The sequence below is a fragment of the Cinclus cinclus genome, chromosome 4 (genome assembly GCF_963662255.1).
Source record: "Cinclus cinclus chromosome 4, bCinCin1.1, whole genome shotgun sequence".
In the NCBI taxonomy this organism is placed as follows: domain Eukaryota; kingdom Metazoa; phylum Chordata; class Aves; order Passeriformes; family Cinclidae; genus Cinclus; species Cinclus cinclus.
In genome coordinates this window covers 43,998,259-44,574,974 of record NC_085049.1, presented here as the reverse complement: position 1 = coordinate 44,574,974, position 576,716 = coordinate 43,998,259, and the positions used below count along the sequence as shown (strand labels likewise).

Below are 576,716 nucleotides of genomic sequence, written 5' to 3'. Positions count from 1 at the left end.
GCTACATTAAGACTAAATTATTTCTTGACACTTTGGTTTGTGTGGTGAGATGCTAGAACAGGTTGCGCAGAGAAACTGTGGATGCCCATTTGTTGGAAGTGGTGCCCATTACAGGACAGGTAGGAGTACAGACAATTTTATTCAAGTGGAAGACTTTTTCCAGTTTTACATTACAAAAGAAATTCCTGTTCTTACTCAAAGTTCATTAAATAAATGGCTCTGGGCACGTGTGCAATCTGTATCAACTAATTTTTACACATGGGTAGCTAATGGAGACTATCACACATTTTGGTTTTCAAAGGCAGGGAATCATGATGAAGTAGCCATTGTGAGTATTTGGGATCTTCAGACTCTTTTATCACTCTCTGATGAGCATTCCCTGAGTGCAGCCCCATACCCTGAGAGTCTGTCCTGTTCCTGATTACATATGAAAATGTCAAGAGTTCTTCTGAATACCTTTACCAGGAAAATTGGGCAAAAAGTCACTTTATCTTTTAAGCTGTGTATACACATGCACACAAGTGCACACACTCACAAACACACTTCTGTGCCTCCTTCTTACTAAATCCATTTTACTAAGCATGATCTACCTTTTTAAATCCATGCAGAGCCTCTTGAGTCACTTTGTACTTGTCAACATTTTTTAGATTGTTGCTGACCAGTAATACCAAATCTTTCTCAGTATCAATGTCAGATATAAAAAAAAATCATTTTTTAATATCTGCATATTTGAGGGGGATTTTATTAGCCTATTTTGGGCTCTCATTTTTACTCCTCTTTAGACCATTATTTTGAACAATACTGACTTTTTAATGCTTATTCCAGAGGAAAGATATAAATATTTTATCTTAAATGTATTCCAGCAAAAGCAAAATGAACATTAGTCTATAAGGGTTAACCCATTACTGAAAAGTATGCCTGATAAATTGAAAGTGTGGCTCTCAGCCAAGAGAGATTGGTATATTCTGAGCATTCATTTTCTGCTTAATGAGTGGCAAATCCTGTTGCTGGTGAGATGTGATACAGCTTCTGAAAGAAGTAACCTCAGAGGCAAATTCGTACTTCACTATTCAGAGAACTGTCCACTAACTGTGTACATTAATTAAGGGCATGCCTTACTTACAAAATTATCATTGTATCTGGAATTGCAAATTGTAACTGAGGAACAAAAAATAAAAGCCATAAGCAACTTTAAAATAAATCAAATTCTATTTTTAAAATATCATGTAGTGTGTCTAGTAATGTAAAAAATTTATGAAGTATTTATTAAATGCTCCTTGACATATTTTTACCCCAAATTTCAGCAATATTTTATTCCATTCTGAGTACTAAAATCAGTAATTTGGTATTCAGATTCCATGATGGAGTTGTTAATCCAAAAGCATTCCCACAGTCTCAGTGTGGATCAGTAAAGAACTCCACTCAAGCTGTCTGGAAGTGAAGCCATCACGGAACAATGTATGATTTAAGAATAACTAAACAGCAGTTAACCTTCCTGTTTTAAAATAAAATAAATTCCTTACTTTTTTTTCCTTACAGACTCATTTTGCTTTAAAATCCCTATTGCATAATTCCCTATCTGCAAACTTTCATTCAGCAGCTTTGTATTTAATTTATATTGTGTTTGATTTACACTGTGCTTAATTTACATCTACACAAGAGCAAGGAACAGAAGTCAGGCTTTAACAAATCCAGGCCATATTGAAACTAGTCAAATTCTCTCCAAAGGAAAAAACGCAGAGCCCCAGTGCTAATATTTATTTGGTGTACTAGAATTTATGGAAGATTATGTTGCTCATCTACTACAGTCACGGAGGTCTACAAGGAGGCTTTTTGGGGGGGGCTTCAATTTCTTCTGGCAGACTGTGAAGAGAATGAAACACACCTCCTGGGCATGGTGAATTTGCTGCCTGCTTCACCCAGTCACACTGAATAAAGCCTTCACCAGTGCCTCCAGTGCACCAACGTTGTCCTGAGCATCCAAGCCTATGGAGAAGAGGTTTTGTGTAATCGGAGAGGGCAGATTAAAGTAGCCTGTCCCACCTTTGTCTGCCTCCTTCTGCTCCTCCTTCTCCCTTCCCTGCTCGCCAGGTGCCTTTGCCAGCCCTGAGGCAGCTGAGGATTGTTAGCAACAAGAACACTGCTCCCTGCAGCAGGCAAGGCAGAAAGGAACAGAGGTGGATGGGTGGGGAAGCACATCCTTGGAGAGAAGGATGGGAGAAGGGAGGATGAAAAAAAGTGGAAGGGCAGAATTACACTCCTAAAGACACTTGAACTCTTTAGCACTCTACAACAGCCCCTTTTCTCTTACTTTTCAAAGTTAGTTACCATGCTTATTGAAAGGTTACTCTTATTAATCCACATGCTTTTGCCTTTCCTGTTAAAAGACATAAAATTTGTTTTCCATATGAAATCACCTCAATTTTCTCTATAAAAGTACTTTATATGTTCAACTATTGCAGGACAAGCTCACACATGAATATAGCAGGCTCTGAAACATCTAAACTCTATACTCCTGACATGCAGTCAATTGTTCATTAGGAAGAATGTAAATATATTTTAAAGAACTTATATGTAAAAGGAAGTGTTTTCTTTTTTTTTTTTTAGGAAAAATCATGTGTGCATACAGTTTCAGGGAATGTATTCATTTATCTATCTTACATATAACTAAATAATATTTGTAGAAGAGGCCAAATATGTACAATATGCTTGTTTTGACATTTATGAAATGTCTAATGACTGACAAATCTGACTAATAATTTAATCTGAAACTGACTAATAATTTTCAAGATTTTCTAGTGGATGTTTCTTACAGTTCAAGAAATGCAGAAGGACTATCTTTCCTGCCATTTTGCAAAATACAAAACAATTTCCTTGTGAATGTTCTATATTTGCTCTCTCTCCCTAACATTCTCTGTCAGGAAGGAAAACATGTCAACAGTTCATGTAGAGCATGCAAGAAAAATTTATTTTTCCCAGTGTGATTATGTACTCTTGGTATTTCAGCAGTTTGTGGAGAAGAATCCTGTATATTCATGCACTGACATAGACAAATTATCATTCATATTGCCTTCAAGCTGTTCAATGACATTATATACCTATTCACAAACAATTGTAATCACTTTGCGCTTATAATTCATTGTTCATTAGAACTTTAATACAACCTGTTTTTCTTTCTCAGAAACCAGACAGCAAGTTTGACTTGGGGATGAAATACTCTGAAAGAAACTTTACTACAGTATTGAAATCAAACCTTCGGAACTCAATTCCAGCAACAGTTTTCCAAGATGTTTTACATCTTATTTTCTAATTTATTGTATTTCATTATGTATTTCAATAGTTATACCACTTTTTGCAGAATTTCTGGGTACCTAAGTTGCCTTTGCAATTTAATAGGACTCCAAAGTAGTCAGAAGTCCAAGGTATGTCTGTCTCCATTTTCTCTTGAAAGCCGACATCCAAATGCACAAAAAAGGGCTTTGGCTTTTAAATGTAGAGTTTTGTTTGAGCAGAAGCCATAATCATTTTTTCAAATATCAAGCTATTGGCTGGCAAATGTTGATGCAGGGGTTTGTGAATAGTTTCCCTGCAAAATACCTTTTTGCAATGTGAGATCTTTTTCTTCAGGCTTGCTTTTGGTCCAGCAAAGACATCCTGGCTGTAAGGAAACCTTTAAAATCTCCTCTGCACCCAAGAAGTCTTGGCTTTAGTAACCTCCAAGGCCTGAATCCCTTAGGGACCTGCTTCCCAAGCCCACAAAGTTTTGGTCTGCAGGCTTAGTCCTTGCTGGCTCCCCTTCATCCTCTCTCTTGATGTGCCCCCTTGAAGCCTCCCCTCCAGTGAGTATTTCATTGCCTTTAGGAAGAGGGAAACTCATCTCCTAGCAAAGAGAGCAGAACACGCTGAAACCAGTGCACTGCTGGCAGGATACGGTGAGCAGAAACCCTCCTTGCCACCCTTGTGCACTACATTAAAGGAGAGGCCACTGGTGTGAGTGTAAAGTAAAGTAAGTGCCATCCATCACATCTTGAAACAAGTCCTGTAGTATGGTCATTGTTTGAGAACAACTGGAATTACACATTTACAAAGTAGGCATTTGCTTTTTGCCAGCTGTCTTTTATTTGAAACCAAAATCCACAACTGGTATAGACAACCACAAAGAAAAATAATGCATGTAGAAAAGAAGATGGAATAAAAGGGGTACTCCAAACCCTTACCATACTGAACTTCCTTTATGATGCTTGCCTTGCTTAGTTTCTTCCTTTACTCTTTTTCTTCCATGCAATTACATTTCCTGTGTGAACAAGCAGTTGTCACTTTTACAGCAGCACCTTAAAGATTCACTGTTTCTGTTGGGGTAAAGCAAATCCAAGAACTTCAGCTTGGCAAAAGCTTCTGAAAATGTACAGTGAGCTTGTGTGTTCTGTTTTTAAACATGGGCAGCAATATCCTTTGGAACATTCTATATTTAAATTTCAGCAGTGATTATTTACTCACGGACCACAAATGCTCCATAAATGTCTTTGTACAGTACCAGCTGTGCAAGAGTTGGACTGAGATGTCCAACTTGAAAATTGATGTCCAAATATCACTGGCAGAGGTGTGATGGGGAGAGGCAGTGGGAACACAGTAATTCCCTTATGTTTAGTGCGTACTTTTCTGTAGGTTTTGATCCTGCATGAAAAAATTCTGTGCCACTAGTTACTGTCATCTGGTCCTGGTGTCAGCTGCTACTCCAAGGTGGTTCACTTACCTTGCAGCCCTGGGCTAGGTTTGGTATCCTCAGCATGTGCCCAGTTCAGTGGGGGCTGACACAGCCAGCAGTCACATGGCAGTGCTTGACCTTTCACAGTAAGAGCATTACTGTTGTTTCACTCTGTTAATAATAATTTCTGTTGAATCAGGCTTTTTTTTTGGTTTAACTTCAGAGGTGTGAGGGAAGCTTCAAGTCTTCCCTGTTCAGACCCTGAAGAAGCATCTGAGAGTCTTGCGGGATTGGGAGGAACAAGAAGGTGACATGTAAGCAGACCAGGATCATCTACATGGTGGCTGTTTCTTGCTGCCCCCGTGAATTTTATGTCTTAGACCAAAAGCATGGCAGCATTATGGCTTATGTGAGTGTTTACACAAACACAAGCACAGGTCTGCAGTCAATGTAGTTTGAATTAAAAGACTGCTGTCCAAGTAAATGGCATGTGCTACCTGTGAGCACTGGGAGGTGTCTTGGAAAATACTCCAGATGTTGTCAGGCCAGTTTTAGATAACGATTGGGTTTGAAAGCAGTGACTCCATCAGCTACAGGCTGTGGCAGCCCCAGGAGGTGAGTCAGGAGTGGCAGCACTGTGCCCCAGTCTGGACCTCTGCCTGCTGGGACCTGCAGGACAGGGCTTAAGGGGGAAGACAACGGTGGGTGAAAGGCTGCAAGAAATGTTCCCTTAGATCACTCCTTCCCTAGGAACCCTTGTATAGGGAAGTGTAATACTGGCTTTCTTTCAGAGGCCTCAGAGGCTATATCGTTTTGGTAAAGATCAACTGGGATATTATCCCCCAGAAAACATAGGTGTAAATATCCATTTTAAGCCACTAGAGTAAATTGAAACATTGTGTTTGAATTACTGGTAATAGCTAATTTGTTGATCTACTCAAAAGGTTAGCTGCAATTTCAAAGCTGGTTCTATTAGATTTTATATAATGAGACACTTTATTACATTATAGGACAGCAGATCCCATTGTTTGTGTGTTGTTTCAAGTGCTTTACTTTGCTGTTGAAACCTTGCCATCACACTGTCTTGGTGTCTGTAACCTGTTCTGTGGGTCAAAAATGGGCATCAAAGGACCCCCCTTTTTTTTAAAGTAAATCTTTGTTGTTATGAAGGCCTTGAGAAAATTTCTAGTATTTTTGTGCAGGAAACTTGTAGGAGACAAATCAATAATAGGCTAAAAAATAAAAAACTCTTTCCCAAGTAGCATAATATCACTCTAACCTCAGGCTGTATCACAGTGACAATTACTAGCTAGGGTGTTTTATTAAAATATTTTCTATCAATCTGCCTATACTATATGAGAGAAGGTTAAAAGTGACGTGTTTGCATTGTCTGCCGTAGAGGTGCCATTTTCTCTGACAGACATCTGTTACTCAATTATCATTATCTCACATTTCTTAATTTTCTAATCCAACTCTTAATAAGGTCTCCAGCACAGAAGGCTCTGTTCAGCAGCAGGCTGGGAAACATTCTCCTGCTCTTGTGCAGAGTGAACTTCCAGGACTTGGTCTCCATTAAAAGAAATCATCATGTTTGTACCCCAACAGTTTACAATTCTCAAAAACATGCTGCTATTTTAATGTTCATGGTATTTTCCCCCTAAATATTTTGACTGTGTCATGGCAACAGCTGCTTTTAGTTCTAAATTTGTTTTCCCATACTTCATTTATGAAAAGAATGGCAGTTTCAATTTATTCCCCTTGAATGTAAAATTCAGTATTTTATACTTTTATTAACTATAAACAGCTATACCAATGATTTGTGATCTGCTTTGGATTCTCTACACAGATGGAAATTACTATATTGATTGCTATTAATTATGAAGAAGCACCTATAACTATAAGATAAAATCAAATATAAAGTATGTACAATATGTGTTGTAGGTTTTTTGGAAGGGGAATGACAAGTAGAGGGTAAATACTAAAATTAGTATTCCCAGTACATACTTAAAAATCAAGAAGTAAGCTAAAAATAATCGTATCATAACAGGGGCAATCAGTGGTCCAATTTTTTCCAGTCCAGTTAACTTTATTATGTTTGCATGAGTGTAAAGTGGATTGAATAATTGAATGTACAAATTCTTGATATTAACAGCTGAACATTTTATTGCCCAAGACAGGCCTAAGGAAAAGGACATTTAAGATCCTTAAATGTAACTCTTAACAAATGTACCACAATTAATTGTTATGACTGTCATTATTTCTAGGATATTTGAAGAATGCTAGAAGTAAAATGTAGTGGATTCAACAATAGGTACTTCCCACTTGTATTTGGATGATTGCTTACCTTGGTAAAAGTAAGAAGAGACTTCATTCTGAGGCAGAAATCCTACATTCCTTTGTAGAGTGGTCTGATTGGCAAGTACATCAGTCAAAAAAAATTAATGAAAAAGGTGCATGCAAGTCTTTTGCCTGTATAAGCAATACACAGGACCTTAATGGGGATTTTATTAAAAAAGAAACTGTAGTACTCAAATTCTGATTACCAACTGATTATTATAAATATTTGTTCAACTTTCATATATTTATAAGTGAAGAGGACAATGTACAGACATAAAAAGGTGCAATGACTTAATACAAAAAAAAAAAAGAATTTTTTTGACCTTTTTTTAAACTTTCTAAGTATGAGAAAACCCTACTACTCTACTACCTAGTAGTGTTGAGACTTTACAGTTAATTTGAAACATGCTGCTAGTTTCAGCTCTGAAGTGCCACTGCTTTATGCATGATGGTTAAGGAAAGATATGTACTAATAGCTGATGGAGAACAAAAGTATTTATAATTGGATTGTGCTTATTATCAAGAAACTACACCTTGCCACATGAGGAACATACATAATAGACATACAGATATTTCATACCAGTTTATTCTATACCATACCTCCCCTTATTTGTTGTAAAGCAAGACTATGAATCTATACATGCCACTGTGAGTATTGATTTGCACAGAACCTGCTGGATTGCTTGATCCAGGAAAGCTCCTTTCACTCCCATTAGTGGAAGTAACCATATCATTAAAGTTACTGTTTGTCCTATGGGCATCCTCCTCTGAATCAGGGCTCTTAGGATTGAATAGGGCTAGGAATTGATGCTAAACACTATGTCTTTTTTGTAGAAAATTCATGATAAAATACTTATTATGCCTCTCTAATTTTAATGTTTTTTTCAATGTTTTAAACAATTTCTGCAACAGTTTTTTTCCCGCTGGAAAGTATAATTGCAGGTTTTCTTCCTTTTCTGGTGCAAGGCTTACAAAGACATTCTTTAAGATCATTACATTATCTCAAGTACCTTTAAAAAAGCTTCCCTCTGATCAGCTCAATGTTCTGTGTATTGTAGGAGATACAGATAATAGAGTTATTCACATAAATTTGCATTAATGATACTGAATTTCCTTAAAAGACTAAATTTAATCTACATTTCAAAAAATGAAAAAGCATGACCAATATTTTTCTGATAGGCACACTAGCTGTGCATCAGCTTTATGGCTGTTTGTCAAAGCAGATAGAAAATACAAGCCTTTTCTTTAAGATTTAGGGTGAAACTTGGAAATTGTAAATGCATCGAGGCAGCTAAGGTGCCAGTCTTGAAAGGCATTTGGAGCACATCTACATTGCTATGTGCTTTCACGTTCCAATTCATCTGCTTCTGGCACAACATCAAGTCTTTCACACCTGCAGTGAAGATTCTGCTCATTGCTTTTGGGGGCTACTTCTCTCTCACCCTATAAAGATTTGGTGCTAGGGATGATGGGGCCCACAGCATCTCAAAACTTGCAGGTATTTCTTAGGTTATCGAGTAACACGAATTCCATCATTTTTGTCCCTGTAAAATGTCAATGGTTTTAACTTAGCTCTTACTTGGGGCACTCTTGAGATTGCACACTCGTTGTTTCCCTTCCTTCCACCTTGCTGTTGTTCATTCCAGCTTCCCTTTATGCTTGCCAAGCGTCTGTACAGCAGGCAGATGTTCTGTGAAATGCTGGATCCTGAACAGATGAACTCTTCAGTTGTAAGGTGGATTCAGGAGGGGCAGGATCGTATCAGTGCAGAGCACAAGGCTGACAAGCAGTGTTTCCAGATCTTCCATCCCTGGAGGCTGACAGATTTCACAAGCTTGCCCTTGGCCACCAGAAATGGGACACTTCTGTCCTGAAGAGGAAAACAGCTGCTTAATAGAGGTGGTTACCCCTCATAGCTATAAGTTCATGACGGGGTCAGCACTGGCCTGTCATTACTCCTGGGCTAGTGAGGATTCATGAGGCAATCAATCATATGGCCTGTGTGTGGATAATGGATATAACTAATGTGCCTGAAAGAGCAGCTGGCTTTCTGATAATGGACTTCCCAAAGTGCGCTGAGTGTCATTAATAGTATTCATGGCTGCAGGTTGCTTGCCAGAAAAAGTAAATAAATACATTCATCAGAATTCAACACAGACTAGCATCAAAATGAAACATGCAGGAAAGGCACATGAAGCAAGCATAAGTACCTTGGGAATTTGAGGAGCCAAGTGGAGATTGTTTTGCATGGGCTGTTCTCTATCACTGTATCTTCTGGAGACACCAAGGTGAACCCTGACAGGCTGATGTACAAGGAGCATAGGAGAGCTGAAAGTAAAACTGGCATCCTCTAAACCCCTGTGCCCTCACCCAGGCGGCATGCTGAGAACAGGCAGAACCAGAACCCCAGGAAAAATAGCTTTCTAAGTTTACCACATAGGTTCCCTGTCATCCTTAACTTTTTAGGGAAATATTGTCAATTACTTGTCTGCTCTCTCCCTCTGTCTCATTTTTCCTGTCCATGATATTTGCCTTGGATCATGAAACACTAAGGGAGAAAAAGGTAACATGTGAACTGTTCTCAAATCTGAAACAAAATCCTATTTCACTACAGGCAGTTTCCTTGACAATAAAAATCTCTTTAGTCACAATGAAATCAGAAATCATTGTCCATAATACTTGCAGTAGAAACACCATGAATGGCACTTAACAGGGCCTGGATTTGTTTCCTCCGGGTCTTCTTCAAGTCTTTTCCCTAAGCATTCCTCATCCCAGGATGCTTCACAGCCCATTCTTTTCTGCAGGCTGATCCTAAGCTTTTGACACCCTGAGTTGTTCCCAAAACTACATTCCTTTTCTGCTTCAAGCTTTATCTCTTTCCTGTAAAAGTCAACTTGACCATGTTGAGAACCAAGCATTACAATGAAAGTCTTTCCCCTATGCTGACTACAGAAATTAAGCAGAATTGTGGAGCCTTCCTCCAGGGAGGTGGCAGAGCCCTGAGTGATGGGTATCATGGAGCTTGGTGCTGCTGAGTAGGACTGTACAGAGAGCTGTGATCAGTTAATGCTGTATTTTATTTATAATTCAATATCAGTACAAAAATGCAGTGATAAGTCAGGGTATTAAATATTTGCATAATTTTCTTTTTTCATTACATTGGTAATTGTGTAGCCCTTTGCAGCTGATTTACACAACTCATTTTTGTGCAAACAAAACAGTTATAAGCACTAATTAGAGTATTTTATTTTAGCAGCACACAGTCCCCAAAATTTTGATCTTGGCTACCTATATCTCTTCAGAGCTTAAAGCCTGAGCACACAGGGAAGTGGTGTCTCTTTGTCTTGGAGCAGGTTACAGAAAGAGGAAAAGACAAGTAGGTAGTCCCAAGAAGTCCGCTGTCTAGTGGGATTTGTGTGTGTTTGGCACAAGGATGCTGTCATGAGCAAGAATCTACATCTTCTTCTGCTAATTCTGAGCTTGTTTGCTGAAGTTCAAGGATCTGAGAAAAAAACTTTAAAATGTTTTCTTTTAAGGGAAATAGAGAAAATTTTCCTGCCTCCTTAAAAGATCAGATGGCTAAATCCAAAGTCAAACAGGTACATAACGTGGGCAGGAGGTGGATTTCTGGTTCCTGAACACAGAAACACAGCCCATAAAACTCCCACCTTCCCCTTCTACTTATTTGAAGGCTGTAGCCAACTTACCTAAACCAATTGTGCTCATGTTTTGTCTGATTCCTAAATCTTTTTGGAACTGACAGACCAGGTAACTTCAGTTTTAACTTCCTGATGAGCCCGTTTCCACAGTCAGGCTCAGACATCCTCCTCTTCTGGAGGATGAATCCCCCAGCTTGCCAAAGTGAGAGATTTATGGGACCATAAACAGAGCGAGCCAAAGGGATCATGTCTGCATTGGCCTAAGGTGGATACTCTCCACTGAGGCTGACAGTGACTGGCTACCACTCTGTGGCAGGATGTCCAACTATTTTTTCTTAACATTTATTAAGAAAAGTCCAGAACTATGTCTGAAAAAAAGAAATCAATTGTAGTATACTCGTTATGTCTCACCTGTGAACCTTTTGACCTGATGTTCACAAATGTGACAATAGCTTTCAAGACAAGACACTTTTTTAATAAAAGGAAAATACAGAGTAAGAAAATAGAAGAGCAGTGGCAGAGAAGATGCTCTATAGACTTCACGTCTGGTCTGCTTACTGCTCAGTTCTGGCAGGATTGGTATCAGTTTTTTAATGAAATCACATCATATTTTAATGTGACTTACACACATTTATGTAACACTTAGTAAGGACACAATAACACAGCCTCAGGCTTGCACTGGTGACCAGTCCACCTAAAAGAATCACAATCTACTTTTCTTCCCAGATGTCACAGCCAAATACTACAGAGCCATCATCAACAGTGTGATATGCTCAGGTATTTTTACCAGAATGTTATGGAAGTTCTGATCCAGAAACCCATAGAAGTTGCAGTATCTTAATATTACAGAGGTTATTTTAGGTAATTTTTTGCTTTTATTTGCCAAAGATATTTTCCTTCACACCTTCTAAAGCTCTTTGTAGTCAAAAAATGTGGTGTATGCAAACATGTCAGTTACTTAGTAAAGGAAAAAGAAAAGCTAAAAGTTTAGAAGACCTAAAAGCTGAGGATATCTCTCCTAGCTTAGAGGAAATTTATGGTGCAAGTCTCCAGTTACTGAGAAACACTGTAGTCCTCCTGCAACTGAACCTTCTGTCTGACCATCTTCATATTTCTCCTACCTTTTAGGAAATGTGTACAAATGTGAAATTAAAAAAAATTAATCTCTTCTTTAGAATGCTCACAGAATAAAACCTTTCCTTGGGAATATGATACTTCTTTTGCTTTTGATTAATTCTAGGGTTGTACATGCTTTAGATGACCTGCATGTTGCAGTATCAAGTAAGAAGAAAGGGTGCTTCCCTGAAAATCAAGATTTGATTAATTTAAAATTCTCTGGGGAAAAAAAAAGAACTGTCAGGAAATTTATAGCTACCCGTGTGATATATTCACCATAAAATGCACATCTAAATCAGGTGGCTGCTTTCTTCTATTAGTAGCATTGAGATATGCAGAAGCAGTTGTTCAGTGTAAAACAGCTCATGTAAGTTAGAGAAAGCAATTAAATTAACTTGAGCCAGGCACCCATGCAAGCTTCTCCTGCGGCAAAGAAATGTGGAATTCTAGAGTGTCATTACCTTAAAGGATTTATTTGTAAAGTACTGCTTAAGACAAAGAGAAGGGAAGCATATTCCATTTAATGATGTTAATATTGTCAACTATTTAATATGTAGTATATTTGTTCCTGAGAAGCCAGTGATATTTAGAAAAAGTAGGACTTATCCCTCATTTTGAAACACATTTCTGGAGCAAATCCAAACCAGCAGCTGGGATTTTATGACTCCTGCAGGATTCTGAAAAATCCCACATTCAGTCCTAAGGCATTCTTACATTCAAAGTGATGACACTATAAAAAATAGCTAGAAAAGGGCTTATTGTGGACTGAAGATTGGGACAATCTACTTCTTTATTCTTTCAGACTGCAATTTTGCAGAAGTCCAGTGCTGGCAAAAAAAAAAAAAAAAAAAAATCAACTGGAGGATCAGAACTACAATGTTAAGGCTCAATGTTTGTATTTTTATCATTCATAATGGAAACAATAGGAGTAAAATGTGGACATCCGAGGTAGTGTGTAAGATTTAGGACATGGATGACACAATCATCTGAAGTTTTATTTCATTCTACGGCACTTGAAATTCCAGGTGCCTTTTAAGAAACAGCAGATGTAAATGCCAAAGTAATTTTATTTTTAAAGTAGTTATATCTCTATACACTTTATTGTCTTTAAACCTGTTCCTGGCTGTGTATTCTCCCGGAACTCTTGGGACAGTTATCTGCACCTGCTCCTTGTGTTGGTGCCTGATGGGCTGAATAGCTGCAGAGTCTTTTCTCTCTGCCTGAACACGCCAAAGGCATTGTGTGGAAGTTTTGCCCTGTGAGCAAAGAATCTAGCTGGAAATCTTTATATTATAATGCTTAGAAATTCACATGCACACTCAACGTTTTCTTTAGAAATACCAAGACCACCCCTCCCCCAATACTATTTAAGTAAAAGGACTGTGAAAGGAAGGAGAATATTAGCATAAATATGTCTCTTCTGAAAGAAAAGACACAAGATTGTTGTTCAAATATGCAGGAAATCCAAATTCAGTGTCCCCGATAATGAAACAAAAATATCAATAGTCACATGATTCAAAGCTCACATAAATCCAGTCTGACAGTCTTGGAACTTGGCAAAATGTTTTTGGTTTGTTAACAGCACGTTGCTGGGTTTTGTTCTAGATCAGGTATCACCTGTCCTCCCACAGGCTGCTAGGGTGTTGCCAACAAAAGAAACTCTTCATCACATACTCTTAATTCAACCGAAATCCAGGGTATGGCTACACTGTTTGGATCACTGGTACTGCTCAGTGATCCTGCAGCACTGCTGATGACAGGACTGCAGCCCAAGTGCAATCAAGGAAAAGCTGGGAGCTGCAGCTTTCATCAATCGGATTTTAAACAAGGGGTTTCCATGAGTACCAAGATACATTCTGCTTGACATGCTGGCACAAAGTCAACACAGAAGAATGCTGTGTCAGGAAACTGTCATGATATTTACAGCAGAAATTAAACCCTTCAAATTTTCCTCTTAGTAAAGGGTTCACGTGTAGTTGTTTCATTACATAAAATTACATTAACGTAGGGGTGTTATAGACAATATAAAAATAATCACAACGTAATTGTTAGGCAGGATGAAGCTCTTATAGGAGTGCACCCCCAGAAGTGCCTCCGAAAATTAAAAAGCTTCATCTGTATTGCTATCATTATTTTCGAATTACGTTCAAACCTTCCACTTTGAATTTCTTTTCTGTAAAAAATATATGGAATATTTAATCATCACAGCATTAGTCTCCTGTTAAGACACGGCTGTGTCATAAATAATTTTAGTGGTGAGATTCAAGGCCTTTTTAGAAAAGGTCGTAAGGAACTGCCTGTAATACTGACAGAAATTTGACCTGTCACAACCGGGTCCTGGACTCTCCATGGTGCAAATTCCGGTTTATTCGATCGGGGGCTGTCCCTGCCCTTCATGGGAGCTTGCCTCTGTTTTAACTCCTTACAGCCCAGCTTTCGCCCACCTGGGTGCAGGGAAACTGGCCCGCCAGGAATTGCGGAGGGAAAGGGACGAGCCCTTGTGAGCGCTGCGAGGCGAGGGACCGGCGGGATGGCCGCGCCGGTGGCCACGCGGGGGCCCACGCTCGGACCCTTGCACCGGTGCGGAGTTTCACACCCCGCGGCCGCGAACACGAGCGCCACGGCCGCAAGCAGGGCGGCAGCCGCAGTCCGCGCCCCGGCCCGCACCTGGCGGGCGAGAGGCGGCGCGCCCCGCCCGCCCCACCTGGCCCCGCCGTGCCCGAGCGGGGCCGCCCCGCCGCTCTCCATTGTGCGGCCGCCGGCTCGGGCCACCTGCCGGCGGCGCCGGGGCCGGGCGCCGCTCCGCGCCTCCTCTGCCTCCCACAATCCCCCCCGCCCACCCCCTCCGGTCCCCGGCTGAACCGGGGCGAGCCCGCGCCTTCCTTCCCCGGCTGGCGGAGCTCCGCCGCCTCCCCTCCCCCGCCCTCCCTCTCCCTCCCACCGCGCGGCCGCCGCCCCTCCGCCGCTGTCCGCCGGAGCCGCCGACTTCCCCGAGAGCGCGGGTCGCCGCCGCCTCGCCCTGCCATGAGCCGCCCCCCGTCGCCGCCGCAGCAACGCTGAGCGGGGAGCGCGGAGCCATGCCGGGGTGGAAGAAGAACATCCCCATCTGCCTGCAAGCCGAGCCGGAGCGAGGTGAGCGTGGAGCCCCGGTGGCGCCAGCCGCCCGCCGCGAGGGAAGGCGGGCGGGCCGGGGTCTGGGGCGCTGCCGGCTGCCCCCTCCGCAGCCCCCGGCCGGGCACGGCTGCAGCCGCCCCGCGGTGGGACGGGCGGCCGGCCCCGCGCCTTCCATCTTGCTCCGCCGCCGCGGCAGGAGCGGGGGCTGCGGGGGGGGCGGCACCCGCGCCGGGCCGGGGGACACACCGGGCCGGCCTCCGCAGCAACTTTACTTTTCTCCGCGGTGCTGCCGTCCGCGCCGCCCCGGGCTGGGTTTTTACAGCCGGGGGGGCGTGGGGCGTGAGCCGGGGGGGCTGGGAAGGTAGCTCCGAAGTGACTTCGCGAAACTTCCCCGCGTGTGGCTCTGCCCCCGGCCGCAGCTGGACCTGTCCCGTCCCTCCCGGTGGGCGCCGCTGAAGCGGCAGCGATCGCGCCTCGGCGGCGAGCAGTGCCCGCAGGAGCTGCCCTGAGTCCCGGCAGCGGTCCCGGGGTGGCCCCGGGTCCCCGAACCCCGCCGTACGGGTCGATGACGTCGGAAGCGAGATGGTTTCTGGTCACTTTTAAGAATGAACGATCTGTTTGTTATAATGAAAAGGTGTCCTGGCCCCTTCCTCAGAGAGGGCTTCCGTCATAGGTGGGTGTTGTGTGCCTTGCTCCGTCTTCAGCCTGTGAGTCAAAGACAAAAAGGCTGGGACACCCTTTACTCTCAGGTATGCCCGTCGAATTATGTCTTTGATTTACAGGTAAGTTCCGTAGCAGCATGTGGAGTCCTGAGGCAGGACATTTGGGTTTGGCTGCTGCCGTGTTCGATAGTTGGCTCTCCTGCTAGCAGCAACAATTCACCTAGTATTAAAAAGGAGAAGGTTCTGTTTACTCGGTGGAAGAAGTCTTGTTGCCTTGCGTTGGAGGTGGAGGTCTTTTGCAGAACTGTTGCCCATCTTCTGGCTAGTAAATCCTATCCCTAATGGCAAGTTAATCACAAACGTGACATCATGAAAATAGTTGCTGAAATAAGCGCAAGGTATTTCAGCTGTGAAAAGCGAGCTTTTGAGTCTTTGCTCTTAGTAAATACATCATTACTAAAATCTGTGGTCATATTTCTTTATGTCACGAATCTGTGTAGCAGAGGAATCACAGAAATAGGATGGATGACAGTTGTCAAAATATATCAGATGTGTTTACAGATGAGGGGACTTTAGAAAGGGTCTAATCTGGCTGTGTCAGAAACTGAAAAGATTTTCTCATTTCATTCTGCATAAAGGTTGTGTCATGAGCTATAACATGCGGACTTGTCTTTATTCAAAGCAAACAATGGTGGTGGTTTTGCTCTGATGGGTTTAATGTCAGTTAAAATACTGATCTGTTAACAGTTCTTGTTTATTCCTATTTCTGTTTAACCTCTTTCATCTTTATAATAAAGCTGAATAGATTTATATGTTAATAGTCTTACCCCTGATGCTTTCCTTTATTGTGTTTCAATTGTGTAAATAAAAAAATCTCTACTGTGCCTAAAATAAATTACTGCCTTCTGAAGTGTGTTGCATTGTATAGTGCTTAAGTTTAGCTAGTGATTTAGCAGGATTCTAGTTCACTGGAACTTTCCTGATTTAAACTTGGAAAAATATTAAATGGTCAAAATATTTAATCAGTATTGAATTTAATAGTTCTTGAGTATGAAGAATAGATGAAATAAAGCTTTCAAGCTAGACAAAAAACAGCCAGCCTGTGCAGTAATGAAATGAAGGTGCATCTTTGGCTAATGTAAGAGTTTAGTGTGGCATTGAGTAAAAGGCAATTACAAATACAGTTAAATTCTGGTTCAGAGCCAGTTATGCTAACATCCCCCTCTTCTGTTTCTAGAAAATATTTCCATTCAGTTAGCCTGCAGAACATTTTATATACATTGTGCTATCAGAAGACTTTTGTGAATGTAAATACTGTTACTTTAACAGTGTAGCTTATAGCTTTCTATGATTTAGATATGGAATAGTACTGGATGTGAAATATGTAGTAATGTAAATTGTATTTACTTCACATATACAAGTATGCCTTTATATATAAAATTTCTGTTTATCCATCCCAAATGCTTGTGTAGGATATTCTTATAGGATGAGAATACTCGTACAGAATGTAAGAGTAAGAAATATTCAAATGCTTGTGTATTTTCTTTGATTTTATGTTCCTGTAATCTGATTGTTTTAATCAGTGTTTTGCTTCTATGAGAGGAGCTAGTCTTTATTCAACCTTATGAACACCAGTAGGACTGATTAGTAGTAATTTTCCTGTATAACATCACAGACCTGCTAAGTTAATGTGGTGCTGAAGTTTTTTGGTGGTCATGACTTGTAGAATAAACTACAAAATTAAAAGGAGTAAAACAACCCATCCAAACTAGAAAAGCACCCTACAACCACAAACCAAACAAGATCTCAGGAAAGAAATGAGCAGGTAAGTAATGCCAGTTTATCCTTGTGCCTCCTGCTGGCTATCCCCTTCAGGGAAGCCTCCCCTGCTGGCTTTATTATATCCACAGTCCATACACCTGTCATAATAAACAGGTACTGTGCAGCTTTGATTTCAAGTCTAGTTGTAGCAGCAGATTTCAACTGGAAACAGTCAGCTCTGAATGTGCTGGGGAAACTGGGAAGGCAAAGATTTCCCTCTGGTGAGCTATGAGTGGTTTGTACCAGACTCTTTTTCACCAGGCTTCTTCCCCTCAAATGTTACAGGCTTTCTTGAGAGCTTTGCATCTTCTGTATGTACCTGTAGGGAGCTCTCGGGCTCTTAGGTCCTCAGCAGCAGAAGGAAGTAAGCTGTGGGCACTAGGATGTGGGGCTTGAGAGGTGGGTGGATTTGTTAGAGAGGGTATGGGGGCTGTATCCTCAAGGCACTGCAGCATAGAAGGTTGACTGGGTACGGATCCTCTGTTCTCACTCAAAACCAATGCAGCATTGCTTTGGGGAGCGCTTCAAATGTTGTATGTCCCTTGATGCTCAGTTCATCTAGGGTGTCAGTGCTGCCATACTGCAGTGCATGCCACATCATGTTCTGGTGCAAGGAATCAACTTAAAAACTATCCAAGGAGCTGCGTTGTTTTGATGTGAGGAGCTCTTGGGATATTGCAAACGGTGATAACCTTGCGCAGGCCTACTGAGTTTGCTCCAAGTGGGGTTTAGTGTATTGCTATCCTTGTTTGCCCCTTCCTTGTTTCAGAGCCCCTCTTGTATATTAAATATCTAGTGCAGAAAGTCCTGAGCGCAGCCTGTGATCGTTGTTCCTACAAGTCATGCGCTGAAATGGAGTTTATCCATAAACTCGATAAAATCAGAATTTTGCTAATGGAAATTGGCTGGTCTTGCTGAACTGAAGTAGCAGAGACATGGTCAATGCTGTTCACTCACCTTGGCAGCAATTGATACTCTGAGTAAGGGAGATTAACCTGATAAAGTTGAAAGCATCAGAGCGTGTGTTTGCATGTAGGGTTTAACATTTGTGAGAGTGCTTGTGGTGAAGATTCTCTTCTGACGGGTATCAATCAGTAGTATTTCAACAAGTATTTTTAGATGTCTCAGCTGTGGAAATCGTGTGGGATACTTATGTCAACTTAAAAAAAAACAAACATATTGTGCTGTTTTGCAGTGACTAAAACCATATTTAAAATGTGGAGAGCTGCTTTTCTGTGTGTACTGCAGCACAGCTCCTGGTATTCTGCTGCCTGCTCCATAATCAAACATTACTCTGCAGTTGGCAGTGCTACTTCTGGCTTCCACTGCCACAATTATCACAAGAAGACCTGTCCTTAACAGGAAAGAAATCGTGCTCTGTGTTAAGTAAAAGATTTGTAACATATACCTGATGCAGTATACCCTGTCATTTCAAAAATGACATGTGAAGGTGTGCTAGTGTAAGACAGTGTCTTTAAAATTCAGGGCGCACTTCCCTCCTCTCCAGTTTTCTGCCTAAGACACAAATCAGATCTTGTTGTAAACCACCTAAAATGCTTTCTGGGGTGACGTCTTCGTAGATACTTCAGGAAGAAAAATGTTACTGGAATTAATTTTGTTCAATATTCCTTCCAATCAAGTTAAATGAAGGTGTTTTATGGAACCCCTGCTTCAACTTTATAGCTGATCAAGTTTCCCAGGAGTACAGAAAATACTGTTTGTACATCTTGTATGCTCACTGTGGGACTGCTTGAGATACCTTAATGTACGTGCATGTTAATTTTAGAAATTAAAGCATCTAACTATGCTTTGGTCTTGATTTTATTTTTTAAATAGTATTCCTTTCACAGTTGTTTTTCCTCTGTTAAATAGACCAGTTAGGTCAAGAAAGAAGGAAATACTATATTTTTATTTTCTGCTTTTCTGTTCATGTTCACACTTGACAGGGAAATTAGGTGTACTCTAAGGAAACATTTTAAAGGAAACATTGGGAAACTATTTAAACCCCAGGACTCAAGGATGAAAAAATGTGCAGGTATTTTGTGAATCCTGCCTCAAGTATAAAGCTAGAATGTTCTCATGGAAGATGCGCTGACAACAAGCATCTCTCCCTGAGGTTACTGCTGCGTGAGCTTGTCTGCTCATTTTAAGATGGAAGAGAATCAGTTTCTCAGATAAGGGGAAGTTATGTTACTGAATTTAATCGTGTGATTGTGGGTTAGCAATTTACATCTGATCAAATGAGGCCACTTCACAGTGGATATGCTTCATGCTCTTGCCAGGTGCATGTTAAAAATCAGCTTATTTTCAGCTGAAGGCTGAGGGTGACTGTTCTTTGTATTTCAGTCTTCCACCTTAGTGAGACAAGAGGAATCTTTTTCTTCTTGAGCTTACCTGGGATCTTGGAAACTGAAGAGAGCTGCAGACCTAGGATTAGAAACATTGTACAGGGGCTTTCTGTCTGTCTTTATCTGTTTTCTCATGTGTGTCACATGCCTCCTGAAAAGTTAAAGTATAACCTGGATGGCAGAAGACTTTGTGAGGAGAGGATGTGCTCACGGTGGCAGCCCTAAGAATCAGGACTGGGTGTTGGGAATGAATGTTTGGAGAGAGATGCGTGGAAGATCATCTTTCACCCCAGGGAAGGCATGCCTAGACTTAGCGTGGAGTGCAGATATCTAACACATGAACATTTGGGACATTTGGGCAGTTGTGGCATGTAAAGTGCGCTGTAGGTGTTTACATTTAAGGTGGAGAGGTGATAAGGGCAGAAATGGAAGGATATGTCAGTTTCTCAGCTGCTAACATGAAAGCTGGCTGAACTAGCTTCATTCCCCTCCAACAGCATCTGAAACAACCACTAAATCTCAGATTGGAAAACACTGGGAGACAGATTAATAAAAAATACTAATTACAAACTGTGTATATTTTGTTCTTGTTGGGACTTCTGCCTCTTTTCACCTCAGTGTTGACTGAACTGTGTCTTGGGCATTGGTCTTTTTTCATTTGCTAAACTGAGCATTGGTGAAGACCTTTTGCCAGGTGGGATAAGATGACGCTCTAGAGCTGCTTTTCAGCAGCATGCAGGGGGCACAGGCATGCTATGTCAGTTTTTTCATTCTTTCTCTTAAAACCAGCTGGAATGGGGAAGATTTTAACACAAGGATGGGATTGCTCCCTTGTGCCCTTTTTACCATGAAGGGAACTGAGATTGGGCAAAAATTACCTACAACTCTTGTGATCTGCATAGCCAAGTTAACAGCATTTTATGATCTGTGGTATTAAAAGAATTTGTTAAATCTTGTGAGATCTTCATGGAAGTGTGGTCTTCCCTGATGGCTGAGAGATGATTGTCTCCTGTGTCTGCGTCATAACCAAAGTTTTTTCCCTTGTAGAAAGAAAGCATGAGATAAGTGCAAATAAATGATTTCTGTTTTTTTTGCAGAGGCAAAAGCAGGTTTTGTTCATGTTTGTCAGAAATGCAGTTAGATTTGTCAGCAGTGAGTGATGGCAACAAACGCTCCAGCTTGCCTCAAAGAACAGCTACATGTAGAATTTGAAGCAGTAACAATATTTGCCACTGACAGGCACGGTTGCTTTTTTGTGGGTACCTGGGAGCTATAAAGGGTATAAATTGTGAACGACAAATTTTTGATCAGTTCTTGCACACTGGAACATTAGAGACACACAACTGGAAATACAGAAACCTCAGTGTTACGTCATCCAGCAATTTACATGTAGACAACTTCTCTTGAATCTCGGTGCATAATTTTATCCCTACTATGGGTTATTTTTCTATTATTCAAGATTATTTGAGCTGCCACAGCTCGAGGGTCTCCCTGAAGACCTGTGAAGACCATGTTGCTCTCCAGTGGTTGCAGGAGGTGAGGCTTGATACTGCACCTTCTCCCCACTGCTTCTGTCTGAGTCCTCTTAACTCATGCTGATGCTTTTGAAAAAAGATGCACCGAGTCAGCAGGTAAGGGTCTGATGACTGTGGCTGTGAAATTCAGTTGTGTTTGAATTTTTCACCTAAGTGTTTTGAATTTATGCACACTGAAATGTCAAAGAGTTCCATCCATCCTGACATGGAAAAACAGACTAATGAGATGTGTCAGTATCCTGTGTGGATGGGGACAGGGTGATCACCTGCTCAGCATTTCATTTGGGTAAGATGAGTGTGAGACCCTGAAAAATTCAGGGTAGAATAACATGTCAGATACAAGTAATTGTGTTCTGGGGAACACAAACTCACAAACTCACAAACTCTTCTGGCATGTCCTCTGGTATGAGGTGGCCAGCTTTTTTATGTTTTGAATGATATTGATGGTCTAATGTCTGTTTTTTTTTTTTCAAAGTCGTCATCAGTGCAAGTTCTGTGTGTCAGATTCCACATCACAGGTTAGAAGCAGTCTTTTGTGCTTACTGTTGAAATAGTTTAACAAGAATATACAAATAAAAAAGACAGGTAAGCAGGGGGTGGCAGTTTTGGTACCAATACATTTTCCACAAGGAATTTTGTATTATTTTCTCTTTGGAGATGACCCCGGGAATTGAGAATGAGTCAGTCATGCCAAGCAATCTCTGTCTGTTTTGTGCCTTAATTTTTTGTTATTAGTAAAAATCGCCATTGAGAAGATTCTGCTACTGTGAAGGAAAACTGCAGAGAGTATTTTAATAGTTCTACCATCTTCTTTATACACTGGAGTCTCACAGACATTTGGGAGTTCTGCAGTTTCCTCATGCAAGTTTAAATCTTCTCTCAAGATGAGAGAAATTATTCCCTGAAATATAAAACTAGAGGTGTAATGACGACAGTTAAAAGTAACTGTCGGTGAAATACACCAGATTTTGTTTTTGTTTAATAGCAGGGTGAGACTGAAGTTTTAACACCACTGTTTTGTGGGCTAGTAATTTCATGTGGTGTAACTGAATACAAACATTTTCTTATTAAGAGATAGTGTTTTGAATGCTGTAAAGTGTTGCCAGAATGTTTCTTTTCAGTAACTGTCTTTCCTAGGAAAGTAGGAGAATTTAAAATTGTGGAGTGGACTTGTGGAGTATTTGAATGATATTATTCTTTTAAAATTTGGATTGTCTCTGTGGACCAGATACTAAATCCTTTGTATTTCTGTTGCAAAGAACTGCTTCCCCTGCTTCTTTCACCTTGATTACCAGCTCTCCTTTCCTAAAGGTGAGAACAACCTGTTGGCTGACAGGTACTGCCTCTCACCTGAGAAGTTTTTTTGGGATCTGAGCACAGCCAGGATGGTTCCAAGAAGTGAGCTGAATCAAGCTCCCTGTTGTGCTTTCTTGAAATCTCTTTAAAGCATTGGTAACTGGCAGGATTTTGTTGTCACTTGTACCCATGCTCCTCACAACAGGGTTGAGACCCGAGTTTGAGAGGAGGCAGTTGTGAAATAAACACATTTACTACTCTGACAGAATTTTAATCTCAGTGGCATTTTCAGTGAAGTATTTAGTTGTTTTTGTGTTAAGAATGGATTATTTACAAAACAGCTGGGCAGGAAGTAGAGTGGTAGTCACAGAGCAAATACTCTGGGGAGTGAAATTCACTGCCTGGTAAATGGAAGCAGTTCTGCTGGATTCTGAAGGTTAATTCACTTGTGACAGAAAACGAGCCCATGAACCTGTTAGTGGAAGCTGTTTCTTAGTACAGGCTCTCTTCTGAAGAGTCAGAGAAGGCTGTTGCCAAAAATACATTGTCTCCTTCATGTATATCTGCCAGGTTTATTCTTCTGTATTGTTACATTTTTCTGGATCGTTTTTATAAATTCCACAATGTTATTGACTGCAGTGAGAAATTTTTGATCCTGAGCCTTTTCAAAACACTTTATATATTTAATAAAGCTTCCACATTTGTGAGGAATATACCTGTAATTTACTTAAACTTTTTATGTCTAATATTAAACTTTCCCAAACCAAATGACATACCCAAGATGTGGGCTTTAAATTAACTGTGTTGTTAAAGATTCCATGTGCATCATGATTTGAAGAACTGAAGAAATGTCTCCTCTTTTACAGAAATGTGTTTTGAAAGTACTATTTGTAGTGCTTTTAACTTTACCTCTCACTAGGACTGTTAGCAAAATGTGCAGGAGCCAGATAAACCTGCAGGATTTGCATGTCAAAAGTGAAGCAGTTGATCAAATGCTTTCAGCTGGGGTGTAGGCAGCTCATGGAGAGGAGGGAGAAAGAATGAAATGGACAGTAGGTGAGGATAATTCAATATCTTTGTACTTGTAGCTTTTGTGAGTCAGTAACTCAATTCAGGAATGTTAGTAGTAGCAAAAACTTTGGACCTCAAGCACAGTGTTAAAACATGGCTGATGTTTTTTATGTATTCATCTTTACTTATTGAGAGAACATATCTTTTGACTTAAGTTTCATATTATCTTGATTTGACTATTTCAGGGCTTTAGTATTCTTAAGCTTTCCTGTCATTACAAACGCTGACAAAAATGATGCACTAACTCAGGCTTTTCTTATGGTCTCTCTTAACTCCTGTGTCTTTTTGAGTGTGCTAATCCCAAAGTCTTTGAAGTTTCCTGTTTACCTAAGGTGTTTCTTTCACATGTCCACAGATTCGGGCATGCACTGGTGGCTAAATTTATGTATTTGTTTAAAAAACAAATCAAAAAATAAAGAATACTGTATTGTATTAGTTCCTTTTTCTGTTTAGATACATCTCCAATACATTCACTGCTATTTGTTTAAATACTTAGTGTGAACTGATTCTTGCTTTTCAGAATACTTTAATATGAAAAGGGCTTTAATTTTCAGGTAGCTTTCCCTCTGCCATTAAAGATATATTTTTCGAACCAAAGAAGGAATATTTAGCTGCTGGCTCTGTGTTCTATTTTCTGCTTTCATCAAAGATCAGTGTAGTAGGTAAGTAGTGCCTTAAGCCATGTTCCTATACATATGTTTCTTTTTCTTAAAGTGATTGAAGTAATTTTAAAAAACACAACGTCTAAGAATTTTTGTGATGTCTTCTGCAGGTTTAAATATAGGAAGCATCCGTGTAGGATGGAGTTATGGAGTCCCCTGTCATTTGAAAAACTACTCTTGAATTTTTTTTTTTGCCACCTTATTATAACCATCTGGCTAGTTTTGACATTTGTCCTTTTCCATCACTCCTTTTTTTTTCTGATCTTATCAGGTTTGGTGATTTTTTTCTGACCTCTTTTTGTAACTAGGCATATTTAGTTCTTCTCTAACTGCAATGAAAGAAGTCAGCACAAAAATGAAAAATAACTTGATTGACGTGTTCACTGAAACTGAACAACTGTCTGGTGTTTAGGCTGCTACTTTGAAGAAAAGTAGCCATTAACTGACTTTTTTCAAGTGTTGCTTGTTATTTCCTTAGTGGTAGTTGCCTGAAATAATTTACATAAAATATCGTTTTTAATTTTATGGTTTTGCTTTCAGTTATTAAAATGAGTTTGTTTATATTAAACTTAAAAATGTTCTGATTGACAAAACGGGGATTTTATGCAGTTATGTGAATGCATTGTAATTTTTTGTGAAGCTGATGCTCAATTATAGAGTGTTTCCTCCATAACTGAGATACTCAGGGTTTTAGTTACACACATTTTAGGGTTTGCAAGGTTAAAGGTAAGCATTTTCATGTTATATAAGAATATGCCTTTTGTCATATGCCATGCTAGTAAAGTACAATACACAGGGAGCAGAAATGAACGTCTTTTCCTGGGATTGTTCTGAAGTCATCGTTTGTGACAGTATTCTTTAAATTGAACATTTTTTAGCCTAATGTAACGAATCTGTGTGTTTATGTTCAAACACATAAACTACCATATTGGCATGTGGATTCCAGTTAATAATTGATAGCACACTAAGGATTAAAAGAAAAACAAAACCTTGTCATGAATTGACAATATGTCCAAAAGGTCTGTCTGTCAGGAGAGGGTGCACATGAAAGACTTGAGTCAGCAAATGGTCCTGCTTTGAGTCCCTAATCCCACAAAATATTTGAAAATATATGTGTTTTTCAGTACACGACAGTAGTGTCAACTAGACTCCAGCAGAATGAATGGATGATATATCTGTTCATTTGGTGCTTATCTGAAAAAGTTCTCTGAGCCAAGGGTCAAGGTCGTTGAAACCTTTGCTGCTTAAGTGTGTGGATAGAATCATAGAATGATTTGTGCTAGAAGGGACCTTAAAGGTCAGCTTGGTTGAACCCTTGTGCCATGGGCAGGGACACCTCCTACTAGACCAGGTTTCTCAGAGCCCTGTGCACCCTGGTCTTGAACAGTGCCGGGGTAGGACAGCCACAGCTTCTCTGGGCAACCTGCTCCAGTGCCTCACCACCCTTTCAACAAAGAACTTCTTCATAATATCTAATTGAAACCTGCTCTCGTACAGTTTGAAGCCATTCCCGCTTGTCCTGTCACCGCAGTTCCTGATGGAGAGAGTGCCTCTCTGGTGGCTTCCTTGTAGACCCCATCTAGATACTGGAAGGCTGCTCTGTGCTCTCCACACAACCTTCTCCAGGCTGAACAGTCCCAACTCTCCCAGCCTGGCTTCAAAGGAGAGGTGCTCTAGTCCTCTTATGGCCCTCTGGACTTGCTCTAGCAGTTCCCCATCATTATGTCAAGGGCACCAGAAGTGTACACAACATTCCAGGTGGGATCTCAGGAGAGCAGAGGGGGGGAATCATCTCCCTTGACCTGCTGGCCTGCTCCTTTTCATGCAGATACTGAGAATGAATAGTCCTTCTGAAGTCAGTGTGCTTAAATTTATGCCTATAACCTGTGTGTTTAAGTGGATCAAAGGGTAATTCTAAAAATAAACTATTTATTTTCTTTAATTAAAGATCATTGTCATGATATGTGCTAATACATGTTTTGCAGGGGAAGAAAAGGCCAATATAAAGGATTTTAAATACTGTAAAATTTCTCCCTGTGTTTTTATTAAAATGTTGTTTTTTTTTTTTCCCAGAGAACATGTAAAATATGTTTTTATTTGGTGGTATTTCTCGTACTTATTCCTCATAATTCTTGTTGGAAGACAAGTTAAATGTGTTTAACTGCAGGGTGTCTGACGTTCTTTTTTTCTGGTGGAAAAACTTCTTTCATGGTCATTAAAAGATGTTGCATCATGAATGTAAGTAATGTGCAAAAGATGTATACTCAGAGCTGGCAGTTCTACCACCAGAAGTGGCACATACCATTTACCCAAACAGGTCTAAGATCGCATTGTGTTTTCGGAGTTACCTGATTTATTATCACAAAAGAGGCTAATAAGTGTCTATCACAGTAGAAGGAGTAGTCTTTGTCAGAGTAGAACTATTAAAGGGGGTTGGGTTTTCAAAATCTTCTCAAATTTTTCTTTTGTGTGGATTCTAAAACCCACAAACTTTTCCCTGCTGCATATTTGACTGTAATAGCACTGAAAGCAGAAGTTTTCACTGTACAAAATAGGGTAGCATCTTGGTTTAAATCACTAAGAATTTTCTGTTGAGTTTGTTGAAAGTAGGATACCTGAGCTGTTGCCAGTTGGGAAAGCTGCAAATTTGGCTTAGTTTTTTTTTTTGAAAACTGGAGTATGCCATTGAGTGAAATGACAGGATCACCTGTTGAGAAAGAGAGATTAAACAGTCTGGGGCTGTTGCTGAGAATTGGCATTGAAAGGAGAAAAACTAGCGATGTTATTTTTGTGCCTTGTTCCTTAATTCCCAGGTATTTTAAAATGAACATACTTCTGGGTATTTCTTCCTACTTTGATTTTGTATTCCAGCCTTTCCGTTTTTGTGAACTGCTGATGTTAGTACTTTGAAAATGCTTTGACACCCAGGAGGTGTTAATGAAGTTAAGTAATAATAGAAACATTAGAATTTCCAAAGAAACTTAAAATACTCCCAGACAAGTCTAAATATCTTCTGCTTTGTCAGTCTGAAAAGGGTTGAATTTGAGTTCATTAGTTTGTTTAATCTTCAGCAATGGTTTAAAACCTTAAGCCTTCCTTCTTTAAAGCAAGGGAGGTATAATTTTGTGAGGAAAAAAACATGGGGCAGATGTGTGTTTGTTGCAAGGTCATAGTAAAGATCTGCTTTGCAGCTGGAACTGTCATTCTTGTTCTTCAGTCACTGAAACTCTGTTCCTTCTTGTATGAAGGAATTGTAAAGATTTCTCTTTAATAGTTGGTTAGAAAATACAAATAGAAAAAAAGAGACTCCTTTTTTTTTCCCGACAAAAAACTACACTTATCTCTGTGAATACAATATGTAGGAGAGACTGTAAATCCATGTGCTCACCCTTGAAAGCATGATCTAATGTGGAGTAAGCTAAATAATAATAAAAAAACTGAATAAACCTGATATTATTCTGCAATATGACATTGCCATAAAATTCTTCTAGTGCTCTATAGCTTTCCAGTCAGTTAAAAAACTAAATAAATTCTCTTTTAACATACAATACTCATATGTCTTTAAATAGACTTGAGTATTGCTATGGTAAAGAGCTTTGGTGTAGAAGTCATTAAACCTAATGGATTTTTATTTGTGTATGCTAGTTTCCTGTTCTACTGGTGCATCTCAGTGTGTTCATTGGAGATTTCATTGTGGAAAAGTCTTAAGGGAACATAATTTGAACATAAATATTTAATCACGGGAGAGAGGGGCTTTGTTTTCGTAATGAAAATGTCATCTTTCCCCTTGAACTCAGGTGCTGCATGAAACGTAGACAAGAATAAAAGCACTTTTGCTTGTTTGATCTTCCAGGGGCAAGTTTTTGATCTGCCATTGCACAGTTTGGGAGCTGATAATCTATGAGCCCAGTTGCACAGAAGATGGGAAGCAATTTTTTCCTTCACGTGTAAATCCAAGGATTTACATTTAATCTTGCAAAAAATCTACTCTGCTAATACCAAGATGTGAACACCAAGGTGCCTGAGTATGTACAGAAGAATTGTACCAAGTTAGAGTTGGCAGTGCTAGGTTTATGGTTGGACTTAATTCTCTTTAGGGTCTTTCCCAACCTGAATGATTGTATGATTCTAAGTTCATCTCTAAGAGATGATTTAGCTATCAATCTTCATTCTTCCTCCTGATGTCTCATTAATTTGGGCTGGAGACAGCTTTGGTCTCAGACACCTTTAAGTTTTGCTTCCACTTTACTGAGCTTCTAGAGTTGTCTTTTCGATGGTGATGGACTTAAATGCCTCAGCTGTTTCCCCCATACTGTGTAACACAGCATTTGCCATTTGTTTTCTGTCTGACTGAGCAGGTACTGTTCTCTTTCCCCACAACCACCCTTTGGCTTCCCCTAAGTTGTGATCATCATCTGATGTAGTAGAGAGCTGTAAATAGTTCTTGCATTAGGTTCTGTATTCAGCTATCAGCATCATGTTCTGCTTCTTTCTGAAACTCAGTTTGGAATGCAATTTTATGTAATTCATCCTTTTTGTGACTTTTCAAGATTACAATGAATTAGGTGAGTTCTGGGAAGGATTTGAATCTTCAAGGCAATGTACAGGTGCAGTGAAAAATACCTATTAACACCTACAGGCAAACAGGTAGAATATATTGCTATAGAAACCTTAGTAGATTGATTACTGCTTCTTCATGGGATGTTTTATTAAAAAAGAAAAAAGTAAAAATCACGAAGTCTTACTCAGTAAGTAGATGCTTTGCTATGGTGTTCAAAGATGTGAAGTAATATTTACCCATTCAAGGAAATACTAACAAATTGTCACTTTTATTAGAGAACAACTTAAAAGTCTAGTGGTTCCTTCTTCTTTGCATACAGTATAGACTGTGTAAGCATAATTTGAGATTCAGAATATGATTTGTTTGAAAAAGCATTTTTTTCATTAAAAGTCAAATTAGGATATATAAACTAAGGTATGAGCAAAAAAATAATGGGGTGAAATTATTTGAAACTGTTTTAATTATGTCTCCTGTCATTCCACAAATGCTTTAACTTCTTTTATGGTGAAGTGTTTAATGAACATAAACAAAATATTGTTTAATATTTTATTTAGTTATATTAAAATGAGCTATTTCTTAAAAGGACAATCAAGAAATTGTTTTCCAGTAATCCACATAACCTTGCCTAAGCCCCTAGTTTATCTAATGTTTTTGGTTTTAATTTCCTCTCTTAGCCTTGCTGTCTTGATGTTACTGTATTTTGGTGTTTTTGTATGGTATTGTTTGTTTCCTTTGTCAATCCTCAGCTATTGCAATGCATTTTTTTTCAATTTTGACTGATTTTGGTTTTAACAGAGAGAAGAGGAAATAATGTTCAAACAGGAGCACTGTTTTTCATGATAATTTTGTCCCTGTCCTTGTCCCTGCTGTCCCTGTTCCTTGTGGTTGAGGTCTGCTGCAGCTGGCCTGCACATTGCTTGTCTCTCCTTCACACCTGTGCCATGGGTCACTGTCTTTTCTGCATCTGAAAGATTGGAGCCCAACACCAAGGTCCAGATCCAGATGTTCGTGTACTACAGCCCTGAAAAAACCACAAATCCGTCCTTCTCCCTGCTTTTAGAGACACTGTTGTGCTTTGACGGGAGCTCATCACTGAATTATCTGCTGGTCTGGTATTGGGTTATCCTTTTACTCATTTTCCTCAGATACCCTGACATTGCTCATGGACTGCTCATCTCCTCGTTATCATTAAAAGTCTGTACTAATTGTGCAAGAATTATTACTCCCATCAGTTATCCCTCTTTTGTGTTGGTTGTTGATGTTTTTCTGTTTTGTTTCCTTTTTCAGAGATCTTATCTCCCTAGTTTAAACACATTGCTAGTCCTTTCTGGTCCACATGAATTAATGGAAAAAAAAGTCTAGCAGGAATCATGGAGTTAAGAAAAGTCAGAAGTCATCCATGAACATTTCTTTGAACTCAGTTAAACCACTGATAAGGTTGATCATATATTTTTTTTTTTTGTAACTGAGTTGAATATACCTGCTTGTGTGTACTTTGCTGATGTAAGATTTTTCTGATTGTTTGGGCTAAATGTTTGAATTTGCCTTCTGCAAGATGAACATAGGTAATTTTAATTTATGTATCAGTCAGTTGACTATTTAGGAGATGAGCGGGAGAAGAAGCTCTCCTCTGCCTATGCATTGGAGAGTTTGGAAAACCTGGGCCCTCGGATTGGGAGCTCTCAGTTCCAGATTCCTTGTTGCTTAGCTGAAATAGATTCTAGCTCCTCTTACAGCTTGAGCTGTGGGTTTCTGAGCTCTGCATCTGGAAATAGGGAAGCCCTGAAAGCCCAGATCATTCCAAAATGTAAAGCAGGAGTGCTGGACCCCCATCGCTAGGCATTCTGTGTGTTGACTATCCTAAAGCAGCTCAACATGGGAATTACCAGAATTCATGTATGTTTGGATTTTTAATGAAGTGTTCTGTATGTTGAGGTTATGTTGGTTTTTTTTTTTCCATGAAGCATTTACATTTTGACAAATCGGTAATTGGAAAAAATTTACCATTGTAAGGGTTGATAAAAAATGAAGTTATTATGACTGGCAAGATGTGAACTTTACTGTTTGAACTCAGAAGCATTAAGTTCAGTGGCACTTCAGAGAGAAAGTAATTAAGAAAATTATCATCAGATTGTATCTGAAAAGTGTACATAGTGATGATGAAAGAGAGTAACTTCTAGGAAGATGATAGAGTATCAAAGACCATGTAAGTTGGAATAGTTGGGATTTCCTGCTTGGTATTGCCCGTGGTTCTCTTTCTGGAAGTAGGATAGATGCTTTGATGTGCCTTGGACTGACTTCCTCATGCTGTCAGCCCATCTGCACGTGTTGTGAGTGGTGGAGCACAAGTGAGGATGGCTCTTGCAAAGCCACTTTTGTCTCTCGTCTTTAATTGGAGGTTAACTGCTCCTGAGAATGTGTGTGTTCAACAGCGGGCAGAACTGAGCTGCTCTGGCAGCGTTCCTGCTTCCATGATTGCTTTGGAGCAGCGGGGTGTGAGTACTGTGGCAGCCGTGCTATTAAAAGTTTTAAGATTTTTTGTGAGTAATTATTCATGAAAATAAATAATGAATCAATGTACTAGCTTGTCTATTTTTTGATTTTACTCTGCATTTGGCTTTGTGTTTGGCCTGGTTTGTAGCATGAACAAGCACACCCGGCAACACTGGGCAGCGCTCTCTGTTTTAGCGACTTGATGGGCACTGATTGCTGTAGTTTACACCTAGCAAGAGGAGCAATTTCAAGGAATACCTACAGAGCTTAACAGTTTCAACTGTTGATTTACTTGAGGTATTAGAAAGATTTTTCCACTGGAGATTCTGTGCATGTGATTTGTCATTCTGGGTCTTTTCCCTTCCTTTCTTCTTCCAGCTCCCTGATAGCAAAGGGTCTCTAAAGTGCTTCCCCTCCTGCATCTCACCTATTCTTTTTTCTTTCACTGACACTCTTCTTTTTCCCCCATTTCCTGCCATCTTGTATCCTTTTTTCTGCAGCTCTTTCTTGAGTTACCTCTTTCGACATGCATTATAAATAAGTTGGACTGTACTAAGGGTGAAGACAAGCTGAATAAGATCAATGCTTGTTACCCGGGCATAACTTAAAACACTTTTGCCCACCAGTGCAACAATAATATATGGGCAAATGCTGCATAAAATCAAGAAGCAAAGTGATAAAAAGAGACTAAATGTAGTTTTGTCTAGTGTTATTCATCCTGTGGTCCATGAATCGCTATATAATGGTCCTTGAAACAACTGCAGCATGCCTCAGGCACACATGCTCCCACACACTCAGCAGGATTGTGTACAAGTACATGGGCAGGCACAGTCAGCAACTGCCTCCCAGCCTGGCTGTCCAGGTCTCATTAAAATGTTTACTGCTGTCCTGTTCTGAACTTAATCAAGTTCCGTTGTTTTACCCAAACATTAGCTATCCCTGTTCTCAACTTCCTGTGATGCCAATACTTAGTTAAACCTCATACTTCCCTTGCTTAAGCCGCTGTCTCTGGCTTGAAGTCTGGATCTGTTTCTGCAGTGAGTTATAGGTCTAATATCCTGTCTGTTAGTAGAATAGCTCTAGACCTCCTGGTTCCACAGTGTCAAGTTTTACAAGTTTTGTGATCTTCCATTCATATGTGGCTAATATATTTTCCCCTATCTTCCAACTTCCCGAAGTTGTCCTGTGTTCTTCGTGTTTGCTGTCAAGCTGCTGGTAGTATGGTGGTCATAAGGATTACTGTATTTTATATGTTCTAGCATCTACATTCTGTATCTGTTTGTAAAACTCCTGTAAAACTTATAAAACTTTCCTCCAAGTAATCCTTGTAGGAAAAGCTCAGTTTTGTCCTTGTAGGCTTGGAAGATAGTATGCTTAATGAGATCGTGACTAATTCTTTCTTATGGGCATGCATCAGAAATCTGAGAAATTAACATGATAAATTCTTTCTGGTGAACAAGTCTAAGTACCTTGTTTTGTGATTAGTTTTGCACTGTAGCTAATTTCAGGTAATTTTCCATGCTACATCTGTGATGCAAGTTTAAAATTCTTAGTCTAAAGTGTGTAAATGGGAGGATATTCTGAAGAAAAGGCACTGGCTATTTTGAAAAATAAGACTTCAAGTATATTTACCTATTTCAAGTGTGATAAAATCCATCCAACTCTCTGACCCAGTTGGTTGAAGCAAGAATAGTAGGAGCAACAATCACCCAGAGGCAGTTAATTAGCACAGATTCCAGTGCAGTTAAGATTTGGCAAAGAAACAGATACCTACAGCAGTCCTATGTTGTGAATAAGTAGCAACAGTAATAACAGGCAATACTAATAGTGAAAGCATTGTAAGAGAAAGTAGCTCCTGCAGAGTTACCAGAAGCTGATTTTCACTGTATTGAAGGGAAATCGTAAAGAATGAGGTCATTTGGTACAAGTTCTACTGTCTGGTTTTTCTTCTACATGGGAAGGAATAGAAGTCAACCTCCCTCTTCTAAGAAGAGGAATTCAACAGTGCTAAAAAACCATAATGAACAAATCTAGGTGTTCTGGCTTTTAACCTTACAAGGTGAAAGAGTTATCTAATGCAAAAAAGTACTTTCTGATAAAGGCCAAAACACTAATTAAAATTCCTGGCGTCCAGAATGAGCAGGTGCTGATGAAGAACACTTTCTAGTAAATATTTCCCCATCGGACCTGCAAAGGAACCTGCCACTAATCTTCACTCTGCTTTGGGAGGATATAATTAAAATAGGAGCTTCTGAATAAAACAGTCAGTGTGTGAAACCTTAAAGGTCTGAGTCAGAAAAACCCGTTTCACATTCATTTCCCCAAAGGAAAGGAGGAGAGGCTTTGCTCACAAAAGATACTCTTACAACAACAACATGAAATGGGGAGATTTGTCCTAGGAAATAAATAGATAAAAAAATTGAAGTTCAGAGGAGTAATGATGGGATATCAGCTCTGCTCCAAGCAACAGTAGATTCTGTGTGGAATTTTCAGGGCTAGCCTGAAGATGACAGCCACAGCATACCCATGTGGATAGATTTTGGCAGTACTGGTGGTGTTCAAACGGGCTTCACGAATTGCTGCTTTGTGAATGTGTGTGTTCTTGGTGGTGCATTTCTGTTCTTGGATGTGCCTAGATGGTGTGAACAGAGTAGGACAGGTTTCATGGCTCGGTCTCAACATTTAGCAGTGTCCACTGGCAGCGAGCATGTATCAACAAAGAGGCTGAATCTTGATACTGGCTCAACAGAGACTAAAATTTTTAAAACCTTCAGTTTAATATATAACCATATTTTGGGAGAGTGGTGGAAATATTAGAGAAGCATCATCAAATTTCATACACAGTGGAGGCTGAGTAGTGCAGAGATATACAAATTAATAGGTATTTAAGATAGTCATTAAAATTATATGTTTCATTTGATGGGCTGATACCTGGCACGTGTGGCCTGGCAGTCAGCATTGTATGTAGCTCTGAGCTCGTCACAACATGCACTAGCCTGCCCTGGTAGGGATGGTACAAGGGACATGGAGAGGAGCTTTGAGTGTGGAAGTGTTCATAATGGTGAATGGGGCAGAGGGGAATGTGTGAAGTTCAAGGAGGGGACTTCATCAGTAGTGAAGCAAATTCATGGTTGTGCTGCTGCTGGTACAACTGATTGTGTTATGTCCTACAGCTATCATCCCGATGTCAGTTTTACTTTCTGCATTTACAAAGGTAGAATCTGCCTTTATCACAGGTCTCTAGGAGGAAGATGACCTTCCTGTTTCAGTTTAGGTCTTTTTTTTTTCTTCTCCAAAATGTTTTTAAATTTAGGTGCTCTTTAAAAACAAGTGAATTCAGACTATTGTGTTGCATTTATTATACAAAATTTTACAAAGGGAATGAAGTCAAGATTGCCTTAGAAAAAGCTGTATTCAGACTGCACTGAGTGCATGTGTTACAAACATTCCTTAATTACTGTGGATATGTGGAGTATATATTCCTGTATATCAAAATGATCTGCTAATGTTTTGGCCGATGCTGAAGTGCTCCTCCAGTCTCCTTATCTGATAGCAGCATTAGGTAAAGGTTTTCTTCACTGCTCCACTTGCCTCAGTTGCAGGTTCATTCAGCCTTTGGCAGAGTACAGGGAATCCCTGCAGGCATATGTTTTCAGGCTTTGGGAGAAGGAGGAAAAAGACTGTATAGGACAGGGTCAGTCTGTCTTGAAACTGAGGTGCAGGGATTTCTTGGGGAGGAAATGAAGGTTACCTTGAAGACAGTGTTGTGGGAGGGGTGGTGCATGGGTAGTTGCTCTGAAGTCCTGATTCCTTTAGTCTTCAGCCCTCTCCTTTTAGATGTTCATGATTTATACTGGCTCCTGTTTCAGTGGTTTCCCTTCTGTTTTCTGAGCCTCTGCTCCTGCAATGCTCTGGAGCACTGTGCCACAATATGTATGTTTGGGCTTTGTTTTGGTACCAGTTGTGTCATGGACAGAATGGGTTTCCCTGGGTCCCTTTTAGCTCCTGATCCATTATCTGATGCTGCTGCATTTTCTGTACTTGTCCCTGTAGTCCCATGCTCATGGAAATGGGTGGCCTAGTCCAGGCTTCAGTTCCCTCAACAGATTAGCCTGTGAGTGGTGGGTCCGTGGACAGATTTCCCCAAATGAATGGACTCTGCAGAAATGCTGATTTTGAACTCCATAAGAGCTTTAATGGATGTGTATAATTTAAGATCTAAGTGAGATCTGTCTGTCAGCCATTGCTGTGCAAGCCTGTGCAATCCGGGCTCTAGGATGACCCTGCTTGAGTAGGGAAGTTGGACCAGATGACCCATGGTGGTCCCTTCCAGTCTCACCCATTCTGTGCTTTTGTAGGGTTTATCTGGAAAGTCTGTGCAATCTCTAGTACAGAGCCTTCTCTGCCAGGCTCCAAGTGCCCCAAGCTGAAAAGGAAATATCTAAAGCTTTCAAACGAAAATGTTGCCCAAAAAGAAAGTTGGTGTTATATAAAGGATTCAGCTTTTCTCAGAATGGCTAATAAACATAGAAATAGAAGGAGTTTGTCATTTAAATCTGAACATACCATGAAAAATTTCAGCTCACCAGTTAAAATCCAGCCAAGCAAGAGGCATATTAAGAGCTGTGTCAGCTTTAATCATTGGCACTAATATCAGATAGAATAAATATATATGTGTCTTAAAATTGGAAAGGTTTTAGTCTGACTAAGAGTGGATTGACTTTTCCTGTTGTCTGAGGAGCTGATACTTATGACATCAGACCTGGTTCTCAGAGGGAGAGCTGAGCTAAAGTTGGTGTGTCATTTCTCAGGAAATAAATGAGCAAATAGGATATTTCTTCTTGGCATCATCATTAGTAGAACTTGCAGAATGCTTATTGCCTAGGTTCTAGTAGTGTTCTTGACAATATAGTATGAATTGCATTTGAAGCTAGTATGTGTTGACCTGATGCAATAGTTTCAGAGTGTTTTTTGGGAAATGATCCTTCAGGTTCTCTAGAAACTCAAGTGTCTGCTGAGAAATGGAAACAAAGAAGGACTTGATAATGAATGAAATTTGGGGTAATGAAAACATCCGTTTTGTTTTTCTGCAGTCTTTTTGTCCTGCCTATTGTTTGAAAGTGTTCTATAATACTTCAAGGCGTAACACCCCAGGGTGCCCTTTACGTGTGCTGTAGTGATGTAGGATGATTAGGCAATCTGACCTCATGGAGGACAAATTGCACAGTGCCTATGACTCTTCAGAAAAACTTCTTTTTAATGCCATGTTTTGGATTTTAAAGGCTGTATGTGGTGGCTCATTTGTTTTGCTTGCTTATTGCTTTATTTTGCGCAGTGCGTTATTTGATGAATAGAATTCTTTCAAAACCAAACCATTCAGAAATTGGGAAAGGTGCGAAAAAGAGCTTGTTGTACAACTCCTACCTGATTTTGGAAAAAGATATTATTTTAAATCATTAGATTAAAAAAAAAATACAAAGACTGTGCTGCTGTATAAAACCAAAACTGATTTAGCATTTTTGAAATGTATAGTTATAAATATTTAGAAAATCAAACACTTAGAAAAGGATGAGCTGGGTGACATTAGACATATTCTGTATTTTATAACATTTTAATTAACAGGTATTGTGAGTTAAGGAGTCAGGACAGATTGTCATAATTTCATGATGTTTTTAAGCAATTTAACATGTAGTATTTGCTTACATAGCAAAGGTAGCAAATGGTTACATTGTAGATGTTGTCTGTCTTAAATTTTCTCAAGAGTATTGTAAATGCTTCTACCTGTTATTATTGAGCACTGTTAAAATCCTGGGGGGAGGTGCTGCTCCGGAATGCAGCTAATTTAGACTATACACACTATTTTTATATGAGATCTGGCTGCTGGCTTTAGCTTTGGCTGTCATCCTTGCTTACTGCTGGTTGTTGGAGACTAGACAAGCTGCAAACTCAGCTAGACTTGGGCTTGCATTTATAGACTGCAACTGGACTGTTGTGCTCTTGGGCTGGCATTGTGCAGCTTGTGCAGCTTTACAGAGCCTGCTTGGCTACAGTGGGTTGTTTCTTGTAGTGGCTAAATGACAAATTCTAGCATTTAGATCTCTCCTTTGGGTAGCCTTTCTTCTATTCTTCTCTTCTAAATACATACTTCTATCTGTTCTTCAGCTGGGCTTGCATTCACCACCATGCATTGACAGTGTAGCTAGTCTCAGCTTCTACTAAGATATGCTTCAGAAGTTCAAATTTTTGATTCTTCTCCCTTCAGGAAAAATAGCTTTAATGAAATTCATATTTTTAACCGGCTTAAGGTTCTGTAATTTCCATTGTGCTAGTATGGTTAACACTCTACAGAAATATCTCACTAATTCTTTCTTGAATTAAGTGGCTATTCTGGTAGCTTCCATTTTAAGGAAGTAAAGATAATCTGTATGCCACTTAAAAAGGAAAGTACAGACTTTGAGTTTTTAGACACGATTGTGCTAGAGTGGGTTTATTTTGAGTCATGCTTCTGTTTGCCTGGCTTCACTTCTAGCATTGTGGCAAAAGTTCATATAGAATATTTTGTGGAAATGAGAGGCAGAAATGTCTAATTAATAGACAATTACTTTGTGTTTTAATCTGTATACTGGTTGGGTAAATTGAATTTGTTTTAGTTGTGGTCATGTAAATCAGGTTGCTGCTGCATGCTTTCTGTTTGGCTTGAGAGTGCAATATGTATCTTGTTTGGAAAGAGGAGGTGCGAGTGATGCCTCTGGGAAGGGATGCCATTCTGCTTTACATATAGGATTTATTTGGGGTCCCATCTTACTCTTGAGAGTAAGGGCCTATTAAAACAGTAGCTAGTGCTACACACTAGTAAGATTTATTCTTATTCTGAAATCAGCTACTAGCCATTTATGGGGACTAACCTAATTTCAGTGTTAGAATGGTTCATTAATTCCTAGCTTCCTCCATCATCACACAGTGCTAGAGACTGCAAATGGAATATTTTGATGTTTTAACACCATGGGTATATTTCCCACTTCTTGTCAGTACTTGGTCACTTTGTGTATTTTGAATTCTTTATGTATTTACTTCTAATTAAACTCAGCCATCCACTCAGAAATATGTGTAAGTGCATATAGAAGTTATTGGCAACCCTCCTTCCCTGCCACATGCCAGTTGCTTTTTTTTCAAGCTGAAAACAAAATTCAATTGGAAATTCAGTTTCAGCAAGATGTGTTTGTTTTTGGATGATGTGAACATCATGCATGTGTGTCTTAAAGGAATGGCACTGTGCCAAGTGCTTTCAATGACGTTTATTAGCTGAGTCTCACTACTAACTAGTTGTATTTCCAGTGTTTCCTATGCTCTGTTTTGAGGTACTACATGGTCTTTTTTTCCCCCACTCCTTCCCCTGTATATGTTGTAAAGCAATGAGTGTCTTCACTGCTAGTTTGGATGAAACAGTTTGTTGTCTGCAACCACCTGCATAAAAATTCTGCTGCTCTTGTATCTTTTGTTTAAGCTTTTACAGATGACCTGGTATTACTAATCATCTGAGAATAACATGCAAGTTGGGATAAGGATAATGTTGCAAGTGTACAAACCAGGAGCAGTGTTGAAGTCCTTATATGCTACTGCATCATGCTGAAATCCTGTCTGTCATTGCAGGACTACAGGTTACTGTTTTTCCCATTTTGAGTTTCTGTGTCTGCTAATGGTGCATAGTAATTCTGTTTTTCTGTTTTTTTTTTTTTTTTTTGCATGGAAGAACTTTGGAAAATGATTTGTCTGAGAGGTAGATTCAAGGTTTGTATGTGTAAAGAATTCTAGTTATTTGAAGCTGTGGAGGATCTGGATGGGCCTCTTAGGGAAATTATTTTTTCCCAGTTGTCACCTAAGCAGGGTGAGCTTAAGTTTATATCAGAGGGTTTTTCTTCAGATGGGATTTAGAACACAGCATTTTGTACTTTCTTTAAAAATAAATAAGTCATAGTCAGTAAAAGTTTTATAAATAATATCCTTGGTTTAACTATATTTTAATTCTGTTTTGCCTTTGATTTTTGGTAGTGGTAATGGATTAATAGTCTCTTATGTATGTTTGTTGTCTTCTCATTCACTAGAGATCCTGCTTGACCAGACAGGATGTCTGTTCATTGAAAGCTGTTGTCAATCAGTGGCCATTGTCTTGTAGATTTTCACTTTGAAATACTACCATTATTGGCAGTGAGTTTTGTGAGTGCATGTTTGCTGCTTCACTTTTTTGTCCCCATTCCTTTATTGCTTATTTACTTGCAGGCATTTGAATTGCCTGACTTCATTGAACTTCAGTTTGAAGTTGCTGATTCTGTGTCTTGGGTCTAGACTGTCCTTTTAAATGACAATAACGAAGTGCTGTCAGGATGACTGTCTTGCTGTCTCCAGTGTGGGAAAATCGTCTCAGCTGCTTCTGAAAGTTTTGCCTGAGGTGGCTCCCTGTAATTGTAACATTTTAGATAATTATTTGTAGTTTGTGCTGTGCTTTTTTTGCCTAAACTGAGAACTGCTTGAAAATGAATATATTGAAACACCATCTCTTCCTTCTCTGCTTTGCTAATGACATAATGGTGCATGATTGGAGTTTTAAATATTTTTTGGAGCATATGCAGTTTGTGTCATTGAATTTCTCTAAGGCGGATATATTGCTTGGAGAAAATTTGTATCTCTGGAGGCGTGGTGTGAGGAGGTATGAATTAGACCTCTTCTGTCACACAGGGGTTACATCAGACAAGGCAGGTGTTCTGGTGGAATTAATGAATCATGATTTTTGGTTTCACTGCCAGAGTCAGGTGGTATTCATTCAGAGGTTTATAGTGCTAACTTTTGTTGTCCAGTAGACTGTACTGCAACAGCTGTAGGCAGCCTGGGTTTGCAAGTCCCTTACTGAAAAAATCTAGGGTACTGCATATGGGATTGCTGCTAAAGGGTTATAGGAACTGGTCCCTGTGCTATGTAAGTGGGGGTGTGGGAAGATTGCCATGCATTCGTGCCTTAACCTTGCTTTGTTCTTATCAGTTGTATCTGTTTAGCAGGGCAAGGAGTGCTTTGGCTGTACTGCTGCTCTTCTGTCAGTAGCAGATCTCTCTAAACTGGCATTGTTATCCCATTTCTGATTTGTCCAGCTGCCTCTTTACATTTCCCCAGAAGAGGATATTGGTTTTCCTTGTTGTTGCAGTTGTTCTGTAGGTTCTTCCTCTAACTTTGATCTATAAAACGATCCAGGTTAAGAAAGGAATTTCATACTGAAAAAAGGTAAGAAGCTTCAGACTGATCTGTCTATGTTATCAGAAAAGTATCAGCACTTTGTGGCGATGTCCTCTGTGTCATTACTATTTTTAATTTTTTAGAAAATCAAAATAAGAACAGAAAGCAGGAATTACTCATATTGAGTCAGACCCAAACTCTGTCTAACCCCATATCCCTTCTGACAGTGGCCAAAAAATAAAAGCTTGAGAAGATTACAGCAACAGGGTAATGACTCCACCATCTGTCTTCTCCCACTCTTCAGTGGTAGGTGATTCAGGATATTTTCCTGACAGAGGGGTCATTTCCATGTGGATATTGACTGTTACCGCATTTCTCTTTTGTAAGTGTGTTGGGCCTCTCCTTAAAGCTGTAGGGTTTTAGTAGCCACAGTACCTTGTGGCAGAGTCCCATGACTTAGATCGAAGTTGTGTGAATACTACTTCCATGTAGTTGTGAGCATGCTACTGTTGGTCCTTAGCTCTTGGGCCATGAGAGGAACAACTCTTCATCCAGGCTGTGCCATCTGTGAATTTTATTAGCCACTGTTATATCCTGGCTCTTTTGTCCCCTTTCTGGGCAGTGGGGGATTAGCTGCTTGGCCATTGATTGTCTGAGGAGACCACCAGAACTGGAGGCAGCATTCAAGGTGCAGGCCCAGGCTGGGCTTAATGGCAGTGTTAAGCTCATCTCTGTTTTGTTCTCTACCTTGAATAGCTTTTAATAACCTGCTGTTTTGTTGCAACTGCTGAGCATTTAGCTGATGGTTGCCTGAAAGCGTGTATTTTGTCTTGGAGGAAAATACACTGTGCTGGTCTGACAGCCCTAGAGAAGCAGGGCAGCTGCTGCTTCCTGCCTCAGGGCTGACCAGTGTTGGGGCCGAAATGTGTCCCTAGCAGGCATGTGCTCTGTGTGTGTATGCCAGGGATAAGGCAGGCAGAGAAAGCCCTGTTTGAGAGACAGTTCTGTTTGAGCAGGAGGGAGCTCTGGGGGTATGTGCATGCTCACGTTGGAGCAGCCTTCCAGCGGCTGAGCTCAGATGCTGGGTCTGCTCAGAGGCTTTCCTGGTGTCCCCAGTTGCTGGCACCTGGACATATGAGCTCCCTGGTCCCACAGCCACCACCCCAGGTGCTCTCATCTGTAGAGACACGCAGGTGTTCTCAAATGGCCCTCGGTGATCCACTATACCCCTTGCTCCAGCCGCTTCTGCTCTCCAGCTTGGTCTTTGCTAGCGCTCCATGCTCCTAAAGCTTATGCAATCCCGGAATGCCCTTCCCTTTCATCCCACCTTGTGCCCTACATCCCAAGGCCAAAGCACTCCTTAGTTGGAAAGGTGATGAGGGGTAGCTGCTTCCTGCAACTCGTCTTGCTGGGTTCCGTGCCTGTACAGTATAGCTGAGATTCTCCAGGGACAGACAAGGTGTTACCCAGCTCGAGTCTTGCTCTGGGGTCCTGCCTGGTTCTCTTCCACTGCTCATCTGCATTTGTTGAGATGGGATTTGGATGGGCCTGGGAGTAGTCTGGAGATACATAATTTGTGTAGATGACAGAAGATTATAGTCCCAGATTTATACTTCCATGTTGTGTAGGATCAGAGGCCATTACTTGATCTGTGGCATGAAGATTGACTTTTTTCCAAGTGCATGTCTTTTTTAAAATGTAACTTTTAAAAGTTACTTTTTTCTTCCTATCAACCCATATTTTTACTTTCCTAGCTAATTTAAATATTGTCAATAAATCTTGCACCTTAGTATTCACTTTTTTTCCCTAGTCATATTAAGAATATACTGAGTAGCATAGGTCTTAATGCAGTTTTGCCATACTACTGATGGCTTCCCTCCAACAGCAGATCATCATGTTCTCTGATTTTGAAAAATTTTCTATGCAAGAATCAATGAGGTACTGCTTCTATTTAGCAGACAAAGAAGTTATCTTTATTTTCAAGTTTTGTCTGGTGTAGTATTAGGCTTGTCATTGGCAATGATGCCTCTGTAGTTTTCTTTTGTAAATTATTTCATAATCAAATAGCTTTTTTTTGGTCAGAATTTATGTACTCAATAATTTCATTCTGTCATTCATAATAATTTCCCCAGCCCTTGTAATTTTCTGAATTAATCCTGTCATCCTTCAGTGTGATGAGGTTCCTATGCACCTTTGTTAAGCAGATGAAATATATTCAGCTGTTTTAACTTTTCCATATAGATTCAGTGCTTCTCTCACTTTTCATGTCTTAAGGACTTCCCCATGAAGTTTCAGCAGAGCTGAGTATCTTGTTCCATCTGTATTCTTTCCCATTTTCAGGAAATGCATCTCAGAGCAATATTACACAATGACAAGTCTGAAGTGCCCTATTATAAAACTTTATTTTGAGTTTGAGTTGGTCAAATATTTATGTATGTATGAATTTTTTTTAAAAAAGTAGTATTTGTCCGTGTTTTGCTTAAGGAAAAAAATTGCTGTCATAGTACACTAATTATGAAAAGGCATTTATTTATTTTTTTAGAAAATTATTATAGTAAGTGCTGTAGCATACAAATAAAGAATTAATGTGTTCTTCCCTAGTTACTTTTACCACAGTAAATTTTAATTTTTTTTGATCTTGACAGTTTCTACAGTGCAAATAAAAAAATTAGGCTTTGTGTTATCATTTTCTCTTATATGAGCATACCCAGTTCTGATCTTTTCCTGAATTCTTTGCAGAACTGTAGTTTTCAATTGAATCTATAATTAAATATGCCTCTCTTGATCATTCATATCTCTAGTCGCTTGACTTTATTTTCTTCAGCTTTAAGAATATTATTTGTCAAAAGTTTTGTTTTTCTATAGTGTATCTGCAGCTTGTAATCAGACTTTTTTGAAGTCCTTCAAACTCTGCTGTAGGAACTGCAGCAGAGCAGTGAATCACCTCATGGTTTAATGTGCTTATGCAGTGGTTTTCAGCAAAGGCTTGGCTGGGTTAAAGTCCTTTGCACAAATACCATTCATTTGGGAGATTTTTCTTTTTTCCTAGCCCCAGGCTATAGTGATCTGTTCCTGTCTGGATTTTTTTTCATTGGAGATGGGGTGGGAAATGCAAGCTTTCTACCAGAATTGAGCTGGGACATTCACATTTTCAGGTATAGGAATTCTATGACATTCTGCCTGGGGCTTTGGAAATAATTGCTGATTAAACTTAGTGTACTGGTTCTAGTAGGGTGACCGAGTATCTGTCATTTTAGCAGACATAAACTTTGTAGCCCCTCTAGTTTGGTTACTGAAGTTCCAGTGTGCATTAGGCTGAAAAGGAAGAGCCTGCCCTAGTGCTGTATGTGCTGTGGTGCGTACGGCAAGTGGAAATCTTCAGATACAAAGACTTCTCCATCTCTGTTCACCAGTCCCTCAGAATTGCTATTTTAAAAAAATTTTTATAAGCACCAGCATTTCTTTCTGCCATTATGGAGTATTCAGAACCAAACTTGTTTACCTCATCTTAGCTTCTTTGAAATATCATGTACTTGTCTGCAGTTCTTTGGAGCTCTGTTTTTAAAATATTATAAGGTTGGAAGTTTGTTGTTGTCAATAGAGATAAAGAAGAGTTTTTGAATCAAGCGGGATTTTGTAAGTGGAAATGTTTTGCAGACCTGGAAGTAGATTTCCTACAGGCTCTCCTCATAAGTGACTTCATGGGCCTGGGCAGCTTCTGTCACCTTTGATGGTGTTGTGGTAGGCAGTGCAGAACCTGTGCATGTGGGGGTGAATGGTTCCACTGGTCAGTGGTCAGTGTCCTTGTGTTTCTGGTGAGAAACGTGCTAGCATGGCAATTACTGCTTGGAAGCTCTGAGCAAGACCAATATCTTTCTGTGCTAAGAAGTGCCTCATACACAAGAGCCTGTGCTTAGCCAGTGGTTGTATGGAACAGGTCAGAGTAGAGAATAAGCAGATCTATTCTACCCTTTTTAAAAATAATTGAAGATAAGGGTGACTTCACACTATGTAACTTCAGATTGGGAGCTCATATGAGGGCAGAGGATTAAGCCTAAGTATTTGGTGTGGTAGAACATGACTGAATTGTAAACTCAGACTTTTCATCCGACTCTGTTATTGGAAAAAATGAAACCAGGCTACCCTTTAACTAAAAGTTGAAGCTGTTACTGGAATGTCAGACAGCTATATGCTAAATTTCATGCATCCCATCTAAGAAATATTTTGCATAGAATTAGCTACAGCAGTCCTAACCACTTTCACTGAACACAAACACTTGTTACAGGCCAGTTTAGAGCTTGAGGTGTTGTTTCATATCTTCAGGCTTAGTGGAGGAGCTGTGCTTTATTCTCAGGGCAGTAAGCCTGCAGCCACACAGAATGCAGTATGATCTGTCTCTGGGGAAATTAGTCCACTCATCTCATCAGGAACTGATTCTGGCAAACGACTGGTAAATGTTACAACACATTATTGTCTTTCTACTATATTCTCTCTCTCTGTCTCTTAATATGCATGCATATGAAATGGATATGATGATTTGAGGTTATAAGCATACTGGTATAATTCACAAGTAACAAATGAGCATCAGTTAAAAATTTAACTGATCCTTCCAGCAGTAAACATTTAAGAAAGCAAGCAGCAGTATGAATCACTTAGCCGGAAAATAAGAAATACCTGGAAATACGCATTTGGAAAATGAGTGATGGTATAACAATCTCAATACTGTACAGACTGTGACCCAGCTATTGGCATTAGTTTTAGCATCCTGAGTTGCTCAACTGCCACACTCTTCTGAGGCTTCAGAGCATCACAAATACTTAAGTTTGTATTCGCTGGTTTAATATGTTGCCAAAAGCATTAAAATAATTACTGTCCTAAATTAATTAACTTTTGTTTGTTGAATCTGTAGTGTGGAACAGAAATGTCAGTTTTATTCAGACAAAAGGGAAGTTTCATCTCCAGGCCATAACTGATTTTGCCCTGGCTTAACGAGTCATATATTTCCACTCAACCTGAAAGAGAATTTTTTTTTTAAATGATCGCTTCAGGCCACGTATAACCTCATCATTTGCAGTAGTGCAATTTAAGAGATTTAATGTAAACTACTTGAAGCTTTTTGATGATGTGTTTGACCTATCCGTAAGAAAAAAAATTGCCTAACCCTCAGTAATAGTAGCATAAGAAATAGAAGTCAGCAGATATGAAATAGTTTAAAATGGCACAGTCTGCCCACTGTGCTACATGGCTGCCCCTTCTCTTCTGTGCTTCTTGAGCACACCATTGCCCACCCTCCTGCATGGTGACTCCTCTCCTGAGGCAGAGGCAGTGGATGTGTGGGGCTGGGTCCTCTGCCTGAGTTCTGCCCACCTGGCAGCCCTGTGGGGCTCAGCACTGTGTGTGCTGTCCTCCCAGGGACTTGCCATCAGGAGCGAGCATGGTGATGCAGAGTAGCTTGCTTTGATTTGCTTTGCTCTTTCAAAGCGTGGTGTGATCTTTAGCCGTAGGGACAAAGCATGTCAAAGTGAGAAGGCTGGAGTTTGCCGTCGTGCTTATTCTTTTTCTGTTTTCCCTAACAGTCTCTGTCAAATCTGTTGTTCTTTTTCAATTCCCTTACACCAGGTAGGGACTGCTTGGTGGTGGCTGGTGAAAACACTGCTCTTACCTGCCATCACACCTGTTTTCCAGCATAGTTCCACTTGAATTAATTCAGCATATGTATGTGATAATTGGTTCATATAACAGGTTTGTAGATCCTAAGAAGAGGTTTTGTAGTCACAAGGTTTCTGGTAGACTGCAAATACCTGATTTTTTAACCTGCTATTATTCAAAACCATACCGTTGACCTCAGCATTGTTAAAACTGGCTAATTCTACAAATAAATGGATTAAAAAGTGAAATGTTTTGTTGGTATGAGGAAGTATCGCATCTTTTCCAGTCTTGTAAATGGAGGGAGTGAATGATGAAGGGGTATACTGGAAATTCCTTGCCTTTTGAGTCAGTAGCTGTAGTACTGTGTATGTGTCCAAAAGTCACTGCAGTCCCTTCAACATCTTTGTGTACATGCTTTCTCAGGTACAGGAGAGGTGCCATGATGCAGTTTAATGACCGTGAGATGCAGATGGAAAGGAAGGAAAGTGAGGCAGAAAAATATTTGTATATTGACTTGAAGAATTACGTGCTGTATGTTTATTTGTCATGCAGCTTTGAATGCTGCTTTTCTGTCTGTATATGCCTTCATTCTTTTGTATTATCTTTGTAATGTGAGTCTGAAAGGGAAATATTCTTCACCACAGGTTGTGAAATCATTTTCCAAAATCAATTCCTCCACTAAGATTTGTTTTCTTGGGTAGGCCTTGTACGTTTGGGACTTTTTGGGGTTTTTTTTTGGTGGGGGTCTTGTATCTTGTGGTCTTAAATGGCAGAAGATTATAATTTTATATCTCAGGAAGGGCAGATAATTATTTTTCTGCTGGGATGCAGTATTCGACTGTACTTGAAAGAGTCTAAATCTTGGATATGAAATACTGCAGCTTTTGTATTCAGGAAAGCTGTTTTAGTATATTCTGACAGGTTTTAAAAAGGTGTTAGCTGTAATTTTTCTTTTGTCATGAATCCTGGTAAGTGTTGAACATATAGCAGAATGAAGTGTTGTTCTTTCCAGGTGGAAGGAGAAATAAATAGTCCCAATAAAATGCTGAAAGCTCTGTAAACAATTGTTTAAGTAATTTTTCAGTGAAAATACGTGGTGTTTGTAGAATATGTGGTTTGCTGGACACTAAAGATTTTTTTTCCTCCTTGTAATCAGGACACAAGTGAGTTGAACTCCATACCTCATGAGACACTGAGGTAATACCATTGTAGAAAGTCTGCACTTGGTACTTCACCATTCATTCTCTGCTTTTTTTCTGAATCTGTAATTTTATAAACTATTTTCATTTTGACCTGTAAGGATGCTTCATTCTGCTGCAGTGAGTTGTACGTATATATTTTTATTACTTTAAAATGTTTGTTTAAATATTTCATGTACTTAATAGTGCTGAGCTTTGAATTCTACACTTATGTTCTATTGTTCATGGCCTGAGCACAAGTAGTTGAAGTAGTGGTACCTATTGTTGCAGGTTATTTTAGATGAAATTTGAGGAGTTCTGTGGGTTGTTGCGGTGTGGCAAAGTTTCTAATGTTTTAAGCACTTTTAGGCAAAGCGATTTAAGGGTGATTTATATCTTGGAGTACATGGATTTTTAACAGTGCTATTGGAGCAATGAAATCTTAAAAGTCGATTTGATATACTCGGTAAAGAAGTATTGGTTGTGTAATGTTGAAATCATAGAATCATAGAATGGCTTGGATTGGAAGGGATCTTGAAAATCCAGCTCCAGCCCACCTGCCTTGGGCAGGGACACCTTCTGCTAGACCAGGTTGCTCCAAGCCCTCTCTGGCCTGGACTTGGACACTTCTAGGAGCTGAGTATCTACAGCTTCTCTGGACTACCTGTTCCCATGCCTCACCACCCTCATTCTCCTGCTACTTAATCTAATCCTTTTCAGGTTCAAATCATTGTTACTTGTCCTGTCACTACATGCTCTTGTAAATTTTCTTTCTGTCTTTCTTGTGGGCTCCCTCCAGGTACTGGAAGGCCACAGTTAGGTGACCCGCACCCTTTTCAGGCTGAACAAACCCAACTCTCTCAGCCTTCCCTCATAGGAGAGGTGCTCCATCCCTCTGATCATCTTGGTGGCCTCCTCTGGACTTGATCCAGCAGGTCAATGTCCTTCCTGTGCTGGGACCCCAGAGCTGGATGCAGCACTGCAGGTGGGGTCTCACCTGAGCAGTGCAGAGGGGCAGAACCCCCTCCCTCCCCCACTGCCAACCCAGGTGCAGCACCTTGCCCTTGGCCTTGTTAAACCTCATGAGATTCCCACAGAGCCAGTTCTCAAACTTGTCCAGGACCCTCTGGATGGCATCCCATCCTTCAGGTGTGTCAACTGCACCACTCAGCTCAGTGTCTTCTGCAAATATGCTGAGGGTGCACTTAGATCCTTTTGTCTGTGTTATTAATAATAAATGATGTTATTAGATAGGACTGGTCCCAAAATGGACCCCTGGGGAGCACCACTTGCCCATTGAGACTCTGAGCCATTGACCATTACCTATGGATGTGACTCTCCAGCCAATTTCTAATCCATCTAATAGTCCACTCATGAAATCTCTCATTCCCCAAAACCATCCATGTCTTCATATTTTACAAAGTGAAGGAATGGTATATACAAACATAGTAACATATGTCAATTAGTTCAGCTTTATTTAGTACGGAATGTAAAAAAGATTTTAAAGTAATTTCATGTCTGTAGAAGTACTATTTTTAAAATGGCAGCAGTGATATGGCAAAATATCCAAAGAAGATATGTTTTGTGGTGTGCTCTTCCTTCTTGCTTTTCTGAGTTGACTATCTCATTAATGAATTCACAGTAACTTGTTTATTTGAATGAACTTTGTTACCTGGTATGACTCAAGATTCCTCTTTTGCTTGTATGTAATTAACATAAAATCTCAAACTGGAAGTCTGCAATATAGTGTCTCATCACAAAAGCCAGCTAACTGTAAAAGCTGATAATGTTTGTTAAGCACGTTAAGCTCCCTGGGTGAAAGGTACCATAGAAATACGAAGTATTAAGCCAGTAGTTTAATTATAAGATAAGAAGTAATTGAAATTTTCCAACATGGTTGCGTGTAGAAGACATTCTGGTGATTTGCTTTGTAATATTTAGGTCAGTGAATTGAGATGTCTTTCCAAATCCTTTATGAATATTCTCTCATTTAAGTGCATTGCTCGAAGGTGTTTGATACATTTATTTGGCTGGCTGGTACTGCAGTTTAAAAATACTACATTTCAAGTAGGCAGGGAAGTGCTGTATAGAAACCTTTGAAATAACCAACCTTCATCCTTCAAAATGACAGTTATTGTGCTATAATAATTGTAGAAGTACTGAATTTGCTTCAATTGATTTTTTTTTTTTGAATAGTAGACTGCTCGTTTAATACACAATGCCTCCAGAATTTTAATCTCCATGTCTTTCTTGTGGTTTACAATTTGGTGCAGATTTCCCTTGAGATATTTTCCTTGCCTTATGTATATATCTATATAAAACCCAAACATTTTATGACGAGTACTAAATCCTGCTTTGTGGCACTTACTGTGCTGTCAGATACAACAATTCATAAGGTGAAATCAGGACTTTTATGTGGCATTAAGTCCTGAAAACTTTTGTACTACTTCCATTTACAATAAAAGGTAGCCTGAACAACTGTATGATATTTCTGACTCTGAAATGTCCAAGATGGTTATTAACGTTGTAGTACTTTCCTCCCTGTTGCATCTGTTTCTACTGTAGGAACATGTCAGTTTGGGTGCAGCTTGGATTCTGCCAGCATCCTTGCATTTTTCCCCAAGCTGCTTCCATGGTCAGAAATGTCTGATACAGTGGACACTGTGTGGGACAGAAGGAGGGATTTGAGTCTCCAACATGCTCTTAGACCCTCAGGGGGAATTTCCTCCTTGGTCCCCTGCAGCTTTTCTCCTTGTGCAGTCATGGCAACACTGCAGGACCAGGAGCAGCCTTGTTTCCAGCCCAAAACTGTCTTTCATGGCTCTGCTGGTGGGAGTTAAACTAAATGGACACCATACTGCATTCTGCATGCAGTAAGGCAGTGTTTTAATTAATTGTTAGTTTATTTTTATTAGAAAAATAAAAAGCATTGAAATAGTACAATCTTTTTTTTTTTCTCTGCACAATAATCCTTTATTGTGGGAAGAGGGAAATCGCTACGTCTTTTCCCTTCCCCTCTGATTTTCTGCCATGGAGGAAGAGCCCTGTCCTGTGGGACATGGCTGCGACACAGCCCGTGTTGGCCGAGGTGTGCTGCAGAAACGTTTCCTCAGACGGTGCCTTTGCCAGGAAAATGCTGAGCCAAGGAGAGAGAGACTTCTCAGGCAGTGGTCAGGGGGTGTTTCTAACTATGGTAGAAGCTGATCTCTAAGGTGTTACAACCTTGAGCTCACAGGATGCAGAAATTTTTAGGGGGACCTGAATTTGGCAGAAACGGTAAAAGGTTCTTGTAATTAATGGCGTAAAGAATTTTCAGGTTTAAAATTATAATCTGGACTGGACATTCTAAAGCTTGAATGTGAAAAGCAGGTTAAGTTTAGCTGCTCAAAAGTTAGTCTGTGTGGCTGGAGGGATTTAAAGACAAATTTAATTTTGAAAATACGTATCCTTAACGTTTTGAAGAATTGAACAGATTTTATGTATATTTCAGAATGTGGAAAACTAGGACTGAGCATGGGGGGCTTGTTTGGTCTCTTCATAGCAAAAGGCTGTGGCCTTCATTTTCCCCAGCCATGCTCTGGGGCTGTGCTGGGAGGGCAGTATGCTGCAGCCTTGCAGGTCTGTTGCAGCTTGGTGCCTCTCTTGTCAAGTAGAGAAACTAAAAGGGCCTTTAATTCTCTGAATTATGGTTTGTAGTTCAGGGTGTCCTCTGAGGGATGCAGAACAGTTTGCCTGTGGCATCACACAGCTTTAACCGAGCTCTGCCTCTAAGCACCAATTGCAGATGTGCAATCCTGTCTTTTTAAAAGGAAAACAAAATTTTTGCTATGAAGTTAAGGGGAAATTTGAGTGTCCCAAAAGGAGGCTTTCCTGAGGAGAGCCAGCTCAGTTCCTTCTGGCATCCTGGGAAGCCCCCTTAGCAACATTTTTTTCCATACTCTCCATATACTATCAATCCCCCTTGGTCTTCCTGCTCATTATCCCTCCCCCATGCCCTTACCCTTGTTTCATCCTGAATCCCAGAGGAAAAAAAAAATCCACTGCAGCCACCCTGCTGCCATTCCCTTAAGGCTGTTGCTTTTATAAACCCTGTCCTATGGCCTTACATCCCAGTCCTGGCTGTGCTGCAGATCCCCTCTCTGGAGGGACAGAGGGGGTGAAGATTGTCCTGCAGGGGTGCAGCAATGCCACTGGAATTAAAACCTTGGCTCCTTAGCATGATTGGTATGGAGCCCAAGGAGGGCAGGAACGTGTAATCTCTGAGTACAGTGTCTGTCAGTGATTTGGTTTTGCCTTATGTAATGGATTGGAAATATATTTAGTCGCAGTCTAACCCTGCAAGTTATTGCACTTTTAAGATAGAGGCAAGTGTAAGAAGTAGGAATTCCAAGTTTTACTTGGAATGACAGATCTTTGATTATTGTGTATGCAGTTGAATTATCTGTTTACATACTTTATGTTTTTTTAATATTGAGGTGGCCCTGTGTCAGTTGGAATTCAAGCAGGACCTGAAATTTTATTGCCTACATATTCAATTGAATGCTCTCATGCTTCATGGACCATGAAGTTTAGACTGTATCTAGTTAATGAGCAAATACTTTTTATAAATAATTAGTCTTCTGCTTAATTACAGGACTAGGTTTGCCAGCACATTTGTCATGTGATCTATGTATATGGTGTTGCTATTTCTAATTGAATGTGAGGAATAATCGTCTTTCTTAAAAACTTTTGAGTCAATACTTGCCTCATCAAACTGTAGCTGGTGGATTTAATTTGCTATTTACGGAGTTATTGATTAAATAACTTAGAATTCCTTGAGAGAGAGGTAGTTACCTGGAAACTTAGACGGCTTCTCCTCTTGAATGCACTGGTAAAAACAGCTTTCTAAATGTTACTGTTGATTAATAGTTCGCTTAGCAATAATAAACCCAGTCTAAATTAAATATAGCATGGTGTTTCACTGTAGTAGATACTTTCTCTTTGGAGTTAATGTTTGATTTACTTCCAAAGTAGCTTCTACTTTTTGCATAGCAGTGGGAACTAAAATGTAGTGTGTTTGCTTTATAGGTGTTTGATCTCCAGTTTTTCATGAATAAAACCAAACCTTTTCTCCCCAAGATTATTAGGGTTTTTGCTGAAAAAAGATTATAGACTGGAAAATCACTCAGTCTCTTAAAAGTATTATAATTTACATTATGGAAAGTTTTGAAAGATGATCAGTGACGTGTATGATGCTAAAAAGGCAGAATTCAAGAGCTTTCTTCCTCAAGGAGAAGTTGCCAGTGGTGTCTCTTTGTTCCCTCTGTTTATAAAAACCTGTTTAAAGTTCCTTTCATGCTGGGCATCTGCAAGAGCTGCTTCTTCACACTCATCCCAGCCTCCTCTTCCTAGCACTACCACACACTTTCCCCTCTCTCTTTTATAGGTGATCCAGGATAATTACTAACCAGTATAATTACCTTGTGTGTTTCACTCCTTCTTGTTATATAGTTTCCATCTTTTGGATGATGGAATATTTGTCTTCAGATGTCTGTTTAGATAAACTAGCAATATCAAGTCTCATTTAGTGTTAGAATTAGTAACTGTTATCCCCCATTTTGTAGTAAACACTAAAATAGAAGCCTATTTTCCTTCAAAGGCTATTTGAAGGTTTGTTTTTAAAATAAAATATTTGTATGTCAAATGAAAAATTTAAAAATATAAGTTTATTTTGCACATAAATTAATGCTTCAGCTTTGGTTTTTGCTTTCTTTTCCAAGTGCCACCTACTGGTATTCTTTAAGCTTTCTTTGGTAAAATTTGCCACTTCAGAAAATATGCCTGTATGTGCTTCTTTTTATGGAAAACTCCTGTAAAGAAAAACAAAAAGAATGCAAATGAATTGAGTATTTTGCAAGTTTATTATTTGGTTAAACTTGTGTCCTGTTACAGATCTAGATATCCTGTGGTTTTTTTTTTGGTTTTTTTTTTTTTAATGAAAAATACTTATTGGAAGAACCCTGCCATATTTTGTCCCAGTTGCAGTAGTACTGTGTACAATTTTACTTCTTTCTTTGGCACGTGCTACTGATCTAATGTGCATTTGCTCACAGACCTTGGCTTAAAAAAGAAAGAAAAGCAGTTTTTTATGGAGGTGCTTTATCTAGCAGTTCAGTTTCAAGAGCTCACGGAGCTCTTTTGTCCTGATTTTGCAGTTAAGTTGAAGTGATGATTTTGTGGGGACTGCTACCAAAATATCATATATCACCACTAGAGAAGAGCACATTCCAAATCCTGCTTCTCTGGGCTCAGTGGGAAGGAAAGGCTGCTGCTCCTCTCTACTGCTCCTGTACCAGTCCCTCCAGTGGAAAGCCTGATGGCTTTCACCACATTCTGATAGATCCCTGTGGTTCCAGCAGATCAGAAAAGCCTTGTGCTTGGTCTCTTAGTACTGTTATTCTGGCTAACTCAGCAGGGTTTGGTACTTAGTTTCTTCTTTTTTTGAGTTAGGCAAACTCATACCATTTCTCTTAAATAAATAAACATATCTGCTTTCAGAACTCACAGCATGCATAGCAAAGAAATAATAGATTGAGAAGACTGACTTGTATAGTTGAATCTATATTGCCATGATTTCCTCAAAACGTTTGACTTCCTGTGAACCTTAGCAGTACCATCAGTCTGGGCTCTCAGAAGGTGCTTGTTTATTTTATTTTTTTTTTTTTGTTTTTGTTTTTAATTTTTAATTCTTTTTTTTTTCTTCAGTTCTCAGCTTCTGATAAATCCCTCTTTCTAAGTCTGGCAGATTTTTTGTCTGATTCCTTTCATCCTCAGCTTGTATCTTTGAAGAGTGGATTTTGCTGGTCCATGCAGAGCTGGGTACTATTCTCCAGGTGCTGGACTATTACAGTTTCAGAGTTAGGAAATCTTCTAAAATGATGGGAAAGTCTCGTGACATATCTGGATGATGATAAATAGTCTGCATTACAACAATGCTGGTTGGAAATGTTTTTGTGATTCAAATTAAATGTGATAACTATTTCCTTGGTGCTCTCCTGAGCACAAGGCTTGTCCCTTTTACTGTCTCAGTACTGTAGGACAAATAGTCGTGGTATCACAGACCCCTCATCAGCAGCAGTGATACTCTTGGATGCTTTTGTATAATTTTAGAAAGTTTCAAATATTTGTTTTTACTTGATAGACTGTGTTTACTGATTGACATACAGAAGCTGTTTCTGAACTACAGAATTAAACACTTTGTGCAGAAAAAAAAATACTTAGTTAATGTGTCTCTTTACAGCTTTTATTCAGTTTTTGATACACATTGTTTCTGAGCATTCTTGATCAAATTTCTTTTTGCACTCATGAATTTTAACCTGCAAATTTAACGTGGCTGTTCTGTATTAGGCATGGTTCCCCTCCTTTCTTCACTGCCCAAATTTAATCTCTCTCTTCTTCGCATCTTTCATATATGTACATCTTAACACCATCAAATAAATCCTGGCTTTGCTTCTGGTGGATTTCCAGTGTGCTCAGTTCTGCCAGCTGCTGGAAACACTGGAGGGAAAAAAAACCAACTTGTGTGATTCTCATCACTCTATTATTCAGCACGGGATGAGATTTTAAGCATGGCAGAATCTATGTGGTAGGACTTACTATAACCTCCTGTTTCAGTGTTGCTGTTTTGTCATGGCTAATGGGCTCCTGAATGAAAAAGCCAGCAAATGAGAGCATCTCTCTTACAAGAGAGGGCTGAGGGAGCTGGGCCTGTTCTTGTTCTGACATGACTGAGAAGGGACCTAATCAATGTTTGCAAGTACCTGAAGGCAGGGTGTCAAGAGGATGGATCCAGGCTCTTCTCAGTGGTACCCAGCAATAAGACAAGAGGCAGTGAGCAGAAACTGATGCAAAGGAAGTTCTACCTGAATGGGAAGAAGAACTTATTTACTGTGCTAGTGTCTGTGCACTGGAACAGATTGCTCAGAGAGATTGTGGAGTTTCTCTCGCTGGAAATATTCAAGAACAGGCTGGACACAGTCCTGTGCAATGTGTTTTGGGATGACCCTGTTTTTGTGCAGGGAGGTTGGACCAGGTGATCCAGTGTGGTCCCTTCCAGTCTGACCCATTCTGTGATTCTGAAAAGCAAATAACAATCATAAGGTATAGCGGTTGGGTTGCTGAGCATAAAAATTAATGAAGCCTGCTTCATCAATTGTCAGCACATAACTGTTCTGGCCTCTTTCTTCCCTTGCCAAACTCCTGTCCAGTATAGGGTGAAAACTCTTCTCCCAGCTGCATCCTAAAACCTGTCCCTTTTGTGAGAGCTGGCAGGTGCAGCAGCCAGTGACAGTCTGGCAGTCAGGTCTGCCAGCACTTAGCAGGTTGTGCTGCAGCTCCTCCATTGCTCAGTGGAGGCTGCAGGTACTGACACTTCCAGCAGCTGATTACTGTTAAATTTATAGGAGCATAATTATTTTGAAGGGTTTTTGTCCCTCGTAGAATTTAACTAGAATCAGCCAACAGGCTTAGAGAGTGCGTGGGCAGATAATGTGATAAAATAAGCTGAATTCCTTTGGAAACCATATGGATAATTTAAAAATAGGTGTTTTATGTAAAGTTCTTAAATTGAGTAATTCCATTTATGCCAAAGTGACAGAAAAACTTAATATTACTTTGAGATCCTAACTCATGGGTGTAGTGAAAAATTGTCCCTAACATGAGAGCTTTGCTTCCTAAGTAGGTGTAATTTCATCCTTTTTAATAGTTTCATTGCTAATCTAGAATAGACAGTTACCTGACACTACCAGTGGGAATGACCTTGTATATGAGGGTACAAAAATAGGTAACCTTTAAGTATATTTCTATAGCTAGTGTGTATTTGGGAGTTTTGTCTATACTTTATAATCAGATGTAAATCCTAATGCTGGATGCAGACATATCTGATAGCAGAATTTTGAAAGCTTCAGAAACAGACTGGGGTGGAAACCTTGAAGATCTGTGTAACTGAAGCTTCAGAATGAGAGAAAGTCTTCCTATAACATTTCTGTTCTCTGTCTGATAGTCTGATAGAAAATGACATAACCTTCCTTTTATCAGCTAAAAGTAGTCGGCCACAATGAATATGCTTCCCTAGTGAAAGTTGTTTTGCAAAAACAGACAGACAAAAAAAATTATTTCATGTATATTTATCCTCTATAATATCCTCAGCATCCAGATTTGCACAGTTCAGTAATCACAAGAATTATGCTTTCGTCTCTGGTACTACGGGTCAAATATAAATTGCTTATTTTCCATACATATATTCTGTACCTATACTATAGGTATATTTTTTTAACCCACGTTCTGTGACATAGAGTCACACCTCCCAACCTTCCCCAAAACAAACAAGAAACGCAGTTTTTGTGGTTAGTACCTGCATGTCATAGAATGTTGAGGATTGCGAATGACCTTAAAGATCATCTAGTTCCAATCCCACTGCCATGCAGAGTAGGAGCAGCAGCATGCAGATTGGTGTGTCATGATTTAATTTCCAAGCTCATGCTGCTGATTCACTCTTTTGTTAGGGTATGGCTTCCCATGGTGGGTGCTTCCTGTAGCCTTGTGGTATGTTGGCTATGGTATAATAGATGCCCATGTGAATGGACTTGCTGCAGGGTAACAGTGTACTTGCGGTGATATATATCATAGGTTGCAGATAACACTCTGTTCATACTAGGTTGTTCTTTGCAGCTGTAGTATTAATCTATTCTGGACTGTCTGTGCCCCGAGATACTTAGGGTCTGTGCTTGCTCTGATAGTGTGGACAAGCTGCCATATGAAGCCTTGCTTTTTGGATAGAGACTGCTGTTAGTATATGACACTTTATGTTGACCTTATATGCCTGTTGGGCAAGTCTGCCTCACTTGTTATTGCTTTCTTCCTTGAGGGTAAAGCAGTTTTCATCTCCTGGGACATGAAGTCAGCTTCTGGAAACTTACGTTAACAGCCAAATAGAAACTGTAGTTGAAGTGGAAGTAAATGTATTTATGGACTACAGAGGACAAATACAGGGAAAACATATTTTACACCAGATATGCCCCTGTCTTCTAGTTGAGTAAAGTAACCCTAGCAGTATTGGGGTATCAAGCTGAGCATTTTTTGGCCTATAATAATGCTGGTGCATGCACATAGGGTATGGTGTGAAATTGAAGTGTAATAGTGATGCTGGCTAGTTGCACTAGATTTTCTAGGTATGCATCATTGTAATGTGGGCAAAGGCTATCAATACTTACTCAGGGCAGCAGCACTTGAGGGGCAGAGCTGGAACAGTTGATGCTGTAGCAGCTGCATGCAGATATTTAGGCCATGACTTTTTAAACATAGGAAAAAAACAGGCTGCTTATTGAAAGGACAGTGCTTGAATGAGAACATGGGAAAATTGCTCCTAGTTTGCCTGAGGACAACGTCCTGTGTCATTTGGGAACTGTTCCTGTCTTTTGAAGTGATTGGCTCTGCAGTAGTGAAGCTGTTCCTGTCCATGCCATAACAACACAAGAGGAAGCTACTTTTCCACTGAGCAGGTCTGCAGCACTGATGTGGAACAGCGGCCCCCTGACAATTGTAGGCTGTGTACTCTGTGTACTGTGTCCCTGGGGCTGCAGGGGTGCACAGGGCTGACCATCCATGGCCAGGATGGGGCTTGGAGCCTGGTGAGCAGCACTGTGTGGTCCTTGCATCCGCCCTGCTTGTTTGAGTGGACAAGCCCTCCACTGCAAAACTTCAAATCAGCTCGAGGAAAGATATAAAGTTGCTGTGCATCTCACTTACTATCTGTCCTTATCTGCCCCTTGAGCATTTCTTTTCTCTTTCATGAGGAATAACTCTTCCCATAATCTTGTCAGAGGCAATATATTGAAGTGTGGTGTGGGTTTGATGAGTCTGTGATTTCATTTGTTCAGTATTACTTAGCAGTCACTTTGGATGACACACTTATATGTGCATGTTTCAGTTGTTATCTAATTAACATATTTGTGGTTAAGACGTTTTAGAGATGTTTGACCTGCTTCAAACTTCATTTTCCTTTTGGGTTGCAGAGAACTCTGGTTTATCATTTGACTAGGCTTTGGGAATGTGTAGGACTGTGTGTTTGGCTGCCCCTCACACAAGGATGGAATTTTGTAACGTCTTGCTGGGGCCAAGTGCACTTTGGTTTCCTATAAAATACACACATTGGTCCCTGCAAAGCATGTAGGGGCTCCTGCACCTCTCCTAGAGAGTGTTTGCTGTGCAGAGGTAACATCTGCAGAATTGCTAGAGCTGTCTGAGGAAATTAAGCCAGGTGTTTTAAGTAGTTCACCTGCAGAATTCCCCTTCTCATTGTTTCCACCAGCTGTGGGCTCAGACTAAGCCATGCATGATTTCAAAATTGTTGATCATTTGAGTTTAAATACATAGAAGCATCAGAAATTTTCTTTAAAACTTTTTTGTATACTCCAGTACCTCAAAAATAGAATTCTGGTTGTTTTTGTAAAACTGTAATTTAATTTGGTAAAGGAATTTGGGAAATTTAAAGCAGTTTAAGGACAGTTATTGTCAAGCAAAAAGCTGTGTTGTCTTTCAGGTCACTTGGGTTGGAGATACATCCATGGATCTCAGTGTTTGGTTTGATGGCCTGGTAGCAGAACCACTTTTAGTTTTTGTGAACTGACATAATTTCAAGAAATAGAGCTTTCAGTATTGCATTCAAATGAGCTAATGATGGTTCACAATGCACTGGGAATAATGAGCAATACTTGTTTTCTCATCAGGTACCATGTACCCAGAGAAGAGGGCTGGGAGAGTGTGAGAGCATTCTGCAGTATGGCATAAATTGCCATTAAATTCTGCTTTGATGCTTTTTTATTAGTATTATTTCTGCATGTCATATATTAAATTACATATTCGGGATGAAATGTGTTTTAATATCCTGTCTGATGTTCTCTTTGGAAAAAATGAAGGTGCTATTGTTAGCAGTTTTCTGATTTGCTGTCAGATCTAGGAGTCAGGGATATTGTTGTAGAATCAAAGGTAACAAAAAGTATAGACAACAATAAAATATTCAGGATTTTCATAGAATGGCTTTCCTCTGCATGTTCCCTTTGAGCAATTAAGCTGAACAGAAATGAAAAGGCAGCTGAAACTTAATTAGCTACTGCAACATGGTGGAGGCTGAGTTTATTCAGTTCTTTAAAGATGTCTCTGGTCAAGCGTGAGAGCGCAATGACACCATTTGGTGTTTCTAGTAGAGACATAATATTTTGTTTGGTATTTTTGTTTCATTTTAAGCAAAACTTAGTTTTCTCTTAGACAATCTAATTTTCCATTAAGCAGAACTTGAGCTGCGTTCAAGATTAGTTTGAATTAAAAGAAAATGCTTTCCTGTAAATTTAAGATGGTTGAAAATAAGCATCTATTTCACAAAGTCATTGCTTGTTTCTGTGACGTCCTGGGACAATAGATATTCCCTGCTCTTCTGTTGTGCTTTACTGCTGCTCACACAGACTCACATGGAGTCAGGCATTTCTCTTGCTGTGGTTGGCAAAGCTGCTGATGCTTCACCACACACTGATCCCTGCGGCTGTGCATCGGCTGCCCTTGGGGAAAGCCAGCTTCTTCCCTATTAGTTGCACTGCTGCACTGCAGCTCAGCAGCTTTCTTTAAATAAATAAGAACACCTGAAATTTTCCTTCGGTTCTGCCAAGATAGAAGTTTGATCTGTAACTGAAACTGTAAATGTTTGGAAAAACTAGAGCTATGGGAAAAGGAGCTACAGCTTCTGAACCTGCATGGCAAGCCGTTATCTATGCTTTAGTGGGTACCTAGGAATTTGTTACACCTAACAGACTAGATCTAGTCATCTTCCAGACATTTGCCTCTAAGTTCATAATTTCTTCCGCTGTGTGTATTTTGTTGGTTTGGGGGTATTGGTTGGTTGGTTTTTGTTGTGTTTTTTATGTTTGCTTTGGTTTTTCATTTGGGTTTTTTTCCTTTCTTGAAATAAAATTCTCAAATGTGAGTTATTTCCACAGGCTATAGTTCTCCATGAACTGCTCTGAAGTTGGTCCCCCACAGAGTCCAGTTCTTCAAAAAAGTCTCCCCCAGCATTGGTCCCTCACAAAGTCAAAGGACCAGGACACTTCTCCACTGTGGGCTCCTCTTTCCATCAGTCTGCAAGTCCCTGCCAGGAGCCTGCTCCAGTGTGGGCCTCCCACGGGTTCACAGTCTCCTCTCAGGCATCTGCCTGCTCTGGTGTGGGTCTCCTCCACATGCTGCAGGTGGATCTCTGCATCTTCATGCTCCTCCTTGGGCTGCGGGGGCACAGCAGCATCACCATGGGCTGCACCACAGGCTGCAGAAGAATCCCAAATTTGGTACCTGGAGTACCTCTTGCCCCTCCTTCTCTACTGACCTTGGTGTTTGCAGAGCTGTTCTTCTCACATACGTTCACTTCTCTCTTCTCTGAGTGCAATTACATCTGTGCAATAACCTTCTTTTCCTTCTTAAATACGTTGTTCCAGATCATTACTACCATCTCTGTTTGGCGTGCTTGGCCTTGGCCAGCAGTGGGTCTGTCCTGCAGCTGTCTGGCATTGGGTCTGTCAGACATGAGGGAAGCTTCTGGCAGCTTCTCCAAGAAGTCACCCTCCCTGTTGTCCCCTGCCACTAGCAAAACCTGGCAATGCAAACCCAGTACACTGGTGTAGACATAAAATCCTGAGTTACGCATTTTGGCAGACCTGTGTGTGTTGTGATGTGCAAGAACAAAAAAGGTGGAAAAAGCCGGAACTGATGCTTCTGCAGAACTACATCTCCAGATCTGGCCTGTGGCTGTTCTCCTTTTCACCATCCTGCACCTCATCTCTGGCTGGTGCCCTGTGTCTCTGGGTCAAATGCGGGTCAGATTTCCCTCCTGCTGCTTTCTGTGCTTTGCTGAAAGGGTCTTACAATAGGGAAGGTCTGGGGCTTCCTTTCTTTGAGCAAACCTTCTGACCCCAGAAAGCCCCACTGCTTCCTGGCCCTGCTGGTGCTGCCTGAGGAGGGGGACTCCTGCATATGCCACTGGGTCCTGTGGTGGGTCCTGCTGCTCTGCTGCCCAGAGAAACCCTCTGTTTTTGGAACCACACCTATGCTCATGTTGCCTTGCCACCCCTTCTACTTAGTCTTCCATGGTGATGAGGGGGAAAAGGGACTCCCAGGTGGACTGGTTGGAAGAAGGGACTTTTCTGCCCTTCCTTTGGGGGCATTTGAACATCTCAGCCCAGGAGCTGCCCCTTCATCTTGATGCTCCCCTAAGTAGTGAGGTGGCACCCAAGGGCTGCTGACACAAAGGCCTGCACAGGTCTTTCAGGGAGGAGCAGAAGGGCTTTGTCCATCTGTGGTGCAAGTGAACAGCAGCGGTCTAAAAAGAAAGCTAGAACACAGAGGTTTTGTTATCTGTGTTGTTCTCCCATACTTATTTTCCTAAAATAATTGAGAAAGTGTCTGGGGAGGTGAGGCGCTTGATCTCAGATCTCTATGGAGAGGAAGATGGGCATCCTTCAGACAGAGGATGTAAGAAAGTCTTGTGAACCTCATCTAGTGATGGGCTACACCATTTTTGTTTTGCTGTGTTGTTTTCTTTTTAACAATTTTTTATGAAGCATATTCTGTGTTTTGTAATACTCATTCGTGGCAGTGCGAGTAAAACAGTTGATGGGAGATGAGATCTCTGACCTAAGGAAATCTGTATAATGCACTTACAAATACAGAAGGAAATTAATGTACTTGACTTCATAATGTATAAAATGTATGTATAGTATGTGGAAATGTATTTTTTAAGTGGAGAAAGGCATTCCAAATGAATAAAGTATGTATACATATTTGGCTCTGATAGTAGATTCTATTGGATGACTTTTTCTCTAAACTGAATCACAGTAGTTTACAACATTTGTTACCAGATAATATGTTTTCCCTTGGTAGAAATCATAAAGTCTCAAATTGGGATAATTTGATACAGCTAAACTAGAAATAAATTAAATCTGACAAATCTGTCAGAAACTGTAAGTTTTAATAGAAGTTTAATACAAGCTTTCAGGACTTTGTCAAAACCAATAATGTGTCTGCAGCTTGCTCTAAAACTGGTTATGTTGTACTACAGGATCGCAAAGGTTAACAGGTTTATAAGACCCAGCTGTGACATTACATACATTTTAAAATGCCTTTAGCAGAAGGCATATTTTGATTGGTTAATGGAAAGATAATGTGTGTTGATATTTGTTTGAAAATAATGTTCTTTCACAGCTTATTTAATAATTCCTTTATTGAAATGCATTACTGAATATGATAGTGGTGACTGGATAGAATTTGGGCATGAAGAAATAACAACTATATTTTGTTTCTGTCTGTTTCTAATGAAATAAATTCAGTGTCAGGGCATCCTCATAATAGATAAGGCAGAAAAACCATAGAACATGATGAGACTTTCAACATTGCACCACAATTCTTGTTTCATTGGTGACACACATACAGAATCAAAGGTTTTGTCACTGACAACCTGTAGAGATGTTGGGAAAACATGGCTTTGTAGCAATCAGATTAAGATAAATACTTCTGTTAAAATAATATTATAGCATTATGAAGGTGCTTCATAGGAATCTTTCTTCATTTAAATTCAATACAATCTGTGTGACTTCAGGGAGAATTATATTGAGTCAAATTAATAAACTGACCCAGTAAATACATTTCTGGATTTTTAAAATTAATAAATCTAATTTTTTGACACTTGGAATCACTGCAGAAGAGAAAAGGGATGTCCAGAGAGACCAAACAAGGAAAACTCAGTTCTTGAGATGACTCAAGAGCAATTATATGTGCACTAAGTGAAGTTTTGTACCAAGCTAAATAAATTTGACACGATCCCCTGATTACTGTGAAAGTGTTGTTGATACTTGGCTGGATTTTTGGAATGGGAGGAGGTTTTCAGGGAATTAAGACTTAAAAAATAAAAAAGCAATGATGTCCTCTGTAGGCTAATGTAGTTTTAGTATTTGTGAAGATTATTAATAGTTGCTAATGCTTTGTTGGTGGTTGGTTGGCTTTTATTTATCATAAAACACACAGCTAATGAAATATGCCCTCTCTGGGTGTTGATGGGAGGTGGTATGAAGGGGTGAAGTGCTATCTACCTGTTGTGGTTACTCTTCTGCAGTCATGTAAAGAATCCAACGCTGAGAGTTCTTAAGGTAAGATGGGTCTTTTTAGGTGTAGAAGAGCAGTGATACCTACTTACTTTAAAAATGCAACTAGCAGTTCCAGTGTCAGAATAATAATAGAAGTCAGGACAGATGTTTCTTTTGTAATAAATTCATAAGCTTTTTTTCTTAAGCACATAAATTCAGGCAAATGATTTGTGAAACAAACTGTAAAATCGATGTATGTCAGACATCTGGCTCATGCTTAACTTTTAGCTTGCAGTTGGTATTTTATGCATGACAGCAAACAGGTGATCATGATTGAGAGTCTTTCAAAAACATCAGCAAAAATTACAGGTTTCTGAAACTAATGGTAAGGAATGACTTACTATAATTGATGTTTTCTCCAACTCTTTAATGATCCTAATTTCTAAGACGTATTTTACGTTTTATTTCAAGCTTGAAAATGTGTTAATTCTGTGATAGGAAGTTAAATGCTGAAGTGGAAAGGGATGCAAGTATCAATGGGCTGCTTGATATTTATCTTGTTTCTCTATATGAAATTCAGTGAAAATGTTGCAGAAATTAATCTGATTTGTCACCTGCTTTGCTTACAGAGGGTTTAGTCAAAATCTTTCCAGTACCTGTGTGACCAAGTTGGGTTGTGTGATGGCTGCCCCTGTGCTGGTCTTTTGAGGGGTTTGAGATTGGTAGGTTCGTTTTCTCAGTGTCCGACAGTCTCAGCATGAAACATGACAGCTGTACTTCTTTTCATTGAAAATTTAGGGTCTTATTTTTGTATAGATGAGATTATGTAAGGTATTTATACAGTGTAGCAATTGGAATGCTTGTTTTGAAAGAATGGATTTTGATTCAGCCTTTGTCAATATGAGGGACTCACAAAAGAGATTTTGCGGTAAGGCTCAGTTTTAGCAGGGTCATTCTTGTGTCCTGTTAGTGAAGTTGTGCAGGAAAGAACTTAGAGAGCAGGAGAAAACATACCTGTGGAACAGTGTAGCTCCTCTAATCCAGTGTTTTAGAGAATTCCTCTGGAGGAGAAAAGTCTCTACTTGTGGAAGCCTGGGCTTCATTTATTTAATTTTAAGTGGCAGTTAGGTGAGATGTGTAAATGGTATCAGGAACTGTCTCAGGTTATCCCCTCTTTCACCAGAGTGCTCCTGTCGCTAAGATACTAATTGCTTTGTGTTTTCTTTTTGTGGCTCCATAAATTCAGTGTTTTTCAAAGTGGATCTGAAAGACTAATGTCTTGCCTCTTCTGCTTCCCTTCCCTTCCCTTCCCTTCCCTTCCCTTCCCTTCCCTTCCCTTCCCTTCCCTTCCCTTCCCTTCCCTTCCCTTCCCTTCCCTTCCCTTCCCTTCCCTTCCCTTCCCTTCCCTTCCCTTCCCTTCCCTTCCCTTCCCTTCCCTTCCCTTCCCTTCCCTTCCCTTCCCTTCCCTTCCCTTCCCTTCCCTTCCCTTCCCTTCCCTTCCCTTCCCTTCCCCTCCCCCGTGGTCACAGCCTTCTTCTGGAGTGCCAGATTGCTGAAACAGGCTGATCTGTGTCTTACAAAGTATAATAAAAGTATTTAAATATAATAAAGTGTAATAAAATGTATTTAAATTTGTAAGATTTATTTTTAAGAAATCCAAACAGACTAAAAAAAATAAAAAAATTAGTCCAAGCCTGCAAACAAGACTAGAGCACCTGAAATCAGGAAGGATGTGAAGTCCTGTAGCCCAGGTGCATGTGGATGTTAGATAGACTGAAGGCTGCAGAGGGACCCTAACCCCGAGGGATGGGAACAGTTTCATATTACTTGCTGTCCTGAATGTGGGCAGAGTACCTGGCTCACCTGGCACTTGTTGGATCCTGTGACTGATATGCTGGGTCTCCAGGCTCATCTTGTGTGCTGTTTTGGAAGCTTAGACAGTGCTGCAGATTTACTCCTATTGGAGTGAGGCTCTTAAAAGTGTTATACCTCCACAGTGTGTGGGTCTAGTTTAGTGCTCTATTAAACTCCTCTACCATTAAATGGCAGGGGTCCTATTCCTTTTATTGGGCTATTAAGGCTTTAGAGAGTCCATACTAATGAATTTCTTGCTGAAGAAGTAGCCTTACCCCACAGCATCACTGCTTGTGTGTCATTCTGGAATCCTTGCTCTGGAGGGTGAAGCAATGTTTTTTGAAAATAATTATGATCTGTCTTTATTCTGGTAAACCAGGATGTAAAGGTGCTTGGCAGTTGGTTTTAACATTTTTGCTGAATCAACCCATCAGTATTCAGAGTTAACTGCTGAACGGACTAATGCATTTGCTGTGCATTCATATTGATGCTTATGTTAAAATTGCCACAATTTGTCATTTTAGGAAAAAAAAAATCCCCAGGAAACTCTGGCATGCTGTTTACTTTGGAAGGTATTCTCCCATTTTAGTGTTTGCTCTACTTGCATTGCTGACAAGTATCCCCAGGAAAAGCAGAGTATTAGCAAACATCTAATTGTGATGCTTTCACAATGTGACAAGGAATCAGAATGTGTATGGACAATGGGCCTTGATTCAGAATGGAATTCAGGCAGGCACTCGTCTTGTCTTTAGCACTGATGGAAAAGCAGAGAGTAAACTGTACACACCCACGAAAAATAATGGGCCAACCCTTTCTCTATAACCTGTGGGGAATAGGAACAGTAGGTATCCAAATGTAATCTAGTTGGACTTTCAGTCTGTTGGCTGTTTGGCTCTGTGTGGCTCTCAGCCAGTCTGAGAAAATTAGCGTGAAATGGATGTCTGTAATCAGGGTGACTTTGGTGGTTTGATAATCTCTCTTCCATCCTTTTCCCATTATATATAAAGGAAATTTTTATTTAATTATAAGAAAAATACTTTTCCCTGTCTCCTAGGTTAAATCAAATAATACAATAAGCTCCTGGGTGGTTAGAGACTTCACATCTTTGGGTACCTTGTCACCTTATGCAGATTGACTTCCATGGCCATGGTTTGGGAAATTACAGTAACTTCCTGTTACAATGGTTTGGGAAGCTCTTTATCAGAGTAAAAACATTGTAGTTGTGGAGAATAGGAGATAAGAGCTGACTGCAGAGGACAAAAATGATGAAGCAGGGATTTTAATTTTTCTTAAGGAACAACCAGGTCTTGGTTCCCCATGCTGGGATGAGTGAAGGACAAGGCTGTCCTCTACATGGACTTGCAGGTTGCCCTGTGCAGCACTGCTGCTCTCCCTCTCCCTCTCCTTACAGTTCCTCTTACAGTGCTCCTTAAGGATGAAAACATGCTCATACAACACAGCTTGCACCATTATTTGTCAAATGTACATAGTTTATGCTGTGCATTCCAGTTTCTGTTGCACTTAGTAGCCGAGGGTAGGCTGCCATCACATTTCAAAGCAATGATGTTTTCTAGTAACTGTACTGGGAAAAACAGGAATGGTCTTTGGGGATCTAGGATTTAGCTTGTCAGAAGACAATACTGGGTTATCAGTAACTGAAATGCCTTTTTTCTTGCTGGAGTCTGACAGGACTGAAAATAGAAACTGTCAGCCTCCTGATTGTCTGATTATGTAAAACCATCAGTAAAACCAAAACAAACCAGGTATGATAGGATTATGTATGTGCATATTTTTTTCTTGGACATATTTTTATAAGGTTTATAAAGGAAAGAAAACGACTTCCAACTGTAGATCTTAGTGTTTGGAGAATGAGCAAAAAATAAAAAAATGCTGTAAGTCTTCCAAATGTAAACTCATATTTTTGATGTTGTTACAGGTTACGGTGGTAGTCTTTGAGGCTGATCAAAATAATAATGAAATGCTTCATCATTAAAAAACCAGATATCTTTGGCAAAATGATGTAATGTACAAGACAGGAAGATTTTCAGCTGTTGCCCAAATGAAAAGTAAAAGAAATATCTTGGAGGATCCTCTACTAAAAGATTGTTTGTTTTTGGATCAGCTCTGGTCTGTCTGTACAAAATATGTATCAGAAGTGCAGAGATAGGCAGGTCCATGACATTGTTGTTTACCCCAGAGGGCTGTGAACTCCTCATTCCAGTGAATGAAGAAATACTTACAAAAGCCTTCGTATCATTGCTATATAAATAGACAGCTAGGCAATTTTTTTATACTTAAGCTATCAGTCAGGAATACTTCTATACTTAATGTGTAATATTGCGGTTTTGCTTTTGCTCTTGGGTACCTTGTTTAGAGTGACTGTTTCCTCTAGTGGTGAAGTGAACCTGATAGTTCATTAGACTTAAAATTCTTCAATTTCTGTGTGAAAGAAGTTTTCCTAAGAAAAAAAGATTGTTACTTCTCAGTGGACTATGTGGACAGTGGACACACCTTCACATTTAAAACAATAGCCTTTTGGAAGTGAACTAGGGTAAACAAAGTAAGTTTAAATATCATTTGTGATAGTAAAAACAGTTTGTGGTGTCCATTTCAAATGGTAAAGTTGCACTTTACTTACTTACGAGTACAAATTACTGTTTTTTCTTTCACTCATCAATAAAATTTAATCCTGGGCAACCCCATTAAATAAAAATACATGTTAATGAAGCTAGGTTACTGTTTAGCATGCAGGGTGTTATTGCCACTGAATTACTGATGGACCTGATTTAGAGAATTCTATTTTTTCATACGCTCTGCTTTAGTAAGTTTTATATTAAAAAAAAAGTTACTTTTTTGAGACAAAACATTTTTTGACAATTCTGAACAGGTTTTCTGAAGAGTAAATTTTTATCTTAGTGAAAGTCAGAATGAATCAGTTTTATGTGAAGACCTTACAGGTAGCTTGTAGTTCAATCCCAGACCTCTGTCAGGCCCTGGGTCTGCATCACAACTGTCCTTAGCAGGTTTATATTCTTGCCTTGAAGGGTAGATGAGCAGCCTTGGTCCCCAGGGCCATCTACAGTGTAAGGAGATAACAGCACCAATGTCCCAAGAGGATTTGTTTCTGAAGGCTAAGCCTAAAAGACAGGCCGTGACTGTCAAATTCATGCCAGCTTTGTTTCACTCTGCTACTCTGAAAAGTTACTCTTGTTACAAGAGTACTCTTGTTTGCTTTTTGTGACCATGACTAAATAATTCCCCCAAAGTTCATGCTGATTTTGACCCTAGAAAAAGGGTCTGTCCAATCCGTTGTCATTTAAGTACATTGCTAAAAGAGGAATCAGCTTGGTGGACTGAAATTAAACTAGGGAGTTGACAAATTTTCTCTTTAGAAAAAACCCAAACAAACTGTAGAGAAAACAACTAAATAAAAATCCCAACAAAAACCCCCAGCCTAAATGAAAAATGCTGAACTCAAAACCAGCTAGCCCTCTGTTTCATCTGTTTTCTTTAGGTTTGATCAAGGGAATTTGTCCATTTTTAATTTTTTCCTTAGCAATCCTCTTTCAAGCCAACTGATTTCAGCAAATAATACTGTGTGCAGTGAAGAATCATGTATCTTCTGCTTTGACCATTTTTGAAGATCCTCAAGCTCAGTGCTATTAAGAGTAGATAATCAAAGCAACATCTCAGCTAATGTTGAGAGAGTTGGACTGAAAGTGCTCTATTGTCCCCCAAAGTTTTTTTCTGCACAATACAGAAACTCGTTTTGTTTTGGTTTTTTTTTTTAAGATAAACTTTATTGTGTTTCCTGATGCAGTAGCTAATGATCTGAAGAGAATTAGTTGCCTGTACTGTGTTGACTCCCTTAATTTCACTAGGGATAGACAGATCATATTGGAAAGAATGGGAAAAGTAAAAGTACAGAATAAAAAGCAGATCCTGTGAATATGCTTTTTTTTTTTTCTTCCCAAAGGGATCAATGAAGCTTCACATAAGAACGTAAAAAAATCATAATTCAGCTGCTGTTACACTGTGAAAGCTGAAGAGCTTTCATGGGTGTTCCGCAGTCATGCCTGAGTGAAACTGTTATCAAGTAATTTGCCATCGGAAACTGCTTGAGAGTTTTACATTTGTTATCAGTCTGTTCACTGGATGAATGATTAAGGTGTGGGATTATCCTGCTGTACAAAGTCTGAGAAACAAACTTCCTAGACAGTCTGTCAACAGCATTCATCGGCAGATTCCTCTATTGCTAGAGTCCAAGAAGTAAAATTATTTGTGGACACCAATGGTTAATTTTTATGTACAAGCTATGAGTTCAGATTGCTGAAGAAATGTGTTGCTTTGAGGTGAATCTGTTTTACAGAGAATCTGTTTTACAACTGCCTTGCTATATAATTTTCACAGTTTCAGAGAGATTTTGACATGTCAGTTTATGATTGAAGTAATCTGCCTTTTTCAAGAGCTTGGGAGTCAGGATGAGTTGCTTGTGCTCAAGCCTTACTAGGCTTCAAATAGTCTTGCCAGACCAACTATGCTTAGCTTTGTTTTCCTGCAAATATCAGTGGGAACACAGAAAAGCAAATGGAGACCTTACATGAGCTGTGCTGTTAAGGAATCAGTCTTTATTACTTTCACCTTTGGGACTCTCAGAAGCTACTTTGGCTGAAAGTAGGGGTGGCTGGAGCTGAGCAAAGCATTACGTACAACAGTTTTTTGGGAAAATTTGTCTTGTGCTTATAGGCTCTGCTCCAGCCAGTGGCTTTAAAGAAATGCAGGGGGAAATCAGAGCTCAGATAGTCATCTGTGAGTTACTTATCTCTAGCTGTATTACACAAATAAGAACAATAGAAACAGGACATCATGATTATTATTATTTTAATTAAAACAGGGCTTTACTTAGCAGAAGGTTGTCTTCTGGATAAAAACAGCAATACTTCTCAACAGATTACTTGAAAAGTTGTCTTCTCAAATGGACTGCAATATATTGATTTAGACATTTATTTTACAAAAATCAGTTTAATTTCTAGTTTACGCTTCTGAAGCCCAAAGGAGATACCAGGGCATAACTCCATAGAAGTATCTTTTCTCTATATTTTTCATTTACCTTTTATTTTAGAGCAAAGGAAGTATGCTGTGTTCTGTGGAGTGTTAGTTGCTTCTGGTGGGTGTCTACAGAACTGGGAGTTTTCTGTTGTGCCTTGCATTTGTCCGTGTAAATTCTGTGGATGTTGGCTGGAAAGGGGCACGGAAACCTTTGCTTCTTGTTAATGTACAGCTAGACTTTCAAGACTTAACTGATATTTTTTCATCAGAATAACTTAGGTTTATCTATTTTCCTTGTTTAACATGCAAATTAGCTGTTCAGAATGTTTTGATGCTCTAAAATTCTCTCAGTAGAGAACATTAATTTGCAAGTAGCATCAGTAATTTAGCAGCATACATTTCACGGTTGGCAGGGCTGGTGTGACTCCAGAGAAATATTTGTACCTTCTATAGTTAGTTCTCTGCATGTTCATTTTGTAATTGATGAAATATCACAGTGGGTAAATCGGATACATTTAATACGACAGCAGCATCTTTCATCGCCTCAAAATCTGGGGGCTTTTTCCTTCTGCTATTGCTGTAGAGTCTGGAGAACTCCAGCTTCCTCCTCCTTCTAAAACTGAGACTAGATGCATTTGCCATTATTGAGGTAGTCAGGGAATTCAGCTGCAGTGTTACTAACCACATGCAGTGTTACCAAACCTAAGTATTTGAAAAATCCCGGTGTTAGATTAATTTCTTTGTTATTTGAAGTTTATTTTCCTGCTTCTTAGTACAATGTTCTCCAGCGTTTTTATGACTGTGAAAATGAAAACTTGACCCGAAACCTGGGTTTACATGTCGAGTTTAAAATATGAATACACTGTTGTGGTACTCAGTTGCATAAATAAGAATATATTGGAGGAGGAGAAGTATGGACCAGGGTTTCCAAACTGTCTCAGTGGTGCAGTAGCAGCACCTCATGCCTGCAGGGTGCTGAGCACCTCTGGGTTCTGTGTGTGCATCCCTCCTTGTGAATGCAGGGAACTCCCTGGGCTGTGGTGAGGCTCTGCCAGAGACTCCTGTAGTAAGTAAGTCATGAAGAGAGAGGTTGAAGTGCTTTGAGACCTCAGCTATGTGCTTGGAGGAGTAAGTGCTACTTCCAGGTTGTTTTTTTTCCTGTATTGGCAGCTCATGTTACCATTTAGTGGCAAAGGTAGAGCAAATATATGTGTTCTCTAGGTCAAAGTGAACTTTTAACCACTTGAAAAACAGGTCTGTTTAGGATCTCTGAGGAAAGAAAATTCTTAATGGATAAGGAAGGGAGACCTTGAGAGTGATTCAATTGATGAAGTTGGTGTAAGAATATCTACAGATAAGTGCATCTCAGTTTATTTGTTTCAGTGCGGACTTTGATGAAGTAATTATGCTGATACATTAACCCAGAGATTTGCTGTGAACATTTCATTGGCTGTCTCTAGGGACATGTTTTTTTTTTATTTCCTGCATTACCCTAAAATATATTTAAAAAAAAATCAGGTGTTTATGACAGACACTGTAAGCTGGAGGAAAGTGAACTCTGAAAATTGGCAGCTTTCTTTGCAGTCTGTGGCATCATTGGTTGTTAACGAGGGAATGCAGTTAAAATGCATATTAATATTTAATTGAAGAAGATTCATGTATACCCCAGCTGTGACCATAAAAATTGGTGCTTTTTTTCTGAGAGAAATAAAAGCAGTGGTTCCCTATGGTCTCATTTGATTTCTTTATTCAGCAAGCCATCCTTATGTTAACATACATCTGTGTAGCCTTTTGTATACTTGCAGAATGGAATATGCAGTCCTCAGTCTTATTTTGGTTTAAAATGCTGGTGACTAAATTGCATGCTGTAGGACTGCTGATGCTCAAAGGTTTTAAATAACCATCATGAGGTTTTCTTTGTCATACTGGTGGTTGGAAGAATTGTATATAAACAAATGTACAGCAGATGGCACTGCACTGTAACTGTAGAATGAGAGGTTTGGGTAGAATGAACACGTTCATTTAGGGTTCTGTCCCTATGTATGGAATTCGAATTTTCTTGTAAACAGTAATAGAAATCAGAAGGCCTATGTGTTTTAAAGCAGAATTATGCTAATTTGTGTAAGATACATGTCAAGAAAAGCTTTCATGATTCTTTACTGATGGTGGTCAGTGCTGTTTCCAATGATTTTTCATCTTTTATTGAAGCTGCATTGCTAAATAACTAAGAGCTTAGTGTTGCTGAGAAACACTGAAACTAAAAGTCAGGCAACTTTAGTTTCTAGAGCTTTCTTCTGCTGCAAGACAGCAGATCAAGAAGTTAGTAGAAGTTTGTTAGAAGATAATTTATCCAGGAGATTCTTCAATTGGTTAGGAATTTTCAACATGAGTTTTGTCAGCAATTGAGAAACAAATGCAGCTATGAGGAAGGAGAGTATTCTGTGTAGGTGCTGCCATCTTCCCTTTGCTCCTCTTCTTCCCATACCTCTGGCACCTGTAAGAACACTGACTTCATTGCTCTGTTCAGATGTGAGTGACACATGAAAGGAATGGCAACCCTCAAACAGGCTGTTCTGCATTTCCACAACTTACATGTGTGTACTGAAAAGGCTTTATAAACCTGATAGCTTTTCAGTGGGGATAGTAAAACATTACTCAGTGTCACTGTGTTTCTGTCACCTCATTGGAATTTGCCCCTTAACTAAGTGTAGTCCTGACTACCTCTTGTAGTGGGTTGAGTTGAGTAGACAGCATTTTGTGCTTCATAGCACTAGATTCCTCGTGAAGGTTCTAAAAGGCTTAGTGGATGCAAGTTTTTGTCATCCATGCCTCAATCTGGAAAGTTGGGTCAATATTATGTGCATCCCATACGAAAAAAAAAAGGGAAATGAAAGGGTTAGAGACCTTAGGATTATTTTAACTTGATGCCTTGTTGGTCCTTTCTGAAAGTGGACACCATCTCTCCTAACACTGAGCAACAGCCTGCAACCCCCTTCTTGTGATGCTTTTGGTGGTGTTATTTAGCTACACCCTGCAGCTGCAGGGTCTTCTGCTTCCTAGGTGGACTTAGGGTCAAGTCATGAACAGAGCTGGGTCTTAGGGAGTAAAACTGAAATAAAAGAGCCTTTTCAGAACTGATTGACCCAAATAAGAAGTAGTCATCCAGTCTGCGTGCAGGTAAATTTATCAGTCCACATCTTTTTGGTTGGTCAGGAGCATGCCTCATGATTATAGCTAATTTAGTAATAATTTTTTGTGGAGGGCTTTAATAGTATACTACTTAGCATGCTTCATCATGTCCTAGGTGGCTGTAGTTCTTAAATCATCTTTAAAGTAGTGATTAGTATTTAATATTTCTTAGCATACCAACTTAGCATTTTAAGCAGAACTTTTAGTCAGTGGAAGGTGTTTGCTTCTCATACATTTATTTATATAGGAGTTAAAAATATACTTAAAGATCAATTTGCTTTGGTGCCTCGATGTTATCCAAAGCAGAAATTTGAAATGGGAATATGACCAAGAATGTGGTGACTGCAAGGAATGATGTTTTGTTGTCAGCGATCATGGTCTGGTGCACATAAGGTCCTCTAAGCTGGACAAGTACTGCTTAAGAAAGTTTTCTTATATGCATGCTTATGTGCTTCAAAGAGATTAAATCAAGATGTATTTACTGTATGTTTAATGGCTTTTCTTGTTCAGCTGGAGTGCAGTGTTAATCATGAAGCACTTCTGAGAACCCTCCATTAAAAACTGACAGTGATATTCATGGGTAACTACTTATGTGTAAATCTATTAGTAAATTAATCAACTGCATGATCCTGAGAAGGAACACTAAAATGCTTTATTGGTTTGCTGCTCATTGCATCGATTATTGAGGGCTCTTCTGAATATTCTTCTTTGATTTCTGCTGCTTGCCAGTTTGTCATGGCAGTAGTTAAATAACATTTTCCTAGCTCAGCATTCTTGTCCACACTGGATTTGTAGCAATAACTGAAGGTGATTCTGTTTTGCAAGGGTGGCATAATTCTCTAGAGAAGGGAATGTAAATGTACTGCTAGCACTGCCAGTGTGCATTATTTTAATAGTGAACTTGTCTTCATTTACAATACCTTCACATTTAAAATTTTGAATTGGTTCACTTTTTAAAGTAACGAAATTAACATATTCAGCTAAAGGTCACATTTTATTGATTATTAAATAAACCATCATGAAATGAAATTGGATGGGATTTGTACTCATTTGTGCATTGTAGCATATATTTCAAATGTAGCACTCAGGATTTTACAATAAGTAAGTAATTTGGCAGACGCATTTGTTTTAATTCTTTTTCATGTCTTACAAATATGGACAGGGAGCAAACTTACAGAAAAGTCATTAAGTAATGCAGGTATGAGGTATTAATTTGACTTTTTTTCCTTATTTGAATTCAGGGGAGTTCTGATAAAGGAAAAACAAATCTTTATTCTGTGATCAGTTCCTAGTTATGTTGTATTTATTATTAATGTTCAGACTTTATATGGTAAAGTACAGGATGATAGTTTTGTCCTGTAATAGTATTGAAATTGACTTGAGGGATGTAAAGTAGTATTGATTTTGTCTTTGAATGTACTAGATTTTTAAAGTAGATGATATTCAGTGTATGTTTTTGTAAATGAAAAATATAAAAGATTTTCGTCACATTTTTCAAGATGAGCATTTCTACTGATGGTGGAAATAGGGTCCATAAACCCCACTCTCAGTAAGGTCTGCATGTCCTGAGCTCGTGGGAGCTGATAACTTACTGACATGGAGAGCTTAGCACTGTGTGAGATCTTTGGTCTATGGAAATTACTTGGGGAGAAGAAAAAGAGAATAAAAATGTATGCTAAAGAAAAAAAACAAAAAAAAGAAGTACCTGTCAACTGTCACTCCTTGGTCTATTTTCTTCTAAACCTCCCAACCTGATTTCCTATGAAATGAAGTAGTGTGATTTTTGATTTCCTTAGAAGTCTAATGTAGCTATGCTGAAAAAAGAGCCCGACCCATCTGTGGGGTGTTACCCTGTTTTGAGCACTGGCTATGACCTCTTGAGGGTCTGAAGGGCTCCCTGGGTTTGTGGGAATCTCTCAAAAGCAAAGCTGAGTCTTTAGAAGAAGGCTTTCTTACAAGCCCTCTGCTCCTGTGTGCCACATGTGAGCAGACAACCTCAGCTGTTATTTATATTAATCACCTGAATTTGATTAAAATTCTTTTCTTTCAGACAAAGCAGTAAATATTGAATAGAAAGTTAAAAATTAGTAAATGTAATTATTTCTGCTAGCCATTTAATAGAGGCAAGTAATTAATACTGATGTATCTTTTGCTTCTTTGTTCAGGCTGCTCCTCTTTTGAAGTAGCAGTGATACATAATAAATCAGGTCAGTCACATAACTAATTGAGTGTGAACCAAGGCATAATTTTCTCAAGTAGGAAAATCTCACTGAAGAACTGACATCTCCTGCTTGGTTTGAGTCAAACAAAAATGTTTTATTGAAGTTTTATTTGAAAACTCCACAGCCTTCTTGCTTCCCCTTCAGTGCTGTTTTTTACCCCCAAAGATTTTAATACAATTTTAGTAGGCACTTTAAAATAAAATGACTGCTCAGGTTGAAGCCTTAGAAATGCAGTATGTATTACAGCACATAGTATGTAACGTATTATTTGAAATTATGGAGTGATTCAGAGAAGTCTGGCTTATATCATCAGCACAGTTATCTCTCCCACCTTAATTTTCTTTGTGACTTGAGTTCAGGTTTGTGAGATTTGCATGACATTGATCCTTTCCTTGGGCGATGCACAATTTCATAATTCAAGTGTGACAGCTGCTGTAACCATCATGCCAGCTGTCCCTGCAGATGCTCAAAAATCTCCAGCTTCTCAAAGATGTGTATATGTCCCTGGGGTAAACCATTTTTCTAAGAGGTAATGTATGAAGTATCTTTTAAAGGGGTCACTGTGCTGGCAGTTATGAGTGTGTGGTGCATGTAGTGCTACTTTCCATGACGAAAAGCTCTTTTCTATGTCACCCTACATGGCCCATGGGGGGGGGGGAAGAAAAATTGGCTTCCAACCCCTCAACAAAGCAAAAAACTCCTCCTGTCCATCTGTTATTGTTAATAACTAAAGAAATGAGGCTGTTAAATAAATAAGATGGTAAAATTTGCCAAGTAGGGTCCTAAATTCTGTCCAAGAGAATTGTTTGCAGATTTGTTTTCCCCTGTTTACCAGTCTGCAGAGGATTTATCTCATGCAGGAGAGATCCTGGATGAGCTCTTCGGTCTGCCTGACAAAGGATCATTCCTGCAAGGATGTTTAATGGGGCAGCTGCTAAGCTCCACTGCAGTTTGGTTGGTTAAGTTTCCAGTTAAGCCTCGTGGATTCAAGATCATTCCTCTGGGCTGGTGTGGTGCTCATCTGTGGTGCCAGTGTGTGTTTAGCTTGTATTCTGCAAATCATCGCCTTACCTTAAATTAACAATATCTGAAAAATGAGGAAGATTTAAAACATTCGTTTTCTGATTAAATAATTATAATTACTTAATAAGAAATAAGCCCCTTAAACTAGGAAAGCAGGAATGTTCTCTATCTGAATCCATAACCTACATGTTTTACTGCTTCTCTTCAATGACAAAAAAAAAATGTCGGTCGTAGGAGTCCATTAATAAGAAATACCTCTAGACACCGATGTTCCTCAGAACAAAGGCTTGGAACAATTCATAGCTAGAATTATCCTGCTTTTCTCCCCATTCCCTGCTTAATGTTAGGCTAAGAAGAGGTAAATACAGATTTTATCGAAATTGGTCCTTCCTGAAGTGAAGATAATCACTGTGGTTGTGAGACCAAGCCTAAGTTGTAATGTCATCCCTTTCTGTAACTTTCTTGAATCCTAATGCCCCCTAGTAAGAATTAATAATCTGGTCTTGCTACTGCCTCTTCTTGTTATATCTACTTACCTTCTGAGATTCTGGGAACAGCCAGAAGTCCTTTTGCTCTGCTCTGATAGAGTGTGGCAAGTGTGAATTTTATAGTCAAGCTAACATTCTGCCCAGAAAATGCAACTGTCAGAAAAGAGATTTTACTTCTAATCAGCCCCAAAATTATATGAAGAACTCTTTTTGAAATGTGAGGACTGTTTTTGAAATGTGAAATTTCAAATCTATTTTTTAAAGAAAAATAATTGCATTTATGTTTTTTGAAGTGCCATGCCTAGTCCCAACCTCTGTGCTTCACAAATGTAGAGTTTTCATGAGGCCATTCTTGTGGTTGAAGAAACTGTTCACTTAGGGTTCAGTTAAAGGCAATCTAAATCTACTTCTTTTTCAGAAGGGTTTCTGTAAGATAATTTCTTCAGAAAAATATGGTTTCACCATTTTGTTCTCCTTGAGAGAAATCCTTCAGAATTCCAAAAAAGTAGTAAATTTGCAGGAAAGGGAAAACAACAGTGACAATACTCAGAATTTAATAATACTTTATTTTGTAATGGTTGTTTAGAATGGAGGCAAAACTTGCCAGCCCCAGAGCATGGTCTTTAATAAGTAAGTTTTTGATGTTCTTTTATACTTTATTGGTAATTATAGCTGTCAGGTGAATTTTTGCTCATTATTTCACAAATAGACATTGATTCTAAACTTAGAAACAATTTTTTAAGATTGGAAGAAAAAAAAATTAGCTGATGAATGAAGGCTAAATTAAGAACAATAAGTCACATCCTCTGAATGCTTTTCATCTCAAGACCAAGATAGTTTTTGAAAGATTGTTGTAGCATAAGATAATAATTTTATTGATCAGACTTCGTAATTGTGTCAGTTCAGCAGTTGGTCTTGAAAGCAAAATAAAATGAGAGTATGAAAAGTATTTCCAAAAGAGAATACAGTATCAAGAAAATGTGTCTTGAAGTTATAAATACCTCGGAGTGAGAATAATAAGATCCCAGTCAAAGTCCCTGAAAGCTGTGCTGCTTAGCATTTTATTTTGATGTATTGTATAACTAAGGGCCATGCCATAAAGTTTGCTTAGTCTTATGCACCCAGCTGTTTTCTCTAAAGATTTGTGGGTGCTCTTATCAAAAGTGTACTTTTCAAAAAATACTTTTCCAGTTATGTAGTTTTTGCTGGAATGGAAATCATCAGTCTTTCATTGTAAATGGATGGGAAATAAGCTGCTTTTGAGAATAAACACCTTAATTTTGCTACAGTTGATGCTAGTTTGCAGCAGCTGTTTATGTCTCTAGGCAGAATTATTCAGATAATTCACTTAGATTTCATGTATAGCATGCATTTTTTGAAGTTACACCATTTATTCCATCACTACTTTAGGACTCAATGTGTCTGCAATGATCTGCATCTACCATATGCTTTGAGCTGTCAGCCCTTGACCTTCTTAGCTCCATGTGTGCCACAGAGCTGATGTACAGGATTGTTGTCTGTCCCAGGTGCTGCACTGGGAGAAAAGAGAATTTGGAGTCAGGGTTTGAGCAACAGATGTTGATCAGCTGTGCACTGGGATCCTGGCACATGTGTGTCTGTCATTTGTTGCTTTTGCAAACTCACACCGGCAAGCAGACTCTTTTGTCTCTGGATCTCAGCAGACATCTTTTTTGAGGTGACTAGAAGCTATTGAACTAGATATTATATATATATATATATAGCTATTAAATATAAATATTAGGCATGTAAGGTAGTGGGCAAGTTATAAGCTGTGATATTATTGCCACAGGGATAGAGAAAAATCCCTTTGATTCCTCACTTAAATTCTGTGTGAGGGAAGAGAAGTGAATAAACAGTAGGGCCTGTGAAGAGAAATATATGTGTGTGTATGTTTGACCTTTACACCATGCAGTGAGCAACGAAAGTGATGTAACTGGGTTCCCTTAAAACTTCATAATGTCACCACCTGCAGCAGTAATTTGTCAACTTCTAATACCAATATACCTTTATTTGCAAGTAGTCACTGCGTCCCCTCATGAAACAAAAGAGATGCTTCAGGGAGCAGGGGCACATGATCCATTTCTGAGGGCTTCCTGTTTAAAAAGTCCTGCAGAGACTGGCCATAAACCAGTCTGGACTAGAAAAAGATCAAGTTTTTGACAAACTGATAACCAGTGTCATGCTGCCTCTGCGTCATATCCTTCACCTCGAGTCCCCGTCCCACAGCAGATATCCTGTAATGCTTTGCTGGATAGCACAGGGAAAAGCGTCAGGGGACATGCTTCTGCAGGCTTCTCACTGTCTGCAGGGAAAAGGCTGCCACCAGTCCACTGAGAATCCTGCCAAGCTCTACAATGTTTTCAGGTTTAATTTTCAGAAGGTGTAGGTTCCAGAGGCTCAGCTCTGCTGCTGATCCCCTTGGCTTTCACAAGGAGATACATTTGTGTTGGCTGTTAATGCCTTAGCATTACTTACTTGCAAAGTTTCATTAAAGCATAGAACACTGGTTGGTATTCCTAACACCAAGTATCCTTCTCAAATGATTTTCACTTCTGATCACGTAGTAGTTTGTCTTTTATATGTCTCTCCCAAATGTATTAACTGGAAGATTTCTGAGTAGGTGTAGATATGAATAAACTGCTTTGGTATCAATATTTTCCCCCTACTTACCAGAAGATGATGGCACAGACCTCTTTTCCCAATTGGATGCTCACAGAGTTCTCATAAAACAGGGTGTTTAGTGCATCTTAGCCATCGTTCCTCTGCGTCAAGGAGGTTAAGAGCAACTTTTTGTGTGACTTACAGCTGTAGTTGCAGTACTAGTGTCATAGGAAGTGGGCAGTGTCTATATACTTTGTCAACTTTGGGTCAGCAGAAACAACTGTTTGCTTTCTGGGCTTGGTAGCTTGGAAGTCTGCAATAATAAGCAATTAATTTAGACCTGAGTAGGTGAGTCTTTTCTAGGGATCACAATTTTGTTTGTATCATGTTTTCTTTTTCTTCATTCTTTACAAAAAATGTTCCACTTTAACCCTTCAACAAAATAGTAATACTTCCTTTCCCCCTGCCTTTTTTATTTTCCCTGGGAAGCTCAAAAAACAGAATGAGGGATTACTGATTTCTCATCTATGAAATTTAGTGGAGATGACATAAATAGGCTTGGAGAGTGAAAAATAAGGCATTATTGGTATTGTTCAACTCAGCAAACTCAATTGCTTCTTACAGATTTGCAGTGGTGCACAAGAGGCGTTATCTGTTAGATTGGTGAGTTGTGGTGAAGTTCACTTAGGGAAACCTTCAGCCTGTCATTCCCAGCATTTGCTTTATTCCCGCAGCTCATATTCTGCCCTCATATCAGTTGCATCCTTTAACATATTTTGGCCAGTTCCTGTGCTCTCCCAAATGCACCTGCTCTCCTCCATGCATGGTTCACTCCCCTCAGTCCCTGAGCAAATGTGCCTTCTTACTCTTGAGTAGCAGCTGACCTCTGGATGTGGATTTAATAATTCCTTTTCTGTCTTTACTCTCTCTATTCTATTTTTTTCCCCTACTCTGCTGATATAAGTGAAGAAAGTGCCTGAGTCCAGAAGGGCACTGGCAACCAACCAGGCACAAGCTCCTGTCTGCTTGCAAAGGCCTTTTACAGTGACAGGGTTTCTATTTATTATATTTGAGCCAGATATTTTGACTTTCCTTGATGCTGCACTTAAAGTCCTTTGTGCGGTCCTGGCCGAGGGCTTTTGGCAAGTGCAAACCAGAGGCAAAGAGAGTATGAACTGCTGAATGCTATTATGCAAGGCAGTGGCAGCCCACCAGAAATGCTCTGAATAACAATTCCTGTCACAGAGAAGCTAATGAAAACATTAACTTGCACAACTCTGTCTCGTCCACCTGCTCACTGTCCTGGTGGGGCCATGGTGATGCAGGGTGGCTCCTTTGGCTGCTGGACAAGCGATTTCTCAGCACTGGGAATTGGCAATCAGCTACTGATGCTTGTGTCAGGTTTGCCCCAAGCAGCACATTTTACCATTCAGGAGGCACACCAGACAGCACAGCTAGGTCTCAGGGGTGAACGGAGTGAAAGGAATAGGGAGAAAATACCATGTTATGGTTTTGCACAGAATGCAATTAATGTGATGCAGGCTAGGTTGTAATTTTATTCATAGTCCTTGCTGCTTATATGTGTGCCATCCCAGCCCCGTTTATCACCTTGTTTGCATTTCTGAAGACATCAGCTTGGCTCTGACCCGGCTTTTGACTTATTCTCTGACTTTCTCCTTACATTTCTGTTGGCATTTTGTCTTGAAAATTCATGCGATCCCCAGGAGTGTCTCCAAGTCATTGGCAAACAAAACATTTGAGGCATAGCTGGTAAGAACACCACTGAGTGAACTAGGAGACCACCTTTGCCAAACCGGGGAAGGCTCAGAGAGCAAGTGTCCATGTGGCAGGAAGAAGGGAGGTGTTAATTCAGCAGTGGAAAAGCCTTTTCTTCAGCTGTGTTGGTGCTATTTTATGGCATTATTGGAATTTTTCTGCATTTTTACAGGAGAGCGTGTGTTTGCATGTGTACATTTGGAGTCTAAAGCTGTTGTGTTTATACCAAAAAGAAATAACATCAGATTTTCAGTTCATTTATGTTTAATGAATCATAATGAAACATTTGGAAGTTAGTTGTGAGCAGTAAAGCTGTAATTTCCCACTGAATCTGTAGCATGGTCCCTCTTGCTCAGTTTTCTAAAAAATTAGATTTCTACCTGTAAGTCACCTCTTTTTGGCTTAAAGCACAAGTTTCTTGGATCCGATTTGGCTGCAGTTGTTTTATACTTGGTTCTGGAGGTCATCATTGCTACTTACATCCTTGATATCTATGAAAGAATGAGGATGATGTTATTGAAAACATGTTATGGGACTATGCAGTAATTAAGTGGTTTAGGTATCATCTCTGAAGACAGGTGTATTAAGTGAAAATAATACCAAGTGACAACATTAATATTAATATTGCACTAGTAATATGAATATATAAGACAATAATGTTGTCTTCTGTTACCTTGCTAGAGCAGATTATTTCATGCTGTTAGATGTATCTTATTCTTTTGTCCCAGTTTCTTGAACTGTTCTAGTTTTTCTTTGAATTATAGCTAAACTCAAAGGATTTATCAGAACTTTGTCATTTTGTGTTTTCAAATCATAAACATCAGAAAGTGACAAAGATGTGGTCCCCTTTTGGCTGGCAGATGGTGGTGTTGGAGCAGGACTGGGCTCCTTCACTACCTCAAGTGGACTTGCTGTCTGTGAGACCTGTGAGAAGACCTGTCCTCTGTGAGCAGCAGCTCTGCAGGAGCCCCACATGAGTAAATGCTCTCACGTTGCCTTGGCTTTATTCCCCTGGTAATTCTGATGAGATTTATAAGGCTGCTTTCCTTCTTCACTTCATAATTAAGTCTGAAAAGAAAAAAATTCAAAAGCAGTCAAAGTTTGATTGCTCAGTGTTTTCTGCTTGATCCATTATACTGATATTTGTGGAGTTACCTGTGTGTAGGCTGTCAGGGCCTGTTCACTGTGCTTGCCAGGGGAGATGGGCAGAGGGCTGCATGTGGTTCAGACTTGGCTGTGGGTGGCAGATGCTGTGTTTAATGGTGGCTATTAGTTCTGTGTTAGGTTGCACAAAATATTCCTGGACAGGATTGTCAACCAGCAAAAGTAAAATTGTGGTTTACAAATTCCTTCTGTGCAGCGGAAAATGGTTCAAACAGTGGATAACTAATGTGGGTTTGCATGTTCCCCCTCTCAGAAGACTCTTTTTGTTGGTACACGTGCTGCACTTCACAGTATGGGGCTTTAGCTTGGGCCAGCTTGATGAGCCTTTCCCACTGAAAGCTGCACACAAACCTATTTCAATTAAGTTCTGATTGATTTGCATCTTAATTGGTAAGATGACTATTTGACTTCTGAGAATGAACCCTCTGTCTCCTTTGCATTACAGTTTTATATACTTGTTCAAGCTAGTTTAATATACTTTTTCAAGTCAGTTTAATAGCTGAAGGCATTTCTACAGTAGGCCATATGGTCCTGTTTTCTTTATCAGTACCATTTTTTGAGGTCAGAAGAGTCAAAATTGGCTCTTCTCTGTGGTTACTTGTATCTGCAAGTGTATGGCATCAATCTCTTCTATCCAGTCCTGGTGCACAGGGAGCTACTCACCTGCTGATTGAAAAGCCATCCAAATAGCTTTATCAGCCAATTCCTTCAGTGCAGACCATATTCAAGCATTTAACCTAGAGCATTTTGCCTCTGTACATTATTTTTCCTAAATCAATCCTGAATAGCTCATAGTCAGATATTTTGTCTTGACACCTGGGGCTGTATATGGCCTTGCTAGCTGGGGAGCAATCATCATGGCCCCTGGTTCTGAAACGTGGACAGTAATTCTCTTGTTGAGGTCTTTGCTTCTCTAGCTTTTGCTTCAGACAGATTTCTTTATTCTTAACAGATCCTTAATCTGAAACTTCTATCCCAAAATTCATGATGCTTTTAATAGAATCCTTTTCCTGTTCTTAGCCATCAAGAAAGTTGCAAAGTATTCCTTTTTTTAATCTCTTCTCTTTTGGAGGTGTTGTTACATAAGCATCAAGGACAGGATGGATGTGCCCATGTGATAACATTACCGTTAACAAGATGAAAAACAGCAAATCATGCCTGAAAGCTTGAAATAGTCTGTGGAAGGAGGAAAAATTGCAGTATAACTTTCAAACAAATATTTTTTCATATAGTATACCCTTTTTTTTCGCTGACAAGTTAATTCTTTCTGACAGACTTGGCAAGTGAGCAAGGCAGACACTGCCGCTGTTTCATGCATTCATGTTACAGTTTCTCTGATATTGTTGCTCTGCTCAAATGATATTTTTAGCTTTATTCACACCTTGCTTTAACATTTCTGTGAGTGAGGAAGATTTTGTTATCCAGTCATAACCAAGCCATGGGTTAGTGTTTTTCATTGTTATTGTTGTTTCTTGAAGAAATGGTTGCAGGACCTGGACTCCCTGAAAGGAAGCTCTCTGTGTTTGGGAGTACTTAGCCAAGAACCTTGCTCCAAAACTTGGACTTCTCACATTGAAATTTGATGATTTTTTTTTTAATTGGAATATTTTCTTTAGAGATGCGTAAAATATTCAAATTCCTAATAGAAGAAAAAGTCTTATGTATTGACTTGGTTGATATTTATTTAGACTGTTTTGTCACACAGTTTTTTTCACAGGATATGGTTTTTAACTAAAAGTTTTGAGGTGAAAGAGGTAAGGTCCTTCATTGACCTCTCCTTGTGCTCACTTCGGCTTCATGGGTGGTACTCTTAGAGAGGTCCTGTCAAAGAAGGGTGTTCAGTGGAAACCTGAAAGCACAGGAAGAATCTCTGCAAGATTGAAGTACAGATTTTTTTTCCCAGTGCCAGCAGCACAGCACTGTATTTCACATAGGCAGTGTCATCACAGGTCTGCTAGTCCCCAGCTTCAAAGTGTCTCCATCCTCTGCCATGCTCTAGAAAGTCCTGTAGCTGATTATCAGGTGCAGTAACAGCTCAACAGAGCATCATTGTCCTTCTCCTGAGATAGCAGGGACTAGAAGTCTTCTCCTGGCATGTATTAGATGTGAAAAATAGGACCAAAATATAAACAGGAAGGAGAGAGGCTCATTGATAGAGACTCCAGGTTCAGATTGGTTTTAGGTCTTCATCATTCAGGTCCTGGTCAAAGCCAAATAATTAAAAAACCTTCCCAGTACCTGTCTCAGCATTACCTTGAGTTGGAAAGTTAAGCACTCCTATGTTTCTTTGAGATGTGTCCAAAAATGACAGATGCCTGAAGATTATTATTGAATAGTCTGTCCTTCTCTGAGGAAGCTCAGACAGACCTAGTCTGACAAAGGTTACTGTGATTAAAATTCAGTCCTTAGCTGGGGCTCAGTCTGACACAGACCAGAGCTGCCCTGCTGCCCATGGTGTAGTTCAGCACAGGTGATGGAGCCTGCCCTATTTGCTCATTGTGATGAGCATTGCTTGTGATGGTGCTTTCTCCATTTGTGTGAATGCCCTCCTGGTTTTACCTGAAGCTGTTCTTACAGAGGAGGTATTGGGGAAGGAAAGAAAATTAATCTGCTTCAGACAACAGTGAAAATTACTTGAGACATCTGCATTGGGCAGCCTCAATGGACCTTTAGGAGGAAAAAAGTCTGCTCAAGAGGATGTGGAAATGGACCCTTCTTGCAAAGAGTAGGTTGAATTACATGTCAGCTGCAGCAGCAGTGGAGAAAAATAAGAGAAAATCAATTTAATATTGTAGGTTTCAATGTTCCTTCCAAAATAAGTACAGTCTAATGATAGAGAATGTCTTTTCAAGTGGCAGATGGCTGCATTAAAGCTACAGCTGTGGCATCATTTTGGAATTTCTATAAGGCACACATGAAGAGCGGGCAGCTGCCTATAGCGTGGGTGCTAGACTCTCCTAGGAAAGCTTATTTTTAACTTAGATCTGCTCCCTGACTTGGTTCACGGCTTGGTGTCCTGGGCAGCTCTCCCGGGTCAGCAAAAGGAGCAGCGTAGGGGTGGTGGGACAGGAGCTGTAGAGGGTGTGTGGTGAGAGGGAGGGGAGAGCTGGGGCTGCTTGCCCTGACCTTGACACTGGCAGGAGCACCTCTGGAGTCAGGAGGTTTGGTTCAGCAGGAATCGGGAGCTGCCGTCTTGTGTCAAAGAGAGCTGGGGTGCTCAGCAGCATCTCCCAGTCCCTGCTGAGTTTTTATTAGCATGCCTAACCTTTAACCTGAAAATAAAAGCACAGCTGTCTGTCACTCTGCGTCATGAAAGGGATCAGAAGACCTTGAGCTGGAGACACAGTTTTCTTGGGCTCCAAGCAGCTGCTGTTTTAGAAAGAATAGAAAATAGAAAATTGCTATTTCAGAAGCAGTGTTCTCTTGCTGGTCACAGTTGTTGCAATATGTGGACCATTTGCAGAGGTATTAGGATTGGGCTGCGTAAATTTAACTCGCTCATGAGAGAAGGAAGCTTAGTTTGCGCTTCTTGTTTATGATCTACCATGAGTCTTCTTGAGGAAAAAAATACGTACAAAAATAAACTTAAGGTAATAAGGAAAGGAAGAGGCTTTTTCTTGTTAGAAAGTTATATGACAGTACACAGACATGTGTGTGTGTATTTTAAAATTTGAGTATTGGGAAAAATACACACATGAGACATGGTAGAAATCAGAGCCAGTGGAGAGTGTAGTTATAGTATAATGACACAGTAGAAGGAAAGACAGGAGCTGTGGGTGAAAGGGGAGCAGGCAGGAAGAACAGGTGCCAAAGAAGACCTTTGGCTTCTTTCCTCTACAGAAGCAAAGTAAGATGTTCACCAGCTCTTCTCAATTCCTGCTGGTTTCTGCAGGGATACTTAACCTCTCCATGGGAAAGAAAAGCAGCTATTGAAAACAGGATGGGCTACTACAGGATTTAAACTGATTTTAGAAGGGAAGAAAGATTTTTGGAGGGTAAGGAAAAGATGAAGAGGAGAAAGGAGCAAGAAAAAAAGAGTGCGGGACACTAGCAGTCTGCAAGTCAAGCGGAAGACAAGTGGGATAAACAGCACTAAGCAGTACAGAGAGATTTCATATAAGAAAAGTTATACAAAATTATTGAAAAAACAACTGGATTAGATTAGAAAGACAATTGGAGACTATGATAATTCAAATAAATTTTCTAAACTTAACAAAAACACATTTTCCAACACATGAAGTTGCTGTTTATGTTTGAGTATGTTTGTAACTAATAGGGTTACTTTTAGTACTTCTTTTTCCTAGCCTCTTAGGTAGCTTTTAATTTTTTTTCTTGCCTTTTGAATACACCAAATGGCTAGGCATTTATTTTGATGTTATTCAGGGCTTTCTGTTATTTTCTATGCAAAAGAATTCGACATGTTCTGGGTTGTTTAAAGTATACCTTTCAGTAATTTTGAGCTTGCAAGTGTTTGAAGTTGTTAGAATAGCGCTACAGAATATAAAAACTGATGGATCAAGATTCTTATGTTTGAGAAATGAGAAAACAGACCCTCTGATGTGTTTCCTACCTCTGCAATGCAGTGCTCACCACAAACACTTCTGCCTGGTGACACTTCTGGTTTTACCCTTAGAATGTCTAGTTAGTAGTCCGTGCCTCTTCTTGAAATTTTCTAGGTCTAAATAATCCACCTAGGTTTTACAGCGCTTAATCTAATCCAGCTACTGTTTTTGTATCTGTCCTGGTCTAGTAACAAGTTTAGCCCAGACATGAGAACTCATACATTAACACAGATGTATAATTGAAGTATGTTAAATGCAGTATTCAGAAGGGAAATGGTATTAACCTAATCCCTTTCCTAAGCCAGTGTATCAGAATCCTCTCTAGCATGTCTCAGTATTTTATGGGATCAGATTACACCAATTTTTTTGGCAGCAATTATCTTGAGTTTCTTGTTTGCTAAGGAATATACTTTAAAAATTAGGCAAGTCATTGGTATTACACATTTGCAAAAAGCTGGTAAGCAAACTAATTTGATTAGGATGCAAAAAATTAATTAATTTTTATTTTGTCAAATGCACAAATTTATAAGTGCAGAAAATCTTCAGAAGCTCCCCACCCAATCAAACAGCATTTACGTGAGAAGCATCATTATTGACAAAGACTGCTGTCTGACCGTGTGCCTTGTTCTGTCAGTACCTAAATGTCATGTTCAGATAGCGCATAAAATGTTGTGACAATTTCTGCTTACCAGAAAATGCACAGTACCATAAAAATCCTACCCCTGGAACTTTGCACCTGCAAACAGTAGGTTGCCCTTGTAAGTTGAAGCAGAAATTTCTTTTCTTGTAGGTAACCACTGATACTGGAGAGAGCCTCTGTCAACTGTCCTGGCACTTTTCTGAGTTTGGCATGTTGGGAATAATGTAATTTTCTGTGATCTCCTGAGAGCTGTGTTGTTCTCTTGTATCATTACTTTAAAATTATTCTAACAGGATGCCAGTTAGTTTTGAACGATGGTTGCTGAAAAAGTAAGGAGTATAAAATTATAAAATTTGTTTTTCCAATTTTCCTATTATTTAGGAAGGTTAACCCTTCTTCATTTTTATTCCAATAAATTACTATTAATGTCATGGATAAACTGATTATAATAATGATGAAATCTCTAGCTTGGATATAGGGAAGTGAGAGAAAAATGACTCATTTCTAGTATATATAGTTTCATCCAAGGTTTTTGAATTTTTATTCCTATTGCACATGCATTTGTTCTTGTTTCCTGGGTAACAGCGTGTTTTACAAACTCAGATTTTTACTGTGGTAGAAGTAAGAAAAGCTAATCTCAGATAAGTATGTAGCTATCAAAATCTTACTAAATCTTAAACTTCTAGAATCTAAATTTCTTATTTCAGTAAAACATCTGTATGTGCATGTCTTTACATATATGTATACAGGTTCTGGAAGTTAAACGCTTTCAGGTTTAAAGATCTGCCTTTATTCTCTGTGGGTGATATGTATATGTGCATACTTTATGTAGCTGAATCACCAAAAATACTAAGAATTACTCTAAAAGGGAATATCTATATATAGTTATAAAAATAAATGTTTATATACTGCATGAGATTTTAGGCTTCTCAGAAAGTGAGCATTCTATTGTTTTCAGCCTATATGCAAATAAGATTTTTTTTTTTTTTTTGCCAGCCTGTGAGATACATCTGAAGAACTTTTCTTCACAGAGTTTGAGAACTGTCTGGACTATTCTTTGAACTATAATGTTGAAAGACTTTTACAGCTTTATTTGGAGGAAGGGCAATCTTGCCTTTTACAAGAGTTATGAAAAAATAGTCTACTGGCCAATATTTCATGTGGTAATCATGTTTTTTTTTTTTCTTACACAAAATATGTGAAAACCTCTAGATCTTGATAATGCAAGCAATATTTATTCTTTTAAGCTAACACAATCAGTCACATTAAGTAATTGTTATTACTGTGGTCTCTCCTGCCACTAGGGGATTAATGTAAGCAGTTCCAACCAAGCTCTTTCATTTATCAACAGCTTTTTTATAGTGAGGAGAAAACATTATGTCTGCATCTTAAAGGAAATTGTGTTGGTGTAAAGTTTTAATAAAGCATTTTTATTTTGCAATTGCACATTCAAAATGATCTCCAGGTTTGCGAGAGGAAGTTACAGAATTTGGATTTTATAATATCTTCAGTTCTTTTGTCAGAAGGTATCAGCTTAAGGTTTAGTTCTCCTCAATGGACTGCATACATCATTACTGCTCTCTAAACTCTGTGAGATACAGAATATAGGGCTGTATGTTCATCCTTCCAGTGTAAAATTAGTTTTAGAAAGCTTATAGGTGATCAGCTGAAGGATCTTTGTTCCTGCCTTGAATATTTTTGGATTATCCAGGTAAATTCCCTATGTGATATAACCAATCTCCTTTTGTCTTTTTTTGCCTTAAAGGCCTTGAAAGTTAAAAAGGGCTTTTTAAAGTGATTGTGCACCATGTATTCCTCTCTCACTGCGGACTGTCAGCCCAGCACTCATAGAAGGTTCCAGTTTTGGCTGTCAGCAAAGTGCCTGAGAGGCTCTTTGGGAATTGCAGATGGAATAAGGAAGTATTTGAAAATATTATTTTATATGCTGTCTATTGTAACATTCTCCCCTATAATTTTTCCCCTTATTCTCCATGCAGTTTGGTATCTAAGATTAATTTCTGAATGTTATTACTATCAAATTTCTAAGTATGTAATATACAATATTTGTTTATATTTGTAATCCATTAGCTAAAAGGAATGAAGTGCTGTTCACACAAAAGGGAGAAAACTCATGTTCTGTCTGAATATTTATTAGTGCCTTTCAGTCTTCAGGACTGCCGGAAAAAATGGCTGGAATGAACCTCTGGAGATTGTATAGTTGGTCTCCTAGCCCAAGGCACTATCTTTGTCATTCCTCACAGACACTGTAGAAGAATTATAAAATTTAGGTAGGAAGGAACTTCTGGAGGCTGCCTGGTCCAGCCTGCTGTTCAAGGCAGGGCCACCTTTGTAGCTGGGTCAAGTTGCTTAGGGCCCCTATTCAGATGAGTTTTGAATACCTAAGGGTAGTAAGTCTTCTCTGAGAAACATGTTCTAAAGTTTTACCATGCTTCCATGATTTTTTTCCTCCCTTCTTTCCTCCCTTCTAATTAGAATAATTTGAGTTTCACTTTCTGTAACTTATGTCTGTTGTCTTTTCTTTTTCCACTGTGAATATCAGAAGAGCCTGCCTGACTCTTCTCCAGATTCTTGAAAACAGCACTTTGATTTCCCTTAATCTTTCTTCTAAAGGTTAGAAACTAAAACAGACTCAAGCCCCTCAGCCTCTCTTCATGCACTGTATGTTCCAGCCCTTGTTTCTGCCATGACCCTCCACTGGGCTGGCTTTAGAATGTCTCTATCCTGACGTGCTCCAGATGAGACAAAATGCTGCACATGCTGTCTCACAAGTGCTTCAATTGTGGTGAAGGACAGCACCTCTTTACCTGCTGTTACTGATTCAGCCCAGCATGGAGTTGGTCTTCATTTCTACAAGGATGCACTTGCAGGCTGATGTACAACATATTTTCAGCCAGGACCCCCAAGTCCTTTTCAGTAGAGCTGCTTTTCTTTCCAGTTGGTGTCTGTGCTGCACGTCTTGGCATTTGCTTTAGTTGAATTTCTTGGGGTTTCTGTCAGATCATCCCACTTCCCTTATCTGCTGAATGTTTTGTTTTATATTCCACCTGAATCTTCCAGACATCTCTGTAGAAAATGGAAAATAAATTTTCTTTCTTTTTCATGGTCTTTGATGTTCCTGTGTATTCTGTTTCCACTTCAGTCCTCTCTGCATCCCTTTTATTTCTTATTCTGATTAAATTTTACTGATCTTTAATCTATGCACACTATTTAAAAAAAAGACAATATGGCACCTTAAATGTGGACACAAGCATCCAGTTCAGACCTTATCAGTGCAGGAGAGCAAAGAAATAACTCTGTGTGCTATAATGTTCTTAAGCATATGTGTATGATTGGGTAGTTTATTTACCATAGTGGGTGTTCTGGAGCTGGATTTAACTACTGAATGATTGTGGTAACCAGATGCTTTTCAGGGTAATAACTACCTAATCACTATTTCTTCATCTCCAGTTTACACAGTTGCATATTCCTGCTTACTGAAATATCTTGCATTTTTCCTTATTGAAAGACATCTTGTATTTTTCAGATGATTACTTCAATCTGTTTATTTTCTATTCTAATCTGCTCATCCAGTGTGCTTGCATTTGGTCTAAGAGTGGTGGTGTCTTGGGATTTATTCGTGACCTAGATAGATAAAAATGGAAATTGCACATAAAGGATTGCATATGCATAATGTATAGAAAGTGAAATATTGAGTAGCAGTGGATCCACATCTTCCAAATTATTTCTCTTCTGTTTGGATTCAGTACAGCTTTCCAGTCAGTTTTGTATTCACCCTGACATAGGCAAGCTTTCTTTAAGAGAGTGACATATATTGCGTACTTGTGACAATATTTAGTTAGCACATATGACATCTGTTGTGCTCTGTCTACACAGTTTGCTGTCTTGCTGTTAATCTGACACTATTAAATCATGAGAGGTCCAGGTTGGTTGTTTTCCAGGGGTTGCTTGTTGATTTATTGTTTAAATGTTCTGTTTAATTTTTTAATCTCCGTATTTTCTTAAGTGAAAGTTTAATACAAAGATCTCCCTCTCTACATCTGCTTTAAGACTGAAGTTGACCTTTTCCAGTCTTGTATTTCCATGAGTTCTGAAAGATGACAACTAGTGGCTTAGAGACTCTAGAATTAGAACAAGCCCAACTACCACATCTCCAGTTGCAATACTGAGGAAAATCTGCCTCACGCAAATGTGGTGGAATTACCAGCAGTTTGCTGAGATTTTGTCTAGTAGTCACATGTCTTACATGAAAGTGCCACGGGCTCTTTAAATAATCACAGATGACTGATCCTTTATTTTAGATCCACTTTGAAAGTACTGGAAGAGTCTGACTCCTATTGATCATAATTGTGACTGGGAAGAAGAAATTAATTCTCTGTATGCTTAATGGATGCTGATATGCCCGTTAAAAATAAATACACATGAGTTTGAAAGAAGGTCTTCACATGTATTTCTTCACTTGTGGTCAGGCTATTTGTATAATTTAAACATTGTTTGGCATAAATTTTTAAGCAAATGTACACAGACATTAGCATATCCCTGTTTCTAAACAACCCCCTGCAAATGCTGCCAGTTTAAGTACTGTTTCAAGTACTGTGCCTTTATCTGCTGGCACATTCACTACCTACTAACTTGCTGACGGTGTAAAAACATCCTCAAAAATGTTTTCATTTGGTGAATAATTGTCAGTCCATGTGTAACTCCTGTAGTCTGTGGTGTTCTGGTATTTGGCCCTTTGAGCTCAGACTACCATTGCAGGGGTAAAAGAGTATGAATGAGTGAGAAATGGAAGGTTGCTGGTAGGATGAGCCAGATTAACCCATATGCATTATTTCATTGTTTCAAGGTGCTGGCGCCTTTTGCAGTTCTGTGAATCACTGTGATCACAGAATAATTTGGGTTGAAAGGAACTTAAAAGCTATCTAATCCACCCTGCCCCCATCTCTGCCATGGAAAGGAACATTTTCAACTAGATAACATTGCTCAGAGCCCTGTCCAGTGGACCTTTAACATTTCCAGGGATGAAACAGCCACCACCTCTTTGGGCAACCCATGCTGATGCTTCAGCACAATCATTGTAAAAAACTTCTTCCATATATCTAATCTAAATTAACCCTCTTTTAGTTTAAAACCATTGTCTGTTGTCCTACTGCAACAGACTCTGCTGAAAAGTCTGCGTGCATCTTTGTTATGGGCCCCATTTAGTCCTGAAAGGCAGCAGTGAGGTCTTCTTGGAAGTGGTTGGCTCAAAGTCAGCTTGGCTCAAAGTCGAGCTCTGCCCAGAGTGAAAGGACAGTCCTTGTACCTCAGTCATGAGCGGATGTCTCAGAGAAATATGTGAGTTGTTTTTTCATCTTGTGTTTTGTAAATGGGCTTCTGTTTTGGTTTTCCTATGTTCTTCTCCTCTCTCTGTTTAGAAATATGGATTTTTTAGGAATGCTAGCCCACTCTATAGGTTAGCTTCTCATTGCACAAATATCAAAAGATTCTGAACTTGAATTCTGAACTTGAACTATTGTTCAGCGGAACAATACTGTCAATATAGGCAATGTTCAAAATATTGTAAATGGGGGGAAGGATAAATTCAAAGAGTTGGTAGGGAAGGGTCTGATTTCATTTGCATTTTTGTCTTTTGACTTGAACAATGTCTTTAAATTACATTTTCAAGATTGTCTCTTAAATATTGTCGGCTTTAAACTTGTACTTGAACTACACGTTGAAATTCTTATTTACTTAAAGTCTAGCAGCTACTTTTAAAGCAACTTATGATATGTTAATAGGCACACAATGTGCCTTCAACAGTGCAGTTTTCAGAAACAGTGCTGCCATAATACTCGGTGTCACATTTTCCCTTTCACCTCTTGGAAGTGGCATCAGAGGAAATTCTGGGAAGATTGACTGCACTGGCAGATAGAACCCATCTCATTAAATTGAATTTAAACCCTTGCTTGATGAGCTTAAATGTGATTCATATTTTTTTATCTTTTCCCTCAAGAGGTTATTGAATACACTAGGTAAAATAAAGGACATAAATATTCATAAATCAATCATGTGTTCCCATTAATAAGTATTTGATTTTAACCTAACTGGTGTACACGCTATTAAGGAGTGTAGAATAGTCCACCTAGACCAGACAATTAGACTTTTTCCAATATTAGTGGCAGAAATTCTTCCATTCCTATGTTCATTGTGCAAAAAGAGAAATGGCACTGGACCAGGCATCAGTTCTGTGTGCAAATACACTTTGTAAAAGGACTGGTATATCTTAAAACCAGGTGTGCAAGTTAGATTTTTTTCCTCCAACTCTTGCAGGGTTTGGTTTTGCAGATACCTGCCAGGTCTTAGCTTTGGGACTCATGAGTAACAGTTGATGACATCAAGGATGTGTGCTGCAAAAGACAGGGTCATTCCCCACCTGTCCTTTCATGCTACTATTTCCTTTTGGTTGTTGTAAAGTAACCACTAAAGCTTGAAATTAGAATCTGACAAAATCCCCTCCTTCTAAGTAATAAAATCATTAAATGGTTTGGGTTGGAATAGACATTAAAGATTATCTAGTTTCAACCTCCCATCATGGGCAGAAAAAAAACAAACAAACAAAAATAACATAGAGACCAAGAGAGAATCTGCTCAAGATATTTTGCATTTTAAATCCCAAAAAAAACCATGTACAATTTAGGTGGAATCTGTGTCTGTTTCCTGACACGGTGGTGTGGAGCTTGATTTTATTCTTCTCAGTCTTTCTGATTTCAAAATAGCTCTATCCCTGTGTGGAATCAGTTATTGGGATATGTGTTGGTGGGGTGGAGATGGTGGATCTTTCAGAAGGGGATCACTTGAGACAAAAGAAAGAGAACATACTTAGAAGCAACCAAGCAGTACTTCAAATTAACTTCTGTTTGCTTTTTATTTTCTTCTTTCTTTAAAGATGCAAAATGCTTATTTTTCAACTTCTTTGTTTGTTTGCAACTCATTAGAGATCCTAAGTCCTTTTCAGGGTTTTGCAATTCTTATTCAGTTAGTCTTCTTATTTGGTAATCAGACTGAAAAAAATGTGATTTGATGTATTCAATAAGATTTGAAGTGGTAATGAATCATTATGTCTTGTAATTAAACAGGGTTTTTTTAGGCAACTAAATAATTTTTAAAAGTATATATTTGGTTGTTTGGTATAGAGACTCTGGTGTAGTACAAATGAAGTAGGAGTATCAGAAAACAATAGCTATTCCTTAATAAAACAGCATTGGAATTTTTCCTTTAGTTTTCCTTTTAAAATAAACATCAGAGCAGATTCAGCCCATGTGAAAAATCCTGATGAATTTATGCCTGTGTTCTGTAACATTTCATCATCCTTCCACACAAGGCCATATATTTTCACTGGCTTCTTAAACAGAAAACTTCTATTTTTGACAGTCTGTTAGAAAAATAGCATACAGGTTTACTTTTTATGTTTTGGCAGTAAAAATAATTACAGGAGTATATGTATATGTAAAAAAAAAATAGCTTCTGCATTGTCTCAGCATTTTTAATTTCAAAACTGAATTCTTCATAACAGTTCAGGCCCATGGTTCATTAATGCACTTTTAGTGACTCTTAATGCATTTTGTAAAGTTCTTGTAAAGTGAAATTTGAGTAAATGTGACCTAACTTTGCAGTTCTGCAAAATGTGTAACAAAGGGACTAGCAAATTAAGTGACTTCATCTGAGGCTTATTTCAAGGTCACACCTTTATTGGCTACAAGATTTCTAACTATAAAGACAGAGGATGACAGTACTTAAAGTTTGATAATGTTTGCTTACTAAGCGTGAAATGAAATTTAACAGTGCAGCATGTCTACATTGGTAAATTTATTGTGCTTGTTTAGACTTCCGGGAAAATGAAATTTCAGGCTATCACTCTTGGCTTCCAGGATGTGATCTTTAGGCCTAGCAGAAAAGTTCATTTGGGAAACTTTTTGTATTTAAGTGTGATGTTAATTTTTTAAAACGTTTTTCTTAAGCAAAACAAAACTCATGGCATGACTGCATCTGAAGTTAGGATGTGGCAGTACCAGCGCAACTGGGAGTATCTGATGCAGCAGCTGCTCATTATCATAGTCCTTGCTACCACCAGGCATCATGTTCAGCTCCGTGGGACAGTGAGTGAGGTTAAGCTCTTTAAGGATTTCTAGATTGACATCCTGTATCATAGCAGTACAAAAACTGTGTTATCTACACCTGAATAAGTAGTGCATGAAGTAATTAGCAGGAAGTACAACTCCAAGAGTAGACATTAGGATGGTCAGTTGTAAATACTTGAGATGCCTTTTTTTAAGGAATTGAACTCAGACTTAAGGGAATTTTTTTTTTTTTTAAAGGAGAAAGAAGAATTGCAGAATAGTTTATTGAAGAATCTTTATGGTCAGTCAGTACCACATGATACTCTGCACAAAATGGTATAAAACCAGGGAGAATGCATGAGCATGTCTACAGAATTGCTTTAGTGCTTCTGAGCAAAAAATTAATGGTTGGGTAATCCAAATACCAATAATTACAAGTCAGTTTGTAAAATATACATCCTGTCTGAATTTGCATCTTTTAGAACTACAAGTGTATCCTGAGCATCTAAAAGAATGAAAAGGTTTCTTGGGATATCTGCAATAGTTATGAAATTCTTTTGGATAGTGAAGTTTTAGCTGAGTCAGATTTGCACACTAACTGATAATGATTTAACTGGTCTGGTGTAAAATTTCCGTGATATTTTCTTTTATAATTTTGTTAGTGGTGGTGGAAACTGAGGTCTATGAGTATCTTGGTCTCTTGAATCTTGAGGTGATTAGTTAAAAGCTCTGCCACTTGATGTATGTTTTCATAAAAAGGAATTTGCTCTTTGAGCAGTATATAAATTTTCTGTGACTTTAACAAAGAGGAGTGTCATGTGTTTCTTGATATGCACATTTTTACTTATGTGACCAAATACATAAAACAGTGCAAAACCTCGAGGAGCTGTGAATTCCCACATTATAGACTGTATATATGGACAGAAGCAATGCCTGAAGCTGTGGATCTTTCTGAGGACAGGGCAGAGTAGGAGGACGAAAATGATTGCTAATAAGTGTTGCAAAGTGGATGTGTTGGGATGACATCTTGAGAGCAGCTTGAAAAACATTTGCATTTACCATTGATGAGGAGTCCCACAGGAGAGGAATTAAGTAAATCCTGGTGTACAGAGCATAAGTAAAGGGAAGTTTGAAAAATCAAGACTATGTTGTCTCTGCTGAGTGTCACAGAATGTAAATTCCAAGTAACCTTTCAGTTTGGAACTATCAACTTTCAAAGAGAAGAAACCTCAGTTATTCTGTTGCTTCTGAAATGTATGTTGAGGTCAAGGATCTCATAGTCTTTACAAGTAACATCAGAATTATTTGTTACAGCCTTTATTATTTCCCTGTAAAGAGTGTAACACTGAACAAGTGATTATGTTTAGTCCCACAGTTTTATATGGCGAAGTTGTTGTTGTAAGAGTGAATTTACAGCAGAAAATGTCAAACCGTATAGCAGAAGTAAATGAGATTCAGAGAGCTGGGATGTGATGCCTTTTTTTTCCTTTGGTTTGCCTCTTAACATTCAAATAACAGGAATGCTGTTCTCATGGAGGACAGAGCAGACAAGTTTGAAGTCTGTGCATTTTCTTGTCTGTATTTCCTTTGTTAACATCTTAGAAGCAGCATTAAGCAGATTTTCTCTCTCTCTCTTTTTTTTTTTTTTAATTTTTCCTTTTTCTGTTCCCCTGGATAAAAAAAAGGTGGACTTGAACTAGGAAACAAATTACACACTGAACAGCAGAACCTGTTCTGTGCCCTTGGAATGGGAACAGAAGGGAAGTGAAACCTCATACATGAAGAGGTGTCAGCACCTCTCATTTCCCAAACTGCTTTTGGTGTGAGAGAGATGAAGTACCACACTAATGTTCAATGGGCCTTGCTACTGAGAGCTGGTGGATGGAAGCCTGTGGACATGTACTTGGGCCTCATTGCTGAGAGGTTACATGTGAAGCTGTCCTTTTTGCCTTTCAGGTCTTTTTACTGTTCTTTTTACTTTGTTCACTTTGCAGTTTCAGACTGTGTAAAGACAACAGGAATTACATAAAACTGGATGTGGAGGGTATTGAGAGAGGAGAAGGGTTAATCCATCTGAAAAACTGTGTTCTTCATGCCTTCACGTTGGCCTGTGCCTATAGGGCAATGGACTCCAGATGGATGGTTTAATTTGCATATATATTTGCATAGTCTTTTATTGTAAATTCATGTGATCATAATGAGGAATTTCTCTGTAGTAGTCTTTTCTTGACACTTAAGCAGAATTTTCTTCCTGTCAGAGCTCACCGGCAATAAAATCTTTTTGTTTATCTACTGCATCTTGACCCTGATAAAACACAGAGCTCAGGATGCAGCTCAACTCTCTGTATGTCTGTGGCTTTTTTTTCCCAGAGGTGCTTTTCCATTACTTCAATTTCATATTTGCCACCAGATTTTTCATATTTTTCCCTTCAGATTTCTTTCCTGTTGCCCATCTTTTATTATTTCTAACTGCTTTTTCAGTTTATTAAACAAATTTCAGAAGTTTCTTGTTGCAATAATTGGTCCATCAGAGAAATGCAAAATATATGACTGGTGGATGATGAAACATAACAAGGTTTTTACTGCACTTCACAACTAAATATTGGGAAGAGGGGGAACATAGCAAAAAGTCCCTTGCATGAACTCTTACATGTAAAGAGATGTTGAATGATTGATTCTCCCATGACTTACCTTAAATCTCACGCAACATATTCAAAGAGGTCTTCCACTGTCAATTAACTGTGAAATCCTGCCTTCTGCCACCTTGTGTGATGGCACGCTATATCTCCTGTCGTCTGCAGCCTAAGAAAATATTTTGATGTTTTTATTTTAAGAACTTCATTTAATGCTAGGTATTTTTGTTCTGGGCAGCTGTAATTTCATATATTAATTATTAATTCTTTCCAGTGCATTATGTGCATTTTAATTATTGTTAGAGTTGACATGTGCAGTTGATGAAGAATCAGAAAGTAGGGAAACATAATGGCCTTTCACTCAGGGAGGAGTAAAAACCATATTCATATTCTAAACCACTTCTTCATATGTATTTCATAGTTGATTTGACATATCCTTTCGCATAAAACAGACACACGATGCAAAATCTTGGTTGTGATCCCTCTAGCCATTTGCTACATTTCTTCAGAAAGATGAAAACACCTTTAATTCAGACTTTCCAAAGAATTGTGTTCTAGTTTTAGTATTTTAAAATTTCAGTCTACTGCTTTAACCCTGAAGGGTTTTTGCATATGGCTGGAATAGTTCTCTGCTTAGCTTTTCTTTTAGAATGATTATTGGTGTCACAAAACATTAAGGAAATTCAAAGTCTTTTTGTACCTAATTTTACCTGAGTAGTATTTCTTTGGTGGTGGTAAAGTTAGCATTTGTTAATGCATGTTTGTATATTCTAATTAGTCACTTACTTAAAGCCAAATAGGCTAGAAAGACGAGAAAAAAATAGAATGTATGCAAACGGCTTTAGCTGAATTGAAGGGGAAAAAAAAAGTGTCTTTTCCCCTGAAGCATACATTTTGCATGAAATTCAACTTGACAAGTGACCCTTTCAAAACAGCGCCACAAAGATTTTTCAGCATTCTCCATATATGAGAGGCAGTATTCTTGTATTGTGCACACAAGCAGTCCCCTAGTTCCCTCTAAATGAAACTAGCCTCTTCCTCTATCCTTTGTGTTCTATTTTACCCCCAAAAATATTTGGCAGTTAATTTCATTTACAGCTCAGTGATACAAAAGCTGAACTCCAGCTCTCAAGTCTTGCATTAATTTAGGAGCAGAAGACAAAAATGGTGTATGATTCTGTGTGAGCAATGAATAACAAGAATGTATGACTTGTGAAACTGAATGTAATGTATTAAAATCAGAAAAAACTGATGATTTAACAGCGTATAACAAATACCAGATTTTAAAAATAGCAGTAGCAGATCAGCAGTGTTTTACCACCATCCAGTTCTCCTGCAGCAGCATTCTAGAGATAGTGCACTGGTTATCTGTGTATGTATAAACTGTCAAATGGGAGAGATATGTAGTGTAATATTTAGTATGTCCCATGGTTTCAATTCTCTTTTCAGATGTCTAGGAAGAGAACAAACCTTGTGTTAAGAATCTGGGTTGACAAAGGGGTTTCTGGTGGGGCAGTGGTACCTCAGGGGTTGGTGGGCTGCCAGTAGGTACTCCTCACACACAATATTGGCTTTCTACACAGCACTGCTTCTACATATATTTGCCATATGTTCTTTCATAGTGTAATAGATTGTTGATTACAGGCATTTTGTATTTTTCAAATTCATAAGCTCACATTTTGCAGCACGATATTTAGGGCAAAGTGTGGAAAATTGCAGCCTTGACATAAGCAATTATTGCATGTGAACAAACATCACTTGAAAAACTAGAAAGTCGGGCCAGATGATACTGTAAGATAAATAAGGGGAGTAGTACTCCTTTGTTAATTATTGCTGGTCTTCAGAAACAATGACAGCAGATTATCAAAGACATCCCTCAGTTGAAGGAGAACCAGAGAAGAAATGATTGATTCTTCCCTTTGAGGTTTGCTGTACCTTTATGCTTAGGGGTTTCAGGGAGGTGGGAAAAAACCTGTTTCTTCTATTCAGCCAGCCTCCAAGACCTGTTTCTATTAATCTTAGTTTTTGTATTGTCCATGTGTAATTCTGTGGTTTTTTTTTTTTTTTCTTTTTCACAAGAGTAACTGAAGCAGGTAGATCCCTGCACCTGCCATTGTGTGCTCTCTTTACATGGTTGCATCCCAGCGAGGGGCATTCCTTCCCCCAGCAGACGACTTAGTGGGGCTGCCCAGAGAAGCACAGGGAGATGCAGGAGGGTATGTAGGAGGGTTCCTCTGTCTAAACTATTTGTCTTTTAAACACTGGAACCTACTGATTAACAGGATGCAAAATACCTGCCAAAAACTGTTAATATTTGGTGCCCATTCCATTCTGTATTTATGATGCAATGCATTAAAGAGTCTTGCTTCACATACAGGCTCTGGTTTCAAAGCATCATGTTTGCGAGTCCACTCAAATGGAAATACTTGTTAAATATTTACTACCTTAGTGTCTTATCCTTGCATACCACGACGTTTCTCCTGCTGCTTTTCCCAAATACTGGAAAAAGTGCTGTAGAAAATAAGTATGTCACTTGTGAAAGTTTACCTTGATAACTGTAGAGCTAATTTAGTGCAAATAAAATGTTTAATGCAGATATTTTGCATGATGAGAAGACTTATCTTTGCTCTGGGTAGGGTATAAAGACAAGTTAAAGCTTAAATGCTGACACCTGTCTTTTAGAAAAATCATTCGTGGCTGCAAAAGCTTTTATGCTTCAGCTCAACTTTCCGAAAAGGACTGTCTTATTTATGTGTGTTTTATTATTTTTATGAAGTCTTTTCCAGTAAGTCACTGGCTTGAGACTGATCCAGTTTGATGGAGCTTCTCCTTAACTTAAATTAATTATCAGAATGGAGTATGCAAATAGTATCTAATCAGTGCCACTTGGCAAAATTTTTGTTACGCCAATCATGCTGGAGACAGCAACACAATCCTTGCTTCTTCTAAGGAGTCCCCTTGGAAATAGTAATAGAATGCTTGCTTTTATTGGAGTAGGCAGAAAGGATGAGCCAAAGAGCTTCAGACATATTTACGTTACAACTTTCTGTTGTGGCATTAAAACACCAGAAAATTGATTCTTCAAATTCTACTTGAGGGACAGCTTCAGAATATAAACCAGCATCTAATTTTATGCCCTCTGGGCATAATTGTCCTATTCTCCTTGTCATTAAAGATGAAACTTATTGTCATCTCTGACGTTTTGCATTTTAAAAATTTGAAAGCCAGTGTTTGTTTCTTTCTCTGGTTGTCCTGTACAGTCAGGATACCTTTCTGAAACTGCCGTATGCCTCTATCAGTTTCTGCTTTTTTATTTCTTTTCAAGCAGAAGGTTGCAAGAACCATGTTCATGCTCTTTAAGAAATGAATTCTTCTCCATAAGAAGATGCAGAAGGGTGAATACTGAGCAATGGGGAAAGCAGTAGTTGTTTATACGTTTGGTTTTTTTTTCTAACTCCTGTGTTTGTGAATCTGAGTTCTCTGTGTATACCTTTGAAAGTAGGACTATGATTAAATATTTACAGGTATGGCATGAGGAGTAGCTAATGAATGTCTCCAGTATTTTCAGCAAATAGGAGCAATGGTATGTAACGCATATGAAACAAAAGGTTTGTTCAGAAGTCTTGCTAGTGTAGGAAAGCACTTATGTTCTGACTCGTATCAATATATAACAACAATGTCCTCAGTTAATGTATTTACTTTTCTTTAAATTTCCCCAAACACCGCAGTATTTTAGGTCAGAGAAAATCCAGTCAAAAGCTTAGCTTGCTCATTTTTTAAAAAAATACATACAAATTCTGAAATTGTGTCTGCTGTTTGCATTCATGTAAAAGGAGATGAGTGTATGATTTACATGCTGGCAGGATTGTCAGTTCGTGTGGTAGAAACTGCAGGCCTGCTTCTGCATCTTTAGAGTGGAAGATGGAGCCTGGTCTTTGTAGAGAGTAGTGGGAGGTGGGACAGAGTGAAGTGCAGCAGAGCTTGAACCCCCTCTGCTTCTCTGAGGAGAGCCCGTGCTCCCCCACAACCTCTTCCTACTTTACACACACCATAGGTGAGAGCTATTGCCATGAGCAGTGGCCAGTAATACCATTTAATGCATTTTTTTTTTTTGCTTTACTGTAGCAGCTGTGTAGCAGTGTGATGTACCTCATGAGCATGTGAGAAAAGGGGAAGTCCATTGCACAAGGTAATAATGATGAACTTTCCAAAGATCAAAATTTGCCCAATCTTATGTCGGTTCTCTCTAGAAAGTGATTGGGTAGTTGATGTCCTCTACCTGCTGTTTGTGCTGCTACTTCAGATCATTTGGTTATTCCCTTATCTACTTATTTGCTGTATTTGTCTTGGACAGAAGTCTTCTTGGGGTGTGCTGATGGCTAGAGAAGCTGCTTCTGCTGCAGCATGTTGAGCAACAGAGGCACTGGAAAAAGTTGTATTTACAACAAAGCCAAGTGTGTCTGCTTGATTCCAGTTTTCAGCTTTCATTTAGAATGCAGTTTAACAGCCAGAAAGTTTTCTATTTTCTCCTTTTCAAAAAGCATTGTAATTTCTAATTTAACTTAATTTAACTTCATGGAGCAGTGCTGACTGGAAGACTTCTGACACCTACAAATGCATTTTCCACATCTATCGGGGAGAATCCTTAACAGGGGCAACAAACCAACATTTCCCTCTCTGAAAAGAGAGACTGCTGCTTCTGCTGTAGGCTACATGTTTGGTTTTCATGTTTCATGACATTAATGTTTTTGCTGCTTGGTGGCCGAGCACAGAAGAGATGTAAGTTGAAACCTTCAAAACTTACAGTGATCCCTTTCTAAAGTCCATAGGTGAAGTGTTAATGGATTTTTTATTTTTGATAATATGCCTGTGATATTCCTCTAAGGTCTTTACCATTTGAAAAGTTGTGTGATAAAAACAGACTTGTAACGAAACACAGCGTCCTTATAGGAGTTTCGCTAAAAATAGTTCTGGTGGTACCCTAGGGGTGTTCATCAGCTAGTGACAGTGGCTGCATTTTCACAGCAGGAAAGCAGGGTTGGTGAGGTCAAGGAGGATGAGTCTGTATTCCTGTGGGGAGCTTGGCAGGAGCATCCAGGGGTTTTTGAGCTTTTTTATCATTTAGATAAAACGAAGTATGGGTTTGTTACAATATTGTGTTGAAATACCTGGAAAGCTGGAACAAGCCCAGAAGAATTCCTGTTCCATCTTTCATGTGTGTGTGTGTGTGTGTGTGTGTGTGTGTGTGTTTTAGGATCCTCAGGTATCAGGTCTAGTTGACTTTGCTTAAAACTTTCACATGCTTCAAAACTAGAAAATCCCAACTTAATATTGATAAATCTCTGCATACATCTTTTGAAACAGAATTGGTAAGTTGCAATCCTGTTTTTTGCTTTACTTCTTTTATGCTTTTTTAAACAGTACTCTGGTTTACTTTTTGCAAAATGACTCACTGAAATGTTTATATCAGCAGAAACGTAATCCCTGCTCTGGGCACTCTTCCTGATGATGAACCTGTAAAATATGTTTTAGGCTTTCTGACTTCTGTATGCTCTTAGGTGCAAAATGGTATCACTCGGGAGCCTGGCTGCAAGTGACTATGTTCAGCACAGTTTCCTTGAGGTGACTTGTGCCAAGAGACAGGAGAGGTCCTGCTGGACTAGAGACTTCACTGGGCTTGCAGGAACAAGCTGACAATAAAAAAATCCCTGACAGATGTCAATGTGATAGGATTCAAGCAGTCACTGCTTTTGTTTTTGTGCGGGAGGGAAACTTCATCAGAAACACAGATGAAATTCCAGCCTTATCTTGGGGAATGCATGTGGGTTTCAGGCACGCAGCAAGAGAGGAGAGCCAGCACCTTTTCAGGCTTTTTGTTCTCTCACCCTGTGCAAAGGATAGTCTGCTGCACCTTAAAGTTTTTTGAACTCTGCTGGGATTTGAAGTGAGTATTGTCACAGTGTGCTTGTGATATCGCTTCCTTTGTTTGCCTATTGCCATATACCCTGGCGAGCTCTGTAGGACACCTGTCTGGAGTGCCTTTAATATTAAGATCTAGCAGTGATTAGAATACACTAAAGCCCAGTGGGTATATGTGTCATTTTTTAACAGCTGCCGAGCTTTCTCCCTGCTGCTCCAATTAACACATTCGGCGTACACTTGCCGGTGAGTGGGCTGTGTGTATGGATTAAACCACTTTGCTATTTATTCATCCAGTGTATGAGATGCCAGAAATGGATTGTTGTGTTTCCTGTTCTTAAAGCAAATGAAATCAAACGTGCTGCTGAGCCTGTGCCCGGTAGATATGAGGGCAGTATTTAACTGGCGAATGGAAACCTGTTTTGCCTTGAGATATGGTTCAGTCCATTGACTAACATCTATCCCCGCCTCCCAGCCCCTCTTCAAATGATGGAGACACTGGATAGGGAGCTCTCAGTGCTGGGCTTCCCCTTGCTGGCGAGGTCTCTTCAACTTTGTCCTCTGCTGCTTAATAACAGCTTGAAATCCTGAAATTCTCCTTTTGCTTCAATGCTTTCCTCCTTTATTTATTTTCAGGTTGAAATATTCCACTCAGTGGATTCGATAAAGCATATCTGTGTGTGTGTATGTCCCTTTTTTTATTTTAAAGGGAAAACAATATGCTTCCCAGTCACAGCTGAGATAAGGGAGGGGTTGTTTAATGGTAGCGGAGCGGCTGGTGGGAGCTGCAGCTCTGCTTGGGCGCTTGATTCATGCTGGGACAGCTCTTTGTGAAGCAGAGGGCGAAGGGGGCTGCCAGCTGGGGCTGTGAGTGAGGAAGGAGATGGAGCGCTTCTTGGGCTTTGTCAAGCAGATAAGAAGATCAAGAAGAAGAAAAGGCAAAAAGTACCGGCCAGAGGAGGATTACCACGAGGGCTATGAGGATGTCTACTATTATGCCTCGGAACATTTTCGAAGTAAGTATTTCGCACAACCTCATTTTCCTTTGGCTGTGATAAATGTTACATTGTTAAGATGTTTAAATGCAAGCAGTCTTCTTCCCTTGCTAGAACCTGAGCCTCACGTATGTATTAAAAGTCAGTTCCTGTGAGAGCTCTTTCTGTCTGTGCTGCCGATGAGCAATACAAAGCATCTGAAGTGACACAGAAGCTCTCAAAATAAAGAGGGTCTGTCTGCAGACCCTGGTGAGATTTCAGATGCAGTTAATTCAGTCTGACTGCTGGAAACCTTTTGTTAAAACACTGTTGTGAGAGGTGATTAGCGTGGCGGTAGCCCTTGTAGAGTGCCTTTGGAAGGTTGTGTGGATATTTTTATAGCACTACAGAGGCAGCAAGCACTCGTTCGTAAGTTGAAGTTGATGATTAATGTTTAGTATTGAGGTAGAGTCAGTTTACTAAGCCTCTGCTGTGACCTGCTCTTTTCAGTAGTGAGTAAATTGAGTGGGCTGGTTCCTCGCTGCAGGTCCAGGACCACTCCTGGAGAATTAAGTGGGGATTTTTTTTGCTGGCACTCAGCAGCTCTGCCAAAACCAAAATAAACCACCTTCTCAGAAATCCCTGTGTAAACTGTATGCTGGACCCTGCAGCTCCTTAGAGTTTGTCTGCTCGCCTGTCAGTTTTCAGAGCTGCCTGTCTGTCGTGGTGTTCTGGAGGAGAGGATGTGCCCAGAGGTGCCCACAGGGAGGGTGGGAAGGAGGGAAGCCATACTCAGCTCCTGCCTGGGGTTCTGTGCAGCACCACTGGGGCAAGGTGGTGGCAGGAGAACCAGCCGAGAGCAGAAATCACCTGTTTCTGCTGGTTTGGGACCTTTGCAGTGAAGCTGTGCCTTGTTGAGCTGCTGAAGTTTGGTGCACTTTTTTGTTGTTCTGTACCATGTGAATGACTGTCAGTGTCTTTTTTGCTTAATTTCCGCTTTGCTGAAATAAATCATGACTTTACGTTTGTTTTAAGATAGAATGATAAATGTAATTGTTCCTTACAGCACCAGAGAACTGCTATCTTGTGGAAAATTAGGAAACAAGAGTTATTCTTACTTTCTCCCAGTGTGCCATGCTTGCCTATCTCCTAAAGACAATTAATGTAGGGTGCTTGGTTGTTTACTGGGCTTCTTGATGCAATTTTGTTCACTTTTCATTTTTTAGAAAACTTACTATGCTGATAATATTAAAATATATAACTTACCTATGTTGTCAAGAGGGAGTTCTTGCAAGAAAGAGAGAGAGACATTTGGGAGACAATGCAGTCATAATGAGTAACATTGTGACATGAAGTCTGCTACACAATTTACTACACAAGAGCTAAACATTTTAAACCTGTTTAGCGCTGAAGAATTTGAAAGTTATATGTTAGTGAAAGCACGTAACTTTTTCTTGCTTTAATAGGAAAATCAAAATAGCATGTCAAAGCTGTATGTCAAAATACTTCCCTCGCTGATTGTTGTTGTTGAAGTCCTTTAAAGAGAGCAAAGCCTCTCCAAAAACTATCAAATGTAATAAGGATTTCTTGAATGACGATCAATAAATTTTTAACTCTTAACTTAATGTATGACACTAAAATTGAGCCAAATATCTAATAGGTTTTCCTTTTACTCTACTTAGAAAATAAAAGAATAGAGCACGCTTCAGCTTGTGGAGGTCTTAAGTATTTCAGACTGGATGAAATGTGTGTCAGATTTGAAGTGGTGTTTACAACAGTGTTCAAGTACTCAGACTGAACTGAACTCCAAATAGCTCACAGCCCTTCGGATCTGGATGCACAAGGAGTGAGCTACTTCTCACAGTTACTTAAATCAGACAGTCACAGGACATTTGAGCCATGCAGTCTTTATAGTGACCCCCTCCCAAGCACAGTTCCTCCTCAGGTGCTTTTGTCTGGTCTTTCCATGTGCTTTATATGTCAGTGTTTTGGTTGGATAGGTGTGGTAGTTACTTAAAGCAGTGTGTAAAATCTGAAAAGCTGCTGCTGTTGCTACTACAAATGCTCTCGTTAAATTGAATTTCATATGTTTGGGACAATGAAGTGTTTCATATTTAATTTAATTATGGTCTGGTTTTACACTGTTTACAGTACAAATTTAGAGCAATTGCAGACTTTTTAATAGCCATTCCTTCTGCAGTCGTTTGCTTAGAAGAATGTGTGCTTTCAGGAAAGATTGTATTTATTGTTGCAGTTTTTAGAATATCAGAGCTAATGAAATCAAATGCATATTGTTCATTCAGCTGAGCAGAGCTGGAGCTTTTTTAGATTTAGTTTCCTTTCTCTTAAGTTGTTAGGCATCCCTTCTTCATCGTCATTTATGAGTTATATATCCAATTAGCCTGTACATTTGAAGATTGTCTGAGACAGTAATTTTATGAGCTTGTTACTCTCTCTCTTCCCCCATTTGTAATATGGCTTAGAGTATTGTACAAGAAGGCAGAATTAATGGAAAAATGCAGAAACTGCATTAGAATAACCGCAGGATCAAAGAAAGACAACAAAGTTAAAAACAAAATAGGCTTCTGGGAATCACAGGAAAAAGGTGACTAGTTTGTCCTCAGCCCAGCTGGGCCTGGATATTGGGGTATTGTTGCTCCCACTGTTCGGTATACTGTCTTTACTCCTCCAAAGCTTTGTCATGGAAGACTGTATTAGATGTGGTATTGGGACACGGCTGGATGAAGGAAATATATAAGACTGCCTAAAGCTCTCCAGGTAAAAAAAGATACCCCAGCTCCTCAGACAGATGTCTTTTTTCTTGGACATTTCATCCACTTGTGTTCAGTTAATGGATAACATTATTTTGACTTACAGCACCAGCTCTCTTTCTGATGTGTCTGTACTATGTAATGCTTGAAAAACTAAAGTAATTTTGGTATCCAAGCACATATTGACATTAGTAGTGCAGGCATCATGCTCATTTCAGTGAGACTTTGCAGTGTGAACATAGTGGGTGATGAAATTGCTACCCAACCTACTCAGATAAGTTGGTGCTTATTGTATAAAACACTTAAAAAAGCATCTTATCTTGAGCAGCATTACAACGCTGCCATTCAACCTGTTCCTTAAAATCAGGCTTTGCATGAAAAAGGCCCTTGTTAAATTATTACAAAGATTGTTTGCAAACCATCAAGAATGCTATCTAGCAGAACTTCTTGGAATGATCCCAGATATGACATATATCCTGTTGCTGAGTTTCAGCCTAGACTTGAGTGGGAGTGTGGGTTTGGGACCTAGCCCAACTTGGTCACCTCTGACCAAAACTAATACTTTTTCCCCCACCCTAAAATAATTTCAGCACTAAGTCTTTATTTTTCAAAATGTTTGGAAGGATTTGAGTTTCTTCCAACGGATTTTGGAATTTCACAGGTTTCATGAAACATGCAGGTCCAGAGGGTGAATACATCTTTTTAAATGTTGCTTTATTTGTCTTACTTCTGGTGTCTGTCATCCATGTCCTGAGAGATCTTTTTTTTCTCGTTCTTGGTTGTTGTTCTTATGATGTTCTTCTCAGTATGGTTCACAGCATGGTATATTGGCATAAAGATTTTACTTTCTGTGTAGATGCAATGACAATATTAAATAATGATCACAAAAAGCAATGTTTGAAGAATTCTGCTAGTAAACACCTATTAACCTGAGAGGTCCCATGATTTTAGCCTTGACCTTAAAATATTCCATTTAGTCTCCAGGGTCCAATGAATAACTTTCTTCTATCCTTTGTCAAGCCTAGTGTATGCTGTATAACAAGGGCATTGATATGTTAGACAAAGTAATCTGCCATAGTCTGTAGCTGCCATGAAGTCATGTATCATTTCCCTCTCTGATGCCATCTGTTAATTATTTCACAATTCTGGTATGAGAATCATCTGGTTCCTCAGTTTAGTACCATCAGCCTCTTCAAATTAGTTCCCTAAATACATGTGATGGTCTTTCCATTTTTTGCCCTTCTCCCTCCCTTTGTCATCACTGGAAAGTGAAGGAGAAAGTATTTGACTCCTAGCCTAACATATGAGGTAAAAAAGGAAAAACTGAAGGTTTTGTATGACTCAGAATTGAAAATGTCCTCTTTGTTGACTGAAATCTGGGATTTATTAAAATTAATATTATATATATAATACACTTCTTGGGATTGTGTCAGCAGAAAAACTCCACTTGGGCGTTCTTCTCCAACACAGCTCAACGTTACCCTGCAGAAACTCCCACACCGTGGCTGCCAAAATGCTGGGAATAGGTGACTTTGAATTTCATACCCAAGGTGGTTTTAAAGCTGTATTAAATATGTAAGACAAAAACACCAAGGGGAGTGACATGCCTATGGTTTCTTAATGCTGTGGTCAGTAGCAACATCACTCTTGGCAAGATTTTCTCCATCGTGTAAATTGGCACAAATCTTATTTGCAGCAATCTCACAGATTTGTTTGGGGTTGTGGAAGAGTTAATGATTTTATGAGTCATGTGGTGACAAGGGAATTATCTCTTGCTCAAATTGCAGAGATGTTAATTGATCCCAAGGATGAGGAATGCAGGACAATTGCTTTTCATTTTACAATGATTGTGTGTTGCTAGTTTGCAGTTTAACTGGATGTGCATGTGTGTGTGGGTTGTTCTTCACCTATCACAGATCTTGTCATGTCAGTACAGTAAAATGTCAGCTTTCATAGAAATTATTTACTGAAGCCTACAAGGAAAAAAAGGCTTGGTAACCTGAGTAGAGCATATGCCAGACTTGGAAAACACAATAAAAATAATATTTTTTTAAAAATAAGTAAAATTTATTAAACTTCTTATTTCCTTTGTCTTAATAACTCGTTTATGGTTGTTGGAATCTGGAGTTTTTCATTAATGGCCTGCAGGTCTTGAGTATTTCTGTTTTCCATAAGCCACTTTTTTCCTGAGATCTGGATAGCCCCAATGCCTCCAGTTCATCATGGGTGCGATCCCATGTCCAGACAGACTCTGTCATCACAGGGCTACCACCCAGTGTCAGTTTGCAAGCCAGCCATGGTGATAAAGGCAGCTGCTGTATTTGAGCTTTATTGCTGGGACAGGCGGTGTCAACTTCCCCATTCAGCGTTTTCTGAATGAAACAAAAGTGGTAGCAAGTGATGTTGTCTCCGCTTCCACTGCTAAGACTTGCAATGTGACAATTGCAATATTTTCCATTTTGGATAAAATTCCCGCAGTCGTTAGATAAGGGTCTACTCACATGCTGTTTCTCTTGCTTTTCCATCTTCTTCAACACAGGTGTTAAAAATTGTTTAAACACTGCTGATTTTTTAAAAATTTTTGAACGGTCATTGCATCTAATGCAGTTTTATATTTCATGACAGCTATCCTCTTGTAGAGAATCACTTGACTTCTGGTGAGTTGTGTGTGTGTATTTTGGAGATGATCCCATTTATCTACCATTTTGCTCGTCATGGTTGCTAGTGAAAGTGTTTTTTCCAGTGGAACCCAAGTGGAGGAGAAGAATTATATACTATTCTCGTTTTATAGGCGAGCAAGCTAGAAGGAGTAGGTAATGAAAAGAAGACTGTTAGCAGCTTTTCATCCTCCCACAAAATTATTTAGGTTTTCTAAGCCCATAAGAAATATGCACACATTAAAATCTTATTTTACTCCTTTTCTGTTTTATATTAGTTAAAACATGTAAGTCTTGAGATGAGGCTTGTGTTTGTAGATGTTTAGTCTGTTTGAATAGTGGCTTTAGCTGCATTATGTTGTTTAGATGATTAAAACATAATAAATTGGTATTGTTACTTGTGCTGCAGTAGCTGGATACCCAGCCATGTGGTCTGTTAATGTGGCTTTTACCCCGAGGCTGTGGGGCTCCCTGCGGGACTGGGGCCATGCAGCCCTTCTTGCCTAGGTGGGTGTGTGCTGGTTTTGGTGAAACATTTTCATTATTTGTGAAACAGGCCACAGCAGCCTAAGTTTGTTTTCTTTTTAAAACTGTGGTGCAACAGCCAGTTTTAAGTTTGTTAGTAATAAGATTGCTTTTTTTAAATGACCCTTTGTGGCTCTTCTAGAAGTGGCCCTTAGCCTCCTGAGGCAGCACAGAGCATGGAGAGTAAAACACTGCTTTGAGGTTACTTGAGGGAAAACAGCTTATTTGTTTGAAGGCACTGAAATAATGAGACCTGAGTTATACAATTCTTTGTATGAAGTGGAAAAACTCCCTGCTAGCAGTTACGAGCGTACAGTTTCTGTGCTACTTTCCATTCATTTACTTTCCAGTCCTATTCTTTACTGAATAACTAAAGATCCTGATTGTCCCTGCTCAAGAAATTTACTTGCTCTAGGTCTTCCTCTTCTTATAGTGGCCGCTGGTATAAGGTTGTGCTTTGGTGTTTCAGCAAATTTGGCACCCTTTATATTTTAGTGTGTCTAGAATATATGATGTTAACATTCAGACAAAGAAATCCAGAGAGATCTGGGCTTCCTACTTCCTGAAATGATGTGTAAGTCCTTGGTTTTAATCATGACTTTGTCAGTTTACATCATGAACGTGTAGTGATGTGATTATTTTTCCTTGGATATTGTGAAGTGAACAAAATAATCAGTTTTTATGAACTAAGATTAAAACTAGAAGCAACTACTGAGGTGTCAGTTTTAATATTGGCCTTTGGTTCCAATGGAAAACTTGAAACAGTTATTGGAACAAAGAAAGAAAAAATATAAGTCCCCTGCTGATGAGATTATAAACATTTATTGAATGATAGCTGTGTTTTGTTAGTAGGGCATGACAGGAGCTGTCATTAATCATCATCATGAGTATAAACATATCTGTTTACCATAGTTATTGTTTCTGTAAGACCAATGTGATGTTATTCATCGTATGTACAGAAATTACCAGGCAATTTTGTTTAATATTTTTCAGCAGAAAAGCACAGGGGTTGGTTGAGCTGTGACTGGGTACAGGGGCCTGCACAGGCACTTTAATTCTACTGATTTTGTTCAGAAGCTTTTCTGTTTCCTTCTGAAATGCAGGAAATGATGCACAAATCATTCTGAGAACACATAGTCCAGATGTAAAAGACAGCAGAACTGAGGGTGCTTCTAGGACCTTCATTTGGCCTCTCATTAAAACGTCCTTAATGAAGGACCTGATCACTTCTGCTGTAGTGATGGTGTGACAGAGGCTGCACCAAATCCTGTCAGAGCTCATCCCTCAGTTTCCTCACTTGAGAGCTTCAATTTGCAGATGTCTGGCACCAGTTGCTGTAGCCAAGGGAGGTTTTGTTTGTATATACAAAAATTAGATAAGCAATGAGGGGAAAGCAAGGTCTTAAATATTATCAGGTAGTTAAAATAATTTCTTTTGGGCATTAAATGAAACAAGGTCTCATGCAAGAAGTAGATTAAGTAATTAAAGATTGTGTTGTAATGGATATGTAAAAGGAGGCCAAGTTGAGAAATTCTTAAATCTGGAATTTGCAGTTTGCTTCTTTAATGGTTTATGTGTGTGTGCACATGCATGCAGTAGAGAGCATGGAGCCAACAGTTCCTTGGGGTTTAGCATGCCATGAAGATTTCATAGCAACATGTTGTAGATGTAATATTTGCTGTAAATGAACCAAAATAAAGCAGAAGTAAATGTTGATGAGTGGCCATAGGATCTGATGACACATGTTATCACTTCAGTGCTTTCTGTACTAACAGTCCCTGTGCTGACAATGTGAGGGAACACTGTGGGCAGCTGTTGGTCAGAAGAGGGAGGAACCAGATTTATTTTTTGGCTGTCTCTGGGCACTTTGAACAGATGAGAGACACTTGAGATGACCTGTATTTGGAAAGATTACCATGGGAAGAGCCAAACTTTGGAAAGCAGAAAGGAGAAAAGAGAGATTTAAGACCGGTCTGGGGGAAATACTGTTTGAGTTAAACTGTGAAAAAGAAAGTGAAATCAAAAGTACACAGGTACAGTGTGAACTATTAACTGAGTTAGTTGTTTTCAAGTCTCTTTGCAAATGATTCCTTTAGGTGTGTTTAACAAGCTCTGTGGCTGTCCCTGTCTATTTTATTTTGATACCATTGTCCTCTCCCAGAAGGGTAAAGCTCCTCACTTAATGACTTAATGCACTCTGTCAGTATTGTGTCAGCTGGTAGCATCTCTATTAAAAGAGGAAAGAAAGTATTCACAATGTATTACAAGTAAATGCAGTAGAAAATGAATGGTATGCAAGCATGTATTAAATACAGAGAGCTACATGCTTTTTGCTCTTGCTTTCTGTAGGTTGGAAATATTTTAAAGCCCTGGTGACCTCCTACCTGCACCCCGTTTGTAGGAGCCCAGTGAAGCTGTGTGGCCACCAAGGGATGAGTCACAGCAGTAGCTGCAGGCTGCAGTGCCAGCTGTATTAGTGCTGAATGCTTGGAAATCGAAAGGGATGTTTGCCACACTGTCTGATGGGGATGTTGCAGCTGACAGCCCAGTTTAGGAAAAATGAGAAAATGCTTGTGAAGGAAAGTTGGGAGAGAGCCTAGATCTATGGCAGAGCACTGCCAGCAGCAGCAGCAGTGCTCAGGTCAGTTGTCAGTAAATCTAAATACGTCTGGTGGCATTTACAGTTTGGAAGGCAGGAACACGGATTTTCCATTGTGTAGTGGTAGAATGTCACGTGGCTTGTCATGAAAATGGTACACTCCCTTTCACTGCTAAAAGGAGACCAGAATGGCTTCTGAAGTGAAGAAACCAAAGCTGTTCAGGCTGGTGGTTACAGCTGCCCATCAGTAATTAAATAGAGTGCAGCATGGTGGTGGAACTCTGAAATCCCCATGAATTTTATGACATTTTGGTAGTCTCTGAAATGCTTCCTCTGTAACTTGACCCATATTTCACCTGGGCTTCACAGGTTTGCAGAGGAGTTAACATAGGTGTCCCCATCTGTTGGCATTCACTTCTGTCATACCCAGGCAGGAAAAGAAAGAGAAGTTGTCTGAAGCTTAGGTTAATTATGATTTACCTGTGCTTTTCTTGGTTTACACTAAACATCTCACAAAAATAGAAGAGGTAGAAGTGTATTCATGAATGTGGTACTTTTTGAAAAGAATCGGCTGCTCTCCCAGTTGTCATGTGTGTCTTAGCTGGTTTCTTCAGAGAGGAATACCTGGCCCTGTGCTACAGGAGAACAGAGAGGAAAAGGTTTGTCTGCTGGAAGAGCACAACCATCCCTTTAAAATGCTGCCACTCCAAGCATATCACAAGGGATGGACTTGTTTTGTAACTGGTACTTGATTTGTGTGCTGCAATTCAGTGTTTGTGTTTTGTTCTTGAGGGGGTAGAAAGTAGTGCTCCTTTCTAGTTTATTTTGGGTTTTTTGGTATCTTTTTTTTTCCTTCACTGCTCCTTTGAACTCAAGCTCTTATAACAATACAAAAGGCTGTGGATTTTATAGGGCAGATTGTGTCATGCAAATTGTTTCCACAGACTGAGCAAAACTGTTGAAGGCTGTTCTAGTTACAGCCTGGAGTTTGTGGTCCTTTGTCTTGTACAGATAATTGAGCTTTTTACAGCCACATGTCCATTCACAATAGGTTGTTTTCTTCCTTCTAGATAGTGAAAGAAGTTTATTAGCTGTTGGTTTAAGTCTCTTAGAAAAATGTTGCTCATGGCATAATTATTAGGGAGGTTACATCAGTGTGAATAGAGGAGCAGGCCAAGGGAACACACTACTCCATTGGATGAAAATAGGTTTAATATATAGAAAATGCTCAAATTTCTCTTTTCCTCACAAAATTGCAGTTAAGGCAATTTTAAAAATTCTGTGAAAGCAGTTGATTGGAATTCATTCTTACACAGCTTTTATATGTTGGCATTCTATGCACTGGTAAAATGTCAGTGGACTTTGAGGTAAGAAAAATGTAGTTTTGGTGAGTGAGCTTTTATTTTGTGTCTTGATGACTTGGTAAGTAGGTCTTATATGATTAATTAATGGATAGTTAATAGCAGCAGTTTTATGCCTTAGTTTTATGTAAACTACCACCAATTGATAACAGGGATATATACAAATAAGGAGAAAAATGTAACTTGATTTTGAGTACCCTACAGAGGATCATTAATAAGCACTTATAATCACTTCTCATTTTAACTGCTTCTCTAAATAGTTGAAATTGTTCTTGAAATTACTAGTAATATTTTGTTGGTCGCAAGTTATATTTTTTAAATGCACCGCTAAATTAGGCTGAAAAAAAGACTCTGAGAAACAAGCAATATTAAGAATCTGTAATAGTTCAAGAGGTGAATTTTCTTGAGTTTTTAATTTGATTATTGTACTATTAGAAAATGATCAGTGCTTCCCAGAAGATCACCTAATGGTTTATCTGTCTATAGGCTTCTAAATTCAGCTTGTGGAATCTGGAAGATTTATCCAGTTTTGAAGTCCAGTCTAAGAACCATGGTATGGAGAGAAGGGTTAGGTGGTAATATCTAAATGAGAGAGCACACATATTGGCATTACATACAGCCCACTTGCATTGCATACTGTCCACATACTGTGGCAGCTCTTTCTTTTCTTTCTTTTACATATTTTTTTAATCCTTCCCCAACCTCCTTTCCCTCTGCTGATGCATATAGTTCTTTAATTCTTCTACTGGGCCCTGGGCAATTGAGTGACCCTGTTTTCCTGATTTATTTAATATTTTTTTTCCCAAAGTGGAAATTTTATGTATTTTCTGAATTACATATGTGGAACTACTTTCTTCTGATGTGTCCTGAAGTCCTTTAAACTTCTTGAAAAATAAGGTTATGGCAAGCAGTACCTCCTTAATCTACAGTCTAATAAAGATTTTTCGTGCAGTTTTGTCATTAAATCAAACCTTTATTGTGAAGGAGAGAAAGCCAACTCATCCCATCTGCAGTCATTTAAACCCTCAGGCAAGGAAGTCTTTCTAGTCATATTCAGACAGGAAAGGGTGTGTTCAGAGGTGTGTGTCGTACTAATGCAACATGGAAAATACTTGCTCCTGGTCTACAGTACATGGTTTACTTTTAAAAAGCATAAGCTACTTGTGTTCTGGCTGCCAGCTGCTCTTTCTGCTTACTTATTTATCTAAACAGACTAGTGTGTGCTGCTCAGTGAATCAGGGGGATGGTCAGTTGTTAAATGTGACAGCGTAGTCTAGAGCTCAAGATGCATGTGTCCTGCCTTTAGGCTTGACCCAAGGCTGCTGGGGATGCCTTAACTTAAGGCTAGGTCAGAAAAATGTGAATAGGAAGCTGTCTGGGAAAGAAGCAGAGGAAGTGAAGTTCAAATAGCCTTTGCATCTGCAAATTCAGCTGTTTTAGTCAGGGGTTCTGGTGTTGGGTTTTATTGTGTTTTTCTGTGCATCTTAAAATGCATGGGGAGATGTATTTGTTTATAGCTGCTGCATGGAAAACAAAGCTCTCAAAAATCTGTTTGCAGTAATTGCACTATTTCTGCTTGGTGTTTATTTTATCAGCAGATATGTAGAGCTGACAGTAGGAGGTTTTTTTGAGGTTTTGTATTCTCAGCTGTGCCTTGCTGTAGGCCAGCTAAAGACTTGGTCCTGCAAATGCCAAGCATGTATCTTCATTAGTGTGACTAGTTCCGTTGGTACAGGTTTGATATAAATCTGTGCTTGGGAACCTGAAAGAAAATGGTGTCTGTGGGTAGAAAAAAATGGTAATTCTAACAGTTTCTTCTCATTGTTTGCTGTCTGTATTGTGTTTCCATACTCTGTACCATTCCTGACAGAGATAAAACATCTTTTAACTGAGAGATCAGTATCTTTGTATTGTTTCCTCTAAGAGAATTTGTAAGCATGGTGGTTCTATTTCATTTTGGTTCTCAAGGAAATTGCTCAGACTTCCAAAACAAAGACAGTTGATTATTCTACATTATTTCATATCAGTGCATTATTTCAATCTTGTTCATTACAGCTGAAGAGGAAAACCTGGTTCTGAAGGACCACTGTTGACAGGAACCACTAGCCTGGAATATAGAATTCAATAATCATTGATTAATGCACTTCATTGCTAATTTATTTTCTTTGGGAAAGCCAGTTATTCTTGCCAATATCTTTTATACATGAGCCTTGGCTTAGAATTTAAAATAGTAACCTATAATAATATTAACATTTTAAACTGTATAATGCTTGCTGGAGGGCAGGAGGTGGGGAAAGAAGGAAAAGAAAGACAAAGACAAAAAGCGAGGCTTATTTGATGCTGACCCTAAAATGCTGTTCACTGGAGTAAAACCTGAAGTAGATAGATGTATTGTAGTAAATATTAAATGTGTTAAATTGCCTGCCAAGTACAGTGATTTTTTATTAATTTCATTTTTATTCGCTCTGAGTTGAAAGTGGGTTTGTATGGAATTTTACAGAAGATATGACTGCTGCTCTTTACTGTATGAAAGCCAATTGCTGTTACAGAATCCAGGTAAATGAATGTGTGCTCCCTTTGGTAGGGAGGCCGGTGGGGATGCTGTAATTGTAGACTGATTTTTGGACAGGAGCTAGGCACATCTATATGTGCACATAGAAAATACACATGGAGTGGGTAAGTGACCGCTTGAGGTTCTTTGGTAGGGTATGAAAGATTGGAAATGTCAGAAGGTGTGCTGTGTGTTTATATTGATCTCTTTGCTTAGAGCAGCTCAGTGTTATTTCTTCAGATGTGTGAAAACAAGGACCTGAAGAACTTGCAGCAAAGCAAACTTCTGAGGTGCAGTCACTGTAGAATAAATAATTTACATCTGGAACTGAAGGCTGCAGCAGGAGATAAAAGATACAAGGCTTTGGTCTCTGTGTCTGCAGTTAGACTTAAGTCTAATGCAGAACTGAGTGACTGCCCTTGCTGTTTGAGAGTTCTGTTGGTGTCTGTGGGGCAGGGGGAAACAGGCACGGGCACTCCTTCTGAGCTTCTCCTGGGAGAGCAATTGTTAGGGGCAAGAACCCAAGATGCTGAAATCCAACTCAGATATCTAACTCAGGTGTTTCAACTCAGATATCTCTTGTGTGTGTTTGTGTTTACATGTCTATATCTTTCAGAAATAATGACCTCTGATTTCTGAATGACCTATTTTCTTTTCTGCATTTATTTCAAGAGCAGAATGCCCTTATGCTGCTCCTTAAGTGTAGGTAAGCCTACATTTCTACTCAGCCTATTTGAATTGTGGAGGGGGAAAAATGAGCAATCTCCCTAACAGGCAAAGTTCTGTATCCTCAAAAGTTCAAACAACTTCAAAACCACTTCAAACATATTTGGGGTTTTATTTGTAGATTATTTTCTTGGTGTGTTTTTTTTTTGTTTGTTTGTTTGTTTTTTTTTGTTTGTTTTTTTTTTTTTTGCCATAGGATATAAGAAAGTAAATATTTATTTGACATGAAGACATTTTTCTGTGTTGTGTGTGTTGGGGACACCTCCCTCCCAGGCTTGTCTGCAGGCTGCCTGGCTGTCCCCTGGGGTTCATGCTTCTGTGCTGCTCAGTATCTGACAGACAGCACTTGGCATGTGAGGACACCAGTATTTTCTTTTACTAGTATTTTCTAATTGCTGATAAATTGTGAAGTAAATCTTATCCTGTCATTTCTTGAGGAATGATTGAAATGTAGGAGAAAATTTGTGGGGGATTTTTCTTTTTTGTCATATTTCTTTTTACTTTACTGGTAGTCTATATAGTTCAGTTTCAGGTGGGAGCAGAGGTGGTAGGTGAGGAGGTGCCAGAGACAGGACAATGTCCATGTCCATTTCGTAGAATCATTAAGGTTGGAAAAGACTACTAAGATAATCAAGTCCAAATAATAACCCAATGCTGCCAAGCTCACCACTAAACCATACCCCCAAGGGCTACATCTAGATGGTTTTCCAGAAACCTTCAGGGATGGTGATTTCACCACTTCCTTGGGCAGCTTGTTCCAGGGCTTCACCATGTCAGTGAAGAAACATACTCTGATACATAATTTAAATGTTGCCCATGCTCATCTCTGCTCCATAGCAGGCAAAAGTTCTTTTGTCCTACACATACCTCTAGCACCAAGTCTGGCCTCAGTGCACCTCTCCTTGGGTACATCATACACAGTCCTACTGAAGACTAAAGAATGTGTGATTTCTATGTGAGCTTCACTTTACCTTGACATGGTGATGAATGTGAAGGCTAAGAACAGTTTTGTCTAAATAGGATTTTATTAAATGTGAAAATGGAAACAAATAGATGAGGTCCCCCCCCCATGTATTATTTTGTTTTTCTGTACAGAACAGTGTGTGTCAATCTCAAGATTTTGAGACTATTCTGGGAAAAGGGTTTGTGACTTTTGGATAACCTTTAGCTCTAGGAGCCAGTCAGAGGTGCAGAGTTGCAAAATTATTTTAAAATGTCAACCTGTCTGCATCTTGTTTTTCAAGTATTCTAAGAATAAAGCTGCCTAAAAATATTGCATTGGTGTTTCTGTGTTGTAAAAATTGTTTTTACTAAGCCACCTATGGGACCACTACTATTGTAAAGTATTGAAGATCTGTTTTCACTTCCTTACTTTATTTAATTTGAAGCCAATCTCAAAAAAGGTGAGGGAATGAGATTAATTTCTACAAAAACTAATCTGACTGGCCCACATACACCCTCAAGTGAGACTGATGAATGTTATAAATGGCATACTATGTTTAGTGCACTGGTGTATCAGACAGGAACAGTATTCAGTAGAAGTCCAGAGATTCCTTCCAGTGTCTCAGCCACCTCCTCTGTTTGTCTGTTAAGGGGCTGTGTGGGACCTGCTGGGGTTTTTTTCTATCTTTACATGCTGCTGGAAGCCCAGATTCATGAGCACTGGCTGCTCTGATCTGAGCTGATGTGTCATTGCTCAGGTCAGGTGGGTGCTTGGGCTTGTGGGGCTTCCTGGCATAGGCTGGAGATGGCACCCCAGTCCCAGTTCTCCCTGGTCACCTCTCCTGAAAGCCCTCTTCATAGCTGGACACCACTGATCCAGCAGCTCTTCCTGGCTTTAGCTTTTTTTGGGCCAGATCAGATCCCACACTTAGTCACCTAACTGGTACTTTCCTGGAAAGCATTTAAAGCATTTATAGGAAAAATAAAGTCTTTCTGAAAACAGTGAGGAAGGAAACAAAAAATAGGTAATTCTTCTTGTCAGCAAGATATATTTACTCTTTGCTTACAGTCATAAAATGCTCGTAAAAGTGAGTTTTTGCTTGTCTAATTAATGCTGGCTAGATATTGACTGTGTGTGTGATTTTTTTTTTCAGAGACGCTTACTGAATTATCAGAAGCAAAAATACTTTGCAATTATTAAACTTTTGCCTTAGGTGTATTTGGTGTTTTGATGTACAGTCTTTTCCCGTACTGACTGATTGCCTAGCTTGAATATTTTATTTTCCTCTGCATGTATTTGTTCCCAAGAAAAAATTCTGTGTGAGAAATACTTATTAATGTATCTATATGTATATAAAATATATAAAATTTGAATTGTCTTTTTGAGCAGTCTTCATGCTTTTGACTTTGAAAATGGTTGGGCATACTGAATGAAATTAAGTGTACGTTCAGTGATGGCAAGGATACTATTTCTGAAGATTGAATGTCAGGATATATAGGGAATACCAAAAATATGTAAATCTGTTGAGCAGGGTTGTGGGGAAACCAGACTGGGGGTGTATGGATTAAGTGAAGTGTGTTTAGAGGTCTAAAGTAATTGTTTCCAAGCAACTAGTGCCAACTGTTGAGAGTAAAGTTAATTTGCTAATGCAAACATTGGACCCTTTGAAATGCCATTTCAAGCACCAAGTTAATTTTAGAGATTTAATAATTAATCAAAGTGACTGGGTTAAATGTCAGTGAATATATCCATGTGTTGCTGTCATACTTCTCTCTCAACATGAGTTTCCAGGCTCTTAATGATTAACACAGTGGGATCTGTAATGTAGTAGTAAATGCTGGTGCTCTGGGAGGCACAGAATCTCTTGAACATTCTTACTGCAAATTCTTCAGCTTGGACTTTGTTACGAGCAGTGGGTATGAGGAGTACTTCTCATGGGTTAACCCATCTTGCTTAGAGGTTGCCTTTCTTCTTTTCAGAATGGAGCCAAAAAACACAGGCCGGGCTTTTCAACTCCCACTGTCACTGTCCCATAGCTCACCTGTGCTGGTCTACTGCAACAGCAGATGTTGCAAGGAAGATGCCAGGGTTGCAGAGAGGTGCGTTTAGCACAGGGGGATTGGCTGATAGAATTTGCCTTGCTGAGTTCTGTGTATTTCTTGTTTCTAGTTCTAAATTTAACTATTCATGTGGTCATTCAAAGTGTGCTTGTCCTGTGAAGTAGGATTAAAATGATAGAATGTCTCACTTTACACACCTGTGCAAGTGTGCAAGGATCTTCTGAGGCATCACACATGGTGATGCAAGAAGTTTGCAGTAGCAGCTATATGTGATACAAATAAACTGAAATTGCAACTTGTAGAATGTTTTTCCATGATAGTGGTCATGAAGAAGCAGTGGATCTTTTGCACTAGCAGAATGGTTGTGTGCTGTTGTACTGGTTTGAACAGGAAAACCAGTGAGACTTCAAGTCAGTAATACAATTTTTAATAGGGAAGAGGAAAAAAAGAGAAAAAAACCAAAATACATGCAATAATAAAAATAAAACCACTGACAGAGTCAGAATACAACCTGATACCCTGTCAGTCAGGGTGCTGGTGCAGTTTTCCTCCAAAGGGTCCAGCGATGATGTGGATAAAAACCTGGTTCTTCTTCTGGAATCCAGTGGAAAAAGGCTGCCTTTGGCGTTCTAAACCTCAGTTTTTATCTAGGTAGGAAAGGCTTGGCTCATCCTCCTGGCTGGAGCATCTCCCAATGGGATGATGTAATCTTACCAGTTATACAGTAGGACTCAATGGCCCATTAACAGAAGATACTTCCCACAGAGATAAGAATGATCACCCTTATCAGTTATGGCCCATCAACAGAAGACATTTCCCACAGAGATAAGAATGATCACCCTTCTCGGATGGTAATAGAATATGTATGTTGTATTGTAAACCAGGACAGCTGTTGTTGGTAGTCCTTTACTGCAGTGGATTACTCTGCATGTGGCTGTAGACATGCACATACTTGAGATAGTTCAAGAAAAGCCTTCCAGCCTTCTGGGAAGAAAGAAATCACTCAGTTCTTAAAAATCCATTTATGTGCAGGACAGTGTATTGTCTAGAGTGGCTTGCAGTGTTACCTGGAGCAGCACTGAATCACTGAACACTTACTCCAGCTTCTTCATAATAATCCTCTTTTTGAGAGGGGCACATGCTTGATGCATTAGGAAAAAGAAGTCACATTAGTAGTGAATACTTGTGTAATGTAGTTGCCATGTAATCATGGGGTAGACTGGTCAGAAAGGACTCTGGAACATAAGGTTTGGTAGTGGGCTTTCAAAAGCTTGTGGCTCGAGGTGGTGCTTGAGAGAAGGTGCTCTGGGCAGCAAGGTTGCTGTGTTGAGAGGATCCAGGTCTTAGTGGTCTAAAGAGGGCTGCTAGAGCTCCCAGTCAGTAGACAGCATTGGTTCCTTCAGGACTCGAGCCACTCAAGGTAAGCTGCCAGGCTGTATTCTTTTGTTATTTCCCATAGCTTCTCCTGTGAGAGATGACAGTTGAATTGCACAGCTTAAAAGGTCTTGGGGGAAAAAGAGAGGCTGTACTTTTAAATGATCAAAATTATCAGAAGTCCAGCATCAAGGAAGACAACAGCCTTGAAAAGGTATATTATAAGGGAGTAGGATTTGTGGGGACTCTGATTATTTCAAAGCTACATTTTTATCTCTCAGAATCTGCATGGTTCTTTGGAAGCATCATTCCCCATAACCTTATATTCGTAGTGTACAAAAATACTGGGAACATAAACATTGAGGGAAACATGGCCTGAATAAGAGGCCTTTGAAGTAAGTAAGCAATATGGCATTTGCTTCTGCTAAGATCATAGTTAATCCAGGTAGTCAACATACTAAAGTAATTAAAGAATTCCTTTTACTACATAGCTGCCTGCATCCTGTCACACCCGGAGTTTTATTCACAACATTGTTTTCCCAGAGATTCAAAAAGTTTGTCATTAAAACTAATAGAGATTACTTTGTATTTTTTATTAAATGTAATTCAAATACAGAGGTGTTTTTTGTTCTGCTGTTTTTGGACTGCTGGAATGCATGGCAGGACTGCAGCAGTAAATCCATAGTGAAGGAATGTCTTAGCACCCAAAAAATAAGGAGAAACCAGCAACTCTTAAAGCTAAAGAGAAACACTTCCAAAGCAAAGCAAAAGACAGGGATTTCTATTCGGGTGCAATGAAGTAACAGTTCTTTCCCTTGTATTCTCTGTGTTCTTTGTGTTTAACTCTTACGTGTGCTGAGTCATAGTGATGGACACTGTAAGCAAGTTCATACACATCAAAGCTTTTGACGACAATGAGGAGAGCTTGCTAGATGGAATGGGAATTTTCAGTACTTCTTGAACACTAATTTAAGTAAAATTGTCTAATAGAAGAGTGAAAAACCAGGAGTTTGGGGGTAGCGTATATATCTCTAATTAAAAACAAGCTCTGGAGAGGTTTATTGTAATGTGGAGAATGCAGGGGGTAATTGTAATGTCAGTGGGCAAGAATTAATAGAGTGCAGTAGAGGCAGTTGCGTGCTAAAAAAACGTATCATTTTATCACTGAAAATGTGCTGTCACTGTAGGCTTTGGGAAATGCTTTTCTTCATTCACTGGAAAATGTCTGAACTCTAGAGGTAACACTGCATTAAAAAAGGACACAATTAAATGCGCCTGTTTAAAACCTTAAATGGAAATTGCAGAAAAAATAGGGGTTTTTTTTAAGCCCTTACTCTGCTAGAATTTCCCATTATGCAAAGATGCTCGAGATCTTTTTCTTTTGCTCTGCTGAAATTTGGCAATAACATCCATATTTGTAAACATTTTCATGTGTGTACAAGATTGTCAGAGTACTAAAACAGGGATTAAAACACTGAAGATCAGTTTTATTTTTCTATTTTCACTCTTAACATTTACTTTATATAGTTTTCTTTTATAACTGCTTCATTAGTTTTCATTGTTTTTATCAACCTTTGCTGTAAACTTAGGAGAGAGTTCAAAATGCTGTGAAAATTGACATAAAAATGAAGTTCCATCCGCTACAGCGGTTAGAGCAGAACAGGGTGAGTTTGGGTCTGTTTGCTGTCATTCGTGCAGCTGTACCGTGGGTTTCCCCTGAAGTCCGGCCCTTTCTTGCTAGTTTTCATTCTTACATATATAACTGTATAAATTGCATAGATCTAGGTATTCTCAACACGTATGTATGTAAACTAGGTAAGAAATATAAACACATCAGAAGGCAGCATTGTCCCCTTCCTCCCAGTGAGGAGAGGGAGCAGGCAGAGCTGAAGCAGTGCCAGCTGCGTGCCCAGGCCCCAAGAAGCGCAGCCGTGTGTTCCACTGGAGCGTGAAGCATCACCAAGGCATCACTTGAGCCTTGACTGCCAGGCATGACAGTCGTTTTGCCCCAAGAACATGTCAGGAGTGCCTTCAAAGACTCTTATGTCAGGAAATCCTCTGGGATTAATTTCATTTCCTCAGAGCGTTTTTCCTTCAATTCACTTTCGTCCCTGCTTCCCAAGTTTCAGATACAGGAACTGAGAGGGGAGATAAGTCACCAGAGCTGATTAAGCTACAGGAGAGCATCGTATTAACTGGTGCTCTAGAAAAAATTTTCTTCCCACAGCACATGGGAGCTGCCTCAGCTTCACAGGGTCATATTCTGCATTTGCCAGGTGAAACTGCAGTAAACCTATAAACCAAAGTAAATTCCCATCCCACTCCTCTTCTCTACTGTGTGCAAGAAACTGAAAGACACCCTTTTTGTTCTCTTGAAGACCTTCCTAAATTCCTTTACCTGATTTCATTCTGGCCCTGCAGTAGCAGGGTAGCAGTTTTAGAGATGGTTCAGATGGGAAAAGGTGCTTCCAGAAATGGTTGTTCCACTGTGCTATGTGTTTCTGGAAACATAGCTGCTGCCCAAAACTACTTCTGTAGGGGAAGAATCTTTGGCTATCCCTCCAAGTAAGCAGAGTGGACATGAGATGGATATATATACACACACACACACACACACACACATATATATATATATATATATATATATATATATATATATATATATATATATACACACAATGTAGGTGTGTAAATATGAAACTAACTTTCAGATCTCTGGACAACTAAAATTGTTTTCCAAGTACTCCCCATAAAGGTTAGAATCTGTGTTTTTGTCTTTGCTCTTAATATTTTACCTCAGCTGTGTATCCCACAGCTGGGCTCATAGCATCAGTGAGTTGCTCTTCAGGTTGTAGAGAGAATTCTGTTTTAGAGAGCCAATTCTTGCTAAAATACACATGCTTTTAATAATGAAGGTAGGAGTAGTAGCAGTGAAGTGTGATTGCTTGTAAAATGGAAATTCAGGTAGTAGAGACTAACTGATGAAATCCTGTGTGGCTACAGCCAGAAGATTACTTTTTGGTTTTAGTTTTCTGTTCCCCACACTGTAGTCTTTGGATGCCACAGCTGCTAACGCCCTCATTTGCATGTGCTTAGGAGAACGGAATTCCCTCTTGAACATACTTCTTCCCCTCAGTTTTGTTGTACTTGACCTACTTTTCAGTGCATTTCTGATCATTAATGAACATGCTCCCTAACCAGCAACCTATGAGGAACAGCTGAATGACCATGACCACCCTTCAAGACAGGGCATAGCTGGGTATTGCAGAAGGTGCATCCCAGTTGTTCTTGAGGACTTCAAAGTACTCCCTAACGAGTTGCAGTTGTTTCCCTTTGGTTGGTTTTAACAGCAGCACCCGCAAAGGAGATCACTGTAGTTATCTTCAGGTAGAGGAACAGTCCCTAAGCTGTGCACTCAGCTCTGCTAACATTGAAGATGAGTCTGTAAGGGGAAAAGGTGAGAAAATTATGAGCTGTAATGATGGTAACTTTTCTTTTTGGCAAGAATTATAAGCCAGTGCTTGGACAAGGTGTTGTAAGAAAACATTCAAATAATTGTGTACTGCAAATCAAAAGAAATCATGACATTTTGAGTTGACACTGGGAATCAGAACAAATGGTATTGTGGTACACTAGTCTCAAAGCATTTTCTAGATATATTTTTGAAAGAAGCCTGCTGTGCATGTAGCTCTCAGTATGACTGCAGGCCTGGAAATGGGGTTGGATCCTTTGCCCGGTTAAATCTTGCACAGTTAGCATAGGTGAGCTTCTTAAACAGAGCACTCATCTAGCCTGTTGAAATGACCTTTGTACTCTATACATGGGACCCAAGGTATTTGAGCCATGGAATACTTGGTTAGCCAAATGGTGGATTGGTATGTGCTTGAAATCAGGAGATTCTGGAACAGAAGATCCCCAAATGAGAATCTAAGAGATGCTGTGTGTTCCAGGATGCAGTATGTGAGCCTGTGCTTTCCCTATCATTGTCCTGTGTGATGCTCAGAAGTACAGTGCAAGTAATAAGCCTGCTATTGTTGAGAGAAACTCCTGCAGATTTGCTGTCCGTGCACATTAAATTCAAAGACAAAGCTTTTGCAACCCAGTGGAATTTCAGCTCTTAAATTAATCTACTGAAGAAAAATTCCTTAAGGTGTCCCTAGAAGTCTTAGCTAAATCCTAGCAAAAAGGAAGATAAGATTATATGTAAACGTTGGGAGATAGTTTGTGTGATGTGGCATTTAAGGCGTTTGTCAGAGACAGCATGAAATTATTATTGTGACTGAGAGAGCTGAAGTATGAAAGTATGTAAGCTTTTATCCAGTTGCAGCAGGTCCAGTTTTAGTCAAAATACTCATTTGCCTGTGCTCAGAGCCGTGCCTGCAAAGATGGAGCACTGTGGACTTCTACTCTGGCAATGTCCTGCATATATGCTCTTTCTAGTTGTTGGACACAGTGGAGGATGGATTATACTGAAGAAATACGTGTAGCCAGTTGGCAAATGATGAGTTGTGGCAAATGACACTGAAATCTGCAGTGTTCCAAGTGTCATATCAGGGCCAGTCCTAAAAGCATGATCAATTTTGATCTTTCCCAACAGTCAAGAGGGTCATAGTGTTTTGAATATTTTTGGTGAGAAAGGGCCCAAACTTGTTTGTAAGTGTCTCTGTCCAAAAGCCTTCTCCAGGAAAGCAAAATGTCTATCTATTGTATTGTCTGCCTTGTTCTTTTGGGACATTTGAACCAAAAGCTGCAAGTGGAGGGGGGCCTTTGTTAGGACACTGCCAGACATCTCAGTGGTGGCTCACTAACTTTCTAACTTTTCACAAACACTGCACCAAGAACATGGTTTGGAAATAGTTTAAGCTAGAGAAGTCAATGTCAGAAATGGAATTGCCCCCTAACACAAGTGGTCTGTTTGAAATGTAGAGGAAATCAATCGTTTTTTCCTGATTCCCTCAAGAACAGGTGTCCATAGACAATGTCTTACTGTAGTGTATTGCCCATAAGACCTAAAAACATTGCTTTAAAGGGTAAGGTTATTAAACATTGAAAACTGAGGCTGATGGATAAATAGAAGTATGATTTTGTATATAGGAGGCTAGTTGTCACATATTTTTGATCAAAGATGAGTGGAAACAGGTAAGATCCTCGTCCATGTTAAGAATGTCTTATTTGTGACAGAAATTGTAATCTACTCTCCTGACTTTCACATAAGGAGGAATGGGAAATAATTAGAACACCTGTTGGTCCAGGTACTAGAACTGCTTTGAATTTCTCAAATTGTTGTTTCCAGGTAACACTTGCTGCATTGTTTTCTTTCCTGAGAAGGAAGGCAAGCTACACCTGTCTTTGGTTAAACTTAACTTTTCTCATCTGGTGCTGAACAGCTCTTACAGCCCATTATAGGTATTAGGTATGATTTGATTATGAATACTGAAGATTTACCCGCATCACAGGGATCCTTAAGAATTGCTAATTCAGTAAGCACTCCAAATTAAACACTTTTGGGATTGATTTATCTCAAGAGAAATTGCTTAGGAAGTTACAGATTAAAATATTCTGAGAAGGTGAGGAGGGGCTGCTTAGCTTTCCATGTGAGAGAGCAGCAGGGATGCCTGGATCAGATAACTGAAAGCTTATGGGTCAAGTAAAAGCACACACACGAGTGTAGGTGACATTGTGATGTGTGTTTACTACAGACTGCCCCGTAGGGAAGGGGGGAAGCACAAAGAAGCAGTGCATAATGTCCTCAAGCAGCTGGAAGAAGCCTCGCCCTTGCAGGAGGCTGGTTGTGGCCCTCAGGGGAACCACCTGATATCTATTAGAAGAGTAATATTAGAAGTAATGTTAGAAGTAGTATTAGAAGCCACCGTGATGTCTATTAGAAGAGTAACACAGCAGCGCACAAGTAATCCAGAAGGTTTGTGGAGTGCAGTGATGATAATAACTTCTTAACACGTGATAAATAAGCTGATGAGGGGAGGGGCTTTCCTTGACCTCACGTTTACCACTAAGAAAGAACTGGGCAGGCAGGTGAAGGTTGAGCAGTCTTGGCTGCAGTTTCCATAAGGAAGAATTCAGGATCCTGCAAGGAAGGAACAAGACAAGTAGCAGGGTCACAACCCTGGACCTCAGGAGAGCAGACTTCTGTGATAGGAGGCTTGCAAGAAGCTCCTGAGGAGGATCCAGGGAGTCGCAGGCTGGTTAACTTCACATCAGTCTGTGGGAATGTGATGGAGCAAACAATCCTGGAAAGCATTTTCAAGCATCTTAATGAGCAACAAGATGATTTGGAGCAGTCTGCATGAGTTCAAGGTGGCAAAATCATCCCTACCTTGATAGCTTTCTACAATGAGATGACAGCTGAATGGATGAGCCGAGAATAGTTGATGTTCCTTACATTGACTTTTGACACTATCCTCTGTATCATCCTTACAAACTACTGAAGTATGGACTAGGTAAGTGGTCTGTAAGCTGGACTGAAAAATGACTGAACTGTGAGGCTTAGAGGATTGTAGTTGACACCACCAAGTCCAACTGGAGGTCAGCCACAGGTGGCATACCCCGTGGTCTGATACTGGGACCAGCACTGTTTAACATCTTTAATGACCTGGATAATGGGACAGAGTGCACCCTCAGCATGTTTGCTGGTGACACGATACTGGGAGGAGTGATGGATACAACGCATGGTTGTGCTTCATTCAGAGGGGTGTTGACAGGCTGGAGAAATGGGCAAACAGGAATCGCATGAAGTTCAGGAGAGGGATATGCAAAGCCCTGCACGTGGGGAGGAGTAACCCCATGTATTGTTCTGTCCTGGGGTCTGACCAGCTGGAAAGCAGCTTGGTAGAAAAGTGCCTGTGGGTGCTGAGGGACACCAAGCTGGGCAGGAGGCAACGTGCCCTGGTGGCCAAGAAGGCCAGCAGCCTCCTGGGCTGCACCAGGCACAGCCTTGCCAGCTGGGAAAGGGGGGGGGTGATCCTTCTCTGCCCATCCTGGTGAGACACACCTGGAGTTCCAGATCCAGTCCTGGGCTCCCTCGTGTGAAGGAGACATGGACAGGCTGGAGGAGGTCCAGGGAAGGGCAGTGAAGGTGATTATGGGCTTGGAGCACCAGACATTGGGAGAGGGAAGGCAAGATCTGGGGCTGTTCCACCTGGAGAAGAAAAATCTCAACGGGGTCTTACCAAAGCATGTGTGAGATTGAGTAAAGAGGATGGCTCTTCTCAGTGCTGCCATCAGGCACCAGTGGTGACAGGGCAAAGGTCAAGAGGAGCAGATAGGAGAAATTCCAATTGAGAATAAGGAAAATGTCTCACGAGTGTAAAACAAGAGATTGGCACAATAAAATACTAACAAATACACAGTAAGTAGACACCTTAACAGTATTGTATGTACTGCTCTGCCTGTAACAATTTACAGAGTGCCTTGTCAAAGACAAGGAAGTTATTAATCATTGTAAGTAGCAAATTGATCTTGGTTTTATAGACCAACTGAAAATAAATGTTCAGCAGAAAATGAGTTGATTTTTCATTTTGCTGTTGTGCCAATTTCTGCTAAGAATGCTGTCATGATTTTAGCAGTTTGTCAAAAAAGGCATGATTACATCCTAAGTACTGTCAGGAAGAATTTAAAATTCAGCACTCCTGTGAGGGAAGTAAATGAAAGTATCTTGTGCCTCTGTGTGTTGCTGGCAACAAAGGCATACTAACATTCCTCCAGAAGTGCTATTTTTAGTCAGCCTGTCTAATAAACTTTACATACGTATTTGTTACCCTGTTATTACTTAAGTTTTATTTGTGGTATTTGTACTTGTTTAATATAATCCTTTCTATTAAATAAGATACATATACTTTAGAATTAGAATGGTATAGTAATATAGATGGGAAGATTGTATTCTTTATGGGACAGAGGAAATAATTCATAGGTCAGGTGCAATAAAATGTAAAGAGGAAAGATTAATGTACCTCCATACCTACAGACTACTAAAATGATTGTAATGATTTCTAGTAGGAGATGTAAAGGAAAAAGCAATATTCTAGTCCATGTCATAAATGATCTTTTTCTAGCATCTTAACTACTTAATGCAAAGTCTTACTGTGTTATTTCAGTAATAAAACCTTGTCTTATCCAGCTGACAGACAGGATGCAGATAAATTTCTGGATAAAATGTAATACGAGGAAAAGTTAACATTTCTTGATTCTTTATTATGTTAGGTCTTCTTGATGGAGTATTTCTAATTACATGTCTTTAGTAAAATTTGTTAGAAGCTCTCTGGTGCTTGTCTTTAGTTATATCTTCAGGATATGAACTCAAGTTTAAAAAGAACAGTAAAATAAATTATTAGCTCAAGAAGCATGTGATTGTGTTACTTGATCTTGTATTCTGTCTTTGGAAGACAGATGAAATAACGATTATAGAAATGGCAGGGAAGGCAATCAGAGAAATACAGCAAAAGTATGATTTTACATGCCAAGCTCTCATTGGCTGAGATTGAGAGGGCATAACTGGTGTTTGAATCTTACTGTAACATCAGTGGTTTGGGCACGCAGAAATGCAAATCTTAAGAGAGGGACATGAAAAGTGTGTGGCACGTCGTTAGTAAATGCTTCAGAAAGTGGAAACTGAGCATTTATCACAATTTACAACAAGTTTCTGTGTTTTGTCTCAGAAAAGCCATTTCCTGAAACAAGAAAAAAGCCTTTATTGTACATCTGCACCTTCATCGTGGCACAGTGGGTAGTTAGAGCTGTAAGCAGCAAGCTGTCTGGTGGTGCTAGCATTTGTCTTCCTAGGGAGTGCAAGCACCTGCTTCTCTACTTTATAATTTCTGTCACTTGAATAGAAGAGGAAGATTTAGCAAATTTTAAGGGAAAAAGTGGAAAACAAACCCTTTGGTAATCTGGGAGAATAATGTGTGCTTAGCAGCTGGCAATGTCATTTTTGATTTGTATGTAATTATTATTCAGTTTTCTGTGGTGTTTATATTCTTTGCTCCTGATGAGAAGATTCATTTTTGCACATCATTATTATCTCTTCTGACATATGCCTTAGTGACATGAATCTGTGTTTTATCTTCTGCAGTGGTAACAGTGGGGTTGTCTTTCCCTAGCTTTATCATGTTGTTGGGCTTTCGGAAGTTGTCCTCATAACAGAAGGAAAAATATAGCATAGAGATCTAGAGAGAACCAAGTAACAGAGTGCGGGGGAAGTAGCTCCTCTCATCTTGCCTCCTCCTTGCCAGGCTGTGATGTGCTTTCCTCACTGGTGGGCAGGCTGGCAAAATCACTCCTGTTTCAAGTTGTGCAATTGGAAAATACTTAATTAAATGTCTCTCGAAAAGGTGCAGCCATAGAAGCTTTATATTCTTGACAGGAAAATTTAAATCCCCTTTGCAGTTTATTCTGGAAACATGCAAGATTGTTGGGGACAGTTAGAGATTTATTCAGTTTTAGCTGGTCTGAAATAGCCTCATTACTTTCAAAATGTGAGCTGATAAAATGACTCACTCATTTGAAACCATTCAAATGGTGTTTCTCTAGAGCCTCTGATACTCTTTTCTTTATTATGAGATGCTAATGAGTCTTGTCAGACTGCTGAGGAAAATTTGGGTCCACTGCACTGTGGCATATCCTGGCTAGTGCAGTGGTATAGGTGTACTGTTTTCTTCTGTTGTCATCTTGGCTTCCTGGTTTTTTTCCCTACACTTATTTTTTTCTTACCCTTTCACATATATACTTTATGTTTTAAGATATTTGTTCTGTCTCAGTATATGTTTTGGGATTTTCTATGAAAACACAATATCCAACCTTGCACATCTGATGGTACTATTGATATGACAGAACCCCTGATGGAAGGATGGAACCCATGGAGGATGGAAGTTTCACCTCAATATCTCCACTTCTCTTTCTGCTCGTGTTCTTTATCCTCCCCCGGTTTTGATTAAATACTCTATTTGAGTAAGGTACTGAAATATATGCACAGCAGCTATATAAAATCAGTGTATCAATATTAAAAAGTGACAGATTAAAATTAGGGTCCTTGCCTTTATTTCTAGTCTGCTTGTAATCATTCCTTTTCCCTTATTGCCTCCATTATAGTACTTGGAATTTATTCCCCATCATATAAAGTCTTCATCTTCACGTATGACTAACTGAATTTGTGTTATGGATACTTACTTTATGAGAAAAAAAATTCCCTCTCTTTTGATGTTGCTGGAAGTGTTACCCATTGCTTACTGAAATTTAAAAAAAGAAGGTCTCAGTGTCCATGACTCTGAACCATCATTGAGGGCAATGCGTTCCATTGCTGTGGATAGCTGAAAGTCTGTGGGTAGGGACAAAGTAGTGATGGTGGTGGATTGATTCTAGCTTATACGTGGTCTCAGGTCATCTTTTTCTCTCCAAGGAGCTGCTTTATTCATGAATATATTGAAATGACCTGTCAAGGATGAGGTGTTGCAGTTAGAATGTGATATATACCTCTTTAGAATGGCATTATATTTTTCTTTTCACTGAAGAACAAGAAAATTTAAATGATGTGTATGTTTTCCCAGAGTTTAAGAGACTCCTGAAAATTCTTGTTTTGATGCACTTTATTTTGTTGTTCTCCAGTAAGGTTCCTGAAATCCCGCAGGCATGGCTGTACTGAAAATTAAAGCTTAGTCTCATTGTCCTTTAATTTTTTGCCACATAAAGTGCAACTGTGAGAAAACTCATTGTGCTTTAGGACAACACATTTGTGTTGTGTTTTTTTTCCCCTTTTCTCGGACAGAATAAAAGCCTTTTCTTTTACAGGCATTTATTCCAGAAACAAGTCTAATTACTTGTTCACCCATGTGTTAAGCTATGCAGTTCTCTTTAATGTGTCTGCAGTTCTGAATTTATGTGACTGCTTTAAAATAGTGATAAACATGTCTTTATGCTGTGATTGCTTAGGAGTGGAGATACAGGGTGATATTCATTTTGGCAAAGCCCTATTGACTTGGGGGTTGTCACACCAATAGTGATACCTCTTTATGTTACTGCATAACCTCAGTTACTGGTGTCTGCTTGACAACATATATTACAATCATTGCTACTTTTACTTACCTTTTATCATTAGTGTTTTGCTTTATTGGAGTGGTAATTTGTTATCTAGAAGGTATGAGCAGTTACTGGAGTAGCAGTAGTTCCTAAAAATACCTATTTGGTAGCTTTGTAGCATGAGAGAGAAGATACCATTGTCATGGATCCATCGAAGCTTTCCCTTGCAAAATACCTTTGATGGCCACCTGCAAACAAGAAGAGTAAGGCTCTGTGCTGCATGGAGGATTGTGTATTAAGAGCTACAATGCAGAAAATAATGTTATATCCGCTAAATGAAAATACAACTTTTGGTGTTGTTGCCATTTTAAGCAATTGCCTTGAAGATCATTCCATGTGTTTTTTAATACAAGATGAATAGCTCACAGGACCATTCATCTGTGTTTTTTCTATCTTTTAGTGGGAAAAACACTGCTGTTGCCAAAGATGATAGCAGACCGTAGTTGTTTGCCGTTGTTCTCAATGTGTACAAGGCGTTCTGGTTCTGAACATGTTGCCAGAAGTAGGGATTTTATTGAGGGTTTTTCCTCCTGACAGGTAAATGTGTCAGTACTCTGTCATGTAAATGCACATAAAGCAATACATTAGACAGTCATTTTGGGTAGTAAGTAAGAAACAGGCAAAACAAGTCAAAAAGTAAGTCTGCTCTTAGGAAGAAGGTGAGAGGGCTTGCAAGATGAACTTTTAATGATTGAAAAGACCTCTTCAGGGAGAGGCTGCATGCAGTTAGTCCACTGCTTGGAGAGTAGTTGGATGCCTGTATTGTGCACAGCTTGGTTGATGTGCGTCCATGTAGGATGGATGCACAGTTCAGTGGTCCTGGATGTGCTCAATCTGTACCTTAGGCTGATGTTGATAGGAGGGTGTTTGTGTGAGAAAGCCTTGTCACAAATACAGACAGAGACTCTCCTGTTTCTAGCATGTCTTAGAGGAACATGTAGCTCTGAGCAAGACAAGGGACTCGCAAAAATAAGCCTTGTGTATGTAATTAAAAGACAGTTCCTGCCCTAGAGAGATCCTTGATACAGCCTGTGGCACAGATGGATAAAAGAAAAGGAGGATGACAAAGAACCACTGTTGCACTGTTCTGATGGAGTTGTACAGTCTGAAGTCTTCATCTGTACTTGTACAGTTCATGGATGACTGGTTTTGTGGTGAGGGCTGAATTTCCAGCTATTACTGCATGCTTTCATGAGGATGCATCTTGTAGAACTGCTGTTGAAGGCTGCCTGTGACCTTATCTATAATTAGTTATAATTGTATCAACTATCAATCTCTATAAAAATCTTTCTTTTTTTTTTTTTTTTTTAGAAAAACTGTTGAGCAAATTCTTATGAAGCCACTCAGGCAGTATGAGATTTCCACAGCTGAGAGATTTTCAGTTAGACAGCAGTCTGACTGATGCCATTTATAAACCAGTTCTTGATAATGATAATAGAAAATATGTCCCTTTTTAATAAATATTTTCTCCAGTATTTCTCATTGCTGTAAAATCAGGTGCTCAGCTTTCCGGCCTACTCCACTGATAACTGATCTCTGTGCCTTTGAAATTCAGGTGACTTGGGCTTTAGCAATTAGATTTAATATCCCAACTTTAGTCACCCAAAACTTACAACCCAGACAGTATGTTTTCATCCAAATCTCTACCCACTCTTGAAGAACAAAATTATTTTAATGTGAACTGATAATAAAGTTAAGCCTTTTCTTGGCACAGTATTCCCCTGTGCCCTATTTCTTCCATTGTTTAAAATTAATAGGCTGTCTCTGCCCCTCTGTCCTTGCTGACTAAGTTGTTGGCTCTGCTGCACCTCTTATCTATTGCTTCTGCTGAAGGGCACATTTCCCCAGCTTTCTCTTGGAAGAAAATAAAGGGATTGTTGCCTATAAGATAAACTTTTATGTGGTTGGTGATTCCTTAATATGCACAAACGTTCAGTTGTGCAAGCTGTAAATGGTCAGACGTGGTCTGTGGTCTGAACCTGGTTCACAAAACAGTATCAAGCCATGGTACTAGAAAGGTAGAGTTTGGTAAAGCCAAACCCTTGGATGGGGAGCGATCCAGCAGGTTTTTGAAACATCCAGTATCGCCATCCTGGGTAGGTTGCTTGTTTGAGGATCTGGGTTGAGTGGGTAGGAGGTGTGCAAAACTGGGGGTGACAGGAAAGGTCCTTCAAGAGGAGCATTCCGGGTGCTGGGCAGAGAGCTCAGTTTGACCTTGACCGCGTTTGCACCATGCAGAAAGCTGAAGAGCTTTGAAGATGAGTGTGGCAGCAGTTTCCCTGCTGGGGCTCCGTGCTCAGGTGAGGAGACACAGACCAGGGTGGCAGTCAGTGCCACTTGAGCGGAGGTTTGAAGTGTGCTTTGACTGCTGTATCAGCACGTGGAGGTACGTGACTGTTGTGGCTTGGATCTGTGTTTGAGTGGAGGGTCAGCATCACCCTTCAGCAGTCTGGGTAGGAGAAATGCTTCCTCGGCTGGGAGGCACCATTGCTGTGGGGTGCTGGACCATTGCCCAAGAAACAATACATAACGTGGAGAAGGGACCATCAACTCTTGAAAAATTTAGGGTATATTTGGAAGACTGGGGCTTGTGTCCGTAAGAACAGCCGTGATGTCTTACTGTCCTGTCTGCACCTGTAAGAAGCTGTCTCTGGAGTAGCCAAACCAGTGTGCAAACACAGACAGCACTCCTTTCATAGCATCAATTATTTTTTTCTGGTTTAGGAACTTTGAAGAAATGGCTTTTTAGTTAGTAATGATCAGCATATCTTTGTTTTATGGTGTCATCCATTTTCCTCTTGAAAAACATTAAGCAACAAGAGCATCCTTTGGCAGTGAATTCCCCAGGTGTGCTTGGCTGCTGTCTAAACCACGACCAAAAGCAATCACAGAGATCTGTTGAGCATAAAGCAAAGCTAAGCATGGCTTTAACACAAAGCTTATTTTCCTGAAGCAATTGTAAAAAGCCCACAGTGATAAGGCATTTTATTTTGTTGTTCTTCAGCACAGTAGAAAGTCATTTAATCTGGGCAACTGAAGATCATTTTAGGCTTAGCAACATGTTGAGACAAATGCTAAAGTATTTAAAAGCTTAATTTTACTGAAGAATAACTGTCCTTACCAATTAATTTTTAAAAGCTTTCAGAGAGGCACAAAAGAAATGTAGTTTACAAAATTGATAATAATTTGGGATTTTTGGTTATATACAGCTTTGCACTGATGGTTTCACTGAAGCTTCAAAAATACCATGAAAATCAGGTAATATTGAAGACATTGGCAGGTGTTTTTTTGTTTTGTTTTATCACTGTTCCTTTTCTAGTCTACTGTTTCAAATATGAATTATACTTACTGTCCCTGTTCTTTGTTGGTTTTCATACTCAATGTGATATAAATGTCAAAATGTCATAGTTCCTTTCCAGTTTGAATGTCTCAAAATTCTTAAAATAGTATTCATGTTATTTATTTCTCCAAGAAAAAAAAGAAAAATAACTTGCTTCATTTTGTTATGTAGATACTATATTCAGACTTGAAATGAATTAATTTGTTTCTATAATCACATCAAGTGTTGTGTTCATTGCACTAAGCCTGTGCTTGGCCTTACAGCTTGTTTTTCATACTATTTGGTATTTCACTATGGTAGAATGCATTTGTAATTATCTTTACTGTTGTGTTAATTAATTATTCAATACATAGTCATTTCCATTTGAATGAATTCCCTTGGTTTGGATCACCCAACAGCCATTGGCTTAGGCATTCTAGTTCTTGCCTGCTGCTGCATGGAAAAGTTGTCATGGGACATTGCTGTGCCCAGAGGATAACTTGCATTCAAGTCTGGCTTGACAAGCAAAAGTATTTGGAAATGTCTCTATTTTGGAAAATAACTTTAAAAAATAAATAGGAAATCTAGCATGTTTTACCCAGCATGTTTCTTCAGTTTCCTCTACACTCCCAGTTCATAGTTTTCCTTGGTCCTATAGTCAACAGAATCTTTTCCAGACCCTTCCTTTTTCATTGCTTGTGCTCACCAATTAGAAGGTTTTGTTGTATTGGTTTTTATTAATAGCAAATAATTTTTACTACCAGGACAAAAGTTCCGCATACATTTTGTGATGACTTCTTTATCTCTGTAGCTGGTGAATCATTTCCTCATGTTGATTCAGGTCAAGTTAAATCTTTTTTAAACCCCACATTTTTATCTTTTGTCTCTTCCTTTCAGTTTAAAGAGTTTTAGTTTGAAAACAGTTTCTGCCTCAGTGCTAATGGCATAAGTGTTGACTAGGTATTGCATACATTTTTAATATGTAAGACTATTCTGTAACAAAAATACAACTGTATATTTTCTTTGTCTGGTGTAATAATTCACCAAATTGTGATTTCTGTCATTGCTGCATACTGCCTTGTCCCCCTTCCTCCCTTCCTCCCTTAACTAGACTCTTATAAAGGATGTTTGCTGTTTGTTTTTTCCTTTATTTTCTTTTTAATTTCATATGTCTAATACTGTTTCCAGAAATTATTTCAAGTTTGTGGGTTTCATAATTTTGAGACTTAAAAATTTCTGTGACGTTTTCCCAATTGTACTTACTGAACTTCTAACTTGGAGACTTTAGCTAGATTTATGATAATACGTATTACTAATTTTGATCCTTTTTCACAGTTGTCAAAAGAAGATAAATCTTTCTTGTTTGGTCTTCACATAACATGGCCTTCTTCACAGAATCACAGAATGGGCAAGGGACACAGAAGGTCATCTGGTCCAGTCTCCCTGCTCAAGCAGGGTTATCCCAGAGCACATGGTAAAGGATAGCATCCAGACACTTCTTGAATATCTCCAGTGAGGGAGGCTCCACAACCTCTCTGGACAATCTCTTCCGGTATGTGATCACTGCACAGCAGAGAATTCTTCCTTTTGTCCAGGTAGAACTTCCTGTGCATCAGTCTCTGCCTATTGCCTCTTGTCCTATTGCTGGGTACCACCAAGAAGAGCCTGGATCCATCCTCTTGACTTCCTTCCTTCAGATAATTATAGACATTGATGAAGTACTCTTTCAGGTGTCTCCTTTTGAGGCTGAAGATCCAGCTCCCTCTTGCAGTTCCTTGTAATGTACTTGCTTTATTCAAAATGTACGCTGTTTTCCAGATACCCTGGTTGCCATTTTGATGAAATGCTTAAATTTATTTTTTTAATATCATGTCAGGCCTTTCAAAAAATACAACTTGGCTGGGTTCTATTTCTCTATCAAATTGGGAGAACTAACTAGGAAGATTACTGTGCTTTTCAACCTTAAAAAATAAGGTTTTCATTGCAGACACTGTTGGAGATCTTCTGTATCTCTGTGTTGTATTTTACAGGGTAATTAAAACAGTTCCTTTTTCAAACCATCTGGTTGGGGTTTTTTTCATTATAGCTGCAAATGTCTAAATGTAGTTTCAGTTTCTCAGAGTAAAAAATATGATCATTGTAAATAAAACTTTAATTGAGTTTTCATCTCCTTTCTGCAAAAGTGAGCTGGTAAACCACAGAGAAGAGAAAACGTAAAAACCAGAGCTTAAAGAAATGGATATTTGGGAAGTTAATTATGTTCAAATGTAGAAGTAAGAAAAATTCAAATGCCTTTTTAGAAAGTACTTGCTGTCTAATAAGCACTACACAGTTAAATTAATGAGAAAATATAAGAAGACAACAATGGGTGCACTTTTACAGAGGTGCAGAAAGCTGGAAAAGTTTGCAGATAGAAATGTATCCTATCCAGACCTCTGGAGTAGTTTTTAAATTGCATTTATTATTTGTTTCAGGGAACGCTTAAATTATTTACCTATGTTTTATTAAAAAAAACAATAGAAATGTGATCTAAAATAAAACGTCATTGTATTTTAGCACCTGTGACGTGATGGTTTGGTTGTTAGTGAGCTTTCAAAAGTGTTTGGAATGTGGACAGGCTTGGACTGGAGTTTTTGGATTGGCTCCTTGTCCTTCTGCCCATCTCTACCCTGCCCAGCACTGTAGTCTCTTTGGGGCTTACACACACACACACACACACAGTGTGCTCCACTCACTGTTTCAAATGATGTTTGGAAACATAATTTAGCTCTTTAACTCTTAGAATTACCAATCATCAATGATTTAAAATAGTGTAGCAGTACAGTTTCATCAGGTGTGCTCAGCCTTTACTTATGGCTTCCCAGATCTGGCCATGGTGTGAATCTCAACTCTTGTTTCTGAGGAATGGTTTGGCAGTGCTCTGGAGTGTATGAGTCAGGCTGGGTGTATGCTACCAGAACCTTTTTTCACCGGGTGGTGAGCACATGGTGGGATTGTGGGCCGGGCCCACCAGAAATGCAGCTGGCTAGTGGGTGTGATTTTTCTAGACATACTATATCATTATGCCTTGGAGCTCTGCCTGAAGGATTTGAAAAGGGTCACGCAGCTGTGGGGGACCCAGGAATGAAATGCAGTTCTGTATCAGCTGGAGAATCTTACTCATTTGCCTTAAACATGTAAAAGTAACAGACAATTAAAGAAGCTTCAGTATTGGAGAGGAGAGGATGAGATAAATAAGGGCTGGCTGGTATAGGAGTGATATGTCTTGAGAGAGAAGAAAAATGCTGAAAGGATATAAAAGCTGTATTAACCAGAGACAAGCATGGGGCAAGCATTGTGGAGTCACAATGTGGCCTCCAGGGGCCTCAGTGGCTGGAGCAGTCAGAGGCATTTGAATTGTATTTCAGAAACTCAACATCTTTTGCAAAGTGGGCACTGCATTAGTAAAATCATGGTAAATGAGGACCTGAGAACAATTTGTGTGTGCTGTTAGAAACAACCTGTCATTTCAGGTTGCACCAGAATCACCTAAAGCTGCTGTGCATCAGATTTGGAGCTGAATGACAATAATAAATACAGTCTGTCTCAGAAGCAGAAATGTATCCAGAGTCCACATATTTCAGCAGATTGTGACTGGAGGAGAAATACTGTTCATTCTAAAGCCTTCCAGTAGGATAAGATTTTGTTTATGATGTGTGGCAATAGTTTCAATCTCCATGATGCACTGTGAGCCAACTGGTTATCCACCAGGCTTGCAAAGAAGTAAATAGACTGCCTGCTCTGACTGTCAGTATGACAGATAGCTGAAGTGTTCTGGGACATTACTCCTAAGAACTATGTTTTCTTGGGTTTTTTTATGTGGTGAGGTTTTTGTTGTTGTTTGGGGGGGGGGTGACTAGAATATTTGATTTTATGATTCTAAGTGCTTAAAAATTAAATACTTAACTGTTACGGTTTTTTAAGGCAGGCACAGATTTTCAAGTTAGCTGCCCAAAATGACCTCGGAGCAATCTCCTGTGTCATTCTTACAGGGTTGCTGAAAGAGTTGTGTTTCCAGTTTCAAGTCCCAGATCCTAACACTACCAAGTTTTGAAATTAATATTAAAAGTGAAACATCCCCAAAGGAAAAAAGTGCCAACTTACAGGTCTAAAGCCTGCATTAGTAATTTTTCAGTATGTTATAATGCAGCAGTGTCTAAAGCCATGAATAGGTGGAGGGATTTAAGGGCACTAGTGAGGCAAAAAGTAGCAGAAACACTTGAGAGAGTTGCCTGTCAGAAGCCTTTTTGACTTGAGGTGTAGGGCTTCAGTTTTGCTACAGTAACATTTTCTAGCTAAGTCAGTCAGGAAATCTTAAATCAGATAAAACTGTTAACTTACCCTTTCCCCAACTTGCCTTTTTGAAAAATTGAGAAATTTGTGCTTGAGGGATGCTGGGCACAGCAGCAGGGATATTGAAACTTACCCAGTGGTTTTCTCCTCCATCATCTTCATGTGTCAAGAAAGATGGAGGGGAGCAGTTCCTCTTCAGTGACAGGGTATTTCCTTCTTGGCATCAATGTTATAAGGGCTATTTTGCCTCTGTGTCTTGGTTTTAGTTTCACTATCATGAATGACAGAGGCACAGAATAGATTCAGGAAACTGGTCTGTGCAGTGTGGGATGGGATGGTTTGAGGGAGGGAGACGAGTTGTGTTATGGAAGTAAGTGAACTTGATGGAGAGAAGTGGAAAGAAAGTGAGAAGTACTTGCTGAATTCACAAAGGAAAAGATGTGGCATGAAAAGAAAGGAAATATGCAGGGGGGAGATAGCAAGAAAGTAATTAAGCACCAAAAAATGTTTCATTACAAAAAGAAAAAGTTAAATCAGTCACAGCAGTGTGCTACAATTAAATTTAAGGCCTTGAACAGAGAGAGTACAGTCTATGAGCTCTAAATTTTATAATTTTTTATTATTACTGTTCTGTTCAGACAAATAAATTATTTGAAAATAATTAAAAGCTGCTTTCAGGCTGAGGCTTGTGAGGTTTTCACCACAAACACATTTGTAGAGTTTGGTTACAAATGCCTTGAAATAGATAAAAATGAAAATGCTGATATGGCATAGAGTGTGGTAATGAGAATACGCTTCAAAAAGATGAGGCAATTTATTGCATTATGTCTTAGGATCTAAGTGTTGAATAATAATTTCCCATTCATATCAGTTTTGTTCCTCCTTCTTCTTCCTCTTTTTTCCCACTCTTCCTCCCAGTCTGAGAGTACTTAACAAGCACTGCAGAATTATGTTTTGTATGAGCATGCTCCAGTGCACTTCACTATAATGGTGAACGTGCTGCAGTTCCCAGGCTAATTTCTCTTGAGTTGGTGTGCAGGTCATCACCTCCTGCTTTGCTTTGTCTTGTGTCCAAAGAGCTGCTAAAACTCACATTGCTGTGCTGTGGCTTTCCAGTGGCTCTTGCAGATTTGTCACAAATCAGTGTGGTCTTACTGCACCTGCAGCACAGCTTCTTGCTCTTTGCCAGGCATAAACAGCAGGTGGTACTCTTATTGGAATATTTTATGTAAGCGAAGCTTTTTCACATTTAGCTCTGCTCCTGCTTCATTGCCACTTCAGGCAATAGGCAGCAGCTTCTCCAATCTCTTCAGAAATGCACCTTGGTGAAACAACTTTCTGCAACTCCTGAAGAGTTAAAATTGCTGCTTAGTTCAAATGATATATGATGGGCACTAGAATGTGGCTCCATTGGGGCATATATAATTGAATATACATTTTTTTCTTTTATTTCAGTTTCTCATTCTCTCTCACTTGAAAGAAGGCTGCATCTCTCCCTCATTCGGCAGTTTGGGCATTCATGTCCCATGTTCTTGAATGAATGAACTGAAACAATATGTAATTTCCTATTTCAACTGGCTTTTATGAAAATCAGTGGCCAGCAACGTTAGACTGACATTTGGTTTTCCACAACTTGAAATTATTTGCAGAATGATGTTCACCATAGCAGTGTGATGCTGGCAGCACAGGGGCTGTGTGTACAAGGCTGCCGGGTCAGTTCTTCAGTCATGTGCATCAGTTTCACAAGCTGTAGCTCCAGCTGCCACATTTTTCTGACTCTCAGTAGCATCCACCAAAAGGCAGCGCAAGTTGGTCTTCACATGATCTCAATGCTGATTTAAAAGCAAAGATAGCAGTGTGCTCAGCCTGCAACGCTGCTTTTAAAACATCAGTGTTGTTTCTTTTGCCACCTCTGTGCTGAGTTTGTGCATACAGAGCCTGGATGTAGTCCTTGAGGGCATTCCAGAAGCACACAGACATCCACAGAAGTGCTTTGTCAGGGACGTGGATGATGTGCTGATTCAGAATTTATGGCTGCCCATTCCCTTCCCCCTCCCCATGGGATGGGGTATTGCCACCACTGCTCTCTTTCACACAGAGCAATTGCTCCCCTTCTAGGGTGGCTTGCTTTAACCAATTCCACAGAAAAGGAGCATCTCTAAGCCTTCCTACCCCATTGATGTGTCTTTGTGGAATTGCCACAAAATGTCTTCAGAATTTAGCAAGATTGTGTGCATCAGCAGCCATGCCCAGCTGTATTTTTTTTTCTTTTTCCTTTTTTTTTCTTTTTAGAAAAATAGAGGTTATGGTAAGACACAAGCTATCTCCAACGAAAAGCTTTTTACTTGAGGAAAAAGGGAGATAAATGGAAGGGAGAAGCTAACATGGTCAGTGCTCAGGGCTGTGTAGGAAGGATACTGAAAATATGGGAAAGAGGAGACTAAAGGTTTAGGTTATTTCAATTCAGGGGCATCTGTTGGAGCTTACTTCAGAATACTTAGAAATTAGCTAAAAAAAGTCTGAGTCATGAGGATTCTTAAGAAACCATGGAAGGAGAGAAATGCACTTTGAGGGGACTAGGGAGGGACAAAGATGGATGCCTTCTCTAACACAGAAAGAGAAGTTAATGGTTATTGCAAAACAGGTATTGCAAAAAATAGAATAAATTATTAAATAATTTGCAAGTACTTACCAAGTAGCAAGGGGATCCCCAAATGGATTTGTCAAGAACAAATTTTGTTGAGTTAGTCCAGCTTCCAGTGTTGACAGATGAACTGGCAGAAACTGTAAGAAATAAGTAGTGGATGTGATCCATTCTGACTTCAGTAAGGCTTTTGACACTATTTCACTTGACATTGTACTATGCAAACCAGGGAAGTAATTTAAATGAGGTATCTCTAAAGTGACTTCTGCAGTGGTTGAAAAACCACAGCAAAGGTTTGGTTTTCAATGACCTGATAGTCTAAGTGTTAGGAATTCGTTTTCTCAAGGGCTTTGTCATGTGCCCTGTTCTCTTCAGCATTTTTATCTTTTATTTTATCATTTATTCAGCATTCAAATCTTTTATGATTTGCGTAATGAATTTGAAAATACTTATGAAAATTTTGCATGGTGCTCAACTGAAAAAGGTTATGAATGCTTTGCAAACAGGACAGACTTCAAAATAGTCTGGATAAATTAGGATAAGGCCTGAAATATTTAGGTTTGTATTCAGTGGAAGCCATAGCTCGGAAGGAAAAATCATATGTAAAACAGGAAATAAGAAGCTAAGCAGCTGTGCTGCAGAGTAGAACCAGTGTTCATTTTTAGTGGCTGACAAATTAAGCAGCTTAGTGGTGTGATACCATTGCAAAGAGCAAGAATCTTGCTAAGTGTTATAATGACTGTGTCCCATGCGAAGCTGTTGTAGATGGTGTCTGCTGTATTTGGGTATCACACTAGGATAGGGATAGGCAAACTGAATATGGAGTGGGAGGGAGACAGGGATGAAGAACTAAGATGTTTTTACTTGAATTCAGGAATTCTCTGTTTTTCTGGATTTGTCAATTTACCAAACATTCCAGTACTCTAAAAATAATACAGCATTTTCAGATCCACTGGACTACATAAAAGAAGAAGCAGGAATTGGCACTATCTGAAATTGGAGACTATGAAGTTGAGCAAAATTAAAAAAAACTTCAGAGGTGTACAATTCATGGAAAAACTTTGAGGAGCTTTGGGGTTTGACTGTTTTCTTAGCAAAGAGAATTTGAACTCTTAATTCAACCCTGTTACTTCTACTGCTTATCCCCTGCTGGAATTAATAGCATTGTGCATAACCTTATTGTTTAAACAACCCCTAATTAGGATGCCAGTGAGTTTGCCTTCCAGGTTCTCCCACAAGTTGTTGCCGTGCTGCCTTTTCCTCTTCTTGTAAAGGAGGCAGTCCAAGTCATTGCCTTGCCAGTTATACTCTCTTCAGACACCTACTTCATTCAAGCTACTCTTAGGTATTTCTCCCCCATCTTATAGGCAAAATGCCAACTGAGATTCCCCAAAATTACCATTTTCCTCATGTTCTTTAGAACAACTTTGTCACTGAATTTTCCATGCTCTTATGTTGCCCCTGATGCACTTTATGGTTGACAGCTCTCCTTTACAGTCTCTGGTTTGCTCTGGAAGACTTTGGCATCATATCCCTCAGCAATGGGCTGCAGCTGTGAAGGTGAGGTCAGTGAACAGCCACGTTTACCACTGGTCAGTCTGTCAGATCATCTCTCTTGCTGTACAGTCAGATGGTGCCTGGTGCAAAGTGTCCACCTGACATCTGCTTTCAGTCCCCACCTTGCAGAGCAGCATTGCAAGCTCAGCAGCTTTCTGCACTTCAGTTCTGCTATGAGATGCATGGAATACTGTCACCTGGTAATTGTTGGGCCTTTGATGATACTAATTTCCTATAGATTATGGCAGCTTCTTAGGGGATTTAATTCCATTGGGTCTTGTGTCTCAGAAGATCTTTTCCTCTGAGACTGGAACAATAGTTACAGTAGTCTGTCCTGTTGAAATTTCTGTCTGGCATTATGATGCATTACAGTAGTTATTAATAAAGTCAAGAATGTGCAGGGGAAAAAAAAGCTGCGAATGCATCTAGCAAGAAAGATCTGGAATGACTCATGTTTTATAAAGACAGAGTGAGAATGTATGTGCCATATAACATCTATGCAGATTTTCCCAGGGTATTCAATATAAAGTCTATGACTTCAGTATTTGCTCTATTTGAAGAATTTCACGTTCTGTTCAAACAATGCCTTTCTGTTTATGAAATACCTCTGGCATATTCTGTAGTCCTGAGATGACTACAAACCAGTTACAAACAGTTACGCTGTGTAATGGAGCACAAGGGTGAATATCTCAAATATCTGTTCATCAGTCTAAAGAGGAGCTTTGGACTTTTACCTGACAGTGCATTGGGGTTTGGTTCAAAACTGGATGCTGCTGATGCACACAGACTACATAGCAGTAAGAAATCTCCTGATGCTGAGGAAGGGGAAGCAGAAGCAGAGAGCTCTCCTTTAACTGTGTGCAATGTATATGAGAGGGAGGGAAAAACCACAAGGGAGGCTTGTTTTATTGTTTGCTCTGAGCATCCCCTTTTCTTTCATAGCCCATGGCTTAGTTATCTTTCCCTTAATCTCGGGGTTGGTGGCAGGCTGCAGCTGTACAGCCTGTTGTTGTGTGAGTTAATGATGTGAGGGAAGTCCCATGGGAGTTTCTGTGGGGGAAACTTGTTTGGTGCTGCTTTCCAGGTGGTGATTGACAGTTCATTTCAGGAGCTTGACAGAGTCAGCAAGGAGGGGAACATGGGAGCAGCAAGAGGTTTTCAAGCTGGTACTTTTTTGGCCTTTTCAGGCAGGTGGCATTTGGCCACATACAGAATGAAAGCAGCAGTTGAGTTTCCTTACACTCTTACAGGTCTGTCTGCCAGGCTATGTAGGTCCCCTTTTTTTCAGTCAGAGAAGAGCTTAATGTCTTTTGAACTTTTTGGAAACACTGATAAACTAATATAAGACACTTCTACATGGGGACAGTGTAGTTGTTCACTCTGTCAGAGCTGGGGAGAGCTGTGCAAGGCCTTCAGTAGCAGAGGAGTTGAGTGTCACCTCATGTGCACTTAGGAGTCTTGCTATAAACCACATAAGGCAGGAAAGAAGGAGGTAAGTGTGATGCCTGTACCTAGAAAACAAAGGAAGATGATAATATTTGAGATAAAAATGGGGAATCAATAAATAATGGTTCCATCTGTTGGTGCCATTTTATAGTCCAGTTCTGAGTACAAACTTAAATTGAATCTCATTTGACCAATATATTCTGCTGCTTAAGCTGCCCTTGAGATGATCGCAGTTTACCCGTGGTAGTTTATTATAGCTAATGCCAATGCAGATGTTTTTCTAAAAAGAAATCTCCAAACTACAAAATTACCCAACTCTAGTGTTACGCAGAATTATCTTTTTCACTTGTAGATCAGATTTCTTCAAATTATCATGTGCAAAGCTGCAATCCTATTTTCATATGAGCTAATTGCCTGAATACAGGTCTATATCCCTGTCCTGGTTTTGAATGGGACAGAGCTAATTTTCTTCCTAGCAACTATTCAGAGTTGTGTGTTGGATTAAGTATGAGTTTAATGTTGATATCACACTGATGATTTTGTTGTTGCTATGTGGTATTTACAGTAAGTCAAAGACTTTCTAGCTATTGTCCACTGCCAGCAAGAAGGCTGGAGGGGCACCAGAAGTTGCAAGGGGACGCAGCCCCACAGCTGGTGACCCCAGCTGGCCAAAGGGATATTCCAGACCGTACAACATCATGCTCAGTGTATCAGCTGCTGGTCAGGGGGGTGCTGCTTAGGAGCTGGCTGGACATCGCTTGGCAAGTGGTGAGCACCTGCCTCGTGCATCACTTGTTTTGTATATTTGTAGTTCTTTTATAATTACTGTAATTGTTTTTATTTTCTTCTTGTTCTGTTCCATTAAACTGTCTTTACTGCAACTCATGAGTTCTCTCACTTTTACTCTTTCGAGTTTTCCCCATCCCACTGTGGAGGGGAGGAGGAGGGGGAAGTGAGGAATTGGCTGTGTGGTGCTTAGCTGCTGGCTGGAGTTAAACCATGATACTCTCAAATACTTAACTGAGAAGCATCTGTCCCTCAGCATCATAGTTCAGGCATAACTGAACTGAAGCTGACATAGATCAGAGTTGTTCACTGTGCAGAGAAAGTATTTTGTGCTGCAGGATGTCTAATGATTCTTTGATGCAGAAAGAGCCACATCAGGCAGAGGCTCTGCTGAAGTAAGTTTAGTACTGATGCTTTTTAATCTCAAAGTTGAGACTTCCATGCAAATTCTTCCCGTAGCAATCTTCTCCCTTCTGCAAGACAGCCAGTCTGCTCCTCTCAGCTTCTCTGAAAGGTCTACTGGTATGCTATGGAGGTGAGTGACTTTGGTGTAATCACCTTTGGCTTTCTCTACATCCTTGGGAGAGGTTGTGGCCATGAGCCCAGCAGAGCAAAGCCTCAGTGGGGATGGTGAACTTTTCCTGCTGGGGCTGTTCCTATACCAGCTGATATGAAATGTAAAGCTTGAACTTTCAAACTGCGATTTGCAGGGAGTGCTTGTGCAGGGAAGGTCAAGCTGATGGATTGTCAGCTTTAGTCAGTCCCACAGGGAATGGCATGGCCTGAAATGTTGAAAGTTCACTTCATGCTGCCTTTGCACAGTTTTTTTTTTTTCCATTTTAATGCCAGAGTTTCTTGCTGCTGAGTATTTGAAAAGATAAGTGAATTTCTTTCAAGTCTTTGTGGCCAAGCTGGCTGCATCCCAGGGATTGCCTTGAGGTGTTTGTGGGCTGTGTTTTCAATCCAACATTACATGTCAGTGCCTGTTAAATTTACTTTTGGACTTAGACTTTATTGTAGTCACTGGTGTTGCTTCCAAGGCTAGACTTGCACACCTGTTAAAGGTCATAGCTTTTGCCATGTGTATTTTTAAATTACTGTGTTCTAATAATAAAACTTGGGTTTGTTTATATGTATTAAATTACCTCCTTAAACTAGACTTAGATTGTTTTTGGATCTCAGATGCTCTCACCTCCACCTTCAGTCTCTCTTGTCATTGTTTCCAGTCCTCAGATTGCTTTTCCTTATTCATTAACAATCATTATCCTTATTCATTAATAATTAACCCCTTTGCTTGGGGTTGCTCACATTGGTCGGAGATTTCACCGTGCTAATGTTGGAAAAGAAAACAGTTTCTCTTCTTTGTGGAGAAGGGTTTGCAAATCCTGGATAAAGCTGTGTAAGAAAACATTTTGTATCATTAGTAAACAGGGCAAGGCAGAGAGTTGATTGTTTGATTTTCTTTAGAGAAGATGGAGTTTTTTATGCTCTTTGATGTGAGTGGGAAGAGGAAGGGAATTCATGTATATAGTGTGCCATTCCCCTGATTTTAAAATCAATAGTTTTACCTCTTCCCTGCTCTCTGAACTACTCAGACTTAATTACATTCTTCAGTTGGGAACATAGGATTTATTTGCATTATCAGTTATAATTAAAGAAAAGTCCATGGTAATTACTGTCTAATATGCATTATCATTATATGCAAATGTCGAATTCTTGCAGACAGCCTTATAGAGCCAATTAGAAAATGATCTGTTTAAGATTAGATCCTTCAGACTTTTTCCATTCCACAAATAAAAATCACTTTGTCACTTTATTTGTTAGCTTTAAAAGATGGCTGAGCTTGAAGAGACAAGTTGTCATTTAGAATGCACATTTTCAGTTTTCCCCATACTTTAGTTTTCATCACTGCTGTGTGTTCCTTTTGCAAAGCTGTAGTAACACTTTAAAGCAGACTTTTTATTAACTTACAAAGATTAACATTTACTAGAACCACCACCTAACTTCCTTTATGCTACACAGAGGTACCACCTGTAACAAAAACCACGTTTCTGAAATAGTGAGCATGTATGAAGTCAGCTTCCTTTTGAAATGGCCCAAGTATCTTGTGGTTTCAGTCACGGTTACACAAAGATGCTGCTCTTGGTGAGAGGGAGATGTCAAATTAAACAGCAGGAAGCCCCAAACCAGTGCTGCTGGCTGGAGCCTGCTGCCCTCTGCCTTTGGAATTCGGGAAATGTATTTTGCTTCTCCCTTCAGCAAAGGGTCTCACTGTCACTGCAAAACTTGCTTTTTTCCCTTGGGGGAATCTCAGGAATTCTCTCCCATTAGAAGAGCTTCTTTGCAGAATTTTTTAAGCTCCCAGCTTTTAGGGAGACCTGTATTGTTACTGTTTGCCAATCATGATGAATTATTACAGCCATGCTTTCTGTGAGGGGAACTGTCTTTTGTTTATAATATTCTCCTTTTCCCTCTCTCTCTCTATATATATCTATATAAAAGGCAAGTTTGTGCCCATAGAATAGTGATGCATGTGTCCCATGTTGCCTAAAGGATCATCACACCAGCACTCCCAATTTTAATTTTATATATGAAGCCTTCTGGGATAACAAGAAGTTTCTGGTTCCAGTTATTTTCTGATTTTTTTTTCTGATAAAGGCCTTTCTGAAGAAGCATGTGGTATTCAGAGAGTTTGAATAATAAATTAGCTGTGTGTCTGGAACTAAAGTAGTAAAGCAAAAAAGATTATTTTTTAATGATTATTTAAATGGTGGTAGTAATGTCAGGCTTACTTACAGTTTGAAGAAGTTGATAATGTTTGCATCTGTATCCCATTTTTACAATGTCTGCAAATCACCAAGTGTACAGATAGGTGTTTGTGTGTTTAGGTATGAGAGATGATACATAAACAATGTAAAACTATAGGTCCATGTGTGTTTTGCAGACACTTATGGAGTTGTGTCAACCTTATGATTACTTCATCATACAAAATAAAATTTTTAGAATGATGTTTTGAGAAACAGAGAGAGAACTTTAAAACAACTTACTGAAAAGAGCCATAAAATCTAGCTCTCTTATCATCTAAGTGACATTAATTTCTAAACTTGTCTGTAATGAGTTTGTTGAATGCTCATATTTATGGAAGTACTGTATTACTTTAGGAAAATACAGCATTTTCATGAAATGTGGTATCAGGCAAAAAAAATAATCCAAAAGTTAATTCATAAGTTTGAAATGAGAGGCAGAGTAAGTAAAGGGCTTGTCTCTGTAATTAACTGAGCCAAAAATGTAGCAGGCTGGTCAACCCTACCAGGTCCCTTAGGTCCAAGGGAGGGTAAAGGTGTGTGGATGGTAGGGCTGGGGCACCTTTGCAGTCTGTCAGGCTCCCTCATGCATATCCAGGCTCTTGCATTTCAAATTTCAGAGTAAAATGCAAGCAGTGATTTTCTTTTTTAGAGAATTCCATAAATATTTTAAATGAAACAGAACATTCTGTTTCATGAATCTTGCATTATTTATTTTAAGCCTGCTATAATAACGAAATCTGAAAGTTTGTGTGGAGTGAAAGAATAACAACCCAGTTTCATATCTGTGAACATTACTGTGCGAACTGTAATTAAAATTAATACTGGACACTTATTTGATGCTAATCTGGAATTCGCTAGGAAGCTGCTTAGATTCTTTGTGCTAGTTATCTTGAATATGCACACTGCAAAACAGCCAACCACCACTGAGTAAGATTTGGTGCAATGTACTGCAATGTTCACGTTGTGCATTGCCAGCAAAAATATAGGTATTTTTTGGAAGAGGGAAGTGGCAGCTCTTGCCAGCAGAGGGAGTCGATGGACACTGATCTGGGACTCCACATCTGTGTGCAGGGGTGCTTGGACTGATGTGTGCTTCACTATGTATGCAGACATACACAAACTTCTGTATGCTTCAGTCTTTTTTATTAAGAACATTATGGTAGGGATTTGTGCTTATGGATCCAAAAAGGTGAATAAAGGCATCAGTGTTACCACATTTCACATTTAAACAAGAGGGATGAAAGTTAAAATAATTATCACCTTGTTGTAGACACATCAGACAAAATGTTTTCACCATTTTGCTGTAATTTTGATAATATTTAAGGATTCAGTGAAAGAAGGTCTTTCTTTGTTACTCATTTCTGTGCACAGAAAATCTTTTTAAACCTTGGCGTCAGAAGGCTGGAGGCAGCTCCATCCCCATGGTTCTGAAGCTCTTGTAGGAGGAAAAGGCAAGGAGAAAAGAAGCAGCTACAAAGGACCAATTACAGGGGAGTATTCCCTGGCAGATGAAAGGCTGCTGCACCCAGTGATGTAATCTTTGTGCTTTCCAGACTGTCTGTAAGAGAAGGACACATTTAAGGTAGTGGCTGCTCAGTGCATTAGGAAGTGCTTTGACCAAAGCAAAAAAAATAATAAAAAAAAAGTTCCTGGACTCAGGGCCTTCTGTCACATCTTACTGATTCCTAACACCTAGATTGAGCATCTCTTGCTTTGAAATGTTTTTCTCTAATTGAACAGTGGCCGTAGACTGTTGTTCCCCATCTGCTCAGCAGATCTGGCTTTAAATCCACAGTTACCATCATTTCTACTCCACCATCTGATTGAGAGAGGAGCATGGTCCTCTTATCAGCTGAAAGGTTGCAGTTGTTCCACATTTGTGACTTTGTCTCCTGGATTGTCTTTTTTTGATGGTCGTGGTGGGGTTTCCTGAGATGTTTGGAAACAATCTGTTTTATTTCAAAAACAACCCTTAATTGCTTCTTGGGCATAAGTAAAACAGTCTTCATTGTGTTTTATCAGAAAATATTCCTGTTTATTGTTACATAATCCAAACCAGTGGGGTTTTGTGTGCTGGTCACTCGGTCAGTCACTGCTCTGGCATCTGATGGCATGTGTCACTCCAAATCCTGTAGTGCAGTCACAGGGCATGCTGTGTCCCAGGCCTGAGGTAGGTAACACAAGGTCATTTGAGCCAGGGTAAAGAATCAGTCTGAGGTAGGTGACTGCAATGTGTGACAGTGACTGCCTCCCTCCGAGGCACTTTTGGAAGTTTGCTCATACTTGGAGAGGATTTAAAACAATTCCAGCCTTCTCTGTTTCCTTTTCTGTTTCCCTTTTTCAAACATGGAGCAAACTTGGGGTTTCAGTTTTGTCTTCCCACCAAATACTCAGTTCAGAAGTGTCCAGGTGCATTTTCTTCTGGTGTTGCTTCAACAAGCTTAAAGTGAAGAGGAGGAGTAGGAAAGTTTCATTTAAGCAGCTTCCAAAAGATGCTGAAAAAAGAGCACTTCACTAAATGTGAATTGAATAGATGTTCCCCAAAAGCTGTTTATGAAGCAGAAAATAAAATGCAGCTGCCTCCCTTGAAAGCTTGTTTCTTGCACCCTGCATAGAGCAAAGAAAGCTTCTGCATCATCAGAGGTTTGCAGCAGGTTCACCAAAGCTCTAATGTTGAGTATATATTCTGTAGCCTAAAAGTGTGAAGGGAAACTTATTTTTGATCTCTTACAGAATCAGAGCCTTCTTTTATGACGTGTGTTTAATAATCTAACATAGCAGAGGAGTATGGGAAACAGCTCTTAACCTTGAAAATCAACTTAGGAAAAATGCTATGGAGAGGATTTATATGGTGATAAATATAACAATCCACTGAATTGCTTTTTCTCCTGATGTGAACTCTTATAGCTGTCCTGTAGAGACATAGTATAAAACACCAAAAAGTATGCTTTCAGTTTTAGAAAAAAAGAGTATTTATGGCCAAATTTAAGAAGTAGCAAGAGACTTGTTTTTAGTATAATAAAAATTTACAACAGGTTCTTTTATATGGTTTTTTTTTTTTATTTGATTGGTTGGTTTTTTTAAGTTTCTAATTGGGTCTTGCTGAATTTCTTATTTGGTATTAGGATGGTTCATTATTGACTTCAATCATATGTTCTCTGCACTCACAAATGAAACACCACATGGTTCAGAAGCAATTGGAGAAAGAAAGGAAAGACAGAATTTTAGATTTTGTCACCCTTGCCAGGGAGATATTTTACATATTATGTGTAAAATATAATACAGTAATGTATATATGAATAATGGAACAAAAAGAGCACCAGCTGTAAAAGTAAATCCAACAACTAGCAAGCCCCAAACACCTTTTCATAATATTAAAACCCCTGACAAACAACAGAACAAAACCAAACTAGAGCAGTTTTCTAAAATACAGTAGCCTTTTCTGAAGAGTGCATGATGTGGGTCTTCTGCTTAATTCTGCTAGATCCCACTGATTAAAGACATGACCTTTCCTTGTTAACTAAGTGATTCATTAGCTTCTTCAGAAGATGACTTCTTGCATCTAACACCACCCTGTGCTGAGGTTTTGAACAGGCTCATTATGTGCATCATATTGTATTTTCACTTGCATTGTTCTTGTAACTTTTAATTGAGGCTGTCTTTTATTACACTGGTTCATACTGCCATTTCACTGTAACTCATTTCCTTGCAATTAGGTATGCCCCATCCCTGAAATGCAGTTTTCTTTGTGCTTGTAAATGCACAGAATGAGTTTTACATTATTATTTTCATTGGAATTTTGTGATTGATAAAAAACTAGGATCAGAAGATGGTGCCCCCAAGGCTGAGTTTTGCAAGTACTTGAAGCAATTTGAGGCAAGTTTACTGTGGCTGGGGCAGAACTGGTATGGAGTAAAACTAGGAGAAAAATATCCGTGAAAGACTTGAGGATGGGTTATGGGTCTCTGTCATTCCTACTCACCACTTAGTGTTTTGTCAGTCTCTCTCTGTGAAACCAAACTGAAATGAGCTTGTTGATCTTGACAGAGAATTAAACAGAGAGGAGGTTATGTGATAGAACTGATCATTCAAATCCATTCCTAATGGCAGAGTTTCCTTCCAGAGCCAAAGACAGGGCTGCTCCCAGCAGGAACACTTGTCAGAGGAGCCAAGTGGAGGTGAGCTACACACCAGCCATAGCTCAGTGCCTTTCTGCCGGGCTTCATCCTTCATCCTGATTAATGTATGACTGCACTTAGTGGATTTGGAGGATTGAGAAAGAGCCTCTTCACCAAAGTGCAGTTTTAAATATAAGGCAAGCATTACAATGCTGGCAGTTTTTTCAGTGAACAAAAAGTAGCTTTTTGTTAGTCAGCCATCATGTAAGCACACTTAAGTTTACTGTTCAAATAAAACCATGATGGGGGTATTGAGGGATGTGCTATGTTATAACTGTAAGGCTATTATTTATTTCCATGCTGAAGCCTAAGGTATTTAGTTACTTGTGATTTGTTTCTGGTATCTGGGCATAAGTTTCCAAGCAGCCTTACGCAAAGGGTGTCAGGTTGCCTCTTAATTAGTATTGAACCTTCTGGGAAAGGACTGCTGACTCGCTATATAACTCACTCTGCAACTTCTTTGTCATTTGTCATACGCCACTAAGCAACTCTTAGATATTAGAAACCATCCATCAGTACCTCCCTCAGCTGGATCCAAACTGACAGCTTACAAATGAAAACCTCCCAAAATCAAAGTCAGTCTTCTAAGCGATTCAGTCCCTTAAAACAGCGTTTCAGGTGGAATAAACTGAATATTAATGGCAATGATAAGAAGATGAACCTCTGCCATTTTCTCTTCTTCCTTTCTTCTCAGAGGGAGTGGGTAGTCTTCTGTTGGTTTGCAGCTCTCTGTGGGCTTGAACTCCCGATAGTGTAGGCGTTTCAAACTGATTCCATCCCTCTTCCCATTCTTCTTTGGCTTAAAGGGCTAAAAGAGAGAACAAGGGCCTTTTTAGGGAGTGAATCCTGCCAAGGACTGGGTTCACAACCACAAATTCTGGATGAGACATCCATTGTGCCTCTGATCATATCAATGCTGAAGGTTACTGCATTATATCTGTAGTTCAAAAACTCAACCCTTTAAGGGAAAATATCAGGGAATATGTTTATTCATATAGGCTTCCAGATGTTACATCAAAGATTAGGGCCAGTAGTTCCTCTGAAAGTGGAGAGAGGAACTTGGGTTTACCTCTTCTCAGACCTTAAAGGGATATCATCAATATAGGGTTTGTTTCCAGGCTTTATTTGGGGGGGAGTGAATCAATATTCATTGTTGCTAGGGGACCCAGATACTTTATTTTAATGGGTTTGTCCTTTGCATTCAAGATTTATGTGTGCTTATCAAAGAAGGGGAAAACTGACTAGGAAAGAACTCACGAAATGAATATAAATTAAGTACTTCAAAATTTATGAAAACTACTTACTTTTCCCCATTGTTTTTGGTGGTTACATCTGGTAGTAGTAAATTCAACATTTTCAGGATTCCAAGTAGTCTTTCTAATACCCTGCACCAACTTCGCACAAAAGGCAGGGAGAAGATTTGTCTACACCTCAGATGCAGACACATCTCAAATCTGTCAATTTAAAATGCCTGGGAAGAGGCCAGTGGGAAGTGCAGCATCATGCATCCAGCAAAAGGGTGTTACAGCTGGGTCACTTGGAGATTGCCCAAGCAAAGAGCCCTTGGTCATCACCTTTTCATAGATTTACAGACTTAAAATACACAGCCTGAAATGAGCATGCTAGTGGAAAATGTGCTGCCTTTCTCAGTGGGTAGAGTGTAAATGTGGATTATTATTTTTAGGTGAGGCTTTTTGTTCCACTTGTTTTGGAAAAAAACAGAGCATGCTTACTGAAGCCTCATGTGAAAATGACAGTAGCTGTACGCTCATCTTCATGATAGTAAGATGGGAATTGACATAAATGAAACACCTCTTTCAGAAGTATGCTGTGCTTCTAATTAAAAAAAAAAGTCAAAGCATAGACATGTTGTTACATGAGAGTACAGTGGATACCTGTGTTTTAACCAGCTGAAGGAAGATGCTTCCTCTTTGAAAGGCTTTGCATATCCAAATGAAAGCAAGCATAGATTTATTGGTTTCATATATATATTTTTACACTCTTTTGGTTTATGCTACACTAAGAGTGTGTATCTTGACTTCCTGCAGCCATCATCCATTTACCCCAGTGTGTGTTTGGCATTACTACAGGAGCCAGCATCCTTGTTGCTGGACCACAGCACCAGCAGAGCTCTCTCTCCTGGAGCTCAACCAGCAATAGCAGTTGCTGTGAACATGGGTCTCTTGGTTGCATTTGCTCTCAGCAGTGCTTCTGCCCCTCAAAGAGGAATTTCACCATTCACCTGACTTCAAATGTTCGTTTCTTTGTTAACAGGCTGCACCAGTAGGGTTCTCCTTTATGACCTGGAATGTGTGCCCCAGGTACAGCAGGCAAAGTTCACATAAGCAGCTTGAAGCCCCAGTTGTGGCCAAGTGGAGGATGAATCTTTAATGCCTTCTACTTGAGCTGCATTGCTTTTTCATGCATCACAGGAAGTGCTGGATTCAATCTTTATTTAGATTTTCCTACCAGGTATGAAATGAGCTGATGGCAAAATCTGCAGTTACTTCATATTTTTAAATGATGGAGATAGATAGCTGTAATCTTCTGTCATTTGACATGATTTTTACCCCTACGTTTTTGTGCCTTGGCAGAAATGATGGGAATTCAGATGGTAATGAGGTGGCATCCAGATGCACGGCACAAACACGCGTATGCACAAAATATTGATTTAAATATGTCCTGACAAGCTGGTCAGGCAGCAATCTGAAGGAAAGGAAACTTCTGAAGTGAAAGAGAAATAATGACAATAACGAAGAGGCAGAACATTGATTTTAATATATAGCAGCAGTATGGAGATCTAGGTCTGATGAATCAGGAGGGGGAAGCTGGCACAGGAGCACACTGTGATTTGTTGCATACATTGGTTTCCATTTTTATCCATTAGCAGCACTGTGAGCATTCAGATGCAGAGGAGAGATCGGGAATGGGGAGAAGGGGGAGGGGAATTTGAGCTATTAAAACTTTGAGAGGTGGTGAATTTATATCAGCTAGGTTTCTAATTTCCCGTTAAAATGTCCAGGCCCCTTTCTTTTTGCCTTACTTTAAAATAAATAAATGAATAAATAAATGGCACAGTTACCATCCCATTTCTGCATTCCAGGCTGCAGCTAGGAAGTATTTCCATCACCTCAACAGTTTTATGGACTTTTCCAGTAAGGCAGCAGGCCTTGGAACTTGATGCAGTATCATTAGCATATGCCTCTGCAAAATATTTCATCATTTTGTGACTCCCTTTTGATCAATTAAGTTTATGTAGCTCTTTCCAAGTAAGTTCCTAGAGAGAATCTGTACACAGCAATCTCTTTGTGGTACCAAGTTTATTTTCATTGTTGAAGTGCAGCAGCTGGCGTGATGCAAACCAAAATGTATGTTGGAAAAAATAGTGAGTGCACTGGGAGAAAGTGCATTGGGAAAAAAATAGTAAGTGCTTTACAACAATTGCTGTATGAGCCAGTTTTCATAAAGCCTGGGACACATGGACAAGTACAAAGAAATTCAAGTATACGTTGTTTGCCACTTTCTGTCTCTGAACACACTGATCTGTGGTATCTGTAGGTGGAACCTGTTTGTGCTCACCCAGGTAGACTTTGACGTTCTGTTTGAATGGAAAGCTAGTGACATGCCATGAAAAACACAAATATATGCTATTTTTAAAAGGAGAGGGGAAAAAAGGACAAGTTTTGAAGAAAGAAGAAAGGAAGAAATTTTGGCCATAATCATCTCCTTGGTTTAGTGTTGGTGTCTATAAAATTGCAGTAATGAAATAAATATCAAATAAACATTAAAGAGGGAGAAGGATTTCAGATCTTGAAGGTAGTGTGAACATAGTTAACAAGCAGTATAGATTTGTAAATAATGAACTCTGTGTTCTGGTTTAGGGCAAATTTGGAAGGAAACTCCAAAAAGGGTCCCTCTAGAAAGTAGATTCAGGCTCCTCCCCCTACTAGTTTGGGAGAATATTTCCTTGGAGAAAAGTGGAAAAAACTGTTTATTTAACAAGCAAAGCATTCACAAGCATAAAGATTGAATAATATACAATAAGACCACTCTCTGAAGAGGTGGCAGATTCAGGAAGTCCTTGTCATGGGGTGTAGCTCAGCTTGCTCAGTCTCCTATCAGTCCCTCCTTTGATGGAAAACACCACATCCTGGCCCCAGTGGGCCACAGGTGTGAGTTCCTGGTGTTCTTCTGGGTTTTCAGTGCAGAGCAGGGCCAGACAGTTCCAAGAAAAAGAAAAACCACAGTCCAGGAAACTTCTCTGCCTCAGCTAGCCACAAAAACTAAGAAACAAAGGAGCTCTTTCTCCACTGTTTCTGCTGCAGACCGCACAGTCTGGGAGAAAAGAATGCTGAAAACTCTTATCTTTATGATTTTTAATACAACCGACTCAGACATTTCACCACTTCTCCTTCTGCCCCCTTCACTCTCAAATCTAGTTTTAAAGGTGAAAAAATTATTTCTGGGCTCAACAAACAAATGGGGATAAAATTCACCATCATAAACTCACCTCAGGACACTGTCACAGTTTGGGTCATAATACAAAAATAATGGAAGAAATACTATTGCTTGATATGACTGCAGGGTGTTTTTGCACCTTTTAAAAAATTTGGTGTATTTTAAATGCTCATGATCTAAAAAGGGGAGATACCTGAAAATGAGCTGGTTGAGAAATACCCTGAGGAGTTGACTTAAGAATAGAGACGGCAGTAGTGATTTAACGCCCTCGTTAACTGTTGATAAAATTAGCAGATGAAATTAGACCAAGAGACCTACATAGTAATAAGAATGGGAATGTCTTTAACTAGTCTTTAAAACAACTAGAAATGTGTAATATCAGAAGAATATCATATGACTTGGCAAGTAAATGTGTCTCTGGGGAAATAATCCAAGATATGATGATATGCTATGAATGAAAAGCTGGGAAAGCAGCAGTGCTTGGAGGGACCAGCACATGTGGAGAAATAGCAGGTTTGCTAATTGCTAACAGCAGCAATACTTGCAAAAGAGAGTAACTAATGCTGTACTAAGAAAGGTCATGTCACAGGCATAAGAAAATAACTGCCCTTTACATACTCAAGTGTCTGTTGCACTACATCAAAGCTGTTAAATGTAATTACGGCTGCTTTTCATATTGAAACACAGAAGTGAACAGAAAGGGCTCAGTAAAAAGCAGCAAATGGATTTCATGCCTGACTTGTTGAAAAAGTTAAAAACGTGTGTGTATAGAATATTTGTATACAATGATTATTGGAAGAACCCAGATATCTATGGAGAGAGGAAAGTTCTAAGAGAAGATTTGAAAAGTCACAATTGTTATGGAAAAGTAATGGGAAAAATAAAATTACTGTTAAGAAATTTTCACTGATACTTACCGAGTCATGTGAAGCATGCGCAAAAGAAAGATTTTTTGACTGTGTGACATGAAGAGGCAAGGTATCAGCTTTCAAAGCAGTGTGGATGGCAGGGGTGTGCTGTGGCTGGTACAGCCTGTGTGTGGGCAGCTGGCTGACACATTCAGATGAGTCCAAGCTGGAACTCTTCTCATGACCATAAAGCCAATCTGAGACCTTTGAACTCATCAAGAATTCAAGATGGGGTTGTCTGTGCTTTGAAAGAAGATGCACAAGTCCAAAATTACTCATTGGTTAATGAAGATGTAATACAGAACTTGAGGTTTGGTGTTTGTTAGTAGCTCAAATTTCATACCTGACAGTGCAAAAAAAAAAGTGGGAGAGGATTTTTGTATAAAAAAGTTGAAGTATTAAAAAACTAAATTGAATCAGGGATTTGTAACTAGCTGATAATTTATAAGGGATACATACACAATAATACAGGAAGACCAGTGCTTTTTTTTTCAGTTGCCCTTTTAATTTTGCAAGGGTAACCTTTGTTTTGCTGATTGGCATATTTTAGTTTTATGTTGGGCTGTTCTGGAATGCGCTGTTTTGCCCTTGTATCTAGCTGTCCCCAGTAATTTTATTGATCATTTTTATATACAATACCATATTTACCTTAGGAGATTGTAGGATTTCTATTATGAAAAAAAAAAATAAAAATGGAGGAGAGGGGAAACAAAATTGATAAATACAGGATACAGACTTTCAAGTGTTAATGTTATCTGGCCAAGCTAGAGCATTGGAAGAGTACTTTAGGTGGAACTGTTAGAAGTGTGATGAATAGTAGTGGGACACCACTAAAGCATTAATGATCCATGGAGGAATAACACTAAAACAAGCTTGAAGCTATCAACCTTTCACTTTTGAGACTTGCATTACAAATATTTCAACCCCATGCCTAGGAACCTTTCTTTTGTTTGTTTTGGTGACTTGGGACGAAAGCGTGGTGATAATTTCCTTTTGAGTCATACATGCTGTATACATATATATATATATATATATCTGTATGAATTTTCCTGATGTAAATAATATGCTTTGTGTTACTTTGCTCATGTGTGTTTTCTGCCTGTTGCTGTGGATCCTGTCCCTTCTTTTACAGCAAAACGAGGAGGATGTGTGTGGCTGAGGATGGTGCACAAAAGGGTTTCCCTGCTTTTGAAATGTCAGCGTTTTGAGAATGTGGAGTAATTATGGTGTGTAATGGGGCACTTTTCCTAACACATTAAAGATTCTAATTATACAAATGTTTTTATATTGGTGTTAATTATATCTTTGATAAAACATTGTTTATGCATAACCAGTCCTATCTTTTTAAATACCATTTTATTTGTACAGTTCATGTGCAAACCTGATGAGTATTTTAAGGATGAAAATAGCCTAAAAACTCTTCCAGTTCATTTTTTAATGGTGGCCACTTCTCTTAGTCAAAACAGTAGTTATAGACAGTAGGAGGCCACCAAAATCTCATATCTTGCTTCATTTGCTTTCTAAGACAAGAGAGGACATGCAAGATATGCAAGCAGGTTTGTGACATCCAGCCTGTTACTGTTATAGCAGGTCTAATAACTGATGTTTTGCAAAAATGCATATTCCAGAAAGGCAGGTAGGCTCTTCTGAGAACCATTTTGGTTCATCTGTCAGATCTTCCAATCAGCAAGTGATTAGTTTGAATTTTAACACTTGTCTGTCAAGTGATGTAGAAGGTCATGAGCACTTAATGTGGCCATCCCATGACAGCTCTTAGGCACTGTCTAATCAGGTCCTAACTCTCCCAATCTGATATTACACCTTCCAAGTCTGGCACTGCACAAGACTTTTTATTGGTCAAATCACTCTTGGTGCCGTTCTCTGCATCCTGTACAGGTTTTCAGCCTTTTGAAAATAAATCTAAAGCAATCAAATCCCATCATACATGGCAGAGCTGAATATTGGGTTCTAGTATAAGTCTCTGTACTCAAGGCAGGTAGTGATCTTTTCTGTTCTTGTTCTCAGTCTGCTCCCATTTATACAAGCAGTGATTGCATTGAACCTGTTGTCACAGTTCCAAGTCATTGGGTTACTGTGAAATGATCTGCTCGGTCATTTTTATATTCATCATATTCTGGGACACACTCCCTGGTACTGCCAGTACCAGTTCTGCTTCTGGGATGGAATAGTCCCTGTGGCCTGGGAAGGTGCAGTGGTTGTTGCCAGTTGGCTGATGGCTGCAGGCAAGCATCCAGTGTGCACCCAATTTCAGTATAGAAATCTGTTCTGTTCTGGTAAAGCTGCTGCTGCCATGTCTTGCTACAGCTTGCACAGGGTAGAAATTTCAGCGTTTCCCTTCATCTTGCAAAGGCTTGAAGCTATTGCCAGTCAAAACTGCTTGTGCCATCCTTTCTTTTTGCTGCGTCTCTAGAACTGTAATATTCCATTGCCATCCTTTTTGACCATATCTTGAATATAAACTCTTGCACGTAAAAACTTGCATAGTTAATTCTTAAAAAATCTCTTGCAGTAGATTAAATGACTTTACATTATATTCTAGACTCACCTCCAAATACACATTTTATTTTCTAGTGTGATATTCCAATTTCACGGCTGTTTAATAGGTTGATAAGAATATGGGAACAAAGCAGTATAGTTAGAGAAAGGTATAGTTATTCCACTTATGTTCAAGTGGTTTTAGTGGAATAATAATTTTTTTTAAATGACAGTGAAGCAGCTGTTTTATGCTAAGTGTAAGAGAGAATCTCTGCTTCCAATATGGTAATTTTGAGGGAATGCTTAGCTTTGTTTTGTTAGAGACTGATGTAGCAGTTGAAAGGTCATCATTTTAATTAATTAAAAAAACCTCTACAAAGCACAAAGCCTTACAGAAATTGTAATTACAGGAGTCTTTAACCATGTAGTGCAGCATGTGGAAGCTACTTGTAAGACAGAGTCATCCTTTAGTTGTGAGATTACGTTAAATCCCAAAGCCTGTAATTATATGCATGTTGCTGGCAGGAGCCCATGCTGGGCTGATTGTGTTCAATGAATGGGGTTGTGTCTTGCTGTTTCTCTTCATGAGACCTACAAGCATCCTGGGAAGCACAGTACCTAGTACTTTGCTGCTTCTGCTGAGAGGGCAGACAGACTATTTTGGATTTGGTTTATTTCATTATATTTTGACAGATTTCAGGTTCTTTATTATCACTTCAGAAGATGCAAGGACAAATTATTAGTAATGCTCCAGAAAGTGAGCACTCTCTTCTGTCATTGTAAACCAAACCAAAGAAAGGGCACAGACATCTGTATGTACCAGAAATGCAGCGATACCTGATTCATGAGCTCTTGATTTTGTGAAGAGACTTGATGCAAGGTGCACATGGGTTGAGGCAATCCTGAGCAAAGTACAGGCCAGGCAGAGAAAGGATTGAGAGCAGCTCTGGTGAGAAGGATCTGGGTGTGCTGCTGGATGAGAAGCTCAATGTGTCCCATCAATGAGAGCTTGCAGCACAGGACAACCACATCCTGGGGTGCATCCAAAGCAGCAGGGCCAGTGGGGCCAGGGAGGGGATTCTGCCCCTATACTCTGCTCTGCTGTGCTCTGCTCTGCTCTGCTCTGCTGGGACTTTGTGTGGAGTAGCGACACACTCTGGACTGCTGGAGCAAGTCCAGAGGCCCATAAAGATAGTCCAAGGTCTGGAGCATCTCTTCTGTGCACATAGGCTGAGAGATCTGGTGTTATTCAACTTGGAGAAGAGAAGGCTTCAGGGAGACCTTAGAGCACCTTCCAGTAATTAAAGAGAGCTTAAAAAAAAGAGCGATGGCAATTTTTTTACATGCATAGATAGTGATGGGATAAGGGGGAATATTATTTAGCTAAAAGAGGATGAGGGATTTAAGTTAGATGTTGGGAAGAAATTTGTTATGGTGAGGGTGGTGAGACACTGGAACAGGATGCCCAGAGAAGTTTTGGATGCCTCATCCATGGAGGTGTTCAAGGCCAGGTTGGATGGGGCTTTGAGCAACCTAGTCTTGCAGGTGGCAGGGAGATTGAAACTAGATGATCTTAAAGGCCTGTGCCAACCCACCATGCAATGATGATGATGATGACAACTCATTTCTGGAATAAATCTCAGTCAGTTGTGACTATGCTTGAAGTTACCTTTGAGAGACTACAACATACTTATGCTACTCAAGTATCTCCTTTTCATAGTGTATGCGGCATATTAATATTTTCCAAGTCTTTTAATTCCATAATTGTTTTTAAACAAATATTTGTGCATAAGAAAGGGTGGAAAAAGCTGACCAGTGTGTTTGCCGGTAGCTGAAATGAAGAGTAAAAAGTTAGAGTTGTACTCAAAGGTTTTTTAACATCTTTCTCTAGTAAGAAACATCTCTTAACCTTTGTATATCAACATAATTTAACTGAAAAGGACAGGTTTAATTTTTGCCAGCAATTGAAACAGACTGGTAAGATAAAGATTTTTTTGTAAAGCTGGGTGTGGGATTCTTGTAAAGGGTAACGTAGGAAATGCTGTTCCTTATGTTGTGCTAAACGGTAATGTGCAGTGGAGAGTTATTATCATGTAGAAAAGATGTATGTATTCTCTCTCCTTTAATACTGCATTATATATTTTAAAAAATAACTTGTTAAATCTGACTTTTAAAAAAGTAAATTAAAATGTGAATCTGCTGTGTTGTAAAACACTTCAACAAAAAGCCATTCCAGGATGTGGCAATATTGACTGATTTTATCACCACTTATTTAATGCCTACTGATTCAAAAAGGTTATCATTTCTTGGAGCCAATAAGTGAAGATTTTTTATTATTATTATTTTTTAAATTTTATTTTGCTTTTACCTAGAGGGCCCCACATGTCCTTGCTTTTCAACATGCTGCATCTCATACCTGACATGTTCTCCAGTGAGGATCTTCTGAAGCCAGAGCAACTTTTATGACTCCTAATGACCTGTAAAGCATTCTGCTGCAATTTCTGCATGAAATTACCCATCAGTGTTGCAGAGGTGGTTAATAAAGCTAGAAAATAGCTGCTGTAGTTGATTTAATAAAAATGTAAATTTACAAGATCCTCCAAATTATGCAAAGCTGACAAGTTGTCTGTTTTGATAATCTGAGCACGGGGGAGTAACAGGGTGTCTTTATTTCACTCGTCTTTTTATTTCTTCTCCCTGTAGTGAAGGGGAATCTTCATAATGGAGCAGTATTCATTGCAAAATGCTGGGCTGACTGAGCCTGATGCTGAATGGGAATACAGCTCTTCTCTTTGGGATGAAAAATTTTGTTCAGTTTGCGATTTCTGATATTGATATAAGGTTGTATCAAATACTATAGTGGAAATGTTTTTGTTTTCAGAACAGAAGTATCCATATAGCAATTTTTTATTTTCAGAGCTAAATTAAATCTCTTTGTTCCTTAAAAATCTGACTTTCCATTTGACTAATGTGGTAGATGCCAGCAGTAACTTGTAAAATGATGAAACAAAAGACTGACTTGTACAAAATCCTTATGCGTTCAGATTTCAGAATATTTCATTTGAATTTTCTTATGCAGGTAGTTCCAGCAGATATCAATGTGTCTTCCTGACACATGAAGCACTTGATATGTGCACATCTTTCTTGTTGCCTTAATGTTTTGCTGATACTGTTGTTTGAATACAACTCTGTCCTCACTGAAGCCCATGGGTTGGCTTTCTTTAAAGTTCTGGGTATGTGATGAACATCCCTGTGACCAAATGAGTTCTCTGTGGTGCAGCTGCTTCAATGTGGTCGCACACAAACTTAGGCTATAAAGAAAAATAGGAGCATGCAACATCCAAAACCAGTTATTGGAGTTCATGTGGACAAATCCCCTGACAAATGAAAGAGGGGATGGTGTATAACTGGTTTTAAGGTCTTGTTCAGACACTGTGTGAAAGGAAATGTTTGATACAACATGAGTGGAATTTTGCCAAGGGTGTCTTCCGGGTGTGTATGTTGCTACGAAGCAGAAGGGTGTGTTTTCTGCTTAAGAAGTTCATTTTTTTGCAAATTAATTTTTCCCCCCCAAAGATAATTTCATATTTTGCAGAATTTGTATTCTTCATTGAATACTGGTTCTTCACAGAAATTTCCTCATTGTATCTAAATGTCACACTGTATGAAGATTGTAATCTTCAATTTAATTTAGAAAAATTTCATTACATTTTTTTATCCTACAGAGAAGTGTAATAGTAACATTTTTTGAATCATTTATTTCAGCTACTATGATCTGATAAGATTAACCAGAAGTTTGTGTTAAATAGGATACATATATTACACTGCCTGTCTTACTGTATGAAAATATAAGCTTCTTTCATCTAGTGACCTTCTACTGAGTACTTATGAATAAAAATTCAGTTGATAAAGTATTTGTGTGTTACATATATTCTAGATTTATAAATAATCTTTCAGACTCCTGAAAAAAGGAGTGAGTGCAGCAATAAAAGCGATACAGATTCGTGCTGCTCCCCAAAAGGATCACAATGAAAAGAGATTTTTATAGATGAGTACAGAGAAAATTGTAACTAAATATGTAGCTCTGTTAATTAATAAGGAAGACATATAATTGAGTTCAACCTGTGTTATATAGACTATAAATATTTTTTTAGTATTTCTCAGGGCTTTTGATCTCCTAATATTATATTAGGTACCTTTTTGTTTTTACCTCCTCCCCATTTTTCCTCCTGAAACCATCTAAGTCCAGCTGCAGAGCTGAAGACTGACATGCCAGCAAATGATGGCTATCTTTTGGAATGTTGAAACATTTAAAAACCACAAAATACTTAATTTGGTAAAAAATATGTAAATTAACACATGATGCATAGTTAAAATAATTTCAGGAGTAGGACTTTGGACAAGAACAGTTCTGTTAATCCTCACAACTGTTGTCCTGAAAGAAGGTGATAAAACCATGTCTGTTATGAGTGAATACTTTAGAAATTGATCCAATAACTGGATCTTTTCTAGACCTAGCAAAAATGAGGAAAAAATATGCAGTACATACAATAGATCATTATGTTCCATGCTGTATTTGAATATGAATTCTCTATCTTCTGAAACCTTTTGGGAAATTCAAATCCGTACATGACCTCCCTTGGCAAGGACAGAAAAATTGTCTGAAGAAACATAAGCAAAAACTTATCCTATTGACTTGGTTGGAAGTGACTATGCAGTACTTCAGAGGCTGTTTAATACACACACCAGTAATGCAGAAGTAGTAAACAATACAATAAGCTTTTTGGATCAAGGAATGAATGTATTCTTTCACTGTTAGTAAAGCTTTATCTGCTGCTGGTTTTGCATATATGTCACAGTTTCTGTACAATTATTACAGTTTTACACATTTCTACTTAATCCCATTGGACTCAGCATTTCCTTACCCTAAAGTCTTGAGTTTTCTCTGGTGTCTGCAGTCTGTCTTTTGCAGCCTCTTAGCTCTGTAAGTGCCCTCTGTTTTGCACCCTCTGCCAAAGGGGCTGAACCAGGGTAAGTCATGAAGTCAGATCACAAAACAAGCAGCAAGTAGTTCTTCCTCGTGGTGTGGATACAGCCTCTTGCCATTCTCTGCGGCAGAAGTCTTCAATGATAATAGAATTGCACAACTGTGGACTCTTGATTTGAGACCTGCTCACCAAAATCATCTTCTTTTGAAGGGCAGAAGGAGCACTGCAGACTCACCTGGCACTGATGACAGCAGGTTGGTGGCAAGGTCCATATCCAAAGAGGTGGGAGTAGAGACCTTACTGCCTGGAGTAGATAATGCCGACCCCACAGCTGACTGGGAAGAACCAAAGAACAAATGTTAGGGCTGCTAAACTATCATCCTGCAGTATTTTCTGGTTGCCCATGAGTTAAGGGCAAGTGTTTAAACTGGTCTGTCTGGGTCCAGCAAGGTTTATGGCATTGAGAACAGTCATCTGGCAGATGAAAAGGCAGTAGTAAAGATTCTGGATGACAATCTGCAGGAAAAGAGGATCAAGTTCAAGCAGCTTTGGCATCTCAAACCTGAAAGAGCTGTGAACAGGGCCTGTGTGCTGAGCTATAGCCTTTGGCTTCTGGAACAGCTTTTCCAGGGCATCAAAGAGAAAAGAAAGCAGATATAGGATGGTATTTATTGGTCTTACTGGTGTGAAGTCCTGTTACCTGAGCAGAAGGTGGCAAGAAAGAGTGGTGGCAAATTTTTTCATCTAAAAGTGTATTTGACAGAGAGCCACTTTATGGGAGAACAAGAACACACAACTCCTCTCCCCTTTCCACTCTGTAATCGTCCCAGGATTTTCTGTTTTCTTTTCAGACTACTGAATTACACTGACGTAAACCTCCACCTTCATCCTCTGTTTTCCCCCCTCCTTGTATGCCCTGTCCATCCTTGGCCATAGGTCTGTGGTTGCAAGGATGGAGCCATCAGTTCATGCCTTCAGGTGCATCTGCTGTTCCACTGGTTGGGTTTTATGGTTCTCTGGTACAAGAGCAGCTACAAGAAGCAATAACAAGGTTGGTGAACAGATGACTCGATTACCCCTGTCTGGTTTTAACGACAGTGAAATAAAATCAGTTTTCACCAGGTCTGTCTAGGCAAGTGTAACAGTGCTGATGGAGTGTTTCATCATGCCCTTGGAAATATGACTGTTGCTCTACCAATAAAACAAAAATAAGAAAAACAATCACTGTCATAGTAGTTGGAGTTGAGCTATGGGAAACCCAGAGCTGCTGATGCAGTGAAGAGCAGGCAGGGGGAGGGAAACAGCTCAGAGTGTGAAAGCTGTCCATGTTTCCTCCTGGCTTTCTTTAGCTGGTGGTAGAAGATGTGCACCATGGCACGGAACCATTGCATTAAATACAGTGATGGATAAAAGATGGGAGAAGATAAACTAATGAATTTTGTAATCAAAGCTCATGAATGGGACAGAATATATGAAGACAGTTTAAAAAATATAATTCAAGTGAAGCATAAATCTTGAGAAAGAAATAATTATCTGTTGTCTTAAAGGAGCGTATCTGGTGCAACACTTGGGGTTTGTGCACAGATTTGATGTGAAAAGCTCTATATGGAGTATTTTGGTCCGCTTGCTTGGTTTTTAGAATGGCTATGGAGTTTTGTCCATAAAGATGGTACGGAAATCTAGTATAAGTGATAGGCTTTACTTTGTAATTTTCTGAATGCATTGTAAAAGCGGGTTAGTTTGCTGTTTGAATAGGCATGAGAGGGCTTTGTGAGCTGAAGAAATCTTAAAAATGGTGCAATGTTTGGCCACTTCAGCTGCTTTAAAATCTGCTCTCTTCTCCCTTTAGTGAAGGCACAAAACTCAATTTGCTGTGTGTTTTCTATTCAGCATAATTTTATTTTGGTGTGATCAAATGCTTGGTGGTCCTGCCCACACAGCAATCCATCAGTTCCCTCCATTCTCTCCCTCCCCCTGTGGTCTGTGCTTCATCGGTTGTACTATACTTGTCTACTATTGTCAAAAAGCTTTCCTGGTTATCAAATCAGGCTTTTCCTTTTTTATTCCTTATAGATTGGTAGGATTAAATCTTTAATATGCTTTGATTAGAATATTTCCACTTGAAATGGGCTCCTTCTCTCCCAGAAGTAGGATTCCTGGCATCTTTGCCCTATTTATCCCGGGGATACAGTAAGGGAAAAGACAGATATGAGTAAGGAGGAGAAAAATCACCGTGTCTGGGAAAAATCACCGTGGGGCCCTTTGCCTGGCACAGCAGCCATCACATCACTCCCTGCGGGGTCAGGGAATGGAGAGGCTGGGGGATGTGTCCCTCTGGTATCCGCTCCTGTGTGTGCAGCCGGGGCTCTCTAGCTTGCAAAGCAACCCGGCTTTCTGAGCCCTTGGTCTGCTCCCGCAGGTGCTGGTGACGGCGCTGGTAGTGAATGACACAGCTTTGCCGGATGACACCGAGCTGATCTCTGCATCAGCCAAGAGGAATTAAGCTTTGTCACTCCCCGCCGGGGCTACCTTTTGCCTGGTATGTGCGGGAGGAGGAATTCACAGGCTGCTGCTGCATTCACCCGAGCAGAGCCCCGAGCCAGCTTTGCCAGGGGAGGCAGGCAGCCAGAATGATAGCTGTCTCTTTTAAATGCCGCTGTCAGATCCTGAGGAGACTTGCTAAAGGTAACGTGTTTTCCTTCTTACTCATCCAGGGGCTCCCTTGCATCCTTCCAGACACACAGTGATGGTTTTACTTTTAAATATGACCGTCCTTCCAATGTACTGTCAGGCAACAAAGAACTCCTGATACAGGAGGATGGAGGGGCTCTTTCAATTAACATGTCCCAAGGCTGTGGTCCTGCTAGGAAGATGGATTCCCGGGGTTTTTTCATCCTTTTTTGGGTGGGTGGTTTTGGGGTTTTTTTGGTGGTTATTGCTAGAAGGAGGAATTTTACCCAAGTGAAGTGCTAAAGTTATTGTGAGGTGCTATTGTTTTGTATTTCTGCTAACTGCACAGAGGTGTCCCTCCTGGGTCAGTGCACGCTCTGCCTTACTGGGGACAACTGGCACTGCTGTCCTGCACCTGTATCCAGGAGGAATTTCTGTGGTTTCCTGTCCTTTGTGAGCTATTTTTGCCTGTGCTTCAGGTGCCGAAGGCTGCTCTGTGTGATGAAGTAGGGATAGATAGCAGCGTGTGCTTTTTCAGGGCTGCGCTTTCATGTCACACTTTTGAAGTTAATTTGCCTGTTAGAGCAGTATGCATTTTATCTTACTGTAAATCTTTGCAGTCTCTCGGTTTGACCGCTCAGAACTTTAAAATACTACCCTGAGTCCTGTGTGATTGTTAAAGCTGATATGTGAAAACCTGCCTAAGACACCGTCCCTGCTGAGGAATGAACATACCTTATTTTCTGAAAACAATGCTTGTTTGTTTTTCTTCTTTCCCACAAAAAAACTGTTATGTTTGCTATTTTTTTTTCCTTCCTTGTGTAAAAAGGTTTGATTTGGGATTTTAGCTTGATGTTTTGATGGAAACTTTCAACATTGTAATAGTGTTATGTGTCTGCAAATAAGAAGCTTCTATTTTTTTATCTTGGGTGCTGTGAAATATTTAATGGCCGTTATTGTGCAGCTGGATATACATCCATATGTGAATGAAACTATTTTAATCGGCTTAGCTTGGAAAATCAGATATCTTTGATTATTAGTCGGGATAGCTCAAGATAAATTAGTGTTTTATTTTGCAGAAGCGTCAAAAGGTAGCATGCTGATACAATTGACATCAGTAATAGGAAATCTGCAATCAAACTTACATAAGCATTTTCCTTTTATTTAGATTGCTTAGTGGGCTCACATTGTTAAAAACATAGGAACTTAAATATTTATTAATCATCCTCTCAGTAGATTTGCTTCTCTTTCAAATCTGTGCCGGGTAATGCCTGTTTTTCTCGTTAGTGCAAAATGTTTCTATTCTGGTAGCTCTAGTGCACATTTTTCAGGTTGAAAGTCAGTGTATTATCTTTTTCTGGTGTGAGCAGAGCAACCTTTTTGTTTGCTGATGTCTTTATCGGACAGATCTGGGCACTAATTTAGTCTCTTACTGATGAGAGTTGTTGTTCCACTTAAATACAGTTTCCCTGTGAATAATCAATGATCTTATATATTACAGACATCTTAATTATTTAATGCTTCCATCATTCAACAGAACTCAGGCTAGTGGGTTTTTTCTCCTTTGAAATAATCTTAACTACCACTGAGAGTCCTTGCTCCTCCCACTCCCTCCCAGTAGGAACTGGCATGATACTATTGATTTTTTGCATTGGTGTGCCTTATGCTTGTCTCTGGTTGATAAAGAGTCTAGAGATATGTTCATGTAGTCTCCTGTTAAGCCATATGCACACTGGACTGGTGTTGCTGCCCTAATTGACAGGTTCCTGAATTTTCACTGTTTTGGGTGAAACCTTTGGTTTTTTATCTAATTCTCTGGGTTTTTTTGGCCTTGGCATTTGCATCTCAGACAACAGTTATGGACAGCTCAACACAGCCTAGCTGAGGACAGGGATGGACCTTCACATCATTAGTGTGGAGAGGATTCTTGGCAATAGCTGGCAATCTCCTGCTGCTGTATCAGCTGGAAGATGTCCTTTCCTTCTGACCTGCTAGTCATGGGTTTTTGCACATTCATTGAGTTCCTTTGCTCCAAAAGCAGTTTTCCTTGCTTTAGTACTTGCCCTCAGCCTGTCTGCTAGGGTCTTTCTCTTCTGCACTAATCTTGCAGTTTTGTGCAGTTCCCTGGAATAATTTCTTTACTGTCTTTCAGCCCTACTGTGGTGAAAAGATACAGGTGTGCTGCACACTACATTAGTGTGTTGTGTTTTTAATAAAAGATATGTGGTTAACTGTACATCAGAATGTGGAAGTATCTGCTTTATGTATGTTATGTCATTTTTCTTGCCTGTCTTGACAAAGTAAGCTTGTAACTTCATTTGCTGTTCTTTCAGATAGGGATGTAAACAGAAATGCCTCACCTGGGCAACTAACTGGAGACTCTCTAAAATTAATTCTTTCCAATAGGGGGGGTGTTCAGGCAGTATTTTATTTAGCAATTGAATTCCCCTCTTCTTATACTTCATGTTAACCTTTCAAAGCAAAAAAGGAGAGCTTTTTTGTATTTCTTTGCATTGTTGCATGTACTTTGTAATTGAAAAAAATTCTGGCAGGAGAACCTTCAAGTATTGTGGAGCTAATTTCAAGGCAAAAATATGATATAGTAGTGGGAATGCTCTCCAAAACCCAGTCAGTGACCCCACTCCGTCCCATAGTTGTGACTCAGAGCCTGCAACAGATAACCCTTACCTCTCTTGATCTCAGCTCCAGGGTCATCTTCAGATGGGAGCATTAGTCATCTTCTTTGTCCTCTGCCTTCAAGTTGATGCCATTCATAGGAGACAGGCACACTTAGAGAATCATAGAATGGTTTGGGTTGGAAAGGATCTTCAAACATCTTCCAGTCCAGCCCCCTGCCCCTCAGTCCTGCTTCACTGCTGCCCCAGCTCCTGCACTCCTTTTGTGCCATATTGCCTCTGTGGGTACGAAGGCTACTGTGGCTGCTGCAGCTGCTGTACAGAAGTCTTCTTCTGTACTTCCACTGTATCAATCACCTCCACTTAAAGCAAAAGATGTGGCAAGCAAGAAGTGCACAAAAATTATTCATGCAAGAAATTTAGAAGACTGTGAGATTAGGTGCCTTAATGTGTATTGCACTTCAGTTTTTTGAGTCTTTATTTTGGAAGTTTTACATTTTCAGTAATGAAATTGCACATTACCAAGGTCAGATGAAGCTTCATATTTGTGTCCATTAGCAAGCAACCATGAAAAAAAGTATTATGTTATTTGATGATGCAATTTGCAAGAATGATGCTGTGTGAGACTGTTTTCTCATAGATGTGGAGACATGATTTGAATTTAGATCTAGTCTATGTAGTTAGGAACAACAACAAAAAAAGGAAACAAACCTGTTTTTTACAGCAATGTGTTGTTTCTACACCAGTCTGTTATTTCTATGCTTTTTTTCCACTATGCATTTTTAATAGCTATTAAGATGTTTATTGTGGATGTGAGTTTGTGCTGTGCATTGTTACAATTACCTGATTTCTTTCAATAATAAATCTTCCATGCTTTTACCTTTGAGCTGAAATATTTGTGGGTCAATCTTTTCTTATTGTGAGTATCTGTACATTTTTAAATCTCTGTGTGTATATGCATATATTTTAAGCACTGTTGTAAGTAGCTACAAGATTCTGAAAAGAGAAAAGGTACCTTCTTAACATCTTAGGTAGAAAAATTTGCATTGAGAAGAGTGTTTTCTATTTTTTAAATATTATTTTAATATTTTATCTTTTTTTCTATGCCAAAAGAGCAAGGTAAGCCAAAAGCTACATTAAGAATTTGAAGTAGTAGCTGTTTTTATAGTTTTCACTATGAGAAGTACTGGGCTCAGAGAGAATGGTAACTTACATTTGTACCAAGTGAATATAAAAAAAGGCCACATTTGTAATTGTAAGATCACCCACAAATCTGCACTTCATACAGCTGCTTGTATTTTAGGATGATTTTTTTGTGCAGTGGAGAAACACTAATGTTTTCCCCCCTCGCAGTTTATTCATAGAAGACCTTGGGCATTGAGCAGTATGCTCTGCATACCAAAGGGCCTTTGGCAATCCCTTACTTTGCATATATATGCTAAATAAAAATATTACAATTTACAGTTGTTATGTTAAGTACAACAGTGAACAATATACATATATAGCATTCAATAGTGAAAAGTTGCTGAAATGTGTAAACTGGTCAGGTTTACAGGTAAATTAACCACTTTATAGTTTAAAAATTGCCTTTCAAATAGTGCACTACAAAGTCTTGGCTGTAGTTAATTTATGTATGGTCATGTTTGTTTTTTCCCTTTATTAACTGAAAGAACCAGCACTTTTAGGAAGCTGTGTCTGTAGTATAAAGTTGCTTCCAGAAATGGGTCTCTTCGTTAGAGTCAGGAATGCAGTTTTTCACATACACAGATCTGTGGAGTTATTCTGGATTTTATTATAATGGAAACAGAATAGGAGCACTCTGATAAAGACGTCAGCTGTTGTCACACAGGGCAGAGCGTGAGGAGCTGAGCAGAATGCCTCTCACCCATCAAACCTTTATAGCCTGTCCTCAGGATAATTTATCACCTGCTGCGCATACAGATCCTTTCTGCAGACATATATTTTTATTCTCCCAGTATGTTTCCAATACAGCAAGATAAAGCAAGCTTTAAAGGCAAGATGCTGCACTCCTTTTTACAAGATGATCAGTTATCTAGAAATTGGACTGGGGCCTAAAGCATCAAAGGATGAATTCTGAATGTAGCTGGACGATGGTTATACTTTGCTCTGCGCACAAGCGACTACAGATTTTTTTTAAAGTATGGAATTCAAATGGTGTTAAAAGACTTGACATTGAAGCTATATAGTATCTTATTACAAACTTGATAGTCTTTCAGGGACTCCTTCCTGGTTACCAGCCTTTAAATTATTTTAATAGTAGTTCTCATTATGTGGTCTCTTTCTGCCAATAAATAGTTTATAAAAATGCAAGTTTAACTACTAGAACTGAGTCAACACCTTGCTTTGAATGAAGTAAAAATCACAAGTAACAATATCTCCAGGGACTTCTAAACATAAGTCCTTTCCCAGTCTTTCTAAAATTAGTTCTGAAGGTTCAGAAAACTCCTAAGTGTCTGCTAAATTCTATAAATAGGCAGTCAGTAGGGATTTTTTTGGCTTTGTGCATTTGGTTGGGGTTTCAGAAATACACTTTGAGGTTTTTCATACTCAACACCTGTTTATCCAAGCTGTCCGTATTTCCATTTTTGCATTTTATTTCTGAAAGTGACTTCTGTGTTTCTTCTGATTTAGTAAACAAACTAAAGTGAAAGAATAAGGAGTAGAAGCAAAACCTGGAAACTTTCTTTCCCGCTAGCATGTGGGAACTTCAGGGCCACTTCCAGAGTTGCAGCCCTTCCTCAGGCATTAGTGGGTACTTCATGAGAAGACAGGAGAGAGTACACAGGGGAGAGCTGTGCATGTCTCTCAGCAAGGGAAGTTTTGGCATTGCTCTTAGTGCTTATAATGCAATAAATGCAATTTAGAAAACAACCAAAGAAAAACAAAATAATTCCTTGCTGCTACTTGGAATGTTTTGTTTTATTTTGTTTTGTTTTGTTTAAAAAAACCCCTATTTTGTTGCAACACTTGTTTGTCAGATAAGAAAATGAAGGCAAAGAGTGGCCATGACCTGTCTTATGTAACTCAGTGCATCCACACTAGTCTTGGGGACACCCCTGTGCTCCTACTCCCTTTTGTTCATCACTGCTTAGGAGCAGTCACTGGAGTTGGAAAAGACTATGAGAGAGCAGAGAAGACACTGCATTACTTTTTCCCTCGTAGATTTTTCACCAGTTTTGCCTTTTTTGTTTGCACTTAAGAATGCCTTTGGCCCAAATTGTTTTAGGATTGATTTGAAATTTTAAGTGCCTGCATTATGATTGCTGAAGGAGAGGGAGAGAGGGGAATTTTTGTTAAGATGTTCTTTCTATAATTGGCATTTAGGCTTTCCAGCACTGAGTATGTGAAGAACAAAAGAGGCAGATTTTTTATATTTAATGAGCATTATTAGTGTGCAATATTGTCTTTTTGTTCAAAAGAATTCTTTCATCTTATTGTTGTAAGAAGTAATGAAAGGAGAAAGCATTTTCTCTTCAGGAGCAAGCTGATCACAGTTCACAAGTTCAAGCAATATTTCTTTTCTACTAATATATTCAAGAACAGGAAAACTCTTTATTAATTATTCAGGATGATCTGAAGCACAGCAGCATACTAACCAATCTGTGTGATGCTTTGACAGAAAAGAAAGACAGAAAAGTACTTTCCAAATCAAGTGTATATTACTTAAAGTAGGAGCACTGCTGCAGCCCTTATAGTCTGAGAGTATGTATATGACTGCAGTTCTGCAGAGAAATTTTTTGGCTTAGATAAACAGATATAATTATGTGCAGGTGCCTGTAAAGTGTGAAGAGAAAGCTGCAGTCATATAAAGAGATGGTAAGTGGCCATTAGCTGTCTTTTATTTATCAGATATTACTAGCTGCTATCTGATGTGGGAGCTCAGATATGAGTTACACGTGGAAAACATGGGAACTGTTTTTTCTAGCATGTGTAGATTTGCAGGATGGGTTATATAAGTTGTTGGCTGGCTCCTACTGAACTTCTTTTACAAGAGTTCAGCCAGTGATTGGGACTTTGTGCCTTGTCCCCTAGTGGTCTGATGGGAATAGCTATGTTCCGCTTCTCTAAAGAGTATTCTGAGGAAAATCATAATAATAATAAAAAAAAGATTACCATGTGTTAGTTTGTAGGCTTTCTGAATATTAAAGGTGAAGTTAATTTTTAAAAACCAATTTAGTGGTAAGTGTTGCCAGTTTCAATGTGAATGGAGGCAAGATAGTTAAGCTGTATGTAATAAAACCCCAGACTTGTTCATGGGTAGGGTGTTGGACAAACATCCTTCTAGGTATCAGCATTGCTGCAGGATAGAAGTGCATAGCAAATGTTTCATGAGTTTGTCTTTGGTGTCATTGCTGTTTCTAGTTGTAGAAGACAGATATTCAAAAATAGCCCAGGAGCCCAGTCTGGGTGAGCATCCCAGAGTGACACAGAAGGTGTGAGCCAAGTACTGGTCATGAGCTTGTATCAGGTACAGTGGGACTGACACAGCAAATTTTGCCACTCTGCAAAAACTTACGGCCATCCTTGCTCTCACATAAGAGCACTGGATTTTTCTTTGCAACCAAATTTTCTCTCTCTCTCTGTCTATCTGGTGCCCATGGGAGTTTTAATTATTTTGAAGTATGTTAATTCCACAGAATTCTGTGGATGGAGGTGAAGCCTGCGGAAGCAGGAGAAGGACAAGGGTGGCATGGGATAGGAGGGAGGAGGTGGCACATGCTGCAGGTGTTTGCTTTGCAGTCAGCTGGAGGTGCCCATGGCCCCCATCTCTGGGGTGCTGTGGCAGTGGGCAAATGGGAGCTGAGCTGCAGCTGGGGGAACAAGCAGTGGGAGATGCAGCACTGCTGGGAGCTCAGCACAACAAGCAGGAAAGAGAGAAATGAGGGGCATGTGAGAAAAGCTGGAGGTGAAGCAGGTGTGGCTTGTGCTGAGGGCACAGCTTCTTGCCTGCTGCAAAGGAGGAAAATTACTTGCTGTGATGTGAGGAAAAACAGGAACCCAAGCTGCTGAAAGTAAAGCAGCAGGAGTTAAAATTTGTCATTTTATGAAAATTTTTTATCCCATATAAAGTTCAAGTCTACAGTTATGTAGTAGTACCTACCTAGATGTTTTAGGAATATATTGCAAACTGAGGCCCCAGGTGGAAATGGGCTCTGGTTCCTTGTGTGAAGAATGGACTCATTCTCTCATGAACTTTATATAATCTTATTCTGGGAGTCTGCTAAATCTGAGAAACACTGTGCAGCAGGGGTGAGAGCATACCTGTCTTCTTGATGCAGATTTCTGCAGCTTAAGTTGCCTGCCAGTAACTCTGCTTAGTAGTGTCCCATCTGCATTTCATATTGTGGTGCTGCTGATGTGCTTCTGCCCTGGGAAGGTCCTGCTCTAGGCAGGAGGGTCTGTCTCTCTTAGCACAGGTTATAGCACCTCTCCAAGCAGCTGCCAGTAAATCAACAAAGGGTAATCTCATTTCTTCTGCCCTATCTGAATTCTCTGCAGCAATTCTGCTGGCCTGAGGGTATACAGGGAGGACTGCCCTGGCTGGAGAATATCCCAAAGGGACAAATTTTAGCAAGTTGCAAGCAAAAAGAAAGTGGTTCATAACATGTTCTTTTTTCTCCTCAAGGGAATTGTACAAAACTTTTAAAAATATATTAATAATACAAATTAATGGAGTCTCGTGCATCAGAACTGATTTACAGTGTTACCACAAACACCATGTAATTCCCTCCCTCTCATAAAATTGTTTAGGATCATTTAGTTTGAAAAACACCTCTAAGGTGATTGAGTCAACCATTAACCCAGCACTGCCATGTCCACCATTAAAACATGTGACTAGATGCCACCCCACCTACGTGTCTTTTAAATACTATTTCCCTGGGCAGTCTATTCCAGTGCTTGTCAACCTTTTCCGTGAAGGAATTTTTTGTAATATCCAATCTAAGCCTCTCCCAGCTCAACTTGTAGCCATTTCCTCCCATCCCATCACTTTTTACTTGGGAGAAGAGACCAACCCCTACCTGTGTATTTTCAGGTAATCGGAGAGAGCGATGAGGCTGGAGCCTCTTTCTTTCCTCCAGGCTAAACATCCTTGGCTCCCTCAGACACCCCTTGTTAAGAGTTGTGCTCCAGCCCCTTCCCCAGCTCCACTGCCCTTCTCTGGACACACTCCAGCACCTCAAGGTCAGTGCTGTAGTGAGGGGTTCAGAACTGGGCACAGGATTTGATGTGTGGCCTCACCAGTCCCGAGTACAGGGGAATGATCAATGCCCTGGTCCTGCTGGCCACACAATTTCTGATATTTCAGAAACTGCAGGCCAAGTCCTGTTGTCATCTTGTAAGTGTATGAATTTCTGAAGATGCTCATCCTTTATGCCTCCATTTTTCTTTTGGGCATTTGCTCTAAAGTAGCACTCCTGTAATATTTAGGAACGTTTTAAGACTCTGGGGAAAAGTGGAAAAAAAGCTTCAGCCCAGAATGTTGTTATTAAGGAAAGGGGAAAGTATTATGTAAGTCTGCACTGCAACCCCTCTATCTTATCCCTTGAACTGCTCATGCAGTTTTTATTAATGCTGTTGGGAATTCTATTGTTATTAGAAAAGGAGACTTCCCTGAAAATGTTTTGGGGCAGAAAAATTGCTCCAGATTGGACTGATTGCAAAAAGACAAGCAGTAGACATAGTTTTGTGGGGGCAAGTGTGTTACTGCAAATAGTGTCACATCTACAGGCTTATTCTGCCTTAGCTTCTCAGCAGTGAATAGAGGAAGATGTTAAGCAAGGAAATAACAGCTGTTCCAGTGACTGCATTATCATAGTGCAGTGGTAAATGTCACCAATAATGCACAGTTTAAATCCACACTGCTCTTAAGAAAACATTTATGCTTTTAGTGAACTAAAATTTGACAGCTCTGTCTGGCAGAAGAAATTGTTTCTGGCACTAAATATTAGTTGGTTTTTGTTTTGTTTAATTTTGTTTGTCTGGACATCCAGCATGTGTTATGACCTCTTAGAGACCAGTGCAGGTTTACAAAGATACTTTGGGCATTTTGTTCTCAGCTGTATCACAAGCCAGTGGTGAATAACAAAAATGAAATTTTCTACCATGTTAGGAGGCTTGATATATCATTTCCTTCTCCCCAGCAGTCCAAAAGGAGAGCACCTTTGAGTATATTAAGCTTACTAGTGACAGCGTTTATATATTTTTCTCTTTACTGACGTGCTTATGCACATAAATTTCTGTAGAGCCTAAGATAATATAGAACCTGTGGGTCAGGAATCCATTTTGCTGAACCTGAGCATAAACTAACTGCAGATTTTGTTTCATTGAGCTAAAAGGAGTTAGGAATTGAGATAAAACCTGGCAGTCTGAGCTAATATGTAATATGAACAGTTCTTTTTTACTGAAAAAAAAACTCCAGAAAACAAAAAACACCTCCACAAAGCTTAAAAGCAAAAAGAAATTATATTCTTCAAAAGGAAACTGATGTAAATACTTTTTATTTAATAGCTATTTCCTCAAAGAATGAGAAAGAACAGAGAAAATGGGGATTCTAGTTTAGGTTTTGTTTTACTACTTAAAAAAAAAAAAGGCAGGAAAGTACAGTGTTGGTGGGGGTGTTCCTTGGGAAATTCAGCAGTCCAGATGATTGTCTAGTTACATCTTGTCTCTGTTTTCACTCTGGAGCTGTGTAATGCAGCGATAAATGTGCCCAAAGGCTGCTTCACTTTCACTCCATGTTCCAGAGCTTCCAACGTAGATGGAGCCCATCCTGATGTGCAAGTGGGAGGTAGGTTGTGCCTTAGGAAGAGCTTGAGGTCCAGTTGTAGAAGAATACAGTTTCCTCTTCGATGCTGCTGGTGTAGCAGCAGCAGCAGCAGTTCCTGCAGACACCCATCTGAGGGGCACTTCCATGCACATATGCTGTGTAATATTGAGAAGCAGCTGCTCAGGGTTGGCTGATAGCTGCACTGAGGTGGGAGCTGTAGCCCCAGGGAGTAAGGCTGACTTCTCTTTTGTTCCATCTGTGGCAGTAGCACAGTGTGGAGATCTCCTTTGTCCAGTGTAACAGAAAATCTTCATCACTTACTCCCTGCAGAAATGTCAGTATTAACTCTGACCTTGTTTTTCATGGGATTCACAGTTTATCCAGACTGAGAACTTGGAGTGGTTGGAGTGGGATGTGGTGTGCCCAGTACTGAGCTTTTCAGCTGTCTCTAAGATTTCAGATCTCAGCGTAGCCATAATTGAAATGTTCATTAACAATTCTAGACAAGTCCGTTTGACTTTTATTGCATGTGTCAGACCTGCTGTGTTGCTCCAGTGTACTGTGTGTTTTGGTGGTGGTTTTTTTACCCAGCTGTCAAGAAAAGTGCCTTTACTTTTGCATATAGGTAGCTGAGTAGAGGAGATCTCAAAAGTAGTACTGAATCCAGGGTATTTCTTTTTTGTGGTTTCCAACAGAATAGGGAAAAGACTTCCAAACATTTTCCTGATTTCTGCCATTGGATGGTAAGGAAGGTTGGACCTTCTTGAATGGGCATTGGCCACATGGACTACATACCATTTTGAAGGGATTTTCATGTTGTGTTTGTACAGGCAATGCATTTTGAGAACTCCAAGCCAACATGCTGAGGCAATTGTTCAGTTTGTCAGGGGTTCAAGTAATGCACTGGGAAGCATATTATAAGACATAACTTAAATACAATTGTGACGTATCAAGTGTGTATAGGAAACTTTGAAGTTACTTTGATGGCATCTCCAATAGAGAATTTTAAGCCATATGGTCTTGATACTGATTAAATATTATGGACAGCTGCCTTAGAAGAAATTAGGACACGAGCTGACATTTCCAGCATAGTGTCCCACTGAAGGTAGCATTCAGCACCATTGTGCATCCACTCGGATGCTCATTCACAGCATAGTAAGTTTCTCTACTTCAAGTATTGCTCAGGAATTATGCAGGAGCCAAAAAATTACTGTAATGAGCTCCTCCAACATCTATTTAATTGTAATTAGTCATAGAGTAATGAAGTAAGTGACATTTCCTGTGATCTTTTCAAGCAAATTCTACTATCCATGTTATCATAAAAAGGAAAGAGCAGAGGGATGATGTTGGAAAGAGCAACTGGCTTGTGTTTATGGTGGTTCCTCATAAGTTCCCCAGTCTGTCCCACTGTGACATCTTTGTCATACCAAAAGATACAAGAAGAAATGGAGTAGCCTGTTTGAAACATGCTTTCAGATACTTGAGTGATTTATGGTTAGTTGAAAGGATTTTCAAAATCTTTTTATTGATCTGGTTTTCTACTTGTTTTCTTAAGTTGTTCAAAAATTACATTTTCAGATTTTTGTTGAGATTTCACTATAAGCCCGAGTTTGAGAATCAGAATGTGATTTCATTTTATTGGTTTAACTCTGTTAACATTTGTGGTTCATTGTGATTGAATGTGAAGAAAGAGGAGAAACAGTATTTTAAACTAAAATCATTGTGTTTCTTATCCAAGAGCAAAAGATCTACCTAATGTGTTGTATATCTACACTGCTGATCTTTAAGACATCAAATGCAGTGATGTCTGAAGCCTGTGCCTTTACAGATGGAGACAGAGGAATACTTGAAGGTGTCACAAATTGTGAATAGCAGAAGGATAGAGTAGGCAATTATTGTTCAGAAACAAACTTCAGGTTTGGTAAGTGTTGATTACAAAGCTGAAGATAACACCAAGTGACTCTTGTAAAGTTATCATGAACAATTTACAGATGAAAAAGTATCTCTATTATTCTGACAAAACTTAATGGGCATGTAATGGGCAGTGACAGCAGAAAAATTCAGTGAGGGGTCCATGGACTATTCACAGTCCATGCACTGTTTTCAAGGGGTCTGCTAATGAAATCAAAGAAAGGAAACTTCTTTCTGCATTTAATTTTCACTGTTATGGAAAATACTAAAACATCTGAAAAACATGAAAAATATGAAATATATGTGTTTGTGTAAGTATGCAGGTGTTTATATACATACATATATGGATGCATACCTACAGCAGCTATCTTACTGCTGAAGCCAGAGGTTATAGCTAACAGTTGAAATCCCAAATAACTGCAATAAAAGATTTGACCAATGTAGGAAGGAATAATTCTAAATTTTAATTTCCTTGGAAGAGTGGGATAAGTCTACAACAGTCATGTTCACTGCAAACAGTCACATAACTATTGTTGTGTGTCTGCAGGCAGAAGACTGACATTTGATGTATTTGTAAAGGTGATTTTTTTTTAATAGAGTAATCCATATGAGAAAGAGTGTTGCAGGACATTTGAATAGTCAGTCCCAAATTCATAATTCTTTGAAAGCTGAAGTTACGGAAGCTGAGAGATAACCACTGTGCTTCCAGTTTGAATGATAAATATAAAATAGGTAAAGCATAGTAGCTTTACAGCATGTAACAAAAGATTAATAAAATTGTGTTCATAAACATCATAAATCTTGAAAAATGATAGTTAATCCTTCTTCCTTAAGCAAACATTCTGGAAGACATACCTGCTACATACTTTATGACATAGATCACATATTTCTCTGCAAATGTTGAGGGGGAAACATGTCTGCACTGTTAAGGTTTTTTAGATTTTAATTAAGAGTTAAGATGAACAAAATCAGACCTCCTATTTCAAGATCAACTTTGTCTTCAATAGGAAGAACAGCAAATATGGATTGTATAAGCAAAACAGAGAGAATGTGCTTGGATTAAGGCTTCTTCATCCTCGTTTGCAATCAGTGTGTCATTGGGATATCCAGAAATGTTCTCATGCAGAGAGCGTGAAGCTCATACGTTATTATCCGAGCAGCTGAAATACAAAGGATGTATGGTAATTTATTCTCTTTGCTGGTTTTCATTACAAGGCTTTTTATTCTTGGTAAGCCTTTCCTGCAAAGGGGAATAGTCTTCCTGTAAATGTAGGTTTTGTGACATGAATCCATGGGGACTGTCTGTCTGATTTGAAGTTGCTAATGCATTTGGCATATTGCTGAAGCATTTGCTCATCTAATACCACCTCCTCGAATCATGAATTACATTCAGGTTTTGTTCTTGGCCTCCTTCTCTTCAGCTTCTCCTTTCATGGTATGTGTGGCAATGTGCGCATCCAAATCTATTTCTCGGTTTCTAATCTTACTGGTTCAGATTTGGTTTTGAAAGCATTCTGTGTAGCTGTTCCAATGAAGTTTGAAGAACCAAAATTGTAGGTGCAAATGCTGAAAGTCTGAATGCGTACTGTGCTCTAGCCCCAGGTATCAGATACAAGAAGAAAGAGATCCTTTTCATAAGGAAAAGCTGGCCAGGATCTGGTTGTGAAGTTTAGATACACACACACACACACACACACACAGAGACACACACATATATATATAGTTGTATTATACATGAGATAACTAGAGATGCTTTGTATTTGATGAGCAGCATGGCTGTGCTAGTAGGGGTGCTGCTGGCTAACCTGAACCACTCTTTTGGGAGCAAATGATAAAGCACAATGTAATTGGATGGGAGTCACTGCCTTAGGAATGAGCTCTCTGCACTGATAGAGCAGGACTCCTGGGAAGCCTGTGGAGTGTCCCCACTTACCTCAGCCTGCCAAAATAGGTGGTACCAGTGCTGTGGTGCTTATCCTCCTTTTGATGGTTTTATGTAAATAGGAGTATGCCCAAATGCATTGGTCATGTCTGATAGACAGGTTTGCTTTGATGGCTTAGACAGATGTATCTACTCACTGCAGATGCTCTTTCTTTTCATGGTGGGGAATCCTAGGTTTGTTTCAGGCTTTTATGTTTTTCCCTGGGATGTTATTAGCAAGGTACCTGTAGATTAAATCAAAAACCTATTTTTCTGTTGCCCATGGAATAGTATTTTACTACACTAGAAAACTTCATAATTTAAACATTGCTTTTCAGGGAAAAAAAAAACAGTACTCCATGTGAATATGACACAAAAGTCCTAAGTAAATTGATGCTTATATGGTCAGTGGTTTTTCTGCATTTGATTTTCAAATTCAGCTGCCTCTTAAATGTCTCTAAACACTTTTATGTCCATAGCATTCTTTGCCAAAGTTGTCACGTTAAAGACGAGATTAAATAGGACAGACATCTGGCCATAAAAAGTTCATCTGGCCTTGCTTTTCCACAAACACAAACAAAAGCTGAGGAGCACTGCTCCACTCAAAGCTCAGAATGTGTGGCTGGGTGTGGAAACTTGGGATGGTATGGCTTCTGAGAAAGATGGATGGAAGATGGATGATGGTACAATGAAAACTCTTATTTAAAAGGAAGCCCAAACTTTTCTGGGTCAACATGACCAACTGGCAAGTATATATGCCAGTGGAAATAATCACTAATAGTCATAGTGAGAAGTTTGGGATGGAGTGACGGGCCATGCCATGAGACATTTGTGAGAAGTAAGTATAGTCTCACACCATTTGCAAAAATGAAGTATTTATTGTAAGAATGAATTATTTGTTGGAATAATTCCAACAAATTGAAGAGACAGTAAAAAAAGAATTCCTTAAACTGTAGAGACACCAAAACTGGCTGGAAAGTGCAATGAAGAAACCATATTTGCAGCATTGTAAGAAGTAGCTATGACTGTCAGTGCAGAACCCATGTATGGTCCTTTCCAGGAGATGTTCAAGCATGACATAAAACCACAAGAAATAAACATAATTTATATCCTTCAGCAGCAGAAGAAAAACTATATCAGGGGAGCTGGTTTGATTTTAGAGGCTAAATGCTAGAAGTTTATGCAAGAGTTTTCCTGACATAGGTGTCTATGGAGTTCACTGAAAGTTATGTGTCCAGAAGTGTAAAGAAAACCATGGACCAAATGTGTCTAAGAGAGTTTCTTCAAGATTGTCTGGTAGGTTCATGGAATCATTTAGGTGGGAAAGGACCTCTAAGATCATCAAGTCCAACAATTAACCTAGCACTGCCAAGTCCACCACTAAACCATGTTCACAAGTGCCACATCTACTAGGCTTTTAAGTACCTCCAGGGATGGTGACGACACCATTTCCCTGGGCAGCCTGTAGCAGTGTTTGACAACTTTTCTGTAAAGAAATTTTCTGTAATATCCAAGCTAAACCTCCCCATGCCCAACTTGAGCCCATTTCCTCTTTCCTATCAATTGTTACTTGGGAGAATGGACCCAACACCCACCACTTCCACTGATGGAAGTCTTGATCTAGATTGACTGAAACAAGAGAAAGAGCAGCAGGCTCACAGTGGGGCCAGGTGAGATTTGGAAGGGTTTTTGAGTCAGTGATTCTCACCTGAAATGGAGCTGAACTTCATTTATGAGTTGACTGGAGAGCTGTATCATTATCTGCAGTGGAGATAGACCAGGGATCGAGCAGTTATGTGGTAGATAATGTTGGGAGAGCATTTCTGCAATTCTGCCAAATCTGTCATGCTCAGGATAGGTAAGAAATCACAGCTTGGAGTTCTGAGGGGTGTTAATTGGTGGACTCTTCAGATGATCCCTAGGTTATTTTCAGCTGTAATGCTGCAGGAACAGTACCATGTGGACATGAGGGCTCATCACATAGGCTTAGCTGGAAAAATGCACCAGCTTCTGTATAGTACTCAGTAGTCTTCATTCTTTAAGTGATCCGTGGACCCCTAAAGACATTATCCTAAGGTCCTTTCCCTAGGGATTAAAAGTCCTTTGTCTTTAAATGTCTCTATTCTCCAGCATTTCATGTTGGTAATGGTCACAGCTCTATTAGGCTGTAATTTATTAAGGCATAATAAATTTATAGTGTATATTTTAACAGGTTGTTCCTGCACAGGTACACTGATCAAGAGACAGAAAGTTTATTTATAATAATGCCTTATAATGCTTCAAAACTCTGTTTTAATGATGTGAAAGGTATCTGTCAGTAGTACAACTTAGTTACTTTAGAAAATAATTTAAAACATTAGTAGTTTGAGAAATGTTGGATGTAATTTAATTTCTGGGTTTATATTCTACCAAATGATGGCTTGTTTCAACCATTTCTGGAGCAACCATCCTAATACCTCTGTAGTACAGTATTCTCAGGAGTGGAAGATGCTGTCAGACAAAATGCAGGCAGTTCACACTGCTGCTACTTAGCTGGGATAATATTTTCATATGTATGTATTCATGTAGATATATAAATATTTTTTATTCTCTACAAATCAAGTACCTTTCTGACTGAACTCTTAGAACTGTCAGTATTTAAACCTGAGCAGTTAATACAATTTCATATAGTTTTATTCACAACATCTTACAGCACTTCTAGGTAGCTGTATTTTGGATTGTTAATGTTTTCACAGGGCAGCAGTGTGGGATGCCACTGAGAATTGGTTGTCATTGCTTTATGCATTGAATTTGTACATATATATATATATTTGTAAATACATATATTTGTACATAATTTGTACAGTTATCCTTCTGTTAATGAAGATTTTGGCTGAAGTAATCCCTGAAACTCTCAGATTATAAAAAATTGTTAACTTCACTTTTTGGTCAGGTTGAGAGCCATGTTTTTGAGGCTCTATTGAGTTGACTGTATGTTCTTTTCAAACTTAATTTTGCTGATCCCTTAAAAATAGTTTCAATCACTGTTGTATTCTGTAATACAATTTTTTGTTGTGGTTTTTTTTGACTGGTATTTGTATTTATAAGGAAAATGAAAAACACTCTTGAGTGGAGAATGGTGAGAGAACTGTGGAGGTTAGACTTTGTGAATGTACATAATTATAACTCTTCATTTGGAGTGAGAAACAATTAAGAGGATGGTGACAGTATTTCATTCCAAGGATGGTCAACAATATATTGTTTTATCTAGAAATACTTCTGATTCCCCATGGTCGTGTGGTATCATGCTTGCCAAACATCTCTTGCTGCTGCACTGTATTCCACTGGCAGAGAGGTGCAGGGATTTTGTAAATTCTTAGCACTAAACATCTGTGTTTCCTTGTTTCCGGTCTGTGTCTGAGATCACATCTATTCAGTTTTGTAAAACTTTTTGGTTGGGGCTGGTTTTTTTGTTTAATTAATTGCCTATTCATTTGTTACTTGAGGGAGCCTCTTCAGAGTAAAATGTGTCCTTTAACTGATTTGGCAAACCATACAGTAATGTGATGGCAATAATTAATGTAAAATAGGAGTTTTCTTTGATTTTTAAAAAATGCCAGAATTTTGTCTCTTAGTTTGCCGTGCCAAAAAATAACTCAGATTATCAGATACTATTTTTATAGTGTAAAAGTGATCGATATTCGTGCCTTAAGGCAGTTGTGGTAATACATTAAAGAAGTTACATGGTAGCAGGTTCTATGTACATTGCATTTGCGTGTCTTTCCTGTAGTTGTTTTCTCCTTTCACAAAACTACCCTGACTTCAGGAGCAGGAGTGGTTGGTGTTTGCATACACAAACTGTGAAGCCATGTATCTTGCGTAAAATACAAGGAAAGCATCATTAACATCTGTGATCCAACCAAGTCCTCTCTTTATACTTAGCAGTTCCCATGGGCTCTCTGTGAGTTTCCAGCCTCTTTTTGTCCTCTGTCTAGGGGCATTAGACAAAGATGGTGATACAACCCCACAATGTGGCAAAAATAATTTGATGCTTGTCCTTTCATTTTTTTTTCCTTAAAACCTTCTAAAGGTAAGGTTGGAAAGGTTATCCTGGTTTGTGGTAGTTTGCTTCTGAGCCAGGATGCTGTGATTTCACCTCAGGACTTGAGTGTGAGGCTTCTGTGGTTTAATTCCCCTCCACTGCCTGTGGGGCTGTCTGGATTTAGACCAGATTCTGTGAGGATGAATCTGATGGGGATGAGCAGAGCCTCATGTTGTCTGGTCACACTTCCTGCTTAAAATTTTGGGAGCCAAGGAAGGATACATAATCCCTAACTTGACATGACTCTGGGTCCTGACAATCAAGTGTAAGAAAGCAAATTAGCTTTCCAGAAACAGCTATAAGGAGAGGGACTCTGAGTGACAGATGTTAGCCGAGAAGACATCAGCATCTCCAGATTGTGAGTTTCTGGTTTAACTACTAGGAAACATGTCTCTATTGAGATTATTCTTTGCCATTGAATTTGGCAAATTTTGATCTCCTTCAAGTTGCATCTTTTCACTAGGTATCTTGGTTGTTTTGCACTACATATTTGTGAAAGATAGATTAAATGTTTCAGAAATTAAAATTTTGCTGCAGTTGGAAATAGCCATTCAATACCCATGTCACCCAGTGCAAAATAATGTAATTTTCACACATATGTTGAATAATTCATGTTATGTATAGAAATTTCAAAGTTCTATCTATGGAGGCATGTATCAATTAGGAGAATGTCATATCCAGTTACATCTTTTCTGAGGCAAAGGGTAGACCTGAAGTCATTCAACTATTTCCAGACATGCAACATTTCAAACTACTAATGCACTGTTAGTTTCCTAAATGCATCATTAAGTACTGGTATGAACTTTCAGAGCTTTTGTTCCAGTCGTGGTAAAAGTGGACAATTCTATTAAGCAATCAAGTAATTGATAATAGCTTTAATTGCCTGGGGGATATATGTATCTTTCCTTGTGTCACCCCAAATTTTAAACTGGATTTAATTTATTTGCTTGTTCTGGCTTTCTGATCAGTGCATGTTTCCTACCACATCCTAGCATTGTGAATTATATAGTGTACTTAAGCCAAGTGTTGAAAGGTATTGTGATGACAACTAACGAATTGCTTTAATAATCTTGTTAAGAATGGATATGAAAAGGGATATAACTGGAAATTAGGATGATAGGAAAGACACACTGCATTAAATTACACCACGTTAGTAGTTTTACCATTGCTATAAGTATAGGCAGCTCAGCTGTACCAGCTGAATAGACAGAGTTATGCTGTAGTTCTCTCTGCCTTTTGTACCAGTCACATTGTTGTAGTGCTACAATGGCTTCTCTCAGATTGTCCATTCATCTTTTTTTCTGAAATGTTTTAAGAATATGAAGCAATCTCCTCCTTCCAAGGCACAAACCTCTTCCCCTCCCCAGTTTTGAAGGAAGCTCAGCTTTTTTGTAAGGTCTGATGCATTCTAGCATATCTAAACAGATATGATGATTTCTTCCTAAAGATACATCCTCAATTGAAACACTTAAATGTGCTGTAAACTGATAGGATTCATATAAAAGAAATACCAATAAATGAAAGCATTTGTAAAATAATGCCAAATATATCTGTATTTCATGTATAACAACTTTGTAAATTACTTTGAAGAAAGAAGCAATAGTTTAGTATTCTACAGCTGGGAATCTACTTTCTCAGTGGGAAAAGAAAAAAGTATATTAAGTATGGTATTGCTTTCTTCACCTGCACATTAAAATGTATATGTTTACTTGTATTGTATAGAAAAGCTTTATGTGGAATTTAAGTTAAATTAGTTGTGACAGTTGATATTAATTAATCACCATTTTTTTCACTGAAATAATTCTGTTTTTCAGTGTTGAGAAATAGGATTCCACAAGGAATTATACACAGTGGGAAACATCAATCATATTTGTAAAAAATATGAAAGATCGGAAGCATGTCATTAATGCACACTTGTGTATTTTATTTGGAGGTTAGAGTGACCTTTCTTTTGTTACCTTAAAAACAGATAGTGAGGTGGAGAGGGAATCATAGAATTTTGGCTGAAAGATGACTGGCAAGTCACCATGTCTTTGAGAGTTCCTTATGGCCTCCCACAATTGCTTAGTGTAGGCACCAAGGGTAAAGGAGAAATATTAAGCTGGATACAAGTGCAGTTTGGTACAGGCTTCCATGAAATAAACTGTTGTTTGTTTCTAAGCATCACAAAGATTTTTAAAGTTTTGAAAGGCCAAATGAGTCCCAAGAGCCATGAGGGAACCTTGAAAAACTCATTTTATGCCCTACTTAACTTTAGCTTCTGAATGAACAGTATAGTAGGCGGAGTACTAAGTGGCTCAGTCTTTCTTCCAGGCTGGAGCTTAACATGGGTGTTAACACTGGAAGACCTTTTGTATTTCTGTGACACACAAATTTGCAAGGACTTCAAAAAATTGCAAGTACTTACTGTGTCTGAACATGTAGAAGTAGTGCTTGGGCGCAGATTAAATACTGGACTCATTTTGAAGGAAGTTACTAACCATAAAGTATAAAATTCTGACATTTTACTTGGTAGCGGTTTTAATACATGGGATTTTTACTGTGACACAGGTACAAGAGTGCTGTATATAAGGCATTCAGATGAAGTTCTCACTGGGGGTTAAATTACTCTCAGCCTTAGTAAGAAGCTAAATTCCCTGGGATGAGGAAAATTTTCAAAGATTGAGATGAAAGATTTCAAACAAGATCACATTCTGTTTTATAGCTGGTTCTTAATGAGATTTACTTCATAAGTCTGTGTTTTAATTATCTTCTGTGTATTATCATGAGCCATCCAGTATGTTTTCATGTGTTAATTCTTTCAAAAGTTATTTATATATAAATAATTTTATCTGAATTTTGTGCACATTAATTAGTCTTGTAGGGTTTGATTCCCCAAGAATCTGCATAAATATTTGAAAAATCGCACCCCAGTGAAAATGCTGCTTCAGCTTGTGTCTTAATAGAAATAGTAGAGCTCGTCAGAAAAAATGACATTAAAATGAGTATTGAGAAGCATTTTGCTGTTGTTCCCACTTCATTTTGTCAGAATTCTGGTGATAGTGTGGCTCTGATAACTGTGTTAACAACTGTGAAATGCAGGTCATTAGGGAGATTAGGCTGGCAGCCAGTTGCATTGTAATTACCTTTCAAACTTACGGGTGCTTGCTAAATTATGAAGTGCTGCAAGAGATGTAGCTGTATGTTTTTTGTATTTCTTGAAAATGTTTCAAGGATATTGTAAATGCTAAACAAACATTTCTAATGCTGCAGTAGGGTTCTTAATTGGTTAGAATATGTAACATACAGCCATAGATTTCTATCCCCAGAAATGATAAATGATAGTGGTTGGAGTTGTTCTTATGTAAATGTAATTACTGGCAGGAAGAAGCAGCAATTCATTTCATTATGCATTCTGCTTTTGTCTTTTTGGTGGCTTTGCAGCATTATGCTTGTACATGACTATGAGCATCTTTGGTATTTGCTAAAAAACTGTGTACCATATTTATGCAGGTATTAAGACAGTAAGCATGTATTAGTAGGTGAGACATTTGGATGGATCTAGATGTAAATGCATACAGGAAAGAAGAAATGGCATGCATATACATAATGCTTTGTCTTTTTTCACATTCTGAGAGATACGAAACTTGTTATGAGCAAAATCAGCCTCAAGAGAATCAAACTATAGTGAAAGAGCATTGAAAAACTTTTTTGGTGACACCCATTATACTTTGAGTTGCTGTTGCAGAAGTATGGGCTGAGCAATAGACCAACATTTGACATATGGCAAGTGTCTTATATTTTTCAGTCCTTACAAATCCCCTCCCCACATCTAAGAATGTCTGTCCAGTTCACCCGCAGTAGCTCAGGCACTATGGCACTTCAGGTTCCTACAAGAAAGAGCATTCTCATAGATTGTAGCAAGATTTGGCAAAAATATTTAGTTTGCAGTTAGGGGCTTCTACAAGTCATCCTTCAACTTGCAAATATTCTGGTTTTAGTTTTTCCTACTTTGTTGAACCAAATCCCCTTTGAAATAAATAGTAGGATTTTTAGTGTAAGTTTTATGGATTCAGGTTTTCAAAATCTTCTCAAAAGAGCTCCAGTTTCACACTTGCATTTTGTCTGCAGAACTTTAGGAGGCTGGGACATCTTGTACCTCAGATTTCTTCTTTCTTTAATTCGAGATTAACAGTTCAGAGAATTAAAAAAAAAAAAAAATAGAAAAAGCACTTTGGCCTATCCACTTCTTTAACACTGTTGTGTTTTCCTTATCTATTGTATTTGCAAGTCATGTATAAGAATCTTTGTCATTTTCCTGTTGATTCAGATTTCTACGAAGTTTGGCTACTGGAGGTGAAGGTTGTTTGGAAAAGCAATATGAGCCTGTGCTCTGTCTCTGAGTCTGGTTTAGTGCAACACTCTGGAAATGGCCGTGCTGAATGAAATGGCAGCGATGAAACTCTTTCTGTATTCTGTAGTATGTTTAATTAATAAATTAATTTTAAAAGCCTGTAGGTATTTGCCTGTTACAAAAATGAGTATGTACTTGAGGGAAGAACTTGAGGCATCTTTTATCTATATATAAAATAATTTGGACTAATACATGCAATATTAGAAATCCATAGCATGTGTAAGATTTGGAAATGTAGCTGATACTGTTTTAGCAGTTCTACATCTAATATTTCAGAACAAAAATATCAGGTTCTTTAAGAAGTCTCTGAAGGAACTACTCAATCAATATGACAAATGATAGGGAAAATTAACTTAAACAATGAATGCTTTTAACAAGAAGTGTGGGAAAGCCAGCAGGTGAAATCTAACAGGGATTTTCACTGAGATTTAGAGGCATAAGTACCCATATTAGTTTTGAAAATGTTTGTTTTGTCCTTTTGGGCTAGCACCTTGATGCTGAGAAAGTAGGTGCAGCTCTAGTATGCTTGACCCTGAACTCACAGACCTCTTGTTAGAAGCCCAGGCTCCCTACACAGTATACATCAGGATCTGCCATCACAAGGTGAGAGCTCAGCTGGACAAAGATGTCAGCATGAGCTCGTGTCTTTCTGGCACACCACTTGCATTTAGCTTGAATTAGCCAGCAGGTGACTCTGAGAGTATGGTGAGCTGGGGGTTCTCTTGAATCTACAGAAAGATAGAGATTTCCACCTCAGCTCCCCAGCCTGTGCATTTCTCTTCTGAAGGTGCATGCCCATATACACCCTTTCATAACAAACTCAAGAGAGACAAAGAATGGAAGAAGCCACTTTTTTCTTTAAAAACCTGGGTTCTCCCTGTGTGATTTTCCATTTTGTCTGTCCGTACGGAGTTAGGTTCCACTCTTCAATCCTGAAGAATTCAAACCTATATCTTCTACCTGCACACGGCAAAAGAATTCCCTGAGTCACACCACTGCAATGGTTGCAATAATATGTGCTCTTTTTCATGTCATGGTACGCAGTAATGGAATTTGTACTGACAAAGTTTTGGACTAAGATGAGAGAAAGCAGAAGAGAAATTGCACCCTTGCATGTCACAGGAACTTTCAGGCCTCCCTGGGGAAGGAGTATTCTGGGAATATTTCACTGTTCCACATGAAAGAGGTTGCAGGTAAAAACAAATGTCTGTCTTTCTGAAAGGCCACTTGAACAGTGGGTCACATTTCATTTATTAGGAATTTTATCCAGTCAATGACAAATGGTCTTCTTAAAATCATTTAAGGTCTGATTTAATTAAATTTCCAGGGAAAAAATAAAAATAGAAAAACACCTCAGAATAAACTCAAGGATATGATAGACTTATTTAGGCAGAGGGACGCCTAAAATTTCTAATTGCAATCAAATGCTTCCAGCTGCTTCATCCTGTAGAAAGATACAGAAACACCTGCTTTTTCAGGTGTTATGGGACCTCACTTTGCATGGAAATTGTGGTTTACTCTCTCTGTGGACAGATGCATACCTTCAGAGGCTGATGGTACAGAGCAAGGAGTTTGAGGATTATATTATAGGAATCTGGAGACCTAAAAGCCATTATGAAGTCTCCCTGTAGGTAGATAGCATCAACACTGAATCTATCCTTCAAGCTGTCTTGAATCTCGTTGCTGATACTTCATATTCTGTGGTACAATAAAAACAAATGTGGTTTTCACTGGCATTTGTCTTTATAGAATGCAGCAGGTGGAAACTGCATATTTCAAAAGTTTGAAGTTTTTTGTTGTTTTTCTTCATCTTAAATGTTGTGTGGAAATTTATTCAGCTGTCTGGGATAGGGTATAAGGGAAATTGTATCCTTGCCAGTTTAAGAGTCCCTGCAAGGCACTCCTGACTGTATTTTCATAATGAAGCATAGCAGTATTTCTGTAGAAGGTTTTCTGCAAGATTTTTACTGTAATATATTACACTAATATTTAGATACTGGATTGAGACAACCCACTCCAACTCAGGATAGCAGTTAAGTGCACACAACTGAACTTTTTATAGGCTTGCTCATTGGTTTGGTATGTTTTAAGTACAGTGCTGAATTACTAAGCTCCTCAACTAGTTTGTTTGGAAATATTTTCTGTGTAGTTTTATGGTCCTGGTAGATTGTGAGATATTTCAGTGAAAAAGGGAACTTAGTTTTTTTGAAGCTTTTTGTACCTCAGTTTCTTTTAAGTGTTGGACAGATTAGTTATGATTAGACAGTTATAATTTTGAGTGTGATGTATTTTATTGATGTACAGTAATATCAAGAAGACAAACCCAAATGTCCTGTATCAGAAAATAAAGGTAGTACTAAGTCATGCACCCCAGTACAATGCATGCATTCCTGGGTGCAGAATTGTTTCCTTGTAGCCACAAATATAGATGGAAGAAAGACCACTAGAATAATCTCAGTATTATTTGAACAGCAGTGGGATGCTTTTTCCCAGTGCACCTAGGTCAACAGGGTCAGCATGGGAGTCTCAGAATTCAGTATGTGTTACTTGGCTTTCCATTATTAATGCAGAACCACCTACCATGTGTACATTTCTGAACAAGACTCATGCCTAATAAGAATGCCAAAATAAAACCCGGTGAAAATAAGAGGTTATGTATGTGATTTATAAATGTACTTATTAAATAGAATGTGTTTTATCTTAGTTGAAAAATCAGCTTTCATTTGTAGCAATCATGAATTGACAGAAGTGAAATTATGTTTTCTAAGTAACAGTAGTACTTCTGCACCTTTCAGACTTGACAAATTCCTTGTTGGGTATAAATACTCTCTGAGAGTATTAATCAACCTATTTTACATAGCATTAAGTGCTTGTAGCTTGTTTTATTGGGTATCACTGATATTTGACATTTATAGAAAGCAATACCTCTGGTGCACATATTAGTAACGGTAATTTTAAATTAGTCATCTGGGTGTAACCACAGACATTGGAAAATACCAACTTAGCCAACTATGGCATTTAAACAGATGAGGTCAGATTGCTTGAAAAGAGACATAAAACAACAAAACTAAACCACCACTCAAAACTAAACCTGCCACGTCATCTGTGTTAGTGTAAGTTAGGATATTGTGCTGTCAGATCTGTAATGGGATTGCAGGATATGACCCTTTTGTCTGTTGGTGGAGAAAGGTGTTTCATTTTGACAGTTCTCATGTCGTGTGATTTCTTGTTCCATTTAGTTTTGGGGAGGGATTATATTACTACTACAGAAAGTGATGCTCTAATATCATTGACAATTCACCAGAATAATTGTGAGAGTTGTGGAAATTGCTTTGTATCTCCTCTAATTCCCACCGGCTTGATTAGCTGCACACTCACTCTTACATAGGCTGAGAAAGTGATAATTGCCTCTGTCTTTATGAATAAAGCTTGGAAAAGTCTTTTTTGACAAGTCCTGAATTTGCTGAGAAGCAAGAGTTAGATAGAGAACAGATATATGTGCATTTTCAAGGATGATTACTGCCAGTAATTTTGACTGAAAAAGAAAGATGATTTCCCCAGATGCTGCAATGTCTTATTTCAGCATTTTCAGAATTAGATCTGTTCTCTTTTCTTTCAAAATATTTTGGAGCTTTTTACTGTATTTTTTTCTTTAAAGAAAATATGTTTTTAAGGATTAAATAACTTCAAAATTAAGGGCAGCATTGCATTTTGGATCAAAAATAATACTTCAGGTTGACCCAAAAAGTAATTTATTACTGTATTTTCAGCATTATCTGTTTCTTTAAATTCAAACTCTCCCCTCCTTTTAAAACTTTTTTTTTGTTTACTTTTCATGTTTAAATCTGGCATCAGTTCAGTTCTAATCTAGAGTTTGTATGAAAAATCACTTGAAAGTTTCCAGTAAAATGGATGCAGTTTATGTTTGAGAATATATACAATATCTGCACATAAACCAGATAATGGCCTCAGAGTATGTTATTGGGATATTGCACTTCAGCAAACAGCTGGTGTATGTTAGCAGCTTTCCAAGCATGTTCTATCATAATCACACATGAGAGCAGATATATTGCTTCCTTCAGTTTCCTGGAGGGATTTGCAAACCAAAAGCTGGTGGTTCCCACTGAAGTCCTATATTTCCATAAGGTATAGACTCAGCCTTCTGAGGTGGTGTATTTAATCCCTTTTCTGATGCATGACTGGCAGCTGAGCCAGGATGATGCAGTTGTGGGGGATCAGAGGGGTGTCTTGGTCTCTCCAGCCCTGTGGAAGATTGGAATTGACCATATCCCATTCCCAAGAATGAAAACCAGAGTAATTGTTGTGATGTGCTGTGTGTCTGTCCGTATTCATGCAGTTGTGTACTAATTTTGAATGTTAAAACTCTCATATTGAATATCAGTTTCTGTTGTACCTCTTCTGATCAGAGAGTCTGTGAAAGAAGAGGGACCCTTTGTTTATACAGGTTTGTGCAGTGCCTGCTGTGTGCAACTTCACTGTGTGGCTGAGAGGGTTTTCAGTGCAGAAGTGCTGAAGCAGGTGCTTCCTTCTCTGGCTTCACTGGAGCTTGTCTGGCTTGCAAGGGGCTCCTCAAAGCTTGTGTGCCTGAGGCAGCGGTGGTTTGCCTTGCTTAACTCCTTCACTCTTCCTGCCAAAACTGTTAGGTTTTATTCCTGTATTTGATTACATGGATGCAGTTTCCCTTCTGGTAAGTAGAGATTGTTGTGTACCTGATTGTTGTGCATGGAATGCTGTATTACCTTCCTAATAAATAATTATCTGTTTAGCAGCCTTTACACAGAAAACTGTTCAGATCTCCCTGGGGAGCAGGAAAATGATACTATTATTTGGTACATTTCAGATGTATTTTGTTGCCCATTCTCTTTTCCTGTTGCCTCTCATAATTTTTTGTGCTTGCATGTGGTTATCATGTCGAGTATTCTGCAGCTGAGAGCACAGGAAAATCTTCAATTTAGGAAACAAAATGCTATATCAATGTATATCAATTGAGTATGTGCCAAGTGACTGTGTGCCAGCTGTGTTTGGGGAATGCTGGTGAGTCACCTTGGTGGGCAGTATTGTTCATGTGCTTACCCATTTGTGCCTTTCATTTGCCACTTCATGTCCCAGGATGCAAATCCCATGTTTTACACTTCTGGTCCTCATTATTGAATTTACATTATGACAAGAAGGTAGTACATCCTTGGAAGCAAACAGTCCTTGGATTGTTTATTTTTTGCAGTTAAAGGAAGTAAAGTATAGTAAATACTTCATGCTGTTACCAAGAGCAGTAGGAAACTCCTACCATTTGCAGAAATAAATTTTCTGGAGCACAAATAGTTGTGCATCAGGCTTTAATGCACAGGACTTTTTTGTCCATGCCTTTTCCAGCTATTTTTGTTGTATGTGCCTGGAGTTGGGCAGCTTCAGACAATTTTGCTAGAAGTTGAAATGGCTGAGAAATTCAGGGGAAAAAAAGACAATTGTTGTTCAAGAGCAGTGGTAACAGCAGTTGTTCAGTATTGTAGCAGAAGACAAACATACTTCTGCACACACCATGGGTTGTGCAACCCTGTTCACATAAACTGTTTGTCATTTCCAAGCACAGGAAAAGATGGAGCTGCCGCCTTGCCCTGCGTGTTTCTGAAGGCTGCAGGAGGAGACATCCTCCCCCCTCTATGCTTAGGGCAGGCTACAGGAAGTGGGTAACTCTGTGTTTCCTGATGTACCAGAAAGCATTTGCGTCCATTTGCCAATGACTGTAGCCAAGGTTTGTCCCTCCTCCCCAGGAAGACTGCTCGTTCCCAGCAGTGGCTTCTTAAGAACCCATTCCCATATGTTTTCAGAGGTGAAGTGTGCTTCTTCCAGCCTCTCTTTCTGCTTTCTTCTTAGTTTTTGTTTGTGGTCGGGGCTCTCCCTCCCTTATTTGCTGGTTCTTAGGTAAAGACACTGGCAATTCATTTATGTATTGCATGAGGATTATGCACACACTCAGCAGGCTGGCACAGCCCTGCCTTTGCTTATACGGAGGTGAGCTTGGTGTAGAGTGAAATCAGTGCTGGTTTCTTAATCACAGGTCTGCCTTCCAGGACAGTGCAGGAATGACTTTCTGGTTTTTAAGTGTCCTGTTCTTAAATGTGAGCTGCTCTGGGGATGGGTTTCCTCCCACAATCACTTTGTAATTTTAAAGAGGTTTCAAGAGATGGTAGTAGGGAGGAGAGTGGGAAAGGGCTTTGTAGTGTTCCATCCGTGGTACTCTTTGCACCTACTTAGCACGACTGAATCATTTTGGTTGGAAAAAGCCTTTAGCAGATACTTACTGAGTCCCGCCATTAAAACAGCACTGCCAAGTCCACCACTAAAACATGACCCAAAGTGCCACATCTCCACATCTTTCAACTATATCTGGGGATGGTGACTCAACTGCTTCTCTGAGCAGCCTGTGCCAACGCTTTACAACTCTTCCTGAAGAAATTTTTCCTAATATCCAGTCTAACTTGGGTGTTTCTGGCTGACCATGAGTCCATGCTTTCCCAAACTGAGGTGCCTATTCCTTTCAGCCAGGCATCTGGTAAACTCATAATAACTCCCCAACGCTGTTTTGGCCAAATCTCATGATTTACACATGGCTTGTCTGGTACCGTGTAGGAGACTGGCTCCTCTCTGTCCAGCCTGAGAGTGAGTGCTGCTGCTGGCGTCCATTTGGTGCTGGTCTGGGGTTAAGAAAGAGACACCAGAGCTCTCCTGCTCCTATGGGCTGGGCTCAGGACCAGGGCTATGCCAGGGACACTGTCTACAGCCTTGCCAAGGACAGCTGCAGTCCTGGTGTCTCTAAGCCATGGTGGTGCTTCATGGTGCTCTCAAATGACCCACATCTGATCAGCACTGCCAGAGGCAACCCAGCCAAAACACTGTGCCCTCAGCGGCATGGCCAGGGGCATCTCCTCCCCTTGCCACATCCCCTTGCTGTCTGTCCATCCCTCAGCAGGGGTTAGATGTGTCTGACACTTCCTGACACTCCATGGTGCAGCTGGTGTGTTGGCCAGTGCATCATCAAGCCTCCTGCCTCACCTTCAGGTGACTTTCTCAGCTCTTCAGCATCTGTTCTGGAGCCTTGGAGAATTCCTGTACAGCACCAATGTGAGTTGTTGGCTTTGACAGCAGTGCAGTTCAGCAGTAATGGTTACCTCTGTGTGCCTTTTGATTACTTCAAAATACACAATGTGTATCTCTGGAATAAACTGCCTGGTGCCCCTTAATCTTCCTGTTTATCACTGTTTGCTCTGATTATCTTCAGTATTCCAGTCAAATACTTGAAAAATGTCTGTAATGATTCTGTAGTATCACTTGTGTAATACAAGTCCTTGATTTCCATAAATTAAGGAATTAATCCTAGTTAAATTTGAGCAGCCTGTAGATAAATATTGATCTTAATTTTAAAAAAGTTTAGTAATGGAAAATAAACATTATTGCAAAAATGTTACTGAAAATCAGTATTAATGATCCAAGAGCTTTTTGGCTTAGCTCTTGAATCAAAGTCATCCAGACCTGCTGACAGTGGACTGCCTACCTTGCTATCATGGAACTTCATTATAAATTATTGTTGAATTAGAAATACACTCTTATCATCATGGTAAGTTATGTAATCCATTGTTTTTTGACAACTGTGATTCTTCTTCCTAAAAATACTGCAGAGATTTTGTAGGGTTTTAATTTTTCGAAACAGAGATTTTTTTCTTGAAGCCTCAAAACTTTTATAGTAGATCTCCACAGCTGATAGTTTGTGGTTTCTGTGTATCACCATCTACTTCTGCTTTCTCTCATATAATTGAAATATTAGTGACTTGTAAACTAGGAACAGCATTTCTAGATGGTGTAACATCCCCATACCGGTTCTCAGTCATACTCCTTTTTCAGCAAGTCTTAATTATGCATTTTAATTATCTAATGATGCTTCTCACCCCAGTACTTTTCTTATTTTCATCTTACATTTTTACCTATACATTAATTGTTCTGACATCTCCTGTGTAGCAGACAGGTTTCTAGTTCTGATGCAGACACAGTTATTTTCTCTTCCTACTTCCCATCTTTATTAATTTCAAATAAATTAGTTTCCCAAACCTTGATTTATTTATTTATTTTATTTTTTTAATGCTAGTTGAATATTCATTTGCTCTGTCTAGCCTCCTCTCCAGCCAGTCTCCTTTTTTGTATTAGTTTTATCAGCCTGATTGACCTATTTCTTAAAAGGTTGACTCCCTTTCTGCCAAGTTGGAGGACACCTGGGTTGTCAGTTTTCTTCCTTAAGAAGATGGGCATGTCCCATACAGACAAACTCTTCTGTCTTTGGGGGTTGCTGACACATCTTTTTGCTGGGATAATCTTGGAACAAAGGGAAGCCTAATGTTTGACGATCAATGTCGATTTGGGAAGATGTACAATAGGGAACAGATGTTGCATCTGTTGCTTATCCCACTGCATTCCTGTGCTAGCCAACAGTTCCAGTTTATCTGAGTTGGATCCACACCAGCTGGCTTTTATCCAGATGCCAGACATTTGTCTAAGTAGGGGATGAAAAAGCACTGGGCATCCATGAGAAGTGACATATCTCATCACACCAGAGTTACCACAGCCCAGACCTCTCCAGGCATGCCTGTGGCTTCCTGTGGGAGCAGTGGTGGGGCAAGGCAGCCAGGCACAGCTCTCTGTCGTTGCCCATTGCCCTATGGACCTCAACAGCTTCAGTCATTTAATCCTTTTTTAAAGACACAAATCTTCGATCAAAATGGCTGACCAATGCATTTTGTATGGGATGGAGCTTAGCTGCCAGTTCACGAGCTTTGGTTTATACAAACACCTTTGCTTCTCTAGCACAGCATTTTGCACAGCCACGATAAGCTCTCATATGGAGGGCTGCATTATTTCCCAACTGCAGGGAGTTTCACTGAAATTCCCTGATCATTACAAATTCTACAGCTGTGCTGTTGCCTTTGAGAGGTTTGTCTTCTTTCTTAAAGACAAGTCCCACCAAAAAATTCCTGTATCTGCCATGCCTTCCTCTCAAACAAATAATGTGTTTCCTTTGTAATTTCCCATTTCAGAACTCTTGCATGCCGTGGTGGGAGAGGTGCCAGTGAGCACTCTCCCAGTGAGTGCTTTCCTGCTGCAGGCAAGGGCAGTGCAGCTGAACAGGGGGGAAACAAGGGGAGCATGGCCTAGAGAGAGGTCTGGGAGACACAGTACTTGGCTGGCAGAGCTGAGGGTAACCCCACCAGATACACAGCTGCAAAGATAAACAGGGCAAGGGAGAAGGAGAGGAACAGAAGTTGCAGTCTGTGCTGCTGCTGCTGCCCCACTGTGCAGTGCTCAGGGTGGTGACAGCGCCGGGGCTCGGCGGAATCAGAGTGGGCGAGAGACCGAGAGCAGCGAGGTCAGGGTCTGCACTGCAGGGTATGCAGCTGTCCAGATGAGTGCAGAGCAAACTCTGTCTTTTCAAAAGCATGCTCTTTCCTCCTGGATCTGAATTAACTTCGGGTCTGACAGCTTCCATGCACTCAGAAAGAGTGACTTCAGAATCACAGAGCCATTTAGGTTGGAAAGGACCTCTAAGATCCTCAAGTCCAAATGTTAACTCAGCACCACCAAGTCCACCACTAAATCATGTCCCTACGTGCCATATCTAAATGTCTTTTAAATACCTCCAGTCATGGTGACTCAGTCACTTCCTCAGGAAGCCTGTTCCAGTGCTTGGCAACCCTTTCCATAAAGAATTTTTTCCTGATGTCCAATCTAAACCTCCCCTGGCACAACCTGAGGCCTCCTCTTGTCCAGTCACTTTTTGCATCAGAGAATGCAATTTTAGTTAATTAATTTGTTTTCATTTAAAAAAAAATATTCTCCCTTTATACTACTCCTTGCCTGGTGTATTACAATTGTAAAAAAGTTAAATCTGTAGTGACAGTGCTTTGGGGTGGGGGGATAAGGTTAAAGTTGAGTAAAGTGGCTGCACAAGAGAAACAATGAGAGAGCCCTAAAAAGAGGGAAGAGGTTGTCAGTAAGAGAGTGAGTAGCTTCAGACTTTCTTGTTTTGTTTCATTTGGTGGTTTTTGTTGTTATTGCTCCAGCTAAACCTCAGACCTCTTTTTTACTTAACCATGGAAATATTGTTTGGACCCCTGTGTCAAAGCAAGCAGGAGCTTTAAACTTAAGAGTTTTGTAAAACAGTAATAGGGGAAATTGGAGGTTGATTATAATGCCACAAATCATCTTCTAGCACCTTCACTTTTGAATTTTACCTTAAGGATAGAACGATCTGAGGAATAAGTCTTCTTGTTGGAAGACAGTGCAATCATGTTTCTTCTGCTTTTTATACCTCCCAAACTCTTGGTCCTGCATTCAGAGGACTTTGGCTCAGGTCCTCCCGCAGTTGTAGATCCATTGAGCAGCACCAAGTATAGTGCTCAGTATGATGCTCATGGCCTCTCCTAGCAAGGTCACATCAGCAGAGAGCTGAGGGGTTCATGGTATGTTGTTCTGTTGTCAAAGGTGGGCTCTGTTGGTCAGATTTCTAAATTTGTAGCCAGCTTACACACCGATACATGCAACAGTTCACTGGGTATTGTGTTCAGGCTAGACTCGCTGGCTGGGAAAGTTGTAGTGGTCAAAATGATGGTGGATAGCCCACTTACAGCGTGTAATAATACAGATCTACAAATACAACCTTTATTAGAATCATACAGTCATTAAGACTGGAGAAGACTCTTAATATTATTGAGTCTAGCCCTTAGCCCAGCACCACCTTGTTTACCACTGAACCATGTCCCCAAGTGCCACATCCGCACACCTTTTGAACATTTACTGTTCATACTTGAAAATAAAGTAGCCTTAGTTCTAGGTCATATCAGTGTACAAATTTTTCAAAAGCATAAGACACTCTACAGGACCAGAGATGGCAATACTTTGTTGAACCTTACTTTACAGCAGTTACTAAAATTTAATTTTATGACTTTGTTGGTCTAGAGTGAGTAGTTGTCATCATGGTTAGCTGGGGAGCAGCGTTCAAAACTGACCGAGAGAGCAGAGCAGTTGTCCTCCCTCCCCTTCATGCTCTCATTCCTAGGGAGAGATGGTAGCTAGACACCAAAGGTTAAGGCAGGCTAATGAGGAAGCATAGTTGAGGATACCAGGAGGAAGTCGGAGATATAGTTGACCCTGGTAGTCTTAACATGCCATTTATTTTTTCCTCCTAAAAGTGTTTTAGAAGCAGAAATCACCTGCTTTCTACTTGTCAACTTGCTGCTGCAGCCTTGAAAATATCTGCCAGTTTTAGTGAATGTTTCAGATGGCTGTAATAGAAAATATGCCTGCAGTGGGTCTCGGAAGGATGTTGTCACCTGCTGTGGTGGAAAACCAGTGCTGCTGGGTGGCAGTTAAAATTCTAGTCCCAGTAAGTCATGAACCTGATCCCTTTCATGGGTTTATGCGGCTGCACGCAGTAAAAAAACCCCACTGTCTCCATTTAGCATTGAATGTCCCAGTCCAGATGAAACATGGGTCACTACGTAGCTGTGCTTTGTTCTGCATGGGCTCAGTTCCAAATCTCTCTTCTGTTTGAAACTCGTCTGGGAGGACACATGTAATTGCCTGCAGGATCATTTCTCCTTCTTGCTGACTGCTTCCAGCAGCTGTGTGTGACAGCAGGGAAATGCTCTGTGACAAGTGGAGCCAGGCCAGTGCTGGCCATCAGGCCATGGTGAATTGAACGTGGATTAACAGAACATTTTCATGCAAGAGCTGGACATGATCATAAAGTGCACTTCATGAAGATCTCTCCTTAAGATTAAGTTTCTCCAGAGTAGATTTGTCTTGATAAGTTCTTGATAAACTCAAATTACTTGATAAATAGTAGATAATATAAAATGTAAATTACATTTTACAGAAACAGATTTGTTTTTCTTGCACAATGTTCTTGAAAAAATAATAATTGTTGTTTTGTAAAACTCTAGTGACATGTCAGATTATACGTTATTTGGGGGACATTTCTGAGGTCAACTAAAGTGAAGATGTATTTTATCCAGGAGCTTTATTGCTTCATTTTTAAGTATAGTGTCTCACACATGAAATCAGCTGTATAGCCCTTTCCTGGGGGAAAAAAAAAGTGGATTTTAAGTGGAAGAACAGCTCTATAGACTTTTTAGTAATTTAAATGTCTTGGCTTCCTGTTTATTTGGCTACCACTATTTATTTTCTGATTTTAGCCACTTCATATAGAATGGCTCAAAACTCACAAATCTTACTGTTCACTGAGATTGCAATGAATGTTTTCTGTTTATGTATGATCTCACTGAATTTATATTGTAATGTTAAAGGTGATCTTTAGCAAAATCCAGTAGCAAGAACTTGAGAGAAGCAGCTGTTGTATTTAAAATTAGCACATAACATGTCATTAAAATAATGATAGAGGTTCACAGAATTGCATTCTAAGTGCTAATCATCCTATCTTGTGGATGAGTTGACTGCTGTGCCTTATTCCATGGTGCTTCATGGGTTTGGATGATTGGCCTAAATTATTCGGTAAAAGGCTGGAGGTGATAGAAATAGGAGCACATATATGCATAATGTATGACATCTGCCTAATATCTGCTGAACCCATCAACTAAATTAACATTTTCTTCTCCATCCTTGATCTTTGCCAGTGTCACTGTTGGGTATAAAGTGCTGTCCTCTCTGTCATGAGGATTTTCTGTGTACTGGCTTTAATTGGCAGGGGACTAAAAATTACGATGGACTGGCGATATTCTAAGTTGTATGGGGAGCTAACAAATTACCAGGGTTGGAGTTACTTTTTGGCAAGCTAAAATGTCAACATGAAGAAATAATGATTCACTGAGATTGTCTGGGAGAGCTGTAATTGTAATCATAATCCAGAATGGCTTTTCTCTGTTCATTTAGGCAGGTTTTCATAAGGGAATTGGGTCAGTAAAAACAGCACACATACCTTTACAAATCCACACTCCTTTTTTCATTTGCCTGCTCACATGAAAATCATTGTTTCCATTGTACAGTGGAAAAGACTAAAGTTTGTTTAAGGCTGGAGTTTAGTTGCAAACAATGCATGAATGGTTGGAAGTCTTTAAATACTAATTAGTGAATTGAACCAAAATTAAGGTTATGAAGTTGGGCTTTTTTTTAAATGGAAAGCCACTACAGTGGTGCTGTTTTTAGATCAGTGTCTGTATGCATGAATGGATTGCAGCCTCTTCTTTTTCAGCTCTTCGATAGACTTGAATAAACTTCTGTCTATTTTAAAGTGTGTATGAGCACACCAAAAAAAAAATCTGTGAAGAAAGGGATGATAGCCCACACATCTGGGGATTTCAAAATAGATTGTGCCTTTATAAATAAATGCTGGACAGTCTTATAGCCTTTTTATGTCAAAGTGCTGTTATTCTGAAATTGATACTCTTTTGCGTCGTAAATCACTGTGTTGGAAACATTTATTTTTATGAGCTTTATGAGATTAAATGTTACAGTTTGTTATTTTAAGAGACTAAAATGATGAATGTGTGGCTTCCAATGTCCAGCTTTTTATTCTTACATGGAAATTGTGTATCAGACTTGCAGACAGCCATGCTCACTGCAGTTTGCCAGGGTATTCAGCAGGAAGCTGCTAGAGTAGCAGCCTGTTTTGTTATAGCTGCATTTAGAATGTGGTATCAAGTGCCATATTTTAGAGATGCTTGTGGAAATGATGGTGTATAGATTTGTGATGGATTTTTGCTTACTTTGCCTTACATTATAAAGCATATCACCACATAGAAAAATGCATTATTGTACATTTTATGTAAATATACACGTCTGGACTTTCTCAGTGCACTCAGAGAACAAAAAGCCCTGCATGTGCCTGAATAGCTGCAAAACCAGAGCAGGAGAGCATCCCAAATCAGAACAGCATCCAGCCTGTGTTTGAATCTAAATCAGTCTGCTAACTTTAAAATCCCACTGCCTTTTTCATTTGGCTTTAATAGGAACAAATGATCCCTTAAATTGACATACTTTTTCAGAGCAGGGTCTTAAAGAAAATTACTGCTTTTACTGTTGCTGTAGTAGCCAGTCTGACTAAACTGAAGATATCCTGGCAGTATCAATGAAAGAGTAATCCTTTAGTGTTTAACTTTGTTGTTTTAGCTTCGAATTTAATTTGAATAAATCCATTAGAAAAGGGTAATGGGAACATTTTATTCTTTATCATAATGTTTATTGAAATTAACATCTTGAAATAACTTATATTGCTTGTATGAAGCATTACATATATATGGATCTTGGCATGAACCTGGGGAAAGAGTTTTGTTCCCTGAACTTCATAGCTTCTTTTCAGTTCCCACCAGGTTGCTTGAGCTGGTGATGGTGACAGAAAATAAATACATCTCTCACTGTCTTCCTTGTTCATTTGTGTCTCGTTGGGAGAAACGTTAGCCTAGAGCAGAGGAGACATTTTGGGAAGGGAAGCAGCAAAATATTACTTCCTGTTGTGATACTGGTGTTGTGCTGTTTCTTGCCAAATCAGCCTCTCCAGTGGTTTCTCCATTGGCCTTTTGCTATTGGGAGTAGGAACTCAAAACAAAGGACTTTTAACATCTGTGTGATTTCAAACCAGGCTGCTTCAGTTGTACTGTGTAGTTAGCAAAGGAAATATAACTTGTTAGAGGAGCCTGGGAGACAATCAAGAAGGAATTGCAAAATGGGATTAGTCTCTTCCCATTCATCCTCTCCCATACTGTTTGGTTTTGCTCATCTCCCTCTTCCCTACTTGACACACAGCAAACTACGCATTGCATATATTTATTTTCTGATATGTTTTCTGTCAGACCTCATTTCAGTTATTTATTCCTTTTGTTCTTTACACACTGTTAAAATGTATTGATCCTTTAAAGGAAAGAAGTGTGGACTCAAAGAAGCAGGCAGAGGGAATGCTGCTGTGGAACGTGCAAAAGCACAGCTTTGTTCAGCATCCCTTGCATCTGGTCTGACCTTACATGGAAATATGAAGCATGGGAGCTGCTTTCACATAGCTGTTTGGTGGAAGCATTTTTTGACAGAGAGAAAACAACATTTTTGTTATAAACTCTGAGACAGAATGGGTTCAGAAACCCTAGGGTCAATACCACCAGCTCAGCTGCCCTGCAACTTCCTCAAGGACAAGTCGGCTTGGGTTTATACTTTACATGGAAATGGCAGGTGACTGGCAGCTTTGAACACCCATAAACCTCATAGACAATGAGTTTATTATTATTTATTCTCTTAAAGCAAGAAAACAGGAATAGTAATGGAAATTTTGTGGAGTATGAGAGACAAGGAGAAAGTGTTAGCAAGATGTTTTATAAGCCTCACAAAGAATAATTTGACTCCTGTATTATGCATAGTGAATGGCAGGTTTTTTTCTGGTAATACCACTTTAGGTGGGTTTTAATGTGTTTGTTTTTCAGAGTGATTGATGGGAACCCAGGTTATTTTTAAAGTACATCTGCCTAGACACTTAACTTAGAGCAAGCAGTCTTCCCCTCCTCCTCCCAACCCCATCCTAATCCCCCATGAATTTTGGACTGAACAGGTTCTATTTATTCGTTTACTGCAAACTCTGATGTGGCTTCTCCTCATGCTCATACAGCATGTTCACCACTGATTCTTGTTACCAGCCTGTACTTCCTGTACTCTTCCATCCTCTACGCTCTGCTCTGCTGATGTTCCCACCCCCTTACAGACTCATGCTCTCCCAGAGAAGGTAGATGTCCTTCCTCCATGGGTCTGCCTCTCTTCCCCATGCTTTCTTCTCAAGGAATGTACCACAGAAGCTGAAAGCACGTAGAGCTGGCACTGTCCATCAGAGGAGTTAACAGTACTTGTTCCACAGTCCTAACTCCTGTTTGGAAATATTTTCAGAAGCATTTACATTTCTAGCCAACTAAAACCAATGCAAATCTTCAAGCTTTTGTAAAAGCTGGAAGTCGGGATGTATTGGCTATGGAGGGCAGAAACTTGTTTTGTTCAAGCTCTCAGGGCAGGTGATGGTGTCTGTTAGTCTTAATGGCTTTATTTTCTTAGTTTAGATACTTAGTCATGTTGTATACCTTAACAGTGAGATTGCAGTAAAGGTATTTATTCTTAAGGGCCTTTCAAGAGATGTGTCACAGTAGTGTGTGAGGCTTGCTTCGAGAGGCTCATCAGAGCCTCTTTGAGGCTCTCATCAGAGAGGCTTGCTTTGCTGTCCTCACAGTCTAAATGAGTGTGTTCAACTCAACTCTTTGGCTCTGCAGCAAGCTACTAGCTTTGTGCAGTATGGAAATCATAGCTTGAATTAGTTGCATTTTTTTAGACGACAGTTATTTCTTGAAATAACCTTAAAGATCAAACTTGTGCCACCATCTGTAAGACATTGTGCCCTGGTTATTGGTACAGATACTGTCCTCTGTGTTTTCTTCTTGATTTGGTCAACAAAATTCCATCTGTGCCTGTGGTTGTATTTTCTTCTTGATGGGGGGCTGCTGCTGGTTATGTGGCTGCTTCGTAGCATGTTTAATAAGATATTGTCATCGCCTGGATTGCTAAGATGCAGCAAGTAATTGAAAGCATTTTGCTCCTTGCATGCATAGGAATGTTTCTCCCTTCCTTCTCAATGGCAGCTTACATTAATGTGTACTGCACCAGGCTCTCCTTTTAGATACTTCAGATCATGAAGGAAATAAGAAATAGTGTCTCTTTGAAATAATGATGTGGCCTATTTTTCTTAACTTCCTTTTTTCAGAGGTTTAGTATTCAACAGCCTGAATAGTGTGCAAATGTTAATATATTTAGCACTTCGTTGGGTCTGAAGTCTTACACACCATGTTTTATTAATAGTTATAGTCTACTTTGGCTCTCAAAATCAGCTTGGTTTCCCTTGGTCTTTCATTAGAAAAACCTGGACAAGGCACAGGCTAGCCATGATAGAGTGATCTGGACTCTGGCATTTATCATGCTGTTGGTCTACCAAAAGAAGGGCTTATTTGACCTTCATTATATGGCAAGTCTGGAAGATCTGAGCTTTTGCCTTAAACATAATGCAGAATGAATCCTTCAGCTACATCAGGTTGATTTAATTTATTTTTAATATGTGATATTTCTTGTTATTTTAGGTTGCTGTTGTCTGTTTTGAAATTATTTTATGAATTTAGTAAATCGTTGTTGAAATTAAACATGCATGCACACACACATATTGTGATATATCTGAAAATGATGGCAATGTGCTGGTAATACACAGAAAGATGTAATAATTGCATCACCATTACTGTGGTGTTGGGAGAAAAAGTTTAAATAGATTTGCACAGTATGAAAAAACTAAATCCGTATTTATTCTTCCTGCAGTTGTGGCTGGTAATAAGTTAATGCTGTTGTTGTTTCTAGGAGATTCAGAGCTAAAGACATTGGTGAAGGCTCGGCTGTGAATTACTGAAACAGAAGCGATCCTAATTAAAAGGCTTGGGAGATTTGAGCATAGAAAGATTAAAAATTATTTGTCTACATTCTTGAAGGTTATGGAGCTATAATTTTTCATGTATGCCACACATTCATTTTTATCTATTTCTTTATTGCTGTATTTTCCACGGGTTTGCAAAAAGCTGATTCACACATGGACTAAGTTGCATGTAGGCAAAGATGTGGGCAAGTAGATCTAATAATTACCATTTTACAGAATTTGAGGTACACTGCAGACAGTGAACTGCTTGCCCTAAATAAGATTTGAGATTAAATAGGACCCAGGAGACACTAGCAAATAAAGATTGTTTGACAGGTTAAAAGCCTTGCTGTAGAGAACTACATGCATGGATAGATGCTGTCTGGAGCACAGAAGGTGGCCTAGGCTTTATGTGAGCTTTAAGTAAGACAAATATGTATATATTGTTTTGTCAACTTGACATCTCTTTTGTTCCTATGCTTTGTTCTCATTTCTAAAAGCACACAGCACTTTATTTTAAAAGAATCTTATTCTTTACTGGGTTCAAACTTGTCACATCTTCCAAAAACAATGACGTTTTGCTGACAAGTGAAGTTAGTCTCAATTATTGTGCAGTTTCTCTGGATATATTGAGTAAACTCTTCCAGGGTAGGGGCTGAAAGTAGGACAGTATTTCAGAAGGCCATGAGGAAGGTGCCAGGTTTATGGCCTGACTCTTGAAAGAAGTGCAGTCTGAAAGATCTGTTTTTCACTAACTCTGAGCCGTGCCAGTTTGGACTAATGTGTGTCATTTGGACTATAAATAAGAGGGACAATCCCACTGGCATGCAGTATAAATACACTGGTACTAGTATAATGTTTATGCAGCTCCTAGTGGCAGGTTAGAATTGTTCTGTGAATCAAATAAAGCTTATTAGTGGGATTAAAAAGAATAACTATAATGCTGCAAATGTGTACATTACAGAGATGGAAAAGTGTGCTTTACTCTTAATGCTATCCACCCTAGAGTTAAACTTGTGTAAATTCTTGCTTTAAAATTAAATGGGATACTCCACCAAATTAATATTCTAGTCAGTGTGTGCACTGTGCTTTGGTAACAAGATCATCCAGTGTTTGTGTTAAGTCATGCCCAGTAAGAAGAACTGGTAGGATCTGAGCCTAAGCTAGTAGGCTCAGTAATCTGTGTGCTTTCTGCAATGAACAGAATACATGAGAGATATGCTTAATAAGATCTTCTGAAGAGTGGAAGAATGTTATTAGGAATAACAGAATGACAGTTAAAGCAAGGAAAGAAAATTGCAGACTGATGGAGGGAACTGTTTTCCAGCTGTGAGACCTGATGCATCCTGTGGAGCAGTTTCCAGAGAAAGGCAATGAAGATGTCATCACTGGAGACACTTACAGACACAAATAGGCTGAAAAACACATTATATAATTTACTGCAAATAGCATTAGTACAGCACCGGAATTGAGGCAGGGTTACTAACCTAAAAAAAAAAATTACCATTTCTGACTTCTTTTCTTTGAAGATAATGTTATGACTTTGTCTATTCCTATTTTCTGTGAAGCTAACTAAACATCTATTTTCTAAACAGTTTGACATATTTTACTTACTTTTTATGGAACTTGAATGACAGTTTCACTGGCTCAGCTATTAACCTTTATCACTGGCTTCCACCTGCACACCTGCAACTAGCTTCTTTCCCTGGCATGCAGTAGAGATGTTCCTACTTGACATCCTCTCTTCCTCCAATCCCTGCCCGCTGTCATGTCAGCAACCTGGGCAAATGTTCATGATCTGCTTTGTGTTGCATTCTGTACTTGTAGAAGGTGTTATGTCTCTTCCTCTCTTCTACTTCCTAATTTTCAAGCAGTCAGAATGTAGGGAAAACCTGTGTTGAGATTGGGCTGAAAAAACACAGGCACAGTTGATGCACAAGGACATCACTGTTAAGTACAGTAAGGCTGGTACAGGAGAGGTGCCATGCAGAATTCAGATGACCAGTTCATGTTTCTGCTGTTGCATTTTAACCACAAATGTAACAACAGATCATACCACACATTGTGTTTGATTAACGTACGGAGCAATGCTGTTGGCCAGGAAGCAATTGCCTTTTGTCCAAAGGAGGCACAGAGGTGGGCAGCCACAGCAGTCAGGAACATGGTGGCCTAGCTTCAGGCATTGTCCAGGAGCCACGGGATATGGCTTGGCCCCTTTTCTCCCTGTCAGCTAGCACTGTCTTCCCATCTCATCTGGGAATGGGTAGCTGAACCAAAGGTAGAGAATTAAAGGCAATACTAAGGTAACTGATGCATTTTCTGATTTTAATTTTCTATTTTTCATAGCTATTCATAAAAGGGTTCTTCCATGAAGTATGGCAATAATGTTCAGATATTCTTGAGGGATGTTGATTTAGAATTTACCAGTGTTAGAGTAATTGAATTTATTAATTATTAGAACTTTGTAAAGAAAACAGTTTTCAATATATATTTTTTCCCCCAGAAGCTGATGTATGGCACTTCCATGCAGTGCCAGCACACAGCAGTACATCAGAGCTACACATGTGCAAGAAGGACAACAAAACCTTCCTTTGGAGCAGGGTGTTCAGAATAAAATTGAAGCGTAATATCTGGAAATGTTCCCTGTCACTGATACCTGTGTCACTTAGGAATTTCCTTCTAAATTAAAAGGTTTATTAGTCCCATCCTCTAGAGTAAGGTTTTCTGCAGAAGTTGTATGCAGAGAAAAATCCTGAGACTGTTGCAGAAAACTATTTACATCCTCAATATTTTCAAGCTTTTTCCCTCACCAGCCTCTTCAGTTTTTAGCTGGTCTGGGTAAGCCTCACACATATCACTTCTGTGATGCCTGTAGTATTTCCATAAACAATAAGCAGCAGCCCAAGACAATAAAGTGAAACTCAAGTTGAATTTTAAAATGATGTAACGATTCAGTGATGATTCTGGTTTATAGCATTCATGCTTAATGCTTGATTGCTGTATAAACAAAAAAGACATATTTATCAGATTTGAAGTAGTTTGTGGTTGGAGTATTATTTAAATAGGATTACTTCTTTATTAGATAATCCACTGAAGTGAATTTTACCATATGCTAATATCTCTCAAGACACATTTTGAGGTTTCTGCAGATCCTGCATGTTTTAAATGGTCTTGGGAAGTTCTGAATTTTCATGAGCAAAATAGCTTTGGGAGGAGATCAGCATACTTAGTCATTTAGGAAACCAAGCATTTCCATTCAGGTGCCTAAGCACAGGCGTAGGAAATTAACTTTGCACAAGCCAACTTGGAGGATATTCAGATCATTTTTCAAACAGTCAAGCTTGCTGAGGTATTGTAAATATCAGTACGAAATGGATTCACAGTTATGCATAATTACAGTACCCTACTTCTCTTGCTTCTGGATTAAAACTGAGCTGCTACTGTAATAAATAACCATATAATGCAGGAAAAAGAGAATTAAATTTACATAAAGTATAATAAAATTGAATAAATTTTCACTTCAGAGAGGCAACAGAGTTATTCATTGGTAGTATAACTGTTAAAATTAAGTTTCTAAGAAAACCAGAGACATGTCTGCTAAATGTGGAAAAGAAAATTACCAGATGAGCTATTCTAACTATTTCTTCTCATAATTTTTCCATGTCACATACACCAACAAATGTTACTTATGGAAGCATTTGAAACGCTATATTTTCTTAATAAAGACTGCTCTCAAGAGCACTAAGCACACAATTTGATAAGAAAGGATTAAGATTAAATAAATCCATATTTGTCCTTCTTGGAGCCTAGTCCATGAACAGCTACTTTACATGCAATGCTTAAAAATTTTTGATAGTTCTAAGCACTACTTTGAAGAGCAAAATTGCTGTTTGAAAAATCAAGTCTCATTGGAAGCAACTGAAGCCACAACTCTAAAATGAACTTGAAAAATTATTATTCCTCTGCATCAGTAGGAGAAATTAATGCTTTCTTTCATAGTTGGAGCTTCCAAAACACATCTGAAAGGGTTAGTATATGGGCAAAGAAAATTGTTGGCATTCTGTTGTTTCCTGAAGCATATACGTTCAAAATATGTACATTATACATCTGGTGAAGAGGGCCAACATAATTTTGTCTCTTTTTTCAACAGTTTATAGTCCGTAATGCTCGTTCACAACTGTAGTGATATTGTAGTAACCATGAATGTTCCAGGATGTTATTTTTTCTCTAGACTTCTGCATTATTTAGAAGAAAGTCTTACAAAAGCATCCTCCTTTCCCAGGAAAAATACATTCGCTGAGATATTTCTTCATTTATTTTGTCACAGTGGGCTAGTAAGACTAAATGATTGCATAGCTGGGAGTTTGGGTACTCTCTGTCAATGTGAGGGTAGGCTTCAAGGCCCTGCTCAGAAAAGTGTTCCAGCTTTCTCACGGAAGGGAAGATCTTTAACAGGAAGGTCTGAGTTTAGAAGAGAGTCAGTTGCTGCAGGAATGAGCCTAAAAGTTCTACCGTGACTTTTTGTAAACCTTCCATGACTTAAACCACAGGCATGAGTGGATACATGTTTATTTTTATCTGTAAAAGCTTCTAGCTGCAAGCAGTGGAGATAATGAAGAATGCTGTAGCTTGGAATTTACTGTCACTGGTATGATATTGTGCAAAGAAAATATGCCTTTAGATAATGTTGGCCATTATGCCATTTAAAGATAAAATTCAAGATAGGTTTCAGATACAAGAAGTATGAGAACCTCTGGTATTTTGTGTCGTACTGGCAGGATTCATAAAAATTCATTGTTTTTAATGAAAAGTACTCTTCTTTATAAAGTTAAGGAGCAACAAATTTCAGTGAATGTGATATTACAGATCTAGGAATGTGTGAAGTAACAACTGGGACTCTGGTACTTTTATTTTTTAAGGAACTAATCTTGGGGATGTTCTCTCCATTGCAACCAGTCCTCTTGACAATTTATGGTGTTGCCAGTCTGTCTCTGTACAGATTTGTGATTCTCTACTTGTCTGAGGTGCATGCTGCCCCAAATGGTGCAAACAGCAATACATGAAGTTGATCTTACTCCTGTACACTGAGACAGCTGGAGGTTAGCCAGCTGAAGATGAAATGTGCTTCTTTGAGGTGTCTTGGGACTTAGTTGGAGATTCTTCACAGTGGGGAACATTTGAGGAACACCTCAAATTTCACTTGCTTGGGTTGTGAAGTCTACTTGTGAAGTCTTAGGCTCTAAAATTGTTTAAATTCAGCTTTTCCTAGGCCAAAGAATAGCTTTTTCTGTGGTGAGACATAAGTAAAGCCATCAAAGAATGGAAAATAAACTGAAAGATGGAAACTCTATTCTCCCTCATAATGCTTTCACATCTACTGTTGAAAAAATTTTATACAGTTTTCAAGCTCCTAAATATTACAAAATTCCTGTGTTTGAAATTCCTCATGTACAGATTTGATGCCACATTATTTCCCTGCTTCCTCTAATGCAGGTTTTGCATTAAAAAGCAGGTACAAATGGTGACATAGAGATAAGAACAAGTGAAGCATCTTTACGTTTCCTCTCCATGTAAGAGGGTCAGAGTGACAGCTGCAGAGTTGTTCAGAAGCTGTTCCCAGTGGGCTGGGGAGAAGCTCCCCCTTCATATCAAACAGGATGTAGCTGTGCTTTGTCACCTTCTGGGGCCACCTGGTGCTGCACAGGATTTGGACACATCTGCTGGGCTCAGCAGTTCTCTTGTGGATATGTGTGGCAGCAGCAGTGAAGGAAACGTCCTCTAAACCCTCTTGAAAACTGGAAGGAGGGAGTGCCCTTAGCCTTTGCCACATCTGTAAACAACATTCTTGTGTCAATAGCTTTCACAGCCCCCAAGAGAGACATGAGAATGGTTCAGTGGTCATAAACTGCCTGAATCGCTGAATGTTTCAACTTGATTGTTGAGGAAGTGTCTTTAGGCCTTCCTTTTATTCCCTCTTATGTGCCCCCAGTTGGTATCCTTGAAAGGATATTAAGCTAAATACAGCAAATATCTAAAGATTTCATATGGTCATTTTGCTGACACAGTACCAGGCACTACAGATATATATATATGTGCACACATTGTCTCATGTGTAATCTTTCTGGGGTTACATTACTGTTCTTTCTTAGAGTCTTCAGAGCCATTAGTCTTGGACAGATGCCCCAGACCTGTATAGTAAGAGCAATGCAGAATGAGATAAATGGGTCACATCATGGTCCCTAACTCAAAGAATGAATCATTCATTTACAGGATAGAGATGCCATCAGGTTAAAAATAGGGAGGAAAGTGCAAAAAAAAGCTGTTTATCTACTACACAAGCAAAAGGCAATAAACCTACAGTAATAGCTGTAAGCAGTAGGAGTGCTTGCCTCCACTTGATTATTATCTTTGTAGTCTTTAATGGTATGCAGGGTTTTGAAAGGGTGATGTATAAGCTACTGTTACTGGTGTTCAGGGCTGTTTCATGAAGACAAGGAAAAGGAGAAGACAAAAAGGTAATTTTGTGTTTCTGGTTAAGAATCCTAATAATCTGCAAGGTGTCATCTCTGAGATTATCACTGCGTTCCGGCAAGAAGGAGTGAATTAACACATCTTTCACTATTGCACATTTACAACTGTTGGAAACATGCAAAGTATGAATCTGGTGGAAATGACCCCTGCCTCTTAACAGCCTAAGAGGGTTGGTTCCCTGTTGTAGTCTCTGAGTGAAGAGATCTGCCAGCACAGCTGACACCTTTATATGACCTACTGACTAGCTGAAATTGTTTACTCTGAATTTTTAACCAGAGAGAATTACGAGAGGGAAAACAGCCAGTGGTGTATCAAAAGCAGCTGCACCCACAGCTGGATGGTTGTAGCTGAACTGGTAGGGAATGTGGCCACCTGTGAGGGATTCCTTCAGAAGCAGACAAGAACAGGCTCTCTGAGTGGCAGGGTTTGCAGCTGTGTGTCCAGGCGAAGGCATTTCTGTGGTTTTGGGTGATGCAGTTTGGCCTGTGAGTTCTTTATGGACTGTGGCTCGCTCCCTGCTGATGATATGCTACTATTAGGGGTGTAAACAGGTGGGATTTATGTTTCTGAATCTAGCCTGTTTCTCCCTCTACTTTGTATGTGTGGCGTCTTAAAATATATCACAGTTTTTCCTGATACTGTGTTCTTATCTCCTGAGTTATTATCTGTTTGTGGGGGGAATGCTTCAGATCCTTTTGCTCTTTTGCTTTTTCTATGTGTTGGCTTGCTGAATTGAGCTTCAACTCCAAGTCTATCAGTGCTGGTAATACAAAACTCTCCTACAAATCCCCCTTCACAGTGCTGTCATAAGATATTTTCCCATTTTTAAGACCCTCTCTGCTAACTGTAGAGAGGATTAAGGCATCAAGAAATTTTAATTTGATGATCAAGTCTTGTGGCTACTCATGCAACTTTATTAGTACATACAAACAGATTTTTTTCCTTTGGGCCACTATGAATGATGTCTAAATGATGTTCAGGGCTGTCAGGACTTCCTTGTCTCTCTGCTTTCTTTAGGGTGACATGTATTTCTGCATCTGACTGATCTTTATTTTGCTTTCCTGTCTCAGTTAAGCATCTCAATAAGGCTCAACCAGAATCTTTGTACAGTTGGTTGTGTTTGTTTTCCTTTGCTCCGGAGTCCTTTATACCTATTTCTAGTTATGTTTCAGTCAGATTTTACTATTAAAAGGGCATTGGAAGGAAATTCTTTCCAGTTCTGAGAACAGCTTGCCAGTCCAATGGATCATTGTTCTTTCCCAATAATAGTACTGTATGGTTTGCATTTACGGGGTTTCAGAAGTTTATGAAGAAACTTTTGGGCCCTTTGTTTTGCTATGACAATCTGTGACCTGATTAAGAAATGTAATGCAAATTACATGCCTGCAGTACCCAATCCATATAAGCATCTGATAAGCTTTCATTGTTAATAGGCTCAAATTAAAATACTAGCTTACTCACCTGTGCAGTCTTAATTACTTTCATATCTGCCAGTTATTATGTAGAAAACATTTTTGCTCAGGCTCCCTATTAAGTATTTGAATGTGCAGTCCCCTCCCCTCAATGCTGTTGTTAACCAGAAAGATTTGCAGACATGTCCTGTGTTCTGAACTCAGAATAACAACAGTATCCTGTGGTATAAGTTACAGTGCTGGAAGTAACCACTTCTAGTGCTTTGCAGTATTGGGAAGATCTTCCAGTGTGAGAGTGGAGATGATTCATTCATTTGCTCAATGACAAAGATTCAGTGGAAGAGATCTAGTAGTGAAAAGTCTTCTTTCCTCTTTTCATCTCACTCAATCTGATGACAGTAATTTGTATGTAAGAAGTCTGACTTGGAGAGGACTGTTTTGTTCTGTAAATCAGTAGATTTTTTCATAGGTAGGGCATACAGTCAAATAAGGCCCAGAAATCATCACTATCCATCAGTTATAAAGAAATTGTATTATGTTTCCTTCCCACTTTTTACTAGAAAAATGTGTGTCTCACACTATCTGCTGTCATGTTCAGCAGCTGCAACTAGGTAGTAATGCATAATGAACGTGTAAGCCACATGTTCAGTTTGTCTTAAGCCTTGTCTTGAGTTCAAGCACAGTGGTGCCTCTTCTGTGAAAGAAAAAAAGATAAATGCTACTTCTTTCAGAAGCTTTAGTTCAGTCTTACTGTGTTTGTTTTTGGTTGGTTTTTTTTTCCTTTAATGAGGGGGTATATATTCTATGTATGCAATAATATTAGCTTATGCACTTACCTCAAGTGGAAGGATAAGGCTTTACATTCCTTTTTCTTAAATTATGTACCTGGATCCGTGTTAATATTTTTTCCATGCTTCTCTATTTCCTGTAGCTGGCAGCTTTATTTTCTTGCTGTTTGTACTAGCGTGTAGTATAATCAAGTCTGTTACTCTTCCGCTTGTAACACTGTATTCCTAAAACAATTGCAGTTCATTTTACTGTAGAAAACACAATTATATTGGCTGTTGTGCTATTTTACCAATACATGTTCTTCACTAGTTACTGTATTTTCATCAAGATTCATGGCTATAAGTAATTTTTTTGCCTTTTCCCTCTTTTTTTTCCCCTTTTAAATTAATTTAAGTTTTTTGTTGTTGCAACTACCTAACAGTAGCAGACTTCATTACAGAAGTTCTGGTTCTAAAGGATAACTAGCTCATTCAATCACTTCTTTGGGACCTGGTTTTAAATTTAATTATGCTGACCAAACCCTTATCTCACTGGTATAAAATGGAGTGCTGTCTTTGATGCAAGTGTCTGGAGGAGTTTGAATCCTCGCCAGATGTAAAGAGTGCAATCAGCAAAGAAGGATTATACTGTCAAGAGTGTCAGCTGAAAAGATGGTTCTCCAGAAAAAGTTTATATGGTTCTGTTTGATCTGAGGATGCTATAACAGATAATGTAGTCTTTGATTCCTCTACTCATTGATCAGTATTTAAGTACATATTCATGCACATTCTATATATAAATGCATCAGTCATTTGCAGTCTGAAGGAAAATATGCCAACAGAAAGGTTTGTGACACTTTAAAGTCTTTGAGAACTCAATTAAAGGGAAAGCAAGGCAGAAGCCTTATTTCTTCTGATTCCTTTCTTTTCGTTGAAATAATAAAATGCACATACTGTTTCTTCTCTTTTATTCACATCTCTTTCCTGCACTTTTAGCTCTTCCTTTTCAAAGCTACAGTATAGTTTATTTTTTTCCTTACCCTCATTCTGCTCTTAAGAGGGACGTAGAAGTGTCTCACTTTCTGCCTAATGCTGCTTCTAATTGGTGACTCATCTGCTCAGTCCCACCATTGGTGGTCTTTTGTGCGCTGAAGTTGTTCAGTAGGTGTTCCACATAGCTTCCTGTTCAGACATAGGCAGGTATAGTGATGTTCTTGAAGTGCAAATCTGCCTGGCCTGTTTTGGCAACAGCTTTCTGATGTTTTCCCCAATCAATTGGTACAAAGGAAAAGGAGGCATCCACTGACAGATTCTAAAAGGAAAAGTGTATCTTCCCAACCAGAATATTCAAAAGCTTCTGGAAGCCTTTTACTCCTGAGCGGGGATAGTGTCTCTGTCATTCAAGTCTTGGACACACAAAGCTTCTAAACATGAGAAAAGGGCAGTTTCTATCATGATGTTAAACCTGGAAAAGCCTTTATATATCAGGCCTGTCATCAATATGTGTTACTCCAATTTAGGTTTTAGCACATCCTTTTCGGCTTTCCTATTCAGAGCCTTTGTCATCAGTCTAAACATACATAGAGCTTTGAATTAGCGTTCAGAAATACCCATCTTCATCTGGCTCCCAGCATCTCTTGTGATCTGCACTGCTAGTTCATACAGTATCTGGATTTAAAATAAAAAAAGTTGTTTTTAACATTATATTTAACAGTAACTGGAGGTGTTGCTTGTTTCTGTTTAGATGAGAGTCCTTACACAAAATCTGCAAACCAGGCAAAGGCACCTGATGGAGCACTGTCTGTGAGGAGACAGAGTATTCCAGGTAAGACTTGCTTGGCTTTTTGTAACACCTAACTTGTTTTTGAACAGCAAGGTAACACTAATCAAAATTCAACTAGTTATAAAAAGCAAATTGTTATAGTTTGGGTTTGCCAATTTTTAGTATATTTACCTTTTGTTGTGAAATAGAATTAGGAGTAAAGCAAGTAGGCTTAAAACTTAACAGGGGATAAAGAAAAACTTCATTAATAACACAAAGAATAATAATAATAAATTCACAGCAGATCTTCAGACCACTTCCTTCTTCCTCTTTTTCATATCTTAACAACATACAGAGACACTTCAGTCAATTCTTTACTTAAATAATCTTTTCAGTTCACTTTAGGGAGAGAAGTTTCTTTTTGTCTATAGCTATAAGGATTTTTTTCAAGAGAGGAAATAACCATTTCTCTCCTGACTCTACTTTTTTCATGAATAACAGTCACCCAGGATCTGCTATCACGAAACTCCTCCCACTTCACAGCCTTCCCAGAGCTGTGCTTGTGGGCTATGGTAAAACATCATGAGGTATTACTTTTAAGGATGAGCTACTCAAAGGCAAAAGTTCTCTTTTGCTCACTTCTCTCTGTTCATACTGCATTCCTAGGGACAGAGATCCCCCTTTTTCCCTCGGGGCAAGGGATCTCCCAAAACACTTTATACCTTACTTTACCTCACCATGTCTTTTTCTATGGTTTGAAGGAATTCTTTATTGTACTACAGTCCACCCCTGTAACTTACACAGAGATATTTCAGCCAACCTTCATGGTGTGTCCTCATTCGCCTTCCATTTAGAAACTTAGCTTTAACTTCATTGGCTTTGGTGTATCCTTTCTGTTCTTCTCCCTCTCACCCAAGGAAAGATTAAAGTCTGTAAGTCTTATCTGAGCATTGGTAAAGTTAAAATCTCACACAGCAGTTACAGGGGCTGTGCCAGGCCATGCCGGAGCTGTGGCAGGATCTCAGGGTGCCCAGGCCACGCTGGAGGGGCAGGACGAGAACTGCAAAGTGCATCCAGAGGAGAAATGGGTGCCAAGGCCGTGTGTCCATGGCTTTCCCCCGGCGCTGCCCGCCCCCAGCTCCAGCCGCAGCCCGGGGGTTCTCCCTCTGCCCTGCCCAGCACACAAAGCCCTGGGGGCTCTCCCGAACCGGGCCCGGCTGCCTCCCCCCAGCCCGTGAGGGCGGCCGGGCGGGCTCGGCCACCCCAGGGCTGCTCCGAGCTGGGGCAGGGCAGGGCCCCCCGAGACACGGACACACCGGGAAAAGGGCCAGGATCTCAGCAATGGGCTCGGCTTCTTTTGGTTATCGGGGCTCCTGGTTGGAAATGGGGCCCAGCAGCCTCCTGAGCCCACCCCCACTTTGCCCGGGCCACATGAGAGGGACCCGGGCCAGATCGGTGTTACCTGGTGAGAGAATGGAAATGCAAGAGAGCTTTCCTGGGGTTTACTTGCTTCAAATGCGATTCACGGAGCAAACCAACTTTTCCAACTGGTTTCTCAGGCTGTCAACAATTAAACCAGCCTCCAATTGGTCTCATCAATCCACAGAGGAGGTTCTCATGGAGAAAAAACTTCCTAGTGTGCCCTCCCCTCAGGTGCCTTCAAGGTAAAACCAGCACACAAATACATTACAGTTGCTATCAAGCAACTTAATAAGGAAGGCTTCCAGGAGAGCTGTAAAGAGTTTCCACAGTTAGGTTGCCTCAAGCTTTTGCTGTGAAGAACATCCCCCATCTGTCTTTTACAGCAGATTTGAGACACTGAGCGCACAGTTTTGAGACACAAAATTTGAGACACAACCAGCTTTCCATCAGAGGCTCATATATTTCCAGGCCCTCTGAAATCTGTTCTCTGATACCTGGTTTCAGTAATAGAGGTAGATTGGCTCATATTTTCCGCTACTCATCGGCCAGACTCTGAAGTCTCACAGAGAAACACTTTGACAGAGTTCTTGTCTTCATGTGATTTTCTGCCATGTGTAGAATCACTTGTCCATTCTTGTCTTTTATGTCATTGCATCACACAAAACTGGACCATTAGATTGGACCATTAGTTAAAATAAGTGATCTTTCAACCTGTGTCTCTCTTAATTAGTTCAGACAAGTCTGATATAAGTACAAGTTTGACATACATATTATGCAGCAATCTAAAGGGATTTTCACCTCAAGTAATATTTTAGAGATCTTTTAATGAAAACAAATGAATGCTGACAAAGGTTGCACACAGGTGGAATTACTGATGTTGCTGTTCTCACCTCAAGCACAGTAACCTCTGACTCAAAGGGAAGATGCATTGCAATAGAAATCAGAAGCTGGAAGGTGATGTGATCCACCTTCTAATGGTTAATATTGCCTGTGCTAAGTGGCTTTATTATTGAACAAAGACATACAACCCACAGAGAGTTTGTGGGTGGGGGATGGAGCTCAGACCTTCCCCACTGCTAGGCTCAGATCTCATCCCAATAGCAATGGTGAACAGCCAAAGCACATTTTGTGGATGCTTTGTGTGCATGTTGCTATGTGTGAGAGAGGGCAAGCTGCCTTATTTAGCGTTGCTTATAGTGAGCATTCTTGTTCATTCTTGAAAACATCCTAGTGATTTGAAAATTGTTATTTTTGTGGTAGAATCATAACCATATGGTGAAGATCATAACCATTGTGAAAAGACATGAGTACAGCATCCACTGTGAAGTTATTCTTCTAAGAAAATATTTAATTATACAAACATCAATACAAATCAATATTCATTGTTCTTCAGAGGGAATGAAGACCTCTACTAGGGTACTTCTCAGGTAATGCTATAGCTCATAGGTCAGTAATATTTACGGCCTTGAAAGTATTCAACCTTCTGATTTTTTTTGCTGTGTTCTTAGTAGTTATCATTTTATAGTGTGGTTACTGTATTTATAAAACAGTTAAGCTAAGGTCTGAGAACAGACCGAAGTTTGCAGTTTCAGATGACGTTGTGAGAACTCCTGATGACTTTCACTTGTGTTCTTTAAAGTTTGATGAAAATATACTGGTACATTTTTTCTTCAGAGCATCTAATAAGATTAGGAACTTCAAGTGTTGAGTAGTAGTCATCATAACTAAGTCATCATAACTAATGACCGTTTATTTTGATTTTTTTACAATTTTGCTACACATTCTGGAGTTTTTAACAGCATTGAAGATAAATTTTTACTGTGTGCTCTGCTTAAGTCACAGTTTATTCAGAGAGTTTAATACAAGTGTTTGGTGACGTGCTTTGCTGTATTTCAGGTGTTCTGAAAACAGCTGATCTAAGCTTATGTATATTCTTCAGCTTTTAATATAGTGATGACATTTATCTGAATGCCTTGTTCCATCTCTAGACCTTAGAACTCCAAAGGAGAAATGTGATTGAGCTGGTTGGATATTTAAAAAAATTGTAATTAAAATTCTTCATGCCCCAGCAAGCTCTCATTATAGCGCAGTGGATGTTGTGGGTTCAGGTACATAAAAGGCTTTGCAAAACTAAGCATTATTTTGAGAATTAATTTGAACATTGAAGAGTTGACTGACATTTCCGAAAATAACCTATAAATATTTGTATCACTTGACACCATGTGTTGTATAAGAGATAGCACCTTGTAAATAGCTTCTATTCTCACACGTGTGTGAACATTTTTTTCACATTATGGATTAGTCTTGGCAGAGGTGCAGAAGCATCCCAGGTAGTCAGCTTCATTTGGCAGTAGGAGGTTCACTATTAACTAGTAGCATTAATTAGTACAAGACCAGAAGCAGAAGAGCTGCTTTTGCTTGGGAGCAGGCTCACACTTCTCACGTTATGTAGGTCAGCTCCAAATAGCTTTTGAATTGGAAGGTGTGATGCAGTGAACCCAGTAAATTCTGCTGGACCTGGATGGGAACACGTCAGCTGGAATTACTGTCAGTAATTTTCACATGGAGATCTTATCCTACATAGAAGGCATTCATTTCTATCCCCCCCAGATGGTATGCCTGATAACACATCACATTCCTGAAATGCTGTTTTTTCAAGCTTGAAGCATGGGAGTACCTTTGACAGTATAGCTGTCTATTCCACTTGATGCTCTGTCATTCCTAAGACATGGACAGCAGATGTTCTATTCCCAAGGAATGCTCTGCCTATTGAATTAGCCAAGAGAAAACCTCTGGGTTTTAGCAAGGCAATTGATTGTTTGCAGAGTTTTGCATAGCTTTGAACAGTCTGTGGAAAAAATACTAGTTAAAATACACAGGATGTGAGATGTAAATCTTCCAGCTTGGTAATGGGATTGTGGCATTTCCCTGTGTCTGGTCATGACATTTGAATTCACTTTAAAAGATTTCACTACTCCATCCTTTTGACAACTATCAGAAAGGGAAGCTTATGTTGCTGTGAGGCCTGAAACTACTAACCCAGCTGCAAACCTCCTGAGGTGGGTTTTATCCTTCCATGTGAAACTGGATTGAAAGAGCAGTATTGATGAGCACTGAGTGAGTGCACAGAAAAGTAATGCAATTCTGTAGAGGTTACATGGAGCTCAGGCTTGGTGTATTTTACCAAAAAAATGTAGAAATAATCATTTTATAATTAAAATCAAATGAGCACATACTGTGAGATCATTGCACTGAGTTTAATTCCTTTCATCCCCAGAAGGAAGGAATGGATTAAGCATCTCCCTGGAGCAGTACTTGCTTATTTCAGATGCAGAATGCATTATTCATGTGATGAGACTACATGTCATCTCTACCATGTCTTCACATGGTGCAAAATCAACAAGCAACAGATCCTTTCAAAGGGATTTACAGAATTGCTGAAATAATAGTTAATTCAAATTATATGATTAATATAAAGCAGTTTGAAACTTGGACTTATTTTGCATGTGTGTAGGTGTTTAGGTACAGTTATATATACATGATTGTTTGAAATGTTACTTAGCTTCACAGTCAGAATTTCTTAATTTAAAAGTAAGGCTTGAGGTAATGCTAGGATGAGAAGCAATTTGCAGTCAGAAACGAACAGATTTTTCCCTCTTAAACATTTAAATTTAGACTGTCAACCAGACTATAATAAACCCTTACTGCTACCCTGTCCCCATGGAAGCCAAGAGAGTGAGTATATTGTGCCCCACTGAAGAAACTGTCACTGCAGGACTAGTGTTAAGGTACAGAAAATGAAAACAATGTGTTTCTGAAGTCATGAGCCCTTCCCTCAGAATCATAGATGCAGTTAAAAACAGCTGTAATTTAAATTTAAGGTGTTTGATAGCCAGCCCCTTGAATCCCTAGGTTCAGATGGATGTAGTTCCCATTGAGTTCCTGGACTGAGGTTTCCTGATTTGCCGAGGGTCCGGCAGTGCCCAGCCAAGGGCAAGCCTTAGGTCAGTAGGGGTGAGCCAAAGGTGTCGTTCCTGGGATTGCTTATTCCTGCAGGAGCTTTAGAAAGGACATCAACTATTCCTGTTGCTCTGATACAATGTCAAGAGCTTATGGCACTGTTCAAGAGGCACTGAGAAGTCAAGGACACCTTAACATTTACTTCAAGATAAGCATGTTCCTGTGCTGTACTGAATGTGGACAGGCTGAATAGCTGTTCCCATGATTTCCAGTGCCCTCTTGTCTGTATTAACAACATGGGTAAATCAGTCAACAGTAATGCAGTGCAAACTGTTCACTTTATTATTTCTTTGCTTTCAATTCACTTACTGAAAACTGGGGGCATGGAGTGGAAAGAAGGGACCTGACAGAAGCATAAAAACTATTGCTTTGTGAAGTGAAAATAAGACACCATAAATTTAAGACCAACTAAAATATTTCATAGAATCTACAACAAGGGTTTCATTTTGCTTTTAGTTCATATTTTTAATTGAGTCTTAAAACATACCATTACTTAAAAAAAAGTAAAAAACACTAAAGTTTTTTGAGGTGAGATGTTTCCGCTTCTCAGTGTTTCATTTTTGATCTTTTTTTTTTTTGAAAAAGTGAATCTGTACCCAATCTAGTTGGCATTAAATTTAAAAAATTAAAAATCCCTACTTTTTCCTTCTTCTGTTTACTGACCTAGACATGCAGTGTCTCAGACTTCTGGCTATGTAAAGTCTTATTGCCTGAGGTAGTCAGCGGCTCAGAAGAGCTGTAGTGTGAGCTATACACTGGGAAAGCTGTTTGAATCCTGTGAATTCAGGGATTTTGTTTAGCTAGGATGAATGTGGTCGTGAGCTGTATGTTTCCCAAGTAAATTCTTGCTCAAGAAACGAGCACCAAATAACAAAGAGTAGTGGAAATACTTCCTCAAAGAGAGGAGTTTTCCTGTTCTCTGGGACAGAAGAATAACACAGCTGCCTGCCTTCTGCCCTGCTCAACACACCTAGCAGAAAGCCCTTGTCTTGTCTTGTCTTGATCATGTTGTCTAATCCACTGTTGTTTAACCTCCTGTGTAAGCCTTGTGCTCCAGCTCTGCCTGCCTCTGGGACCCACAGGAGCCTTCCCAAGTCTCCTTCCAGCCACCTTCTGCTCCACAGTGATAATGGATCTGCTGAATAGGCAAATTATCTGCATTTATGGTGAGAGTGCATGCCAGCCTTTGCAGAGGCAAGCAGGAGAATACCAAACTTGGATGTTATAAATCATTCTTTTGACATTTTCTCTACCAACAGGAACTTCTTTTTCTCTAACCATTTTATTATTACTAGTCTTAGTAGTAGTAATTTGCAAGTTTTGTATGCAGCTGCAGGGAGGTACTAACAGGTCAGTTGCTAAAATAGGTCACTATGCTCTGAAGGGAAATTGTCAAGACTTCGAAGTCTGAAATTAAAGCGAGTAGATTTTTCAATTTCTTTGTAAGTGTAAATACTGCACTTTCTTTCCACACTACGTGATTCTTTGAAGCATGCTGTAATACAGGTTTTGTATTTCAGCACAGTGTTTGATCTCAGAAACAGGGGTAGCCATCAAACTGGAGGGAAAACAGAGTGACTGTACAGCCCTGAGCACATCCTCTGCAGTGGCCCAAGATCTGGAATTGCTGTTAGTAGATGGTTTGCAGCCTTGTTTGGGGGGAGCTTGGTAGAAGGATTTTAATGCAAAAATAAAATGTTAAACAAACATAATTTTAGGGTAGGTTGAATTTTGAACTGCTTAGCTAGAAGGGAGCACATGCAAATCAAAGAAGCTTAAAATACCTTGAAAAGATAATATTTACAGAGCTGATACTAAAAAAGTAATTGCTGTATGATGTAGTGTCCTCAGTAATTGCTTAGGACACAAAATATTCCTAAGAGAAGTTATGAAATACTAAATTATTGTAATAAAACCAATAATTAACATCCTGGGAATTTTCAGGCTCTGAAATATTTAAATACACAGTGTAAATGTCATTAGAAAGCAGTAAGGCAATTTTCATCTGATCCTTGGCTCTGAGTACATAGAGGAGATGTTTACAAAAATACAGAGGTATGCCTCTTTTTCCCCTCCCTGACCCGCAGCCTGCTGTGCAGCAAATGCTTATATTCTGTCCCAAGCTGCACCAAATCTGGCTTTCCTGAGGGGTTTGTCTACTGCCCACAGCTGATGAACTCAAATGTAGGTCAGGTGGAAGCTGAAGAATTTTAAAGACCCTTCTTCTTTCTTCACTGTGATTCTTGGGGTTTTGTAACATCTAGAAATATGTGTTTAAATAATAATATATTACTATCAGAAAGCAAGCAGAGATTGCGAAGAAATAAGAAAGTAATTTAATTTATCTATATCTGTATATGTGTGTATATATATATATACATATATATATATATATATAAAAATCCAGAATCCAGTCTAAATTAAAGGCAGAACATGTGATCCAGCTATGATGTCATTGAGTTGCCCATATAGAATTGTGTTCGCTGAATTTAAGATTCTGTGTGCTGTGCCTCAATTTAAATGAGTAAAAGTTCCGTAATGCATATCATAATAGTAGAATAGATGGAGTGCATTAATTTTCTGTTGCAAGGTAATCTCAGAAAAATGTGAGAAATCTGGAAAGTGATAGAGAGCGATAAAAAGATTTTTAAGAAGAAGTCCACATTGATTGAAAAAAAAAAATAGACTTCTGAAGTGATCCTGGGATCTAAGTTCCATTAAGTGGCACTTCTCAGGAGGGAAGACAGCTCCCAGGTTATTCCTGTAGCTCAGCTCTTAACATCTGAACCAGGTTCCCAGTGACTGACAGATGTGACAGACAGATGATGCATCCCTGTGGGTACATGCTTACCTATGTGCAAACACAGCTCCAGAGCCAGTTTTGTTTTCCCTGGTGGTTAATATGGCATTGGCAAGACAGTGAGTGTTTGAATGCAGCTGTTTTCATGCCGCACTTAACTTGGTCCAATTCCTTCAGGCTCCTCTGCTGAGTAAAACTGCCGAAGATTTAAATGATCCTGTTACTTTTTGACAGAGTGCTCCTAACATCAGCAGGCCCCCTTGCATCATTTGCTACAGTGCAGCCACCTTGCAGCAATGTCACCTGACTTGTGCAGTCCTCAGTCACTTTTTCCATCCTTGTCATAAGAAACCTACCTTGCCTTTCATTCAGCTTCCCTCAGATTTCAGAAGTACTCTGATGTCACAGATGCAGCACTGTGTTACCTAATCCTTCATCCCCCACCAAAATATGAGTCTTCATTGACTAACTGGTTTTGCAGAGTAAGAGCATGATTTGCCTGAGAAAACCTGTCAAAATAATCCCTAACCTTTTTCATAGTCTCAAGGTGAGAAAAAATAATTCATTGCAGAAGTAAAACTTGAAAATAAAACATGTATCAGTAAAAGCTGGGTTAGGAAATTCAAGTATGTGTCTACAAAAGCACTTCTTTCCCTCAAGTTGCATTTTTCTCATAGACACTTACTTTTACTATGTACTTTTAAAAATCAGCACAAAATGCCACTGAAGAGATTTTAAGCATTTAGAAATCCATTAGCTGTAACCTCTGCAGTCACAGTTATTATGGTAACAATCTTGGGCGATTTCCGAGCAGAAAGGGAGCATTCTGACCTGTGAAATGCAGATCACAGGCTAGTAAGCTTTTCTGCAGTTGAGGTGTTTATTGTATCTGCAAAGTCATTTGCTGATTTTCATGTTTGATGGAGGCTACAGTTGCTGTATCTTTTACAGGCTTCCCTGTGTGTTTGTTTAACCTGCTGGAGGTTTACCAAATGGTCTGTGAAGCAGCTGCAGAGCTATATGTCTTTTCCTTCCCGCTGTCATTGAAAATGTCTGAATTTGCTTTCACATATTTATAATTTAAGATTTCTTTCTTCTCCTTCCTCCTATTCATCAAAAAAACTTTGTTGGAAGGACTGCATGTCATTCATGTTTCATACGCAGATAAACGTGAAAGAAATTTCTCTCTTGTAGAAAATAAACAAAGGTCACTGAGTTCTTACCTAATTGAGATTGCTGATGATTTATTTGCACATATTCTTTTCAGGTCTGCTACATGCTGATTTTTTTCAGTACTGAAAAGGATTAGAATAGAGAGCAGTTTCACTTGACTCCTTTTACCATGAAGGAGAAAATGTATTAAGGGCAATCCTGTACATGAGAAACATGCGCTTTTTCAAATACCCAACTGATAAAAGGTCTGAAAATGTAACTGACTTGAAACAATTTTTGCTATTCACACAGCCAGTAGCAGATTTTGTTGTTGATGGTACCAAGCATCTTCATTCACATGTATTTGGATTTAATTGCATGTAGTTTTGCCAGCCTTTAGCCTTTCAAAGTAAAATGTATTCATTTATTTCAGCTGCATTTTCTTCCATTTTTGAAAACTCAGTTTAGCTATATGACGTATATAGAATTATATACCATATAGCATCTATAACGTCATTAAAAAAACTGTATCAGTAATTTAGCTGTTGCACACACACGTTTTGGGGCAGGAATGGACAGTTCCAAGTGAATTGTTCTGTACTTAGCAGATGTGCTTGCAGTGTGTACATGTGCATGTATTCCTCTGGCTGTTTATTAGTTTGAAGCATGAGTCTATAGAACCTGCCTTCCAGTCACAGTGATACCACAGGATTTTTGAATGGAGCTTGGAGCCTGAAAATAGGGAAGCATCAGTGCATCTTCTGAAATTGGGGGTCCCATCTTCCAGGACAATTGTTTTCCTGCACAATTCTGGCATGCTCTCTAAGCTCCACAAAGGGAAAATACCTTTGTGATGGTTGGTTTTGTTCATTTTAATCAAAGTGTTGTTGATGTCTGTTGAAAAATTTGTTCTCCTTTAAAGGTTTCAGTTAGAAGAGGAAGCATGGTGTAGTGGACATGAACGGAGAGGGAAACTAGGAAAAAAAAGAAAGATGACCAAGACTGGGTTTCAAATAGGAGCATGGAGACAGTCTCTGAAAGAGGCACTGGATTAGCTGGGTGAGCTTGGAAAGAGGGAGGAGAATCATATACTCTTGAAAGGTCATGGAAGGAGATGCCAAGCACAGGGATATTTGTAACCCTGGGATTGTGCAGTTGGTCACGATCCCTTCCTGGCTGAATGTAAAATTTACCAATCCAAATAATTGGTGCTGTTTACAAGAAGTTGTAAAACTTTGTGAAACTGACTGTCCCTTCTGGAATACAGCACCCTATTACAGCTACCAGAGGTTCTTCTGGGTAACTGAGAAGCTAAAATTTAGTATTGGCCTCTTGGAAGATGACTGCATTTTCATGAGATAGCACATCTGGGCTTTCTTGGGGCAAGAAAAGGGGGTATGTTCAGAAAAATGGATAGTACACAAGAAGAAGATCCACAAGGAATGCTCAAGTTCCTCAGTCTGTTCAGAAGTAAGGAAATATATTAAAAAATATTCAGGCATTATCTTCTTCTCTGAGTGGCAATATATTTAAACGTTCTTCTCTACATTGCTATCAGTCCAGTATTGGAGGAAAAAGGTGATTCAACAGCAGACATGATTTCTGCATCATTCATTTGAGATACTCATAGTTCCAGTGTCTCTAGAGAGGAAGAGCAAGCAATAGGTCTGTGTATACAGACTGTGTCAGTGGATTCAGAAGACTGAATAAATTAATTACCAAGAGCTTAATGTGTAAATATTGCAAAAACTGAAAAGAGTTGTACTCTCTAATGTGGCACTACTGGATGTCAAGGAATTGTGGCAGGACCAGACTGGGCAAAGCAGGCTGGCTCTCATTCTCTCCCTAATCCTTATTTTCTTGCTTTCCAAGATGGAGAAGGATTAAATGGAGTGTTCGTCTGACTCAGGAGGGCATTGCTTTCTTTCAAAAGTCTTGTGTTGCACAATTCTGTAGGCAGAAGCATATGACTAGCAAACAAAACCCAGGTTTGTTCCTTCAAAGTCTGGGAAGTTTGCTCATCTGAGAAGTTGGGGATAATTTTTTTATCATTTGCCTGCTTGAGTCTTTTTGCACTTAATAATTTCTTTTTATGTTACAGTTACAGATAATTAACTTGATGTTTTTAATATTCCTAATTTATTTTCTAATACCTCTTTAAAGTACTTGGTGCATGATTTCCATCTGTTCAGGGGTTTTTAATATATCTTTCCGTTTCTTCAGTGATTATAATTTCAGGGCATGAAAATATTAAGGAAATAATATACCATCTACAAAGATAAAACCAAAATATGCTACCCCAGATCTGGATAGTAGTCTGCCTCTTCTTTTCAACTGTACGAGTGGATCAAAGCTCTTCATTCTCACTCTACACCTTGATTTATACACAAAAATGTTACTTTATTTTGTTGCTATATAATTCTATGTCCATTTTGCCCATATGAAATGGCTCCAAGTATTTGGTATGGATGGAGAAAAGGTTGTTTCTTTGCTTGTTTGCCTTATAGCATTTTTGTGCTTTCTGTTAATGTCTTACAAGCAAAAGAGGAAAAGAAATTCTGGAGCTCGTGTATCTTCCTCATCGCATCCATGATACACGGGGTAGACAGAGATGTAATGGCATGCCTCACAGTGTAGAATAAAAGAAGTGGTTTGGTTTGTGCAGGATCTGGAAGACCAGAAGTTTATTATAACATCAGTGCAAACTAGCTTCTGTCTCCTTGCTGTTTAAAAGTGCAGTTGTAAGAACAAAGGTCTTGTCTGTTGGAGTTTCAATGTATTTATTGTGAATTTATGGGACCAAAAGAGGTATTTGTGACTGTCTAAACTAAACGTACAACCTCCTGGAATTTATTTGTATCTCTGCTTGTATTTGAATAATATTTTAGAAGGACATTCAATCTATTTATGGTTGCCAGTGATACAAACCCATCACAACCTTTTGTGGTTATACTCACTGCATTTATTTTTAGTTTGAGTATGCTCAGGTTCAGCTTCACCTCATTTGTAAGAAAGAGTTGTTTTTCATCAAAAATCACTTAATCCTTTGTAGTCACTTCACTATGAAACTGCCATTTAATCTTCCCTTTGTTAATGTAATCAAGTTGTGCTTCAGGTGTCTTTGCTACCAGGCATTTTTCTTTGACTATTGTGAAAACTCTTTCATGACTTTCCTGTCCTTCCATTTATTGCTAATAATGTTGGGGAAATGTGTCAAAAGAAGGAGAAAAAGCATCTGAGTGACAGTCACTACTTCACTAACACAAAGGAGTAGTAAGTACTGCTGTGTTAAACTATCCTCTTTATATATTCATGGTTTATATTAATTATTCTGGCCAGTTTGATCACCTGGGAGGGTTCCCAAATAACCTTTTGGTGACTTTAATTTCATAATTAATTTACTGGGTACCTGCTGGGGTTTCTTATATATAGGTGCACACATCCATTTGCATCTTTTACCTTGGTAGATTAAGGTACCTTTTTTACTTTGTAGGTGATTTACAGGCTAGGTGAATGCAGATTAGTCATCTTTTTTTGATTTACTGTCCTTGTCCAAATTGCAGATATCTGTTTCACTTTGTCTCTGTCACTTGGGGAATTCACTAATGTTATCTGAATAAACACGTGAAGAAGCCTTTTCAGTACAGTCTCCCTTATTACCAATGTGAAAAGAGTACAAGAAGGCAAAGCAAGAAGTATTTTAATAGGGGAGAATAGCAACAAGGCCAAAGTCAGGAGATTTCTTTGCTGTTATTCGCAGAAACCATTGATAGGACACTGTGAATATCAATCCAAGCAGGAAGAAATGTCAGTTTTCAATGCTAATTGATCTTATTGGTGAAGGAAAATTAATCCAGCTTAATAGTTAACTGTGAGACAAAATTCTGCCAAGGCCTTCTTCCTATATTAGGTGACTCTGTGACCCTGAATAATTGTTGGATAAATGATATAGAAAATGAGCATTGACCTTTGAGATACTAAAGATGCAATGTCATAGAAAAATGCTAGAGCTGAATTTTAGATGTCACTGCTGAACTATGAGTGATCATACCTGATAATACAGTGTGACTGTTGAATCCCAAAATACTGCTTCTTTAAAGGAAAGTGAGAAGTAAAATTTGATAGAGGTCGTACAGGGAAATCATGCCGTTATACCAAGACTGCAGCTAAATGGACCAAATCTAGCAAGAATAAAAATGCTACAATACAGTTAATAATTTCTAAATAACTTGTATTTAACATAGTTACATGTGACTAAAAGTATTCCCTTTCAGAAAGATTTCAGATTTATTTCTGGAATTGAAAGTTTAGGAAATATATTTGAAAGTCATTACAAAGTTGTAGTTACAAACCCAGATACCTAGTAAGGACCTTATGCTATTTTATGATAAGGATGGTACATAACTCTGATGAGGCCATTAAAAGCCAAGGGCTTTTTCCTTAGCCACTAACAAAAGGTAATGGTGCAATAGAGATCATATAGTAGATGGGAACATCTATCCAATCATGAAGCTTGACTTAATCACACTCCACAGAAAATAATAGGAAAGCTGTTTTAAGTCAGTCTAGTTTAAGTGCTAGCCAACGAGGATGATAGCTGGGTATGATTATAATGTATGGTAAGGCATGCTTTTCATGGCCTGAGTTAAGGGTATTGGGGAAATCAGTATTTTTGACAAGTTGTAAATACATTTTATAATCCCCGCTTTCTCTATGTATAAAATTGGAGTAGAGACTAGAACATTTTATTTGCTGATCCACTGCAAATTTTAATATATCTACTACCCTATAAAAATATAATTGACCAGTGGTCAAAACAAGGGAATCAGAAGATGTCAGGACATCAACTTGTATTTTTCTAATGCATATATACTTAAAATTAAGTATTATAAACTCAAATCCATACCAAACAGTCTTATGAGATTGTAGCAGCTAAAATTAGGCTGATTATCTCTATCTCCATCATAAGCTCTGGGTCTTCACTGAGAAAAAAATGAGGAATGTACAGACCTGTTGCAGGCTTTGCTAATTCAAAAAGGGAAAGAAAAACTTGAGCAAAGACTCTTTTACAGACATTTTGTAAGACCACAGGGAGTAGAATTTTATTTCATTTCAAAAATACCGCACACTGATTTATGTGGAGATGAAAAAAATTTCAGAAAGCTCTTGTTTGTGTAACTTAGCAAAGTTTTATACCAACCTGGAACCATATGAAATGTAAAAATCCTGTAACTTTTTCTTTAGTTCTGATTAGCAAATTTTACTCTCAGTAGTAGTGGAAGATCTCTGTGCTGAAGCCTCTGTATTGAGAAAGGCCTGCTAGGTTCCTTAAGTGATTTTTGTCAACTTAAAATAATTTAGAATTTAAGTATTTTCTTTAAAAATGCTGGCGGTATATCCTTTAAAAGAAGAGGAGAAAAATCCAGAGACAAACACATCTTGTGAATTGTTTGCATAGAGTCAGCAACCTGAAGAAGTGCTCTCATGCTGCAGTTTCCCTCTGTTTAAGTACAGCCTTTATTTAAAGGCTTTATTTATGTCTCTTTTTTACGGACAATCTTACTTTAAAAGAAGTATTTTCAACAAGCGTGCTTTGAGTTGTGCTAGCAGTTTCCTCATTTGCATCCGTGTTGAGATTCTGTACGTTGCACTGTGCTTGGAATTAAAGATGTCATTAAAGCCTCCAGGTAGTACTATTCAGCTCGTTATCTGTTTCAGTCTATGAAGATTTTAGCTATTTTTTCAATTCATATAAACATTTCCTGTCTATTTTAACCTCTTGGTCACTGAAAGGAGGACATTGCAATAGACCCAACAGACAAGATGTGTCTTTGAAGTAGAGGTGAACCAGAATATCCAGTAAGCGTGTCTCAATGTTTTTGGAGAGGAAGGTAGGTGTGATCTTTGTTCCTTTTCATCCAAAGTTTCTGGAGAGTAAATGTTGAAAAAAAAGCCAAAAAACTTTCCTGTGAAACTTATGTCATATTTTGAAGTTTGACAGAAAAGAGCCTTTTTCCTATATATAATAATGAGGCTGCTCTGGGATAATATAAGCTTCTTATGTTGATGTCACATTCAGATTTTTGCAAAAACCTGCAAACACCTTCTTGAAGTGACCTGAAGGTGTGAAATATTCCTATTGTCTTACAGGCTAATATGTGCAATGTCACTATGTGTTAATATGATGCTATCTCAGTTTCTGTGCTAATTTAATGGAATATGGTGACAATTTAGATGACAGAAATCTCATAGGTAGATTCATGCAGCTGGGTATTTTACTGTTTCGCTGCACTGATTTGTTCAGCAAGCTTGACTATCTAATAAGCTAGTTCATGCAAATGAAGGCATCTGCCTTCATCCCTCTTTGCCATTAGTTCATTATGCATATATTAAACTTCGGGGAATAAGTACAGAGATTGATTAGAGAGTTCCAGAGCACAGGTTAGCAGCCAAGAAATGCCTGAATGATTCCTTTCCTTTTTTTCCCCTTTCCCCCACCATGATTCCTTTTCTTCTACTTTTCCCCCTAATCTTTCCCTCACTTACAGCAGTGGTTGATTTTTGTGGTGTGGATCTTAAATACTTATTGACATCTAAAGTAATTGTTTTTTCTGCGATTTGGTAAATTTTATTATAACCCAGTAGCTTATTTTGCAGTTCTATAACCCTCCTTTTCCATTGGCTTTAACTGTATTTTTTTCTTCATCCTGAATATTGAGGAAGTTAATGATCCTTTTGTCAGAGGCACTTTTTTTTAACTATAAAAACCTACTAAAAAATCAGTGCATCCTATTTGTCAGGTTGCATATTAAATTGCCCCCTAAGCCATCCCTGTAACTTTAGTTTTCTATCAGATTTATGTATACAAAAAGAATGAGTCATTGACAGATCACTTTTTAAACCATTTGTAGCAATGCATTCATCCAGCCTAATTTTGAACTACCATCTTCCAGAAGTCAGCATTTCTGGGTTTTTCTACAAAGGTGAAGAGTAAGCAAACCGTAAAGATGTCAGTGGTCACTGAGCACAAAGGACAAAAAGTAAAATGTGTGGGAAGCATTCGCTCGCATTTTCCATATTTCTCATTTTTCTCATCCATATCTCATTTTCTCAAGGATAGCCTAACATTGAACGCAGAGACATCAATGAACCCTTTTTTCATGCTGAGTCTCCTTCAGTACTACCAAGTAGAAAGACAGGGTGTGCATTATCATTCAGCTATATTTGTTCTACAAACATTTACGTATATGACTCCTGAAAACTAAAATACCTGTTCCTTAATCCAAGTACTAGGAAAAGTTCTGCAGGTCCAGTCCCCCAAATTTCAAATACTCAAAAATTCACTACCCACTATTTGAATACCTGAACAACAGTTTTTCTAAAAAGGAGTCACAACATTACTATATCCTTTTCTTATCCTTACTGCTTTGGTTTTGCCATGACACTAATGATCTAGCTCCATGTCATGAAAAGGAAAACCACTGTCTTGTGTTAACTAAAATGTTAAATTACATAGCACCTGTAGATCATGACAGGCAATGCAAGGTATGTTAGGAAAAATAAATGACAGCTCAAATGGAGAAACGAGATTTAATGATGCTATTGCTAAAATTCACCTGGTAGCAACAGGATGTTAAAACATTGTGGCAAAACATGTCTTAAATAGCAAAAACCTACACAGTTCAGACAGTTCTTAATCTCAAAGGCAAAGAAGATTAAGAGGTGATTTGACTGGAGGTATCACAGGGATATCCTGAATGAAATAGTGGTACTATAATGAGATCTTGGTCTTGAAGGCTTGCCTACTCCCAGTTCAGATAGACATTATCTACACATGTAGCAGAGATTTCTTCACGTGATGCTTTCAAAGCCACGCTCGATATCTTTCTAAAAGGTAATCTATAGATGGAAATACCACCATACCAGATTTTTCTGTTTGTGTCACTCAGGTGATGAGGACAAGAATTGTTTCCAGTGGCTCTTTCCTGCTTTGAAATGCACAAATGCAATCAATCCTGTAATCAATCCTGCCTGATCCATTTTTGTAACTGTGGAAAGCAAAGAAACTGCAACAGTCAGGCTGTGTTTTTCTGAGTAGTGACACATCAGTGCAAAGGAACACAGATTATCAAGAGTTCTCTTGGTGTTAATTTCTCATTAAAAAGATATGAAGAGGAGGTTGGAGATGAATTCATCAGAATTATGGGAAGAAGTTTTATGAATCTAAATTAGTGTCAGAGTTCTGTGCTGTTGTACACAGTAGGGATTTTACTAGCAAAGGAGGGTTAATGAAGCCTTCATCCCATTCAGACAGTAATGTAGAAAAGACTAATGTCATGTGGCTCTGTACTTTCTTTATCAGTAGTGTCAACAGAGACATGCACACACAGGGTGTCACTGCTGATGCATGAGCCATTCTTGAGTTTAAGATTTTGTTGCTTATCCTATGATCAACATTTTCAAAAGGAGATACTTGTTTAATGTGGGAGATACAAATCTGAGGTAACTGTGGGCATAACCTTCAGCTCAGAAGTACTTTCTACTACCCATTTCCCAGCCAAGCTAACAATGATACTGTGTGGCAGCAAGGAAGTTTGAGCTCTGGAAATGCAATGTCTGCTGAAGAGGTGAAGGTTGAAACTGTGCTGCTTTTTACCTTTGCTTCTTAAAGCTCCACCTTGACAATTTAATGAGCTCCTCTGGACCCAACAAATGTTCAGGAATTTGGCTGCCATCCTAGATAATGAGGAAGCAAAAAATTGCTTGGACTTTCTGAAATGTAGCAAGTGAAGGTGGAACTGGTATTCACTTGAAGATAAGGAAGTTGATGGTTGCAGATATTCAAGTGGTCAATGGACAGTGTAGATAGGTTCTCAAAGAAAGCCACTGATGAAAACACTAGAACTTCCCAGCTAGCTTAAGAAATAAATGTACTTTCACTAGACTACATCACTGAGCAAGTTGTGGTTTCCACTGCATGTTTATTCCAACCCTACTGCAAGGTGGCATGTGAGTGTTAATTTTTTTTTTTGGTAGGTTTTGTTGGTGTGGTTTAACTAAATCTGAATATTCTTAAGTAATATATTCAAGTATTCATATTTACTGAAGCTAAGTGTTTTAATGTTTTATAATTTTTTAAAAATAATTTTTCCTTCAGTTGAATTTCTCTGCTCAGGGATTATAAATAGGGAATGATTGTATTTAGTCTGACTTTTCCAGTCCTTGATGGTAGAGCAAAAAAAAAAAAGGTACAGAGAAAAGGATTCAGAAGTATTCACTGACAAAAATTCCTAATAGACTCATCTCTTAGAAGAATCAGATGCCATCATTTGTATTAAGATAACTGAAGTTGGTCTCTTTGCACAGTATCTGTCAAAGTAATGTCATGGATAATTTTAGGTCGATCATACTTGGAATATATGGGAGGATTTGGAGTATCAATGTCTGTTCTTGTTTTGTTTTCTGGGACTATTGTGCAATTGAATTGCAAATACAAGAAAACAAAACAAAAAATATGCTTGAAAACTCTTTCATTGTGGAATTTTTGTAGGCAGGATTATCCAGAGGACCAAAAAGCCTGTTTTTCTCTCACCAGCATTTGTCTGGCTTGAAAAAGCATCTAGACATGTGGCCATCCATCTCTTACTTTAGTTTACATATCTGCCAGAGTTAGCCTGGAGAAACCCCTCAGCTTCTTACACAGCTGCTGCTATGGACCACTTTGTCCTCTAAGTTCAAAGCAGCTTTTTTTTTTTACCCTCATATGAAGCCATCTCTTGTAAGTTGACTTTAAAGAGATCATTCTTGTCTTTTCTGTGTGGAGCTGCTTTAATGTGAAAACTGATTTTACACCATGCCACCTTTTTTTTTTTATTTTCTGGCAAATGTTGTCTACTACTCCTGTCTACAAGGAGTGGATTCAGACTAGTAGGATGTGGTACCTTGAGCGTGTGCTGTTGGTAGCATGGCTGTGCTGCTTCTGGAGAAGCACTGGGGCTGCACTGTAGGCTGTGGGATGCAAATCTTAAGCCCTGGGAAGGTAATAATGGTTTTGCTCAAATCACTGTTCACTCCTGAAATGTAATTACTGAAGCTACTGTAGTATGCACTGATAACTGTGTCATATATGTTTCTTTGTTTCTTCCAGTACTCTTCTGTGAAGAAATTGGTGAGGTTCTTTCATTAAAAATTAAGAGCTTTTTTTTTGTTGTTGTTGTTTTGGTTTTGGGGGTTTTTTTTGTCTGCATCTGGCTTTCTGGTAACTATTTGATTTTCAGACTTGGGATATTTGTATTAAATTCTGATGTTTTTAGTTAGAAACAGAATTTCAAAAATAATGTTTACATTTGCAGTTAAATTGAAAACCACTTCTGTTGAATACCTCAGTTGGAATTTAGAGAGTGTTGGCTGCCAAGAGTTGTATGAGTACAAAAAATGTACCCAAAATCAAACAGCACAAGAGCTAAGCTCATTTTAGACAGGCAACCAATGAACCCAGGTGTGAACTGTGCTGCTGTGTCCTGTAGGCCTGGTGTTTTCAGTGAGTTATGTGATCGTGTCCTATATATCACTGCTTGTGATGGATCATAAAATACCCTTATTTCCTTTTCTGTGTCGTAATTAGGCTAGGCTGACTTTTTCTAGTCTATAAGCACTGGTAAGGTTTTTGGATTTTCAGTGATATTTTTGCAATGGCAAAGTTATCTTGTAGATGCTCTAAAAAAAAAAAAAAAAGGAGGAAAAAGAAAGATAAAGAGGATATCATCTAATGCCCCGTACACAACCAGACCAGCTGTCAGTTTAAACCGAATCTGTTTTAGACAGTTTTTTGCAAGTGTCTTGGCCATACCTATCTCGTTTGCTTTCACTGAAAATGGTGCAGCATTTCACCTGTACATTTATGCTGATTAACCGGGCTGCTGACCCGAGCCTGCACTGGCAGTTTTTAAATTTAAAGTCTTGTTGGTATCTGCAGTATGTTGTGGCTTTTAGATGTGCTCTGCTGCACCTTGTACCTGTTTGTCTTCCACTGTGGGTTACTGGCTTCTGAACTAGGACTGGTTTGGGGATTGTCCCTCCACAGGCTGGAGGGGAGGCCACAGGGCAAGTTGTGACCAGCTTCATGTCTTCAGACTCTCCTCACTGATGTGGTTTTGTTTGTTTTTGACAGAAATTTAGGTGTTTTAGAAGTTAGTGACAGCCAGTCAGGAAAAGGGCAACAAGGAATGGACTGTTCATCATCTCTTGACATCCCTCTTGTCACACTAAGAGAAATACACATACCCACAGGACTTGAAACACTGAGTGAATGTGATGTCTGCACTATCTGTTCCCAAAGAATTCACTTTATGTGATTTCTTATTAAGCTATGAGATGCCTACTGGGATGTAAAGCAAAATGTTTTCTCGGCAGAATTTGTGCTGACATACGAGGGAAAATCCATTCAAGGACATCATTCACTATATTTTCAGCAAACTTACCAATTACTTAGTTATTAATTATATATAGTTTTTGGTAGGAAAATATCAATAGCAAATTTTATTTTTTTTTACTTTTATATTCAGTTCCATATGTGCCCTATTCCTACTGCGCTTAAACTTATTCACTAGGTGGAGAATATGGAGAATAGAAGAAAGTACTTGACTAGATTGTGTAGATTTTAGTCATTTTTAGAGGTTTTAAGATTTTTTTTTTCCAGAAGGGACTCAGTATCTGACATAAAGGCAAATATTTTTGAGTTCTACTTTAGTATATACATTAAGATATAAAATTGTAGTAATTTAGAAAATAAATGATAAAACTTTTGACTAAGAGTTCTCTCAGCTTTCAAATATTTTTCTGTGAAAAAATCTCTTCTGTCATCTATTCTTGTTTTCTTTTTGAAGAAATGGATATATTCCAGGTTTATAAGTCTCATGAGAATTTATTTTCCATTCTATTTATTCATTGAAAGATATTATTTACATACACCAAAAAGTAGAAAATGGCAAGAAGTCTGCTCATGTGAAAAATACTAGACGTTTTACTATGTTGCTAGTATTCTTGAAGAAAAATCAGTCATGGTATTTCTTCAATTTTACCTACCTGCAAGTTGTTCCATGTATTCACCCTCTCACAGTAAGATTTAGCCAGTCTTGAATTTGAGCATCTGCTTTCTCTTTGAAGCCTTCTTGTGCTATGTTGCGTATCCCTGCAGTTCTCCAGGCTACAGGGCAGGTCATAGTGTTAATGCACCAGCTGACCCGGCTGCCAGTCAGGCTCACACAGTCATGATACTGCAACAGCAAGCCTGAGAGAAGCATCCAGACCAGCAGTTCAGAAGACAGCAGTAGTGTACTGTTTCCTTTAGAATTCCGCTGCTATGAATGCTACTGCTTACAGAACTGGAGATCTGAGGGAAGCTCTTTGGGGTAGAAACCTTTCTTTTTCATCTTACGTCTGTGTGTGTGTAAAAGTGTGCATATTTGTGCTGCCCTTGCTGAGCCATCTCCAGGATTCAGCGGGATTCCTGAATCCCATGCCAGAGGTAGGTGGATGCCAAGAAAGTTGTTGAGTGGCTGGTGCAGCATGGACAGACATGTACGTGGGATTGTCCCTGCAACAGGAAGCAATGGAAGTCCTGAGGCAGGCCCAAGACCCTCCCCTCCATAGGCTGAGGGAAGGCAAGTCCCAGTGTGAATTCACAAGATGTCTGGAAATAACTTCTGTGCTTTCCCTTCTGATGCTGACTATGCTAATATTATTACCAGTGTGGGAATACATGTAGACTTCAGAAACTTCTAAGTAATTAGGAGTTTGCTGGTTGGCATAAGTAATGAATTATGAGTGAGGTGATACATGATTTTTTACCCTCAAATTGTAACATAGCATTGTCTTAACTAGGAAATAGAGACTGGCCTTGCATTAGTTGGGGAATAGCACATACAGATATGTTTGCGTGTTGGATTGGAAATGAAGGGTTGTTATGATATTGGGCATTTCAATAATACTCCAGTGGGATTAGTCTGTAATAATAATGCCAAAGCAGTGCAGATGAGTAAGCATGTCATATATAGCATTATAAGAACAGTAATCGTGTGATTTAAGAAAGTGAAGATGAAAAACAATGATGAGGGTATCAAATGGGCCTGGTTCAAAGCACTTGCAGGGATAACAGTCTCTTATAAGCAAAATCAGCTTAGGTAGTTCAATTTCTTCCTGATATGATTATGTACAACAAAAGCTACAAAATCCTTCAGAGCAGCAAGCCTAATGAAACTACTGTGCATGCCCTAGATGACCTTATTTGTCAGTGTGCAATGAGCACTTCACACCACCCCTCCCTTACAGTGCTGGTACATCTTTCCCTCCTACCAGCCAAGGAAGAGTGCCTAGAAGTCATTGTTCTGTTGGCAGAGGCAAACAGAAATTTGTCATAATAGATGTGAGAAGGCACCAGCCTGATCATCACTTTCCATACCAGTAGTTGAAGGGAATAGTGTAATTGTTAGCCTGCTTAAAACACTGCTTGGACCATCTGTTCCACATGTACTTCGGGCAGCAGAGTATTGCCCAGCATTGGATTGCAAATTCAGAACCTATGTAAAAGTTCAAAAACACATGACAGTATTATGCTATGGCAAAAGATTAGGCATTGCATTGCAGTGCATTCCATTGTTTATGTCCTGTATAGTCATTGTGGCAAAGTATTTGTTTAAAATAAAATAAATCTTAGATGGTTATTGAAAGCCAGATTGTACTACTGAGAATTACAAAGGAGGATTCAGTTTGGGAGGTGGGAAGAGAGATTTTCCTTTTGACTCCAGATCTTGTGTTTGAGTAAACCCTGAATAAACGTGTCACATGCTGGCAGAGCACCTGAGGTTTCATCATGGGTGCCAATGTACAGTATCTTTGGTTAGTAAGTACCATGACTAACTCTTGTATTCGTTATGAATACTTACAGGTTTTTATAAAACTGAAAGCAGCATTTTGGTCCATAGTATCTCCACAGCTATGCAACATGTCTCCATGTTCAAAAGCAGGTAATCACATCTGTTCTTTCTGAACTGTCAGAAAGGCCAGATGTGAACAAATATTATGGAAGCCCAACAGCTTCCAGATGGTACCAAATGGTGGTTTGGTGTCAGCCAAGTTGGAGAACATGCCGGTTAGCTGTGCTACTGTCTGCTTCTGACAACCTGTGTTGCTGAATGCATTGCAGAATTTTATTGCAGTGGAAGCCTTATAAACATAGAGGAATTCTTGTCCAAGCGTGTAAGTCATGCTGTATAATGGTAAAAATGTGAATAACTGCAGTGAGGTCATCATCAGCTGGACAAGATAGAAGAGCCTGTCAGCCATCTAGAAACTAGCAGGAGCACAGGCTGATGCCACATCAGAAAAAGCTTCAGCAGCTAATCCTATTAGAAGTACTACCAATGATTACAAGCCTGTGTGCCAGGACTGGAGTCTCTTCTGAATGATTTCTTCTAAATGCCACCATTTCCTCAAATACAGAGGTAATGGTGGTGGTTTGGCAGTTCTTGTTCAGGGCAGCAGCTCCTCATCGTAAGGTGAAAATATGTTACATCATCTCCACAGTAATGTGGAATGATCTTGATAGAGGCTGGCTGCTATTTGTACAGTGGTAATTCCACACTTACTGGTGAACATTTTAATATGTACAAGGACCTTGCAGGTTTTTGGGTGGCTTTTCACCTTTAAATCTCATGCTGCCACAGCAAACTTGCTAGTGCAGTGCAGACATACTGTCTGTTTACAGTGAATATATGATGTTTGTGTCTGATCAATTCACCTAAAAGCTATGTATTAGTACTGAAAAGGATGATCCTGGGATCAATGACCCTTCCAGGATTTTAGTGGATCTTAGGATTTCATGTATTTTTCCAGAATACCTGGGCAGCTGGTGGTTTTACTAGATCTTCCCTGAATGGAAACAGTAGACATGTGGCTTTCCAAATAGTTGCAGTCCTGCTGAAACTGCATATGTAGGTTACTTTTTTATCTTATTATCCACCCATGTGCAGCAAGGACATATTTTTTGAAAGTTTGAGGCTTTTTGTTGCATGTGATCTGCCTTTGTTGTCTGTGGAATTAACTTGCCAATTTCCAATAATGGAGAAACTGCAGAAGAGAGTGTTTTAGCACGTGAGAGAAATTTTATGTACACTTAATCACTATGAAAGCCCTTCACTTTACACCTGTTCTGCGAGAGTTACAATGGAGTTGTATTTATGTAAAAATAAGGAATAAACCTATTAAGATCTGAAGTATCTCTGTCTGGATTCTTGTTAAATTCAATTGTTCCTATTCACACTGACATCTGCTAGTGACCTCAAAGTGAGCCTGAACCTAAAATTGTAGTTCTGTTGTATCAATGTGTGGTTTATCCTTCTATTTAATCAGTTGAAATGCATTATAAAACAGAGGTCAGAGGTAGAGAGCAGAAAATGAGAAAAGATTGCTTTTTAAAATGTGAGACAACTATCTTTAGCTATAAGTGTTCCCAGACTTCATATCTGTGGGCTCTGTATAGTATACTAGCACATTGGTGTAATTTTTAATAACCTTTTAAACAACATATGGCTCAAGCTTTATCTATATGCAGAGGCTTGTGGACAGAACTTGTGAATTTTAACATAAAAAGATCTCCAGGTGTACATGTTACTCCTTACTAACACAGAATGATTTTCTTGGGAAGAAAGTGTCATATTAGAAAGGCAACATCTGTGTTGCTACTTAAATTGTAATAATGTGAATAATTTTCTTTCAACAGAGGAATTCAAGGGCTCAACCATAGTTGAATTAATGAAAAAAGAAGGCACCACCCTAGGGCTCACAGTATCGGGTGGCATCGACAAGGATGGGAAACCGAGAGTATCTAACCTTCGTCAAGGAGGAATTGCTGCTAGGTAACTGCATCTCAAGCTACAAAATGCAATATAAGATGTGATTGCTTGAGAAATATGTACTGCATCAGAAAGGTCACTTAAAAAATATGTGACTGATGCATCTATAATGGCAGCCCATCACACTGGAGAGCCTCAGAGGGAAACGGCAACAGCTGGTCTTTCTTTTTGCTTAGGGCTACTTTGATAAAAACTAGAAATACCAACAAGATCTTTGAAAGTTGTCACAAGACTCATGATATTTCTTCTAAAATATATATGTTTTATTTTTCTATTTTTTTGTCTTTGAACAAAAATTTGAGAGAAGTAACATAACATATTGAGGGGAAAAAAAACCAAAATGGAAAAAAGAAGGATAGTGCTACCATAATTTAATTCTTCTTTTAACTCTTTATTAGACAGCTTTGAGATTAAAAAGACTCTAAAGTCATAGATACCTTGCTTGCTACTGCAGTGGAAAGAAAAAAGCTTTTAATCAGGAGTGAGACAAGCCAAAAGATAAGAGTTGAGCTAAATCATCTCAAGTAACTGAGTAGAACATATACTTTTGGCCTTGGCCCATCTCCTGTTGATATGATGTTAGCTGCGAAGGCAACCAATGTCCAAAACAAAATTTTATTTGGACACTTTGCAAAGAGAGAGACAAGGATGGGGACATGAAGAAGATGACTTCCCAGATCCTATGTCCAAACCATCAAATCATTCTTTATTGTACAGCTGGTTTTATACCTCAGGAGAGAATAAAGCAATAATATTCTTATTTTAATATTTAACTAGCTAGTGCAGATTAAGATCTTAAAATGCCACTTTCTGTTAGAAAAATCAACTTGATTTAATCTAGATTCATGGGAAAAAAATTCTTAGAATCACTAAACTGTAATTTAAAGGATTTTGTTTGGTTCATCGGATCTGTCTTTTACAAAAGGAGCATGTACTTTTCCCTAGGAGTGACCAGCTGGATGTAGGGGACTACATCAAATCTGTGAATGGAATCAACCTGACCAAATTTCGCCATGATGAGATCATCAGCCTGCTCAAGAATGTTGGTGAAAGGGTTGTGTTAGAAGTGGAGTATGAGCTGCCTCCAGTCTGTAAGTATTTGCAAAACAAACTGAAAACCTATGCAGAATAGCAGACTCAGTCAACAGTGAGATGGGCATGATTGGTAATAGTCATTTTAGTAGTGGTTGTTTTTAAATTTTCTATTCTTAATTTTATTTTTTCCTGTGGCTTATCACAGAGCATTGAAGCAGTACAAAAGAACTGGTAGGTTTTGGTTGTTTTGTTGGGTTTTGTTTGGGGATTTTTGTTTGCTTCTTTGCAGTTTTGAATACTGGAAAGTAGATTAAGTAGATTCCAGGGAAAGCAAATCCTCCTTTTTTTCTGTAAGATCCTCTGAGATGAGATCAGTGAGTATCTGCCTCTGCTTTTTGCTTTCTTCTCTCCATGTGCATCACCATCCCTCTCTCCTAGGTAAACAACATCTTTTGGGACTTTTCTAGTCTTTTCTGACACCACATTTAGGCAAGATTTCAATTCTAGAGCAGAAGACCCAGTGGGGTGGTCCATAAGGATACATGAACTTGCAAGAAATGCGTGACTGAAACAAGGGCTTTCACTGAGGAGGATTTTCTTCAAAATACAAGTTTATGTTCACACCAAAGTTGCAGAGTATTACTGAATGTTTTCCTTGCCTCTCCTTTGCTCTGTCTTTACGTGCTTGTGCCTGTAACAGTGTGTCTGTAGGACAAAATCAGTGTGAATCAAGTCTGTCAGGTATGAAGTGAAAGCCAGAGAAACTGGCTGGGACCTGAAGTGAAGGAGTGTCAGGTGGTTGACTGCACCAAGGGGCTGCACCAGGTACACCCTTGAAAGAGTGTGTGCTCATTCATACTGCTTGCTGGAGGGCAGAAGATGTGGTTTCCTGGTGTCTGGCCAGAAGAATCTCAGGTGCCAGCTGGGAAACTCTTGTCTCCTTAAATAAAGAGTTTCCTTGCAATAGAATCCAAAACAATCCATCACTGTCCTTGGTTCTCAGAAGCTGATGAACTTCCCCACTGCTTTCTAGCAGCTGGAGGGTTAATCTAGTTACATATTGGGGTTTTTTTAGGACCTCCTGACAAGCCCATTAAAAAATGTTGAATATCCTCTGTTGATTAGTATTCACTTGTGGTGAGGGAACTTCATGTTCTGAAGCACAGTATCTGAAGTAATCAGCTGAGTTCAGACTTATTTTGCTGCAGATGTAGTTGTTTTACCAGCAATATTTGTTGTGCATTTATTCAACCAGGCTTTTTTTTTGGTTTTCATCCTCTTTTGGCATATGTGCCATTCTTGTTTGCTGAGACTGGATTTTGACACACTAAATTACAACAGCATTTGTAACTTTTTCTTTAAGTCCTTGGAATTTCTAGCCTCTTCATACAAGCATAGATAATAAAGTTGGAGATAATTAGCAGTCTAGTTGTTTCTATTAACTACTGAGCAAGCTGTTTCTGTTAAACATGCAAGTTTTACAGTAAGTCATGTGGAGAAGTCCTGGCACTTCCTTCCTGGCCCCATACGTAATGGAATTCTACTGTTGCTCCCATGCTTGCTCCCTCAGAGAGAGGATTGTCATAGTTTCAGAGCCAGGAAATGTCAATAATTTAATAATGATTGATTACATTTGGCTGAGACTGGTAATCCCACTCCCTAGTGCTTCCTTCCATTTCTGAAGTGTTCGCAGCAGGAGCATCCAGCTGCTGTTTTCAGAACAAGCCACCTCAGTGTTTAAAACTGGAAGGTGAGCAGTGCCTGTCTCAGGTCTGCTTTTTGCTGTTGCAAGGGTTAAGGAGTTTTTCCCCACACCAGGCTGAGGCTGGTGTGCAAGGACAGCCAGCTGAGTGGCTGTTCCCAGGAGGAAGGACGCTGCTGCCATTCCTCACTGCTGAGCTGTGAGTTTCACCTCTCCCCACACCAAACAAATGGGAAAGTGTGGATTCATCATGAGCTCTCCACAAGGCCACTTCCTGCCAATAGGAATGAAGACAACAGTAGTCTTCTCCTCATAATTCAATTTTTTAGTCAGTAAAATGTTTCTAACTGAAAAGAAAACAACCACATGGACTCAGTAACGCAGTTGTGATCTTCAAGCTGCAGCAGGAATTACTGCAGCACAGAGCAGCGCTCTAGAGGGCCGTCTTTCACCTGTTTTCCTAAGGAAATTAGATTTATGTAATTTCACTGGCTGGCTCTCCTGGTTCCCTGCAGTAAATTTTTTATAGGGTATGAAAAGCTCCCAGAAAAGTACATTACATAGAGTGCATCTCCAGAAATAAACACTGGGGTGAATTGCAAGCAGGGGAGTCCTGAGAGAGAGAGCACTGAGGTCCCTCTGCTATTCCTGGTGCCTTTCATGATTGGCAGCACACACAGGCTAGCCTGTGGCATCCTCTGCCCCCTCAGGGTGTCCTGACAGGGAAACTCTGGTTATTGCAGACAGGAACATTAAATAACACAAGTTTTCATGAGTTCTGCCACTCACGGAGCATGTATTTTATAGAGCTGGGTTGGTTTGGTTTTGATTTTTTTTTTTTTAATTTTATATGTGTTTATACTGTTTGCAGTGTTTGACTAGAAGATGGAAAGTATGAGTGCATGTGATTTTGCACAGAGTCCTTTTCCCATTGGAAAAGAGAGTTCTTAGACCCTGCCAAAGTGTTCCTGTAAAAGCTAATAGCAACCCGTCTGCTGGTCTCTTAACAGCAGTGGTTTCAAATTCTGTAAAGTGGATTATCACACCCAAATGCATTGGTCTGTGCATTAGGCTTCTCACCTCCTAGTCCAGCTATACATCAATTCTTTCGTACTTGCAGAGAAAATACTGACTCAACTAGAATTCTAGCCAAAGAACTTTTTTTACTAACTCACCAATTATGAGGGATCATGCTACATTTTGGAAAAAAAAAAAATCCTTACGATAATAAAATGCATTATATTGTAATCTAGTAACCTGAGATCAGACAAATTCCCCAAAAATCTTGATTGTCTTCTTTCTAAGCCACAAAAGTAAATGTTTTCATAGCTAAACAGCCAGCTCAGTAGGTACTCTTAAGAATTTTCATTTTTATCCCACCGTGTATTCCATATTTTCGAGCACCCTGCTGTAACTATAGGAAAAGCAAAATTATGCCATAATTTAAACAGTTAGACTCAAATTACTCATCTGTTAAATGCATCTGTGTATTTTTTCCAAACCATTGTCACTCTGCAAAGTATCTAGCCCAAAATTCTCTCAAAAAGAAGATGAGTTCTATTTAATTAGAGGTCTTCAGTCTGACTGTTCTGTAATAGGAAATTTCCAATTGTATGACTCAATATCTTAAATTAGAAAAGATGTAAATCTGTGTGTATAATTAGAAAAATAATAACCATTAAGGTTTGGATTCTATTTCTTTTAGCTGTACAAGGATCAGGTCTCATCTTTAGAACTGTGGAAGTTACTTTACATAAAGAGGGAAACACCTTTGGATTTGTAATAAGAGGTGAGTTATTGCTGAGTTTGAAATCTGTATTTTCTTGTTTAAAAAAATGTGGTAAGTTTTTTAAGCACTCAGAAAAATGTCAAGATTAATGGCTAAGAGTTTGCAAAAATTGATATATTCCATTTTCCATACCCTCATGTATTGCTTTTATAAGCTGCTCTAATTTTTGTTTATGGAAGAACCTTAAGTAGTCAACTAGGCCAAGGAAACATGACAAATTCTGGTCACATAAGACCAGATTCTGCTACCACTGAAATCACCAAGAAGATCATAGTTCTTAAAAAACATTTACATGTAGTACTTGCATGAAGTATGAAGGCATGAGATTTGATTAATACTGCTAGTAGTCTGAATTGTACAACTAAAATATTATCACTGACTTGGAGATCATAAGAAAAGATGAAGCTGTTAATTAATACACCCCAGTAATGAATTATTACTTTCTTCAGGGAAAATGTCTTTTATATTTAGTACATAAATGTCTTAGTGTTCACTTATTCTTCTGAGTATACATAGAGATTTTTTTTCTCTGTGCTGCAAACATTGCAGAACAGTGTATTCACACTGAGATCACATTTTCAGAGTAAAAGTTTTAAGAAAAAAATACACATTTGATAAGAATCCTTCCATAGAAATGTTTTTAAAGATTCGTCTGTACATAGAGTAAGTTGATTTTATTTAGGTAAAATTCAGTGGAGGGTCATATTAATGGCTTGGCCATTTTTTGATCTTTTTAGCCCATCTGTGAAAGTGCCTGCTACAAGATGTAAGCTTGCCTTTTGGAAATGAGCTTGCATAAAAAGCATAAAATGAAGGTATACTTTCTCTGACTTTTTACTTTCTAGGTGGAGCACATGATGACAGAAATAAATCTCGTCCTGTTGTAATAACATGTGTCAGACCTGGAGGGCCTGCTGACAGGTACAATTCATCTTTCTCTGGAGTTCATGTGAAAGAGAAATAGAGAAAGGTGAATTATTTGGGACAGAAGTTAGGATTTTGAGTGAAACAGACGCATTTAAATACAGTCCTTTGAAATTCAAGGGTTTGTCTTTAATTGTTGTAATAGAAATAACAACTGCCACAATACTAATGGACAAACACAGAGGCTCACAATAATTTCTGCAGTAGGGCAGATCACATTTTTTTCTTTCTTCAGACAACTGATGTAGCTCTTAATTATGCATTTTATACTCTAACACCACAGTCTTTTTCTCTTGCAGTTCAGAATAATACTGTGATAAGTTTGAGCATTGTATTATTCTGTTTTCTGTACATATCTGTATGTGAGATCACACATAACTTTACCTAGAAAACATCTGACTACAGGTTATGTTTTCACCATATTTTTATATAATACCGTTTTGCATATATATAAAGAAAGAATATTCACTTTATGTACAAACTGTATTTTCAAAAATGGCATTTGGTCCTTAAACCATTAAAGAAACTCAAAGGGCAGTTTCTTTAAAGTATACCGATATCTGTAGCCTGTGCTGACATTTTTGACCTTGGAAATATTAACGGAAAAGAAAATTTTTCAAGAGAATGTTTCTTTCGTTCCCTCACTTTCTTTTCTCCCTCGTCCCCTGGTTTCCTTGTTTTTCTCCATGATGCTTAAGTTGACAGTGTTAGTATTTAATTTTCTATTATAATTCTGAATAGGTTATGAGATATGCCAATGTGACAGTATTTTAGATTTAGAGCTGAATTACCTCTAGGTAGGAAGAAAGGAAAAATGGAATTATGCTAGTAAAAGATATTTTAAAGAAAATCAATAAATGGACATTCATATTTTGCAGTCTGTTTCAGCACCTGTGTGTTTGCACCTCATGTTTATTTTAAAGAAAATATTGGAGGAAGATGTGTTTATGTATGTATGAAAAAAGAGTTGTGTGGACAAGGCAGAAAGAAAGCATATGTTGAGCAGAAGCTATACTTAGTTGCAGTTTAATGTGACTTGATTATTTCACTGTGCGGTAAGCTGTTTTCCAGTCACTGACTTTCCAATTAAAGCAATTTCCTTCCCACTGCTCCCTCTGATCATTCTCACTGTCAAAGTAAATGTTAAGTGTTAAGGTAAGAGGGATGGATGTCAGGGAGGGTGCAAGAGATTTGCTGTGCATGAAAATGGTATTATCTCCTAATCAATTTATCTTACACTAACAAAGATCATTCCTTCATTCTCCCTTCAGAGAGGGCACAATCAAACCTGGGGACAGGCTGCTGAGTGTTGATGGAATCCGACTGTTGGGAACAACACATGCTGAAGCCATGAGTATTCTCAAACAATGTGGACAGGAGGCGACTCTGCTGGTTGAATATGATGTCTCAGTGATGGGTAGGTTGTGAGATGGGAAGTGGGGCTGTAGTACTGGGAGCCATCTGTGATGTTTCACTGTCTGTTCTCCATGAGCTATTTTAGAAGTGATTGTGACCTGTTATGCTCCTAGTAGCACAGCTATTCCCTCCTGCATCATATCATTAATCTTGGGTTCATAAGGAGGTGAGCAGTATTTTACTGTAATTTAGCATTCTGGCATTCTGTGGTTTGTAGACTGAAACCATAGTGTGGATTCTAGTAAAGTAACTTTTCCAGTGACTAGTTTATAATAAAGGTTAATGGAGTGTAAACATTTCTATGTCACATGAAAGAGGGGAATACTTGATCTAACAAGAATTTTTTTGCCTTTTGCCAGTGCTGCTAGTTGGACAAGACATAATTAAAAAGTCAAAAGCCACAGAGAAAAGAATAGAGGAGAGAAAATTTCTTAAGAAATACAAAGGCGGCAAATCATCGCTTGAAAAATGAGCTTACATTATACAAACTTGGATTGAACTCATTGAAAATATGGAAGGGTTTTTGGGAAGTAAAGTAGAACAGATGATTTTTAACAAGAGATTCGGAATTGACTTGTTTCCATTTGTTTTGGAAATTGTCATATCCCCCCAAGTTTTTCAAGATACAGAAAATTCATAGCAGCAAGAAACAGAAATACTCACCAGTCAGCCTGAAATATTCCTTCTCTGTTTGGGGATTTTTCACTTTTTTTCCTGCTCAGTTCCACAGTCAGGTTCCTAGCCTAGCAGAAAAGCAGCCTCCTAGGGATTTGTGAAATAGCACTGTCAAACTTCAAAGCCTTGGAAAAGATTAATACTGAAAAGAATAATGTCAGATATTTGCTTATTCTGGAGCAGCCCTCTTTATTCTTTGAGACACAGATGTCCCTGTTTTTATTACAGTATATGTCTCTGTTTACTTAACTGTCAAGGACTGAAGTGGCAGGTTTGTGTAGTGTCTGGCAGGCCTGATGGACCATTGTACCACCTTTCATGTCCAGAAAGGTGGAGACAGCTCAGATGAGCTCTAGCTTTTGAGGAGAACTAGAATTTAGGTGTTTTCATTTGTTTCTTCTTTTTTCTTTGAAAGATGATGGATGACCAAACCTCATCTGTCATCACAGTTAAATCAATATTCTTTCTACTCCACTTTTTCTAAAATGAACCCCTGGCCTTAAACAAAGTTCCCAGCAAATTTTCCTTTCAGAGAAAACTCCCATCCCCATTTTCCTTGTATACCCCAGGGGGAGAGTCAGCCTCCATTTCACTGAGGAGCTTTTGGAAATCTTTTCAGGTTTGTGTAAGGAGGAGACCATATGATGAAATACTCTGTTGTGACCTAAACTGCAGTGTGTTCAAGGCAGGAACCTTATTTTCAGTACTGTCTGGATAGAGCTCAGTTCAGGAGGATACAGAACTTAGTTGGAAATTTGTCCTGGTTTGAAAAGACAGGTGTGCTAGGGAAGAGCAGGGCCTTCCCTCAAAATGGAGCCAATGAATCCCTCCCTCTGAATTAGTGTAATTTTGGAATTAAGGGGCTCTCAGGCAAAGATATGGGGATAGGAATAACAGTTCTTTACTAGAGTATATATAGATATATATATATTTACATATTTATATTTATATGCATATATATATATACATATATATAACCAGGCGAACAAAACAAGAACAGCTATGACATTACCACCAAACAGCCCAGGACCCCAGCAGCAGTTCTCCTGGCTGTGCACACCTTTCCTTTCCCCGTGCTGCAGCTCCCATCCCACTGGCAGTCAGTGCCAGCAGCTCCCGGGGGCAGGGACAGATGCGCTGATCCCGACGTGGCCGCGGGAGCGCTGGGGGCGATGGAGGCCGTGTCCCCACGGGAAGGCCGGAGGAGAGGCTCTGCTCACGGATCCCTGGGGCAGCGTCGGTCCCGGTGTTCCGGCAGGATGCTTGGAGGCGGCAGGCCGAGGCAGGAGGGTGTCCCGGCAGGGGTGCGGGGTCCAACAGCAGCAGAGGCAGCACCCGGTGCTGGGATGGCGGGCGAGGTTTTCCAGCGGCCCTGCTCCCCCAGAGCCAAACGAGCGAGAGAGCGACTGCCCCCAGCTCTCCTTTACCTGCCCCTGATCTCACAGCTCCCCCTGTCACTAGCCATCAGTGCTAGAGCCTAGCCATCAGTACTTCTTGGCGTGTCAATGGGAAAAAGATTCCACAGAGAGGAAAGGAATAAAGTCAACCCCCAACAAAATTTCACACTTGTAACTCTAAGGGCAGCACCTACAATCAGTCTCTTCGTGTCAGTTTCTCTCTGAATAAATTCTCTTTTATTCTCAGCACCAAATCTGGATTTATCATTCCTGCCTTTCTGGCAATGAATGTGTTATCCAGCAGAAATTAAAGGAGGTAGAAGCCTGAGACTTGTGGAGTCAGAAAGAAAGAAAGAAAAGGAATTTAAACACTGGGTATGGTGATCCAGCGAAGTCTGCAAGAAGAAATAAAGAGGGAACCAGTAGACTGTCTATCTAATGCATCATGATTTTTTTAGATATTACCTAGCCCCCAGTAGGTTTTGAATTTTTTTCCAGTTCGTGTGCCCAATTTGCAGTGGTGTGAACAAAAGATTTTGTTGAGAAGCTCTCTTGTGCAGTTATGCTGTGACTATGTGGTCCAAAGGCAAAAAATCATTCATCCTAATCCATTGAATCCTGACCCAGGAAACCTTTTCTGATTTGAATCTTCTTTTAGTTCTGCTCAAGAGTGGGAAAGTCAAAGTTGGGAGTAATGTGAAAGAGAACACGAGTTGTGAAGAGAAATTTAAGAGTTACAGAAATGTTACTCTTTTTCCCAACTCTTATGTTACCCTTAAATTGTTCGTAATGCTGTCTGAGGGGTTGATGTGAATTTGAAAATAGGCTAAAACAAAGGAAAAGCATTGGGTAATGTGACATCAATAACTGATGCTGGAAAATGGACTAATAGGCTAGCCTGCTTGGGGGGGCGGGGGGCAGAAACAATCCAAAAGTTACACAGAAGTCTAGTGTGTTTTGTAGGGTCCTCCTGGTATAAGCTTTCAGTAGAGTATATTAGAATATATTACTCCTAAAGATATATTTGTATATTTGTACTATTTGCTTTAATACCTTCTCATCTGCTAGTGGATGGTAATATCCTGTAAAGTAGCATACCATGTGGCCAGAACTGGAAAGAGCCATAAAATACATTCTGATAGCATGAAATTGGAACCTGATTTGAAATGGTTTTACTAGATGAAGAAAATAATCCTGCACTATTTCTCAACTACAGTCCTGTAGTGTGTAACAGACTTTTTTTACTCCTGTAAGCATAAGCTGTTTCAAAGGTACTGTATTTCTCAAAGTTTACTTCTTCCAGCTGAAGTCTTCAAGAGGTCACTTGGGAAGCTTGTACATTTTATTGTTTCTGGACCCTAGACAAAATGGAGTAAAAAAAAGCATCAAGGCTTTCTGTGCAGGGTAATCACAGGTGTATATAATGTAAGAGATGTGGCTATTCCTGTTGAACTCTCTGGGGTTACACCTGTGCTTGCTTAAGTACATCCTGAAGTCTCCTGCTCAGCTGGGTCCCAGTAAACAAACTTGTCAATTCAGCTTTTTGGAAGAGATTTCTTTTTTTTTTTTTTTTTTTTAAGACTGCTGAAAATATTTCCAGGTTGATGTGTGAAGTGTACTGCTGTGTAGTTTCAAAAAGACTTTGACATAATAGGAGTTTGAAAATACTAAAATAATCCCTGAAGAAAATTGGAAAACCTAATTTCTGAGAAAGTATTTTATAATGTGGTAAAAGTTACATTTGAAGTTGTGGAGGGTGCTGTCGTCCAAATGTCTTTCTGTTTTCCAAAACACATTCTCCAGTCTTGAAGTACTGTGATTGCTTACCTTTCTTTTTGATTTTAAAGGAAACTACCTGTGTTTTTTAATTTTGTGGTGCTTTAATAATGCTGCACTTCAGTGTTTGCAAAGGATATGGATATGGTGATTTGCTGCTACACATGATTTTGTGGTCTTTATTTTTCCCTGCAATCCTTACACCTTAAGTGTCCAGCATTTCTGGTCATGTGGGTCACATATTTTCACTTAGTGGTGGGAGAGGTCTGTATAGTACAGCTCTCTGTGCCCTATGATTACACCTGCATTTTGAGAAATGCAAGAAGTAGAGACAAGGTGGAAGCTAGCAGTGTCAAGATGATTTTGCAACCTGAATCCTCTCCTGTGGCAATGAAATAAAAAATACTAATTCTGAGATATAAAGTTAGGTTGGGGAGACTGAAATTCTCACTGTTAGGCAGTGCTCAGATGAAGTATCATAATTAACTGCTCACAGCTAGAGTTATAGTAGTGAAAGTTAGAATGCAACACTAATAACAAGCTACAAACAAAGATTTACAGTAACTCTACTTCATAAATGGCTGTTGATGATCTTTTGAGCAACCTAATTTTTAAGTCTTGGATGGTCATGCTGTGGCAATCTTTGAATCGAGGATACTGTAGTTAAACAAAACTAACAGCTTTTTCCAGAACTTTGGCAGAAAATTAAGCTTTTTTTAGTTGTTTGCACTTGTGAGACACAACAACTTTCTCTCTTATCTCTTCAATGGACGTTTGTTAGTTCAAACCATGCTGTGGTGATCAGGAGTGAAGGAACATCTTGCTCTTTCAAATTCCATATGTTTCTCTGGCTTCTTTAACACTTCTTGCTCTATTTGAGCCAGTATAGATTTGCTGAAATGTGGCACCCTGTAAGCATTCTCTACAAAACAGAAATAGTCAGCTTGTTTTGTGTTGCAAATCTACCAGAGTCACCCTGACATAGAACTGCTTGATTTTAACTAGAGCAACGCTCTCTATTTTCTGAACTCAGTGTTTAACACTGATAGGATTTTCTAGAAGGGGGATTATTGATGCAGACATTTGCTAGTAAATATTTTTGCTAGCCTCATCCAAGACTTCTGGCTCTTTAAGTTTGCCTATTAAAGTAATTAATTAATTAATTAATGCTGAAATTATCTTATGAAAGCATATTTAAAGAAATCTGTATTGCCTTTTCACAATTCTGCCCTAACAGGAAGATCACTAGGTAGAGAAAATTCGCAGTTTAAAGATCAGGTGAGGTAATCTGTGGTCTAGTGTAGACTTTCAGTAATTTTTGGAAAGTGAGAAATAGAGAAGAAAGAACTTATGGACTGACCCATAAGTTCCATACAGCAGTATCACCTTTGTGCATCCAGAGCTGTGGAGACCCTTAAAAGCTAGAGATTTTACAAGCCCAAAGGACCAGGACCCACAGAGACTCAAAGGGCTGACTTAAGATCTTCATAAGCCTTACAAGTGTTGCAAGACCTTGAAAGCTGAAGTAAAGTCAGGAACCCTGTAAGATTCACACTGCCTTTTTCTTTCTGTTGCTTTACAAGTTTTAAATTTACATTTCCTTTGTCTCATATAGGGTTTTGACAGAACAGATAGCATATTCTAGCATTTGACTGCAACTTCAGGTCTCCTGGCTATCACAGGGCAATAGGTTTAGATCCCTTGAAATTCTAAGTATGAATTAGTTGCTTAAAACTTTGAAGACATTTTTTTGTCTTATGTTTCTTCTGAGACAAATAGAATGAAAATTAATGTGCAAAGCAAAGGTCATAATAGCTATATTAATTGAAACATTACTCTACTTTAAATACTGCTACACAGACACATACACAAGTTACATTACAAGACAATACTGGAAGTCGAAATGTTGAGTGTTCCACTTGGGAAATGTCAGAAGTGAGATTGTCTGCTCAGCCACTGTCCAGAGAGGTGTGCATGCAGTACAGTCACAAGAGCCACAGCAGAGATAATAACCTTTTTATGCAGCTATTCATTTTGAATTTTATTTCTGTCTTCAGTGTGTGACCACAGGCTTATTGAAGGCACTGCCCAGATCCTTATCTAAATGCAAAGTTATTAATTTCCTGGTGTTTTTTCCTGAGGCCCTACTCCTGACACAGTTTGAGTGCTTCAGGCAATATGCAGATCTCAAGGATAAAACCTCTGAGTCCCAAGGTCATTCCATCTGTACTGGATCTTTCTTAAAGCAGATGACACAGACATAACTCTAACAGTTCCAGAAATATCAACTCATAGATGTATCACTAGGTAAAATACATGGAATTTTTTTTGTTACTTGTGGAGGCTAATGAGTGATTCACATTCACCGAGCAGATATTTAAATCCACGTGCTATGGCATGTTAGTCGCATCTTACTGTTCGGTTTACTTGTTTATCCAACACATGGTGTGTTCTGCTGTTGGTGCCAGATGCCTGCATCAGGGACACCAGTATAAACTGACAGTCAGCCGTGGATATATACAGTGAATAACTTTTCTCTTTGTAGTGCTAGCAAGTTGTGGCAAGGCACAGGGAGGTGCTTCAAGGGCAAGTCCTGCCTGGCTGACCTGTTGGGTTTCTGTGATGGAGTTAACTGTATCAGTGGACAGGGGAAGAGCTACAGATGTCATCTCTCTGGACCTCTGTAAAGCTTTTGATATGGTCTCCCACAGCATCTTTTGCTCTCAGCTGGAGAGAGATGGATTCAGTGGATGGCTTGTTGTTAGACGGATAAGGAATTGATTGGACAGTCACATCCCGAGGGTAGTGGTTAATGGCTTAGAGTTCCAGTGAGCATCAGTGACAAGTGGTGTCCCTCAGAGGACCAGTGTTATTTAATATCCTCATTAATGACACAGACAAAAGGATCGAGTGCACACTCAGCAAACTGGCAGGTGACACTGAGCTGAGTGGTGCAGTGGACACACCTGAAGGATGGGATGCCATCCAGAGAGTCCTGTCCAAGTTCCCTCTGGATGGGGGCTGGGCTTGTGGTAATCTCAGAAGGTTTAATATGGTCAAGTTCAAGGTGCTGGACATGGATGCGGGCAAACCCTGGGATCAACACAGGCTGGGGATGAGCAGATCAGAGCAGTCCTGCTGAGAAGGGCTCAGGGGTGCTGCTGGAGGAGAGAGGCTGGACATGACCCAGCCATGTGCACTCACAGCACAGAGAGCCAAACGTGTCCTGGGCTGCATCCAAAGCAGAGTGGACAGCAGGGGAAGGATGGGGTTCTGTCCCTCTGCACTGCTCTGCTCAAGTGAGACCCCACCTGCAGTGCTGCATCCAGCTCTGGGGTCCCAGCACATGAAGGACACTGACCTGCTGGATCAAGTCCAGAGGAGGCCACCAAGATGATCAGAGGGATGGAGCACCTCTCCTATGAGGGAAGGCTGAGAGAGTTGGGTTTGTTCAGCCTGAGAAGGAGAAGGGTTTGGGATCACCTAATTGTGGCATTCCAGTACCTGAAGGGAGCCCACAAGAAAGATGGAGAGAGGCTTGCTACAAGGGCTTGTAGTGACAGGACAAGAGAGAATGGCTCCCAACTGAAAGGAAGTAGGTTAAGATATTAGATGAAGGAAGAAATCCTTCTAGGGGTAGTGAGGCATTGGAACAGGTAGCCCAGAGAGGTCGTGACTGCCCCATCCCTGAAAGTGTCCAGGACCAGGTTGGATGGGGCTCTGAGCAACCTGATGTAGTGGAATGAATCCCTGCTCATGGCAGGTGGGCTGGAACTAGATAATCTTTAAAGACCCTTCCAACCCAAGCTGTTCTGTGGTCCTGTGATTTCATCTGGTGTGGGGTATGATTTACCCTTGGCATGAGAAACCTGAGTCTTGTGATTTTTTTCTGCTAGCATGTTTTCTGTCTTTCAGGACTGCTCTTTTACAACAGGAAGAATGGGTTATTCATTTTAACCCTTCGTCTCTCATGCTGCTACTAAATATGATGTGCAGGCTTCACATAGTCTCATTGTGAGCCTGTAAGATGATTGATATCAACCAGTTTGTCATAAGTTCATGCTTCCTTACCTGTTTTAATCTACTCATCTTCTTTAAAGGAAATATAAATACATTTTTTAACACCTCTTGATATAAATGGGGTAGCATGGAAACCTAAGGTAAATAGGCATTATGGTTTTAAAATATACAGCTTTTTGGGCTGGATTCAAATTCAAATTGAAATTCAAAAACCAGTTATTGATTGGTCAGTATTTTGTGTGATCAAGAGATAGAGCTGCTGGCTGTTACAATGAAATACAAAAATGCTTGCAGTTGTTCACCAATGCTGTTGGTCCCTTCAGCCTTTACAGAAATTGTGATAACAATCTGATACTTAGAAATAGCAGTCAGGTGTTCCCTCCCATGTTACATAACCTTATTTTCCTTGGAATTCCCTCTTTATGTTTTACACACCTCCTACCCATCTCATTCACTGCTGTTCCTCAAAACCTTTGGGACTTTCACCTATGGGTAGGACATTCGTTTCATTGTGAGGACTGCTAAGCAGTGAAAGAGGTGTGGAATGGGGCCTTTTAAGAAAACAGATTTTTCTTTCCAGTGAATGGTACCACTGGGTTGCATAAGCAGCTCTCAGTTTGTTGCTCACTGGTACCTGTGTAAGCTTATATCCTTAAGAGCATTGGCTCATGTTTATGTACCATTACCTGGGTTTCTCTGTCAGAAAAACTAAAAGATTCTGACATCCATACCAGAATAGTTCCTCAAAAGAGTGAGAACCATTAAGCCCACCAGCTTGCTCTCTGTTAACAGTGTTATCAGACCAGCTGTCCTGCACATGATTGATCCCTGTCTATTTCATGGAGGCCTGATGCTTCTTTCTTCCATTCTTTGTTCTTAGCCTGGTTCTGAGCTGCATTACTGTCTTTTTCCCACTAGCTGTTTAATTTTTCCTTTCTCTGGTGACCCAGTTTGAGTCGTCTTTTCTAGAAGGTCCTAAATCCCTAACATGCTATTCCCTCTCCTTACAGCCCAGTTTTTTCTGCTGTCTTTTGCCAAGTAAGTTTAGGTAATTCTCCAACACATTTCTCTCACACTGCTGATTTCCCGCTTTTAAACACCTTTTGCAGTTTACACTCCTGTCCTTCTTTAGCCCTTTCTCTTGTGCCTGTCTCTTAGCAAACCATTCCCAAGTTTCTTGTTCTGCAGCTGCTTTACAGATCAATAACCTGCTCACCTTAGTTCCTCCCCTTCTTGCCCAAAAAGTCTTTCTCTCCCCTCTTCTTAGTTCTTGATTCCCAGTGCCAGATCTGTCAGGTAGAGAAGACACATAGGGAGCATGAATTTTCCATATAAAGTCTATAGAATTTTCAGGGGGAGGGGCAGGGTAGGTGGGGCAAACTATGTATTTTTCTAATGACCTGTTTCAGCTAAAATAACTAAGGGGAGAGAAAAAAGTACAGTCTGAAAAAACTAGCCATTGGGAAAAAAAAAAATCACACTAAATATTTGTACTGCTGCGAAGTTGTAAGTTACAAGCAATTAAAAACAAGATGTTTTAATCAGAAAAGTATGATTTCCATGATTCCCAAGGCTATTTGCCCTTATCTTTGCCCTATTTGCCCGATGTCTTTTCTCTGTCTGGTTGTGATTTGCTGCTGCAGTTTAATAGCTGTCTTGCTAATAGGTGATTGCAGAAGGGAGATGTCATGTTTTACAAGGATTTCATAAATCTTACATAAATCTTATTTCTTTCTTTACAAACTTCTTGATCATCCCTAAAGAGAAAAGGAGTTTAGCTGAACCATATAAGTTACAAATTACTCTAACAGGTCCAATTAAAATTTATCTCAAGTGCTTTTGAAACTATGGCCTCATTAAAAGCAGCTTAATGAACATTGCTTTGTATGGGAGAAAAAAAACTGTAAAGGTGAAATGAGATGTCCCTGAAACAGAAAACAAAGGGTACAATTTAATTGTCATAAATAACTAGGAACAGGGAGGAGTTCCACTTAATGTATGAAAATACTCTGTTTTACTGAGTTCTGAGAGTAGTGGAAAAATTTGTCTTCAAAGACTTGTCAGGAAGGTGAAACCTGTATTTGTATGCAGTTAATCTAAATACAATCGCAAGAGAACAATCTGAAATACAAAATGCATTTCATGACAGGAATTCATTAAAGGAGACCCTTGCTAGTCTGTGTGAGTATCTCTTTACAAAGTACATGGTGTCAATATTTTAGATACTAATTCAAGGGCTTAGATCCTCAAAAGGAAGCAGTCTCTACCTCCTAAAAATATGATAATTTGCTTCTTCTAATAAGTAATTAAAGACACATAGTGGAAGGAGAAGATTCTTGTGATAATCACTCCTGTCCACCATCCAGGCTTCAAGAAAGCAGAGCAAAGGAGCAAATAACCCTCACAGACACTTAGCAAAAGATGGGAAATAAAGATTGATCAAATCTTTCCAGTTCACATGAGGGCTATCCAGATACACCTACACCATGAAATGCAGCGTGAAAGAGAATTGGCATCCCTACCACATGCTCATACCTCTGGTCAGCTGAAAGTGGGTCAGTTATCTGACTTCTCTGTTATTTAGCATGCTGGTCAACAGAGACTATGGTAACAACAGGATAATGAGGTATCCTGGCTTGTGCTTGTCTGAAAAAAAAAATAAGCAAGTAGCTGCAGTATTTAAATTCAGAGTACAGAGGTGAAAGTTTTATAGAAATGGTGATAATTAAGTTGTGTGGAGATAAAAGGATCTTCTGTATGTGCTATGCATTTCAAAGCAGGAGAAACTCTGTAATCGGAAAACATCCAATTAAGAAAAAATACAGCCCCAGATTTGTGTTAGTGACATTGCAGTCATCTGAGAGACTAAGGACTAAGAGACAGATCTGATTTTTCTTATACTTGAGAGAATTTGTGCTGGAACCTCAAAATCTGTCTTTAAAAGGACCCATCTCTAAGGAAGTAACAGCAGAAAGGCACCAGTCCTGCCTCCATTCCAGGGAAAGGAAAACACTAAATGTCTCCCAAGACTTCCCCTGAGAGAAGGCGTTTTAGAAAACCTGAAACTGAACCACTCCATCCTCTTGACTTTTTTTCATGGGTATGAGACATCTGGACTGTGCTTGACAGGTCAGGTCAAGGGGGAAAAACCCAAGAGTCCCTCAGGTCATTTGCTGGAACACCTGTACCAGGCATAATCTCAGAGGTTAAAATAGGATGCAGATTTTTATTCCTTTACAGTAAGGTTAATGGTTCATTAATCATTTCACAGAACATTTATGCTGAAAGGGATGGATTTCAAAGTATGGATATTTTTAGATACTTAGCCTCAATATGACCTCAGTTAATGGTGTTTTAGTGCAAAACCCATGTGAATGAGATCTGAAACTGGTCCTGTGAGACTACACCATCTAGTACTCAGCACTTGGGAGTTGTGTACTGTTCAGAGAAGACAGTAATAAGGTCTGTGAGCTGGAAATTTACGTAGTGGAGAAAATCAGCATTTTAAGGTGAACAGGTTTGCCTTGAAATCAACATAGTTTCTCAAGATAATTGCACCAGTACCTCATCTTACAACATGATCTTGTTATACTTCCAGTGGTGTTGCTCATCTGTACAATGAGTGTATGTTTGACCAGTCAGAAGACTTTCTTTATCTGATTACAGCTGGGATTTAAAACAGGAGCCAAAGACAAAAAAAAAAAAAAAACAAAGTCATGTCTTATGTTTGAAGAGCTTTGCTTAAAGGGAAATAAACAGCAGACCTGTGTTTCTTTGTCGCCCTCCTCAGTTGTCACCAAATGGACACCTGGTTTATTCCAACAAATATGTCTTCTGCCAGCATAAAAGTTTTCTGATTTAAGCATTGTTTGCACCAGTAAATCAATGTTCTCTTTTATTGCCAGCATAAGAGTAGGGATTCTACAGCCAACTCACATCTGAAGTGTAGAAAATACTTGTATTGCAAAGACTTGACTGATGCAGATTACTTTAAAATTGTACTGTTTAGAATGTTTGATTATACCCAATTACCACTCAGTCCTATCTACTAATGAAAAAAGAACATTCCAGGCCCATTTTCTCTTCACCCCTTTGATAAGATATTTCTCCTGCTACTCTAGCATTAGCATGGGATGTATATACCTGAAATAGCCAGTTCTGTGCTGAGTTTTAGAGGTCATCTCACTTTGGATCTAGATCACAGCAAAAGTTCCTACCCTTGAACATACCAGAGAAGATGTTGGATGAACAGCCACCATGCATTTCATTTTACTTAGTTTTTGGCTTTCACATTACAGACCAGATTTCAAATGTCAGCATTTGATTTTATAAGTCATGGCAAGGCATTGATGCTGCTGGTCTTCTCAGTACATCCTGTCATTCTTTAGTTGGATATGGAATGTGGGAGAAGAATCAGCTGCTATGTTTTAACTAGAAATTAGCTGCAAAGGGAAGGCAAACAAGAAAGGATGTGTCCTTTCTGTGCTTCTTTAAGATCTCCCTTGCTGGTGGAATGGCTTTTTTGCTACTTTCATAAACTGACTCACAGTTAAACCCAAGATTTTCTGTGTATGTGGGGGAAGTCTTTTCTTGTTTTTGCAAAGTTCCTTTCAGTTCAGCTCTTCAGGGATTAGAAATATAAGAATTTAAGATGCCTGTGCAGCCTTACTCAGATGCCTTGGTGCATATGTTACATTACAAATTTTAATTAGAATGATTGCATAAATTTTACCTTCCACAATCACCTGCTGCGTAGTACTAAATGATCTGAAAAATAGTCATGTGAGAGAAATGTTCTAAAAAAAGCTGATCTCATCTTGATGCAGATGCCTAAACAGGGGCAGGTGAAACACATTTGTCAAATGCCACTTTTCTTGGGTGATTGTAAGAGAGAATTTAGGCTCAGGTGTGGCTACTTCAGGTCTGCCCTGCAGAGGTCTGCATTTTGGTGCAGTGAACCCCAACCTAGGTGTCTTAAAACATCCTCTCCAAACATAAGGGATGCTTTAAACCTTCATTTCTTTGATCCTTGTTTGTTTATTTCTACAGTGGGAAAAACACCATGCTTTTGCTCTAAAATATGGTTATGAGAGAAAATCATTATAAACGTCTGTTGTAGGGAATACTCAGAGGCTGCAGCATACAATAGCTCTCCCCCACCACATATGCTCAGAGAATACTGTTTAGTATTTAAGGCATGAGCTTGTAAAAAAGGGAAAAATGTTCCCACTCATTAAATATTCACTGTCTACCTTCCATATGAGGCTCTTGAAGAAGGAAGTATATGTGCTTATTTAATTAAAGAGGGGAGGTAAAAATAAGTATATCCAGGCAATATTCATTCTGGGGATCATTAGGTTTGAAGTGCTTTGTGCCCACATGGTGACTGTAATATTTGTCTTTTAATGTCATTCTGTTTGTAGACAGACGCTTCTGATCTTTATTGGTGTACATGTTTTTTTTATGATGATTTAATCTGATGTTCTGCAGATTTTAATCAGCTTCTCATTTGAGTTTTTTACACCTTGCATAAGCACAGTTTTTCCTGTTAAGGTCAGCTCTTCAGTGTTGTTTGAAGTAGCCTTCTTCTGAACACTGTGACCTATAATTTTTCAAGGTCTTTACAGAGACCTTAGGTAAATTTGGGTAGATTTAACTGGTAAAAGAAAAAGAACAATCAAAACCAAAGAAATACAAACAGATGGAAAAGGCTTTTCACAGTTTCTCCTTTACAGAAATTCAGTGATTGCTTAATTATAAATATGAGCAATGGGACGTCTTCAAAAAGAAAGAAGTGACCAGACAGGGACATGAGATAACCTGGAGCCCCTCTGAGCCCGGCAGTGGGAGCTGCTCTGGCAGGAGGTAAATGTCTTGTCCTGCAGCAAGGGAGGAGCCACATGGGAACCTTGCCAAAGGTGACCCTGGCAGCAAGCTGGCAGGCTGTCTGCTGAGGTAACAGATGATAGAGTGCCCTTCTCATTGCTATGACTATAACAGTTTTGGGCCACTTGAGTTCCTAGAGATTATTGCTTAGTTGGGATTTTGGGAGCAGAAATGTGGGGAATTGGTTTTGCTGGAAATGTGTGCTACAGAGAACAGAGGATATAGAAGCTTTCTTTTGCTTTAAATGTGTGAATACTCCCAGTAGTACTGTTCCTGTATTTTTTGGAACAAGTACTGGGAAGGAAAAAGCTGGAAATATGTAGGCAATCCTAGATTATTTTTGCAATGAGGGATGAAAGTTTATCTTTAGAACCATGGCTTTATTGTTGGATTTAAGGGCAATTTATCTAAACTGCTTTCTCTATTTCTTTGAAATGTTTTTGCTGAGCTGTTGCTGAGGCAGTACCAAAGCAGAAAGAGAGGGCAGTTAATAAATTTGTTTTCTGACTCATTTTACCAAAGTTTGTGCAGCCCCTGAGAGCAGAAAAACTCTCACTCTCTTCCTCAGTGCAAACACTTCCAGGTCAGATCTCAGCCTCAACCTTCTGCATGGTAGCCTTTTATAATGTGGCTGTGCCACTGCATCAATGATTTTTAAGACATCTGTGCTAGAGTACTGATTACTGAAGAGACCAAAGTTTTGGGTGAAAAAAGTGGTACCAGTAGTACCATTTGTAGGATTGGAAATTCAGATTATGTTATGAGCAGCAATGTACAGTTTAATTTTTCTTTTCTTCTGGTTCATAGTTACCTCATAGGCTTTGCAGAGGAGTGTTTTAGACTAGTATGAAACTCCTGCCTGTTCAAACAAACCAGGTATGCTTTCCAAGGCAGAGACTGCAATTATCTTGTGTGCAGAGGTCACTAAGACATGTAAATAAGAAGTACCCATGAATGTACAGGTTGGTATGTTTCTGTTTCAGCAGAGGACCCCTGAGCGAGGTCCCGTCATGCAGCTCATGTACACCAAGCAGCTCAGCCATATGGGAAAGGGGCTGTGCTTGGGTCAGTCACCCTGTTGACAAGCAGGAGTGCGTGGCAGTCACAGGCTCAGCATCTTGCTTATGTGACTCTGCTGCTTCCTGGGCTTCAGCTCCCACCACTATGGCAGAGAGAGGAGCAGTTGAGGTCTCTCACTAACACAGCATTGACTCGTCCTTATTTTCCTTAACTGTTCTCTTATCCAGGTGTCTGAACTATCCATGGCACACCTTTGCTCTGAAGCTTTTGGCATTTTCTGAGATATCTTGTCCTGGTAGAGACTTGGACGGATGGGCACTGTCAGCTCAATGCAAAGTTGGGGTGCTTGGGTGCTTGCAGTGCTTGTTCCCATCTCTGAAGTGACAGCAGTGAGGGGCTTTGTGCTCTGTAGGCTTTTGAAGAGAATCCAATCCCATTCTAATTATTACTGTTCCAGTTAGATGGAACGTAGGGGCATTGTGTCAAATAGGCATAATTGATGGCTCTATGTAGCTCTTTATATTATCTGTACTGTGTACTTATGGGTATGCTTTCAAGGTTGGCTGATGTAAAATTCAACACACCAGCTGTGTTTCGTAGTTTGCAGGCTGAGGTGCAGATTGTGTTGCCCTTATTTGTTCTATTTGTCTCATTAGTCAGACACAATCGTGCAAGAGATGGAGAGTTTTGAAGATAGCAAAGTTTTTGTGCATTTTCTTTTCTGTCCTACTTGGAGAGAAAATAAGTATGTTCCCATAAGTATGTTCTTTTGGACATATGTATCTGTCTATCAGGCCCAGAGAAGTTTTCAATGTCCCATCATTGGAAGTGTGCAAGTCAAGGTTGGATTGGGCTTTCAGCAACCTGATCTAGTGGAGAGTGTCCCTGCTAATGGCAGGCAACTGGGACCAAATGTGTTTTAAGGTCCCTCCCAACCCAAACCATTCTGTGATTCAGTGGTTCTTTGATTTCATCCTTGCTTTGTGCAATAGAAAAATTAGTGTTTTGTATTGCAGGGCCTTAGCAAAGGACATATAATTTGCACCATTTTGGAGAACCTGTCTCATTTTGGAAGATGTTTTTTTATTTTTAAGTTCTGTTCCTGGAATGAAAGGCAGGCAGAATTCCATTGCTGCTGACTTCTGCAAACATTTCACAATCAATGTAATGCTATATAGTATTTCAGGGCAGTTTTCAGGAGCCATCCTTCAATGGAAGGGTGCTATTTGAGGCTCAGGTTGCCAAACTAACCATAAAGATGTACTTACAGGGTCCCAAGTTCTGAAACCATGTGCTGCCATCAGTGATATAGATTTGAGTTCTTGATAGTTCTGTAAGTGCCACCTGAATTTTCTATGTGGTATTCTTTCTCAAGATAGCAAAGGCAGAAAGTTGCAGGGCCTGGTCTTATTTAAAATGCACTCAGACTATCCTCAAAGAGGCAGATCCAGGATTTTCTGTACAGCTATCATCTACCAAGTTGCTTTTGTGTTGTGAATTGTGTAAGAGACAGATCGCATTTTAGATTAACAAGGCACATGAAAAGAAAAATAGAGGTAAATTAAGAAATAGGGATTTTATGCAGCTTTTGAGCAGGGAAGGAGCCTAGAAAAAATGAAAGGTGTGAGTTTGAAACAGTTAATAGGAGGAAGCAGCATCCAGGGAATCGGGGAAAGTCTTTTGAGTTAAAGTTGTTTAGGCAGGTTTTTATGGTCTGAATATGAGAGAAAGTCTGAGAAAGTCCCAAGCTGATTTTGAATATATTCACATCCACACTGTAGGACAATTTTGAAGGCAGAGATAGTTTTTCAACTAGTTAGTGATATCTCTTAGCTGAGAAGGATGGTGGGGCTGAGGTTGCAAATTATGAAATTAGGTAAAGGCAGTTCCTAGGCTTTTGATTTGAAGAACTTGGCTAAATTGGAGGCATATAAATGAGTTGCAGAAATTAGGCAACAAGAGGAAATTGGAAAGACTGCCAGTCAGTTGACAAGAATATTAAATTGCTTGTGTATAGAGAGGATAATAGGTGGCACATTTGTTTAGAGAATGTCTCCATTTTCCATTCTAAGGCTGAGAGGTCTCTCTGATTTTGCTATCACTCATTCTGCTGGCATCCTCTTGGAATTATTCCTATTTATCATTTTTGAAATTTGTTGTTCTAAAGGTGAGAGGGTATAAAATGCCATTGGTGGCTTTTTTCCTTAGCAGCAATTTTATGGTTTTTTTATGTGAACTCTGTGATCTTTCTTTCAGTAGACCAGCAGCTCCAGTGCTGTCCTGTTACTTGCAATAAAGGAAAATATGCTATTTTATTTATCTATTTTTGGTACTGTTTTTGCCCCTCTAATTCTAGTTCAGCCAGGTAAAATTACATCAGCTGTTGCTCATTCTACGGCCTGCCTGAAATACACAATACCCCAAAAATCAAGGAAATGCAAGGAGCACATATATTTTATGAGAGATTGTAAGTTGGGCCTTGGAGACTGACATTGACACTTCAAACAAGAACAATATTTAATTTTTAAATAGTGATTCTATTATTAAAAACTGCTGTCCCTTCTCCACAAATATTACTTGTAATGCATTTTCAGCTTACTCCGTTTTATAGAATCATAGAATATTTTGGGTTGGAAGAGACCTTAAATATCATCTAGTTCCAACCCCTCTGCCATGGGCAGGATTGCCACCCACTAGGTCATGTTGCCTAGGGCCCAATCAAACCTGGCCTTGAATGCCCCCAGGAATGGGGCATCCACAGCTTCTCTAGGCAACCTGTACCTGTGCTTTACCACCTTCTGGTAAAGAGTTTCCTCCTAACAGCTAAACCGAATCTCCCCCTTTCAGTTTAAAACTTCTGCCTTGTCCTGTCACTACCTAACAATGTAAGAAGTCACTCCATCTTTTTTATAAGCTTCCTTCAAATACTGAAAAGGCAGCAATGAGGTTTTCCCAGAGCCTTCTCTTCCCTGGGCTGAACAACCCCAGTGCTCTGAGCAGCTTTCATGGCCCTCCACTGGACCTACGCCATCAGGTTCACAGCTTTTTCAGCTCTCCAGAAATCCTTTTCAGAGCTTGCTAGCTGTCATTGATTTTGTTTTGCCCATAAGATCTGAGATGAGTAAAAGGTTACTCTGCTAAATGAGGCATGAACAAAGCCAGGGTGCAGACATTATGAATATGAGTAGAACAGAATACCAAAGCTAGTACCGTGAATCATGCTCTGTGTGTGGTTCATTTATGACCTTTAGTCACAAATGTATGAGGAATCAAATAATATTACTCTGAATGAGTGATAATGGTGCTACCCAGCTGTAGGGCATCTTGAATGTTGTTCCTGTACCCTTTAAACAGTTCAGAAGACTTATTCCTGCCTCTCTCTTCCTTGCTGCTACATTCCTTCTTGAAACCACTGACCCATGATCCCAATCTCAATTTCTTGATTATATCATCTTTAAAAATGCATAATTATATCCTTTCTTTGCAAAATAGAGATCAAATAATCTTTGCAGTACTAGGAAAAAGTATTACATAAATAAGTGACCTCCTATGCTCCCACCTCCACCCAAAATATCAGTATTTAAATAACCATCACTCAACTCTCTGTAAGAGACTTGGTTAGGCATCCAGTTGCTGGAGAGAAACAAAAAAGTAAATATGAAAGAAATTTTAAATGTTACTGAAATAGCCTAAGTGCTTTATCATGTAGATGAAGAACAGGGGCAAAACTGGGGTTTTGTTAATTCTTTTTATCTCTGACTTGGTGAAACCTGGAAAAAAAGAGACAGGTGTAGATGAATTGAAGCAGAAAGGAAGGAGAAAAGTAGAGAAAAACTCCCCTACCTACAGAAGATCTTTCTCTTGCACACACATTTCTGGCTGTGGCTCCTGTTTTGCAAGAGATCGTGGAAAAGACAGGTAAGTTGACTGCCTATCTCTGTGGCATTCTCAGGGAAACATAAGCAAGGAAATAGAGGAGCCACAGCATGACAGAGGACTATAAGTCTCACTATCACAGCTAGGAATGCAATCTTGCATGGAGCTGTGAGGAGTTGGGACAGCTGTAAGTGTGTCAGTCTTACAGAGAAAATGTTTTAATGGACACCAAAAAATAGGGATTTTGGGCTGGTATTCACATAAAAGAAATAGTCCTTAAGAATACACAAACCACACAGAGAATGACAAGATTCATTAAGTGTAGTTTAAGATACTGTCTGACAGTAATGAATAGTCTGTGGGTGAATGAAGAAAAGTGGATGTGAATGCACACTGAGTCCCTGAGTGCTTTTATGTTGCTGTGCTGTCAGCTGAGCAGTACTGTAAAGGACCTTGCAAAGTGGTTTGTGTGCAAAATGGAGAGTGCCACTGCTAAAACCACATATCATAAAAATTAAATTCATCAAGCCTCTTAGAGTTCCTACCTGTTCTTTGGGTTGGTTATCTTGTCTCAAGTTTGTACAACTAGCTGTGGATTTCAAGTGCCCTGTAAGATACGTATCTGCTTTGATTTTTGCATTTTAGCAGTCTAGCTTCCCTAAGCAATGGCAAATACTCAAAACTTGTGGTGTTAAGCCTGTGGTATTTTGATGCCTTTCTGTTACAAAAGTCAAAAAGCTTTTAACATTTCAGCTCTTGTTTCTTAACACAGAAAACCAGGGGGCTAATCCCTAGCATGCTGATTCTGAGTGGACTGGCACAACCACACCTGCTGTGCTTTCTCACCATTGATTATTCTGTCAATCATAGAATTATTTAGGTTGGAAAGGACCTTAAAGATCATCCAGTTCCACCCCCTGTGCCTTGGGTAGGAGCACCTTCCTCTAGACAAGGTTGCTCAGTCCCATCCAACCTGGTCTTGAACAGTGCCAAGGATGCTGCATCCACAGTTTCTCTGGGCAACCTGCTAAACAGACACATATGCATAAAAGCTTCTCCCGGTTTTTTTTTTGTGGTTTTTTTGTTTGTTTGTTTGTTTTGGTTTTGTTTTTTCAAGTAAGGCAAGAGGAAAAGCCAAGCACTTGGATTTCGTCAAAAAGCTTTCCACAGTTTATCTGGGCAACCAACATTGTATGTTATTCTCAACTGAGACTGAAATGCCAAATAAAGGCACAGATTTGGCTGCTTATTCTGTGCCTTACACATCTGACTCATCACTGCTGCTTTTAAGTACCTTCTGCTTGTGTGCTGAGTGCTGACAGTGGCTTGTTGGGATGTCTCAACCTTTGTGTAGTAAGAACTGACTGCAATGGAGTGTTTTGTGTTGGACCCTTTCTGGAACTCACATTGATTTGTGTACACAAATGCACACACATACTTCCCCTACATTCTGTTGGGTTTTGTTAAAGAAAGCAAGTTCAAGGAAAGGTTTGTGCATTTCTGCATTTAAGCATTTGAGTGTCCATCTATGAGAGTTTACTCAACAGGTTCTTCGGGGAACAGTCAGTGATTGTCCCTTATATATCAGAGCTGTCACATATATGATTGCTGAGTGGGTACTGGAAAAGGATCATTGATTTTTGTGAATTGAAAGAAGAACAGAGAGAGCAGAGGAAAGCAAGAATATAGTATATAGAATATAAGGCATTTGGGAGTGATGGAGGATTGAAACTGATTTATTCAGTCATGACTTTCTGTAAATGTCCCAACTTTTTGCTCTTAAAGGCGAGCATTTCAAAGATTTCAGGGTTTTTTCGAGTTCGTAATAATCTTCTGTGGTCCACTGGTCTGAACATGAGGCATACAGGCACTGGGTGCAGAAATTAGGGTTACAGAAAGGAGAAAGAAAATAAAAGTTTCAGCTGTACTGGCAAGAGCTGATTGGAGAAAAGGGAGCTCCTACCTGAGGGAGAGATGGCTTTACTTAGAATCGTTGTGGTTGGAAAAGACCTCTAAAATCAGCAAGTCCAGGTGTCCAACCGTACTTGCTATCTGTAGCAGCAAAGATTTTGTATAAAAGGAGAAAAAAAGGTGTGAGGAGTAGAAGAGCACACTTCTTTGATCAAGAAAAACTATTTCTGTGAAATGGTGTCTTCTGTTTTTAACATAAGTGAGGCACATCTAGATCTGTGAAGGAAAAGTGTTAAAACAGCTACAAAAGTGTTAAAACTTCTCACTGCAAGAACTACAAGGTTTGAGGACTTAGGTTTTCTCTAGTCTGAACCAGCACCTTGCCAGATTTTTTTGACTACTGTCAGTCAGAGAATCACAACAGAAAAGGCTACAGGGACCTGCTCCGTACAGTTTTAAGGTGAAAAACTTGTTAGTCTGTGAACATCTAATGGGGAAGAAGCTTGGAAAATTACTGTGAGATAGTAAGATATCCACTTTTTTGTCATGCCATTGCTATAAAGTACAGCAGCATCCAGGAGAGGTCAATAACAGTCTTCTGAAGCTGGGTGTTTCAATTGATCCAGCTGGCTGTTTAGAGTCTAAATCTATTTTGACATCCTTCCTCGGTGTTGAGCTCTTCTAAGCTCCTCAGAAAAATGATTTGTACCTCGTGTTGCCATGAGTTTGAAAAAAATAAAAGAGGACCCCAAACCTTGCAGTTAGAGAAGTGAGAAGCTGCAGAGAACAGGTAGTAACAGCAGAGCTCAGTGTTCCTACAGGAACAAGCTCAATAGCAGTACTTCCCAGTTTTAAGTGCTGTAAAAGGCTTTGGAATGGAAAAAAGAAAAATCATATCTCAAAAAGTTTGGTTTACAGGGAATTTAGTATCACTATTGATTGCAAGCTATGACTGAAGCTTTTCCCTTTCTAGGGCATTTAAAGGTACAGTTTCACATGTAGATCCTCTGCTGCCTAATACAAGCAGCTTGCTTTTTGGTTTCCCCACTGTGGGAATCCTAGTGTTTTTTGTCCTCCACCACCCACCACTTGCTGACCTGGATTTCACATACCATGAGGATCAGTAAGGATTAACAGATATATATGTTTTTGAGGACATAAAGAAACACATGTAATGTGATGTCTTTGTCCGGTTAAAAATACATTTTTCAATTTTCAAAATGATTTGTGATTATCTTTTGAGGCAAAGGAGGCTGGTAACACTGCTTATTTTATCCAAAAATTTTCTAAATACTATCCTATATACCATTTATACTTTACTAAATATAGTATATTTACTTATCATAAAAGTATGTACAGAATAAAGCACCATGTTGCCAGTGATTTAAGCTGTCAAATAAAAAAGGTGTGCTGTGCTGCTGTCTAGCTGAAGAAATGTATTAGCATGCAGAAAGCAATGCTGCTTCCTTTGGGAGGTTTTAATCAAGCTTCTCGTAGTCATTGAGATGCAATACTCTAAAATGAGAAAAATTATTAACAAAATCAAAAATCTAGAGTGTCTTTCATGTAAATATTCATCAGTGTATCTTATGTAATTACATAGTCAATAAATCAACATAGTGTGCAAGTGCTTCAGTCACGGTGTAAATATCTTAATGACTGAAACATCTTCACACATGAATAATTTATACCTGTATGATTAATTTTTCATATCCATGCTTTACTTTAACATGAAAAACTAATTCTTCTTTGTGAGAGAATGTGTGCTTGATTCTTTCCTTCTGATTTCTCTTCCTTGTGCTTCTTTTGCACCATTAGACACACTCCATTTCTTCTCTTCTGGTTCCTCTAATGTAGTTATCTTATTTACTCATCCTGTCTGCCTTGGTTTGTGTTCCCAGTGCATTTCAACAGGCACCTGGGAAATAACACTCGGGCATAAGCTGCTTGTGCTTAGGCAGTTTCCCAAGTAACTGGAGAAAAGATCAGCATCTTGAAAGATTTACACATTTGCAACAGATATTTGCATTCCTCTCCTCAAAGCAGCCATTGCAGAAAGAACTTGTGTAAGTTGGGCTTTGCCATTTTTTGGATTAATATAAGTTAAAACCTTTGTCAAGGTACTGATGACAAGCAGTGTTTGAGTCTTCTTCCCACAGATTTGTAAATGTGAAACTTGTGTGCAGCTCCAGAAACCTCTGGAATGTTCAAGATGAAAATAACTGTGCAGGAATGGGAATAAGGAATACTTAAATTCTGCTCTGCAGCACACACTTACTTGGCTGTTTGCAAGGCACTGCATGCATCCTGCCTTACTTTGACCTTTAACCAAGTCATCTAAGACAGGAATTTCATTGTGATAAACTCCTTCTTTAGTTAGTAAGAGAAAGACAAGTAGCTGCTGAGGGCAGTTCATCCAGCTTTAATGCTACTTAGTGATTAAAGCTCCGGAAGAAATGCTACTGGGTAGACTCTGTTCTTTGGCTCAGAATTTAAATATCGGTTCAGGTTTGTGGGCCAACTTATTTTTGTAGTGCCCGTGAAAGTTGAGCCTTTAAAAATTCAGCCCTAGTTGTGTACAGAAATTGTTCACTCAGATTTAATGACCACTTTCAAAATTGTTGAATCTTCTCTTCAAAGCTTCAGATTTCAAACTTGAAAAAAAAAAGAAAACCAGCAGGAATATAAAAACTATTACAAGTTGTGGGGGGAAAAGGAGTTCTATCATAATTAACTGACACTTTTCTGGTATTGTTTGTTATTTCATCCAGCCTTTTTTCACTCCATTTCAATGTGCAGTTTACCTACATTAACCTCTAATGAGGAAGAGCACCTTCACTGAGTGTTTGTCACTCTCTTATTCTATTTCTTGTATCATTACATAGATTGTTGGTTTGTATGCTAATACACTTCCACTGTCTGTTCTGTGCCAGTATTACATTTTTTAACTAATATGTTTTTGATTTAAGACTGAATGGATTATCTTATATTTGTTCTCTCTCCATACTTGGAAGCCCAGCTGCAATTCTTATACAGCTTCAGTCTTAGTGTCTTCTGAGACACATCACAACTGAATGTTGTCTTTGTATCCTCACAGCTGGTTCCACTATGTTGTGAATACCAATCTCCCCCGTTCGCTGGTAGGACATTTGGTAACTTTGATCCAGCATAAGTCTTTATTTATTCAGTTTTTTCTTATTCTGATTATAACCACCTCTAAAGGCTTCTGATAGCACTTTGTTTCTCTCAGTCTTTTAATATCCTTAAAGGACATCTTCTCTTCCTGTATCTTACTGCACTGAGATGAGTTACTGATCAATGGGTTGGTAGGAGTTCTCAGCCAGTCTCCAGAATGTGCTTCACCCTGATCACTGCCTGCTTTGTTTTGGCATTTAGGAAGAAGCCTGCTGTCTTTTTGCTTTGTTGTGTCTAACACTTGGTTCTCTTGTTGATCATGTCTGTTTGCTCCAACTTACTTTCGTGTTTTCTGTAATCAGTGTTGTTCATTTACTATCTATGTCCTGTTGTAAGGCAGTATTTTATCCAGAGACAGGACGTTCAAAGAATCTTCTGAACCTCTTCACATGTATTTTGCTTTAATTTCTACTACTTCTAGCTGTCATGCCTCCTGCACTTTCACCATTTTCTCCTTTCTTTTAGTGAAGGATTTCTTGTAGACCCTTTCTCTATCTTCTTAATTTGATTATTATAGCTGCTGACCTTCGTCTTTTATGAAAATTAATTTAGCTTCCTTCTCTACCGTATTTGCTTAATCTTTCTTTATCAGATCATTTTCTACTTTTTTAGTTATTTCTGTTTTTCCAGCATGTCTGTTTAAATTCCAGGTAATGTTTATCTCAGGTTGTTCAAGAGAATGATTCACTAACACATCCTGTTTCCCTCATCTGATCCATCTCTGATTCTGACATACTCTGAAACTTTTGAACATCCCAGATTCATCCAAAATTCCTCTTGCTTTTATCATTTTCAAAATCAAGAGCTGATTATTGACGCCTAAAATGATGCTATTCCAGTATTTCTTGAAGTGGCATGTTATCTGGTTTGAGAAATAGAATAGCCATGGAGATTTTATGTGGGGAAGACATGAAAACGGTATAAATACCACATCAGTATAATTCTGATCTTTTGTTGTCTAATTTTAACAGATTCAGTAGCAACAGCTTCTGGGCCACTGCTAGTTGAAGTTGCCAAAACTCCTGGTGCTGCTCTTGGGGTTGCACTAACTACCTCGATGTGCTGCAACAAGCAGGTCATTGTCATAGACAAAATCAAATCTGCAAGTATTGCAGACAGGTGAGTGTGACAGAGGACCGACACTGCAGGTCCATGCATCCATTTCACTTCTTTTTCTGTTTGGTCTGGTTTTAAAGGAACCCTTCCCTTTACTGAGAAATCGACTGAACCAGGTCCTCTCAAGGTTGCACGTCTTAAAATCAGCACTTTGTCAGATCGCTGTTCCAGACTGCCGAGTCTTAAGACTTCCAGGACACCATCTACTTCAGCTCGTTCGTGTAGTATTGGTGACATAAGCCAGCCCCCACGTCATATGTGACTGGTTGCTTGCACTCTGCAACACAGGAGTGTAGAGGTCTGCTCTGGCTATTAAATGTAACGCTGTGGCAGAGGTTGGTATTTAAAAAAACAAGCCCCGTAACCCACTGGAATTCTTGAAGTAAGCTCACCATATGGAACAGCTGTCAAGGGAAGTAAATTTTGAGGCTTTGCAACCTTGAAGTGTTCTTTTAGAATTTATCACTCGTTCTTGTGGCACAGTGAAAATGAGCTCCTTGTGTCTGGATTCTTTTATTGATATTTTAGAATACAAGTGAGGTGTAAGGAAGACTGGCTTCTGTATTTTTACTGTTTTGCTATAATGTTTCCACTTCATTTAAACCTTTAAATAAAACCATTTAAACCATTAAAATTATAGCTAGATGTTTTTCCCCAGTGGTCTGAACCTCTGGAACAGAGTTGTGGGATCTTTATTGGGGTGCGTGTGTGCGTGTGTATGTGTGTGTTTATACATATACAATATATTTCTATATTCATACCACTATCTAAAATTTTTTTAAATATTATGTTTCAGCAGCAAATTCCTCCTGCATGTCCCCAGTCACCCTACCTTGTAACTCCTCTTTGGCAATGGTGCTTTTGGTAGCACCCACTTGTAGCAGTGAGTCTACAGCTCCTCTGTGGGCTTTTCCCTACAGTAGAAACTTTGAGAGTGACGGCCATTGATCCAGGGGTGTTCTCCAGTTCAATGGTGCAGGATGCTTTAATTTTCTCCCTCTGTTTTTTCCCATTTCGCAGGGGGTAACCAATTAAAGGAGCTGTCCACTTGACTGGTACGTCGGGATGCTGACTGCTGTGTTTGCATTTCTCAACTCATCCAGTAGCCAGTCTCTTGAGTGCAGCAAGATTTAGCAGATAGCCCCCTCCCCACCCCACTCCTAGAGTCACCATGCTAGCCCTGGTTTCATTATTTGTTTGACTACTGCATAATTTCATCATCATTTACAGCTTTTGTACTAATAAATGTTTGAACTATAACTCAAAAAATGATGAACTGGGTGCTTGTGTGAGGGATATGTGACCAAGTTATTCGAGTCTCCTTAAGCTCTTCTCATTTTATCCTGCTGCCATTCACACATATTTTTAGAGTCAGATATCCCATTGCAGTTCTGTGAGTGATGTCTTGGCATATACTGTATTAACTGAATTATTTTTAAGGTTTGTACTAATAGAGATAAAGTCTGACCAGTGACAGTGCCTACAAAACACAAATGTTTCTCGAAAAAAAAGAACACGTTCATAGTTGTCATGACCAGTTTGAAGGCAGAAGAAGTCATTGTGCAAGCAGAGAGCATACCTGATCATACCGAGTTTTTTCCCCTTTTATATAGATGTGGTGCATTACATGTAGGAGACCATATTCTGTCCATTGATGGCACCAGCATGGAGTACTGTACGCTGGCAGAAGCAACACAGTTTTTGGCCAATGCAGCGGACAATGTTAAACTGGAGATCCTTCCCCACCACCAGACACGGCTAGCGCTGAAAGGCCCAGAGCACGGTAAGAGGATCTGTAGCACCAAATACCTCCTTCTCTTTCTTTCTTTCTTTCTTTTACTTTTCCTGCCCATGCTGAATGGTCAAAGCTATCGCCGCAGTTATGTCTGTAAATGTTGTTTCAGCTCCCCAGGCTATGCTTCTGCAGTTTCTGAGCAGCTCTGTGTTTTCTTGGTCTTAATAAACACTCTGAGATTCCTATGGCCAGAGAGGGAAATGTTTTGCTAAGAAATACCTCTACAAACTTGCAAATGTACATAAGGACACCTGTTGACTCTACTGTTGCAGATGTTGGGGGTGCTATGAGATACTTCAGTAAATTAATCTCTGCATTGTTTCTTAAATTTAGAGTGGAGAAGTAGTACCACAGCCAACTTATTTTCAGCATGTTGACTTGATAGGTATGGTCACTTCTTTAATAACACCTGTTCCCCCCTAAAATGCGTAAAGCCCTCCCATATTTTCTCTTGTTAGTGGCATTATTTATTTGCCATTGTCTTTTAAAGTGCTTCTAAGATTGCTTCATGGGTTCACTGTCAGTGCTTACGGAAACTGTTTGGAAGCAGTTCCCTAGATAGCAGACCTTTTCATTGCAATACTTATTTCATACCAACATGCTTGAATAAAATGGCTTCCCATTTCCAAATCAAATGTATATAAAATGCCTTAGTATTTAAAGATGGAGGCTCGCCATCTTGTCCTCTAACTAATCGTGAGAAAGGGGCTAATTCACAGTAATCTGTAAATTCAGTCTAAAATAGCACATGTTGTTAGACATCAAAACAGTAACATCAAATACATGGAGAGTATGTGCATGTGTTGCAGCATGAACCAGTGGTAAAGTTTTTCTGAGCCTGTGCTTCTGCCTCCTTTAGACCAAGGCAAGATTTCTGAGGTCTCGAAATGTCAGTGATGGTAAATGTTCTGGGACATCTATGCAACATCCAGGTTGTCCCTCGATAAGTAGTGTTCTAGACAGTTTGTCAGAGTAGGGAATACTGAACTAGTGACAGAGGAGACATTAGTTTGTCCTAGACCAGGGGGAGCAAAGAGTAACCTTTGCAATTACGTGTTCTCCCTGTACTCAGCTCTTTCCTTTTTCTACTTAAGCTGGTTAGAGCCACAAGGAGCAGAGGGTGATACTGCACAAGCAGAATGAGGTGGAGGCCAAATTTGTGATGTATTTCCATTCCTCTCAGTTATGACAGTAACAAACAGATCTTTTCTTTTTTTTTTCTTTTTTTTTTTTTTTGAAGCAAAGATGTCATGCAATTAATTTCTGGCTGGTTCAAGAATTTTGAAGACTGTTACTTTTGGGAAGACAAATGCTGGGGCCAATGATTTGTGTATTACTTGATTGTAATTACAATGATTGTATTACTTTGAAGCAGTTGGTTTGTTCACCAACATTTATAACATATTGATGCTGTTAATGTTCTAGTAACTGGTGTAGATGCTTAGAAAAAGCAAGGCCAGAATGAAGAACTGTCTGTTAAAAAATCATATCAAGGTGATCTGCAAAAGATGATATATAAGAGCATCTTTTGGGGGAAAGTATCCCTAAAGTAATAAAGTTGCTTTCTTCAGTAAGGCAGAATAACTAGGATGTTTACAGCCCTTTCCAGTCTCTCACCACGTGGTGCTACCACAAAATCATGACCAATTCAAGATAGAACAAGCTTTATGGAAGCAAGTCCCTTCTTAGAAACATCCTTTTATCAGGTGTAGTATGACCTAGAGGCTGCAGACAGTGAAAATCTCCCTTGATATGTCTGGAATAAGCTGAATCAGTAGGGCTGTAAATGCTGAGCTCAGTTATTGGTCTTATGGGAATATGTTATATATTTAAAATAGGCAGGAAAGTCAGTATATAAAAGAAACTGAAATTTTAGTCCTAAAATAAAGTGAAGAACTCTATAAAAGATAGGATTCTTTTTCATGTTTTTTTTTTCCTTTCTACTATGCTGCTGACATTCATTTCTCTTGCTGCCCCATTAGTTTTATGTTTACTATACACAGCCCTGTACCACTGTAGCCACTGTACTGGAATAGCTGAAATTAACACTAAATTACTGTGGTTACCCACAAAAGGATTTTCTTTTACAGAACTTTGGTTTAATTGGGACTATCCTTCTACAAGCTGAGAAAACTGAATTTGTGTACTTTCCCACTTTGTAGGACATTTTTATCTCTACTCTCAGCATGAAAATAAAACATCAAGGACCACCAGATAACTTCCTGCTGGAAGCAGCCTTTTTAATTAAACAAGACTCATAGCAGCTTGAAAATAATAAAAATCCACCTGGCCACATTGTTCTTATCAAATTTTAATTTTTTCACCATAGTTGAAGTTAAGAAATCTCACTGTCTGTGCATGTAATTGAAAGACAGTTTCATCTGAGAAGATATGCTAAGTCTCTAAGGCACACAGAGCCCTATCAGGCTGCTTCTGGTGTTTCGGGGACTTTTCTGGCTAACATGAGATTTATCTTAAGTCCCTGAGGGTGGTGGTGCCAGTGGATGTGGAACCCCAGGGGCACAGACCCAGCCTGGTGCTGCATCCCTCCCTTACTTTTGGTATCTGATATTGGGGAAAAATTATTTTGATTCAAGTACCTGCCAGGGCTCCAAGTGTGTTCTCAGGGAGGGATGCAAATCCAGGACAATGTGACTGAAGACACAGGGCCAGGTCAGGCAGTTCCAGGGCCTGCAGGGTCCCCACCACTCCACCAGACTGCAGGGACATGGTGAGCCCCTGTGCTCCCCTTTCCCCGTCCCTTCCTTGGTGTGCACTCCATAGATCCACCCTCTAGAAACAGGCATTGCTTTTGAGTCAGAAGGGGTAGTGCAGTCAGGCAATTACAACATCAGTGCTCATGGAATACAAAGTGAAACCAAGGGACAGCTTTCCTTCTGCCAGGGCACAGGGCTTGCTGTAGTGGCTGCCCTTTCCCCCCCTCATTTTGTATCATGGAATAAGATATGAACACAAGGTGTAGGTCCAAACAAATGCTCAAAGTTCTGAGCTCCTATTAAAGGCAAGCATGGGGACAGACAAGTCTGCAGCCATTATAGGTATAGCAGGTCACAGAGGGACATGGGAAACACAGCTCATGGGACAAAGATAGCAAATTATTCTATATAACTATAAATAGAAATAGAAATATACATTATTTATAGGAACATATTTAGAAACACGTTTAGATTATATATTAGAAATAAATTCTTCACTGCAAGGGTGATAAGGCACTGGGACAGGTTGCCCAGAGAAGTTTTGGCTGCCTCATCCCTGGAAGTGTTGAAGGCCAGGTTGGATGGGGCCCTGAGCCCCCTGGTCAAGTGAAAGGTGTCCCTTCCCATGGCAGCAGGGTTTGAACACGATGGTCTTTAAGGTCCCTCCAGACCCAAACCATTCCATGATTCTGTAGTGTGGGTAAATCCCTTGGTATTTTAAGACAAAACATTCTGTAAATACTTCCCAGTTTGAACTATGCCTTTATGGTTCAGCAAGGATGCAGACATGCTTAATTTAATCATGAATACACTGTATTTAATCAAGGGAGATTTCAATCCATTTCCTTTAAGATTTGACAACTGAAATGCTTCCCATTCTCTTAAGTAAATACCTAGTGAAAGTCTTCACTTTCAGCACATCCCGGGTTTCACATATGCAGAACCTGCAATTAAATAATCAAATACAGTCTCAAATTTCCTCCAGTGAAGGATAATTTTAAAGTTTTGAAGATCAAGTAAAAAAAAAAAAGAAAAAAACACAAAGCAAAAACATTAAATTGCACATCCAGCTAATCAATAAGGTCTCTTTTCTTTATTAACCAGGTTTCAGGATAGAGTTTTTTCCTGCTGCTGGCAGTGGGAAATAATTTACTGCATAGAATAGCATAATGCCAGCAATAGATTGTGGCAAAATTAAAATGTCAATACAGTAAATCGAAATGCCAGGGAAGCATCTCCATTCTAGGCAGTGCCATGTAAAGTATCTGGTTAATCTTTTTAAAATAGATTACTGTAAGCAGAGAGTTATTAACCTTCAGTTAGTAGTCATATGTAGTATCTTAGTATTTTCTGAGAAGGTTTGCAGTCTTAGCCCATAAGCCAGAGGGAGATCAGAAATTGATTCAGTAATCATTTTAAAAACAAATACAAAAAGCAAAAAACTCAATCAGAAACATTTTTTCTGAGAAAAAAATATTATTTCTGCTTCTCAAGTTAGAACCTCCTGATAAGAAGACAAGACCAGGTTATTTATTACTTTATTTTATTTTCAATTTATTTTCTTTCTTTCTTTCACTTCTGATTTGTGTTTTTTCTTTATTTTGTTTGTGCAATTCAGTTATTTTTACCTCTTCTCTGGTCCTTTTGTTTTCTGATTCTCCATCATCCCTTCATGCGGGCAGTGAAGGTTGAAGGAAGCAGCAGGCAACTTACCTGGGATTCGTGTGCCAACAGCCACAGCAGCCTCCTCACCTGCCACCATTATAACACCTACCACCCTGACCATTGCAGGATGCCAGCCTTGAAATTTCAGAAAGCACCTCCTCAAAAAAGCCTTCGTAATGTTCCACACTTTTTCCTGCTGACATGCTCTCTTCTTTTCTTCTTCTCCTCCTCCCTCCTTCCCTCCCTTCTTCTTTCACTCATACTTTTCCCATTTCAGGCTCTGAAACCTTTTCAGTTTTATGGATGCTACACTTTTTCATAGCCATGCCAAGGTTATTTCTGACATTTTACACCTTTTCCTCTCTGTAACAAAGTAACCTTTGTAGACCGGAAAAGGCTTGAAAATTCTGAATGAATGAGCTCTTCTATGTATGAGTAGACCATTGGATTGGAGAAGTGTATATAAAGCATGATTTTTGAAAGCAAAGAATTGCTTACCAATCTTTGTCAGAAATTACCTATTTTTTTAGAAAAAGCATTTCTAAAATCAGTTTATCTAGATATATTGGTATGCATTAGTTTGGGGATATGTGTTGAAAAATTTGATTTAACATGCTTTGCTTAAACTAAATTGTATACTATGAATATACCTTTTGTATCTACATTATCTTTGTTAGCTTCCAGCATGTGGTGTCATGAAATGCTGGCTTTACCTTTTCCTAGGGTCACCTGTGTGGTTTATTGTCTTTTGTTATTGGAAATGCACAAACCATTCCTGTGCATCATACACAGCCCGTACATAAAATGTTTGATTCACTGATGAGTTACAGTCATGTGCCGCACTCTTCTGTGAAGACTGAGTGCTGTATGCCAAGTGTTTGATTTCTTACAGCAGCTCTGGTGTCTTCATCCTTCTCTCCTACCTCCATGAGTGCATACAGCCTGAGTTCCCTCAACATGGGGACCTTACCTCGCAGCCTCTACTCCACCAGCCCACGTGGGACAATGATGAGGCGGAGGATGAAAAAGAAGGACTTCAAAAGCTCCTGTAGGTGGTAACAGCATTTGCTCAAAAATGTGCAGTGAATGAATGGGCGGAGGAGGGGGAAGGTGCAGAAAAAATATTACTCTGTACCTTAATTAATATACATATATTCCAGACAGAAGAGAGATTTTCTGGTAGATGTAGGGGAACGTAAGAGTAAAGATATTTGTCCAGTGCTAAAATGAGATGAATAGATGCTAAGCAGCATAACTATCTCATCTGAAATTTATGAAGGAATGTTTTCTTCAGACAGTGCTGGAAGAGCTTGTTACGCTGTTACTGAAGTGATTTTCAAATTCTTTTATCAACTCTTCCAGTGTCCATTAGGGAATAGAATTCATAGCTAAAGGGTCAAAAACAGATTGCTGGTAAGCACAACCAGCTATCATGTTAGGAAAGGCAGAGCTTGCCATGGCACCTCCTAGGTAGTTCTAATGTTTACTTCTACACCATGACCTGTACAGTTATTTTACTGAGGGAGAGAAACAAATTACAGTAAAGACTAAAGAGCCTCATTTGACCACTCTCTGGGATTCAAAGCATGGATTGCCTATGAGTCAGTCATTTCCCTAGCTAGAGTACATCTATTCAGGCTGTTAGGCTTTGCATATTACCAAGCATTCACTGGGCTGGAAAGAGTGTGGCTGTGTCAGTGCATGTTTTCCAGGCTCCATGTGAGTGCCACTTCTCTTCTGGCTTGTCCATCTATGTGTAGTCCACAGCAGCTCAGTTCCTCCAGGGCAGGGAGGTGAGAACTGCTCTGTAAATCATTTGCTCTAGATAGCAATGCTCAAAACTCCACTCTGAAAGAGCTGACCTGCTGCACATTGCAGCACTGCTGCTGTGTTTTAAAGATTCCCCATGGTCATAGTAAAACCAGAGCGAACCAGCAGCTTCTAAGGCCAGTCACTACGGAATTGTGAGAATACATTGGAGAGGAACTGAGGTTTTGCTTTCTTGCAGTTTTTCTTGCTTGCTTGTAATTTCTTCTGTAAAGTACATGTTTTTGCATAACATTTGCTTGTAAGTGCATTTTTTATTTTTAATCTGATCAGCCATTTTTCACTGCTCATCTACTGACATGTTAGCTTCTAATGCATTCTTTTGGGTCTTGGAGGGGGATACTGAGTCTGTCATGCTGTGGTATCAGTAGAGGTCCAGCTCTTACATGTTCTGCTCTGCACATGAGAAACAGTAGTAGTGTTACACTACTACAGTAATTTATTTGAATAGTAAAACCAATGCAAAAAATAGTTCATCAATTATGCTGTGTTTTAGCTGTTCAACAAAGGATGAAATCCTCAAAGCTAATCCTGTTATGGATCTTGGACACAGCTGTAGCTTGCATTGTTACATTTTTCAGATATTTTTCCTTCAAGGGAGTCTTGTCCGTGTGATATTGCAAAGACTCTAAACAAGGCCAGTGATGTGGCATTTAAGTGGGACAGTCACATAAGCGCTGTAGCCCACCTAAAAGATTCTTCAAGTCAGAAGGCCCTGGGGATGACAAGCTGCTTTGTGTAAACAAATTCTCTAGATAGGAGGTTAGGTCAAGGCTTAGTTGTGCAGTAGTTCATCACACATTTGCAGAGATCCTTACTCTGTTATAGACTTATACCCATACTTGTGGCAGCAGTAACAGCCAACTTAAGAGACCCACACTGCTCTGAATGTCCTACAATGGACCAGGATAGACAATGTCCAGTCCTGCACCTTTCCACTAGACTTGGAAAACCTCTTTGTGGGACACTCAAAAGAGCCAGGTAGATTGACTACTTTGCTTTTCATGGAAAAAGAGTAGCACACTCTTCTTAATTTTAGTGGGTTTTTCTTTTTCTTTAAGCCAGTTGGATCATTTGAGAGTTTTATTTAGGTAAAGTTTAATAAATATTTTACAATGTTACTTGGGAATAAAAATATGTAGGTTGCTACAAAGTTTACATTGCCAGTTATTTAAGAATGCTTGCACAGCATAATATGATCATGGCATAATTCATGAAGATGAAGTGTGATGGCATGAGGGGTTACAAGACTATTACGGTCATGATTTAACAATCATTGCATTAGTTATGCAGATCTTTCTAAATATGTGGCTTTAAAAATTGAGGGCATGCCCTGCTGCCACAAGCTTTTTTTACTTGTTTTCAGATTTTACTCTTCCTCTGCTTTTGTTTGTTTGTTTGTTTTTTTTGTTTGTTTGTTTAAGGTGTGGGATTAATTGTCGAAACACTTAGATTATTATTTCATTAAAGTTTAAATCCTGAAATATTTTGTAATAGGTTCCTGTTAGTAGTTGGAAGCGAGACATAATTTATACCAATTTACATTCCTAGGGTTGTATATCTGGTAGAAATTTGAGAGGATTTTAGGCATGCATGAGTGCTCTTTTCTCAACAGCTATCAGGAGGAATTGCAAACATTTTTCAATTTCTTGTGGGTCAGAGTGGGAGACTGGAGGCACAATAATCCATATATGCACCTTGAAACACATCTTGTTCTGCTTCTCATATAACTGCCAGCATAAAAGTAACGAGTACCTGATCTTCAAATTCAAGATCATAATTTACATAATTACAGAGCATATAGCAAACCAGCCCCCAGGAATGTTGCTAAGAGTTAGATGAGAACTATACAAGTATGCTGGAATGTACCCCTAGCAATAGCAACCATTGTTCACTGGAACTACAGACATACCCATCCATGTCCCCTTTTTAAATTGACATTGCTGCTTCCTGGCCTGTCAAAATTCTAATCTATCAAGGAGCCAAAAAATGTCAGTGTTTCTTGCTACAGTTACTGTTGAATTACAAACCCCAGCATGCTCTAAATCATGGGTTTGGGTACCTGTGACATTTTATGGAGTCTTAGGAGATAGCTATTGTCACATGATTAGGAGAGGATATTTTCATCTCTGGGCTTTGGTTTTTTTGGGTTTTTTTTGTTCTTGTTTCTCTTTAATTTTCTTTCAGAGTAGAAGGAGTTCCTAATTGTCATACCTAAGTTTGACATCATCAAAAGGTTTATCAGAGTGAATTTTAAATCCCACAGATAGTGACTTAATTTCCCAATGTAAGTTAAAACTTGTACTGTCCTAAAAGTTGAAATAAATTTTATGAGACATTTAGGTTCCTGGTAGGACGTTATAAGAAGAGTAAAAAGTTTACAGAATCAGCTGGGTAACTGCTCTAATGGGGGAATAGAGACATCAGCAATGGGAGATGGAGGTGAAGCTAACAAGTAATTGTTATATGACCTTTTAAAAAGGGAAAATTGAACTTTTCTGAGCTTGGATGCCCTAAATAAAGGTGCTTCTAGAAGGTGTCTTAGGTATTATATTAATTTATTTGGTTTTGTTATATTTCAGCCTTTGCAGAAGTGAGGGCTGGAGAAACCTATTTCTCACACGCAGTAAATGCTAAGTTGTAAGAAGTTTCTTAGAACAGATTTTTAGTATTTGCATTTGTGTATAAGCATGTCTTTTTGAGTGCAGATAAAAGCAACAGTAAGAAGGAAGCTATTGAGTATCTGAAATAATGCACAATTCTTACAACAGAAACTTAAAACAAGTATTGAGGAAGAATTCACAGTAATTTGGGAAAGATGGTTTTAGAGTGGGAAGGAGCTTTGCTGGGAGAAAACAGAAACTTCTGAGGTTTTTGGCAAGTGAAAATTTTGCAAAGAACTGTCATTGCCAATTGTGCCACATCAATCAGATTTACACGAACTGATACAGAGCAAAAATGCTTGCAACCCCATAATATGGGAAAATACTTACGTAACCTCTGGCATCTTTGTACAGTTTTGCTAATACTATGGATAATGTCAAATTTTTTTTCCCCACACCTAAGAGGAAGAAAATGCACAGGTAAACTTATCTCTCAAATAAACCTTGAAATTTTGCCTAATTCTTAGCAGCTACTGCAGGCAGAAAAGGGTTTTGAAGGAAATTAGAGGTGGAGAGGTAATGACATAGATTGATAACACAAAACCATTCAAAATCCTTGGGCTTGGAGGGATCATCATTACTGAACAGGAATTGAAAAACTCCAGCTTTTTGTGTATGACATAATGAAAGGCAATAATTAGTTGCTGGGGGAATTCAAACAATAATACAATAAACATTTAGACAGAGATCCAGGAAGCGAAGTTGCAGTCTCCTCCTTTCATCAGTAATTGTATTGAATCTCAGTGTTGTTTTTGTCTTGATTTGTTTTGTACTGCAGCCATTCAGAAAAAGTGTGAGAAAAGCAGGAGAACAGAAGTAGCTGTCTGAGTTTCTCATAGAATGGTCCCCCAGTGGCTTTGAGAAGACCCCACAGAACTTTTTTTCTCACAATCCTTTAAGATATGCTGGTTGCCAAAATAGTGGTTTGTTCAACTTCCTTACATTATCCAGTTAGCCTAACAAATTGCTGACTTACACTTAGCATGTACAAGAGGAAGGCAGCCTTACTTCTTGCAAGCAAGCCTGGTCCATGTGCTTTGTTGCTAATGACAATGCATTGCTGAGAGATGTTCAGTAGGGGAATCTGCCTGAATAACAGCTGGGCTTGTGCCTCCATTTCCCATAGTTCCTATTAAAGTTCTGCAGATCTGTGACTCAAGGCAAGCAATTCAAGGATATCCTGAGATTTTTTGGAGTGGGAACATATCAAACATGTTTACTCAGAAAAAGAACTATATTTTTGCATTCCAGCATACTACCAGATGTTTTCTATTATCATATATGTCATAACTGTTTATACATAATTCATAAACTTTAACCTAAATTGACTTTAAATGAGATGTTTCATTGGCTGAATTTATTGTAAAGATCAATTTTCTCAAAAGGCAATGGAACTTCTGCTGTATATGAATGTGTTTCCTCCTGGTCTGCTCTGTTTTATAGTGTCTTTAGCCTCTAGCACTGTTGGTTTGGCTGGGCAGGTCGTCCACACAGAAACCACAGAAGTAGTGCTGACAGCTGACCCCATAGTGGGGTTTGGGATACAGCTCCAGGGTAGCGTGTTCGCTACCGAGACCTTGTCTTCTCCACCTCTCATTTCCTATATCGAGGCTGACAGCCCGGCAGAAAGGTGAGGCTCTTTAATTGACTGCTAAATACATTTGGTGAGCGTTCCTTGGGTCCTTTGGGCTTGTTGCTGTCTTTCAGTTTGTGATGAATTGCAGGGCTTTGCTCAATGGAGTGGGGCAAGTAATACACCTTCTGTTCTGACAGTGGTGTTTCATGCACTTGATCAGCTATGAATGAATGACAAGCACCAGTGTTCTGACCATACAGAGTCCTCCAGAAGGGGGCTGGAAGCTACAGTCTTGCGAAACAACAACAACAACAAAAAAAAACTAATCAGAAAAATCAGTGAAGTCAAAATAATGATACTTGAGTGTGGCAGGAGGAAAGTTATATCCAGCTTTGTTCAGTTTTGGTACAGAAACAAATCCTAGGGAATACAGAATTTTTTACTCACTAAGTATATCAATTATGCTTTAATGCTTACATATGTATTTAATCATGTGGTAAGAATGATAGCAGTTGCACAGAGAAGCACCAGCTGCCATTTCATCTGCAACCCAGGGTCAGAGGCACAGATGATGTCCATGGGTGGGGTGGAAGCCTGAAAACCCTTCTTCCTGGGTCCCAGCACCTAGAGGGCACGACCTATACTTGGAGTGCTTGGTAGTGTCATGGTGCAGAGGGGCAGAAGCTTCTGTGCCTAGGTAGACTGTTGAGCTGCTATGCCACAATTGTCCTTCAAGGTCTGGTTGAATGTGTTTGATCAGGCTTATTATCAGGAACTGTGTGGCCAGCCAGACCAGGGCAGGGATCATGTCCCTGTGCTTGGCACTGGTGAGGCTGCACCTCAAGTCCTGTGTCCAGTTCTGGGCCCCTCCTTATATGAAGGACATTGAGGGGCTGGAGTTTGTCCAGAGAATGGCAGTGGAGCTGGTGAAGGGGCTGGAGCACAGCTCTAACAGGGAGCAGCTGAGGGAGCTGGGGATGTTTAATCTGGAGGTAAGAAAGCTCGAGGGGAACCTTATAGCTCCCCACAAATATCTGAAAACAGGATGTAGTTAGGTGGGGATTGGTATCTTCTCCCAGATAACACGCAGCAGGACAAGATGAAATGACCTCAAGTTGTGCCAGGGGAGGTTTAGATTGGATATTAGGAAACATTTCTTCACTGAGAAAGGTTGTCAAGGACTGGTACAGGCTACCTAAGGAAATAGTTCAGACTCAGTCCCTGGAGGTATTTAAAGGACATGTAAACATTGCAATTCCACAAGGAAAGGGTGGACTTATGAGTGCTGGGTTAATGGTAGGGCCAGTGATCTTAAAGGATTTTTCCAGCCTAAATCATTCTGTGTTTTTATGAGACTGCTAGTTCTGGTAACATGCACATCTGATGATTGTTTTGTACCGTTTTGTACCAAGGTGTGGGGTGCTGCAAATAGGAGACAGAATAGTGTCAATAAATGGTGTCCCAACAGAAGACAGCACATTTGATGAGGCCAATCAACTGCTCAGAGACTCCTCTATCACCAACAAGGTCACTTTGGAAATAGAATTTGATGTTGCAGGTATGAATGTCCTGTTATTCTGTCTTGCAAGAAAAATGTAGGAATAAATCCCAAGTACATTGCAAGTGTTAGGCATCTGAGGTAGAGGGTTTTTTTCTCACATCTACACCATTCAGTTTTCAAGTGACTTATTTGAAACGTGGTTTTTTTGTGCAGCTTTCTCATTTCACACAGCCTTACTGCAGTCTACTTCAGAAAGCAAATAGAAATGACAGGTCCTGTAGTAAGATCTGGTGACTGTCTCTCCTCTGAGTTATTTCCTGACATTTTTCTAGCCTGAGGTAGAAATGTTCTGCTAAATACAGACAAATCTAAAGGCCAAATAATGAAATGTTTTGCAAGACAAAAAAGTTCTAAAAAAGCTGGATAAACAAAAAAAAAAAACCCCAACCTCTTGAGGTGCTTCACTTACAGTATCTTTAAATAAAATAATAGAAATTGAATTAATAAAGTCCAAAGGAATCATTGTTAATTTTTCTGGTGCGTATTATTACTAATGACATTCCTTTTTTCTGTAATGTGTTTAAGCATACAGAATATACCCATGAAATCACAAACTGTGTATATCAAACAAGTACACATTATATGTGTGCACCACTGGATTCCTTTTCTTCCCACTAGGTGTTAAACCCATGGCAGTTACCTTAGTGGACAGTTAAAAATAAGTGTTAGTCCTACAGCAATAAAGGTCAGAAATCCTTACTACTCAATCTCATGTCCTTTTAATTAAAAGCTGTCTGCCAGCAGTAAAATTTTCTCTTGAGCTCACAGAACTTGCATACGAGCTAAAAACCTGCAATCTCAGCTGGCTCCTGGCCCATGCAATCTCCACAAATTCAGTTAAAGCTTTAAAAAAATTGAGTTACCGTGAAATTACCAGTAGAGTTAATAAATCATACTTCGTTCTTTTTACACCCATGTTTCATCCCTGCCTTGTGACTCTGATGTGCTTTCATCAACTTACACGTTTAGTTCCATGGTCATGGAGCTGCTGCGCCTTATAAATTACCTAACATTTTAAATATTTTTTTAATAGAATCAGTTATACCAAGCAGTGGAACGTTTCATGTGAAACTACCAAAGAAGCATAATGTGGAACTTGGCATCACCATAAGTTGTAAGTGAAAGTGCTTGTTTTTCATACCACATTTATGGGATAATCTGCAGGTGGTAGATCTTGTAGCTGTGAACTCACATTTCTTTTTCCTTTTTCTAGTGTCTTTTACTGCTTTTTATCTTTTGAGATACTGTTCTGTAACGTGTTTATACTCCCCTTCAAGTTGTTAACAAAGCCAGAAGTTTCCCAAATCTAATGTTTGACTTATTGCTTCATGTATAGTACATATTTAACTCCTATTAAATTATTTATTAAGAAAAAAATCAGCAGAATTCAGCGCATGCAAAAGTATTTCCATAGCTGTGAAGTTTAAAGCAGTGCCTGTCACGGTCTCTCACAGGCTCTTGAACAGAACCCTACTGAACACAAGGGTCTCACAGACATGAGGACCCACATGCACAGGGTTTTTTTCTGCTTCAGAGCCCAGATACATCCTCAGTCTCTAGAGCCTGTGGGCAGTCGTGAACATATGGGTCATAGCAAAATCCCCTTTCACTAGGGATTGCAGAGATGGCTGAAGAAGGTCACAAGGGCCTGCATCACTCTGTTTCTCAAAATTCTGAAATTTAATTTTAAAATTAAAAGCGTTTCTATGCTTATTTTGTGAGAAGACAGTACAACAATGCATTAGAACTGGATTTTGACCAGGTAAACTCTGCTGTACTGAGTTCAGCTCTTGACGGAAGGAAAAACAATCCATATAAAAGTTAATGGGCTTGACACTGCAGAATCTGGTGTCATCAGAATTAGCATTGTTTTATGGCTGTGGCCTTTCGTAGGCTGTTAGTCTTTCTTTGGAGTTATTCATGTGTCTTGGGGGAAAACTGTGCTTTGACTTTTATTCTCAAAGCTTTTGCCAGCACAGAGGAATATGGTTAATCAAAAGTACAGCAGGGATCTCAGTGCTAAGGATTATATCTCAGGAACAAGTGAGAGACACTGCAGGCCTGTTTGTGTTGCTTGAATGAGTAACTGTTAGACTCTGTAAGGCGTGATGTGATGCTTGAAGCAAAATCATAGGTTTACATGTATCTGTGCAAATAAAAATATTGAGAAATGAGAAAACCTGGAGCGAGGCTGTTCTATTTAGATGTTATTCTTAGGACTGGTAAAGGTTTGTAAGGTTATTGAAAAAATACCGTCTTCCTAGTAATTTGATTTGTGTTGTTACTTGGAATACAGACATCTACCTTTTTAGTCTGTAGGAATAAACTTTTAATGGAAGGCTAATATTTTTGGGATTTAGTATTTAGCACTCCTCTTCCAAACTTTGCATGCCTTACTGATCTGGAATTATTTCCAAAACTTAGTACTTTATGAAATTACTGCTTTATGTTATCAGAGTAACATGTGGTTGGTCTTAGCTCTGCTCTTGTGAATGTACCGCAGTATCTTTAATATTTAAATTATCTGTTGTATATAATAATCTCATTAACAGTATTTAATGCATATGAAATTTATCTAGGAAATAATTATTTTACATGGTTTTAAAGGGTTTATTTTAATAATGGTGGAAGTCTTGAATTGATGTATTTCATGCTTTCTTTTCAGTGTTTTGCTCTGTTTTACCTAATTCATTTTTAAATAAGGCAGTATGATTTGAAGAATATAAGCACTTTATATTCATTTCGTGAAATTTCTGTCAGGGCAATTTAGCACATCAGCATGCCATATATTACTGATATTTTCAGAAAGCTAAATAATTTCTTTTAAGAAACAAATACTAGGGGAAACTTGACAGAGTTGGTATGTCTTAAGCAGGGGGGATGGAGGTGGTCAGATGTATTCACTTGTGGGCTTGATCTCTTAAAAGTGCTGGAGAGCTGTTTCATCCTCTTCTTTCTCAAGTCAGTAGTGTTAATGGTGAATGAGAAAGTGCTATTAAAACATTCCAGAGAAACACCGTTTGGGATTTGTATGAGAAAGTCAGGAAATCAGCTAATCTGACAGACAAGAGACATTTTTTGTCAGGTGGGAAATGCAACTTCACTTTGGGCTGGCATGTGAGCATTTGTCTGTTTTTAAGTCCAGGAGTTCTTCTAGGTCAGCTCTTAGTAGTCAGAAATCTTTGAAGAATTTATTACTCTTTCTTGGAATTGTTTTCCTTGGTAATGAACACCAAGAGTGCTTGCGTAGAGTTGCAACCAGGTGCTTTATTGAAGGCACATCTGAATTGACACACAGCACTAAAGACAATTAACCTAATTCATGGTCTTTGAGAAACATAACTTGCAATAGGAGAAGAGATTTTCCGTATTTCGAGATTTATTAATGCGAGAAAAAAAAGAAGAGAAAAAATTAAATCCCCTTAGATAGCATAACCCCTTAAAAGCAGGACAGAAGAAAGCTTCATGAGCAGCATTGTTAATGTTAATCCAGGGTTCTGAGTTTTGGATATTTCATGTCAGTTACCTCCCAGTATACTGGTTTTGCCCACTGCTGCCTTCATACACATTGCAGTCCTATTGTTTGTCTCTTGTCTCTACAGTATCTGTCTGATTTTAATAATAACAGATACTTACACTCAGTAAAGACCTTATTTCATATTTTGCAAATACGCTTGACTATATATTTGATGCTTCACATATCACTAGTTTCACACTCAATTACCTGATTAGAGTAAATAGAAGGTCTCAGTTCTTAAAATTACATCATCCAAAGAAAGCACAGGAGTGTTCCTGTGCATGTGATTATGCTTTTATGACAGAACCATTCCCTAGAAGAAGGAACACTTACAGGTAGTGCCAGTAGTACTCAAAGCTGTTTCAATTTATTTGCTATTGCCATTGACTTTAGACCATATAATGAATATAGACTTTTCTTTTTAAAGTCAGAAACCTTATTTAAAGGTTTTTGAGGCAAGTGCTACTGTTCCATAAACTACTTATTTATTTTTTCAAATACACTGAATGATGTCCAGTAATATGACTTACTAGTGGATTCTGGTAACTGCAGTTAACAACTTTTTTTTTTTTCTTTCCTTTTCTATTTTTCTTCCTTGTGTAAGATTCTGATATCCTTACTGGTAATGAACTGCAGCACCTTGCTTCATAAATAATCTCTCTGAAGCTAATGGGACTACTCAAGGAATAAGAAGCTGCAAAGCTGGTAAGAATATCAGAATCTCACCCAAACTATCGTCAGTTTCTGAGTCACTATGACTAGCAGCTATACTGTAGTCTGCGTTACTGTTTTTGTATTCCATCAGAAATACAAGCTTTGTAAATATCTACAGATATATTGACTATGAGAATTTATTCTTTAAAGCTTGCTTCTCTGTATTTTGGGATTTTACCTGACAAGCTCTACTTAATTTTGAAACATTGCAAATAATTCTTTTTGAGACAGAAAAATATCAACAGATTTCTCAGCTACTCCACATGAACCAGTACCTAAGGAAAAAAAGGGCTGCATCAGTGTAATTTTTTTAAAAGTTCCTTCATCTATTTATTAATCACACTATTTTAAAAAATGTCTAGTAGCTGTAAACCAGCATTGTGGATATGGACTGATTTAGTATAAAAAGTATTTTTCCATCACATGAGCATTTTCTTTTGCTTGTCCACTTTGTTCAGAGCTCAATCAAACTCCGAAGTTTGAAGTCAAGCTGAGTGATTTTTGTCTGGGTGATGGGTGAGATGTACACCCCAAAATCTGTTGAAGTCACTGTGAAGGGGGGGAGGGTGGGGTGGTTCAGTTAGCAGTGAAATAAGAAAGGAGCATTGTTTGAGGGGTTTTTAAACATAATAGAGCAGCTGATACGCAGAACTGACAATACTTTATTGAACTTACTTTGAAGTGGCCAGGAAAGTGTAGTAGCACAGGGTAGCATAGGATGGAGACCTGGGATGGAGACCTAGGATCACAGATTAATTTAAAGAGAGAGAACAAACAACTTGCTTAGGAGCAGCCATTTAGCTGCAACACTAAATTTAGTACCTGTACAACTTCATGCACCCTTCAGTCCACTTGTAGTTATTCATACAGACTCTAAGATGTCTACAAAAGCTGAACATTAGGTAGACTAACAGCTGGAACAGGGAGGCGAAAAGATGAGATCATCATTGGACAAGCGGAATGGGACAAGGAGAGGAAACAAGTGGAAAGCTCTAACAGAGAGCCAGCAGATGTGGGGAGAGACTGAGCTGTGATCAGGATTAGGGGCTGCTGGGACTTGAACAAGAAGGTTGAACATGGGTGAGTGGTAAGGTGCTTCATTTTTAACGACCTCTTAAAACCAGAAATAATTCTGAAGTGGAGACTTGAAGCTGTACAGTGTCACTTCAAGCTTGTATTAATTGGTGTGGATATATTAACTGGTCAAATACTGCTTTCCCACTGGAACTCTGGTTTCTCTGCTCTCTGGGGAGAGATGAAACAGTGGTGTGTAACAAAAGGGATGGAGGGTGCATAATGAATGAGACGGAGGACTGCAGAAAGACAAAGGAGGCGATCTCATGGTCAAGGTGGTTTAATGCTACCCTGGAGAAATTAGGGTGGTTTTTCTTTTCTCTGCAAAAGACTTGTGCTGAGACAGGTCGTTCTGGGAGTGGGGGTGGAGATTTTCCACAGGTGGCTGCTTGATTTTATGCATAAACATTGAGATCATGGGGTTGCACTCACACAAATGCTACTCATCTGCAGCTGTTGCTGGAAATGCCAGTAGTTGTATTTTGGCCATAGAAGCTGTTATATCCTACAAAATATTGTGAGATATAAAGGCATGGATATCTCAAATTGCTCACTGAAAACTGGCATACTTTGACCTAAATTTTCCTATGTTTCCTTTCCTCAGCTGTAAAATCAGGATAATAGTACTCAATCTTATTGCTGGAGACAGCATCTGTTCACCAGTATTTAAGAGGCAATCTTAGGCTACAGTAATGTACAAAAAAGGTACAAAATTTCAGGAGGAAATTAATGATTTTTTTTTCTCTGCAACACAACTTGAATAATTTATAGGAAGTATACCATGAGTATTGAACAATAACAAAATTAAGTGTGGTATATCTGCTTCTCAGTGTGGGGGGATTCATTTCACACAGAGGTCTGTTTGGTGCCTACAAAAAGGCTTTAATTGTCCAGACCAAATAATAGACCAGGACAACTCAGAAGATACCACTGGTTCACACTTCCTCAGTGTGAAACTGTGGTAACTGTGTGCAGCATCAGACTCTTTTCATCCATACGTACTTTGTGGCTCTGCTCTTTGAGCTGTGCTCTTTCCCTCATTTTTGTTCCTCCTCTCTTCTTTTTACAACAATAATGGACTGTTTTCTTAAGTTCTGGTAATTTTTTAAGACAGTTTCATAAAAAGTATTTCAAGACTCAAATCCTAGTCTGCAGTGGGTAGCATAATACCTCAGAGTAAGGCAACCCAGAGGGTAAAAACATAAATTAAAAAACCACCAAAGTGATACTCTAAAATTTTAACAAGATACTAATTCATAAAACGAGTCCAAAAGATTCAAGTAAATTATGTAATTGTAATATATTTGACCCACAACATGAAAGTATGAGAAACAAGCTATGAAAATTGTGTATCTTGCAAAAAGTTAATTACTATTATCGAAATTACAACACAATAATTTCCTGAAAGCATGCTGTTTCAAACAAATTTCTAAAAATTCTTCAAATCCTACTGTGTCTGTCTTCTGGACTTTGAAGACATTGCATTTGAAATATGGCTGTTTAGCAGTTCTTGAACAGTTCCTTTGGACATTCAAAGGCTGTCTCAGCCAGGGCAGGTAAGGTTAACAAGACCTGTTAGCATATTGTGTTGGAAATGTCATTATTAATTTACCAAGTAGTTGCTGTAGGTGAAGATCTGTCATTTTGCATCAAAGAGAAGATTCATGAGCTGCTTAAGTAACTGACATCAGGATTTTGTAGGTGATCCTCCAATATGGGCAGTTTTTTGGGTGATTGTCAGTTCAGGCGTGGGAGCCTAATGGAAATGTGCCTTCCATGAAAGAATGCTGAGGGCTCAGTACACAGAGCAGAAATGGTGTGGGGCAGTTGAAGAAACCTAAATGTGCAAAACTAATTAGTGCTTTCAGGAGAGCTGAGAGCATTATACCACATGGCAATGTTTTAATATCAGTTCACCCTTTGTTAACAGTCCCAAAAGTCATTCTGTGTTCACCAGGTGGAGCACCTCCTGGACAGAGCAGCTGTAGGTGATACTCTTCCCAAAGGTAGACAGCATGTGCCACACAGCTGTGTAACAGTGTGTCTTCATCACCCTCAAATTCTAAGCTGACTGCTTGCCATATCAGATCTTCACTGCAGTCTTCTGTCAGCAAATGGATAAACCCTCCAAAATAATGCATTCAGTGAAGCACTTCAAGAAGCAGTCCTCTGGAAACAGTGATCACTATTGTCTTCCTCTCGTGTATTTAACTGCTTTCTAGGCAACTGAAGATCAAACAAAATTGCAAAACAAGTTTCCTGGCCAAGGGAAACTTGTCAAATACTTTCACACAAGTTGGTAAAGAATTGCAGTGCCTGGCATTGCAGCTGCCTGGTTGAAGAGCAGAGCATATTTTTAACCATGAGGGACAGATAGGAAAATTTACCATTAATGTCAGATTCTTCTGAAAAGAGATAAGTGTGCAAGGAGAGGAGTAGTGGGAGTTTTCCTTAACTGATTGGAATTGCAGTGCTTCTTGTAGGTATGCTCAGTACAAAGTTGGGGAAAGTCCACATTTCTTAAGATCCAGCAGCAGTACAGAGGGGCAGGGTTACTCATTGAAAGAGGCACAGGTTGTTTCAGAGGAAGCAGTGAGTTACAGTGAAGCAAACATCAGTGTGATGTAAGGTACACCTGTGCAAACCTGGTAATAGTGTATCAGCCCAATGGAATGTGTGGCCACAGCACCTAATTTACTGGGGAGTGGATTCCTCCTTCTCACCCAGGACTCATTACCTTCATACCTCTGCCTTAAGCACTGAAGGGGACAGCAGTGGATGAAAAGAATGTGGACTAGCCCACATTAGCTATTTTACCAGAGCAGCCCTGGTGGTCAGGGATATAGTATAACAGGATTTATTCTGGCAAAAGATCATCATTAGTAGTTGCACTGAAAGACTGTAATGGCAGAAGGTCTTCCTTTTGTGTTACAGCTGCACAGCATTTTATGATAGATCACTGGGGCTGTACTGTGGTGTCTTCACGTGGCTCAGTCCTGGTCTAACCCAGAGTTCAGACATATCAGAATAAGTTTACTTTGTACCAGTCACTACTAGTTTTCGAGGAGTATCCAGTCTTGCCAATATGCTGCTGGTATTTGTTTGTACCTGAAATTCAGATAATTTAAGGGTAAGGGAGAAATACAAGTGAAGAATGTGTGTGAAGTATTGGTTTATGGTCAAAAGTAGTCCATCTCCATATCTAGAAACAAAACCAAATGTCTGTATATATTCTTGATTACAGCTCCGTCAAGTAGAAAACCAGGAGACCCTCTGGTTATTTCTGATATCAAGAAAGGAAGTGTTGCTCACAGGTAAGACAGAGCTCCCAATAAAAATGTGTTTATGTGTGTAACCAGCCAAATTCAAGTTTAACAGAGAGAGCATGTAAGAGACTGTGTGCTTTTTTTTAATAAAATGTTTTGTGAAAAGTTGGAAAATTGTCCTAAAAATCCATCTTGTTTCTGTAATAATGTTTAGACCTTTTAGAATAACTTTCTTTTAATGTTACTTGAGTTTCATGTAAGTTCGTTTGCTTGTTCACAGAACTGGGACACTTGAACTGGGTGATAAGTTGCTGGCAATAGATAATATCCGACTTGACAACTGCTCAATGGAAGATGCTGTCCAGATCCTTCAGCACTGTGAGGACCTTGTAAAGTTAAAGATCCGCAAAGATGAAGATAATTCCGGTATTGGCAATGACTGCTGCAGATTCATGTGTATTTTTGGGATTTCTAGAGCATAACGGATTTCCTTTTAAATTTTAGTGAAATGTTTTTTCTAAATGTGTCTCATTTATGCTGATGATAATCAGAAAATGTCACCTAAAAAGAATTTTAGTGGTATATAAAGTGTTGAATTTTCTCACTGGCTATACTGCTTGGAGGAGTTGCACTGCAGAATTAGGTCTTCAGTTCGCTGAAAAGACAATTGGCCCTTAGGTGCAGCCATGTAAAGCTGATCTGTTTCTCGCCAGAATATTGGGATTTTCTCTGCTTTCAAGATTGGAGTCATTGTTAGCAATGATTCACTGTTAGCTTCAGTTCTCAGCAAAGTGGTGTAATGCATGCTTTGTCTTTAAAAATGTGACTTTGGTACAACTGTTCACATGCTCACAGGTAAGTAGTACTTTACACACTGTGCAGGATATCTGATGGAGGAGCCATGTCTGATAAGCCCAGTGGAATAATGGACCTGCCATAATTTTTTACACCTATGTTATAAGTTATTAATATATTGTCTTGTGTCTTCCCCACTGCGGATTCCATAAGACCAGACTTTCTACCTGGAGATAATGAAGTGAGTTCTGTTATGCACTGTAGTGCAAAGGACGTGAGACAGTTATATCTACTATTACTGCTGGTGTTTATATTACAGGGTTACAGAAAAGCACGAACTGGAGAGTCACTTCTCTTCAGCTCTATAAGATCTCACAGCAAAAAGGCACAATCTGCCACACTGCATTATTTGACATTAGGTGCAACTGTTGAAGTGGTGTTTAGAATTGGACTAGAAGACCCTTTTCCTTTTTCTTCCATCCTCCTAATTGATTTTGAAAGCAAACAAAGTATCTTCTCAGTATTATAATACAAAGCAAAGGCAGCTGCCTTTAGTATCTTGTGCAAATTGTTGCTATATTTGAAATGTGGATTTCAGTCTCCACCCATGGAAAATAAGATCTCTGCTCTCTTAGGTATATCACACAATGGTATCTAGTACAGATTTCACTCAGTGTGATCCTTATAACCACGGTTTTCTTTTACACACTCACATTGCTTGTTTCATAGCTACAAGATACATCTATATCAAGATTCTCACACACCTGCAGTGTTTCATCCAGACATGATTGGTGTAACTGAACAGATCCAAATGTAACCGGACAGCAACTCAGAAACCTACTGAAAAAAACTTCTAGATACAAATTGTTCTTGTAAGAGTTTACTGAGTGTCAAAGCATAAATGAAAATATTTATAGCAGATTTCAAGTACTTCAAAATTTAAAATGAGTGTTGCCTGAAATGTTAAAGAAAAAAATATTTTGGAAACAATGACATAACAGTAGCAAAGGTGTAGCAAAAACTGTATCTCAGTTAAAATAATTCTTTGTGCATTTCCCATTCATGTACTTGTGAAAGGAGTTTTTTTTCCTCACAAAGGAAGAAATGTGCTGTTCAAACTCAACAGAGGAAAATAATTCCCTGAGAAAAGCCTGATGCTAATTGATGAGTAGGAGTAGAGCACTCCAAAAGTTTTGTAAAACACAGAATAAGATTAAGACTTAAACTCCTTTTTATTTTTCACTGCATGCTTTTTTGGGGAAGGTAAGGCAGGGAGTAGGGGTCTCAGAGCTGTGTTCCTCTGAGCCACCATGCAGCTGAGGCCACAGCAGGATGATGCATGTCAGGTGCTCCCCAGATCCTGCTGCTCTTTGCCCTTGTCACTGTACTAGTCAGTTATTCTGATGAGCAAAAGGCTAGTGGGCAGAGCAGAGCACTGCAGCACAGTGGGTCTACTTTCATTAAATGTGTTTTCCAAGAATTACTCACAATTGCATCACAGGAAAAGAAAGATGAACATTTCAAAAACATGAGACCCATAACCATAGTACTTCAGTTATATCTTCTCCCCAGATGGAGGTATGTTTCCAGCAGTTCTTCTCTTCCTTTTCTTCTTGCTAGCTTCCCAAACTGAGAGCAGTTTTAAATCCTGATTAACCTAATGGCTGCCTCCCTTTCTTGATTATCACTGTCCTTTGCTTTCATGGCAGAACTGGCCTTCCTGGTGAATTCAGGCCACATATATGCCCTGTTCTTGGATAGCTCCAACATTCTGCTCAGCATAACTTTGTGCCAATAATTTTCTGACCTACAGCTAACCAGAAAACACATAATGGACCAGTCTTCTTTCCAGTCATTCACTGAGATCCATAGACTTCCAACTCTCATATGGAAGAGCTGCTGATGATACTACTAACTTTTTATTCACTTTGTGTTTATAGCAGACAAATGTTAGTATTGTGTCAACCCTTAGCAAGTGCTGGCTGTTACATATTCAATTAGTTTGGCATGTTACTTTCCATCCTTCCCTTGAAGTCTTGTACGGTGTTGGTGCCACAGCTGTGTAAACATTACCAGCATTAGATCCCAGGGATTTGTGGCTGTTCCATAAATGCTTTAAGCAAGCAAAGCTGCCACTGTTGTGCTGTGCAGTGGCAGCTGGCATGCTAGCCCACTGTGTGCCAGACAGAGGCTTCCAGTGATATCTGGGGAGTTGGGTGCTTCCAAAAAGAGCACATCAAATAAAATGCAGTTGGCGTGAACTGTACCAAAACTGATGGCAATGCCCCAAGTAGGCACGAAAACCCCAGTGTTCTTTGCTGAATAAACATGACTAATTCTTCTCTCCTTTGATTCTCTGTGTGTAGAATTTTCTCTACATGGATAGCAAGAAGGAAATAGGACAAAGTGGAGGGAGAGGGGGGGATTGCTGGAGATACAAATTTTCTGAAAATTGGGAAGAAACAAAGTAGTTTCAATGATACAGTGTTCCTCCTGCTCTGCCTAAAGTACCATGTTCAGTATTAGAAGAAAGCTACTCTTTGAGCCTTTGCTAGTGATGTAGGTTTGGGGTTTTTTCCCTTTTTAAGCTTTTCTATCTACAGGAAAAGAAATGGTAATATTTGAACTTTCTTAGTTGTTTTAGTTGGTTTTAGCAACATTTATGGAATGTGCATCCTTGACATTTTCCACATTCACTGAACTGCTCAAAATGTCATTACCCATAGATCTAGGAAAATTTGCCCACCAGACCAGTTCTCCTGGCTGAATACCAATATCAGAAGATGAACTAGAAAGCATTTGTTATTTTGATCTGAGATAATTCTGGCATTTTAAATTTTAAAATATTACTTCACAACTCAAAGATGCTGCAGTTAATTGGTCTCTTGCTTTGGTGGATTTTTTTTTAAAAATATGTAAAGAGCATTGTATAAATATAGATGCAGTTCTTGTTGGTGCAATACCTATTGAGTATTGTTTGAGGAAATATGTTGTATTTAAGTTTATTCAGTGAGGGGCTCTTTTGCAGTTCTGATAATTTCGGTGAGATACAATTTCAAAATAATGCAAATAACGTTGTGCAATATAATGAAATCGTATCTCATAGACTTACTATTCAGTTTAGTTGATAATTCAGTATACAGAAGATATTTTTTATTCTGTTACAGAAATCTCAAAAGATGTCTATCAAAAACACGGACTGTTTTACAAATACAGCTGCTCATCTTATAATGACTTGTGTCTTTTCCCAAAATTCTTTTAAGAAAGTTTGGGTTTAAAACTTTCGAATAGCCTTTAATTTTAAATGTTGTCCACTCAGTTCAAGAAACAGATGAGTATCAGTATTTATACCATAGTAGTAACTTACCTTTTCTCTAACAATGTGATGCTGTGGCAAATAAGGACAACATCCTTCTGGTCTGCAAGAGGTAGAGCTTGGCCAGCAGTTCAAAAGAGGTGATCCCTCTCTCCTACTCAGCACTGCAGAGGGATTTCTGGAGTGCTGGGTCCAGTCCTTGGGCTCCCTAGTACAAGGCAGACATGGATATACACTGGAGGAGGTCCAGCAAAGGGTCACAAAGGTAATGAAGAGGCCAGAGCATCTCTCCTCTGCAAAAAGGCTGGGGGAGATAGGACCACTCAGCCTGGAGAATAAAAGGCCCAAAGGGGGAATCTTATTAGGGTGTAAAAGTATCTGAAGGGAGGGTGTAAAGCAGACAGAGCCAGGCTCTCCTCAGTGGTCCCCAGTGGCAGGACCAGAGGCAATGAACACAAACTGAAACATATTATTGCCTGGAAAGGCTGATCTAGAAGAGAGACTAGACACAGCAAAAGGAATAAAATAGGTATTTATTGAAAGGATACACCATGGGCAGTGCAAGAGCTTTGTTGGGGCTACACCCAAATCAAATCCAAGATGTATCCCAGTCACGAGTTGTTACACTTTTGTAAGTTTGGGTACTTCTACATCTTGGGGTCAATTATCCAACCACAGCCCCAGGCTATGAAGTCTCAGCACCCTGGCTTTCCCCCTTTCCTTTTGCTGTTGTTTATGCGTTTTGGGTACCAGTTGTCCCTGATTCTCTAGCTAGAAAGGAATTGTTTTGTCTCACTACCCTGGGAAGAGAACTTACTGTCACCTAATATGAAATTTCAGAGTTACACACTAAGCAGCAGAGATTCTGAAAAATGTAAAAGCTAAATCCCAAGGCATCAACATGAGGTTCTGTTAGAGTGTCAGGAAATACCTCTTTACTTTGAGAGTGACCAAACATTGGCACTGGTTGTACCGACAGGTTGTGGAGTTTCAACCCATGGAGATATTCAAGAGCCAGCTGAACACAACCCTGGGCAACCAGCTGTAGTTGGCCCTGCTTGTCCAAGGAAGTTGGACAAGGTGGCATCCAGAGATTCTTTTCAATTTCAATCAAACTGTGATTCTGTAACGAAATAGCCTTAAGTTACAGTTTAATAGGAAAGGAGATGTAAAGATTTTAAAGAGAGTAAAATTTAGTCTTAACAGAATGAGGGGAGTTTTTCTGCTGACTTGTGTGCAGGATTTGGCAATAAAAAATTACATAGGTAATTAATTTTTTAGAAAATAGTCCAGTAGAATATGATTGAAAATTAAGAATTGTATCTGAAATGTGATCCTTTGATAATGTTGCTTGAGTACCAGTCACTAGACTGAACATGCTATTTTTTTCATTCCTTCTTTCATAAGAAACCAATTGCATCCCCTTGGTATTTATTGCAGATGAACAGGAGAGCTCTGGAGCAATTATTTATACTGTTGAGCTCAAGCGCTATGGTGGGCCTCTTGGAATTACAATCTCTGGTACTGAAGAGCCCTTTGATCCCATAATCATTTCCAGCCTTACTAAAGGAGGATTAGCTGAAAGGTAAGTTGGAAAGCAAATTATTTTTAAATGCTCTCTATGTCAAGTTAGAGGTTAATTTTGTTTACCTGTACCCCTTAATTTTCATGGGTTAGCAATTGACTTTTTTATAATTCTCCAAATCTGAGTTTATAATCTTTTTGCTGTTGTTTTTTGATCATTGCCAAGCTCCAGGAGCATGAGCAGGATGTGCATACTATAAAAGGCAGAGGATTGTGGTCCTTATTATAGATCACCAAGAAAAACCTAATCAATCAAATTGCTCATCACAGGAACATTTTAGCAGGCTTTTAAAACCAATAGCCTTGTATAGTACAATAAGAAAACTTCATGTGTCCAAGTTTATCTGGACTCACCATGCACTTATCTGCCACTGCATCTGTGTGTGCACTTATATACACCATAGGAAGCATTATCAGAGGAGCAGGAATGCTCCTCATGGTAAGTGATAGAGAATAATGAAAATTATAAGGATTTCTGTCACCTGTTATTTCTCAAATTGGTTGAGTCATTGAAACTTGTACCTTCATTTTCTTTTCTTGATTGACCCGTCCTGAAGGCCAGGTTTGTGAAATAGCTGGTTACTTGCTCACACTACTTTTTTTAATGTTGTGAGACTTCTAGAAACTTGACTCATTTTAGGACTTATTAAGCTGTCTGAGATAGCTCTTGAGCAGGTGGGCTGCAGTGAATATCATCCACAGGTGATTAACTCAACTGTCACAGTAACACAGAAATCCACATCATGCCTCAGCTCTGCTATTGTCACTACAACAAAGGTGACTTGCTTTAAGCATTTATAACAAAAGAATTACTCCATGACACAGCAATAAAAGCAAAATAAAAGAAAGAAAGGGAGATGAGACTTCCATGCTCCATAATGCAAAGAAATTGCCTTTGTTGCCTTTTACACTCTTCTCAATGTTCTACTTCTCTCTCTTCTTGTAGGACTGGGGCAATTCACATAGGAGACAGAATCCTAGCAATAAATAGTAGCAGTCTGAAAGGAAAACCTTTGAGTGAAGCCATTCATTTATTACAGATGGCAGGAGAAACTGTCACCTTGAAAATCAAGAAGCAGACAGATGGTGAGTGTGGCCAAGGGTACCATCCATGGTCCTTAATGCCTGTGTAATTGCAGATTAACAAGCATTTAGGCCATCTATGGAAAAGCTGTGTGTCAGGAGCAAAAAGCAGATTCTCAGAACTGCAGTAAAGCAAGGATCAACACCTTTTTTATATAATCCTATTCAGCTACCAGTCCCAAGAAATTTTCTGTGCCTGTGGGTCATGTGAGTGAACTGAGCGATGCTGAAGATGAAAGCTCTGCTGCACAGAAGTCTGGCAAGCTCTCGGACATCTATTCCACTACAGTCCCAAGTGTTGACAGCGCAGTAGAGTCATGGGATGGCTCTGGTATTGATACCAGCTTTGGAAATCAAGGTACTGTCACAAATAAATCGACATTTAAAGGAGGAATTATTGCCTTCATGGTTGACCTTCCTTTGCCCTAAGTAGAACTTTTTACTGCGCTAACTTTTAACCCTGTGCTTTATAATGTGTTGCTGTCTCATTATGACCACACACCTCGGCAGGCAGCATCATTTCTTGCACTTGGCTGGCCTCAGATTCATTCTTTCATGAGGATGTGATGTGTTGCAAAGCATTTATCAATACATGAACAGGGTTTGTTAGCTTTACTGACGTCTGAATAGCTTGGTCCATAGCTCATCCACAACTAAATGAGTTTATCAATGCAAGGCACAGAACACTCAGGAGATGTTCATGAGTTTGATGCCCATATGCATTAATTTTTCAATGACAACTTATTATAAACTGCTGAAGGGCAACATTAGTCATTGCCTGTGATTTGTAAATCTTTTACTTCTTCCTCATTCCTGGAGTTTTAACATCTAACTCTCAGCTGTCAAAAACAATCATTCTATTTAAAGACATGATTTTCCATAATGATAATTTTTTTCACCTTTCTCTGACTATTGTTTTTTATAGCATTTTCAAATAATTTCAGTTTGTACTGCATTTATTTAGGCAGTGAAGCATATAGACATCCTGTAATGTTCTTGATAACGAGAAAAATGACTTACACATAACTTCAGTTTTTTATTTAACTCTTTTAAAAATGTTTATTTCCATAGTAAAGCATGTATTCCCATTGCTTGACAGATATTTGGACAGATAGATCCTTGCCTCAAATAATATTTTCACTGGGGTTAGAATTTGGATTAATTTGATGCCTTTCCTTAAATGTGTTGATCAGTTTATCAAAATAAGTTATATTAGATTTTCTTCTGATATATTTAAGTTCGAAGGAGAAGTATTGATTAAAAAGTGCCAGAATGGTAATTCTTGTTTTCTGGATGAATTGAAGATACTTGGAACAAATTGTTCAGCTGTGGAAAGGATTGAGGCCCAGAATGCTTTCCAAAGTCCTGATGATTTGGATGCCGTGCCAAAGCCAAACCAGTATCTCAAAACAGATTTTCTTTTTAACTCCCTTGAAAAAATCAGCCCAGACTTGGCAGGATACATGGCACCTCTGTTAAACAGCCTGAGTGCAAACAGATTTGTTGCTTGGTGTTGTGGTGGACTCCGTTTCTATTAAAGTTCATTCTGTCTTGCCCATCCAGCTGAGTTTGGCTTTTCTCCAAACCTTTCTTGGCAATAAGCACGGACTAAGCAAGTTGAGGAGTTTGGGGGATGTTTCTGGAGCACCAGATAGTGCTTTATCCTATTAATTAGCAATATAATGCTGGTGAGCTATCTTTTCTCTCCTTGAATTAATACCTCATTTTGTACCTTTGTCTTTCGTGTCTGCCTTACTAATCTGGAGCCTTCACCACACAGCAGTCGCATCTTCCCAGTCAATACCTTTCCTAGAATCTGGGACTATGTTAATACCTGCCAGTGTGCTGGAAAATGCTCACAGCCCTATAGTTGCACAGCATTTGAGGGAGACAGGTCTAGACTGATTTATGGAAGTAAATTACCCTCGTTAGAGGGGTGGCAGAAGTAATAATAGTCATCAACAAAATAGTGTTTCATAATCCAATATGCACATCAAAAAACACCAACTGTAGAGCTAAAAAAAGTAATATATCAAGGTGAAGACATGCACACACAAACACACATATCGATAATGTGTATATAGTATGTATATCAGTTCTACCAAAATGGATTTTGCTTACTAGATCAGCATCAGCTTGGGACCCATCAATCCATTTGTTCTTCTTGATACATCACTTTGAAACTGCTTCCTACCTGAAATTCAAATTATACCTGGTTTCAGTTAAAGAAGTACTATTGAAGTATTACATCCTTTGATAGTATGATAAAAGCACCCAGAAATAAACTCTGCAGGTATAAAAGCCATCTGATGCCACTTACACAGCCTTGAGATACTTAAAAATGGATGATAGAGATGGTGTGTATTTGACCTGGGAATGTGTGCCCAGTGTGAGACAGGCCTTTCCTGAGCTCTCAGAGCCCTAGCAACAGGACACATGAAGAGCCAAGTTCATGGGATTTTTAAATGCATGTTTGGAAACTTCTTTCAGTACATATGAAGCATTTTTCTTAATCATTTAGCTTTAATTTTGGGCATGTTGCATATGACCATGTTAACACAAATTTAACACATCCAGACCCCGTGATTTATTCACTAATGTTCAATCTAGAATGTTGAATTGGAAATGGATAAATGATGGCAGTATCTAGAATTTAATGTAGAAGCAGCTGAGACATAAACAGTAAGAGCACAGTGTTAGATATATTTAAGATTTTGCTTTCAGTGGACTTTCACAAGAGGAGCTCTAGAGCACATGAAATTCCAGGCATAATCTAGTCAAATAATCCGGCTACAGAAAAATATAAGGCCACAATGACAAATTGAACAGTTCTTGATAGCCCAGCTTCAGAGGTGTGCATTCCTGTCATTTCAGAGTATGCATTGCTGTAAATTAGTAATTCATCTTTGTAGGACACACCTACCAGGCTTCAGGATACAACTTCAATGCCTATGAATGGAGGAGTCCCAAGCAGGCCAGTTTGTCCCCTCCAGGCAAACCACGGAACCACCCATTTCATGAAGCAGGGCTGAGTGACGACGAATGGGATCGACCTGCAGCAAGCACGTAAGTTCCCATTCAAGTTCCTGTTCTCTGGTTTGCAGCTGCAGCAGTGCCTCAAAAGTGAACACTTACTGCCTTTAATGAAATTACGTTTTTCTAATGAAGTTATAGCAGCTCTTCCTTTAAATATGAGATGCAGTACACTTCATGGAGTTTATTGGGGTGGCTTAGTGGTCTTTGTGGAGGATTATGAGGCCAAAACCAAGAGAAATACTTATTTCAAGTTACTTCAGCCAATAAAATACAGCATTTATCCCTTAAGAGTAAACAAACAAAAATATTAGAGCATTTCCCTGGGCAAGTTCCAGAAAAAATCTGATCTATTTTCCATTCCACAAAAATAAACCTATAGATAATGTTTCTAAAGACAACTGGTGTGTTAATCTTCTATGAAAATTCATTTTGGTTTGGGCAAAGAAGCACAAATTAGAGTCTTCACCCATAAATTTTTGAGACATTCCCATTCAGTAGGAGTAATTTAGTAGTAGTATAAAGTAATCCAGGTACAAATGTCTTGTCCAAACTTGATATTTTGCCATGCATTTATTCCTCCTCTCCTGAGAAGTAAATCTCATTTTCAGTTAATTTCTCTGAAGACAAAAGAACTTCCTGAGGAAAATCTTTTTACTTCACAAATTCTGGAGACAGTGGAAGACCCAAAAATCTCATATCTTCCATTCTAAGTTTTCTATTCTTTTCGATTTGTTAGTGGATCCACTGCAGAGACTTGAGTAATTTCTGCCAATGAACAGTTCTTCAGATGTGGGAAGACAGGCATCACAGTAAAAGAGATTTCTGTGCTCTTTGCACCCACCCTCAGGACCTGTAGACATGCATGTTCTTCATGAGAAATACACTTTCTTGGTGTGCCAGCACACAGAGCCTGAAATCCCAGTTTCTGAAAAATTCAAGTTTAGTACTAAAAGAGCCTTCCTGGTGCCTGTATAAACCTACTGGGTAAGGAAATCCATGAGGTCCTGTCTGTAACCTTTGTAATACAAATCAAGGCAAAGTTTAGATGCTGCTTTGAGAATTTGAATGACAGACCCTCTGATGCAGCCCATGGCTTTGTGGCATTTTGTCTGGAGACAAGCCTGGCAAGATGACAGCTAAGATATGAGTAAGTGTGAATTCTCTGTCCATATCCAGCTTCTTTGGTGCCTAGTGCAGAAGCACACTGGCAGTTTTCATCGGCTAGCAGTGGACAGTGTTTAGTACAGGAAACTAGATAGTCTTCCTCATACTGCCCATTCTTGGCAGCCTAATATTTTTACTTTATAGGGTCTTTATCCACAGTTACAGCCCATGTTTTCCTTCTCAAATGAGATGCAGCCATGGATTCCAGAACACTTACTGTTTTGCAGCTGTGTAAGTAAGTTGACAAGCAGCGAATCGGGGAGCTGGACTGAAAAACACAGAATCCTCTAAATGAAGAGCACATGTTGTATTTCCATTTTAAAACACTGTTCAGCAGAAAGTATGCACATTAAAGAGTCTTGTTCTGCTTGTCAGTGTGACTTACACCTGAGAGATACAGTACAAATTAAAATAATGATTACTTTAATGCTGTATCTGTAAAATGGATGGTTCCACATCTGATGATGTTGCTATCCCAAGTGCTGGAGTATTTGAGAAGGCTCTGTCTGTTCTTCAAGCCTGTTACAGGAATCCCCAGGAAAGCACTTCTTCTCTTGTGGTTCTAGCTAAGCTTCTTCTCTAGATCTAGAAAGTAATTTTTTCTTACCTTTATTTTGTGTAGCACAGCTTCCAAGAATATGTGGCAACAGAAGGAGACTGAGACACTGGGAGAGGATCACGAAAACCATTTAAAGCAAACATCCGTAGAAAAATCAGGTGGAGAGATCATCAGGAGTGTGAAGAAAGAGGGAAAGATGTGGAAAGGTGCCTCTGGAGGGCAAAGGAAAGGTGGGGGACAGCTGGAAGAGTGGAATACTTCCAGGTAGGAAGTCAAAAAGTGCACAAAAGTGAGATCCAGCTGGGCTGAGGTAGAGAGGGGGGTGTGTGCAGAGGATGTGAGAAGACAAGGGAAGAAAGGAAAAACAGTTGAAATGAGGGTAAAAAAAACAGGTCAAAAGTAGAAAACACTACATTAACTTGCTGTTGATTGACAAGGAAATTTCAGTGGGCAAGCAAATGAAACCACTCTCTAGCCTGGTGTCTACCTTTCACTGGTAGGTAGGACATGTGTGTGATAGTTCCTGTTCCAGAGAAAATGTTTTAACACACTAAAACATCGATGCTCACAGGAATGTCTTCCAGATCCAAGAACCTCCTGATAAAAAAAAAATCTAAAAAGCACAAAAGATTTTGTCTCTCATATGGCAGTAAGAACCAAATCATAGACACCCATGTCTTCATTATCTGTCCTACTGCCCTTTCTTCAGACTTTCTATTCATGTGAATTTCTGATGGCTCTTTAAATAAGTGTCAGAAAACCAAATATTCATTATAGGTCAAACAATATATCATATGACTTAAAATCAATCCCTCTGGTTTTAGATAAAAAAGACATCTAGATAAATTATTTTAGTACCTCTTCTGTTTTTTTGGTGTAGTAGCTCAGCTACAAATTACTCATGTGGCCATAGTGAAGACACAAAAGTTGAGAGTTCACACACCAGGAGACAAGACTCATAGAAAGAGCAAAAGAGAGGAGAGGGGAGGAGAGGAGAGGAGAGGAGAGGAGAGGAGAGGAGAGGAGAGGAGAGGAGAGGAGAGGAGAGGAGAGGAGAGGAGAGGAGAGGAGAGGAGAGGAGAGGAGAGGAGAGGAGAGGAGAGGAGAGGAGAGGAGAGGAGAGGAGAGGAGAGGAGAGGAGAGGAGAGGAGAGGAGAGGAGAGGAGAGGAGAGGAGAGGAGAGGAGAGGAGAGGAGAGGAGAGGAGAGGAAAAAAAGAAACTGCTTCAACTAAGAAGTCCAGACACAGAGGCATCATGATTTTATATTTCACAGAAGTCAGAGAAGAAATGGACCTCCAGTTCTAGGAAATCCAGGTTTTGCTGTTGCAGACAATTGCCTCAAATTGTCCTGTTCATTAGCTTAAGTTCCATTTGGTATCATTAATATGCAATATAGCAAGAGATATTGTAATGGATAAATTAGTCTACATTCAAAATTGGCTATTGAAAGAACTATATAGATTTGTTGAAAAAGCTCATTTCAGAAGTTAAGGATCTTTCTAAAATCATGTTTTAAATACTTTCTTGTCTTGCCTGGGAGGAATTGCATCTGTGATCTGAGTAGGTATTCTTGCCATTGCTGTATCTATTGCAATATCTTAGAAGAGACACTGATGCTAGGTGGAGAATCATTGCAATAAGAGATTGAAATGGCTGACCATTGTCTGCTTGACTGATTGTAGCTGTAAGAAAGCATCTCTGAGGCAGAGTATCATACGTGTGAAGCATTCAAGCTGTCCTCCCTTGTGCTGGGCAATTCTCCTATTTAAAAGCGATTCTGTAAACAGAATTACATTCACGCTATTTTCAGTAATACATTGTTTGTCAAGCAAGGCCTCAGATGCTTCCATAATAGTGTTTGCTCTGTTTATGTGCTGTTAAGCACCACTAGCTGCAGTCCATGGGCAGCTGCTCCAAAGTAACAGCTTGCTGCCACCAGAAGGGCGAATTGTCACTTTCCTTCCTCGTCCTTCTTCCCCTGTGCCTTTCATATAATCAGCCCTCTCCCATGCAGCAGCTCTGATGCTTGTGTGAACCTTTACTGAGCTGCTTCCCCTTGCTAAGATAGAAAAGCCTCCTGCTTCCTTCCTCTATACACACATACACTGTAAAGGTGTTGCTTTGGGCTGCGTCAGCGCAGCCCAGAGTTGTGTTTTTTATCAGACCTCACTTGCTGAGCAACTTCCCTAAGCATCACTGTCACCAACATCTGCTCAAGAGTGCTTTTAGTAAGGCTTTGGTGCATTTATGGAACACCAGAGACCTAAGTTTCCATGCAAGACAGTGGCATCCCTGAAAGTTTCTCTGTGTTTATGTATTAAATGATTGGAGCAGTTTATATTATGGCAATCAGGTGGGCCTAAATTGATAAATGCAGCTTAGGCTGAAAGAATTAGGTAAAAAGCACCACCATGTCTCTTTTGTTTACAAAAAAAGAGGACTATTTCCGTATTGCCTGGGAGAAGTCTGTGAGGTTGAAAGGTTTTATTGCAAATATTTGTTGCACGGAGCAGCTCCGCAGACAGCTACTGGTTAATTCATCAATTTTCATAGGGAGGTCCCAGTTTCAATCCAGTAAAAAATGTGTATTGAATTGTTCTTGGAATCCATTTATCTCCTTACTGTACAACTCGCTGCTCAGTCCCTGCCAGCTGCTAGTGACTGCCAGGTTATGAGAAGGCTTGTCTGTCATGTGCTCTGCATGTCCATCCAGCCTCTCCTGATCAGCGACTCTTCCCCACTCTCCTGCATAACGTTCTGTCATTCAAGTTGCAGTCTGTGGCAAGGCACGTGTGTAATATATATTTTTAGAGGGGGGGGAAAGTCCACATTTTTTTAACTTCTCATTGTAAATCTAGCTTCACAGGTACCCATGATAACACCGAGGCTGACCAGGAGGAAAATTTCTGGTCTCAGGCTCTGGAGGATTTAGAGACCTGTGGCCAGTCAGGAATTCTGAGGGAACTAGAGGTAGAACAATCTTAACCTTTCTTTCCAATTATAGAGAAATATAATGGTTTTGGTTTGGTTTACATTCATTTTATTTTCTCCTTTTTTCTTTTAAGTTGCACTAATCACATCAATTCATTTAAAAGCTTTAACCCCTCTCCACAGGACAAGGCTGACAGGCGTCTGTGTTTGAGAAACATGACTCTCTTGGTACCTACCCTTTATATTTTTGCTTGTGCAGCTGCCTCCCCTGCCCCTAACCAGAGCTGTTTTCTTTTGTGCAATGCAACCAAAATTCTGTAAACATGTTCACCCTAGTGCTTTTGACTTGCAGCTTCTGCTGTGTGTAACCATCAGTGCTGTCCATACAGGCAGCAAATGGCACAGAACTTCTAAGTGGGCATAATCTTCCTGCAGCATTGCATTCCATTCTCTGACAGATGCTTCATGCAGCTTTTCTTAGCATGTTGTAGGTTGTCTTTTAAATTGAAACTTAATTTGATTAAGATGAACATAAAAGAAAATCAGCTATTCAAAATGTTTACCTATAATCGCACCACTCTGAAAGAAAAAGAAGCTGCCAATGTGAGAAATGTTCATTATACAGCAATTTCTTCACTATATAACAAATTTTCATATTTCATCCTTAAGTTTATTACAAATCTAACCATCCTTTGTGTTAGATTGTGCTGAGGGCATCAGGGGAAGACAACAGAGACAGAGTAACTTGGGAGTCTTTAATTTTCTAATCACCTTCTCTATAACAATTACTGCCAATTAAAGCTACAGAATGAAAGGTCCTAAAATATTTTCTTTTATGTTCCTTTAAATTCCTGGAGCTGCAAAACTGGCAGAATCTCATTTTCATTTTTATGTTATATAAAGTCCTTTAGCAGCCAGGAGGAATGTGAATGGCATAACTGGGTGAAAGTTTTTCAGTTCAGATTAATTTACTTCCTCAGATTTATGGCTTTTGTATTGCATATATGGGCAGTAAAATGTATTTCTCATATATTTGTTATTGAAAAACCAGAGAAATGTAGAAGAAAATGTTATACTGGTTTAATTCCTTAGTTAGATATGGTTCAGTACTGCAGGCTTCTCTTGCAGTTTTCAGTATTTAGAGCATAATAAAAGGATATGAAAATAAAAAATTCCAAAAGGGAAATAGGTCATCCATGCTGACCAGAATTCAGTTACTTCAATACACTGAATTTTCCTCAGCCTTTCACAAAAGTGAAATTCAGAACTGTAGATGTACCATTTATAGCATCGCCTCGTTGCACAACCCCCAGCTCTGAAAAGAAAGCCAGACTCATTCAGTGTGACAGGATGCTGAGAGTGGCCATGCTTCTACTTTATGAAGTGCCAGGGCGTAGTCAAGGACTCCTTATCATTTTTCATTTCAAGGTCCTCAGCCAAAGACCAAAGAGAGCTGTTGTTTGCCAAGTCCTCTGGCTGCTTTTGCTCCATCAGGCAGTAATATCAGTTATTACTGAGCAAAGAAAGAGTGTTATGGCTCCAATCCATTATCTCATAGCGAAAGAAGTGCTGGAGCTGTGAGAAGGAAGGATGACAGACATGGTCATCAGAGATATAAGCAACATTTATTTGTCTGTTTTGCCCTTATTTTTTACTTCTCCCATTCAAGCAGACTGTCTGCATCCAGTCCCAGACAGAGTTCAGGTTATGGTCTTTAAATTTCCCTTTCCAGTTGTCCATCAGAAGAGATAATAAATAGGAAATTCAGCACACCCTGTCCCTGCAGTGGCTGTGCCAAAGTGCATATGCCTTTCATTCCCCAGAGCAGAAAATCTTTCCCAAGGGAGAAGGCTCCTTGCTGTGCATGGATGCTTTTCAAGTTCAGTTTGCTCCATCCAGTGGGTGAGGTGATTCCCATCATCATCTTTCATGATTTCATCCTCCATGTATTCTTGCATCTGAAACAAAAGTCTGTCTTTTACTGAGATTAAAGCCAGAAGTGAGACCAAGGCCAGTGTTATTGCTGAGCTAAGTCACTCTTGCAGTGTACGTGTCATGCAAAGTTTCTTTCTAGGTGGTGAGCTCACCTGTGCTGAGCTTTCCCTGGGCTTGGGGTAGTATCCAGGCACTCTGCCGATGCTGGCTCTAGAGCTACCTACATATTCTGCTGACTCACATTTTTTTACCTTGCACACACAGTCTGAATTTTAAATGCCTTCCTGTAGTTCCAATTCCAACAAATACAATTATGCCACAACTTAGATGTTGTTTTATTTATGTGTAACATATATTTTTAAAATAAACAATTACACTACATACTCTTCAATCTGCCAGGGGACTGGCTTACAAGCATAGCCATTCTGGTGCTCAGTATTTTAGTTTGAAATGCCATCTGAAAACTTTTGCCCATAGGGTTCATATATTGTTATTGTGTTTTGTTGTGGTCCTTTATTTTATAGTGACTTGCAAGCAGACTGAACATCTATCCTCTTGCCTTTTGCTGTGCCCTGAGTGATTGTGTTCTAACAAAGAATAGAGGTGTTTTTCCTACTGCTGTGAATTAACCACTTACTTAACCCACATTCTGTGTTTCAAATTAACCTGTTCATTAATGCTCTAGGCCACAATCATGTCAGGAAGTACAATGAGTTTGAATCATGAAAACCCACAACCTCGTAACCAGCTGGGAAGACAAGCCAGCTTCCAGGAAAGAAGTTCTGTAAGGCCACATTACAGTCAAGCTACTCGTAGCAACACATTGCCGTCAGATGTGGGGAGAAAGTCCATGGTTCTGAGAAAATTTAAGCAAGAAATGAAAGAAATCATGTCACCAACTCCTGTGGAGTTACACAAGGTCTGTAATTTTTCTTCTGACAGCTTTGAAATAATATATTCAGCACAGGAACTCTAATTATATGGCAACACAGTAAGCACTTTTTATAATGACTCCACAGATGTAATTTGAGGGCCATGCATATTAGTTCTTACAAACACATTAATGATAGATCCTTGTGGGGGAAAACAAATGAATAAGATGCATCCTTGTCTACTGTTTCATTTTACAATAAATCCTCAAAAGGCACTCCTCTTTTGAAAGGAGCCTCTGCTGATAATTTGAATTGACAGGACCAATAACTCTTCTCTGCAAAATGTGTCCATTAAGAAAGCAAAGTTTAATTTCTAGAAAATACATTTCTTCAGGAAATTTCTCAGGAGAGTTTGGGTCTCCCATAGGTCCTTTTTTAAATTAACACTCATTTTGAATCAAATACAAGAAATTCAATGTACATAATATAGAATGTTATTTCAAATTAGGTATTGCTTCTTTTCTCTTTATAATTCCTTTAGTCTGAAAAGGATAAATAATCTTCAGACTATGCAGCTTTTCACTGCTCAAGATGGTTGAAATCACTTGGTGATATGGAGGTGGCACTGCACTCCTATCAAGTACTGGATGAAGTGTCTTTGGATATGCACAGCAAACACCTGCTCACTTTAGATCTCAAGCCCAGTGAGGCCATAAGAGCAAGCAGTTTCCAAAACTTTGTAATGCTGTTCTCCCTGATGGGAATGAGTATCCCATTTCCTGCACCCATCTTCCTCTTAAAGGTCCGAGATCTTTCCAGAAAGGAGGCAGAACACAGGGAAATTTCAGTAATATGTCCACCTGGTCATTCTCAAGAGATTTGGGTTGGTTTCTAATCCCTGTGGATTTGCCTGAGTTTAGTCTGTAGTTCAGTTGAGTTCAGCAGTGTAAGGACTTGCTGAGTGTGGGCTAAATGAATGTTTATAGAAAGTAGTAGATAATTGATCTCATATACCGTAAAATAATTCACTGCCACTGTATATGATCAAGTAAGGATGTATTGTGATAGTTTTAAGTTGTTCCTCTTTCCAGCTTGATGTGATCAGTGGAGTTAGGTACTGTGCTCAGTGTTTTGAGTGGTGATTAAATGTGAAATATAAAACCAAAGTATGCCAGTAGGCATTTCACAGCGTGCTCACATTCAGCAAAGGTATGGTTCTGGATCACAAAGCAAGCCTCTCATGTTAAAATAAATGGTTACCTGGAAAGGAGTAATCAAATTTCTGTTAATGAGTCAGTGGTATTCTGTGATAGTAACTAGCTGTTAGAGTCCTGGACAGTACAAATAACCTGTCCATGAGCTTTCTCTTGCTTCAGCTGACTGTTTTTAAGACTGCTTTGACCTTCCTTTTGAATAATTTCTAGATTTTGTTCAGACAATATACCCAGTTTTCCCCCGTCTGCTGAAGTGATGCTGACTTTGCTTTTACTGTCTGTTCTGTCACCCAGAAAAGAGTCATTTCCTCTCTAAAAATCTAAACGTTGTACCTGTACCGAGGATTTTCCAAATCCTTACAGTCATTCAAGAAAAATAGGAAGTAGTGACTAGATCTTATGGTCTGATTCCTTAAAGTGAGGTTATACCCCTATGACACATGCAGTTGGCCCAGGCAGCATGAACTGCTATTTAACTGAGCAGGTTCTTTCTTGTCAGTTTTCCTACTGGTTCTTCTGTAGCAGTGTGGCTGCTACTTTCTGTCATGTATTCGTGTCCTTTTTTGTATTAGACCTCTAGTTTAACACTAATAACCTGTTCCTTTGGACAGCTTGTTCAGTCAGAGTTTTCCAAAGGAGCTGCAATGCCCGGAACCACATCACTGTCAGGGAAATGCTTTGGTTGAAGTATTTTTCGTGTATCCTCTTTGTAGCAATGTGTTCTGCCCTCCGCAGGCAAACGTCTTAATTAACTGGGCCCCTGAAAAATAGGGAAGTTTGGAAAACTGTGATGGTATGGGCAGTTTTGAGATACAAGCTAAGACATAGCTTGTCTAGGACCTCCCTCGGCAGATTCTCAAGCATGTACTTGACCACGTGCTGCTGAGCTTTCCCAGTTCCATGGGCAGGGCAGGGCAGGGCAGGGCAGGGCAGGTGCCTTTGTTCTGTGTCACTGTGACGGGTCTGCGTTCTGCTGAGGCAGAGCCTGTGTGCCCACAGGTCAGAGTTCACTCTGCAGCAAAGTAACCTGAATTCTTCACTGCTCTTTCTTTCTGCATTGCATTCACCAGTTGTGCACTTGAACTGTCTTTGTCCTGAGGAAACCAGGATTGAGATTAGTGTCATACAAATCTCTTCAAATATTTGTTCTGGATGGTTTAATAACATTTAATCAGCTGGATAGTATTGCTATATCAGTACTCAAATTTAATGAATGCCTTTAATGATTTTATCTACTTAGGTAATAATATAGATTAATATTTTTCTAAAAATCATAGCAGACCATTTTTTAGAAGTTTCATAGAGCACACATTCCTCTGAGAGCAAAAATATGCACTAGGATCAGATAATTTTTCAATATTATTATTGCAAGTAGTCATTAACCTAAAATTACAGTCAGTTAAAATATCTCAATAGCTGATCTGTGCAAGACATATGAATTTAAATTACACATTTTTCCCATAGATTTGAGAGGGAGAACAGGCATAGGCACAGACTCAAAATGTATAAGCTTGTGTTTTAAATTTGTAACTAATTAATCGCTTATGAAATATGAATTAAATTTCCAAATCCACTCTCTTTTTCCCTTAGGTTCCTGATGTAAAACCTAAAAGTCTAACGAATCACCCAAATGGAGATTTTGCTATTGACATCTTCCAAAGAGTTGTGATCAGCAGTACAGATAAACCAGCATGATTTAGGCGTTATGTGACTTGTCTGCAGTTTTATTCCCTTCTGAGAGGGCTGCTGCAAGTCACGATGAGCAGCCTGTGATAAGGCTTTGTCCATACCCATTATTAAATAGAAATTGAGTATTTCAGATAGCAGGGCTTCTATCAGAGATTATCTTTGAAGAACATTGCCCTAGGAAGAATTGGCCCCAAAACCTCTAATACAAAAGTTTTCTGCAGATGACTTCCATCTGAAAAATGTGACAGCTTTCAAACATGCAACAAAGTTAAATTGCTACCTCATCCCTGAAGAAAGCATCGGTTTCTTTAGGTTCCAAGCTCCTTTTAAACACAGCAAAAGTCAAGAGAAGAAAGCCATAAAGGAAGTAGTTTGTAAAAATCTAGGATCTGTAGATCTGAAGAACACAAACATCAGAAAATATTTTGAAATGCGTAAGCTGTGATTGATAAGAGACTTTGGATGATCATTCCCAAGGTCTGTGCCCCTTCTTGTCCCCTGCCTTGCCCACTCCATTGCAGTAAATTCCTACTGACCCTCTACAGCAAAACTCCTCTTTCATGCCCTTTATCATTTGAAATGCTCTGGTTTTTGTCTCACAAGATGGGCATGAGGTATCATGTGCATTATTACAGACAAGATACAAGTTAAGGTGAGCTAATGTGTAATGGCTCTTCCTATAGATGTCTGGAGCCAAATTTGAATGTGTTTTGTTTTCTGATAGATCGCTCACTAAAACCAGGAAAGAAAGCAACACTATCATAGAACATATGAATGGGACCACCCTCCGTGGTGAGTTACTCTCCACTCCAGTTTGGCTTTGAGAAGGTCTTGGCTGTTAGTCAATAGTGTCCAGTTTGGGATCTGAAACTTAAAGAAGGATGTTGACTATGAGGACAGGATCTAGAGAAGGACAAGCCTTATTTCACAACACTGCAGAGAAAGACAGAATGAGGTGATCTTGTTCTCTGTGGATGGCAACAGGCTTAAGCCTCAGCAAGGGTGATTTAGTTTAGATCCAAGGGAAACATCTGAAGGACTGGAAGGGATTGCTTTAATAGACTGTGGAGTCTTGATCACTGGAGATTTGAGAGAATGGGGCAGATAAATGTATCTCTGAAATGGCTTAGGTGCAGTTGATCTTGTCTTAGGACAAAAACACAGTCTAGAGAACTTCAGAGAATCTCTTGTTTCATGTGCTTTTGTAGTTCATCTGGGGCTGGATCCAGCTCCACTTTACTCCAGTGCCTGAAGAAGGGGAAAAGAAAAAAAGTACGTGGAAAAGGGAAGTTCCTTTTAAAAATCATGCCACCTGTGCTAGAACAGACAGAGTATTTCAAGTCTTCCTCTCTTAGCCATTTTTACATTAACTTTTCAAGGCTTCTTTAAGAAGCAGTTAACTTGAAGCACTTCTGTCCTTTATGATGACTAGGATAAAAAAGTTACTTTGCTAGAAGAGAATCTGGGTCTTGGTCCAGAAGTGCACATGAATCTATCAGTAAAATATATCTCCAGGGTTTTTTTTCTTTTTTTGTTTCTTTCAGTCTTGCAGAATGGTGGTCTTCCAGCACTTTTGTAGCAGTTTCAAACACTTTTCATCAAAGCCATGTTAAACATGCTGTGATATCATAAACAAAAGCCTCTGTTCACAGAAAATTATTAGAATTTCCCCAGAGTCCTGCTGATACAGCATCTGTTGATACAAATTAAAATCATTCTGTGATGAATTATTGTGAATTTGCTGATAGGTTTTACAGTAGCTGAAATGTCCATTAATGTCTTAAAATTCATGCAGGGATGGAGGACATATGACAGGTTCAGCAAGAAGTTATCTTGGGGGAGGATGGGGGGGGAAAAAAACGCAAAGACCTTGAACACCACAGTCCCTGGGAAGTATGAAATGACAGCTCATACCCAAAAATGTCACTGGCAGGAAGAAATATTTTAGCTTAGTTAAGGGGACTTTGGTGTGACTTTCTGCTTTGCAGTGCTGTTCAGGGAGAGAAAAACAAGGGAAGAGGATGAGCTGGGGTAAAGTAAGGGAAAAGCCCCATGTGGGGATGTTTGTGCTCCCCACAGCACAAGACACTGATGTTTCCACAGCAGCCCTGCAATGCACCATCCACATTTGCAGAAAAAACGGTGCTACTGCTGCAGTCTTGTATCCAGCTTCTCTCAGCTGCTGCACAGGACAGTTACCAAACTTACTCATGAGTGTGATTTTGTTCTGGTGAAAGCAGGGCTGATACACCCCTAAACCGAAGTAAAGAAAAATGCAGAGAGCAGGAAAGAAACAGAAGCCCCAAATCCTTCACTCCTGTTTTGAGACAACTTGGACTCAAAAGGTTCTGGCATACTTCTTCACACTGGCAATTAAGACAGGAGCTCAGCAGCTTTCTGAAGGCAGCACCAACCAGTGCTGTGCCCCAGCACTACTGTGCCTTGGCATCCTGTAAAATGCTGACCAAGTCCTCAGCCCTGAGCAGGACATTGGGCTACAGACTTCCCAAAGTCCCCTTCAATTCAAACAATTCTGCAATTCAGAAACATCAGGAAGGAATTCAGTGGCTGGTGCACACACAAGGATGCAACACATGGAACATTATTTGTACCAAGCCATTATAAAATTTTGGAACAATTAATGTTGTCATTTTTATCAACCAAGATACGATGAAACCAGTGCATTTTAAATTCGAGGTGATGCATGCTCGAGCACTAAAAACACAGGTTTGACTGTGCAAGTGCATCTGTGCATAGTGACACACCATTCAGACAATTTACTTGCATAGGTCAGAACCCCTGATGTGAGGACCAAGAAAACATAAAAACCTAAGCATGCCACGTACCCACAAAGAAGTCTCTATCTGTCAAACAGCTGAATTCACAAAACTATCTGTGAGGACTTGTCTTCTGAACACCTGAAAAACCTTCTTCTAACTGTTTTATTATCTCCTATTTCCTGCTTTTGAATGACCACCCCATGGTTATGTAGTTTTAAGAACACTGCCTGCAAGCTCTTTCTGAAGGAGCATTATTTTTACTTCTTTAAAAGATTGCATTATAACTCTTATACTGAGCACTTCTGAGGTTAGGCTTTAAAGGTGGACCCTGGCCAAAACCAGGCAGTCTAGAGCTTACGCTGACAATGCTCTTTATTTCCTTGATTGCAAGATACACCACATACTTGATTGAGGCCAGGTCTTCATACTTGAAGCAAAATTAAGCCTTATCTTGTACTCAGATCCTGGCAGAACAGAGAAACAAAACACTAAGAAGCAAAAAATGACACCAGAAAAGGTAGGCTAACCACCACAAATTTCCAACTGACAAGCAGAAGTGAAAAAGGCTGTTTATTTATGAAGAATAAGGTGGCTTCTGAGATTATTAACATAATTAACAGCATGTCAAAATGGGGACTTTACTACTGTGAGTACCGAATAGTAGGTAAGTGATCTCTCTAATGGAAAAACAAAAATCACCAAAACCATCCTAGGAAGAAAACCTGCCTCATGCTTGTAGAAATGGGGACAAAGTTCTTTTCTTTCTCATCACATCACCTCTCCTCCACAGGTAACTTTGTACAAGGACTCCGATGGAGAAGACTTTGGGTTCAGTGTCTCAGATGGTTTATTGGAAAAAGGAGTGTATGTTAAAAACATTCGACCAGCTGGCCCTGGTGATCTGGGAGGTTTAAAACCATATGACAGACTTCTACAGGTAATGTTTCTGGCATTGTTCAGGTTTAGCATGAAGGGACATGACGTACAGATTACTTTGTAAAAAGGTTTATAACCACAGTGGGGGGTATTTGCGTATGCATCTTTGGAGATGTGATTGTAGAACACTGCAATTTTGTTATGTGGAACAGCCCTGTAATCTACATTGCTTATTGTATTTTAAATAATGAGCACCAGTGTTTGTTTGCATTTTTGCTGGGAAGGGATATGTGTACGGGGACCAGAAGGACAAATGGCCATAATTGCTCTGCACCACAGGTTTGCTGTGCAGATTTCTTAGATTTCTTTTCTTGGCAAGAAAAGGCAGCACTTCATGGAGCTTTGGACATCTACGCAGTGGCACTAAAGCTTCATTTTCCTGTGCAGTCAGGTTTACAGAAGCAAATTCTTTCAGAATGCTACGTATTTTAGAAGTCCAAAGGAAACATACAAATGCTCACTAGGAAGCTGGATTTCCAGACAGATTTTTCTTTTTTTGCTTTTCTTGATACAGACCTGAGAATTATTTGTGTTTAATTCAAATGTTGACTGACAGAGTTGGAATAACGTAATACTCACCCAGCACCACACTAACCACAGTGCCAAGCTGGACTATGATGAAAAAGCCAAATTATTTTTCAACTAGCCTCATAAAATACTTTATATAAATTCATATATATTAGGTAAAGCCAGAAAAGACCTGAACTGAAATTTCAGATGTGTTCTACTGCATTTGAATTGATGAACACCATGAAAAACTATGTGCTGTTAAATGTCATTACTGGAGTGAGCATTGTGAGAGCTGGCAACAGCCAGCACCAGAGTAAATATCCCCACTTCAGCTACATTCTGTTTAAAAGTGAGTAGAAAATTTAACTGATGTCTTCAGAGCAGACATCACAGTTAAATAGTCTTATACTGGGCAATTGTCTACTTGGAATAGTTAAATCAAGCTCCATGGTCTCAAGGATAAATTTGTTTCTCTTGTGATCTCTTTATTTTTTTTCCTAAAACAGTAATAAAAATCAATCTTCTCATCCATCAGGTAAACCATGTTCGCACCAGAGACTTTGACTGCTGTTTGGTTGTGCCCCTCATCGCAGAATCTGGCAATAAACTGGAACTGGTCATTAGCAGAAACCCACTGGCACCTCAGAAAGGAAGCTCAGAACAACACACTTCAGGGAGTGGGGAGTGGAGCGATCCGAACGCTGCCTTCCTTCAGCAGAGTGGACACACCAGTGTTAGTGCGGAGACACGGGATCCTACAAATACATTATAGCAGAAACCATTGCAACGGGACATTCGGTAACTAAAAGACATTATGGTGCTAAATCCATTCAAGATTTCTCTGAAATTGAGGTTTAGATGCTGTACAGCACTGAAAAGCACAGGAGGTCAGTTGGTCTGTCTCAAGGCTTCTATTAATCCACAGTTACTTTGGAAATATTTTCATTCTTCATTAAGTCATTCCATTCTAAAGCAATCTAGGATTAGTAACAGTAAAAAAATACATAAGGGCCTTTTTTTTTCCCCAAATAAGAAACTGGGGAGATGTTTTAAACAAGATCTAAATGTTCTTCTCCCTTCAGCAGCAGCAGCAGCTGTTTGAGGGGAAAAACACGGAGTTAACCTCTGCTAACAAACAGTAGTGTCCAGCTTATGTCGTTTTAAAAAATCATTTTATCAGGAAGGTGCTGGTGTCTGAAGGACAGGGCAGAGTGGTTTACTGCACTGGCTTTTCCTGGGAAATGACAACAACTCCGATTTTGGAAACCTTTATTCGCTGGCGAGAAGGGTGCACTCATTAAGACAAAGCAGGGGTTAGATGTTATAACAAAATGCTTGCAGGAAGCTGCAGTTTGCATTGAACATTACTCCCCTCTGCAGCAAACTTTGTTAGAACATATGTTATTCCCTATGCAATGAAATATTTAATAGTATGTCTTGCAACCTGTGAGGATTTTAAGCAGAGACTTTTTTAGTGGGATAAAACCTCTGACAGGGGATTACTGAAAAGAATGAAACAAGTTCAGAAAAATTAGAAGGGTTTTTTTTTAAAAGAAAATGTCTTTTTTAAAAGTATGTCAGTGGAGATTGATACAAAAGCTCTCTAATGATCCATAAACGAGTAAACTTGTATCTTCACACGAGCTTTTTAAGTCAATCAATTTCTTGAAGGAAGAAAGGTCCTATTTAATGCTTTGTTTTCAGCCTTCTTTATGATAAACATTACCCCCTGCAACACATTTTTAGAATTTAAAATTGTAAATATATTTTACAAACACATCACACAAATTGTCTCCTCTCTCCTCTTCCCCCAAGCAATAAAATACTGCCAGTTGCTTTATATGCGCACCAGCAGCTGCATTGGTTTATTCTGGTATTCAAGTTGTTATTGGTAATTATTGTTATTGGTGAATATAAAGATACTGGATTTGTACATTTGTAGAGTCTCCATATCTAAGCAATCACCTTACAGAGTTGTTTCTGGTCAATTTAAACTGTTTAATGTATCCCTGTTGCTGTTTCCAATACATAAACAAGCTCACCTGCCCTGCACACACAAGTATCTCTGATTTCTATTTCAGCACTGCCAGAAAAGGTCAGAATGACATTCAAGACTGAATCATGTTAGAAAAAACAAAATCTCCAAGGTTCATGAGTCACTTAAATATGTATTTTTATTTGTAACAAATAAGTATTAAACTGTAAAGTATTTTTGTACAAATTTAATACTTTAATAGCATGATATTTATCGTCTATGTTATGTTTTTTGAAATTAAAACTGTTGCAAATATTTGTATGGAAAAACTGTATAAATTGAAATAAACAGTGATTTAAAGACATTAAAAACGAGGTAGAGTTTTTTGATTTTATATTTTTTCCCACAGTTTTAGAAAAAAAAACAGTTTTGTATTTATGGTATACTTTTTCCTACCCTATGTGAAAAGAAAAAAATTTGAAAGGTAAGCAGGTTGTCCACATTTTAGTACTGTGTGTCTGAAGTTTGATTTAACATTCAATTTATTAATCCCAAAACTGCAATGCAGCAAGTCCCATAGTACACATGAGAAAACTGAAAGTGGAATGTTATTTGAACTCTGATTTGAAGTTTTGCTTTTCTTAACCAAGATCATAATCAGCATAGAACTAATTAGCTAAAGCAGCAATGGCAAGTTCTACATCATAGAAAAAGTTTTCTATGTCACTGATTGCAAATTTCTTGTTATGCCTGTAACAAGACTGAAATCCATAATCCATCAAAGCTTCATGGCCACAAATCTGCCATGTCAGAGAAACCTAGACCCCTTGGTAAACTGTTTTTTTTTTTTTTTTTTTTACTCAAGGAAACTATAGTCTTGGCACATCATCAGTAAGAGCACCTCATCAATACTGTAGCATTTGGAGATGGATAAATCTTGGAGGTGGATAAATGCTTTGGACAGCTAGGAGTCTGTAAATCAAAATACATCACTGTGTATTTTTAAGGGAACATCTATATCCTTGAAGACCTGCAAGTTCATTCTTCAGCAGAACAGAAGAATGATGTGATTTTTGATGACCACTACGGCAGTGAAACTACTAAAAATGGATCACTGAAAATGTAAGAGGCTCAGTGTAAAACAAGCTGTTCTTCATAGAACATGCAAAACCAAGAAAGCCTTTGAAAGGCACCTCCACATTCAGCTTCTCTGTCCCAAAAATCTTGAACAAGTTCAGTAACAGTTCACACAAGGACCAATTAATACCTAACTGCTAGCTTTTGAAAAGCTTCCTAGGAATTTGTCCCAAAGTTAGATTCTTAAGTCGGGAAGATCCAAGTGGGGATTCTTCTACTGCAATCTGCCAAAACAAAACAAAAACGTTACCCAACTTTGATACAGACCTGCAATATATTAGAGCGTTTTTTGAAGAAGCTTTCTCCATGAGCTCAGAAATTAGGTGTTAAAAAAACGCAAAACATCTGTTTGCAGGTTTGACTTTATAAAAATCAATTTAAATTATTAAATTTTATATACATTGCTCACAGCGTATCACCTAAAAAATTACATTTGTGCACAAACCATAAGCTGATACAGGCTAAGCTGGCCAACAGCTCACTCTGAGAGTAAAAATATGTTTAAGTTTACTACTATTGACATTAAATCTTTATTTTGTGTATTAGCCATATACTGTTCTGCAAAGACATCTGCCAAATTTGACTGCATCACCAATTAATGGTCAACTTGAAAATTATTAAATAAATGTAAATAAAACAATCACAACAGTGCATCTTGTAGTGGTGAAAGAGTGCAAACGTTTATTTTAGACGTTCTCAGTAAGGAGATACTTACAGGGCTAATTTCTGTAGCATCCTCAGATGTAGGAATTTGTCTTTTACATGGACTTAGCTGCATACTGCATGTCTGCTTTTCACTGAGAACTGATGACCCTTCCTGTGTCATGAGGTCACTTTGAAGTTCAGGTGGGTCAGGAGCACCTTGACTAACAGAAACAGACTCGGTCACTAGCTCTTGACTTTGCCAGCACTTCATCAGGGGAGAGGACATTTGTTTGGGACAGCTGTTTGTTTCCGCAATTGCCTCTCTCAAAAATCTCTGCAAACGTGTTTTTCTGGTTATCTCCTTGTTCTTTACTGCTCTCCTGAGGTGCAGCTCCTCAGCCACGATGTAGACACGGCAGCGTCCCCTGGTCACGGCTGTGTACACGTGCTGCCAGTGCTGCCGGCCAGCATTGCCAACCACGTACACAACGGTCCTTTCCTCAGAGCCCTGAAATGTGGGACAACGCTCGTTCAAAGGCTGATCGCCAGGAAATAGTTAAATTAAAAAGACAAGAATGAGGAAGTTGCAGGCAACTGGGGACACTCGAGAATATTTTCTATCCTGCATTCAAGGAATTCTAGTGTCAAGAAAAGTTTCTGATTCTTTCATGAGGGAATATAGTGCGTTAGCTCAGCTCACAGCTGCTGTGTTTTTACCTGGAATGTGTGAATAGTTCTGGCCCAGGCATGCTTTATGTGACACAGCTTCCTCAATGCCTTGTAGTTCACAGTGAAAGTGGAGCCATACGTGCTGCTGATGGTCAGCAAGCGCTGCTTATCAATTTCTGCATCCTAAAGGAAGAGCACAACACTCAGCAGTGAGTCTGGATCGGCTGCTGGAGCAACATCAGTACTTCCCTATTCTAGCTTTCCCTGAAATTACAACAGCTGCAACGTCAACCACCTGAAAGTTTCAGAAAATACTAAACCCAAGAAATTGCTGTCTTTTACTGGAAAGGAAAGGAAAGAACAGTTTTCAAGGAAAGTAGTTTTCACTGTTCAGGGCCTACCTTAATTACTGATACTTTCACTGCTCAACTCACTGAATCCAGCAAAAAAAACTTTTTTTTTGTAGCTGTTACTTTTAGGGCAGCTTGGTTTTCTACCAGAGAAAACTAAACCTGTAACATTACTCATTTACTTCAGACTATGTTAAACATTATCTATTTTAATTACAATACATTTGAGTATTTACAGAATCTATTTACACTGAACATAATCAGACCAACTGAAACACACTGTACCCAGAATTGAGGTTGAGTTCTCTATTGTAATTTGCCTCTTTCATGCCTTTTAGGTAAGTGCTTAGCAGAACCAAGTAGGTATTACATGCTAAACTTAAAAAGTGTGCATTGTTTTGTTTTGGGTGCTGAATCATTTCCCACCAGGTTTTCTTTGTGTGAGTTCTTGCAGCAAGGACTTACCCCTGTTATGAAAAATATATCTCCATTGCAGAGTCGTTTGCCCTCCTCATCAGCCTCTGCAGTGAGTGTGATTTCTCCACTTCTGCATTTCTGGCCCTTAGGACCCTCTCCAACACCACAGGCTGCCAAGAGATCCTTGAGATACACATTGCGCGTGCTGGCAATCTTGTCCCCCCTTTGAAAGAGAAGTCGGTTCTTATGGTCTCTAGGTCAGAGAAACAAAAAGGGGAAAGTGTATTTACAAAATGTGCATTTACCATCTCTCAGTATTTTTTCTCTTTCCACTCTCTATACTTGACCCAGGTTAAAAACTTTAATAATATTCAAAATAGTTAGGGTAAATCATTTCCATCTTGAAGTTAAGTGAAACCATTTAGTAAAAACCAGTAATACAGAGTAGCTAGTAGAGTACTTCAGAATCTATTTAGAAATCATATAGTAACAAAAACAAAGATAACCTTGAGGGATTTTTTCATGTTCCTTTTATATGGCTTTTGAATATTCAATAGTAACTTAAAATCTCAGAATTCGCATAGTGAATTTAAATGAAAAGCAGTTTACCACTGTTCAAAACGAGATTAAAAAAACATCAAATAAAGTTTATTGTATAAATTATTTATAACATAATCAGATCTAGAGGAAATATTGGAAGTTTTACAATCTTATTTTACGGTGTTCACCTGGCTATAACACTTTCAAAAACAAAATTAGATTGGTCACAGGAAAAATGTGAAACACTGGATTACCTGGTTAAATGATTTGAATAGTGTTGGCAACAAAGTTCATTTATTAGATCACAATCTTGCCTAAATCATACAAAAGAAGAACAAAATCGTGATATACAAAACATACAATTGCAAGCAATGTCACAAGAGCATTAGTTTACAAATAACGGAAAAAGTCCCTTTTCTGACTAACAATCTTCCACCACCTATTAAGAACAATTACTTATTCAGAGTTTAGAAGACAGTGCAGTAGAGGAACAGATTTGTCTACATACCATAGAAAGTTTTTGCACCGTACATCTAGATTAGCTAGATTTGATTTTAAGATAAAGAAGAAATCTAAAGAAAAACTAAAACCCGGACAGATTATTTTCTGTCTGTGGATATATTAAAAAGAACAAGATTCATTTGCTTTTTAAAGACCTTGAATTTTAACTTTTAAATTCAGCTTAAGTACCCATATTCTAGAAGAATCATACACAAAAATCACTAATAACAATATTGTACCCGAATGCAGACTGGAGGGAAAAATTGGTATCAGAGTTACTAGCATTTACAAATCACTTACTAGCTCACTGGGAACCTCTAAGTAGTGGGTGTTTTTTGCTTACTAAGAAAAGGTTCTTCACAACTGAAGTTGGAGGATTTTTTTTCCTAAGTACTCTTGTGCAGAACTCAAGGTTTTGGACTATTGGTACTACCCCTTTCATCCCTTCAGTGCATACGATTCATGCTCCTGTGATTACTAATTCCCAATCTTTCTTCAAAGTGTGTTAGACTCCTACATCCCACCCTTCTTAAGTGATGAGTATTCCAAGTATCTAGTAGTTTTATACTATTGCCACTAGTCTCTCCAACTCAATACATTCAGCTATTTTTAGATTGTGGCTGCTAGCAAGGATTTTTTCAACATCTGCCTGCACACTCCATTACCTTCTGAAAGCAATAAATTGTGATTGCTTGGCATCCTCCAATCCTGGCCCTTTTTTAAGTAAAATCTTTATTGCAGTTTGTAAATCTGTTTTAAAGGACAAAGGTAAGACATAAAAATACTCAGAATTTTAAAAAGAAAAATATAATTCAATATGAAATTGCCTTTGCTTATTTCTTGCTTTCATGACATCTCAACTTTTTTAAAACAAAACAAAAAAGAAACAAAAATACCCCTGAACAAAACTCCCACACAAGATGACACACCCCCCAAAGAAACAGAAATACACCACAAAATACCCAAGAAAACATCATGCAGTTAATCCACTATTAAAATCTGAGAAACAAGAGCAGTATGAAAAGAAACAAATTCTTATTTCTGTGTTAAACAACAGCTGCATAGAGCATATTTCATGCAAAATAAGGTTTTGATACAGCACATTGAAGACGTAAAGATCAAATATTTTTAAACCACAGACCTATACACTTGGATTTCACAGAAGGAATCTACTTTCAGTATTCTGTTTGCTGAGTATTTTGCTACAGTAAGATAAGGTGATAATGTTTGTATTATTTTTTTCTACATTCCCCTTGAAGCTTTTTGATGCATGTAAAAGAGAGGCCACTCAATCCACTTATACCCAATAAATGTCAAAAAATCCCAATAAACAATGGCTCTACCCTGACCCCAAAAAATTTTACAAGAAATACTGGCATCTCTTCTTTGAATTTTTCCTAACTCAATTCTACAGCTGGGAGCACATTCCTGTCCTGCACACCATACTGTTACAGTTGATTTTTACTCAAATGATTCACTTCTGAATCAAATCTGAAAATCTTTTAAGGTTTGACAGCTCCAGCTACAATACAAAAAGACAACCACATTCGATTACAGGGGTGGAAGCTGTGCCCCCTTTCAAAGTCTAACTGATGAGCTGGAGCCCTACAGCCCATTCTTTACAGGTCTTGCTGCATGCACTTACAGAATGCAGAAGACAAGCTATGACTGTAGCAATTAAATTCATACCACAAAGCCAGACTAAAATCTTCCCAAAATTTTTGTTCCAGACAATAGTCTATGCTTTACCAAAGGAAAAATCGAGATCACAAACTGACTGTACACACATACTCTCACAATTCCCGCCAGCAGGCAAAGCAATAAAAATAAATTTCTTCTCCGGGGTTGGCATTGTCATTTCCTCATTCCAAGCAGAAACTTTCAGCACCTCATCAAATTCAGGAAGCTGCCGGTGAGAGATTCTGGACCAGAGCATTGGAGGGAAACCGAAAAGTTATTTTCAGTTAAAGAATTCCAGCGTATCGTCATCTGTATCAGCCTGAAGTTCACCACTTAGAAATTTTTTGTCATCCACACTACATGCCCTGAAAACTCTTTCCTTGGAGCATGACTTAATTTCACATTTAAAAAATTGGTAGTTCATTCCCTAAACCCTCCATCGCAGCAGCAGATACTTAGTATTACCTATACAGTTCTTCCCATGGGAGCAAAATGCAGTAAAACGGAAGTGTTATAAAAAAATAAGAATGTTTATAAAACACTTAGTAGTAGTAGGTATCTTGCAAATGTTCCAAATATTCTCAAATTCAATTAACATCAAAACCTAGATTTTGTTCTTAGAGGTTTAAAAAAGAAATCAAGCACTGATAGGAAACAAGATTATTTCCAAAACAAAAGTAATGCAAATGCTGGAAACGTTTACTCTTTAGGTATTGATACAGAAAAAAAAATAGAAAGAAACTGTGATGTAATGGCCCTTTTCATCTAGACCATCCAAGCAATTCAGTCTGTTTTAGTTGTTGTCATACTTATGAACGATGTCTTTAAAACATTTTTTCCAGAGAAGAATTGTAAGCCATTTTAGAAGGCAGAAAGTCAGTTTTGCATTTACAATTAATGTGAAAACAACAGAGAGTATCTGATAGTGTAACAGTGAAATACATCCCATAAAATTCAAGAGCATTCCAGCACACACATTTTTTTGTCCAATATATACTTCTGAAAAAATCTTTAGGGTTTTGTTGCTGTTGTTTTGGGAGTTCGTTTTTTAAAACCAATGTTACGGAATTGGACTGAAAAACTTTACAGAAGCAGTACTAGAGTAAAATCTGGATGCACTGCCATTTGCAGGTAAAAGGCCAGGCAAGAATTACAAGAATTCTTCACACACACATCAGGATATCCTACCTTGACGCATTATCTACAATTAGTTGTGATTCAGCTCTATGGTTAGTCCGCAGTTCCACAGAAAAGCCTCTTGATTTTAGACCCTCAAAGATATCAGCTAACATGTTTCCTGGGTCTATGCTTGGTAGCTGTCTAGTATCACCTAAACAGAATGCACGTTAGTTTTTGTGAGAAGGAATATCATTATCATCTGTTGAAAATTGCCTTTAAAAGACCAGCACTGGAATGAATAACTACTCAAACCTTTACATAGTAACATCCATCCTTAATACAATTCACATGAAATAAAACTTTCAGGAATCTAAGAAACTTTGGGAATAATGTTCTCGTGTAGTTTATGCTGTTTGGCACTCCTCACTCAGTAATGTTTTACTAGCAAGTGCAAATCCCTCTGCTTGATGATCACTGACAGTGATCCTATCTTATTTAAACACACTTTGAAAGCTACATATTTAAAAACCAATGTGATAAATGGCATGCCAAAAAGGAAACCTCTAAGAAAGAATAAAAATTTGATTTTATATTTCATTGATTTTTAAATTAAACCAAGATGATCCTAACATTAAGAAGGGCATGAAAACTCCCTTCTAACACAGGATTCATATGATAACAGTAGCTCCTTCAGATTTAAGGAAATCAGAGAAGCTTCCCAGTTGCAAGATGCAATAACCTACCACATGGAAGTCAGAATAAGACAAAACACTGCTAAACAGATAATGGAGATACTGATACCTTCATACTAACATTTGGAAACCTGTCTATCTCATCTGACCATAAGAAACAGCAGTAGCATCAAGTACAGAACAATGCAACATTCTCAGGTTTTTAAGCGACTCAGTGGGAGCTCTGATACTTACACTGTATACTGTGCATTATTAAACATTGTATAATGCTAAATTTGCTGTTTCACTTACCTAGAATAATAAGTTTAGCAAGCTGAGCATGCTCACACAAGAGTTTTAAAACTAAACTAAGAATGTGTACAGACACCAAACTTCCTTCATCCACAATGAGAACTGTAACTGCAGAAAACTTCCATGGCTGTGCTTGCTCACTCCGCCTCCACGATTTAAAACTATAGATAATCTAGAAACAAAGAAAAATAAAACAAGCTCTGACACTAATCAACTGTAAACTATGTAATAAAAGTAGACACGATGGTATCATTGAACCACATGTATGTTTGTATGTAGAGCTATTATCCAAAATTCTGAACTTACACCTGCAAAGACTCAGAAGACTCAACCATTCAGTCTTAGTTTCCTCATCACTGAATACATTTCTAGCTGAGATTAGGGACACTGACTTACATAAAAGCACAGTCTTTTTTTTCCTGCAGGAGCTGTTAAAGACACAAGGTCAGCCATTAGGTTGCTCAGTAACAGAACCTCCTACTGCAACTTGCTGTCATTAATAATACCCAAAACTGCATGGGGGAACAACTAGCTATCCACTCCCCAAAGATAAAATAAGCCAACAATACTTTTTATGTTAATATAATTTCTATTTATATGGGTTAATCCACAACTCCAATGTCTTCTTGGCACCTTTTGTTGCCTAGAACTGCAACCAAACCTAGGCCTAAGTTTATTAATAAAGAGTTTGCTTTCTACTTTTTTTCTAAAAAAAAAAACCCCATAATACCTAACATTAATTAAGAAAACACTGTGCAAATGAAATTTCTCTCATTATTCAACCCCAGGCTACTGATCTTTTCATGTATGTGCTGCTATGATTGCTAGGCAACAGGATCCTAGAAAACAGCTCCACCACCTAGAAATTATTTTCGTCTTCATTAAAATAAAATGCAAAACCGAGAAGCTGAAAAAAACAGATGCCCTAGAGAAGCACAAGTTTCAGATGTATATAAATAGTAAAGAAACCAAAGTTACCAAATAATGTATTTCAAATGACAGATTTTTGATTCCCCAGAACATAATGCTGACTTTCTGTATGCTGATAAGCTGTACCCAAAAATTAACATTAATAATGATAATAGGCTACACATTTTTTAAGGGGAAGTTCAAGAACAAGGGGGTTTTTTTCCCAAAATAAGAATGGACAGTGCCAAAAGGTGTTTCAGAACCTAATTAAAAAAAACAAACAAAAAACAAACAAACAAACAAAACAAAACAAAAAAAAAGACACAAAATCCAAAACAAACCTTACCTGATGCAAAGTATATGAAGGAAGCTGCGTTTTTTCTCTCAAAAGACTTGTTGCCCTCCCTGTAGGTGCAGTGAATAGTACATTCAAAAATTTTTTTGCATACATATTCTCTGATTTCCAGTGTTGTTCAAATGTATTCCATTCCTCAGATGCATCCAAGTCTTTTTCAAAGTCCTTAGAAGCAGCTTCCACTTCTACTTCCATCTGCTTTAAATGATGAAAAAGGCAGCTAACTATTGTACTCTTCCCACAGCCTCCTTTTCCACTGATGATTGTGACAGGATTAGAACAAATTTTTTTTACAGCAATCATCTGATCTTTGTCTACCTCCGCTTTACTTTGGCTACCAGACATAGAGCCCACCTCCTTTTCAGGAAAGTGATTTTCACCATTATGATTGTCTGGAATATTTTCCTCCATTTCATGTGCCTGGGTAATATTTATTTTGTTATCTACTGTTTCTCTTGGTGACTCAGAAATGCTAAGTATTTTTTTCACATCCACATCCAGTTTCCATGTATCATTTGACAGAAGGTCACCTACGTACATTGCGATATCTTTTTCAGATTTGTAAAGATGAGGCAGAAACACCAGCTTTTTTTCTCTAATAACTACATCCTGATCTTTCAAAAATTCAAGAGACTGCCAAACATGTTCAATGGACATGTGTTTAGATACAAAGCGAGCTAATTCATCTTGATCTTCGTATGTGTGTCCCATTTGTCTACAGCGTGTCTTGAGCTGATCATACAGAATTAATGCATTCTTCTGCAAGTCAGGAATCTTCCAGAGGAGGTGTTCACACTGACAGAAGGCAGCCCACGTTGCCTCACAGTGAGGAAGGTTCAACTCCTTATAGATAATCTTCTCCCCAGAAAGAGTAAAAGCAAACACAGATTTATTTCAGAAGATGTTAGCCCTTGCTGAATAACACTGCTCCTAGTAAATACAAATTGCAATTCAGAGGGTAGAAGTTTGCAAAAATGTACATACTTTTCATAAAGCAAAATACTTAAAAGTACGCTGGAAAAATTCCTCATAGTCACCCTTCTGTATGAAACAGAAACTTTAAAAATAAAAAACCTGGCACGGAAATTGGGTATTAGGCAGAACTCATGCACACCAAATAACACATTTTCATGTAAAGGTACATAAACTGTAAAATCAGAGCACAGGAAAGCCACTGGCCAGACTACCGTACCCAATTCTGAACATGTCCAAGAAATATGCCACCTGTACAGACACTACCATAAAACAGTGAAAGATTGAGATGTGCAAAACAGATAAAACTATTGAGAGCAAGAAAAATTAGCTATGCTTGCTCAGTCATAAGAGTAAAAGCTGAAGAGAGCCTTCAAGCAATAAAAAACTGTAGTGAGAATGGAGGTCCTTGAAGCAAGAGAGCAAAAAGTCCATATTGCATCAAGGAACGGTCAAACTGGACATCAGGAAAATCTTCTTAAAGGAAATTATGTGAAACACTGGAATATATTGGTGACCCTGTTGAATCTCTGAAATCAGAGGTCTTAAAGACAAGTCAGAACATCCATCAGTAAAGCACTAGTGCCTAAAGCAGAGGGAAAACCAACCACATTTGTGAAAGCTGTAGCTCCCTTGTGAGGTACAGAACTGCTACGGTCAGGTGCAGCAGCAAAGCTGACAGCAAGCACAGCAAAGGAAAACAGGAAGGTAAGCAACCACTGCAAATTCCATTACAAAAACAAACTACTGAACCACAGACCTCCTACAGAGAAACTTACCATGAAAACATAGATACTGTTCTACATACTAGGAACAGAAACTCTCACTTACCACTATAAAACCAAAGAGAACAGTTGAGGATTTTAAATTAGCTAACTTTTGGCCCAATTACCTCAAGCATCTAATTTTGTGTCCCTTGTAGAAAACACTAAACAAATGGTTGCAACAAAACCACTTTCCAAAATCTTCTGAGATTAATTTATTCTAGACCAACTGCAAAAACAAAAACCTTTAGCTAAAACTGAGTCCACTACACATCCCTTTCCAAATGAACTATGCTTTGCCCCTACAAATGCCCACTGAACCAAGTGAACCCAACCAAAACAGCACTGCAGTCTAATGCACCTCAAACGCAGCACACACTGTACTTTTACTGTATGTAACATTACTTACCCTGCTGAATCCAAGTTTCCATGGCTCGTCCTTTAGTATCTCATCCAATTTTGTTACCATCTCATCAGATACCTCCTCACCATCCGTATCAGCCTTTCTTTGCCAACACATCTTATCTAACAGACAGCAAAAGTGACGTGGCAGAAGAATTGGCAAGAATTCCAGTATCCTGGGAAAAGCCAGAGCTCCCAACACTGCTTTTCCTGCAACTGCACACACCACAAACAAAGGAAGTTTTATGCCATATACAAAGATTGCTGCAAAATTATTTATACTGACTCTGCCTTAATCCTTCTGCCTCCCCTATATCCAAGACATCACAAATTTCTTTCATTTTTTTTACTTTTCATAACCCTTTTGAAGATTTTTTAAAGTCTGTTTTCCCTAAACTGCCTTAGGGAAAAAAACAATGTAAACAGATGACAAAAAACCAGCAATTAAATGTACTCACTTGGAAAATATGTATCATACACTTGGTTTAAACTGCATACTCAACAGCATTTTGTAGAAAGTCAGTTCAGACCTCACCATGCCTGCCTCTTATCTAAAAATAATTTTCATAGAGATGTACAGAAGAACCCTTCAAATGCAAAATAAGAAAAGAGGCTTCTAAATTTGTAGTATTAGATCAGTAGAGGAACTTACAAAAAAAAGTGCTCTCCGCTGGCCTTCTCAATGACCCCAAAATTAAACTATCACTTTCCCTGTTTACATAAGTTATGGGCTGAGAGGAATAATGAAACTCATCTGCTCTATATTTTGCTTTTAAAAAGTAATTTCAGAAGAAATAAAAACTAATTTAAGAAGAAAGTGAGACTTTCAGAAGCTTTATCGCTTGGAAAAAATAGGCTATTTCTAGTTAAGTGTTAAGAAAAATTTAAAACGCAAATTTTTCTCACTTAAGTACTTTTTCTGATCACTGTCTTAACCTCATAAAGACAAAGATAAAACCTTTTCCTTTTTAAGCAAGTACTTAATTTACACATAAATCATCAATACACACTATTTCCACACACAAAAAAATACCATGAAGGCTTGAAGAACAAACTACTTGAGTCCATAACAATTAAGGACAACAAAAACATTCACAACACTAGCAGTAGCAGCTGAGGTAGAGGAATGATCTATATTGCTCAATGATAGAGAAAGATTAAAGCTTAAAATGCAGAAAATTAATTTAAGCTAGATACTAGAACAGAATCACCAACTACAAGACGGATGAAGAGAGTACATAAGCACACTATGCAATCTTTTTTATCATTACAAAAAGAGAACCAAAATCCTGAAAGCCTATAGAACTCTGAACGTTTTCTTCTCCTTACACATGGGATTTGAAGTCAAGTCAGTTCAAGTCTAGCAGAGGCTCTGAACTCTCCCATTACATGCGATCTGACATGCAAAAGCATCACCTCCATCATCTGACGTGACACAGCCCACTAAACCAGGTACTGGAAAACTGCTTGCTTACACATAACAGTAGGTATACCCAGCCTGTCTGTACAGCTATGGAAACAGATCATCTGAGCAAAACAAGAGCTCTGACATCAGACATCCTGACTTTCTCTGCATTTGTGTTTTGCTTCACACCAGCTAAGTCTAGTCCCACAAACTGAATGCCCATTATAGATCAGAGTACCTCAGGAATGCAAGTGGAACACATTGTTTGGGTTTCATCCAGCAGGGATCCAGTCAGTACTTTCAGAGACTGCACCACAGTGGGGACAAGGGGAGAGCAGACTCCTGATCCAATCTCTTAACACTCAGGCAGTTATGCTCATGTAATCACACGAACACTGCCCACAACAGCATCTTCAGAAGTCTGAACTATCTCCATATGCACACACTCCAGTGCTTCCACAGTCTGTTCCCAGTCATATCAATCTGCTGACAGAATTCAAACACACCTAGAAAATCCATCTAGTGCAGCTGATTAGGACTAGGCTGAACTCCTTCACTGATTCCTGCACTACAGAGAAGCACCTACACTACTTTTGAACATATGCCAGCCCTAAAAAGCCATCACCACCATGCTTAAGTGGTGCTGAACCCATTTTTCAACAAGCCTTGTCATAGCTGAAAAATCTATAGGAAGCACCAGTGTCTTTGCATCGCAGAATCACAGAAGCATGAAAGGGTCTGGGTTGGAAGTGACCTTAGAGATCAACTAGCTCCAAAGCCCTGCCACTGGCAGGGACATTTTCCACTCGATCAGATTGCTCAGAGCCCCATCCAACCTGGCCTTAAGCACTTCCAGGGATGAAATATCCCTAGCACAGACAATTCTACTTAGCCTACAGAATTCAGCAAAGTCCTTCTTTATGTGCCTATCTAACTGATCAACTGTCCTGAAATATTTTAAAATAAAATATTAATTTGAATATACATTTCAAATTAATAAGTGTTAGTTTGAATGCAGTATATGAGATATAACTACTTAGCTTACAAAACAATTAAAACAGCACAGGATACACCTACATGATTTTGAAACATAATGGAAGATGTCATAATCCTTGGTATCTCTTTGGATGCTCCTTGGCTGCAGCTGTGAAACTTGGAACTGTTTTAGTTTTTCTTCAAGATTGCTGAAACTCAGCACAGAGTCCATAGGAAGCCAAGAAAAAAATTTTTCTTTCCAATTTTCAGGAACATTGCATTCCTTAAGAAAGAGTGAAAATACTTGTCGGTTGTTTTCTTCTACATCAGTCTGCAGAAAATATGACGGATATCCTTGCACAAAGTACTTTGACCCCATTTTTTTAGCTTTAACATTAACTTTCCACCAAGGGTCAACTAATGGAAAACGTCCAACTACTTCATATTCCTTTTTGGAGCCGCATTCCTGTATAATAACTGAAGCATTAAAAAGAAAAATCCAGTGTTAATTGACAGTCATAGAAATTAAGTTTATGTTGACTAAAAGAGTTTTGTTGGTTCAGTGCTATTTTTTGTCTTTTCTGTAAGTTTGAGTAATAAAAGTAAAGCAGGGGTTTTCATAAACACCTGATGCCAGCCCATCCATTAATATTAAAAAAAAAAAAATTAAACCAAACTCAGAAACAAGCACTAAGACGCTTTCTCTAAGGATGAGAAATAAATCTTGCCTATGAATTTATTTAGCTAATTAAATACACGTGGTTTAATATTATGGTTTACTATTTATTCCAAGTCAAGTTTACAACTGATTTTTAAACAGTTTTATCACAAAATATTCTATCACAATGCCTGCATAATCTTCAGATATGTTTGTAGACCAAGTATTTCCCAAGACTGAAACCACCAAAATTATAAAGAATTAATATAATAAATTCTTAACATTTTTATGACCTGGTTTGCCTCCTCTTTGCCTTCAAAAAAATAATACACCATTCCCTGATCAACAACTGGGGACCAATTGCTATGACCAGAACAAAGTGGGCACCTACATTTAGCAAGGCCCCTTCCTCACCAGGACAGCTCTTAGATCTGCAATAACTTAATTATTTCTCCCTGGTTATTTAGTTCAGTTTAGCCATTTTAAAAACAACTTGCTAAGCTCTTAGTAGAATGTTGGAAATCGTTAATATCAAGTACCAAGACTCTCCTGTTAGAAAAGAAAAAAAGTGGGGTTTTTTTGTGTAAAGTTAACTTGAATGGGAAAACCTTATGTTTCCTTACTGTTGCAAGCCTGTGCCAGCAGACCAGAACAGATCACACATCCCTTCCACTACCTGTTGATGACCTACTTCGGTTCCCTGTCTGTGAAAAACAGAATTTACTTTTCTGGTAGAATTTAAAAGGTTTAATGAAAAGACAACAGGAGACAGAAATAAAACTAAGGGTTAATACAGCTGGGTGTTTGGCAATTATTTAAGAGTGCACCTGCTACTTCAGAGATACCCCTTAAATATTTTTTCTCTTACATTAGTTTGTTGCATATTTATAGACTTTTATCATTTTTAAACTTCTCCACAAACTAGTTTGTATTTTTCAAGAACTGTTTAGCATGGGTACTTCTTGCATCCGCCTTTTTAGAGCATGCGTGTTTCTTGGTTGTGGTTTTAATACTTTTTTTTCATTATTAATTTTAATTTGGGCTTTGGCTCCTTTTTTCACAGACGGTGAGTGTTGATAATTGGCACGTCAGCAACAGGGTTTTCATTATTTGTTTACTGGACGCTATCCCAACCAAGCAGACAGTTCAAGCATATTATCAACTATTAACGCTATGCCTAACTTTTGCTAATAGCAGAAAATAAAACACTGTAACTACACAGCAAAGCTATTTTGATATTATACACACAGCGCTCATTTTATTACTTGCGAAAAAGCCACTAATAAAAAGCGCACTTGTAACACTGTCCCTCCGCCCGTGACCAATTCACACGGCCGGGCGGGCCGGGGCCCGGCGCCGCCTCCCCCGCCGCCATGCCCCGCTCGCTTCCCTGGTGCCCTGCGCCCACACCCCGTGCAGAGAGGGCACTGCAGCCCGGCCCGGTTCAGCCCGGCCCGGTTCAGCCCGGTTCAGCCCGGCCCGGTTCAGCCCGGCCCGGTTCAGCCCAGCCCGGCCCGGCCCGCCGTCCCTCACCGGAGCGGCGCGGGGGCAGCGCGGCCGACAGCTCCCGCCCGGCGGCCTCCAGGAACGCATCCTCGGCCAAGAGCGGTTCCTCCTCGAAGTCCTCGTCGCTCTCCTCCTCGTCGCTCGCCGCCTCCCAGCGCAGCGGCCGCAGGTGCCCCCACAGCTCCAGGGGCGCGCCCCGCTCCCCGCCGGCCCCCGCCATGCCGCCCCGGCCGGAGCTCTCCCCGCCCCCGGGAAGGGCGGGACGGCGGGCGGGAGCGGCACCGGGGCGTCGGGATAGTCGGGAACCGCGACGAGTCAGTTTGGGGGCGGTTTTTTTAATACTTCCGGACGTAATTCACTGTCATTACATGACCCCTATCACATAAACCATCAGATCTTAACATCGCATGTCCAGTGTATCCGATTATCACCCAGCTGCCCCTGGGTGAAATGAAATAGTTTAATGTTTCATGTGACTGGCAATCTGTTCTCCGGAAGGCCCTCACTGGAAACCTGGAAATCACTCTTACTTCCCTACACTGTAACCCTGGCAGTTGCTGCTCAGTCTTTGCTTTTGCTCAACTCCGCTTCCTTGCATTTTCTGGAACTTTTTGACAGTTCATTGATGAAATGCCAACCCTTCTCATATTCAGTATTGATCTCTCACTGAAGTCCCCCAGAAATCCTGCTATTCAGTCATGAAAGAAAGTATTTCTACAACCTGTTTCAAACTCATTTTCACTGGTTAGTAGTTAGCAGGTTAATGTTTGCTATGTTAAGTAGCTCTTTTCAGCAAAATTTCGCAATTGTATTTTTGCATGTTCACACCACTAGCAAGCATATGTTTTCATCAATGAATTAAGTTTTGTAATTGTTTTGTTTTGTTTTAATAATTTTGATTTGCTCTCTCTTTAGTTTTTTAACTATTTTCTTCCAATTTCTTCTTTGTTTTGCTTTATACTGTCACACAGTACACTGGAAGCCACTGTGGATCTTGCTGCTGCTTCAGAGTACTGGCAAGCAGGTTAAAGGAGACACAAAAGCAGCAGGTGCTGGTGCAAGGATCGTGGACTCTTCTGATTGAGATAAAATAACTAGGTGGTTTCACGCTTCAAAAGACCAAAGTGCAACATAGAAATGTCCCCAATACTACAGTAAATAGCATGCAGCAAATAATTTGCCCAGCTTCTGAGAAGCTGTCAGCAGCACAGACCCACCCTTCAGAACAGTAGCATAGGTTGTTCGTATGGGTGTTTAGAACAAGGGATGGGTAATAAAAGAGATCAATATACAACTTTTATTACTTTTGGTCTAACCTAAAAGAGGCACAAATCTTTTCCACATTGTTTCAGGCCTCCTTCCCATGCGTGATCCAGGAGGCCTTCCTGCAGGACTACCCTACAATGTCCCCCTCTTTGCCACTTTTCTCCTTGCAAAACTGAAGGGCCTTCAGCTCTCTCACACAGAGGCATGGGACTCTCTCTCTGTCCTGGTGTGGTTCTCGGCCACTTCTCCATCTCTGGGCATACCTACATTACTGTGTCAAAGTAATACCTGTAACACGACAGAGACATGTAAATAGTGATGTTACTGTTTTAGAACCCAGCTGCAAATCTCATGCACAAACAAGATTAGTGAAATAGTTGTTTTCAGTTCTTATGAGATAAATATTGGATCCTTTCTCCATCTTAATTCACAGATTATGAAGCAACTGGTTTACATGGCAAGCTGAAAACACATGGCCTATACAAGGGAGACATGAGAGGGGATGGCAACATTGATGCTAATTTTAAAAATTAAAGCATTAGCTTACTGAAGTGTTTGATGGTGTTCAGCAGTCATACATCTGAATCAGTGCTTTAAGATACTTTTTTCCTTATGATACATCATTTCACATTTAGCTATGTATTTGTCCAAGTGCAACTGGATATCTGACTGCCCCAGTCTATTCTGAAAATTCAAATTTAATACGGTATTCAGCAAGGCTTACTGGAATCTCCTTGTCTTTCTACAATCCATACTATACATGCTGAATTCCTGTATGATGCTTTACATTTCCATTTCTCCTTATCATCCAGTAGTATACATCCTAGTTATGAATGGTTTTATGCGTGTCCAGCTTTATTAGGTAAGGCTTGATTTTCAAAAGTACAACTATTTGCTGCTCATGTGAAGTCAGATTGGTTTTCTAGAGATAGGCGAAGATTAGATTATTTTTTTGAATATTTGAGACTAAATGTTTTGCTCCTTTCAGGAAAGGAAATGAAATCTTGTGATTTCAATTGTCAATTGAATAAATTTGTCACACTTCAGTCCCTTTCCCTGCACGTCATGTCATCCCATTCACTTTAATTGTTTTCACTTAATTTCAGACTTTTTTCTTTCTTTTTTAGCATTTCATTTCTTCAATTTCTTCTCCTGTCTCTTTGTTTACCTTTCTTCCCTGATCTTGGAATTTCAGTGTGAAGAATTTTGGCAACTTTTGATCCTTTTCACTTCACATCATTTCATCTCAGTACATTTTGTTGTATTCACTCCATTTTCAAATTTTTTAATTGCATTTTATTTTATCATATCTCCTTTCCAGATTATTCGTTACACTTCGTTCTCTGATTTCAGGATTTCATTTCTTATCCTGTCACAAAGGTTTTAAATCATACTTTGAAAAATACTTGGACATCTTACACAGCCTTTGGGAACGAGCTTATTCTCCATCATGTATTGCTTCAAATAACATCCTAAAATTCAAAAATGTACAGTAAAGAGAAACATGCTTTGATAGCCCTTGGATTTCACCTTCCAATGCACCATGATATCACTGTCATGATAACCCATTACTCTTAAAGTATAATCTGTCATGACACTAAAGGAGTTAGTGTTACTCTTCTGTCTGTGGAGAAAAAAAAATCTGTTTATAAATTTGAATGCAATATCAGTGCATTCATTTAAAAAATTGCAAATCCCTGAAAAGCAGAGTCGTGATGAGCAAGGAGAGATAATTTGCTGTCTCTCACGGCTTTGTGTCTTGTCCCACAGTAGCCAAGTTTTCATTTAATAAGAAGTATGCTCATATAAATCTCCCTCTTTTACATAGATGTGTGAAATCCTACTCTGAAAACAATTTTCAGAATATTCTGACAGGTACCATTTATACACTGAACGGTTATATTTATGCCAGCCTTCAGATTTAAACTTGCTACATTTTTTAGTGTTTCCCCACACCTGACACCTTCTTTCACAGGATGAGTAGCAGTTCATCTTCAGATCTGACTAGGACTGGGAGTAGGGGGGATTCACTAGTCTCAAATTTGCCTGCATATTCACTGCTTCCTGATCTGTGCTGGGATTCACAACATTCTTGTCTGCCAAATGCAACAGTAAGCCTCAGTTTGCCATGAGCCTCAACTGGAAGTCCTCCGAGGATGAAATTAGGTGATGTATCTAGCACAGCAGGAGGCAGGAGTAGCCGGAAAAGGGTTAAACTGCCATTCCTCTTGTGATGGAAAGGTTTAGGTTTTACCCTGTGGCTTTTCAGGGTGTTACAGAGCAATCATATTCACAGAAATACTTCTCAGGAAATGAAATTACAGACAACAGCAGTGCAGCCTCACTTCCTCTTGGGATGTTATACTGAAATGCTGGACCCAAAGCGCAGTGAGCTGTCCTTACTGCCAGCCATGAGCCTTCTGGAATACAAGCTCCACAAGCTGTCAGCTACCACCAGCATGACTTAGCAGTGGAGCATGGGGATTTTTGAGATCTAGGGATCCCATAAAGAGGTGTCAACATATGGAAGCTTTCAGAGGGTGGTAGTGAAAAGGGGCTGTAAAATGACCGCAGATTAATTAGCACTTTTACTTACCAGAGTTTCTCATGTGAAATCTCTTCACAGCTGGGTGACATTTCCATAGATGAGGCAAAAAGTGGCAATTCTGCTGACACTGCTTTTTCCCTAGACAGCAAAATTTCAGAAAATGTCAAACATGCCATGAATGAGATATATATGTCTCACATTTTTCATTCATCTTCTTTATTCTGTCTCTTCATTATGAATCAAACTGGTAGAACTTGACACATGAAAATATATATATATTTTTTTTTAAGTGAGAGATTCTATAAGAGCATCATATTGCAGCATGCTTAATCATAGTCTAGAAGAGGGGCTTTCTGAAAACATGACAGGTGTAAGATAGAGCCCCCCTGGTTAGGACAGATACAGTGATTTACGTTGGAACTCTGCCAGTGTAAACCAGCACATTAGCAATAATGTTGAACCCTGTTTAGAAAACATGCTTGGCATTGTCACGGCTTTAGGAGTCAAGGCAGATTCTTTGCATTTGATTCAAAGTTCTGACACAGGAATGCTCTCTTTTAAAAGGTTCGGAAGAAAGCCAAGGCTACCTTTTCACTGTCCTTTCTTCCCAAGCCCACAGAATGTTTGCAGCATCTGGCATGTATTTCCCCTTACAGAATGGTGACCTCATTGAGATCAGGGTCACTTTAGCTTAACCATACTGTTGCAGAGCATTTTAAAAATATGGTTTACAAGTTATTATTTTCTGTGTCTGAGGGAGGAAAAATCAAATCCAAGGGGAAAAAATGTGGATAAAATGGCTGTGATTACAGAATAAAAAAACCCACCCAAATTACTATTTTTATAATTAGATGTATGTGTACAACGATTTCTGCTTGAATATATTACATTGACCAGGCTTCATGTCATACCTGTGGGTTTGTATATCTCAGGAGAGAAATCCAATCTTGTCTGATTCACCAGGAACACATAAAACCTCCCTTAACAGTGTTTTGCAGTGGATAATACTTGGAAGTACTTTTTCTAAAACAGTCTTTATCTTGGTGGCTTATAGAAAAAAAAATATCATGCTTATCCCAATGTGTTCCATTAATGAAAAGGCTACAGAAAACAGAAACAACAACCAAACCAAAACCAAAACAACAACAACAACAAAAAGCCCAAACCCCCAGAAAATGAAAGGCAGCCTTCTTAAGAAGTGCCTGAAATTCTCCAGTTTTACTTGTAAATGAAAGTATGGGTAACTTTAATGACCATGTGATAATATTTTGGTTCACTTGTCCTTGTCTGCCCTCCCCCAGCCCCTTCCCCAGCATCATTTCATAAATAATGGTTTGGGGGAGAAATGAACTGCAAAAGTCTGCATTTTTGCAAGAGAATCCAAGACTTGTTCTTTATGATTATAACTTAGAGAGCTAAGCTGTGTTGTTCTCTAATGGTGTAACCTCTACATTCCTGCTGAACCACACAGCAAAGATCTGGTTAATAAACTCAAAATTAAATAGAAAGAAGTCTCAGAAAAGGAAAATTCTGTCTTCTGAGACTGTCAAACAAAATGATATTAGTAAATATGTTTTAAATATTGTTCATCTTTGCTTTTTGAGAATATTTGTCTGATAACAGGGAGGACTAAATGAGGGGAGGAGGGGGTAAGAGGGTGGGGTGAACCTTTCCCTTGGGATTTGACTGAAGACTAGTTTTCTGTGCTTACTGGAATGCACTTTTTAATCTTCCTAAGCAGAAGGTCACCCTGCTGCCAACAGTATATACTGTGTGACTGCCAGGGTGTGATTCTGGAACAATTTCCATCTATATTTGCAAACTAACCCAGGCCATAACAAGGCCTGAAGTGGAGGTGTGCCACCATCCACACTGTCTGCAGCTGAGGCACTCTGGCACATTTTGCCCTGTTGTCAACAAACACCATCTCAGATGATGCCCAGGCCCTGAGAGCTTTTCTTGCCCTTCTCACAGTTCAGAATCAGGACCAAAGAACAGATCCTGTTTTCTTTTCTGGTTCAGAGGTAGCCACTAAAGCTTCCCAAGAGAAGTCATTTACCTGCATACAGTTCCACTTTACAGCTGAGGCCACTGCTCCCATTAGCTCTATAAAGGTTTTTGTGATACTCAGGTCTGGAAAACATTTGTAGCCACTTTCCCCCTCTTTGATTTTTATCAGGAGCTTTTCTTGAAAAAGAACTAAATAAAAATGAGTAAGCACCTTCACGGTATAAGGTCTGAGCCTGTTTCCAGAGGGTCCTTTGAGAGCCCTTCCAATTATTTGCCTTCAGCTGGGCTCCTGAGTTTAACTATTAATTTTTCTTCCTAAATAAATCGCGACTGTGCACTAACCCCTACTTTGTTACTGTTTCCCCAAATTTTCTGTACTTTTCTGGTAACTAATTTAATGCAATTTTCTTCATGTGGTTTTACAAGCATAATGAGCAGATGGAAGTGCTCAGATTACAGCTAAAACCAGCTTAAAATGCAACTGTTCATCTTCTTTTGTAACAAAATCAATGAATACAAAGATTAATTTCTGACTAAGTTTAATTTGTCTGTTTTTCCTCAAACAGCCACTCCCAATAGGTGTTCTGCTGGAAAAAGTAAGGTTCCAGGAAGGATTTACAGAGGAGGAGGGATGGAGAAGGAGCAGATGAGAGATACTAGTAGAGTTGAGTGTTACAAGAAAGAGCTTTACAATCCTCTCTTTCATCCCAACTACTTCCAGGTCTGGATAGAGAGTATAAGACTGTAAAACCTGCCCTTTTTTGTGTAAGGCACTCTGATACAAAGGACTTGTGGTGAATAGAAAAGCTGGGAAAAGTGGTGGTGGTGTCTTGTTGATTGATGCTGTGAAGCAGCAAAGGGTGTAGAGGTCAGGAGAATTTAAAACCTACTGGGATTTAATGTCACTCTGCACTTTACTATGGGATGGCTTCCATCCTAAATAAACCACCTGGAGAATGGAGTTAGTTATGACAAGAGGGATATGGCAGCTCTGAACTTAATAAAAAGTTAAAATCCTCACATAACACAGTGCTGGGTCACACATCTAGTATGGATCACAGGATACTCATGGAAAGTGAATATACAGTGACAGCCAAATTGCCCAAACCATGTGGCTTTTTTAGCATAGCAGAGATAGTAAAAAAAAAAAAAAAATAAAGCTCCCTTTGGGGTCTTCACACAGAGTGAAATTTAAGTTTTCCAGACCAAGATGCCAGATGCTGGTAGAAATGTATTCTGTTTTGGGATTGATATAGTGCTGCAGCTATTATCCTTTGGAAATGTATTAGACCTTTAGTGATCACTGAAGGCCAGGACTTTGTTATTTCTTAGAAACAAAATTACAGGCTGATTTTACAAAACTTATGAAGACTTTTCAGTCTTGACTGCATGTAGCAATCGTTTTGTGACCGTGAAACCAGGACCTGTTTTCTTCACTGACAGGTTTGCTCCCCTTTTGCTGATATATAACAGTTTTACTAGGTAGTGAATTGTGTGTTCTGGGTTTTGTAGTTTTATGGGGTTTTTTTGTTCCATGTAGCTTTTGCCTTGAACTTTTAATTTCTTCTGAAGAAATTAAATAGAATTAATAAATAAATAAAAAGAAATAAATTAATAGAATTTGAAACAATGTATGGCAAATAGATAAATTAGAAGGAGAAGGAGATAAATTGTGGAGAAGACTCCACAAGTCTAATGCGGAGTTCTAACATTTGCAATTTAATGAAGACTTCTGTCATAAGTGATGGAAGAGTTTGCAGTGGTAGCCATGGTCTGTAGGAGTCTCTTCCCATGACATCTCCAGTCATGCAATGCTCTGCAGTAGTACCAACAGAGCACACAGAGCAGGAGGGTGGAGGGGAAACACAGGAAGGTATGGGGACTACCTTGAACTGTAGGCTGCAAAATTTTAGAAGATGCTGAATTATGGAGGAATGGAGGAAGATGTGAACATGGAAAAGAAAAAGATCTGAGGATGCAGAAGGAAAAAGTAGAAAATTAATGTAAAATAAAGAAAAGAAAGGCAGACTTTCCAAAGCTGTTTCTCAAGGGAAAGGCCTAACACTCTTAATAAGCAGTGCTGTCTCCATTAAACTCATTTAGAAACCAGATCCTGGCTAGAAATTTTGATTAGTAATTATGAGCATGTTTCCTTTCACCTACAGCTTTTCAGGGAGAGAGGAAAAACATTGCCTGAATCCACTGATGTCTCTTTTGTATTAGCACTACTCACACATTGTTCATAATGTCCCAAACAGCAGTAATGAATATATTTTATACAGTGAGCTAATTGCATCAGAAATTATTTGTTTAATAATAAGATGACCCCTGAAAAGTTCGTTTTAAGATGTAAAGCAGAGAAAAATATTTCTTGACATGACACGTGGCAAAGGTTTTCTAACACATAAAGGTCTTTCTACTCCTTTGTGTATGAGTCTACTCATGTAACAGCTATTCAGAAAATAATACAAATTTGTTGTATTAATGGGATAGATTTTGAAATCTAAAATTCTTCTCACTTATTTATTCTTAATTTAAGAAAGCTGTTTCTATGAAGCATACTTGAGTGATAAGATACTTGTATTTTTGGTTCTAACAAAGTGAATTTTGCTGTGTTCTGACTCATTTTGTTCACAGCTGAGAGTGCTTGCAGGAGACCCCTGAATTTTTTAACACAATACCAACAGACATTTATATTCAGACTGTGTTCTTGTTACTAATGAAGACAGTCAGTGATTTCATGTATTGAATCTGATATGGAATTAAGGAAAGATAACATGGATGCAAATGTGCCAGGTCATTCTTCCACAATGGGTTTCACAGCAGAACTCAAATTTTATGTGTGTATTCTGAACTGTGACAACATACACCGCTGCTACTAAGTTTGAAAAAAGAAGGTCTGTATGGAAAAGGATGTTTTTAATAGTTGTAAGACCAGCCTAATGAGATTCAGGTCATTTACCTTCCAGCATAGCATTGATCAGGAGCAGAACAAGTTTTTTCTTCTCTCCTAACAATCATGAGTCCATTTTTTTTATTATTCCCATCAATACCTTGCTATGTGGATTTATTGCTTATCTGGCTATTCTGCTTCTTGATGAACCACTTTTTTGGCCAGTTGCCATGAAAGTAAATGTTAAAGTTGAGACTAAGCTATGGTCAGATGGACCAGATGTTATCACAGCCTATTTGTTTCTCCTGCTCTGCCAGCCTCCACACAGGTGAAGCCATACAACCAGCTCTCCCAGCACTCATCTGCTTCTGTGCAGTACTGGTCATTTTATTTTAGCAGCTTGCACAGCATTTTAACCTAACCTGGCGAGTTTTCCCAGTGGCACGGGTGGAGGGCATTCATACTAAACATGAGGATGCAAGCAGACAGGAGAGTTTAGAAGTGTTACCTCAATTATTTTACTTTAAAGCAACTCTCTGATCAGTGATCCATGCTCAGGGCATTTTGGCTCTCTTCTTGACTTGTCACAGGGTTAAGGGGAGAAATCCAGATTTGTTTGAAACAATTATGAGAACAGCAGTTAAAAATATTTCTTGAACCATATATATACAACTTCTATTATGCAAGCATTATTTTCCTTCATTCTGATACCAGAGATGTGAACTATCTTCAGAGAATTAAATACCATCTCAAGATAAATTATGTGGTTTCTTACAAATGCTGCTTCATCAGAACATCCAAGTCAGCGCTAAGTAATCTAGCAAATGGAGGAAAGTGTTGAGTCATTATTAAATTTATGAGAAGCTGCTTCATAAATCCTATATAATCACTTTTTCTGAGCTGACTTGGGAAAATCCTTTAAAGCTGCCTCATTCTATTCGGCATCCACAGTAGCTCGGTGTGATAGAAAAGATTTACCTTTCCCCAGACAACTTCCCAGAGCCCTTGCTTTTTCAGCTGACAGCAAGGAAAGAGCCTGTAGCAGTGTGTTTCAATTTAGAGTCAGATTTGAAGTCTTTGAAGGCACCTGAATTTAACTAAAGATTAGGCACATAAAACCAAAATTACAACTTGTACCCCCTCTGTAATTCCCTCATTCTGGAATTATTGAACCACCCTGGGTACCTAGCTTATTTACTTCAAAGCTTTCCATGTCTCTGCCCAAAACTCAGTGAGGATTCAGTGCTGGGGTGTTTCTCCTCCTAACTTTCCCATGAGGTCTGCTTCAGCAGCCCTCCTGGACACCTAATGCCTTAGTAAAATCACAGATTCATAGGAAAGAAAAGGAGCGAAAAGAAAGCCTGATGTTGAGCACTGGTCCAGAGCAGGGAGGTCCCAGAGTCTCAGTGGACATTTACAGTGATTCTTCTTCATGCCAGATAAGTTCCTCAAGCCTCTCTCCTGAGCTTCAGGCTCCAAGCAGATGTATGTGCATCTCCCAAGATGGGCAAGATTTTGGATCACACATAACCCTCGAAGAACCCTTCTGGATGCTCCTTGCTGTCCTCCTCCTTGAGCTCTCAGCCTCACACATGGCCCTGATGCAATTTCTGGCAGCAGCATCTGCCTTTAAACAAGGGCAGGGCTCCGAGGTCAGTTTCAGTGCCCAAAATCTGGAGTGTCAGAACCTAACTCCAGCTCTCATCAGTCTGGTGCCTGGAGTGGGAGAGGAGTCTGAGGTTCACAAAGCCTTGCATTTGCAGCTGAGTTTCTCCTGAGCTGAAACCAGAGTCTGGAAAGCCAGAAACTGTAGTAGTGTGCCAAGAGGGCTCTTCAAAGCTGTCTAAAGCAATTATTTTATGTAACTTTTTTGAAAGATTAAGATGTATTTTTCATCGTTGAATCACTGAATGACAGTTACATTTTTTACTTCCCATAGCTCCGGAATATTACCCAGGTCCAGAACAGAATTCATTGCCTTGCTAATTTTGAGGGGTTTGACTTTTTTGATGACCAACCCTCATGTTCCTGCTAAATCCCTTAGCTAATCAACAGATCTATCAGGGTATACTTCTGAAGTATACTGTGCTTGCATTTTACATCAGTGACTACTGGCACAGAATCAAACAGCCTAATTGGGATTAAATATTCATATAAAATAGAGAACAGTGTCAACAGCAGAAGCCTTACTAGCATGTTCCTGATTGCCTGCCTTTGCAATAGCTGCATGTCCTTCTTTTACTGTTCTAATTCTTGACTTTACTGATTCCTGCTTGTCACAGTGTTTATATATAGGGTTTTTCCTTCCCCTTGCATTTAAAACAGCAGTTTTAAAAGCTCTGCAGCTGCCAGGGTTATTATTTTATTTAAGCCATCTGACTCACTTTGTTATATTAATAAATGAGAGACCCTTTTCTTCAAAATAATTTTCTCAGATTTCTGACAGCTTAGAAACAATTTCTCCCAAAATTTACAGCGCTCATGAAGATGAACAAAGCTCACAATGGCTCAGTTCTCTGTAAGCATAGCAGATCTCAGCTTGAAACAAGATAACCACCTAAACTATACATTTAATGTAGTGCAATTTTTATTATAGGTGCTTCTTATGTATTTCATGATCTTCTGCTGCAGTATTATTAAAGACAATCTAATTCACTATTGTCTTCTAACAGAAGAATTTATTACTTGAGATTTTTCTTGTTTTCATAGACATGACCAAGTAATGAATAGCAATTAATGTCTGAGAAGAAAGTTACTAATGCAGAGATTGTTAAAATGACAGAAAGCAACTAGCCCTGAATTTTTTTGGTTTATTTTTTTTCCTTGATTGATGGAGGAAAATTGTACTAAATATATCTTCTTATTCAACATTGGTTTTGTTTGGTTTTCTTTCAAAAAAGAAACACTTTCTTTCAAAAGTGTATTGATTTTATTTGTCATAATTTTTTTCCTTTCCTTTGCAGAAACTCTAAAGAGTGCACATCCTTCAAAACAACTGGTGTGACAGAAAACCAGCACTGTGCATGTATAGATTATCAGGACCTTAAATAACTCTCATGTTACATTCAGTGATCTGAATTTTCATGCTGCAAATGTAAATGCCATGTTCAATTTTACTTTCTGCTGCTGTAATGCAAGTATGAATATTGCCATTTTCTGTAAACCCAAAAAGATCTGGCAAAGCAACACCGCTCCTGGGCTTGACAGTGATGGCAGTATTTCTGCTTCCATTAAACAAATGGGAAAAAGACTTAAAAAATTAAACACAAAGTTGAATATTTTATAGTGACTTTGCTAAATGGGATTGGTCTGTCTCTTCCAGAGAACTCTCCAGAAAGAGACCTCTTGTGACAGGTGCATGTCCAAGATGTCCATCTGCAGGGACACCTGTACCACAGCACATCTCAGGCAAGGCTTTTTTCAGCTGGCCAGGCCAGGGAAATGTGGCCCCAAATATCTGAAAACCAAACTTTGGAAAAGACTGGAGAAGTGCTGCTGCTCCTAAGCATCTGGCCCTGTTTCCATGCAACTGCAAGGAGATTTTCAGATATCCTTCCCTCCCTAGGCTGCAGAGAAGCTGAGATGGATCTTACCTGTGCATGGGTTTATATACAAGCTGAGAAAATTAACAAATAATGACTGGGATTTGTGTTCAACTTCCATGACAAACAAGATTCTGACAGTTTTCAGGTGTCACTTGTTAACTGCTTCCCAGCACTGGGTGACACTAACTGGTGATGCCCAGACCGCTGAGGTAATGAGCTCTTGTGTTATTTTGGGTGTGTCTGAAAGGTGGAGGGGTGGCTGTGAATTGCAGGTGTGCAGTGGCTGGTAGGGCAGGATTTGCACTGCCTAGCACTGGAGGAGACAAATAGTCACAGTGAGAAGAGTCAGAGATGCAAATGCACCTGAACAGCCAGGCCACCAAAGAGAGGCTGTGTCAGTTGTTCATGAGAGCTGGAAACAAAGATATTGCTTGTTCAAGGAAGCCAAGGGGAGCTCAGGGAGGAATAAGGTGATGCTATTCAGCCCATCATTCCTGCTCTGCAGTGAATGAACTGAAGCATCTCTGCTTTGTAAAGCTAAACAGCAAAGCAGTTACTGTGCCTTATATTCCATTTTAGTTTCCCTGTGAAGTGTACAAGCTCCATTACAAAATAAAAAGCCCAGCAAAGATCTTCTGGAAAGTTACGTGTTAACAGTGTTTTGAGGATGTTCACATTTTCTCTGTGCACTTTCATATGTATGCAAACTTGTACTGAAATTGATCCCCTTAAAAGGGCTTATGGCTAAAATATTCTACATAACATTTTATCAAATTTTATAAAATGCAGGTCATAAAATCCTGCAGAATGTCTTGTATGGTACAAAGCTGTGAAGTGCATCTCATAAAATACTCTGAAACCTGTATCTTGAAGTAGAGGATAGATCAAACGCTGCAGCAAATGAATTTGGATGACACCTGGCTTTCACAGTGATGGGTTTATTATTGGAATCTGCTGTGCTGGAAGAGATGCAAGGAGGGAAAGGAGAAGGTAGGGGGAAGGGAAGCATGGACTGCCCTCTTGTGTGATAAGCCAGCCTCAGCTATTTATAATAGTTGAGATATTTATAATAGTGGGATATTTATTTATAATAGTTGGGATATTTATAATAGTGTTACTAGAAATTATAATTTTCTGTCCCTCCCAGCCCAATCACTATTCTGGGCAAGGAGCAAATCCATAGAAATCCCTCTCAACTGGGCAAAGCTAAATGGGCATCAGCTCCCTGGAACATGGCAAACACTGTGTCTGCCTCCCTGTCTCTTAATAATATATATGCTCTTCTTTTGTGTAAGATGTCTCAAGAAAATTATTCCAGCTTCTGTCGTGGGGCTGTCAGGACAAATGTATCCCAACTGCCATGTTCATAGAGAGGTTTTGTGGGAGGGAAGATTTTATTGTATGGGTAAGATCTTTCTGGAGAATGATGCCTCCCTTTTCACCAGGGAAGAGGTGATGGAAAAAATGAGTGTTTTTAAGCTCTTGGCCATTCTGACACCTCTGTCACAAACCACTTATGCATGAGACGTCAAGCTGTCACAGCTTTGTGACACTGGTTCATACTTGAAACATGTTCAAAATATCATGCCCTTGAGAAATCCTGCTGAAGTTGGAGAAAGTGATTACATACCTGGACTTGTCTATGTGGTTCCTGGGAGCACACTAGTCTGAAGGTATATTTGCACCATAGTTGTGGTTGTAAACATATGCTGATCATATACAGACCCCTGGCAGATCCTTCGGTGTCTCAAGGCCCATGATCCCTGCAGCAGATAGCAAGAATTTGCCCTGACGTTTCCTGTTTGAAGTTCCCACTGTTGCACCCACCCAGTGGATTCCAGCAGCAGAGCTGGTGGATTTTGACCACTTGAACATGGGGACCTGATCTGGGCAGGTTTCAGTATCACCTCATAAAAGCACCCAAAGCCTCTCTGCAGCACTGTTTGCTCCATTCTGAGCATCAACACTATTTCCACATTGCTAAAACAGCAATGTGCACTGCTAAAACACCTGCAGAGGATGCAGGTGACATTGGACTTCTTCATCATTTTCCCTATCACACACTGCAGGGAAAAAACGTTTGCCTGCGGCTCCTATTTTTGCATCCATTTATGACTCTGTAGTGTCCTCCCACTGCAACTGAAAAACCCCCCACACATGCCAGATGCCAGTTTTAGTCACTGTGCGCTCCCGATTAATTCAATTATTTCTCCTTTCTACTTTCTTATTAGTTCAGCTTTCTTATCCTCAAGACCATGTAGATGGCTTTATTTGACCGTGACTTCATTGATGCTTCATGGAAACTTGCCTCAAAATATGCAAGAACAAGATGTATTTTGTGGGAGGACAGGCCACCTTCTAAGAGACCCAAATTTTAAAAAGTACAAATTGACAAGTAATGACTGCATGAAGTACTGAAAGCTTCACAGTTATTTCTTCCAAAACTGGAAGAAGTTATGCAACCTTAAAATGGCAGACAATATTTTATTCAAAATATTCATTATATTATCCAAGAAAATCTCAGAATTTTCCTCACAAATATCAGTAAAATCGAACAACGCTTCCTGGAGGCATTTTACACTCTATGGGGCGTAGTGGCATTATCCCCACTTGGCAACAGTCTCTTCACATCTATGTGCTTCTCAAAATAATGACTTAACCTGTCAAAACCAGGCCAAGGTGACATAAACAGAAGGTCACTGTGGTACCAGAGACCCTGCTGTAATAACTATTAAATGTAGTAGATGCATCAAAAATACATCAGAGGCTATTAAAACCGAATATAATTACTATTTTATTTTCCAGTGCAGAAGGAGATAATACCATTTGGTGTCCATTATTCACTCCCATAAGACCATGAAGATCTTGTCCTAGTGCTGCAGACAGGTAAAAGAAGGTTGTATGCTCCCAGAGGCATCAGGAAGCATGGGGGAAGCATTTGGGGCTACAATGGAGAAATGGCCCATGACCACTATCCTTCCAGTGGAATTTTTTCTGCTGATTCTTTAACTGTCTTCTTTTTCTGTTCAGTTGCAGTAATGTGACTTCAGAACCACTGTGCTCAAGAGGAATGCACTTTGTTCACTTTTCTGTTTTGGAAGGAGGCAACAGAAAGTTCTGGTGTTTACTGTTTTGTACAGGTATATCTTGAGAGCAGGAGCCTGAAAGATGAAACAGTGTAAAAGACTTCAAAGATCATGGCTGACTGGCTGTGAAATGAAGAGTATAGGGAGAAATTTCTATTGTCCAAAAAAACCCCCAATTAGACAGAGAGACAGAGTCATTGCAAGTGGGATTACCATGAAATCCCAAAGCTGATCTCCGTGACATTGTCTTAAATCAATATAAATAAAGAGTTCAAGCAAGTAAGCAGGTGTCCAAGACCCCCAGAAGCAGAGTTGTGAGAAACAACTCCCATTCCAAGCAGGCTCAAGCTTTTTCCTCCCTCGCCATGATTCCTTTAAACTTTTTGTTTCTTATTTTACTCCCACATTCCTCCCATCTATATTCCCTACTCCCCTATATTCCCTTTTAGTGATCTTTTATTATCTTCTTCCCTTCTTTTTCGTCACATGTGGTCATGTACAAGAAAAGAGAAAGTGGATAACAATCTAACTTAGAGACAGGAGAACTTACAGAAAGCGCTCTGAGAGATTTAAATCAAATCAAACCAAACACATTATCAACCCTAAGTAACCCAATTTCGGCTTACACGATTATATAAAAATATGCATCGTTTGTATGAATATATAAAATATGGATGCAAGACTTCCAAATGAGATCTGCACATCGCTAAATCAGTCAGGAAAAACAGTTTCACTTTGCCAGTGGCTGACGACTGGCTAATGGTGTTTAGTACAAGTGTTAAGGAGACTGATGACTGATAGGAAGAGGGAAGAACTGCTCGAGACCAGGACCAGTTCCAAAAGCTATGGTGCTACTGCCACCCGAGGTTTTCTTCTGGAAATACAACTCTTACCTGGAAGGGGTTGCACAAAAATTTAGGTAAAAGAAGCAACCTCTGCCCTCCTCACTACCCTTGCCAGCCTGGGCAGAAGTACAAGAGATCTCCAGAGGTCCCTGCCAACTCATTTGTCCTGTTATCCTATGATAATTAATCCAGTTGTGTTTTCATACAATTTTCCAGCTGTGTGACGTTTCAACTTCATGCACAAAAAATATTCTTATCTGCTGCTACCTTGACCTATTGCAATGTAACCAGAAAAAGTGAAGGCATTTCACCATTATGGTACTGGCAATCTTTAAAACAGAATCTTGGACTATTCTTGCACAGGACAGGGTCCACATGCACTCTCCAGAGTACTACACCATGGGCTGGGAACTCTTCCCACTCCACACACGACATCTGTGTTGAGCAGTATGGTAGCAGTACTGGTGCCCAAATCCATATGGTCCTGATATGGCATGTGACAAAGAAAAAAAAAAAAAAAAAGGAAAACGGGAATAAATAAATAAATGGGAAAATAAATGGAGCTTTTGAAAAGCCCAGTAAATACTCTAAAAGAAATTAAAAATTAATTATATACATTTCATCATCTTCCCATCTTCTATTATTGATATCTGATTTTAATTGGGAAAGACCATGCAGTCATTTGTACCCAGCTTTTGATCCTGTTCCTGAATTTCTCCTATTTGTTGTAAAACACCATTTTGATCATAAAGGCTATTCTCTCATACAAACTTCTTCCATGGTGGATCTCAGCTTTACACATGATGTACATCAACATACTAGACTAAGCATTTGCAAGGCATGAATTTTTAAGTTAGTTTTCTCCATCATGTTCACCACCACATCTTTCTGGCTAAAAAAAAGGATAACATAATTATATTTAAAATAATAAAATTAGAAACATAGCAGGCCATTTTGAATTGTGACTGTCACCAAGATAATGTTTTGGACTCTTTCTCTTTTTCAAAGCCTGTCAAAACTTCCATTATGGCCTAAAATAGTATAAAATAAAGCTACATTACTTTTGAGATTGTAAAATATTAATAAACTCTGAATAACCAACTATAGCTATTAAGTATATTTAATAGCATTTTAATTCTTTTATTATTTATTGTTTGCCTAAATTCCTTATAATGGTAAAATTACTGCACAATATTTAACATCAAATCAAATTGATTTGAGATCATCTCTCCCACCAGATAATTCAGGAAAAGGAAAATATTTTATTAGTTTACAAAGGTTGATAGTTGCAGTTCCATAGCTTTAGATGTCATTTTATAGAAGGTTTTCCCTTTTTCAATAAGTTCTCTGTTTATCTCCAGAACTTATTTGCATCTGCGCTCTCAGTGGAAATATAAATTACCATTTGGAATCTGAAATTGCACAGAAAAACCTGATTATTTTTGGTTATCCAAAAGTATATTTGTACTGGAATTATATATAGATGTATATATATCGCTTACATATGAAAAAAGGTGGGAAGGGAGAGAAGAGATAGAGTGAAAAATCAGGCAAAGAAAATTCAATGCTTATATTTTCTTAATGCATCAAATCCTTCCTCTTTCTTATATTCGTATTTTATTGTTCCTTATAGCTCCAACAAAGCAATTCTGTTAAAGTATGTGCTGGAAGAAGAAGTCTATCACTAGAAGTCTATCACTTTTACTGAGATCCTTAAATATTTTCAAGATGAGCAGATGCTTGAAATAAGCATACACTGGGCCAGTGCCCAACTGCACTGCTTGGTATTTATTAGTAGTAGTGCGTGGCTAATGTAATAGTTACTTCCATTCTAAATTCTCTCTTCAGCTGTTCATAACTTCCCAAACCAAATTCCTTTTAAACCTTAAATTCTAAATACTTGACCTCATGCAAAAGACAGTCTTTGTATATTGGTTCCTGTGAAATCCATCCATCTGAATTCACATTATGTGGATAAGACAGAAGTGATTACCATGAACTCTAGCTCAACTTTTTTTATATAAATGAGAACAGCCATGAAGTTTCAAGCATGGTTGAAACTGCAAAATTCAGCTTCTCATTTTACAACAGATCTTCTGCAGATGCACCATGACTCACACTCATGAGTTCACTGAACTCAACAAAAATTTGAGGAGGATCCAAGTTTCACTTGTAGGATGTTTAGGGAAGGACTGAGCATGCACAGTCGCTTCCAGGGGCAGGGAGCCATGTGGAACTCCCAGCCAGGGATGTCCATGAGGATGAGGAGCCTGAGCCCATCCCACCAGCCTGCCAAGGGAGCAGACAGGCTGGGGGGCAGCCAGAGCACCCCTCAGCCCACTGCCAGATGTGTTTGTGCTAAGACACCAGGTCTGGGGCCCCGCTGGAAAGTCTGCCAGTCAGGGTCTGGCTGAACAGGGTCCACAGCCAGACAGGGACGGGACGAGGCTGGGGATGAGGTCACCTGCAACTTGGATGGGGACAGTCCCAAAGGCTGAGCTGAAATGGGGTCCATTTAATGCCTTTCATTCTGCAAATAGCTCTTCATAAAACTAGGCAACTGGACAACAGTAAGGCAATTTATTATCCAAAGGTTTGAAAACTGAAAGTTTTTAAAAGAATGAAACACTTACCTTCTTTGAAACCATTTCTTTTCTAAATACATCTCAGGCCATGCTAGTTCCTGTTGCTCTGTCTGTGTATGAATTCTGCACAGCATGTATGAAAATGTCATTTCTATGACATAACTTGCAGTTCTGGCACAAATCACAGTGCAGATCCGGATAGTATACAAATACTGAAAAGCTTTGGCTGCTCCTATTAATATATTCAAACAAATTTGCTAGTATAAAGAGAAACAATCATTACAAAAACAGAAGCATTAACTAAGTAGGTACTCTGTATAAGACAAAAATTCCACTTTGAAAAGCACAACAATAGATGGCAATCATTGAAAAAGCACCATATGATAAAATTACTATCCTTCTGGTTGTGAATGTAGACTGGATATTCACTGAGGGCCATTGATACACATATTAATCTACATTCCCTCCACCTGAATGGTCTCATTTGTTTTTCTTCATTAAATGTAACCCAGTTGAATTTTGTCATCAAAATTAAGAAATATCTTTTCAACATTTTCAGAGGGGTTGAAGATTATATTACTATTTTTCAGTAGAAAATAATGACACTGCTCCTAAAGAAATTTGTAAGTATTTGCAATATCAAGATCTTAATATCTTCTTTTCTTACCTTTACAAAAAAATAAATCTTAAAACACACATTGAAGAGATTGGATTGGTATAAACACCAGCAGTAACAGAGTGGTTTACATCAAGTTGTACCGGAGGCTTTCAAACTCCATTTAATCTTAAGAAAAATGTATTGCTATTGCAGGTTTCAATTATTGGCAACAAAGGTTTCTCACCTAATGTTGACAGGGAAAACCCATTTTCAGTGCAATTATAAAAGTATTGGCAGAGACATGGGAGATTATGTGCTGTCACATGTCTTGAAAACGTGCTGAAAATGCTTTTGTTCTGTACATGGCAGGATTAAATAATTTTTTGTCTGTCTGGCCTCTGCTACTTCTCTTACATCAGAGTAATTAGGATAAATGAACTCCCATTTGACCCTCTTCATTGCCTGTGGTACATAAACCCAACCTATAAGATAACACAAGTATTACACTTAATCCCCAGCTCAGCAGAGCACTTAAATATATATTTTGAGACCCAATTTAAAGGTGTGTTTAAAAATAAACATTTCTTAATGGCACTGGTGAATTGGGGCCTTAACAGGCTTCCACAGTCATTGCTCGAGGAAACCATGGGTTAATGTAAATCTTTGGGGAGCATCACTTCTTCCAAGCCTCACACAAGCAGCACAGCTGCGTTGCCCTGCATGCTCTGTCCCAGGATTCTCTACATCCAGATATTGCTCCACAGTGTGGCAAGATGCACAGAGCACTGTGTAGCCACACACAGAAGCAGAAAATCCTAAACATAAACCCAGATAAAATTATCAAACCAAAAGCACTCTCCAGAAAACACTGTTTTCCTTGGAAATCTATTTTAATGTAGTTGACATTAGGATACCTCGTACAGTATAAGCAAACATTTTTATGAAGTCTGACACAAAATGGGAGTGCCAATATTTATTTGCTAATTAAAGCTTCTGCACTATTTTTCTTTACATAAAGTAGAACAGCTCATTCCATGAGAATATCCTCTATTTCAAGTAAGCTTGGGTGAAGAAACCTAGGCACTGGGTACCTTTAGAATCTTTGATCACTCAGTAGGAAGGAAAGGACCAGTATTTTACATATGCCAGCATGGTCTCAGGAAAATCACTTTCACAGAAAATAGCTATATCAGCATAGCAAGGCACTGAATGAAGTAAAGAGTTGCTTAGGTAAATGTGTTATGAATTTGAATGTAACATTGCCTGATGACAATACAGAAGGAAAAAAAACTGTAAATGAAGACTTACATTAAAATGTAATGGCTTTGAACTTTTTCTATAGCATACCCAGTGCAAATTGGTTTTTAACCACAAATAAATGTTTGGTGGATAAAGCCTGTAAGATCTGCTGGCAAAGACACACGGTCAGAGCTATAAATATATGGGAAAATCTAATAGTTCAAATTTACTCCAAAGGTCATCTGGAGTATAAATGTATTCTCAGAAAAATTATGCAGAAATTTTATCATTCTTTTCTTCACATGGGCTGAGATTGCAGGAAATAAGTAAGTCGTCACAAAATATAATGACAGGAAGAGAAAAATGCCTGTGCTGTGACTGAATCCAGTTTCTTCTAACAAATTATTATGTGCTCTGTGACATAAATTCCAACCATTAATCACTTCCATAGGCATGAAGCCAGAAGAACAGCACTGTTAAGACCAGTTTCAGCTAACCCCTGAAATATTTTACTCATGAAAAGGCTGCATTTTTCTAGACAAAGAAGGTTTACATGCAGCTTGGCAAGAAGTTAATGTGAAAAGAAAAAGCCAAAACAAAATCAACCTACAACTGCAAAGCTTTGACTTCTGAATGAAAGTGTTTCCACTGTTTCTGCATATGTTTTGCCTATACATAAGCCAGGAAACATATATAATCAGTGAGTTACAGTGCACAGATGTACTTAAGTCTTGTTAATGTGGGATGCAACTCCCTCTACCATAAAAGGAAAATACAAAGTAATTTACCTCACTGACATCCCATACTTGGGCCACAGGGAACATGCAAGAACCATGTGTGCTTGCCAGATTAAAAGGTAAGAATAAACTTATACCACAGAAGATACCAAAGACTTTTCCTTTTCCTTTGCTTGCAGATAGGCACAAGGTCCCAGGAGAGCTCTTGCACTGGGAGTGTTTCCAGGATGGCTGTCAGAGATCCAGTTCACACTCTTGTGTGAATGAATGGGAATAAGCTACACTTTGTGGGGGTACATATATACTAATTAGTACCATTTCCTCTGCAATTGTATTTTAATTAAACAATCTTTAACAGAAATCAGACAGATAGCAAGTCCCCCCAAAACAAGCACACAAAAAAGCCCCTGCCTCTTCAGCTGCAATGGCAGGGAGCTTGGATTCTCAGTTGTGGCTGTAAAATCACAAGACAACACCACAAAACAAAACCCAAGAAAACTATTGCAGGATTTCTGTATGTACATAAAGTAAATAAAAACATGTGCAGATACAAGAGGATAGGAAGTATCTCAATAAGACTAGCCCCAGTGAGTTATTCACAACATTCTTGACAGCAAGAGGCAATTTAATTTTCCCTTCTTCATATGTTCTAGTCCAAACATTTATCCCAGGGAGTGGAATCTTAAGTAGGTATGGACATGTAAGGTTTTACATAGAAAGCTGAGCATTATTTACCATCCATTTATGGAATATTAACAGCTTCATGGTCCTTTTCCCCTTTTTGTCACCAATATTACACACTTTTTTCACTGCTGTGTCCACAGAATTAAAATTAATAAATGAAAAGAGAATGGTACAAGGATGCTGAAGGTGAGCTCTGAAGCAGAGAGGAAAGTATGCCTCTCTGCCGTGGGATTTTCCATCTCTCCAGATAGCACAGCTCAGAGCAGTGGTGCCATGATGGAGCACCAGCACTGCTGGCAGGTGCTGAGGACTCACCATCTGCTTCTGTGCTGAAGGCAGGAAACCAGCTGGAGACACGTCAGAAACTTCCTCTTTTGTATTCTACACATTTTAGTGCTCTTCAATCTCTCCACTCCTTCAATCTCTCCAAACAAGATTTGCAATAAAAGTTAGTAATAAGAAGAATGAAGTGGCAATGCATTTCTTAGGAAGAACCAAATGCTAAGCAATAAAACAGTGCAAAACCAGAATGACTGCTGTTCATTTTTTAAATATTGCCAGAGGTACAGTGGGTGATTCTCTGTCCTTTGTGTGTGTAACCATGGTACTTCACAAAGCCTTATATTAGCCTACTTTTTCATTTGTGTGACAAGAGTGATGTTGCTGAGTTGGTAATAGACTTATCAGGAAAAACAAAAATTTACATTTTTTGATATTTAAAATTAATATGATTTTAAAATATTAATTTTAAAACATTTTAGATTTGAAAACAATACATATATTGATACATTAACCCACTTTCTATATCATCAGAACCCTGAGTGGGGTTTTCTTAATCAAGAGCTGTTCACATAAAACACATCAGTGTCACAGAAAACACAGTCCCAGAGTTAATTTTTACTAATTAAAGTAGAAGATTTATCCTTTGATACTTCAGGAGGGTGGAAACTGTCCTATAAGTTGGATGGGACACAGTGGTACACATCTAGTACTTAGGCAGATGTAACCGATGTAACCTAAGAGATGAAACTACAGTTTCACTCCAAAATAGAACTGTGTTGAAGTCAGTCTGTATGTAGAAATACCATCAATGATACTACAAATGGTCTCTACATATTGGTAGATTGTTGAACTAAAACAGATAAAAATCACAAAAATTAAGCAATTTTATATTTGTTTTCCATTCTGTGCAGAAGTAACAAACTTTGCAGATGCAGAATGTCAGTAAGCATCTGAAGGAAAAATATGCATTGGTATTCTGAGAACTCGAAGGCACTTAAAATGAGTTTTGTAATTTATTGCCATCATGGGAATCATAACTTTCAGGAAAGCCTGTGAGTTTCTCAAACTATATTCCCAGCATCAACCTACTTACAGAAAGAATTTCAATGAGAATTACAATTATATGTGGGGCTGATGAAAAGCATCTTTTCCCACATTCATGCTGCTAGAAACTGTCAGTCAAAGCACATTTCAGTATTTTCTATCTTAATGATGAGATTCGGGAATGAATATACACTAATTGTTTCCAAAAAATAAAAACAAAAAAAGTAAGAAATTGCTGAGTTTTATATATTTCATTGCTTACCTTAGTGTATTAATGTCTATGCAAAATTCAGCACAGCACAGCCAATTAAAAACATGAATTGATAAATACTCACATTGCAAATTGACCTCCAGAAGACTCTTGTCTACCATCAGCCAGATCATCCTAACAATTGCTATAAGTGTTCTCTCAAACACAATGCCTATGTACTCAAAGTCCTGCTTTTACTTATTTCTTTCTTTTTTCTCTAAAAAAAGCCTAAAAATATTTGGGTCATTTATGCAGTTACTTTATTTCTAGAGTGCTAAGTAAACACAACAGTATTCCCTAATATTGCCCTAAAATGTCATTAACAGAAACTTCAACTGGATGAATGATACACTCTACTTCCTAGGAACAGGGGATACAAAGAATGTTTAGACAACCTTTTCTAGCACTGCAAATTTTACACCTGTTTTTGTATGAGCAAGATAAAACCATCATGAAGTCAGAAATTTTTGTTCCTCTTAGCTTATCAATAAAATCATATCCATTTGAAAATGTTCCAGATGTGCATTTTAGATGGAGGAGTTCTGCTTGGGATTTATTCCCCAAAAATAATAAAATCTGACTGAACTGACACCTTCAGCTGCCTCTTAAGTGCTTCCACAGTGTAACCACAGCAGAGCAACCTCTCAGCAATGTATAAATTTCATAGAAATGTGAAGAGAAAAGCAATGTGATTTTGAAGAAAGTTTAAGGGAGAAGTCACCATCCAGATAACACATAACTTCTGTCACCCATTCCCCTCAGGACATAGATGCAGATATGGCAATTTTCAAAGTATTTTGAGATTGAGGGTGCATTTCCATCTCTGGGCAAAAGTCCTAAGAAGCCAAATATGAAATATCATTCCAAACATGTATCTCTGAGACTGGCAGAGAAATATTCAAACATTTACCACCACAACCTGGATGGGCACCAGCTGGTCCAGCCACATACATTGAGCCACACACCTTGAGACACTCATTTTTACACTGGTACCTTGTACGCAACAGAGCTCCAGCCTGCTGTTATTTTATTATATTGTCCCAAGTCTTAACACTACCAAAGACTAATTTATGCTCCAAGTAACATTTGAATGTGATAGCCACAAAGGAAATAGTTGGGTCAAATGTTAACTAAAGCTGTGATTCCATAATTAGCTTAAGCTACTGGAATGCAGGTTGCCACCCAGAAAAGCAATGCCCTCCCTGCCACCAACCCTCGTGTGCCCATTGCCTTCCTCCTGTGAGCACAAACAGCAGCTCACACACAGTTCAGCTCATACTGGTTATGATCTATACATTGAGTTATTCTGTATGGAGTTACATGAAAATGTGATTGTCTGTGAAAGTTTCTCTTCAGAAATGTCTGCCACTGAAGTTCTTCAGGATGAACTGCTGCACTTCCATCCACATTCCTTCCAATGTCTGGTAATACAGTTTTTATACAAATCGTTTTATTAAAAAAAAATCAAACAAGCAAACCAGTTTAGGCAACAGTAAAATCCTAACCCAAGTCCATGCAAACTGCTAAAATTACTGCTTGATGTTGGCTCTCAAAGTGGGACTGTAAATCCCACCTTTCTAGGAAGAACTTCCAGCTCAAGCAATCTCAAATACTACCCTATTCCACACCCTCAAAAAAGTACACAGATCTTCAAAACAATAGGTGTAGCCATGTGTAGTGCAAAGCACTCCAGAAAAACAGCAGTTTGGCAAGGGAGGTACATTTCCCCTGTTCTAATGCAAGAGTCACATGCTAGGTAAAGAAGACTTTCACAGAGAAACTCTCCACTGACTTGGGAAAGTCAGTTTGCCTTAGCAGCCCTAGGAGTCAAAGCCCCTACTGTGTGCATTTGCTCATATTGAAGAAACAGACCCTGAGGCATGGTGTAGGGTATTTGAATAGGTTTTTTTTTCCCCCCCTTAATTTGTGAGGCAAGCTTACTCTGAGTCTGGGGAATTTTCTGGGCTTTATACCTGAAATTACTTGCATCCCAGCCATGTAAAATCAGATATCTCAGTCTTGCTTTATACTAGGGCAGACAAGTCTTCAGACTGAGGTCCTGTACTCAGAATATACCTTGGAAGTGCTGCCCAGAAACCAGTTGACAAATTTCTCTCTTCTTCTGACTGTTATTCTTGAAAAATGAGAAATTAATATTTGAATAGAAAGGGACAGGTTCCCCAAAAATCATAGAGTTGGAAGTCTCATAAAGAACTAAAGTTAAGTTAATACTCTGTCACATCTGTTGTTCTCTTCAGAAGTGTCTTGGTTTGAAAGACAGGTTTCTGCTAAGAAAGGCAGAAGCCTCTTTTTGAAATGAAGAATGCCAACCCCCTTCCTCCAAATTATTATAATTTTGAAATTAAGGGGCTCTCAGACAAAGATATGGGAATAGGAATAACAGTTCTTTACTAGGAAAATTAAAATAGAAATACCGTATTACAAAGAACAACCCCAAAACACTGATGGTGTCAGAATACAACCTGACACCCCATCAGTCAGGGTGTTGGTAGCAGTCCCATTAAACAGTGGGTGCATCCTCCTGCAGTGACAGATGTGGCTCTGTTGAAGCAGTGGTCCTGTAGAAGGGTGCAGCTTTCCTCTGAAGGTCCAGTGATGGTGTGGAAAGGTGCAGTTTTCCTCTGGAATCCAGTGGAAAAAGGCTGCTCTGATGTTTCAAATCTCAGATTTTATATAGGTAACGAATGCTTGGCTCCTCCCCCTGGGTGGAACATCTCCCAGTGGGATGATGTAATTTTATCAGTCATGCAGTGGGACTCAGTGGCCCATTAACAGACAATATCATCCTGGAGGGAGGATGGGTTGTGGAAAAGATAAAGAACACTGCCCCACCTGGTTTTTAACAGATGGTGATAGAATACACACTTTTGGTCACATCCTGTACTGCAGCCTAAGAAGCCTCACAGAGATGATTAAGCAGAATCTTGCCCCAGCTGTGATTTTCAGCAAAGTGGTAGCATCTAAAACATGGCTGCTAACTTTGGACAGAGTGTTTTGAGGGAACTCCAGAACACTTGGTGAGCTATTACGGGTTTTGGCCAGTAACCAAAAAATGCCATTAAAAGGGTACAAAGGGTTCGATTGTAATTACAGTTATTTTCTTGGCAGGTATTAATGAATGTGTTTAATATTTTAGTGGAGATATTAGGTTTCTAATTAGATTCAATGTCTAACACTAAGTATTAGATTTAAAGAATCAATCACTTTAATAGCTGACTCATTAAGATACAGACTCAACTATCTATGAAAATAATTTTAAAATCTATTTTTCTCAGGCAAGGATCCCTAAAAAACAACAGTAGTATTGAATAACTGGATTAGGATGCAGACAAATGCAGGTGTGCTCCAAATGATGCATGCTACAGAATGGTCAATAAGAACTCGCACATGACAGTAGGTTTAATTACTTAGAGTAGAAATTTACCTGGTCACTCAATTTCTTAGCATAACTAACATTACTATGTAATTCTGGTTGCCTTTCTGCATGCTCAGTATTAACTATTTCTGCAACAGGCTTAAAAGTCAACACTGCTGTTAAAACAGCATCATTTAAATTTAATCAGTGGATTTGACCTATCAATTTGATATGGCTCTGCTTTCCTAAAAAGCAAAAGGTTATGTCTCAACATGGATCTTCCCCTTCCCTTTGTTTACTTAATTTAGATACGTCACTCTTTGAAGGGCAAGAGCTCAAGCACAGCTGGTGTCTCAGCAGAGAACCTTTTCACAAGACCAAGACAGGCCCTATATGTTCCAGCCCACTCAGCCAGCACATATCCTAAAGCTCACTGTTATTAGCAGTGTGGGTATTCTGATCCCAAGTGGAAGTAGGCTGCCAGCCACCACCAAAGATTACAGTGAGGGTGGTGAAACATTGACACAGGTTGCCCAGAGAGGTGGTGGACAGAGGTGGTGGACACTCCATCCCTGGAAACATTCAAGGTCAGGGTGTACGGTGCTTTGAGCAACCTGGTCTATTTGAAGCTGTCCCTGCTTATCACAGGGACCACCTGTTGGACCAGATGCCTTTAAAGGTCCATTCCAACCCAAACTATTGCATGATGATTCTGTGTTTTGTAGAGGTAAAGTCACTAGTAGCAGTCATTGTAGTCAAAATCCTTGTAGTCAAAACCTCTGGAGTTCAACATGCAGTGAAATACATAATTAATTATTTTTTAAATGAACAGGGGCTGCTGAGCTGCTTTATTGCTGCAGAAGTGAAACTCCTGCTTTTTAAGTCACAGCATTAGCTACTGGCATTCATACATCTCAATTCTAAAAGCATTGGAAACATCTAATCCAAATTTCACTTTAAAAAAAAGGAGGTTAGGTTTTTCCAAACATTTTCATCACAGGTGATGCAGACAACAGTGTGGAAAAAATCCTGAATACAACAAAAATGATTTTCCAGCTCATAGTCTCTGTACAGGTGCCTATTCATACTACCCTTTGTCAAAGCAAAAATCAAGTTTTAAAAGGAACATCTAGCTAAAAATTCATAACTGGCTGGATAATGAACCACTGTTCTTGCTCCTAGTATCTGAGAACGTCAAGATTACACAAGACTCACTGATGTTTTAAAAATTGTATTTAAATATTAACACTAGGAAGCCCTCAGTTCAGAATTTGCTGGGCCAAGTGTAGTATTGAGGGAGCTGTGGCAGTTCTTTCTGCCACTGCTGTTCCAGAGAGATGCCTTGAAGCAACATGGAGTGCTTTGCTATGTCTGGAGCCATGAGCTTTGTTTCTGCCTTATGCAAAGTGAGCAGCAACAACATATCTGACATACGTCTTCTGAGACTTAATGGTGAAGAAGTTGACTTCAGACAACTAAATAATTAACCTTATGAATAAGCAAAGGATTTGCCGCTGACCCACTTCCTAAAGGGCCTGCATGAGGCTGACAATACTCTTGTTCCATCACCACCACAACAAACATCTCACACCACTTTTGTCCTTCCCTCCCTACCATGAAGTGTCTTGAAAGCCACTCAACTGTGGAAAAAAGGTGTGGGAAAACTAAGGGCTGCTCAGCACTTTATGGCCCAAAGGCCCCTTAGTGCCCTTGGTATTTTTGTCTGAAGATGGTAAAAGACACCAAATACCCCAAGTTTCTTGTCCCAGCCCCTGCGCAGGACACTGCAGGAGCTGCACTGGGGTCAGCACGTGTGTGAGGGCAGCATGAGGAGATGAGGTGATTTCAGCCATGCCTTGTGCCTTTTGAAGCCCCTCTAGACAAAACCTAGGTGCAAGCAGTGCCTGAGGGTCAGGTGTGTCCTCCTCTCCTCCCAGCTCTGTTAGCACCAGTATGCTCCCAAAATAAAGAGGGCCATATCTGTGTGGGTACTTCTGTGCTGATAAAGCTCTCCCAGCAGAGACAAGACTGCATCAGCATCAAAGGAGGTTTGCTGGCTTGTTTTTATGGGAGACCCTTCATGCACAAGTATCTTCTTTCAGATTTTCTGCCAGCTCCTCCTCCCTCTTTCGTGCCCCTGCTATGTGCCCATCCCAGTCATGATACATGTTCCACATATGCAGGGTGCCATTGCTTTAGTGCAGGAATCTCGTGCCTTTCAGGATGCTCCAAGGTACCCAAGGTATTGCTTGGCTTTTCAGATATAACAGAAAACTTAAAGAAGCTCAGTGCCTTCACAGAGGAGCAAACAGAATTGAGACTGATACCCTAAGAGCCATAAAATGGCACCAGACACATTCAGGCATCTGCATGCCACCCTTATTTCCACTGACAGTAATGGTTGCTTAAGCACTTTGTACACATGTAGATACCTATTTATAGACACTTAAGTGCAGGTGTTTTCATCTAGAGCTAAATTCTGGTCTTCAATCTCTGCAGAGTAGACCTCATCATGACCTAAAAAGCCACTGCTATTTTAGATATGTGGGGGTTTTTTTTCTCCTTTAGCAGCATACATATTCTTAATGTTGTTACACATGGGAGTTCTTATCGGGATTCAATTGAACTAGACACTCAAATGGAAATAAGCATCTCTGATCTCAACTTTTCAAAATGCCAGGAAATAAAAGATTGAGAATTAAAAGTGGTCGTAACAAAGTAAGTTAAAATGTGGAGATAAACTAATTTATATAAGTACACTCAGGTTTTAGATGACAGAATGACTAGCCATTACAGGCGATGTAGGCTGTTCAGAGAGGACATCCAAAGACAATTATAGCACATTGGAATTTGTACAGAAAGAGTAGTTAAGGGTTTTATAAAAAGAGTTCATATTGCATTCCCTGTACTCAAACAGCTCTTACTGCTAAATTGAAACTGAACAAAATAATATCAAACTCAGAGCACAGTATGCTTTGATGTTTCATTCAGAGAAACAAATTCAAGAATGATCCAGCTTCTATTTTACAAGGTAGTGCAGTTATTAAATTGGTTTAGTTTGTAACATTAATTCCACAAACAAAAAAAATACCTTGATACATAAAGAAAGGAAAATTTGCCTATTTTCCTAGGATCCAGTCTTACACAGGGAATAAAATGGTAATGCTCTTTTTTTGAACTTCAGCAGCTATTGAAATAACAAAGGTGTGATTATAAGCAAAGACAGATTCCCTATTGATTCTGACCTTAAAATATAAAATCCCTCAGCTTGTCAAAATAAGATGGCATCCTTGAAACATGAGACTTTTATAACTGGGTAAAAACTTGAAAGAAGACTTTTATTGTTAGGAATATTAACTACCAGTACTACTCTATTAGCTGCAGAGATATATTTATCCTGAAGACCTGTTTTCAAAAGGAATTATACTCACCCTGAGCTCATTCAAAATATCTCACCCAATCATGTGTATCAAACCAACATGTCTGTTCAAGAGCTGATCAGAGTCCTTAAAATAAAGGTCCAGGCTTCCACATTGTTCTCCCTGGCAGGTAAGTTTGTACATCCCACACCAATGGACTACTGCCTAGGGACACCAGATAGCTCTGTTCCTAGGCACAACCCATTTCTTACTGCATCTAGACCTCCACTGAGAATAATTAACCTGTCATATCTTAACAAAAATGCACATAGCCTAAAAAAAATTTTAAAAGGAGCTAATTGAGTTACAATGGAGTGAGGTGTAATGCAATAAAATATATGTAATGCGGGTGGGATTTAACAGGAAGAAGAATATACCATCATCAGGCAAAGATGTTGGCTGTAGGAAACCAAAGAAACATTGAGAGAAGCTTATTCATCCTGGAATAGCTTGGCTTTGTGATCTGCTTGCTAAAGGGTAGATTATTTCTCAAGAAACTGTAAGTACCAAAGAAGATAAACTCTCTTCCCTTAATCAGTGGATTTGAAAACTCACCATCAGGGATTTCACAGCAACAGATGGCACATCTGTCTCTGAGTTTCCTTGTTATTTTCCCGCCCTGTAAGAACATCATGATGGTTTTGCACCTACATACTGTACACATTGAAATATAATTCGGAATAACTTTACATTATTGTCTCCAGTTCCCATGGAAAACTTTGTATTTTGAGTGTGAGGATAACTTCACAGTAAGTCATGGAATCATGGAATGGTTTAGGTTGGAAAGGATCTTAAAGATCATCTAGTTCAAATCCCCCTGCCATGGGCAGCAACACCTACTACTACACCAGGCTGCTCAGAGCTCCATCCAACCTGGCATCGAACACTCCCAGGGATGGGATGTGGATGGTATCCACAACTTCTCTGGGCAGCCTGTTCCAGTGTCTTACCATCCTCACAGTAATGAATTTCTTTCTAATATCTAATCTAGAATGATTCATTTCAAAGCCATCACCATGCCCTTGTAAAAAAGTACATCTCTGGCTCTCTTGTAGGCCCCCCTTAGATACTGGAAGGCTGCTACAACTCACATTTCTTCAAATTAGGATTCCTCAGGATCACACAATTAAATGACCCTATTAGCCAGCTATTCTGAAACTGAGAAACCAAAGCTCACCTAGGGATAAATGAATGGTTAATGGCCATGTGGATGCACCTACATAATCAAACTTCTCTCCTCTGTTTTCCCACATTGCTTTGTATCCACATGTGCTGTGCCATCCTGAGCACAGATTGTCTGGATGTTACCTCCTTGTGGAAAAGCTGGCAGGCAGCCATGGGACCCCACGTGTGACTCTGTAGTCCTGGAACCACACTCCAGCAGTAGTACAGCGGTTGTGCCTTATGCATTTGTATGGAGCCATGCAGAGGTCATGGACTTGGCAGTCTGGGAAGAGGACACCATTCAGTCCTGCCTCAACATCACCCGTGATGATGTGAAGATACACAGATGTATATCAAAGCCATGCTGAGGGGTCACTCTGGGAGCACTGCTCAAAGCAAACGAAGGGCCTCCCGCACAGTGATTTAAAAACAAGCCTCTGGAAAGAAGCAGAATCCTGGCAAGGCTCCAGCTACCTTTCCCAAGTACCTCTGAGCAACAGATGGACTTTTTCCAGCAAAGCCACCAATTTTGTATAACGCAGACAAAAGGCACAGAGGAGTTCATGGTCCTTACCCAGGCCTCCAGTGACAGCGAGCTTCCTTTCCCCATACCGGAGCCCAGCCCAGAACCTGGGAGAACAGAAAGTTCTTTCACCCCTGCACGCACGCACACGGAGCGGGAGCATCTAGCCAGCCCTAAGTGAGTCGCTGTGGGACTGCCGTGGTTTCAAATAAAAATAGTGTGATGGAGGTATGTTTATGAAAACATCAAATACAGAAAAGAAAGGCAATGTAAAACACACTTTCCTTTTTATAAGGCATATTTAGCATTTTACAAGGTATACTTTCCCAAGTGAGGAACGGAAAATTGCAAAGACATTGAAAGCACTCAGGCAGACTCAGTGTCATTAAATGTTCATTCAGTACAGTCACTCCAAAGAACTGCATTCTGTACGTGCCTGCAAGTAATAAGAAAGACCTTAAGACAAGAATGATGCTCTCTTTTGGCATTAAAACTGCAGCCTTTATCAGTGTTGAAGACATAAATAATTTCCTATTCCCATCTGCAGCAACTTTGGCAGATTATTCTCAGTGGCGTCACTGGGTGATTTGGCTGCTTTGTGTCTTGCCTTGCTGAATAAGCTCATTACTGATTCTTCATGGCTTCCATCAGACCAACATCTTCCACACAGGAGGTGGGTGTGTGAGAGTGCAAATGCTCACATGCCTGTTTCCTGCCATCTCCTATCTCTCAGCATGTGCCTAAACTCCAGGCTAACTATTCCACAGCTTTACCCTGATTACTCTTAAAAGTACTCAAGTTTTCACTCTGAATATTCCCTAATACAGTTTGAGCCATGCTACCTCTTATGTGACACTTTCTTCAAAGCTGAAGGACTGCAATAGCCTTATAAAGAACATTTGAAGGCTACTATTATAGCTCTCCTTGAATTGTCTCGAGCCTCAAGCTATTTTCAGGAATCAACTCTACGTCAATGCATTTTTTCCATTTCTCACACAAAAAGCCCCTAAGAGGTATTTCAAAGAAAACAGCACTGCATGTACTTGAAGAAGGCAACACCAGATGCTTGACCAGAACTCTAAATGCTTCTTCTGGGAGAACATCAGCGCTGTTCTTCTGCAGAGGTAGATGCAAGAAAGAAGACAGCGCAACTGTTTCAAAACAATTACTATTCAGCAGTGCAAACAATGCATAAAGCTCCAAATTCAGGACTTAAACTGAAAGATCCTACTCTGCGCCAACTCAAAAATGCTAAATGATGCTAAGAAAATCATAAATACTTCCCAGAATATAAAGTCATGCTCATAATTCTTGTGTCTGCAAGTGAAATGTAGTTATCTTAAATCAACTCGGTAGAAAAGCTGCTCAAGATTATTTCATCAGAAATCATAGAACTGATTTACTTCTCCCTCGAGAAGCTGCATACAGTCCAGGCCATTATTTTTCCAATTTTCGAAAGCATTTCTAGTCAAATCTATTACATACATTTCTAAAGTGTCAGTCGCTTCAGTTCCTTGGCACACTTTAGGTAATATTCACCAGTTAAAAAAAAAAACCTAGTGGGCTGCCCCCATCCACATCCCCAAATCCCAGCGTTTGTGGCTGCCCAGTGCGAGCCAGGTCCGGCTGCACCAAAGGCTTTGCGACGCCTGAGGAACGCTGGGCATCTTGGCTTTCTGTTCAATTACGCCGAGTTTGAAGGACGGGACATGAAACTAGGAGAACGCCGCGGTAAAATTCTGCTTTGCGTGAAAGGTTTGCGGACGTGAAGCTCATCCCTGCGGGATACACGCTGGGAGCACCGGCACCGGCACCGACGCCGCTTCCATCAGGCAGGGCTGAGCGCCGGTCCGTGTCTGCAGCTGTGCACAGCCGCTGCCTGCCGCAGCGCACTCCGCAGAGCCTCAAAGGTGAAACCAGCCAAAGGGACGAGTTTTTCCCGTCACTGGAACTTCCTCTCCAGGCCCTTCAGACCTGAATTAGACACGGGCAGGACGCAGCTCCCGGGATTCAGGCGGCCCCCGCGATCGACGCGCTCGGCCGCTCGGCGGAGCGCCCTGCCCGGCTCTGCCCGGAAGCGGCCGCGCCCCCCGGAAGCGGCGACGGGCGGCGACCATGGCGGCCGAGCAGCCGTACCCGCGGAGCTCCATCGAGGATGACTTCAACTATGGCAGCAACGTGGCCTCGGCCAGCGTCCACATCCGCATGGGTAAGGACTGCGGAGGAGTGGCGGAGCCCCAAGGTCCCCGTTGCCCCCCGCTGTTGGGGCGGTCAGGGCAGGCCGCGCCCTGCGCTCCCGACAGATGCCTCTGATACCTCGGCCACCTCCGGCCTTGAGCTGCTCTCGGGTTCCGCGCAGTGTTTTAACCTGGCTGAAGGTTGTGAGTGCTGAGCCAGGGCGCTATTTACTCCAGGTTAGGCATCAAAAATGAGGGACCGCGGCCGGCGAAAAACTTTGTCGTCTAACCGTGAAAGGTGTTCTCCTGAGAGGGGTTGTCCTGTGTGGATCCACACTCGGTTTTGTCCAGGGTGGTGGGTTCTGAAGTCCAGACACGATGCATGAGACGCGCAGTCCCTGCGGGGACGCGGCTCCCCGGGGGTGTTTAAGGAAAGCCTGGACGTGGCACTTGTGCCGTGGTCTGCCTGACGCTGCCGTGTTCGGTCACAGGTTGGACTCGGTGATCCCAGAGGTCTTTTCCAACCGTATTCATTCTGTGATTCATAAATACTAGGATTAGAGACTGTAGTTAGAGCAGTTTAACCGTGAGACTGAAGGATATGAATTTCTTCTGAGAGGTGTTAAAACTTTTGTCTCTTCCACCAAAGCATTCGGCGTGCTGAGAGGTCGTACTAATGCCCGTGAAATCCTGCTTTGCTGTTCACGTGCAGGTCTCAAACGTGAACTTCTACTCTCATAGAATGTGTCTAAAAAGTAATCCTTGCTAAAATAGTGTTACTGGACACATTTTGGAATAAAAATGCTACGTGGTGTGAAATCTTTTATTATTTGTTCCTGATAATCAGGAGACCACCTTGTATTAAAGTACAGTTTTATCTTGTTTGAAAATTAACATGTGTGCAATAGGAGGTATGAAACAGATAATGCCACTAGCAAAATTGCTGATGCATTTAGTCATGTGTTGGAAAGACTTTGCAAGCTGGGAGGCTGCTTCTAGGTTTGCTTGTTATGACAAAGTAGGACCCAGTCCCTCATGGCTTACAAGTGTATTTCACTTTACCTGCTGCAAGCAGGTAATTCAGTTTCTCATAGTATGTGCTCTTAAACTTGTTAAGACTGTACTAGTAATGACTGATTTTTTTTTTCCTTATAACCTTATTCTTCCTTCTACAGCTTTTTGCCTAATGGACTTGGTCTCCTATCCAGAACAGGGAATATTTGTATGATATATCTGTATGTCCTCACTACGCTTTTCTTTCGGTAATTCTAGAATTAAGAAGCCTGTTAATTCTAGGATTTTTTTTTCCCAGCCTGTGCTTGTGCATAACCATTCAGTACAATGCAAGTTGCAAATGATGATAAATGGTATTTAATATGATGGAAGGGCAATAGACATTAATGTAAAAACTTTACCTTTTTTAACTTTTATGGCTGTTTCTGCCTTCCATGTTAATCCTGTAGTCAGGTCCATTAGGCAACATTAAATGGAGAAGGTCAGTTAGTTATACTGTTAGTATAGTGAGAATGGGTTTACATAAGTCTTAATTAAAAATAAATTCCTTGCAAATGTTTTTTGTATTTCTTTTGTCATCATTGTTAATGATTAAATAATGATGTCCAGGAATAAATGTAAATTTGCTGTAATACTGTATCAATTTTTTAAAGTTAAATGGCTTTTTACAGCTTTGTTCTGTGCTTTTTCACTATGACTTTATAATGGTTCCCTATGAAAATGAGAACTTGTATCAGGTTTACTGTTGAACTTTGTAAGACAAGAGTGGTTTCATTTTTATTTTCCTTATTGCAGCATTTCTACGAAAGGTCTATAGCATTCTTTCTGTGCAAGTTCTCTTGACCACAGTCACATCTGCACTTTTCCTATACTCCGCTGGAGTTCAAGCATTTGTTCATGAGAGGTAAATTCTAAGGTGAAATGCAGCTGTTTTAGCATGTGTTAGGTATAAATTATCTAACTTGTTGCTACATTTCAGTCTTCCTAATAATTTTTATAACCTGTATTTTGTTGCTATAATAGATCATTTAAACTTGATTAAGGAGTAACTTTTATTCTCTGGCGTTTTACTCACTGGTTTACTATGAAAACTAATTTTTTTATTGTGATGTTGTTTATTTTAATCCGTGCTTTGTTAATAGTGCTTATTTCAATATTTGTGCTATGCAAACTTTTACATGAGTTCAGAAAATCTCAGTTAGTGACATTTCTTGTTCTACAGTCTAAATACTTTTAGAATCTCTTTGGAATGCTGTTGTTTATAGGTGCCTGTTCCAAAAAGCAGAGTCATGTCTTGTTCCTCTTCTTCCCTCTCCCATCTTCTTTTTCCCCTTACCCCCTCCTCATTCCCCCAAAAGAATTGGTCTGCTTAAATTCCTGTGAGCGTGCTTTCTTTTCCCCTCTCAGATTTTCATGATAAAGTAAGTCTCAGAATGCAAATGTGATGAACAGGCCAGGGAAAAGAGCAGCTGAGAAAGGAGGAGAGCACTGAGTCTAGTTTGTTTTCCTCCAAGTGCACTTTTGGATTTTTACTTTCACTTTAAAGCCCAAATGAAAAAGGAGGATTAAACACTGCATGAAAGTTTCAGTTTCTTTCTAACCTATAGTGTATAAAACAGTGGTTGTAAAACTACCATTTTCTACTTAAATCTGATAATTTAAAATTGTCCTGCTCGCTTAGAACTATTCTGATTTTTGTGTTTGATGTTGGTCCTGTTTTTCCTTGGATGATTTAGCAATGCTTACTGGTCAATACTGATTTTCTTTGGTGTAGTTAGTACCCATGTTTGTTGCATTTGGGTGCTTATGAAAAATAGTTCTCTGAATATGGAGTCCAGAACAGGCAAAATAGTACATATACTTCAATACTCTTATGGATGGGTTTTTTTCTTTGTATGTGTTCATTTCCAGGTAATGAATTCCTCGGCAATCTTTAGTATCAATATGAAAAAGTTGCCTTCACTTGGGACTGTACTTTTTTTAACTGATTATCTGTAGTAGCATATTTTAGAACAGTTTTATTGTTGCCTTGCATTACATTTGTTTTGGATATATTTTCCTAGATGGTCACTTAAAATGTGGTTTTATATAAACTGTTTCATAGTCTCACAGATATTTAAACTTGATTACTTTTTTAATATATGGAATTTTACAGGCCCGCCTTGCTTTTGATATCTGGGTTTGGATCTCTGGGTGTAATCGTGGCACTGACTTTCTACAGACACCAGCACCCTGTTAATTTATACCTGCTGTTTGGATTTGTAAGTGTTAAATTAAATTAAATTATTAATTGCTTAATTAATTAAATCTAATATTCCCTAGAATATCTTGCATTGTAATTAATTCCTTGAAACTAGAGGTATGTCATTTGTTTTTCTTGTGTTCCTTGAAAGACATGCTATATAATTATGAAGGTCTAAGTTACTTTTTGGAGATGCTGTCCACAGGTTGTTCCTATATAGGAGGCACTTGTGTTTTCTTTCAGCATCTTTTTAGAAAGACTGTTAGAACTTGGAACCAGTTTGAGCAAGGGTTTTTGTGTGTGTGTGTGTGTGTGTGTGTGTAGAAATCTCTCTGCTTTCATTGTTCTGTTGATGTCAGAGATTTTTTCTGTGGAACTTCTCAGTAGGAAAGGAGAAAGCATTCCTGTTACCTAAATTGCTTAATGGACAGCCTCCAGCAGAGACCCAAACCAGCCATATTGTTTATTCCTCCAGTTGTTGTCTTTTTGATGCTAAATTCCAAGCACGTTTCCAGCACAGGCAGATCATTCAGAGCTGTCCTCAAATTTCAGTCTTCTGCCTGATGTTGTGAATATGTAGATCCAGGCTAACACTTGCTCTTGGATATTCTTGATTATGTAGCAAATCAGTTTTCTAAAAAATGGCAGATCAGTTAAAATTTGATGCCTTAAGAGTTGTCTGAATTGTATTTGTGATAAAACAGAAAGACGGCTTTGATGTGTAAGTAAACAGATTGTTTAAAGGATAAGTGTGGAAAGGAAACTGATGCAGACACTGTGTTAGCTGTCCAACAAGATATTAAAAATGCATTAATTTTATAGCCCCTTAAATAGTTTGTAAGAAGTGTCATATAAATACTCTGCAATTACAGTAGAAAATGTGATGTCTTTCTATAGGGACAGTCTCTCACTCATTTTCACTTTGTATTCATATCTGTATTATGCTTTTTATGTAACACAACTTCCAGCCCTGTAAGACAGTATGATTCCCATTTTCTTCTTGAAAATTAAGTTAGTATGTTTTCATACACAAAGATTTAACAGGAGACCTAATGTTTTATAGTTTGATTTTTTCTTATCCTTCTATTTTTTTTGGGTTTGCTTTTTGTAGACGCTACTGGAAGCACTGACAGTTGCCATTACAGGTAAATAGTAGCTGTCCTATTGTCTGATTCCATAAAGAATTTGGAAAAGGAATCCATTATGTTGTGGTAATTGCCATTAGGGTTTTCTAGATGTGACTAAAATTACAATGAATCCTGTTTTAAAATTTTGCCTCGTGTCATGGCATCACCTTGAACTATACCTTACAGCATAAGATGAAACCTGTTTATTGTGGCTTATGATCTCCTGATTTGGGGAAAGATTAAGGAAGAAGGAGGGAAGAAAAAGGTTGCACTTGTTTCTGCTATCTTTCCTCTCCTGTCCCCTAATCAAAACTTTGAGCCTTTATGAGGATTTTTTTTATTTTTCAGTTTTGTGAAAAAATCATATAGTTTTTTTTTCCTTAAGATATCTGTTACCTGTGGTTAAAATATTTTTGTTTTGTTTTGTTGGTGTTTTCATAATTCTGACATAAGATCTGTTATTTCCAATTAAGAAGCTACAGCTATAAAGTAACTGTCAAACTTAGCTAGTACAAGATCCCTGAGTCCTATGATCATGAATTTGAAATGCAAAGACAAGTTCAGGCATAATTTACTTAATTTTATTCACAGTTTAGTTTAAATTTCTGTTTCCTCAGAGGATAACTCAGCAAATACATAGTGTAGTGTTTTTTAATTGACAGATTACTTTTTTCCTGTTTATAGTGAGTTTCTATGATGTCTCCATCGTCTTGCAAGCCTTTATTCTTACTACTGCTGTATTTCTTGGATTGACCGCATATACCTTGCAGTCAAAGAGAGACTTCAGCAAATTTGGAGCAGGGTATGTTATCATATTAATGATTTTTAATTTTTTGTTGTTGTTAAGGGGGGGGGGGGGCATTTCTCTCTTTCTTAAATTAAGCTTTGGAGGTATAATAAGGAATACAGGTCAACAGAACCTGCTTCAAGGGAATGGCGAGGGTTATTTATTTTAAATTATTAATTTTACCCAGTTCTGATCCTTGGTAAATTCTTTTCAGTGATAAAGAATCTTAAAGCAGTTAGAAAACTAGTTTACCTGGATTTTTCACTGAGAGAGAAGGCAGATGTTTCAAATCTTTAAAAAAATTAGTTAGAGCATAACTTGTGACAGCTTTATAAAACTCTTACTGCTGACAACAGTTGGTATTGAAGAATTCCAGATATTTACTTGACAAAAATACTGTGAAGACGTTTTAGAAGAAAGGATATTTTAAGTTAAGTTTAAAAAAACATATATTGATGGTCACAGTGTAATTTATTTTCTTTCAGCCTCTTCGCTTGTTTGTGGATTTTAATCTTGTCAGGTTTCTTGAGGGTAAGATACTTCACATTCACAGTTAGAAGATATTCACAGAATCACAGAATGACGTGGGTTGGGAGGGACCTTAAAGATCATCTAGATTCCAACCCCCCTGCCGTGAGCAGTGACACCTTCCACTAGGATCAGGTCGCTCAGAGCCTGACCTTTTACTAAATTCTAGTGTAACTAAAATGTTTGGGTCAGCCCAATATTGTTTAATGAAAAAAAAATCCCTAACCAGATCCATTACTGTTCTGGATCGTGCTGGTGATCTTTTAACCACACATTTTTAATTTAGGTTTTTGTTGAGTGATGTTCTTGCCAACATAAGAGGGATATTTGGGTTGATTGACAAAATTTGTCAATTGAGATCCACTGCTTGATGAAGAGAAATGTGAAGGACATTTGAGATTTAATTGTACTTTGGTTTTCTAGTTGTTCTGCTGTTAATGTTCTGGAGACCAGGCACTTTTACTCAGAGGTTGTTTGACTGGAGAGTGTATGGAATAAGAGCATTGAAATATCACCATAATACCGTGGTTTTGTCTACATAACACTAGAAAGACTGTGTTTGAAATGTGGCATATCTTTATGCAGGGATTTTAGCATTATAAAAAAAAAAGTTCACAAGTATCGTTTTTTCATATTTCATCTGCCTCCAGCTGTTTTTCTATAGTGAGACAACAGAGTTGGTGTTTGCTGCTGCTGGAGCTCTTCTGTTCTGTGGATTTATTATTTATGACACTCATTTGCTGATGCATAAGTTGTCCCCTGAAGAGTACATAGTGGCTGCAATCAATCTCTATTTGGACATCATAAATCTATTCTTACACCTGCTGCGTTTCCTGGAGGCATTTAATAAAAAATAGCAAAGTGGTATGGTTTGACTACAGCACAAATAAAGTTAAGCATTTGGATGATCTGCAAACTCAGTAGTTCTGCCTTCTAAAGACTGAATCTTTATTATGTTTGCATTCCATGAATATTGATCCCTCCTTAGGGGGAAAAATGGCTTTTTGCATAGCTACAGTTCGTCTCCAGACCATGTATTTTATGTAGTTAACATGCTGTCATCACTACAGTCACTTTTTAAATCACTTAATTCGTGGTGTAATTAATGATTTACATTTTGACAGCTCCTGATTGCTCCAGAGTAAGCTTCCCTGCTGTTCTCTAGCTGCTGAAAATGTTTCCTTTGGGATTGATCTTTCCTTTATGTATCATGTAAGAGTAGCCTGAGTTTACCATCGTGTAATGTTTTACCAAGATAATTTTTTTTTTTTTTTTTTTTTTTGGTAAAATGAAATGCTGTCTCTGATAGAGGTACTCTGTCCTTGTTAAGGGCTGTTGCTATGGAAGCTGTGAGGGTGTTAAAACAAAGGGAATATTCTTGATTTTAGTGTTATTTATTGCCTATCTTCAGTGTTCTGAAAAATCATTTGGAGATTGATTATGGCATTTTATCAACTCATGTATAATAAAGCTCACTGTGTGTCAATAAAAATTGGAAAGCCTTTAGTCTGTTCTTGCAACCGAGACCTGAGGACTTGAGGATGCTGGGAATGAGCGCTGCAGGCGGGTCGGGAGGTGCTGTGACTATGGCTGCTTCCCACGCTGTGGAGATGCTGGAGGGGCAGAGAGCGTGAAAACGATTTTGAAACGCTTCCTTCCAATTCAGTGAGGGTTTGTTACTGCTCGCCCGTCCTGTCGGTGAGAGGTCAGCGACGAGGAATGCAGCACTTGGGCAAAGGAGCGCGCTCTGCCTGCCGCACGCTGGGACCGGGCGCGCTTTCCGGGAGGCTGTCCGTGTACGACTGCGAATGGGTTTGAGCGAGCGTGACAGTCTCTCCCTTGGCCTTAGGATCTCATTGGGAACAGCGCTAAGGCGGGAACTAAGAACAACATCTCGCGTTTTACGCGGTGACGGACCCCATGTTCGGAGATCTGTCCGGCCGCCATCCCGCCGGGGCGCGAAGCAGGAAGGCGGCTGCGCGCGCGCTCCGAGAGTTACGGTAAGGCCCATCGGCCCCCGCGGGAGGCCGGGCGCCTCCGCTTGCGCATGCGCGGGGGGCGGTGCGGCCCGGCGCGGGGTGCGCTGGGACTTCGCGCGCGGCCCTTCCTCAGCCTGTCCCGCTTCCTTCCCCGCTGGACATGGCCAAGAGCCTGAGGAGCAAATGGAGGAGGAAGATGCGGGCGGAGAAGAGGAAGAAGAACGCGCCCAAGGAGCTGGAGAGGCTGAAGAAGATCCTGGGAACCAAAGCGGATGTCATCATGGAGGAGGTCAAGGAGGTGGCGACCGTGCTGCCCCCTGAGAAAGTCCTGGAGCAGAGAGGTGAGTCGGGCTCTGGCTGCTTTTCCCCGCTGCAGTCGCCCGGGTGCGGTAGGTCCTGCAGTGTTATTGCTGATGTGTGACTTTCACCGCCGGGATCACGCGTGTGGTTGTTACAGGCTGAGAGCAGCCAGTCGGAAAGCTTGTCTTTTAAAGCTAAAAACAGAACGTGGGCATTTCGCCACACTGCCATCCGTATTGCATCCGGTCACTTGTGGAACAAAGTTATCAACACTTGGTTTAGTATGTAAAGTATGTAATGTGTCGTATGGAGAGACGTCTCGGATAGCATTAGGTGAATGCGGATTCACCACTGAGCAGGTGTTCCAATCATAACATATTTTCTGCCGACCTGTCCTGATTTGAGGAGGTTACTAAACATACTGAAGTTGGGGTAGGAGTAGTATGGGCCCAGTTTCTGAATACTAATTAGTGTTGCATTGCACGTGGTGCAGGAATGGATGGTATTGGGTGTCTACAAATAACGCCGTCTTCCTCCTTGTGTCCGGAATCGAATGTAAACTGAAGAGGAAGTAACCCAGGAAACAAAGGTTTTAAATAGCTGCATACTGGATAGGAGTCAGAAATCTGAAACTAATGTCCAAACTAAATCATAGTCTTATTTTGATTCTCCAATTTGTGCCACTTAAGATGTTCTGATACAGGAAATGGAAATAGAATGGTTTATAAAAATACTTGTCCAGTTAAGTGTAGCTTCAAGTACGATTTGTAATTTTATCCATGGTTCTGATTTGTCCCACAAACCGGGTGTAAATGTTATTCTTTAAGGGGTAGTTAGAATTGAATTTCCAAAATGTTTAGGAACACTGTCAGACTTACGATGCTGAAGCTGAAGGAGAAATAATTGCCTTAAACCTAGTTTCTGAAGTAAATGCAAGACTATCTGTTGTTTCTACACCTCTTCCCAACTCTGCTGGCAATTTCTCTAAAGGTGGCTGATTTCACTTGGCTTTTGCAGAGAGATAGCAGCCTCAGAAATACCTAAGAAAATACACATTTCACAAAACAGCTACAAATTTTGTGAAAATAATGATGTGTTCTTTGAAAGGGCTTTTCAGGGCTAACTGTGGACACAAAGGAGTCCACGTCACCAAGTGTTACAAGAACTGAAGTGGATAAAAACTTCACCCATAATATGTACTTCCTGAAGACAGATAAATAATTTTCTGGCCAAAGAAAGCGTATAGGTATATATTGCAGACATCTAATCTAACTGTTTTACTTTAGGGTATTGCTTACAGCACAGTATGAATTTTTTTTTTTTTTTTTTTTTTTTTTTTTTTTTTTTTTTTTTTCCAGTTTTTCCTCTTAAGAAAAAAATAGCATAAGGCATGCCATGCTGGATAGGGTTTTGGTTCTGCCACCAGGACCCTGTACTGATTCTCTGCTGATACAAGTGTTTGCCAGCCCTGCCCCCCTCCTCCCCCCAGTTTAGAGCTCTAGAAGCACATCTCTGGTGCAGATTCCTGTAGACTATCAGTTACAACTATTGCAGCAGCAGGCTGACATTTTCCTTGTGAGCTTTGGTCTCCCAACATCAGACAAGCACAACATAAGTCTTTTTTTTCCTCCCCATGAAACTTGTGGTAAAGGCTTGAGTTGCACACATATGGTTTGGGAGCAAGGTTGGGGTGAAATTGCAGAGCACATTTTCAGTCAGTACTTAGTAAGGTGTTCCTCTTGCACCTTGTTATCTCACCAAGATGTGACATTTGTGGGGTGTTAGCCAGCTGGGGACTCCACCTGGGAGTGACCATGTCATGGGCAGTCTTCCTCATCCTAGAGATTAATCCTCTCTTTCTGCCTGTAAATATGTTAGACCTGATGTCATGCTTGCTCCTTGAGGCAAGTGTGGCATCACTGGCTGATATTTCCTACTGTGTTTCACCTTTTCTCTTTACTATTCTTTTTAGTTGTCTTCATCTTCCACTCAGAAAAAAATTTTAGAGCAGATCTTAAACATCATAAAAAGTGTATGATTGCACGTATGTTTCAGCAAGCCTGTGTTTCAGCATGCATGTTTCCATGGTGGAATATACAGAGTTCTTAGACACAGGACTGGAACAGTTTGCAGGCTGAAGAAGGATGCTTTGCCTAGGCACAGCCTTTAGGAAAAAATATTGCACATTAGCTGTCAACTGTTGAAGTTCCAGGGTTGCAGTTGCATTGGTTTCAGTTTATAAACCTTTCAGTTTTCTATGTACAAATACTGTGGAGTCTAGGGATGTTTTTATCATTTGGGGGAATCTAGTAACAAAATAGGTTTTATGAAGCTGATTCAGGTATTTTACTCACTAAAAACACCTTTAATTTTCAGATGACTGCAAAATGGAGCTGGATAATAAACGAAACAAAAAAACTCTTCTAGACCAGCATGGACAGTACCCAATATGGATGAATTCCAGGCAAAGGAAGAAGCTTAAGGCTCAGCGCATTAAAGGGAAAAAAAAATCAAAATTGGCCAAAGGCCTCGTCTGGTAGAATCAGTTTTGTACCATCATGAATATTTTGTTCTACACAATAAATTTCTCACAGTAATTAATGAGGTTTTGTGCTTGGTCACTGAGAATAATCTGTTGGGGTGAATGATTTTTTGAAGAGACTGTTTGGGCAGTAGATGATGAAAGAAATAGCAGCTTGGTGTCTGCCAGATTAAAAAGCAAGCTTAGTGCCTTTGAACAGACTAATTGCCTGTGTTTATCTGTTTTCTTGGGTGTGAGGGTCTTCATCTTTTATACTGTGAACACTGAAAACAGTAAAGGAAATCCTAAAAGTAATTAAACCAAATGTTTTTGTACTGTGGTCTTTGTCAGTGTAACTCGTCTTTTAGTAAATATAACCAAAGGATTCTGTAAACATGCTATATCCTTTAAATCCTTCTGTAAATTTGTTTCACTGACGTGTGTTGCTTTTAACATCTGATAATTTACAAAAATATATTTTTATATGTAACTCCAAAATTCTTATGCTGAAACAACACCAGGGCCTCATGAAAATTCTGCAAGTAAAATGAGAAAGTGTCAGTCTGATAAAAGTTCACAAAGAGAACAACAAAATATTTCATTGCTGTCTGCAATAGAAATATTGTAGGAACTAAGTAAGTGAAAGTACAACTGATTCTTTTATTAAAATGAGAGAATGCAAATGCACAGAATAAAAATAAAATAGTTTTATTTAAGATATTTTCCAAGTTTTAGTAAAGTAAATGAGATTTTCCCATATGTATTTTCAGTAGCCTTTTATTCCTCTTAAAATGGTATTTACCTATCCTGCTTTATAATGTGTGCATAGGATAAAATACTGCATGATTGTGTAACAGATGCCATTTACGTGTTTAGCTACAGTTGGGTGCATATTATTTGGCAATAACATGTGATGACAGATGCAAAGGTTAGTGGCCTGGAAAGCTGGTGTTTTTAAAATGTCTCTCATTTCAATGATGGAAATAATTACACTACCAACCTTGTAGTATGTTGCCTTTTCAAGTACCAGGCATGGGCACAGAGCATAATCTTTGTCCAGCTTCGTGCAACATGAGATCCACATTCTGTAATTACCCACAAATTGTGATTTGTATCCGTTGTGGTATCTTGGGCATAGGAAAGAAGATCTGTTCTTTTAATTGCACTATGTTTTAGTATGCTAAAATCTAGTAAGAACTCAGTGTGATAGAAAATTAAGTATTTCTGGAAAAATATAGTGTGCTTATTAGTGTTTTTAGTGGAAAGGTACATAGAAAACTACAGTGATATTAAAGGAAAAAACAATGTGTCTTTTATTTTCACATAAATTGACAGGTAATGACTTGGTAAGATATATAGGTCACATATTACCAAATTAAATGCCATTAATAACATTGTACTTTAAAAATATTTCCATTAAGTTGATAAAAGCCCTGCTAGTTGATAAAAACAGCTGCTGCTGTCAATTTGTTTTGTCTTACTAGATAAATGGATCTGGATGTTGGTATCAAACTTACCTAAATGGTAGCATGTAGATTAGGACTACTGTAAAATGGATTCATGTGGAAGAAAGTGTTTATTAATGGGTTTAACCAGGAATAGAACGAACAATCAGATTGTATTTATTTACCATTGTAACAATGTAGGCTTTATTTTGCTTATTACATGCTTTGGGGAATTGAGGAGGGGAGCTTCTCGGAGTTAAGTGTGAAAAAACAATTTGCTTTTTTTCTAAAGAGTAAGCATAGTGCTGTTTTTGACATGTTATTTGTAAATCAGATGACTTCAAGCAGCTCCCGGTGGGAAAGCAGGCTGTTTTTGCTGAGTGGAGATAATGAAACTGGTAAAGTATCCCTGTTCAGATGTACAGCTTCAGAGTCACTTTATTCTTTAGGTGCACAGCCATCATCTGCCTCATCTTCATCAAGCCTGCCACTGCGGCACTGGGCTTAACGCTGTCCTCTGTCCAGAGCTGTTGCACTGCTGCCTCTGCTGCTTCCTCTACAAGAGAAAATTGCTTCATAACTGAATAGTCTTGCTTATTTGTGCTTTTATGACCTAATTCTGAGCTTTGTTTTATAGATTTATTAGTCAACTGCTTTTGTGACCAGATTAAGGATTTGAATCTTAAGTGAAAGACAGCAGATGCTGCACTGATGTTTTGTTTAGAAGTTGCTTCCTTCCTGTAACAATACTGGCTGTGTGAGGTATTTCCTTCATGGTATCCAGGATAAAGTCAAACATGTTCACTTAAACTACAGATATTTTAAGACATCCTGTTTGATTTTTGAAGTGAAACGGAGGATAAGGAAGGAATAAACCACCGTCTTTACTGGAACATAGCTCTTAGTCTAGTACCAGTGTATTGTGTACAATGTCATACCTCACTCAGGTGAGGCAGAGCTCTCTGTGGGCTGGGAAACATTTTTTTGCAGCGTGGATGTAACCCCAGAGGTTGAGTCACAGATACAGCAGGGAAATTGTACTTTCTGAGGTTTAAGCCTATACTGTATGTGGATACTGTAATTCTGTATTTGGAATTTGTTTTGACCAACTCTATTTTTTTAATGGAAATAGCAAATTTAGTTGCCTTTGAGTATTTGATTCATATTGCTGAATCTGAAACATGTTTCTGAGTTGATGGAAAAAGACATTTCTTTTCAATAGAAATGAATTTAAATGTAATTGATTTTGACTGAAAGACATATTTTAAAAGTCCACAGAGGGATTTTCAAAGAAGTAACTGATCTGCTTCTAAACAGCATTCTAATATCGTAATTCATTGGTCTTTATGTAAAAAACGTTCTTTGTTGGAATCAAGGGAGAAAAGGTTGTAGTTGATTAAACAAACTGATGGTAGTCTAAGTGTATAATATAAATGTCATTTTCAAAGTTGTGGTGGTTGAGTTTTTTTAATTCTGTAATTGTGTTATGAAACTGCTTAGTTGCAATTTTCTGCCACCTACCTGCAAAGTAGCTGTATTTCCTGGACCTGCATACAGAAGGCAGAAGAAATAATGCACGTACTTTTGAACTACATGCAGAAAAGCCAGCACTGAAAGAATTAAATTCTGTCATTTTGTTGAAATGTCTATGTGCATAAGATGTGCATGTATTCATACAATATAAAAATTGCATTAGCAAATTGCTGAATGTGCTGTAGACTTGGCAGTTTCTTAGGAAGATGGCATGGTCTGCTCTTTTTGACCTGGTGTGTAGGACTTGATTTTTAAAGTGAATTATTTCAGATGCCTAAAATAACTGGCAGCACTGATGGTACAGTTCCTGGGCTTTTCTGATAACTCATTCCTGCCCTGGGGCGCCTCTGCACTGTGTAGTCGAGTCGGTTAGGGGACCAGTTAGCTAAGATACACTGGAAATACTATTCTTTCCCCCATTTTTTTTCAGCTGGATTGTCTTACAGCCTTACTGTACAAAAAGCGTCAGTAGGAGGCAGTACAAGACCAGGAAGTAAGACCAGGCTGTTGACGTCGGGGCTGTGTCAGGCTGTCCTGGTTCATGAGCCACCTCTCCTCCTGTGACATTAGAGCCTCTTAGTGTGGCCACTGTGTAGTACAGTGTTGTGAAGGTGGAGAGTTCTGGAGACAGATCAAGCAAGTGCATTGAGTGGGGGTTTTGAAAGTCTTTCTCAATGAAGGGCATAGAGTTGGAGTCTTACAGCCAACACTGTAGTTATAGACGATGCTAAAATAGTTGTGGGCTACTTAGTACTGGAGGAAGAATGTCATGGCCACATGGTACAAAATGGTCTCCTGGTATCTTAAACAACAAAAGGAATCCTGTACCAAGGCTTTAATAGCGTGTGTCTGTTTCTATTATTGTACTTTTTCCTCCTGCTGCCTGAGCAGTTGTATGGGTTCTGACTTTGATGGCAGCTGGGTGTCTGATCTGTAGTGTGAACATGTCTAGTATTTGTGAACATGTCTAGCCATTATGAGATTATAGCCTTAGTGTGCAGAAATCTGAGTGGTGAGAAGCAATCTGCTGCTCAGGGTGCCATAGTCTGAATTGAGCTACAGCATTTGTGGGGAGTATGAGACTCAAACAAGAGCTATATATTGCTCTCTTAAGGCCGTGGTTTTGAGAACAATTTTAACTTGCCTAGGAGTGAAGTTTCAGGACAGAACTGACTGAGCCATCTGAGAGCTCACTGCTGCAGGAAGAGGCTCTTTTCAGCTTTTTCCTTTCCCTTCTCCAGCTGCATTGTCCAATTCGCAATTTCCTACTTCAGAAGAAACAGACATTGGGATTTTTTTTTTCCGAGTTGGAAGCGAGAAAGAACTAACAACTTCCTTCTGTTAATAAAACAGTGCACACTTCTGACAAGCCCACCATTTTCACTTTTTTATTCTTCCTGCACTACCACAGTTTTTTGATCTACCTAATCAATAGTGACAGAATTTAAAGGAAAAGAGAAGGTAGAATGGGAAGAGGATATTTGCACTGTTTACTCTCTCATTCCAGTCACTTAAACATTGCTCTCATGTCTCTAATCTTTCTCATGCTCATATATCAATATAAAAGGTCTCAAGTGTTAGGAACAGTATATGGTATGGCAAAAGATAATTTTGTATCAAGGGTCCTATGCAAGGCAGCATGAGGGCTGCTTATGAAATGCTTGTATATTCAGAGCAAACTGAATTCCTCTGTTTTCAATCTAGTCAACTATTAGGAGGCTGTGCGAGTTTCTTATATTCTTGTTTGATGAACTATTTTCTGTATATTTTCTCTCTAACTGCAGTTAATTTTCTTCCAAGGCTTTTAAAGTCTGAATGCAAATGTTACATAATATTTAAACTTTTGCCTTTAACCAGAAGTTGGGTTTGTGGACAGTATTTCAGGAAGCAAAGGTGCATTTGTTGTCTCAGGATGGATTATTTGACTCATCCCAGCTCATCCATTCATGCATTCACATTATGTGAAATGTATATCTCTTTTCAAAGGTGACAAATCCGTAACATATAGGTGCAACAGCTATTCCATGGTACAGCTTGCTACCTTGAGTCTTTAAATTACTTTGACAATAGATGTTCTGTAAATTTAGCTTTGGTGGATTCTGATACCTGTGTTTGAAACAAGAACTTTTTTAGATCTACCAGTTGTACTTCTGTCCATCTTGCTTCTGCAAAATATGACAGAACTTGGTGCACATCAGATCAGAGCTGCAGTTTTTCTTGCGATAGAACACAAAATATTTCTGTGAAAGCTTAGAAGGGCTCATTGTCAACAACTTCTTGATTGTAGTCTCCTGGGTTTAGTTCATCATCACTACTGCTACTGAACAGCCTCACTGCAAATGCAAAATTTGAGTTAGTTCCCTTAATATGTGCAAAAAGATATTTAAAACTAAATTGTTTATAAGAACTAAGAAAGGTAAGATACACTGCTTTTTCTAAACTTGTTGCGTCCCCTTGGAATGTGGTATTGTTAGAGGATGTATAGGAAGAAGCTGGGAAGTACACCAGGTTATGTGCAGAGCTGATGGTAGAGCTGCAAAGTGACCCATCCGAGGCACAGCTGGGTGCTCTCAGACACTTTGATTGTTTTTTCTCTCCTAAATGTCCTTAAGTCTGCCTGAATTCTTGTGGAAAAAACAAGAAATTTGCCACACTTTAGAGCGAATGCAGCCATAGTGTGATCCATACACTTGGAGTTGCTGGAACTGCTCATCCATGTCTTGGCTGCTACTGTGTTGAAAAGAAGTTTAATTTCTTGATTCCTTTGATTCCTTGAGTGTGAGACCAGGGTGTAAGAACATCTGTGGGAGAGGTTACAGATTGGCCTGTTGATGTTATAACTTTAGGAACTACTGCTTCAATGTAGCTTCAATGTAGGGTACAGTGTGTTTATATACAGACACCGATGTTTTTATCCATCGCTTTCTCCATTTCTCTTGGGGGAGAAGATTTTTTTTTTTTAAATTTTGCTTGTTTAAAATAAATACTAATCTGCTAAGCCCTCTGTGTGTCCGGTATTTTAGAAACACTGTTCTAAAATTTAAAATCAAAATTTGCATTTCTGTTTCCTTAGGCAACCAGAAAGATGTTACTAGCCAATGCATGTCCTTAACACATGTTATCAAATCTCATCTCCAGAATATCATCCTTTGCCAATTGTAGAGATTGGGATTTGAGGAAATTGTAGGGTTTGGGGTTTTTTGGAAGAAAATGGAAGAAAAGCTTTTTTGTCGAACTCCTTAACCAGCTCCTGACAGAAACCCTTAGCAGCGGGAAGTGAATTTGTTCTTCCACAACTGGTGATTGCCCTGTAACAGTGATGGGAGGAGGACAAAAGGCAAAGTCTGTCACACGATGTATTTCCATCTCAGCGTTTCATAGTCAATAACAGCATCACCCAAATCCACTAGTGAGTGAGACTGGGTTATCCGTTGTCGTGCTCAATGGCAACAACTTCTATCATGTCATGTCTTCACTCAGATTCGTGACTTGGTGGCTTCGGCCCGTTTCCCCCTAGGTGAATCAGTGGCATCGCTAACCGAGCCCGTCTCTGGCTACTTGGAGAAAGGAGGAAGCGCCTCCCTGCAGGAGCAATCCCGGCGGGACCCTGCTGTGCGGGCAGGAGCTGGGATTTGCTGCGGGAGCCGCTGCCCGGCAGGTGGCGCCGGCGGCCCCGGAGCGGCCCCATGGGTCCCCGGCTCACGGGTCCTGTGAGGAATCTCAGGGCCAACACCCTGTGCCATTTTCCGCCGTTCAAGAGCCGCGCTGCGCTCCGGCGGGGCGTGCGTCAGCGGCCGGAGCCGCGCCGTGCCTGTGTCGCAGGGCAGTGCCGTAGCCTGGGCGGGCGGTGCGCTGCGGGAATTCCCACCGCTCCTGGGCGCGACGCTTTCCTGACTGCCGGGAAAGCTGCTGCAAATACAGTGGCGTACTCTGTCCTAGTGAGGAGTGGCGTTTCAATGTGTAAAACCACCCGATGTTTTTACCGATGGTGTGTTTATAACTGAATGCAGTTGTTCTCTAAAAATGTACTAAAAATGCCGCTTCATGAAAGTGGTCCCCCAATATAAGTTTTTTTCCCTTAAACATGTCATTTTCCCCGGAAAGTGCACAAAGAGATCCACGACGAGTGCACAAAGAGATCCGATATATAGTGTTTTGTGTTTAAAAGGAAGGCTCCTTAAAAGCCTCTTATCAATCAACTGGAGCATTTTAATGACAATTTCAGAAACTCAGTGGGGAAAGAGAGTTGTTTTATATCTGCTTGTTTTATTTGCATTTTAAAATCTCCACGTGGTGGTTTCAGCCAAGGTCCCGTGTCAGGGAAATCCAGAAGTGAAGTTGACCAGAGACAAGTAAAAATGCCTGTGTTGTTTTCATTGTCCAAATGTAATGATGTGCAATGATTTAAACCAGCAGTTTCACGTGGTTAAAAATGAATTAGATTTATAAAATTCTAAAAGTAACCTCAGACACACCAAAAAGGATAACAGTTTGTGTTAGGGTAGAATTAGTTTTGAGAGGACAAAAAATATTTTCTGTGCATTCACAGAACAAAAAGTGATTTTATTTTTAGGAATGCACAGAAAAAGGATTTGGTTTTATACCAACAAACACTGCTACAGCAAATGCATCCGTTCCTGCAGTTGTAATTGGAACTGAGAAAAATAAAATAATCTTAAGCATTCAGGAGTAAATGTAAAAAATATAAATTAATATAAAATTAGAGGAAAAAATACTTCGAGAATACAAGATCCACTCTTTAAGAAAAACACAGAAAACAAGGTTTCTTTATCTAAACAGAAGTTTAAGAAAGACACACAATGATAGAGTTGAACAAATTTATGGAACAATATTTTAAACTGAAAAATATTTCTAAAGTGCCAGAAAATAAATATTCATTTGTAAAAATAAAGTTATACTTAGGGAAAAAAAAGTCAGTTATAAATCGATTTAATTTACATAAATCTATACAAATAAAGTAGACTTATGTTGTGACTAAACCTACCAATTCCAGTGGATGAGAATTTTGCTATTCATTGGTCTGGAAACAAAGGTTAAAGCCTGGGGGGAAAAAACCCACAAAAACTAACAAAAAACCAGAGAAGCTGAAATTCCAGCCTTCATTGAAAATAAAATGAACAAAAAAGTTTTTCAAAACCTTTTCAAATGTTAATTGAATTCTAAATACATTTAATTTTTTTAAAGTTATTACATTGTCTTTCATTCATAGACTCTGCATTTTGAAATCTTATTTCTGTAAGAAACTTCACTAACACAAAAGTGTAAACCTATGAATTCAACTTCTGGTCTGCCCTGACATCTTTAGAGATTCTTTTGCTGTGGAAGGAAATTAAATAATTTCCACAATGATCTTTCCCAAGTATCTTTTTGCATTAAACAGAGTTTGGATTCAGTGGTTCCTAATGAATTTGGATATGTTAACAGTGACTGGATCATATCCAAATATGACTTGATGGGAAAGCCATTAGTTTTGTTCCCTGAGGTTACACTGGGATCCCATCTGGTGATTGCTAATAAATGTGGATACATTCTGGGGAAAAAAAAAAAAAGCTTGTGTTGGATTCTAGTATGAATTACTGCGAATGGAGTTTCTTGAAGTTTCATTCATGCACTTCAGGGAAGCTGAGCTTGGAGTACTTTAAAATTGGACAAAAAGAACATGACATAAGACTTAAGTTTTTTATTTTTTATTTTTATCCTACAGCAATTGTTTTTGCAATAGGATTACTTGTGAGATCAGCAAAAGTGTATTATTATGTAAGAATACTTATGGCAAAATCCAAAATAAAACCATCCATTAAAAGCAATTTTATATTTGATTGTAGCTACCAAATGCTTACCGTAAAATAAAACTTTAATTATTGAGTGAGTGCCTGAACAGCTTTCCTCCATAGCAGGATGAAATCTAAATCATATTTATCTTTCCAATGCACCATCCAGAACAGTTAGGCAAGTTTCATTTTTATATGCAGTGTTGGGTAGAAAATCTGAAGAGGACCAGAAACAAATGTTTGTCTCAACAAAGAGGAAATGCACATCCGTTTTCAAAATCCTGTAAGTTCTTGGAAAATACAGTACTGTGTTTAGAATAGTAAGGCTGATGGTTGAATGCAGTTTATGTTATCTGTGAACACTACAACTATTAATTACGTGCAGGGAAATACTGCATTTCTTTTTGTAAAGTAAAAATAATGTTGTTAGGTTCACTTTTTTTTTTTTCTTTTCTTCCTCTCTTAATAAACCAATTATTAGCCAGGGCAAATTGACCCTGGTTTTGATCAAAGGAGCAATTTATCTCATCCTGCAGTTCCTGCAGCCTAACAGCTATCTGTTGTTGCAGAATGTGCGGGTTGCCTTTAGCTGCCGACCCCATCCAGGCACGAGAAAAGGGAGTGAGGAAAAAGCCATAAAGCCCAAAATAAAACTGCGGGTTCTTCTGGTTCTTGTCAGGTTCAGTTACAGTGGTACAGAAACAGCAGTAAATTCACTGAGGCTCTATCAGATCAAAACAGCTCTGTTATAAATATCATTCATATAAACCATGTGGGCGAGAGAGAAACTGTCAGAAGAAGGGAAGGGAAAATAGATCTTCTGCACTTCAATAAATTATATGATACTTTTATAGATTATAGCAAAAAAAACCGCTTAATGTACGTATGCCTGTATATGTGTGAATGCATGTGTGTATACTCACACATATATTACTTTAAATATTCAACTGTTTTCAAACCAAATATTTTATTTTAATCAAGTACAGAGATTTCAGTAACTGTAGATAAAATTAGAGTACAGTATAAATCTAGAACAAGAGGTTCAAAGAAGTGCCTTATGTTTTCCTCAAGAATTGATTCAATGCCTTGACACACTTCTAATTGGATGAACAACATGATTCTGGTTGGTTTTGCAACTGGTGAGCAGCTGAGAGGGTTCTGATTATTAAAGGTCATGACCTTTAGAGGTGATGAGGATGTGATGACCAAAGCCCTTGTTTACCTACACAGTTGATAGAAGAAGGTTGTTTCATATGTTTCCCTGCTCTAATTAAAATTATCAGCCAGAGTTTTAATAGCATATTATAATATGCTAGCATATAATAGCATACCATTTTGACAAATTCTCTGTGCTTGATGGTGGTATGTTTGGTCCTTTTACATTTTGAGATGCCTTGACAAAATTATTGGAGTATAGTTAACTATTCCTTTACATGAAATAGCTAGGAATAGCTAGAAGTTGCTAGGTGATAGTGCACTTTTCCTTCTTTCTGACCTCAGCTATATCTGGAGCCATATCTTAGCTACAAGAGTTCATTAACTAGAGAAAGATTCATATATACATGTTGGTTCAGTGAAGTGTAAATGAGAGACACTCTAGCAAAACCATTAATACTGCAATGGCCACAGCTGTACAGTAAGAAAATAGGGACACATTAAAATGATAGGAGTGCACCAAGTCTTTTAGCAAGGGAATTAGGTTTGTTACATGATTTCATGAGAAGTGAAGCTACATGCAGTTTACTCAGCATCTACCAACTGGTGTAAATCTGTTTCTTAAGAATTGTCATATCTTTGGGCGCATCACTAGCTTTGATCTTCAATTATTTTAATTTTTAGCAATTTTTAAGTGTTTTTTCTTGCCACTGTCTCCTGATTCCTTGCCCAGGGGAGCTGAGGTTGCTGACTTCTGCTGTCAATGCTGTGCATTTGCTGGCTCAAGTCCCAAGTCAGCTAAACAGACAGATAGCTGCTTCAAAAGGGTAAACGATGGGATCCAAGATAATTTTGGTACTTAACTGCTCACGGTAGATAGCTAACTGTATTGCAGGTCACTCCTTAATGACCACATGGAGTAAAGCCAGAGACAAAGAAAAATGAGGTTCAGTGAAAACCAGGAACACAGAGGAGGAAATGTACAGAAACAGGACTCCTAACTTAAAATTCTGAAGCAAAAAGAGCCACTAGTTGACCCCAAAGCTTCCTCTGCTCTTCTCTGTTGGGTTCACATGTTCACTCGGTGCCGTAATTGTGTCTCTGATCCTGTTCAAAACTGTTGCAGACTGATAGTGCATCCTTAAGCACAGCTGGGAAATCAGAGCAGCATTCACTTACTCCAGCTTTACTCTCTTTATTTAGTGACTTTAATCAGAGCTGGTTATCCTTAGCTACATTTTCTATCATGGGAGGAAATAAAGGATAGCTCAAGGGGATATTTAACTCAATTTTTGGAGTTATTTCTATACTACAGAAATACTATTATCTATACTATTATACTATCTATAGTATACCGTATATACTATTTCTGCATATACTAATCTGTTTTCCTCCACCTGCTTTTGTTCACTCACTAGAGTGAACGCTTTGGGTGAGTTACATGGATTAGACCTTTAGTATAGCAATACTCAATATGTTTCTCCCAAATTTCCTCTTTTCCTCCCACACTCCCTTCCCAACCAATAGAACCCACAACCTGGTGGCTCAAGCCAACAGAGTGGCAGGAAGGAAGGACATGACTCCTTGGAAGGAAGGACGTGACTCCTTGAAAGCAGAATTTGTGCCTTTCATCGGTTTCATTTTTGGGCAGCATTTGAGAAGACAAAACTGTTGAGATTTTGGGAGGAAAGAGAGCTTCTTTGTGGATTGGTTGTGAGCAGACATCTCATGTTAGGCCTGAATGTGGCACTTTCAAAGAGGAACAGAATTCAGAATACATCTTGAAGTGGGTGAGATTAATTTTAGACATCTGCCCATTCAACACTCTTGAGCCTTCTCCAAAGCCACTTATTTCTCCCCATATAAAGAAATATTATGCTTGAAAGACTATGGATCTCTGCTGAAGTCTGATGTTGAAGCTTAATACTGAGCTCTTCTCTCTTGAGTTTATGTGCTTTGCTGTGTGTTGCTGCAAGGGCTTGAATCAGTAACTTTTGCACATGTGCAGGTGTGTATAAATTCTCAGGGGTCTGAGAGAAGGAATGTAGCAGAGAGGAGAAGGAGGGCTCTGAGGCTACTGGGCTCTGAGGCTGCTGCAAAAATTAACTAGGTCAGACCTAGCACATGTGCTTTTGAACTACTAAAGAGCACACACACACACACAAAAATATAGCTTTCAAATTTTAAACATGAAGGACAAGTTTGGCAACACCATTGATGGAATCACCATTCTGGTGACCTCCCTACTGCAAAGATGTCAGAAACACCTCCTCTCACTGGGAGTCATCCTTCCTGCTCTGCCATATGTTGTCTTGGAAGGGCCAGGATTATCAGTAGCACAGACAGATATGGTGGGATGGCTGTTTATCCAGAGGTGAATCAGAGTGCATGCACTGCGCCAGCATTGTCTGTGGAAGGGTGCCCTGGGTATTGCTGATTCCTGAATGTATAGACCTGCTTTGTAAGGTAAGTTTTTGTGTCTCTGCTTGACTACAGATGCTGTGTCTCTTCTTAACTACAGATGATGAATGATGTTTTTCTGTAATTTCGTTTTCTGCTGCAGCTGCCATCCAGCCCTCCAAAGTAAAAATCTATAAGCTGCTTCTGTAAGTCACTAGGTGGAAGCACTTACCTTAATACTACTGGAAAACTCCTTATTAGAGAGGTAAGTTTGTTAGTTCCTCTCATCTTTAATTTCTGCATCACATTACACAGTGTCTCATTATCAGATACTATAAATGGCAGTTGTTCTATTGTCTGGTTCAGCGTAGTACCTCAGCACAAGTTCAAGACCATCCTATGTCCTGATCCTGTAATGTTTGGAAATGCACTTTATTTGGTATAGTGACTAATAATTGCATGTTGGGGGCTTCATTTGGTGAGACATGCAAGTATGTGTTTAAACTGAGCTCACAGGAGCAAATGCTTTAGTGACTGATGTGGGACTAACATGAGTCTTACTGACCTGCAAACACTTTCAGCAAAAATCCAGTATGAAGTCTTCTCCGAAGGGCTCCCTGGGCCCCTTCCCTTTTATCAGTACCTTCCATTTTCTCCACACTGTGAATTGTCTTCTCCCTTTCCTCTCCCCATTCAGAATATTTGGCTGCCTTGGAGGGAAGTCAAGATGCCAATTAGCTGTTTGTGACCTGGGCAGCCTGGAGGATACTATTGTTATACTGGAAAATGTCACTAGTTTGTGTATAGGTCTTCTGCAGCATCATAGATCTTAACTCGATGGCCACTTCTTCCTCCAGGTTTTGGTATCCTGATTCCTCTCCAAATCTGTTCTGGTCACTGAACTCTGGAATACTCACTAAACCTCTGGAAATGGCCAGGTGGAGAGCATTGGTGTTATGCAGAAAAGGAAGCAAGTTGAGATGGGCCATCTGGCTGGGTATTGCATTCTGACATGCCAGAGGCTAAGACTGCAGGCTGTTTTCTAGGTCTCTCAGTTCCTAATCTACTTTAGGCAACAGCGGCAGGGCTAATTCAATTTAATCTAACCTGGTAGATTTTGCAGGAAAGTAGATTAGCAAGTGCTGAAAGCATTGCTTTGCCAGCAAAGCTCCATAGATGATAGCCTCACGGAAGGAGACTGCAAACAGCTGTCTGAGGTTGCCCTGCAAGTGTTTTACCCTTCTCAACCATGCCAATTCCACAGCAGGCAAGCAAACCAGCTCAATCCTAATCCAGCTCTTCCTCCACTGGTGTGTTCTCCTGCAAATGCCAGTTTTTGTTGAGGCTGATACATGAATCAGAAAGAACTGAGTTTGGTTTTCGCACCACAGACTACAATGCTGAGAAATAAACAAAAAGAAATCTGATATTTACTTGTTAGTTGAGCAGTTTTGATTTGAAAATCACTGACAGACGTCAAACATGGGACCCCACAATGAAATGTTTATGTGCCATTTCAGAGAGGGACTCCACTTTGAAACTGAGTGGAAGTATGTGGGAAGTTTGCAGAGCAGGATGTGTAGGGGTTGAAAATTAAAGCATGATGGAGCCATCAGCATCTAGAGTTTAAGGAAGAAAATGGTATTTATATTCCTCATGTTTCTTCTCAATTGACAAGATGATCCCTTCTATTTGTGGTTATTGAGCTAGCTTTTGTCTTGATTCCCTGTATTTTCAATTTGCTGGCTTTGGCTTTGTGTTATTTTCCTTTATAAATGGTACTAGCAAGCTGGGGAGCTCTGCACACTTCACTGTGAAACAAAAAGAAGACCATTTCTTTATGTTTTTCTTCTTTATGTTTTTCTTGTATGAACATATGCAACATGTTTCATGCAAATCAATATATAATTTATCACTGACTCTGTATTTTGTTTTGATGGAGAAATGCTTAACACTTGACACTCTTATTTCTACTTAATTTTCTCATGCAACAGCTCATGTTGCTTTCCTTAACATAAATGAAGAAGGCTAGCTCTATAATTTGAGACTTGGAATGACTTTATTATTACAATCTGATTTGTTTACTGTTGGCAAACCCCAAATATTCTTCCGAGGAGGAAGTTACTCTGTTGCGCCTGCCATTAATATAAATATATGCTATGCCATGTGTTTTATCTATGTAGGGTACATTTGCTTCCCAGTTCACTGTTTGTCACTGAGGATAGATAAAACAATTACAAGACAACCTGCTTTTTATTTTGAAACTGTAAAAGTTATAAGCTGCAGTGAGCTGGAAAAACTCAAGTAACTCTATGGCACAGAGGCGTTCCAAAGCACTTCCACTGGCCATGGATGCCCAGAAACAAGACCATGAAGAGGACACTTTGTGGAGGTAACTGGCAGTAAATAAGACATGAATCTCTTGTACCTTCTGTTGGCTTAGCTCTCTTTGCAATTTGGGTTTGTGTTTCAAGAGGCAGCGTACAGAGCAGTGCAGAAAATAATTCTTCTCTTGTACAACCAAACCTGCAATGTCACTTTTGTACCTCAGCATAGGGTTTGACAGAAGGTGTTGTGCAAACTGGAGAAAGCACAAGGTCAAGAACAGCCTGGGGGGAAGTGATGCTTGTTCATGTTGTGGGGGGCTCATAGGGGGTGGTTTAGGGGCCATGTTGGCAGCATACACAGCATACATGAAGAGGGAAGATAGAGGCTGAAGAAAATGAGGAGAAGCCTTTCTGCAGGTCAGTAATACGAACTTGGCTGGCTGCTGCCCCTGGGGAAGTGGCAGAAACCTTGTTGTTTGCAGCATGTGAAACTAGTATAAACAAGACCATAACAAATGTTTGCTGGAGAGCAGTCCTATGCTGGCAGGGAGTTCTGGGTGACTTAATGGGTCTTTTCCATCTGTACAGTCTATGAATAAGAACAGATGATAAAAAAAAAAAGAAAGGGAAAAAAAAAGGTGTGAAACTTGTGCAGGCATTTCTCAGAAAGAAAATCACTTTCCTAAAACAGAGAAAAAGCAATCTGAAATCACCCAAAGACATTTATTGAACCTTATCCAAGTCTGTTTTTACAAAATGTGTTGAGATTCAGCTGCTGGATGAAATCTTGGGCTGACTGACATCCAGCAGAGTCTTACCACTAGCTTCAGCAGGGCCAAGTTGGAGTAATTGAGGAAATAGAGTTTGGTTCATTTGATAAATCAGAACTGAGAAATAATAACCCCCACTCAAAACAGTTTAACTTATTTTTCATCCACACAAACAAACAAGCAAACAAAGACAAGAAAGAAGAAAAAACATCTAGCAAAAGGGTCCATTAGAGCATTGCACTTCCAGTCTCCCCTTCTCACAATCATGCCTCCCCCCTCACCCATCCCAGTAATCCTGCAGGGCTGCTGTTGTTTTTTGGTTTGCTTGTTTGGTTTGGATTGGCAAATATCCATTAGCTGTAGCTCACAAACTGTGGCAGAAAATCTAGAAAGTGGAACAAGACAGATATATAAGAAAGATCAGTGGTCTGCTTTCATTATTCTTCCTTCAATTTCAGATGGAGCTGATGTTGGTTCTCAGCTTTTCCCAGAGTCAACACTCTTTGCTCAGACTTTGTTACCACAGTCTTTTGAGGATGCTCTGCCCTTGCTGGCCTTTCACCTCTGGCTACCTTTGCTTTTACAGTGATGCCTCTGAGGTTTGGGAACAGAAGGATGATAGAATAGAGAAATGAGAGAACAACTGAGGTGAGGCAGGAGGCTTGTACCTCTGTGGAGGACCAGCTGGTTGAGCAGGGAGATGGAAAAGCAGCAGTTTCCTCTGCTGCACCTGATTTACCACAACTCAGAGAGGCTCCGTAGCTTCTCAGCATCTTTTCCTGCCCATTTCTGCCACCAGCTCCACCCCCTGCCTTGGTGGCCTGGCTTCATACTGCTCCTCAAATCTCCCTTTCTGAGGAATTTCTGTGACCCCAGGCTACCCATCCTTGGTTCCCTTCATCTATGGGCAGGAGGAGAGGAGTGGTCCCAGCCTCCAGCCCCCCTGTTGTTGGGGCTGAACAATCTCAGGATGTTTCAAGAAAGCACAATAGAAATTAGAGCAGTGCTGAGCCACAGTGTCTTTGATTCATGCTCAGTAACCACATAAGAGGATTGCATGCCTATAAAATGAAACTGTTTCAGCATTAAGAAGAATATTCATGAAGATCCTGCCAGCACAGCTGACCTGTAAGACTGATTTTCTGATGTCTCCTTGCAGCAACGTTCCTTTTTCTGCCAGTTTGTTGCATCTTTCTTTTGTCAGTGTTTGTTTTGTTGTGTCATTTCAGGGGGCAGAAAGGATGAATATGTGTCTCCCCATGCCTCACCCCAGCAGCCCCTCGGTGTGCAGTGATCTCAGTACTCCTTTGCTCTGACTGTTGTGTCTTTCCAGCTGCTCCCATGACCTGCCCTCCTTGAGGGTTGTACTTTGGTTTTTCAGTCTATCAGAGCCTGGGCTTGGCCTCTCCTGATAGTTCTGCAAGGGTAGGCTGTGATGGGCACGACACCTCTTTCGTATCGTGCTCTTCCCTCACCCTCAGGCTTTTGAATGTGGTTATGATCAACTTTGCTTTGATTAATTACACTGGATTTTAGGGTACCTCAGAGAAGGTGCCTTGTGATCAGATCAGGTGCCTCAGATTCTCATTTGGGGCAACAGATCTGTTATATCCTTGGCAATGCTATGATAAGTCATACCATATGTCATACCATAAAATGTTCCTTAACTTCCATCTCACACTGCTTGTCTGAATGCCCTCCAGGGACCTCCCCTGTCCTCCATCCGCAGAGAAATGGAAGAAATATTCCCTGGCAACCAGGGAGGGTTCTTCCAGCCTTTTCCCATGGCTGGTCTGGGATTTCATGCTGTAGTGGACTTTCCCATAGCTGTTGGTCACTGTATGCACTGAAAACCTCTCACTGTGCTGTGCAAGCTCCCTGTCACACCTGGTAAGAAGACTCACTTTGAGGTTAACTTGAGAGTGGGTCTTCCTTTTTCCAGAAGTTTTTAGCATTTCTCCCCCAGTCTTCACTGTTGTTGCCTTTTCTTCCTGGCTGTCACACTGGATCCTTGCCCCATGATCTCAGTCCTTTCCTTGCTCTTAAACTCTCACCTCCTTGCCCTTCAGAAAGAGCCAACTACAAATTTTGTAAACTGTCACCTGTGGCTTTAAGCATCTGAGCTTTAGAATATAGAGATTTTCACTGATGCCTGTCCTGGGTTATCCCATGTGTTTTAAAAAAATCTTTCAGGCTCTTTCAAGGAAGCAGAAATATTAGGATCCTGAGCATCATGTTTTCCTCTTGAGAAAAAGAGGAATGATCACATTTCCTTTTGAGCCTTCTCTAAAACATTTGGCCTCATCCATAAGAGTGTGGAAGGAAAAGTGTTCCTTGCAGAAGAGTGCATATGTATGTGTGCATATGCATATAGATGTGTATATGTGTGTATGTGGGCTCCTTGTGCTAGACCAGGTGCCAGTAATGTGCTACAGTGAATGAACTTGCACTGCTTGATTTTTTTGGAAGAGCTATGGTTTCATTTAGCACCATGGTTGCTCACAGCAGGGGTGTTTTTTGTTGTCTTTTTGACACTTTATACCCTTTAGCAGGTAGAGGTTTCTCAGTAGTTTGGATATGAGGGCACAAAGAGGAAATTTTGGACTGGAGGCTAGGAAAGCATTTGCCCATAGTTGTTTTAACCCATAGAAATAATAATAATAATAATAGTAAATGGATAATATGTCCAAATCTAAGCAGCATGAAGATAAAGCAAGCTGTAGGAAATAAATGAGTAATAGTAGTGGTGTAGTTGGTGGACAAGGACTGTCTCTAATTTTGCAGTGAGAGAATGCAAACAGTATTCAGTGTCTTAAAAAGTGAAACATTTTAAAACATTTTTAAAGAATGAATGCTGCAATTATCCCACTTGTGACAGTCCTGTGTACAATCTGGAGAGATCTGTTAGGACCCAAATAATTTCAAAGCTGTAATTAGATGTGTGCAGCACAGTCTGGTAAAGGGGTCTGATTGCCAAGCAATATTTTGAGTTACAACAAGACAAAGAATCAATCATGAAGAGCCACCAAAGGGAAGATGCATAATATTTGCATTATGCAGCTTTCAGGATATAGTAATGACAGCTCTGGAGCTTGCCCTGCAAAGCATCATGCTGCACACTGTGGGCTATGCTCACTTCTCTAACCCCACCAGCAAAGCTTCAAGTGGCACTGCTGGGGGCCAAGTTTCACCCCTTGCCTTTAGTCCTAGGATGCCACTAATGGCAGTAACACATAGGCCAAAAGTACAGGCGATATTTTCTGCAAAATAAAATTATAGCTCTCTTGCCAGAGGCCTCAGAAGCCCAGAAAGGTTCATTTTCTGTGTCATTGTCTGGGTCCCTGCATGATGGAAGGCACCCATCTTTTGCTGACTTGTGGCCCAAGAGATTATGGTTTACAATGTTAAATCATTGATAGTAATACACCTTGAACAATAATTTTTTTATTAGGATGTTGAATGGTAGCGGTAAACAAATTAATCAGGGAACAGGGATACAAACATATGCCTTTATAGCTTATGGCATAGGTAGAACCCTTATTTTATCAACTTAGTGTGTATGTTGTAAAAGGAAAAAGTTATATGTTCATAATTTTTCTTGTTGTGCAAGATCTCAGCAACAAAACAGTAGGAAACTCCCATTACACATTTCAGCTCAAAAAGTATTCCTTTTTCTCTCTGTAAAACACACAGGTCTAGTGATCCAAGTTAAACATTACTGGAATTTAACCATGACTCAGAAACAATATTAATTTTGAGCCCACATATTTTTCTTCTGGTAGGGTATAAAAGTTTAAAATAAGTACACCCTCTAGACAATCTGTAAATGGGAGACTGCAATGGATGAGGCAAAGAAAGAAAAACAAAACAACATGCACATATAACAACAGAGCAGCAGCGATGTTGGGTGGTATGAACTTTTTTGGTATGATGGCAGGAACCAGTTTTTCCCCCATTTCTGTGGTGTGGTTCAAAGGGAACAGAAGGCTGGCATCAGGCTGCTGAGCTGGCTCAGAAGATTTCTGTCCCATACAAATCCATAATTGGGGTTGCTTCTTAGTGGGAAGCACAGGGATTGTTCAGAATATTAGCATGGCATTTCTGAGCTCCTGCATCCCTCACCCTCTCCCTCCATGGGAGATACCACACTGCTGTTTGTCTGAAGTCTAAAGGCTGCCACAGCCATCTTTTTCAAATTAAAACGGCAATGTAAATTTTGTAAATGTTAGCTCTCCTAATTGGCAGTGGCTTGTATAATTAGAATAAAATCGCTAATACTTTCTCTTGGTTTTTTTTTTATTATCACTGAAGTTCATTTTTCAGTAACTCAGACAATGTCTTCATTTTTATGAAGACCCATAGTGACCTCTAAATATCTGATTTTTTTCAGTGAATGTTTATGCCCATCTGGTTTGAATTTAGCATTCTTATGAGTCATTCCACTTTGATAGGAACACTCTGCTATAGAAAACTTCTTTTAATATTTTAAAGTTTTAAATCAAACACTGCATACTGCAGTACCTAAGCCCCCATACAATTATGGAAATCAGTGGGTTTGTTTTCTTCATTGGACATTGCATTTGCTCTGTTTGTGAGTTAAATGCTTTTCATGTTAGAAAGGTCTATAATGCACATGTGTTCAAGTGTTTTACCATCTTTTGTTGCCACATCCTTTCCCAGACTTAATAACAGCCTTTTTGGAAACAGCCTCAGTAGAGGAAGGATGAGTGATTCTATAGGAAATAAGGATGCTCAGCACTTCCTTACATCTGACATTTAACCCAAGCAAAAGTGCTATATTTATTTTACTATCAACACTGATTTTATTACCTCTTATGTTCTTACTACATGCATTTCCTGATGTTAAAGATATAACCAATTATTTTGGGTCATTTCACGCAGGGAAGAGTTTAAATAGGTTTTTTTAGGTTTTTTGCAAGTGAATTGCAAAAGAAAGGGAAGGAAAAAAGTTAAAAGCAAGCTATTACAAGTATGGTGCAGTGGAGACCATTCTATTTCAAAATAAAATCTCAAATTGCCAGTGTGTTTTGTTGAGCTATAACTGAATCATGACATAAAATAGAATGGGCCAGTTCCAACTGGAAAAAAAATTGGAATATTTTAAAACGTTGTTTGTTTGCACTTAATATGTTCTAACAAGTTGAGACTCCACTTCCTTTCTTGACCACTTAAATTCATTTTATCTCTTAAATATATACAAAGTAAAATTTAAACATTGATATTTTTTCAGAGACCCCCAACTAGAAGATAATTAATTTCTGAGCAAATATGGGTGAATTCCTTTAAACCAGATGAAAATTACAGTACTTAATTATTTTATAATATGGAAAAATGTAAGAAGTTGTTTGTTTTTTTTTCCATAAACACAAACTATTTAAGCACTCAGTTTAAGCAAATGCTTAGCAATTTTAAAACATCTTCCTGCATACTTACAAATTAGACTGATACTACTTTCCCAGTTTATAGCTTATAATATCCTTCAAAGCCTCTGAATTTTCTCTCTTTTCTATCTGGGTAAATTTGGATTCAAGTAAACAATGAGGGTACCTAATTTTTAGCTGATCTTTAGCAGAAAATGCAGAACCCCACCATAATGATGGAGCTTCATGAGGACCCAAAATAAGCATACTTTTATACTCTTACTCTAGGGTATATTTTACGTTGACGCGGGCAGCAGAGCAGATAATGTGCTTTAAGCAAGATCTGCTCACTGGAAAAAAGCAAGTTTGTCATTGCTATGCAGACCAGTAATAGTGTCTGGTTTATTTTGGTTGTATTTTAGGTAAGGTCAGAAAAAAAGGACAGGCCCATTAATAGAGGCTAAAATGTAGTCCATTCATTTCCATCATTCCTAAGCAGCCTGTAACATGAAGAATGCTTTTGTAGTTCACATTAGTCATGTTATCATGATGGAATAATGAAAGAAGAAAGGATTTATTTTTGAATACAGTTCAGAGGTGTAGTGTTGTCAGACTAATGTCAGGATACCACACTTTTAAAAAACACTTAAACCTTCATCAGTCAGACAGATAAATACTAAAGATACTGAAGACCCTTTCTAATCCATTGAGGATGCTGTGTTTTTTCTTATCTTCCTTTTTTTTTTTAAAAAAAAAAGATAAGATAATGGAAAACTTTAGCCTTGTTAAGAAACCTGGGGATATTAAATTATAGAATTATATTTTGCCAATATTCAATAATTTTTCACCATTGCTGAATTTTGTTTTCTCCATTTGCAAAGACAAAAAGGAAAATACTTTCACTCATTTGCTCAGTATATGTACAGAGGGGTGGCGGTTCCTTGTCATGGGAAGAGTTCAAACATGTAATAGACATAAGAAACATTCATCACATAGTTGTATGCACACAGGCTCTCTCCCATTTTACTTGTAAGGATTAGGGAGAGGTAGTGGAGAGACTGCCCTTGTGAATGTGCAGATTCTGAGGGCTGTTAAAAAAACCATTTTGCATTAAACATTTTGATGGTCTGACATTATTTTTAAGAGCATCACACAGGTAGTCTGTTCCTTTCAGGCATGCCAAGTACACTACAGTACCATCCACAATTAGCAAAGCACAGAAACAGGTCCCCACAGCAAATCATGCTATTGTTGACTTTTTATTTATTAACCAGTTTTTAAAGCCTAGAAACAGGTCAGACTTGCAGGTAAGGCACTGATCTGAACTGCCAAGGAGTGGGCTCAGTTCCTGATTCTGCTACAAGTATCTTCCCTGACATGGTACATACTATTTGGGATACAGGTACACCTTGCAGCAGGTTGAGTCGGACACCAAACCCCCTTTGTACTGGCATTGCATGGATGCAGTACCATGCTCAGTTGCTTGGCTTTAGTCAAACTGGAGAGAAAGGTGAGGCTCTTGCTACTACGGATGGTGATGTAAATGTGCACTTACCCACAACGTAGGGGTGTTATCCCAACTGCATTCATAGTGATAGCAGGTATCCAGCCCTGCTGGGGAGGCCAGGGGAGGCAGCTGAGAGACATTTCCCAAAGACTTTCCATAAAAGCAAACAAGATTCATAGGTTGCTGCCCAAACTGTCCTTACAGCTCTAAGTGTATATTTCAGGAAGGCTCAGATACCTGTGTCCCAGGCTGAGGGAGCTGTGGTCCTCACCCAGCTCATCAGGTTTTGGGACCCTAACAAGCTGGGCACAGGTTACGCTATTAAATTTGGTTGAAATTGGACATAAGTTGGGAAACTGGCAGACAGAGAGATGGATCCTGTGGTTGCATAAATCTGGTATCCTAAGGAAAATGGATTAAGAAATGAGGATGATAGCACCTCCTGACCATAAAAGGATGTTATACTCATCTTTAGATCCAGTAACTCTGCTAATACCAACTGTGTTTGAAGTATCAGTAACTGATGAAGTAGAAAGAGATTCAGATTTTGTCTGCTAAACTGCTAAGTGTGTGTGTGGCAAAACACAAGAATTCCTACTTACTTTTCCATGAGGAGAGCATATTTAGAGAACAGCACTACTCCCTTTCTCCAGAAAGTGCATCAATTGAAAGCAACCAAATATACCTTTTATAGTTTGAATTGCAGTGCATTTCCTTGCCTTGAATTTGAAAAAAAAAAAAAAAAAGTGCAATAATGGGAAAATCTTTGCAGTTCAAAAGAGAAGCAGGTGTGAGCCTTAGGCACATAAAGCATTGGTCTTTCTTAGCAGAAAGGTAAGCAGCAGTAAATCATTAAAGCTCAGGTTCATGAGGAGTCCAAGCACTTCCAACAGGAATAAGGAAGAATTTCAGAAGGTATTCTAAGGCTGAGAGCCTAAAGTCTTCCTCCTCAGGCTCCTCACTCCTTCACAGGCTGTTTCCACAGAGGATGAAACTCTGGAAGCTCTTCAGTTTTCCATTTCCAAGCCCTGGGCAGGGGTAGCTCAGCTCCCTGACCACAGGGAAAGTGGCCTATGAGATACTTGGGCATGCCAGCATCTGCCTCGGGCTGAAGGTCTTCTGGGACCTTTGTAGGAGGCATTTCTCTTTGCCATATTGTGCCTAAAAAACCTGGTGTCTCACTAACCCAGCAAGAGCTCTTTTAATGCCTAACAGCAGCAGTAGAGCAGGGTATGTGCTGCTGTGTGCTGGCTGTCCTGTGGCTATCCCATGCATGTGAGATGGGATTAAGCCCCTGACCAATTTCCCATGTGCTCTGCTTTTGCAAGGGCAAACCCTGTTGCTTAAAAAAAATAGAAAATACTTGATCAAGAAGAATGAGCTGGTACATCTTTGTGCTCATCAGGAAGGAGGAATACAGGCTCCACATCTTCTCACACATCTTACCTGATGGCTGGCTCGTCTATCTGCAAGGAGGGCAGGGGCCTGAGCTGCTGCAGGCAAACAGGGAAATTGAACCTGGGTCTGCCACATGCTAGATGAGCACTTCTGCTACTGCATTGCTGTGTAGAAAACACAGACATAGCTGCCCCTGCCTGCTAGCTATAAAGGGCATTAAAAAGCAGGCTTGGTCTGCTTTTGAAGGGGAGAGGTTAGCCTCTGAGCTCAGAGGAGAGGGAGTGATTGATGGCATCCACGTCTTAAACCATCTTTCTCCTCAGAGTGGGTTTTTCTGGAGCATCTCCAAAGACTGCTAGCTCTCCCCAATTTCTGGACCTCAGCACCTAGAGAAAAAGTCTAGACTCCTGTACTCATACCAGGCATCTCAAATTAGGTGGTGCAAGTCCTGGCATGAAATGATTTGGCCCGGCAGTGTCTGTGGTTGTTTAAAGAGCTATGCTGAGCTAGGTTAGTGCCTGTTGCATTAGTCATAACAAGCTTTCAAGATTATAAATGGGGAAAGTGCTGAGTAACTTGTGATTCAGCCTTACTATGATTTCTAAGTACATATTACTAATACATTCCGTGTTTTTGCACTCCTTCCCCTCCCAGTTTGACACCTACGTCCGTTCCCTGCACAAAGCTGGAGCAGAGAAAGCTGCTCTTATTTCCAGTAGCTGGTAGGACGTGAGGAGCTGGCTCATCCTCCACTCGACATTTCTATCACCCTCAAAAACTCCTTTGTTTAAAACTGTTTGCTCTGTGCTGTTTTCTTCAGGAAATAGCGGTGACAGAAACCAGTTGATTGAAGGTGAAGTTGCAGGTTCTGCACCCCCCGAGTGTAGCAATCAGTATTTTTTGCCTTTGTATTACTATGAGTTATCTGCAGGGTTTTTAAAGAAGAGTGAAAATTGAGCCATCAGGTGGTTTCTGCGGTGAAAGCTTGAATGTTTTATATATATATATATAAAAAAGACAACTTTGTTTATTTTGGCATTCTCTAAAACGAAGTTAATGGTGGGTGGAGGCTTCCTGGGAAGGAAATGTGCAGGGGTAAAAAATGAAATTGTGGTGGGCCGCCACCCTGTAGGGCCTTTGTGAAAATGCTGAATAATTTTCTGAATGTTGTGGGTGATGGAAGTTTGTGTCCTCTTCAGGCAGGGTTTTGCAGAGCAGCAGGGTGTTGCAGGAAAGCCTGTTTGTGCATCTTCGGGTTGGCAAGAAGAACGTAGTCCTGTGCTCCTTGAGCAAGGGCAGACCCTTACTTGCTGGAATTTAATTTGATCAACTTCACTTATATCGAGACATCTGTTCAAACAAGAAAGGCATCTTTTGAAGAAAGAAAATTATTTTTGCGGTAAGGGTCAGTGGGCCTGAAGTACTGGAGGAGGAGTTTGGGAGGAGTTTGGGATCAGTGATGCCAGGCTCGGGGCGGGGGAGATTTCAGTGCTAGGGTCATGCTCCTCCCTAAATGGGGCTGGGGCTGTCTGCAAAATTGGAAGCAGACCGGCTCCCTTAACAGCTTGGGAGAAAGAGAGCAACCCCCACAAACCCCTGTTCTCTTTCTCCTTCTTTCTTTCAGGACCTGTCAAGGGACCCTGAAGTGACACGGCTTTTCATTTAGGCACTTCAGGTAAGCACCTCATGTTAGAAGGGATGAGTCTGGGACCTGAAGGGCAGATTACACCTCTCACAGCAGTTTCAGAAGTTCCTGTCCCGCCTCATCAGCTCAATTGAGCACTGAAGACCCCAGATTTTTCTGGCATGTTCCCAGTTTGGGAATTTCAGCACGTGGCTGGAGATGCTGCCATTTTTGCATCATGCTTGAAGGTTAGTGCAGTGGTGTAGGTGAAGCCCTGGGTGAACACCACAGTAGTCATACAAGGCAGGGGACAGAGGAAAGTAGTGGTTGCCCAGGCCCAGTCTTCAGCAAGGAGCCTGCTGATGATGGATGTGGGAAACACTACATCTGCACTGCAACTGTGAGGTTTAGCAGATAAAAGCATTTTTTAGAGGTAAGCACCATAATAACCATAGGTTTCTCTTGAAACACTGGTTCTGTTTGTTGCAAATGACCAAGTAGCTTGGTGACCTGCCCAGGAAGGAGGGAGATGTGTGCTCCAGGTGCTCTTTGATTCAAGAGATTGGAAATTTTAGCTTCTGTAGCCATCTGATAGACCTTCACAGCGGGTTCAGCACTACTTGGACACTTCTGGAAGAATTTCCCTTGATACAGTCTCCCTGGGGACAGAGAGTAGGTCCTTGCTCACCTCTGTGACACAGTGTGCCAAGATCCTGGTGAAATATCAACTCTGGGCACCTCAGAGGGGGAGGTATTGAATTCAAATGGAGATTAATTTCTCACCTTCATCTCTGGCTTGTAATCAGAAGTGGAAAGTGTCATCAGCTCTGCTGCATAGGTTGGTGTTGTATCTCTCAAGAACACAATCAGCTGGAAAAGATTTTCCCAATGTCTATTAAATGCAGACAAGAGAAGACATGAAAGAAAATACAAACTAATGAAGAGAAGCCTGTGGAGGCTTTGGTGGTATTGCTCTGCTATGGAGCTGCCAGTGATCTGGGGATGGTGGGAGTGTGTGGAGCAGTGCAGGGTAGGCAAAGGGCAGCACCTGAACCCTGTGTGTCAGCAGGTACATATTTTGCACAGTATCAGTTGCCTCAGCAATTCACACAGACTTAAATGGGAGCTATTTTCTATGAAAAATGTCCATAAGAGCTTTCCATTCCATGACTTTAATTTAGCTTTTTTTAGGCATTTGGATATTATCCAGTGCTTCCCAGTAGCTGCTATTATAGTATTGTTTTGAATATAGATTGTGTGAGTCACTGTGCTGCCAAATTTAGAATTCAACCTGGAAATGCTCAGGCTCATCTTTCAACTCTTTCTCCCAATCCTTTGGGCATTACACGGGCTTCCTCCAGATTTTATCCCAAAGTCCTCACCATTCCATCTGATGTCCTCTTTGTGGTGAAATCTAGTTATTACAAAACATCGTGGCCTCTGAGAGGTTAAGCAGGCAAGCTTATGGTACATCCAGAGACAATTGGGTAAGCACTTTCTGACAAAAACAGTTTTACATGTTTGCAGTTCAGGGTCTGGTTGGAAATTCTCTTGAAAGAAAACAGAAAGGCAAGAAAGACACATCTTTGGAACTGTCTGTGATGATAAGGTATGCCTTCATGTGTATGCTCTTCCAGTGTTGTGGCTAGAAGAGCTGGAGAAGCGGAGTACTTCAGGTCTTCAGGGAAACTGTCTTTAGCTTACTTTCTTCCCTTTATGTTTTTTTTTCTAGAGGACATATCACAAAGTTTGTGCTGTAAAGCCAACTTCAGCTGGAAGCATCCTTTCTATAGATGAAATTTGTGCAAGGTTTTAGCACACACATCTGCAAAATAATCAAAATTATAGACAACCCACAGACTGTGTTCTCAGCTGGCCCTGTAGAGCTCATCCTGAAGATAAATAATATCCATCAAAGGGATTTGCAGCTCAGCCCTGCTAATTGTGTACCTCTTTATCTTACCACATGATTTCTGCTAGCTTTTCTTCTGCATAGTAGAAATAATTATGGCATGTTTTGGACCTGTACAGGAGTCACAGATCTATTTTTTCTCCCACTCTAGTGTAGTAGGAACTGCAGTCTTGTTTGAATTACTGTTGTGTTGTGTTTGGATGCTGCTGTGTCTGGTGGTCAAAACAGTGAGAAAAATAGCTCATAATCTGTGAAATGCATGAAACACATGAACTATATTCCTGCATTTAGAATATTTGGCAGAGAGAGAGTGTTAATTGAAAATGAGCAAAGCAGTGTTACCTTTCCTTGTAGTTTGCTTTGTGTTATGGTGGCTAAGAATGCTGTTGCATAATAATTTTTAATTGTTTTTCTTTCAGGCTAGGGGGCCAGATGCTTTAGGGGTTTTTTTTGTTTGTTTGTTTGTTTTTGTTTTGTTTTATTTTGTTTTTTGGTGGTTTATTTTATGTTGTTTGGTTTTTTGCTTTGTTTGTTTTATGGTGCAGAAAAAAAAACACACCACTGCTTGTTTCCCAGTATATAACTGATATCTCAAAAGGAGAAAACCCCCTAAAACTCATTGCATGTTAAGTTGGCTGATTCTTTACCAGAAAGATCTTGACTAGGCATTTAGGTTTTGTTACATATTACAGAGTTCGTCCTCTATGAGATGAATTTGTTCAATTGGAAAAACATGTCAGTATAATAACTAATACATCAGCTGTAAACATGTCTTTGCCTTGCTGAGGACAGAAGGGAAAACAAACCTTACATTCTATACTAAGCCCCACAAGGATAGTTTTTAATATGAAAAGGAATAACAAATCATTAAGTGGGAAAGTGGCAGAATACAGAGCTGAATACTAGTGCATACTTTGTGTCAGACTCCCAACTATCCAAGCTTTGGAGAGTTAATTTAGCCAAAGCTTCCTCCACATGAATGGTATCAAAGGAACCTCAAACCCTCAAACATGTTTGATGCACACTCCCACCAAACTTCACAGGATGTGATGGGAAACATCCTTATGCCATGCCACAAAAATAAATTTGACAGGCTGCAATACAACATTCTTGTTATTTTGGACATGTGGGTCAGAAAAGCCAGCAAAAGCTACCATTATCACACAATTCCCAGGAAATTCCTGTGCCAAATACTTTGTGATAAGTCTAGAGCATGCTAAACATGAACACTCTGCAGCACCTCATCCAGGAACCAGGCTTTCCTCACTGTGGTACTCAAGGCTGCAGTAGCCGTGGGTAGCTCCCAATAGTTCCTAACCTAAAGCAGTGTCTGTTGTCTGGATGAAGAAATCATGGATCTCAGATGCTGAATGGACTCAGGAAACTGAACGTTCATGCTTCCATCAAAGCTCTGCATTCATTTGTATACTTACAGGCAACACTAATGTGTGATAGGTAGTAGCTATAATAGCATAGAAGTATTTATTTATGGTAGGTATATGATGCATATACTGTGTGTGTCCTTGTGAAAGCCAGAAGCAGAAAGCCTCAGCACTCTACCTATTCCTAAAGGACACACGCTTTGAAATGGGTTCTTGCCTTGTCACTTTCTTTCTCTTGGTTAAACTTGTTCCTCATAGCACAGCAATTTACCTGTGGTCCAGCTGGCAGATAGCTATCCGGGGTCTTCAAGGAATCAGCTGGCAATGCAGGCCCTATTTATCTCTGACAAGGGGCTTTGTGAGCATGGAGCATACCATTGTCTGACTGATTCTGTAACCCAGGGTGAGACCAGGGACTTGATCTGAGGGGCGTGAGATGACATCAGTTCAGGAGATGAGGTGCCTGTAGGATGAACTGGTGGTGGGAGAGGGATGAGCCATGACTATAGATCTCCTTTCATTCTCCTACTAACACAGAGAAACTAATCATAGTTGGTTTGTTTTCAAACAAAATAATTACCTTTTTTTAAAAAAAAACCCACAGATATTCTTAAGGAGTACAGCAAGGATAACTCACAGCCTACGTTATTGTACATACTCAATACCACCTAAATTGTGCCAAATTGGTGGAATAAAGCTCTGTTTAACCTCATGCAGTGGTCTCAGGGCTCCATAGCTGCGTACTTCAGGGGCCAGCTCTGATAATAGAGCACTCACTGCTGTCTTCAGAGCATTTATTACTGGGGATTAGTAATTTTCCTATAGCACCCAAAAAACCTAGCCCTGCTGCAGAGCCCCCAGGTTCTTAGAGGTGCATGAATATGTGGTGGTGTTGTCTTTGCAATACTTCAGCTTGGTTTAAAAAAAAAAATAGAAGGAGCCTATGGGGAGCCAGGTTTGTGTTGGCTGCAAACCAACATGTGCACGGTTCAATAACACACATCTACATTCAGTGATTTCAGCTCTTATCTTTTAGTCAGAAGCTATAGGACCCTAACCCAACTTTAAACAGCTTAAAATGGCAGATTTTAAGTCTTTTATTTTCTTTGTACTGAGGTAAGTAGTGAGAAAAATCACTGTTACAGAAAAAAACTCTTACAGAAACTATTATTACTCAACAGGTTTTAAGTTTTTCTACCAGCTTCAAAGCTGCTGTTTCCAGGTCTCATTTAATTAATCGTGGTAACTGAAGGATTTGACAGAAGTTTCTGAACTCTTATCCATATAGGGTTTTCAATTACATTAATTAATTAGTTTTATACAAATCCATTCACACAGCTGTATAGACCTAATTAAAAATAAATACATTTACAAGCTATCTTATTACGGCAGCAATAAGGGTAATGAGTTCATTAAGCATCACACGAAGACATTTTCAGGCTGAGGGTACAGGCTGCAACATGTTGAAGACACTCGCTGCTGAGGAAAGGAGGCTCTGCCAACAGAGATTAGCCTATCTGCAACAAAAGCTTTTACTTCAAAGATCATAGATAACGTTGGAGGGCTTAATGAGAGTGTATTTTTAAAATGTAAATAGGAGGATCTAGTGGGCACATAAATTGCATAACACTCATAGCACACCCCCTGCTCTTGCTTGGAAGTAAAGAGAGTAAAAGTTAACAAGTTGCGTACATCACTCCCCCTATTTCCTATTAGTGCAGGAATGCCTTAATAATTGAAATTGTATCACAAGCTTGAAATAGCTGCTGCACACCCCATTTATCTGAGTACCCCTTTTGATGAGGTTATTCCCAAAATGCCCAACTGAAATAAATATAAGGTGTCTCAGCACTGCTGCGCTGCTCTGGTTTTTAAAGGGTGAACTTCCAAAAAAACCTCTTCCAAATCACAATAACATAAAAAGCTTCATGGGTAATACTGAAAATGAGATTTATTTTATGCTATGCAGAACTGATAACTGATTCTTTAAAAGTTTGCTGTGTTTTTGCATGAAACATTAAAATGTTATGTGCCGAACTGACAGACAGGGGAAATTTTTAATATGCTGAAATAAAATGTGCTCAAATAACCCTCTCCAATAGTCATTCATACTTTGTTTCACTTATACAGAGAACCAGCCATCACTTTTAAGATTTTAATAAGTTTCATATGTTTTTTAGAGGAACTGTGTTTGGTTAATTCTAACCTTTAATTAGTAGCCTCTGGATCGGTGTATACCCCAGGCACGGGGATGTTATTAGTGTGAACTGAAAGCTATGTGTGTTACTCCATAACAGATCAAAACAAACCTTGTATGCTCTGACAGCATTAAACCCCACTGAGACCTTGTGCAGGATATGGTTTTCCACTTGCAAAAGAAAATTGTAATTCACAAGCCTTTGCCAGATGTTGTCCTCCCATACTTACATACCTACTGAGTAGGTGGTCACCTAGGGTAAAGGCAAGTGTGCCCTGTTAGAGCATTTATCAGACTAAATAATTTCTTGAGGTATTTTTCTTCCTTTTTTTTTTTCTTTAAAGAAAAATAGCAAAAAAAATTTAAAAGCTGTTCTGAAAAATGGCTGTTTACTATGAATAGGGTCCTGTGATCCTGTTGTTAAGAGAGAAGGCATAGGGGCACAGAGGAGTCTGTTGAAGACTTGATTTCTGCTGAACAATGTCACTACAGACCACACTACACCATAAGTGCAGCAGTAACATGAAATCATGAGACAGATAAAACAAAGAGAACAGGAGATTGAAATAGAATGCTTTGAAAGGCAATTTCAGAAGACATTCTTTTGTTAAAATTAGAGATGTTCCTGTAACCAAATAGAAGAGTCCCCTAAATGAGAATAAAATGTACTGCTGGTTGCTCATCCCTGGCATTTTATTGGCATGCAGATAGCTGGCACTACTATCAAACTATTATCAGATTTTATTGGGTCAGCAAAAGTCATCTTTGTCGTCGCTAAAAATTTCTTTTTCCCAGAGAAAAAAGTTTAAAATTTGCACAGAAAAGAGGAACTTAAACAACAAAAAAAATTGTACTCAACCTTTATCCAAGTTTTCTTTGGAAACAGCTTGGGTGACCCTTCCTTTGTGTTTTTACATACTCAGCTGTAAACACGAAAACATGGCTTACACGTTGTAAATATTACTGCAACTTTTGTGGTCCAAGAATAAAAGTGAGGCAAGATTGTGGACAGAAATTAAAAGTGCATTCCCTAATTGGAAAACTTGGAATAATTTTTAGATTTAATCTTCCTCAGTAATTGTATGTAAAATTCAGTAATTAAAAGGAGAGGCTTCTGGTGTTTTAGGATGTGCAGATGTTTTTTTTCTTTTTTCAGGAGATTTTATAAACATGGAAAGCAATGACTGCAAGTGATTTTATACAGTAAAAAGCATTAAGATTACTTTTAAAAAGAAATTAAGTTCTCCTTGGCTTCTGGACTTTTTGAGAAGAATGAGATAAACTTTTGACTCTGAATGCCATAAGGTACTTATGGTATGACTGCTTGAAGCCACAAAAATCTAATCTGCTGCCATGGTGGAAACCAGCCTGTGAACATCAGACATTCGGTGACATACTTCCATGATCTATTTTTGACCAGATCTAATGTAAGCATTGTGATAAAAGGGCAGGTCCTGCCAACAAGTCGGCACATGAAGTGAAGTGCAATTGCTGAAAGCCAGGGGTGTCACAGAGCAGTCCTGCAGCTCTTCTTCCAGGCACAGCTCCACCATGGAGCCAAGCCTCTGGGCACAGGTACTCTCCTGCAGGATCAGACCTATCTGCATGCACGTGGAATTTTTTGCTGACTGCTTTGATGCTTGCCTGAATAACTTCTCAATAAACAGGGTGCAGCAAGTGCCTTCCTTTTATTCTATTAAAAAGCACATGTAGCTTTAGTTCTAAGGATGGAGACCTTCCTCGGGAAAGCCAATGTCTGTAGTGAGTGAATTTAAACAGTCACACAGCTCTTATGTTGCAGTTCACAGAATGTAATGATGTTTCTTTGTCTAGGAACACTGCACTGGCAACTGATTTTGAGCAATAGTCCCATATCTGCCTCTTCACTCATCTTGGATTTAGTGGTATTACATCTTTTTATCCATGTAATCAAAGGGAAAAAATCTTTTCTCTCATTGGCAACAAGAACAAATTATGTATATGAACCTGGCTTTAGGGCTTCTATCGCTAAATTTTGTGTGTAAAAACACCAATAAAAACCTGAGCAAACCTTCTAAACCTGAGGCTTTAGAAGAAATCTGAAAAGCTAGGGTAGTTTTTCTTCCTTGTTCTTCCTCTTTCTTTTTAATTAAACAGATTAGGCAGATCTTCCAACAGACTCTGCAGTGTACATCTCTCTCTACAGGTAAAGAGTGCTGGTCATTTCTTTCAAACATGTAATCTTCCTGAGATGAAACCTGGATTAATTTCTTCTTTAGACAGGTGACTTCCCACTCCTTGACAGAAATCTGAACAGCATAAAAAGTGGTTCTGGTCAAAATTGCAGATCAGCTGGAAATTCACAAGCAGTCGCACAGGATTTCCTCTGGAGACCTGACTGACTGACTGACTGACTGACTGAGAGCCATTTTATTTGTCAGTTATGTTGTTTTCCTCCAGAGGATAATAGACAAGCAAATTAATTAGTGAAAATAAGCTACAAAACCATCAAAACATTCAGGCAAAGCTTCACTCAAACTAACATGTTCAGTGAAACAGAAACTTGGACTGGCAGCTCTCTGTTTTTACACTATTTGTTGATTCTACTGACAGCTTTAATCATTGCTGAGCTGACATTCTGGTGGTACAAATGAGTAAATAAAATGTCAGTTTTGCTTACGATGACATTGAACATAACTGTTCAACCTTGACAAGTCTATATTTGTAGACAAGATAATCATTTCTTTAGACTTTCCTGCAAGAATAACATGTCTAAAATCTGCACTGCTACCACATACATGGCCTGTAAACACTAAAAGTCAGCTATTTTTATTTGTGATCTTTTGGCAAAAACTAATGGTGGGGTTTTTTTGTTGTTTTTCTTTTATTTTTTCTTTTTGTTTTTGTTTGTTTGCTTTTTTAACCTAGTCAGAAGGGTAGAACAGCCGACATGCACCCAGCTCCAGATAACAGAGAAAAAGCCCCACCTCACCAAAACTGATGAGAGTCCCTCTATCAGCTCCTGTGGGCTCAGTGTTGACCCTTCCAAGGGTTGCACAAAACTCAAGTTTTTCTGCTAAAAATCTTGTGTCAAAGAGGTTCTTTGTTTAAGGCATAACCTGAGTTGTCTGTCAAATGTGGGCCCCGATCCAGCAAAGCACTTAAGCACATGTGTAGTGTTGTTGAAACCAACGGGACTACTGCTCGCATGCTTAAAGTCACGCGTGTGTTTAAGTGCTTTGCCGGCCTGAAGCCTTGCAGAAGTCCTTTATATCATGTTGATTTCAAAGCACATTTCATTATTACATCACTGTGCTGTTCTTGGCAAGGAATGAATTAATAAATGGGACAAGGAGAGGTCCGGCAGGAGCTGCTGGGGGAGTGGGACACTGCGTTCCTTTCAAAAGAAGCTTGTGGCAATAAGTTTCCAGGAGACATGAATCAGCCATGTAGGCAGATATAAATAACATGAAGCAGACGGGCCAGGTGACATACTGCTGCACTTTGTATATTGCAAGAACATATCAATACCGGGCACGTTGTGTTTTTAATCTTTCCACAGACTTGGCATCCACCCACCCTCTAAAGCCAAGCGTATTCTGGTCAGTGTGAGAATGCACTCAGCCCCTCTCTCTGCACAGGATGCTTAATGCTATTTCACAACATGGGATTGCATGGCTGGAGAACAGCCCTATTGGAAAGCCACAGTATTGGCACACAAGTGCTTTATAGATATATTAAAGCCAAAATGTCTCCCTTGAGGACACAGTGATAACCATAGGGCTGGGTGAAACACATGCTCTGTAATCACAAGCTGAGCTCTTCCAGAGGGATGCTCTGTTGCATCCTGGACCATGTGGCCATAATTGTGTTGCTGTTTGAGTGCTGCAATCAAAGCTGAGCTGCTTTCATATGCACAGTCCTGTTCAGATCATGCATTTTGGGAAGTTCAGAACCTGCTGCCATGGTACTTACCAGCAGCCAACCTTGCACCCTGTTGCTGGTGGGTTGTCTTGGCAGGCAGAGCCCTGCCTGTGGGTGAGATCTCAGAGCCCATGTTGCAGAGAGCCCTGTGCCACCATGTCAGGGCATTGCACTCACACTGACACCTCACCCAGGCAGGCAAGATGCCATGGAATCTGCAGGCACCATCTGCTCAGATAAGGATGGTGGCAAAAGCCTCATTGATGTCTCCCCTTGTCATTGTTCTACTTAGGAAGGGAACAGTAAAATGGAAAAGAAAGAGTGCTTTGGGGAATAAACCAGGAACAAGAGGTCAGGTGTAGAAGGAATGAGGAAGGAGGACAAAGAGGAGCAAGAGGCTAGCAAACAGCAACTGTATGAAGGAATGAAGGAAATGTCCTAGAAATAGCTGAAGGTCCCTTTTGGGACCTCTCACTGAGGCACTGCCGAAGCAGTGATGGGGATGGGAGTGCAGCTATGCCCAAGGATAATGGTGAAATCATGTTTTCTGTGCTGTGAGAAGAGGGTGCCAGGGTGGAAATCTGGGAGTGGAAATTTGGTACCACAAAGCATCTTGTCTGTTGTTATCTAGGAAAGGCATCAATGCTCCTTTCATTTTGCTGGGATTTGGTAAAGTATTGACTTTTATTGATCATATGAATGGGAGGGGGGAACAATGGAAGCTGTAGAGCTTTCTAAATCATCTTCAACACAATAAAATATAGATAAAATCTAGTTCATCTTCCCTTTGAAAGTTTCTTTTAAGGAAGCTACTGTGCTACAGATACTGACAAGCAGCTGGAAGAAACAACTTCCAGTACTGGGAAGGCTAGTGGGAAGAGGGGCCAAGCTCCCTGTCAGAGCCTCAGCTTCATATGCCTTTTGTGTTGAAATCTGAAAAATCTTGTAAGGAAGAACAAGGGATTTATTTATAATTTCATCTGGGATTTCTAGATGTTTGGGCCCATTTTTAATTTTTTCACAGTCTTGATTTATTTGCTTATTGTTACTGGTAGATTGTTTTAATGCCATTCATGACCAGGATACAACCAATAATGTAATTAAATATAAACAAACTAAAACAAACTATAAAGTTTTCTAATGTGAAAAGAGGCTTGATTCAGATTTTTTTCCTTGAACTAGGACTCAGTGTGTCCCTTCTAATGAAAGTTGGAGGAAACTCTCAGCAGCAGCTTAAACACACATTGCCAAACTCACAACAGAGAAGGAGCAATCACACGCTTTCAAGAGGATGTTTTAAATCCTGTTACTCGAGCAGGATGTAGCGCTGATAACATGGAGGCTGAATTGAAGCTTTTCCTGGGAAATATCATTTGGAGAAGAACTATAATCATATTTTCTGATGCACAGCGCTGATACAAAATGAGTACCTAATCCAAAACCCTGTCACCAATAGTAAAGTTTCTGTGCTTTCTCTGGGGTTTGGATCAATTTCTGTCTGTAATTGCTGATATAGGAGGAATGTTATTTTTGCTGTAGTACTTGCATTAAAACAGAGCTATCATTTGATCAAGGTTGTTGCAATATGTTTGCTAACAGACACAACTTCTTTGAAGGATTTAAATCTTCTAAACCATCTGGGAAGGTGAAGACAAAGCAAAATGTAATTTTAATGTATGCAAATGTAATGCAAAAGGTAATTTTAATCAATGTCAGAAGTGAACCACGTTTTACAATCTGATTCTTATCTACAATTCTTAAGAATAATGTACCACATCTTTTACCTTTCTTCTTTTAGGACAGCCACTTTCAAATTATTCTCCTTTTAGAAAGGCTCCAGGAGAGAGGCAAGAAGAATGATAATGTGATAACACATTGCAGGACATGTGTTATGTTCCCACAGCCTGCCACATTCAGCTTACCTGGGTGTGCCATTCCAGTGTGGCTGTCGGTGGGCTGGAGAAGGAGTTACCTCTCCAACCTGACTCCTGCAGCTCATTGCTGCCCTCCTGCAGAGGGGAGCTTGAACAGTCTGGGGCACACAGCTTTTTCTTAGCTCAGCGTATCTCAGCTCAGCATATATCTTGAGCAATTTTGAGTTGCAGGTGCTGGCAGATATGAGTTTTTGTTTGGAGCAGCTTTGGGAACACTGCCCAAGTAGGAGCTTCCTCCTGGAAGTGGTGAGGACTTAGTGCCATGTCACTGTGCTTTGACCCCCCGAGCCCCTCAGCCATGGGTTGCCCACGCAGCACTGTCCCTTCTGGAACTCACTGGCCAGCCACTACAGCTGTAGACAGGGCTGTGGTGAGGACTGCTGCTCAAGCTGAGCCCATGGTGGTCTCGCCAGGCAAAGGTCAAAGACTCTGACAAAGTGCGTCTTTTAAAAATCACTGAGATATCTAACATCTGCCACCAGAGAAAAGTTATATATGAAAATTCCTCTTAAGATCCTTGCAGGGGTTTTAAACCTCTGCATGAGCTGAGCCAAGTGGCTCTCCTTGAGCAAGGTACCTGGAAACTAAGGTTAGAGGAAGGAAGTGTTAATTTAGGTAAGGGATGTCAGTGCATGGACAGGCTATGGGTAAAACTGACAGCACCTCCCAGAAAGAATAGGTTGCTATACAGCAGTAGAAATCAGGGAGGGCAGAGGTCTTTGGGAGGGCAGGGAGGGAAAATCCTTCAGCCTGTGAAACACACCGGGGAAGGGAGCAAGGGAGCACCTGGTCACTATTTACGGCTTTCATGTGCTCTTCTGCCCTCTGCTCCATTTGGCTGTGAGCAGTGATGGTGTTAATCAGTGTTCAAAGATGGCATTTCTTCTGCATGACACTGTTTACTCTGGGTGTAGGAGGAGGTGACCCACTGATTATCCTGATGGACCAAAGGAGCAGAAAGTCAAGTTTCAAGCTATTGCTGTGACTTAAGAAGCATGCAACTCTTTTGCCTCTGGACATAATAAATTCAACATGTTCAGTATTGGTTTATGCTTAAAAAGCAAAGTAAAAGCAGATGAAGTGTCTTTATAAGTTCATCAGCCAATGAATGATGAAATGGAAAAAGAAATTAATAGGAAAATGTCAGCCAGGATAGAGGAGGGGATCAGTGTGAAGTTCACATCCAGACCAACAATTTGGAGTTAATTCCAAAGACAAGGGCATCTTGATTTACAGTAGAAAAAAATGTGACACCTTATCAACTCTGAATTTAAATGTAAACCATAAAAAAATAGTGTGAAGAAGATCCTTTTGTCAGATTATCTCAGGCTAGGAAGGTTAAGGGGCATTTAGGTCTGGCCACTTGAAAATATGTGGCTTTGATTTAAAGCTCAAAATCTTAAATAAAAAGGACACATAGAAAGCAATGTTACAACAGTGAAGCCCAGTCTCCCTTACACTTTCCAAATCCAGATAAACTGGTGTAACTCTGAGAGCAGTGAAGAGAAAAGTAGAGGAGGAAAATGCCTCTTTGCTCTGTGCTTTCCTGCTCTGATAAAATTGCTCCTTTTTGTGCAAGCAAAAATCTAATATTAAAAGCTATTTTCAGCAACTTGAAATACAGGGACAAGCAGAAAGAAACTGCAGCCTTGTAAACTGAAATGTGAGGGTAGGCCAGTAACAGAGTAACATCATTGAACTGTCCATCCTTTAAAAATTATTTAGGGAGTTGAGAAGAAGACTTTATATTTCATAAAAATCTCATTGCCTGATCAAGTCCAGTATTTAAGAGAAAGAGATATAAGTAAAGCATCATAATGAAACCCAGCCCAAATAGGCCAGACTAGAACAAAGGAGTTGCTGTTGATTTTGTGTCAACCTTTGCCACAGTTTGACTCTATGAGTTGGAGCAAGTCTTTATGTCCATGCTGCCATCAAAGGTGTGATTGCAGCTCATATATTCATGCCCTCAAGCACTCTTTGCATCAGTTTAGCCATCTGCACCAGAGCCATCATACACTTTTACCTCTTTTAAAGGCTGTAGCAAAGACTGACATAATCCAAGTTTGCAAAAGCTTTTGTAGTCTACTGATGAAAAGTATAGAAATGAAAGATGCTGTAATATTTCTGCTTATTGAACCTACTGGTAGAGGCATGTGTCTTGCTGCTGGAAGAATCCTTTAATAAAACAAAATCCATTGCACATCCACTTTTTTTTCTGGCTGCAAAACTATTGCTGTGAATTGACGCAAGCTTAAAAATCTAAGCCAGAGCACAAAACTAAGCAATACTACACATATATATGTTCTTGGCAGTGCCTTGATGCAGATCATGACCATGATCTGTTCAATGACTGTATGTTATTTAATGATCCATCCGGTGTTGATTTAGAAGAGAATAAATTGGAATATTTGTGTTCAAATGGCAGCTAGGAGAAGATGGCTCAAAATGAACTGTTCTCGTGGTTCTGGTAGACCTCAGGGATAGAAGCAGCCCCTTGAAACAGATTTAAATGAGCCTGAGTGGAGTTTGCACACTGATGTTCATAATACAATTCATGTTTCAGAAAAGTAATAACTGAGAACACACGCATAATAGGAGCTGAGTGAACAGAGCTTGTAATGTATAATTTGCAAGGAATATTTCTTTAAAAATGTGAAGTAGGAGTGTCACTTATCATTCCCACATGGAACGAGTGGTGAAAAGGTTGTGGAAATAATTTTTATTGTTATCATATGTTTTCCCTAAATGTTGCTATAGGAGTAAACCCTTTTTGGTATTACTTTACAGTATGCTATTGTTTGACATCCAGCATTACACTTGCATTTGAATATCTTGCCCTTGTAGCATCCTGCTTTGGCTTTGTTGATTAATTCAGAGATAAATATACCATTGTTTTCATGGTGTATAAAAACTATTCAGTCTCCTGCTGAGTATATGAATATGAATATTAAAAGAATGGCGGGAGTGATCTTAGTGGAATAGCACTCTTGGACAGTTACTCCTTGGACTAAGGGACCAAGGTTTAATGCTCCAAGCTAGTTTCCCTCAATTCCTTTGCCGTAGGATGGTGCACACAGCTCCTGGAGACACTGGCTTGACTGTATGACTCTCACTGCTACCCAGCTCCTCCTCTGAGAAGGAATTTGTAGCCTGGAGTAGGTCTATAGGACTAGGAGATGAATAAAACTTCCTACAGTTAGTTTAATTTGACTTGTGTGGTCGAAATGAATCATTGTTGGTCTCCTGTGAAAGGTGATCAAGGAGGTTCTGCTAAAAAATGTGTGAGTCTTTCTCAGAATGTATTTCAAGTTTTAGAAAAACATGGAGATGTAGGGGATGAGGTAGTTTCAATGTTCCATTTTTATGGTTTTCAGGGGAATACTTGAAGTTTAGAATAAGGAATACATACATTGGTTCTTGCTTGCTTTTATTTTGTTGGAACATCTGATTTTCTGACCATATATTGTCACTTCCATGTGAAAGGCACAGCAGGTCAGAGTTTTATTACATGGAAAACAGCTGCAGTAAGTAAGCAGGCATCCTTCACTGTGTTCCAGCTGCTCAGAAACAGTTGAGTTATACTGATGTCAATGGACACCAATGCCCTATCACTGGAAGTGTCCAAGGTCAATGTGGTGGTTTTAAATAGCTTGATTTTTGGTGAGTGGAGAAAAACTACAAGTGAGTGGGAAAAACCCACTACAGTCAGATTGGATGGGGCTCTGAGCAACTTGATTTTAGTGAAAGTTGTCCCTGCCTATGGCAGTGGTGTTGGAACTTGGTGATCTTTAATGTGCCTTCCAACTCCAACCATTCTGTGATTCTATGATGTATCACACCTAACTATATTTTAAAATATATTCCCTTCTGTCAAAAGTAATGGAGTCTGGGACCACCTAACACAACTGCACTCTTCTCAATGTGAAAATTAAAAGGGAAAGCATCAGTGCTTTCTTATGCTTAAAGAGATACAAGGCACAAATATAAAACAGATGTTAAGATATGTAGGTATGTAAAGGACTCAATGTTTTAGAAGCTCAATGAGTCCCCAGGGGCTTTCTAAGAAACTGGGAATCTCAAGATGCTGTCAGGGTCTCTGAATGAGGTACACTGTCAGGGCTTATCACTAAATCACAGCATGGCTGGGGTTGGAAAGGACTCTGAATGACAATATATCCACTCACCCCCTGCCCGAGCAGGACCACATAGAGGAGTGGCCAAAAATTGTGTCCAGGTGCCTTTCGAATATCTTCTAAGGTGGGAGACTCTATAATCTCTCTGAATAACCAGGATTTGGTCAACCTCAAAATTAAAAAGTGTTTCCTAATTTTTGGGAGGAATCTCCTGTATTTCAATTTGGTCCCATATCTGGGCACCACTGAAAAGAGCTTGGCTCTGGCTTGCTTATCACTCTCTCTTCAGATGTTTATACACACTAATAATATCACCCCTCGGAGCCTTCTCTTCCCTGGGCTGAACAGTCTCAGCTCACAACCTTTCCACAGAGAAATTCCTATCCCTTCGTCATCTTTGTAGCCCTTGGTTGAACTTGTCTTCAGTATGTCCATGTCTGTCTTTTGCTGGGAGCCCAGATCTTGACCCAGTGCTTCAGGTGTGGCCTCACTGGTGCTGAGGGAACTGCCTCAACCTGCTGGCACCAGAGTGTGTTTATTACAAGGAGGCATTTATTACAACCATGCTCCTTTAGACATAGATTATCATCTACAGGGTTCGCAGTGTTTTAGTGTTCTCAAAGGCATCCAATTTTCTTCTTTGAACTCCTGATCATACCTAGAAAAAGAGGATCTCCTGGATCCAGTGATACTTGGCCGAAGTGGAGCATCACTGGCGAGACATACCTCTTAATCTAGAAAACTTAATCAGAGAGGGGAAGAGGAAACAGAATTCCAAGAATTTTCTGAGGAAAGCGCAGCCCATGCGAGTAAGATGGGCAATATCCATCACTTGCAAAAGAAAGGCCTCTGGTTGCTCAGCACAAGGTCAGTACTTCCACTGGTGGAGCACAGCCAGAAGTGCTCCAGCCTGGCAGCTGCCCTGGTCTCCTGGACACTGTGGGTTGGTGCAAGGCCCAGGAAACTTTAATAAACTAGTCCTGTGAATTGCACCACAGATATTTTATCAGATAAGCAACCCCTTGCACTGAAGTGTAGCAATTCAATACATTTTTATCTTCCTTTAAAAGGAGTTTAATTTCAAACAATGGTGCACAATGTCAAAAATACATGTTGTGTATCCTATATAAAGTTTTAATCTCATTTTAGTAATTGTTTTAACAGAAATGTTTCATTTTATGTAAACGTTAACATTATGCTAAGCTGTATTCTACTTCTGTGTACCAACAAAGGTCACAAATAGAGTAATAAGTGTTTGGGGTTTGCAGGATTGCTTTGATGTAAATTCTATTTGCCACTGGTATTCTTCATTTACCACATATATCCCCAGAGAACAGCTTGCCTGCATAGCTCATAAATTTGTTATAAATCATAATGCTTCTATTACATCATTTCCAACCTATCCGAGCTAAATACACAATGTGACTTTTTTTCCTCTCCCTATGTGAAATTTCCAGTTTGGTGGCATATCTGCTGCATAATAAATTCCAGACAGTCATTCTTTCATGGTATATCTAATGTCTGCATTTTGGACCCAATCTAGTTGATTATTGAAATCTGTGGGAGTTTGCCAGCAGTTAGAACTAGAATTTTGTCCTCTTTGTAACTAACTTGCCTTTGTTGGAGCAACATGCTAGTTTGGAACCAGTTTCTAATGAGAATATATCTGGAGCTGCAAACACCAAATGTACTAATTATCTGCTGAAATGCTGGGTTTGGTGCCAGCAGTAAGTGTTGGGTTTCTAATTCAATGCTGTTTGTTTTCTCTTATGATTTAGTGCCACAAAATTCATCTGTTACACTTTGCAACAAAGGCAAATGAGGAAAATGTTGGCTTACAATGAATATTTCTGCAATCTGGCAAAAGAAGGGGAGTTATGCACCATATTTCTGTTTGGTTTCTACTATGCATACTTTCATTCCAAAATAGGGAAGGGGGAAAAATAATGTGAATTTATGTGACGGTATTAGCAATGCTATTTATTAAATCTTGTTGAAAGATAAGTCTGATAGAGTAAGCCATCGTTTGCAAGCTTTTTTAATATACATTAGTCTCCAGAAGTGCATATTGCATTGAGTTCAGTTGAATTATCCATATGCATTCAGTTATTCAGTTCAATGTCTGAAGTGTTGTGACTTTCTTTGGTAGGAAGCAGAAAGGTGAGATCAAACTCCTGGTTTCTAATATTCAGAAATACTCAGACTAAAAATGGCAAATGAATCAAATTCATAGTAAACATGTGCTCTGTTTTTTATCAGGGACCTAATTTGTTGCTTACATGGGGGTCCACCTGTTTTCTGCTTATCTCTGGTAGCAATACAAAGATGAATAAAGCTAAAACTGCCTGAATAATGAAACGGTATGCCTTGTGTCTTTTTAGTGCTTAGCACGGTGAGTCAAGCATTCCCCATGGGTTGTTTCCCTGCTCTGGGCCTGGTGGAAAACCCTTGGGTGTAGGAAACCTTCTGCTGATGACTGTGTTGACAACTGTCATCTCCAAGAGCTTCCTTCTCCACCCCAGTGAAACCACCCTGCAGGGGAGCAATGTACCTGCAGAGCTCAAACAAGAGTCAAGAAGACAGACACAGCAGTGGCTCAGTTATGTACATTTTTGCCAGCAATTTCAAAAACATCCCAAGTCCATTTAAAACAAAAACCACCTATCAAGAAATCCCTTGAAATTATTTACTGTTTTATGATTGCAATGTATGGCAACATAATACCTTTAATGGAAGCCCAAATAAATGGCATATGCTGCAAAGTGTGTATGAATGGGTTTTATGAGCTTGAATTCTTACATCATGCACTAGTAGCAATCATGACTTTAGCAAATGCCTTGGGGACATAGAAGAGCATATATAGAATTTTAATGAAGGTATAAACTGATAATATTTATTTTTAAAGTGCATTATCACACTGAGAGAGCAGGTGGGGGAAATGTCACAAATTATGAAAAGATTTATTGCTGCAAAGTGCTTTACAAGTGTTACAATATGTTAAAAAATAGTGGTCTCCAGTAAAGGCATTGGCTGCATGGGGCAGTTCCAGCAGCTCAGCTCACAGGCAAATGCCACAAAGACTCTGTGGACTGGAGTTAAGGGGCAAGCAACATGGTAATCATGCTGTTGGCTCATGGCAACAAACATCTACCCTTGAGCTGTCTGGTCCAAAGGGCTGACACAGGAGTTTGGTGGTTTATGGAGACTAGGATATACAGGGCATGTTTAGGTGCATCCACCCCTGAGCCCTGCTGGAATAAACTGTTATTACTGTGACTATTCAGACCTTGACATCCTTTCAAGCATGCTGCAACCAGTCTTTAGTCCTTGGTGAGAGCCATCTTCTGTACATATCACCAAATTAAGACAATGGTATTTGGCTGCTTCAGCTGGAAATGTTTTAAAACTAATTCTGGTGTGACTCAGTGTTCTCATCCTCTTCTCATCCCATAATATACTCATCTACATTTTTGTTTTAAAGTTTTAATTTTGTAGTATCAGAAACATGATTTATTTTTCTGATTACCAGTTGAAATGAAATTCCTTTACTACTGAGTAAATATCCTGTGCATAACCTTCCTCTCCTCAAAACTTTAAGATAACACAGTTATGCAACTGTTCCACAACCGATGTATTTATGATCAAGCATTTCTTGGCCATATTTGGTGTATGTATGTTTAGCTGTTTCAACATGTGTTCAGTCCAGACATACTCAGCAATCAAACAGTTGTTGTACAGGAAATCACTTTATGAATCACATTAGTGGTGCCACTCCCATGGCATAAGAGGGCCACTATTCCAGTGTCCACCCCTGGCCCCTCCTAGAAGATGTCAGGAAGGTGTGTGAGTTCTTAGGCATATAGAGATTAGGATTTGCAGTGTCCAGAGTAGATGCCAAGTAGTGAGTCATTAGAGAAAAACCAGAAATCGTCTAGGGATCTGAATGCAAACCTACCCCACGCAGGTGAGTGCCATAACTTTGGTACCACAGCTCTGTTTAGATATATCTATTTAGACCTGTACTTGTCACTCCAGCTGTGATGCAGTGACAGATTGCACACACAGCAATCCTCCTGATGTCCCTGCTGATGTGGATTCAATCCCTCCAGCATGATCCATTGCTGCAGATCCACGGGGACACACCAGAGAAGGCTCAGGGTAGAGACAGATATGCTGCAGAGAGTGAGAAGAAAAGGGAAGAATTTTCTCCTGCCCTGAAAGATGAAGTGTCACTGAGCTCACCACTTGTCCTCAGCAGGGACTTATGACTGGGTATGTGAGCTGTGTGAGAGACTGGCAGTGACTGGAAATTGCAAAGATCAGCCCCCTTCACCTTCACTGAGGCTCCTAAATCATCTGTGGAAGGCATCCAACAGCTTCATCCTAACCCACCACATGTGAGATACTGTATGTGTTTCCTGAACTAACGTTCTATGGGAAATGCAAATCAGAAAACACAGATCCTGCTCTGTGCTTCCATCACTGCCCCCTTTGGACCTTGCTGCTGTCATGAGCATTCTTGCTGCCCTCATGCTTTGGTCCAGCAGTGTGGATCCCTCAGCAGCTGGTCCTTCCATGTCCATGAAGAATCAGGTGACTCCACTAACATGTCTCTCCTCCCGTCACCTGGATGGTTACAGCAAAACACAGCAAGGGTGGAGGGGCTGTATTTTGGGGATGGGCAGCAGACAATCCTCTCCTGGGTTCATTAGCATAGAAGCAGGAAGGAGCCTAGGAAAAAGCTGCATCCCAGCACCCTTTCTTATAGCACTTCCCAATGTCTTTTGCTCCCGTCCAGGAAAAAAGGCTCCCCCACTCACCCTGTATTTGGGCAGCACTCAGAACCAACTTGTGCAATATGTATCCTCTTCTCTGCAGGGAAGGAGAAAGTCCTTGGTCCAGTGAATTTACAGGCAAAAGTCATAGACTTACTCTTTATTCTAAAAGCACTTGATAGATGGGTTTCACCATTAGTACGAAGTCCTACATGTGTTTTCAAACTGCTCTATGATGTGACTAAAGTACCACAAGACCAGCATTTATAATGCAACTGAAATTTTAGTATTTATACACACTGTCTATTGGGATAAAGTAATTGATTTTTCATTAAAGCATTTTTCTAAAATGCCCTCAAAAGGTTTCCCATCTAAAACATGCTGGTGTTTTTCCCCCACTAACTTCTTTTTCTCTTCAGTATGTTGCTTTGGTTTTTGTGACTTGTGCTTCTCTGAAAAAAATAAACCTTCGCAAAAAGGCACTTTTGGCTTATAGCCTTATTCAATAAATATAGTGGATCTGTAGCAAAATTGTTTTAGGAGCACTTGGGAAGAGAAGTCTACTTGCTGAGTACCAGAACAAAAAAATTCTCTTCTCCAAAGGGTAAGAAATGCTTTCTAACATAGAGAAGTCTATTCCGATTTTGGTTACATTTGTACCACACTTTATAAACAGTGGCCTTTTGAAATATGACTGTGATTTCAGTTCCTACAAAGCTTTGAGGAATGCTTCAGCAAGTCTATGCAAGCCCTTCTGAATGCTAACCCAGTTCAGACAAGCACGAACCGTGTGGCTACAAACAAGTCCCCAGCTGCTGTAACTCCAGGGTAGGAACCAATCATGGAACAGGAGAGTGAGAGTTAGCAATTAGCTGTAATCCAAGATTAATACAGTTTTATTGCGCATCTCCACAAATCACAGGTTGATGTGGAACTAATAGCTTTCTTCAGTGATGATTTGTGCTGTGCTCAGGGGTACAAAATTAAGAGTAAAAAGATTATTTCTCAATCATTAGCACTTAAATTTCTGTTATTGTACATTACTAATAAAATTCATGAAAAAAAGTTCACTACACGTAAATTTTTTTCTCTCTCCCATGCTGTTTTAATCCTATTCCTTAAAATTTCTTTTTGCTGCTAGAAGCAAATAGAATAAAACCAATAATGAAAACACAGTGTATTACAGCACGGATCTGGAGTGCTGCTGCTCTTTGTATTCTAGCACTTAAGCTTCATGGGGGATAATTATCTTTGTAGATGCAGGAGAAAGAGAGATTGGCCAGTGTGGAAGGTCACAGGAGAACTCAGGCATGGAGGGTGGATTTTTTCTTCAGTTTTATCCTATGCTAAAGACTTTGAATGAAGCTTTGACCCAGATCTCTCAAAGCTGAGGCACAGCATATCCAGGGAGGATCTCACCAGGCACTATGCAAGATCACTCTCAGCCTTACACCCTTGCTTACTTGAGGATTTGGCTGCTCACACTGACTAGAGAAACTGATGTGAGATTCTCATTTGGTTGCAATAGGTAATGTGGGTTAGGGGATATAGGTGTTAATCAGGTGCTCTTGGCCCAGAAACAAGCACCTATTCTGGGAAATGCATCATCAAAAGGGGACTGAAGAAAGAAATAAAACAACCCTTCAAATAAATATTTCTCTTTCCCATGCAATGGCTCTACAGGATAAAATAAAGAAGAGCTGTTTTTTTTTGGAGTTCCCTGCAGTTTCATAATCTTTGTCTGGAAATTAATAGAAGCATTTTTGTCTCCTGCTGAGACCTGTAGTCTTATTCACAGGCACTGGAGAAAGTGTCTTTCTCCATCGTACTTAGCAGGTTTGCATGACACGGGGCTCAGAGTGGTCTGAAAATGTGGCTGTGATAGTTTTCAGGGTGCCATTGCTGATGACTTGGGATAAATGCTCAGTTTTGTGTGCCTGAGGAGGTTGTCCTGTGGAAGTTACCTGAATATCCAAAGGGGTGGTCTTTGGGAGCAATTGTAGAACCCAAGATCTTCACTGCCTCGAGTAGCAGCACAGATGTATGCCTAGCTAAAGAGGCTGTTCAACTCCAGTCTCCTCTCCCTTCACACACCTTTTCTGCTTTTTATTTGTCCCCTTTGATTCCTAAAATTTCAGGTGTAATTTGCCTTTTCTTACTCTGTCTCACGTGCTTCCTTTCTTCTCCATCTCCTCGATCTGGCAGCACTTGCTGGGTGCACACAGGGTGACCGGTTTGCAGCATGCATCTCAGCAAAGCCCGACATTGCATATGGATCCATGGCTCTGGATGAGGTACTGTATGAAAACAGACACGACAGCACCAGACACAGTGGCCAGCATCACTCTGATGTTTCCATTTTTGCCGCTTCAGGCTGCATGGCAAAAAGAGCTGAAGGAGAGAGTCAACAATAACTGGAAAAACACTGCAATTCTTGTGGGGTGTAATAAAAAAATGCCTAGAGTTTATACAAATCTCCATACGTACTCAAGATTTGTCCTGGGAACCATGGGCAAGACTTGGGCCTGTGAAACTCAGCAGAAGGATTCCCACTTTGCCTTTGGGCTATTTCCTATGTGAGGAAAGGGTGTAGGGACCAGGCTACGAGGAATACTGAAGGATACAGGGAGGGCTGCTCAACACTTCTGTGTGTCCTTTGCTACATGGTATGAGCAAGGAGAAAGGGAGTGTCTGGAGATCTAAAATGGATTAAAGGGAATACATCCTTTTTTATCCTCTGCAAAGATTGCTTAGTAGGACAAAAATTTTAAACTCATGGATAACAAATCCATCTTTATTAAATATATAGTATAATAATAAGTAGTATATAAAAATATATATGACTTTAATTGCTGATTGTCTCAGTGAAGTTACAAAATCTCCAGATGAGTAATTTTCTGCACCTTGCCGCAAAAATTCTGATCCTTTTGCCTCCTCTCCAGATAACTCTAATCCCATAAAATGAAGCAAATACATTTTAGATTTTCAGTGGAAAAACATTGTTACACTATCCCAGTGTGCAACACTTTCTCTCCTAAAGTAGTGTTTTTTCAACATGGAAACATTCGCAGCCAGGCAAGACATTATGATCTATGGAGATCTGCACTTTTAAACTCAGGAAGTACAAATCAACCTATTTCTCATTAATCTTATCTCAAAAATCTAGCTGATGGGACATACTCTTAAGTTTATGCATTTTTTAAAAAAGCTTTTCCCTCCTCCAGGACTGCTGGTGTTCACTGCTTAGATCCAACTGCCAAAGTCAGCCGTCAGGTTATCTGTTAACTATTCCTAGGATTAAGACATTCTTCTCAAATTATGTTTATAGGCTGCTCCCCTCCCTTCCTACTCAAGTCCAGATCTCTGGTGTTTAAATTACATACTGTGCTAGGCATCTTATCCCATCAATACATGAAATCTCTTCTCTGCCCTCCTGGTTTCCTTTTATTCTAAAATAGATGGGTGCCATATGAGTAATCTCTAAATACGATTATTTTCTTGCAAAACTGTATCATTTTAGTGGGGTCTCTAATGCACCTTTCTAATCTTAGCAATACTATAACATCAGAGTCAGCTTCTTCAGCTCTGGAAAAGGGCTCCCATCAGCTTGACACTGCTGGAGTTGCTTCAGTGGATTTAAATATCAGGCCTATATACCCAAAGAGATTGCTTGGCTTTCTGACAGCTGCCTAGCAGGGTGCAGATGGTTTTAGTTTATTCCCCATTTACCACCAAATGATTTTGCCCTTAAAATTAATAGAAGAAAAATATTTGGAAAGTGATAGCTGGTTGTTAGATATTACTTTTAGTGTTCCTGTTTGTATTTTTCTTTTCTTTCCCATATGCGCTTTTTCTTGTGATCTTGCAAGATTGTAAAGTTATGATTCAGCAAAGTGCTGAAGGAAAGAGCATGGCTGTGCTGATTCTGCAGCTGCCATGAGAGCCAGGACCACCTCCCAGGTGTGCCTTTGGGTGTGGTGCTTAGCTTAGTCAGTCCCATGGCAGCACCCCAGCTCTGGGGTCACCATCATCTTCAGCATGGGAAGGAAGAGGTGGTATGCACAGTTTTAGGAGCAACACAGGGATAGGCTCTAGCTGGGGGATTCAGTGCCATCCCTGTGTTTGCCCCAGACATGGTTTTAGGATACAGTGTATGGGTGAGGAAACCTTTCAAACGGGATTCAAGGGAGGGGGTACCCCGTGTCTGTGGTTTATCGCCTTTGTGGACATCCAGCCTCTTGACCTAGACCATCCCAAGGCTGGAGAAAAGATGAGGCTTTCAATTCTTACAGAATTGATAGCATCTACTAAAATTAATTCCATGTGGGGAAGTAAGCACTGTATCCATATAGTAACACTCAGTGTGGAGCATACTGCCGAGTTTGAGCTCTGACTCCAAAAAATGCTTGAAGGCAGAACAATTGTTTAATGGGGTTTTGAAGATACCACAACCCATGGATAGCTAAGGCTGCATGAATGTGTTTTTTATAGCACATGAATGACAAAAAACTTCAGAAGGCCTGAAACTTTTCACATTTGTATCACTCTCGAATGAGCGTAAGTGTGGCTTTTGCAGTCATTCCTCCTTTATCCTTGTGTAATGAGAATATACCTTTGCCTTCTAGCTGGATATCATTGAATTCTAACCTCTGTATTCAGATAGGCCTTTAGAGCACCAGCACCAAGCTCCAGAGAAGTGCTGTCAGACATCACCTCTGCAACTCCAGTGCATTTTCCCCCTCCTCCTTTCAGACAAGGAGGTTCTGAAAGTGTTTTGGCCTGAGTTTGATTGCCTGACTACTTCAGTGGCATTAGGCAGAGTGATTTCACTGATTACCCAGAGCTAAACAGATTCACACCATCTGGGAAGCTCACACAAAGGATTTACGGTGAAAAAGATACATCATATTTTTACTATCTTCTGATGCCCGTTTTATTCTTATGAGATCAGGTTCTGGACAACAATAATTCAAAAAGCTTATTTTATAGTTGCTGCATAGATGGAGGTTTAGACTTCACCCAAAGACTCAGTTGTGTAATTTTTCCTCAAACTCAACCCAGCACGAGCAGCCAGTGCAGTAGGGCTGAGCCTGATGGCACTGTAGGTTGAAATTGAACATTTGCTTTAATGAACTCCTCAATTTCAGGAAGTGGCTTGTTTGATAAGTTTAATTGTAATATAATCTATAGGTGAAGGAATCTGATCAGGTTTGGGCCACAGTCTCCCATGCCCTGATGCTGACATCTGGCCCAAATCAAAAAGAGCAGCACTGATGAACTTTCCAAGAAGCTGCTGACTTATTTGAAATACGTGTCCTTGCTGTTTGTGATGTAAGTGAATCCACTAAGCAGAAAGTCTCAGCTGAGATGGTTGTTTTCCACCAGGAATTCAAAAACACTCTGTGTAGGTCCTTCAAGCAATTTACCCCAGGATTTATTGTAGTCATGCTGCTGTGGCTACAGATGCTGCTGACCCTGCTCACTGACTGCTCAGCTGGTGGGGCTCACCTGGCTCAGCCATCCTTTGGGTAAGGCTGCAAACTTTGCATCTCCTCCAGTGTCTGTTGTGACCATTGATGCTTTTCCCCTGGCTTTTTAAGTGCTATACCACAGGCTGGACAAACCATAAGCAAACACAAAATGATAAGAAAGTGTAGTTACAACATGACTCTGTATTGTTGCCTTTTATTTTCACTTTTTAGATGTGTACTTAGAGTTGTTTGAGGTTTGAACTGACCATGTAACATTTCCTTGCAGGTATGTGATGACATTGTATAGAAGGACCTCAAAGCATAGGATCATAGGATGGTTTGGGTTAGAAGGACCTTTAAAGGTCATCTCATCCAACCCCCAAACACACATGACCTTAGTGCTCCTAACATACTTGGGACATCAAAGAAATGACTGACTGGCAGATGGGAATAAATACCTCTAAGATCTTAGTTTGAAATTACCTGTGCTGGTTTTGACAGGGGGTGGGATTAATTTTCTCCATAGTAGCTGTGTGGAAATAAGTTTTTGATTTGTGCTGAAAAGTGTTGGTAATACAAATCTATTATTGCTGAGCAGGGAGGAGATACAGATGGGAAAGCCGACCACAGCTGACCAAAGGGATATACCATACCATATGACATCCTGTTCAGTTTCCTGGAGATGTCTGAACTGCCTGCCTACAGGAAATGCTGCATGAATTCCTTGATTTGCTTTGCTTGCATAGGTAGCTTTTGCTTTACCTGTCTATAATTATCTTAATTTCAATCCATGAATTTCCTCACTTTTACTCTTCTGATTGCCTCCCTCATTTCACTGGGCAAGAGTGAGTTGTGTGGGCTTAGCTGACAGCTGGGTTAAAACACAAACTTGCCTTAGCCTTTGATGAGTTGTGTTCAAGGGACAGGTGTAGGAATGCCTGCCTGCTCCAGGCAATGGGTTGTGCTGGCTCAGAAGGGACACGACTGTCTATACTGACCTGTCTCTCCCCCAGTCTGCACTTAATTGTTCCTGTGAAACTGGGACACAAAGCCTGAATCTGATTCTGGATTTTATGCACCTACATTGTGCTGAAGACAACTGACTTATCTGCCTTTGGAGACACATCTGGAAGAGGAGTGCAGGGGTTAGAGTAATTGCTCATGAGTAGGAGTGCTCAGCTCAGCAATGTAATTGGAAACTACCCATATTCACTTCTTTTGAGCTAAGTTAACATCACTGTCTCAGCTTCCTGAACAGTCAGCAGGGAGGGATGAGTGATTCATACCACCCAGCTTAGACCCATTTTTTAGGAAGGAAGGAATTGCCCTCTGGCTGATGAAAAACTTAGATGAGACATCTAAGTTTTAAATGACTAAAGCTTGGTGACACAGATCTCTGCCAAAACACAGAAAACCTGTTAATTTGGCTAGTCTTTTGACCTTTAACTGAAGAAAAACATGCTAACTTTTCATCAACACCAAACGCTTTATTTTTTTATTTACTACTATCCCACGGCTTCCTGGGGTTAGCCCTCCTTAGCTTGTGGGAGTTTTTCTCAATTGAAAACATTGTGTGGCCACTCTAGTTCAGTCCTTTTCACCTCTGTAGATTATGAGGACACCCACTCATTTGACTGATGCTCTCAAAATGTCTTGAACTGCCCTTGTGCATGTAGTGGGTAAGAACAGGCCATTTTAAAGGATTGCACTGCTGACATTATTGCAGGGTCCTGTTGCTGAGGGATTCTGTCCCTTTGGAGCAGGGTAGCCTTTGGACTTTTGTCAGTAGTTGAGAGAGACACTCACCTAAAGTGACTGTAGCCATACCTCCCTATGCATCATATTCCCAGCAGTGTAAAATCATGTCTGTATATCTCAAACACCCATTGCAAAACAGAGGGTCTGGTGCAGGTGCTTTGAATTGTAAAAATGAGAAGTTCCCAGATGAAGGTTGGCTTTTCCCTGCTTAGTTTCTACTGGATCATTTTACTGAAACCCACAACAATGTGTGAAAGAGAAACCTCATGTAAACCAATTTAACACTCCATGTACAGCACAGTAGCCTTATAGAGGGAACTAAAGTGACGGCTAATTCAAGACCAGACTCTGCTGAGTCCCTCGGGTCCTTGGAACAGTATGATCAGCATCATCCAAAGTGAGGTTCCTACACTGTACTATGCCTGTGAGCTTCCAAAGGCACTTCAGAAGAGGCCCTGATCTTATCAGTAAGGGCATTTCAAAGAAACTCTGTTGTAGAGTGTAATGAAGCTGCTTTGCCACCTGTGATAGTGTGGGGCAGATAGGGAGCGGTTACTTCTGAACAGTTTATTGACCTGTTACCTCATTTTTAATTTTCTAAAGTGACTCACAGCTGTACTTAAGCAAACAACAGAATGCTAAGTTTACTAAATCTGTGTGTTAGCCTCTGAATTTCCATAAAGAAAGAAAGAGAGCAGATTCTGTAAATAGCACAATATCAGCAGCTTTCCATCTCAAACAGCTGATGCAATCGGGGCAGTGGTTCCAACCTGATAATACTCTTTGGGGTGCCCTCTATCCTGCACTACATATGTGCATGTGGCTCTTTTTGAACACTTTCTATATCCAAGCAACTAACCACACTTCAGAGTCCTGGATGCAGTTTCCATTTAGAAAGACAAATAGAGTTGAGCATTTCTTGTCCTAAGCCTGCTCTTCATGAAGAGAGTCCTGAGTCTGATCTCCTGAAGAGAGCAGGAGCAGCACCATACATACCTTCTCTGCTCATAGGTTTAGTCTTTGCAGTCAGCACTCGGGTCAAAAGCATTCTCACCAAGCTTTCTTCTGGCCATGCTCACTGTGCTATTTGCCCTACTCTGTCTCTCTTTTCTCCACTTCTCCTTTTGACTTGCTGCTAATTTTTTGGCATGTAATTTACTAAATAAATTTTAAAATAAATAAATTAAATGTCTTTCACTAGGTTTTGTGTATAGAGCAGAGGTTGCAACTTTAACTGGTCTTCACTTCCATGAAATAGATCAATTATCCCAAAAACTCATTGCCATAAGCAACTCCAATAAGATTCACCCACCCCCCCATCACTATTTTCTTCCTTTCATCTGTCATTTTTGTGCACCTTGTACTGTGCTTATTATGTGCTCTTCATGATTTGCAGGTTTTTGTGTTACTAGAAAAGCCATAACTGATCCACAACCAATTACTTTCAGGGCTGCATGTCCTGAGAGTTTATTTAAGGCCTTGAGATTCCCCATAAGGTAGAATTCAGAGAAGTGCAAAGGTAAATCTGTGCACTACAAGCTGATTTTACTCAAGCCTTCATGAGGAAAAGGCAATCGTGGAGGTCATCCTTTACAAGTCAAGGCTAATTTCCAAAAATAATTGAAATAGCCTTGAAGTTGTTAAGGAAAAGGGGATAGGCAGAAGACTATAAATACTTCCTCTGTTCCATAGGAAATGAAATCTTCCTATCTTCCTTTCTTAAGCCTATTTCCTATTGAAATCAAGTGCTATACTATTTTAATGATATGTACTGGTTAAGATGGGGACTCTTTTGATATAAAATGCACACATAACCAAACCAAAGTGTTTTGTGTAAAATTCTGATAGATGGTAGACAGCTTTCATTCCCAGCACATACAATTAAGTGCTGATGAAACAATTTCATTCTAAAGATTTTAGTGGAAAACAGGTCTTCTCCCTAACCTCTGAATAATGATGCACTGAACCTTATTTATGAAAAAATGTCCTTATTGGTCTGGATAACACAAGGTTTCCACATTCACTCTGTGCTGTGCAATTGTTATGTTGCTGTTGTAAATACAATATAGCACTTTGTTGAGTGTGCTGGGGACATTAGTGATGGAGAATCACCAGTAGCCTTTGAAAAATGTATTTTTATTTTTTTCTTAAGTGTTGAAAAGATGTAGATGCAGTTATAGCCCTGTTGTATAGTTACACATACCCAAAACCAAGCAGAGATGCATCTCATGATTATAAACTGCTTTCAAAAGTGAGAGTGGGGTTTGTGTAATGGCCACCTCCAACACAAGTTCTAGATCATTAGCTTTTGCCACACACAGAGCTTTGTTCAGGGCAAGATCCCTTTCTCTCTTCAGAGATGTAGGGTAAGTTACTGCCCAGTCAGTAGTACTTCTGAGACCTGTGGGGACTATATCTGCACAGTGAGGTGGATCTCAAGGGTGTTGCTCATAACACAACAGCCATGTGTGGGGACACCAAAAGTCTGGATCACCATGGGGAACTCTGGTGGATGATATTCCCCAGGGCTTGAATCTCATTGACTTTATCATCTCTTGGGATAAAAATACCAAACCTAAACCATCCCAAACTGTGCATGTTATGAACCTTTGGCAAAAATAATCTTATTAACTGTGCCCTTGATAGACATTACTTTGTCTTGGACCTAAGTCCAGTCTAGGATCAGCAATTTCTTTGTGAACACCTTCTGAGCATAGCAGGCCTCAAAAAAACCCCTATTTTAGACTATGATGTAGCTTCAAAGACAATACTCTGCTGTTATGCAGCTCCAAAGTAACTCCTTCAGTGCATCTGCTGAGCTGATTTATTTTCAAATGTTGATTTAAATTTTACTTTTATTATGTAATATTGCTCAAACTATGTTTTTTATGGCAAATGTGTTCCAGTGCAGTAAAAATGTGCTTATTTTTTTTCCTCCTCCCTGAACTGAGAACAAAATGCCTTGAGGGACTGTATATGTTTAATAGATTTTCTGAATTAAAACCTCCTTCAATTAAAATCATAATCTTTGGTGGTCCCACATAATATTTTGTAGCTGACATTCACATATAATGTAATGTAATCTTGTTTTTTGATGGGACTTCTGTCTTTGCTAAGTTTCCTCTCTGGCTAATTAATGTTTCTGCCTGCTATTGATTTTTCAGATCCACCCAACTTTCATTTGTTATTTTCTTTCACTGATTATTTTAATAGCATGTCTTAATGTAGCATATGTTTGGATTTCAGCTCCAGTTTCACCCTAGCCATTATTAACAATGTAAAGCTCCTCCTTTATGGTACAATGCTAATGTTTTTAGATGTGCTTAATTAGCCCCATCTCAGTAGGGAAGCACTGTTAAGGCTTGTGTCTTATCTGCTGATGTTTCAATTTCCCCTTTTCTAGCAGATAAAAGTTGATTTTAATCACGTGTGGCAGGTTTGGGGCACAGCCATCTGCAGTCTCATTTTAGAGTGCAAACAGGCAGACTGATTCCCACTTAAACTGGTACCACAGTAGACTGTTGTCTTCCGGGTAATTCTAATTACATTCATGTATCTTCAGAGGGTGTTAATTACAGGAGGATGATTTCTTTCTCTTGAATACAGGACCAAGTGCACTGCAAATTTAGAGTGCTGTAGGAGGGGAAAAGCATTAAATCGCAGGTGGGAAGGAAAGAAGTGAGAAACATATCCAATAGGCCAAAAGGTTGTTGGAATGGCTAAGGGAAGTAAAATGTGTAAAGGGAAAAAGGCATGTTAAACCTTATTGTCACATGGAGGTGAATCAGACCAAAGCAGCAGAGCTCATCCTTCTAAATGAAAGACATGAGGATGGTTGGAACAGCAACTCAGTTAGTAGAACAGGACCTGCATGCCAGGAACATCTGGTAGCAAGGTGGAGTGCATGCTCCCTCCTTTTGGATTTGTGAGTGAGGTGGGGTGGCAGAAGGATTGAGGTTTCCCCATCACTAGCATGTCCTAGCATGGCACAAAGCCCATGGATCCTGGAGCTAGGCAGGAAGAGCATTAACCTATATTGCCTCTGCTTGTTGTAGAGAGTCCAGACAGCAAGGATCACAGTATCATAGAATCATAGAACAGTTTGGGTTGTAAGGTCCAACTTGGGTTTAGAAGTCCAACTTCTTGCAATGAGGAGGGACATCTTCAATTAGATCTGTTTTTTCAGAGCTCTGTCCAATCTGACTTCCAGTGTTTCCATGTCTGTGTTTTTCAGACAAGGTATTTAACAATGTGTGCCATTGTTGATTCCACAGAGCAAGTAGATGTAATAAACCACAGAATCACAGAATAGTTTGGGTTGAAAAGGACCTGAAAGATTCTAATTCTAAGCCCTATGACATAGACAGGCGCACTTTCCACTCCACCAAGTTGCTCAAAACACAATCCAACCTGGCCTTGAACACTTCCAGCGACCAGGTATCCCCAGCTTCTGGAGACAACTTGTTCAATAAGTAATGTAGTATTTCTGAAAACAGAAGGCATAAAGCAATCGTACCTTTATTTGTGTAAAGGCTACATTCTTGTCCTGGTTTAGTCCAAGGACAGGGTTAATTTTTCTCAGTAGCTGTGAGGGTACAGAGCCTGCAGCCATATGACATTTCTATGTTGTTCTATGCTGCACACATCATCACTGGTGGGTGGAAGCAAGAGATTCTCACTTCTGAGAAGGAAGGGAGTGCAGTCAGAGTAAAAGCAGGTGCACAGAGGGTCCAGCTGCCACTTTTGGTTGTCTCAGGGTTGTGCTACATCAGGTCACTGGGTGAGTAATTTGCATGTATAAAACACCCTCTCATACACTGTTGTTATTAATATTGTTGGTGTTACTGTTTCTTTTCTTATCTCATTGCTGTTTCCAGTAAATTGTTCTTAGCTCATAATCTCTGCCTTTTATTTCTCTCATTTGAGGGAGGAAGCAGAAGTGTAGTTCCTAAACCATGACAATGCTTAAGTGCTTCTGTATATTTAAAAATTAAGGTAATCACAAAGATGGTGGGACATTAAAAAAGGAAAAATTGAGAGGAAAAATTCTACATCCTTGTATGCAGAGATGCTGGGGTGAAAAGCATCATTCAGGCTTCAGGTGCAGTGTTAGGCATGACAAATCTTACTTCTCTTGTGTGATTGGGGGAACATGTTCTTGTCATTGCTCTGGGTCCTGTTTCTAATGATGACCAGACCAGATGGTTTGGTTTTGAAAAGAGCTATGGACAATTAAACATCTGTGCAAGACACTGGCAGCACCAGCTTTCAATAATTCCCTTCCATAATTGTGTGAATGAGATGTGATGGCAGAGGAAAGCAAGAACAGAAACCCAATATGACTCCTGCCACAGGAATCTTGGATAAAGCACTCTTGGCTGCTGGACAAATGCAGGCCTTGATCCTGCAGAAGCCAATTAGTTTTATACACACACAGTTTCACCGTGGAATAAAGTATGCAGAAGTTTATTGGGAGATGCCCTGAGAAGGGAAGTGGGAGTGAAGCAAGCTGGAGGAATGACTAAGAAGTAGAGGGGAGTTAAGCACAGAGCAACAGAAGTTCAGCCACATGGCTGACCCATCAGGTGGGTGGGTTACAGCTGGAGTATCACTCAGATAAAATAACAGGAAGAGCCAAGTAATGGCAACCACAGGGAAGATGACCAACAGGAAGACTGAACACTGGAATTATCTTTTAATACCACTAAGCAGGGTGACAAATCAGAAGAGGGCATGTGATGAATGCAGTTACTCACATCTGACTCAGGACTGAATGGGTGTTGTTACTTAGTCCTTTTTTTGTGATCTTATTTTGGTTACTTTACAAGTAACTGAGGCCAAAGTGAAGGTGTCATGAAGCCCTCGGGAAGACAGACATTGAGAGTGGAGAGTCTGTAAATGAGGGAACACAAAAAATATGCAAACCTACACATCTCAGGGAATAATTACTGCATAATCCCTTAGGTGAGAGAGGAATGGTTGCCAACATGAATCTATGGACACGTGCAGCAGACTTAATCAGATGACGGAGGTGATTGTCCCCCTCTGCTCTGCACTTGTCTGGCTTCATCTTAAGTCCTGTTTGCAGTTTTGGGCAAAACAATAAAAAATATATATACTACAGAGTGTCTGAAGTAGGGTTGTGAAGATGGTGAAGAAGGGCCTTGAGAGGAAGCTGTATGAGGAGCCACTGAGATCACTTGGCTTCTTCAGCCTGGAGAGAGGAGACTGAGGGAACACTTCATTGTTGTCTTCAGCTTCCTCATGAGGGGAAGCAGGGGGGCAGGTACTGATCTCTTCACTCTCATGACCAGGGACAGGACTCCAGAAAAGGTCATGAAGCTGAGTCAGGGGCAGTTTAGGTTAGATACCAGAAAAAGATTCTTCACCCAGAGGGTGGTCAGGCCCAGGAACAGGCTCCCCAGGAAGTGGCCACAGCACTAGCCTGACAGAGCTCAAGAAATGTTTGGACAATGCTCTCAGGCACATGGTGTGATTCTTGTGGCTGTTCTCTGCTGGGCCAGGAGTTGGACTGATAGTCCTAGCGGGTTCTTTCCAACTCAGGATATTCTATGATTCTCTGACTTTAAATCTCACTGTAATACGCCAAGAGACCATGTAAGAGGAAATGGAGAAAAGAGAGAAGAATCCTGCCAACTTACCAGTGACAGTCTTGGGGGTAGCTGAGCTTTAGTAGTTTGCTAAGCTCTTCAAATTGTGCCCCAGATAGTACCCAGACATATCCCTGTGTCTGCAGCTCTGAGTACCTGCTCTTTCTAACCTAAAGCCTGCATAACGGAAATGCCCTGGACTTGGATGCAAACTGCAATCTTGCCTAAAAAGAGAAGGCTCATCATCATGGTGGACCCCCAAGAGGGGGATCTGAGACCAGGCAACAAAACCTGTATCAGCCTAGCCTGTGCTATGGTGTTCCCTGTCTGGTGGCTAGGATTGCTGGTCCCCAAGTACACACTTTAGCCCTTAACTCAGCACAGCAAGTCCTGGGCCAGGAACGGGTGTGTCACCTTTTGGGAAGCCTGGTAAGATGCACAGCTCTGCTAAGTGCCCACCCCTGGGGCCCCTACCAGCAAATTCTCAGGCACATGCCTATGGTCCTGGGACAGAAAAAAAAAAAGACTACTTGAATACAAAGATTTTAAAAATTTGGTCATTGTGACCAAACTTTATTACCCATTTTATGGAACTGTGACAAAAGTCTAGGAATCAAGCAACATGGGGATCACAGAGGCTATTATGTTTATTGTGCTGAACAGACTGTGATAAACCATTAAAGGAACATTTTCAACAAGCAAGCGATTTGAAGTACAATCATAGACAGCAACTCTACATGAAGAACAAAGCAAAAAGTTAAAAGACACTCAAAAGGAAAAGTAAACTGTAGTTCAACATCTTGAAGCCGTTTTTTTTTCCTGCGAACACACCTCTCTTGCAGAAATGGTAGAAGAATTACATGTCCAGTCATAGTTAGCAGTGGCCAATGACAGCAAAGAACAGTCGTATAAAATTTATCTCCCACAAAAATAAACTATATATATAAAAAAATTTTATGATGTTCTCACTGACTCAATGGCCACATGCAATTTTTCAGTCTGAAAAAATGAGGTATAGTAGACCCTAAGAGGTAGTAATGTGTTTTGATTGTACTACAATATACAGAAAATGTAAGGTTCAGTTTATCAGAGTGGTAAGTCTCTCAGAGCCTGAGGAGTGACACACACAAAGCAATTATATCTGTGTCATCCACTGAATACCGTGGTTTTAAAAAATGCAAGAAAACCCCTTAGACCCCAAAAGGGACTTGCTAAGGCTTGATTTGATGCCCTTTGAAGTCAGCAAAATTCCTGTTACTGCCTTCAAGCAACACTGAATTTGGCCTGTTAGAGCTACTGTATAGCTAAGATTATTTCTCTTTCACTTGATATTATCATGTCTAGTTATAATATTCCAATCAGCTCTTTCCCAGTGATTTCTATCACTGAACCCTGTGCAGTCTTTCATGGAGGTCTGTATTTCTTGACAGTGCCTCTTGGAAGAAGCCAGTAATTTGTTATCTTCAACTGCATTTGGCTCCATTTTAAAGCCATACCAACAGACTCCTTCCTGAGAAACTACCCTGGCCCAGTTATTAATACAATGGTACAAAGTACTGACTAGGAAAGAGAGGAAGAAGGGAAATAAAACAGAAATAGAGAAAATGAAATTGGGGCCGGGGGGTGGTGGAGACAGAGAGAAAGAACAACAAAATTGAGAGAGGGGAGAATAAAAAACCTCTACATAAGAAGCATTTAAAATAAATCTGGCTGAAACATATTTAAAAATCACATTTGTGTAAAATACACGAAAATACTTGTCAAGTATTTTCTTACAATCTACTAATTTTTTTAAAAAAAACACATATTTGTGATTGCATTATGCAAAAGCTGAGCTTGTTGCTTCCCACCTACAAAGCTTCAAGTTTCTTTGAAGGTTTTTTTGTTCATTTTTTTATTTTTAATATGAAAGTAATTTAAAATGTGTTCATTTTCCACAAGTTATTTTACAAAAATAATTTTGAATTAGGGATTAGTTGCAGTCCTAACTGTTTCAAACGTCTCAAAACTAATGCTGAAAGTAACAAGTTCATTCCATTTAAAGTCTGGAGGTAGGTCTTTGTCAATCAATTAGTCCATTTCTTTAAACAATTCATTTGAGGTACAAAACTTGGACAGTAATATTTAAACTTTACAGCTAAATTTTTTTCTGTCATGTAGTGTCCTTGAAGAAAATTATCCTCACAAACCTATCAGCAATTCAATACAAAAATATATTCAAGTTAACAGTACATTACATAGAAGTCTAGCAGAGAATAGAGTAAGTACATAAAATAAAACAAAACAAAACCAAAACCAAAAAACCCACACGAAAAAAAGAAAAAAAATCAAACAAACCAAGTGAAAGAAAACACATAATCATGCTGAAACACAAAAAAGACGTTGCTTCCTTAACTGCAGAAAAGATTGAAATAGAAATAAGGGGGAAATGCAGATACTCACGATTATCTACCCAGTAAAAACTTCCTGCATTGAATGTGTATAGCAGCATGTATTTATCAGTCTGTTGAGTTATTGGTAAAAATCAGAGGTAGTATTGAATAGTGGGGTAATATTGCATCTGGTGCTAAAAGTGCTGCTTAGAATGAAAAGATGGGGAAATGCCACTGGCACAGACGTGCTCAGTGAACCATCCTATGTCAAAATATGTTGCTTAAAGTAATGCACGAGCTTAGCTGAGGTACATGGTGTTCATTCTTACATTGTGGCTGATGAGTAATGAGGAAAGATTTAATTCTTTCAAAATACTGGTAGGGGCAAGTGGAATTACTAGAAACTAAGCAAAAATCAGGATTATTTGTGTTCAGATAAATTTATGATTAATTTCTAGGTACCTTTCTGTATGTTTTAAAACACTTTTGTCAATAAAAACTTACTCATTAATGGCCTAAGAGTGGTGTCAGTCATTTTTGTTTCCATAGAAAACTCCTGGTTCTAAGAAAGCCAACTCCCTGGCTTCCTGCTATCCAGATGATAAGGACTGCTCATTTTGTTTACTACTGTTTGTGCTGATATATTTGTATCTGTAACTATACAACGTATCTTTGTCTTTCTTCCCTTTTGCAAAATGAAAGTACCTTTTTCAGGTTGATTTCTTTCTTCTGATTACCAGCTGAATGAAATGAAAGATCAGCTTTCATTTTTTTCCCAAAATAAAAGTAAGTCTTAAAAAAAAATAAAAAAAATAAAATCAAGTATAAGTCTACAAGAAGGTTACAAAAGAAAAAGAATAGTATCTCTCCCCTATCTTTGGTGTTCTAAAACAGGGATTTCACTAAGTAGGGAGTGGGTTGCTGGAAGCGTTGCAAGGCCTAAGTATTACACACCCAGCCTTTCCTATTTCAATGCCCATTTTAACGACTATGTTACAAGTTTCTTGTTTATACGCAGTGCAGTGAATGACATAAACCTGATTGGGAGCTCTTCTTGACCCATTCACCCTTACTTAGCAGCTCAAACAAACTATTAGTAGGTTAGGAAAAAAGAAAACAGTAATTAAAAGTTGCATCATTAATCTGTGTCCCCTTTGTGTTACAGCAGTTTTTCACTAGACCTGGGACTGTGAAGGGATTACAAAGAAGATGATTAGTTAAATCCTTTTTAAGGTTATGTGATTTTTTTCCCCCCAGGCAAAAGTGGAAAGACCATGGCAATAGAAAGTAAGTGGTCAAGGCAGTGTCTTCTCCCTTCAAAAGACCCAACTGCTGATGAGGTAGAAATTGCATGGTGTGATCTCCTAGTCTTCTTCCGCAGACTCTTGTGAGGATGTTTCTTCAGTCTCTTCCTAGAATACACAAATAGGAATAATAAATACATGGCGACCATGCATCTTAGACTGCAGTTCAGTTGTCCCTCACACAGCTGACAATTACCTCTTGAGCTAATAAAATGGCCTTTACAGGGCATCATCCTAGGATGTTTTAAGAAAGAGAAGGGAAGAAGGGAAGGTACCCTGTGCTCTCTGATTGCCCCACCTTGCCTTGCCAGGTTTTTCTTCTACTCCAGGAGATGTCAAGAAAAATCATTCTGCGCTATGTTTTGTCACGGGCCCCAGCAGACATGGGCAGCTAGAAAATGGCAAACATTTTGAGCACGTGTGCAGTCCTAAGCAGTTGCTTTGGGAAGTCTTCTCCTCCTCATTTGCCCTAGTGCTGCTTCATACTTGCCTTCAGCAAGCCTGACCAAATGTGATGTTCTTATTTGGCTTTTTAAACAAACATTCAGTACCTTTCAGGACATGGGTGGTGAACTGGGGGCAACTAACATTTCTCATAAAAGGGGCTGTCAATGAAAAGCTGTTTTTTATCAAACACTGAACATCATCACCTAAGACAGCACGTGAAAAAGATCTAGGAAGAAGAGGAATTCACCCCCTCAGCCAACTGAGACCTTTGAAGAATGACCAGCTTAAAACAGCTTATAACAGTCTTCATAGTTTAATAGATTTGATTTTCCACATGGCTTCATTTTGTCTGGGTGGCTAACTGACACAATTTATAACCCTCTTCCTTTCCCAGGCCACTACAGTACACCATTCAGCAAAGCTTGCCTTAAAGTCTGCCTGCCTTATAGTACCAAACTTCCATTCATTAGTGTTTGAAACACCTCAGCTGTGAAGGGCTCCTAAATGCTACCATGTGTGACACTGCTGCGGAGGAGCAGCATCAAGGAAAAACACAGTGCTTTAATCATAGGCCACCGCTTACTGCAATCCCCTTTCAAAAGGTTTTGACCTCCCCCTGCACCTCCCTGCAAGAAAAGGCTGAAAAAAAGCTGTAAATCCAGGGAATAAACATAACTATAAATGAACGGATGACAGCTTAAAAAATATAACCATAGCAGCATCAAGCCATGAGATTTCACACTGGTTTTGTTTAGTCTGCTTTGGGTTATGTGGGAAAAGTGAAAAGCATGAAGGAAATGCTCCCCTCCCTCTTCCTTCATGCCCCCACCCCTGCAAAAGCTTGGGCCTCAGCTCTTTAGGCCAGTAGGTTTATACCTCTTGACAAGGAAACAGGCCATGACCCTGGGATACTCTCTTGAGCACCAGGCACAAAGAAAGATGTAGCATGATCAAAGCCATGGATTGAGGAGAGAGAGCAAAATCAAGTGTCAGCTGCCCTCTGACCTTGAATTTTCAATTCTTAAATTCCAGATGACACTGATCTATCATACAGATGAACAACTTTTTCCTCACAATAAGCACCGTCCACTTGTAGCTGCGTTATATTCACAGTGCTGCAACAAAAATGATTCTCAACTCATGAAATGCTCAAGCAAATTTTACCCTGGTGGCACTGGGGAAACTGAGCTCACACACCACCGAATCCCATTAATGCATTTTTCCTGCTTATCTTCTGTGCAGAACAGGACTGCTACAACATTTCAGTCAAGAAGAAAAATGGTATTTTCAGGTACCTACCGGAGGGCTAATTCGGGCTGCATGTGGAGAGACACAGCAAAATACATTGGTTTGAGCCTTGGTAATTCAGAACTCAGAATGATTGTTGCAAACCCCAGTTTTGCTCCCAAGCCAAGTATTTCAGTTAAAAAATTACAACTGTGGGTTCTGTGCTCTTAACATAATACAGGTAGACATGTTTTGGTATTTGATGATGATCATATGCTTAATTTCTTACAGCACTGTGGTCAGCCCTGAGCCTCTGATTATCATTTCCTGGAAGACAGCAGCACACGTGTGGGTGCGGAGCAGCAGCTCTCTTTGTTTTATGCTTGGCTTGTCAGGAGACTACTGAAACCTGATGAACTCATTTTCCATGAAGGTAGACTTCCGATCACACAGTAAGAAGAATGGGGGAGAGGCAAAGTATGTGAAAGGACATACCTCAAAGCTCAGTCAGGGTGGCCACAAGAGAACTCTTTTTAGTTAAAAAGTTGTTCACTCTAGTGATTTTTACTATGAATCTCACAGTATTTTTTTTCCCTAGTAACCCTGGCTGTAGTGACCATGAAAATTAATGAGAAGCTCTTCCTTTATACATTTATATGTTTCTGAAATGAAGGAAGGTTCTCTCAACTGCACCATGTATGTGTAAACATGTGTACTAAAAATCAAGCTAACCCTCCCGAAATATGTAAATAATAAACTAAATATTAAAAAGTATTTGAGACTGACAGACTTCAAATTCACATCAGTGTTGGGAAATACTTTTTCCATGATGAAAAGCTTTTCAAAGCAATCAGATTGTTCATTCCTTGCAAAAGCCTAAGATAGCTCAGTTGCAGATTGGTTTTAAGCCAATCTGTCATATAAGTGTCTTGTCAAGACTCTGATGGAGACATGATTACAATTCAAACAAAGGCATGCTACAAATCAGACATATATGCAGGGAGGGACCCAAAGGAAGAAGTGAGTAGAGGTTCTGAAAGACAAAATACAGATGTGTAACTCAGGAGCAGAGAGGGATTTTCTGCATTTGTGAAAAACTGGTTGCAAATATCAGAAGGTTGTGCAGCTGGGACCCTCAACCCAACCTCTGCCTCTGTAGCACCCCCCACCCCCTCACATACACTTTCCAAAAGATGAAGGGTGGGGCAGGCATTTTGCAACTGTGTAACTTCTGCTCTCAGTTGAGTCATTTCAGCCAGAGATTCACTGAAGTTCATTGTTTGGCACAGTCAGGGCACTGGACACCTCAGGGGAAGGATGCTTACCAGTAGTAAGCACCCTCCAGGCACTTGCAAGTCCTCACAGACCTGCCAAGGTCGACGGCATAGCCATGTGTCATAATCCCTGAGTCAAAAGCTGAAGGAGGAACTGGGGCTGGAATTCAATACTTTGTAAGTCCAGAGGTGCTCCCAATACATTTGAATAGAAGGAAACAAATTAAGGAAGAAAGAACGCTCTAAGGCATTAGAGCAGACATTAGAAATCCAAGTCACTCAGAGTGTGATAGCCATGCAAAGCATAAATTCAGCAACACCATCACAGGATGCAGTCAGCCAAGAAGCAAAAGTTTTGGGTTACACGGCAGCTTTTTTTGAGGTTGTTCTCACTCCTTAGGTGCATTCACTGTAGTTGCGGAGGCAGAACAGTGACATGTCTTAGTTGACCATAAATGTTCATGGACCCAGTTTTGCCTTGAATTGCTCCTTCCCAGGCTATTTGTTTTCTGCTGCAGCAAACTAGTGATAGGTTGGGCCAGCAGACTTCAAAGAGAAACCTGAGAAAGCGCCAAACCAGGTTGGATCTGGCTAACAGGGAAGCCACAGCCATGAAGAGCTCAGGGAGAACAGGCCAAATATTCGAAGAACAGGATGAGTACTCATATGAACAGCTCAGGCTTTACTCCTGCTGCTAAGGCAATATCCCAGGTGGCTCCCCATGCATCCATGTGTACACACCCATACCTGTATCCTCAGGGGCTGATTGGCACAGGGGCCTGCTGCAGAGGCAGTTTTACTTGGCACATGCTGTCCTTGGTCATCCACAGGTCCCATGTAACCATGTGCTTATCCTGAGCTGCTACAGGACACAGCATGGCATTGTATGACAAGGGCAGCACGCTGAGCCATTTCCACCCTTAGCTGCTGTAACTGCCCTGTCAGGTGGGGAGTCATAGGGAGCTGGTGTCTCTCCCAAAACAGAGCTGCAAGGTGGCTTTCTCCAAAGCTCCTAAAGGAGCCTTTTCTTGAAGGGCATCACTGGCAAGGGGCTGGCAGATGTGAACACTAGCCTTGACCCTCATCTCTCACTGAGGTTGGCCTCCAGCAGGAGAGAAAGGACAAATACTTTGCAATGATTCACAGCAGGTATCTGTCCTCAGAAGGGCAACTCTGCAGGGGATTGGTATCACTGCTGTTGGACCTGATTTAACACTGTTGAAGGTAACAGAAAAGGAACAGGAGGCAGGACAGCAGGTTTCAGTTAGAAGTGCTGTCTGCAGATAGTATTTTTATTTGGGCTAGCCAACACACAATTTTAAAATATTATAACCTTGGTGGGATCTGGTTGCCTGAAGATAACACCCAAGGCTGTTTTAGATGCCCTGAATATATCATCTGGTAAGATAAGCCAGAGAGGTGCTGGTCTCCTGTGTCATGCCCTCCTTCTCTGTGTGGATGCCTGTGATCCCCTAACAGGACTCAGAGGAATGGCCATAAGCTAAACCACAATAAGTTTCACCTCAACCTGAGGAAGAACTTCCTCACACTGAGGGTGGCAAAGTACTGGAACAGGCTGCCCAGAGAGGTCATGGGGTCTCCCTCTCTGGAAAATTTCAAACCCCACCTGGACTTGTTGCTGTGTCAACTGCTCTAGGTGACCCTACCTTGGCAGGGGGGTTGGACTGGATGATCTCCAGAGGTCCCTTCCAACACAAATGATTCTATGACTCTGTGACTCATTGCTGAACCTCAGAGGTGATACCATCCAGAATGAAGTGGTGCCACAAACAACTATATTTACACATCAGCATCTTTGCAGATCAGTCACCCCATGATCCCAAGAGACTTCTTTCCCAGGGCATCCTGCACAGGTAAAATGTAACTCTACCTGCTGCCCAAGACCTCCATTTGGTGATCCACATTTAGTTGGTGCAGGCTATTTTTTCTGGAATTACAAGCAGCCAGGAGTATCCTAGTGGCCTGAAGAACAGACATACTTAGTTTGGTCTTGTATACCCTCTGCATTCTTTTTTTGGTGGACCCTCACAAACTGGTAACAACAAAACCTGATGATGAAACGATTGTTGGTGTTTGAGAGGAGCATTCCCACACCTGTAGAAAGGTAACTGTGGCATTTTTGTAAAAATGTTCGTTCTTCTCTAATACTCTGGGCAAAACTTCAAGGTTAAATGTCTTGGCCTCATGAAACTCACTGACAATTCAGTTTTCCCACCCTCTGCTCATGAATTTTGGACCTGCAGATTAAAAAAACTAAAACCCATTTTGTGAAATGAACTGCAGGATCACAGTAATGCCGCATATGTAGCCTCTGAATTTGCTAGAGCTTATATTTTATAATGAAGTATTAGCTATTGGCACAGATTTTGCTGGCTGTTTTCTAAGCTCAAGAGGGTATGCTTGAATAGATATGTCAAAAAGAACTGCTGACAAGAGCACTTGCAAACTGTGAACCATTGTCTGCTGTTAACATGAGTAAAATCCTCTGGCATGCAAGCTAATATTTTCAGAGGAGTTCCTGAAATATAGGAATAGGAATATATGGCTTCTAGAGCAGATGCCAGGGCCCAGACTCTGCCCAGGTGTGACGGTGCCATCCCAACTGCTCCACAGCCAAAGCACCAAACTGCTTTAGAAATTCTCACAGCACTAATAGACACGCAGAGTAGGTTTGCTCTGCATGAAACTTAGGGTGGGATCTGCTGCCTCGAGCTCTGCACGCTCTGCAAAGCATAGCAGCAAGCTTAGTGATGGGTGTCACTCAGCAGTAAGGCAAAGTTTAACTCCAGCAGCTGGATTCAGAACTCAAATTGTTGCAAGGATACTTCACATGTCACAATGAAAGGCTTTATTAGGGCAGAAGAGATCACCATGACCATATACAGCCTTGCCAAGCTGCTGCTTAGCTTCCCCAGTGCCCAAGTACTTGGTAGTGGGCATGTGCAGAGCTGCCTAATGCTCTTGGGAACAGTCTAAGAGCTATAAAGTATCCTAAAGATCAATTTGACTTAGTGAAGTCCTCAAAGTTTTCACACTCAGGAAGGCAATGTATAAGACAGCAATAAGACTTTTAAATTTTAATAACATTGCATACATGTACGCAATTGCACTAGATTGGAAATACACACATTGACTTATTTGGAAATCCCCTGCTATCTGATTTGAAGGAGATATTTCAAGATGGGTTTTCTACCTTCTAGGAAGAAGGCTCCCCCTAAACTTTAGTGTATGGAAGACACATGTTTTTTCTGTTAAAGGCACTCCACTTTTATATAAATAATCAATTATTCTGTGAAAGATAGAAAAGGAGTAGAGAAAAGAAAGCAAAAAACTGATGCTCTCCTGCAGGTCACCAGCCTGTGGTTTTGTAGCTGCATAGCAAGTAAGCAAATTAAGTGTGTCCTCTCCTTTTACTGCTGGAATAGCACTGCTTGACTAGCAAAAAAGGCTGCTCATGGGGATTACCAGATAATACACATCCCCAGCTGCTGGAGGAAGTGAACTAGCTGAGGCAGCTAGAGTGAAGTTGCTGGGGCTGTGCTGGGACTCAGCTGGTAGAGGTCAGAGAGAGTTAACCATCCTTACACACACAGAAACCACCCCTACAGATGCCCTTCCTCTGCTGGAGGAAGTGTCTTGCCAGGCTTGGCCAAGTTTTGGTCCATAAGCAACAGGTTCAGATAACGGGAGGGGACCAAGACATTGCCTAGGAGGATTCCCACAGGACAGGACAGGACAGGACAAGACAGGACAGGACAATCCTCTTTAAGTTAGAGCATCTTACTTAAAATATAGGTTCAAGTCTATTCTTCCTGTTAGATTAAGGGGGAATAAAAAACATTTCTCTATCTCCCAGCTTATCTCCCACTAGGAGAACCGTTTGATATAATGGAGTGATACTGAGTCTGTCTGGTTACTTTGAGAGAAAGGTCTTATCTGACACAGCAGTTTTAAATCAGGAGGGCTCACACTGAGAACTTCCAGAAACAGGAATTAGGCTGACTGTCATTTAGTTAACCTAAATGTACCTGAATTCGGTTCTGCACCTCAATTTCTCTTACAGATGATCTTGAACAAACTTCAGCTTTAGCTGCCCAAGTTTGCCATAGATTTTAAAGTAGCCCTGAAATTAACTCAGCAATGAGATTCCTGCAAGGCAGCAAGTTGCTCAGTGCCAAAGCCTGTGTGGCTGAAGCCTTTTGAAATTGAGACTCAGCTGTCTAAGTTACGTCAGGCCAGATTTCTTAAACGCGTTTTGGCATCTGAGTACAGCAAGTGCCTTTTTGACCTAAGCAGGTCAAAACACTTTGAAAAAAATCTGTTCCCCATGTGATTAAAAGGAGACTGAAAATCTTCAGCAAAACCTCAGTACCAGTCAGAAGAATTTTGCAGGAAACACCATTTAAAGTCTGCAAAGCACAGACCTAGAAGTGAAAATGGTGTTTGAAGCAACTGCAGGTGCTATGCAACACTGACAGAGATATATTTTGTTTTGGAGAGCTTCAACCCTACAATATGTAAATGTTTCTGGTGGGAAAGAAATAAAATATTAAGAAAAAGAAGACAGCGGTGCTGTGAGAAACATATGCAACTGAGCTGGACTGACCCCAACTTGGAGAAGCTGCACTTACAAATCTCTTGTTGATGCTGTAAACTGGAGGAGTGGTAAACTGCTCTGCATTCACAGCCAAAATTCAGACTGGAGCATAAGGCAAGCAGAGGCTCTAATAATAGTTTTTCATCACTAAGATATTTGTCCATAATTAGATGAAAGAGCAAAGGGAGGCAGATGCCAACCTTAAAAATCTTCAGACTTGCCTAGTCCACTGAAATGTTGTGGGTGACTGTGTTAGCTCTGCTTTCTTGTGGCACTGGAGATGGAAAAGCCCAAAAGGATACTGGAGCCCACACAGGTAAACCTGAGCAAATCTGCTGTCCCTTTGAGCCCTTGAAGTACTTGAAACAGCACCAGTTTCTCTGCATATTTTATGTTGAGTGGCAGAGGATGGACTACAGCAATGGTCTCCCAGCATAGGATAGGGAAACACTGCAGAGGCTTTGAAATGGAGGTCAAACCTACATCATTTACCTTTTGCTCCTCCCTTCCCTCCAAATTTAAAACATGAAAAGGAAAATAAAGAAAGGCCTGTTATATTTCTATTCTATTTTTCTCCCTCTAAAAACGACCACTTGCTACAGACAGGAAGCAACTGCCAAAAGTTGTTCACCTTCAATCCTTTATCACTTAAAAAAGCATTGCGGCTCTGACCACGAAGCCACCAGCAAGAGTAGTTTGGGAAGAGCTATCTATCTACAATGATAAATAATAAAATAAAGCATCTTCCCTTTTGAATCCCAGCTGAGAGATTTTGCCAAGTGATCAAACTTGTCTGAACCTCGGAGCAGCAGCTTTGAAGTAATAAGAAAGAGATTGAAAACTTGCAGCCAAGAGCCGCACACACCTCATTAGGGTCCAGCCATGCGGGGAGGCCAAGCAGCAGCCGCCGGGCCCAGCCCCACGTACCCGCTGGAAAGGGGCTGTGGGAAGGGGAGATAAAAGCGCCTTTCACAGTGGAAGTGCCCTGGTGACATTTTTACGAGCGCCAGCCCCGAGGCTGAGCGGCCGTCGCCACGCTGCCTCAGCAGGACAGGGCGCGTGGGCTCTGACACCGCCACCCTTGCTCTCCGTGGGCTCCCCTGCTTTTTCTCATCCTTTGTGTTTTTGTTTCTGAAGGAGTGAATTTAACATGCAAGGGATCTACCTTGCCCTGGCCATTCTCAGAAAAGCCCTCCAAAATGAGAAACATATTTCCTAAAGACAGTAATCCAGGCTCCCTGAGCTGGTTTAGCACAGCTCGCATGAGACTTTCTAGTGTAATTCAGAAAATGATTTTTAACAAAATAAAAAGAGAAAAAAAAACCCCAACCAAATCAAAACAAAAACAATAAAGCTTAACAGACTTGTAAAATGCTTTAAAAAATGTCTGAAGATTTTGATCACGGGTTTTGCCACACAGACACTGGCAAGGCTGCGTGCTTCCAGCAATGCAGCGTATTTAACTTAGAGAGCTGAAGTTCTGGGTTTAATTTTCAGTTTCAGACTAAACAGCAGGTCTGCAGTGAAAGGCAGGCGACAGCTCCTGAGTACAATGGGGCAATGGAAATGCTCTTGCAAACTTTACTGATTGTGTAACCATGGAGCACCTCTTTGTGCAGACGAAAAAGCAAAATCAGAGAGGTTCATGTTGGCTTTAATAAACTCCCCCCATCCCTTCCCTTTTTTACTGCAAGAATTCAGCTGCTATTTTATTATGTAATGCTGCAGGCTAAAAATATATCCCTAATTTAAGCCACCTTGCCAATAAATCTACAAATACCAGGTAATCCAAAAAGGGTAGTTATGGTTTAATGACATACTCTTCTTGTCATCTTAATATGTTCAACTCCTAAAGGATTTAGAGTGATGCATTTAAAGGTTTTTTTTATATCTCACACAATCTGGTGGAAAGTGTGAGAAAGTTTGGTCCTCCTCAGTGTAGAGTAATGACCCAACTTTTTGGGATCCATCTATGCAGCGATCCACAGGACAAAGCCGTATATTTCTCAAAGCAAGATAACCTGATTCAAACTGAGTGAGGTCTCCAATTTAACAGGTAATTATGATTTCCTTTTGATTATAGAATATTTAATGGGAATTTATTTTCCAACTGAACACATATACATTCTATAATCAAATCACAAAAGGTATCCTGGTGGAAATATGTGTTCAAAACATGTTTATTCTACAACTAAGATAAATTTACTGCAATTTATAGCTCAATGTTAGTCTATTCACCTCTTTCTAAACATAAAAAATACTAATATAAATTACAGTTAATGCCTCACTATATAACATGATTCTCAGGAGACTACTGAAGCGATGTGTGAGCTCCCTAACTTACTGCAACTGTGTCTTTGCTGTTCTGATTTCAGTTTCCAGAATTTGCTTCAAACTAAGCCTGAGAATCAGGGAAGGGGAGGGGGTGGAAGCCATTCACTACCCTGAATTTGATATCTCCGGGGTCCTAGAGCTCACATGTTCCTTCCTTCCAGACTCAAGTCTGGTTTCAATGGAGCTCTCATTTTTCTTCCCACTAATCCTGCCGTGAGATCAACCATTGGTAACTCTTTGAGAAATTAAATACCAGGATGTGGGAAATCTGAGATCTGAATTCAAGCAGAATGTGGGTGATTAATTTTTTTTATTTCTCTCCTTCTCTTTTCCCATGGTTGTTGTGTGGCAAATAACTCTTCAAACCTGAGATCAGAGATTGGCCCTGAATAATGTGACTACATTGATAGAGCAAGAGGCAAAGCAAGAACTACACTGGCAATATTATATCCCTCTCTAATACAAGCATTAGGAATTTCTAAAGAGAGATTTCAGCCAATGTTTTCTGAAAACATTCTGGAATTTCAAGAAATGCTTTACTGTGGGATCAGCAGCAGAACTTCATCATAGTGATGCTCACCAACTGCTGGAGCAGACTTCATAAAAAATTCAACATTTCTTGCATTGGGATCCCAATGAAAAGGGATCCATGAGACAGCTTGCTATGATAATGTGAGTGCTACAATGTCCAACAGTCAGGCAGTGGTTTTTAAGGACTTTTTCCTGCCTCAGTGTGAGAAAAGCACATTTATTTATTTAAGTACTGTAAGGATGAACTCAAGATGCTTACAAACAGTAGGCTGTGCAAAGATTTACATCCTTCATGCACTGTTTGACAAAGTTCTGATGTCTGAAAACCACCTATGTACTTCTGTAGCCTTCAACATGAAGTGCCTAGGACCGTAATTCTCACTGCATGGTCTACCATGAGGTTGTGATACTCCTATGCTTCTTATTGTCTGCTGTCACAGCAGCCCCATGCCTACAATATTCAGTGAACAATCAATCAATGACCATGAGCTCAGAATGGGCCCCCCAAACTGTACCCTGCCTGTCACAGACTGTGTTTGTTGTCTTGGGTGCTTCGCCCCATCTCAGCACTAAGGAAGGGTCCAGTGAGAGCATCAATGGAAGTGATATAGAATAGAAGCTTCACCAGGAAAAATGGTTTTAAAGTGTCTATCACAATTGTTTCATGCTGATTATGAACCCTTCACCTGGGTTGTCCTCTCTGAACTGCAAGTGAGGAGGCAAGCTCATTGGCTCAGCCTGTCCATCCTAGCTTTAATGTTTGGCACAGGTGTCACAAACTGAGGGACTGCCCAGGCAGGCCAGATGTCACCCTGGGGTAGCATGGCAGCACTGATTTCAAGGAACTAAATTCACAAAATACCAAAAATGGCCCACAGAGTACAGTAAGAGTAGCTGAAAAATTCCTGTTATTCTTCTGTTCTAAGACTGCTATTTTGGATGACAAGTGGACCTTATGAAATTTCCCAGATGTCAGGGAAAACCCAGAAAAAAATAATATATTGTCTTCTTATTGCTTCCTTCCATAACATGTTTAAATATGTTAATAAGGGCTGAGTATACTGCTCTTTTTCCTTGCCAAACTTTATTAGTGCTGGTATGTGAAGACTGTAACTATCTATCTGACCAAATTATTTAACAGACAAAAATTGTATTTTCATTGATCTTAACTTTGATTTTATTTGTGCTTACCTTATTACACATCCATTGCAACATACTTAATCTTTCAAATAAAACTGCAACAGAATTTATAAGGTCCTGAATTGGAACAGCAAAGATAGAGCAATTTCCAAGAATGGTTACATAGGTTTGTTTCCCATGTTTTTCAGTTCAAAAAATCAGCAAGGATATAACCCTGGAGTATCTGTTAATAATATTTAAGTCAGGGAAAAGGGCATCTTTCAGTGGCTTTAGCTGGATGAGAAACAGCAATGCTGATCATTGAAAATGCTAAGTCCTTTATGAGAAACTCAGGAAACTCTTCACTTTCCTCCTGTGCAGCCTTCTGGATCTCATCTTTGTGAATTAGCATTTTGATTATTTTTATTACTACAAATCCACAGAGTGATCATGCTGGTAGTTTCAGCCTTCTGAGTATCACTCAGGAAATATTTTAAAATAATCCTTATTTTCAGGGAGCAGTCATGTGCTGCTGAGAATCTTGTATGTCTTGCATGACATGTATTAAGTAAGATACTCAAGTGTTAGCAGCACTGACTCTTGCTGCTCCTGAAAATCTCAGCCAAAATATGTAGCATGTGTATGTAAAAGTAGCACTGTTTAATTTACTCTTGACTGGCACTTTTTTAAACACTGCCCACCCATGTTCCTCAATGGCGTTTCCCAAGTACACACCACAACCCCTTCTCTTCTGGCTATTATTAGTGAGATTTCAAATCAGAGCCAAGTTCTGAACTGGATGGAGTACCTCCTTAAACACCCTTTGTAGCCACAGCCATAGGGTCAAACACAAAACCACCCTGCCCACAGATGTTGCCTCCCCACCTCGGGCTTCTTCCACAAGCAAGGAGTGGGGAGGGAAGAAGTAGGGAGAGGTTTAAGACGACCATTACTGGCTTAGGGAAATATTTTAGTTCACCTCTTCATCGTCCAGTCTTCTAGACTGTAAAACCTACTCCCTGTGCTATGCAAGGAGTGGCTTAACAGCTGTAGTCCCTGTAGTTTTACATCCCTATTTTTAGGGCCAGGTCTTGCCCAGCACACTGGAAAAGAGCAGGGACCTGAAAGCATGTCTGTGTTGAATGGGTAAATGTGTGACCAAGTGCTGCATTCAGAAAGCTGCCTCCTGCCCCAGAGTTTGCCTCAGGGAAATAAATGTGTGTTTGAGCTGTCAAGAATCCATTATTGCTCTTGTTCAGAGATGAAGGCTCCTCCTATGCTGAACTAACACATAGCACTCCTGCTCTTTGATTGACTCATAAACTGGCTGACAAGGACATGACATCTTCAAGTGGCACATTGTAGCAGGCAAGACTGAATCCCCTAGATAGTCCTTCACAAGCCATGAAGAAAAAAAGTCTTGCTAAATCTGATTCCTTTTTAGTCACATCAGATTAAAAGTGTGAGCACTTTGATAACTTCCTTATGCAAGAAGGGAGCATCGGCACCTCAGGTTTAGTGGAAGGGCAAACGACACTGTGAGACTTGCCTAAAATGGAACTTACACAGCACAGTGCTGAGAAATAATGGTTTCAAAGGAAGCTGTGTTGTCCTGGCACAGTGCTGACTGGGGCACCTCTGCTCCATAGGCAGTGCATGGGGCACAGTGACAGGCACCCCAGCCTGCCTTGTAGACCACTGGTGCATTAAGCGGGGGATGTATAACTCAGTCAGCATTTACTGACAGAATTACACATCTGAATTTAACAGATCTGTGGACACAATCACATAAAATCATGTTTCTCTGGTTTGATCACTCAGGCTCTTTGACCTTCAAATCCTGAGCTGCACTGTGTCTCAGGTTTAGGGAGCAGCACTAGGAACACTTGTCTCCTGGAGAGCTTGCTCGGATAGGAAATGGGGCTGCTGCTGAGATATTTCTGATTTCTGATGCTTTAAAAGTGACTGAAAACCTGGATATACTCCTGTCTTGTAGGGGTTTTTTAATCCCTTGTCTTCCCTTCCTTCTGGCCATATAATATCTCAATTTGTTTAATTTATTTACAGCCAAATTTCTGGAAGCAGCCATCTCAAAAATGTTCCTCTATCATAGCTATGTAGTAAATGACAATCATAAATATTTAAAACTTTGGGTACCTCAGTCTTACACTGATATGGGTATTCAGGCATAGTATAATTGAATTACATTATTCAGAGTCTATTCAGAAGTTTTGTCATGTAAGTAAGAAAATATTTTCTGTCAGAAATACCTGACCTCCCCTTCTAGCCATCATTCTTTAACTCAGGTTAATGTTTCATCTGTTCACTGAAGCAGTAATTCCAACTTCTATATTTTCTCCCAGATTCTTCTTATTTTATTTCAAAAAATAGCTCTTTTTTAGTTTGTTTTTTTTTAACTCATCAGACAAATTATTCAGTGTCTCCCTGTCACAATAAACCCATTATAAAAGAAAAAGAAAAAAAGAAAAAGAAAAAAGAAAAAGAAAGACTGAATACGTCTTCTTTTGGAAACCATGCCAATTGCCACCATTTTGCCTTGAAAAGAGAAACAAGGTAAGTATGTAAAGCCAGTACCCTCCATGAAATTCCATCTACTGCATCCACGAAGAAAGCTAGAGACTTTCCTTATTTCCCATGGGTCGCAATATATGCTTGTTCAGCATGTGGTCATATGATACCAAGAGCCTACAGTACATTAGAGGATGTTCTGGAGTGGCCTATGTAACATATACATATTTATCCTGTGCTAAAGTACAAAATTCCCTGTGCTACTGAAACAGGAAGTTTTACCTCTCCAGGATCTGACTTTTCAGGAGTTCCCCTGGTAACTTGCTGACTCTTCATATCAATAAGCACAAAAAAAGTCCATGAGACACAACACAACTTGCTGAGTGCAGTGGAAAGAGCAATGAAGTCCCAGGGCACTATGTCAACTTCCAGGGCACAGATTATTCAGTATTTCTACAGTCAAGGTTCAGTTGAGTAAGACTGTAGCATTCCTGGGTTTGCAGGACACAGGGTGGCCTTGGACAATGGCACTCACTCTCTCAGATGTGTATGTGCACTTGCTTGGAATTGTCATCTTGTCTGTGATGCTGGAAGCTTCTTTTCAACCTGTGAAAGTGGGTTTCTGAAGTATTCCTACCACATTTCTGTCTGTGATTTCCCAGAAGGGAAAAGGATGAATTCATATATGTTGTCTAGTGCACACACAGAATGCCTGAAGCTTGTGGAAATGCAGATTTTATTGTGTGGCACAGAGAGGTGATGAAGTATGGTGTGCCAGCATGTCAGCCCTGCCACACAACCACTGTGGGGCCCAGGCTCTGCTCTGCTCACAGTCTGCAGCTTTGTGGCTGCACACTAATGTGTGAACCACAGGTGTAACTCCTGGATTGCAGAGCCTGTGTGATGCTTTGTAGGCTTCCAGCCTTGACTATGTCCTACACTGAGTAGACATATGCAATAGATGCAGCTTGAGGTGTGTGTATATATATATATATATTTTGACTAATTTATATGCATAACTCTATTGGTACAAACATTGAGAAATAAGTAGCAGGAGAAAATATAGGAAATCCTGGTCTTCTTTCCTATACAAAATAACACTTTTCTTTTTATTGTTTATTCTTGTTAGATATGGTGTTTTTTTGGACATTGTTTTAAAAACATCTACTACATTTAGCATTAGGTAGAGAAGTATGCTTCACTTGTTCTTTTGGTGTATGTTTTCTGTGTACACTGTTCTATGTACACTTCACATGTACTCTTCTGACTGGTACACTTTTATTCTGATCTACACTCTGTCTTTCTAACTGGTATGCTGTCTTTCAGACTTAGATACAAAGAATTTGTAAGGACTGAGATTTTAAGAGAGATAATAAGATTTTCAAAAGGCTGTTCTATGTTCATTATATGTCTTCTCTGCAGAAATGATAAAAATAAAACATGTCCTGTTTCCAGAAAATTTTGATTGCTTTTGTTGTGTTTTCCTAAAAACATCTATTTCCTTCGTATTACTTAAGAGTGTAACTCCCCTATATGGCTGAGTCAACAGCTGCTACAACTGCTTGAAAATGAGGAAATGAAGAAATTTCTGTTTGGACTGTGTATTTGCATACCTCGGTAAAAATATTACTATGCCATGACTGTAAGATCCATCTGTATATTCTTTAGAGACAGAGCAGATTTCAAAGAGTCTTGTTTTGAGCTTTAGGCAAATATCTATGTGAAAGTGCTAAACTTACCAATGTCACAGAGTTATCCTGCCTCTTCTCTTCATTTCCCCACAGAAGTATGAGAGTATGCATCAGTGATCATCACAAAGATGTGAACAGACCACCATATTCAAAGGTTTGTATTATAGATATCGGTGTGTAGATTTCCAGTGGGTTTTACTGCTGCTGTTTACTGCCTGTGTGATGGTAAATCCTCAGGTCTCTGGCAAAGTTCAAAGATATTGCAGAAGTTTACATAAACATCTGTATGGCCCTAAACTGGACAGCTGATATCCATAAAGAGATTTGGAGCATGGCAGAGCCCTTCACGATGCTTAAAATCTGGGAAAGGTTATAGGAACAGAGCTGTTACTTAGAAAATGAGAATTTTATCTGGTCCTGCTGCTTCTGTACTTTTAAAAGTGACACAAACCCAAGAGACATACTTGCTAGCAGCAAGAACAAGAGTAAGAGTAATGTAAACTAACACTCATATAAGTCTTTGAGAATACACATAAAACACAAAGCACAGGAGACCATTCAGGGACCAAGCCTGAGCAAGAGTTTCTGCCACTTCTACCAAGGCAGGCTCACCATCAACCAGCAGTTCTTGACTGTAACCTCTCACAGTCCCCACCAGTGAAGAAAGTATACATTTCTAACTTAATCCAGACTGCCACATGGTAAAGCCATCTGGGAGGATATTTTGAAGGAAACAGACGGAAAAGGAAGAGATTCCTCTGAATGTAGTATAAGATTTACATTATCCTCCATGAACTTCCATGTAGTCCCCATGTTTATATAATTTATCACTATTTCCTTAGACAGCTCAGATTAGAAAGCCTGCATGAGCTCATGTTCTTGTTGTTAATTCTGAGTCTGAACCACTCTACTTTAAAGGGATATTAGGTACTATAAAAAGAAATCAGAGAAAGGCAAGCAGACCTGAGTGAAACCCAGCAGCATGAAGTTCTTTTTCATCCCAGGAATTACACTGTTTTACCTCTCCTTCTTTCAGCCTCAGGAAGACATTGTCATGAGCATTTTCTCACGGTGATAAATTTTTGTTCTTTGCCACGCACCTCTAACAGCAAAACTGCAATGGTGTGGTACTGTAAGCATGAGAGTGGGGACTGTTAAAACCAGGAAGGGTCGAAGATAAGTTCAGTGATTTCAATGAACATCCTTTTGTCTAAGGATTAAAGACAGAAATGTTGTCTGTGTAAAGACATGGCATATAAATAAGGTGTTCCTTCACTAGTCAATTGTGGTAACTGGAGAGATCTAAACAGTCTTCTCTCTCCTTTCACTCATTCTTCTGTGCCTCCTCACTTTCTGCACAAACACTTCCATTACTAATGGGAATGTCAAAGGGCTTTTTTTTCTCTGCCTCACTCTCTGCCTACAGAGTTGCTGCTGAGGCACCACTGCAGCAGTGATGGCATCCAGCTGGTTGACACACACTACAGCATCCCTAAAAGAATCACTGCTTCAGCAAATGATCAGGAAGATCCATGTGTTCAAATGCCTACATCACTTTGCCATCAATTAAATCTGTCATTACTTTGTTCTGCTACAAAGCAACAGAGTCCAGGTCCCCTCTTTGTCCTCCTACACCCCAGCCCAGCTTCAGTCCCAGGTATTTATTCCTCTCTTGCACCCAGGGCTGCACATGGTTATTGTGCAAACAAAACGCTTACAGGAGTCAGTGCTTGGGGAGCTTGGAAACCTGGCAGCACTACAAGGCCATTGGCAGCAATGGTTTCTGCTAGGCTAGCCTACAGCCATCGGCTCTAGACCCCTTCTTCATGCTGACCTCAGTGGAACTGAGCTCTGATGCGTACCAGAGGAAAAGGCAACATTAACATTCTCCCGGGAGTCTCTGCCTTCTGACTTTGGTCTCCTCTTTGCAGCAGCCTCCCTGTCTCTCAGGTGCCACAGAGGAGATAGCTAGCTTTGTGTCCACTGGCAGATTTACTACCATGTTGTAGTAGGAATAGCCTTATAGTAGCAGTAACATTAACAGGAAGGATATAAGCAAGACATGGAGAGGAAATATATTCTATTAGAACAGCTTGGTGTGTTCTGAACTGTGGGGTGTAGTCAGATCATACATAGTAAGTCACTGGGGACTTAGGCTGTGTTTTTTGCATAAGCTGGCCTAACAAAAGACACTACCTCTCCTTGCAAAACTTAACCTTACTTGAAAGTACTACTACATTCATCCTGTGCGTTACCTTCACCATCCAGAAACATTAATATTATTAGTGGTGCCATGGATTAATCATTGCTGTAACTGTATTGATTTCTTTTGTAGAAATCTGATTCCTGCACATGCTTTGGAGACTTACAGCATTTTATCCATTCAACTGATGGCCAGGATGCAACAGCTCCTAATTCAGATTGCAGTTGATATTATGACAATGTACACTAATAATGTATTAGAACCATAAGGTGGAAAAATGAAAGTATTATTCCTTTCTAAAAGCAGACCTCTTTCCAGAAGAGCAATGCACCCTTTATGCTCTTGACTCAGCGATCATTCATTTAAATGGAGATACAGCAGCACAGCCCATGGACTCTGACGAGCAGTGATGGACTTGCTCCCATGCCCAGAGGTTTTTCTCTGTTGGTGCACAAGTGTTAGAGTAAGGTTCTTGTAGTTTTTAACACAGGGCAGGCTGGGAGAAGAAAATGAAGTGGATTGTAACTGCAGCTTTTGACTGGTTTCATGACACCCTGTGGCTTGCATTTTTTCAAAGTGTTAGAAAAGAACAATACTACCCAACACAAAGAGCTCCAATGTGTTAGTCTTTATGATGCATCCAGTCTGGTTACCAAATTTGGTCTATTATATTTTGTGGGTTTAGAGAATCCTCTAGTGTGATGGTGCAGAGCGATGCAGAGTCCCCAGGCAGTGCAGACGAGAGCCCCTTCATTGCAAAAACAGGCTTTTTTAAGCAGTTAGCTGGTTACCAGTTTTCAGTGTTTTAAGGCACAACAAGCCCAAGCCAACCAAGTAACACACACCACGATATGGACACATGGCAGTCACACAACATGTCTCTCAGATCTCGCTACCCCTATTCCAGCTAAGCCATTCCCACACTTCCCTTCTAAGCATCCTAAGTAGCAGGCCTGAGCCATGATTTTACAAGGGTAACAAGGCCCTTATTTTATAAGGCTTTACCTATATCCAACACTTTAGAAAAGTAGAGAGATGGCTTTTATGCATATGCCCCTCCTTGCTGTAATGCAGTTCCCACCTATCCACATTCAGGACACACAGAGATATTTATTACATGCTGGACTCACACCACAGAAGTGTGCATGTGTGTCTGCATTATTACTGCAAGGTGACCAGTACAGAAAGAAGACAATTCTAAACAGGCACTGTCCACTGCTTCCTCCTCTCTTTCCCAAGGGCGACTGCATGAATTGTTCTGGTGGTTGTGCTCAGCAAGCCAATAGCTGTCCCAAGGTTCATATGATTGATGCATTTCCCTTCTTTCTTTACAGTAAAAGAGGCCAGCTGAATGAAATGCTGAAAAATTATTTCACTTAAAGTAGTCTAAACAATTGAAATTAGCTTTTCTTACCTGAGCAGGCTTCTTTTGAACCACTTGTTGAGGCTGAAAAGTAAAACAAAGGCACGGTGAGAAACAAAATTAAGTGAGAGCACTTAACTATGATTTTATGAATGCTAGGAAAAATATTTTCAGCAATACAAATAAAACACAGGAAAAGCCCACAGTCAGAAATGGAAAGATGAACATACCCAGCTCTGACATCCAGCCTCTCCTATGCCTATCTACAACTTTGCTCTGAAGTAGTTCATATGACTGTGGATGAAGTGGAGTATGTTAAGTTTGTACAGCTAAAACCAAGGTGAAATCTAATTTAGTATGTTACATCTTTCAGCTCGTCTATGGTACTGCTGCTTTAACTTATCAGACCTTGAGAGTGACCTGATTTTATGACTAGATTTTGTTGTCACCACTGCTGCTGCTCTCTTACTACACTCTCAGCTGTGAGTGGAGTGTCCTGCTGTGGGGAAGCCCTCCTTATTGATCACAAGCAGGGTCAAAGCTCAGGAAGAGGGGTGAAGGATACACAACCCCATTCCTGAGCCACAGCTTTCCAAAGCCACTGTTGCCAAAATCAAGGAGACTGGGATGGACAGTGGTTCCAGCCCTTGGGAGTTCTGGTTTGAGATCTTCAGCTGCATGAAGGTGATGCTGTGGTGACCCTTGCAAGCCTATTGCTGTGATTATGGGGATGCCCACCACTGGCCAGATTGGGTGTGCCCACCTGCCTATGCAGGACCTGGTGGCACCACCATGGATTCTCAGCAAGTCTCTCTCCTGGCTGAGCCCACCCAGAACCAGGAAACACAGTCCTCAGATGAGTCAGGAGACCCAACAAGGTGGTGGTGTGCTTCATCCCCACCTGGGAGAAGAGGAGTACCAATTAAAGAACAAATACAGACATGCTTAAAATATACCAGCACTGCCCAGATGATGGGGTGACCCTTGTGGGTGCTAAAAGCAGCATGGAACAATAAGACCACAGATAAAGGACAAAAAGGCTTTTCTTACTTCAGTGGGACAAAGTTGCTGCCTGACCCCTTCCCCCGGACATTCTGCTTGTAAAGTCTATGAATCGCATCCAATGATTTTCTTCCTGCTCTTCCTTCCTGCTTTTTCTTAATCCCAGCTATGATTTTAGTGCCTTGCTTGGCCAGAAGCCAACATGCCATCCCTCTGCACAGCCAAAAACCTAATTTCCATGACACTGTAGTAGGAAATAATTGGAATATTTCTGAATAAGCAGTTTAGTGTAACTGGCCTTTCAGAGCAGTATTTCAGTAGGAAGGATCAATGAAAATGTAAATTAAATGTAACTGACTAAATTCAGGACTGCCCACTACAAGTGTCCCATTTTAACAAGAGATGCTTTGTTTATTTTCAGTCTTTTTGTAACTCAGTGAAATCCTACTGCTCTTATATTTTTGTATATAACAGGCTCCAAGTTCTGCTCTCAAGTAAATATGAGAGGAAAGAAACTATGTGATGACTGGGCCTGTCTTTAAACTTCAGGGTGGACCCTTTCCTTTTCCATTAAATTTCCTTGCAATGGAGAAGCTATTATTAAGGCACACATTTTATTGATGCCTTCTCCAGGTGGACTGCAGGCCCTGAACTCATTAATGGACATTTGCTGCCCTTGGATGAAGGAATGATTTGTTTTAAAGGAATCTCTCATAATTACAAAACTCATTGAGCTCTTCTGTATACTGCCAATAGTGTTTTTTTTTTATTTTCTCTTTTCTTGCATGTTGATTACACCTGTACATGTGTCTACTCCCAAACCACATGAAATCCACAGACATTTTTAGAGGCTGACTGTTCTCTCCAGCTCAGAAATCCCCATATATATTTGGCTGTACACTCTACGTTCATGTGACTCTCTCTCACTGCAGCTCAATGAAATCTTCTGAAAGAGCTGCCAACTCACCATATTTTCCATGAATTAGGTCCTGACACTTCAATGAGAAGAAAGACAATATCTGAAACAAGGCCAGCTCTGGCTTTCTGCCTAGTATGTGTCACAGTAATTCTACCAGCTGCCCTTCTACACAGCAGTTCATACTTTTCAGACCACCAAAAAGCCCCTTGAATACTTTCAGTGATGGCTGGGGCTTGAGTTGCCAGCATGTTTTCCCAGCCTCTGGCACCCAGTGGCTTTGGACTGGACCTTGAAAGTTTTTTTTGCATGTGTTTGTTTTGTTTTGTTATTTTTATGAATGGCTTCCACAGGCAACTCTGACTCTAGCACAGCCCTATCCAGTCATTCATAAAAAGCAGAGGGAAAATATTGTACTTTGCCCAGTTGGAAACTGTCTCTGATACTGACCAAGGCTTTCAACAATTTTAGTCATTCAAGACCTTTGCTATAGTAGTGCTCCATGTCAAGAGCTGCCTGGCAGTGCTTTCTTACTGCTGACTAGGTTTGCACTGGACTTGGGATCTGGAGTTCAGCAGATGTTATGCTTGCTCCCTTAAATGGAAGAAGCTTAGCTATGCAAGCCCAGAAGCAGGGCTCAGTCCCTCAGCCACTATTAGTGGCACACACCACTGACACGCTGGAAGCCAGGCCCCCTCATGGCACACTGAGGTCTCCAGCTTGTGGCAGCTGAATCACTCCAAGTGCCAATTCTCAAAAGCACTGCTCTTCCTGCTTCAGCCTGGCTGAGCAGGGAAGGTGGCTGGACATATAAATCCAGCAAGGTCCAGTCCTGTGAGGACTAGTGCCTGCTCACTTACATCACCCAGATCAGAAGAACTGAGGTGTTCAGGAATAATAAGAAATATCCCAAGTGCCCCTTTAATATCTTTAATTGTTGTGGATGTGTTGCCTTTGGAGCCACTGTAGATACTAATGCTTCAACTTGCTAAACTTTCTGTTTACTGAGTTGAAAGATCTTTTCAGGGCTTTGGAAGTGACACCTCTGATTCACAAGTGTTGCATCTGCATGTTCAATTAACTGGAAAGAAAGACAAACTGCCTTGGTTATGGAAAAGACTGTAAGGTAGCCATTGACAAGAGACTTTAAATAGGTGCTCTGGAGCAAAATAAAGTTGAAATGAGAGCTCTGAACTATTACATAGTGTCCCTGCTAGGACCCTGCAGAGTAAGATGGTAGAACTTCTACTCTGTCAGAGGCTCTCTTAGTTAAGTTAGCCATCTTAAGAGGAGGCTCGTGCAACACAGCACTTTCAGATTTCATTTATATCCTAAATTTGAAAATCAGCTATTGTACACTGCATGTACATCAGCTGATACATACAGTTCCATACACTTGAAAGCAACTTCAGGATTTTTTACATCATATGCAAGTACAAATCAACACTCGGTATCCTTTTAAAATATGTTTGAGACAGAAAGAACAAGTGACAGTGTTGGAAAAATCCTATGATCACGTCATTTGAACATCTATCAAACAGGAACAAATCCAAAATGCATCAGTATTTCTTTTCCCATATTTAAAATATTAAGTATGTGATCTAAGGCAAAAGATAATAATTTAAAACTTGAAGACAATATTCCTAACTTTGAACAGGAAAAATCCCACAAAATGCCTGAAAAGGAGAATACACAAAATTTTGATGGTTTTATCTTTGCTGTAAGTTTTGAATGTTAAGAGCCCAACTGTTTGTCTTCTACACTTCTTCCACTCCTCCTCTGTCACACATCCCTCATTTTGTTTTTGCTCATACTGGTCAAACGATTTCTTTGCTTTCCATATGAGAACAAAAGAACAGTTTCACGTGATGAGCTCATATTCATCTTGTACCAGCAGTCTAAAGTTGTATCAAATTCATCACTCTTCTCATTCCAGAAGTCCTTCCTACCCTGTGAGTTTTCCTAGTGATATAAAGCTAAGGAAGGAAAATAGAAATACTATATCAACTAGTATGAGCAATGCTGGAACACATTTTTAATGATGAGAAATAAAAGCATTGGTTTGAATGCATGTCACCCCCTGACTGCTATGCCTGAAGCTCCGAGGGCAAGCTGCACACACATGGTGGTCTTAGATTTTCTCTTCGTGTCTTCTGCTTCAAACTGAATATTATGAAGATGTCTGATTGATGCTTCTTGGAAACAGTGACTTGATTTTTCCAACAGCTTGACACAGATAAGAGATTTGCATGGAGGTAGCTCTGCTGGGGAGACTAAATGGCCATGATAGAAACTAATACCCAGTTAGGATGACATTTATAGTGCTGACAGCTCAATGTTGTGCAGAGATTATTAAAATAATTTCATAGGTCATCCAAACACTTGTAGTTCTAAATTAAAAGATGAGTAAAACCATATTTGGTCTTTTGTATACATACCCTTGAAAAATCAGGAAGTTCATATTATACCAGTTGAAACCAATATAATTCAAAATAAATCATGTCTTACAAGCAGTTCCATATGACAGCAGAGTAACTACCATTCAGCCCAACAGCTTTAATTGGTTTGAGTCCAGCCTTTCTCTCCCTCTTCCAGCACAGAATGATACAGTGCTGGGACCAGGGGCCCACATAGACTGCCAGGAAAACCTCATCTTCCAGCAAAAGCCACTTGCAGCTTCCTGATCATCAGCAGAAATCTTCCTGAAATTGCATGGGATGATGTGCCTGCCATTCAGCTTCCTGATCATCAGCAGAAATCTTCCTGAAATTGCATGGGATGATGTGCCTGCCATTCACTCCTTAGGTCCAGGTATGCTCACGGCTTGCTTTAGTAGTAATCTCCCTTTTGAGGCAGTAGCAGAACTGCTTTTTAATCCCATCAGTAGTGAGGGGACTTGTGTTTTGGAAGCACAGGTCATGAATTCTCCTGCCTCCATCACATGTTTGCAGTCAACTGGCAACCGTAGTGTCTGTGTATGCACACTGCTGTGGGTCATTAGAATCTAATAGCAAAACCATCTGGCCCTTAGAGTTCAAAGGAGATTTCACAGTTCTCTGTGCAGTCTCATAAATGAGGCTAATAGTAATCTGTGAAGAATTCTGGCAAAATCTGTGAAACTGTTCTTTATTTTCTATCCTATTTGGCACTCCTCTAAGTTTTTAATACAAAGTCAAATAATTGCAAAAATATTTATTAGCTTTTAAACTGACCTTCCCTGACTGATGTTGGAAAAATCTGCAACATGTCAGAAGCTACAACAGTTAGTCGATGACAAAGAGTATTTATATTCTACTTGTTGGGGAGAGCAGAGAGCATCGGAGTTTTCCAAGTACACAGAGTGACTTTTAATAGTTATCTGACCGGCATAAAAATTTTATATTCAATTTGGCGAATTCAAAGTACACTGCTTCAAATCTCTCTTCTGGTAGTCTTAAAATTCAGGCAGTGGCACATATATCCAGTTAGGTATGTATATATCCAATGGAAGACAAGAAACTGACTTCATCAGGGTTAGGATTTCATATATTTTATTTACAGAAAGCTACCTTCTCTACAAAGTATCTGCAAGCTGCTTCATTTGGAATGGTTTTATGCTCTGAGAGGAACGTGAAAGTGAAAACAGTGAAAGAAATGTATTTAAAAATCCAATTTTGTTTTCTTTTATGCTCACATAAACCATTACTTCTCAGTTGTTTGACCCAACCTTACTCCCACCATTACAGATCTTGAGAAGTACAAATTCAATGGTTAGAACAAGAAGGGAAAACCCATCATTTTTATTCATCTGCTAGCGGAACTGTTAGCTCAAGCAAAACAATATTCCAGTGAGTTTATCAAGGATATAATCAAAATTCAAAGCACAGTAGCTGTTATTTCAGTGTTCTTCATAGATGTTATTGATTTGTATAATGTTTCAGACAGTTTTAGTTACATTTCCATAAAATATTTAGGGCAGTGCAGCTTATGAAACATCCATTTAATGGGCCTTGTATCTGTGTTTCAATACAATAAGCAAAGTTTAAATTGGTGTTCTCCTCTAAAATCAATACAGCTCATCAACAGAAGGATCGGCTGTTTCAGAGTGCTCTTCTTCAGAGTCACTGCTGCTCTGTGGGGTTTCCCTGTTACTTCATTATCATCTGTCACACACTTGATAAGCTTTCCTGATTCATTTTGCTTAAGTTTAGTTTGGCACCCTCTGCATTTTGCTGCTAAAATATTAAAAAGTATTTTCTGTCTTTCAGAATAACTCTAGCACACAGTTCAGCATTGAGGTTTCCTTGATACGCACCTGCGGAAACATGAGCTGGCTCTTTTGTCTGGCAAACTTCATATGTGTCTGTCTATTTATAACTCCCTACACAGACAGACTATTGAGAAAGCCAGAGGGGAGGTTTCAGTCATTCTTAGCTATAGCGCAAAGAAGATATCTTACATTTCAGTAGACAGAAATAAATTGTAAGTTATTTGCAAAGAAACCAAGCCCTCATTATTCAGGGATAAACTGATCGGAAACTACTTAGCTTTATACCTTGCAGACCTGTCCAGACAAATAACTATTGTGCAACTATCTCCAGACTATCTTGTCTGTTTGGATATAGCAAGTCCTGTGTCCACCATGCATTTCTCTAGGCCCATGTGGAAATGATTTTTGGTCACTGCTAAACAGGCTAGATTTGAATTGATGACCTAGAGGTGGAAAGCACTGTATCACATTACAATCTGGTTCCAACTTTGGTTTTAGAGTCTTCTCTCTTTTCTTACTCAGGCACCTCCCGCCATATGGACCGCAAACCCAGGGCAGTTTCTGCTGCAGAGGTCATTCCCACTGGAACCACTGCATGGAGAGCTGATCAGAGCTGCAGGACTGTCAGCAGTGGACTCCTCTCTGGACCTGACTGCCAGGAGCTCCTGAATACTCTTGACCTTTGCACTGATCTCCAGTGAAGCTACAGAGTAAATAGCATAGGGAAGTCCCAAACAAGCTGACCTGCTGCAAAAATCACTGCTGTTTGGAAAGTGAACTCTGAACTTCAGTGGTTTTGCTCAAAATGTAACTGTTGTCAGGTAACATTTCCCTTTATGGCTCCTGATGTTCACTATTCTCAATTTTGAAGTCACAAAGACATAAACTCATTCAGTAACAGTGTCCTTGTGTCCTTTAGAAACCTGAAATACCTGCAGCCCATTTTCCACAATGTAAGCTTAGATACAAATAATCAAATGAAAGCTCCTGCTAACAACAGGTTCAAGCCTAGAAACAGGAACCGACAAAGAACTGAAGTGGCAGTGACTGAAGAGAAAAGGTGAACTGCTCCACTGGGCAGACCTGGGACTACAGCAGTGTCTCAGCAGTATCAGGTGGAAACTCTGCCCCTGGCTATACACTTCCGCCATGGTGATGGCACTATGGCCATTACACAGCCTGGACTTGTACTTCTTCTCAAGAAGGAGAATACTGAGGAAAACACAGTAAGCACTTGGTCCTCAGGCACCTTCACCACTCTGGAAAGACAGCCTCTCAGGCTACCTTGAAGGCTGTGAGATTTGAGCCAAGCAGTCTGTGACCGCCCTTGGGTATTTCCCAGTGGCAGTCTGTGGCATGTCTCTTCAGTTCAGGTGCATACTACAAGAGCTGCTGACTCCAGAGATCTGCACTTGCTTTAGTGAGACACATCTCAGCCAGGGCAGGACAACATCAGAGCGGGCACTGTGGGAAGGCAGGTGCAGGAGACTGTGATCAGCCTAGAGCACCTTCAGACTTCACCAACAGAAGAAAACAATCCAGTCCAGGACCTCTGACTGGCTTGTATCTATACCACCTTTCCTCCAGACTGCCTAGAAGGAAGAGACTTGGGTTTTGCTACTTCCTTAACCACATCTGTGATGTGGCAGAGGACAAGACGGTGAAAAAAAGCAAACTCCCAGCTGCACAGCACAACTGTGGGACAGTGCTTGAGGCTGTCTATGTTCAGGCACTGTTCAGCTCACTGAGCACAGAGGTAGGTAGACAGCACTAGGTACAGTTAGGGAGAGCTATCTGCCCCCTCATCTGCACAAACTGGGGTGAGGATACAAGGGATCTTAGGCAGCCATTTCTGCACAGTCATTTCTAGTCCTTCAGAGATATAAAGCATCTTGTACGGAACTTGACCCAGGCACAGCCCTCAGCTCCTGCAGAGCTTCCTCTTCCCATTCAACCCATTGCTTCCCTGACCTCCCATTGCCCTCTGATGGCTGGGCAGGTTTTTCCTCCAAAGAAAAAAGCACACAGGGCAAGGAAGGCAAATCGCCTGTGCCTGGCTGATTTTCTGCAGCTGAGGATCTGGCCTGAGGCATTTCTCTTGAACTTCTTTGTCTGAGCAGATCCATTGGTAGCCACATGGTTGGCTGGGGATGTTTTTGTATGTCTGGGACATACAGATGTCTGATAGCTGTCTGTCTATTGAATAGATTTGATAATTATTACTGCCTCCAGGACACTAATGCTGGTAAGAGTGTCTGTCAGAGTCCAAGCAGAGACAACTGACATTCTGGCATAATTTCATAAAGAAGTCAGTGTCCAAAATAGAAATAAATTTTCCATGTACTTGAAATATACCAGGGGCTTGGTGGCGAGTTGTTGCAATTAATCCACTTCCTGGCTTGATATATTTTGGGAACATTCTGGTGTGTGGTATGTTAAATACTGAACTCAGTTTACATTATTTTTAAATGGAAATTACATTCATTATGTCCAAAGGCATGATTTTAAGTCCTTCTTGCAAAGCAGAAAAACCCCCTCCATTCCATTGCATTTCTGGTGTGATTTTACTCATTAACACCAATTTCATCACATGCATCATTGCAAAATCCATGCAACACAGTAATAATGTATTTTAAAAGACAGTAGCAAACAGCTTTTTAAAAAATCTAGTTAAACCCATTTAATAAATGATTGCAAACTCAACGTCTATCCTACTGTCAATATCCTATTGTCAGTTTCTCAACAGCAGCAAAAATACGAATAGTGTCTGAGTATGCATGCTTCCCTTGTTCTGAAAGAGAGTGAAAAAAAGGGGAAGACAGGAAGAAAGAGATTCTGCTCCTTATAATCCTGGTGTAATTTTGGAGTTGTTCTATTTACATCCCTGAACAGACTCTGAATTTAAACCCAGTCTAGGAGAGAAGAATTTGACTGTAATTTTACAGGACAATTATCTGACTGTCTAGCAATAGTTATTTAATAGCTTCTTGGAAGCTACATGTGACCTAAAGATCCTGTGTGTTGCTTGGATCTAACAATGTGGACATCAAACGTATGTGTGTAAGGTATGCATGCAAATCCCCTGCAGATTTTTTCATAATAGTACTGAAACCTGACACCACATCAAGAATGCAGTGCCTGGAGCACCCTATACAGCCCCACTCCCTTGTAAAGCTTAACGTGGTTTCCTTGCTCACAGAGCTCCATCTGCCACTTGGAAAGCAGCCTGCTCTTACATGTTAGGGTTGCTAGGGAGGGCTTGTGAACATTTTAGCAAATGCAGGTCGTCTTAGAGAATAGGACTGATGGATATTGATTCTCAGTTCCTGAAAACTCTCCTGTAATTTGTTGCTTCTGTTGCTGGACTGACAAAACCTAATTTTTCATGCTGCAAAAAGCATAGCTAAATTCCCTCCTTGGGTAAATTCTGCCCCTATTTCCAGAGTCTACAGAAAGAGCTAAATGCTTCCATCTTCCAATTAGTTACATTTTATTGTGTTTGGAACCTCTGTGGTTTGGGACATGCCAAAAACATGCCAATTGGTAGTATCCATGGCTAGGTGGTCCTGGCAGCAGAGGTGAAAGCAGCTTGCTGGATGAAAGAAGAAAGAGAGCTGGACCCCAAATGCTGCTGTAGTTGGCAGAGAGAGGCATACTCTTTCTGGGAATTAGGTGCACTGGATAGATAGGAGCTTGTTTTGCAGCTGAACATAATCCACCTTGGTGAGATCAGGTATTATATCAGCACCAGATCACTTACCAGCAGCTGCAAGATCATTCTAACATTGGCAGAGATTGGGCCAAGGCTACTCTGATACTCTAGATATTGACAAGTAAGGGTGATGGTGTGAAGCAAGGTCCTTCTGCTGGTGGTCAGCAGGCTTCTCCCAGGCATCTAAGTATCCCCACATTCCATGGCTGTGACAGCCCCACCACAAGGAAGACTTTCTCTTGAGAAAAGACCCTGGGAACATAACAGTGTGCCCTAAGGCAAGCCCCACCCATGGACACCAGAGGTTGCTGTGAGCCCACTGTTCTCCCAGGCCATCCCTGTGACCAGCAAAGAGGTCACCAGTGAAGGAAGGACAGCAATTGGAGGAGGGGTGAGGAAACAACAGTATTGCTTGTGCCATCATATGTACACCTAGGAGCTTCGGAAACCTTTGGCTAGTAGGGAACAGGGCTGGGAATTTTTGGTTGGGTTGCATAGTGGGAAAGATGCAAAGGGATGGGATGAAGGAATTAAAAGTGGAAAGGAAAGATGGCAAGAAAAAGTGGGACCAAACACATACTACCTTCTCTGCTTACAAATGGGAACAAGGTCTCTGCACTGCCATTTATGTGCAAGGAACTGAGAGGAAAAACAGAAACACATTGTTCATACTTCTTTTTGCCCAAGCTCACTAGATGGCTGTATTGTTGTCATGCTTTTGGCTTCTTCCATGCTCTGAAAGCATGTGCATTAATGACATATTTTGAGGGTTTTGTGGCATTTTAACAGAGAACAATTGGGAAGTTTGGTTAGAAAGAATCTTCTTAGGTACCAGTGTGTTTTTCAGATTTTAGGATGAGATGCGTTTTTGTAGGCTTTATGGTAGTGCTTTATCTTGTCAAATCACAAAAAAGGTCAACAGAAATGCAAAGACCCTGGGACTGTATTGCTGTGGAGAGCAGAGGATTCCACCCCACCTGCAAGGTGGATGACAGAAGGATCTGCAAGTGGATGTGCTCTCCTGAAGAACTCCAACCATCTCTCAGCACAGCAATCTGTGCAGTAGAGGGTCTGCTTCAGCTTTTTGGCTGGAGGCACTGGCAACAAGTTAGCCAGGATATTCACTGTTTATTATACAAGCACTTTAAAAAGGGTGGGAGACAGTGACGGGATAAGGAGCTGCGGGATAAGGAGTTGCGCATGCCACTTTGCCTTTCATCACCTCTCAGGAACGTCTGTCTCGGGGTTAATTTAGATGCATTTACATAATAAATGTATGGCCTTTTCAGCCACATTTTTTCACTTTAATTTCTGCCTGCCCTTGCTGACACGTGCCCTTGGCAATTTGTGGTTATTTTCCTTATTATGCACTGTGGAATTGTCCTGTATTACGGCTTTTTCTTTCATAGATAAGCAAATACATAGCTCATGAAAGTGATATAGTCTAGCTCTATTTTACTTAGCCAATACTGGGGGGTTTATTTTTTTTTAAATTTATTCTCTATTGAAAAGATAATGCTTTGCTGACTGTAAACTGGTTTACAAGTCCAAAACAGATGACTTCATAAGTCTTCCAGATGCATCATCACAGTTTCAGACAGCTTCATTGACTGACAAGAAAGCCAGAACTTTCATGAGATCTCCACAGTGGGATTTTATTAATAAACATTCTGTACCTCAGGGGCAACCCACCCAATAAGTAAGTTCCATATGTCTCTTAGAAGCATCAGTGTCCTTGCTCTCCTTACTCCTAAGTGTGATGGGCCCAACTCTTGGGCTGGGATTGGTTGAATGGTCCCTTACAGAGGTACTCAAGGGCTCTATGCTCAACTCTACATATGACTTAAAACATGATGACAAACCTTTCACATCCATGCTCATCCCATGATATGATGATGTCTATGCTTGGACCAACTGACAGACATCAGATCAGATGTCTGATGAAGAGCAGAATCTACATCCTTGAAGGTAAGACACAGTGAAAAGGGCCTTCAGAAAAGAGAATGAAGGATAATTTTGCACTTGAGAATTTTGGCAGGAAAGATCCAGCCTAGGGAGCTTTAGATTAACCCACCCTCCCCTAGAAAACAATTAGCCCATTTAAAATTTTGCACCGTGACTTGTAGCACTGGCCAGTAATACCTAGGGGTGCCCTTTTCCCCTGCTTGTCTCAACCCTGATACACTCCAATTACAAGGCTGCCAATGTCCTGGGAGTCTTCAGTGTGTAGGTGTTATGTTCCTTGAAGATGGGATGCCAAGGAACCACAGAGACTTTATGAGCAAAAGATCTACTACATTCCCTGTAATAAGACAAATACAGAAAGGAGACTGAAGACTACAGAAATAATCACTATCAGAACCTGATCTATTAGTGAATAGCAGACAATGGCAAACTTCAAGTGAAAAAACTTGGGAAGTGCCTGGACACAGCCATGATGACTGTGTCTTTGTATCTCCTCAACAGTATTGCTCAGGTGGATTTCTTTTGGTTTCCTTTTCCTCAAAGGTATTTTCCTCAATCCTCAGTGTTCCTTTGGAAATGGAAATTAACTCATTACCAGACAGTCAGCCAGTCCTGTAACTGTGTGATGGGTCATACCAATACTACTCAGTTCAACAGAAAGGGCTTTCCTATCAAAAGCTTAGGAATAGATAATTAAAAGCAATCACAATATTTGAAAACATAATTTTATATTGGAATATCCTTTTCATCTCTGCAGATCCTAAAGTGATTTGCACACTTGAAGCGATGCAAGAACCTTATAAAAGGATCTGTTTCACTCTGCCCTGAAAACTAGCCATTTCTGGGATGAGGTCTGGCAGCACATTTAAGAGCACAAGTATCACATACAGTTCGGACATGAGGTGAAAAATAGCATACCCAGTGTATGTGGCAGAGAAAGTAGCATGCAATCATACAAACTGGACTTTGGCTAGTACACTGAGTTCAAAATCCCAGTGCCACAGAGACTCTCACAAGTGGTCAGGGCCTTGATTTTACATTTAATCTGAAAAGCAACACCTTCAATGGCTGGAGGTGTATAGATTATCTATAATCTGATCATTATATATAATGATCAGATTATAATCAATAATATATAATATATAATCTGATAGCCCAGAGGATACATACATCCCCAGTCACATCCTTGGTGTAAACAGCACGCTGCTTCTGTTCTGCAGGAACATCCACACTGGAGTTCCAAAGAAATCAAACAGTAAATTACAAGCAAGAAAGTTGACACAAAATCCACCAAGACCAGATGCATAAAACTAGAAATCTCAAATTTGTTTGAACAATGTTAGACAAGTGGAGTAGGCTAGTAGCTCCATGAGGGAGAGTGTAGGACTGTGGTAGTAGAAGAAAATATATCTTGGAGGTTCTACAGTGTGAGTCAATATACCTGTCTTCCAGCTATAAAGATATATATAGTGTAGGAATATGCTGCAATGCATGTTCAGAACAATTTTTAAATCAGTTATCAGTCTTTGCTTTAGGTAGATGCTGGTTTTGAACGCACACGAGGAAATAAGATTACATATGTAAGATCATTTTTAATGGATTTCACTTAAACAAGATACAAATGACACTACACGAAGTGAAGACCAGCAAACCTAATAGATTGTCTCCTTCATATGAAATAAGAAACCAAATTGTGAGTTTTGACTGACAGTAACAGATTGTCCTATTTTCAAAGAAAAATCTAGCTAGCAGAAACATAGGTATGTTTGCTTCTGATCTCACGTTAGAAGTTTGAGTAAATGTCTGTCTGGATTACTGGACATACAGAAGTATTAGTTAATTCAACACCCAGCTATTTTTTACTTCTTTAATAATACATATTATTTGCTTATGCCCTTAAAAGCAATTGAATTTAAACATTTTCTCCTACTTCCATTCTGCTGCTGCCTCTTCTGTAAAAAGAGGATTTCTCTATCTTAACCACAGTCAGTACCTACAGCATTAGGGAAAAAAAACAGCAACAAATATACAAAATCCAAGACTTCTTTTGCTTGTTCCTTTATTTGTTTACTATGCTGTCACTGTTTTACTTTAATGGCTGGAGCTTGATACCATAACCATTTTCCTCAGTCAGTTCATAATATCAATTCCCCTGCAGGTCAGAAACAATACCTCAGGAAATACCACCTGCTATTCAGGGATATTGCAGGAAATTTGCATTTCCACTTTGTAAAGTGTTATCATTTTGGACTGACAACCTAATATTTATTTCATTATCTCAAAGTCTTTGGATCCCTGAAAGTAAGACAGAGAATGGGTATCCTGGCTGGCCTCCCACTAGCTTTTCATGGTCATTAACAATCAAGAGTGAGAAGACAAGCAGCTCAGTGCTGAAAGACTTGTGCCTCACAGGCAGCCCTCCCTGTCACCTCCTCTGCAGCATGAGAGCAATTCAGCTGTTCCATCAGTCTACCCTGCTTTGCCAGCCCTCCTTTGTAGTGGGGCTGCTGCCTGAGTGGATCTTTCCCTCCTCTACAAACAGCACTGAAGAATGGGATGGTAGATGCAGGCAGAGGATTTATTCCTCTGAAGGAATACAGGATGCTTGGGCATGGTTTCTGTGGGGAGTTTGATGTCTTCCATCTACCCTTTTATTCACTGGGTGTGAGAATGTGGTATTTTGGGACCATCACTGGGGGAAGGAAAGGCCCCCAGTTAGATGCTTGCAAGCCTTGTCACTTGCAACAGCTGTAGCAAGTATCTCCAAAAAAATTTCAGCCTTTCAGCACTTTTGCCCCCAATCGAGCATTTTGAGGTGACCAACAGTACAAACCCCAGCAATTTAATTCTCTTAGCATTCTCAGCACAGCCATGAGGTTGGGCACAAAGGAGGAGACCTGTTAGAGGGAAGCTGCAATCCTACACATTTCTGATGCAATTCTATAAAATACAGAGTACACTCAGCTTTCTTCCCACCACACCAAACTTACTGTTTGGCTGTTTTGTTTTCTCCTCCCAAGCTTACACCGGTGGGGAAGAGCTGTGCTTGGCAGAGCATAGCAGCACCTGCTTTGAGAGCCACAGATGGGGTAGTGAGCTGTGAGGCTGCATGCTGCATCCCCTCACGCACGCGTCAGGAAGCATGTGCTGCTTGAAATGTCTGTGGCAGAGCCTTATTCACAACTGCCCATCACTTCTTTCAAGGTGATTGCCCCAGCATGCAGAAATACACCTAACAGTGAGCATGAGGCAACTGCAGAAATATCCCTAAAAATGGCTTTATTTGTGGAGGTCTGTCCAAATTCTGCTCCATGGTTCAGGAGGAAATGTGACTGTGGGAACTTTCTTGCATAGTTTGCTTCTTCTCAGCTGACCAAATATATCCTAGAGAATTCACTTCTAGGAGGAATGCACTGAAACAATTTTTTGTATGATGAGTGTTTCATGACATATATCTATTTCAAGCAGCAGCACTGGAGACTACTGTGGGAGGGCAGCAAGTATTACTGGCTGGTTGAAAGGAAACATTCTTTTTGGCTGGTTGCACAGAAAGCCACAGATGAGGCACAGTGTAGGTAGGACTGCACTCACCACCAGCTTCCCTGAGTCAACTGATCAGCCCCACTCATGCTGGGGAGCTGCACTGTCATGGCCAAGCTACCCTGCTGCTGTGGAGCTTGGTGTTATACAGTGCCAGGGGTAATCCAGGCTCCTCTGCCATGGTGCAGGGGCAAGACTGAAAGCTGCCTCTACACCAGCATGTCCAAGCTGCCAATGTGGCACTGGCACAAGCAGCTCCAAAACCTTCCAAACTTGCATGAGATTGGCTTGCTCCTCTTGCTCAAGAAGAGGAAAATGTAAAGAGGCATAAAGTCACCATTTCCTTTTCCAGATACGAGGACTATCACAAATCAGCTGAGAAGTCCTCCCTCCCAGGGCCTCCTGCACATGTATTTGGATTCAGCAGCCAGGGTCAATGGTGAGGTCTTGCTGGCAGAAGCGAGCTGTGAGCTGGCACTGCCTCAGAGGTTGTTTGTACAAGGGCTGTCTCTTAAAACTTCGTACTGATAAAACTTATGACTGTGTTGAGAGATGCTCATAAAACACGGAGTCACCTCTTATTCATTTAAGGAAGCTGTCACTGAACTTTCAAGGAGGCCTGAGTGGGTTACTCCCCTCTGTGCGGTGCTGAACTCAGAAATATCAATCTGCATGACACTTTGGATGACCTGGGCTGCCAGTCAAAAAGTTCAAAAGGTGAGGAACACCCCTCAACAGGAATAAACAGTGATACACATTTGAAATTAACCCTCGTGAATACAATTAGCTATTTGGTACCCTCTCTTGCCTGGAAGCTTTTGAGCTACTACAATGTTGCCTAGAAGAGATGGCAAGAAATAACTGCAAACTAACTGACAGTCACCTTCAGGGCTTATTTAAAAATCAGGCAAAGAGAAATCCCTATGTTTAATATTTAAACAGAAAAATGTTTAATTTTAAAACATTTATGTTCCTTTTATGATTGCAAAATCAATATTAATACAGAATGTAACCATTTTATAGCCTCCACACAGGACTCCACTGTTGCTCCCTTCCCAAGAAGTCAAGTTTTGGGGCAGATGAGAACTACCAGTGGGAGGTTCAGAAATGCTGGTCCTAATATATATAACACCAGAGCAAGACCTTCTGCCCTTCCTCAGACAAACTGGCTAACGACTTCAGTGAGAGTTCTGCCTGAGTAAAAATACCAGGTTTTGGCCCATTACCTTCAAATGGATAGAACAGTTTATTTGTGGTTTGAGGTGTTTCCTCCTGTCTGAACTTTCAGTTCCAGACTGAGCCTAAGAAGTACAAATGAGGTTTCCCACGATCCCCCAGGCTGCATGTTGTTGGGGATCCCAAATTACTTCTTGGATTTTGTGACTTAAGTTTATGTTTGCAGCCCCTGCCTTCACTGAGCAGAAGCAGCAGGTAGAGATGGGATGTCTTGGCAATGAGCTTTAACTGAGTTGAAAAATAATCTTCCTCTAATGCTAGCCTCTGAAGAAAAAAAGGATTTCTCTAACATTCTTTATCATTTATTCCCTCTGCAAATTATATACACTTAAGACATGCAGTGTTTCTGAAGGGTTCTTACAACATGTAGATGAAAACCAGGACAGTACAGAAAATCAGGAGTAGAAACAATAGCCAATGGCCATGCTTCTACCATTTATTTCCATGAGTTCACTGCAAAAAGACCCTCCAAAAAGCAGGCATTAAATATTTATGAGCAAACCTCAGAGCAGTCCACCAAGTCCTGCTCAGTCACATGGCTGCTGCCCTGTCCATTCACCTCCTCACACGCTTGAATTTTGTTCATTCATTCATCTGGGAGAAGGCTCTGCAGTTCTCATCCACCCTCCTCAAACCCATTTCCTTTCTAGAGAACACCTCAGTGCTGAGAACTGAAAAGCAGTCCTCCAGCTCCACTCCTTACTGTCCCCCCACTGTGGTCCTGGGGAGGGGGGCATGGAGAGGTAGTGGTTCTGACATGTATTTTGCTGATATTTTAAAGCATATGGTCTGAATGCTCTGAATGCCATGGAAGATTACTGTCACATGTCCTAATCCATTGCCTGTCTGTTGACACAGTATCACCTTTCATAAATTGCTGGTACCATTTCCCCACCAGCTCCGCTCCGAACACAGGAATTATAGGCAGAACACAAATCCAAACCCTTATGTGGTTAATAAAATAAATAACAGTCCCTGAAAAGATTGCCCTTTAAAGGAATTTTCCGTATTTTAGATTAAACACTTCCTTGGGATCCATGCTAATTTGTACTTTCCGGTGTCATAAACAAGTAACACAAAGAAAAAAAAAAAACCCAGCACATTTAAATTCATTCAGATTTATATTTTTAAATTCTAATACATGTGCTCATGTCATGGTTTGGATACTGGCACAGTTTCTGAATGAACACAAACAAAGCAAGACATGCTTGAATGCATCCCACCCCCTAATGCATACTTAGCATAGCTCCAGGTCACTGGAGCCAGACCAATTTACACCAGTTCAACAGTTGGCCTGCAAGGTTCATGTGAGTGTGGTATCTCTGTGAGTACCTCCTTCCTGCCCTCTATCACAGGCTTTTGAATAGGTTAACGCTCCACATCTCAGTACATCACTGTACCCTTTGGATTTGGTTCAGGTCTTGGGCACCTCTGTCTCCTCCCCCTGCTCCACACACACTTCCACAGATGCTTCCTCTCACTGAAGGAGAGAAAACATCACCTTTTCATAGGAAAACTGATTACTGATATCTTGGCCCAGTATAAAGTATTACATTTTGGGTTTTTCCATTAAGAAAATATCTTCTGAAGTGAATAAGTAGTTTCAAATCAAAATTTAATTTTCACCTGAAACACTAGTTTCTGATGAGAATATTTCAACAGAAATAGTCATTTTCAGAAGCTAACAGTTTCATACTCTGCCGTAATAGCTCAGCCGTCTGTGCTCCCATTCCTGAAACCTGTTATCTTTCTCAATCTCCACACATTTTGGCTTTCAACATGGCCTGCAGGTCCATGGATGGACACATCACTGACTTGAACCCATGACAGTCCTGCTTTTATCCCCTCATCACCTAAGAAAAGAGGAGGGTACCTCGTATTAAACCATCAGATTTGTTTGCTCACAGTCTGGGCACGAGTATATTGCTGTGCTCCAGGGTTTAGACTATGTCACCACTGCAGTCCCCAAATGCCCCACAGCTAGAGTGGTCTGTGGGGGCTGTATGAGGTGTCTGTGGGGGCACCTACTTGTAGATCATTTATTTACATCATATTATCCAATGCAGCCATGGAAACTAAAGGAGAATGGAGAAAAACAAAGAAGTGGATTAGTGTCATTTGACATCTTCATCCTTGTTTTCCAAGGCATCTGACAAGTATTACAGGCCCATAAACCAGACTGAATCTGCCCTTGCAGGCTTCCTGTGTTAATGACTATCTATTAGGAGAATATTTGCATCCTTTTCTGGTTTTGACTGCTATATACAGGACTTTAGATTTGTGAATCCAGGATATAAAAATGGTTTGTACATGTATTTTTTTTTAATAAGGAGATGCCTATGTCTTACTTGCAGAGTGTAACTGTTGTGGTTTAACCCATCAGAAATTAAGTACCACACAGCCATTCCCTCACACACCCTAATCCCAGTGGAATGGGGAGGATAATCAGAAAGATGGTAAACCCCATGGGTTGAGATAGGAAGAGAATAATAATAACAATAACGATATAATCAATAACAATAATTTTATAATAATAATTGCAATGAAAAGGGGGACAACAAAAAGAGAAATAAACCTCCACCAAAAAGACAAGGGATGCATAATGCAATTTCTCACCACCCATTGACCAGTGCCCAGCAGTGATCAGCCCTGATTGACCAATTTCCCCCAGGTTATATACTGGGGGGGAATAACAAGACAATCTGTGGTATGGAATATCCCTTTGACCAGTTCAGGTCAGCTGTCCTGGCCATGCTCCCTCTGGCTTCTTGTGCATCTCTTCACTGGCAGAGCATGAAAAGCTGAAAAGTCCTTGACTTAAACTAGGTGATACTCAAAAACAACTAGAACACCAGTACGTTATCAATAATATTCTCATACTAAATTGAAAAAGACAGCACTATACCAGCTACTAGGAAGAAAATTAACTGCATCCCAGATAAAAACAGGGCAGTAACAATCCCTATACTGCCATTGCCAACTGTAAACAGAATCCCTTTGCTGAGGAGGTGGGGAATTATGCCGTATTTTCACATGTGGATAGCTAGTTAAATTGTACACAAAATTTTTTTACTGATTCCTTAATTCTGTTATATATAAAAAACAGTAAAGAATTTGGTTGCCTATAGAATGTTTGGTTCTGTTTTAGTGAAAGAAATGTAAAATATGGCCCAAATCCTCTTATCTTACTCTAACAAAACCATAGCCAAAACAACTTCTTTCAAAATTTAGGGAAAAGAGAAATGTTCTTGGATCTCAGCTGAGAACTTGTGTTTCAATCTAGAGAGAATTTTTATGGCCGAGTTATTACTAATAAACAAAGTTTATAATAGAAACATTGACAGGATTTCTACCTAAAGGTTACCAGCAGGATAATAAATTCAGCTAACATCTAATAGAAATTCTGATCTCATCACATGCCAACTAACATTATGATCAGAATAAAATGAAACCACTGTGGACTGTCTGCTGTCAGTTTTTGAAGACTGCCATCCTCAAATTCCTCCCATAGAATGGCAGGATTTATAAATGGATGCATCTTCTTCAAATCAACAGAAACTACCAATGCTAGGCAAGACTGCCTTTTCATTTGACCAGATTACACTCCTTTAAACCTAGAATATCCCTGCTGGCTACACAAGACCTCAGCCTCTTTACTAAAGTTATGACTACAGCTGCCTTGGGCTCAGTAGCTGTTGAAAAGATTAAACAAAAAATTAGCAGTTCCTGTAAAACAAAATACTTTGATATTAACCAGAGTTAAAAATCAAGCCTTAGTTTGCTTCCTGCCTGTCGGACACGCTACACTGAACATCCTTTTCAAATTCCACAGGTAATAAACTTGCACTAAATGAGGCCAGCCTCAGCACAAGTCTGTACTGATGCCAGCCCCAGCAATCTCTTTCATCTGTGCTACTCTGCAAACACCGAGGCTGCAAGCCATAGGGGATCATGAAAAGACACTGCTTTATAGGTTCACTGATAATGCAATTATTGCTTGCCAGGAGCTCAAAAAGTTAAAGAGATTTTTGCAGTAGTGGCAGAGTAATACCAGAAACAAGCAGGAAAAACAAGGCTAGTACAACTCACAGGATGTGAACTTCCATTTCCTAGGTGAGTAAATGAAACAAGTATTTCTCAGAAGGATGTGCTGGTAACCTGGGCTTGATACCGTAGTGGCACAGTCAACACAATTACAGTGGAATTCAGGTAGGGGTCAAGTGTGTGCAAATATGGCAACAAAAGACCTCATGCTATGGGATAATTAGATATGGAATAAGAGAAGCCTAATCATCTCTTCCTGATGAAACACTTCTAAGGTGGGAAGTGAGCAGTGGAGAGGGAACATGAGAGCCAGCTTTGAATCTGAGGACATGCATCCTTTTCCCACGGGACGGCACTGCTTCCAGCTGAGAATGTGAGCTGCCACTTTCAGTGCTCTGCCACCAGCATGCATTGTGGCATGTCCTCCCACCACTTCAGACAAAAGTGGCCAAGTTTTCTCCAATCAACTGTTTACACTGACTGAACTAATCCAGCTGATTTTGCTTGGAGCAGATTAGGAAGCGCTCACAGACAGCACCTGGCTGCAGCTGGGCAAGGTCAGTAACCTCCAGCTGGGAGGCTGTGATAAGCAGCTGAGGGCAGTGACCTCTTCCACCAGCACAGCTGGAGCTCAGGGGGGACATCTCCCTACAGCTTAACTACTTGGGGTCCTCCACCAGCAATGGCCAGCTAGGACAACTTGGCCTCTCTCCTCCACTGACCTCACCTTCTCTGTACCCAGGCAATCAATTCTTGCCAGCACGCAGCTCTAGAAAGGGAGAAGCTTTGCTTTCAGATTATTTTTGCTGCTAAGAGTCTTCATGGTGCTGGCAGGCACATCTGGCCGAATAAAGAATGCCTGATAGATAATACTACGTTGGTGTTAAGGAGTTTTTTATTTTTACTGATTTTTCAGTAACAATAGTAACACCAAACTGAATAAAATACTGAAGCGAGGCAGTGTACATGTCGTAGTGATTAATAAATCCCCAAACACACCCAACAGACACAGTAAGACCAGAAAGTACCATTGCCATTACCTACTCTGACCTTTTCCACAGCTTAAGTCACAGTGCTTTTGCCCAGCAATTCTTGCATGAACATCATACTTTCAGGTTGAAATATTGCATGTCTTTTAGAAAAACATCCAACTATGATTTAAAGACTGCAAGTCTTGAAGAATTCACCACATCCCCTAAGCAAGCTGCTCCCATGATGAAATGCCTTCATTCTTCATGTATACCTCATGTGCACATGGGAACTGAAAACACAAAGCGTGAGGAGCCAAGTTTTGGTCCTCTGGCAGAAGGCAAAGAATGAACCTTCTGTCAGTTTTATGAGGTTATTATAACTCTGTACAAGAAGTTACACTATCTTTCTGGAAGATCTTGTGCAGAATTTAGCATAAGAAGAATATTTTTCCTTGCTTTGTGAGAGCTTTTCAGACTGTGTTTCCTTCTAAACACTGAAAAGGACTTGACAAGTTGCATGATTTTTGCACAAGGTATGTCTACAACAGTCATCATGATATTAACAATACCATGGCTCTTTTCTGGCCACCACACTGGCTTGCCTGCCAAACAGCTGGGGCTGAAAAGACAGCTCCTGAAGTTAAAAGAGACTACAATAATATCAAAGAGCTTTCCAGCTACGGCTCTGGTTCCTCCAGAATAACCCAGATAGAGGACCTGCAGCTGACATGAAACTGGAGTGAATTTGCCTTGCAATCTGACAAGTTGTCAGGCTAAGGATCAGAGATGGGGAAGTTGCTTGATGAAGCAACTGCTATTTCAAAGACCAAGGAAGAAAAGTTTAGTAGAAGTCCTTTAAAAATAAACCATAAAGGGTTCAGGAAACAGAAATAACAATTCAATTAATCAACTGGAATTTCTCATTCCATTGGTTTTAACTGAGATGGTAAATTTCTTGAAATGGACCTTTTGTCTTAGGAATTTTTGATTCAACAATTTAGTGTTTCTGGAAGAAAAAAAAAAAACAACCAACTCTAGAAATTCCAAACCAGTTCCAGTAAACTCTTACCAAAGCTGAAACCCACACCAGTGCATCTCAAATTTTGCTGTAGTTGTAATCACAGCCCTGTGTGTAACAGAGAGAGAACACCTTCAGGAGAACATCCCCTCACCTTTAGCTGGCACTGCTCACGAACTACACCTCTGCAACCAAAAGGAAAAGAAGAGGTGGTGCTGTGAACTCACGGCAAGGGTGGGACAGGGCTGCTCGCGGCCCAGCTGTGCAGCAGCTGTGGGCAGGAAGGAAGAAATGAGCAGTAAGGGACACTTTTTTTGGGGGAAAATAAGTGTTGCATGTCTTTTGTTTTCTTAACTTGGAATGAAGTCCAACATAAGCACTTACATATGCTGTCATCTGTTCCTCCCTTGAAGAAGACCTCAACCCTTTAGCATCACTAAGATCTAAGGAGACAATTGTCATTGTGCTCTCTCTATAATGCCAGGTTTTCCTCAATGTAAATCTTACTTCCCACACAGAGCACATATTCTCCTTCAAGTTTTTTGTCACCTGGAGTGTTTCTATGGAGTAGACCTTCAGCAGACCCTCATCTGCTAGTTCACTCCATCCAGAAGAGACAAAGGTCTATCACCTTTTTTCAGTGAGCTCAAAGAGGCCAACTGGCCCAAGGAGGCACAGCCTCCCCCCGCCTCATGTCAGTATTTCCTATATTTGTTAGGAAAGACAGCATTTTACTTGAATCACCACAGTCTTCAAAGACTTATTCTTACCCTTTCTTGGTTAAATACATAGAAAATAGATCTGCAGAAAATGTGAGCTTGTTGTTGGAAACCGACCTCTGGAGCGACCCCTTCATGGACTCTAGTCTTCAAGTGAACACTAGAAGGACTTCACCTTCAACCACTGTTAACTGTGACCTCACAACTATATTCTCCTGCATCAGTTTAGCTGCAGGCCTATTTCTTAAAGTTCAACACTATAAAACCCCCAGATTATTAGACACAATCAAGAAGTAGACTTCAAAGACCTTTAGACTGTCACACAGAATTAACATACCGAATCACAATTAAACCATGATTGGCATTTTATAGCACTTTATAGTTCTTTGAGGACAGCAAAGCTAATTTTTACCAATAGACTTTGAGAAAAAAAGACTCCATTATTTAAAGGTAGCTCTAATTTCTATACCATTCAAGTTATTCTCAGGAGGTATGAAATATGTAATTTTGAACATAACGTTACTTTCACATTATTTCATTATCCCTATGGTATTTTTGGCAATGAGTGTTTTGGAAGGTGAATTTAAAAAGAGAAGAAATACAAAATGAAGTTGTCAGTGCACAACTGGAATTATGACTATGCATCCTTTAATCATGTGTCCCACTCAAACTGTGCAACTCTGAGTTCCCATGGCCCACAGCTGAATCTCCCACCGTGGGCATTAAATGCTGTAATAAGTTTAATTAATTCACTAAAATGCACGAAGGTCCTTGGACACCACAGTGACTGGTGCCAAGTAAGTGTTCATAGTTATAGCAACTGTTAATAAAACATCATCCACTTCAGGTTTGGAAGTTGATATGGAGGAGCTGAGGGGCTCTGGGCCTTGAGGTCATTCGTATCTTCTGTCTCCTTACAGCTAAGGAGACTGAATTTTTGTCAAGCCAATGCCTTGAGTCCCCAGCTGTCTGTAGCTGTGCAAGCACATACTAGCAGGTGTGGTGCCCTTGGAAACACAGCACTTAGAAGATAGTGAAACACACCCAACAGGTCCTGGCTGTGGCACGACAAGGGCAGGTGTCCCATCAGGTGTCCAGGTGACCCAGCCTGGTTATCTTACACAGGACCATAGTCGTTTTCAGCCTGTTTTTCCCTTAATCTGCCAAAGATGCAACCTTGTGCTCTCATTCACCTTCATTCTACTTTCACCTGGATCTATGGGGGCTTTCCATTCCAGTGACTGTCAGCTCAGGCAGCCTTTCTTGTCTTCCAAGCACATCAGAAAAGTCCTGCCTTCCCTGACAGTTTTGCAAGGAGATGGATAGATGGATAAACAGACAGACTGAGGGAGGAACAAACAAAGACTTAGGAAGATTTCCCCAAATGAGCCAAATTACAGCAAATATCTTATGTTTCCTTCAACCTAACCAATCCCCTCAGGTGCTTAAGGTTAAGGCTCTTATTTGAAAAACACAGAAGGGTCTCCAGGGTACTAAAAAGAGGCATTACTGACTGCAAAGCCCTCACATGTAGCCTGTTGACCGAAGTCTAAGAAGCTCTCTCACATACTCACAGTATATCCAACTTTTCCCTGCCAACACTTTGCAAGAACAGTGCAATTCAGCAGGATATGAGAAGTTATGTGCAGCACATGAAAGAAAACATGGTCATTTCCCTTCTGCCTGATTCCTCCCTCTTTTAGGGAAGAAAATTCCAGAAAAAATAAAAGTTCTGAAAAAAGATTGGGCAACTTCAGTAAATTCTGAAACAAAACCAGCTGTTTACGTTCACTCAAACAATTAATTATCAGCTTTAAATATAGATGATTTAACAAGTAGTGAATGTGAAACTTACTTGGTTTAAAACTGACAATTGGAAATGCAGTGCTTTTCAAACTCAGCAATTTAAAACAAAAAGTTTTTTTAAAGAAAATTCTTGCAATTTTTATTTTCTCAAAAGGAGATCACCCAGACCCAAGTGTAATACTTCATCAGAAGGCATGTGAGATATTTCAATGAAAAGAGTGGTGGTAGAAAGAGCAGTGCATTGTTTGCATTTTATTGGGTCACATCACTGCAGAAAGAAGAGCAGAAACAGCTTCAAAACAAAGATGCAGTTCTGCTTTTAGTTGCTGAGCGTACTTTTTATAAGCTGTTGTATCACCTCTGTGTACCTTGCTTTTTTACAAAATATCTGTTTCTAGGACAGTACAGCACATTTTAAAAGTGACAACCTGCATATATGTTGTCTAAAGGACTACAAAACCACCATTACAAATGGACTTCAAAAGCAGAGGCAACTTTGGCTTTTATTTTGATAAAAAAGTGAGTTCTTCTACAACTTGTTTTCCCTCCCCTCATTTAAACACTGGCCATTCGTTGATGGAAGTGAAACTCATGTATGGGAATGAAACCAACAGGAGTGAAGACAGGATTTAGGATCTATGGATGTTTCTGCTCTGATGGTGTATAAGACCCTCAGAGAAAACACCAAGCTGCTAAAGCTGGGCTGTTTGTATGGGTTTATTGTACCTCCTGGGGCCAAGCACAGGCAGTGAGGTAGCCCACTGTCTCCTGATGTAAAGAAATCTGGGAAGATCTGCCACTGAAAATGGTCCCAGAGACAAAAAAAGAATGCATGTTCATAAAAGCAAGGATGTGATAGGGAAAAAAATGAAAAGAAAATGGAGAACAGAGAGGAACAGAGAGAGAATGGAGGGAGAAAGAACCACATTGCCCTACAAGAGCAGCTTTGTGATTCCTCCAGTAATGTTACTCTGTTTTGTTTATCATGAAAAGATCCCATTAATGCTTCAGCCCCATCAAACAGCAGACCAAGTTCATGAATGGCACCTATCAGAGCCCAGGGTAAATCCAATGATTAGAGGGAATTTGCCAAAGGGCCTTTGTAGCTGAGAAAAATGCCTACTCCAGAGAGGAATGCAGAAAATTCCTGGGAGGACAAGCCCTCCTTTGTTGGCAGTCCAGCGGTATTCTGGAGCAAATAAAGGCACACAAAAAATGAGATCTCAGATGCAATGAACATTTGAAGAAACGTTCAAAGACCTCCTTGAAACATTCACACCTCCCCCCTTTTCCCAACTGTACTAATTCTGTTTAGGATGACCGAATGGGCTGTACTCAAAACTCTACTATTTTAGGGTTACATAATAGGAAAGTCTCTGGACAGCAACAGCTTCACTTAGTTTTTTCTACTGCTTTTTCCCCAGTTGAAACTTTTGTTGACACAAGCTTTTAGGGTCCAAATTCCCAGCCAGTGCAAATTGCTACAGATCCACTGCAATAAAAGGATCTCTGCCAGGCTTACAGCAGTACAGAATCTGACCTCAGATTTAGCCTGTAAAAGAGAATAAATGCACCCAAACACCAGGATGGGCCTACAGTCAGTGGACAAGGTACATGGATGCCTCCTCTCTGATTCACCTTGTCTTGTGGGATGTCCCATGTCTGTGCCAAACAAATATGCATCACCTATAAACTATGCAGGGGAAGCTATGACTGTGCTGAAGAATGAAAGATTTGCTTGGATAGATTCATTTTAAGAGTATAAACACATCCTGGCAGAAATTAAATCCACAAGATCGGACAAGACAAGCATCCACATAGCAAATGAAAGGGATCTGACATGTGGGTGTTGATTCATTTCAGACTCACCCAGTAGATGCTTTTTACTTGTCTTAAGTTAATAATTTGTTCATAAGAAACATATTTAAACCAGCAAAATTATACAGTGATCCAAAGAACACTGCCAAATATCAGCAAAATTATATTAAAGCTGCAAATTGTTATATAACATTTGTCTGTATCTGCTCACCATGACCTTTTCAACTACATTACAGCAACACAGTTTTTACATTAAAATAGCCCCAAACCATACTAGATGTATAGAGACAACATTCTGTCTGTTACAGGCAAGGTTCTAATCTCATTTACATCAGTGTAAATCCAGCATATTTCCAACAATTTTACTGAACACCAGTGAAAGTGAGATCAGAATTTGGCCCTATGCCTCCTTCAGTCTGTTTTCCTCCAGAGAAAACAAAACTATTTTTTGTTATTTCTTTGGTGTGAAAAATCAGATACAAATTTTATGGCTGATTTAACAGACCTTATCTGCTTCTGAAATCTTGAATTGCATAAACTGCATGTAATCCTCATATAAACACTTTCAACAAACACAATTTCCTCCCTCCTCACTTCCTATGCTCTAAACAATCTAATAACTTTTTTCTCCACAATGTGCACTTAAACAAAATATGCCTCCTCAAAAACATTTTTGATTACTTTTATTTTATGTCCTGCATTAAAGAATTTGCTGTGGTGATGGAGGAGTGAAGGAATACTCCTGCAGATGGAACTGGGCTGTGTAGGTGCATCTGTTTGTGTGCGCACATCTAAAACCTTTGGAGGCTGATACTCTAACGTTTTTCAAAATGGGAGCAAATTGTTTGCAAAGGTGTTTCCTCTATTGCTCTGCAAATGCTGCTCATTTTCCTCTTTGTTTTAAATGACTTTTTCTGGTCCAAGGGGGTTTATATCCATATGGCAGTGCAGGGATAAAGATCTGGGTGTACAAATCAAGCCTGGCTGTGCACAGCACCACCACATTCTGCAATAATTTAAAAAAAAAGGCAAAAAAAAGCAGTCATGTTAAAAGAGCTCTTCTCATTTGTTTTTTAATGAGTGAAAGCAACCAAAGCTTTTTGCCAACCCTAGATTCTGCTAGCTTCTGCTTTCTGCTGAATATCCCTGCAAGGGAGCTAGTTAGGGAGCTCTAGCTTACCTCAGCAACAGTGGGAGCATTGCCTCTGTAACTGACTGCAAACCTGGGACAGTATCTCCTTATCCTTAGGAAAGGGAGTGCTAGAGTCCCTCACCCTCATTCATGCTGGCCTATTTTCTTCAATGGGATTCCTCTGAGAGTAGGATACCACACTGCTCTCATGGGTGAGCCTCTCTGAGAATTGGGCCTTGAGAACAAAAATGGCTTAAAAGCAGACAGCCTGAAAGGGTTGTTCCACCCCACTCCTCCCCAGACCCAGCCATAATGAAGACATTGAGTGAAACAACAGATCTGAAGATATATCATTCCTCCAGCAAAGGTGTACAACACCTACAGTGAAAATGCAACGTGAAGTGCAGCTATTCAGCACCTCCCAAGGTTAGACAGTTGGATATAGTGAAAAAACAGATTGAGAGACAGTCTCCCCAGCATAGTCTTTTAATTGCCACCAGCTGCTTTGTAAATCCTAGGAGCATCTTCTGCAAAATAAGTATCAACTTAGAAAACTGGTCATTAGAGAAGTATGCAAAGCCTGCAGAACACAGGCGCACACGTGTGTGCACTAACCTCCTCCTGCAACCTTGATTTATTGAGCCTCTGCCTAGCAGATGGCTGACATTTTAAAGTAGCCTCCTAAAACTACAGATCTGTTTGTCTATTTGACTGTTTGTTTTCCACCAAACAGACCGTAACAACTTCAGCCATAATCCATTAAAACCCAGGCTAGGAGGGTAAATGACTGTCACTAGAAGCCTGACTTGTCACGCTGCTCTGGAACAGTATGAAGCTCTGGGCTCTTCCTCTGAAGCCAGGGTGACATCATCTCACACATGCTCTTACTAGCTGATGTTTTGAGCTCCCTTCAAAAGAGTCCACGAACAAGGACATAGAGATCTGCTCATTGTTCTGCATGGTCAGGGTCCCTCCCCCCGGGACAAGTTCCTTCTCTACCATAGAGTTCCTCTGTGTTTTTTGGAAGACATACATACACACACACACACACACACACACACACACACACGGCCATTTAAATATATGTTAGGATCCTAAAGGTGCAGACAGATGTTTGCAGTAGTATGTCAACCCAAAAAACTTGTGTTAAACCTGTGCAGATGCTTTGATTACTCAGATGCCCCAGCTCAGCCAGAAGCACAACCTCTGGCACAAGAGGTGACAGAGGCTCGGGCAGGAACAATGTGAAACCACCCTGCATGAGGTGGCTGAGGGGTGAATCATGGCAAACACAGACAACAATATGGCCATGATTTTTGCCACTGAGTTGGGTTGTTTAAAGACGGGATTTGGTTCAGAAGATTTTGAACTCTCCTTTCAATCAAAGGAGCAATTTACCACTGCAAACAACTATTAAATCCTAAACTATTAAATGCTGTAGTGAAAAAAGAATTGAAGCAAGAAATAACTGACCAGCCTAGAATCAGAAGCTGGTACAGGTGAAAAGAGAAGTGGATATGCACACTGGAGGCATTTTTACACCCCATGATTTCTGGGATCAGTTTCTTTGATAGTCTCTTTGAGGAGTTAGGTTCTGCTCATGTCCATGCTTCTCCTGCAGTCTTTTGGCAAAGCAACCAGAGCCCACAATAACAAGCTAAATAGAAAGGATGTTTATCCAACAAACAAGAAGCAAAAACATTTACAGAGGAGAGAGGAATGGGCAAGATGTCACTGCCTCTTTCTGGTTAAAGCTCAGCATTGCCTCCTGGTTCCCAGTTTAGACCTAGAATTGAAAAGGATTTATTCCAATTAAAACAGTGTCAAACTGGTGTGAGACCATGGAGAGGACGGCGGTTTATCAGAGCAGCTTCACAGTAGGGTTCTTCAAAGCCCCAAAGACACTGGTACCACTCCTAAAATGCACTGGGAACCTCTGAAGCCCTTACTGTAAACATCAGATTTTTCTTCATCTTCTGCCACAGGGAAACAGGGAAAGGGCAGAGGGGAAGGAGGATGAGTTGAAGAAGTATCTGGTCCTATAATACTCTCACAGAGCTGAACTTGACATTGGCTTGGCTTTCATAGCTGTGGCTGGTGTTCACACCCAGACTCATCTGCTCAGCCCAGCGTGGGAGGCAGGAGGAAGCAGCCACCATCAGGGTCAGACAGAGGATGTGGTGATTGCCCCTCTGAGCTGCCCTGGAGTTCATCAGGATATGAGTGTCTGTGCAGGAGTAGGCACTGCTTCCAAAATGAAATCTGGACAGTGTTAATTTATCATGTCTAAGCCTGAGGCCTGAAATAACAGTCACCAGCATTTGTGTTTTTGTATACAGTTTGAAAGTTCTGGGTAGCTGAAACGGGCTGGCTTTCTTCAAGAATCAAAGCACTTCTGACCTTCCTTTCAAATATCCTTCGTAAACATTGGGAGATATATAGGCACACATTTACTGTTTTTTTGTAGGGGGAAAAAATGTGAACTTAACATAAAGTGAACTGGTAAAGAGAGGGCAGGGGTAGCTTTGAACACAAAAGGTCTTGCTCTATTTCTTAAAGGTTCTCCTGTGCTAACACAATTAGAAAGTTCAGCTGTAATTTCACCCCTCATTCATACAGGACCTTGTCTCACCTTCAGCAAGAAAGAGACACTGAGTTAGGAAAGCCTGAATATAATAGACGTTTGTGGCTGTGTACACTACTGCCATCAATATAAATCTGTCATATCACACTTGGGGAGGAAAAGGAACTTCCATACACTGTGGCCTCTGCATTTTTGGATGTAAATGCAGATTTATGGTGCATGGGAAGCAATCACCCTTTAAGCCAATGTGGGCCTCGCGAGTGCATGGGACTGTGCAGATAGGTGTTCCACAGCTGAACTGCTCTTCAACAGCTGCATTCGTAACCACCTCCTGCTGAAAAGAGGAGCTGGGCCAAAATAAGGCTAAGGAGATGGTCTTGTTACACTGGATTTTTACAAAAGGTCTACTGGCCTACAAAAGGAAGCCAGAATTTTTAATCTGTACTGGAATTGATTTATTACATGGTCTTCAGACCACCACCCTGCACTTCCATGCACATTAAATGATATCTTCTGTTGTTTTCATTCCTACATGGTATGTGAACGGGACGCGTATGCAACCCAGGCCTAAAGGGGCCATCCCATATGAGGAAAGGTAGAAGAATCAGGGCCAAAAGTCATCTTGATTCCCATACAACTTTGTTCACCTCTTCAAAAAAAACTTCTAACTCCTGATAAAAAATAGAGCCTTATCGAGAAGGCAGCTATATTAAGTAACTGGATCAAGGTGATTACTATTCTGAACAATGGAGTTCATTACAAACATTAGGAGTGTTTTTTGCATACAGGGGCCTACAAATGAAAGCAGTTTTGAGCAAATTGAAAAACAGCTCAGTGTCACTGTTAATTAATGAAAAACAATTTTTCCAAGTCAGCCTAATAGAAGGCTTCCTACATGCAACCAGTAACTGATTGAGTGACTCAAGCAGTAAAATCACAGTTAGACTTACTTTCTTCATCCTGGAAGGCCAAGTTCAATATTTTTCCTATGAGACATGCCTTACTATAAAAAGAACATGATGTTTGAATGTGAATATCTCTGCTTTCAGTGCTGGCACACACAGCCTTTCCTACCCCTCCTGCCACATTTCAAGAGTGTGGGATGAATCACAATCATGTGTTTCACCTCCCTGCCAAATTCTTTTCTTCTGCTACCACTGTGAGTTCCTCCCAGACAGCTGCCAGGAGTGGCTGTCCTCTAGCCAAGACCTTGGAGGCGAGTGTCAACAGGAGAGATGGGACTCCCTCCGTCTCTCACTCCTTCCCTTCCTCCCTCCCTTCCTCTCTCTCCTCTGAGGACACAAGCAAGAGCAGCTAGAGTTAGAGACCTGTAACCACAGGACTAGCTAACTAAATAGATGGTGGACTAAGTCAAGAGGGATAAAAGGAGCAAGAAGGAGGATGAAATAGAGAGAGGGAAAGGGTGATGTGTGAGGCTGGCTGGATGATACAACCTGCCCAGCACTGTGAGGTGGCCAAGCACCACATCCTCCCACCCACTCAGAGACACACTCTTCATCTCTCCATCCTGCAGCCATCAGCACAGCACTGCCTCCAACCAGACAGAGCTGTGAGGCTGCCTAACTATTTTGTGAGCCATTTTTCTGTACTATCAGGACCCAGTCTACAGTAATTGGGAGAGTGGAAAGAAAGGTACTATCTGAGACAAGTCTGCTGAACGTGAGCGCATAGGTCATATTACTTCACTTTGCTAAAGGAGAGAAAAGAGGATATTGTGTAATGCTACTACATGTGCCAAGTTAATGCTTACAGCTGAGACAAGAATAAATACACTTCACATGTGAAGGGGGGGGCACGCTGCAAGTAAAGCACATGAGCTTCTGGATGTTTCAATGAGTAGCAGACATGTACAGAAACTTGCAGATCCAAAGATAGGAGTTTTTCCTTCATTTCCAAAAGCTGTCAACCTTGTCACTGAGAGCTGAGGGTATCTTGCAAGAACAGCAAGCATCCTCAGCAAGGTGCAATAGCATCTCTCACAGCCTCACCTGAGCTGGCCAGCCACCAGCTCAAAAACTTGTGTCTTTAACAAAGGTTTTTACCTCAGCTGCAGAGATGAATGAGAGATTCAGTGCCCTTCTCTAGAGTTTTTGATACTGGCATTGATTCTATGCAGACTGCATCCAGGAACTGCAGTAAGGGTTGACAATACAATCCTGAAATAGGGTTTTAAGCAAAGAATAAAAGGTAGTTTACAGAACTTGCAAGTCATCATCAACTGAATGTACCCACTAGCTGCCACTGAGCAACTACAGCAAAAAGAATACAGTGAATACGCCTGGTAAAAAAAAAAAAAAAAAAAAAAGAAAAAGAAAAAGGAAAATCCATGTACTCCTTAATGCAGAGCTTTTCAGACAAAAGAACCATGCCTTTCAGTGCTTTTCAAATAATGTGCTACTGTTATCTACCAGTGTAAAAATCAATGCCCATCTTAGAGAATATATTTCCTTTTCATATGAAGAATGACAGTGACAGCCCAGAACACTAGGTATACGAGAAAAATTGCAGATTCAGGATTGTAAAATATTTACGGCACAAGTGAGAACATCTCTGCCAGGCCTTACAGATTACTCACTTGCTCCTAAATGATTGGAAAATGATCAAGATGAATGTTCAGCCACAAGAAAAGATTTACTAATCTTGGATGTTTTTACTTGATTTAAGGTAATGAAAATGTTCTAGTTTAATAATACTGAATTAGCTTTAATTTTTTTCCAAATTATTCTGCCCTGATTCTTACGTACAAGAACTGTCTCAATCTCTTTGATGGCACTAACTGATTTACACAGAGCTGAAATCTTGAACTTTTACAGCCTACCTTGTGCCATAAAGAATATGAGACTTAAAATGTGTTCAATAAATCTAGAGTTATATTATTCTCCCAGGTTTGTTCATTGTCCATAAAAGAAAGGAAGGAAAAGCACACCAAAGGATATTAAACTGTGGAATCTCAGAGCTCCAGTGTTTTGTTCTGTGTATGCAGCGTTCCCACAACCAGATACCCTTGGCTCAGGGACATCCCATAAGTGAATGTCCACCTTCCCCAGACATTGCAGCCATGCTAACAGTCCCCTTTTTTTTTTCTAAGCCTGTTCCCACACTATCATCTTTTAAAATTAAATTTAATATCTAAATCACATATCCATATCTTAAACTCTCCCTGACAAATATTTCTCAGGTAGGTTTTTGCTACTAGCAGACTGCCTCTGAGTCAGTTTAAAACAGGAACTGCAGGCACACAAGTTACTGACCACATGTTGGCTCACTGATAGCAGTTTAAGCGATGCCGTTTGCCTTCCATCTGCAGCGAGCTAACCGCACACATGTGGCTGGCTACTGCAGGTCAGCCAACAGGCAAAACCAGCCCTAGCTTCCACTCTCCTTTGGTGAGTTTTCTCTGTGAAATAGCACACAGAAATAATCACAGCTCCAACGGGCTTTGCAGAGAAAAGATACTGAATAAAAACATGTGAAATGCCTGGGGTCAACTCTTGCTCTTTTTGTGTAACATGAACAGCCCATTGACTATATTTTCCATTTTCAAAGTATTCTTTAAAACGGAGCCAAGGCAGAAACTGCTGGCTCAGCACATTAAAAAAAAGGACAATCTTTGATAAAATAGGCTGCTAGTTTCTGAAACACCTCCACAACAATCTTCTCTCCCAGCTAAGGTATAAAACTTTTCAAAACACACTGTTTTTCTTGTAAACGGTAGGAAAATATAGTGTGCAGTTTATAACAAAATATAAATTCCTGAAACACACGTATAGGTAACAGAAACAGCAAAGTCTATCGGGCAGGGAATGTAGCATCGAAATATGCCACCAATTCACCTTCTACTGCCTAATTTCCTACATGGAACAACAGCATTCTCCTTTATTCAATACCCAAAAGATTTACACACCAGAAATATGGTACATGCAGAAGATATTCCATTTTTCACTTTTGTAAAAAGTACTTCCCCAATGAAAGGTCCAGAGGACCAAGAACAAAAATATCAGTGAATTTAGAAGAAAAGGAAACTATTTATAATGTTGGTCAGTTAATTTCAAATAAATGACTACTAACTTTCCCTAACTACATTATTTTATCCTATTCTAGAGTTTTCACAAATCTGAAAAAAATCACTGTTACCTCTATCTTAATGAGAGAAAGCAGTATTTGTAGGTACCAATAAATTCAGGAAACAAAAGTGTCCGATGACAAGATCATATTATTCATGTTAGAAATATTCCCTTCTACCATTCCTAATAGCAAGCTGCTTGAAAACATAATAGACTGATTTGAGTCTGTGAACTAAAGCTAGTCAGCAGTTCTACAGGGTTAGCACAAGACATAGCACCTTGGGTACACTTTGACTCCCATAGAGTCACATAATTTGGTAGCTCAGAATGAGTAGGCGGAAGAAAAACTGAAAGATTACCTCTCAGTTAGACACCCAGAGCAGAATTCAGTTCCAGTATCAGTAAATCCTACTACCAGTGGGGAAGGCTAGGACAAGCCAGTTTCTATCAGCAAGTGTACTCTGTCAGATCAACCTACTCCAAAATGAGGACTACCTTGACAAAAAGTTTCTGTGGTAGGACTTGCATTCATATTGCCAGTTCACATTCAGCATCCCAAATGTCATTTCTTGGCTATTTCTCTGGAGGATGTTTTCAATTACTTGGCTGTTATTCTTGCTTCCCTACCCCCTCTATTTCTCCCAACTGTTATTCAGTCCCTGCAAAACTATTTCTGTTGAGGCTATAACTTGGGCATGAGACACACAAGTATGTATGTCATTTGCACATGCAAGTTAATTACTCAGATTCTCTCATTACAGGCTGTTTATAACATGGCTTACCATTTCCTAGTCAGAAGAGATATCTAGTTTTCTACTGTACCAAAGCTCAATTAAACCATCTAAACAATTTGATCGGTTCAGATTAAGTTCATTCACTACATTTGAGTAGTAAGCACTTCAGGGTTTTCCTTCTGGTGTTTTTTGTTTGTTTGTTTGTTTTGTTTTGTTGTGTAGGGTTTTTTTTGTCTAACAAAATATCTATTCAAGTGCAGTGAAACATACTTCACTTTTGCTTTGGCCATTAAATAAATTTAATGCCTTTACTAGAACTCAAGTGGAAGGGAAGGTCTGGGACTCTGCTCCAAAATGATTCAATGAACCTATTCGTTAGCACACGCAGCTGATGTGATGGGGTTGCTTTGTTCTTTGTTTTGTTTCTGGATCCACTACAAATACAAGCCATTGGCAGCTCAGTCAGCAACATATGAGAAGGGGCTTCCTCTCCTGCCGTAGTGTTCCTGGCTGTTTGAGCATGAATAGAAAAGGTGGATGAAAGCCAACTGGCAAAACAGATAGAAATAGCAGCACATGATTCTAATATAAGCAGCAAAAAGACCAAGCACAAAACATTTCTCTCTCTCCCATTGACTAAGGCTCCTTTTGGCAAACAGCAGTAGGCTTTTGCATGTTTATTTCCCTCTGGTCAGGGAAGATAGCTTTATTATGTAGCCATGCAAGGTAATACTGTACAGGCTGTGGCACAGTTGATTTACTAGGGTAATAAATAGAGGGCTAAAGGACTGATCAGCAGCTAGTGAGCTTGCAGACACTCCCCACCTCAATTTTCAAATAAAATTCCACATAAGAGGCATGACTGGAGGACTACTCAGACCCACTTACATGCACTGTAGACATACATGGGGAAGGGTGTGCACCTACAGGGAAAGGAAATGTGTCCACAGTAGTGACACAGTAATCCCTGCACATTCATGAAAGGCAGGTTCACTACGATTCACATCCTTTCTTCATCACCAGATCATCATTAGCAACTGCATGGAACTTTTCTTTCTTTCTTTCTTTCTTTCTTTCTTTCTTTCTTTCTTTCTTTCTTTCTTTCTTTCTTTCTTTCTTTCTTTCTTTCTTTCTTTTTCTTTCTTTTTCTTTCTTTCTTTCTTTCTTTCTTTCTTTCTTTCTTTCTTTCTTTCTTTCTTTCTTTCTTTCTTTCTTTCTTTCTTTCTTTCTTTCTTTCTTTCTTTCTTTCTCTTTTTTTTAGCATCCTGCAGGATATCAGTAGCTAAAAAGTAATGCAGACCAAGGCTGAATTTTTAACCACTTCACAAGAAATACTTGCAGGGGTTTTTTTTTTTTCATAAACTATTAAGATTATGATTGTTGTTATTCCTATGACCATGAGTATGACTAGGACTATTACTGTTTGCCTTAAAGGATTCTTTGTCCACCCGAACACTTACACTAGGACCAAGCAAAGCAAGATGGCTAATTCAGGGACTCCATCTCTGCTTTTTGTGGAACAGGCTGCTGCTGATTTTGATTCCACTCACTCCAGTTTTAGAAAAACTAGTAAAGAGCCTACATGACTTTGTAGACTCTTCTAAACTTCTTCCAGGCTAAAGAGTCACAGCTTACCCAGTCATTCCTCACAGGGCAGCCACTCATATGGCAGTCTCCTTGGTCACCCTTTGGGCTGCCTTCTGTTCTACCACTCACTTTCTAGTATGACCAGACTGGAACCACATGTCTTATTTCTAACAAGAAGCAAAGTATCTTACAGACTCCAACTTACCTTCACCTTGCATGCAATAATTTGTAGGGGAGCTTGACACAGAGGGAATCTAATCATAGGAAATGGTACCCTACAGCACAAGAAGTGGTACCACCTAAATAAAAAGGTTCCTCTGAAAGACAAGACAAATTCAAATACATATCTCTACTACTATCTTCTTGTAGTAGAAACCACTCCAAAGAAATAGTCAGTTGAAGAAAAAAAAGCTCACTACACATAGAGAAATCCCATGCTTTTTGCTTGGCTATGTGGGCAGGTGGGGAAGGACAATCAGAGTGGAGTGACAGAGGGGAGAATAGTGTTTTTTTCATAACCTGAGTTGTTTGGAAGTGTGTATTTTCCTGTGGGAAGTCCCTAGCTCTATCTCTAGTGATCTAAACCCAGTGTCAAAGGTTTGTGAATGGGTTACAGAATCAGCAATGGCACCTCCCATTGTTAGCTGTCTACATTTTTTTATAACCACTTACATACTTTTGGTCAACCACTGTAAAATAAACAGTCCTTCCCAAATGTTTTTGTTTTCTTTGACAGCACAGCAATAATTCATATGGAATGCTGTAGAATATAAAAGCACTTTAAAGCTGTTGTAAAGCTGTGTTTCTATGATTTATGCTTGAGTGGTTTTCGAGCAAAAAAGATGCCAGAGCTACAAAAGTACATGAAATTAGAAGATATACTGTGTGCGTGTGCATGATATAGATGTGTACGTGTGTGGGCTCAAATGCGAGATGCTATTTTAAATCATTCTCATTTTGTGGGGAAGTTCTGATAATTTTCCTGTATCTTTGAAAAATGACCCAATGCAACAGCCAGAATAACTTCTGCAACTCTCAAAATTGGATTAAGATGACAGAAACAAGTCTCTTTCAACATGAACTCTTAGGACCTCATGCTTACTGTGCCCCTTGAGTAGAAAAACACTCTCCCAACTGGTCATTCCATCTGACCTGAAGAAACATTTCACAGATGGATCAGTACATGCAAATTCAACTGGGAATTATACTCCGGGCTAGAGCAGAAACCTGTGAAAACGACACCAGTGTCTGTTACAGTGTACTACCAAGGAGTGAGTCTGTGCGACCACAGATGTTTCTGTTCACCTAGTATCACCCTATCTATCTCTCTCATCTTTCTGAAAACTCTTGTCTCCAGCCCGCCAACAGAGACCCTAAATTGTGCTGTAGGAGGAACAGGAATAAGCTATACATTAGGTTTGCTCTTGAAGGCTCAGAGGTTATCTGTTTGGCCATCACACCTGTATTCCTCACAAACAGCTGGAGACCCATAGAGGCCTGGCCCAGCTGAGTGCTTCTCCAGCAGAGAGCAGTGATAGACTGTCACTGAGCTCAATGCTGGAAGGCAGGGCAGCTTCCAAGCTGGGGAAAATGCAAAGCTCAAAGCTGGCAAGCTTGCCAATGTCAATGTCAGAGGAGCTGGACTTGGAGAAAAAGACAACAGTGTGGGGTCATCTGAAGAGAAAATAATTAAGAACACCTACAAAGGCAGTGCCTGGGCCAGCAGCCCCCACTTCAGGAGAAATACTCAAGAGATCAGAGATGCAATCCTAGCAGCATTTGGCACTGTAAACCCAGTGCAGGGAGCAACTGCACCACAAACTCCATCCACCTTCAAATTAGCATCAAATACTCTCTGGAAACCACAGTTAAAGTTGCATATACCTGTTCAAGTGACATCAAGAAGAAGATGCCAGGCTGCCAAGAGAAGAACACCTCTTAATAAACTGTTGTTTGAAATGCACTGTAAATGTGACCAGCTCAAATTATGAGCAAGGAAGGATTTGCAGGCAGAAATAAACTTTTTTATTAGACCTGCCAATACTGAGTTAAAAAACCTGACAAGCCCATCTCAGTATTTGTCCTGTATAAAGCTATTTCATGTGTTACACATATACACAGGCACATCCACACACACTGGCACTTCTCCATTTACACCCTTTATGTATCTTATCCTTGTGTATATTCTCTGTATAGCCACTACTGATAATAAAGTCAAAATGGGAACCCCTCTTAGGCAATACTGAACTACAGATGTTGAATTACAGATTTCATTGCTGTGGTCTAAGCAACAGGTAGATGATGGCCTTACATATCCCAGTGCCAAAGGAACTGATCTGTACCCCTAGAAGAAGGTTTTCCCATGTAGTAAGGTTTTCCTCTATCCCATGTGCTAGTAAAATAAATGTTTGGCTTTTCATCTAAAGAAGCCAAATTATTTCATGAAGTAAAAGACTGGAGTTACCATTCCTATTTTACACATGATGAAAACTAAAGCACACAAAGTACACTGTCTGGACTGAGGACTTGAAGCTGGGCAGGCAGGCTTTGCACTGTACACTGATGCTCCCCAACCTGCTTCTAACCAGGATACCTTGCCAATGCTTTTTTGCCTATCATAGGATCCCAGCTTTCTGTCATTGCCACCTCAACATCCCTTACCACTTTACTCTTTCCCTTCTGTCCTGTCAACATAAACCTGCTCTCTCCTCCCTATCTGGTGCCTCATTTCTCCCCCACCCTCCTGTGAGAGCAGCATTGATGGGGATGCTCACACTCAGTGCTCCCCACAGTGCCCTGACTGCTGAGAGCTGCCTACTTGGGTGTCAGAAGCTGATTTAAATCATAACTCATCTCTTCTGACTTTGTGTCCACACAAAGATATGCAGAGACAGACTGCAAAGTCTGCTAAGGCAAAAGCCTGCTCTTAACAGTGAAAAAAACCCCACAGCGCATTCAACATATCACACACACTGTATTCTCTGAAAAGCATTGTTAGCTCAGCCTTAATATTTGATCTATAACAGACTTTATAGTATGGGTGAGGCTGGAAGGGACCACAGTGGGTCATCTGATCCAGCCTCCCTGCTCAAGCAGAGCACACTACACAAGACTGTCTTCAGACAGTTCTTGAATATCTCCAGCAAGGGCACAGTCATCTGCATAGCAAAGAAGTTCTTTCTCATGTTCAACTGCAACTTCTGTGCATCAGTTTCTGCCTGTTATATCTTCTCCTATTGCTCAGCACCACTGAGAAGAGCCCAGCTCCATCATCTTGGCTCCCTCCCTTCAGACACCTACAGACATTGATGAGGTCCCCTCTCAGCTGTCTCTTCTCAAGGCTGAACAGGCCCAGACCCCTCATCCTACCCTCCTAAGACAAATGCTTCAGTTCCTTAACCATTTCTGTAGCCCTCTGCTGGGACCTGGCTCAGGAGAAGAGCCAGTCCTCCAAAATTCACCCTTGCTCTGTGTGTGCCATTTGGGAAATATACCACCCTGATCCTTCTTCCCACACTTTATCCTTGAATGCTCCACTTAGGAAAGTGAACTGAGTTCTTGGTTCCAGAACTATTCTTTGAAGGTGGATCATACAGGCTTCATAACTAGCACTGTCACAGACACAGGACCTCATCGCTGTCCTGGTGGTCACTATCCTGAATGAAAACTCTAGCTGAACTTTTGGTGGTTCCTTTCAAATTTCCTCAACATTATGAAAAGGATTTGTTTTCTGACTCATCCTGAAAGCATAAAATGTCACCACAAGGGGTTGAGACTTAAAGGATGTGCCAGTATGAACCATATTGGTACTGATAACCAGCGAGCTACAGAAAGAACCAATTAAACCCAGAATTTTTCCAGAGCAGATAACCATCTGCTCCAAAGCTTTTTTCCTGCTATGTGCACAGAGGAGTGTTGTGCTTGTATTATGCCTTCCAGGTATCTGTGAAGCCTCCTAAAGCTCTCTTGTTGAGACGATTTTCTCTTGTTGAGAAAGCCCTACAGAGGCTGTCCTTGAAATCATATCAGCTCTCTTTGAAATAATAACAATGAGCAGGGAGGTTGGACCAGATGACCCACTGTGGTCCAACCTGAACCATTCTGTGATTCTGTGGTACTACACTCTATGCTACACATTCATCCTGGCAATCCTGACCTCCTGCTGCTATGAGAGATCCTCTTCTAAGGGTTCCTTCCCCAGGATCACATTTTTGGGAATCAGCAGCTTGGGATCCTACCCCAGGGCTATGCTTTTGGGCAGTAGCAGCAAGGAAATAGTGCTTATCACACCTCCACCCGGGCTCCTCATCTAGGGAAGAATGTAGGCTGCTGGGCTGGCTGAAAGGCTTGGGAAAGTGCAGCCCTGCTGTTTCATGTCAACATTCCTCCCCCTCTGCCTTTCCCAAGGTCTCCGGCAGAAAATCCTTTTTTGTTCTTATCAGTTCAAACAAGAACAATGAATTCCCCAAGCCCACAAGAATGTGACAAGGTGCCAACAAAGCCAACCAGGAAGGTGATGTATGGTCTATAGGCTGCAGCTCAAATAAATCACTTCATAAACCCATGCTGCAAGGAGGGAATTCAAACAGCTTAGTGCCTCTGTTTCTAGTTCTCCCTTTCAGATATTCACCTGCCAAGTATCCTGGATAGAAGCAGTACATGTGATGCTAAAACACCTCGTGCCCTTGGCTTTTATTACCAGGAATTACTGATTTGAGCATCTAATCAAATCGAAAATAAGAGTGGTGTGTCTACACAGCCTTGCTGAAGGAAGAGCTGCAGTTTCCATTATAAACCCCAATATACAAGTTTATAATTGCCTCACTGAACACAACTTGGCGCACACAGCTGTCAGCCAGGGAGCAAAATTTTTTAAGCTACATTCAGAAATAATCATTTGGCTCTCTTAATATCATGCTAATGTTTTGTTTAAAAAAAAAAATGAAGTTACCCTACCTGGTTGCTTTTTAGCATATATCTTCCATTTTTACAACAAAACACTGATCTCCTAGTCAACTAGTCTAATTGGGAAAATAAAAGAGAAATTACTGACAAATTCAGTCATAAAAAGGCAGTTTAGGAGGTGCATATTCTGGATGTGCATTCAGATGTCTCACTCCTTGCTTGAACATGTCTTCTCACCAGAATTCACATGATGCCTGGCACTGAATAAATTATAATTGTTTCAAACTAAATTACACACATGATGGTGAAAACTCACAGCCCAGACACAATGGCAAACGTCTAAGAAGCTCAGCCTACACATGGGCTCTTTACAAGCCAGTGACTGAAACAAAGTGTGCCTAGCCTTGCTGTGAGGAGCTCCTTAGTTTGGTTATGCCTGTGCATTCCTACAGTACAGATGCAGCTCCAAGCCTGTAATGGTTTAAGCTTTGCCAATTGTAATATATTTTACCTTCTGTTGTGAAATACGATTAGGAGTAAAAGTAAAGCAGGCCTAAACTTAAAAATGGAATAAAGAAAAAAAACTTTATTAACAACACAAAGAATAATAATAATAAATTCAGAACCAGTTTTCAGACCAGTTCCTATTTTCCCTTTTGTTACAGCTTAACAACATACAGGGACACTTCAGTCAATTCCTTACTTAAATAATCTTTTTCAGTTCACTTTATGGAGAGGTGTTTCTTTTTGTTTAGCTATAAGGATCTTTTGCCAAAAGAGGAAATCACCAGTTCTTTCCCGACTCCACTTTTTCATGATTCATAGCTGCCTGGGATCTTCTACCATGAATTTCCTCCCACTTTACAGTCTTTTCAGAACTGAGTTGTGGGCCATATTAAAAAGTCATGAGGTATTACTTTTAAGAATGAGCCACTCAAAGGCAAAAGTTCTCTCTTCAGCTCACTTCTCTCTGTTCATTCTTCATTCCGAGGAACAGAGTCCCCTTCTTTTCCTCGGGGCAAAGGGTTCTTCAAACACTTTACACCTTGCTCCACCCGCCATGTCTCTCTGGTTTTCATGGTTTAAAGGAATTTTTTTGTGAAGTACAGTTCACCCCTATAACTTACACAGAGATATTTCAGCCAACCTTCATGGTGTGTCCTCATTCGCCTTCCATTTAGAAACTTAGCTTTAACTTCACTGGCTTTGGTGTATCCTTTCTGTTCTTCTCCCTCTCACCCAAGGAAAGATTAAAGTCTGTAAGTCTTATCTGAGCATTGGTAAAGTTAAAATCTCACACAGCAGTTGCAGGAGTTGGGCCAGGCCATGCCGGAGCTGTGTCAGGATCTCAGGGTGCCCAGGCCACGCTGGAGGGCCAGGACGAGAACTGCAAAGTGCACCCAGAGGAGAAATGGGTGCCAAGGCCGTGTGTCCATGGCTTTCCCCCGGCGCTGCCCGCCCCCAGCTCCAGCCACAGCCCGGGGGTTCTCCCTCTGCCCTGCCCAGCACACAAAGCCCTGGGGGCTCTCCCGAACCGGGCCCGGCTGCCTCCCCCCAGCCCGTGAGGGCGGCCGGGCGGGCTCGGCCACCCCAGGGCTGCTCCGAGCCGGGGCAGGGCAGGGCAGGGCCCCCCGAGACACGGACACACCGGGAAAAGGGCCAGGATCTCAGCAATGGGCTCTCCTCCTCTTGGCCACTGGGGTCCCTGGTTAAAGACGGGGCCCAGCAGCCTCCAGAGCCGCTCCCGCCTGGCCCAGGCCACATTGGAAGCGGGCCCGGGCCAGGTCAGCATTATTTTGTGAAAGGCTGGAAATGCAAGAGAGCTTTCCCAGCGTTTACTTGCTTCAAATGTGATTTACGGAGCGAACCGACTTTTCCAATTGGTTTCTCAGGCTGTCAACAACTAAATCAGCCTCCAATTGGTCCCACCAATCTGCAGAAGAAGTTCTCATGGAGAAAAACCTTCCTAGTGTGCCCTCCCCCAAGGGTAAAACCAGCACGCAGCCTCATGCGGGCACACTGCATGTGCAGGAGCGGCTCAGCAGTACAGGCAGTATGCACTGACTAGTTTTCTGGAAGAGCCTGGATGCTACTGCTGGTATGTAGAGCATAGATCTGGTCAGAGGGGCAAACTTTCTGGAACAGCCATCCACGATTCTGCATAAAACTTCCTGATGTATCACGAAGGTTGTAACATCAAACCCTTCTCTTGACCTGAGACTTACATGTTCTTCATGGGGTCAGCTCAGTGTGGCAGGAGTGCAGACAGACCACAGAGGGGGAATCCACCTGCCAGAGCCAAGGCTCCTCATGGGCAACAGTTCTGCATCACTGTTTTCACCCAAGACAGAAGGAAATAAAGGCTTACATCTTGGCAGCATGGATTTGTCATACCTCCTCAACCCTGTGCCTTACGTGCCTGCCTCAGGTATAGCACTGACAAAATTTTTCATGTTTCTGTAGTTTAGTGCTATCTGCCTGCGGCTCCTCAACAAGATCGTGATGTGGAGCCTCATTGATGCCGACAGCATCTTCACCACAGATAGATTTTTGCTATTTGACATCACCTCAGCTCAGGAGATGTACTGCTTGGCAAACACCCCGGTACTGCTCCTGCTCCATCACCTACCTCATCTGCACCCTGCCCCACCAGTATACATACCATTGGGATGCCAGCTGCAACAGGTGTGCTGAATCTGTGCATCCCTGTTTTGCTTATGTGTTCTCAGAAAAGAAAGCACCACTGTATCACCTGCTATTAGCCTATGGCAACCAGACTTTGCTGGATTTGCTAGGTCTCATTTGGCTGTACTTGCCATCTAGTGAATAAGAAACACAGTAAGGATAAATAAATATATCTGCCTGATGGAGCATGACATTTTTCAGATGAACTTTTACGGCTTGTACAAATAAATGATAATGCACCAGCAAATGGCCTGCAGAATACTGAAAAAGCTGCGACATCTCTGCAATGAGAAATCTTAGTATGGCTCCGGATTGTGACAATTTTCCCTAACAAGTGGGGAGAATGGCACTGCGTGTGACTCCTGCCTACTGCTTACCTCTTAAAATGGCTTTGGTTGAAGCAGGACTTTGCCTTCCACCTTTCATATACAGATTTGTACATACCTGAAAAAGCAGTTTTATATAACTATGCACACATATATTCCCCAACCCTCTAAAAGAGATCCCTAAATTCATATTTTGTACAACATAACAAAGCATTCAAGTAAGTAATTTATATGCCAGGTTGAAATGGCTTATTTGGATCTACTGCAGTCTGCTGTGAATGTATGGGTCAGGAAAATGTCCTCTTCAAAGATTCCCATGTAAAAATTATTCTAGTAGAATGGGAAGTGTTCCCTTATGATATTCACCTTGCCACTTGTACTGACTGGAGTATACTTGCAGGCACAGATCTAAGCCTGGAAATACTCGTGAATAAGAATACTGCTGGATGATGCCAATCAAAATCATCATTCCAGATATGTAGCATTTCTGATGGGTGAGGTGTAGCAACAACTGGGGTGAAACACAGCACAGAGCCCAAGCTCATTTCCTAACACAACATCAGGCTGAGCTCTGTGCTGTCTTGGTGGGACTTGGTAAGAGGCAGAGAATGGAGGAAGAGAGGAAAGGGTATGCTACAGGGGCCAGCAAGGTAGGTTATGAAGACAACAGTGTTGGCTGGGAGGGAACAGGATGCTGAAGGAGAGAGGGTGGCAATGAAGGCTGATTGAGGTACAGTTGGGAGCTGCCCCCTTGAAAGACTGGTGCACTAATTTTTGTGATGGGTCCTGTACTTGATGAGTTTCTTAAACACTCAGATGCTGGAGCCAAATGCATATATAAAAAACATGATAATACATCACTATTAAATTACTTCTAAAGGAAAAGTTCAAATCCAGAAGACAAATATAAATTCCAGCTCCTCTTCTAGGTCTCATGATTTTCAGCCATTCTCATGAAGACTGATGAATACATTCTTTTTGAGAAGAACTTCTGTACAGAAATTACATACAAGAGGCACCAAGATACTTTTCAAAATCACATTTCTAGGTTTTGTACATGAGAGTTTTTGATGTATTAAGACAAATTACAACTGAAGGGCAAAGAAGAGAATAACCAAGGAACACAGTTTGTACATTATCACTATACATTTACATTTTATATTACAAAAGTGGCTCTATTTGCTCTACAACGTGCTGGTCCAGCTAAATGGAAATTATAAAAACATAGAGCCCTTTCAAGTAAAATATATACTTTTATTGTACTCAATTCCCTTTTATCTTTTAGTTGCAATTCAGACTTTACTTAAGTGTTAACCAACACCACATAAAGATAAAAAGAGCCTAAACTCCCCTGAAGTTAGCTCCAGCTTTCTATCCCTTCTTTTTCTATATCTAGCTTGAAGAACACTGAGGGCATTGTAGCAAACGGACAGTATGTTAATCCATTTCACGTCAACTACACAAGGTCTTAACACATATTACAAGCAGAGATGCTCTTTGGCATCCTCTACTCTCAGCTTGGCATGAAACTCTCAACTCAGAAAGACTCCAAATGACAGAAAACCAGATGTCATAGGCTGGGGTTGAATTGTAATTAGTAACCTCCTATCACGAACATTACCTTCTGCACCTAACAATGGCATTTTCTGCTGCAGCATCTTACTTAAATAAATATTTACGTTATATTTATCATTATAAATATAATGAACGCACATTTTTATTATAAACAAAAGATGCAGTATGGGTAATTACCACTTTTGCCTTCTGAAATGGTGTAAAAAAATATCAACCGACCACCTAGCAAAATTACAACTCCAAAGTAACATTTAACAAAATTCTGTATGCAGTTTATCATATACAAGTTTTGTGGCATCCATTAAGGAAGAAACTAATTTTCCATGTGACCTAAATAAGCAATTTCATCTGAGGGGAAGGGGGATGAATAATGGAATCCTGCTTGTTGCCAGTTTGAAATCACTGTGCTCTCAGATTTGAAATCACTGCGCTCTCAGATGGACTTCCTTCACTGACAACTGACTGTACTAAGCACCTGGAGCTCAAGGACCTCACAGAGCTTCCAAACAGCTGGAGCAGGTCTGCAAAGGTCTCTCATAATGCAAATGAGTGGCTGGTAATATGGTATGCTTGATCCTCTCAGATACAGTAATGTCTTGTTTAGTTGGTTATTGGTATCCTGTTATTAGCAAAATGTCTGCATAATTATTCACATCTCAAATACTATTTTTTCTCCATTACCTCTTTCCTAAAAAGATGAGGATGGTCATTTCTGTTACACTTTCAAGGCCAGTATCCCTTCCGAAATAGGGGCAAGGTAGTGAAGATCATATGAGTAAGACAAGCACACAGTGATATTACCCATAATGGTACCTCAGTTTTCAACAATTTATGGCTCTGGGACTTCCTGAACCTAAGCTGTGGTATTGAACAACCCAAGACAAAAATCACATTCTTTGAACCTATCCAACTGATCTTTGAATTTCCATAAAAACTTGCAGTTCCTGCAACATGAAGTGTTTCAACATGCCTTATATGATACAGCATCTTATTTTGTTTCTTTCAGCCCTAATAGGTACTACTTTCATTAAATTACTCACAGTTCTGCTACGACAAGAAGGAATAAACATTTCCCTTTCTCTGTCCTACTACTGATTTGCGAGATTCCCTAAATGCATCCCACCCACAATCATCTTCCCTCCTGGCCAAAGAGCTCTGCTTTGTTAGATTCATCACCTGAAATTCACTCTACACCTCCAGCTGTTTGTGTTAGTAATAATTCCTGTTTGTCTGAGGTCATGCAACACATGCAAAGTCACCCTGACTTTGCCCTTTACAACTCAATGGAGCTGTGATGCTTTTCCTATGATAGGATGAACTTGGGCATTCTAAAAACCCAGTATGCCCTTTCAGCACACTGCTGAAGGAAGAAGCCTGTTGCTGTCTCAACTTCCCTGTGTCAGTCACATAACTTTGCCCCAAACATGGCATAAACTACATAGCAATGGCTTGACACCTGGTGCCGACTGATTTCTTTCCTCCTCTGGCTGGTTGATCACAGCCCTTTCCTGTGACTGTGCAGAGCATAGCACATTTTGGAAACAGCTGCACTGAAATAGTCACACCAAGTCTCTGTCGATCCCTGTAAAATATCTGCTCAACTGCAACCTTTCCTTGGGACCCCTGGCTTCCCCAAAAGTTCAACCTGCAGAAGGCAGGGCAGATAAGGCAAAACTGGGGACAGGTATGCAGGTTTTATCTTGATCTCTTTATAGGTCTACAGAAATTAACCAGGATAAAAAAAAATACATCCTGTGAGTGTTTCACTGAGTTACCAGAGTTTCCAAGACTCCTGTTAAGCATGAAGAGTACATATTCTCACTATTTGTTTTTGTTTATGATTCCTTTGCTTTTTAAACAAAGCTAAATTAGTTTTGTAGCAACCCACCTTTGCCCTGATCTTGTCTAAATTGCTCCTCACCACATTCTAGTTGTTTTGGGAAACCCAGTATCTGTCTAATGGTAACACAGTCTTCCTGCTATTAAACTGTCCCATTCTGCCAAGGATTCAGGAGGCTAAAGAGTCTGATTTCCCTCCTGACAGCTGCAGTAACTGAACCTAAATTGGAATTGGAGTACAATTTTGTGGTGAAAATGGAATCACTGCCATCATACTGTCTCTGCATATAACTCTGGGCAGATTTGGGCACTTGATAGATTTTTATGTCCACTCAACATCTGCTATTATCCAAAGAGTTTACAAAATGGGGAGATTAAACCACACTGAGCTACATGAACATGACAGAGGCAGGGACTGCAGTGTTTCACAATGATTTTAAGTCTTGAATGAACCTGATTATAAACGTATCTTAAAAAATGTGCAACTGGTCCCCCAACTTTATCTGGAACCTTTGAAAAACACTGCATAAATCAATCTTTGGCATGTGCTCAGTTTCACAAATCACTGTTCAAAGGTTTCATGATTATGATGCAGAAGTTGATGCAGGAGGAAGGACCCTGGAGGTAGAAGGACTGATAGATTTCAGTGCTGCTGCTTGTTATACTTAAGACTTTCTATACTCCTCTGAGCAAAACATATTTTTTGCTTACTATAGAAAGAGATATTACAAGCTATTCCAGTTTAGGTCACAAACCTTTATAGAAGTGCTCAGACTTCACTGCAACAGCTAAAGACTATGTTTTCAAATGCTATATGGAATAAAGGGCCTGGTAGAATATATCAGAAAACATCTCTAATTCATGCAACTTTCCACTGACATAAGGCAGAGAAAAATGAAAAAGCCCCAACCTTCCTATCAGGTGGGGACAGTAACTCTGCCATACTGCAGACCATGCTCTAACCCAACCCTCTCTGGCCATCCCTGCTGCCAGCAGGATTTAGCCTCTGCAAGAGAAGTTGGTGCTGCTCTCCCTGTAAGCCCTGGAGGAGAGATATCCCAGAGACACCTCTCTACCCCATCTGCCTGGGGACCTACACACTGGTTTTGGGGTGGGTTTTGATTTTTTGCTTTTGTAAAAGAAGAATAAAGTCATAGAATCATTTAGGTTGGAAAAACCTGTAAGACCATTGAGTCCAACCAAAAAAGACAGCAGTGCAGTAAGTATTTTCTTGCTATGCCTGTATTTATTACATCTCACTTCATGTGAATCCCAGTGTAATTTCTACCGAAATATTACCTGAAATTGAGCATGGTCACAAGTCTTTCTATGTAATAAGTACACTTCGTTATTTTTATCTAACACTCAACATTTGGAAATGTTTGAGTATTAATACAAAAAGCTTTTCACCTACAGAACTTACTTGCAGTGGGCTAAGTAAGGATTGTTTTCTCTCACAGCCACATATACATGGGTGCATAAATATGCAGGATAATGGAATCGAAGATGTGCTGTTATAGAATAAATCATCCTCTACTCATGTTCATTAAAAAAAAACAAATATTTCCATTCAGTGCTCAGAAAATTTCTCCAGCAGCACACTACCATATACTGGCAAGTCTAAAGCAGATAAAGAACAGACAGAAAGCACACAGGAACAACTACAGTTTCTCTGCATATAACAGAAATTATAATCTTGATTTTTGTCATGTAGAAAGATACCAAGGTTGGGAGATGCAGTTCCAATATAGGGGTCTCAGATACTTTATAGACATCAGAACACATAATCTCTACCTTAGGATATGTTACAAATACTATTTCAGCTGAAATTTCTTATTATTTAAATATTAACTATAATATAGAAGCACACTGAACTAAAAATTAAGACCTTAAGAGCAGTGAGTCAGAATACAAATCTATTTCTAGAGTGGTGCCATCTCAAATAGCAGCTAATAATGGCTGCTGAGGAAAAAACGTGGCAAATATGGAATGACATTTCCTGCATTTTTAAAGTGGGAGATGGCATTAAGTCTACTAAGTTTAAAAACACTTTCTGTACAAGGCCTGTAAAAATCCTTTCTCTGTATCTTTTTTCTTTTAATTTGTCTAACAGTTTTGTAAACCCATTTACACACCTGACATGAAGAATGTTTATGATAATGAGCTCAACAATTTAATAGTGTTGTGTGGAAAAAAACCAACAATTTCTTTTTGCTTGTTTTACCTAAGTAATTTCTGTAAGAAGACCCTGTTGGTCTTCTAGCAATATTTCAGAAAACAAAAAATAATTATTTTCCATTCATGTTCTTTACAGAATTACTTAGATGTACAGATCTAGGTCCTATTTCTTCTTAGTTTCTCTCCTATTTTCAGTTGAGAAGACCCAGTCTGCTTATCTCCCCTTCTGGGGAAATAATTCTGAACAAACTAACATTCATCTGCACTTCTTCAGATTCATTATTATATGGAGTGCTCAAATCCATTAAAAATCTAAGTGGGCCACTGAGCTATCCATGCCAGAATTAGGTATAACATTTTGTCCTTTTTAACATTTGTAACAATTTTTAATATTTTAATTTTTCTTCTGACCAGTGCCATCACAAAACTGACATTTTACAAAACTATTCATCGTGACTCCAAGTTCTCTTTCCTATTTGACAATAGCTGCCTCAGGGCTCCCCTTTGCAAAGCCAGAGCTGCTTCTCAGCCCCTTAAACACATCACAAAGCATTGCCTGTCATTGCATTGCAAGGCCTTTCCATACCAGGAGCTCCTTCTTCATCTGCTCACCATGTACTTTAGTATTAACCAATTTTTTTATCATCACCAATGCATAACTTTGCATAATTAGTTTCAATATCATTAATTTTGAGCTGCACAGATCCCATCACAAGTCCTGCTGGAAATACAAAGGTATCTCCCCTTCACTGTCAAAATAGCCCAGGACAGGATCTTCTCTCTCATTTCCTGACCATTTAATTCCTTTAAGGCCCTCTATGAATAACACTGAAATTAACTATTTTGGAAAACAAGACACATCACATTGACCATCCTGAGCCACATATTTATTAGTTTTCTTTCAGAGAATTCCAACAGGTATGTGACACACACTTCCTTTCTAAGAAAAGGAACTTAGATTTCCTTTTTTTTTTTTAACTAATTTACCTATAAATATTATACTTATCCAAGTCTCCACAATCTTCTATCACTTACAACTGTTTACCTGGAGTGGTGATCAGACCTACTTGGCTTGCAGTTCCAGGAGCTCTTTTGGTGTCCCAGTGGCAGCCACCACTTTCTATGAGGCTAAGCCACCTGCCTTATGCTCAACAACAAGGGCTTTACTGCAGGAAGTTCAGAAATTTCATATTTCAGTTTGATCTGGTTTCTTTGGAGAACAGTGTTTGTTCCTGAAAATTTGTCATTACTGATTTATTGATCTGCTTGTAAACTCCTTCACCTGCATTCTAACACTAGATGGCTCCCCCAAATCCTTCCCTGCAATGAAAGGTATTGGTATGGAAATATTTTAAAATTATTTTAAGATGTCTAGAATTTGTATCTTTCTACTCCTGTGGCCTTGCCTTACTTGAGCTCTTCTTTAATTGTCCAAGATTCATTTTTCTCTACACACTCTTCAATGACCTCCTGTTTCCAGCATGTATTAAAATATCTTTTATTAGTACTTCCAAGTCCTTAATAGGTTATTTAGGACCTTTTTAGTCCTCTTGCATCAATGCTTCCCATTTAACAATGCCTCATGTTTAATGTAAATTTTCTTTTCTCCTTCATTTGGACATGACTTCTACTTTCTGAGAACTTTTTATTTAACATTTTCCTGTCCACTCATCTCCTTAAAAATGGGAACCTCTTCATAATCCTGAAGCAATTTTGATGGTTGGCATATACACACTTGGAACACTTAAGATGTCTGTAAGCAGTCTTCTTGCTGAGCTAAAGTCACTTCACTCTATTGACCCTTCCTTTTAACCTTAGTGTTATGTTGTACCTACTTATGAACTCAGATATGACAATGGATAAATTACAGTGAAGTAGAAGAACAAGGATGATTTGGTAGGACCTCTTTGCCCAGTATGATCATGACTGTATGAATTCTATATATGGTCTTTTTACATAAGAGAATTTGAGGTTCCTTTTCCAAAGGACAAAGATGCTCTTTGCTCTGGAATTGTGCATTCCCATACAGACCCGATGACGAGTGACTGAGTATTGTTGGGCTTTTAAACATTGGTTGACTGCCTTCCATGAAAAGAGTCCATGGCATCAAATTCAGCTCCTCGTGGATACTATTTCTAGTACACATTTTTGAGGATTTCAGAGAAAAGTCTCCAGAGCCTGTATTTAAATCCACTCTTCAACACGTGGAACAGTGTGAGACAACCTGCAATTCTTCTAGATTGTGATCAAATTTTTATTTCCCTGAAGAATACTATTTCAGAGGCCATTTTTTCCATCACCTTTTATTAATTCCATTAGTTTCATTAAGATACCTATATTCTAAACAACTGTAGTTTTTGTCAATACTGTTAATCACCATTTTAGGTCATTGCTTTTCTATATTAGTCAAATATTTGTATCATCATTCACCTAACAAAAACTGTGACAGTAACTGTTTTGCAAGAAAATTAATTTAGTGTATTTGGGCTTTTTGCTGTTACTGAAACACTACAACCTAATTAATTCTCTGGCTGGAATTCTGCTTCCAGGAATACCTGTGAGGATTATTTCAGGTGTTTATTTTCCAGTTCTTATAAGTTTAATTGTCTAATTGATCAGGTAATTCATGTTCTAAGTACCAAAAATGGCAAACACAATTATTTCCTGAAGTGAATTTGCAGGCAAAGAAAAAGGAAGGCCATTTTTAAAAATCATACTAGAAATGTGTTTTTAATTGTAGATAAAATCCATCCTCAGAGGTACTAAAACAAAACTAGATGTATCATATCCAAAGAGGCAAAGGCTATGTTCATAATTGTTAGATATTGGCTATGTTTAATGAAGATGGAAATGTTATGTGATGACAAATATTACTTTAGGCTTGGCCTTTTCAAAACTAAATTACTATGGACTAAAAAAAAAAAAGCTGGGCAAATGCACCTAAGATCTGTTTGCCTATTTGTTCCTCGATGCACAGTGTCTCTTGCATGTAAAACTATGAATAAACGTGCAGCCTCCACCTCTTCTAAGTAAATGAGGTGTGAAAACAGAAGTGTGGGACAAATGCTACTCTGAGTTGCTCCCTTTCAACTCCTGGCAATTTCAATAGCATCATAACCTCTGGCCTATCATCCTCAGGTCTTAATATTCTGTAAATTAAAAGAATAAAAGGCAAAGAGCAGGCAAGATAGACAAATATAGTCATATATGTCAGATATATAGACATATACAGCCTGTTACAGTCTTCCTTCTACAGGACATTTGGGCTGCACATGACATAATGCCCTGCACTGACATCAAGGCTCTTAAAAGGCTGAGACTTGGTTATGGGAACTGACTAATCACCCTGCCAGTAGCACCTACTACAATTCTGGTAGACCTCAGCATTGCTGCTCTTCAGTTTTCTGATGATTTATTCCAACTTGTAAAAGAATCCCAAAACATGAAAACCAACACTGTTTTTAAATAATGAATGCACCACACTGGAATTCTCAATTAGTATAAAAATTAATACCTTACCAGAGTTATTGCAGCTTGCAGCTAAGAAATCTTACTCAAATCCTTCTCTACCTCCACTCACTTACAACCCGGCTTCTGCTCATGGAATTTAACACCTTTGCCAAAAGAAGGTCAGAGTAACATAGACCTCTAGATTATTTTAAAACAATACACTGTGTCTACAAATCTTTACATGGGAATAAAAATCCACAAATGACAAAAGGCATTTTGCATGGTTTTGCCTTGGATAGTAATTAAAGGAAATTACAGAATCAACACTTGAACACAGAGGCAAAGCCTTCTTAACTTTCATTTCTTTAACACGAGGTCTCATCTGTGGAATGCTGGAACTGGAAAACTGAAAGCCTGACTCAATGTAAACCCCTTAACTGTAATTAGATATGAAAGTGAGGGGTATCTGTACTATACTTTCTGTCCTGGAACTTTAAATGGAACATATGGCACAAGTGGGTGGAGAGCTTGTATGTGAAAACACAGATACACTCTTCTTTCAGAAAACACCATGAAGAGTACCTTACTGATCAAATGATGGTAGAAACTTACATCATACCAGATATGGTCAAGGAATGTCAGCGTTTTAGCAACTGTTGATTAGTTACAGAGACCTAAACTTGCTTACGATTGTTGCTTATCTGGTATCCATTAGGTTTAAACACACAATAAAGAATCAACCCATCTCTACTGAAAGGGAAGGAAACAAATTAAAACTGGAAAAAAGTACCTAGACTCTTAGTCAGCCTTTCTAGCTGATATTATTAAGGGACAGAAGTATGTTGCACTGTTGAGTACCTAAGATAGGAATGCCATCTAAACATTCCCTGAGTGATACTCATGTGTAGTTTGCTGAGCGACAATGCTTGAAAAAGTTCTGACTTATTTCCTTTACCCCTTAACCAGGGACACTAACAGTAGAAATATTCCGTCTCACTGCTCTTACATAAAGTTCTGCTCCTACACCAACAGTTTAGTCAGAGGGCAGATCAGTGGGCCAAACATGCTCATGAGTACTTCCTTTGCTTCAGAAACACTTGCCAAATTGTAATGGCAAAAGTTCTGCATTTGCCTTTTGGGCTGAGTGGTCACAGACTCCAGAAACAAGCCAACATACAGTGGGACAGTTCTGTTGACCACACTGAGCTCTTGATTAGGCTTCGAGTATTGTCTTCAGGATTGCTCAGTGCAGCTTCCCACACGAATAATCTTAAACAGTGGATAGCTTCATTGAATCTCCATTCAAATGCACAAGTATAAACACTAGAATTGTGTAAGTTTTATTCATAAACTATAAGGCTTCGTCTAGAATTTTGCTTTTTTTTATGCCTCTCAAATTGTAATTTAGCTCCTTTGAGCTTCCCTTCCTCATTCTGTTTCTTTAGTGTCATAAAATAAGCATTTGCACTGTGGAAAACTCCTCATCTAGTCCCCTAATTGCAGGAAAGCCCACTGATTTTCTAATACATTTTTGTATAATGAAATGTAGTCTCTTGCTTTTCCTTATCCCTTCTGGCTGTGCTCCACTTTTCCTTTCTTTTATGTTGTACAGTAGATTACAGTCTATCTTTCTTTCCATTTGTCCTTAGTGTCTGTTTCCTCTTTCCTTTTTGTCCACCTGTTTTTTCCTCTTTTTCTATCTGTGATGCCTTTTCCATGCTAGCCCTGCATTTTCTCTTCTCTCACTAAATCTTTCCCACTCAATCCTAATTTATCATCTCATCTTCATACCCAAGGGCTCAGTCTCACAATCAAAGACACAGAGGAAAGAGCCTCTGGAACGCCAAGTAGTACACTGATTACATCTACACACTTTCCTCAGGTTTTAACTGTCTAAAGAGTACAACTCTTTTTTTTTGTCTATACTTTCAGCCTCTCTTTCTCTGGAAGCACATTCCTGTTCACCCCTTTTCTTTTTTTGCATACTTAGTCCCACTGTCCACGGACTTTCCAAACCAGACCATAATCACTGTCAGGCGCTCTTTCTTACTCTGCTTCTTCTCAATCAGATTTTTCCCAGTTTCTAAGAAGAAACACAGGTCTGAAGGAGAAACATAATGAAGAAACTAAGTGTTGGGAAAAGCTTTTAAAAAAGAGGAAGGTAAGGGAGGCAGCAACAGGCCTCACACAAACAGGAGGCTTTAGCATGAAAGAGAAGCATGCTTTCCTAAGGGGGAAAATGTCTCACTGCTGAACTAGCTTAGGCAGATAGAAATCCACTAACAGAAAGAAAGTGACTCTATGATCAGAAGAGAACAGAAGTCCCAGAAAGGACATCATAGACTTCTCACGTTCTCTTTCCCCATAAATCTAAGCAGAAAGTGAAGCAGCGAAATATGGTAGACATTCATTATTTTGCTTAGGTCTCCATAAGCTAGGGCATCTTATGACACTTTATGTTTACAAACTCCTATATGTCCATTTTCTTTCATAAAGCATGTGATGAGAATGTCACACTGCCAGCAGGATTGACCCTCTGGGATATCACGAGAAAGAGTAAGGGGGATTGGTGGTTGCAGGAGCCATCTGGCTTCACATCTGTGACAAGGCACAGCTGTAACACCAGGAGAGGCTCAGGCAGACCCTGAGACAGTGCTCTAGATGCCTTCCTCAACTGAGAACATGTGGGACTGCACCTGCAGCAGCATCAACACAACAGCCCAGCACGCTTCCATGGGAGAAACTGACAGGCAGCAAAAGGCAAAAAAGCATTTCAGATACTGTTCTGCATATTGACTCTCAAGCCCCTGATGAAAAAAAACCCAACTTGAATTACAAAAGTCTTTGCACCATGAATTCCATTACTGTTAAAAAAATATATCAATAACAGCAAAAGAAACAAACCTTGCAAAGGTAGTGAACCAAATAAATCATTGTGCCTTTGCTACTGTTCATACATTAGACTTTAAAATAATGTATTTTTCTATTTTTTTGTTGTTCTTTTAGGAAAAAAAAACTAAATAAATTGAACTTTGTAGCTGCATCAATTTCTACTATAATCCATCATTAATGACTTTCCAATGAGAGTGAATTTTCAGACCTGCTTATTTAGCAAATGCAAAATCCTCCCTGGGAAAGAAAATCACAAAAATCACTGAAAAAGAAGTACTGAAAAGCAACTACATAACCACTGGGGGGGTTTCTGCATTAATTTCATGACTCATTACTACTAGTGCATCTATTCCTGTTGTTATACTCAATTTTAATACCAAGAAAATATTTTAAAGACATAAAATGCTGTTACTACTTTGTGAAGGAGGTGATTTTAATTGTAACAGGCTAAGATAGCTTGGCAGTACTTCTGTCTGACCTACAAATGCCACTGAAAAACCGACAAAAAACCCACTTGGAAGTCTGCCTGAAGGGAAATGGTTTTCTTGTGAAAGACCTTGTCAAACATATTAAAATCAAAGTTTAGGACTTTAGCTGAACAAACAGCTTTTATTGCTTAGCTCTGCTAAGTGCATTCTAGTACTAAGGAGACATTGAGTAGTAATAGAAAACTGACAATTTTACATCAGCACCTCATGACTATTCACAAATCTCCACTGACCAACAGAATGTCAATGTTAATAAAGGTCAAAATTACCATCTATCTACATAATCTCCTGTAAGAAACCTGCTGTAAAGGATCAACCAATCTAATTGTTTAATGTCTTTGTCAAAGTCTGATTAATCACACTAAAGTAATTGAAAACACTTCCACAGATTTTAAATACTTGACTCAAGCCTGAGAGATGAAGGTTCAATAGGTTCTTTATCAAATATTTTAGTCTGATATTAAATTATTTCCATTCTTTTCAAGAGTACATTAGCTGACTTATTAAATTGACTAGTTACTCATTTCAAATTACTTCCTCAGTTTGTGGTACTAGGAAATGACTCTTTAACAAGTATTCCTGAAAGTGTATCATTGCTCATTTACTTGGTAAGATAAGTTCATGCCTTTTAAAGCAGCATATCAACTTGCAACTTTTAAAATAAAACTAAGGCAGCAATTAGCATTATAAGTATACAAACAAGTGAAAGACAGGACTGTTCAGTTGTGATTATCTACCTAACCTTAACTCTTCTCACTAACCCTGCCAAACATTTACTTTTCGTATTTGTTTTGTAAAGTGCTACACTATCATTATTTTCCTGAAAGAGATTAGTTGCTGCAAAACTTCCTTTTCCTAAGCACTTCAAGAAAACCAGTGCACAAATCAGTGAACTAAATGGAAAAGTCACAGGGAGCTGAGTATCACATGTAGGACATGCCACATTAAATGCAGCCCAAGCTGCATGCAGGGAGAGTGAGATCACCTGCAAAATCATTAAATATAGCTCTTAGTGCATTCAATACATTTAATGCACATTATACATAACATTCTGTTTTATTTATTTCATAATTTAAGGATTTGTACCACATCATTTTCTATTCAGAAAGACAACATTTTAGTGACTATGGACCCAGAAGTAAACATTGATCAATGTTTTCTGGTTGTGTAAGACTTCAGGAGCAAGATGGACTCCTTTTTTGGTAAGAAATATAAAATTAAGTATCTTTGCTATCACTAGGTACAAAACAATGACACCTTTCTGACAACCTGCAGGTTGAACTTAACCCACAGAAAACTCAGTCTCCAGACCAGAGCACACTCCCCACAGCTGGGCATCAACAGACAAAACATAATCCATCAGATGAGATGGCGTTAGAAGGTTGGCCAGCTCTCTTTAAATGATATCCCTGTACGCATTTCCGATTCAAAGATAAGCTATATGAAGATAAAGTAAAAATCCCAATTAAAAATAAAGAAAAATATCACCATTAAAAAGAGAAAAATAACCAAGTGATTTCATTGGGGAGGTTAACATTTTGTCTCTACTGACACCTGTCAGAGCTGTAATGAAAAGTAGCTTATTGAAAAAAACAGCTTTAATATTAGGGGTCACTGCTCCAGAGTCTCTACAAGAAAGATCACAGAATTTCTGGCTGTGAGGAAGGGACATCAGGAGCAGACAAAACCAATTGACGTTGACTGTTGTAAATGTTCACGTATTTTTCCAGCTTTGGCAAATAGTATACAGTCACATTTTGAGATTTTTATTTGGGACATTTTTCCAAATATAACCTGAATTTTCAGGTTTTTTTACTTAAAAACATTAGATTGGAAAGTTTTACCTGCAATATTATTTCTATATTATTTGGTATTTTCTATTTGTGTAAAATCAAATAAAATTTAATTTTATGTAAAATCTAATATTTTCTATTCCTGTTATTATTTTCTATTATCAATATTAAAAGGTGTTTGCCTTGGAACTTCTTTGGTTTGAACGTCTGAATGCATCTGTATGTAGAGAAGTTGCTCAAATACAGGCACTTCAAACAGCATCACAAGCTATATACTGGTCAATCTGTTCTTTCTCAGATGGCATCCAACTCACACAAAAGGTATCTCTTTCTGACTTCTCACTCACCATTTCATTCTGACCTGCTCAGATCTGACTGATCCTTACACAACTCCTCACCACAGCCACTCACACCCTCCTGACTTCTTCAAACAAAGGCATTATTCAGGTGTTACAAAAAGACTGAAGGCCCTTAAGTATTTTTGCAAGTTCCATAAATATACTGTAGTGCACTCTCAACCATGGATATTTCACATATGTAACATTTGAAGAATTATTTAACTGAATGAAAACTAAAACACATTCCCATCAGTCTCTGGATGTCTTCCTCCCCAAGGCTAATGGAATAAAATACTCATTGAAGAAAGAAAATCAGATAAGAAGAGACTAAAAAAAAAGTCAAACCCTGAAAATGAGACTCGTCAATTTTTTTAATACTCAGACCTCCTAGTGAATGCATTTGTCTCCAATCCTAGCTCCACAAGCTTCAGGAAATGCAGTTTCTATTTTAGCAGAGATATTCTGGTGCTTAAAATTAAATAGAAGCTACTTACTTGGAGGCTGTGAGTTAAGTACTCCCAGCTGCAGGAAGCCCTGGTGCGCAGCAGGGCTGCAGCAGAGGTGGAGGTATGGAAGATTCCAGCCTACTGCTCCCCACTGCTGTCATTTGCATTAAGACCTTTCACATTGTTGCTGGTGTAATCATTCCAGGTACAGTTACTGTGAAACCCAGACTAAAATAACCACCCACAGCATGACTGAAATGCAGCTCAGTGCATATAAAGGTGAGCGACTTCACAAGAATTGCAGCAGGATCTCAGAGCAGTTCTGGAGAAGAGTGTGTGTTTGCATTTATCCACTGACAACCACAGTTCTTCCAGGTATCTGATAAATGCAACAGGTTTTTTTTTTTTTTATCCATTCTGTTCTTTCTGGAATACAAAAACCTTAACAGACACCAACTCTCGATGTTTGTACATTTCCTCCCAAAGCTGAAGGATTTGCTCTTCTGTCTACAAGGCCCAGAGTAAGCAGGGTATTTACTAGGGTAAATATTTCAAGGAGCACCATTTCTCTATATCAGATTGCCTAATTGAAAGAAAACTGCAAAGAGGCCTACAGCAATCTGCAGCAGGCTGGAAGACCTGGCCCAGAGGACAAAAGGGAACACATGATAGACAACAGGGGGAAGAAGAATAAAACAAGAACCTTACAACTAACCTTCTTATTTCTTTGTGGTATTGCTTTATATTTGGACCACAGAGACAGCTCACGGGATGGCCAATCACCTCTCATCTTGACTCATTACTCATTGAGGAAAATAAATTAATCAACTCAAATCTATCCTAGGTAGCTGAAAATACTCCACATCCCTGAAAATCTATCAGTAAAAGCTGTCAGTATCTCTGCAACAATCTAATACATTCACCTTTATATAAACTTAATTTTCAAGCACCTGAAGAAACAGTACTGGGGTCAAAGCTACCAAAAATGCCTTACTGCTCAAAAGGGAAAAGGTATCATCTTGACAAAATCTTTAAGGTTTACACAAGAAATGTCACTTAAATGTTATGCACAATACATCCCACTCCCCAGAACGAATTTTTCATCTCGTCTCATCAAAATGAAGAGCAAAATCCTCAGGAGGGAGAAATCATGATTTAGCAGCCCCTCCCAGCCACTTCTGCTGCTCAGGAAAAGCCCAAAGCATTTGTTGTTCTTACTCCAATACCAGTTGTGAGAAGACTTTCTGCTCTCTTGGGAGCAGCAAAGAGAAAATTCCTGTACAAAACCCAGTGTGCATGACTCCATTAACAGGCCATGGCTGGGCACAGAGGATGTAATTATTAAAACCCCAGGAAGCAGAGAATCCCTGTCCAAACTTTGAAATGCTGGGGGGAAAAAAGAGACAAATCCTAGGGGAAGTATTTCAGAGAAACTAAGAAATAGTGCCTGTGGGAAACTACAAGGGAAAGGAAACTTGCAAAGTATTTGGAGTTAGAGCAAGTGGCCCACACAGAAATCCCTCCTATTGTTACCAGAAGAGGGAAACAAGGGTCAGACAAAGATGTCTGAAGAGCACAAACACAGTGAAATAAAGTAAGACCTACTGTGACTTTATTAATTGACACACCAATAAATACAAATCCTGTCTTGAGGTCTGAGATGTGAAGAAGCTGAAGAAAAAGCATGGAGATTGGAAAGCTCCACACAGGATATGCTGCCCATTTAATGCAATCTCCACAGACTTGCTATTCCTTTTTAGGAGCTTTTTTGATAAAAACGCCCAGAGACAAGGTGGGAAGAGAAGATTGCTACCACAGAGGGATGAAGTGGTTGAAGGGTGACAGGTACCTGTCTGAAGTGAGCCGAGGACATGAACTCTGTAGAGGGTCTTGAACCAAGGCCAAAGCATGGACATGGACAGGTTTCCATCTCTGTCAGAAGCCAGGAAGAAGCATAAGGAACAAGCTCACAAAGCTGCTGCCATTTGTAAGCTTTCCCAACACACTGCCCAAGGAAGAACAAGGACTACAGGGATACAAATATAAAAGCACAAGCCCCAAAAACTACTTGGTTGTTACAGACTCACCCCTGCATTTCCTATCTTGTTTAAACTAACAGCTCCAGTGTATCGAGGAGGAATTAAAAATCTGTCTGTTTAGTGGGAACCTAAGGGGGACAGTCCTTAACACCGAGAAGGACTCATTGCTCTTCCAAGCAGGGTTTATGAGTCCCACTAAGCAGCAGAAGTGGAAGAAGAGCTGTAAATCCAAAAGTGAAGTTGGACATAGGAAACATCGTCAAGCATAAAATTACTGCTGGTAGAGTTCCTTCACCATGTCTCTTCATTCCAACTGTGAATGCAATGAAGTTCATCAGAAATGTTTGCTGCTGATAATCCGAGGAAGCAAGGAACTCCTTATGGATCTCACCTACACATGGATCACACTCACAACAAAGTCCTTGAGGAATCAACAGTGTCTTTTTCGAAAATAGTTGTACCTTGCGGGTTTGTGCTTTTTGAAACAACACACAAGTCAAGAGGTAACTTTGCTCTGACAAACACAGCAGCTTTAAATAGCAAATTGACCATTTCTAAAGAGATGAAAAAATAATTTCTTGCAGATTCATGTATTTTTATGGCCTTCTAACAGTACTATAGCCTCACAGGAAATCCTAACAAAAGGTCAGCTTGAATCACCTTTGTCAGTACCACACGTCATCTGTTTGGGGATTTTTACCCAACCCTCTTATTCTTTATTAATAGGGTCATTTGTCTGAAAACCTGCTTCTTAAGAGTTTGTCTGTTCATTCTGCACCTGAAGTCATAACACTTTGTTTGCAATCTCACAATTGGTTGCTGTGGAAATCATTGTGATGTCACAAAAAATAAGGATTAGTAAAACTGCAAATAGGGAATAAACAAGTTGAACAGATGAACTGTTAAAAAAGTTTTACTGCTAGTATTCACAGAAATAAAAAAAAAAAAGGAAAACAAAAACTTTCCTCCGGACCTGATCTATGACATATGTTCACACAGCGCTGACACAGAGCAGGGACAGAAGAATTTTCCTTCATGACTGTTGGTCCAGGGGCAACATTCAAAAAATCTACTGGCTAGGAATATATTTTGACAAGGTACAGAACACAGGATCTTACTTTCAAAATACTGTGAACCTTATGCTTCTCTCTCTTTCTAAAAAGAAAACAAAACAACCATTCCATAGATTTATGAATGGATAATGTTTACCCCTGGAAAATAATGCATTTGGTGAAGTGGTAAAAATAAGCTACTTGATGGACTTTAGACGAAGTTAAAACCAACTCCTCATGGTGCCTACCTGCTGCAACATCCATCAGAGCAACTGGTGCCCACACATCTTTGCCATGAAACACCCTAATGCTCAGACTGGTGAACTCTCTGGCAAGTCAGATGGGCGCAGTAAGTCACAGGATATGGCCAAATTGGCCAGCTGCAGGGTCAACATGGCAGTATGGGCATAAGCTTTCAGCTGGAACTTTTGCTGGATAGGGCCAGAGCAAGGACCTTTCCCATCAGATCAGTGACCACTGCAACCTCCCTGTCCCAGTCTGGCAGCAGCCATTTGCAGCCGTGGAGTGGCAGGTCCATGGGTCAGCTGCAGCAGGTGAGGTCAGAGCAGAGAGAGGTTGTGGATATATGCATGATCAGTATGGGGTGTGCAGCCCACGCACATGGGAGCACTTCCCTTCTGCAGGCCCAAAGTGCTGTGGGCAACAGACATGCCAGAGCTAGCTGTGCTTTGACTGCTGCCCAGACAGCTCCTGGATCACTGCAGCTTGGTGTGCAGCCATGCCAGTTCACACTCCCCTGATGCAATGACAAGCTGCCCCTCTCTTGCATAACACAAAAGTGTAGCCTGTCATTGCACATACATGGGACACCTCAACAAGTGCAGTAGAGGAAAAAGAACAGTGTAAGTTGTGTTCTACCTTTATAGCTGATCCTGTTACAGGCACAGACCAGTGCTGTTTTCCCATTTTCATAGTCCATCCATGTGCTGTCCCCAGCTTCTTCTCCTCTCTAGTAGGACTGCCAGGAGCACAGCTTTCTGACCCATGCCCTGCCTCACCACTCGCAAAACAAACACAGATTGGATAGATTTTTGACCCCTGGTTCTGCTCCTCTACATAACATAGCAGAAACACACAAAAGTGCCTTTCACCTTTGTTTAAAGAACAAAGACAAAGAATAGTGGGTTCTCAGCACAAGGGGTAAAAATCCACTTAATAACGGGGAGAACTCTCGTTCTCTCAGAAGCAAAGAGCACACACAGTACTGGGATGCCATCTGGCTCTCACCAAGACTTTCCAGAATTAAGGTTCTTAATCGTCCTCCCTTCACTTAGCACTGAGTGAGATGGGCAGTTAAAGCAAAGCTGGGGCAACTCTATTCATTCCAGGACTGATCAGGCACAAAAGAAAACCTGTAAGCAGTCAAAGCTCAAATACCTGCCATTTCACTATTGATGAAGAAGGAAGTACACCTTGGTGACATTTTCAGTCATTAAAATATTTGAGACACAACAGGCTCAAATACATTCACAGGTACAGCATAAAAGCATCTAAATTTTGTTTTGAAAGGTGCCTGGTGCTTATCTCATCCAACCTTCTACTCAAAGCTGGGCTGACTTCTTAATTGGAGGTCAGATCAGGTTGGGGTGAGCTTTCTTCAAGGAGGGAGATTCCTCAGCCTCTCTACAGAGTATGTCCCCTGCATATCCTTTTCTGTGGGGGATTTCTTTTCCTCATTACATGGGAATTCCCCTTGAAGAAACTTTTGTCCCTTGCCCCTTGTTGTCTTACACCATGACACAACTAGGGAAATGCCACAGACTCGAGACCATGCAAGTGAGGGAGAAACAAGTTCTGCTTCTGTTGGGAATCTGACTTGTGCACAAGTAACACCCTTCATCCACTTGCATCCTCAAAGGCCTCCACCCCCCATGGCCTGATTGTACATTATCTCTGCCTCCTACCAGGCTTAGAAAATGGAATTCTGATATCTTCTGAATAAGGATGAGAAACTTGCATATAGGTACAACAGGTCACTTACTCCATTTTTCCACGTGTCTTACAGATAATTATTTGTCAAGGTTTGAAAAGCACAGTGTATTATGTTCTCCTTATACTGCAGATCACTAATTTTAAGACTCTGCATACAGAGTTGCTGAGGCAATCCTTCGGTAAAAGAGTAAAAATTGCAGTAATATTTAGCCTTGGAAAAGAGGTGCTAAAATGTTCTTTAAGAGATACTTGCATCTTCTTATTGAAATTAATGTTTCAGACATACAAGTAACAACCACCAATCTGAAAAAAGGAGACACCTTACTTTTGGTAGCTATTCAGTGTTCATGAAAGCTTTGCAACCTCCTTAATGGAAGACAGCTTTTTCTTTCATTAAATACATATCTGTAAAAACAACTCAAAAGACATCAAACACCAGAAAAAATACATTGAAATAACATTAAAGATCTAATATAAATACACAAAAGCCAGGAAATTCAGAGATAAAGACATACTTTCAGACAAGGGAAAACTTTCCAATGTATTAAACTGGAGTGTAAATTCACTTCCTCTCTATGCTTGCCATCAAGTCATTCCAGATGCAGGGGGTAAGTTCGTCCCTGGAGTAACTCAAGTGCCTTCAGCAGTACTGCACCAAAAATCAATTTGGCCCTACAGAACTGCCTTATTGCTTTCTCTGTTTCTGATAATTGCCATTGGTTTGAGTTTAAACAGCAACTTCCTGTCTTACAGCTCATTTTCCCATCATTCAGAGACTGTATTTGTGAAATCGCAGTACTTTCCATGATTACAGACTGTGATGTCAGCTGTGGGATTATGACTTCACCAACAGACTGGCTAGAAGGAGAACCACTGTGCAAAGGAGAAAATCCACACTCAAACACAAATATATCTGAGATTAGCAAAGAATTAGCAAAGACAACACTGCACCTCAGTGGGCATGGATGTTTCCATCTGCACAAATAATGTTCTCTACTTTTCACTTGAGCCAAGTATGAAAATGTCCCTTAAAGTTTCTGTTTTATTCATAAGTCACTCATGGTGCTGATGTGTTGCCACCCAAATTCAATCTTGATGTCAGCAGCAGTTTAAATCACAAGCTGTGGGTCCAACTCTTTGCACTCTCTGGAAGTGCAAAATCAGACATACAGCTTAAGACAGGATATGAAGGGAATGAAGTGATTTTGAACTGCCTTCAAACTTCCTATGATTCTGCCCTCCTCCTCAAGCTGACATGGCTTTTGTCTCTGGGGTCTGCCTATTCTGTCTTCAATAAAGCAAGATAACCATAATGAACTAATTACTAGGAGATCCCCAGGTATCTGCCTGAGTAACAGAATCCAGAAAGAGGAATGTAACCTCCTAAACTCCATCTAACCCAAGTACTAAGAGAGCTACTCTGAGCCTTCATATACACAGCATAACTGCTGTAAACAAAAGAGCTTTACACATTACCTTTGTTTCTGAAAGAAGAAAAATTATTTTTCCTTTCAGTTTCCTAGACTGCAAGAGGCAGAGGGGCTATGATAGGCACGCAAAATAAGAAATTATTAACTTAGACACCTGCTTACCCTACACTGAAAACTCTGATACTAGCACATAGGACACAACTGAGCTGACAGTTGGTGAAATCAAATTCAATCTAAGAATCCAAAAGTGACAATTCCCCATTACTGTAGGTCTTATAGAGACTTGGGCTCTTTGTTCCTTCTTTTTGCCTGTTTTCTACTCCTTACTGTTTGGTTTTCTCAAAGGTTACCTGCAATTTCTCATATTTCCCATATTCTCAGTTAGTCTTGGATTAGACATTTATTTTGTTAGAAATCTTCCAAATAAACTGTCACACATTTTTTAAATTTAAATAAATGCCTTTTTCAATTTTTTTAACAGCCTGATCATGTTTGAATTACTGAAAATTAGAATGTTTTGTGTGTTTTTTCAAAGTTTCTATCCATGACATTCATGTAGCCCTGAATGAGAAGAGCAGGCAAGCAATGGATTCAAATGTTGACCCAGAGAAGACAAACACAGAAAGGATACTGCTATGTTCACCCATGCTTCTGTAATTGTGAAAATATCTGGAATGCTCACAGAAGTGTGAAGAAAGAACAGAATTCCTCCAAACTAACATACCAAAAAAAAAATGAGAAAGCTAAATAAATCATTAGAGTTCTGCTTCTCATTTATTATACACTCAAGACAATGGCTTCAGGAATGTGAAGAAAGGTGTACAGAGCTTTGAACAGAACATTTTCTGGGACATTACTTAATTACTATTTGAAATTTTAACTATGCAAAGAAAACCACAGTGATTTATAATTATGCAAAGAAGAGATCATGGCGACTCTAACTTCTCCTGTAAATAGCCTTTTTTGTGATTTGGCACAATGGAATTAACAACCTCTTTCTTGGAAAGCAATTGCATCTGGCTTGCCTGCAAAGGTTCTGAGAGCTACTTCCTGAAATGAGCAGTGAAAGAGATGAAGTACCTTTCTGCTTGGAGCAAAAATATTATTAAGAATATAATTTTGAAACGTTTCTGTGCTCATGTGTGAACTTCAACTATAGCATAATTTCTCTTTGTTGTTCTCTGTGCAATGGATATTGTCTTTACCTAAAGGATTTGTTCTAGTTTAAACAAAAAATACAATGTGCAAAACCTTCTCCCTTAAGATACACTGCAGATTAAGGGGCAAATTCTTTCCCTTACTCAAAACCATAATAGGTGTTTTTTTTGTTAGCACAACTAAGAAAGGGTTTCCAATTTATATATCACCATTTACAAACCTTTGGAGAAAGAAGTCCTGACTTCAACCAAGTACATTGGAGTCCTGCTATAGGATTCACTTCAGTGGAGGCACTACTTTACACAGACTCACCTTAAAAGGAATCTGTTTCAGTGACTAATATACCCTCAGTATGTATCTACCTATGACCACAGCTCAACTGAAGTTATGCAAGTGGAAAAAGCAAGATAATTCAGGCATTTTCAAAACCACATCTTTATATATCTTTCTAAAAATTGCTGAAGGTTACAGTACAGAGCTGTCCACATTTCACTTTTCAAGTAGTTCACACAAATTATTGAAGAACTTCTCCTTTTAAGAAGTATAACTGTTTCTGTAGCATACAAGTTGCTTTATAATTAAAAAAGCAAAAATAAAAATCTGTATCTCTGTACAAGTCCAGTCCACCTGCTACTCATGCAGTGACTGCTCAAAACTTAGCTGACATTAATAATAAATGTACTGTATTTGTAGATTAGTCAAATACTATTCTTGTTATGTAAGAGTCACCAAAAAGTTTCTGTCAAACATGTATAGATGGTCTTCCTCAAATTACCTGAGTTTCCTGCAAACATGGCTACTTACACAATTTATAAAACTTGTAATTATGCAGCAGATACAGTTATGTATCACATTAGTGGCAGAGGGAGAAGGGCTGAAATCCAGGCAAGTGACTTCATTAGGAGTTTGGCCATTGACTTCAACAAACCTAATCTTTTATCACACATCTCCTGGCTATATATTCAATCTACTAGACCAGGGGCATCATGTCTCACTGGAAGACCATTTGTCAGTCTACCTATCCCAATTAGACTTACATGGAAATCTTGATGAAAGAATTGCTTGAATGGTCATTCTTGATTTGAATGGGAAGTTTTCAGAAGTACCTTGAAAACTTCACACATTTCTGATGCCTCCAAATAGTTTAAGAATGTTAATGAATTAATGAATGCAACAGTGAATGCCATGTCAGAGGGCACCTTGTCTCCTCTACATATTCAATACTTTGATCCAAGTACTGTATATACTCTGTCAATTGTGTGAGATGTTTTCTCAAAACCCAAATAAACAGTTGAATATGGAAGGAGTGTCCCCAAGCAGATTTCTCAAGGCATTTAGCATCATTAACAGGAAAGGAAGCAGGAGAAGCAGCCAGAGCTGAATGGGTTCTCTGTGAACACTAAGGAAACCCCAAGAATATGTTAACACAATGCAATTTTGATAAAATCGTAACAGTGAAGCTCACATATGTGCTTCTATTGCATCTTGTAAAAGGCTCCAATTGCTATAAGAATAATGGATAACAGACAAAATGGATTTAGGTAATATAGTAGGTAAAGTCATGAATTCTGTTCTATACAGAAACTACCAGTGTGACTGTTTTGAAGCTCTCAGCAGCTACTCAGAACAGACAAGATGAAAAAACCCTAAATCACGCCAATTCACTCATTTTCTTTAAGTCTCAAAAATGGAGACTGCCACCATTGGCAAATGACTTTTAATCAAAGCAAACCAACCTCTGCGGAGCAGGCACCATTCCCATCGACACCAATACAGGTGTACAATCAAATTTAATTTATCAGTACTATTATTTAAATCATAGTAAGTAGCACCAAAGTCTGACCCTGCAGTTCCACAGTTCAGCAGCTTTCAGGATTGACAGAGTAGAATAAAGCAAACTGAAAACAGAGAGTTTATTTTAAAGAAGTGAAAAGAAAAAGCAGAATAAAGACATACATTATTCATTACTAGTCTCCTAAAACTGCTATGGAAATAGCACTCATAAAGATATATAACTGAGCTGCCAACAAAAACCCTGAAACTCTACAATACCTGCAATGATAACAGGGAATACAATTTAAACTGGCAAGAGAAGGAATTAAAATCACATGCAAATGGATTGGAGCAAGCTGTTTCCAGCAAAATTCTAGCATCCATGCTATAAAACACACAAATAACATCTTATGCATGTGGAGATTTCACTAGAGTGGGGTTTGATCCATCTATTCTCTGCAGCTATTTCTGGAAGTTCCTCAGTTGCCCAGTATTTTCTTACTAACCTTCAAGGCCTCTCAGTTTAATTAGCTGAACATGCTCAAAATTGATAATCTAAGGCAGCTAGCCTTACCTCCCCACTAAAACTCCATTTCAAGTTTCAGCCAACAGCTATCTAAAATCTAGCTCTATCCCTGGAAAAGCCTTCAGAGCTATGAATTACCTGGACAGAGCACAGCACTATTCACAGTGCTCAGGTCCAGCCTGGACATCAGCATCTCTGAGCAAGACTGTTCACAGCAAACATGATGAAGATTTAAATCCACACCTCCTATATAAGTGTCCAAATCACAAGCTCCTGTGTTTTCCTGGATGAGAAGTATTCTCCAGCCCTTCTCTTCAAGCGGAAATGCCATGCAGAGAAGAAGCTACACAATTTTTGAGTACTAATTAAGGCTGGTTTCCAACATTTAGGATGGAAAAGACTTCTAAGATCATCAAGTCCAACCATTAATCCAGTACTACCAAGTCCGCCACTAAACTATGTCCCTAAGTATCACACCTATATGTCTCTTTTAAACATCTCTGGAGATAATTCATAGACTTTTTAAATATTCTAGGAGCCTGTTATGGATGGGAACAGATGATAGAATCCAAAAACCTAGTGAGACAGGCTGTAACTTGGGTGTAATAGATTCCCTGCAATGTTATGCCATGAAAGAAAAAGGATGAAACCCAGAGATGACTGCATTTAAGAAATAAACCCACCTTCCCCTCCCACCAGCACAGGGTGGCTGCTGGCTGCCCTTGTGCACAAGTAGGATTTCCTTCCTGAAATGAAATCACTGCAACATCAAAACAACCAAGAAGCAGCCTCCTTTTCTCGCTGTATTGCAAAGAAGGAAATCATATCCCACCAACATCCTACAGTAACAGCAAGGCTAATTAACATCTTTTGTGCAACCAGAACCATTCTGAACAGAGAGCAACACAGGAATACAAAACAAACAGTGTTGTCAGCATTATCAGCCCCCACTCCACAGTTACATACTTCTCAACTTATGGCTTTTTCATTCAGTCATCTTCCCAGGCCTCCATGTTTCCCATTTCAGGGCTCCCCCAAAACTGAAAATATCTGGATTCTCTTGGACCTGAAAATATTTCTTCCTCTTCTAGCAGCAGTGTCACTACTGCATCTTTACATCGTTAAACTGCATATCCCAATCTGACTATTTAAGCAATACAGCTTGTGAAGTGACAATTTTCAAATCTCAGGGTCTTGTCCCCCTACATTTATTTTGGTTTTCCTTTGCAGTCTGATGAATATCTCACTTAGGGACTTGTGAATGCTATTGTAAACTATATTCTGTTTGTTTTAAATGGGAACTAGCACAAAAGAAATTCAAAACAGCAGAGACTAAAGTATTTTTCTTCACTAAGTGTTGTGTGCTAAAGAATTAGAAGACAATTCCTGGTGAGGATATTTTGCAGCTATTCAATGGAGGAAGCCCACTTTCTTGATGAAAATCTAGCCTCATACCTAAAACGTAACACGAAACTGTATTTTGAAGTGAGGCTTAGACTCAGGATTAAGGAAGAGGAAACAAGAGTAGTTACTCTTAAAGCATATATAACTTTCATTCAAACACTCAAAAGTGTTCTCCAAATATTAATTATCACAGTATCAGTCTCCCCCAAACTCTTCCAGAAGAGGACCAACCCTGCATTCCTTTGGCATCCACATTGCCTGCTTGGGTCTGTACAGAATGCAGGACAAAGCCAAAAGTATTACCTGCCTTTAATTATTATGGTAACTCTTAATTGACAGGAGTAAACTCACCCACACAGGGACTGAGTGCCATTTATAAGATTGCCTTTTCTTGTGGAGAAAAAGCATGATATCTTCCTGATGGGCTATTGTACTATGGGGGCTTGCAGTATAAAGCAGAATTAAATTCTTTTAAAGGAGTGGCACTATTAGTCAGAAATTTTAAGGAAACCTAGAGTCTTGACTCCAAATCTTCCCTTCTGGATCACACATTAAAACATGGGTTTTCAATGCTTCTGCAATACTACTTTTCAAGAGGACAGGGAATGGAAATAGATGAGGCAACTCATCAGATGAGGTGGCTTGGAATGGCCCTGTACCACAGCTATGACTCAGATTGCCTAATGCTTAAAAGGAGAGTAACCATATTCCAAATATTCAAGGAACCAGGCACCTTGTTTTTGTGACTACGTCTGTCATTTAATCAGTCAATATTGTATTTCTACATAATCACGGTACAAACATAAGAAAATATCATTATGCATCAAATATCCTTCAGGCTTGTATGTGGGATTGGTTCGAAACCCTTCTGGTCCTGAATCTCTTCATTCCATCCTGTATATGGAATCACAGAATCACAGAATCATTTCACTTGGAAAAGAATTCTAACATCATCAAGTTCAACTATTAACCCACCACTGCCAAGCCCACCACTAGACCGTGTCCATAAGGACCACATCTTCATGTCTTAAATATCTGTAGGGATGATATATAGATGCTTTAAATATCTTACTCATATTCCTCACCGCTCGCCAGCTAGACATGTACCAGAGATACTGTAATAGTCACACCAGAATTTACAGAAACAGGTAAAAAAAAATGTATTGGTTTAAAATACAGGTTTGAAAAGTGTGTTTCCCTTCCTGCCCCATTTAATGTGCTCTCAAGCAAGCTTTACTGGAGGAGGATGGCCTTGAGCTGAAGGCACAGGGCAGGCTGCCAGGAAATCCGAGTTCTATTCCTGGCTGTCCTACAGATTTCCTTGGGCAAGGCAATTAACCTTGTGGAGTACACTTTCAATGGAGGTGAGGCCCAGCTTCTCTTTCTGCATTCATAACAATTTCAACAGCGAAAATGGAAATGTAGGAACAAGAATGAGTGCCTGTACTTTTCTTTACCTGATTTTCTCTGTCAGGTATGTGGATGCGCAATTGCTGATAACTGTACTAGTAAAAATCCCAAAGAATTCAAACACTGCAGGCATAAAAATGTCTCCTGATGTTTCCACAAACAGCTTCAGTGCTCAGTTTCCTCATACGTAAAATGGGCAGTGAGGCTAATAAAAGCAAAGTACACACTCAAACGGAAAACTGATTTTTAAAGTTCTTTAATACCTGTTATCTGAGGTCATAAAAAAGAAATAGCTAAGAATTTTGGTTTGCCTTTCATTAGAGATGCTCTTGGTGCATTTTTTACCTGATAAAATTTCCTCTTTGTATCTCAAACAGAATAAAAGATTCTCCTTTAAGGAATCTGGAATGTCACGTGAAATCAAAGTATTTTTTTAGCCAAGACAATACCTTTTAATATACCTTAACAGAAGTGGAAGTGAATTAGAGAATGAGTGAAATATCCTTTTACTAATATAAATGCATTTTAGAGAACAAGTATCATGGCTAAATTTTCTGATGTGGTCTCTTTCAAATAAATGTTGCTATATCCATTTATACCAACGAAGAAGAGGACTCTGATATTCCAAGGAAGGACACTATTTGCTTAGACAAATGTCTAAAGAAATGAACATACATACATCTCTGAATACTGGGGAGACAGAACATAATTTAAGTGATTTTTTTAAATGCATTTGGTACAAGCATGTAAGATGATTTTTTCCTTTCCCAAAATGTTGAAAAGTAAAAAAAAAGGCAAACAACCAAAAATTGGCAAAACAAAAAAAAAGAGCATCTGTAAGTCAGAGGGTAAAAGTTCAACAATCACTGCTTTTGTCAAAATTTTCATGTTTTGAGTGATTATTTCTTTTGCAGGTAGTCTATATTGGAAAGTAAGTGTATAGGTATAAAGATTTAAAGGTTTTTAATTCATGTCCTTCATCCACTTCCTAAGTTTAGGCATTTTAAGGGAAAGATCAATAGTCCTTTTTTCATAATTAGAAAAGCCCCTTCATGCTCTTTAGACCACTGAAACAATGAAAACTCTCAGGTGATGTTCTTGCCCACACAGGTGTAGAACATGTTCAAGAAAGAAGGTATTTTATATTGCCAAGTAATAAAACAGTATCTATGACCTCCAGAAGGAAGCTAAGGTAGTATGGAAGATTAAAGTAACCGGAGCTTATGTAAATTTTCACGATGTGCTTCACATGAAGAAGTAACACCACAGATTCAGCAGTCAAAAGTTGTAAAGTCTCAAAATAATGGAAGTTTTGTTATTCTTCCAAGAACAAGAAACTGAATTTTTATCTGTGCTATCTTCTGCAATTACAAAAATAGCAACTTTTTCATTCATCATCCAATATACGCAGCTTAAATTTTACCTCAGCCATGCCTTGCTCCAAATGGACCTGGTAGTACTTCATTTAAACAAACACATGTTCTTTTACCAGCAGAATCTCTAGCCTAGCTCAGGGATACACTGGTAGGCACCACAGCAAAGGGGGGAAAGTCTCACACTAACCTTTGGCTATCCAGAAGTCAATTACGTGTCTTATTGTCTAGGTTGTCTTCCACAGTGTGAAAAGATTAATATCTCCAGGTGAGAATTCACCACTGCTATAACAAAGCCTTCTTTGAAGCATGTTAGACTACGATCTCAGAACATTCTTCTTTCCCTCTACCACCCAGTGAATAAGACTGTGTGAATTTAAGCATCCTTAGACCATGACTTCATATGAGACAAAAAAGACTGCCTGCATAAGAAGAAAGAAAAATTAGTTAAATGACTTTACATCACAGAGTATGCCACTATCAGGCAGAAACTTGACCTAGGTGTGGAAAGGCTCAGTGTTCACATATTCACAGGATATTTTGAGTTGGAAGGGACCCACGGGGATCATCAGGTCCAACTCTTTAAGTGTATGTCTGTATGGGCATTGAACCCACAACCTTGGTCTTACTATATCATGCTCTGACCAACTAAGCTAAAATGGGCAAGAAATAGCCTCAAAACACTGATGGGTCTTCTGAGGAATGGGATTTCCTTGATATGTATTTCTTCAAAATTAAGAACCTCATTTTCAAAATCTTAATGAGCACTAGGACTCCTTGCCCTGACAAGGAACTGCTGGCATAGAAACATTTCACCAATTCCATGTCTAAGGTTTTGTATCTCAGCTACATCAGAGTTGCATTGGGAAATAATCTGAAGAAAAAGTTATTATAAAAAAAGCACTTTTGTAGTATTTTTTTTCAAACGTGGTTTGGCACTGCTTAGACTGGCACGCTGCATAAAGTGAATCTCTGCCCTCATTTAAAAAGTATTATAATCATCAATCATATAATCATCAAATGGTTTGGGTTGGAAGGGACCTGGAAGATCACCTAGTTCCAACACCCTGCCATGGGCTAAGATACCTTCCACTAGACCAGTTTGTTCAAAGCCCCATTCACCTTGGCCTTGAGCACTTTTCCACAGGGGCGGGACATTCACAATTTCTCTGAACAACTGTTCCAGTGTCTCACCATCCTAACAGTAAGCAATTTCCTCTTAATAACTAACCTAAACCACTCTAATCCAGTTTAAAGCCATTTCCCCTTGTCCTATCACTACAGGTCCTTGTAAAAAGTCCATCTCCATTTTTCTTGTAGCTGTCTTTGGTTACTGGGAGGTTGCTCTGTAATTTGTCTGAAGCCTTCTCCAGGCTGAACAGCCCCTGCCCTCTTATCTTGTCTAGACAATCATGACAAGATCAGATTAAAAATCTGATTAAGCAAATTAATTTCTCATTACTTCTTATCTCCTACCAAACTTAATTGTGTTCTCTATACTGTCCAGCAGAAAGCAAAATTGCTGCAAGTTTTCTAAACAAGTCATAGTTCTTACTTAGACTCCAGTGATGACTTGCGCAAGCAGATGCTTCACATGCATCCTGCATGTCCCTGGTCAGAAGGTCACCAACTATCTTCTACTGTTACAATCATGCAAATTCTAGAACTGCATCTACCCATCTTTGAAAACAGCTATATGGCATGAAATCAGCCATCTCCTCACCACAGTCCTGCTCAAGCCTCTAAAGAGCTCTGGACTGTCCCCTGGAACAACTCTGCCATGCCATGCAGAGAATCCGTGGTTCAAGTCAAACAATTTGGAAATGCAAAAAAAAATTCTACCTAAAGACTCAACAAAAGCAATGGAAATAAAAAACAAGTACCCTTTTCAGCATCAACTTCAACATTGGATGCCAGATTCCTCCATTAAACTGACACCTGAGAACACTAGAAGACTATGAAATTTCCAGGGCTTTTCAATGCTGTTCTTTGGAACAAACAGCAAAACAATTGATTACTTAGTCCTCTGCTCTACTCATAAACCTTCAGTCCCTTCCTTTCAGTCAAATTATAGGCATACACAAATTAAATAAATAAAATAAAAAACCTTTGATAGCTCTTTAAAAGGGCTATGTGAAGCCATGAGCAAAACAGCTACTGAATCCATGAGCAGCAGCATCGTCTCAATGGCAAACACGTGGCCCTGATGAAGCTAATGATAAACCTTTCACTGACTTCTGTGAATGTGAATTTGACTTTATGCCTGTGCTACATAAAATAATTCTGCTACTAAAAAGCAGAATTTTTAAGCATCAAAGGCTATGTCTACAATATGGACCACTGGATGATGTTGAGGACCCAAGGTCCAATCCACACACTTTTAAGGGGTTTTTATGTCACTCTAGCCTAGTCCTGTGGGTTGAATGTCTACCAGACTGCACTTCTGCAGCACATCTTCCAAAGTGGTTTCATCTGAAAGGAGTCCAACCAATGAGTTCTGGGACTGCTACTCAACCCATACAGTAAGTGGGGAAAATTAGGAGATGCATTTCCAAAGCATACTCCTGATTTGACCTAACACACTAATGCAGGTGCATCCAAGGATCTTAGAGTATGTTTGTGCAATAAAACCTCTAAAATTAAGGAGTACTGAGGCCCCCATGAAGAGGATTAATGTATAGTAGACTCACAGCCTTCAATGTGTTCCACACACGTGCAGCAGTCTACAGTGAAGGTGAGTTTTACAGCAGGAAGAACTGTCTTTCTGATTTCAGCTATGTTCATTTCCCACCTGCTTGACATTGTTATTGTCAAGACTTTCATCCAATTAGCTCTCCACATTTAGAAAGTTTTTCTATGTAGCTGAATATTTTATTTTCAGATTTTGTTTAATCTTTACCATCTATTCTATTGACAAGGGTCTTCCTTCCCTTGACAACTCTGCAAAGTACACATTATTGCATTAAAAAGATCATCTGATATCTCATATGCTTGTGATAAACTGGGCATCCTGCTCTCTTCACTTGGGCTCTCCCTCCCCCTCTCAGTTTTATACTAGTCAAAAAAGATTTACTTCTCTTCTAAAAAATAATATATAAATAAATGCACTGTGAGTCACAAACATTAAATACTTAATTTGAACCAGCAGAAAGACCAGCTACCGGAATTCTACAGTGGTCTGTTAGCTCATATGTCTCTGCATGTGCATATTGGAGGAAACAGCAGAAATAATACTTTACAATTTGATGAACAACATATGACACAGAACCTCTAGACTCCCAAAAAAGGGTTACAAACTTATGAAAATGTAGAATTCTGGCCTCTCCAAGAAAAAAACCCTACATGCTCCTTACTTACACAGATACTACATGCTCCTTATTTACACAGATACTAAACCATCATCAGTAAGGCTTGACATGTAAATAAATTGGATTAAGGAAGAACAGCATCATTAAGAATTACATTGAAATATGGGTGATAAAAAGGGTCATCTTCTGACTACATGTTGGAGATCTAAACAGAAAGTATGATGCTGTACCATCTGCTTTCAGGCAGACTTCTCTCCTGATTTCAACTACAAGCTAGGAGGAAACCATGATCTTAATTTAAACTGTAAAGAGAGAAAGAAGAGAAGGGGGAAATGGCATGTTTGATTCTCATAGTCTGAAGAATTATCTCAATGCAAGCTGCAGAATGGAGCATTACCTCTGAAAATTGCAAGAATCAATCATATAATCAGAATAAGAAAATAAAAGGACAATGCTTTCAACAGGCACAACAGCAAAGTAATACCAAGTTTCAATATAAGTATTATTTTTTTTAAATGAGTGAAACTGTTGAAAGTATTGGTTTCATAATAAAGTAATGCATACAACTCATTTCAGTAATTCTCATTTCTGAAAATCAGATTCTTGACCTGACAAATAGCCCATTCTACACTGAATGCTCCACTGATACTGCCTGTTCTTTTGCTCTCCATAAAAAAACAAACATAGAAGGGAAGCATTCTAGTCTACAAGATGCCAGAAGTGCTATATTAGCGCTTTTCACTGAAAAATCACCTTAGTTTCTGACTGTGAGTACTTGGAAGTGAAAATCTTTTTAACATTTCAGGCTGCTGCCTTTTCACTTTTCCCCAAACTCTTCAACCATCCCTATTCACCTGTCGCACATTCCTAACTCAGAGGGGATGGCTTGACTGTTATAAATTAATTACTCTTATAAACTAGGTATTTCTGCTGTTTCCCAGGGATTTCCCCCAAGGTGAGGATCAAGCAAGCAACACTCAGCATCCAGATATGCAAAGTTCAAGCCAGATGGGAGGAAGCAGACAGAAACTGACCCACTTTTTATGGCACTTGGCATTTGCCTTCCCCAAGCTGCTCATGAGAAGATCACCAGCACAGAAACATTTCAAAAAGCCACCTTTTTTAATGCCAGTGAGCTTCCTCATGTACCTGAAAAGTGCCTGATTTTAAAACTACAGGTATAAACCACTTATCTAGTATGCAGTGGTCTGTTTTCCCCGAAGAAATATCCTGCAGTACCTTCACTGGACAATGAAATAAAACTAGCTCTTCAAGTGACTACTAAAGGCAGCTTTCCTGTGTTTGGTGGCTGATACTCTGGGGAACCTTAGCTGTAGTTTCCAGTACCTTCTGGTGCTGTTTGAGCTTTTGCAAGCATATACTTTTACAACTCTTTTAAAAGCTATGCAAAAGAACCGAACCAAATAGACGAGAAAATTACAGGACTGACAAGAGGAAAGAAAATACAGTGTGAAATAAGGGGTTGAGATTGAGATGGTGGGGGTGGATTTGAAAAGTAAGTTTTTGAAAAAAGTAAAATGTTGAGCAGTGAAAGGGAACTGGAAAAAGGAAATCAAAAATGTTAACTGTGATGAAGCATACAGCTGCACCTTTATATCTTCTAATACTCAGTCCCATTTTCCCAGTGACATCCTATATGAAAGCCCATGCACAAGTGAAAAAGATGCAGATGAGAGGTGCACCAGGCAGGCCCTCATTAGCTGTAAACATGTTTACACAACACAAAATTTCAAGTACCTAAGACTGAAATTCTTCCATAGCTGAAGAATAAAAACTCAAGTCTGATAGACACATCTAAAAACTAAATGGGGTCAGGAAAAGCGGAAACTCCTAATGAAATATATTACCAGTCACTACAAATATATGAGGCATGAAAATGACTGTGAATAGAAAAACTAAGTTGTAAGTGCAAGTATTCAGCAGTTCATCTATGCTCTTTCTCACTGGATTTAAGGAAAATATGCATGTTTCCAGGCAATGTAGAACAAAAGCATTTTGGTTTTTAGACTTTATCTTGTGCACCGTACATCTGAGTCTTATCACCCTCTGACGCCTGATAGTGCCCCTTTAACCTCTGTTACTCAATTATTGAACAAGTTATCATTGTTACTCTCTTTTGAAGGAAGAGTTGAGCCTCGTTTCATGTTGATAAGATATGCATAAATATTCACTCCAAGCAAACATTCAATTGTAAAGTGTCTTGAGCAAACTACCAAAGTCTAAAGGTAGGAAGCTGTGATCAACTTCTTTGCTCTCTTAACCCCTTAGTCAATCCACCAGAACAAAGGGACACAGAAAACAGACGCTTTTTTTTTTTTACAAATTAAATTACTGTTCTCTAAAGGAATGGATTTTATAACATGCTTTATAACACAGCAAATAAATCTGGAAGTGAAATACCTACCCATTTTCTGGGCCGGCCTCTAGGTCGCTTTTCACCAGTGGCTTCTGCTTTCTGTAAAAGAAACACAACATATTTTATACCTCAGCATTACTTAACAGCCTCAGTAACTAGGAACTCCTTTCCTGTAACATTAGCTACAATTAGACCTCTTGGGTGGCACCAGGCCTCCTAGCAAATCTGTGTGTTTTCTGGTAGGATGGGATTATGCTGCTTTTTCTGACATTTCCTAGCCAGGGTGGCTAGGCAGTGCCTCACCTGCACCCAAGGGTGCCCCCAGCCCTGATGCACTCAGTGTGCAGGGGTGTGAGGAGTGTGCCCACACAGCCCCCACTCAGCAGAGCCTGGGGTGCCCTGGCCAGCCATCTGATGTGCAGGATAAGGGTGGGGACTTAGGGCAACTGGGAAACCTGAGAAACCCCAATAACAACAAATCCAGTCTTTCACAGGCCATCAAAAAGTACTTGAGGATACTAAATTAAAAATACTGCCTGCTTCAAGTTTGATCAAAGCAATTTGCAGCAGCTACAATTCCTTTTTTAGTCTCATTGTGTTCATGCATGAAATTAATTAGGACAATATCACCATGAACATGTCTGTGCTCTTACTGGGAAACAATTTCTCTACTTTTCACATGAAGTTTTCCAGGTAAAAGCACATCCTTAAGCATTAAGTAAACCTTTTATGGCAAAAGCCACACCTTCCCTTTCCAGGCTTAAGGAAACAATGTGGAAGAGGCCCTAAAAGTGACAACTATATTTATGTAAGCCCAGCAGTTTCTCCTGGAGCTCAGCTTAAAGGAAATACGGTTCTTTTATAGGCTCTTCCACTAATTCCACAGTGTGAAATTGTGAACACTACTAGCACTTGTGCAGTACACTAAAAAGCTTATAGAGTTTAAAATATAAAAATCAGGTTATTCTCTCTAGCTAGGCTATGCCCATCCATAACAGGTAAATAATCCTGCACCACTCAGGATTTTGCCCCTACCTGTAGTCAGGTGGGGACTTGCCAGACACAAAGTTCCCAAGAATAAAGACTTTTAGTACACATGAATTGTGTTGGTTTGGGTTTTTTCCCCCAGTTAACTGCATGTGTATTTGATTTACCCTTAGAAATCAACTGTGCCATTCAATAAATCACTTGCTGGTCAATCACTGTAACATATACTGTAACCTAATGCTGTGTAAATTGGATCTCTCTAAAAGAGAACTTGAGCTGAGGAACTAGTGGAGGAATCTCTACAAAAAACCCTGCCCTGTGAGTTAAATGCAATTCCTTTGAAATAAATACCTCGCAATAAGGAAGCTGTGAAAAATAAAATTCACACTCCTAAAGGGCAAAATTATCACTCAGACTTGTTAAAAGAGTAAACTTGAGCTTTAATCGTTTATACTGGTGTTACATGTAAGGCGAAACCCTCTTAAGAGAATACTTGTTAAAGTGCATTTACTATATCCTGTAGCTGTCTATTTCAGAATTTTGTTTCCTTTAAGCATTCAATTTCTTTGTACCTTGTAACTTGAAGGATGCAAAAAAACAGATATGGTTTAGTGTTGATAAGCTGTACCCCCTGCTTCTACATTTACTTCATGAAACACTGGGCATAAATCTTAAAATTGAAATATCAGTTAAAATTGGTCTTAACAAATCAACACTTGACACGATATCAGAGCACTAAGGCTATTTATTTTCTTTTGTGTATTACTGCATCTGAAGGAAAGATCCTTTTCCAAAACTCTATTTAAAAAGAATTGACTTTTTGAAAATAAAAACTACTTTGGTATAATAACTGAAGTCCATACAAACCCGACACCAATTTTAACTACAAATTAAAATGAACATGAGAGATTTGTCTGCGTAACTAATCTTTTCTTCCTGCCATAACCTGTCACACAGTGTGGGCAGTTTCCATGAGCAGTGCAGAGCTCCACCACCACCACCAAAGGTCCATGTCAGAAGCAGCTGGTGCTCCTGCTGGCTAGTTTGGATAACGGTTTGTCAAGTGCTTGGGGACCTAACAAATTGAAAGGCACTATATTCCTGCAGTATATGACTTCCACCTCATGTTAGAAGAAAAACATTTCCACAGTTCTTATCAAAACCAAATCTTTCCCAGAGGTGAGCTGAGCAAACAGCCAGACATGCCAGAGGTGATGTTTTGGTACAGGGAGATTCTGTAAGTAAATAGCGGGGTTTTCACAGATTAAACTGCAGAAAATGAACGACAAGAACCTCTGAAGTGGAAGTTTTGATCTCCTTTTCAAGAGAAGAGAAAGACAAAACACTTCTAGAACAAACAAAAGGAGTAGTACCAGCACAGCAGTAATGATAAATACATGAAGTTTAGGAAAATATTCCACCTCCTTCTCTCTTTTTTCAGCCTGCATTTTGCTAAAATCCAGACTGCATTTTCTCCAACAGTGTAAGACCTTCTCTTAATTGACCCTTGAAGAAATGTTTTACTGTGTATCAGATAGATAACATATCGTTTCTCCATGAAAGCACTAAAGCATTGCCTTTCCTCTGAACAGGTTTTTGCACCATCAAAAACACTCCAGGCTCTTGGCTCTTGGCTTTAATTGAAGTGTTGCCTCTGAAGCAAGGGGCAAATCCTGACAGAGCTCCAGGCCACCCAGAGGTGGTGTTTGGTCAGGGGTTTTCAACATTTGGTACCACCACGCTATGAGGTGTGACCTTGCTGTTTACAGCTAAGACATGAAATCACCAAACTTAAAGAAGGGTCTGGTATATTACCAAACACAAAGTGTATTTCATTGAAAACGTGAAATTTCTTATAAACAATTTTTGCAATGTCACATCTGAGGAACAGAACTAAACTTACTCATATTTAAAAGCATGATCTATAGGGGAAGTGGGTTTAATTTACCACAGGTAAGAAAGATCACCATTTCAGTCACTGCTCTCTGGAAGAGAGCTAATAGTCCCCAGGAAGATTTGCAATCCGCTTAAGCCCTTTACCACAGGGCCATCAAACCCTGCTTCCAAACAACTTCTCTCAGCAACTCTAGGATTTGACTACTCATGATCTCTGTCTACTTAGTGCAAAAATGCACTGTACCCAGACAGAAACCAAGGCTGCACTACTGAAAGCAATTAACAAGACAAGAAAAATATAAGTAATTGAACGTCTATATGCTCTTTGGGCATCTATGTATAATCAAGGAAGACCTCAAATGCAACAGAATCCAAATTCAAAGAACTCTATTTTCTCTGCAAAATGATCTGCTGGAGATCTCAGATAAAATAAGTCAGAGCTGTAAGTCGGGTAAAATAAGTGACAGTTCTCAGGAGGAAGATCACTGTTGTCAAACACAATCAAAAGACCTAGTCCAGCAATATGTCCCTCTCAAAAAAACCACACAGTTATTTAGTAAAAAAAATACTCTTTAAAAAAAAAAAACCTTAGGCACCGACTAAATACAAAAACATTACACTTTCCTTCTGTTTTATCCATTTTAATTCTAAACAAAATTCAGTCTTCTGTTTTTCCTGTCCTGGTCAGAACATTTGATGTTGAGGTCTCTTATTTTTTCAGTGCAATAACCACGCTACAGTCACTTGATAAATTTGATCTTGTTTCCCCTTTAAGCTTATAATGACTGGTGTTGGGGAAAATGAATGAAGCATGGAGAAGCCAACTAGATTTACATGAACCAATTCAGGATCAGAGTCCTGATCACATGCACTTTTCTGGTTTGTTTTTTTTTGGTTGGTTTTTTTTTTTGTTTGTTTTTTTGGGTTTTTTTTTTTGTTTTTTTTTTGTGTGTGTGTGTGGTTTGGTTTTTTGTGGTTTTTTTTGTGTGCGTGTGTGTGGGGGGTTTGGGTTTTTTTTTTGTTTTTTTTTTTTTTTTTTTTTTTTTTTTTTTTTTTTTGGTTGGTTGGTTTTTTTTCTTTTACCTTTGGACTGCTTAACCCTGGGACATGCCTTTCTACATACCAAACCTGGCCATGTAACTTAGAGACAATAGCAAGTGTGGTCACACATATACAGGATCGCAAGCTCTAGTTTTCAGAGGATGATGAATCAAGCTCTGTAGGCATTTTCAGTGAATCTCACTACACCAATAACTACAACAAAACTCAACATATATTAGCTGAAGGTAAATTTTATTAAAGAATTTTTACCACTGTATATTCCTGGGACATCCCCTTGACAATTCCTTTAAAGAGAATCATACAGTCACTACTACTCCTTTTTCTAATGTCACAGATGCTCCCAATCAGGAAAGTATTTATGCCTACACAGTATTTTCATCAAGCCAAACTACAGGAGCTAAAAAATAAAAAAGTCCTAGAAAGGCAAATGTGATGGGCACAGAATACCCAGGAAATTAAAAAGGAACTTAAAAAAAAAAAAAAAACTAAAAAACTAAAAAAACCTAAAAGCCAATTCATATTTTGCTGTTTTTTTCCCAAATATTTTAATGAATGACAGAATAACTTGTTTAAAGATGCAGAGTGCATAATAACAACCTAATTGTGGCGACTCAAGTGCAAGGTGATCAGTAGTTTTTTGGCTCTACCTCTTATCTATCTGGTCACACATTGTGCTCCTCCTGTTTGTGAAAATTAAGCGATTGAGAAATTGTTTGGTCTTCTATAAAACACAGTTTATTTCTTGCGTCTAGTTTATAAAAACTTACCCATGCATGATATGCAAGGCTTTAAGGAAAAAAGAAAAAGGCATATTACCCAAAATGAGTAATTGCCACATCATTAGCTGTTCAGTTGTTCAGTTAGTTTTGCAACATTTTGTATGCATTGTCAAGTTTCACATTGCTAATTTCCTAACAAGCAGAGTTTGCTTTCTGATGCCCCAAGGCCAGTTTACTAAGACCAAACACAAGCTCTTAAAGCTAAAAAAAAAAAAAAAACAAAAACGAAAAACAAAACAAACAAACAAACAAAAAAAAACCCTACCAAAAAAAACCCAAAACCAAAAACCCAAACAAAAATTTTAAAAAATTCCTGTGAGCCAAGAAATTTTTAAATATACAACACAACCACAATTCCAGGGAAAGGAAAATTGTTCATCAACTGATTTAAGGATATTTCCTTTTTGAAGTAGCACAAAACAAAGCCCCAGGTCTGCAGTATTTTTAACTCACTGCCAGTTTGTGCAATACATTTTTAATTGTGATGTGTAATGCTTTGCAAGAGAACACCCAATCAATTAATCATGAGAGCCTTCTCATGGCTGCTCGGTGGGTTCTCCTGGTCGACGTTTATCTAACATGTTGTGAACACTCTAAAGCATTTCAATGAGCTCCCTTTGAAACACACAGGGCACGCACTATTCTTTAGAAATTCCAGCAAATTCCAGCTGGGTGTATAGTACCCAGGTTCACATGTAGAGGGGTTTAAGCTAAGATAGCCAGTTCCTTTCTGGGAGTTGAGACAGGCTGGAGAAAGTCTTAATAAATGTATGTATGTATGTATGTGTAAATATGTGCACCACAAAATTGAACATAGAGCTCACTCCTTTTAGAGGTGATACTCTCACTACCAAATGAAGCTTTCTTACAGTGCCAAAACCTTCCCATCCATAGTACAGTTAGAAAAACTATTTGAAATAATATTATATTAAAAGATACTTTGAGATACCTGCTGAGAAGCTTAACCATTTTAGAGAGGGCAAATTATCAATTTGGTAAAAGGGCTGAAATATTTATTTGAAATGTGATACTAGTCTCTTTCTTCTAGTAAGGCTTATAAGTGTTTTATGTTTTAGAGGATTTATCAAACATTTATATACTTTATCTATAAACCTAGAAACCAGTAAGACTTGTAATTACATACCTCTCAAAGGGTTTTTAATTATAAAAAAAAAGGCATGTGGTCTTTGGTCAATTTTTAACATTAGGAACACCCAAAAGCTTTAATCAGAGGAGCAACTTGATGCATTCTGAAAATCAAAATGTTACTATAAAATTACTCAGTTGGTAAATTAGATTAAGAAAGCATAACTATGCATGAATCCTCTGGAATCATCTGGAAAACTCTTGATTTGATAAACCTACACATATATGAATGTCTTATTTTCCATTTATACTGATTTCCAAATCTCTTATGTAAATTAAATAATGTCAATATATCTTTTAGAAGCATCTTTTTAAAACACATTTCTACAAATTATTTAAAATTCAATCTTTCTACAAATGTTTCTCCTAGGAAAGCCAACACTCCTAGGAGTAATATTTAAAATACTAAACCTCACATTTGGATTTGCTAGACTAATAAAAAACTTCTCTCTCTCTTTTGAAGAGTGACATATAAACTATTTTAACATGAAACTGAGGAATGCTTTTACTGTGTAAAGAAAAGAAAAAAATCAACATTTAAAGCACATTACCTTGCAGAACGGCTTTCAAAGATTTTTAATACTTAACCTGTAAAGCATTTTTACTAGTTCATGCATTTCTTGACAGAACATGCTGCTTTTTTCCAGCTCATAAAGTAAAACAAAAAAAACCAAAACCCCAAAAAGCCACAACAAAAAAAAAAACAGGAAAAAAAACAACAGAAACAAAAAACAAAACAACCAATTTTGAATTTAAAGACAGTTGGAAAAGTACCTCAAACAAGTGTTGGAAACACTTTTAACAAAACAGACATGAAAACAGTAGCCGCCTTTTAATGATTTAATATTTATCAGTAGTTGCTATAGTAATTTATAACACTGAAAACGATCAAAATATGGCCAGTACCATAGGCATACTGAAAAATGAACCATAAGTAGATAAGGACACAAATACCTCCCACACATTTTGTCACACACCTCCTTAAAAGATACACTTTAACACTACAGTTCACTACCAGATTTTGTAAGCTTTTATTTCTGATTTAGTACCTGTAAACTAGTGCTAACTGCTATATAACAACAGAAACAAATCTCCCATATTTGTTTTCAAGCCTATACACAACTATTTGCATTCACTAAAATATCTCCTACAGAAGGGTATGCATTATTTGCCTTGATAACACAGCTTTTTAATAACTGTGCTTTCCCCAATTCAAATAAAATTTAGTCAAATTTTCATGTTGTATTTGTGATGTAAAGTCCATGCACTAAATGCAGTGACTTCAGGGAGCTTCTCCTGTAGCTAAAAGCAATCAGAACCACCAAAATAAAAGTTTGGTCCCATCATCAAGCAGAAACAGTGGTTCAGAAGAATAAAAGCACTTCCAGTGCAAGTCTCTTTGAAACTGATTACTAAACAAGATTAAACAGGCTTTGACTGTAACTCGAAGTTTACTTTACCATCACATTTTAAAGTTGTAAATTTCAATATATGCGTGTATTTCCATCAACACATAATTGGATTTACTTCTAATTAACTGATGTTTGACAAAGCACTTAGCTTCAATATACAGATTTGGTCTGTAGTAGTAACAACTCTAAGTGGGCAAGAAATTAATCTTCCTCTTACAAAAATCTTAATGAGGAAAATAATATCCTTAACATTGGCTTCCTTCCTAGACACAGGGCATCTCATGATTTCTCATTAAATACATTGCTATTTCACTAATCTGCAGACTACTAAAAAAGATGCCCTCATAGGTTCTGTAATTAGGTTCTTCATGTTAATTCCAATTTTAAAAATGCAAAATCCATGCTTTATGTAGCTTCCATTATTAAGAGTTCCAATCCCACACTTCACAGCCTAAATTACTGGATTTTTTGCTACTAGCTGATGAGAAAACAGCATAAGTAATTCTTTCTCTTTAACAATCTCACCTTCTGAGCTGCTTTAGAGGGACTCTTGTTTTTGCTTCCTTTGGGTCTTCCTCTTGGTCTTTTAGGAGATGGTTCACCAGTTGGTTCCTAAATACAGGAAAATATGCTATTGTGGCAAGAGGCTACAACTAGCCCAGATGATCTAAAGGATAAACTAAACTGAGAAGTTGTTTAACACATATGAATTAACAGTGTAATTAAATAACATAATATTAAAAATGCATCATGAAAAATTTAGCAACTCCAGGGAAAGGAAAAGATATATTTTGCACAATAAAGGAGTTTAACTTCTCTTGCAATTGCATAAAAAAACTCGGAAAAGTGCACATATTCCAACATGTAAGTTATAGCAGGAAACACATTTTTTAAAGATGGCTATAATGTGCCTCATATAAGTGCAGTTATTTTTAAAATAATACAGTTACCCATTTAATTTCAATTGCATTTCATTATAACAAGATACAATTATCACATGTAGTTTCTAGGACAAACTTTTTGGGGGAAAAAAGTTAACTACCAAAATATTGTAAGATGAGACTACTCTCAAGTGGGGAATTTTTTTTCTGTTGTTCTGCAGTCGGCATTATATTCACACCTATTCTAAAGAAAATTTATTTGCATTAACATGCAAATGCAAACATTTCTTCAAATAGAACACTAGCAACCCAAAAACACTCGACCAAAGAAGAATCTGAAACAAAACCCCAACTCCAAAATGAGTCGACACTGATTATTTTAGCTATTTTCTTAACTAGTTCCTTTGCTTGCCAGTAAATAACTAGTCCTTAAAACTGGGTATGAATTACTAAGAGTTCAGGTTCCAAATATTTATTCAGTGAATCATAAACACTAATAAAACTCTTCTAGTCTTGAATATTATACATTTCATTGAGATTACAGGAAATGGTAGAACTAATTAAGTGCAGTTTGTTAACTTAAACCAGTTTAAACCCCTTCAGCTTTCATAATTCCCGGGTAGGTTGAGGGGAGGCTGGCGAGGGGACTCCCCAAGTGCTGCAGCTCAGTGGCGAGCCCCGCAGGCACTGCACATTTGGGCTGAGCACGTTGAAGGAGATGCATTTTTCTTTCACTTCCACACATTTAAATGCTACAGGAGAAAAATAAATGGGGAGGGGGGGAGGGAAGGGGAGAAAGGAAAAAGAAAAAAAAAAGAAAAATAAAAAAAAAAGAAAAAAAAAAGAAAAAAAAGAAAAAAGGAGGCTCTGGCACAAGCCAGCATGGTCGGTGGGTACCGGTTGCCGGGGCTGGTCGAGGGCAGTCAGGGGGTGAAGCAGAAGCGGGACAGAGCCCGCAGTCACCGGACCGATGGAGAGAGGGTCACTAAGGGCAGAGCGATATAACGGGGGGCTCTGCTTTTACGGCTTTCCAAAAAGTACTTTCTGTGCAATTTACAGGACCATATCGGGGCGGGGGATGGGAAGGAAGCAAAGCAGACGGGTTTCCCCCGGCTCGGGGCTGTGCTGTTCAGCTCGCTCCATGTTTCGAGCCCCTCGAAGGCTCTCGTGGCAGTGGGGCTGATGCCAAATGAATGGGAAGTAAACACGTTTAAAGCCCGCGGAAGCTCGCTTTAAAATGAGCTCCACGGACAACCCTGCTTCTCAATCGTGACTTCCGAGGGAGGCAGGGAAAAGGCTGCGGGCGGCTCCGCGCTGCCCCCGCCGAGCTGCGGGATTAATTGGTTGCATCCGCAGGCGAAATCCTCCTTCGGCGGCGGCGGGGCTGCAGAGCGCGGGGGCTGCCCCGGGCCCCTCGCCCAGCGGCAGGGGCTGAGCGCGGCTCGGCGGCTCCGGGCGATGCGACAATGGCACTTCGGGAAAGGAAGGCAAGGGGGGTGGGGGTGGGAATAACACACGGATCTAGCAACCTTAGCGCGAATTCAGCTCTTGCAAGTCAAAAAAGGGGAGCCCAGCGCGTCCCTTTCGGGGCCCAGGGGGAGGCTGTGGGTGTGGGTGGAAAGGAGCAGAGGGCTCCGCTCCCCGCGTCCAGACACGGCAGCGTTCCCGTCGCCTCGACCTGCCTGGGAAAGCGCCGGAGCAAAGGCAAAAGGTGTTGCAAACACAGGGCAAGCCCCCTCCGGCTACCTCCCCCACCTCCATCGGCATCGGGGGCACCTCTCTCCAGCCGATGAGGGCTGGGCGAGGGGGGGGGGGGGGGGGGGTGTGGGAAAGGGGGGGAAAGCCGGGGGGGGGGGGGGGGGGGTTTATGAAAAAGGCGAAAAAAAAAAAAAACCCTCTGCGACTTTCTAGTCACCCTCCTCTCCCCCAGCCCCAGCATCTAGGGGCAGCTCGGGGGCTGGGCTGGTCAAGATCGGAGGCGGCAGCAGCGCCCGGTGGGACCCGACACAGGCACACACACGCGCGCACACAGACTGAGATATTGCGAGGGCTGAGAGGAGGGAGACAGGAGAGCCCCGTTCCCTACTCCTCGCTTTCGCAATTTCAAACTCAGCTCGAAATGACCCAGCGAGCGCTGGTTGGTCGGAGCCGCGCTGCTCCATGTTCCCCATTTACATTGAAAAGCCCCTGCTCTCTCCCTGCACAATAGCGAAAGTCCCGAGGAGGCTCCGCGGCTCAGCCACGGGCCGGCAGCGCCCCGTCGCTCCGGGGTCCCCCCGCCGGGGCGCCCGGCGAAGCCCCTCGCTACGCTTCTGCACCGCCTCGCCGGGAAGCAGCGCACAACAAAGCCCCCCCACCCCGTCGCCAGGACTCCTTCACTTGCAGCACAATACGTACATGTACATGCCTATAACACTATAGATCTGCGGCTCTACGTATCTATGCGATACTGACTTGTGGTTGTTTCCTGGGTCTGCCTCGTCCTCTCTTCTGAGGCTGTGCGGTTGCAGGTTGCTCCTGGGCAGCAGTGGAAGGCTGACCGGGTCCCTCACCTTGTGCACTCATCGTGACTTCTGCTGCTCAGCCTGAAACCAGTCTCTCCAAAGCACCTTGGAATGGGGGGGGAATCAAAACGAGCTCTTGCTGCTTTTGCTGCTCGCTGCCACCACCACACCGGACGTCCTGGTGCTGCCAAAAAGGAGAAGAGAAGGGGAGGAGGAGGAGGAGGAGGTGATGGTGGTAGTGGTGTTGGTGGTGGTGGAAGAGGAGGGGGAATGAATCTCTCTTACAATTTAGGAATGGTTAGTAACGTGAAGCAATTCAAAAGAGGAGAGGTTAAAAAAAAAAAAAAAGGCAGAGTAAATTGCAACCGTGGAAATGCAAGGAGAGAGGGAAACAGTCCGAGGGTAGTCGGGAGCAAACCAAGAAGAGGAAAAAAAAAGTCCTACAAATTGAAAGCAAGTGGTGGCTATCGCGCTTAGATCGGATCAGGACAAATTAAGATAAGACACACTGAAAATGGACTGAGAACACTGCACAGTCTTGCCAGAAGCATGCACCCTGGGAAGACGGGGGTTTCGGCAGCAGCGGGAGAAGCGCGCAAAAGGAGCGATCATTTAAAAATAATAATAATAAAACGATTTGAGAGATTGGGAGGGAAGAAGAGGGGTGGGGGGGCGGTCCTGCGTTCGTGTCTACGATGCGAGCTCCAGGGACTGGAAATATTATTATGCGAGTCCTGCCCACGGACTTAAACTAGGATGAGGGTTAAGGGAGGGAAAAAAGAAAAAAAAAAGACATAACAACAAAAACGAAGGAAAAGAAAAGAAAAGCCACCTTTACCCGTGGGTGGAAAAACCAGGAGGGGGCTGTAGGAAAAAAAAAAAAAAAAGAAAAGGAAAAAAAAAGAGAGGAGGAGGCAGAGCGAAAACCCGGCGATGGGGGGCTGGCGGTCGGCCAGATAAAACACGAGCAGCACGGCAGCCGCCTCACGTGTCCCGCACCGGCCCGGCCGCGCCGCCACCGCGGCTTTAAAGGGCCAGGCCGGGCCCGGCGCTCGCCGCCCCGCACGCGCCCGCGGCCACCGCGCGGGGCTGCACGTGCGCGTCCCGCCGAACAAAGGCGGCCGGGCCGGGCCGGGCCGGGCCGGGTTGGGTTGGGCCGGGCTGAGCCGCGCCGGGAGCGCGGCTCCCTCGGCGGCGGTGCTGCCGCCGGGCAGGAGCTGCCATCGCGGCGCGGGCTCGGCGCCTCGCGAGACGGCCCCGCCGCGGTAAGATGTGGGCGGTGTAACCCGGCAGCGGGTCGGAGCTGTCCTGCCGGGAGGGTGACGGCACGGGGAATGACCTTGCGGAGAGCCCTGCCCCAACATTGTTCTTCCTATGAGCTTGGCGGGGCCGCGGGCGGCATCTCTTCCCAGAGCCCGTGGGCGGGATGTCCAGCACAGCCCTCTCCCTCCGCCGGTGTTCGGTCCTCTCCCGTGCAAGACATGCGTAGGCGCCCCTTCATTGTGGAAACGAGGAGATGGCCACAAAGGCCAGGGAGGACACCCGTCTGTGCGTCCCCAGGGAAAACGTTCGCACGTGGGCTTCATGTGCAACTTGGGTATTTCCTCCGGTCCCACCCCTCCAGCAAGGTCTTGCGCTTTGGCTGACGGCCACCTATGTAGGAACTGACCGGTGACATCCTTTCTCCTCTACTCGGTGCTGGACAAGCGCAGGAGAGCGCTCAGAAGGAAAAGTTGCATTATCGTATGTAATACTGAAGAGGGCAGAGATACTGCTGCAACACTCCTTGTGCAAGCTATCGAAATACAGCCAGTTTTCTTGACACCTTATAAATTCTTATGTCTATTGATAAATAAGGAAACAGAAAGTTACTATGATCAAACATATGCAGTCAATGACCAGCAAGGACTGTGCTGAGGAGACAGCTGAGTTATTTTCTATGGAATAGCAAAAGCACACTGCAGACAGATGGGCTAAAGAAAGAGTAATCCTAGAACACTTCTTAAGGCTGAAAATATTGCCAAAGTGTTCTTAATCCAATTACAAGAATCCCAAAGGTTGCTTCACTCCCATCCCCAAAATCAACCAGCTATGGAAGATAGACACAGTCCACCTGTTAAATCTAACAGCTCTCAGAAAAGCCTTGTAGTCCCACTGCATTTTGTAAAATATTCAGTTCCCATCACACCATGAAGAAATCTGTAGAGCCCTACATCTATTCTATACATCAAAAGGATAAACTGCTGTATGCAATCAGGATTCAAAGTGGAGGTTGTGAAGTCTTTAGTTAAAAGTGCAGCAGCACATAACTTTTATAACATCCATTAAACTCTTTAAAGCATATTCATGTGTCCATTTTCTGTAAGAAAGTGTTACATGCAATTGGTAAAAGCCTGTTGCTCCAAAACATCCGTCTCTGCAGAATCATCCTATATGGGCTATTACTTGTTCCACTAGTCTTCCCTTGAGCAGTTCTAGTAAAAATGCTACAGTTCAAAGACTTTTTACATACAGCCATAAGCAAATAATTTTCATATGAGATCAGTATTCCTAAGTTGAGTGTTTGAAGGCTGTTCTGGATGAGAAAAGCCTTGATACTTGCACTGTGCCCAGCACAACAGAGTTTGGGTCCTTCTACAGTCTGACTACAGATTCACCATCATAGGAATCGGTATCCAAGATCTAAACAACTATGGATCTTTCATTAATTTGAAACTATCCTGATTCCCTCCTTAACCAAAAATGTTTAGAAAATAAATCAATGTGATATCGCTTCTGGCAACTCTCTGGATACAAATCTGCCTAGACTAACCAAAAAACTTGTTCTTACGTCATTTATATATAGAGTACCTTAACCCAGGTAAGCAACATGGCATCCAAAACCCAGAATGCCTGACTTCCTCAAGCAGCTGGTGGAAGCTGAGGAGCCAGAAACAGCTCTTTGTTTTTTTCAATTTCCTTCCACTGTTCTGATCCATCCTCTGACAGTATGCTGTATTTGCACAATATTCAGTGCAAACGCCAATGAATACAACTGTATAATTAATCAAAGGGGCTACTGCAAAGTCATTAGAGTAGACATGACCTACCTTCCACTAGCTTTGGCCTGGGATTTAAGTTTTGGTCTATTAACAGAAGTATTAATTATCAGTGCTTTTATTTTTTGTTTTCTGGAACCATTCATAAAAGCATAGGAAATTTATAGACATAAAATCTGGCCTGATTTCTAGTCTCCATGAGTCTTAAACTCAGGACATTTCCAAGGAAATCAGAGGAGCTTCCTAGAAGATTAAGAAGAAGACAATGAAAAATAATGTGCGGATTTTGGTACCAAACCCAGAACACTTTATAAAGAGGCCATTTGTTATTCTGTAATCAGTGTAATGGCTTGTAGAGGGTTAAGTTGCCTCTCTTCCCAGAGGAGGATTTTTAAATTGTGCCTTCTAATAGCAGCAGTAATATTTTTCATCAAAACAAAGAACCAAGGTTGCAGGAAAATATCTTTTAGACAGAAAATTACAGGTTTAATAGGCCTTGGAGATTACAAATAGCAGCAATAAGTATCTTCCCTTGGTCACTTCTTCATCAATTTCCTTTCTCAAAAGCCCACAGATGCAGAAGAAACCATTCTGTATAGTCATGGGGAGATGTCACCTATAGATAGCAACCTAACATAACCCATACAGAAGTACAACTAACTCCTGCCAGTGGAAGTCTGTGAGCTCAGATGGTCTCAGCTGGTAGTGCTTTACACAAGGAGAGAACTTATTTATTTTTTACAAGTTGCTGCTGAAGGTCAATGATGCCAAACGTGTGACAGGAAGTGTGTCACCAACTTTGTAATGCCTGCTTACCGCATACATAGGAGGGCAGAGTCAGGACACCCCTCTGTTCTGCTCAAGCAGATCCTGTTTTCTCTACCCTAGTTCTCAAGGAGCACAAACTGCTCAAAAGGGACAGTGATAGTAAGTTTTAGGCCTTAGCTTGAGGGAAGCCACAATTTTTTAACTCTGAAAGAGATGTCTTGCCAGGAATGGGAGAGCAGATGGCAAAATTCAGAAGAGCTTTTTTGGCTGTTTCCTCCATATTTCGAGAAGCTTTCAGCTCTGCACTGCCTCAGAAAACTTCTTAGAGGACCTGCCTTGGCCTACTAGGGCTAGAGGCTGCCATGTCTGAAGCTTTGTATTTTGTGTGGTTTTTTAACTTCTGTGGCCAACCAGAGAAGCCAAAGATATTTATGTAGTCAAAGGCTACAGTGGGTACTCAGGGACCTGGGAATCCTGATACTCTGCTGCTGGAGAACTGGTCAGTGCAGGAGAAGTACATCTTGATCTTGTAAACATTGCCTATATTTGTGGGAAAAGCTAGGTTTTGTTTTCTTCTTTGTTTTTGTTTTTGTTTTTTTTGGGTTTTTTTTTTTTTTTTTTTTTTTTTTTTTTTAGAATGTGCTGCCTGTGGGGATACACGAGAGAGGAGAAAAGCAGACACATGAACCTTGAGTGCACCTATGAGATGGGCCAGGGTGTATCACCATTCTTCCACTCTTTTCATCCAGCTGGTGGGACCAACAGTGGCTGTTGCTCCATAATCAGCAACCTGGAGATGTCTCTGAGAATGCTTTAGGGAAGCATGACTGTGACTGACAAAAAGGACCCAGAAAAGAACTTAAGGCTCACTCTCAGGCTTTGTCTGCACTGCGGAATTTCTTCCCTCCTCCAAATTCCCACCATGGCCAATATGAATGCAGCTGCACAATTGTTAGAGATGTTGGGAGGCATAATATATGAGTTTTCATCTAGTCAGCCATTTGCAGCACTGTGTCAATTAACCCTCCTCAGAGCAGGGTTAACTGATACAGTGCTGAAAACGGCTGCTAGAACTGAAAGCTGTCTATACTAAGGTTCCCATTGTTGCTAACTCTGGTGCAGCTGCAGTGGAATCAGTCCACATGGGATTATTTGGTAACAATTCTCTGACCTAGAAACTGCTTCAGAATGCAACACAGCCACCTAATGGGCCAAAACATGCTTCCACTGCACCTCAACAGCTATGCACCCAGGCTGTTGCCATTCACAATGGGATTTTTTTCAATCCAGAAGGTACTATTTTTTCATTTCCGTATGAAGTACTCAGTACTTCATCTCAGCAAACTCACGTTCCTCTCACCCCCATGGAAATGCCTCTACTCATTAGTTCTTATTAGCTCTGGACTTGAACACGTGTGTTGGAAGAGCCAATTTTCTGTTAGTGTCTTTTCATTGATTCATACACTCAGTAATTCAAAATCTGTCATTTCATGGGTGGAAACTTTGTAATTTGTTTTTGGTTTTAATTGCTTCATGCAGATCTAGTTCTTTAATTTACGGCTGGAGTTCTGGCTCATTAGGAATTTTGCTTTTTTCCCTGTTAACAAGTAAAGCCTTATTTATGCAGAGCAGCACCATGAAGACTCAAACTGATTTCTGAGGGAGTAAAGTTCTATTTTGAATAAGCAGAATTGGCAGAATCAGTCCCACTTATTTCCAGGTACTTTAGGAAGCAGTTATGAAACAGGCTGGTGAAATGGGTGTTTCACCCTCTGCTGAGTAAGACTAATACTTCTAAAAAGCCCCTCTCTATCCTTCTCCTACATCCATGTCCAATACTAACTAAAAGAAGGAAGTGTTGTTTGGCATTTGTTACACTTTTGAACCACTATTTATCAGACAGATTCTGGCAGTCAGTTTTTTTTAAGCACAGTTCTTAAGTGTGAAAATGTTGAAGCCTAGGCTCAGCAAAAATCTCAGTGACAAACTCTAGCTCACTAAAGCCTCTGATTAATGACAAGCAGGTCTCAATTCACGCATGGCGTCTTATGCAAATACAGAACGCAGCTACTTGCAGAATTCTGGGCAACTACATATGTCTAGGAGTATCTACAGAGGCTCAACATACCCGCCCAGGGAAATGGCAAAGGAGCAGACCCAGAGGAGATGCAATCCACAGCCTCCCCGCTGTAGTGGTGAGCACTAGAGCTTAGCTCAGAGTGTTGGGATGTTGAGCAAAACTGATTTGGCAGAAACTTGGATACAGCTGAGTATTTTGAGAAAGGAGAAAGGAAGTGGCTCACTCTTCCTTCATTCCTGATACTGCTGTGGTGGCTGTTTCTCCCTCCCAGAGATCCCTTTGGACAAAGGCAGTGGGCACAGTATGTGAATTGCCTGCAAAGCAGGTGTGACAGCTGTCTGTGGAAGGAAGGAGCAGCTCCATACTAACTACCCTTTAGCTCAGATTGAGCTGTGGGGATGCATGGTAAGGCTGTCAGATCACAGCTGTCATACAACTTGGTAATAAACATGTTTATATGTTTGCTTAAATGGTTTTCATTAATTTCCTGAAGGGCTCTTACAAAAAATGCTAAACAAGTCCCATCCCAAATCCCAGCGGAACTGAATTTCTCTTCTCCCTTACCCCTATTCCTTTTCCCTTCAATATTAGGCTCAGAATCTTGCATATGGTTTTATATGAAACTCAGTGATTAAAACTACTTAAGACTGGCTCATTTTTCTCTGCAATGAGTTCAGTTATTTCCTTTTTATACCTTCCAGAATTTACTGTACCATATCTAAATATTGGCTGCAGTCCACATGTTTTAGATCATTCTCTATAATGGTCCTGTTGTTATAGAATCCTTTGTGTGTGTGTGTGTGTGTGTGTGTGTGTGTGAGAAAGAGAGAACATGCATATGTGCTGGAAGCAAGACAGGGTGCATAGAATTGTTTGGAAAGAGAAATCAGGGTATACCAATTCCATAAGGGATTTCTGAACTGATAACATAAAAGTGATAAAAATAGTTGAGCACTGAAATTACAGACCTCTGGTTCATTACCTTCTATGTGTGATAAGTAATATTTCTGATCTCAACATGTTACTCTACTATACATATTCTACCAATATATCACCCATTCAACTTTTGTTGCTGTATAATTTTACAGATCAGATTTACTGTTGTCACATTTACTCATTTTTATTTGTATTTTAAGCGTAGATCCTTTGACCTGAGTCATATGTGTCAGTCAATGCTAAGCTGCATGAGGACGAAATTAAGGCAGCATATGAAAGTCCTTACTCATTACACCAAAAGCTCATTATCTGCTGAAGACCGTACAGAGAATGTGCATATGTAGGATAAATAAGTGATCTAAGCAAAAAGCAGGAAAAGCTGCATTTGACAAACCATAAGCTTTAACCAAAACACACAAAAAAGTCACAGTGTCCTTATGTAGGGCTAGAACTTACGAGGAGGTGAATGAGAAATACCTCTCTACTTCCAGGACAAAATGAAATCAGTAACCCAGTTGCAGTGGGTGCCTCTGACTCTTGCCTGTTACTCAACAAGTAGAGGATGCATTTAAGGGGCAAACAGACAGACATGGACTGATTCTGTTCCCAGCAAATGTGCCCTACCTCACAGCCCATCAGACAAACCAGTTCACACTCACAGCTGGCTGGGCATCCTCACAGGCTTATGTATGGAGTCACAAGAGTGGCAAATTTGCTCTCAAATTTCTTACAACTTCTCATTGTGGACAAGTCTTAAGACAGCCTGGCAGTGCTGTAAATTCAGACCTCTTTCCCATGTGGAGAAGTTCTCAGCCACCCATAGCAGCACAGAACAGAACAGATACAGAAAACCCTGCACTAGCTACTCCACTCATGTCCCACCCTTGCAGGGCCCTGGGCTGGAGATTAGGATACAATTTTCTGTTGGAATGAATTTCACCCAAAAGACAGTATACTTAGTTTCTATTTTTTCCCCCCATAAGCTAAGATAAATTTCTGCTTTGGTCCATTAACAATACTTGTATTTTTAATCATTATTATTTTGTACTGTATTTTCTTTGGAAATAACAGTAATGTAGTTTATGTGAAATACAAACAAATGAGCGAACCATTTTTACCTAAATGTATGAATAGCATTTTGCAATTTGTCATTGTGATATATTTATCTTTTGAACTTCAAGTGAGCTCAGCTGAAAAAAATTCTTCTCTTCATCACATGACTGGAAAATACATTACACCAGAGAAGAATATTGCTGTTTTAGTTTAGAAATTAGAGGTTAAACATAATTTTCCACTATACTTACTTTCACAAAGTATGGAGTAAATTATTTACACTACAGTAAATTCTTAGTACATATTCCAAAAGGTGGTAAATTCAGCATTCTTGCTTAAATTAATGGATGTTTTGTGAATGTGCGTTAAAACTAAGACCCTTAAGATCTTGCGTTGCCCACTGAAGCCTTAAAACCACTTTAATATGGCTAGAACAAAACAAATTTGTCAACAAAATAAAGCCTGGAGGAAGGAACAGAAAGACATAGGCTGGCCAGTGTAGTGCCAACAGAGAAGCAGCTGAAGATTTGGGTTGCTATCTGTGTGACACCCATCCCCGTCTAGAGGTGCAATGTATGCTAGTCACTACATGCAGGTTTGGTTTTCCTAAGCAAAACTTCACACAATCACAGAGGTGGCTGCAGTTTCCAGCCAGACATGCTGCATCACTGGCTGCAGTGGGAGCAGGACAGCAAGGGAGCTCCATGCTGAGGCTCCAGGAGCTGTTTGCCCAGGCTCCACGAGCTCCATGCCCAGGCTCCCTGGCCACACTGGCTTCCCTGCACATGGGTGCAGTTAAGTCGCTCCCCACTTCTGAGCTGCCTTGGCAAACAGGGCTGCAGGGAGCAAGCTGCAGCCAGAGCTGCCCTCGTTGCCCCGCATGGCTTGGGAACCAGGAGCAGAGTCAGCTGCACCCTGGATGAGCACTTCCAGCAATGGCAGCTGCTCCCAGCCACCATCTTGCCCAGGGGTCATTTTCCTGTCACATCCCAGACATGTAACCCTCGTGTGATGGGAAAGCAGCCAAGCAACCATCAGCAAAGGCTGGGCCCGGGTGGGAGCTGTGGCTGCTGCCAGAACAATTCATCTGACACAGAGTCCGTTCCTTACGTGCTCCAGAGCTGAACCCAGGGAAGAAGGCTATGGGAACAGGCTGTGGGCCTGATAAATTGTCCCACCTGCCACAAAAGCTGGCACTCCATAGGATGAGAACCTGTTTCCTACAGTGTACAGCCATCACGTTTCAAACCTGTTGTGCTTCTTTGATAATCGGGTCGCTTTTTGTCCATTTTCCCTATGTGCATATTATGGAGTGCAAAGGAAGGTCCAGGGCTTATAGCATCAGTTGGGAGCTCAGGAAATGGAGACAATTCCTGTTCATTCTTGCCTGACCTAGGGCAAACCACATACACACAACAATTTGGAAGTGTTTGGATACCTACCTCCCACTTAGCCGAGCAAGAATGGAAATCTGTGCCCTATCAGAAAAACACAGATGTGAGTACTCCCTATCTTCCAGGGCCATTATGACGATGAAGACATTTCTGGTCTACAGAAACAAGGGTAATGGCAGTCATTCAAAAATCATATGTATGAGAAAGGGTAGTACAAACACAGAGGAAAAGTTGCATGGTTACTTAAGGCAAAGAAACATCTTTAGATGTTTTCAGTTGTGATTCAGATTTGGTAAAAATATGTTTAACAAATCTTTATACTTAAAAGCTCTGTCTGAAAACATTCCTAATCTTTTATTTATTTTTTTGAATAATGATATCAGTAAGAGACCATTATATAATCACAAGAAAATTAAAGCTCTCCAGGGCATGATCTTAGCTGTGTAATTAATGGAGGTGGTTAAAAGTACAAAGTAAACCTGAAGCAAAATTTGTACCAGAACCACACCTCATTATATTTTGCTGCTTAAGTCTGTCATAAATAGAGATGGTTATTACACATCTGCCATTTAAAGTACTTATTACATGCAGTGTTATATTTTATTTAGATTTAAAAATTTAAAAACACACGATGACAAGCTGTGTAACTATTAACACATGCCTGAGGGGCCAGGCTGCACATGCACATTGTGCCTTAGGTTATATTACAGTTCATTCACTTCAGAGTTACAAATTATTTACAGAAGTATATTGTGTAATTAGTGTGCCTAATTTCAGTCCATGGAGTTTCATTGGTGTAAAAGAACAATCAAGCCCTGTATATCCATTCACATTTATTAGGCCAAACTTTGTAGTCTGTCCTTGGAGCATCATTCCTTCCTCTGCTTTCAACAGCAAATGGCATTAAAATCTCCAGAACTTCCCAAAGCAAAAGCAGTTATTTACTTTCCTTATGATTATTTTCCTTTGATACAGAACTGACTCCAATGTACAGGCAAAAAGGGCAAGAGATGGTGCACCGGTTATATGCTTCATAATTCCCTCTTCTTCAGGTTTGTTTTCCTAAATAGACTGCCCTCCTGGACTAGCTTCAGGGCTGGTTTTGAAGAAATCTTTCACAGAAAATTATCCAGTCCATAATGCAGAAAATTGTGTCATTTATCCCATTTATGAGACTACTTGGAATTTATTAACAATATTTTTCAAGCATGTTTTCTTGCACTTTTGAAGTAGTACTTCATATCATAGTCCTTCTACCAAAGTATTTTACTTACTGATGGAAGGAAAAAACCACATATTAACACAATATAATCCTCTTAATATTATCCAAAATAGCTTTTCCATATAGCAGTTTAATACGCAGAAGTCCAGTGGTTGTTCCAGGGTATATTTCTGTGTGACTGAATATGTATAAAAAATAATGCCTTAGAGATTCTCAGCTCTCCTGTAGAATAAAATTCTACATTACTTGATAGGTTAAAATGGATACCAGAAATTTTACATAGATTGAGGCAGAATATTGTTTACCTTACCCACTGAAAGACAGTATTCCAGATTATGGAAAAAGAGAGATGTTTTAATGTGGGAAGGTGTTTGCAGGATATATTTACTTGATTTTGGTCTGCTTTATTATATTTTACAAAATAACCAAAAGCAAGCAACTCCAAACAAGAGCTGGTAAAATACATGCAACATACACAGTCTTTAGTGTCTAAATGTATAGTCTGTAAAGATAAATGTCTCTACAAAAATCTGAAGTCTGAGTTTAAAAAACAGAAATTTACAGTTTTTTCTTCATCCTCAAAGCACAACGTTTAAACTTCTGTCTAGTAATGAATGTTTCAAATAGAAGCATAAAACTCACAATTTAATATAGAATTATTTTATAAGAGTATCTTGTATTTACTAAAGGTTAGAATAGGTGCTACATCCATATTAGATTTGGAGAAGTAGTAAGTGTATTTTGATTTCTGACAATGTATAAGATAATATTTGTGCAGTAACATCACTACAAATGCTTCCATTGAATTGAGCGGGATTCTTGGAGTGTAAATTGTAAAGAAATCCCAAAAATCTAGATGCCAGATGTTTGAATGTTGGTTTATTGCAAGGGTATATGTCCTTTTAAACAGAATATAATGATCTGGCATTATACTGTTTGACAGATTGAATATTTTCTAAATGCATGAACTTTGCATGAAGTAAAAAAAAAAAATTGATGGAACATTCATGCATTAATTGGCATAACTAAATAATGGAATAACAGAGCTGCATGAAATATAATACTCTCCTATTTCCAAAAGTCTCTCTCACTCCAACAAGACAGCTTATTTTCACTGAGAATTCAATACTTCATAGGCTCAGTACTTTGGCCAGGACCCAGCTGAGTAGGTAATTCTGGCTTTTTTCAGTGGAGTTACTCACATGCCTAAAATTAAGAAGGAGATTATGTACTTTGATGGACAGAATGCAGAATACTCCAGTTCTTTTCAGAGTCTCATCACCAGGCTGCATATATTGACACTTGTTTTGCTGTATAGGGCTGTATAGATTTGAAAAGTAGAATCAAGAGGGAAACTAATGAAACAAGGAGTAAGGAATTGAAATTTATCTCAGTTTTGATCCAAAGGTGACCACCAGACTCTTTTTGCAAGATTCTGCCACTGCTGCAGTCATCAGGGAAATCAACTGAAACCATCTTAGTTTTGAAGGTAAGTGCTATTTGTATTGCATTACACTAACATTTAGGGCAAGCTGCATGGCTCTACTAATTTTGCAGGGAACTCTGTAATCTCAGTACAGAGATAGTATGGGCAAGACAGCAGAGTACAAGAATATTTGTGAAAGACAATTTGATTCTGATGTCATGATTTGATAATTGATTTTGTTCTGTCTGAAGAACAACCTTAGCAGAATTGTATGCTTTTAAAAGAAACCCCTAGTATGTCCTGCAAACTGGATGGCACACCACCAGTAATTATGTTAAGCCTGTCCTCCTAAGGAAAAAATCCACTAATTTCAACCACACTTGAAAGAACAACATCTTAAAAAGAAATAGGCTCCTACAAGTAGCTAAGGGAGATCTACATGAGTACTCCAAGAGAAGGGAAGTTGGCCAGAATTCAGGTGTAATAGGTTAAATTTGAGAGTAGCCTTTTATCTAAGCAGTACAGATGATTGACTGGTCATTAAGAACACCTTCCAAACTTGCTGAAAAGCTCCTCTTTTTATCTGGTAGAGAAAGTCAAATGTGGGACTGTTCCCAGCAAAAAGGAGGAGGAAGATCAGAGGATAACCCACACCCACAGGGAGTGTGTTCAGGCTTCATTAGATGCTCATGGAACAGTGTGTACAGTTGCTCCCAATTTTGCTGTCATTTAAGACTTTAGAGAACAGGTGGATAGATATAGAATCCAGTAGTAAACAGAGAAGGAGAGTGTGGGAAACAGTATGAATGGAACAAAATGAGATTCAAGTGATCAGTGTTCATGGGTGGGAGCCCCAGTTATAGAAAGTACTTTTTTTAACATTGAAAAAATAAAACAAGACACTGAAAAAACACTTATTAGATATAAGAAATATGATGCTGCAAAAAGTAATAAAAAGGAGATATAGGAAGTTACTAGAATGGAATATGAAGAGAAGCCCAATGACCATTTGCTAATTTCCTCTAAGAAATTTTACACTGTTTGAAAACTAAGAATTGCCTTTTGGAAACAACAATCAAGTGTTCTCATGGATTTCCACAGAACAATACTCTGAGATGTGATGAACAAGTACAAGAGAGTACAGGTAGACAGACACAGGTGCTCTGCTCTGAAAGCAGATCCTTCATTGCAGGTCTCATTATGGGTTTATTATTAACACGCATTTCCGCTTTCAAATGAGCTTTGCATTTTTATTCATTTCTGGAATGCTGCTCATGTTCCTGAGATATTCTTGAAAGATGCCTCAAATTCAAGCAGAGGAATGGTAGCCCAAAGACGTTATTTTGCATGTTTGTCTTCTCTCTTTTGCAGAGAGAGGCATCTGCAAGAAGAATTGAGTCTCCTTCCTTCACTTATATTGACAAAGGTTTTAGCAAAACAGTGGAAAAAATTCCTTAGATAAAAAATTACTGCCTCTCCTGACAGTTTAGAAGATGTTAATATCTTGGGGGCAAAATTTAAAGTTTCAACTTGATTCTTATTCTTCCATTCCTTGGTAGAACTCCACTTATTTTAATAGTTTTGCCTGAGGCAAAACCTCTGGATTCAGCTCTTAGAGAATAGCAGGTATCTTAAAAATAATCCTAAATGTGACTAAGATCCTTCAGGCCCAAACCATTCCAGGGTCTATGGGAAAGATCATCATAAGTCTTTAAGCAAAAAACTGAAACATCATTATTTAAGCTTGAGAACACTGTTTTAAATCAACACTCTTTGATGTTCTAGTAAAATGTAAACAAAAGATGTAATTTGTGAGGTTGATAATTGATCAAGTTTTCAGAGTGCAAAATAGCCCTACAGGAATCTGGTAGAAGTATCTGAAATTACTGTAGGGAAGAAATTTGATCTCATTTTAAACATAATTAAAGCCTTCTGCATCTCCACAAAACCTCCAAAACCCTGGAGATCTCCAATGGTTTACCCACTGGGGAGAACACACAGATATGTATTTTAATAGTGTCTTTTGGTAATGTGGTGGATAAAGACAAATTGATTACAGCAGTCTGGAGAAAAGCAGGTGATGCGTTACCAGGGCCACTGGGTTCACGTTTTCCCAGACCTGGTGAGGGCCACCCAGATTGTAAATGAAAGCTGATATCTTTAAAAACTTGATTTGGGGCTTGATATGGCTTTCTTATTTCCAGATACACTGGATTATATCAAAAGAAAAATAAGATGTATGGTACAGACTCTGTTCTCATGTACACTACAACAAAACCAGGCTAAAACTTCTGACACCAATGGATTTGCCTCAGATTTATGCCCAATGAAAGAGCAGTGCTGTCCTTCTGATTATAATGTCTATTATTATTATTATTATTATTATTATTATTATTATTATTATTATCTGACAAGTACTGGGAAACCAAAAGAGAGTAAAAGTCTGAGAAATCTGAACTCTGAGATAAGTGTTTCTACATATTTGCATGAAATACCAAATAGAACATCCTGGTAGAAGTCCCTTATGAAGATATTTGTGTCTGGTCTCAGAGGAAATGGTTGTTTAAATTTTGTGTCCAAGAGAAACTAGGTGTGCATTCTGATGGGACATGAAGTGAGTTGTATGGTGATAACTCTAAGCTCTTTGTACTCTGTATCTTTCGAGACCATTAGGAGTTATACTAATACAATTAGAGACAGACATATGAACTGAAAAGACAATTCACTTACATGCATGAATATCACAGCAGATGGAAAGACAGATGGCAATCCTATTGTTCAATTATCTATCCTTGAACTTTGTCTAAATTTGCTGAATAATATTTGATACATGTGGATATATACACACAAGTTTGCACCTATGGATCATGCTGACATTTGATCTGCTTTCAGATCTGGCCACTTTTCAGTACCATAGGTATCCTACAGCCTCCCACAGAGCCATGACCTTGGTGTGCTGGAGCCTCACCCATTCCAGTGATCCATATTAGCCTAGCTTTGAAAAGGACATGGACCCAATCCAAATAAAAACTAATTGTCTGTACAGACTTGTGGCCCTGGAAAACTCTGCTTAGCCACATCTAACTGAAAAAAAATGACACCTCTTTCTGTGCCATGGGAAAGCCAGAAACTTCTGCTTTTTCAGATGCACGGGGTTGTCCTTTAACAGGGCTAGAAAATAAATAAATCTTTTACAACAAGCACAAAGAGAGAAATCCTGAGTTGTCATCCTGTCTGTCAAGACCATTCATATTTCTAAATTGATGTTAAATAGGTCACATAGATCAGAGCACCTATACTGAAAACAGCAAGTGGAACTTCCTTAACCACTAGAATGAAGTCATGTTTGGCCTTAGATTCTTATTTACATTTTGCAATGGCACAACCGTTACAGAAAGAATAGAGAAAGCCCATCTTCTCCCTCATTTCAGTAGTCTTTAACCTGGCAGTTAGATTGTCGTGCTGGGAGGCAATTCTCTTGGGTGTGAAACCCCACCAGCAGAGCTGGGGATTGGCCCAGGCCTTGTGTGTTGAAGGTGTGTGCTCAAACCATTGTATCAAAGGCAAGA

At 39.7% G+C, this 576,716-nt stretch overlaps 5 protein-coding genes across 12 annotated transcripts; 3 read left to right on the top strand and 2 right to left on the bottom strand.

Annotated features, from left to right (window-relative positions):
- Window positions 1-105,724: 105,724 nt before the first annotated feature.
- Window positions 105,725-326,587, top strand: GRIP1 (glutamate receptor interacting protein 1). 5 transcript variants are annotated; one of them, XM_062492001.1, is made up of 25 exons: window positions 105,725-105,857; window positions 221,733-221,813; window positions 246,923-247,058; window positions 248,001-248,146; window positions 251,498-251,581; window positions 252,427-252,502; window positions 253,777-253,922; window positions 278,649-278,796; window positions 280,407-280,576; window positions 284,988-285,143; window positions 285,863-286,018; window positions 290,904-291,090; window positions 292,449-292,594; window positions 293,631-293,711; window positions 301,147-301,216; window positions 301,449-301,594; window positions 306,720-306,864; window positions 307,810-307,958; window positions 308,116-308,304; window positions 310,859-311,012; window positions 315,565-315,676; window positions 315,821-315,865; window positions 318,258-318,491; window positions 324,918-325,064; window positions 326,109-326,587. In XM_062492001.1, exons 1-25 carry the CDS (start codon window positions 105,725-105,727, stop codon window positions 326,343-326,345), a joined length of 3,474 nt encoding a protein of 1,157 aa, XP_062347985.1. In that variant the 3' UTR covers window positions 326,346-326,587. The 5 variants fall into 5 exon arrangements, with proteins under 5 accessions (XP_062347985.1, XP_062347988.1, XP_062347986.1 ...); XM_062492004.1 differs by lacking the exon at window positions 284,988-285,143 and having other exon boundaries at window positions 285,866-286,018; XM_062492002.1 differs by lacking the exon at window positions 284,988-285,143.
- Window positions 326,251-343,755, bottom strand: HELB (DNA helicase B). Of its 3 annotated transcripts, XM_062491998.1 has the most exons (14): window positions 343,563-343,755; window positions 341,474-341,848; window positions 338,999-339,207; window positions 336,845-337,708; window positions 335,590-335,761; window positions 334,676-334,817; window positions 333,599-333,729; window positions 332,473-332,557; window positions 331,561-331,620; window positions 330,815-331,019; window positions 330,048-330,182; window positions 329,401-329,838; window positions 328,816-328,909; window positions 326,251-326,328 (listed from the first exon to the last, which is right to left on the bottom strand). In XM_062491998.1, exons 1-13 carry the CDS (start codon window positions 343,753-343,755, stop codon window positions 328,823-328,825), a joined length of 3,096 nt encoding a protein of 1,031 aa, XP_062347982.1. In that variant the 3' UTR covers window positions 326,251-326,328; window positions 328,816-328,822. The 3 variants fall into 3 exon arrangements, with proteins under 3 accessions (XP_062347982.1, XP_062347981.1, XP_062347983.1); XM_062491997.1 differs by lacking the exon at window positions 326,251-326,328 and having other exon boundaries at window positions 326,815-328,909; XM_062491999.1 differs by lacking the exons at window positions 326,251-326,328; window positions 331,561-331,620; window positions 332,473-332,557; window positions 333,599-333,729; window positions 343,563-343,755 and having other exon boundaries at window positions 326,815-328,909; window positions 341,474-342,437.
- A 33,983-nt stretch (window positions 343,756-377,738) lies between these two features.
- On the top strand, window positions 377,739-384,996 carry TMBIM4 (transmembrane BAX inhibitor motif containing 4). Of its 2 annotated transcripts, XM_062491995.1 has the most exons (8): window positions 377,819-377,838; window positions 378,982-379,068; window positions 379,616-379,724; window positions 380,976-381,081; window positions 382,174-382,207; window positions 382,874-382,991; window positions 383,462-383,507; window positions 384,155-384,996. In XM_062491995.1, the coding sequence occupies exons 2-8, from the start codon at window positions 379,044-379,046 to the stop codon at window positions 384,359-384,361; spliced, it is 645 nt and encodes a 214-aa protein (XP_062347979.1). In that variant the 5' UTR covers window positions 377,819-377,838; window positions 378,982-379,043; the 3' UTR covers window positions 384,362-384,996. The 2 variants fall into 2 exon arrangements, with proteins under 2 accessions (XP_062347978.1, XP_062347979.1); XM_062491994.1 differs by lacking the exon at window positions 378,982-379,068 and having other exon boundaries at window positions 377,739-377,838.
- Window positions 384,997-385,521: 525 nt separating this feature from the next.
- LLPH (LLP homolog, long-term synaptic facilitation factor) lies at window positions 385,522-388,384 on the top strand. Its single transcript, XM_062491996.1, has 2 exons — window positions 385,522-385,824; window positions 388,160-388,384. The coding sequence occupies exons 1-2, from the start codon at window positions 385,644-385,646 to the stop codon at window positions 388,321-388,323; spliced, it is 345 nt and encodes a 114-aa protein (XP_062347980.1). The 5' UTR covers window positions 385,522-385,643; the 3' UTR covers window positions 388,324-388,384.
- Window positions 388,385-436,124: 47,740 nt separating this feature from the next.
- HMGA2 (high mobility group AT-hook 2) lies at window positions 436,125-561,308 on the bottom strand. Its single transcript, XM_062491176.1, is given in 8 exon segments — window positions 436,125-436,235; window positions 436,237-436,266; window positions 436,779-436,823; window positions 466,400-466,405; window positions 470,779-470,811; window positions 550,612-550,662; window positions 558,371-558,457; window positions 561,181-561,308. Coding segments are annotated over 8 exon segments (474 nt in total). The 5' UTR covers window positions 561,292-561,308.
- Window positions 561,309-576,716: the final 15,408 nt, after the last annotated feature.

Bases quoted from the DNA above. Each gene is read 5' to 3' on its own strand.
- GRIP1 (XM_062492001.1), top strand. From the start codon at position 105,725: ATGGAGCGCTTCTTGGGCTTTGTCAAGCAGATAAGAAGATCAAGAAGA. The intron at 253,923-278,648 runs GTAGGTTGTGAG...TAATTTTAACAG, and splicing joins ATATGATGTCTCAGTGATGG to ATTCAGTAGCAACAGCTTCT. The intron at 292,595-293,630 runs GTATGAATGTCC...TTTTTTTAATAG, and splicing joins AATAGAATTTGATGTTGCAG to AATCAGTTATACCAAGCAGT.
- HELB (XM_062491998.1), bottom strand. From the start codon at position 343,755: ATGGCGGGGGCCGGCGGGGAGCGGGGCGCGCCCCTGGAGCTGTGGGGG. The intron at 334,818-335,589 runs GTAAGTGAAACA...CATTCTGTTTAG, and splicing joins TGCTAAACTTATTATTCTAG to GTGATACTAGACAGCTACCA. The intron at 332,558-333,598 runs GTATGTGTGTAC...CCTTTAAAACAG, and splicing joins TGCTGGCGGGAATTGTGAGA to ATTTACAAACTGCAATAAAG.
- TMBIM4 (XM_062491994.1), top strand. From the start codon at position 377,745: ATGGCGGCCGAGCAGCCGTACCCGCGGAGCTCCATCGAGGATGACTTC. The intron at 377,839-379,615 runs GTAAGGACTGCG...TCCTTATTGCAG, and splicing joins CAGCGTCCACATCCGCATGG to CATTTCTACGAAAGGTCTAT. The intron at 379,725-380,975 runs GTAAATTCTAAG...GGAATTTTACAG, and splicing joins CAAGCATTTGTTCATGAGAG to GCCCGCCTTGCTTTTGATAT.
- LLPH (XM_062491996.1), top strand. From the start codon at position 385,644: ATGGCCAAGAGCCTGAGGAGCAAATGGAGGAGGAAGATGCGGGCGGAG. The intron at 385,825-388,159 runs GTGAGTCGGGCT...TTTAATTTTCAG, and splicing joins GAAAGTCCTGGAGCAGAGAG to ATGACTGCAAAATGGAGCTG.